At 38.9% G+C, this 482,888-nt stretch overlaps 1 protein-coding gene across 1 annotated transcript; it reads right to left on the bottom strand.

Annotated features, from left to right (window-relative positions):
- Window positions 1-80,668: 80,668 nt before the first annotated feature.
- Window positions 80,669-443,514, bottom strand: LOC136864490 (E3 ubiquitin-protein ligase RNF10). The gene is made up of 13 exons (XM_068226296.1): window positions 443,151-443,514; window positions 396,758-396,933; window positions 346,274-346,479; window positions 288,004-288,094; window positions 254,078-254,262; window positions 237,963-238,155; window positions 218,743-218,949; window positions 200,490-200,787; window positions 175,839-176,090; window positions 134,440-134,614; window positions 109,659-109,803; window positions 89,094-89,316; window positions 80,669-80,961 (listed from the first exon to the last, which is right to left on the bottom strand). Exons 1-13 carry the CDS (start codon window positions 443,242-443,244, stop codon window positions 80,879-80,881), a joined length of 2,328 nt encoding a protein of 775 aa, XP_068082397.1. The 5' UTR covers window positions 443,245-443,514; the 3' UTR covers window positions 80,669-80,878.
- Window positions 443,515-482,888: the final 39,374 nt, after the last annotated feature.

Below are 482,888 nucleotides of genomic sequence, written 5' to 3'. Positions count from 1 at the left end.
AACAGAACTCTATTGAAGATAATATATTAAAATTATAAAATCCTTTTATTTACAACCACCTATTCAATACAATACACTCATTGAATTATGAAATATTCATGAAGTGTCTTAAATAATGGGATATGTTTTGTTTGGCATAGCAAACATCATCAGCCGTTAATGTACAAAGACTAGGTCAGGGCCCTGAGTTTAAAAATGATCAAATAATGTCCTCATATTAAAAGAATAACAATGTCGTAATAAAAAGTGATAATATAATATTAGACTTAGATTGTAACAAATATGTACAGATTAACAGCGAGAATTTTTCGTGGAATGCAATGAACGATGCTAATCTGTGAAGTTAAAAACAATCATGGCTTGTTAAATTAGAACAATAGATATTGTGGACATTAAAATATACGTCAATGCGTGAAGCATGGATTAATTATTGAGGATGGAGTTCCTTCAAATTATGTAAAAACAAGAGTTGAAATAGAGTTCATTGAATATCACGAGTCCAAATTGAACCAGTCAAAAGGCGCATAACGATGAAACTGAGGTTGATATATGACGTGAACTCCAATAGTTGTGAATTCTTTAAGAGAGATAATCTTGATGCCAGAAAGAAATACAAGTTAAACTAGTCAATATTCACGCACTAGCAGTAAAACTAAAATTGTATGTAACGTAGAACACTAATAATGAACTCATTAAAAAGTAACGACGATCTTGAATATAGAGAGAGTTCTAGCAATCCTTAGGTGTATGGAGCAGATTATGGCACAAAATTGGAGTTTGGAATCTGAAATGAAAGAAAAAAGGGGGAATGAAGTTATGTTATAACGGAAAAATGAAGAAGGAGAAAAGAAAATTGAAAGAGGAAGCTTACCCTCGGGACTAATGTGAGGTGTCTGCTAGCGTTGGCTGCGTGAAGCAAACTGGCGAGTAGCTTTATTACTGCTTCTAGCTTCTAGTGTTGTACGTATGTATACGTAGAGGCGGGAAGGGAGTCATGTGAGGAGGAGGGGCAACCGATTCCTTGGGCGGGTCGGATGTTCGTGGAGGGAGTGTCGCATGAAAGGGTGGTGGAGCAGTAGTTGTTGTTACAGAGGAAATGCTATTAGTGGTTGTATAATTAAAAATACTCATAAAGTTATTATTATTTATATTGAAAAGAGAGAGTAGTTTTGGAATTTTCTCAATTATTGAACTTTTAATTTCTGAAGTATCATTAAATTTTGATTTCCGTTAAAATGCTGGTCTAAGGATATGTAAATGTTCTCAAACTCTCTCATCAGTTTACTTTTATTGACGTATTTTAAGATTTGAAGGTCTTTTTCAATTGTCGTAAAACTGTGACCAGTCTCTTCCATATGGGTGCTCATGGCGGAATACTTTTTGTGTTTTGAAGCGTTGTAGTGTACAAGGTATCTGGTCAAAAAGCTACGTCCAGTTTGTCCGATATAAGAAAGCCCACAATGGGTACATTTAAGCCTGTAGATACCAGAGTTTGAGAATTTATTGTGATTAATGTTAACTATATTTGAATTGAAGAATATATTACGGTTCGTGTATCGGGTTCTATAAGCGATATTGATATCGTATTTCTTTAGAGGGTTAGTAACTTGAAATAGGCCTGGGTTCGTGTAGGTAAAGGCAGCATATTTCATTTTTTTTAGGCTTGTCCGGAATCAACTTAGTTGCAGTTTTTAATTTTATCTTGTTGATGATTTTATTAATCATCAAGGGATTATAGCCATTAATTCTGGCCAAATCCTTGATATAGTTTAGTTCTTTTTTGCGATTTTTGGTTGTGAGTGGGATTTTTAATGCTCTATAGACAAGACTAAAAAATGCAGCCTGTTTATGGGATTGTGGATGTAAGGAATCGTTTCTTATAGTGATGGGGGCACAAGAAGGCTTTCTATATATTTGAAAAATGAACTTATTCTCTCTTGAAACGTTTAAATCGAAGAAGTTTAGAGAACCGTTGATCTCATCTTCCTTAGTGAATTTGACATCATTGTCAAGCTCATTAAGGGATGTTAGTACGCTGTGACTATCATTTTTCTGTGTATCAATAATGGCAAAAGTGTCATCAACATATCTTAACCATAATTGGACCGTTGATATTATTGATTATTTTGTTATTTTCCAAATCATCCATAAAAATATTGGCTAGAATGCCCGAGATCGGGTCACCCATTGCTAGGCACTTTTGATGATATATTCTATTATTGAAGGTGAAATAATTATTAAGTACAAATTCTAACAAACTGATGATATTATCTATTTTGCATTTGCTCAGGTTACTGTGTTTTAAAAGGTTTGTTTTAATAATCTTACCAGTTTTATTTACCGGAATATTGGAATACATGTTGGTAATATCATAGGATACCATTACGTGATTATTCTCAAGATTGAATTTCGATAATTTTTCACAAAACTCAACAGAATTTCTTATATAAGCTGTGTTATTGAACTTAAAGTATTTACTGAGAAAATTATGCAGAAATTTTGAAACTTTGTAAGAAGGGCTGTTCATGCAGTTAATAATAGGGCGTATAGGTACGTCTTTTTTTATGGATTTTTGGCAAAGCTTTTGCAGTTGGAAGTTTTGGGTTCATTGTTATAAGTTTCTGATACTCGTGTTCTTGTAATAAGAATGGTAGATTCTTCAATAGGTTCTTCAAACTTCGTTGGATTTTGGGGGTGGTATCTTTATTAATAATAGTATAACTGCTATTAGCAAAGAAATTTTCGGTTTTCATAATGTAATCATCTTTATGTAGTAATACTGTGGTGGGACCTTTATCAGCTTTAGTGACTAGTTTAACTTGTATTTCCTTCTGGCATCAAGATTATCTCTCTTATAAAATTCGCAACTATTGGAGTTCACGTCATATATCAACCTCAGTTTCGTCGTTATGCGCCTTTTGACTGGTTCAATTTGGACTCGTGATATTCAATGAACTCTATTTCAACTCTTGTTTTTACATAGTTTGAAGGAACTCCATCCTCAATAATTAATCCATGCTTCACGCATTGACATATATTTTAATGTGCACAATATCTATTGTTTTAAGTTAACAACCATATGATTGTTTCTAACTTCACATATTACCATCGTTCATTGCATTCCATGACAAATTCTCGCTGTTAATCTGTACATATTTGTTACAATCTACGACTAATATTATATTATCACTTTTTTATTATGACATTGTTATTCTTTTAATATGAGGACATTATTTGATCATTTTTAAACTCAGGGCCCTGACCTAGTCTTTGTACATTAACGGCTGATGATGTTTGCTATGCCGAACGTAACATGTCCCATTATTTAAGACACTTCATGAATATTTCATAGTTCAATGAGTGTATTGTATTGAATAGGTGGTTGTAAATAAAATGGATTTTATAATTTTAATTTTCAAACTTTTTCAAAAAATTTGATATAATGGCAATCCACAATAGTGAATAATTTTTTTGCCATTATGAATTCTAGCTATAACAGACTTCTAATGTATTAATATTTAACAAAGCTTTAATGGCAAAAAAGCAACATTTTTCAAAATATTCCTGCCTAAAATTTTGGTGAGGGGATGATTCGTGTATACAGGGTCTGTCTGTCTGTTAGGTCATCAGCCCAGAGGCTGGTTGGATCCTCCCAAAGGCTATGCAGTTATAGGGAAACAGCAAAACCCAATGGCAGAACCCAAATGAGGCGTACTAGGCAAGATGAGGAGTGAGGTAGTTTGGCATTGCTTTCCTCACTGGGCCAGAATTTGCCACTGCAGCACGACTGACCCTATGAGCAACATCTTTCATAACACTCAGACACTATTTGTGCTCTGAATGTCATTATTCAGCACCAGGGGCACAGGCCAGAGCAAAGTGTAGCTTCCACTGAAGTCATAGTCTCATCCATGGCTGTGACAATATGGAAGTTGCTGGGGTATACAGGGTATTTAAATGAAACTGTTAAAAATTAATTGAACTTTCGGAGGCATTATGTTTCTAAACGTTGTTGAGGGAAGAAGTAAAAAAAAAGGCAAGAACAAAAGGTATTGCATTTGTTTTGAGTGAATTACAAATTGTATTGGGAGCGCAGATGAAAGTTACCAATTTGTTGCAGTTTAGAGGCTGCTTTAAAATAGCGGGGTTAAATGTCGCTCAGATAAGCATGACACGCAGTTTCTCTATGCCGCGCTGGTTCAAAGGAATGGGGACTCCTTGAGCTGTGTCACGTGGGTCCTATAGGCTCACAGAATGGATTTGATGATACAGGAGTCTGTCAGAATTCTTCGCGCGACGTATGCAGTACGGACAAGAAAACAATTTTGGTTACATGAGAAGAGTAAAGGAAAATACGAAGTGCTGCCAATGAAGATGAGGACAGTGCTGTGTTTAAGTTGTTCAGAAGATCTAAGAATGTACCAGTTAGTGGCTCTCTTACGTGAGAAGGTGTGGTCTTTTACAAGATCATCTGGACCAACAGAATTCAAAGGAAGTACTGGTTGGCTTAGAAGATTTTGCAAGAGATATGACATTAGTTACAAAACATTTTGTGGTGAAGATCGTGATGCTCCTATTAATGTTGCATCATCATGGAAGGAGGAACTGTTGCATAATGTAATTAAACATAATTCCCCTGATGATTTGTACAATACAGGTGAGACTGCCTTATTTTAAAAATTAATGCCAAACAAAACATTATTGTTGTGTGCAAATTCAATGGGAACTGATAAGTTAAGACCACTCGTGATTGGAAAATATACTAATACACATTGTTTCTAAACATACAGACACAAAAACGTGGATGATAAGTGAATTATTTCAAGAATGGCTTTAATTATCAGACAGTAGAATGAATGCAGGAAAAAGAAAAGCTTTGTTACAGATAACTGTTCTGCAGATAACAATGTGCCATGACACTTAGAAAATACTGCAGCAATGTTTCTACCTCCAAACTTTACTCTGATTTTATAACCCCTAGATCAAGGCGTAAATCACGCTACAAAGGCAGCTTTAAGGTTGTGTCTAGTGAGACCTATTCTATCAAACATTTCAATAGGCCCCGATCTGAATTTCAACATTTTAGAGGCCATTCCAATGTTCACTACTACATGGAAGTCATTGAACTACTGAACTTTTGTGAATTGTTTCCATAAAGCAGGTATAGTCAAGGAAGATTTTGTGACTGCACCAGAAGTGGAATATGTAGCTGTGGACCCTTCAACAACCCTGAATCACTGAAAATAATCAATGAAGGTTAAAATCCAAGACCCAGGCAGGAATCAAAACCTGATACCTCTTGAACCAAAGGCCAGCATGCCAACCAATCAGCCACTGGGTGGTGTGAATAAAAGGAGTCTAAGCGAGTGAGCATGTACTCGTTGAGTGTCTCCCTGTCGATGAGCTTCCACTCCGCATTTGCAGCGAATAAAAATGTAGAGCGGAAGCACAGCGCAAACTCGAGTGTCTGGAGCAGCCACTCAGTGTCACTGATCAAGGTCGTGCACGTGCCTTGTATATAAGACTTCGATGGCTTCCGGATAGTTCAGTGCTCAACATGGCAGAAGACAAATGTGGGATTCCAGTCCACTTTTATCTCCATTTTAAAGGAACATACAATTGTTTCCACAACCACAGTTACCGGATAAGGAGCACAAGAAACAAGTGCAACAAGTGCTAAATTTAACTTAAATATTTCCGTCCAACAACTGTTGGTAAAAAATTACAAAACATGAAAACAAGGCTGAAATATAAAGTAGAATTAAAACACACTGGAAACAAACCCATATCATTAAAATCAGGAAGAAGTGGCTGATGGGAGAATAACCCTACCATAGGCCGTCTGAAAGGTAGAAAATTATAGCTTGAAAATAACAACATCAATAAACCGAGGAAAATGGTATAACGTAAATAACAAAAAATAATTATGATTCATTCCCATGAACATGTGGCTTCTTAATTTGTACACAGGTATAGTCCACAGCTCCGACAGCATAAGGGAAGCTAAATCGTTCTTGCCACTCAGCCTGTGCTTCTTGCATCTAAGCATCATTTGTTGGAATTTTATCTAATAATCTAATATTTTTGACACAGTGCTCCGAGATAACTTCACCAACTCCACTCTGAAACCCAGGGTCACCAACATAATGCAAGAAGATTCTCATTTTTTCTTCGTTTGTTAGTGCACCACCTTTTGTTTCTTTGGAGTGCCCAAAGAAATGCTCTGCTAACCATTCAGCATGCTTCTTACTACATTTATATAACACTTTGTAGTCAAGTTGAGATGATTCTCTGCAAAGTTTATATAATTTTGTTTTCCGATTAACCACAACCATAAACTCTACCATGCTGTTGAACTTGACACTATCATCTGGAGTCACCTACTGAATTAGCTCAAGGAAACATGAGCTGGCACTTACTGGATTGAGTGCCTGCTTTATCTTTATTCACCAGAAATCTGGAGCGCCCACTCTATAACTCGAGCGACAGGAGTGTGCGCTCAAGGTCACAGATCTGTTGTGAGTGACTGCTACTGACCGGCGGTTTTTATTCACCTCATCGCGAGTGCCTGCTAAAAAAATTCACGAGTAAACAGTGCATGCTCATTTTTATTCACACAACCCACTGTGCTGGACATTAAAGATGGAGATACTGTGTCTGAAATAATAGAAGCTGAAAACAAATGTTTCTCTTCATGAAGAAACGGATGGTGACAAGGAAAACGAAGAAGGAATTGAAAAAATAACATTGATAGATGCAGTGAATATGACATGAAAGCTTCAACATTTTGCCATGAGCAAGAAAGATGTGAAATACTCCAGGAATATACTGAAATGACAATCCAGCAATATAGAGAGAAGAAAAAGAAACACTACTTTATTATGTAGGAAAAGTCAAAAAGGATAAAATCACTGAAAATAATATTGTATGTATTATTATTCTCAGCTAATATTTCGAGTTACTGATTCAGAACCCAATCTTGTAATAATCCGAGACACTGATTTGACAAAAAAAAACTGTAAATGTAACATCTAATCTATGTAAATCTGTTCAGCACATACTACTATATTTACTAAGTAAAACTTAATTTTTGGTTCTTAAAAAAGGGCACGATGAATGAGAAATGTTGTAAGAAAAATACTCAGTTGTCGAATATACATAATTAACATTAGGGGAGAAAGGGGCAATTGCAGACATATAAGGCAAAACATCGGTATTCGGTACTATGTTGGATCCAATATTTCTAAAGTAGTTCAGTATGATAGGAAATAATTGTTACTAGCCCAAGTCAAGGCTTGGAAGTGGAGGCCTCGCCCACACATGCTAGAGAGGCATCCATGGTTCCTCCACATGGGTGATACGGTGGTTCAGGTGAAGTGGGGCTGGTGATTGAGGGGAAGGCTCACTGCGGGGTGCTGGAACCAACACATCACTTTGCTCTACATAGTCTGGACGAGCCGCGGGTTGGAAAAGGGGCGATTCCAACCTAGAGGGAAAGTCATGGCTGTGAACTCAGTCATGATAATGCCAAGTGGAGACCACGTGAGTAGGTCTACTGAAGAGGGAACAAACCTGGCTAGGTTCGGGCCAGGGGTGGACCGCTGGATGGACGACTGAGGGGTGTGGTCTCTGCTACGGAGAGCCTAAGTTGCAGGAGGACAATGTCTGGCTGCATGGCTCACCATGGATGGTGAGAATGACGTTCAGGACACCAGCAGGGGCAAAATGATTGATTTAAATATGGATGCTTATAAAGAACCAATTTCAAAAACTTCGACATCAAGGGAAGCCATGGAAGCTCCAGTAGAGTAGATCCGGGAGCAAGCCCAAGATGAAAAAATGGAGACAGAAGTCCCAATTGGTCAGGCTGTCGCTGACTCAAAACAAGAAATGGCAACAGAAGCTCCAGTAGAGCAGACTGCTACCACAAGCAAACCAGGAATGTCCGTAGAGACAGAACTGAAGATTTCTGCATCAAAAATCAACAGATTTCATATCAACAGACCACCTCGCAACAGTGCATATTACAAGGAAAGGAAGAAAGCGAAGAAGGAAGCCAAAATAGCAGCTGGAACTTGGACGGAGAAGAAGCCAAGGAACAGGGATCGGCGAGAGGCTATACCTCCAACAACGCCCAAAAGGTCAAGGTCGGGGGATATTACGCCATCAAGTTCGGCTACAAACTGCCTGCCAAGAAACAGAAAGAAGAGACGGTCATGTCCTTTTCAGAAACACTAACTTCAATCAAGGTAGCAATAATACCTAAAACCTTTCCACATGGGAAACTGAAGGAAGAAGACGTGAAGGAACTTTCATCTGCTCTGATAGCACAAATGAAACCGCTGTCGGACGGATGCCTTCCAGGCTTTTTTACGGCTGGAAAGTGGAGCAATGGTACTGATCTGTACAAATCCAGAAACTAAAAGCTGGCTGGAACAGACAGTGGCCAATTGCAACCCATGGAAAGGGGAGATTTTGTAGGTGGCAGAAGCCAAGAAGGTGCTGAATACTACAAAGGTCATCACCAAGTTTCCTCCTCCATTTGACAAGATGAAGGTTGATGATGTGCTTGTCAGGATACATCAGCATGACACCAAATTCCAGCGAAAGAGTGGAGAGTGCTGAATGCAACAACTACTGATGACACAGGAAGCACAATTGTTTTGGCCCTTAACTTCTTCGCTGCGCTATTTTTAAACAGAACACTTACAGAAAAATGTATTTTTTTTCGTATTTTCCAAATGAACTGAAACTTTATTTTTTTTCAAGGTCAGTGACATTCAACACCATTGCACCATTTTTAACCCAACTTTGGCAAACTAGCAGTGACATTTGACCTTGAAACACTCACTACTGTGATACATCTCCCAACATGGAACTGGACAAATTGCAGGCTGTCCTGGGCAATTCTTACAAAATATACTGTCTGTTTTCTTTTGCACAGTCCCTTTACATTCTTTGAACATTTTTCTGGTAATATGGAACAAGCAACACAATTATGTTTGTGACTCTTGTCCTGCTGTCCCCAAGAATGTGCCTCTCCGTCAGGCGCGCTTGTGGTATGTAATCGGAAGTTCTTCCTCGTTTCGCCGGCGGACTTCGCTGATACTCTCGTAGAAGTCCCATTATGACAGAGTATCTGAAGTCAGGAGCATTAATTGCCCTCTTTTAAAGCTTATTGTACAATATTCTTTCATTAGTGCAGTTTCAATGTCATCCCTAATATCCCGCAAGACCGATAAAAAAATCAAGATCACTATGCATATCATCACTTGTTTCATTGTCCAAATTTACCGAACAGTCTGAATCAGAATCGGCCACTAAAAGATAGAAGATTTCTTCACTTCCATTACTACTGTTGTTCTGCGTGCTCATAGCTGCTGAGTGAAGCCTGCTATCGGCCAGACAGCTGACAGGGATCTTGGCTGGTGGGCGGGTGAAATATAACAAATAAACATAGGTCCAGTATTGGCGGCAAAGTTTTCAAACAATGCTCAGTACATAGTGAATACATGACTATAGATTTTTGTATTATTAAATGGGCCTTTATTGAAGAAGTGCGCGGAAATTATAGCAGGAAAGTACCAAGTCGACAAAAGTCGATTACCACAGCAAATGCTTTGGGAAGTAAGTCGACAAAAGTCGACTTCCGCAGCGAAAGAGTTAATGAAGGAGATTTTGAAGAGCTCAAGAAGAGACGCCTTAAGGCCAAGCTTGGACTTGGGCAAATCAAATTTCAAGTTATTAAGGGAAAAACAAAACCTAGCATTGGCAAGGATGGTGCTGAAAGTTCTACAGGCCAACCTACAACATAAAATATCAGTTGTGGCAAATTTTGTCAGGAAGTTCAAGTCCGAGGCTATCGACATGGCTCAGATACAAGAGCCATGGGTAGTTAAGGGCAGAGTAGCAGGACTGGTGGAACCTGGAGGTAAGCTAATGTACGATACTACATCGAATATGCCTAGAAAATGTTTACTTGTGAGCAGAAAACTTAAATGCCTTCTGCTGCAGGAACATTGTTCAAAGAACTTAGTGGCAGCCAAGATAAAACTTCGAAATTGGGAAGGTCCCAGATAAATAACCAAAGGCTCTGCATACCTCCCACATGACTCAACTAATCTGCCCCCATCAGAAGAAGTTGAGAACCTAATTTGCAACGCAAAGAGGAAAGGCAAACACATAGTCCTTGGAGCAGATGCAAATTCACACCACACGGCATGGGGCAGCACGAACTGCAATGCAAGAAGCGAGTCTTTATTAGAGTTTATTATGGGAACTGAGTAGATGATACTAAACCGAGGAAACAAGCCTACATTTATAAATAAAAATCATAGGGAGGTAATAGACATTACACTAAGCACTACGCATATTGCAAACTTTATTGAAGACTGAAGGTGCTGGAGGAACCATCATTGGCAGACTACCAGCACATCCAATTTGCAATAGTTGTGAGATTATGTAGGACTGAGATGTACAGAGACACAAAAGAACTAACTGGGATAGATACAGAAAAGTTCTAGGGAAGGCTGTACAAAACATTCCAACTAACATGAGAGGACAGAAAGAATTGGATGAGGCAGTGGAACTATTAGAAGAGGCCATCATAGACTCATTCCATGACAAATGTCCTCCCAATGAAAAGAAAAACATCAAAATAGTAAGGTGGTGGAACAACAAACTACCCAAAATGAAAAAAGAGGTTAGGATATTGTATAGAATATCATCTAGAAATGGCATGTGGGACGTATATCATAAGAAACTCACTGAGTACAACCTAGGGATATGGAAAGCAAAAAGAAAATATTGGAGACTGTTCTGTGAGAAAAAGGAATCACACACTGAAACAGCAAGGCTCCAGAAGGTTCTGAAAGCAACCCATATACACTGACTGACAGAGCAAATGCAACACCAAGGAGGAGTGGTTCGAAAGGGATGAAAGTTGGGGAAAAAACAGAGACGGCATGGACGAATAATTGATGTTTATTTCAAACCGATATGCAGGTTACACAATGCGCACGGCATCGACTCAGTAGGATGTAGGACCACCGCGAGCGGCGATGCACGCAGAAACACGTCGAGGTACAGAGTCAATAAGAGTGCGGATGGTGTCCTGAGGGATGGTTCAGCATTCTCTGTCAACCATTTGCCACAGTTGGTCGTCCGTACGAGGCTGGGGCAGAGTTTGCAAACGGCGTCCAATGAGATCCCACACGTGTTCGATTGGTGAGAGATCCGGAGAGTATGCTGGCCACGGAAGCATCTGTACACCTCGTAGAGCCTGTTGGGAGATGCGAGCAGTGTGTGGGCGGGCATTATCCTGCTGAAACAGAGCATTGGGCAGCCCCTGAAGGTACGGGAGTGCCACCGGCCGCAGCACATGCTGCACGTAGCAGTGGGCATTTAACGTGCCTTGAATACGCACTAGAGGTGATGTGGAATCATACGCAATAGCGCCCCAAACCATGATGCCGCGTTGTCTAGCGGTAGGGCGCTCCACAGTTACTGCCGGATTTGACCTTTCTCCACGCCGACGCCACACTCGTCTGCGGTGACTATCACTGACAGAACAGAAGCATGACTCATCGGAGAACACGACGTTCCGCCATTCCCTCATCCAAGTCGCTCTAGCCCGGCACCATGCCAGGCGTGCACGTCTATGCTGTGGAGTCAATGGTAGTCTTCTGAGCGGACACCGGGAGTGCAGGCCTCCTTCAACCAATCGACGGGAAATTGTTCTGGGCGATATTGGAACAGCCAGGGTGTCTTGCACATGCTGAAGAATGGCGGTTGACGTGGCGTGCGGGGCTGCCACCGCTTGGCGGCGGATGCGCCAATCCTCGCGTGCTGACGTCACTCGGGCTGCGCCTGGACCCCTCGCACGTGCCACATGTCCCTGCGCCAACCATCTTCACCACAGGCGCTGCACCGTGGACACATCCCTATGGGTATCGGCTGCGATTTGACGAAGCGACCAACCTGCCCTTCTCAGCCCGATCACCATACCCCTCATAAAGTCGTCTGTCTGCTGGAAATGCCTCCGTTGACGGCGGCCTGGCATTCTTAGCTATACACGTGTCCTGTGGCACACGACAACACGTTCTACAATGACTGTCGGCTGAGAAATCACGGTACGAAGTGGGCCATTCGCCAACGCCGTGTCCCATTTATCGTTCGCTACGTGCGCAGCACAGCGGCGCATTTCACATCATGAGCATACCTCAGTGACGTCAGTCTACCCTGCAATTGGCATAAAGTTCTGACCACTCCTTCTTGGTGTTGCATTTGCTCTGTCAGTCAGTGTAAATCAGGTGGGGACACTGGAGGAAACAGATCGGTCGTTTACTCAGGCGGGGAAGGACATGCTGGAGATGCTAATGACGTGTCACTTTCCTGAGGCTGAGGAGATGACAGAAGAAGAAACAGCTGGACCAGAGACCGGAGCTCAAAGAGCAGACTGGAACTGTGCCAACAGAATAATAAAACACAACCAAGTAAAATGGGCAATCGACATGTTTCGCCCTATAAAGGCTCCGGGGCCAGATGAGATACTTCTGATACTCCTACAGGAAGGACGGGAGATACTCGTCAATGCCCTGATGGACCTATTCAGAGCTAGTCTAGCTTTAGGGTACGTGCCGAAATCATGATCTGAAGCTATAGCAGTATTCATACCTAAACCTGGAAGGGCAAACTATGCTCATGCCAAAGTACACACACCATTATGTTTAACCTCCTTCATGCTGAAAGCAATGGAGAAAATTCTGGATAAATATATCAGAAGAACGGTGCAACTGAACTCAACGTTACATGAAAATCAGTATGCATATAGACCTGGAAGATCCACTGAAGTAGCACTCCACCAGTTGGTTTGTAATCTAGAGGGAAGCCTAGAATACAAAGAAATTGCACTGGCGGCATTTCTAGATATAGAAGGAGCCTTCAGCAATACAACCTATGACTTTATGATCAAAGCATTGGAAGATAAAAGCAACCCTGTTTGAAGAAATGCTGGCGGTTAGGGCCACCCAAGGCTGTGCTCAGGGAGTTCTTTCGCCTCTGCTGTGGAACATCATGGTGAACAAAATCACAGCTATGCTCAACGAACAGGGTTTCTATGCACAAGGATACGCAGATAACCTAGTGATTGTGGTACGAGGTAAGGTGATGAGTGTTATCCAGGACCTCATGCAAAGATCACTCAACCTTGTGGAGAACTGATGTCGGGAAGAACAACTATCAGTCAACCCGAACAAGATAACTCTGGTCCCTTTTACAAGAAGGAGAAAATTAGAGGGAAAGAAATAACAGAAGCCTTTTGGGCAAGACATATATGGAAGAACAGGCACTGCACTTAGGTGTAGTGTTAGATAAAAATCTAACCTGGAATCCACATATAGAAAGGAACATAACCCGGACCAAGAACTTGCTGTTGCATGTAAAAGAGCCGTTGGGAAGACATGGGGCCTAAGACCATGAATGGTAATGTGGATATACGCAATGATCATTAGACCGTTGATGGCCAATGCTGCAATCATCTGATGGCAGAAAGTAAGTCAAGGAAAAGTCAGCAGTAGATAGGATAGCCTACAGAGAATGGCATGCATAGCCATAACTGGGGCTATGAGAACTACGCTGACAGAGGCCTTGAATACTTTACTAGATCTCCCATCACTATGCAATTTCATAAAAGGACAGGCTAGAATGAGTTCATATAGATTGGCACAATCAGAGTGCTGGAATGCACAAGGTATAGAAGGAAATGAAAAGGCAGATAAATTGGCCAGGAAAGGGACAGAAACACATTTTGTAGGCCCAGAACCTGTATGCGGATTTCCTATGGACGAGCCTGACACTACATAGGAAAATGGGTACAAAAGAAAGACATGGAGAACGGGAAAAATACTCCAGGATGCAGGCTTGCAAAGGAACTGATAAAAGGACCAAACAAGAAACATACTAAAGAACTGTTGAAACTCAGCAGAAAAAATATAAGATGGGTAGCAGGGCTGTTGACAGGACACTGCCATCTGAAAAAACACCTACATACAGTTGGAGTAATAAGAGACAACATATGCAGGAAATGCAATGAAGCAGAGGAATCAGCTGAACACATACTTTTCGAATATGAGGCGCTGGGTAGAATCAGACTCTCCACTCTAGGACTACCCGATGAAGAGAGATAAAAAATCCAAGAAGACCCAATAAGAACAACCTGCAGCTTTGTGAAGGGAGCAGGTATATCTAGGCAGGAATGAAGGAAAAACATGGTAGCAAAAGATCTTAGAGGTCGACGCTAATTAGGAACTAATATTTAGAGGCCCCATGAAGAAAAGAAGATGATGATAAGGAAACATATTTAGGAATGCAGAGTCTGGAATACAAGTACACAGGTAGTATTCATTCATTCATTCATTCATTTATTTAGCTTCCATAGACTGTACAATTACATATTTTGAAATATGCCAACAGTATAGGAGTTGTCAAGTGATTTCCTAATGCTAACAATAATATATGCACAACAATGAACATTTTGAAAAAGAAGAAGAACAGAAACACCACATACCTCAATGTTAGGACAGCACATCTTAATTTTTTAAATAATATTAATAACCAATATTTACAAGACAAAATAAAAATATATTGGTGTGGTGTTAATAATGTGAACATAGTCAATGTGACATTAACATATTTTTAAGGCTATATACTAGATTACAAGTTAATAAGTAGTAGCATCATTACCAGCACTTCATCATGTATTCTTCTGTACTGTAGAAGCAGCTACTCAGCAGGAGATTTTTTAAAGCTGTGGTAAATGAACTGACGGGACTAATATCTTTAATCGTATCTGGAAGCTTATTATACAATCTGATTCCAACAGAGTCTACATGTCTCAAGGCAATGGTTTTACTCTTGTGTTTGATAAAAATATTATTTCTTGTTCGCGTCTGGTAATTGTGATTGTCAAAATTCTTTCTGAAGTGATCAATATTTTTTTTCACGTGTAGAATGCATTGCATGATGTATATACTTGGTACTGGGAGTATCCTTAGTCTCTTAAATAATGGTCTGCAATGATCTAACCTGTTACATCTCAATATAATTCTGATAGCTCGTTTCTGTATTCAAAAAATAACATCAAGATTTGATTTGTAACAGCCCCAGAGACCAATAGCATAAGTGATGACAGAATGGAAATATCCAAAATACGCCATTCTAACATATTCTTCACTACAACTATTAGACAAAATCCTTAAGGCAAAACAAACAGAACTCTGAGACTTCCCTATTTTTTTAATATGACAATCCCATCTTAATTTTTCATCTATATGGACACCTAAAAATTTTGTGGTCAACGTATTTTCAATTGCATTTGCATTTAATATAAGGTTGTGTTTTTTTGCAGTTTTGTCATGGTAGTTAGATGCCTTGAATTCCATGTATTGGGTCTTTTTAAAGTTCAATGTTAATTTGTTTTTCCTGAACCATGATTCTAACCTAGACAGGACTGTATTTGCTGTAGTTTCTATAGACGTAGGGTCAGGATTATTAATAATTATGTTTGTATCATCAGCATACAGAACTGCTGTTTCTACTTGATTATTGTGAGGAAGATCATTCACATAGATCAAGAAAAGAACAGGCCACAAAATACTACCCTGCGGAATACCTAAGTCTATGCTTTTTACCTGAGAGTGATATGTCTCATTATGCCCTTTACTGTTACAATGTGTAATTTCAACAAACTGGGATCGTTTAACAATTCCTCTAACTCCAATCTGATATAATTTGTGCAACAATATTTCATGATCAACAGTATCAAATGCCTTTGAAAGGTCAAGAAATAGTCCTATCACAGTTTCATCATTGTCAAGAGCACTTACGACCAACTGTGTAAAATGTGATAAAGCAGACAAAGTACTTCTGCCAGCTCTGAACCCATGTTGTGCATTATTTAACAAGTTATATTTGATTAAAAATTTAGTAAGCCGATCTTTCATAGCACATTCAAATATTTTTGAAATAACAGTAAGTATTGATATTGGTCTGTAGTTATGTAAATCGTGTAAGTTTCCACTTTTAAAGACTGGGATAACTTTAGCTATTTTTAGGAGATTAGGGAACTGACCACTAGAAAATGATTCATTGATGAGATAAGTTAAAGGCTGTACCAGACAGGGAGCACATTTTTTAATGAGTTTTGTGGGAACTTCATCTACACCTGTGGAAGTTTTGTTCTTCAAAGATTGTATGATTTTAAAAACTTCCAGTTCTGTTACTGGAGTTAACTGCATAGAGTTTTGCACAAAGGTTGGGAGTTCTGTTAATACATCTGATTTATTTGCATTTTCAAGTTTGTATGGTAGGGATAGAAAGAAATCATTTATATAATTAGCCAAATGATGAGGGTCATTCATTTGTATTCCCTTATCATTTTTTATGGCAGCAACTTTATTTCCAACTGCATGTCTGCTGGTTTCTCCCTTGATTACCTTCCATATGGTTCGTGATTTATTGCAGACTCTTTTAACTTTCTTGTTATTGTGCATTATCTTAGCCATCCTAAGAACTCTTCGATAGACTGATTTGTAGTTTTTAACATACTTACAAAAAACCTGGTCACAACTCTGCTGTGCTAATCTACTTAGTAATTTACATTTTTGACTTGAGATCCGTATACCCTTCGTGATCCATGGCTTTTTTGAAGATTCATTAATTACTGCAAGTTTTTTTGGAAAGTGTAATTCAAATTCCGTTAAAAAAATGCTTAAAAAGGTTCTATACTTTTGGTCAATGCTATGACCGAATGTTATTGGAGTCCAGGTCTGAAGTTTAAGGCTTTCAATGAAACTGCCACATGCAGCTGCAGAGAAAAAACGAGTTAATTGTGCTTGCTTTATTTTGGTTGAATGCTTGCTAGCATTCTCAAATTCTAGTTGTAAAATTTGAGCATGATAATCTGATAATCCAAAATTTATATTGGATGCTTGCATTTTAGAACAATGGAAATTAATACAAATGTTGTCTATCGTTGTAGCTGAGGTGGCAGTTACCCGGGTGGGTGTAAAAATTAAGTGTTTTAGATTACAGCTTTGAAGAACATGCAGTAGTTGTGATGTTGATGGAAGGTTTTCTTCAGCAAAATCTATGTTAAAATCACCACAAAGTATTACTTCTGCGCTGCTATTCCTACCGAAAATGTTATGAAGGACTTGATCTAATTTTTCTAAGAAAATTTCCACATCAGCATCCGGTGAACGATACACGGTTAACAGAATTACCGTTTTACCATAGGGAAGCTTAAATTCCACTGAAGTTAGTTCAAAATCTAATTCAGAATTATGCACTTCAAGATCCTTCCTTTCTTTACATTCAATTCCTGACTTAGCAAAAATACAAACTCCCCCATGCTCTTTATTAACCCGACTGTAATTACTTGCCAGATAATAACCTTCAATATTAATGAGTTCAAGTTCATCATTATTACACCAATGTTCATCCAAACAGATAAACATAACATCCTGTATTGAATTTAAAATTACTTGTAATTCTAAAATTTTATTTTTAAGACATTGAATGTTCTGATGAAATATTTTGAACCGCCTATTCCTACCCTCCAAGTCATTACCGGTATTTAATTCTGGACCCACATTTTCGATTGAAATGTTATTGGGTCCAGAATCTAACACACGTTTCCCGGACTAGGTAGTTCTAGGACAGTCTTTTCCTGATCTTTACTTGTAATGATGTTACTTATTAACTTGCTTACATATTGCTTCCCAAGTCCATTCAAGTGCATGCCATGCCTCGTATGAGATGTTCGGTTTAATTTACTAATGTCTTAACAGTGTAACATTTTTGAAATGACTACATATTTGCCTGAATTTCTCATTTGTGTCCTTGACAGCTTTATTCACAATTGACCAGTCTGTTAAATCATGTCTATGGGGTACGTTTGTCACTATCACATTTGTATGGGTCAGCTTACCTAGAGTCCTTTTCAGAATACTTGCAGCCTGATGGCCTTCATTTCTTGCTACGTCGTTGGTTCCACCGACAACAACTATGACGTCATTTGACGAGAGTTCATCAGCATTTCTCAAGAGGGGTTTCACTACTTCTGAAAAGTAGTTCCCAAGTCTTCTATCAAAATATAGAAATTGGTTCTGCGTACCATAACCCACCAATGTGGGGCAATGGTATGCATATACTTCTTTATTTATGTACTCCCACAAAACACTCAAATTTTCAAAGACAATTATAATGATCTTATTAAGGTGCGCACTGAAGGTAAAAATACCCTTTATGTAATAAATCAGTAAAATATAAAAATAATGGTACTGAATCACAAAAATTCACCTTCAAATTTCTGAAAATTAGTCCATGCAATGCACGTTACTTGAAATAACATATAAAAAAGGAACTTCCGGAAATAGCAAACAAAATTAATGTGTTTTTAGACAGAAGTCACACTTAAATTCAACAGTAGATCCTGCAGCCCTGCAATCAGCGTGAACCCACCCGGAGCAAAGCACACATCAGTACCACAGACGAGACAAACATTGTTGGTGGTAATCATGTGTGGCAACCCGGACACCACTTCTTCTGTGTAATCATCATGATCATCATCTTGACAAAGTTCATAATCACATACTTCATCTGACGAACTGTTGTCTTGAAAAAGTACCTTCTTTGTCTTCTTCATTTTCTTGAATTTACAACTCAAGTCTTCTCTACCAATGTGTACTTGTTTCGCTCTCTTCTTTTCCAACTCCCCTAATGTTGATTTTCTGGGTGTGGCCGTCAAAATTTCAGAGTGCTGCTTAGGCCTAGACCTTTGTGTTTTTGCACAAGATGTTGACGAAATGATAGGGATAGGAGAAATATCTTCAATGGACACTGGTTCCCTACTGCAGTTCGTTTCATCAGCTTCAACTGAGCACTCTGGTGGAGATCCCAAGCGACCTTCACTGATCTCGGTCATCCCTCGTCTGAGCATCCAGGGGTGTTACAATCCTAGATGTTCCACAGGTTGGAATATAGTCCTCCTCAATAAATGTATTAGGATTAAGGGTATATATATTCATGTTTTTTCTAAATCTAGACGCTGCTTTATCGAGTCTGGCAACCTTGTTGTAGGCAGGATTAAACAGATCAGCAACATCCTCTCCGCAGATCTTTTCATATGGGTGATTCCACAGGAATAAACTGCACTCCCTATTGTAGGCTGATTTGAGACGACCGTAGAAGGATACATCCAAAGGTTGCAGGCGGTGTGATGTGTGTGCGGTAATTGATACAACAACGATTCCGTTTTCCTTGCAGAAATTATAGGAGGTAAGTGATGTGTGACTCAAATGTTTGTCCATTAAAAGAAGAGTTTGATTCTTCAATGAGGATTGCGTGTGCAGCAAAATGCTTGAACTTCATCAGGAACAAGTCCTCATTCATCCATCCTGACTTGGAGCACATGTAAATGCTTCCTGGAGGGCCTCCACGTGTTACTGCAGTGGACATCCTCACGCCAGGATATATAAACATGGGTGGTACATAATTACACGTAGGACTAATGGTGCAATATATAGTAATATTTTGTTCTCGTTCTAAGCTGGTCAGCTGGCCCCGTGGTGTAAGGGTTGCATGCCTGCCTCTTACCCGGAGGCCCCGGGTTTGACTCCCAGCCAGGTCAGGGAATTTTACCTGAACCTGCGGGCTGGTTCGAGGTCCACTCAGCCTATGTGATTAGAATTGAGGAGCTATCTGATGGTGAGATAGCGGCCCCAGTCTAGAAAGCCAAGAATAACGGCCAAGAGGATTCGTCGTGCTGACCACATGACACCTCGTAATCTGCAGGCCTCTGGGATGAGTAGCGGTTGCTTGGTAGGTCAAGGCCCTTCACGGGCTGTAGTGTCATTGGTTTGGTTTTTCTAAGCTGGTCACTGTCCCTACTTGCTTTTGACCTCTGTGGGCAATTATTGGAGGTGGCTTCTGGACGGTTGAAATGCCGGAGGCCCCGGGTTTGACTCCCAGCCAGGTCAGGGAATTTTACCTGGACCTGCGGGCTGGTTCGAGGTCCACTCAGCCTATGTGATTAGAATTGAGGAGCTATCTGATGGTGAGATAGCGGCCCCAGTCTAGAAAGCCAAGAATAACGGCCGAGAGGATTCATCATGCTGACCACACGACACCTCGTAATCTGCAGGCCTCCGGGCTGAGTAGCGGTTGCTTGGTAGGCCAAGGCCCTTCAAGGGCTGTAGTGCCATAGAGTTTGGTTTGGTTTTTCTAAGCTGGTCACTGTCCCTACTTGCTTTTGACCTCTGCGGGCAATTATTGGAGGTGGCTTCTGGACGGTTGAAATGCCGGTTTCGTCATCGTTATAAATACGTGATGGAGGAAACTTATCTGTAGTCCTCTTACGATTCTGAACCATCTGAAAATACAATTATTAGTTTTCACTGACAGTCAAGAGATTACGATAAAGTCTGTCAACTTCTGCTTTATTAAATGATAAAACTCTGCACTAGTTGCTTTGGGTTTCCACAGACTGAGTTCTGGGTTTCTTCTCAAGAAACCTTGTGCCCAGTCCTTGCCAGCTAATTTAGTAGTTTTGTTAAAATTGTTAGAAAGATTGTTCCTGTCTGCAAATTCAAAGGCAACATGACATAACTCAATCATTGTCATTTCATAAAATAGCCTAGCCAACTGAAGAAGGTGAGAACAGAGTTCCTTTTCTTGATGGTCAGTTAAGACAGTTTTCCTCCTCATCTTCGGTCCTTCCATTAAACCACATTTCAAACGCTTCCTTCAAGTTGCCTCATGAATACCAGACCAGACCATGAAGCCTTGTCTGTAGTCCTCTTACAATTCCGAACCATCTGAAATTACAATTCTCAGTTTTAATCTATATATAAAAAAACTTGTCCTGACTGACTGACTGACTGACTGACTGACTGACTGACTGATTCATCATCGCTGAGCCAAAACTACTGGACAGAAAAAATGAAATTTTGGGGATACATTCAAATTAATATGTAGGTGCTCGCTAAGAGAGGATTTTTGGATATTCCGTCGCTAAGGGGGTGAAAAGGGGGGTGAATTTTTAAAATGAGGATATCTATATCTCAAAAACTGAAAAGTTTACAGATGTAAAAATTGGTATTTTGAACTTTGAAAATAAAGAAACACGTATTTTTTTGTTTTCGGAAAATACCATTAAGAGGGGCAAAAAATGGGGGAAAGAAGTTGAACACCTTTTATGAGGAGACTTATATCTCAAAAACTGAAGATGTTACAGACGTAAAAATTGAAATTTGGAGTCTCCTTTGAAAATAAAGGAACACCTATTTTTGTGTTTATGGATAATCCGATGAATAGGGGGTGAACAGGAGTGACAAGGGGGGTGAAGTTTTCAAAATAATATATCTCCAAATTATCTAAGACAGGTAACATATTGCAGATTTGAAAACTGGTATTTGGAATTTCCTGTAAAAGTAAAGAAACATAACTTTTTTTTTTTCCGGAAAATCCACTTAAGGGGAACTGAAAAAGGTGGTGAATTTTTAAAATTAATGTATCTACAGTATATCTCAAAAACTTAATATGTTGCAGACATGAAAATTGGTATTTGGTATCTCCTTTTAAAATAAGGAAACACGTATTCTTTGGTTTTCGGAAAAGACTCTTAACGGGGGGTGGGTAAAAGGATTGAAAAATTAGTAGAATTATTTGTATGAGAATGCATACATATCAAAAAAATAAAGGTGTTAAAAACGTGAAAACTGGTATTTGGAATCTGCTTTAAAAATAAGGAAACGGGCAAACACGCATGGGGGGGGGGGGGAATAAACTTGGTAGAGGGGGGATGGAAAGGGAGATGAATTCCTTTTACGAGGATACATATATCTCAAAAACTGAAGATGTTACTGAAGTGTTAATTGGTATTTGGAAGCTCTTTTAAAGAAACGAATAAGGTACTGTTTGTTTTTGGAAAATTCACTTGAGTGGGGAGTGCGAAAGGAAGTAAAAATTAGTATATATTTCTGGAGAATCTTATATCTCAAAACTGAAGGTTAAAGATCTAGAAATAGGTATTTGGAATCTCCTTTAAAAATAAAAGAAACACGCATTTTTTGGGTGGAGGGAAACCAACTTACCGGGGGGGGGGGGGGGGGGGAATTGATAAAGGAGTTGAATTCTTTTCATGAGGATACTTATATCTCAAAAACTGAAGATGTTACAGACATGAAAATTTGCATTTGGAATTTTATTTCAAACTAAACAAACACGTAATATTTTGTCTTTGGAAAAAAAGGGGGGTGAATTAATTGAAAAAAATAGTTGAATACTTTGTATGAGGATAATTATATCTCAAAAACAAAAGATGTTACACACATGAAAATTAGTATTTGTAATCTCCTTAACAAATAAACACGCACCGCATTTTGCGGGGGGTGGGGGTGATCAACTTGGGGCGGAGGCGGTGAAAAAGGAGTTGAATTATTTTTATGAGGATACTTATATCTCAAAAACTGAAGATGTTAGAGGCATGAACGTTTATATTTGGAATCTTCTTTCAAAGTAAAGAAACACGTGTTCTTTTGTCTATGGAAAATCTACTTAAGGGGGTGAATGAATTGAAAAATTAGTTGAATTTTTTGTGTGAGGATACTTATATCTCAAAAAATTAAAAATGTTGTCCGGCTCTATAGCTAAATGGTTAGCGTGCTTGCCTTTGGTCACAGGGGCCCCGGGTTCGATTCCCGGCAGGGTCGGGAATTTTAACCATCATTGGTTAATTTCCCTGGCACGGGGCTTGGTGAATGTGTTATCGTCATCATAATTTCATCCTCATCACGACGCGCAGGTTGCCTACGGTAGTCAAATCAAAAGACCTGCACCTGGCGAGCCAAACCTGTCCTAGCATCTCCCGGCACTAAAAGCCATACGCCATTTCATTTCAACTAAAAATGTTAAAGACGTGAACATTGGTATTTGGAATCTCATTTTAAAATAAAGATACGGGCACTTCTGGGGAGGGGGAATCATCTTAACGGGTTGGAAGGGTAGTGAAAAAGGAGTTGATTTACTTTCATGAGTATAACATTATAAATCAAAAACTGAAGATGTTACAGACGTGAAAATTAGTATGTGGAATCTCCTTTAAAAATAAAGAAACACGCATTTGTTTTTTTATCGCAAAATCGATGTAAGGGGCGTGGGGTTGAAAATAAGTAAATAAAGAGTTGAAATACATTTATGAGGATACTTTATCTTAAAAACTGAAGCTGTTACAGACGTGAAAGTTTGTATTTTGAATTTCCTTCAAATTAAAGAAACACCTATTTTTTGTTTTCGGAAAGTCCGGTTAAGGCGGGAGACAGGTGGAAAGAATTGAGGAAGAAGAAGCTGAATAATTCTTATGAGTATACATTTATCTCAAAACTGACGGTGTTACAGGTGTACAGGCATGAAAACTGGTATTTGAATATCCTGTAAAAATGATGAAACAAGTGTTATTTTCTTTTTGCTTTCGGAAAATCCAATTCAGGGGCTGAAAAGAACTGGAAAAGAGGGTGGATTTTTAAAATGAGTACCGGTATATCAACATTATATGTCGTCCGATTCCATGGCTAAATGTTTAGCTTGCTTGCCTTTGGTCACAGGGGTCCCGGGTTCGATTCCTGGCAGGGTCGGGAATTTTATCCATTATTGGTTAAATTCTCTGGCACGGGGGCTGGGTGTATGTGTTGTCTTCATCATGATTTCAGCCTCATCACGACGCTCAGGTCGCCTATGGGCGCCAAATCAAAAGACCTGCACCTAGCGAGCCGAACCCGTCCCGGGATCTCCCGGCACTAAAACCCATACGCTATTTCATTTTACATTATATGTCAAAAACTTAACCTGCTAGGGACAAGAAACTTGGTATTTGGAAAGTCCTTTAAAAATACAGGAACCTGTACCGTTTTGTTTTCGGAGAGGGCACTTAACAGGGAGTGAGAAGTAGTGAAAAATACTTGAATTATTTTTATGAGGATAGTCATACCTTAAAGACTGAAAATGTTACAGACTGGAAAATTGATATTTGGAATCTCCTTTAAAAATAAGGAAAGATGTACATATTTTTGTTTTCGGAAAATATACTTAGATGGTGGTAGGAGAAGGAATGATCAAGGGGTTGAATTCCTTTTATGGGGAAATACTTATGTAGGCCTATATCTCGAAAACTGAAATTGTTACAGATGTGGGAAAAGGTATTTGGAATCTCCTTTAAAAATATGGAAACATGTATTCATTTTTTGACTTGAGAGGAGACTGTTTCTCGCATGTACAGTTCTATGTCACATGGTCGTCTTATCCCGAAACGGTAATACCAAAAACACGGTTTACAAGGAATTTCTGGGGTAAATGAAACTCAATTTTTGGGTGAGTTTTTATACTTTAGGATTATTCAGACAGTCTCTTAGTACAATGCCGAAGAACGATTACTCTGATCAAATTACGAAATCCACGCGAGCGAAGCCGCGGGTAATTGCTAGTCTATATATATAAAATAGCTTGTCCTGACTGACTGACTGACTGACTGACTGACTGACTGACTGACTGACTGACTGACTGACTGACTGATTCATCATCGCCGAGACAAAACTACTGGACATAATGAAATGCAATTTTGGGGATACATTCATATTAAGATGTAGGTGCTCGCTAAGAGAGGATTTTTGGATATTCCGTCGCTAAGGTGGTGAAAAGGGGGGTGAAATTTTAAAATGAGTGAATCTATATCTCAAAACTTTAAAAGTTTACTAATGTAAAAATTGGCATTTAGAATCTTCATTAAAAATAAGGAAATACGTATTTTTTTGCTTTCGGAAAATCCCAATAGGAGGGGTGAAAAAGGGTGAAAAAGGGGTTGAATGCCTTAAATCAGGATACCGGTACTTATATCTCAGAAACAGATGTTACAGACGTGAAATTTGATAATTGGAATCTGCTTTAATAGTAAAGAAGCACGAATTCTCGGAAAATCCAATGAATGGGGAGGGGGTTGAAAGAATTGAAAAAATTAATTGACTTAATTGTATGAGAATACTTACATCTAATAAAAACTAAAGTTGTTAGGGCCTACAGACATGAAAATTGGTATTTGGATATCCTTTGAAGACAAAAAAAAGCCTGTTTTGTGGGGGGAATCATCTTGGGAGGCGTGAGTGAAAAGGAGTTGAATTCCTCTCATGAGGACACATAAATCAAAAACTGAAGAAGTTACAGTCGTGATAATTGGTATTTAGAATAGAAGATCCTTTACTATTAAAGAAACAAGTATTTTTTGCCAGAAAATTCACTTGATGGGGGGGAGCGTGAAAGTGAAAAAAAGTGAATTATTTTAATCTGAAAACTGAATGTAATAGACGTAAACAATGGTGCTTGGAATCTCCTTTAATCATGAAGAAACACGCCTTCTTTTAGTTTTTTTTTTGGGGGGGGGGGGTAAATAAACTTAACGGCGGTGGGGTGTAAAAGGAGTTGAGACCAATTGATTTTACTGTTCATAATGTATTTATAAGGAGCCTCCGTTGATCAGGCAGCAGCGCGGCGGCTTCTCACAGCTGGGTTCCGAGGTTCAAATCCAGGTCTCTCCATGTGACATTCTTGCTGGACAAAACAGAGGTGGGACAGGTTTTTCTCCGGATACTCCGGTTTTCCCTGTCATCATTCATTCCAGCAACACTGTCCAATATAATTTCATTTCATTTGTCATCCATTAATCATTGCCTCAGAGGAGTGCGACAGGTTTCGGCTGTCGGCACAATTCCTATTGTCGCCGCCAGATGGGGGCTTTATTCATTCCATTCCTGACCCTGTCGAATGACTGGAAACAGGCTGTAGATTTTCGATGTACTTATTCTGATCATAAACCGATCATTTTTAATATTTCCTGGGTTCGTTTTCAAGAGCCATCTTTCCCTTCGGAGAACGTTCTTAGATTACAGTACCTTCTCCTGGGATATAAATAAAAATTTAAACACATTTGAAATAAACGATAGGAATGAGATTGACCGTCCAGTTTCTCACCTCTATAATAAGGTCAATAATGCACGGAAGTATGTCATTCATATGGCCAGAAATCCCCCACACTTGCCTACGCGTGACAATGGTGCTGGTCACTTTCTCAACAATGACAATGGCAGCAGATGTAATTTACCGCCAAGTAGCGGTCTTGCATCTTGTTGTTGGGTCCAGAACATCTATAATAATAATAATAATAATAATAATAATAATAATAATAATAATAATAATAATAATGTTCTGGACTGTCGTCAAATGTGCGGGCCGCGCTGGAAACGGGTCCTGGACGGGTAATGACTAAGAATGCAGTCCGGCTGCGGGTTCAGAACCACCAAGGCACCCAAGACGACACCACGCCGGATCTCCTAAAGGATTTCATCCATATTAAAAATGCTTATAGGAAAAGATGGCAAAGATTTAGGGACGCAACTGACCGGGTGGAATACCTGGACCTAGCCTGGGAAGTACGAAATCGATTGCTGGAAAGAAAGATTGAAAAATGGAGGGAGACTTGCTGTAATCTATTAGAAAACGAGTCAGATCGCGAACTTTGGCGGATTCTCGCAGAAAACGGGTCAGATCGCGAATTTCGGCGGATTATATATCTAAAACAATAAGCATTCAATTATAAATTTCAGTATAATAGCGTAGCGAAGCACGGGTACTTTGCTAGTCTATATATATAAAATAACTTGTCCTGACTGACTGACTGGCAGATTCATCATCGCCGAGCCAAAACTACTGGACATAAAGAAATGAAATTTTGGGGATATATTCATACTAAGATGTAGGTGCTCGCTAAGAGAGAATTTTTGGATATTCCGTCGCTAAGGGGGTGAAAAGTGGGTTGAAATTTTAAAATGAGTGTATCTATATCTCAAAACTTTAAAAGTTTACAGAAGTAAAAATTGGCATTTAGAATCTTCCTTAAAAATAAGGAAACACGTATTTTTTTGCTTTCAGAAAATCCCAATAGGAGGGGTGAAAAAGGGTGAAAAGTGGGTTGAATGCCTTTAATCAGGATACCGATACTTATATCTCAGAAACTGAAGATATTACAGACCTGAAAATTGGTGTTTGGGATCTTCTTTAAGAATAAAGAAACACGTATATTTTTGTTTTTGGAAAATCCAATTAATGGAAGGGTGAAAAGGGGGTGAATTTTTGAAATGAATGCATCTATATCTCAAAACTTTCAAAGTTTACAGATGTAAAAATTGGTATTTAGAATCTTCATTAAAAATAAAGAAACACTTAGTTTTTGTTTTCGGAAAATCCCAATAGGAGGGGTAAAAAGGGGTGAAAAATAGGTTGAATGCCTTTAATGAGGATACCTACATCTCAGAAACTGAAGATATTACAGACCTGAAAAATTGGTGTTTGGGATCTCCTTTAAGAATAAAGAAACACGTACTTTTTTGTTTTTTGAAAATCCAATTAATGGGGGGTGAAAAGGGGGTGAATTTTTAAAATCAGTGTATCTATATCTCAAAACTTTTAAGGTTTATAGATGCAAAAATTGGTATTTAGAATCTCCTTTAAAAATAAAGAAACACGTATTTTTTTGTTTTCAAAAATCCCAATAGGAAGGGTGGAAAAGGGTGAAAAATGGGTTGAATGCCTTTAATGAGGCTACTTACATTTCAGAACCTGAAGATATTACAGACCTGAAAATTGGGATTTGGGATCTACTTTTAAAATAAAGAAAAACGATTTTTTTGTTTTTTGACAATCCAATTAATGGAGGGGTGAAAAGGGGGGTGAATTTTTAAAATGAGTGTATCTATATCTCAGAACTTTTAAAGTTTATAGATGTAAAAATTTGTATTTAGAATGTCCTTTAAAAATAAAGAAACATATTTTTTGTTTTCGAAAAATCCCAATAGGAAGGGTGGCAAACGGTGAAAAACGGGTTGAATGCCTTTAATGAGGCTACTTATATTTCAAAACCTGAAGATATTACAGACCTGAAAATTGGTATTTGGCATCTACTTTAAAAATAAAGAAATAGGTATTTTTTCGTTTTTGGAAAATCCAAATAATGGGGGAGTGAAGAGTGGCGTGAATTTTAAAATGAGTGTGTCTATATCTTAAAACTTTAAAAGTTTACAGATGTAAAAATAGGTATTTAGAATCTCCTTTAAAAATAAAGGAACACTTTTTTTTTGTTTTCTCTAAATCCCAATAGGAGGGGTGTAAAAGGGTGAATAATGGGTTGAATGCCTTTAATAAGGATACATATATCTCAGAAACTGAAGATATTACAGAACTGAAAATTTGTATATGGGATCTCCTTTAAAAATAAAGAAACACGTATTTTTTTTGTTTTTAGAAAATCCATTTAATGGCGGTTAAACAGGAGTGACAAATTGGGGTGAATTATTTGAAAGACTATATCTACAGAATATCTGAGAAACGTAAAATGTTACAGACATAAAAAGTGGGTATTTGGAATCTCCTGTAAATATAAAGAAACATAGGTGATTTGTTTTTGAAAACTCCACTTAGGGAGAAGTAAAAAGGGGTGAAATTTCAAAATGAGAATTTCTGCAGTACGGTATATATAAAAAAAACTTAACAAGTTACAAGAAGTGAAAAATGGTATTTTTATCTCTATTAAAAATAAACAGACGTGTGGAATGGGGGGGGGAGTAAAAATGACTGAAAATGGTGTTGAATTATTTTAATTAGGCTACTGATATCTCAAAAATGAAGATGTTACATACGTGAAATTTGATATTTGGAATCTGCTTTAAAAGTAAAAACAGACGTATTCTCGGAAAATCCAGTGAAAAGGGGGGGGGGGGATGAAAGAATTGAAAAATTAATTGACTTAATTGTATGAGAATACATACATCTAATAAAAATTAAAGTTGTTACAGGCGTGAAAATTGGTAATTGGATCTCCTTTAAAGACAAAGAAAAACGCGATTTGGGGGGAACCATCTTGGGGGGCGGGAGTGAAAAGGAGTTGAATTCCTTTCATGAGGACACATATATCAGAAACTGAAGAAATTATAGTCGTGATAATTGGTAATTGGAAGATCCTTTACTATTAAAGAAACATGTATTTTTTGCCAGAAAATTCACTTGGGGGGGGGGGGGGAGGAGTGTGAAAGGAAGTGAAAAAAGTGAATTATTTTTATGGGGATACTTATATCACAAAACTGAAGGTAATAGACGTGAACATTGGTGTTTGGAATCTCCTTTAAACATAAAGAAACACGCCTTCTTTTAATTTTTTGGGGGGCGGTAAATAAACTTAACGGCGGTGGGGTGTAAAAGGAGGTGAGACCAATTGATTTTACTGTTCATAATGTACTTATAAGGAGCCTCCGTTGATCAGACGGCAGCGTGTCGGCCTCTCACAGCTGGGTTGCGTGGTTCAAATCCCGGTCACTCCATGTGACATTCGTGCTGGACAAAACGGATGCGGGACAGATTTCTCTCCGGATACTCCGGTTTTCCCTGTCATCATTCATTCCAGCAACACTGTCCAATATTTCATTTGTCATTCATCGATCATTGCCCCAGAGGAGTACTTCGGCAGCCGGCATAATTCCTATTGTCGCCGCTAGATGGGGCTTTATTAATTCCATTCCTGACCCTGTCGAATGACTGGAAACAATGACAATGGCAGCAGATGTAATTTACCGCCAAGTAGTGGTCTTGCATCTTACTGTGGGGTCTAAAACATCTAATAATATTAATAATAATAATAATAATAATAATAATAATAATAATAATAATAATAACAATAATGTTCTGGACCGTATCAAATGTGCGGACCGCACTGGAAACGGGTCCTGGACGGGTAATGACTAAGAATTCAGTCCGGCCGCGGGTTCAGTATAGCCATGGCACCCAAGACGACACCACGCCGGATCTCCTGAAGGATTTCATCCATATTAAAAATGCTTATAGGAAAAGATGACAAAGATTTAGGGACCCAACTGACCGGGTGGAATACCTGGACCTAGCCCGGGAAGTACGAAATCGATTGCTGGAAAGAAAGATTGAAAAATGGGTGGAAACTTGCCGTAATCTATTAGAAAACGAGTCAGATTGCGAATTTTGGCGGATTCTCTCAGAAAACGAGTCACATCGCGAATTTCGGTGGATTTTATATAAAACAATAAGCATTCAATTATAAATTTCAGAATAATACCGTAGCAAAGCACGGCTATCTTGCTAGTTATCTATATATATAAAAGAACATGTCCTGACTGACTGACTGACTGATTCATCATCGCCGAGCCAAAACTACTGGACATAAAGAAATGAAATTTTGAGGATACATTTATATTACAATGTAGGTGCTCGTTAAGGGAGGATTTTTGGATGTTCCGTCGATAAGGGGTGAAAAGGGGGGTGAATTTTTTAAATGAGTGCATCTATATCTCAAAACTTTACAGATGTAAAAATTGATATTTAGAATCTCCTTTGAAAATAAAGAAACACGTATTTTTGTTTTTGTTTTTGGAGGATCTCACTAGGAGGGGTGAAAAAGGGTGACAATGGATACTTATATCTCAGAAACTGAAGATATTACTGACCTGAAGTTTGGTATTTGGAATCTCCTTTAAAAATAAAGAAACACGTATTTTTTTTGTTTTTTTTTTGTTTTTGGAAAATCCAATTAATGGGGGGTTAAACAGGAGTGACAAATGGGGTGAATTTTTAGAAAGACTATATCTACAGTGCATCTCAGAAACGTAAAATGTTACAGATGTAAAAACTGGTATTTGGAATCTCCTGTAAAAGTAAAGAAACATAGGTGATTTGTTTTCGGAAACTCCACTTAAGGGGAACTATGAAGGGGGTGAAATTTTAAAATGAGCATGTCTACAGTATATCTCAAAAACTTAACATGTTACAGAAGTGGAAAATTGTATTTTTTATCTCTATTGAAAATAAAGAAACATGTATTTTTTCGGAAAAAGCACTTGGGTGGGGGTGGGTGGGTAAAAATTACTGAAAATGGGGTTGAATTATTTTTATTAGGATATCGATATCTCAAAAAGTTAAGATGTTTCAGAAGTGAAATTTGGTATTTGGAATCTCCTTTAAAAATAAAGAAATACGATTTCTTGTTTTCGGAAATCCACTTAAAGATGGGGGGGGGGGAGGGAGAATTGAAAAATTAGTTGAATAATTTGTACGAAGATACTATTATCTCAAAAACGAAAGATGTTGCAGACGTGAAAATTGGTATTTGGAATCTGCTTTCAAAGTTAAGAAACACGTATTCCTTCGATTTTGGAAAATCCAATGAAGGGGGGGGGGGGTGACAGAATTGAAAAATTAATTGAATTAATTGTATGAGGATACTTACATCTAATAAAAACTAAAGTTGTCACAGTCGTGATAATTGGTATTTAGAAGATCCTTTACTAATAAAAAACAAGTATTTTTTTCTGGAAAATTCACTTAAGGGAGGGGGAGTGTGAAAGGAAGTAAAAAAAAAGTGAATTCCTTTTATGGGGATAATTATATCTCAAAACTGAAGGTAACAGACATGAACATTGGTATTTGGAATCTCCTTTAAGCATAAAGAAATTCCTTCTTCTTTTGTGGGGGATGGGGTGAACTTAACGGCGGTAGGGTAAAAAAGGAGTTGAGACCAATTGATTTTACTGTTCATAATGTACCGGTACTTGATTCTGATCATAAACCTATCATTTTTAATCTTTCCTGGGTTCGTTTTCAGGAGCCATCTTTTCCTTTGGAGACCTTAAAGTTATATCACAGTAGATTCTCCTGGCATATAAATAAAAATTTAAACACATTTGAAATAAACGATAGAAATGATATTAACCGTGCAATTGTTCACCTCTATAATAAGGTCAATAATACACAGAAGTATATAATTCATATCACCAGAAATCCTGCGCATTTGCCTACGCGCGACAATGGTGCTGGTCACATTGTCAGCAATGACAACAGCAGCAGATGTAATTTACCACCAAGTAGTGGTCTTGCATCTTGCTGCGGGGTCCAGAACATCAATAATAATAATAATAATAATAATAATAATAATAATAATAATAATAATAATAATAATAATAATAATAATAATAATAATAATAACCTAAATTCAACTAATATCACCCACCCTAATAATAATAATGTTCTGGACAGTCATCAAAATGTGCGGACCATGCTGGAAACAGGTCATGGCCGGGTAATGACTACGAATGCAGTCCCGCCCCAGGTTCAGTACCGCCAAGGTACACAAGAAGTCACCACGCCGGATCTCCTCAAGGATTTGACCCATATTAAAAATGCTTATAGGAAAAGATGGCAAAGATTTAGGGACCCAACTGACTGGGCGGAATACCTGGAGCTAGCCCAGGAAGTACGAAATCGATTGCTGCAAAGGAAGATTGAAAAATGGGAGGAACTTTGCTGTCAGACTGCGCATTTTGGCAGATTATATATAAAATGTTAAGCATTCAATTATAAATGTCAGTATAATACTGTAGCGAAGCATGGATATCTTGCTAATATGCATATATACTTATTTTGCTAATAGTGTACACGTATCATTTACATAAATCTTTGGTAAAACATGAAACCCATTTTGTTTAGAGGGGGTAATTGTATGCACCAAAGGGGTAATGAGACGCAGCGCACGTACGATTACCCCTCTAGACACCTTCATACCTTCTCTCCTGCCATTTTATAACTGATTAAGGAAAAATGGAAATCACGTATCTACCACAAGATACTGCATTCCACATTCAGATACCTTAAGACTTTTGAGAGAAAAGTAGACAGTTTGGTATGTACCTTAATATAAATTCAACTCTTCAGATGTAAAATGATGTAACAAAACAAATATTTCTGCACAGCACAAGAAACATACACAACTCGGGCCGACACTCAGCTCGAATCCACGCTATGGTGACTCCCCACTACACTGAAGCAGATTACAGCATGCTTGCTACCAAGGGAGGGGATTTAGAGGGGTGCGTCCCGTTCTCCGCTGCAACCCACTGCTCCTCTCTGCCCTATGGTAGGCTACTGATTTTTATTGAAGTTGCAATAGACATTTGTTTCTTCCTTTCAAATACTTTTATGGATTTACAGTGTAACATAACCCATGTGCAGTATCTCATTCCTTATTATGGGACACAATTTCTAAGGCATATTTAATAGACTTTTGGTATAACAAAATTTCACTAAAATGAAAATAATTACGGCACCCCCATGAGTTTGTTGTACTGGGATGTCACTGTAGTAAAGAGAGGTTCTTCCTAGCCACCTGGCTTTTATATTTTACAGATGATAATATTTAAGTTATGCAAATAAAATCAGGAATATCGCTCACATACAGAAATTTTCCTTCCCTTTCTAAAGCCACAGCAGTGACCTCGTCACAAATGAATGTTGAGACATGACTGCTCTATTTTCAATGCTATCAAAACAAGCAAGATTTGGAATACAGTTGAACAAAATATGCAATGTGGAAAACAGTTCTATAATTCTATTAGAAAAAATTCACTGAAGAGAAGTGTTGTGTACATGTGTAAAAGATGCAGACTGCAGAAAAATAAATTGCAGTATAAAAATTGTTAACTGCTACTACTTATCTCAAAGTGTGCGGAATTTTATCACACCCTGTTCTCAATTTAAAACAGGTTTGCTGCTGAGTATGTATCCTTTACAGGTGAACAAATAAAATAAAATAGTAGTATGAAAATAATATTATTGAATGCCGAACTAGGGTGTGTTGTAGTTATAAACCAAATTTCACTCTAAATAATAACATTATATGAGGAGTACGACGGCTATCATTCATTCTGGACTGCCTTTAGTGCTGACCATTCACTAACCTAAACTCACACAACCATTGCTTTGAACGTGTAGATGTATAAAGATGTAAACATTTTTGTTCATGATCATAATATAGTTCTGTACAATGAATCTGATTCATGCTTTCTGGTGTCTTATCTACAACAAAACTGTCCATCCCATTTTCACTCCCACCACCTCAAATACAAGTGACACAATAAAGGACTACTCTCTGGTTAGAATGGGATAGGAAAAATAACATAACTAATGGTCATATTTGGGAATCATAGCCAACAATTCAGCAGGTAAGCAAGAGTTAAAAATGGGAAATGAGAGGGCTGAGTTTGAGAATCCTGAACACTTCTCGATGTCCTGATCAAAAGGCTCAACTTGTGGGCCTCTCAAGAAGACTAAGCACATCTCCTGCATCACCCAGTACAGTGTACATTCTCTCTCAACTGGACGAGTTGGGTGGTGATTTTGACCTTCAGTTCACAGCGAATAGCATAGACGTATGCACAAGCGGGAGGAAAGGCGGTAGGAGTGCTTTACCCCAGTCAGTTTATGGGACTACAATAGGATAAGTCATTTCATTTGAGCCTGAGCTTTCAATTTATAGTGGATGGGAAAGATCTGCACCCATCTGCTTTTTTTTTTTTTTTTACGAGTTGCTTTACGTTGCACCGACACAGATAGGTCATATGGCGACAATGGGACAGGAAAGGGCTACGAGTGAGAAGGAAGTGGCCGTGGCCTTTATTAAGGTACAGCCCCAGCATTTGCCTGGTGCAAAAATGGGAAACCACGGAAAACCATCTTGAGGGCTGCCTGCCGACAGTGGGGTTCGAACCAACTATCTCCCGAATACTGTAGCTATCGAGCTCGGTTTTTTTAAACATAATTTTAGTGTGCACCGATGGCTATCAACAAAAAATCATGGGCCTGGGAATATTTCATAACAGTCCCAGAAAATACAATGCAATGTAATGTTTGTTCCCAATGTACTAGTTTCAAAAGGAAAAAAAATACATTGAGCATGATCTTCCATTTGAAAATCCATGAGACATTTCGAGGCAATCAAACATGAGCCCGTAGCTCTTCTATTTAGAAAGCTGCAGGGACAGATAAGACGGTAACTAATGTACCATATTTCCATGTGTGATAGACCCACCTGGCTTTTCGAAACAAAGGGGGGGAAAAAAAGAAGCAGCTTGCATGTAAGATCCCTCCAACTTAAAATGTCAGAGAACTGCAATTCTACTTCTAAGCGGGTATAGGCTGTACTGCAGCTCCAATGACATCACATAAATTTGTAAATAATTTCGTTTGTCAGAACAGTGCAATGAAAACACGTATCAATCATGTGTTACGTCAGTGTTTCGTAGTTAAGAAAGGTCTGCCTTCGTAGCGTACTGCAGCTGCGATGATGTCACAAAAACAGGGGAATAGTTCTGCATGTCCACTTGTGTCTCGGGAACGCAGGATGCAGAGCCATTCGGAAAATCTCGGAACACTGTGACCTACCCACTTGGCCCACAGATGTATGACAAATTTATAACGTGGCGGGTCACTTTAATATTAAAATAAATAAATGATATGTCATTGTTTCTCCAGAAACAGTATCCCAAGGGCGCCAGTCTTCAAGCTTATGGCTTGAAAACAAAAGTAGATAATTAATAATAATAATAATAATGCGTAATGAGACTCAAAAAACTCCCAGGGGTGAGGTGAACGGAACACAAATCATTAAGTACACTAACTTGGAATTTAAGGATCATTAATAATCATTTCATAACATAAAAATTAAAACAGCTATTTATTAAGATGAAAAACATGACGTAACGGCGTTTTAACGACATCTGAACTTACGGAAGCAAAAGAAAAATTGAATGAAATTAATTTTAAAAATGAACTGTTGCGCGAAGACTTGCAGTAACTTATGCCATAAGCTCACCATATGTAGACTCTGTTGTCTTGAAGCTGATGATATGTAGATCTCGTACCGGCTGTCTTCTCTGTTGTTGGATTCCAGTCCTACTTCTACATTTCCTGTCCTTAACACTTCCTACTGTACTCCTTACATAAAGTTGTAATGAGTCCTAATTTTAAGTGCAAAACCACCATGGGTTATGTTCATGGAGAGAATACATTCGTATTCTTCCGTATTACGGAACAGTAGCGTAGCTAAATTCATAATAAAAGCTCTCCTGCCCTATACTAGTCAAAGCCGGTCTCCCGTTGACTACCTCTCGTCATTGAGATAACAAGTCCCAATGAGAGTAACTTTCGAGTAGAATATACTCAGATGCGAAGTGAACTAAGTTAAAATCTTCTCCGATGTGTAGACGTAGAATCGTAGTAAGAGTATCTTCCAAGAGTGAGAATCAGAATGTCCGAAAGTCCGAATACAAGTGACAATCTGCTCACGAGTAAGAATACGAGTATGAATGTGAAAACGACTGCTAATGCTAATAAGAATCTGAATGTCTTCTCCAGCTCTTGTCGGTGGTATATATCGGCTCAAAAGCCTCCTTCCATCAGCCATGTCACATGGTCCAGTAAGATTCGAGGTCTCATCCCTTCTCCGATGTATTGCTGTGAATCCATCACGTTGCTTCATTACGTTCATTCACATAGGCTGAACTTTCCCGCTGAAATAAAGCGTCCCGAAGCGGAGTTTGAAAAGTGGGTGTTAATAATGTATGAACTGTCTCTTCATGAGGTGGAGAGGGTAATATCTCTCGTAACCTCGATGACGTACTTTTCCTGGAATTGGGCTGAAATTAGCCTACTGACTCTGGTCACCTCACAACGGCTATTGGAAAATTTACTGCAAGTTATGAATATTCATGATGTTGAAATACTTTACCCAATAATTTGTTCGTTCAGAATACGTTATAGCCGCGATACAAAGAAATGAAATGATGATTGAACTGGATAATAAAAACCCTATATATATATATACACACATATTAATTTAAAAATGACCTATCAGTGATTAAATATATACATCTTATCAATTAAATATATAGTTCAATAATTAAAAACATTCAGTGATGTCCCAAACATCATAACACTTCGGCTCTCTTCGGTTCCACGAACTATAACTGGGTGAGCTGCTCTCTTCAGTTCACGAACTAGGCTGGACTTAGCTAGCATAAGGCACCATTTCGGACACCAACACTTTCCTCATGCGTGTGTGGTAGAAAGTCGCCAACTACAGGTTGCTCTGGCGTGAAGCTTTGTACTATTCAGGCCCGCAAATCTGCATCTTCATTACCTCCAGTTTCACCAGCAAAAAAACTAAATTTGAACCTCAGAGAAGATTTATGCCAACCAAGAAACCTCATAAAAAGATGTTGTTATCCATCGCAAAGCCCACAGCCACAAAAGAGCAAAACATTGCAATAAAATTACTGTTACCTAAATCTGAACTGCAGTGATCAATCGAGGGTCTTCTAAACACAATAGAAAGTGATAAATAGCAATATTTATATTATAATTATCGGCAGGAGTGTACAACAAAAATAATTCTCAATTAGCTACTAATAGACTGGTAATTAAATTAGTGAAGTGTGTGATTTGTGAATTTACAAACTATAAAATTCATACATACACTATAAACTTAAAGCATGTCACCTGGAGTCATAATTCTTCTGCTTTCCTCGAGACAAAACAGTGTAAGTAAATTCCAATATTGTAAAATATCACATTAGGTTTAACATTCAGTTGTCAACAAGTATTCTTATCTTCTTATCTTGGATGAATTACATAAATTGAAAGTTGACAATGGCGTAATAGTTGCAGGCATACGTTAGATTTAATTTTGTTGCTTTTTTGTTGTTGTAGGTGTGATCAGTGGGTGATTTGGATAACATTTACAAGAAAGAAGGATCTATCTACTTCAATAGCACATACATGATATGTTGAGATCACTTCCAATCCACAGATTTTAGGAGTCCTCGGCTCTATAGTCAGGGGTAAGTTATGAATGAATGAATGAATGAATGAATAAATGAATGAATGAATGAATGAATGAATGAATCAATCAATCAATCAATCACTACTGAACTGCATTTAGGGCAGTCACCCAAGTGGCAGATCCCCTATTTGTTATTTTCCTTACATTTTCTTAAATGATTGCAAAAAAATTGGAAATTTATTGAACATCTCCCTTCGTAAGTTATTCCAATCCCTACCTCCTCTTCTTATAAACAAATATTTGCCCCTATTTTTACTCTTGCATTCCAGCTTTATCTTCATTTTGTGATCTTCCCTACTGTTAAAGACACCACTCAAACTTATTCGTCTACTAATGTCATTCCACGCCATCTCTCTGCTGACAGCTCAGAACATACCGCTTAGTCCAGCAGCTCATCTCCTTTCTCCCAAGTTTTCCCAGCCCAAACTTTGGAACATTTTTGTCAAGCTACTCTTTTGTTGGAAATCACCCAGAAGAAATCGAGCTGCTTTGCTTTGGATTTTTTCCAGTTCTTGAATCAAGTAATCCTGTTAAGGGTCCCATACACTCATCCATACTGTAGTAGGTGTCTTACCAGAGACCTATGACCTCTCCTTTACATCCTTACTACAATCCCTAAACACCCTCATAACCATGTGCAGAGATCTGTACCCTTTATTTACAATATAATATTTATGTGATTACCCCATTGAAGATCTTTCCTTATATTAACACTTAGATACTTACAATGATCCCCAAAAAGAACTTTGACCCCATCAATGCAATATTAAAACAGAGAGGACTTTTCCTATTTGTGAAACTCAACACCTGACTTTTAAACCTTTTTATCATCATCATCATACCTTAGCTTGTAACTTGTTTATTACCAGTGGCATATACAGAGGGCTACCAAGGCTATCAGTGAAGCCCAAATCTCCATTGAGAATGATGGAAGTCTAAAGCATATTGTAATGTAAGCATCTGAAACATTGTTCCATTTACAAAACTTGAAAGCAGTGAGAAAAAAACGTCGCGCATATTTCTGAGAGCAAGGCATCGGAGACTGATATTGCAGCCCAGACTCTCACCCCTTTCCCCTCGACTCGTCACACGCAGCTTGCTGCTGGATATCGGATAGGAGCGAGGACCGGGGGAGGATAGGTGTGCTAGGCTTCGGTCCGTTAGTTCGCCACTGCTAACTATCAACCATGCGTTACTCATCATATATACTTCCTCACCTCATACTTCTGAATGATATAGGTAAGAGAGTGTGGGAATTACTCACTCCCGTTTACTTCTACATCCTTGTAGGAAGAGACTGCAGGGCTGCTGTTAGATGAGCAATATCATTTTATTTTCATTGGTAGATCTGTTAAAATGAAATGCCACCTTTCAGGTTTAGTGTTTTCTTTTTTTGGTTGGAATCGAACCCATGATCGTGGGTCAGACACCACCACTGATCTCCCGAGGAAGCTAATTAGCCAGTGAACGATGGGTACGACTGCTGTAAAATAATAATAATAATAATAATAATAATAATAATAATAATAATAATAATAATAATAATAATAATAATAATAGGACCGGGAGAGTTGGCCGTGTGGTTAGGAGCGTGCAGCTGTGAGCTCGCATCCAGGAGATAGTGGGTTCGAACCCCACTGTCGGCAACCCTGAAGATGGTTTTCCGTGGTTTCCTATTTTCACACCAGCAAATGCTGGGGCTGTACCTTAATTAAGGCCATGGCTGCTTCCTTCTCTTTCCTACGCCTTTCCTGTCCCATCGTCGCCATCTGACCTATCTGTGTCGGTGCGACGTAAAGCGAAATAGAAATAATAATAATAATAATAATAATAATAATAATAATTGTACCGGGTGGTACACCTCCACGCCGCTAATTTAAATGCGCGCCAGTTAAAACTCCTCTGCTGGAGGAAGTCTGAACTTTATTGACGTTATTAATTTTCTACCTTCTCAGAAGATGTCACTACCTGTAAATTTTGGAGTTTTAGAACTGTGTCACTTTTGATGTGTTTTTGTTTCGCTTGAAGTAAGAAGTGTGAACTTTCTCTTCTAGAGGACACTACTGAAGATCTACAATAGTGCAACCTAGTGCGGAGTCAAAGAACTATTTTTTTGGAGAAAATTTAATTTCAAGAGTTTGTTCTTTGTTAAATTTCTTTCTGTCATTGTTTAAGTTGGCAATATTTACCCCTTTCTTCCCCTTGTTATGAATGTATCCAATCCCGAATTTCTTCTATTAATTTCTGACCAATCTGGTGTATCTTCCCCCAACTTGAATCTGTTGCGGGGTCCTACCCAATAAAGAGTTTGTGGGAGGGTGTTTTCTTTCCCCTAACGCCTAGAACCTTCCGCGAGAGGATATAAACTGCTGATTTTCGGGTCTCCGGGCCACTTCTGTTCCATCTTTCAGTGTGTTAAGTACATAGCAGGGGGCGGGAAGCGCCTCTTTCTTCTCCAGCCGTTCAACACAAGGTAATGGCCGATTAATAACTTCCTTCTTTGCTAGCTCAGTAGTTTAACTTTCGGGGCGGGTTCTAAGCGTTCAACCATGTAACCTTTTCCTAAAATGTAACTTCTCGTTTCATCTATTCTCTTGTAAAACGACATATTGGGATAGAGAGTGCTAACCCTCTCGAGCTCCCACTCACATAGTCTTGAGGTGAACTTATTTTTCTCAACCAATTCTTCCGTAATGTAATGTAAATTGCTATTAAGTCACCTCTGTAGTATGGGATTAGCCCTTGTATTAACGGCCTAGTGCCAAGTAGGTCTTAAGCAAAGTGTATTAGGAGTGCAAGTTCGCCTCCTCTCAAATTGTATTTTAGAGGTCATGTATTAATCTTCTTGTTATTTAACAGACCTCAGTAGGTTGGGTATTTTGCCCCTGTGTATATGTCCTTTGAGGACGGCTTAAAGGTGGAGTTCGGAGTGGCCTATGATAGGCTTGTATTTTAGAGGGAAGTTGCCCTTTTTGAAAATTGTGTTTCTGCCTCAAGGAGGCTTTTGGATGTAATTGGAAGCAGATGTTTCTGGCATGTTTGGGGGTTTTCGGCCCCTTTGTTGTATGGTGTTCATTGTAAGGTTGGGCTCATTGCTCAAGAATTATGTTTCTGACTTTTGAAACCCCAAATGGGGTACCTATGTAAATGTATTTGTCAATCGTGTTTCGGCTACTAAGTACCTGTTCTATTTGTTGGTACCTAATTTTGAAAAGAAAATATAACCTTGTTAAATTTTAAAATTAATTTCACTTTAGTAGCTTGAGACCCGTTCACCACCCCGCACCTTCTTTCATGCATAACTACCACCAAAACACGGTAACAAGTGGTAGCAGAGCGTGGTTGAATGGGTCTCAATTTAGCCCCTTTTGACGGCTACACATTGTTTTGATCCGAACTCTAACCATTTTCTCAGTTGCTGCAATTTTTTTTTGACTTTTCAAAATTGGTCTGTCATCATGCCCGGCCCTCGCGATGTTCTCCATCTTAATTATTTGCGCAAGGAGGAGTTGATCTATGAATTAAATATCAGAAATGTGCAATCTGGAGGCACGGTTGCAATAGACACTAACAAGCTTAGAGAGTCCCTGGATTTGCCCATTTCCATCCCCAATTTGGGAGAGAAAGAAATTGACGATTCTCTTTCCACGATCACGGAGAATGTTACTGGGCTAGCTTCGGTAGTTAGTTTTTTTGATGAAAATGATCCGTCTCCGAATCAAATTAAGCGTGTGCAAGGCAGGCTATATCATTTTTCGAATAGGGTTAACGATCTGTTGTCTCTAAAACTGAATGACGTTCAGAGGAAGGAAGCTAGTACGCTCCTGGAAAATATTTCCGAATTATCTAGTAAGGTCACTCAATTGTTAACTGGGGAAGTTCCTCCCAAATCTGATCAGCCCACCATAGTGAATGTAGGTAGCGAGGAAGAACCTGCTAACGGAGAAGTAAATAGGAAAACCATCGCTGCTCAAACTATCTCTGCCCCATTGGACAACGAGTCTGAACGCCGTGCATCGCTGAGTAACATCCGTTCTGAATTAACTTCTTTGCCATTGAAACCTTTACCTACTATGTCACCCGGGTTTAGTAGCTTGCCTCATCCATTGGCAATGTTGCTCAGAGGTATTTCTAAGTTTTCTGTTAATACCACCAGTGATGTAATTTCATTTTTAAGATTTCTAGTGGAATTTCAGGATCATGCCCTTGTTTTTTCTCTTTCTCCATGTCAAATCTTGCAAATTATCTATCCGTATGCTATTGGTATTCTCTCTGACAAAATAGTTAGAGCCATTGCCGAGCAATCTTCTATTGAGGATTTCCATGCCCATTTGCTAGCTAACTTCATCCCGGCTAGGGCCAGGTCCTCCCTTATTCAGAAGTACTATTATCGTGTACAGCGCTTGGATGAAAACTTGGCTGATTTCATATAGGACATTAAGTTTTATACTAGGGTGTTTGCCCTTCATTTTCCTGAAGATCAGATTGTACAGGCTATTGTAGAGGGAATTTCACCCCCCCTATAGGTCATATTTGTGTTTCGCGGCGTGCCCGCAAACCTTCTCTGAACTTGAAGCATTGGCCGTCTCAGCGGAAGGAGTTAGATACGCCGATTCTTTGCGTGTCGCGAAAGAACCCCCGCCTTCCTTTAGTAACACTCGGCCTCCACCTCGCCGACCAGTCAATCCCCGTAAATGTTATGCTTGCGGGTCGCCTGACCATCTGCGCAACAAGTGTCCGCTGATCAAGTCAAGTGGGACAAGGAATGGAGCCGGGTCATCACAAGGCTGTTTTAAATGTGGGGCTTTCTCACATATTGCCAAGAATTGTCCCAACTCAAATAGCACCCCCTCCTGCTCAACTTCTGGTGTAACTTCCAACAACAATCAAAAGTGACTAGTGGCTGCGGCTGAGTCAACTAATTCTGCTTCCCAAGGCTCAGCCCCTGGCAAAAAGGTCGAGAATTCAGGGAACGATAAGTCTTCGAATACATCTTTTGAATGCCCTAAAGAATGTCTTAGGATTGCGGCGGATACCCCCGCACCTGTTCCTTTTCTTAAGATTGAGTTAAATAACGAGCCTATAACAGCTCTCTTAGATTCAGGCAGTGTTTGTTCGATTATTTCGGCTGAATGGTATTCTAAATTGAAATCGGTTTGCAAACTTCCTGACTATGTCTCTTCTCCTGTTCAATACATTTCGGCTAATTCATCTCCATTAGAAATTCTAGGTTCCTTACTGGTCAAGATTCGTATTTTTAAGTTTACATGGAAAATTAAATTGTTTGTGGCTAAGCACCTGTCTTGCCCCATTATACTGGGAGCGGACTTTATTTCTCACACTGGTCTTGTGCTCGATCTCCAGTCTAGGTCGTGCACATTCAAATTTGCTTCTAGTTGTAAAATACCACTATTAAAGTGTAATTCTGTGTCATGTTCTTCTATTTCGCCTACCCAGGATGAGATGTTGTTAGACCTTAGACATCTACCTGAGGAGCAGGCTGATAGTATTCGCAAACTGTGTCAGTCGTTTCCCGAGGTGTTCTCTGATACTCTTGGTGTTACTGACCTTATTGAATACAAAATTGAGGTCACGGATTCGATTCCTGTCCGTTTTCCACCTTATAGGCTATCTCCACCTAAAATGAAGGCTCTGAAAGAAATTATCGACCAGATGTTGAAGGATGGTATTATTAGGCCCTCTAAGTCGGCGTATTCATCGCCTATTTTTCTAGTCCCGAAACCCCAAGGAGGCTTCAGGCCTGTCATTGATTACAGGGCTCTCAATCGGAAGGTGGTGTTGCAATCTGTGCCCCTTCCTGACCTTCATTCTTGTTTTTCATGATTTCGTAAGGCCAAGTTCTTCACTATCTTGGACTTGAATCAGGCCTATAATCAAATCCCCCTTGCCGAAGAGTCTAAACACCTTACAGCGTTTGCCACGGACTGGAATTTATACGAATACAACCGCGTGCCTTTCGGGCTCCCCACGGGGGCAGCTGTGCTCACTAGGCTACTAGATAGGGTCTTCTCCGACATCAAATTCGAGTACTTATATCACTACTTAGATGATGTCGTCGTATTTTCAGAGACTTTTGAAGAACATCTAGATCATCTGCGAGAAGTTCTCGATCGCCTTCGTAAGGCTGGGTTAACCGTTAAGTTGTCCAAGGTCGCCTTTGCTAAGCCCTCTATGTCATTCCTAGGGCATATTGTGTCACCCGATGGTGTAGCAGTCGATCATTCTAGAACACAGGCCATCCGTGATTTTAAACCTCCCAAGGACATTAAAGGTATCGCCAGGTTCATTGGTATGGTGAATTTCTTCAGGAAGTTCATTCCTAACTTTGCTAATAGAGCGGCGCCCTTAAACCTTCTTCGTAGGAAAGGCATCAAATTCGAGTGGGGACCTTCTCAACAAGCCGCTTTTGAAGACCTTAAATTAGCACTTTGTAATGCCCCTGTACTTGCTATGCCTGATTTCTCGAAGAAATTCATCGTCCAAACCGACGCGTCGTCGTCAGCGGTAGCTGCAGTCCTTCTTCAAGAGACTGAACTAGGGAGGCGCCCCATCGCCTATGCATCTAGGACTTTGTCGGCTCAAGAAGCCAAGTATTCCATCTATGAGCTCGAAGGTTTGGCAGTCTTATTCGCCTTAGAGAAGTTCCGTCTCTATCTGGAACATGTTAAATTCGACCTGGAGACAGATAATCAAGCCTTAAGCTGGGTCTTAGGTAGGCCGCGTCGTACTGGTCGTATAGCCCGTTGGGCCATCCGTATTTCTGCCTTCCAATTTGATGTCAGGCATATCAGAGGTACCGAAAATGTTGTCGCTGATGGACTCAGCCGTATGTTTTCAGACGACGTTGAGAACCATGAACAGGTTGACAGTTCATCACCTCCCGAGTCCATGCTATCTGAGGTTAATGCCATCCTAACAGATGCTCCCATGCTTTTTAGGGATATCGAGAAATACCAACGTGAAGATCCGACGCTGGCTCCGATAATGGAAGCCCTTTCTTCTGGGGAACATGCTGTCCCTTATGTCCTGAGGAATGGTGTTCTATGTTGCCCTTCGAGGCATGATAAGTTGATGAAAGTTGTTGTTCCAGCGGTTCTTGTACCTATGATCTTCAAGTATTATCATGAGACCCCATTAGGAGGGCATCTGGGTATCTTTAAAACTCGTGAAAAGATTCGTAAAATGTTCATCTGGAAAGGTATGGACGGCGAAATTCGTGAACTTGTAAAAGCTTGTAAATCTTGTTTGCTCAGTAAACCAACCATGTCCACCAAGGTAGGCCTCTTGTCTTCGCATCAAGCATCGCGCCCCATGGAACGCCTGTATATTGATTATGTAGGACCCTTCCCCCAGTCAAAGGGAAATGCCAACAAATTCATCTTTGTATGTGTAGATGGTTTTACTAGATTTTCGTGGTTATTTCCGACTAAGCTGGCTACCGCTCAGTCTACAATTACTTGCTTAAATTCTATTTTTGCTTCTTTTGGTCCATGCCAATATATTGTATCTGATAATGCTAAGGCTTTTACATCTAATTTATTTCGTAAATTCTGTTTTGACTTATCCATCTCTCATGTAACTACTTCTGCTTATTACCCTCAACCATCTCTGGCTGAACGGGTTAATCGTAATCTCAGGTCTGCACTGATTGCCTATCATCATGAAGATCATTCCAGGTGGGACACGTCCCTGCATTGGATAGCTTTTGCTTTGAATTCGGCGGTTCATGAATCTCACAAGTTTACTCCAGCTTCTTTGATGTTCAAGTTTGTTCCCAACTCGCCGCTCTCTAACCTCTGGTCTCTGAATGACATTCTACCCGAGACAATAGATCCGGATAACATTAAAGATCTTTGGAGGAAGGCTAAAGCAAATCTTAAAGTGTCTCATGAAAAGGTTAGGGAAAAGTATGATCGTGGACGGAGACCCACCACTTTGAAGGTAGGTGACCAGGTGATGGTCAAAAATTTTGTTCCCGCGGGCAAGCTTGCCCCCAGATTTCATGGGCCATGCATCATTCTCGATTTTCTCACACCGGTTACATTGTTAGTAAGCAATCCAGCCACCGAGAGGATATTTAGGGTTCACCTGTCCCAGGTGAAACCGGTGTAAATTTTGTGTCAACTTGCTTCATATAATTTGAAAGGAATATGAAGGTTATATTTTTTTTTTGAGTTCAACTTTTCAGGCTTTCTGCCCCTTCTATAATATTTTGTCTTATATGTAAGCATTTCTTGTAAACCTCCCCGATTGTTAAACTGCCATCCTGTCCTTACCTCGGCCATTACCACGCTCCCGTCTCCTGCTTCAATACACACAGTGGCTTGACTTATGCCATGGATATTTGCACGCCGCTGGCCCCTCAACCTCTCCACAAGCCGGTACCCTTAAAAAAGATGATGGTCCAACACAATTCTGCCGCCAAACTTTAATGTTTCAGTGCCCCCGCAGCCGCGCGGCGCCGTGCAGCAACTGGAGCTGAGGACGGGCCCCCTCGGCCCCAGCGAGGAAGACGTGTGCACGGCGAGCCGGAGCTCTCCTCCCGGCCAAGGCTGATGTACGGCGCACAACCTGCTACTTGCCCGCAGCCTGTATATGTTCACCGCGGGCGCGGTGTGCTTCAACACCTCTGCTCCCCTCATAGTGCGGGCGAGCGGTATCTCAGGGTACTTGAGGGGTCCGAGCGGCCTCCTTTGGACGCAAGCTGCAACGGCCGGTCTGGCCATCCAACTTAGCCTACATCAACTACATGGACAGTCACTATAAGAGATGACTACACTTGGGAATTCAACAACAAATTTGGTGGACATTGCAAAATTTTTCATCACCTTTTAAAAGATTATCTTCAGAAATTCGCCTTCTACAAACATAAAAACCTTACGTTACCAATTACAACAAAAATTTTGGAACTGAATTAAGAAATTTCTCAAATACTTCTGCAATTTATTTTAATATCAACATCAAAACTTGGACCTTATTTTCAAACAAAAGTTTATGTTCTTCTGTGTTACCCCTTGGAGGAACTTTTGGGGGGGGAGGTCTGTACCGGGTGGTACACCTCCACGCCGCTAATTTAAATGCGCGCCAGTTAAAACTCCTCTGCTGGAGGAAGTCTGAACTTTATTGACGTTATTAATTTTCTACCTTCTCAGAAGATGTCACTACCTGTAAATTTTGGAGTTTTAGAACTGTGTCACTTTTGATGTGTTTTTGTTTCGCTTGAAGTAAGAAGTGTGAACTTTCTCTTCTAGAGGACACTACTGAAGATCTACAATAGTGCAACCTAGTGCGGAGTCAAAGAACTATTTTTTTGGAGAAAATTTAATTTCAAGAGTTTGTTCTTTGTTAAATTTCTTTCTGTCATTGTTTAAGTTGGCAATATTTACCCCTTTCTTCCCCTTGTTATGAATGTATCCAATCCCGAATTTCTTCTATTAATTTCTGACCAATCTGGTGTATCTTCCCCCAACTTGAATCTGTTGCGGGGTCCTACCCAATAAAGAGTTTGTGGGAGGGTGTTTTCTTTCCCCTAACGCCTAGAACCTTCCGCGAGAGGATATAAACTGCTGATTTTCGGGTCTCCGGGCCACTTCTGTTCCATCTTTCAGTGTGTTAAGTACATAGCAGGGGGCGGGAAGCGCCTCTTTCTTCTCCAGCCGTTCAACACAAGGTAATGGCCGATTAATAACTTCCTTCTTTGCTAGCTCAGTAGTTTAACTTTCGGGGCGGGTTCTAAGCGTTCAACCATGTAACCTTTTCCTAAAATGTAACTTCTCGTTTCATCTATTCTCTTGTAAAACGACATATTGGGATAGAGAGTGCTAACCCTCTCGAGCTCCCACTCACATAGTCTTGAGGTGAACTCATTTTTCTCAACCAATTCTTCCGTAATGTAATGTAAATTGCTATTAAGTCACCTCTGTAGTATGGGATTAGCCCTTGTATTAACGGCCTAGTGCCAAGTAGGTCTTAAGCAAAGTGTATTAGGAGTGCAAGTTCGCCTCCTCTCAAATTGTATTTTAGAGGTCATGTATTAATCTTCTTGTTATTTAACAGACCTCAGTAGGTTGGGTATTTTGCCCCTGTGTATATGTCCTTTGAGGACGGCTTAAAGGTGGAGTTCGGAGTGGCCTATGATAGGCTTGTATTTTAGGGGGAAGTTGCCCTTTTTGAAAATTGTGTTTCTGCCTCAAGGAGGCTTTTGGATGTAATTGGAAGCAGATGTTTCTGGCATGTTTGGGGGTTTTCGGCCCCTTTGTTGTATGGTGTTCATTGTAAGGTTGGGCTCATTGCTCAAGAATTATGTTTCTGACTTTTGAAACCCCAAATGGGGTACCTATGTAAATGTATTTGTCAATCGTGTTTCGGCTACTAAGTACCTGTTCTATTTGTTGTTACCTAATTTTGAAAAGAAAATATAACCTTGTTAAATTTTAAAATTAATTTCACTTTAGTAGCTTGAGACCCGTTCACCACCCCGCACCTTCTTTCATGCATAACTACCACCAAAACATGGTAACAATAATAATAATAATAATGGGGCATTGCAACTATACAGGCTTGGTGTTGACCTAACGGGGATAAAATGAATTACATGAAATAAATATCATTTTTTATCCGTATTGATGATATTTGATTAGAATAATAACAGTACTACTTTGTATTGATTAGGTGGTCAATTTAATAAATAGCGTACTGTTATTATTCTAATTTAATGATAAAATGAATGGCGAAGACATCATAAACACCCAGTCCCCTAGCCAGGGGAATTAACAGTATGAGGGGGTTGATTCTGGAAACTGAACCGGGGCCATCGGACCAAAGGCAAACGTTCTATGCATTTAGCCACAAAGCCGGACTTTCATTTGCTAAACCTTAGGCTACCATCTCCACTGATCAGGGGTTAAGCATTGGCAGTAGCAGAGTCTGGTGCAATAGCCTGTAAAGCAGCCTTCACAACACAGAAGGCTTCTTCGTTGGGTACTGGCTGCAGCTCAAAATGCTGAAGGCTTGATGTTCACTAAACCAACCATCGAAAAGAGGTAACCTAAGTCTAGTGGTAACCCATGTCTTAATCTCAGCATACACCACTGTTTATTACTCTGTACAGAATAACATCGTCTGCAGAAAGCCTTATCCCTGACTCCACTTTCTTACACATATCATTGATATACATATATAAGAAAACGTAAAGGTCCAATAATACTGCCTTGAGGAATTCCTCTGTTAATTATTACAGGGTCAGATAAAGATTTGCCTACTCTTAATACTCTGAGTTCTATGTTCTAGAAATATAGCCACCCATTCAGTCACTTTTTTTTTCTAGTCCAGTTGCACTCATTTTTGCCAGTAGTCTTCCATGATCTACCCTATCAACTGCCTTACATAGGTTAATCGCGATACAGTCCATTTGACCTCCTGACTCCAGGATATCTGCTATATATTGTTGGAATCCTAGAAGTTGAGCTTCAGTTGAATAACCTTTCCTAAACCCAAACTGCCTTCTGTCAAACCAGTTTTTAATTTTGCAAACATGTCTAATATAATCAGAAATAATGCTTTCCCAAACCTTACATTCAGTGCATTTCCAGCTTTATGAGAGCCTCCGTGGCTCAGGCGGCAGCACGCCGGCCTCTCAATGCTGGGTTCCGTGGTTCATATCCCGGTCACTCCATGTGAGATTTGTGCTGGACAAAGCAGAGGCGAGACAGGTTTTTCTCCGGGTATTCCGGTTTCCCCTGTCATCTTTCATTCCAGCAACACTCTCCAATATCATTTCATTTCATCTGTCATTCATTAATCATTGCCCCAGACGAGTGCGACAGGCTTAGGCAGCCGGCACAATTCCTATCCTCGTCACTAGATGGTGGCTTCATTCATTCCATTCCTAACCCGGTTGGACAACTGGAAACAGGCTGTGGATTTTCATTCATGCTTTATGATGATAAATAGTTCTTGTGTATAAAACTTTTAACTTCCCTTTACTGCTTGAAGACAAAATGAATATTACATACCCATACATACACACATACATACAGAGCTACAGATGGTTATGCCCTTCAGCATTCAGTCTGCAAGCCTCTGTGAGTTAAGCAATAATATTATTAATAATAATAATAATAAATAATTTAGTATTTTATTGCAATCAATGGTCATAAGATTAAATTACAGTTCATAATTCTTTTAAGTTACACTAGAATAACATGCACATAATTTGAACATGAATATTTTGCACATTAAGGTATGGTATCTTTCAATTAATTTTTTTTTTTTTTTTTCGCTAGTTGTTTCATGTCGCACCGACACAGATAGGTCTTATGGCGATGATGGGACAGGAAAGGGCTAGGAGTGGGAAGGAAGTGGCCGTGGCCTTAATTAAGGCACAGCCCCAGCATTTGCCTGGTGTGAAAATGGGAAACCACGGAAAACCATTTTGAGGGCTGCCGACAGTGGGGTTCGAACCTACTATCTCCCAAATACTGGATACTGGCCACACTTAAGCGACTGCAGCTATCGAGCTCGGTATTAATTATTATTAATATTATATAATGAATGCACCAAACTTAATATTTCACTACTCATAATGAGGAGTAAATATTACTTGCAGCAGAAACATGTCAGCGATTCTTTTCTCTGTAGACAGGTAAGAGTGCGATACCTATTACAAGCCCTACTGCGTGGAGCGCAGATACACTGCATACTTGGCCCGTGGTAACCGAACGCTGAAACCTGTCCTCACTTTGTCATTCCGACAAGATTTTGCTTTTTACTATCTTTACAGAGGGTTGTTCCTAGGCATTCCCTTGCTGCTTTTCCTACTGCATCAGTGCGTGCCACCCATTCTCTTTCTATATCGTATGCCTGTTTCCTGGACTGCATTACTTCCATAGGTCCGAGGCTTGCTTGAAGTGTTCCAAGCTTGGTCTATTTCCTCTGTGGTTCGGGGTGGTAGAGTAGCAAACCCGGTATCCCCTGCCTGTCATAAGAGGTGACTAAAAGGGGCCCCAGGGGCTCTGAACTTTGGAGCGTGGGTTTGTGACCATGGGGCCCTTAGCTGAGTCCTGGCATTGCTTCCACTTACTTGTGCCAGGCTCCTCACTTTCATCTATCCTATCTGACCTCCCGTGATCAACTCTTGTTCTTTTCCAACCCCAACGGCATTACGTATGGAGGCTTAAAACATTTTTCATGTTTATGTCTTTCGTGGCCCTTGTCTTCCTTTGGCTGATACCTTCATTTTTTGAAGTGTCGGACCCCTTCCATTTTTTCTCTCTGATTAATGTTATATAGAGGATGGTTGCCCACTTGTACTTCCTCTTAAAACAATAATCACCACCACCACCACCACCACTGTGTGTCCGGCTCCATGGCTAAATGGTTAGCGTGCTGGCCTCTGGTCACAGGGGTCCTGGGTTCGATTCCCAGCGGGGTCAGCAATTTTCACTATCATTGGTTAATTCAGTTGGCACTGGGGCTGGGTGTATGTGTCGTCTTCATCATAATTTCATCCTCATCACAACACATGGGTCATCTATGGGCGTCAAATCAGAAGACCTGCACCTGGCAAGCCGAAGTTGTCCCCGGGCACTCCTGGCACTAAAAGCCATATGCCATTTCTATTTACTACCACTCTGTGAAGCAGGATGCTACCTTACTTATAGTCCTAGTGAGGACCTCTCCCTTAACGGGTCGTAGCCACCTGAATGCAAAGCAGGCCATGACTCTGAAAATGTTAGGGTATCTTGAGTCTGAGGACCAGGTTATAGGCCACTCAGCCGTTACCTGTGGTTCTTGAAGTAGGAGGTGACAGCAGTAACCCACACCATAAACCACAAAAATTAATAGTATAATTATACATCTAGGGCTGTTTCACAACTATTCTCCGGACCACCTTTTGAGCAGACTAAAGCGGAAGTGACGTCATTGTCTCGTCACACTCGCCGTGGTTGCCAAATGACCCGGCACGCGATTCAAAGTTGTACTCCACCACTATAATACAGCACAGCTCACGGATTGAACCTCGAATGAATTTAAAATAATTAATACATTAACGTATGCGTGTTAGAATCCCATACAGTTTTTTAACGGCTTACAACTTTAAATAATTAATTTACTGAATTAGATTTTAAATGTGAAAACCTACAATCTGTTTTCCAGTCAATGGCCGGGTCAGGGATGGAATAAATTAAGCCCCATCTTGCGGCGAGGACAGGAATTGAGCCGGCTGCCGAAGCCTGTTTCACTCCTCTGGGGCAATGATTAATTACTGACAGATGAAATTAAATGATACTGGAGAGTGATGCTGGAATGAAAGATGACAGGGAAAACCGGAGTACCCGGAGAAAAATCTGTCCCGCCTCCGTTTTGTCCAGCACAAATCTCACATGGAGTGACCGGGATTTGAACCACGGAACCCAGAGTTGAGAGGCCGATGCGCTGCCACCTGAGCCACGGAGGCTTTCACAATTTTAATGTACTAACTACAATTTCACAGTACAATTTCAATAAATTAGCTATTACAAATATATTTTTATAAAAATATTCTTTTTCTTCTTAATCTGTTTACCCTCCAGGGTTGGCTTTTCCCTCGGACTCAGCGAGGGATCTCACCTCTACCGCCTCAAGGACAGTGTTCTGGAGTTTCAAACTTTGGGTCGGGGATACAACTGGGGAGAATGACCAGTACCTCGCCCAGGCGTCATCTCCTGCTATGCTGAACAGGGGCCTTGTGGAGAGATGGGAAGATTGGATGGGACAGACAAGGAAGAGGGAAGGAAGCGGCCGTGGTCTTAAGTGAGGCACCATCTCGTCATTTGCCTGGAGGAGAAGTAGGAAACCACGGAAAACCACTTCGAGGATGGCTGAGGTGGGAATCGAACCCACCTCTACTCAGTTGACCTCCTGAGGCTGGGTGGACCCCGTTACAGCCCTCGTACCATTTTTCAAATTTCATGGTAGAGCCGGGAATCCAACCCGGACCTCCGGGGGTGGCAGCTAATCACGCTAACCACTACACCACAGAGGAGGACTATAAAAGTATTATGACATATTATTATTATTATTATCAATATACAGTGTATATATACATACAATATTTTATTATTTATTATTCACTATTATTATCTAAATATATGGCCTGATTTCTGATTGAAATGAGTTGCTACTCACGAGCGATTTATGAAAAAGGGAGAGAAGTGAGGATTATATATGGGCCTACTCGTACTGGAATTAACTTGGAACTGACTGATGAAGTTGGGGATTCAGGCAAAAACCTGTCCCACCTCCGCTTTGTCCAGTACAATTTCAATAAATTAGTTATTACAAATATATTTTTATAAAAATATTATTACATATTATTATTATTATCATGCAGGAGGTTTCAGCGTTAGCTTACCTTGTGCCGCAGTAATTAATCTGTGTCACTATCGAGTGGCTGCACACCCAAGTCAGAATCAGAACCGGGGTCAGCACACGAGGTAAACTAATCCCGCCGTCAATACTATTCGCTCGGAAATGCTTATAAACAGACAGAATCATATTTCTCTCGCCGGAAGTAAAAATCTTGCGTTTCTTCTTCAACTGATAACAGTCTGGTGAATTTTTGTTCGGATCCATCGCACAATAATATCCAATAACGAGTAAGAAGAAACCTACAAACGTACAAGAGACTACAAGAATTATGAATTAGCACACAATACGCACATGCACTGTTTTTGTAAAAGCGAAGCACACGTGTTCAGGACATCCGCTGAGTGAGTAAGTATGGCAGCTCCGCATTGACTGCACCATTGCCAAAACTCGCTCTGAGTAGCGCACCCCTCTTGCCCCCTCACCTACCGTATGACAACACCGAAGGCGCTGCCTCTGTCGCCCGCGCCATCCCCTGGTCTATACACTCACTTCCGCTTTAGTCTGCTCAAAAGGTGGTCCGGAGAATAGTATGAAATTGAATGGTATTTCACAACAGTTCATCATATTCTTGTAATTTATATGCTGTATTATTATAGCCTGCCCGTTTTGCATTTCCTAGTACTAGAACATGGGATTATTCAAAAAGCAATGTGTATAATTAATATGAATATGAACTTTGTTTCAATAAACTCTTTTTTTTAAAGGCTAAAACCCAATTCTGTGCCAACACAAAATCTTGCCGGCAGCAGCGTGAAGGGCATTTTGAGATCAAGAAAAAGAGGGAGTTCACGCAAGAGGAAGAGAGAAGAAGAAGAAGAAATGGAACATAATGGAACATCTCCATCTACCAGTACTGCTCAGGTGCAGCCAACACACAAACTTCTGCAAGGTGTCCTAAACGTGTTAATAATGATGTTATACAAATTGAAGGGTGAGGTGTGCATGTTAGAGAAAACTAAAGTGGAAACAAAGTCTTCATTGCAGCTCATACTGAAAGGATTTTTTTAAGGGTCAGGTGAAAAACTTTGTTCGTAAGAGCAAAGGAAGGCGATTCACTGACAGCGATAAAACAGTTGCTCTTGCAATATATTATTGTTCTTCTAAAGCATACCAGTTCACCCTTGTCTCTGGAGCGCATCGTGTATAACCACTCGGAATGTTTCTGCTCTCTTTGATTCCACGAAGTATACACTGCATACGTCAGTTGTTGAATTTCCTTCATTCTTAAGGAATAGTACAAATAAAATCTGTCCCCCACCCCAGACACTGCACATGTTTGTCATGGACTTCAGTTCCAGTTGTCAGTTCTAAAGACCCCACTGAAGAAAAATGATTCCAGATGACATACTTCAAGTTTATACTCTATGTATGAATTTGAGTTTTTAAATTCACAAATCACTTAATTACCAGTCTATTAGTAGCTAATTGAGAACTATTTTTGAAGTACACTCCTGCCAATAATTATAATATAAATATTTATAATACAAACATTTTTGAAGTACACTCCTGCCAATAATTATAATATAAATACTGCTATTTATCACCTTCTACTGTGTATAGAAGACCCATGATTGATCACTGCCGTTCAGATTTAGGTAACAGTAATTCTATTGCAATGTCTTGCTCTTCTGTGGCTGTGGGCTTTGCGATGTATAACAACATCTTTTTATGAGGTTTCTTGGTTGGCTTAAATCTTTCTGAGGTTCAAATTTAGATTTTTTTGCTGGTGAAACTGGAGGTAATGAAGATGCAGATTGGCGGGCCTGAATGGTTGGCAATAAATTTTGCAGACGTTTGTCAATAATGTCGAAGTCTTCATCGGATTCAGCCTCATCTAGGATGTGCATGAATTTATCCAGTAACATTTCTTGCCTCTTCACTTTACTGTCACATGCCTTTGCTGCTCCAGGGCATTGTAGTTCTTGGATTATTGCACGTTGTCGTCGATCTGTAGTGGATGCCTCATGGGTGATTAAATTATTGTCTGTAGATTCATCTGCACTCGAAGGCTCTCTACTTGCTATTCTGCATATCAAATGAATGTGTTTACACATGCTGAACTTGATTGATGAATCTGGACAGCTGCAAGTGAATGCGTGGAGGCATGTCTCGCACTCTGTACAAAGCAATTTTCATATGCACAGGCTTTCACTCATTCACCTTATTTCGTACAGTTCGTTGGAATGTTTGGACTGCACCATCCACACTTTATTGTCATATATTGCATCTTCAGGGTCAAGGTGAAATGATGATTTGTGGCGTTGCCTTATGGCCAAAAGCTTTGAGGTCACTTTACCTTTATTCAGATGAATAAGTCCATCATAGAGTTTGTCCCTTAGATACCTCATTAGAGTATGAATGGCAATATCTAATCGTTTGGGTTTGTTTCCCTTTCGATATATATGTTTGATCACTTTAATCACTCCATGCGTTCTCTCTAAGTGCATGTTCGTATTGAGACCTGAGTGTTGACTATAACAATATGCCCAGTTTGGAGCAGATGGCTGATAATTATTTTCAAAATATATACCAAATTCTAAAGTGTCTGGGTCTTCTTTCAGAAGCCGTAGAGCCTCCTCAAACATCTTTCGAAAGGCCTCTTCATCTCTCTCCTGCATTAGCGTTCTAATGATTTTGATAGATTTTGGCTTGTTTTTCATGCTCTTTAATCTTGTAAAGATTTTTCCTCCAAACTCGATCTACATGCTTTGAGCAGAACAGTCGATGTTGAGGTGGTTTCATAACTTTCAACCAGGCATTATGAAATACTTCTGCCATATCAGACATAAGTACATTTGGTTGAAGTGGTGCACGGAGAGTATCCAGAACAACTGTTAAGAAGATCTCCATAATCGGAAGATCTCCTCTGTTGGAAAACATGAACGAGCAAGGAAAGCCTTGAAATAACTCGTCCAACACAAGAAGAGTTGTCAGTTCAAATCCGTAAGAATTAAGCCCATGTGTGCTGTCTATGCAAATACAGTTATTTCCATAATCACGTAACATTTCAATCTGCGCCTCATTCATTACAATTAAGACAAAGTCTTCTTCGTGCAGCTGTGGATGGGCTTCCAAACTAACTCCCTGAGGTTTATAGAACCGGACTACAGAATCTATTTCTTGCATTTCTTTCACCCAAGAGTCCACACACTCGTGCTGTCATTCGCATGTCTAACTGCCTCGGCTTTTAAGTTATAATCTCTCGCTATGTTGTGAAGATTTTTATTTGATATTAAATCGCTGCGCTCTAATTCGCTGCTTTTAATTGAAGACCTAATACAGTCTAAAATGCAGTCAAAGGGAATCTGCAGTGATATTTTCCTTGCAATTTCGTCCCTTTCTGATTTTGAAATTCTTAACCGGCCTAGCTCAGCCTGATGACCTACATGTGTTTTGCACAACGAAACCTCAACTTTGCCTCAAGGATGACATGTGACATCCATGCTGGCTGGCAGTATCCATCAATTTTGTTACTTCCCAATATTTTCTGATGGCGCTTGTTTTGCCCTCTGGATTTATAAACACCATTACGATGACAGTGGAATGACAATTTTGAGCACGCCGTGTTCTCGAGACAAAAGTGTCACTCCCTCTTGCATGTGTAAATTGTAGAGATGTGTTCATTTACAAAGAATTAAATGTTTTAATAAAATATTATCTGAATGAAGAAAATGAAAAAAAGGAATGGGAATTGAGATAGAAACATTAAAGCAAAGAAGATCATGCATATGTAAATAATTGCATTAAAAAATATTTGGCTCGACAAAGATGAATCATTCAGGACATGTTGTTTTATATATAGAGTTATTCAGCTGAATGTACATATGTGTGAGACCAACACATCACAGTTTGCAGAGTTCTATAAAGTACTTTCAGTAATCACACTTACTGTACATTTTCATGGTGTCTGTATGTTCAAAGATATTGGTACAAAGGTGTTTTTTTTCTTTAAATAATGTAACATATTTAATATCGCCATAGATAACAGGTAAATGAAAAAGATATTTGCGACTGGTTTCCTTCCCTATCCGAATTCATTGAAACTATATCATGCGCACCTGAACATTAGTGCTGCGGGTCACCACTTGTATCGCAAACATCTACGCGCAGAATGACTGTCGTTGGGGGTAATGTTAATTATTACATAATCTGCAGATTTCATTCTACAAAACTTTTAAGGTATTTCCTTACATTTTTCTTTTGGGTTTGTCATAGTTATTGTGATCTTGTGTTCTGAGATTCTATTCTGCAGACCCCTATCTTTTTGGTCGCTGCAAACCTCGTGTTTTAATTTACATATTGCTTGTTCTGTGTGTATCTTTACTATATTCGAGAGCAGAGATTGACACCGATCTGTGTAAATTTTGTGTGTACCTGTGACCTTGATTTGAGACCCTGTTTAATTTTCTTCGAGTCTACGACTGGCTGAGCTTGTAATACCAATATAAATGGTCCGTTATTGGACATTATAAATTTTGATATGTTTTGACGCTAATGATACGCATCTCATGTTCACCAAAAGAGAGGTGATATGAGTATGGAATGTATCATGCGTTATATATGTGTGGATCACTATTGTATTTGGGGTGAGCCTGGGTTGCTGCGCGGCCATCCGACATTGTGATATGTGTATCTTGTTCAAGCTCACAAGCCTCTGGTTTTATTTGTCATGTAGTGCGAGCATTCTCGTATCCTAGCTTGACCCCTATACATATTTGGATTTGCTCATATTGGTCTCTAGGTTGTGTGTGCGTGTGACTGTGTGCATTGATGGATGAGATTTGTTTTGGTTTCCGCATCTCGCAAATATTATTTTTGTGCCTTCCTTATTTTCTTTATTGCATTTCTTTTTGGCTTATTTTAAAAATATTTTCTTTCAGTTAACATGTTTCATTGTTTGAGATATTGATTGATCTCTGTAACTATGGTGACCTATCATCTTCCTAGTTTTTTTTTTGTTTTTTTCCCGGCTGGGGTTTTGCTTCTTGGTGCCTTTCTGATAGCTGGGAATGAGAGTCTCAATGGAGCTATTGTTATAGTGGCCTGCGTCTTTTGAATGGACGTGGCTGTTGAGGCCTATCATTGCTGTATACTCCATTATGCAACTTTCTGAGTTATATGTGTTCTTTTGCACCTGTTCTACTTTTCACAGAGAGAAAGGGGGTGCTTCCTATTTTGACTTACTGTTTCGTGAAAAGGTTTGTTTTATTGATGTAATTCTCACTCATCGCAACACTTCCATGACAACTCTGTTGGTGTTGGTAAAAGATAATTTTTTCTGAATTGAAAGGAAATTGACTATGCACATGTTATTCCTTGGACAGAACATGTAAATTATTTGTTATTTGTATCCCCAGCTTTTGTTCATTGACTCATTTAATTTCATTTTTATGTTAATAAATCATTTTATTGGATCACTTTTCTTTTATTGGGGGTTATGCCTCCATCATTTCCTCCCTGTAATTTAAGAGGCACGAGTTCAGATCCAGGCAGTTTTCAGCCTGTTCCTGTAGAGTCCACAAAGTAAGTATTTGTGTTGTGGTGAGTATATATTTACTGATCCGTGTGGGTTGGCGGACCTCTCATGGATGGCGTGATCGGGTGGTGCACAAGGCTGCCAACTTGTCTACTTGGGAACTAAGACAAGCACAGAATTATGTTTTTGTTTTTTCTTGCCGTACAGAGATTATCCACCGTGGCCATAGAAAAAAATCCTCTCAAAGGGAGTGTGGCCCCAGAAGGGCCACTGTTCCCATACAGAGATTGGCCTGGATGTGCAAAACTAGGTTACAGGTACTAAATGACGTTTCTTTCTTGGCATGCGGACAGTATACTCCTTTACAGGGTGTATTTACTTGTGCTTTTATTATGCGCTGGTTGATGACAGTATGTAATTCTTATCATTGCTGGGAATTATTTCACACTCCATTTTATGCTGGCCGGTAGCAATGCTAGTAGCTTCGAAAGCAATGGAGAATGGCGAGTGCTGCTCTTTATTATGTAATAAAAAGTAAATGTACTTCTGGGGGCGTATTGATATGTTCCTGGACATCGCAATTATCACATCTGTCCTCTGAAAGGAATTCCACGTAACATTTGCATAATTTCTACTTCCTTATAATGTTATCACGCTTGCAATACGCAGAGTATATTTTTACCCTCACCCCCCTTAATCAATCCTAATTCTTTTGCTCATTTTTCGAAGAATCAAACCACTACTTATTTTCCTTATGATTAGTGTTAAGAAGGGATGATTGCCCAGTTGTACTTCTTCTTAAAATAATACTTCCAAGGGTGACTTGCCTGTGGTTAGGGGCGCTCAGCTGTGAGCTTGCATTTGGAAGTAGTGGGTTCGATCCCCACTGCCGGCAGCTCTGAAGATGTTTTACCATGGTTTCCCATTTTCACACCAGGCAAATGCTGGGACTCTTCCGCTTCCTTCCCACTCATAGCCCTTTACTACTCCATTGTCGCCATTAGACCTATCTGTGTCGGTGCCATGTAAAGCAACTTGTAAGAAAAACAATAATTTATTAAGATAAATATCAACTAATATGCTGGAAAAGGGATCCCATGCGAAGACTATCCTGTTCATAAATGGTATTTATAAAAGAAAAGTAGTAGTTGTCAATAGCAAATTTAAGGAGAGTCATAAAAGAATTATTTCGATTTTACTCAATTTGCTATTATTATTGAGATTCAGGTATCGGTATGTTGAAATGCATGTTGGTGATATAGTGGTAATAAATTGAAAAATGAGGTAACTTCGTAACTGCAAAATGATTAGAAATTTTTAAATAAATTGAATTTCTGTATGTGGGACTGTTCCTAAAACTGATAATGGGCCTCGTAGGTACCGGTATGTTTATTTTGTGTATTTTAGGGAGTGCTGTTGCTGTCAGTAGTTTGAGGCTCATGTTAATCAATTTCAATGTCTGCTGTTCATGTAACAAAAACTGAGAATTTTTGAGTATTCGTTTGAGCTTCTTTTGGATGGTGTTAGTGGGGTCTTTCTTGACAATATTGAATTTATTATCTGTGAAAAAATGCTCAGTCTTCCGTTTTATCCATGATTACTGTACAGTAGTATTGCCTTTATGGTAGTTGTCCTTGATTTTTTGTTTTAGGTGGTCAAATTGTGTGTTAGCTACTGATTACAATTTTTATTGTCCTAATGTTTGTGAATATTAAGAAATTTGTGTTAATATATTATTTGATGAAAAAATTAAAATAAAATACATAAACCAAACAAAATTCTTCTTGGCAGTGAATGTGTACAAACGTGTTATTGATGTGTGCCAGTTTTTACGTAAACATACTTCAAGTTCTTTCTCAATGCAAATACTTCGAGGACTGGACTCGACATAATTTTATTTAATTAGAGTGAAATTGACTCTTTTCTGTTCTATGTGCAGAAAACCGTTAGGATATCAATAACCAACAGTTGAACATCGTAACTCAGGGAGGCTTCAAAGCCTTCCACCCTCAAAGAAATGGCTTCTTACCAAGGAAATCAGAACGTACATAACGTTACCGACAGATCTACCCATAATGTTCCAAAACAATCTCAAAAAAGTTATGCTTCTGTAATGCAGTTAACACCAAAAAAAGAACAGGCTATTATTAATGATGCTCACGACGGAATCCCAATAAGAGACTACGTCCTTGCTGTAGGAAAAATAACAGATCCAGCTAACACACGTTATATATCTCGTATTTCAAACTCAAGAATTTGCATATTCCTATCGAACACAAAAATTGTTCAGGAATTATCACTCAGTCACCCCGTAATTAAAATCAATAATATTGATCTCACTCTCAGACCGTTAATTGTCGCAAACAAGAGAGTGATATTATCCAATGTATGTCCTATTTTACCAAACACAGTCATTGAAGAACATTTACAACAACTGGGTATTAAACCAATGTCATCTATATCCAACTTAAAGGCTGGAATTAATATTCCGGGATTCACACACATTCTTAGCTTCCGCCGACAACTATATGTTAAACCCGACGACTTCAATAAACTACCGAATGCACTACAAATATGTTTCGAAGGAACCAGTTATTGGATCTACACTTCGTCAGACGTTCCCACCTGTTTTATTTGCAAAGAAGAAGGCCACCTGGCCCGAGTATGTCCCTCACTACCCGAGACTCTAGAAGAAAACAACCAGCCACCTGATCAACATTCAATTTCTTCCAAGGAGGACACCTCCAACCCAGCAAATGCCACTATGAATCCTCAGCCAACTACTGACCCTCAGCAAATCATTGAATATTCTAATGACACATCATCTTCCTCTAAAAACCTCTCTGAACAGGACATCTCCTTGAAATTGAACACTTCAGTCCCAATATATGAAGTAAATAAAGAATCACTCATAACTAAGCCTCAAGGAATAAAACGACCCTTCCTTTCAAGTGACTCTTCTAATAACACTTCCAAGGCTGATAATAATTCCCTCTTAGATAATTCTTCTATCTCGGGAGATGATAAAACAGATGATGAATTTCCTGTTCTAGGGTCACATAAAACCCAAGACATTAAACAGCCTAAGAAGAAACTAATGGTATTAAATTCCCTCAGTCTTGAAGAACAACTACTTCCTGTTAAGGAAGTAATAGAAGCTAATCCCTCAAATTTTATTCTTAATTTCATACAACTCAAAAGTTTATTTGAAAATACTAAAGGAACATCAGCAACAAACATCTTACCTATTGCATTATCTTACACTTCCCATGTTGAAGATCTCATAGAGACCCTGAATAAACTATACCCCTACTATCAGGACAAAAAAAATAAAAACCAGAGTACCACTTGTTAAGAAACTACTTACTGCCATAAACGGAGAAAGCAATAGGCCTGCCCCAGAACAGACAATCCCAATGACTGATAAGGATCAAATCTATTAAATACATCTTTAAAAAGCCATCATGAATTCTTGGATACTGCAGTGGAATATGAACGGATTTTACTCTCAATACGAATATCTACAACAACTTATTAATGAACACCAACCCGAAATCATTTGTTTACAAGACACCAATTTTCGAGATAACTACGTAGCTAACATGAGACAATTCACAGCATATCACAAAAACCGCAACAATCCCATTCATGCAAGTGGAGGGGTTGCCACTTACATCCGTGACAATGTTCCTCAAAAAGAAATACCACTAAAAACCCATTTGGAAGCAGTAGCAGTTACAGTCTTTCTAACATTTTCCCTATGCATCTGTAATATTTATTTGCCCAGCAGCCAGAAAATGGATTTAAATGAATTAGTAGATCTGACAAATCAACTTCCTAAACCATTCCTCCTCTTAGGAGACTTCAACTCCCATAACACCCTATGGAACTGTCTCTACACTAACACAAGAGGAAGAACAATTGAATCGTTGCTAGATTCTGAAAATTTGATCCTAATAGACTCGAATGGTCCTACACATTATGATATCCAACACGGTACTTTTAGTACTATAGATCTGTGTCTGAGCACTCCAGATCCAGCAACGATATATACATCATCAGCTAGCAAAACCCTTTTTGGAAGTGATCACTTTCCTATCATAATAAATGGAAACAACAAGCCCCACCCAAGTGTATGCCCAAATAAATGGAATACTAAACATGCCAATTGGCAAGAATATAAAGAAAATATTAAGGCAGAGTTATATAGATTACCACCACCTACCCATTTCAAAAATTACAAGATTGACTATATTGTAAGAGAATTCACCAATATCATACTTAAAGCCGCAGAAAATTCTGTTCCAAGGACCAACAATACAACTTACAGAAAATCAGTTCCTTGGTGGAATGATTCCTGTAAAGTTGCAATTAAAAAGAAAAACCAAGCATTCTACAAGTATAAACGCCATCCCACTTTACAAAACAAATTACGGTTCCAAGAAAGTCGCGCTGCAGCCCGAAAAGTCATAAAAGAGAGTAAACGAGCATCTTGGCTGAAGTATGTGTCATCTCTTTCTCATCAGACCCCACAAAACACAATTTGGGAACACCTACGAAAAATACGAGGGCTTAAAAAACCCTCACGTATCACAGCCCTCAATAAAACGACTGGACCAGTTACAACTACACATCACGATATTGCAAATGCATTAGCAGAGAACTTTGCAAAAATTTCAAGTGATTCCAACTATGAACAAGAATTTTTATCCTCTCGTGAAGATTGTCCTGATTTACAGTCACACATCCACTTAAGTGCTGACCAATGCTACAATGATAATATCAGTATTAATGAAGTACTATTTGAACTTAGTAGCTGTCGAAGTACAAGCCCAGGTCCTGACGATATTATATATGACTTCTTAAAAGAACTTCCTCCTGAAGGCCTAGCATTCCTCACTGAAATATTTAATTTCATTTGGGCACAGAAAGTCTTTCCTGTAGCTTGGAGGAAAGCTATAGTAATTCCAATACCTAAACCTGGCTGCGACCACATGTTACCCGATAACTATCGACCAATAGCTCTAACCTGCACTATGTGCAAATTAATGGAAAAAATAATAAATAAAAGACTAAAATGGGTTCTAGAACAACAGAATTTCTTCACTGCAGAACAGTGTGGCTTCCGACAGTTTCACTCAACAGCTGACACCTTAGTAGTATTAGAGTCAGAAATCCTGGATGCCTTTCATTACGGACAACATCTCCTTGCTGTCTGCCTGGATATTCATAAAGCATATGATATGGTGTGCAAAACTCACGTTATTAAAACTCTACTGCAACACAATATTAAGGGAAATATGATCAGTTTTATCTATAACTTCCTGCAAGACCGACGCATTCAAGTTCGAGCTAATGGTGTCCTGTCCCAAGAAGTCAGTTTAGAAAATGGTGTCCCACAAGGCTCAGTTCTGAGTGTAACACTATTCTTAGTAGCTATAAATGGCATCACGTTATGCGTTAACCCTCCTGTAAAAACTTGCCTCTTTGCTGATGACATGACTATTTTTTTGCAGAGGTCGCAACCTGTCAACCACCCAAACAATAATACAGAATTCCCTTGAAGATGTTGCCAAATGGGGAAAACACACAGGCTTTACCTTTTCTTCAACCAAAACCAAATGCATCTTATTTTCCAAACAAAAGAGTGATAGTAACTGCCCAGAATTGTACCTCAAGGGAAATAAAATTGAGATAGTAAATGAAATAAAAATACTAGGAATGACCTTTGACAGAAAATTAACATGGAACTCCCATCTAAAAACTGTAAAAAAAGATTGCCTACATCGAATTAATGTACTCAAATCATTGGCAGCTAACAACTGGGGAGCAGATCTTCATGTATTAATGTGCACTTACAAATCTATAATTCGCACCAAACTGGATTATGGTTCTATTATATGTAATTCAGCTACAGCATCCTCATTGAAAATGCTTGACCCGATTCAAAACACGTCTCTCAGGATTGTCCTGGGAGCATTCAAAACTAGCCCGATCTCAAGTTTATTAATAGAAGCTAATGAACCCCCGCTTCGGACTCGTAGAAAACAACTGACTATCAACTACGCAGTGAAGATACCGGCCTCTCCTCACTCCAGAGCACACGAGTATGTTTTGCCACGCTATCAGCCTCAACGCTATTCCTCGCAACAAAAGAGACATATACCCTTCCACGTTAGGTTTACGCAATACTTACAGGAAATTAATTCTTCAGTTCCCCCGATTGCTTCAAGAACTAAAAAAGACATCACATTCCCCCCATGGAAAGCTGAACCACCACCAACAATATTAGATTTAAGTGAATTCAATAAAGAAACAACAGACAGTACCGTATTTAAACAAATGTTATCTGAAAAGTGTGAAAGTCTGCCCAGACACACTCCTATATACATTGATGGCTCAAAAACCGAATATGGTAGCGGCTGTGCTGTTGTCCACCCCGATCATACAATGAAGTATGCACTACCAGCTACATGCTCCAAATTCACATGTGAATTGTATGCTATCCTAAAAGCTATGGAATCCATAAAGAGTTCCCCCAAAAAAGAACCTTTTCTAATCCTTAGTGATTCTTTATCAACAGTAAAACTCATTCAAAATGCATCATCCTCAAATACATTAGCACAAGACATACTGCAAACTTACAATACCGTGAAAAATAAAGGACAGCAAGTTACCATAATATGGATTCCCTCACATAAGGGAATAAAAGGCAATGAACAAGCTGATATATCAGCTAAAGAAGCAACTCGTCTTCCTGTACATGATCCAAACTTTCTAATCCCCTACACTGATGTTGCTCCTTTTCTTACTACAAAGATCCGAAAACAGTGGTTAACTGAGTGGACAAGGGAACAACCCACAAGACTCCATGATATCAGGCGTGGATCTACAGATAAATTTGATGTTTCATTCCTTCAGCGTCGAGAACAAGTGCTCATTACTAGAATACGTATAGGCCATAGCAAACTGACTCATGCTCATATCTTCTCTAATAAACCTCCACCAATATGTGACACCTGTCAAAAAAGAAAGACTGTTGACCACATTTTACTAGAATGTCATCTATACGATCAACAAAGACAGCTGTGTAATTTAAACCAGAATAATAGAGTATGTGACATCTTCAACAAAGATACTCAGTGTAAAAACATAATTAAGTTTTTTAGACTAACAAATCTATTCAATGACATATAATTACTATCTGATCAATATGTACTGTTGTTATTTTTACAATTGTAACTCTATGTAATCAATGTAATAATCCTGTATGTATAATTGTGAATGTCGCGATATAACTTTCTAAGTTAAAGCGACAATAAATAAACTTAAAAAAAAAAAAAATCTTCTTCTCATCCTCCTGCTTTTCCCATATATGTGGAGTAGGGGGTGTGACCTGGCTCATACATGGATTTGGCCCTAATTTACGACTGAGTGCCCTTCTTGACGCCAACTCTATATGGAGGGATGTAATGGCGACAATGGAGTAGTAAAGGGCTACGAGTGGGAAGGCCATTCGCCTGGAGGAGAAATGGGAAACCACGGAAAACCACTTCCAGGATGGCTGAGGTGGGAATCGAACTCGCCTCTACTCAGTTGACCTCCCGAGGCCGAGTGGACCCTGTTCCAGCCCTCGTACCACTTTTCAAATTTCGTGGCAGAGCCGGGAATCGAACCTGGGCCTCCGGGGGTGGCAGCTAATCACGCTAACCACTACACCACAGAGGCGGACCAATCATAAGTTTGTTACATAATAGTGTAGAATAGATACATGTACAATTTACAGTTCTCTATACCCAGAAGTCACTGCACAGGAAATGGGAGGCTATCGCATATTGGACCACCCCTTAGTTTTTGCACATATAAAAGCGGAAAAAAGAGGTCTAATAGTGTATTTTCTCGCATTGATGCAATTTTTTGACGAAAAACAGGCGAAAAATCTGGATGTGTAAATTATTCACGAAATTCAGATGTTAAAAAAATTATTTACAACCTATTTACATTTAAAAGAATACATCAAGTATGTACACACACACACACACACACAATTATTGGTTCAACTCATTTGCGGTTATAGTCATTTGACGTAAAATTACGGCGTGCGTTTCTTTCTGAAAGTCAGATAGGGTAAAATAATGACATACCGGCAAAAAAAGTCTTATCTTTTATAGGATACCGTCTTCAAGTTCGCTACCAGCACTGGAGGAAGAACTGCTGGTACTGTTATCACTGCTCACATTTCTCCATAAGAAATCATCTTCATCCCCATCTAACGAATTTGAGATTCCTGTTTTCTTGAAGCTCTTTTCAATCACCTTCGAAGAAATCATGTCCCAAGTGCGCAATATCAACTCACAAAGTAGTTCCACAGGTGGTTTCCGAATCTTGCCTGTTGGGTAAGTTCGTGCACACTTTCGGCCATTCAGCACTAATAAATTTTTCGCACATTGTCCTTGAATGGTTTATTTATAGAAATGTACAAGGGTTGAAGTACCGACGTCCGTCTACCAGGAATCACTGCCAAATCAGTTTTCATGGTTTCCAATAACTTCTTAGTGTCTTCCGTCAGGTGGCCGTGAAAAATATCCATTACGAGAAGGGACGGGCATCGAAGGAGCGACCCTGCTCGATTTCCCCAAACCCGTTCGGATCCAATCTTGAACGAGTAACCTGTCCATCCACCCTTTCTCCTGGATACGAACATGGATCCCTCGTGGAAATTTTACTTTCGGCATTGTTTTTCGCTTTGGAACAATGTAAGGTGCAAGCTTTCTGCCATCAGCTGTTACAGCAAGCTTTACAGTGCATCATTGCTTCTCGCTTCCCATAGTGCGTATGATAACGCTCAATGTCCCTTTCGTATCGATTGTTCGACTTTGTGGCATGTCGAAACTTCTGATCTGCGTTTCTTATTCGGAAGAGCAAATATTCCTTAACTTTACGCTTCTCAATCACAAAACAGTAGAAATAGATTACTTTTTGGTTGAAATAATTCATATTGTTTGGCATAATGTTGTTCTTCGTCGAAGAGAGTGCCCATTTCTCTTCATAAAATTAATCATACAGCCTCAGCTAACCTTAAAATCCGAGACACTGATTCCATGTGCAGCAACTATTTATCATCCTTTAAAATACAGCATTTCGTGAGAAACGTCATATCTATCGTTGTGTAACAAAATCATACATTTAAATAGATCCTTCACTGCTTGCAGGAACTTGCCACTTTTTGGTCTGTGAAATTGGTCGCTTCAAGTGCACTTTTCTGTTTCCGCCAGCAGCACACGTTGCATTCAGACACTTAATACTTGCGGCCTGCTGCCCTATTCCTGTATGTTTTTGCGTAACTGATCACTGCGCGTTTATACGATTACCTACGTATTACTCGAATACTTGCTCATTGTAAATTAATAAACAGTTCTGAGATCACAGAAAGCACATGCACTACACCCGAAACACTCGTAAAATATGTTTGTACCAGACTGGAATAGAGTGTCACTAGTCACTTCTGCGTTGATTCACTTACTGAACTAGTGCAGTGGTATTTCCTACTGGCTGATATCAGCATACTGCCCAGTATTTGGAATGCCCGATTTTGCAATAGGAAGGCTGTTACTAGAGTAGTTGACATCTTTATTTCGAAATGCATCCGGATCTGCGTGATGGATGTTCGAAGAAGTGGATGCGTCAAATACAGGAACTTTTCTTTTCTCCACTTCGAACCAAAAAATATTGGGATGCATAAATTATGCAAGGGCGTTAATTATGCGAGAAAATACGGTACATAAGGAAATACAACATAAATTTTAAATACCTCAGTTTGTAGCGTAAACAAAGTTCCGTTCTTTGGTCCTTTTTTCAAATAAGTAGCTTTAATTTTTAAATTCAAGGTTTCAATAAAAACAAACCACAATTCAAGGAAATGACACACACATATTTTTGTTCTAGTTCATTTTGTTTTGTAAATAAGCAGTTAAGCCTAGGCCTGTGTGAATATTAACAAAGCAGATCCTACACACAGTACTGTGAAGGCAAAGAATTCTAAAAAGATGTTCCACAAGTGTCACGACTGATTAACAAAAAATGCAGTCCTTTAAAACAGCATGAATCCTGAGTTTTTAGGAATAAATGTTTACAGGATGTTGTATTTGCACCCATGAAAACAGAACGCACACTAATCACAGTGACTTGAGAATTTGATACGCTCAGAGTTTTGGCTGCCAATCTCGAGAGTCTGAAAGCAAGAATAATTGCTATCTCTAGTCAGAAGAGCATGGATACCTAAACTAAACAAAACCAAACATCGAGGGCATAAATGAAATCAATTTTGACTTTCTTTACATAAGAGTTTTCAGATCCTTCCTTAATGATAAGGATGATGTGACAAACTGCAACTTTTGCCCTCAGAACATATTCTGAATGAATTAAAGTAATTAATCCTATCAGAGTATTATACCTATTTCAAGTGAATGGGAAAACAATCGTAGAAACTAGAAATATTTTAAAGTTAAACTAAGGAGATGATTCTGTCTCTAGAATTTGATCAGTTGGTACATATCTTGGAGAAAAAGAAATTTGTTCTGAGTCATATTTTAAAACTTGAGGTTTTGCCAAGATTCACATTGTTTGATATTACCACAGAAAAAGAGGTTGGAATTTCCTTGCCAACCATTTACAGAGATGCTGAAACTACCCCCGTATGTTATTTGCAATTTAATCAATTAATATTCTCTCATTCCCGTGCAAATGAATAGAAAATTGTACTGTTGCCATTGATGCTTTTACAGCCCGTACTTATAGACATGATGCTGTATAGGCTTTTGGACTTATGCCGTATTAAGAAAATAAGATGAAATTCTTTAAGTTTCGCAGAGAACTGTGCTCTGCGCCATCAGGAGAAAATCTTGAGAAAAGCTTCTTGTGGATAGTCGAGATTTTCTTCTGAAGCCGAAAAGCCTATACAGTATTGTGTCTATAAAATTATACTTTTTAAACATTTTAACTCAAACTTATTTCACAAGGAAGAAAAGGCAACTTGGGAAAAGTATTAAGTACTGTCCTTTCACAGAATGCATACATACATCATCATTATAGACACGTTATGCCTTTCGGCGTTCAGTCTGCAAGCCTCTATGAATTTACTAAACAACGCCACAATCCTCTATTTGCAACTAGTGCTGTGGCCTCATTTAGTTCTAGACCTCTTATCTTTAAATTGTTAGAAACTGAGTCTCACCATCGTCCTCTTGGTCTCCCTCCAATTCTCTTACCCTCCATAACACGAGTCCATTATTTTCCTAGGCAGAGGTGCAAACCTTTGAAGTGGATTATCAGTAATCACCCCTTCACTCCCGAGAAAGCATGCATCTCTCTTCTCGATAATGACACTGTATAATGACAATCTATTCGAATGTATATCATATTACAAAATAACATTTGCACATAACCTGTTAGTTCTGTGATAAAACAATCCTAGCTTTTTTCTCACGCAGCAACTGTTTTTCAAGGTAGTTTTTCTTGAAGCATCCTTCCCACTGTGATGCCATTTTCGTCTTCTGAACCATAAGTGATTCCAGGCCAGATGTGCATAATGTAGACCTCACTTCTTTCTCAACCTCTCTGTCAACTGTCAGGTACACTTAACACAACAAATACAACATTACTGAAGGATTTATAGTGGAGAAGAGCAGCGCCTGAGCTCCTTCATTCACAGTGAATTTTACAACGCTTTTGAGTAGCAAAAGGAAGTCACGATCGAATAAGTATCGTTGCCAACTCACAAGCATTGAAACGGGGACGATTTAGGAGAAATGTTCAATCCTTTTTCCTTTTCTTGTTTCCGCAGAAAATTATTTTCTCCTAATAATGACAGCTTTTCCGTAATAATTTCCCCTTTGACCGTAATTCCATAATCGTGAAGTGAAATCCGTAATAATTAGGGATAATCCATAATAGTTGTCACCTCTGCCTAGGTAACCTATCCTCCTCCATTTGCCTCAAGACCCCACCACCGAAGCCAATTTATGCGTACAGCCTCATCCATTGAATTCATTCCTAAATTAGCCTTTATATCCTCATTCCGAGTACCCTCCTGCCATTGTTCCCACCTGTTTTATACCAGCAATAATTCTCGCAACTTTCATGTCCGTTACTTCTAACTTATGAATAAGATATCCTGAGTCCACCCAGCTGTCGCTCCCGTAAAGCAAAGTTGGTCTGAAAACAGACCAATGTAAAGATTGCTTTGTCTGGGAGCTGACATCTATCTTACAGAAAACTGTTGATCGCAAACTGCGAGCACACTGCATTAGCTTTACTACACCTTGATTCAGTCACACTGTATTACCATCCTGGGAGAGCACACAACCTAAATACTTGAATTTACCTACCTGTTCTAGCTTTATATCACTAATCTGACATTCAATTCTGATGAATTTTTTACCTGCTGATATTAGTCTTTGAAAGGCTAATTTTCATACCATACTCATTGCACCTATTTTCAAGTTGTAAGATATTAGACTGCAGGCTTTCGGCAAAATCTGTCATTAAAACCAAGTTATCGGCATAGGCCAGACTGCTTACTACATTTCCACTTAACTGAATTCTTCCCTGCCACTTTATACATTTCAGCAGATGATCCTTGTAAACTACGAACAGTAAATGTGAAAGATTACAGCCTTGTCTAACCCCTTTAAGTACCCTGACCCAAGAACTCATTCTACCATCAATTCTCTCTGCAGCCCAATTGTCAACATAAATGCCTTTCATTGATTTTAATAATCTACCTCTAATTCCATAATCTCCCAATATGCCGAACATCTTTTCCCTCGGAACCCTGTCATGTGCTTTCTGTAGATCTACGGCACATAAACACAGCCGTCTATTTCTCTCGTAGCATTCTTCAATTACCAGGCACATACTGAAAATCAGTTCCTGACAGCCCCTCTGTGGGCTAAACCACACTGGTTTTCATCCAACTCCTCAACCACTGATCGTACCCTCCCTTATAAGATGCCAGTGAATACTTTGCCTGGTATACTAATCAATGAGATACCTCGATAGTTGTTGCAATCCTTCCCGTTCTCTTGCTTATAGATAGGTGCAATTACTGCTTTAGTCCAATCTGAAGGTACCCTAACAACACTCCATGCTAATCTTACTACTTTATGAAGCCATTTCATCCCTGCCTTCCAACTATACTTCACCATTTCAGGGCTAAATCCATCTATTCCTGCTGCTTTATGACAATGGAGTTTATTTACCATCCTTTCCACCTCCTCAACCGTAATTTGATGAACATTATTTTTCTCCTCCCCATGAGCTTGGCTGTTCGCAATGCCACGAGGAAGATTTCCTTTTACATTGAGAAGATGTTCAAAATATTCCCTCCACCTCTCCAGTGATTCCCTGGGATCTATTATGAGTTCAGCTGAATTACCAAAAGCACTGTTCATTTCCTTTTTCCCTCCCTTCCTAAGATTCATTACTGTCCAGAAAGGTTTCTCTGCTGCTTGACCTAGCCTTTCCAGGTTATTACCAAAATCTTCCCACGACTTCTTTTTGGATTTAACAATTACTTCCTTTGCTCTGTTTCTTTCATCTATGTACAAATCCCTGACTGCCTCGGCCCTTGTTTGGAGCCATTTCTGATAAGCCTTCTTTTTACGTTTACAAGCTGCTCTCACTTCATCATTCCACCAAGATGTTCGCCTTTTCCCATCTTTACAAACAGTAGTTCCTAGGCATTCCTTTGCTGTTTCTAATACAGCATCCCTGTATGCCAACCACTCTCTTTCTATATCCTGAACCTACTTACTGTCTGCTGTTTGAAACTTCTCACTAATCATATCCATGTACTTCTGTCTGATTTCCTCGTCCTGGAGATTTTCTACCCTGATTCGTTTGCAGACAGATTTCACTTTCTCTACCCTAGGCCTAGAGATACTTAGTTCACCACAGATCAGATAGTGGTCTGTATCATCGAGAAGTCCCCAGAAAACTCGTACATTCCTAACAGATTTTCTGAACTCGAAGTCTATTATATATCTGGTACCCCTAGCCTCCCATACGTAGCGGGGAATTGCCTTATGCTTGAAGAATGTATTCGTAACTGCTAAACCCGTACTAGCACAGAAGTCTAGCAAACGCTTTCCATTCCCATTATCCTCCACATCTTCCCCACATTTACCAATCACCCTTTCGTATCCTTCAGTTCTATTTCAGACTCTCGCATTGAAATCGCCCATTAGCACAATTCTATCCTTGCTGTTGACCCTGACTACTATGTCGCTCAATGGTTCATAAAACTTGTCAACTTCATCCTCATCTGCACCCTCACATGGTGAATACACAGACAATTCTAGTCCTAATTCCTCCAACTGCCAAATCTCCCCACATCATTCGCTCATTTACGTGCCTAACAGAAATTATGTTGTGTGTAATGGTATTCCTGATAAACAGCCCTACCCCATACTGCCCTTCCCTTTCTAACACCTGTCAAGTACACTTTATAATCTCCTATCTCTTCCTTGTTATTTCCCCTTAACCGAATATCACTTACTCCTAGCACATCCAGATTCATCCTCTTTGCTGACTCAGCCACTTCTACTTTCTTTCTCCTATAAGCCCCATTAATACTGATAGCTTCCCATCGAATTCCATTTTGTTCGCCAAGTTTATTCCAAGGAGTCCCTCGCCTGTCAAATGGGAGTGGGACTCCGTTACTCCCATAGGTTGAGGCTTGCTTAAAATATTCTGAGCTCGGTAAATTCATGAAGCAGGATCTACCATAATTGCACATAGTCCAAGTGAAGATCTCTCCTCCAACGGGTTATGGATCACTGGTGGAATGTACAGTCCTAGCCGCCTGAGCACATGGAGGGTCATGACTCAGAAAATGTCCGAGATGCCCACTCCCTTTCCACAGCAACAGGTATCCCGACTCTCAGGACCACTTACTAGGCCACTCAGCCGTTGCCCATGGTTCACGAACTAGGACATGACTACAGTAACCCATACCATGAACCATTCACAGAATGCAAGGAAAATAATTTCCAAAAAAGAAAAAAATAAGCTACTACAAATTTGAAACTTAACAGTTATTTAAAACAAGGATTATAACATTAACTGAATGAATCTTATCAACTGTAATAAATACAGTAGAAGTCTGTTATAAAAAGAATTAATAACGGTGAAAAATTTACTCGCAATAACGCACTGTCATTATATCAGATTTTTCGTAACAGTCAGGAAAACCTCCATGCACAATAAAATCGGTATGAAATGGCTGTTTGCTCAAAACGTGCATTTTCGCGGATAATATCCATACTACAGCTGGCTCGTTTGTTATTTTTTGAAATCCGATACTACGTGAAAGTGCATGTTGAATTTCATTCTGAGGAAAAAAAAAAAAAGTTTCACTCCAGAGGCCTCTGTGGCAAAAGTTCCAGTTTTCTTCTAAGGGTATATGTATCATGAAAACTTATTTCAAGCGCACATAAAGAAATGATGACCTCCTTGTTACAAATTCACATGGGAACAGCCTTTCCAAATTTTTCTTTTTGCTATTGGCTTTACGTCGCACCGACGCAGATAGGTCTTATGGCGACGATGGGACAGGAAAGGGCTAGGAGTGGGAAGGAAGCAGTCGTGGCCTTAATTAAGGTACAGTCCCAGCATTTTCCTGGTGTGAAAATGGGACACCATGGAAAACCATCTTCAGGACTGCTAGCAGGGGGATTTGAACCCACTATCTCCCGAATACTGGCCGCACTTAAGTGATTGCAGCCATCAAGCTTGATTTTTCCAAAATTTGACAAGACGCGAGAAAATATACACTATTCTCTGAATCAGTGATGTACTCTGCCATATCTTGAGGTGTATCCCATTCTTACTTAATTTCAGTTTGTAACATTAAAAAATAAGCGATTGTTTACTTCAGCCTTTATCTCTAACCAGTTAACAACTGCCATCGGCCATGTTACTTATGCATTTATTACGAAAAAGTGTTATCCACTGTCATTTTGAATTTTCTTTTAGAGAACACTAGTCGACAGGCATTAGTAATTGACTCCGACATCCCTTTTTGAATGTCGAAGAGAGAGCTCGCAAGTATACATACCGAGAAAACGATACGGTACCGAAGATGTCCGATCGCATTTTGTGACAAATGTTTCAGTTTTCTTATTCAAACAGTGTCACTCAACCTAACTTAACCATACTACATGCATCATGAAAACACATTCCAAGCGCCAGTAGAGAAATTATAACAATCTCGCTAAAAATTTGCATGATAATAGCTTTACGGAAATTTAACCAGATTAAAAGTGATTATTTTCATTTTGACCATATTGAAATTCAATTATTAAATGTTAGACAATTAATTTATTGAAACCACCTATTCAATATTAGTAAAGTCTTTAGGACTATATCACTGTCATTATATTATGTTTAAGTATGGTACATGTTTCGCCTGTCATTGCAGGCATCATCAGCCATGAATTCTAACTCCAAGTCAGAGCTCTGAGTAGATGCTACACTAGGATTATTCATAAATCAATATTTTTTATATAACAATTTGCACTTAAGTACAAGAATATTAAGGTCATAATTTGGAGTGAATAAGTCATTCATGTCTTAAAGTTCTACTGTGACGTCCAACTTATGTTCACATCCAATGGAAATAATACTAAGTTTCATCTCTCATAATACTGATAATGAGAATGGCATGAAACATCTATACAATTTTTCAGCCGATTAGGAGATCAACTTTTACTAGAACTATTTCAAAAAACTATAATTTACACTAATGTATACAGTGGAACCTCAATCATCCATTCCCGAAAACTATGTTTTCCCGGAATATGCGTTCAAATGACGTGGTCCCGCGAGCATCGTAATTAAATCATGTTGTAAAAATCCTGCATTCTCCGTTCCTTGAAGAAACAATTTCCCGGATCAACCGTCCAGAAATTCCAGTCCCATCAACGCTAAATCCTTAATCAATCGTTTTTTTAATAAACTGTATCTCACAAAAGGACGGCTATGGCATACTTGTGGATCTTGGCGTTAACGCCCCGTCATTGCGATAATTAGAGCAAGTACTGTACTGGTACTGGAAAAGCGATCAGCGGTAAACTTGCATAAGGGACCATCTCAGCATCACATTCGGGTGGTACTATTTAGAGAATCTCGGAAAATCAAAGAAGGGAGTGGCCACAACATTTGTAAGGAGACACGCCGCATTTCGACAGGTCTGCTTGAAGACGGAATGAGTTTCATCAAATGTTTGCAGTTATAAAACGTCCACATAGTGTCCAGGGTTAGATGTTTATATTTTTACATTTTTTCGATCGTACTGCTTAACAGATTTTTGGCACTTTCCTCAGGGCACTGTAGAGTAACTGGGCTTTCAGGCAGGATTCGAAACTGCTCCTTCTTAACACAAATTTAGTATTTTAATATTATTGTACACGATTATGTTAGCGAGACCAGAACAGATGTTGCACCTTACATTAAAAAAGAAAGCCATGGGAGGTCTTGGGATTGCCGATTACTGTTTAGGTCCTAATGTAAGACTGGGAATTTTATGTTTTCATGTTAAAATAAAAAAAACGCAGTCGTTTTATTTGCGCACATTACATTTAAATGGTTTGTATCATTTCACACTCGTCGTACTGAGTTGTACAGTGAGCGTGCTTTCCGGCTGAGTTCAAGGTCGCAAATAACCGTAATTTCGAAAGTGTTAATGATATCTTTTCTCTTTCCAATTTGATTGTGATTAATGACGGGCAGAATTGAATATAATGCATTTGAGAACTTTGGAGAATTGATACTTACATTCGAAACCATGTTTTCGAGTTCAACATAACCTTTAAAAGTCGATGTAGGCCTAATTTACGCAGTACAAGATTTCCAGAAACTGCCTACGAATAAATTACAATGAATGATTAAGAAAAGAAGGGATTTCGCCATCATGTTGGGTGCTTTTGTATCTAATGTGCTTTATTTTATTAGATGAGAGAATTAAAAACTACCTGTGGTTGATTGTCGTTTGGCTTGGCGTTATTCGATTTTTTGAAGAGTTTGGCTAATCAAAGTTGCTGAACTGAAAGAAGTTTTCACGGGAAACTGACGAAGATTCCCCTGTAAAATTGAACATAAAGTATAGAGATTTTGAACTCACGTACTGGTAATTAATGCGGTTTCGCGGTCTAACATGCCTGCCTCTCATCCAGAGGGCCCGGGTTTGATTCCGACCAGGACAGGCAGTTTTACCTGGATATAAGTCTGGTTCCAGGCCCACTCAGCCTAAGTGATTACCTTTAATTGAGAGCTATCTAATGGCGAGGTGGCGACCCCGATCTAGAGAGCCAGGAATATCGGCCGAGAGGATTCATTACACTGACCATGCGTCACCTCGTACTCTGCAGGACTTCGGGTTGAGCAGTGGTCGCTTGGCAGGCAAAGTCCCATTGGGGCTGTAGTTTGGTTTGGTTTGGTTTAGGAGTTTTTGTACGATTATAATTATATATATTTCATTTTTGTGATGGTTAGCCAAATTGTTGATGGTTTTCACTCATTCCCGGATTTTCCATTTTCTCTTGTTGTACGTTTTATTTTCATGGTCCCTCAAAAAAACAGAGACTTGAGGTTCCACTGTATAACATATGGTACAATTTGGAAATGAACTGGCCGATCTTGTCTTAAAGTTCCAATGGGACGTCCTACTCATGTCCACGTCGAATGGAGATAATACAAAATATCAACACTCATAATGCCGATACTGGGATGGCAATTGTAGTCTACTGGAATCATAATATTTAAACATTTTTGGGATGGCCCAAATATTCTTCCCTGAAGAATGAGAATCACTATAGAAGTGGAGTACCAGTTGGGTGGCAAGAATGCTGGTAGAGAGCTTGCTCGAGTTTCATTAAATAACGGATTATTTCATCTCCGAATAAACATGCTGTATGTTGTTTACGTTGTGAAACTTTTTGAAATCATTCCGTGTAAGCTTGAAAAGGAGTTCAATTGGATTCTTGATGTAAGTGTGCGGCTAGTGAGTGTGTTGAAATCCTTTCGACATTAGGAGGAAGTCCAGTTGTGTTGCTTGTGTGAGGTGGTCGACCACCTCCACTTCAACAGTGAATCTTATTCTTCTGGGAAGTGATGTTGATCTATAGAATATTTGGGCCATTCCAAAAACCATATAAGCTGAACGTATTTGATCTTCTACAAATGTAAAAAAGAAATGTTTAAATGTTAAGATTCCAATAGACTACAATTGCCGTCCCAGTAATGGCATTATGAATGTTGATATTTTGTACTATCTCCATTCAACGTGGACATGAGTAGGACCTTCCACTGGAACAAAAGACATGATCGGCCAGTCCATTTCCAAATCTTACCATATGTTATATACATTAGTGTAAATTGTTGTAAAAATAGTTTTTAAGAATAGTTCTAGTACAAGTTAATCTCCTAATAGGCTGAAAAAAATGTATAGATGTTTCATGCCTTTCTCATTATCGGCATTACGAGAGTTGACACTTAGTATTATTTCCATTGGATGTGAACATGAGTTGGACGTCACATTAGAACTTTAAAACATGAACGGCTTATTCACTCCAAATTACAACCTTGATGTTCATGTACTTCAGTGCAAATTGTTATATAACAAAATATTGATTTATGAATAATCCTAGTGTAGCATCCACTCAGAGTTCGAATTCATGGCTGATGATGCCTCCAATGACAGGCAAAACATGTACCATACTTAAACTTAATATAATGACAGTGATATAGTCCTAAAGACTTTACTAGTATTGAATAGGTGGTTTCAATAAATTGTTTAACATTTAATAACTTAACCAGACGCGAGAAAATATAGTCTAACCTCGGAAATAAGTGATGCGCTCTGCCGTATCTTGAGGTGTATACCATCTTGCTTAATTTCAGTGTAGAGTATTAAAATTAAGTGATTGTTTACATAGCCTTTATTTCTAACGAGTTAACAAATGCCATCGACCACGTTATTTACGCACTTATTACGAAAACATGTTAGTCTCTTTCATTTCTAATTTTCTTCACGGGACAGCAGTTGACGGGTATTACTAATTGACCTCGACATCACCTTCGAATGTCGATGAGAGAGCTCGCAAGTGCACATAGCAAGAGAAAGATACCGTACGTCGCATTTTGTGGCAAATGCTTCAGTTTTCTTATTCAAACAGCGTCATCTAACCTAACTTAACCGCATATGTACCATGAAGACGTATATCAAGTGCCAGTAGAGAAGTGATAACCTTCCAGCTACAAATTTAGATGGGAATAGCCTTACAGAAATTTAACCAGACACGAGAAAATATAATCTAACGTCAGAAATCAGTGATGCACTCTGCCATATCATGAGGTGTATCGCATTCTTGCTTAATTTCAGTGTAGAGTATTCAAATTAAGCAATCGTTTACTTGGCCTTTATTTCGAATGAGTTAACAACTGCTATCGACCACATTATTTTCATATTTATTACGAAAACGCTCTCGTCTTTCATTCCTGATTTTCTTTATGGAACAGCAGTTGACGAGTATTACTAATCGACTCTGACATCGCCTTTGAATGTCGACGAGAGAGACCGTAAGTGCACATAGCGAGAAAACTATACTGTACCAAAGATGATCAATTGCCTTTTGTGGCAAATGCTTCAGTTTTTTATTCAAACAGTGTAACTTAACCGTACTGTATGTATCATGAAAACATGTTCCAAGTGCCAGTAGAGATATTAAAACCTTCTCGCTATAAATTTATATGATAATAAGCCTTTCCAAAATTTAACCAGATGCGAGAAAATATAAAACTAACCTCTGAAATCAGTGGTGTACTCTGCCATATTTTGAGATGTATCCCATTCCTACTTAACTGCAGTATTTAGCACTAAAATTAAGCGATAGTTTACTTCAGCTTTTATTTTTAAGAGTAAACAACCGCTATCGGACACATTACTTACGCATTTATTATGAAAACATGTTCTCCTCTTTCATTTCCATTTTCCTTTACCAGTTGACGGGTATTTCAAATCGATTCTGACATTGCCTTCGAATGTTACGAGAGCGCTTGCTATTGGACATAGCGAGGAAATGATACCGAAAATGATCAATCACATGCAATATAATCGCTGGGTGCATATATGTTGGTAACGGAAAAAATTGTGCACGCTTAATCGCTCGTAATAACGGAGGAGTCAGTGATAGGGCTCTTGCTGTAACCGAAGGAATTATAGGAATTTTGAAGGGACAGACAAAAACTGTTGTTTTAACGGGGTTCTCATTATACGCCGTACTCGTTATAGTAAAAAAAAGTGTACTTTCCATCAACATTTTCACTTATTTTGTCTACCTGCCAGACATGTACTGGACATGGTAAAATCATTCCTTTTTCTGACAACCAATGCATTGAGACTAGTACGTTATTCACATTAAATATACCAAAAGCAAAGAGGTCTTGCACAATTCATTTTCATACAGTTAAGACTAACAAATTCAAACCACGAGATTTGAAAATAACATCTGAAAAGAATGGCCATCTAAATTTCCTTTCAAATGGGAGTCTCCAAAATTAAATACAATGTTGATTTTACTCTAAGATAATAATATTATACTCCCCTCATATGAATCAATGCCCAAATAAAATAATTCACTGTATTCTAGAACCCAAGTGTTATATACAAATGTTGATGGTAAATACTATGCATATGCAAAGTAATTCAAGAAGTACTCTTTTGAATAAGTTTCTAGAAAAACACAAAGGCAAATGAGCATATTTAATTCTCATTATATGTAGGAAGGAAGGAAGGAAGGAAGGAAGGAAGGAAGGAAGGAAGGAAGGAAGGAAGGTAGATAGATTCACTGATATTCTGTAAGAATTCTTTTATTTATATCATTGCCTATGCCAAAGAATGAATAATTAACAAATAATGAATGCCCTGTTAATTTCCAGCAGTTTCAAATTTTAATACATCTGCATCTCTGCAGCCTTCCTTCAAAATTAGGATACATCATACAAAAACAACAAATTAAAGCTTCATAAATATTTTACTCCTTTAAAACGCCTTCCTGCAAATTCTATTTATTACTGAAAGCCATTCCTGTGGCGAACAAAATCTTTTGCTTCAGCTTTTTCTTCCTTTTGCCACTACTTACACCACCTGCAATGCAAAAGCAAAGGAATTACTAGTCAAGCACAATACAAGAGTACAATAATGCTGCAAGTTTGATGTCTGTTTAACTGTTGACTGTTCTAAGAGAACAGTTTTGTGTGATGCTTTGAAATAAACTGTTTGCAACACAGAAAAGGGTTATTCAACTTCCACTATATTTTTTCCAAATTAACATTTGTACTTCTGTCAAGTGAAAATCACTGGCTCACATATAAGTGCAAGTAGTTAAGGACATTTTCGTCCACAATGTTAGTCTGCTACAAAATTTGTTAACATTCATAACAAGAAAATATTTGGGTGAAGAAGTGGAACTGAACATATACAGAACATAACGATGGCAATCTTTCTGTTAGCTGCACCTGTGTTGGAGTAGGCAATCTAATGTGCAAATTTACACATGTTGCAGCATTTGACAAGATCTGGGTTAAGAGACTGTGCCAACCGATCAAGAAAAGCAGAATATTTATTTAGAACTAAATATTATTAGGTATATGAAATAGCAAAAAAGGAAACGGCATGCATTTTAAGATCCGTTTCATGCAAGCACTGTTAGCATAGCTGGATGAGAAGTGTGCCATAAATCTGTCTGTAGCACATGTTCCTGTTGCCTTGATGGTTCAAAAATATACAATATTCACCGGTGAAAAAGAGAAAAAGGACTGAAAGGCCCACAGATTATCATCTTCAACACCTTAGGTAAAATAACTGGGAAGTTCACATAAGAGAAGAGTGTAACTTGTGGTTTAACAGGGAAATGCTTAAAGATTTATTAGTGTCCTGTACTGTCACATGAATTCAAGGAAGTGATTAAAGTTATGACGAAAGTTGAAATGATTGGAGAAAGAAGAAGGAAATGTTATTAGAAAGTAACTGTGATGTAGAGCTGTTCAAGGACCAGAGTGCACAGACCTCCGAAACTGAAGAATGACTTAATTTTACCGAAGAAATGGATTGTGCGTATGAAGGCATACATCTGTTTCGCGCCTCCCTGGTGCCTACGAGGAAAAGTTGATGGCCTTTCATCGCCACGTTGTTCGTTTGCAGCAGCAAAATTCTTATTTACTTTCTCAAATTGAGAAGGCTGACCAGAAGCCCATGTACTTCGAAATGCCACTAGACAACACAGTTCACATTAAGATCTCTTAAAGTGTTGCCGCCAGAACAGGTACGTGCTAGCTGACAGAACCAAACACCCTCCGTTTGTGGTTCTGAAAAGAAAAACACTTTGAACAGGAAACCTGCCATCTGATATTTCCATTCAATCCCAAGAATCTGGCTGGACGAACAGTGCGCTAATTGAGGAGTGAAATGTGTTTGGCAATGCCACCCAAGAGCTTCACTGCAGTAGAAGAGCATGCTTGTGCTGGACAATTATTGCAGACACACTACAGATGCCATTAAGGAAATGAAAAGGAAAGAAAAACCTTATCTCTCCATAATTCCAGGAGGGCTGACCTGCATACTACAGCCTCTGGACGTTTGTGTGAACTGACCTTTCAAAGAAGCATTGCAATATTCTCCCAAATTTTATCATTAGAAATTCAGTGCGAGGGTCTTATTTGGTGGTGGGTGGTATTTGGGATTACACGGTACTTCAGAAAATGGACGTCATATATTGTACCCGGACGAGAGAGGCCCTAGTTATCATGATTTCTTGATTATAATATAAATGCAGATATATGGGAATATTAAATTATGTACAGTGTCAGTTTTGTGTGGACAGAAGAATTTCAACAGTCAGACATATCGCGACAATCCGTCGCCACAGTTTAGCCTGTCCTAATGGGGAGAATATTATTGGTCAAAAGTTAAGAGGATTAAATCTAGAGCTCACAACAACAGAAGTAATGACTATAAGGAAGTGAAAGAGCATTTATTTCTGAACAGGGGCGAGGCCAGGTGAATCACCGATACGGAGAAAATGACGAACTAGACTTTCCAACGCCTCGAGGCATTTGTGTTGTCAAGTTGCAAGGAAGAGATTTTAAACTAATCGCTGCGGTGTTGACCAACGGCAAAATTTATCAGAGGCACGCAGATGAACCAACATAACAGAAACTCAGAGTGAACTCCAGTTAGCTTCTCCGATAACAATAATTAAATTATTCCAACCACAGAATTGAATAGAGGGGATTTTTGTGATATTCCCATGTTGATTAATTGTAACTGTAATAAATTAAAGTAATGAATTCTTGGAAATGACCCACGCTATCTCGCCGTTGGTCAAGATGAGCATGCCATCAGGGACGCCGACTTAGCGCGCGAAAGGTGGAGGACAGGAATCAAGTGATATCTCCGTGATCACAGAACGATATGAATTCAGAATACGACACGTGGATGTGTGTCGCCAGTTTATTAAGTGGGATAAATTAAGAGATCCAAATCCACCTGCATATGCCGATTTAGGATAACCAACCCCCTCTCCCTGGTATGACCACGGATGACCCCGGCGGGAAACCATATCGTCCATAAATAACCACCAGTGGGACCTCACATCACCAGTTGTTACCAGTCACCAGTTTTTATCGGTCACCAGTCGTGTCAGTCGTATGAAGTAGTTGAGACTGACACGTTGACTCGGTAAGTCAGTACCTCGGGACGCATTCGAAGTCAGTTAGAGCTGAAAGTACGCGAGTTGTTATGAGAATGAAGACGAACAGTGAGATTATCCATAGTACCGAGTGTAAATAATCAGTACAACTGTATGTTGAATTTAATACATGCCATGTGATTAAATATAAATAACTAACGGAACGCCGATAGTACTTTTGGAAGGCAGTGTGTGGAGCCTGAAGTAAATAGCTCAAAATAGATGGTGAATAACTATCCGAGCAGGGAACTGTAGGAGCTAGGAGATTATCAAGACGGCTGAGAAATAAACCAGGAAGTGCCGGTTGAAGACGCGATACGCGCCGGTTCGAATGAAACGACACTCCGCGTAATGTGTCACGACGTGTGTTTCGGGCTCATATGAGGAATATATTGTGCGAGTGTCATGGGTCTAGACGCACCTATAAGTGTTTTTTTAATTATTATTCTTGTATAAATCACTGTAAATTATTTAATAAGGTGTTAATCAGGGTAATCGCACAGAAGTGTTTTGCTGTGTTAATTTTATATTGTGCGACATGATGTCCGAATAAATCACCATGGGGCCATGAGACTTCTCATCCACTACGAGACAATGGAATTCTACATAGGAATGAGTAGACAAATTTAATATTTGGGGATGTTATCGCGACTAAACGGGGTTCAGTGTAGATTAATCATGGTTACTTAACATGGTTCGCCTCATGAATCCATGATTTTTAAGATAGACGGACGAACTAATTTATATTAACGTAATTATGGGTTAGATTAATTAATTGAGTGTTTGTTGTATATAATGTAAATATGGGATATATTTCTTTCAATTAATGCATGCTGTTTGTAATACTTTGATTAAAGTTCATTTCAAGTGTTAAATTCCTTTTTGTGCTAACCCATTTATTTGATTTTCAATCACTGCGGTGATTATTTGTATTTTAGTTAGGAATATTTGCTACCAGACAGCCAGATTATGAAAGTGCCAGAGTATGTAAAATTTGTGTTGCGTACGGAAGGTCATAAATATAATAATGGTACTGTTCTATCTGCTTTGGGTGTTCGCAAGTTCTATATAATAATAATACTGCTCGGTGTGTTTGTGAGTGAGAAATAATAATGTTTGTGAGTTGGCAGAGGAAAGTAAATTATTAATAATAATAATAATAAGATTTTGTGCGCTTTCAAGTTATAGTATAATAGTCATGATAATGCTTTGTGATTTGCTAGCGGAAATAATCAATGTGGAGCTAACCCGTAGCGTTAAAGACTAATTCGGGCAGTAAGTTTGATTTTACGTAAATTGTTGATTTCATGTTTTGGGACTTTATCTTAACCATTTAAAATTTGTTTAAAAGCGATAAAGGCACGTGAATAGAATGGTCACGATATGTTGAAAGCCCAGAGTGGTTTGAGCCCATATTTAGAGGTGGAAGTCATGAGGGACAAAATCCGGCACGAAGTAGAATTGAGCCGTACTGTTTGTGATGATGAAATAGATAAATCTCAAGGCCTAAAATGATATAGAATGCCAATTCCGGTGTTATGAGTGGCAGAATCCACGCACCGAGGAGTAATTTATGAATTAAATGTTTGAAGAGTTCCAATAAGAAAAAGTTGGATTTCAAATGAGTAGGAAGGAATAGTTAGCAATCACCGGCATTGGAGGTATTTGCCCAGCCGCAACGTGCCATAGGTTGTGAGATGTATCTTGGGAGGACAGGTGTCCCCATAAAATTAACGGCAGTACGAAACTGAAGGTTGCGGTACCGAATACCGTGTTGTCCCGACCGATATAAAGCGGATCTTGGCGGTTCATAATGGGATTTAACATATGTGACTGAATTCTAAAGAGTGGAGATTAAAATATCAAACTTCCCATTTTAATAATAATAATAATAATAATAATAATAATAATAATAATAATAATAATAATAATAATAATCCAAGTGAATCTTGTTTTAAATCAATTGCTTAGTGCCAGAGTAGACCGAAATTGTAAAATCTTATGCATTAACCATAATATCGCTAACGGTAGTGTAACTCGTGAAGTCAAGTTACCATAATAATAATAAAAATAATAATATGAAGAGGAATGATAGGAAGAATTTATGCGATTAATTTGAGAATAATTATGGTGAGTTCAATATAAGATATGAAATCCATGATGAATAAGTGATGCAATAATAATAATCTCTGCTGATAAAAATATTAGTCTAATAAATAATAATAAAAGGTTGAAGAAGCAGAAGATGAAGAACTTGCAATAATATTTTGAGAATAATAATAATTGATGAAAGGAAATTAAGATATTTTTTTGGACGATGATTCATTGTAAGAATAATAATAATAATAATAATAATAATAAAAAATAATAATAATAAAATTTTATTAGGAAACTGATCATAAATTTATGCGGATAAATTACGAGGAAGAACGACCCTTCGTTTAGAACGTCGGCAAGGGTTGGCATATAATCATCCCGGATGACAAATGATGATAATCAAATATAGGATTATAATTGAAATTAATGATAATAAAATAATTGATGGTAATCACAGAATATGATAATGATCAGATAAAGAATGATAATGATATTATTTAATAATCATAGGAGGATATGATAGGGACAGTCGTCATGTGTCGAACTGGTCAGAACCAGATGTTGGGTTTCCACGTGGGAGATTGTCGGCGGTAGATGCGAAATAATCCACAGGCGGTACATGTCTTCGTTGTCAGAGCGTAGTAATGAACCTTTCCGCACGTTCCTGTCGTATTGACAAAAGTAAATATTGAGTTAAGCTTTGAGTTAAAGGGCTATACCTGGCATGTTCGTGAATCTGGAAATAATAGGCTAGAGTTTGTCCGTACTATAAATTCCCGTTTTCGATACAATAACATTTTCACGGTGGGTGTCCGGCTCACCAGAATGTACATACTGGAAGTGTCTCATGTCCAAACGGAACGAAGAGATGACAGTAAATAGTTACTCTCATGCCTTCGTCTCCGAAAGAATGATATCCAGCGGTGAAACGTCCATTCATACGGATGTGAATTCGACCCCCAGTAACCAATTGGGGCGAATTCACCAAATGTTTTACACTACCAGAGTAGAGAGGTAAATCCAAGTAGTATGACATTTATTTTTCAGGATGGAAGTGTCCCAATGTAATAATTGTCATCATGTGTAGTTTGCAAAAGAAGTGAATAAATTGCTCCTCATTGCAATTTCAATAGGAAACAGTTTCCATATCTTTTTATTGTAGTTAGTCCAGTATGCCCATGGAATTTAAGTTGTCACTTCCCAGTCCTATTGTGGAGTCTAAAATTTGTATCCATGAATGAGTCGTCCCCCGTTACCTTAATTTGCATGCCCCGTTCATCCCTGTGTTCATTTGGTGCGCCGATATATAATTAGATTTTCTTTTAATTTATTTTTTTATCTTTTTCGATCTGATCACCCCTGAGATTAATGCTAGTCTGGGACTCAGGAGGTGAGTGGGTGCAATATGTTAACAAAATGTTCAGTATCACAGAAGTTTGCAAGAACAAGATCAAAGATGAACATCTTGGAAGTGGTAAAGCGCATGGGGCAATGAGCTAGGTATCTAATCTTGCAAGATGCAGAGATAATTAAATTGGTATAACCTAGTGACATAAAATGATTGAATGCAACCGAATGTGAACCAGTCTGTTGTGGAGTTTACTGTGAAACTGGGGCTATTATTTATGGGCATAGCTGAAGATAGTGTGATTAAATGTTTTGTAAGCACAGAAGGAACAAACATCCAGATGCTGAACTTGTCCAGTGGTTGCAGGTGATACGAATTTAAATGTCACACAGTTTTGAAGAGAGAGAGACTGCTCTAAAACAGTATGGCCAGGCTGAATAGCTCAGACGGTTGAGGGACTGGCCTTCTGACCCAAACTTGGCAGGCTCGATCCTGGCTCAGTCCGGTGGTATTTTAAGCTGCTCAAATACGTCAGCCCCGTGTCAGTAGATTTAATGACACGTAGAAGAACTCCTGCGGGACAAAACTCCGGCACCCTGGAGTCTCCGAAAATCATAAAAGTAGTTAGTGTGATGTTAAGCAAATAACATTATTAAAACAGTACGATTTTATGCACAGACCAGGAGTCAAGTAACAGCAAATTACTGTCATGAGCTACATCATAGTAATATGATTATCTATGCATTCTATAAGAGTGGATACATAGTTTATCTTCCTGAACACTTTACAACTCCGAAGATTTATGTCTTTGATCTTGCTGGTGCGAATGAATCTGCCGTGGCGCATCATTTTTCATGCACTGCTCATAGTGCATGTTGAAGATACAGTGGAACCTTGATATCTCGAAACACCTCAGGAGCAAAATTTGATTTAAAGTTATCGAAATTTCGAGGTATAGAGAATAACGTTTTTGAGCATGTATAGCATCATATAATCTACGGGCTTACACTTAATAATTCTTTTTTAACAGTATTTAAAAATATACGAACTATTTTATGGCATCACTTTAATTATAACCCTTATTATAATAACTTCTTAGAAGACAGGATACAACACATACAGTAGTGAAACAAGAAACATCTCGGTTAACACCTTTGGAAAAAATCCGTTAGTCTTTTCTGTTTGTTACTGTTAACCTTTTCTCCCTTCACTTTGAAAGTTCTCGTTAATACCACACAGCCGAGATTCACAAACTGAGCGCGCCATCCGCGACTTTGGGGGTTGCTTTCGTACGTGGCCGGTATTTAATTCACACTGAAGAAACAGCGAGGCCTCGCTGCTTTTCCGATCATTAGAAATTTTAGTTTATCGGTTCCCATAATATTAGCTCCCAGCATCACTGTAAACCTATCTTAACTTGTTAACTGTTCCTCACAAACCACAAATGCCATATTGCACAATTAATATTACACAAAATTCGAGTTAGAGTATTTTTTGCTTCAAGGGAGGAAATGTTTGCTTCGAGAAACTGAAAAATTAGTACAATCGAATTTTGAGCAACAGAGAAATAAATATATGTGAAGAATAGGAGAAACAGTCGGGAAATTTAAGTTACTTCGAGATGCTGAAAATTCAAGTAATGGAGGTTTGAGATATCGATGTTTGACGGTATGTTTGAAACTTTTTGTGAACATCTGTGATGATCACTTTGTGAAGTGTACCAAACACATTCTACAGAAGGTTGCTCTCTGTAATTTCCGTACATTTTGTCATTCTGCTATACATAGGGAGAACCATAATCAGCTAATATTCGCCGTCATCATTGTTAATACTGACACTTTCAAATGGTCCAAAGTAGACATTGCACTTTAGAACCTGCACTTGGAGAAGGTTTCTTAGAAGACCCTAGCATATACCGTATTACTGTCGAGACAAATCTTTCAATAATAATAATAATAATAATAATAATAATAATAATAATAATAATAATAATAATAATAATAATAATAATAATAATAATAGCAACAACAATAATAATAACAATAATAACAATAATAAAAAATAAAAGGGAACATTATTATATACCTTGGGTTGAATCTTTAACTTCTGCTGCTTTCTGCATAGCTTTTGTGATTGCTTCACTAAGGAACTGTTGATAATCTGGGGCTGGTACGTAACCTTCTATATCCTGCTCACCATCCGAGCTGCAGCGGCTAGGATGTACATTTAAAGGCGTTTTCGACTGGGTAGTTCTTCCATCCTCTGCAGCTACTACACCAGAGCCACGGCTTTTCCCTTCTCGCAACATCTTGAAAGAGAGGGCAAGTGTAAAAAGAAAGATCACAGTCAAGTCACACTCTATTCTTCTGAATGAATTTTATTATTTTTAAAATAAGGCAAGTGTCTTACAACATTTTGGTAATATCAATCATCGATTCAGTGAGATGCCTGAAAGTTCCTATGCATAAAATATACAACCACCCAACTACCCACATCAAATGAGTATGTCGCAAGTTATATCTGTCACAATACTGAATATCAGAAATATTACTTCAAATTCCATAAGGAAAAACTAAAACAGATTATCTTGCTTATCTGGAAATCACAATTCCCAACACGTTTGCCCATCTTTTCTCATCCTCCTGCTTATACAGGGCAAATATGAAACTCGTACAGACCTTTTTGGAAGGGATCAGAAATGTTACCTTTTGAAAAAAATAGCAACATTTTCCAATTGGGAAAATAGTTTTCCAAAAGAAAAAAACAAACAACACAAATATTATTCAATTGCATTGGTACAGTATGTGTTCAAAATATGTACCATTACATGCCGTACATTGTTCATAACGATTTTGAAGATTATTGAACATGTCGAACAAACGTACACAAAAGATGATACATTCCTGCGTAATTTAGAATATCTAAGGTGGGTTACGTGTTGAAAACTTTTTCAACATGCCCTGTGTGTCAGAATCTGGGGCTGTGAGATCCATGCAACAGGAAGGGTACATTAATGGAGTTCAACGAGCAATTAAGTGATCTTCAAAGCATTCCATTGACATCGGAATGGCAAGTTTCTGGTGCGACAAAAATGGCATAAAATCCCGCATGAGTGAGGTCATTTTTGTTTTTACAATTTGCTTTATGTTGAACCAACACAGGTAGGTCTTACAGTAACGATGGGATAGGAAGGACCGGGAGTGGGAAGGAATCGAATGTGGCCTTAATTGAGGTACAGCCCCAGCATTTGCCTGGTGTGAAAATGGGAAACCATGGATAACCATCTTCAGGGTGGCTGACAGTGGGGTTCGAACCTACTATCTCCCAAATGCAAACTGATAGCTATGTGACCCAAAACTGCACAGCCACTCGCTCAGTAAATGAGGTAATATGAAGTCTCTGCAGACTACCTGGTACACTGTTTTGGATTCCGTACATCATCCTCAATGAAATAAGGGCCCAATATTCCATAATCAGACACGTTAATACCTATTGGAGAAGTCATCCATGACTTGTTTGTAGCGACTGTTTTTGGGTGCCCTATTGTCCACTTTCGTTGACGTACGACCGATCCTGTATGAAGGAACTTGTTAATAACAGCTAACACTGTTCTCTACTTGGTGCCTCCTTATTAAATAACTCCTTATACTGTTCTTTAATGTGAAGCAAATTTGGTCCACTCCACTCCCTATTACTGGAAACAGTGTTACATGATTAACACCTTCTCCTCCATTGTGAGAACTATAATATTGCAGAAATCAAGACAACAATGAATTCACAATATGTCAAGTTGTTATATACATTAATAAACCAATACTTCACTGCAGCACCTTGTTTATTGATATGACAACAGTCTCAATCCCACCTCAATTTTCTCCACCTCTGCTCTCCCCTTCTTGGTCAAAAATAATCTAATATATTGAATATTCACCATATCCAAGCAGTTTAGTAGTGACAGGCAAAAGCTTTTTTTTTGGTAATGAAAAAATTCAAGAGGGGAGAGATACAGGGAGCAAGTCAGAAACAGAATATACAACCATGAACAATAGGTGATCTGTATAGGGAAAATTACACTTTTTTTGTACTACTAGTACTACTTTCCTGGCCTTTCCCCAGTTGAGTGCAATAGGTGCTAATGTTCATTAAGCCGAGTTCTATGGCCGGCTGCCCTTCCTGATAGTAACCCTATGTGAAGGATGTATTCATTATTGTGCATTTCTGTGGTGGTTAGTAGAACAACTAAAACTGAAAGATTGCATTTCATTTTAGCAGATCTACCTATAAAAAGAAAACTACATTAGTCCTATAACAGCAGTTCTGCAGTTGTTTCCTATAAGGATGCAGAGGCACACGGCAGTGAAATTCCAGCACTCTGTTATCTTTGTTAAGTCAGAAGTATGATGTGAGGAAGTACACAGTTTAAAAAAATTAGGGGAACATGTTTTGTAACATCTGGTGTGTGATGGAGATGCCGTGGTGAGCAGTACGTGGCAAATGTTGTCCAGGGAGGAAACCGATTCGGACAAGGTTCTGTGATGGTGTGGGGTGGCATCAGTGTTGATGGCCGTACAGATCTTGTCGTCGTCCGTGGTAATCTTACCGCTGCGGGGTACATCGAGCAGATACTGCTACAGCATGTGTTGGTTGCTGCATACGGTATTGGCCCAGAATTCGTCCTCATTCACGACAATGCCACGGCTCATGTAGCAACACATCACCAGAGCTGTCTTGCGAGAACTGGACATTCAAGAGATGGAATGGCCAACAGTGAGTCCCGACCTTAATCCCATTGAGCATGTGTGGGTAGGCATGACAAATGTTCAAGGGTGGCCTGTTCCACCAGAGACTGTCCAAGACCTCAAACAGGCTCTCATTGAAGAATGAGACCTGATACCGCAACATGACCTCCGTCAACTTATACGGAGCATGCAACATAGGTGCCAAGCTGTGATAAAAGCTCTTGGAGGACATACACCATACTGAAGCTCTCCAACTGTGATAAAAATCCACTTATCACTTTGTTTTCGCTAATATTTGGACATTTCCGTTTGTGTTCTGAAAATGAATGCAAATCCATCAATGTTCTTCTGTATACTTCAACAGAAGAATAGAGGTTTAGTTGGTAATACACCTGGGCGTGAGGTATTGTTTTGTGGAGCATGGCATACGTTCAAAAACACGTTCCCCTAATTCTTTGGCGCTGTGTATATGTGAGGAATGCATGGCCGTGGTTAGCAGTGGCGATCTGACGGAGCGAGGCCTAGCACACCTATCCCCCATGGTCCCCGCACCTATCAGAAATACAGCAGCAAGCCGTGTGAGGCAGCTCTCAGAAATATGTGCAATGTTTATTCACATTGCTTTCAAGTTTTGTAAATAGAACAATGTGTCAGATGCTTACATTATAAAGTGCTTTAGATTTCCAACAATCTCATTCAAGATTTGGGCTTCACCGATAGCCTTGGTAGCCATCAGTATGTGCCACTGCTATTCATTTATGATTTTTATTAAATTTTTCTGTTAATTATTTTATTGTTTCCTTCATGAATTTGGAGAATGTCAGTATTTGTATTCTAAGTCAGATGTGGAGCTCAAATTTTTGTTGCCTGCTCATTCTAGTCCTTGTTACATTATTAAGTCTTGGCCTCCCATCCTTTTGTCTCTTGTTATCTGGGGGCTTTGCCATTATCTTCTTGGTATTATTGTCGTTGCATCTATCCTCATAATCATAGCTTTTAGTGCTGCGAGTGTCTGAGGACATGTTCGGCTTGTCTGGTGCAGGTCTTTCTATTTGATGCCAATAGGCGACCTGCATGTCTGGATGTGGGATGATGATTAGGTGGGGAGTGGGTGAAACTCTGTGTCGGCATGCAGGCTATTCCTGCTGAATAACACCCCGGGGGTCTGCTCTAAGCTTCATGTCCCCATCCGATGAAGGAATCACTATCTACAGCGCCATATGCCCTCACAATAATAATTATTAAATTAATGTTGTACGGCCCACCTTTTCCATTACTATATTATTGAATTAAATTACTAAACTAGAGACTAGTTTCGGCCTTGGCTGGCCATCTTCAGCCTTAACGTAATACATCTAATAACTAAACAAATGTTAAAACACACAATTGACATGAAAAGTAATGTAAAAACACACAATTGACATTAAAATCTGAGATGAACTAAGTGTAAAATCTGAAAATTAGGCTCTAAATTTTTAGCATCTGGAGTATGCTCATCATCCAGACTCTTTCTTGTATTAATATTCATAGAACTGTTAGTTCCATCACTGCTAATCATTACAATTTCAAATGCAATACGGTAACTGGTAAATGCCGATTCTGTAGTCAGATCATCAATCACTAAACCTACTTGAGTGGTGTTAGCAGTATGCAAGCCACTGGATATCACTGTAAATAATCACCAGCTGACGCAGAAATGCTAGATGGTGTTTCCACGTCGACCAACGTAAATAAAATGGAATGTTGACATCTTGCTTGTTAAAAACATGCTGAAATGCTGTTGGACATTGTCAGGACAGCACATGAAGATATGGTTAAAACTGACACATTCTTAATTTGTGGCTGGTATAAAGCAATTCATTGCAGTGTCCATGAATTTAACCTGAATAAATGATAGTTAAAATTAGATAAATTAATGTGTGAGAGAGAGAGAGAGAGAAAGAGAGAAAGAGAGAGAGAGAGAGAGAGAGAGAGAGAGAGAGAGAGAGAGAGAGAGAGAGTGTGTGTGTGTGTGTGTGTGTGTGTGTGTGTGTGTGTGTGTGAGTGAGTGAGTGAGAGTCAAATGGCGTAGGTTATATACAGACTTACCTCTCGGTGCAGCATGTGGAGTGTGGTGTATTGTTGTGTGCAACGGTTGCAACATTCAGAGGAAAAGGAAGGGGCGGGGCAAGGGGAGAGAGGCAGGGCAAGGGGCGAGAGGGTGGGGCAAGTGGAGAGGTCGGGGAAAGGTGAGGAGGGGATGGAGGGGAAGGGGGGAGGAATTAAGGCGAGGCTGAAGGATGTGGAAAAAGAGATGGCTGCTGAGGAAAGGTGCTGTGAATATTATGAAAAACTGAATTACTGCATTTACGCAAATAATACCCGCATAAAAAAAAAAAAAAAAAAAAAAAGGCATGAAATAGGGGTGCAGGTTTTATTTGAGTCAATGTTGGAATTTTTTTTTTTTCTTTCAAAATCAGCCTTCCTAAAGTTAGGGTGCGGGGATTATTTGCGTAAATATGGTATGACTTGTTGGTTTGACGTTTCTAAAACTGGGAATTAGGTCAAATAGGACATTTGACTTTTCTGAAATGTCATTATGATTCAGGTTAAAATATTGATCTATACTGTGCCCATTGCATTTTCTGACATGTTCCAAGATGGTGTCAAAGTATGGACCACACAGGCCGGAATTGTATGAAAAGAACCGTAAGTTAGAAGTTCACAGGAGGCCAAGACCAAGTACGAGCATACAATTTTAAAAAGGCTGTGAAGAGAGAACAACAGTATCAAGTGAATTGTTTCAAGAGAAACAAGTAAAATATAAGATGATATTATTGTGCTTACTAATCTGGGGAGATAGAGAACGGATATACATCAATTCAACTGCGACAGAAAGGAAGACTAATTGCTAAGATAGACAGAACTATGCAAATATTACCCGTGTTAAACAAGAAAATACAGCGTAAAATAAGAAAGTTTGAATCAAATACGCTCACCAGTTGGACCGATAAGAAGCAATACGACACGTCGAAGCTCATTAAAAAAAGAGCTCAGAGAAGAGGAAAATATTCAGAAATCATTTTCTAAGAAGAGAAATTAAGCAATTATTAAGCCTTCAAGAAAAAAAGTTACCAACATCTTTAAAAAGCACAATGTAAAATTAGTTTTCAAAACCAACAATAGGAATGCACACGTTTAACATAATGCCACATCCATGAACAAGTTCAATAGTTTTTCGAAATCAGGAGTGAAGTACAATAAATTTTCAGCTGTAGGACAGCATATGCAGGACTATAATCACAAATTCACAGACATAAAGCAAGATATGGAAATTCTCAAATTCATCAACAAAGGACCCCTCCTTAACATTACTGAAAGCTGCTCCATACATATAGATCAATACTTTAACCTGAATCATAATCTTAATGACATTTCAGAAAGGCCGAATATTCTATTTGACCTTCTAATTCCAATTTTTAGAAACGTCAAACCAACAAGTCATAATTCAGTTTTTCATAATATTCACAGCACCTTGCCTCAGCAGCCATCCCTTTTTCTACATCCTTCGGCCCCGCCTTAATCCCCCCTTCCCCTGCACCCCCCTCTTCCCTTTCTTTGACCTCTCCCCTTGCCCCATCCCTTCCTTTGAATTTCACAACCGTTAGTATGAGGTACACAATAATACACCACACACCGCAACGAGAGGCGAGTCTCATATAAACTATGCCATTTGACTAACACGCTCTCTCTCTCTCTCTCCCTCCTTCTATTCATTAATTTATCTAATTTTATCTATCATTTATTCAGGTTAACTTCATGGACACCACAATGAATTGCAAATTTATACCAGCCACAAATTAAGAATGTGTCAGTTTTAACCATATCTTCATGTGCCGCCCTGACAATGTCCAACAGCATTTTAGCATGTTTTTAACAAGCGCTACGGGAACATTTAATTTTATTTACGTTGGTCGATGTGGAAACACCATCCAGCAGTTCTGCGTCAGCTGGTGGATATTTACAGTGGTATCCAGTGGCTTGCATACTGCTAACACCAATCAAGTAGATTTGGTGATCGATGATCTGACTACAGAATCAAAATTTACCAGTTCCCGTTTTGCAATTGAAGTTGTAATGATTAGCAATGATGGAACTAAAGAGTCTGGATGATGAGCATACTCCAGATACTAAGAATTTAGAGCCTAATTTATTTTTCAGAATTTACACTTAGTTCATCCCAGATTTAAATGTAATTGTGTGTTTGTACATTACTTTTCATGTCAATTGTTTGTTTTTACATTTGTTTAGTTATTTAATGTATTACATTAAGGCTGAAGATGGCCAGCCAAGACTGAAACTAGTCCCTAGTTTAATAATATAATTCAATAATATTGCATAATATTGTAATGAAAAAGGTGGACCATACGGCATTTATTTAATAATTATTATTATTGTGATCACAATTCAATATGGGTCAAAACCACGAAGTTCATATCCTATGATATGCCCAACTCCACATGAATACAGCAGAGAAGTTTGGAATTGAATCCAGGCTTGTATGCAAAGCTCCCATCGCCAAAATAACTCCACTGTGGTGGACGCTGTTCAATTTCATACGAAAGTTTTGCCTAGGCAATATATATGCTGCATTGCCATAGTCTAACCTAGATAATATAAGTGCCCTATAAATTGTGTAGGAGCACCCTGGAATCAGCCCCCCACCCACCACGTAGTGCCGCTTTTTAGTGCATTTAACTTTCAACTGATACACGTGTGGCATCCTATCAAATAGTTTACACAGACAGCTAGAGACAAACAGGTCTGCAACATCCTGCATACTCCTTGTCAGGCTTGAGGAAAACAATTACTCTACCCTCTCGCCACTGTGACAAAAATTCGCCCACTATCCACATTCGGTTGAACTCCCCAACAAGATATAAGAGGCTACCATCGCTGGTTATTGTTGCGGTGCGGTTCTGAATGCTGTGCGCCACTCTTCAAGAACATCCCAATCAGATCCAGCCTGACAGCTGAGGGCGTGAGTCAAGGGATAAGTCACTACTGCAGCTGGGTATAGAGGAAGCCCTTTGCCGAGAGACAAGCGGAATGCCACATGCTGGCGAACCCTGCAACCAGAGCGTGCAACAATCAATACAGGCACCGTGGGATATAGTGCTTGATTAAGACACCACCGCGAAATTCCTCTCAAGACGTCATTATGCGTGTGCAAGTTAGGAGCTAACTCAGACTCTCCTCATACAAGTCAAGCATGGTCATATGCACTTATAAATTTTTGCTGATATTTTCAAGTCTCTCGGCACATATTGTGAATAAATAGTGTTCTTAAAGACTTGTATTTTCTCGTGGCTATCTTTGAAGTGGTACATATTGTGAATAGTTTTATTCAAACGAACTTATAATTTACTGCTGCAATCTGTAAGTTTACATACTGTACATATACGAAGTTCTACTGAATGTATTTCCTTCATGTCTGTCATTCTCTGAAAGTCATCAGCATTATTTTTGTAATGCATGTGCGGATAGACTTGCTTTCTGCAATAAAGTCCAATGTGTTGTCGAGTTCTGATATTTGATTCAACAGTTATGAACAATACCCAGTCTGGGAGTCGTGTCCTTGCAAAGTGCCAGCGTGCTGCGGAGCTCCCACTCCATAAAGGGCATGTTATAATCCTCTGAAGCTTGGGTGGCAAAACTCAGGTAATGGCATTCTGTCTTCTGCTTCAGAGCCAGAAAATCAGGATGGTAATTCCCGGAACCAGACACATCCACGAAATGACTTGCTAGATGACTTGCAACTGAGGTCAGCGACGATACTGCTCGCAGTGGAAATTTGTAGTACTGAGGATAGTTCTTATACTCCCGAAATGCATTGCAGTTTAGTCCACACTTGAGTTGACTATGTATGTGATGTCATGGACATATATCTTTCCCATGAAGCTTTCTCACTTTGTTGAATAAGAACTTGCACCTTAGTGCTGAGTTTATTAAATGTTACCAAGTAGGCCACAGTAAGCTGCCTACGATGGGGTTTTTGAGCACGATGTCATTCTTTCACAGCTGCTGCAATTTCTTAATTCTGTCATGGAACAAGTTTTCGACAAGGAGCTCCAGAACCACATGGAACGGACTACTCAGCAGCAGCAAGAACTTGTATGATATAATATATATCATCATCTATGTTCCGGCTATTCACATTGTTAAAGACAGCTAGGCCCGGTTGTATAAAGACATCTGACTGGAGATCAATTAAGAACTTAGTTCTGAAAATGAACTGAGATTACGACTTCATTGTGTTGTATAAAACTGAACTCGGTTTACACATATGTAGTTCAAATGTAATCGGAGTTCAAAAAAGTGGACGTGGCAACACCGCAGAACAAATGAAATACGAAATAGCTCGGCCCTTTGGATAATACATGAATGGCGGGATTGACCTGGCCGTGACTGTCGAAGAAGGAGAAGAAGATCATATTGAAATCTCGCGAAGTAAACATGGAAAGAACTTCAAAGGAGCGTTCTGCAAATTTCACACCGAAATAAAAGGACGATCTGGTGGATATTGTACTATCAAGGTACAAACATATAATAGAAAATAAAAGAACCGATATGGTGACATCAAAGTTGAAAGAGAAAGCCGTTGACTTGTCAATTTAAAGAGATCTCCAACAACCATTTGAAAACTTCTTGTAGCATAAAACATACACATGGGTGACAGGGGATAATTTCTTTGAGTAGGTTTTTAATAGTGTGTCCCTTAACTTCAGTTCCAGTCGTTCCTCAATATCTTTCGAGAAACGAAATCTCGTTTTGAACATTTGATCACCCATTTCAATCATCGGATTCCGTCTGTACCGAAAGACGCGAGGAGCTCATCGTAAAATCAACTCTTCTTCATCAGACAAAAAGTCGGAATAATCTGATATCTCTGCTAAATAATATATATATATATATATATATATTACCAGGGGTAGAAGAAAATAGAAATAATTCAGTAGCCAGCCCCTTTTTATCAGGAGCCAGCACATTTTTCGCAAATATACATTATGAACACCACAGGTTAGATTAGGATCAAGCTACGTATTATTTTTGAAATGTAGCCTTAAGTAGTATAGTCTCAGTTCATGTAAGAATAGAAATGTATATTTTAATAGATACTTACCCAAATAATCACCAGTCACCTTCAAGGTCAACGTCTTAAAATTACACCAAATGTGCCTGTTTGATTTCCCACCAGTAACATTCAACTTGCTTAACAATGCAAACAAACCTTCAAAATCAGTGTAGGGTCTGGGTTTTTTTTTTTTTTTTGCAGTATGATAAGATGCCATGAACAATGCATTCATATGCTGTAACATATTAGCATTCATTTTCTTGACGCATCTCGCTACAGGTGCACATTCGGAATTTTTCATGAAACTTACAGCCTCGTGCAGGCCCCGTGGTTAGCGTGCCTGCCTCTTACCCGGAGGGTTCGATTCCCGCCCAGGTTACGGATTTTGACCTGGATCTGAGGGCTGGTTCGAGGTCCACTTAGCCTACATGATTACAATCGAGGAGCTATCTGACGGTGAGATGGCGGCCCCGGTCAAGAAAGCCAAGGAAACGGCCGAGAGGATTCGTCGTGCTGACCGCACGACACCTCATAATCTGCAGGCCTCCGGGCTGAGCAGCGGTCGCTTGGTAGGCCAAGGCCCTTTGGGGCTGTTACGCCATTTTTCAGCCTCCTGACACTTCGAGTGAGGATAGGATTTTTCGTATATTTTAAACGTTTCCAGTTTAAATGCTCCTGAAAATCCGGATACACCAAGGTGCGAAATCAGAAATAAATGGTGGGGGAAGGGATATAGGGTTTAACTACTAGTGTTTTTTCAGGCAGTATTTTGCGGGAGGGGGGGGTTAAATTTCTCCTGTAATTTAATTACCCCCTCCCTCCCCGGACAAATGTAAATTGTAGATCTTTTTGTTTGAATTTTGTTGTTACAACGAGAATGATAAACATTAGAACATCATTCCAAACAGCTGAGAAGTTTTGAGAGACGAGGCGCGATTTGTCCTGATTTATTGCTTTATTAGTGGAACCTTCCTCTATCAGGGCTAAGTTTTGACTGAAAACATTTGTCGGTTTGTACACTGCTTAAGTGAATATTGTCCTATTGACTACTTATCGGAAACTCACCCTCTCCAAGAAGTACCGGTACAAGAGTGGTGTAAGCTCGAGCTACTTAGAACAATGACAAAGGAGGAGAGCTTCAAGTAATTTATATTTTTCCCGAGTTTCAGATGGACTTGTCAGAGTGAAATATGAATAATAGGTTGCAGATCCGGATTGCCACTGCTGCGTAGTTTTATTGCTGAAGGTCTGGCTGGCATTGCTGATGTTTTCATAAAAATATGTACAGTAAAAATCATTAATTTCAGTCATAAATTATGTGTGTTCTACATTTTCCTCATAATTTTATAATGAAAGAATCCCTCCGGGCAATTTTAGTGGGGGGGGGGAGCCTTTGAGATAAAATCCCCGATGGGGGGGGGGAATCCCTCCCTTTTCCCCCGCGATTTCGCACCCTGGGATACACCTTTAGAATGTTTATCGGCAATACTACGAAAGTTACTGTATAATTTACACTTCGCAATTCCTTCTTCATAGCACAGCCACGGTAGTCATTCAAGCTCTGCATTGTGATCATTCTCATTCTTCTCTGAATCAGTAACATTCAGCTTGCTTAACAATGTAACCAAACCTTCAAAATCAGTGTAGGGTCTGTTATTTTTTTGCAATGTGATAGGATGCCATGAACAATGCATTCATATGCTGTGACATATTAGCATTCATTTTCTTTACACACTTCGCTGAAAGTGCTGAAATTTCCGTTTGCCTGAAAATTGAAATTTCGACGTATTTTTGATGTTTGACCTATCATTGTCTTGAATCACGCTGGTCATTGTCGTCCTGAACTCTACAGTAGGCACTTCCATCAAGTGTTTTCTCACATTCACTCCCTTCTGTATCACTTTGTGTTACATTTACGGGCCCTACTGTGACCGTTCACAACGTCACCTATGGTATGTCATGATATCCAGGAGATGAAATATGCCGTTTTCCGCGTCATTCTACGATAAAAACTGCCCAAGTTAGAATTTTTCTGCCCGCTCCAGGACTCGAGTTGCAATATCCAGAGTCGCGCGACCCAGCTCTAGTTGTTGGTAATTAGCAGCAAGGCGGTGCAAGAGCGCTTGTACGGGAAGTTTTCTCACTCCCACCGCGAGCGAGACGAAACGATACGCGTTATCACGTGACAAAGAATCTAGGTCACTAACTGAGCCCAGAGAGTAGGTCCAACGTGAAAACTAACATTATACCATGTTTTCCTCGCTTATTCACCACTGCCAACTTAACGCATTCAACTGTTTTATTTCTGTTAATTTTTATAAATCGCAAAATACCCAATGGATAATTAAGCGCAAACATTCATTTGAATCAGGGAATTTTACGCATAATTATGAGACCAAGAAGTGCTCTACTTAACTGACAGAGCAGTAACTGCGCTGTAAACAAGGGCGCGTCTTAATGACTAACAGATGTTGGACCCTAACCGTAACAGCGAACACAAGGAATCCCCTGTGCTCGTCATCATTCACCGCCAGAGACAAAAGGACGCTTTTAAGATTGCTTCAAAACCTACGAAGTTATTTTAATAACAGTCACTCGCTGGAGATGGGAATACAGGAGCTACATTTTGATATCCTGTTCGTCACTGTACGTTGCGTATTAACGGATCAATGTGTGAGAAAGGATTGCATTTTTTCCCCCACCCTCAGCATTCGGGTCTCTAGCGTAGCTCGCCTATATATTCATGAGCTGAGGAGGAGACACGAGCCAGTGCATTCTCAATGTGACGCCAGTACGGTAGTATTTCGTCGTGGTTTGTGTATGAGTCGTTTGTGAAGAAATAATCTTGTAATTTGAGCAGTGTTATGCAGATTCATTAAACCCTGTGAACATCTGCGACAATACCCACAATTTAAGTAAGTTTTTTTTTTTTTGCGAGTACAGTGTGTCGCTAATTAATATAGTGGGAGCAGCACGAAACCGAAATGACTGCTGTCCGTGTGTCGAAGAGGTCGTGCGTCGAGCCTCATATGTGCCGATACTAATACGGCTCAATTAACCACAATAGCCAGGTAACTCAGTGCGTGGAGTTGTGTGTATGTCTCGACATAATTGAGAGATACAAAGAAAGTGCGTGAACGGCTCAGTGTCGGCATAATTAAGGGTAGTGTCACGTCTATAAATCGATAATGCAGTTGAGAGCCTGACTTACGCATGACTAGGCGAGATAGAATATGCTTGAAGTGTGGTCGTGTGAGACGAGAAAATTTAATCCAGTAGTGGCCTAACCAGTGACATTCTTTATTCAGGACCTAGAATAGCTGTATGCTGTTTATAAAAGAATAGGTACATGAGAAGGGAGCAGTGTCGGGCTACAGAGACAATACCGGCATTGGGTTGGAATGCTCGTGCTATTGAGCAGATCCAACCATATATTCAAATTGTGGTGTGTAATAAACTAACGCATTCACTTGAGATAATTTCCCCTCATTTACATGTTTACGAGAACGCCGGAGTGAACGCCGACGTCCATCTGAATGCCAGAATTTTGCCTGCATATTAGAGAGAACCAGACGCCTAGCTGTCTTCGCCTGGTGTAGCAGAGAACGTCGAGAACGTCATACCAGATCAAGCCGTCATGTTCGTGACCTGCCAGGAAGTCATCATGGGTCTTCACATCGCCGATGACGTGATGCAAGCAGTCTAAATCCATGGAGTGCCCTCCTGTAAAGCTGTGAACGTGGTATCCAGAAGGCTGAGTACATTTCCAAGTATTTATTTCTTTGAAGGTCGTGTCCCATTGTAAATATGTAAATTTTTCACTTAGATATAACGTAGACTGCAAGCACGCCATTTCAGAGGGATAATAATTATAATTTCATTTTTATTTGGGTCTTTTATAGAATACTTTCTTCATGGTTTGGGAACGACCATATTTTACTTCCAAATTTTTAAGAGTTTGATAATGCATGACGTAAGTTTAAGGACCTCAGATTAATTAAGTGTGAAGTACCGTCAAGTAAAATGGCTTAAATATTCTACGTAAGCGACTCCAGTTATCATCTTTCTCCAGCCAATAGGAGTCCTCAGAGATATCTCAGTAACTGATTTTTGTTTTTTTTGTTTTTTTGTACTTCACAAGCTCTTAGGAAATCCTCCTTACTAGAAATTAAAACTGCTGGAACAACGAATGGAGCATGAGATTGGGGTATATACCTTACATCGCTAATTAGTTCGCGAATGTGCAAGTTAACTTGGACCCTGGTGGCAGGAGATCATCACTGAATTTGCATCGTGGTCGATGTACCGAGAGGAAATGAAATGGCTGAACAGGCTGTAGCCATAATATATATTGTGAAATGAAATGTGAAGTTCCCTTGGAATCTGTCATTAAGACACGCGAGGCGCATATCGCGATGTGAATATGTTGATTAGGCCGGATATAGGGCCGTGATTTGTGTGATGCCATTTATGGCCAGTATTGAAAGAAGTGAATAGATTATTTGCCGTTAAGTCATTGCCCGAGAAGGCTAGTGGACCGCTCTTTGAAAGTGTGGCACGGGTAGCTCACAGCGGGAGTTTTATGAGCCCCTTTAAACGGGGGAGTGAAGGCGTTTCCTTCAGTGAAATAGAACAGATACAAGTGGCGAGTTTCTTTTCCTTTCGATACAAAGATTACGTGTGTTAATTTAAATAGAGCCAACGTCGCAGAGATTCCAAATGAGCATTAAATGAAGGATCCCTCCAATTTATTTCTTTAATTATCCACAGCGTATAGGGAATTCCAGGTCAGATATACCCCGTCTCAGAAGGTCCTGAGTTCATTGCAGGAGACAGTAAAGCCTACTGTCACAAGCGGCAGGTGAATAAGGCCACCTGCGGCCCATTATGTGTATGTGAAGTGTATATATTCTTGTCCATTTGTTGCAGGTAGTGCTATAATACTTTGTTTATGATGTCTGGTATTGAAGTCGCAAAATGCTTGTCCATAGGTAACATCGTTGTGTAAATAATGTCCTGATATATGTGGTGATAAAAATCCTAATGAAATGAGCGTGTTTATCATACTGCATATTTGGCAACGTTTAACTTAAAGTAGTGTTGTAACGCGACTTTCAAAGGATTGGGAGTGTAAATTGCTTATCTCAGTTCATACGATACTAGCAAACTTATATCATAATTTGATGCAAATTGAATATATTAATTTTCGACAAACAAACAGAATTACAGCTGGGTATGCCTATGTTGAATAGATTTGTGTGTAAAGTGATTAGTGTAAATGTAAAGTGAAATAATTAGAGAGAAAACGCCTCTCTAAATCTGAGATAGTGTAAATAACCCAAGAGGGAGCGCCTTCTTAAGTTTGAATATTTAAACGTATAATGAAGTGTAGAAAGGGACTACCGAACATTTAAACGTCAAGATCACCCAAGTTACTATATGTAAGGTGTTTGTATGGCATACTCATGTAAATAATGTGTTTCACTAGTATAAGTAAATTTTTATTATACAAGATATTGTCTCTCTTCTCATTAGTAATGAAATGGTATTCCTCTCATAATTAATTTTTCCCCCTACTATAGAGACTATTACTAAAGGACTTACCGCCCCATCGGACAGTCCACAGACCCGAAAATGCGATACCGGCTCGGCTAGCGAACTATTCTAGTAGGGGAGGGTGAGGCTTCGACAAACCGGGCTGAGTTCGAAGCTCACCGATGGTGCTCCATTCTAACGTCATATTTATGAACAATGGTAACTGGTTCATGTACTGATGCCTTGGAAAGGTTACACTACTTACGAAGAAATCTGAAAGAGTACACTGTTTGTTACTCGCATCAGTCAATTTGTGAGGTTTTGTTCGTTTCATTTTGCCGATTTTCTCAAGTATAGCACAGAAACGTAAAATACACCAGCGTTAAATGGCTTCCGAGTTCGCGGGCTTCGATGTCTGATGCTACGTTGGCAATTTTCCATAAACGCACAGGAATAAAAACAACCGCATTTATAAAGTGCAAACTGTTCAATACCAAAATGCTGTAATTAAATTAAAAGTATAAATATTGTTCGGTGAAAATACAAGAATTGATAAACAGGTCATTCCATATGTTCTAAATACAAAGAATCAATTCCACGGGAATTTATCAGCACTGCTTTGGCGGTAATAGTTGAGGAACGGCTAGTCACGAGAAGGATGGCGGTAATGTAGTGTTTGTGGAATTATTTAACGTAGTAGTTCTCTGCATTTCTCCACAACTCTGTTCCGATCTTTGTACTCGGCTACCGATAGCTGATCATCTGTAATGGAACTCGATGTGTTACGATATGTCCGTATGAAAGGATACTTGTTTGACGGGTTACAACGATGTTTCCCATGAGCGCCAGGCAGCTCCCGCGCAGAACTGAAACGTCCAGGTCCAAGGTACGAAGATCAATTACAGAATTCAAAACTCTGCCAAAAGCACTGAAAATGTTTATTGCACATATTAGAATATATGAGACCGGGCGAGTTGGCCGTGCGCGTAGAGGCGCGCGGCTGTGAGCTTGCATCCGGGAGATAGTAGGTTCGAATCCCACTATCGGCAGCCCTGAAAATGGTTTTCCGTGGTTTCCCATTTTCACACCAGGCAAATGCTGGGGCTGTACCTTAATTAAGGCCACGGCCGCTTCCTTCCAACTCCTAGGCCTTTCCTGCCCCATCGTCGCCATAAGACCTATCTGTGTCGGTGCGACGTAAAGCCCCTAGCAAAAAAAAAGAATATATGAGCTACAGAAAAAAAAAACGTGAAACACCACACGACTTGTTACTTTGTAAAGTGGTGGGAACGTACACGTAAGGGAACTCCGGATTTCAAAAAATAAATTTTCAAAACCTAATTTGAAAATTCAGGCGCCAGGTAAAAATTTTCAGGCGCCATGGCGACTGGGCGCCCGGTATTTTTCGACCCCTGTATATTACACAGTTGCTTTGTTTTGTAAACTTGAAACATAATTTAAAATAATTCATTATTGAAGCAGTATCATAAAACTAAGTAACAACAACGTGTTGGTATGGCAGTAGGCTATTGTTTATATGATATTCACATAACCTCACTTCTGAAAAATCGAGCGATCTTTAGCAATATTATTTAACTTCTAGCATTCAAGATATTTATAACTCATCTCGATATTATTAAGGTGCGGTATTCTTACGCAGATGCGATACAAGGAAACACTTCTCAAGTCTTCAGAGCTAGTTCAATGTTTAATATGAATGATAATGATCTAGGTTCAAGGAGATTAACCGACGAATATTCGCCAGTCAAATCTGAACTTAGATCGAGACGAGATGACCTTAGATTAGCGTTTATACAACGGAAAATCGAAGTTCAACTTGACTGGCAGCCATTTTTCCTCGTTAAACTCAGATCAGATGTTTTATACAACCGGGCCCTAGTGAACTGAACTTTGGCCAATCAGCAAGTTTAAGAATCCATCGGGGAGGATCATTGATAGATTTCTTTCAAAAGTAACAATAATGGGGAAAGCGTCACTGTTACAGAGGTCATCATGTACATTCCACTGAAGAAGGAGGATGAGGGCATGGCTGCAGAGACTAATGTCAATGCGAGAGAAGGTACCATGCACTATGCTGAAATGTGTTGCTACTGCTGTATTCTGAATGCATAAATCCAGCTCTCCCATTAACTGTTCCAACTCCCTCGCTCTGGGGCAAAGCATTTTAGAGCCTCAAAATAAGTTATGGGCATTAAAATCGCCCAATAAGAGGAAAGGAGGTGGGAGCTAATCTGTAAGATCAATATCACTGATATTAAGAGGCTGGCCTTGTGGGATATAAACATTGCAAACCATAGTTATGACAGGCAACAAAACGCCTACCACTACTTCCTCCATCTGGGATCCCAGTGGAACCTCGTCATTGTAAGTATCAGAACAAGTGAAAATACCAATGCCACTGGAAGCATGGTTAGCAAAATCCCATTTTGTTGAGTATACTCTAAACTTCCTCAAGACTTTCTGAAGACCTGGTCTGAGATTAGTTTCTTGAATACAGACTATACTTGCAGCGAACTGATTAGCTGGTGCAGCTCAGTAAGATGGCTATCATAACCGTTACAATTCCACCGTAACACTGCCATAATGGGGAATTTACTACGATGTTAGGTTCTAAGTGATGAGATGCTTCTTAACCTACACTAACATCTGCATCTCGTCACCAGACGTGGCTTTCGCAGACCTCTTAGCTTGCCTCAATTCTTGATCTCACATTCAGCGAAGAGTGAATTTGCAGAATTATCTGAAGAAGCACTGGAGACAGTCTTGCAGTTATCAACAAACTATTCTTGTAAAAAGGGATTTTCACGGCTCGTTTACAAAAAAAAAGCAAACAAACAGAAACAGACATAACATATGTGCCGATCTTCAGCGAAATTTGACTAATACTGAGCCGGATATGCAGGAACTTTACAAGAGGTGACTAGTTCACCCATCTCATTGAAGGCGAGTAATAACCTAATTATTAATTTAGTAAATAAGGAACATCCGGCCTAAAACCCCCAGCCAAAACAAGAAAATGAGCATGGATGTTTCCAGTGGAGAGGGATAAGCTGAAGAAAGGAAAGGTAAATATTAAAAGTATGTTCAAAATATAATTTCACTTTTAATACTTAAATTCCAATTCAATGACTATATTTCAAAGCAATTCAAAGTAGACTTTTAGAATGATTATATTATAATGGTACAACATACCTCAATTTTTTAACTGGCTCTTATAAATTAGTGATTCATAGAAATATTTCAGTGATCGTCGCGCTTAAAGACTTGAGACACACTGCTCTAGCATATCTGGTAACATACATTCAAAGAATTCTCAGCAAATCCACAAACATAATTAGTCCAATTTAACACACTCCTACAGTACGCATTCAGGTAGCAAGGGGAAACCGGTACTGAAGTTTGTCTTGGCATGCAGCACGTGTAAGGTCCACAATCCAAGTTTGGGTTGCGCACATTAAACACCTCAGGTTGCGTGAAAATGGCCTCATCTATTACCCACACACTCAACAGGAAGTGTGGATTACGTGGTGGATAATGCTGAAAGATGCTGTGCATAATTAGATACACATGCACTAGCTCCTCAAGTAGAGTTTTACAAACGGTCCAGACTTGTACACAAAAGTAACATGCTATACTACGAGTACTGCGATGTACAGTAGATCACCCTCCATGTCTAGGATTGTAGTGGCGATTCAGGTCCCAATTTCTCATTTTGTTTTGTGAGCACAGAGTATTTACTGCAATAAATACACCTAGATTTGCTCTCCCCCACCCACACCCCCTCCCAGGAAACTCTTCTAATGAACTCCCTGCGCACTGTGAAATTGTGCTTCACACAAGCGAACAGCATGTCAAGGTACTTGTGGTTTAAGTATAATACCATTATTGAAAAAACTGCCACTAAAAAATTCCACATGATCAGTAACAATTTGACGCAACCCTTCATGCTACGAGTGGTAATCGTCACTGAACCACTGTTTTCTAGGTCAAGAACAAGCAGACACCCATTCAGAGACTTCCACTTGAAAGAGAGGAAGGTAGTGGGAGGGACTAGTTCATGTTACCTCAACCACCCATCCGCCGACTCAAAGCAGCAGTGTAAAACAGATGTGGCAGGCATCTTACCCCACCACTCTACTCAGATATACATCTGTCACTTGAACAGTGTTGAACTATTCCTTGGAAGAGATCTTCCACAAAGTGGTTTCTATAACATAGATTTTTTCAGTGAACTGCTCACTGCATGCAGAAATGACAAAGGCCTCACTTCTTTGTTTATTTATGCTCCCTAATAAAACGCAAATACAAAGCCTGTAGGAAACAAGACACACTTGCTTGAGAGGTTCAAATATCATAACTAAAACATTCTCCCCCACTAAAACATACAACCTGTAATAATACTATACTCTTTCCTCGTATTTCAGCTCTTCCCGATCTATATACTCAGCTTGGCGAGTAATATCACTTACACCTTGTATATATGAGGACAATAGTAAATATTTACTTCAGCAGCCCTTTCCCTTACTTTGTCCTTTAAATTGACATTCAGATCAACAGATTCTGGAAGCGTACAAAGAAACTGCATTCCAAGAAGTACAACAGATGTCTATAGAGCGTCTAGAATGAAAAGGTGTGAAATATTGTTTAAAATAATAATAATAATAATAATAATAATAATAATAATAACTATTAATTAAGGGATCTAATGTCAAGATCAGGCTAAATTTAAATAATGGATGGCTTCTCATAAAACCGTTGTTAGCTGATCAGTAGGAATCGCACTTAACTTTTACCTTTAGGCTGAAACAATTTTAACAGCTGTCATATGTAGCACCATGTTCTCAGTACAATGAAGTCTTATGAAATGTTAGTATAACTCTGAAGGAGTATGCAAAGACATAACTCCTACTTTGAATTCTTCCACAGAACACAATTTGTTGTTGAGAAAACAATGCTATATAAACTCTTTCACCTGTTTCTTGGGTACAAATAAATTCAGAAAAATATGTTAAATATGGCATTAGAGAAAAATTAAATTTACTATAACTGAATACAACCCAATAATGATTAATATTGGCAGTATAGCATTTGTATTTACCTGCTTTGCAAGAACATATACAATGCACCGAAGTAAAATTAAATTTTGAAGAGGAACTATACACTTATTAATTAAGGACTGAAGATTAATTCAGTAGGATGGATTTCGTATTCATTAGTAACCATGGTTCACACGAAGTTTACCTGTGCGAAGGATGGTCCAGAAGCATTATCTCCTAATTCATCTTCTGCAAAATTAGCCCTTGAATCTTCCAAATTCAATTCACTCATACTTGTGGATAGATCTTGCTCTCTAGAGGAACTTTCTGCAGCATTTGGTGAAGGTATACTGGAAAAACAAAAGATGACATTTTAAATCAAGAATAAGAAATCTGAATCGAACTGTGAAATAATTAAATACTACCTGTGTCAATATTTCAGAAGCAAGAACAGTAAGTAAATAATTTACAGCTAAGTCCATTAGCCAATTTGCAAAGGAAAAGGATCCAAAAGTAAGTTATCTAGGCAAGGATGTTTAATGAGATAGAAGAGTACAAGCTTCATCATTACACCAGATGGGCATGCCCCGTAAAGGTATTATTCCGTGAACTGCCGAAGATCATCGATTTGTCTCCCTACGGTAGCTCTGTCCTGCTACTATCTCATCAAGGCCTTCACAGCATGGAGATACCAATCATGAATTGTCTATTGCAATAATGGCCATCCACTCTCATTTCACCCCTACCTGCTGCTCTTCCATCAAATATGTAGTTTGTCAACTAGTATCATTTTAGACAGCAAAGGATCAACCACTTCATCTGCAAGAGTTCTCTTCCTTACTTGACACATACTTTTTTCCATTTTTATCAATCTATTTACATCCTACACTTTCTCATCCCTGTTACGTTTCTCAACCTAAATCCCTCTGGATTGTTCACTGGGATCGAGCATTTTCTTAAATTGGACAATAGGGAACGTGCATAATTTTCAAAAATATTTTTTTTTGAAAAGTACACCAATGAAATAGTACGTAAACGTATTACATTGTGGTAAGTTGCCTTGTTTTCTACCATTAAAAAAATATTTAATAGTGCCTTTCCGCAAGGCGAGTGAAACGGCCTCTGACGTAAGCGGCGCGCTGTGACGTCACGATCCAGTACCGCATGCAGCTCTACCAGCCGTTGTGCATCAGCCGTTGCTAAAAGCCGATTGTTTATTATTCATGATCGTGAATAACTTCGAAATGACAGAAGAAAGGTTCAAAACAGCACAGTCAGACAATCTACCATGTGCAGATGTCATCATTCTTGAAAAATAGTGTCTTTTGTGGCCGCAGAAATTCGCGGATAAAAAACAAGTTTGTAAGTGGCGTCTTTTATATACGTGCAATGTACTGTAACCCATAGTATTAGGATAACAACGAACCTGGATAGAAATCACATCCCTTTCAACATTTCCTTCTAGACTGATTCCCATATTAAAGAATAACATTACATTTTCGGGCTTTCAGCATTAGTAAAGTAAGAAATCGGATTTCAGCACTAACATAAACATATAGGTAGCATTATAGTACTAGTCCACCTCTGTGGTGCAGTGGTTAATATGATTAGCTGCCACTCCCGGAGGCCCGGTTTCGATTCCCGGCTCTGTCATGAAAATTGAAAACAAATAGTACGAGGGCTGGAACGGGGTCTCTCAGCCTCGGGAGGTCAACTGAGTCAAGGGGTTTCGAATCACACCTCAGCCATCCTCGAAGTGGTTTTTCGTATTTTCCCACTTCTCCTCCAGACACCTAAGGCCACGGCCGTTTCCTTCCCTCTTCCTTGTCCATCCCTTCCGATCCTCAAATCCTCCAACAAGGCCCCTGTTGAGCATAGCAGGTGAGGCCGCCTGGGCGAGGTAATGGCCCTCCTCGCCAGTTTCATCACCATACCCAATGTCTCACGTTCCAGGACACTGCCCTTGAAGCGGTAGAGGTGAAATCCCTCGCCGAGTCCGAGAGAAAACCAACCCTGAAGGATAAACTGATTAAGAAAGAAAGAAAGATCATAGTACTATAGGGCTATAATCTATCATTCCCAAAAAAATATATATTTATGTTCGGGACAGCTGGCCTACCCACTTCCAGGGCCCATGAAAGAGAAACATTAAATATCTTTGTGGACGGAAAAAGTTAAACATGATAAAGATAAATATGACTTCATCTAGTTTTCACAAGTCGGGCTGAGTGGTTCAGACGGTTGAGGTGCTGGCCTTCTGATCCCAACTTGGCAGGTTCGATCCTGGTTCAGTCCGGTGGTAGTTGAAGGTGCTCAAATACGTCAGCCTCGTGTCGGCAGATTTACTGGCACGTAAAAGAACTCCTGCAGGACTAAATTCCTGTACATCGGCGTCTCCGAAAACCGTAGAAGTAGTTAGCGGGGCATAAAGCCAATAACATTAATTACATTTGGCTTTTAACAAGCTGAGCATATCAGGCGAGAAAAATGTCCTGATGACATTTTAGTCGTTCAATACAGGAATTGACTTTTACTTTTTTTTTTTTTTGCTATTTGCTTTACGTCACACCGTCACATGTAGGTCTTATGGCGACGATGGGACAGGAAAGGCCTAGGAATGGGAACGAAGCGGCCGTGGCCTTAGGTACAGCCTCAGCATTCGCCTGGTGTGAAAATGATATAGATGTTGATTCCTATAGGGAATCTGAAATATTTGTCCTGAATGAGCAAATTTATAATACCAATATAAATGGTCCGTTATTGGACATTATAAATTTTCCAGCTAGCTCATTCTTGGTTGCCAGCGTTTCGCCCTCGTGTGCTAGGGTGGGCTCGTCAGTTGGTACCTAGCACACCTACCAATACGCTGGCTAGTGCATACCGTGGAGGCCACTGCGTAGGCTAACTGGAGCCACCGGCAGTGCCAATGCACTAAGAGACTTTGTCTCATCACTAAAAATTGATGCCTGCTTGGCCATCAGATGATATAGATGTTGATTCCCATAGGAATCTGAAATATTTGTCCTGAATGAGCAAATTTATAATACCAATATAAATGGTCCGTTATTGGACATTATAAATGGTAAACCATGGAAAACCATCTTCAGGGCTGCCGGCAGTGGGGTTCGAAACCCACTACCTCCCGGATGCGAGCTCACAGCTGCGCGCTCCTAACCGCACGGCCAACTCGCCCGGTATTTTTACCCTTCGGTTTATTGACTTGGCTTGTATAACCTAAAACTTAGGCTAAGTTGGATAATATTTTAAACACCAACATCACTTACACCTGTGTGCAATTATGTTATTTATTTCATTAATATTATGATAATTATTATAATTGAGCATTGTTAACTTATAAGACCCCAACAGATAAGCATTGGTTTTGTGTAGAGTTATACATTTGTTAAATTCACGTTGTTTCCTTTCATGATGTACATGCCTATTTTTTTGTTATATTATAGAGTATTTAGATATAGCCTAAATTTCTTTACAAATCAAGCTCTTCAATAAAGAAATACATTACTGTTGCATGCCAAGATAAATTGGTAGAGTTAGAGCTGTTAAAATGGTTCATAACCCCTTTGATTTATTATCTTGATATGGATCACCCAAAACATAGGTTAGGTTTGGAGAATACTTTAATAATCAGCATTAATTAATGCACTGTTTGTTACTTCCATATTCCAAGATGTAATTGAAGCATTTAAATAAAGCATCATACATTAAAATTTAAAGTTTACCACTAGAACAGGTGACATGGAAAAGTGATTGAATATTCAAACAAATTCATCTTACGTTAAAATCTTCAAAAAAATAAACTGTAGACTTTTCTGATATATCACCAGCATTTTTCCAGCTCGCCAAAATCCATTCCTCCCTAGTTTTAGAGTCTTTGGAACATTCATAAACAATTTGTTTGGGATGGTATGCGATGTGCTATTGCACATCGGAACTCTACACCATTTATAAGTTTTCTGCCTCACTGTCTGCGGAGGATTCATTTTAAGTCTAAAATATAACACTCAGATTATTATCCAATGTATAGACCTCGAATTTAACTTTACCAGACACTAACATAAAGTAGAAAAACGCGAAGTGTATCCTGCTTCTCACAGCACACTGTGTGTTATTTCGTCTGCTAATTCAGTCAACCTGTACGATGACGTCAGATCAATGAGATCACGTACTTGCGTCACGTGATAGTTTCGTACATTGACTTAGATTTTTATCATGTTTGGAGTTATTATTTGTACATTCTGATCACATTTTTGAATTCTGCATGAAATTTTGGATCAGATTAGCATATTTTTAATTAAAACCCCAGATCATGCATGTTCCCTATTCTCTCTGATGTAATATCTAAGATACCATACGTGAGCATCTTCCGCTATTGTAATTATTTACTTGCTTGCTTCTTGTATTCTACTCTGCAACATGTGCATCCTTCATGCCTTATATTGATTTTGGAGATGTGGAATGATATATATGTTCAGGCCAATTGGATCGTTTATACTCTCCGAGTGATCTTTAAAAGAGAACCACATCCAGTATGTCTAGTGAAGTGCAGCTCAGGATTGCAATTGCAGATGTTTGTTTACATGTATTTATGGTATGCACATGGCAGAAGAAGCCTAACGATGGCACAGGACTAATGTGATAGAAAAACAGTGCAAGAGGATTGCCATATCCCGAATGCTCAGGAAGACCCCTCCAAATAAGTGTGGCACCCCATATCACACACAAAAACAAGAAAGAAACAATTTGCAATTTGGCTATTATTTGGGTGCAGCTGGTTTACGACATTTTGTCCCTGTAGCCAATGTTCCACTAATCCCACAACATCAACATATAAGTCTGGCCTGGAGTAAGTAAAGATCATGATGGGTTCATTGCTGAAGAAGAGGGATTGAGTTGATCCTATTCTTCAAGAGCCACATGGGTTCCAATGTCAGGCATTACGGTAGTAGCACCGTATTTCTAAACAGGCTTGATGAGTCCAAGACCAAGGTGCCATTTTGGGTGTGGGTATGGGTGTGTATGTGGGTGGGTTCACCGAAACACAAAAATTTATTATTGTTCTATAAAGAAATAATACTTTTTAAAGATTATTTATTGAAATGACACACAGAAGTTACATTTTATAATAAGTAATAAAAACAATAATTGATCATATTATTAAAAAGTTTTCAGATATTCCAGAATTATAATGTTGATTACTGTCAAATAGGAGGCAATTTGGCCTTGAGAGGCTACTATGTTGTCACATTATCCTACCCAATCAACGCACACCATTCCTTGGAAAATTTCACTGTGTTTAATATCACAAGCACCAGATCTATTTTTTTTTTTTTACTACATACAAACAACTGCAACTGAGACAGCTTCTCATTTGACACGGGCTGTTAAGTTCATAATCTAACCTTACAAATGCTGATTTTGTAAATCACCCTTAATCCTTAAATGTGGAGTTTTACTACAATCCCGTATGTTTCACTTAATGCAGCAGGATGATGATCCAAATTGGGTTGTGATCAGACCACGAAGCACCCTAAATCTGGGTCTGGTCTGGGAAGCTATTGGGTTCCAGGAGAAAAACCAAATGGTGAGGACTAAATGATTGCACAACATTATGTTGAAGAGGGACTCGCTATTATGGTTTGCAATGACTGCAAACACAGAACCATATGGTAAAGCAGGACAATGGCCAAGCTCATACTGCATGTATCTCCATGTTATCTTCAATGGGTTAGGCAGCTTTAAGTCATGTCCCAAGAATGCTCTTCCTGTACTTAGTATAGGGTTTCTACTGCTAACAAATATAAAACTGTTAATGTGGGTGACCTTTTAGAGATAGATATTTGGTCCAACTTTATATGCTCTAAAATTCATGCATTTATTGCTTGTAGATATTTTAAACAGTTTAGGCAGCGTAAGCTCAGGACTTATTCGTGTGGCAACATTTTCTTTCAGTTGTTTTGCAGGAACCATTACTGTTTGGCTCCCTTCCATCACACTTCAATATTTAATACACAGAAACCTTCCTCAGGAGATCCTGTAAACATCAAAAACTGCACAAAATCTGTCCAGCAGTTTCAGTTATAACCAAATACAGGTACATATATAAGTTGAGTTTTACATATTTAGAGAAAGGAAAATAAATAGGAATACACAATAGGATAAACACGAGAAATCAGCAATCGAAGAGAGAGCAACATGAAGATAAGACACGGACAAACACAAAAACACAAGGACATTTTCACATGGACAGGCTCTTATCAATCCCAGTTTCAACAGGAGAGTGGACATCAACACTCAATGAGGGGCTAACTTGACAGACTTTCAGCCTTTATGTGGTAAGAAAGCTAGATAAGCACAAAAGGGAAGAGGCTAAGATGAATACAGGTGCTAAAAGACTTTCAGCACAGGATAAACATGAAAGGAGAGCAGGAATTCAATGTGTCAATATAAGTAAAGGAAAGGAACAAATAGGAGACAAATCAAATCAAATCAAATAGAAACATGTAACAGGGTGAACATGACAAGAGATCCACTTTAGAAGAGGGAGCAACAGAAAGAGGGGACAAATCTCATATTGCGTGTTCCCATTCACTTTCTCATCATTTCATATAAGACTTGATTCGTCACTAGCTTTTACTTTCCCTTTTTGGTGAACCTGAACTCAAATAGAATTGCAACAGTAGTAATGGGAGATGTAGCTGTTGAGATCTGAGGCTACAGTATTAATAGGCATTACAACAGAGATAGAATCTACACCACCGCCAACCTGGGCCCAGTATATATGAGACCAGGCACCGCCAATCATAAGCCAGGGGAAAGGGCGAGTGATAAAAGAGCAAGACCTCTTAAAAAAAAAAAAAAAAATTGGTCCAGCTGGCTCTGCTGGTAGCACCTTGTTAAGGGTCCCTTGCCAGAGTTATGTTGAAGTCCTTAATGGAAACTACAATGGGATAGACATTTGGAACAGCGCACTTGGCAGATAACGCGTCCAGTACACAATCTGCTGTCTTGTAGATGAGGTAGAAGACTACTGAAGGCTAAGGGAGTTCACCCTGAAAGAAAAACCCTCGAGTGTGTTAGGCATGGCAAGCCAGATGAAGAAGAGGGATTGCTTACAACAAGAATAGAACAAGCCCCAGGAGGACGGTTGTTCATTCCCACACCTGGCCAACTGGAGTAGAGAACTGATTATGATTATCTACACAGAGCCTGGTAGACGATGGTAGTTCCCAATTATGCCTAACGGATACTGTTGGCTAGAAATTTCAAGACATTAAATACACTAGTGTCCAAAAGTTAAGCATAAGTTACGAGTAAGCAGGGGAACAGGAAATAGACCGCAAATCGCACGACATATACACCTACCGAACTTACATGTTTGCTCTGTATAGGAAAGGAGTTTTCCCTGCTTTCACTAGCAGCGTAACCGCAAGGTAAACACAGCCAGTTCCTGCGCCCCACATTCTCTCAGTCGCGTTTGCCCTGTTATAGTGTGCGGGGTGTAGCCTCGTGGTGAATGTGACAACATAATAGCACAACGCCGCCATTTGGACCCTGTTTTGCAGGGTAGAATACTCGGTCGCCTGGAAGCAGCCCAGACACAGACCGAAGTCGCTGTATCCTTGAACATGTCACGAAGTGTCATTTCCTGGTTTTGGAGACGATTTTGAGACACAGGAGATATTAGTCGTAGGCCAGTAACAGGTCAACCAAGGGTAACCACCCCACAGCAGGACCGATATCTGGCCTTAACCGCCCGACGAAATCAGAGTGCGCCTGCAAGACAATTGTCGGCGGAGCTTACAGCCGTCTCAGGGGTTGCCGTTTCCCGGCAAACTGTGTACCGGAGGCTCAGAACAGCAGGGCTGTTTGCCCGACGTTCAGCGGTGTGAATTCCGCTCACTCCAGCCTAGAGACGGGCCCGTTTATTGTGGAGCCGTCAACATCGAAACTGGACCATGAATGAATGAATGGAGGCATGTGCTCTTCACAGATGAATCCCGCTTCAGTTTGCAGAACGATTCCCATCGCACATTAATTTGGAGAGAACCGTGTAGCCGATACAACCACAGCAACATCGTGAAACGGGACCAGCATGGTGGTGGTGGCGGCGTCATGTTGAATGGCCGTACGGACCTGTACATCTTCATGGGTGGTCCCAGGAACACTGATAATGCTCAGAGATACAGGGGTGAGGTACAGAGACCACAAGTTCGATTCTTCAGAGGTGCAGTTGGTCCAGACTTCCTCTTAATGGATGATAATGCCCGACCGCACCACGCTGCTCTGGTGGATGAATTTCTGGCTGGGGATCTGAATCTTCTAGAACATGCTTGGGATGTATTGGCGAGGCGAAATGCATACCGTCAGCCTCCACCAAGGACCCTCTAAGACCTTCGCATTGCCTTTTCGGAGGATTGGGATCGACCGCCACATGAGCTCTTGGACCATCTGATAGAGAGCATGCCACTTCGCTGCGAAGCATGTGTGGCCGCTAGGGGTAACCATACACCCTATTAACAGCATAATTTATTGTGGAAGACATTGCCAAGTTTTGTTAGTTGTTAAAGGTGCACCTTAGCTATCAGATCCTTTCTGACACTGTTTTTTTGGAAAAGTTGTGTGACATATGGTGTGTGATTCAGCATCCGTTTGTTCAGCAATCTGTCTGACATTTCTATCAGGCGGTGTGGCCTCGTTTAGTGATTCTGCTTAACTTTTGGACACTAGTGTATTTATGAATGGACCCTAGCAATAACTGCACCTAATAATAATAATAATAATAATAATAATAATATCATTGATTTTATGCTCCACAAATTAACAGTTTTTGGAGATACCGGTTACAAGGAAGTATGTATGGAATGCATAGCAAGCTCCAAAGAGGAGGGAGGCTTCATACCTATTAAATCTTGTACATAAAATGACAGCAGAAAAATTTAGGATGTGCAATTTTAGCAGTATCACTATACATTACTTGCATGTGCACAGTGTGATTCCATGACGCAAAAGGCTTAAGGTGGGCATAAAAATGCTGCTATATGTATGAACTTCACAGGAATTTTCTTTACCAAACTAACATAAGCATTACCAAATGAGATTAGAACGCACGAATTCAGAAATCAGTTGTACTAAAGGTCTGTTATTTTTTTTATACCTTCTGATCAGAACACTGTTTACTCTTCATCTTGTAAATTTTTTCACCACAGTCAAACAGATACCTGAGCTTGAGATAAAAATTTGAGGCTCACTGGTTATGGTTATCTTAAAGGCATGCCCCTTAGGGCTGATTTGGAGAACTGTCCATGCTTATTTATATGTATTATATCTGCGTATTTGTGTCTTGTTTACAGTGAATTACTGTACTTCATGTTTTAGAAGGATATAAGCTTGCATGCAAGATACATCCCCATCCCCACGTAATTCGTCAAAGAAGGACAACTGTTCTGCTTCGAAGCACGTGCAGGCTGTACCCAGAGCTCCGATGACATCACAAAAATTTGTGACTAGTTTCGACCATCCAACCCGGGCAATGAAAACACGCATTAAAGTCATGCAGTATGGCTATCCTTAGCTGACTTCTTTGCTACATTCAATTTCGTAGTAAGTTCCTTCAATTTCTCCGTACTTCCACAGCCATTTCTAACTATTTTCTTCCAACCTGCACCTCCTTAATAGTCTCCTTACTTCTCTATAATAATATAGTGGGTCTGTACCATTCCTTACCACCTTTAAAAGGAACAAACCTGTTTTCACTTTCCTCAACAATTGCTTTAAACCCATTCCAGAGTCTGTTTACATTTTTATTTATCGTTTTCCACCGATCATAGTTACTTTTTAAAAACTCCCTCATGCCTGTTTTATCAGCCATATAGTACTGCCTAACATACCTAATTTTAATCTCTTTCTTTCTTTTACATTTATTTTTAACTACCACAAAAGCTGCTTCGTTATCACTAATACCATCTATTACTTTGGTTTCTCTATAGAGCTCATCTGGTTTTATCAACACCACATCCAGGATAGTCTTCCTTCTAGCTGGTTCCGTCACTTTCTGAATCAGATGCCCTTCCCATATGAACTTACACTATGTGATCAAAAGTATCCAAACACCCCTAAAACATACATTTTTCATCTTAAGTGTATTGTGCTGCCACCTACTGCCAGGTACTCCATATCAGCGACCTCAGTAGTCATTAGACATCGTGAGAGAGCAGAATGCGGCGCCCTGCGGAACTCACAGACTTCGAACGTGGTCAGGTGATTGGGTGTCACTTGTGTCAGAAGTCTGTACGCGAGATTTCCACACTCCTAAACATCCCTAGGTTCACTGTTTCTGATGTGATAGTGAAGTGGAAACGTGAAGGGACACGTACAACATGAAAGCTTACAGGCCTACCTTGTCTGTTGACTGACAGAGACCGCCGACTTTTGAAGAGGGTCGTCAAGTGCAATAGGCAGGCATCTATCCAGACCATCACACAGGAATTCCAAACTGCATCAGGATCCACCCCAAGTACTATGACAGTTCGGCGGGAGGTAAGAAAACTTGGATTTCATGGTCGAGCGGTTGCCCATAAGCCACACATCAGGCAGGTCAATGCCAAACGATGCCTCGCTTGGTGTAAGGAGCGTAAACATTGGACGACTGAATAGTGGAAAAACTTTGTGTGGAGTGACAAATCAGGTACACAATGTGGCGATACCATTGCAGGGTGTGGGCATGGCGAATGCTCAGTGAACGTCATCTGCCAGCGTGTGTAGTGCCAACAGTAAAATTCAGAGGCGGTGGTGTTATGGTGTGATCGTGCTTTTCATGGAGGGGGCTTGCACCCCTTGTTTTGCGTGGCCTATCACAGCACAGACCTACATTGATGTTTTAATCACCTTCTTGCTTCCCACTGATGAAGAGCACTTTGGGGATGGCGATTGCATCTTTCAACATGATTGAGCACCTGTTCATAATGCACGGCCTGTGGCAGAGTGGTTACACGACAGTAACATACCCGTAATGGACTGGCCTGCACAAAGTCCCGACCTTAATCTATAGAACACCTTTGGGATGTTTTGGAACGACGACTTCATGTCAGGCCTCACCGATCGACATCGCTACCTCTCCTCAGTGCAGCACTCCATGAAGAATAAGATGCCATTCCCCAAGCAACCTTCGAGCACCTGATTGAATGTATGCCTGCGAGAGTGGAAGCTGTCATCAAGGCTAAGGGTCGGCCAACACCATATTGAATTCCAGCATTACCGATGGAGGGCACCACGAACTTGTACGTCATGTTCAGCTAGGTGTCCGGATACTCATTTATTGGCCATGCTTCCTGTCGTTCGCATTACCTTCCCAATTGACATTTGGTAAATTGAGATCACCCCCTACAATCACATTCCTTTCCAAGTCGTTTCCCACATAGCTGATTATCTTGTCAAATAATTCTGAATCAGCGTCTACGCTACCAGTTCCCAGTCTGTACACTCCAAAGACATCAGGTTGACTATCATCCTTAGAGATGAGCCTACACCTAGAATTTCCTGTTTGTCATCTTTAACATTTACGTAGCTTACAAATTCTTCGTTCACCAGAATGAATACACTCCTCCTACCATTCCTATCGTATCTCTACGATGCACACTCCAGTTCCGTGCGGAAACTTCTGCATCCATTATACCATTTCACAGCCATGATGCAACTTCTATTACAATATCTGGAAAGTATATATCTATTAAATTACTTAATTCTATTCCTTTCTTTACAATACATCTACAGTTCAACACAAACATTTTTATGTCATCCCTACTTGACTGCCAGATCCCTATACCCTTACCACTGTTCCCTAGACCACCCCTTTCCCCGAATGTATCTCCCTATAACCCTTCTAAGCAAATTTCCTAACTCATATGTACCACTGCGGTTTAAGTGAAGGCCACCTGAGCGCAGATCCCTATCTCTTACCCACCCATTAGGACCTAGAAGTCTCACTTCCAGTTTCCTACATACCCACACCATAATATCATTTAACCATTCTTAAGTGTATAACTTTTTGCTTGGTAGCAAAATTATTGTTTGTAAAAATATTTTTTATTCTTAACAGACATGAAAATGCAAATATGCAAGTACTGTAAGGTTTATTAAGTCATTCATAGATGCTGTCATGTGTTTTAGATGGTCATACGCACCATACCCTCATCATTTTCACGTTACATTTAAAATTTGCCTTGGTAGGTGCATTCAAGTGTTGTATATAAATACACCTTATGTTCTACAAACCTCAAGCTGGACTATTTTCTCACGTATCATACCTTAACAATTGTGTTACCTTCTCTGATTTGCTTTCGTTGTTTTAACTGGTTACAATTTAACTTTTTAAACGTTATGTGATATATACTCACATCAATAAACATTCATTGTATTGAAAAGGTGGACCTTTAACATTTTTATTTTACTGTGATTTCAGGAGGTCAGCTTGAAAAAATAAATCCTTAACTGCTGTTTTGGTGCAAAAATGGCACAAGGCACCACACAAAGTAGTCTCGATTAAGATCACTAAACAAATGAGCTGTAATTCACATTCTACCCCACTTCATATACACTATGACTACTGCTATAAATAATGAACTGGCAAATTCATTAATAACCATGTACAACTCATAGGCTGAATGGTCAGCGTACTCGCCTTCAGTTCAGAGGGTCCTGGGTTCAATTCCTGGCCAGGTCGGGAATTTTAATCTTCATTTATTAATTCCAATGGCTCGGGTGCTGGGTGTTTGTGCTGTCCCCAACATCCCTGCAACTCGCACACCACACACACAACACTATCCTCCACCACAATAACACGCAATTACCTACACATGGCAGATGCCGCTCACCCTCATTGGAGAGTATGCTTTACAAGGGCTGCATCTGGCTGGTAACAGCCATATGGAATTAATTAATAACTATGTACAGTAACAATCCAACTAGTATTTAAGATACAATTTTATACACATGATGTTGAGTCTTCCCTGACAGTTTAAAAACTTTCACTTGTGCGATACATTTTGAAAACATGCATCAGGGTGTAAGAATGGCTTTGCTGTACTAACTTTACAATAATAAATAATCTATTTTCTTACTTTTTGGGTCTTACTGACAACAAAGGCCACAGAGCCGTTTTTCTTCATCTATGTCTGCTCTGTTACTAAGGTTAATTTCACATTCACTTGCAACAACTTCACTTTTCTCGCTTTCCCACTCATTGTCACTCATTTCCGGATATTCATCATCACTAATAATTGTGACTCTACTTAACTGTCGTTTTGAATATATTTCTGCAACGTAACATCTAGAAAAGGCAAAACATGAACTTCCACAATGTCAACAAACTTATATGAAATACACCAGCATGAAAACCACGCTTTGGAATAAACACCTTTTTAAAAAAAAATTCCAAATCCCTGTGTTTAGCCTAAATAAAGGCCCTGTCTATATGCTCCTGGCATCTATTGGCTAATATTTCAACCCTAAGAGGAAACATACTGTCCCAAAAGCACGTAACTCAAAATTCCAGATAAACACGTCTATCGTTCACACGGGAATAGACGGGTTCCGGATAAAGACGTGTAATGCTTGGCTAAGGATATATTCTCAACCACCTTCCAGTCAGTATCCCCCCTATGCAGTATTCCACTGATAATCTCCGCTTCCTTAAACTTCACCTGTTGCTGCATTTACTAGATCCCACACATCCCCAACTATGTTGGTACTTACACCTGCTTGCCTTACATTGCAGGTACTAACATGAAACACTACCACCTTCTCCTTTCTCTACTCCTTCCCTTTCACTTTCCTCAACATCTGTCTTAACCTAATTCTTGGTTAACACTCTACCCTGGTTCCCTTTCTTCCACACATTTTCCCCCCATGACCTCATGACCTGAGCCTCAACCCTACCTACCTCATTTGATCCCCACCTCTCCTGGTCAGCCCCATCTTCCCCTATTTCCACACTTCTCAGCAACAGTTCTCTGTTCCTCATCTTCCCTCTGTCGTCCTACCTGCAGTGACTCGTACCGATTTCTCACAGATACCTGTCCAGAATTCTGATCTTGATTAGAACTCTTAGCCTGCAATGTCTTTCCTCTTAAAACATTAGACCACCGAGCTCGATAGCTGCAGTCGCTTAAGTGCGGCCAGTATCCAGTATTCGGGAGATAGTAGGTTCGAACCCCACTGTCGGCAGCCCTGAAAATGGTTTTCTGTGGTTTCCCATTTCCACACCAGGCAAATGCTGGGGCTGTACCTTAATTAAGGCCACGGCCGCTTCCTTCCCACTCCTAGCCCTTCCCCGTCCCATCGTCGCCATAAGACCTGTGTCGGTGCGACGTAAAGCAACTAGCAAAAAACATTAGACCACCTGTCTTTTACAATCCCCCCTCCTTTCCTTCCCATCCCTCTTTTGCACTTAATGTATCAGCTGCCTCTGTGGATCAGCGGTAGAGTGTCGGCCTCCGGATCCCAAGATAGCGGGTTCAAACCCGGCAGAGGTAGTCGGATTTTTGAAGGGCGGAAAAAAATCCATTCGACACTCCATGTCGTACGATGTCGGCATGTAAAAGATCTCTGGTGACACATTTGGTGTTTACCCGACAAAATTCATTAAATCTCAGCCATAGACGCCCAAGAGAGTTTCAGTTTACTCGGTCTGCCATCTAGTGTGGGCCTAGAGTAAAACGGAACGTCGAAATTGACGAGCAGACAGCCAGATGGCGTCAAATTGAAATGTCTGCACACGGTAGCTGAGGCCATACGATTATTATTATTATTATTACTTAATGTATCCTGTACATTGTTTGAGGGAGGCCCACATTCCTTCCTGTCCCCTGAGAGAATCCTAATTATCTCCCTCAAACTCTCCAACTCCTCCCTCATACTCCTTAATGCCTGGCCACACCCACAGTTAGTACACTTGCACTCGTTAGCAATTTTTTACGGAATAATGAAAAGAAAAGAAAAAATAACTAATTCTGTGCAAAAAGAAACACCCTAACAGCATGAAAACTGCCATTAATTACTGAATACCGAAAGGAATACACAAGAATTACATAGTTCTAAACTGCAGTTAAGCCTATCCTAATTACAACAACAGAATTCTAGTACAAGAATTTCTACAGATACTTATACTACACAAATATTTCACAATAATATAATTAGCACACTAATTTCTAATTAGATACTACAATACACAACAACAATTTTTAAACTATGTTAAGACATATCCTAATTACATAGGTTATTACAAAGCACAAACAGAAAGGAAAAACGCAATTAAAGTTTGAAATTCACAGGAACTACTCAAGGATTACCAACAAAGTTCAATGCACAGACAATTATTATTAGTACTATTTTATCTTGCTATGCCCTAATATAAATTAGAAGTATTGAAAGGGTTACCATATACAATGAAAACGAAATGGTGTATGGCTTTCAGTGCCAAGAGTGTCCGAGGACATGTTTGGCTCGCCAGGTGCAGGTCCTTTGAATCGACTCCCGTAGGCGACCTGCGTGTCGTGATGAGAATGAAATGATGATGAAGACAACACATATACCCAGCCCTCGTACCAGCAAAATTAACCAACGATGGTTAAAATTCTTGACCTTGCCAGGAATGGAACCCGGAACCCCTGTGACCAGAGGCCAGCACACTAACCATTTAGCTATGGAGCCGGACACCATATACAATATACACACGAATATAACTGGCAGGATATTATCTAATACACCGTATTAACACTACAATTCTCAACTGAAATGTGGTTATGTGATTACTACAGCTGGTGGATTGCTATTATTTTCCCTACTCCACAGGATGGAGGAGAATAAAAGTGTCCTTAAATGCTGAAAAGCAAGAGGTTGCCTACAATAATTTCCTAAAAAGAGAGAGAGAGAAAGATAAAATACGCCAGGGACTTGAATTGCAATTACTGGGATATAGGAATTTGATTATTATTAGCTAGCCGCTCTTACATACTGGAAGATCGAGGGTGCAAAGTATAAATTACGGGTACTTGATCTACTCAGAACTACAAATGATCGGCATACAGAAATCAGTTTATTTCTTTTTTTAAACAAAATTTACAACATTATCGAGTTATTTAAAGAAATTATTACCTTCGTGATAGGTGGAACAGTTGAACTGCTATTTGAAATACCCTGTCTATTGCCTGCATTAATATAACTGCTGTGGAATTTATAACTCTATCAACAAAACTAATGATATTTAAATAATATCTAAAAAAATTCTTCTTTCACACAACCCTAACCTACAAATTGTAATCTAGTGAACACCCATGGAACAACTCAGTGTAAAAATGTAAATAAATACCACTAATCTCAATTACTACAAACACTAAACACCAATATTTGTGGAACTAAACGTACGTCTCTCTCTCTCTCTCTCTCCTAAATTTCTACAACTATTAACTACTTTATCACTAAGATAATACAGAGCTCTTGGAACAGCTCACCAGCGCATCCAGCAATGGAATTTTGTAACTTGCTTTTGTTTTGTGCGTGTAAAATTTTATGATCTGCGTTGATGACAGTGAAATGGTTGGAGGAGTTGTATACGCATACACAGAAGGCTGAATGTCAATTTAATCTAAGTACGTTTTTATGTTCTTTGTAAATGGTGTGGAAATTATGTTTTGTCTGACTGACATACATGGCACTGCAGTTGGGTTCCTGGCATTTCATTGCATACACTTCTAATATACGAAAGGGATCTTTGGTTTAGGCTGCATTTGGTAGTGTATTGTTGGTTCTGAAGGCTATTTCTAAATCTTGTTTTCTGATTATGTTAGCCATCTTGTACAAGTTACTGCTCATGAAACTGAGAACTGCATACTTACGGAATATTCATTCTAAAATAATTTATTTAATGTGTGGGTCTTCTTTATAGATACAAGAAGTCTGTATTGTATGCCTATATTTGGGCATAATTACAGTATATTTAATAAATTCCCCTCCCCATGGCACTACAGCCCCGATGGGCCTTGGCCTACCAACTGACCGTTGCTCAGCCCGAAGATTACGAGGTGTCGTATGGTCAGCATGACGAATCCTCTCAGCCGTTATTCTTGGCTTTCTAGACCGGGGCCGCTATCTCACTGTCAGATAGCTCCTCAATTCTAATCACATAGGCTAAGCGGGCCTTGAACCAGCCGTCAGATCCAGGCAAAAATCCCTGACCTAGCTGGAAATCGAACCCGGGGCCTCCAGGTAAGAGGCAGGCACGCTACCCCTACATCACGGGCCGACATTTAATGAACTGCCATGACCGACAATTTATCTCTGTTACTAGGTTCAGCCAACCAGCTGTGTGCGAGCGGATGGCCATAATCTTGAAGCGCCTAGTGCTGCTTGCAACCCAGATATCGTAATGTTCACTATTGGCTGAGACAACCTCATGTGACTCGCTACCTTTGTATGCGTGTGCAAAGATCAAGTTCAGCCAACGTGTTATCGAAAAATCTGTTGCCCAAGCTTTGAAACAATGAAACCTGTTATACACCATGAAGAAATATTACCACTGTATAGTGATTTATCCCACCATTTGAAATATGAGGAAATAAGTGATCATGTAATTTAGTTACTCATGGAGGGGATAATAAGGGAGGAGGAAGTAGCTTCTGCAGCTGTCAGGAAAGACAGGGCTGACCAAGATGGGAGGGAATCAAATGAGGTGGGTAGGGTTGAGACTCTGGTCACAGTGGATTCCATTGTTAGACATGTGGGGAAAGTGTGTGGCGGAAAAGGAACAAGGGTGGAGTGTTATCCAGGAAATGTTGGCACCAACAATGTAAGGCAAGCAGGTATAAGTACCAACATATTTGGGGATGTGTAGGATCTGGTGAATGCAGCACGGGAGAAGTTTAAGGAAGCTGAGTAGGAAGAATACTGACTGAAAAGTGATTGGGGATTTAAATGAGACTATGGAGAGGGTATGTGGGAGACTGGGAGTGAGAATTCTAGATCCTAATGGGTGGGTAGAAAATAGGGATCCGCGCTCAGATGGCCTTCACTTAAACCGCAGTGGTTATAGGGAGGTACATTCAGGGAAACTGGGTGGTCTAGGGATAGGTGGTAAGTGTACAGGGATCTGGAAGTCAAGCGGGGATGACATAAAAATGGTAGTGTTGAACTGTGGAAGTATTGTAAAGAAAGTAATAGAATTAAGTAATTTAATAGATATACACTTACTAGATATTGAAATAGGAGTTGAATCATGGCTGAGAAATGATATAATGGATGTACATATTTTCTTAAGGAACTGCAGTGTGTGTGGTAGATATAGGATAGGAATGGTAGGAGGGGGAGTATTCATTCTGATAAAAAAATGAATTTGTAAGCTACGAAAAAGTATCTACACTATAATTTCCACTTAAATCTCAACTGAGTTATCACAATCTCATGTAATGCCTTCCAGCATTGACATGTGTTTTAATGTTTTTCGCATGTATGGTATGACACAAATCCTTATTTAAGAACACTGCACCTGACATTTTAAGCATTACATGTAAAACAGAAGATTTTTATATCCACAATGCAGGTCATTCAACTTCAATGTATGTTTTAACTTTGTATGTATCACTAAGTGTTCATACTAATGTCCATTTTATCAAGATTTCATGAACAGATCCAATTTTGTCTTATAATCATAGTTAAGCTAACATTAGATAACATGATTTTATTATGTGTGTGTAACTAAATGGCATAAGAAATAAGGAGCGCAAGCCGCAAGTCTAATGTCCCATATGACTAAAGATATGTGAACATTATATACACCCATCTGTGTAATCACACATGTTCACCAACTCCGAGCCAAGCTTTAGAGTAAACCAAGAAATGTAACAAATTTTCAAGTCCAAGAACACTCCAATTTTTTATATGTCTTTTCACATATGTTATGAGAAGATAGTGAATTTAAATATCAAATTCAGGTTTCCAATTCAACGATTGTCCCTAATCATGAGAAACAACAAATTTGACGGTGTTATTGTCGTTTGACATTCCTTGTTAGATTTAGTATTGTTTTATAATTGCATGGTATGTTAATATTAGATTGTGTGACCAGTTGAGAAAGGCATAAGAAAGGTCGAAACCAGTCCTATAGATTAAATAAGATAAAATAAAGTATTGATTACATGAAAGCCTTCTTTTCATTTACTGCGAAGAGAAGGTGCATTAGAATTAACATTTAATATAATTATTTTCATAACTTTTCATCATCATGGACAGGAATTCCTAAAACTATTGAGAAATTTCAAATGAATTTAGCCTCTACATTAAGGTTCAATTAAGCACACAATTAAAAACTTCAATAAATTAATACATATCATAAAATAAATAAAATGTCATGTTTTATCGATCATAAAAACAAATTGTTGAGTTTTATTTTAAACTTCACGTTTTTCCTACTTGGGTGGACTATTCTCTGGAATCAGCCCAAATGTCGGTATAACTTTACATCCCGCAGTCCAACATTTAAAACATTATAAGGAAGTGAAAATAATGCAATCTTACTTGGAATTCCTTTTAGAGGAGAGATGTGTTCATTGCGATGTCTAGGAACCCACCATCCTGCCCCCAAAAGTACATTTACTTTTATAACCTAATAAAGAGTAGCAGCCGCCATCGTCCATGGCTAAAGTAGTTTCTTGCATTCTCATTGGTCAACGTGAACAGAATGTGACGTCATTGCCATCAATGCTGATAAATACATTGCGTTACCAACCCTGGCTTAATAACAGCACAAACAAAAACACCATGTAAAATAACAATGCGGCTTGTAACCGTCCAGACGAATTAGAACCTATCCTAACCGTTCGCACATCGAGAACCAGTCCAGACCAATCGTGTTTCCACACAAAAATAGGGGCCTAGGGCCGCTTCGCGGCTTCTAACCGTCCAGACCAATGGTATTGTCCACGGCAAGAATCCTAACCATCCAGACCAATTGTCTTGTCTGCGACAAGAATCCTAACCATCTAGACCAATCGTGTTTCCACACAAAACTAGGGGCCTAAGGCCGCTTTGCGGCTTCTAACCATCCAGACCAATGGTCTTGTCCACAGCAAGAATCCTAACCGTCCAGACCAATCGCCTTGTCCACGGCAAGAATCCTAACCGTCCAGACCAATCGTCTTGTCCACGGCAAGAATCCTAACCGTCCAGACCAATCGTGTTTGCAGACGAAACTAGGGGCATAAGGTAACCGTCCAGACCAATGGTCTTGTCCACGGCAAGTATCCTAACCGTCCAGACCAATCGTCTTGTCCACGGCAAGTATCCTAACCGTCCAGACCAATCGTCTTGTCCACGGCAAGTATCCTAACCGTCCAGACCAATCGTCTTGTCCACGGCAAGAATCCTAACCGCCAAGCCAATCGTCTTTCCTCACGAAACTACGGGCCTAGGGCCGCTTTGCGGTTTCTAACCGTCCAGGCCAATGGTCTGTCCAGATCCTATTCTAACCGTCCGCACGGCAAGAATATTGTCCAGATCCTATCCTAACCGTCCACACGGCAAGAACCAGTTCAGACCATTCGTGTAACAGTATCACCACCACCAGCTATCGAATTACCTCACTCATTAGTTCCTAAGTACAGACGTTGGCAGAACTGAGCATCGGTTTTGCGTCTGTGTAAACAAATGACAGTCGCTCCGCGAGAGGCTAAATGTTGCGAGTACTGGGCTGCGAGAAGTAAAGCAATGATCAAATGTCAATTGGGAAGACAATGTGAACAACAGGAAGCAACAAATGGCAAATAAGTTAACATGGGAAGGACAGGTGATTCAGAAAGATGAAACCAACTAGAGGGAAGAACATTCTGGAGATGGTGCTGGTAAAACCAGAAGAGCTCTATAGAGAAACCGAAGTAATAGATGGTATTAGTGATCATGAAGCTGTTTTTGTCGTAGTTGAAAATAAATGTGATAGAAAGGATGGTCTTAAAAGTAGGACTATTAGGCAGTACCACATGGCTGATAAAGCATGCATGAGGGAGTTTTAAAAAAGTAACTACAATCGGTGGAACAAGGTAAATAAAAATATAAACAGACTCTGGGATTGGTTTAAAGCAATTGTTGAGGAATGCGAAAAAAGGTCTGTACCTTTAAAAATGGTAAGGAATGGTAAAGACCCACTTTATTATAACAGAGAAATAAAGAAACTAAGAAGGAGGTGCAGAATGGAAAGAAATAGTTAGAAACAGCTGTGGAAGTAAGGAGAAATTGAAGGAACTTACTACGAAATTGAATGTAGCAAAGAAGTAAGCTAAGGATAACATGACAGCAAGCATAATTGGCAGTCATACACATTTTAGTAAAAAATGGTGATGATGATGATGCTTGTTTAAAGGGGCCTAACATCTAGGTCATCGGCCCCTATAAGTAAACACTGGAAGGGTATGTTAGAGGTACCTTACAGCTGAAACAGGTTCCAAGGAGGACATTCCAGGAATCAATAATGAACAAGGGGAGTGTTTATGTGACGATCTTCAAAAGGCAGAAGTATTTAGTCAGCAATCTGTAAGGATTGTGTTACAAGGATAATGTCCAGATAGAGGAGGTGACTAATGCTAAAGAAGTATTAAAACACCCATATAACAATGACATTTACAATAAGATACAAGAGATGAAAACTAGAAAAGCCTGGAATTGATAAGATTTCTGGGGATATACTAAAGACAATGGGTTGGGATATAATACCATATCTGAAGTACTTACTTGATTATTGTTTGCATGAAGGAGCTATACCAAATGAATGGAGAGTTGCTATAATAGCCCCTGTGTATAAAGCAAAGGGTGATAGACATAAAGCTGAAAATTACAGGCCAGTCAGTTTGACATGCATTGCTTGTAAGCTTCGGGAAACCATTCTTTCCGACTGTATTGGACATGTTTGCGAAATTAATAACTGGTTCGATAGACGGCAGTATGGGTTTAGGAAAGGTTATTCCAATGAAGCTCAATTTGTAGGATTCCAGCCAGATATAGCAGATATCTTCAATTCAGGTCAAATGGACTGTATTGCGATTGACCTGTCTAAGGCATTTGATAGGGTGGATAATGGGAGACTACTGGCAAAAATGAGTGCAACTGGACAAGACAAAAGAGTGACTTTATGGGTTGCTATATTTCTAGACAACAGAACTCAGAAAATTAGAGTAAGTGAAGCTTTATCTGTACCCGTAATAATTAAGAGGGGAATTCCTCAAGGCAGTATTAGTGGACCTTTATGTTTTCTTATGTATAAATGATATGGGTAAAGGAGTGGAATCAGATATAAGGCTTTTTTCAGATGATGTTATACTGTATAGAGTAATAAATAAGTTACAAGAATATGAGCAACTGCAAAATGACCTCAATAATGTTGTTAGATGGGCAGCAGGCAATGGTATGATGATAAACGGGGTTAAAAGTCAGGTTGTGTGTTTCACAAATAGGAAAAATCCTCTCAGTTTTAATTACTGCGTTGATGGGGAGAAAGTTTCTTATGGGGATTACTGTAAATACCTAGGTGTTAATATAAGGAAAGATCTTCATTGGGGTGATCACATAAATGGGATTGTAAATAAAGGGTACAGATCTCTGCACATGGGTATGAGGGTATTTAGGGGCTGTAGTAAGGATGTAAAGGAGAGGATATACAAGTCTCTGGTAAGACCCCAAATAGAGTATGGTTCCAGTCTATAGGAACTTGACCAGGATTACCGAAATATATCCAAGGAAAAGCAGCTTGATTTGTTCATGGTGATATCCGAAAAAAGAGCAGTGTTACAAAAATGTTGCAAAGGTTGGGCTGTGAAGAATTGGGAGAAAGGAGACAAGCTGCTCGACTAAGGTTGTATGTTTGCAAGAAATTAGCTTCATTTCTCGTATCAAATCCTATTTACAATGAATCAATTTTCTAAGAACAAAAGTATTTTAAGATTTCAATAGTCACTTGGACATTCTGAAGCTGAAGATCATATTGATGACAGCGATGGTTATTTGTAATGCTCTCCAGGAAACCGTACCTTATGTCAGAAAATCAATTTCTGCTTTATTTTAACCTTGTTTAGATAGTACGAAGGCAGTTTTTTTTTTTTTTTTCCAACCTTCGATCGCGCAGGTAAAGAACCACACAAGCTGTGGGAACTGTTCGCACATGGAAGGTGACTGCGCAAGTCCTCCACTCTACCCGTGGTCACAGCCAACTTCCTCACACGAGTGTGAGCCGAGGTATTGGCACGGAAACATGGCTGCTACTATTGACGCTCCCGCCAAATGCGAGGTGCGTAGTGTGATACGTTTCCTTCAAGCAGAAGGGAATAGTGCAGTTGACATTCATCGACGAATGAGTCGAGTATTGTGCGTGAATGGTGCAGGAAGTTCAAAGAAGGCCGGACTGATGTTCACGATGAAGGGGGGCAAGGATGCAAGTCTGTCGCTACAGATGACATTGTTCACGAAATTGACCAAGAGGTTCGCAAGAACCGAAGGTTTACCGTAAGCGAGTTGTGTGAGAAATTTCCTGCAGTTTCAAGGTCATCTGTTTACAAGATCCTAACAGAACACCTGCGCTACAGGAAATTGTGCGCCCGATGGGTTCTGAAGATGTTGTCTGATGACCACAAAAGTCGCCGGACGGCAGCAGCGTTGACGTTTCTTACCCGTTATGAGGCTGACGGTGGTGATTTGTTGAAGAAAATTGTGACTGGCGATGAGACTTGGGTTTCGCACGTCACCATCGAGACAGAACAACAATCACGTCAATGGATGCACACGCACTCACCAAACAAACAGAAGAAGTTTAAGCAAACCTTCAACGAAAGGAAGATGATGGCTACAGTCTTTTGGGACCAAAAAGGTGTGTTGCTTGTTGAGTTCATGGAACGGGGGTCTACGATCAATGCAGCTGTTTATTGCCAGACTTTACGACGACTGCGGAGGGCCATACAGAACAAACTACGAGGCATGCTGACATCTGGAATCCCCTTCATTCATGAGAACGCATGCCCTCAAAGTGCTCGTGTCACCCAACAACTTCTGCAGGAGGAATTTTGGTGGGATGTTTTTGACCACCCACTGTACAGTCCCGATTTAGCGCCGAGCGACTTCCACCTCTTCCCGGGACTGAAAAAGTGGCTGGGAGGGCAGAGGTTCCACGAGGATAAAGATCTTCAAACCAACGTTCGGGCCTATCTGAACTCACTGGCGGCAACATACTGTGCAGGGGGGATCGAAAAGCTTGTCCACAGGTATGACAAATGCCTCAACCTTCATGGTGATTATGTTGAAAAGTAACCACATTTGTACCTAACATTTGGTAATAAATTCATTTGGATATGTACACTTGTCTTTCATTTATGACTCTCCGGAGGTTGAAAAAAAAAAAAAAAAAAAAAAAAAAAAAAAAAAAAAAAAAAAAAAAAAAAAAAAAAAACCCGCCCTCGTGCATTAATGGGAGATTTATCTATTTTTCAGTTGTGTAACTCTAATCGTCGTGGGCATGAAATTTGTTCTTAATCACATTACTGTCACAAAATATGAGAGTAATTTACATTTCAATGAACACTGTAAATTTCAGTACCACAAGCAAGACAGATTTTTATTTTTTGTTAACGTTTATTTTCAGTTTACTTTAATTAATGTAAGCATTTGTGTGTATTTCAGTGTCATTTATCTGACACCTTACAAATCCAGCCACATCTAAAAATGCCCTCCTTTATATGCTGCTGAACATGAACCATCCACCTCTGGATTCCTTGTCTCCACCAGCTGGCTAGCGGAGTTATTTTGGGGTAGTATGTATATATATATATATATATATATATATATCTAAAAGGAACAAGACTCTCACCAGAAACAACAGGGTATGAAATAAAAACTTCACCATTTATCAGATGTTAAACTAAACTTGGTATATGGATATAACTTACCCAACACAATCACCCTCACTACCACACAGTGGGAATTGCATGTGAGACTTAAGACAAAGCGATGGTAATGGATACTGTCCCATGCGCCTTCTCTCTTCATCGTTAATTCTCTTCTCACGACGACGTTCATCTCTTGCACGACGCAGCCTACGACGCTTTCGCATTTCCAACTGATCTATAAGTACATACAGACCTCAGATTTTAATAAAAATAATACTGAAGAAAAACACATACTGTACAGTGTGTCCCACCCAACTCTGCGACCCCAAATATCTCCGAAATGAAACAAAATATGAAAATTCCAATTGGCCAGGAACGTACCCATGTCAGAGGCTCACACAATGAGAAGGTGTGCACAATCCATAAAGGTGAACAAGTAGCACTTCCAACGCCAAGTTCAGTTTTTTTTAAATGGGACATGTATGCTTGTTCTAGAAAAATGAAAACTAGAGCTGCAATTGGTTTCACGTTTCTAAACCTGAAACGTTCTGAAATACGTGGCTGTTAGTGGATGGCAATGACACCATCGTTTCTGACGCAATGCAACGCATGTACTTCTGTGCTCAGAGCAGGGGTTACTTGCACTTGCCTGTAGCCTGCTGTAAACAAACCAATATCAGCTCGGCAAATTCTAGCTTCAGTGTACTAGTGTCTCCTGATCTGGTCTGCTGTCATACTGTACCGTAATTCACGTACGTTTCGGATATTGCTTTCCATATTGACACATTAAACCGTGTTTTCGTGTGGCGTGTAACAATTGCCATCATCTACTCGATATGCCGGCCTTCAGTAACGAAGAATACCTGGATAATATTTTTAATTTACGGGGTATGTCGCAGAAATGCAACCGCAGCTGTGGCATTGTATGCTGAACGCTACCCAGATCGACGGTGTCCTTCGCCTCCTACCATTGCTAACATCTGCATGAAATTCAGCGAAACCGGAAGCTGGGCTCCCACAAAGTGACAATGTACAAAGACAGCGTCTGGCACTGGAAACGAAATTCCTGTTCTGGCTGCTGTAGCGCACAATCCTCAGGCGAGTGTCTGACAGATTGCACGAGGTTCTGGAATAAGCTGCAGTAGTGTGAGCAGAATTTTGCAAAGGCATTGGTTTCATCCGTTCCATATCTCACTGCACCAGGAACTGTACGGGACGGACTTTGAAATTCACATTGTATTCTGTCGTTTTGCACTTCAGCAGTTGCAAGGTAATCCAGCATTCCTACGTAATACGTTGTTTATGGACGAAGCTTCATTTACAAATCATGGTCATGTGAATCTGCGGAACATGCACTACTGGTCCGAGCAAAATCCCCACTGGATTCGCCAAGTTGCTCATCAACGACAGTGGAGTGTCAATGTTTGGTGCGGTATCATTGGTAACCGTATTTTAGGTCCCTATTTTTATCAGGGAACATTAAACGGACAGCAATATTCATCATTTCTGCAACACACTCTAGCCCTCCTCGTGGAGGATGTGGGATTGGAAACGCGTCTATCAATGTGGTTCCAGCATAATGGATGTCCAGCACATTCTGCACGAGTTTCCAGAGACATTGTGGATGCAAAGTTTTCAAATAGGTGGATAGGACGGGGAGGTCCTGTGCGATGGCCACCTCGGTCCCCAGACTTGACGCCATTAGACTTCTTTCTCTGGGGCACAGTGAAAGAGTGTATGAAGAACCGCCAACAACACTAGAGGATATGCAACATCGTATTACTGCGGCGTGTGCGGCAATATCTGTAGAAACAGTGCAATCCGTGCAACACACTTGTTACCAGATTACAAAAGTGTACTGATGCAAACTGAGGGCACTTTGAACATCTGTTGAAGTGACACAGTTTCATCGGAAAAGACACTACTGGTGATTTGTGGGTGCATTTTCCATGCCAGATGTACTGCACAACAATGAAGTTTCTGAGGGCTATAGGCCACTAGTAAATGTGTTTAGAAAAGCGGAACCAAGTGTGTTATCACTAGTTGTAGCTCTAGTTGTCATTTTGCTAGAATAAACAGACATGTTCCATTTAAAAAAGCGCAACTTGGTGTTGGAGGTGTTACTTGTTTGCCTTTGTGGATTGTGCATGCCTTCTCATTTTGTGAGCCCCTGACATGGGTACGTTCCTGGCCAATTGGAATTATCAAATTTTGTTTTATTTCGAAGATATTTGGGGTCGCAGAGTTGGGTGGGACACCCTGTATAAAAAGCAATGGAAAGGACTAAAACATATTAAATATAGGAGAACTTTTGTTTCAGAGGCATCTCATCCATAATATCAGGTATTCATGGAACTAACATATTCCTCGTAAGTAAAGATAATAATCATGTTATTTGTTTTTACATCCCTCCAACTACTTATACTAAAGTTTTGGAGATGCCAAGGTGCCGGAATTTTGTGCTGTATGAGTTCTTTTGTGTGTCAGCAAATCTACTGACATGAGGATGCCATATTTCAGAACCTTCAAATACCACCGCCTCAACCGTCTGAGCCACTCAGCCCGGCATAAGTAAAGAGTTTTTTATCCTTGCTTAATATGACAAACCTGTATGAGTCTATCTCATAACATCATTTTAGACCTCAGTTTGTATTAGGATTGTATTTTAAGATATCTATAGTCCCTTGGACATTCTGAAGCTGAAGATCATGTCGATGAGAGTAATGCACTGCAGGAAACCATACCTTATGTCGGAAAATCACATTTTTGCTTTATTTTAAATTTTGATTGTAGATAAATATGCAATCATTTTCATGAAAACCAGGAGTATCTAGCTTAAGAAAAAAAAATCACTTGATGTAACTTTGTAGTTGTAAAACAGAATTTATTGAATTTCGAGAAAATAAATTGGAAAATTGAGTATAGTACTCCAATAATACAGTATATTACGAATTTAAGAGCGGCCGATGACCTTCGATGCTAGGTCCCTTTAAACAACAAGCATCATCATCATCATCATCAAGCATTTAAGAAAATATGACCATTTCAATGGATAAAAAAATATCAGCTTTGTGTAGTAAGATAATTTTCATAAATATTTAGGATTTCAAAATTTGAAAAAGTGAAGTTTTAGTCTCGTGACAATCATATACGCAGAAGTTCTGTCTTAAGATGTACAAAGAGGATAAGGATACAATAATTATAACAACAGTAGTAATGCTAATGGTGTGCCCGTTTACATCTCGTAGACAGTTTCAAAATGGCGCTGCAGGAAGGTATGGCCTATCCGATTTATTAAATGCATTGAATATATATAGTGCGATATATAATAGAAGGCCATGCGTGTCTGCAAACGGACGGATACTGAAGGCACTATGGAACAGTAAAGACTAAGGTAGATTGTTTCGTAAAAAAAACAAAACAAAAAAAAAAAAAAACAAAAAAAAAATAGAAGCGAAGGGATTGTTAAAAACCTTACTTAAAAATCTGCATTGGAAGAGTGAAGACGTTGACCGAGAAACGAGCTGTATATTTGACGATAATACAAGAGTTTTCGGAGAGATTCTTGAAGAAGATATTTTTGTGGGAAAACGAATAACATAATCGTCCTACAGAGAAACCAGATTTAGCTGGAATATAATAGATAGGCAAAATACGGTAAAATATGCTCAGCAGCATTCTAACACCAAGCTTATCACATTCTGTGAGAAGGGAACAATCAAACCGCAAGAGAGATATATATATTACGGAAAGAAGACTATCTTAGTCTCATTCAAGCTGAAGAAGAATAAACTGAAATATTATTGAGCTACATTGGGAGATTTTCCCTGGAATAGTTGATATATATATATATATATATATATATATATATATACGTTATACTTAATCCCGAAGAGATCAGAATTATAGTTCAAAGGAAGAGAAAGAATAATAATAACTGGGGAAACATTATTATCAGATGGATTGTATTGTGACAATTTTCTTCTCGGAGATGTATATTTTTCTTGGCGACAGAAGTAACATGATGTTCGACTGCTAAGCATGGATGATGGACCAAACTGGGGAGAGGTATAGCCCAACCAGATGACCAGCCTATGATGAGAAATTCATCATCCGACCTGATGACCAGACCATGATGACAGAGGAGCACTACCTACCAGAAGTCGGTTCGAACCGGAGGAGGAATGATGACCAAACCTGGATCCTGACCGCAGAGCTGAATACATCCCAGTGAAGGACGAACAACTGGACCAGATGTGACAACAAACGAGCTAAGTCTTTACATTTGTTATAAATTTTGATTTGTATATGTGTTTATTTCGGCATGTACTGAGAAGTTGGTGATATAATCCACCTAATTAAGAGTGCATGTGAATTATAGAAGTGAAGTGTGAGATATTTAAGCCTAGAATAATATGACAAGGCAGTGTAGAATAAGATTTCTATTACGTTACATACACATTACCGCATGTTGGTCTGAATAGCAGTGAGTTACAAGAGAGTATGGATAAAGTGTCTTTATATAACAGCTGATCGCTCAGAGTTAACACATATTCTGGTATTTCGATAAATCTCGCATTGGTTATACTATATGTTTACGTCATGTTTGGTCCGCGCGTCAGATATGAAGTTGTAGAATTACGTACTCCTTGCACGACGATATAGAGTATTGAACTCATTTTGGGGTTATGGTATATAACTTTTATTGAGATGTGTTAAAGTGAAAGGCAATTGTGACATATTTAGCACGGCAATGTTAGTATCGCAAGTTATGGTATTGAAACTGCAATTTGAGTATTTGAAATGATGTTACAGTATGGTAAGTCTGCGAAATAAGTGAAGGTTTTATGAAATGTGGATGTTTATTTTACGAGTTACGGTGAAGCCAAGGATTGCATGTATTTAAGGAAATGCTATGTCATATCTATAATAGGTAAGGAATCATATGAAACGATACATATACGTTAAACTGAATACGCCGCGGGAATGACCTAAACTAAGGTATGAATAATATATATTGGAATTTAACCGAGATCTAATTGAGATAGGTAATAGTAGTGGATGCTGTATTTGAAGTATGAAAGTACTTTGACATATTCTTTAACGGTGTTTAAGCCCAAATGCAGACATGATATTAATAGTCGCGGTAATATATTTCAAAGCATAAATATGTGGTATTTATATTCAGACTGCTTAATTGAACTGAGTAGTAACTTGCGAGTAGAGGATAATATTATGAAATATGAGGAATAGGAAGCACATCGAGCCTGAAATAAATATATATGCGAATCAAAAAAAAATTATGTGGATAGATAAGTAGATAATTTATTGCTTCTGAAACGGTGGTTATTTGGATTTGCATTTTATATGAGTGTAAGAGATAGGGAAATGATAGGCTAGGAGCCAGATTAAATAGGCATTAGGGAAATAAGCCTTAGCCCGTAAGTCGTTACCGACACATATCCAAGAAGAAAGACCGAACTATATGAGTTCATATTCATATTTATTTTCAGTTATCTTATTTATGTTTCATTCTACTAATCTAGACATTTTATTCAGATCTTATTAACCTGATTTCGGGCAATAATGAGCCGTTTTAATATCAAGACTATATCTGAGTCAACTTAATGAATTTTTTTTTCAATGGAGACTGTGGATGTCCTGTAATTATTTGTAAATAATAACATCTATATTTGATTTCATTTCGGAGAAGGTGTAAATAAGTTATCATATTTTATTTTATTTTCTACGAGCCAGCGCTGACTTGGAATTATTATCTGTATATAGTCACGAAGAAAATACTACCATAAATCAAAGTACTTTACCCTAGGGCAACTTTCTATTTAAGTAAATGTTAATATTATTTTTATAGAACTTGTGAGTGGTGAATTCTTTCATTATTTTACTTAGTCCATAAGTTAGTTGGTAAGATAAATAAGTAATCCACTGTGTAGGTGTCTGAATAGAATTTATTATGGATTTACAACCTCGGTACTTGAGTTAGGTGAACTCTTTACTGAGTCTTGCGTCTACGGTCGGCCTTGAATCTTCATCGGACTCACGTTAACTTAATGGAAAATCTTCAGATTTTTCCTGTGAAATGGAATACCTTGAGAAGAAATTGAGCCGCTGGGAAAATAATTTGCTAACCGTTTCGGCGACGGGTGCAACTGTAATAATAATAATAATAATAATAATAATAATAATAATAATAATACAGGATATTCCAGAAGATCATTCTGAAACTACACACAATCACTATCCAATTAAGGATTTACATTACTTATCGATCTTGTATCCTGTAATAACAAAACTAAATTGTAGGTCATTTTTCTGAAATGTTCTTAATTATGTATGGCTCTTCCTTTTATATACAATACATCTTGCTACTTGGCCATGGTTCAGCAGCCTTAATGTTGCCTGGCTGTGGTCACAAGTCCTTTGTTTCTGCTGTGCGGTACTCTCGAATGCCGTTGAGCAGATATTTCGTCCTTTCTGCTATCATGCCTTTTGCTTCAAACTTCTTAGGTAGGTTCCGTGAAAAATTATCTGCCTCGCAAATCTTCACAATTACAGTTGGAACATCCAATTTTGTTGATGCATTATGAGCTTGGGTATATTCTTTTTTCACAGTAAAATGACTGAAAGATGTGGTTTGAGGCCCTTTTTTCCAACCATGTAGCCAGTCATACATATTTACTAACAGCTCACTAGTTTCTTTTCCGATGATGACAGCTTTGTTCATTTTTGACTCAGGGGTACTATCTTCCATGAACGAGACAATATCTGTCAGAGAAGTACGTGTCATGCGGCACTTAATTTTCATGAGACCAAATGTCCGGTCAAAAATAATTCGTATGACCTACCGGAAGAAAATAAACCATTACATGTAAACCTGACGTAACTTTCCACATGATTATTGTACCAGGAACCGCCAGCAGTCTGGAACATAATTTATTTCAGCGTGAGGTACTGCGAAGTAAACAAAGTCACAGCTGGAACTTTTGGTGAGAGAGCGAGTAACTACGTCATGAGCTCCACGCAAGGAAGTGACATTGCTGTGACGCGCCGATCACGTGTACAGCGCGTGATTGCATGGAAAGGAATGGAACTTATTTTTACGAGATCTTGATCTGGATAAGCTATCAAATAATGGAATATGTCATTTTGTAGCCCATCATTTGAAAGCAAACATTACCAAATTTCAAGTGAATCGTCCCACAGATTTACGAGTATTTCCACCTCAAAGGAGATCAATCCTGCCTCGGCAGAATGATATAAAAGGACAGGGATTCGCCAAGTAAAGGTCAGTTCATAACTAGCAGCTGAAGGAACAACACAATGTTGTACTCGAGTGACTGCGCCGAGGTTCGAACATAGCCGCCACGAGTGAGGTTCGCCGGTAAGAACTCTGCTGTAATTGTCGTCAAAAGACTTGTATTCAAAGTGCTACTTTTGGACTTAAAAATTTTTCGAAAATTAAAATAGGAACTTAGTTTTCACGAACTACTAAGACCATTTCGAGAATGTGTGACAATAACATAAACTGTGGAATAATGCCTTTGAACTTCAACTCAGTTGAAAGCGATTGTGCAGAACTTGTACTCACACCAGATTTATTTTTAACTTGAAACATTTGTAATTTAAAAGCATGTGCATATTAATGCAATTGTCCAGTGAAATACTTAGTCTGTTAAAACCAATAACACAATAAAAGTGCTTAAAGATTGGTATTTAATTAAAGTGTGATTAACTCTAAACAGCATCAAAACATTCGTCGCGGGTGAACAAGTAAGTGCTGCATTGGACGATCTCCTCTTTGTAACACTCCAACTATTTGAACGTACAAACATTCATGAGTTTAAAACACTTCTACTGTTGTAAATAGAACTTTCCTTCTTGTGTCATACCAATGATTATATTGGAACTGTTTTTTTCCTCTGAACAGTTCTTCCAATAAATGAGCTTTCATAATTTTGCTGCCAGTATTAAGAACAGTGAACAAGTGCGCATTACAAAATACCGTGCATACTTTTATGAAGTGCAAATGCGAGTTATTTTGAACAGGACACTACTAAGCAATCATAGTCAGTTGAACTTTCACGTGTTCGCTAACACTACACAGTGACGCGTGAAATCGTGACAGGTGCTAATTTCTCGTAATCATGATATGCCTGCCGCTACACAAGCTGAATCTCGGATCGACGTGGGACGTGTCAACAAGGGAATGGAACTGCTTTATCCACGTGGGATATGGAGTGTGGTGCTATGGTGATGACTTCACGACATCGGCCACCTATGGTAACAACTTGCTGTTAGCTGACCAGCAGCTGTCTACATTCCAGTCCTGAGTTCCAGTAAAAACAGGTGATATGAAGTGTATTTTAAACCACTTTTTAAAGAAGTGCATAAAATTCCACAAAAACTGCCTTTCTTCTTGCCAAGTGGAGTAGTAAAATCAGTGACTTCGTTTAGCAGCTTTACGAACAATTATTACAACGCTCATTGGAAACTAGACTTTTACTAAATTCTAGTTTGCATTATTTTCGAAGTGTTAAATTTTTCATACATATAAAAACTCTTAGGGAGAACTTCACAAACTTTGAAAGTGAAAGGGTATTTATTTTAAAGTGAAGGAAATTTATAATTTAAAAGACTGTAGGAAACAAGTGAAATTTATTATTTAAAAAGACTGTAGGAAACAAGTGAAATTTATTATTTAAAAAGACTGTAGGGAAACAATTCAGTATTTGGAATTTTGAAATTGATCTTCTGGTGAAAGACATTCATTTCAATTAATTTATGTTGACTTACGTAAAAACACATTACTTTCAAAACATCAAGATAAAGGCAATCTTTTGTGGATATCATGTTTTTAAGTCAGGCAAACATTGCATTACGAACATTTCGTAAAAATAACTTGCTTTAATGTTTACATAATTTGCCAACAAAATAAATATTTCGTGAAAAGGAGCAGGAATAATACAGTAAGAAACATTGCCCATAAAAGCATGGTGGTGAATAAATTGAGTTTTAAGCCCAACTATTATTTTGCTCTGCGTACGCCTCTCTGTACCTACTCCATAAGAGCCGTCCACCCCTACGTGAAGATTCTCATGCCCAGATCCCTGATCGTTTCCCGGATATATATATATATATATATTATAATTTTGTGCGATGCAGTTGTCAGCATAAAGAAACAAATCAGAGCAGTATGACCTTGCGACGTCAGTGTCACTCCTTTCATCATGATGTTCAAGGATCAGGCTAAAAGATGGCGTTCAAATCTAAAAATATATATTTCTATCCCTTCCTGCATTTTTCCTTTGTAGCGTAAAATTTTGTCCCGTGACTGGAGAGCATCACATTTGCAGTTATCTGAATTACTGCGAGAATGGACTGTGATGTTTTGAATCAATACGACTCTGTATGCAAAAATAGATGATGGCCTAGTTTCAATGGAGGCACAAATGAACGACAACATTGTAAGTGAAGAGAAGAAAAAGGGCCACACTGATTAAGAAGAGGATGAAGGGAGGTCTGAAGTGCCTACCCCAGCAATGAGTGGTATTTTAGAAGCAATCAGAGTTATGAACATGTTCTACAAAGCTACTAAAATGAGAAGGTTGGGAAGGTGCAGCGAAGCAAATCGTGAACAAAGGATATAATATGAAAAAGGTATACTGAGCAAGCAGAAGACTACATTTTTTTCTTTTTTTTTACAATTTGCTACTGACACAGATAGGTCTTATTGTGACAATGGGACAGGAAAGAATTAGGAGTGGGAAGAAGTGGCAGTGGCATTTATTAAGGTACAGCCCCAACATTTGCCTGGTGTGAAAATGGCAAACCACGGAAAATAATTTTCACGGTTACCGACAGTGGGGTTCGAACCCACTACTCCCGAATACAAGCTGATAGCTACGTGACCCAAACTGCGTGGCCACTTGCTCAGTCAGATAAAAATTACTCATCATTATTCCTAAATGAAGTTTGGCGAGTATTGTACATTGTACCACAGTTGCAAATTTAACATTACAAGCTAAAACCATTATGAAAGTTACTGTTTTTCGTGTTGTACTTCAATTTTGCACTGTATTGTCGTGCTTAAAAGCAAATTAGTACAATCTAAAATAAGCCCATGATAAATAGGTTTTGGATGTTAAGGAAAAGTCTTATTTCTTTCCAGCGGTCATTTTACCAAAAATCTGAAAAAAAAAAAAGAGAATGATGGGTCTGTGACCCTGTTTAAAGCAATTTTATGTTGCATATAAATGCATATTAGCCATTTTTTATTAAACTAGTCATATTTTGCACATTTTAGCGATGAGAGGTCATAATTGGTTATATTTTGAAATTTTTTGTTTAAACAGAGGCACTGCTTTAATAGGGTACATGTCAACTATATTGGCTTTCAAACAGAGGATTTCCAAATACCGTAGTAGATATATTTTTCTTTCTTTTCCCAGAAGTGGCTGGTAGCAGGTTTAGAAGACCTGATTCTGAGAAAGAGCTGCTGTGCAGACATCTCATTGAGTAGGATGCCACTCCAGTAGCTATTTTAGCTCAAAAGCAATTAGTAAACAAGGAAATTTCATGTTATATCTCGCCCAGTTAATCATTGACAAGTCCAGATACAGCCCCCATTCCCATTCACCGCCAATGAATTTCAACAGATAGGCCACACTTGTAGTACTGCAGTAAACTCCATCATACCTAAAGTTAAGTGTAGGGAGAGTAAAAAAAATTAAGAAATTATATGCAAGATTTAGTTGAAGAGATCTTCAGTACTGACGGAGAAATCCTTTTTGTAAAGCGTATGAATTTAAGGTAGTGGCGGTAATGCAATTTAATGTGCAACAGCACTGCGCTAAAGGTAAGCTAAGAGCTGCGTGAATCGAAAGTCTTCTCAACAGAGCAGGCTCTTTTGCTTGATACAGCAATATCTTCATTTACCAAACTTCCTGATTTCTCTAAAGACCAGTGCGAAATGATGGTTTCTACCAATATTCACTTAATCAAGTAAATTATTAGCACTTCCAACATTTCTTGACTACCTACATAATGGAGTTTATCCCAGACAAGGCAACATTGCAAGAAAGTTACTTGCCCTCCTGTTATGAAGATGCAATTCAGAACAAAATAGTTTAGGCAAAAATAGCATCAGGGTATACGTTGATGAGACTATAGAAGTTTCTGGGAGTTATGTTGCGAATATTGTAATTGGCATGCTTCACGTGGATCTTGCAGGCGATGTATTATTCTTTAATTCAGAAGTTCTAGATGCTGTTAACCATTCCACAATTGCAGTACTTTCTGACAATGCCATGAAGCTTTTGTAGGATGGTAAAGTTAAGTGAGAACAAAATCTTCTGTTTAGTAACCGATGCTGCACGGTGAAAGCAACGAGAGGATTTAAATGGTTCATTTAATGCATCTTGCTCATAGGTTGCACAGGGTTGCTGAAGAAATATGGCAGAATATTGCTGATGTTATGTGTGGCTAGGAACACACATGAAGGGTACCTTGGTGCCACCATCACACACCTTGGCCAGCAGGTCATGTATACAATGTACCACTAGGTGCTGTGGGAAACATTTATCAATGCACGAACTGGGAATAGAACTGAAGGGTATGAAAAGGTGATGGAATATGTGGGTAAGATATGGAAACTAATAGGAACTGGAAGTGTTTCCTCGACTTCTGTGCCAGTATGGGATTAGCAGTTGCAAATTCATTCTTTAAGCATAAGGCAATTCACTGTTTAAAAAAAAAAAAAAAGTATAAGGTCTAGATTATTTCATAATTGAACAAATGGGAGGGTAGAAAAACCAGATTCATACACATTATATCAGAAATGACTGAATTCAGAAAATCTATTAGGAATGCATGGGCATTTAAGGGATTTTTTGATGATACAGACTACTACCTGACCTGCACCACTAGGTCTAAAACAGAGAAAAAAGTCTGTCTGCAGATGGATAAGGGCAGAAAAATCTTCAGGTCAAGGAAATTGAAGTACATGGACGTGATTAGTAAAAGATTCCAAAGAACAGTCAACAGGTTCAGGATATAAAAATAGAATAGGTGGCATACAGGAATACTGTAGTAGAAATGGCACGTTAGAAGAAGGCATGTCAAAAATGGCTCCAAACAAGAAATGATGTAGATGGGGAATTGTACAACAACCTTGCCGCTGTGCAACGTCACTGGTTCTCGGAAGAGGGTTGAGAGAGGACGATATTCTACTAGCATTTGGGAAAATGTTGCTCAAATTTACAGCACAAGTGTGAAGGAAGCACTACTTGTAAGGTCAGTCTAATGTACTCTTGAGCCCCAGTTTTATAGGAAATGCCATTTGAATTGGAATAAGGGCGACGAAACTTGCTTCACCCTTCAAGTTCTTAGAAAGGCCACAGCTATTCACCGGCAGAGCTATAACGTGGCCACAGTACGAAGATGAAAGAAACAGAGTGAAACAAATCATCATAGAATCCAAGAAGTAGTAGGAAACTCTTTTTAACAGTGTATAACTCCAGCATTGTCTGCTCCCAAGCCCGGAATGGGAAAGGAGGAGGGTTTGCTGGCTTGCATACCAGTTGTAAAAACTGTTAATGCCGAGTGTCGAGTGGCAGTAAATAACTCGACCTCCTATAGGGGCCAATGGCTTCAGGCGGATGAGCCCCTTTGGGTGGGGCGATGGTCCCGTCAGGGTAGGAAATAAGCTGGAACCCATCATCTGATCTTTCGTCCAGCGGCAAAACGGACTAGGGAACCTCCCTTTTGTGGTTCTCATCGGTCGTGGATGCAGTCATGCCAGACGGGCTGGCTGTGAAGGCGCAACTCAACGGTATTTCGAGTCTGCGCGAGTCCGTTGCAGTTGTGGTACTAGAACCTGCATATCACATTTCATTTGTGCTACTGGGTATAGTTCCGAGATGATAAGTGTGTGGGTCACTTCCTTGCAAGCTGCGATCCACCTGAAACAAAATCCCGCTTGTGGCACTTTTTCCTGCTGTCACGCCCTTCAACTCAAGTCCAATGGCGATGGGATAAGGATGGTGGAGGCAGGTATTTGGGTGAAACTGAAAGCCTCTAATTCGGACCTGCACGTTGGCAGCAGATGTGTGATGGCCGTCTTTCTGAGACCCCGTGACTACCCAGGAATTCGGTCCTGCATCTGTGCTTGGGCAGGCCTATTTAGGATCATCGCTGCCCACCCTGAATGGGGGAAGCCCTAGAAAATGTGGGCTAAACGTCGGTAGTCACACTCTCAGCCGGCTGCGAGGCTGCACCCAGCGGGTCATCTCTTATGCGGTCGAAAAACGAAGATTACCAAAACTTTGATTACAGGAACCTGGAATGTTCGGACCCCACTTGATATGAAAGACAATAACAGACCTCAGAGAGAGAACAGCGCTTGTCACCCATGAGCTTGGACAAGTGAAACCAGACTGTCCAGTGAAGGTAAACTTACAGGGTTCAGATCAGGCTACACAATCTTCTGGAAGGGAAAAGATGAGGGAGAACACCACATTCATGGTGTTTGATTCGCTGTGAAGACCATATTGGTGAATTATTATCAGCTAACTCCAACCGCTGTCAGTGAAAGAATTATGACTCTCCGAATCCCACTCTCTGGAACCAAATCCATGACAGTCTTCTCCGCACATGCTCCCACCTTGGATGCTGATGTAGAAGCTAAGGACCAATTCTACAACCTGCTAAGCAAAGCCATCACCAAATACCACCAAGAGAGAAACTCTTACTACTTGGCGATTTCAACGGCAGAGTCGGTAAAGATCACCAATTATGGGGCAATGTAATGGGAAAATGGACTTGGCAACTGTAATGCCAATGGTCTACTGCTCCTTGGTTTATGTGCTGAACATGAACACTCTATTACTAATACTCAGTTCCACCTGCCTAATCGCTACAAGACCACTTGGATGCATCCTCGCTCAAAGCACTGGCACATCCTTGATTATATCATCACCAAGCAATGTGATAAAAAAGATGTCCTTGTTACAAGGACTGCAAGAAACTTTGATGACTGCTGGACAAATCATAAGCTCCTTTTTTGCAGGTTGAGAATCTCAATCTGTCACAAACCAAAAAGATCCATCCACAACCTGCCCAGAAAGAAATTTGATACTTCTAATCTTCAAATTGAATCCATTGCTACAGATTACGGAAATACAATCTCAAACAAACTGGCTAGTCATCCAGTCAGCAGTGATAGTACAAATCAGGAATGGGCCACTTACTCAGCTGATGAAACAACTGGTTTTGTGAGGAAAAAGTACAAGACTGGTTTGATGAAAATAATGAAGAAATTAATGTCTGAACAATGCCAAACGGGAAACCCAAATCAAATCAAAATCTCTTTATTTGCAAATGAGGTGTCTACCTCGGTGACAAATGGTACACTAAAATACATTATTGTCAAGCACTAAATATTAAATTAACAAGAGAAGAAAATTTTCCTATAATACAATACAATTTATGCTAACAATTTTTTCTATTAAACACACAGCCCATCCTTATTAAATTTATATTGTTTACAAAATTCTACATATATCATCTCCTGTACTACTTACAAATATAGTCGACTGATATACAGTACGTGGAATTACTTCAAATGATACTATACAACTGGTATAAGATTAAACTTTACATTGCATTTACTTTCTTTTTAACCCATTCTGGAACTTAAGTAGCATTACGACCTGCTGCGTCTTAACCAGAGCCCCTTTTGCCACCAATTTTCAGAGTTCCTGAAGGGCCTTCACAGCTACCGTAGCAGTCCCAGGGCCCTCAAAGTCCCCACTGTACTTCACCCCTACAGGCAGTCCCCTACTTTGGTTGTCTAACTCCTTAGACCAGGGGATGGAATTAATTTAATCACACACATTTTTTTTTTTAAATTTACAATAACCTGCACTGGTCGAATGCCCTCTAACACTTCATTTATTTTTTCTGTTGCTGTTTATTCTCTTCTTGAATATCTGTACAGATTTTGGAAAAGGATCAAACACTACCCCTGGTAAACTGTTCCACTCCTTCACACCCTTCCCAATGAATGAAAATTTACCCCAATCGCTTCTGCTAAAATTCCTTCTAATTTTATATTTGTGGTCTGTCCTGCCCATATAATTATATTCCAACTGAAGCCTCTCACGGATATCTCCCCATGCTTCTTCACTTGTATAGGCTCTATATAATCCTGTAAGTCTAGTTTTCTCCCTTCTCTTACTTAAAGTTTCCCACCCAAGTTCCTTTAACATTTCTGATACACTACTCTTTCTCCTGAAATCCCCTGTTACAAATCTTGCTGCTTTCCTCTGCACACTATCTATTTCTTTTATTAGGTATTCTTCGTGAGGAACCCAAACACTGTTTGCATATTCCAATAATGGACGAACCATACTTAAGCAACTTTTTTCTTTTAATTCTTTATTGCATCCTATAAGTAGCCTCATTATGACATGTAACGATCTGTATGCTTTCCCAACAATGTCATCAACATGACCCTTCCAGTGCAAATTACATTCAAATCTCACACCTAAGTATTTGCACTTGCCATCTTTTGGGATAACTACCTCATCCAAAGTATATTCAAATTCAGTTTTAAAGCTCCTGTTTGTAAAAGTTGTAACAGTTGATTTGCCTCCATTAACCTTCATATTATTTTCTTCAACCCATTGTTGGATACTTTCAAGGTCCCTTTGTAATTCTGAACTATCCTCAATGTTATTTATTTCCCTATAAACAATTATGTCATCTGCATACAATCTTATTTTTGATGTTATATTGTTCCCTAAATCATTTGCGTATATTAAGAAAAGTAACGGACCGATTATACTACCCTGTGCAATTCCCTTCCAAACTTTCTCTTCCTGCGATACATTATTTCCTACTTTGACTTTCTGAATCTTTGAATTTAGAAATGTTTTTATCCAACGTGTAACCCTTACGTCCAATCCTATTCCCTCCAATTTCTTTAATAATATTCCATGTTCCACTCTCTCAAAGGCTTTGGAAAGATCTATGGCTATGCAATCTAACTGACCCCCTGAATCCAATTGATCTGATATGTCCTGCTGAAATCCCACCAGTTGTGCCTCACAAGAAAATTTCTTTCTAAATCCATACTGGCTCCTCATGAACCAATTTTTATCATCACATATCCCTCTGATGTACTTTGATATTAAACTCTCCAGTATTTTACAAACTATACTTATCAGGCTGATTGGTCTGTAGTTCTCTGGTTTCCTTTTATCACCCTTTCCTTTATAAATTGGTATTATTATAGGTTCCTTCCATTCCTTTGGTAGTACACTATTATTTATGACATAGTCAAAGAGAAATTTTAAATAAGGCACTATGTACCACTCCATTGTCTTTAATACCTCCCCAGTAATTTGATCACTTCCTGCTGCTTTTCCTTGCTGAAGCAGTTGGATTTCTCTGAAAATATCTTCATTTGTGAATGAGAACCTTCTTGTTTCCCTCTGTGTCTCTCCCTCTCTATCTTCTGTTATGGTTTCCAACTCCTGACAATCATCTACTGAATCTCTGAATTCCCTACTAAATAGGTTTGCTTTTTCAGTATCTGTTAAATAGTGTTCACCACCTATGAATTCTCTTTTGCTTCCTTTTTCACTCTATTCAGTTCCCTCATTAGCTATTTTCTAGTTTCTCTACTCTCCCTACCCTCTTTGACTTTCCTGTTTACTATTCTACATTTTCTTTTTAATTTTCTTATTTCCCTTGTATAATAAACAGGGTCTGAGGTCATTTTACCCTTCTTAACAGGTACAAATCTCTTCTCTCCTTCCCAAATGATTCCTTTAAATTTAGCCCAAAGTGTATCCACATTACTCCCTTCACTTATCCAACAACTGAATTGTGATTTAAGGTAAGTCCCAAATTCATCAACTTTAGCCTTTCTGTACAATTTCTTGTCTTGTGTAACCCTGTTATTAAGCCTTTTTGGTACGAGTCCTACATCCATTATTACAGCCTTATGATCTCCTATTCCTTCAATTACCTCAGTTTTATTAACAATTTCCCATGGTTTAACCAAGAATACATCTAGTAAGTTATTGAGACGAGTCGGTTCTTGTACTACTTGTGTAAATCCTCCCTCCCAAATTAACTTATTTGCCAGTTTCTGTTCATGGGCTTCACTATCCTATCTTCAAGATCCGTCTTCCAATGTGAAGAAATCACATTTCTTGGAACTTAAAGGAAAATGTCAGGCACAAATTAGGGAAATCAAGAATAACTGGTGGCAACAAAAAGCTGCAGAACTGCCAAGACTATCTGATGCCTGTGACCTGCAAAACTTCCATGCTGGCATAAAGGAGATATATGGTCCAATTCAATCTTCATTGGGGTCACTGAAAACTGCTGACAACTCCATCATTTTAAATGATAATGAAGAAATTTTAGAGCGTTGTAAGGACATTTCTGTGTGCTTCTAAATCGTGTCTCCAATGTCGCTGAGGACTTTCTTCGTAATGTCCCCCAGCAGCCCCAACAACCATGGATGGCAGTTCCACCCACATAGAGAGACTTCACCAAAGTACTCAATCAAACTAAAACCAAGAAAGGCTCCTGGTCATGATAACATCCCTTAGAAACTGATACAAAATGGACGTATACCCTTGAAGACTAGACTTTTCACACTCATCCTCTTGATTTGGGAAACTCGAGAAGTACCCGACGACTTGAAGAATGCTACAATCATCACTATCTTCAAGAAAGGCGATCGTTGTGTATGTGGGAACTATCGTGGTGTATCGCTTTTGTCAATTGCAGGTAAAATTTTCGCAAGGATTCTATTACATCAGCTCCGAGTTATCTCAGAGGATTTTGCCTGAGTCCCAATGTGGTTTCTGAACCTCCAGAGGCACAACAGGTATGATCTGTGCTAGACAACTCCAGAAAAAATGCAGAGAGCAACACCAGCCTCTGTGTTTAGTTTTCTCTGATCTGGAAAAAGCCTTCGATTCAGTACTAAGATCTGCTTTTTGTGAAAAGTATTCAGATGTTTTGGATGTCCTGAACCTTATGTGGAATTAGTAGAAGCTCTTCACGATGGTATATCTGGACAGGTTCTTTATAGTAACTCGGTATCGGATTCGTTCCCAATCACTCACGGATTGAAACAAGGCTGTGTGCTTGCTCCAACACTCTTTGCACTGTACATGGCTGCCATGCTGCATGAATCATCTGCAAACAACTTAGGCATGGAAATTAAATTTCGTTTTGATGGAGGCCTTTCAATTTGTCAAGACTTTGCTCACAGAGACGTACTCTGGTCACCCAGGTGATAGACCTGCAGTATGCCGATGATACTGCATCTCCTGCTCTAGCACCTGCAGAACTACAACAGTCAGTAAACTGCTTTAAAACTGCATGGGATCGCTTAGGTCTTGCCATTAATGCGAAAAAATGAAGGTACTTGCACAACCTGCCCCAGCATTAACCCTTCCTGAGTTCAGTATCTCCATCTTAGACACAACACTGGAACAGGTTTCATATCTTGAAAACATCTTGTCTAAACGGTGTACCTGCGAACAAGACGTTGATAGAAGAATTGGGGCTGCTCATGTGACATTCGGACGGTTAATGCACAGAGTCTTCCATAACCATGAAAATCATGTCGTTGCTCGTCAGAAATGAATTCTACTTGATTACATACACTAATTACATATCACACTATCGCACATATGCGTTTCTATGGGGTATTATCTTATCCTACTATTTATCAAAGCGAACCCATACAATGATATAATACAGGGACACACACATGAAGAATAAAACAATCACCTGTAAATACATCACATACGATATAATTAACACTCTTTAATGCCTTCTGAAATTGTACCACACGGTATCGAACCCATGTTAGTTGGACCTCGAGGTGTAGCTGTAAACCCTATTCCGACCTCATTTGAATATAAGATGGGGAGGGGGGTTACTTCATCTATCGGATCATGGAATGTACAACACTGACGGTAAGAAATTATTGGCACGCGAATAATCAATACTGTACCAGACTGAGGGAACTACTTACGTGTTTCAGGCGTGCATTGTGACAGGCGTAATAGGCCAACCTCGAAGGCTCGGTCTCTGCACCCTCCTGTCCTACATTCTGAAGGGCCATAAATATCTTCCTCTCTACACCAGCCTGCTACCAGCCGAGAGGGATACTATCACTTAGTCACGAGAAGTAAATACGTATTTCTCAATTCAGCTCTCTCGTCATTCTCCCAGCAGCCCACCATTCATGGCTACCTTTAAATGTCATTTTGTCAATGTTTTGACCATATTCATCTCATCACTATGACTATTATTATTATGATTATTGTTGTTTTTCGCTCTGTCATATTAAACACTTTCACACATACCGATTTACCCTACACTTTACACACATGTATCTCATACCCACATTATATACGCATTAAGATGACTAAGTCGACAGGTAATTTAATAATCATTGCATTCACCCGCGCAATTATATAAATCATGATTGCACCTGTTGTCAGCATCCTTAAGATTTTTTTTCCTTTTTTTGCTATTTGCTTTACATTGTTCCGACACAGATCAGTCTTATGGCGACGATGGCAGAGGAAAGGCCTAGGAATGGGAAGGAAGCGGCCGTGGCCATAATTAAGGTACCGCCCCAGCATTTGCCTGGTATGAAAATGGGAAATCACGGAAGACCATCTTCAGGGCTGCTAACAGTGGGATTCGAACCCACTATCTCCTGGATGCGAACTCACAGCTGCGCGCCCCTAACCGCATGGCCAACTCGCCGGTCCTTAAGATATAAAGGGGAATAGCTGGACACACGCAATAAATTTTGAAGCATTGAAATAATGTACGTTTGGAAATTTATGAAGATTCATCTCCATTAATTAAACTTGGAATGAATTATGAAGTCTGCGGAAGTATCAATTCCACCCACAAAAAGGCTTCACTCAAGCACAAACACTAGGGCCTGGTTTCTTCAACGAATGTTAAGTGTTAACTCGGCTGTTAAGAACACTTAACACAATTGAACAAAATGGTCGTCTCATCAAGATTTGTTAACTCTAACAAATGTTAATACTTGTGTTAAATTAACCTGGCAGCAGCCCTGCGTTACGCCTCTTAACAACTGCTAAAATTTCAAAATGGAGGCACGTAGAAGCTTTACTGCTGTATGAAGACTATTTATAAGCTGAAGAAGGCAAAGGATGACCCATACTAAGAAATAACTACTTTCTAGAGTTGTCAGAAGATATATTTCTAATTACCAAAGCCATAATGAACAAGATGCTAGACAACATTGAAAATATGTTAGAGTTTCCAACAGTGAGGACAAATATCATGAGGCAGGATCCCCTTCGGACCACATGGAGGTGCTAGAACACTAAAATGCGAACATATTTTACTCAAACTTGTCAGGTCTGCTACTTAACAATTTCCGAAAAATTTATGAATCCCCCGATTCTAATACAACATCTATATACTTGAAGAGTTGCAACCCCGACAAGTGGAGCAGTGGGCGAGTGGTCATCGTACTTGTCTCCTAACCGCGACGACATGAGTTTGAATCCAGCCATAGACATACATTTTTAACACAAATTAAATCATTGTTTCAGGGAATGTGAAAAAAATGAATAATCAAATTGCAGTGGAACTTTATTTTCTACCTAAAATTAATAGAAAGAGATCCATATATATAGAGAAAGAGATCCAGCAGTAACTGTGAGAACGTTTAGGCCTATATTAATTTCAGGTAGAAAATAAACTGTACTGCAATTTCTGTTATATTTTTGTTCCAATTTTTATCTTAACGTTCCCTCAAATATTAATTTAATCTTCTCTTATTCTTCTTTTTATTTATCTGTTTACCCTCCAGTGTCCTGGAGCCTCAGACTGTGTCGGGGATAAAACAGGGGAGGGTGACCAGTACCTCGCCCAGGTGGTCTCACCTGCTATGCTGAACAGGGGCTTGCTGGGAGATGGGAAGATTGGAAGGGATAGACAAGGGAGAGGGAAGGAAGCGGCCATGGCCTTAGGAGGAGAAGTGGAAAACCAGGGAAAACCACTTCCGGGATGGCTGAGGTGGCAATCGAACCCACCTCTAATCAGTTGACTTCCGGAGGCTGAGTGGAACCCATTTCAGCCCTCATACCTCTCTTCAAATTTTGTGGCAGAGCGGGGAATCCACCCCGGGCCTCCAGGTGTGGCAGCTAATCTCAGTAACCACTACACCACAGAGGCAGACATATTATTTTGTGCAAAAATCATAGCTGCGACGAGACTCAAATTCACGTCTACGAGGTTCGCAGACAAATACGGTGACCACTTGGCCACCACTCCGTTCCACTGTGATGGAACTCCCAAGTATATATACCTTGCATTGGAATCTGGGATTCATCAATTTTTCAGAAGTTATTAGGTTGTGGACCCAACATGTTTAAGTAAAATTTGTTGGCCTTTTAGTGTTCTACCACATCCTCTTTGTTCGAAGCGGATTCTGTGTAATGACATCTGACCTCATTTTTTTCGAAAACGAAAGCGTTTTGACTTAAACCCTTATACACGAGTTACCATTGAGTGTCTCCCCACACGTACATTGAAGCTCGGTGAAATCGGTTGACCGCATGGTCTAGGCTATACTTGTTAGATATTATGCTTGAGACACTTCTCATGTAATTGTAGGTGACTATGTTCACGAGTGCAAGAAAAAGTGTGTAGAATCCTGCCACTACAGCATTAACAAGGCATTACATTATTTTCCCCGCAGTAAAATAATGCTCGAAAACCATTCAAAACACATAAATTATCACATTTTCCCAGCGTTAAGAATATAACAATAGGCTATATCGAATGTTGTGATATGACAGCCCGATCTTTCATTTTTTAAGCACAGTCGCATAATTTTAAATTAAAATTAAATGAAATAAAAACTCAGTCATCATAACGCTTTTGTTGCCCCTTACTTGACATGTTTACGTCTTATCGGTCTCCGCTAACCATAACCTATAATAATGTCAACCCTGTGTCTGTGTGACAAAATACTACTTCAACACACCGCTAGGAGCGCTTTATGTAAAGAAACAAAAGACGTTCACTGTCAAACGGGTTCAGAAATCTCACTGAAATGTGTTAATTTGTCTTTAGCAATTGTTTCGTAACAAATGCTGGAAATGTGTTCGTGAAACAGGGCACTTTTAAACAAAGTGTTAAATCAATAACAATTGTTAGTTAACATTTGTTAACTAAAATTTAACATACAGTTGAAGAAACCAGGCCTGTGGGGCCTTACATACTAATTCATGTACACAAACAATCCCCAGAATAAATTCGTGATTATTCATAATCACAGATAAAACCCATAAAATCAAACTAATAAAAAACTTTATCCCATTGAAACACGCATACTACATCGCTACACTTTATCAAATTATATGCTGGAAATTTACATATTTACATAGTGACATTTACTGTAACCCTTACGGTTTTCTGCTTGGAAATATGATGGATTGTACTTATCATTGCTGTGTATTACCGCGCCGTCATCAGAGGGTACACCTATGGGTTTAGGCCTCCATCACTGATGCCTTGTTAGCTGAGAGTCCTAGGTTCATCTTCTTTGGGGTCGTGTCCATGTAGTCTTGATATGGGATCTCCAACGGTCGGAAGTTCCGGATGATCCCTGAATGAAATATTGCATGCACAATGGTGCGTTCTGGTCGAGTATAATCCCACACTGCAGGCACAATAGCGCGCTCTCTTAAAGTAGACTCCGGGGTTCGACAAGCACTCGCATACATGTGAACAAATGGGAAACTGGTTATTGAAGTACTGTTGACATCCCTTCAGATAACGTAACATGGCTAGACCCACTCATAAGCTTGAATGCACTACTCAAGTAGCGGTGGCAGTCCCTGGAGGTCACTACTCGATTCCCTTTTTACTGTAAACTGATACGATTACCGACTTCTTCTATTCTTACGAGAGCGTCACTTGTTCAATTACATATCACTTCCTGGCTAATCTAACACTTTCTACTGGTTAGAATGTCATCTCCTATTACTGCACATGCCTTAATTATAGCAAAATAATTGGTAGAATATAGTCAATAACTCACTAGTGCCTTGGTGATCATTGGAATTTCACCTGTTCATTGAATATTATTCGTGTGAGTCGATACTAACTTTATTAGTCACCGGGCGAGTTGGCCGTGTGGTCAGGGGCACACGACTGTGAGCTTGCACCCGGGAGATAGTGGGTTCGAACCCCACTGTCGGCAGCCCTGAAGATGGTTTTCCGTGGTTTCCCATTTTCACACCAGGCAAATGCTGGGGCTGTATCTTAATTAAAGCCACAGCCGCTTCCTTCCCATTCCTAGGCCTTTTCTATCCCGTCGTCATCATAAGACCTATCTGTGACAGTGCGACGTAAAGCAACTAGTAAAAAAAACTTTATTAGTCTGCGTTCACTTAATAGATATTGGGATTAGAAGCACCTATAGTCGCACACCACAATTATTCCTTTCACAAAAGAAATATCCAATTATATTATACGTGTATCGGTCTGACTTGGAACAGACCTCTTGTCTAACACAATTATTCAAACACTGAATAACACAGAGTATTAAATAAGTAACACTGAATCACAATCAATGAGTAACACTGGTTCACAATGAATAACGAAGTCTCAGCAACGAACGAGTGAATAGTGGAATACTAAGGGCTCGTCTGCGTTCCTTTTATAGTAAATCCAGGTCACCGGCTGGAGAGAGCGTAAACTCCGCCCACAGGTAACAAATTGTTCCGTTAGAAATGATCCTCCAAAGTCGTGTGAATATTCATTTTGTAGCTCTTGAATCCTTTTCAGTGATCTAATTTCATGTCAATCGCATCGCTGAATCTCGGGTAATCTTACAAGCTTCCTTTTGGAGATTTGCACGCCAGCCAGTATAAGATGGGGACTCCCTTCTCTCCGTCAACACACACGCGCCCAACATCTGGTTCCCATTATGTACATCTGTCCAATGTGCGGCATTATCAATATGTTCATTAAGTAACACATCTTCTGACATCATTAAATAGTGTAAATTATGCTGATTCCAACGAGTCCTTACTCGTAAGTTTCTAAGACTTGTAAGAAAAATTGTGTTATTATTATTATTATTATTATTATTTACACACGAAAATGGTGAGTTGGCATCCATGAATATAGATGATGATGATGATGCTTGTTTTTTAAAGGGGCCTAACATCTAGGTCATCGGCCCCAAATGGTATGAAATGAGACTGACTGAAATGATAAATTAAAAATCAAAAATCCTCCACTGACCACAATTCAAAATACAAGGACGAAGAATGAATGGATGGATATGAAATTAAAACGATCAGTGGAACCGACCCACCATGCCTCACATGCACAGAAGCTGGCGTAGAACAACATTACTGACCAAGGGACTGCTTCTATAGCACGATACTGAATCGATGATGCTTGTAGTCGAAAGGAGTCCAAAATCCAAGACATCGGCCCCTCATTATGGTACTTTTCGCTACAAAAGTAGAACCATGGTATTTGTCATGTTGCGGTACTAATCAAGAGTCGCGTAGACTCGCGGTATGCCACACATTATGGTACTACTCACAGGTAAAGAAATTCGCACAGGTATTACAGACCTACTGTGTTTCGCACATTGCGGCGCAAATGACAGGCAATGCAAACCTATGGTGTTCATCACCTAAGTGTACAAACCACAGGGACTCGTACTATTCCGTGGTGTTCCTCACATAGTGGGTACTAACCATAGGCAAGCCAGAACCATCGGTTCCGTCATCCCATGGTGTCGCTCATATAGTGCTACTAATCACAGGTACTGTAAAAGCCGTCTCACTCTCGTTTGCTAGTAATCACAAACCTATTTGGTACCTAACATAGTGGTACTACGCGCAAGGAAAAGCGACCCATGGTGTTCCCCACGTGGTGGTACTAATCACAAGGAGTTTCATGGTTCTAATATAATCATCCCTTGGTTGGACTTTTAGTTGCCTCTTACGACAGGCAAGGGATACCGTGGATGTATTCTTCACCTGCGTCCCACACCTACAGGGGGTGTGTGTGTTTGGTCTGTAAGAGGTATTTTATTTCCCTCAAGTCCGCCGGCAAGCCGGTTAGGACCCCCCTATCCGCCACCTGGGACGCGCCACGTGGGATTATCATCTCTCCCTCTGCTATGCCAGCATAGTAGGTTCGTGGTCCATGAATATACAGGGATATCGCTGAGAATCTCCAGTTCTCAAGTTAACATCCCGTAAAGCAAACTCTGCCTCTTGGTCCAGGCGTTCTCTGCGCGTGGCGTGCTATGTCTATCTCGCTTGCTGAATAGAGAGTATAATTTCAAGGTTTGGCTGTACTGAGCGCTCTCTCCCTCTGTGTGCGTAATTAGAGCTTTGCTCTCCGAGCTAGCGCAACACCTCTCGTATCCCGGACCGGTTGGAAAATGCTTATTACGACCAAATGTGTCTTAGAATGAACTGGCTTGTTGGGCCTCATGACACGCCTATTAGCATGGTATTGAACGGTTACAATAGACTAAGCAACAAAAGCCTAAATTCGCGCATTCCATTATAGTCAGTATGGTAGAAATGTATGTCATAAATGTTCGGAAACTGTATTCTCTATAACTTATGCTATGTAGTACTTTTCGATAGCACCAATAACATAGGTATTTAAACATAAAATTTTAGGCACCTTCCCCTAAGCTATTTCACCCAGAGTGAAAGTTATTTACAGCCTAGACTCCCGAATGTAAGCTCACAGCTGCGCGCCCCTAATCACACGGCCAACTTGTTCGGTAAATCTAAATTAATGAATCTCTTCCTTATCATAGCCGGTATGGTAAAAATGTGAAAGATATAAATGATCTGCAGTTTAATTCTATATAACTTTAGTTATCTAGTATTTATCGATAGAAGTATTAATACCACAGATTTTTGAGAATTGAATTTTAGGCCTTGCCTTATTTACAATTTCTGTCACAAGGGTAGGTAGCCATGCGGTTTTCTAGAAAAGTGTTCAAATTTTGTAATTCATCATAAATAAAAACAAAGATCAAGGTCCGATTTGAACTCTGAAACTTCAGTTCCAAATGTCAATGTGCTAATGACTACACCATGGAGACAAGTCACAAATATCTGCAGCAATAAGACTTCAAAAGTTTGAGGACCAATTTGGCAATGCTAAATTTTTAACAAAATAAGGCCCATTGGCAAAAACGCTTGAACCGGGCTAAAGTATTTTTTAATGAAGGGCAAAGCTCCAAAATTTGAACACATTTCTAGAAAACCTCATGGTGACCTCCCCTAGTCAGCGTCAAATTATTTATAGCCTACATTGTAGCTCCTTATTCCCAAACGTTACATACCGATTTTCATTAAATTATCAGCCTTTTCTTGTGATGCGCATACATATATACATACAGAGATGATGGAAAATTAAGAAGTGCATTTCCTTGTTACTGTGGGCACAACCGATACAGAAATAACACTATTTAGAGAAGTAAACAGACTAAAGGAGGAGGTGCAGATTGGAAAGGAGTTAGAAATGGTTGTGCAAGGAGAAATTGAAGGAACTTACTATGAAATTGAATCTAGTAAAGGAGTCGGCAAAGGATAACTTGATGGCAAGCATAATGAATTTTAGTGAAAAATGGAAGGGTATGTATAGGTACTTTAAGGCAGAAACAGGTTCCAAGGAGGACATTCCAGGAATCAGTAACACTTTGAAGATGATGTCACCCCTTATGGGGTGACGGACGCTAATACAAAATATCGTATGTCACCCCATACAGTATTGTGTCCAGGACTCTAAACTTTAGGCTGTCACGCGAAACTAGCACTACCATTTGCTGCTGTATTGCATTGCTTGTTTACGTAAGGTGTTCATAGAATGCAGCACGGTGCCCATTCCTTTCTCAGCACGCTGTGCATTGAGCAACAGACAGTGGAATTTCTCTGGCATTTGTCACCCCGTATACGCAACCATCGGAATTCAATTATTAATGGCAAGGAAAATAATGTGGATTGGAGTCTATTATTGCTTTATTCTTACATCTATTGTTACATAACTTCAGAAATGGTTATTATTAGATAAACGGAGTATCATTGTTCTAAGGAAAGTTAAAATTACAAAAGAAAACAATACAGATGATATCATTCTAGTCACTGAATTTATGGCATAGTATAAATGATGTGAAAGGATAACAGTTTTTACAAAATACAGATTACTTGCGAACCAACTCATAGTAAGGTTTGCATAACAATGCTTTGTCTGGGCAATGTTTACAATATGTTGTTACTTTCTTTGCTTTCCTTGCAGCCTGTCGACCTCCAGTTTCGTTAGCCTCTTTGTAGCATATGCTGCAGTATTTCCTTCTCTTCCATGTGGAATTTCCAGCCTTTTCAGTTTCTTCCGTCTCCACAAGGAGACAGATACCACGAATGAGACGAGGTATTTCTACTTCATCCGACAAGCACATTTCTCCTTGAAGGTAGTTATGGACATTTTCTGCAGCTTTGGCACTGTTTGATAGTTTCTGTATGCAATCCATGAATTCAACAAGCTCGTTCCAATTAGTAGTTCCGTCCCTACCTTGTGATACCATCTGACAGTTTTCCGAAGAGATGTATTATAGGACGATGGCTGATCAGATACATCAATGCTACGCTTTGCTTTTGTTATAGTCAATAACTACGGATGGTTATAAATTTCCGTGTTACTCTTATCACGTTTCCCTGAAGATACAAATTCTAACTGCTGCTTAGTTGAGAGCATATAAACCTCTCGCTTGTCCATCCATTTCAATGCTAGGATGCCATTCTGTGATTCCTTAGCAACCATTTCTCCTCTCTCGACTCCTTCCTTTAGACCTAGTGGAAGCCCAACTCTATTCTTCCGCAAGGTACCAACCAGATGAGTGCGTGTAGCTAGGAGTTTATTCGCCAAATCAACTGACGTGTAGAAATTGTCTGTGAACAAAGTTGATCCACTGTCTAAATAAGGATCCATAAGTTCCATCACAACAGCTGTAGCACGTGGTAGTCCAGGGTTAGCAGTTGTCCCATTGCCGCAGTACACTTTTGTGGTGTAGGTATAGCCGTCTGTATCACACAGTTTGAATACCTTCACCCTGTATTTATAAGCCTTATTTGGAATAAACTGGCAAAATATTATTCTTCCACTGAAGGGGATCATAGATTCGTCAATGACTAATGTTTCCTGTGGCTCATTTAGTTCTTTGAAATTCTTATTGAGCTTTAGAACAAAAGGTGCGATTTTATACAACCTGTCATGTCCTCGGTTTGCTTCACTGTTGAAATGCCAGAGACGCAAAATCAGTATGAACTTGTCCCGCTTCATTACATGACCCCCAACATAGTTTTTATACAGTGTTCTTTCTTGACCAATTATTATGTAGTTTGGGAAACTGTGCTAAGCCCATCCACATCAATAAGCCTAAGAACTTTTTCATGTCCGCACAATTGATATCAGTCCACTGAGTGAATCTACTCCGCCTACTCACACGTTTCCCTTGCAACACATTCCTTGCATTTTCATTGGTTTCATGCACCAATATATTGAAGAAATCGTCATTAACTATAGCACGATAGAAATCAACTGGTTGAGATTTAACACTCAGAGGAAATTTTAAACCGGGGCTACATGTGAATAAAAAATGTTTCGGCAAACCTGAGAATGTTCCCCCGTAATTGTCACTGGCTGGTGATATGGTTGAATCATCGCACGATGCAGCACCGGAATCTTTGCTAGTGTCCTCACTACACAAACTACTGTCCAATTCCGACTCGGAACAGGTGGCATCACACTGCAAATCCGAATTGTCAACATCACATGATGCATCACTCGAACCCTTTTCAAGTTGTTCTTCTATCTCTCTATCGGTAATCATGGCTTACTCGACACAGAAACACATAACATGAATTTGATTCTTGTCACAAAACTGTAAATTACAAGGAACTTGTTGAAAGGCGCGTAAACCAACAGTTCACAACATAGAGCACAGTGTTCCACAACAACAAAGGTAAAAATGGTACTTTCTCTGTTGCACTGCCAATCTAATAACCATATGTCACCCCAATAAGGGGACACAAAAATAGTAACTTTGAACATAAATTATGTCTTTGATTATCATCTACAAATGAAATTATGATCATCCGTAGCCCACAACAACCTGAAATATGTATATCGCATTTCCGCAGTTTACCGTGAAAATAGCAAACGTACGCTTCGACGTTAACGTGTTAAAGAATAAGGGGAGTGTCTATATGAGGACCTTCGTATTCAGTCAGCAATATATAAAGATTTTTGGTTAAAGGATAATGTCCAGTGAGAGGTGGTGACTAATACTAAAGAAGTATTAAAATTTACCTATGATAATGACATTTATAATAAGACACAAAAGTTGAAAACTAGAAAAGAAGCTGGAATTGATAAGATGTTATTTGCTTTATGTCCCACTAACTACTTTCAAGGTTTTTGGAGAAGCCGAGGTGCCGGAATTTAGTCTGGCAGGAGTTCTTTTATGAGTCAGTAAATCTACGGACACGAGGCTGATGTATATGAACACCTTCAAATACTACCGGACTGAGCCAGGATCGAACCTGCCAAGTTGGGGTCAAAAGGCCAGCGCCTCAACCGCCTGAGCCACTCAGTCCGGCAAATATCGATAAGACATCTGGGGATATACTAAAGACAATGGGTTCGGATATAGTACGTGCAAGCACAGAAATAGGGTCCCAACGTAAACAATCAACACTGCCCCACTCCAGTACGGAAAAGGAGGAGAGGGACTGAAGGGGTAGTGTCGAAGGCCACTCCAGTACCGAAAAGGAGGGGAGAGTGTGTGAACGGGTAGTGCTGAAGGCACAGTGTGTGTATTGCTATACATCCACCACTGAGCCCATTTCAATCACAACAGTCTTGTTAGCGCACTGTCTACCTGCAGCAATGCGTTAAGCGTGGAGGTGGGGTTATACCATGCTTTGTTTATCCTGGGACATCATTTCTGTGCTCGCGTGTACCATGTCTGAAGTACTTATTTGATTATTGTTTGCAAGAAGGAGCGATACCAAATGAATGGAGAGTTGCTATAGTAGCCCCTGTGTGTGAAGGAGAGGGTGATAGACATAAAGATAAAAATTACAGGCCGGTCAGTTTGACATGCGTTGCATGTAATCTTTGAGAAAGCAATCTTTCTGATTATGTGGGACATGTTTGCAAAATTAATAACTGGTTCGACGGTTGTAGGATTTCAGCAAGATATAGCAGATATCTTGGATTCAGGAGGTCAAATGGACTTTATTGTGATTGCAATAAAAAAAGGTATTTTTAAGGATCCACCTTTTCAATACAATACAGTTTTGCTGTGCAAATTATATCACAACATGCTTATTATGGTACCGGTTTCAACACTACTTTGTGTCATCAGCCGATCAGTTAAAAAGAGCAAGTAAACAAAAAAACCACACACACACGACACAAGAAATAACCAGAGTTTAAGACAGTCCTAGGTAAGAGTTCACATTAAAATTTAAAACATTTTTCTTCATAATGTAAAAAATGTTTCTTCATTCGTAATGTAACGTATTGAGTAAGAAATGTTAGAAATATTAGTCTTTTTAATCTTCATGTACAAAGTAAAACCATTTATTAAGGCTAAGGCTTAACTAAGCAAATGTTAAAACATTGACACATTAAAATATTTATACAGTAGTTGTTGTTATGACAGAATGAAAGTAGAACACTAATTTTGTGTTCCGGTACATTTTGAAGTGGCAAGGTATACAGGTGAAGGTCCTTTGTGTTTAAGACCAAAGTTGGCCGTGCGGTTACGGGGAGATGGTGGGTTCGAATCCCACTGTCGGCAGCTCTGAAGATGGTTTTCCGTGGTTTCCCATTTTCATACCAGTCAAATGCTGGGGCTGTACCTTAATTAAGGCCACGGCCACTTCCTTCCAACTCCTAGGCCTTTCCTATCCCACTGTCGCCATAAGACCTATCTGTGTCGGTGCGACGTAAAGACACTAGCAAAAAAAAGGTTTCTCAGTTCGATGCGGAGCGGAAACCTAATGAAAAAAAACGAAGCCTAATTAGGCATGAGAAAGATGTAAGAAGGCAAGGACATTAAAAAGGAAAACAGATAGTATGAGACCTACCTTGCTCAGCGTGTCATGGAGAATGATGTATGGAGAGGAACTGAGCTTGAAATCGTGTACAGAAGCAGAAAAGGACAGACACGGAGTTAGGGGAATAGGGGAGGAGGGACAGGTAGCGGGGAAGAGAGGGAGGCATTTAAGGTGGGGCAGGAGAGTGATGTGGTAGGGGTAAATAACACGTGAAGGTGTTTCATGAGGCGTGGAAAATTGAGCCTTGGTTTGAAGTACTTTTGAAAACCACGATGAGAAAATCGAAAAGGATGTGTTAGGTTTCTCTGATATGTCGTTTAAGTTAGGAATGAAATATTGATTAAGGTGTATAAAACAATTTTCAGTTGTGTCGAGGAGAGGGCCTATGCTTATTGTCTCGAGGATTTCTATGCCATAGTGAAGTTATGTTTTGATTCATGCATATGTTGTCCCACCGCAGAGTGTCTATTATATTTTATCGCGTTTACATGTTCTAAGTACCTAATTTTGAAGCTACGTCCGGTCTGCCCTACATACGAAAAATTGCAGTAGTTGTTGCATTAGAATCTGTAAACACCTGATCTTGAAAAAATATTAGTTTTATTCACGGAGATGGAGTTATGGATCAATTCTACGTTACTGTTGTTAGTTCTAAAATATATTTTTGTGTTATGTTTCTTAAAAAAATTAGTGATTTTATAAGCATCCTTATTGAAATTGAAAGTGGAAAAAGCAAAAGGATTGGATTTTTCTTTTAATAGTGTTGTCTTAGGACAATGTTTAAATTTATTGATTTTACGTTCTATGAAAGAGTTGCCGTAGCCATTGAACCTCACAATGGTGCGAATAATATTTAATTCTTTGTTTAAGTCTTTTTTGGACATAGGTATTTTAAAAGCACGGTAAACTAGACTATTATAAGTTGCACATTTGTGTGCTTGTGGGTGCGAGGAATCTTGTCGAATAGTGGCTGCTGTTTGTGTAGGTTTTCTATGCATCTTATACGATAATGAGGAAGGGAGACTTTTTATCGTTAGATCTAAAGAATTAATTTATTTATTGTTTTCAAGGATAAATTTAATATGGGGGTCAATATTATTGAGATTAAGGAGGATGGAGGGCGCATCAGCGGCTTGGTCATCAATGATTACTACAGTGCCATTGACATACCTAGCCCAAAGAGTATATTTGCAGAACAATTCTTATTGTCGATTTTTGTCTGTTCTAAAAAGTCAAAATAGATTTCCGCCAAGATTTCCGAGGCCGGTGAACCTATTGCCAAGCCATCCTGCTGATATATAATGTTGTCGAAGGTGAAATAATTATTATTGACAACCAATTTTAAGACAAAGTCCTGAATCTCTAGCTTACTTAGGTGGCTGTGTTTATTTAACCCTCATGGAGCCAAGAGCCGTTCTGGTCGGCCGCTCCCCATCAGCTGGAAGAGGCCAGAGCTCCACCTTCACTCTACTGCTGTAAAGTGCCAGGCCGTTTTCTGTGGAAATACATGTATTTTAAAATTCACGTATATCTGCCGGTGTATAGCAAATACCGGCATGAAATTTTCTACATATCGACTACGTAGAATAAGTAACTGGTTTGGAGAGATATAGTCAAAGATGTTTTATTGTTGACTTATAGTTGTCTATAACGTTTATTTTTAGGAAGAGAAAAATATTTTCGCACTTTCTCAATATCTACTTTGAAAAAATAATTTACGATACAAAAGGATATACGTAATTATGTATAATGTATTTCTAAATACAATTCTATAGAATAACTAATTTGAACAAGAAAAATAAAAACGTAAAAAATAAAAATTCAAACATGCGTCACTAGTAAAAACAAGACAATTTTACTCACCGATAAAATTCGCGTGTATGTATCGATGTTTGGCAAATAGTGACAACAAATTTTCTACGTGTGGACAACGTAGTATTAAAATAATTCTGAATTATTAAATAAGTAAAAAATAGTAGTTGATATTACAGTTTTTTGTTTTCAGAAAAAAAGTTTCTCGTTTTCGGTTGTAGTATATATTAGAAAAATAATTTTTCAATACAACAGAATTTACGAAATTAAGAAATGTATGGCACTAAAGCCGTGATTTGCTTTGACCTACTAAGCGACCGCTGCTCAGTTCGGTACCTGCAGTTTACGAGGTGAATCATGGTCAGTGGACAGATCCTTTCAGTAATTGTTCTTGGTCTTCCAGACCGGGGTCGCCCTTGACCTTCAGATATCTCCTCAATTGCAATCACTTAGGGTCACTTAGATTGAGTGAACCTCGAACCAACCCTCAGGACCAGGCGAAAATTCTTGACCTGGGCGGGAATCGAACCCATGACCTCCGGGTGAAAGGCAGGCACGCTACACTTGGCCCGCGGAGACCGGCATTTAGGTAATGATAGAGGACTATATGTGACTATAAGGTTTAGCAGAGAGTAAGTGAAAAGGAAAATGAAGTATGATATGGGCGGAGAATCAGACTGTAGGACATGTTTAGGTACAAGAACTTCCTTGAAGGAGACAGGAGGTTGAGGAATGTTGTCGGGTTCATTGGGACAAATTTCCACAAAATGTTCTCTCCAGAGACATTATCATATTCGTTATCACTAGTTTCATCTACCATTATATTCAGAGTAGTGCTGTTAGACACAATTAAACGTCTCTCCTTTAGCTGCGGTGATTCCGCGGACGTGTCCGGTATAATAAGATAATCAGAGGCCGACTTAATGCTGCTCATAGGTACATCAACGATATTGTACTGGATCACGTTATGCCCATAGCAGTTGTAATGGGTCCCCAGCTTATCCTGCAACAGGACAGTGCAAGAGTACATTCAGCAGCGGCCACCATGGAAACTCTACAGGACTTCGCGATTCAAACTGCCCTGCTCCGAGCCCTGACCTCAATCCCATTGAGCACTTATGGGATATGCTGAACAGACACGTCCTGTAGCACCTCAGATCTTGAACAATTTGCGGAGGTTCTTATTGAGGAGTGGGACAAAATTCCACAGACTTGTCAGCAGTATGCCTCGAAGATGTGAGGCAGTAATACGGGTACATGGAGGGCCTACCAGATATTGAAATGTTTCTTTTTGTGCTCTATGTGAATTAATTGAAGGACATTCCACTTTGGTTTATGATATTGTGTCGGATTTCTGGTCATAGCACCAACATGCGTGATAAGTGAATAGGATATGTATATTTCAGTTAAAGATTTTAATTCCCAGATAAAACGTCTGTTTCACTCCAATTACTCCTGAAAAAATAATGCGGGTGTTTAAGATGTTGCCTCTCAAATATTTTCAGCAGTGCATAAATGATACGAATAAAAATTTGAAATCAGAGATGCGGCTCTTTGCAGATGATGTTATTCTGTACAGAGTAATAAATAAGTTACAAGACTGTGAGTAAATGCAAAATGACCTCAATAATGTTGTGAGATCAAAAGTACGGCAATGGCATGATGATAAACAGGGTTAAAAGTCAGGTTGTTTCACAAACAGGTAAAATTCTCTCAGTTTTAATTACTGCGTTGATGGGGTGAAAGTTCCTTATGGGAATCGTTGCAAGTATACTTGAGGACATAACATGACGACCTCACCTCACACCACTATTCTATATTAGAGGCTTATAGGATTTACTACGTCTACTGTAGCTGGAGTTTACAAATCATCTCCTGCACTTGACACCAAGAAAGGGTAAAGACTAAAGAAAGTGGCTTGGCAACGTCTCTACACCAAACAAGGATCACTTAGAACTCGTTAACTCAGCAGGGTGTGACTGAGTGCTGGCCTCTAGCTTGTTTCCGGGAACTGAGGCCATCATGTTTTGTTCCCAAGTTTACCAATGTGTCAATGAGGAAATAATTTGTATTGGTGTACTGATCTAGAGTGAAGTAAAATTCTTCTGTTATGATACACAGAGCATTCAATATACCGTTAACAAAAGAAGATCTAAACAAAGAATTACAATTAATTCATGACATAGCTAAAAACAATGGATTCAAGAAAGAAATGGTTAACAAAATCATTCACAAAATAAAATCCCAACCCAAAACCAAACTAACAAAAGTAAACGAATCCAAGAAAGATTATGCACTATTCACTTTCAATAATGAACATATATACCCCATAACTAACATTAAAAAAAAAAACATAGCCTAAGAATAGCATTCAGAACTACACACAATAGTACCAACATCATACACAACGTCAGGACAATCAACAGCAACAACAAATACAACCACTCAGGGGTATACCGTATCAAATGTAATAACTGCGAGACAAGCTATATCGGACGTACCGGTAGAAACTTCCTAAAGCGATATAACGAACACATAAACGCGGTGAAACACAATCATTTTTCCTCAATAGGACAACATGCCGCAGACTATAAACACAGTTTTACAAACATCGATAACAATATGCAAATCCTAAACATAAACCCCAAAGGCCCCCTGCTCAACATAACAGAATAATTTTACATCACTCTAGATCAGTACACCAATCTAAATTACAACATAAATGAAATCACAGAAAAAACTAACGTCATCTTCAATACAGTTATCCCCGCCCTAAAAAACCCTTACCTTAAGTCAATCGATAAACAGAACGCGACACGCAACAGAAAAACACCAAACAACACACCCACCTCCACCCCTACCCCCACATCAACAACAACAACAACAACAACAACAACAACTCTCACTACCCCTCCGTCCCTTCCCCTCACAGCAGCTAGTATGAGCCCAAGAAGAACACGAAGTAGTACATTACAGGCTCGCACGTCAAACACAACTCAGCTACACCAACAACAGTAAGTACATATTCCAATTCACACACACACCCTTAGACATTCCTCCAACACGATATCACTTATAACTCAATCTTATCTTCCACAGATAAACATAACATCATTGCACAGCTACAAATGGGAAAGGAGCCATTACTTTGAACCCAATGTCATCCAAATTTACGGACGCCACAGGACAACATGAATTGGTTCCAATAAAAAGGCAACACACACAGCAGAGCTGAACATATTTTAGTTGAATTACATCCATACATTTGGCACCTTTTTAAAATTGAAAGTGTTTTATCCCGCATATACACAGGAAGACAAAACTTTTTATCCATGCAATTTTACAAACTCCAAGAATAGCAGCTGAAGTGTACAACTGTAAATAAGACTTAAATACGGAAGTTAGTCGATGTATTGACCAACAAGCAAGAACGAATGTTCATATGCATGAAGTGTTTTTATATATTGTATTTATCTTGTACATATATATAGAAGTTAGTTTAAGTAAAGACATATTTTATACACTCATTTTAAGACCTTCAACATAATATTTTAGACATACAGTTGCAATATTGTACAGAATGACACATACGCCAGTTCACGCTAAGACGTGCCCCATTTATATGTGACTAAATATACATCATCATCATATAGCATTCCTTTAACAACACAATCTTAATCAAAGCTTCATTATATAAATATGTATGTATGGTTCAGCTGAAGATGACCTTGTATATGAGGTCGAAACTGGTCCTGTAGTTTAATATATGCAATAAATAAGTATTGATTGGTGGAAATCCTCTCCTATTTTTAATTGTAAAGGAGAGGAATCGGAGGTACGGCTTTTTGGGGATGATGTCATTCTCTATAGAGTAATAAATAAGTTACAAGATTGTGAGCAACTGCAGAGTGATCTCGAAAATGTTGTGAGATGGACAGCAGGCAATGGTATGTTGATAAACGGGGTTAAGTCAGGTTGTGAGTTTCACAAATAGGAAAAGTCCTCTCAGTTTGAATTACTGCATTGATGGGGTGAAAGTTCCTTTTGGGGATCATTGTAAGTATCTAGGTGTTAATATAAGGAAAGATCTTCAATGCGGTAATCACATAAATGGGATTGTAAATAAAGGGTACAGATCTCTACACATGGTTATGAGGGTGTTTAGGGGTTGTAGTAAGGATGTAAAGGAGAGGGTATATAAGTCTCTGGTAAGACCCCAACTAGAGTATGGTTCCAGTGTATGGGACCCTCACCAGGATTACCTGATTCAAGAACGGGAAAAAATCCAAAGAAAAGCAGCTCGATTTGTTCTGGGTGATTTCCGACAAAAGAGTAGCGTTACAAAAATGTTGCAAAATTTGGGTTGGGAGGAATTGAGAGAAAGAAGAAGAACTGCTCGACCTATAAGTGGTATGTTCCGAGCTGTCAGCGGAGAGATGGCGTGGAATGACATTAGTAGACGAATAAGTTTGAGTGGCGTTTATAAAAGTAAGAAAGATCACAATATGAAGATAAAGTTGGAATTCAAGAGGACAAATTGGGGCAAATATTCATTTATAGGAAGGGGAGCTAGGGATTGGAGTAACTTACCAAGGGAGACGTTCAATAAATTTCCAATTTCTTTGAATTAATTTAGAAGAAGGCTAGGAAAACAACAGATAGGGAATCTGCCACCTGGGCAACTGCCCTAAATGCAGATCAGTATTGACTGATTGATTGATTGATAAAGCCATCCCCGCCCTAGAAAATGACTACCTAAAAAAAAAAAAAAAAAAAAAAAAAAAAAAAAAAAAAAAAAAAAATAGAACACAGCACGAGCCATAGAACTGTTGAACGACACGCCCAGCTCTACCCCTACCACACAACAGCAACTCTCCCTACCCCTTTGTTCACTACCCTCGCAGCAGCGGACACACAAGCCCAAGACGTATGCGAAGCAGTACACGACAAGCTTTCAGAACATACGCAACCCAGCCACAACAACAGTAAGTTCACACTTACATCAGCACACACACACAGGCATTCCTTCAGCTTATAACTCTCTATTTACACTTTATCTTTCACAGCCAACACCACCACCACCACCACCACCACCACCACCACCACCACCCAGATACAGACGAGGAAGGAGCCACCACAATAGCCTAACATCAAGAAAAATATACACGAATGACCAAGACCATATCATCTGCTTCCAAACTCAAGGAATACGACTCCACCGACAGCTGCACGTACTTACCTCTGTCTACATAATCAGATTTTGTTAACAACAAAAAAAGCAGTTTATCATATACACACACGTGAAGACAACATTTAAGTATACAATAAGACTTCTTAAGGGACTTACAACATCACCGACGATCGCAAGCACCAGATTATGTACCGCACAACTATGGACTCTAAAGACGGGAATGAAGATATACTCTACACATGCACTAACAAGTCCAAGAAATGTTTTATACTCACTATTTTAATGTATTTTAATATGTTCTGTGTATTTTAATGAGTTTATTGTATTTGTATACATAACTTAGATTTAAGCTTAGGATAGATTTTACAGTCAAATTTCTAGTCCTGAAGAAGATAACTTTATACCCACGTACCTGAAAGTCAAATCATAACACATAACTAACACTCAACGTGCCCAATTTGGACACAATCAGATACGGTGTTTCCATACGGCATCCTCCTTCAGACAGGATAATGTCTATTGTTTGATACTGTACCAGGAAGGCCTAGGTCCTGGCACATATAAATTAAAAACTTTATTTCCTGCATACAATTCCATTCCGATATGTGAGCAGCGGTGTGAAAGAATGTTCTAGTACCTACCACACTTCACGAGCAAGTCAAGCAAGGTCAAGTGACGTCACTGCCGTTTACTGCTTACTTCCCCTACAGATATTTCTAGACGTTTTTTCATTAACTTTTTAATGCCTGGACCGATTAAAATGAGACCAACACTAAACTATAGCTAACATTATAGAAGTAATGCCCTGCAAATTTCAAGTCAATCCATCGGGTAGTTTTCGAAATATAACGATTTAAAGTTTGGGAAGAATGAACACCCCTCCATCAGCGGATTCATAGCGCCGCCCACCTGGCGTGTATATATATATATATATAGCACTGGGCCAAGGCCAGGGAGAGAGCAGTCTGACCTGTGTGGCGAGTACAGTCTGTCAGTGCAGTCTCGTCAGTGAAGACTGTATGCTCCGTCGCGAGGACGTGGTTATGGCCATGATCGAACGCCGTTGAATTAGTACCGTACGTGAAGTTCCAATACGCCAAGATGACCTTAAAATTCTAGACGTTTCCGTAATATAACATTTGTGAAATTATTGACCGAATAAGACCATAATTCGGAGTGAGAATTCAAGTTACTGATATTTTACGGACCGGTACACTTTACTAATTTCGTGTAATTATAGACTATGACGATATCTTAAATTATCGTGTGTGGCAAAATGGAAATCATAATTTACGACAATTTTAATCATTCTAGGACATTCTTTTAAGACAGTATAACAGCGAACTGTGTGTAACCTTATTTTCCTAACATTTGTTCCATAACAGGACAAGACTTTGTTATTTTTCCCAGTGAACTTTCTCGATCTTTCGATCAACACTATAATAAACTCAGAGAACATTAAGAACTTTTTATAGTTATATTAAATAATTCAGACTAGTGTTATATAAACGTGACTATAAAATCACCTTAATCTGCCAACAACAATTGTTCAGAGACTGTGATAAAAACTATTGCAAATTACATCTTCAAGTGTTTGTACTGGGCTTATTACTTCGCAATCATAATTTCAGACGTAATCAGTGACGATTATGAACTGTGTTTTGTATCACAAGGACTGTAAATATTAATTTAATATCGTAAAATTAGAGTTAAAACAGAACTGTGTATCACGACAGTGAATGGTAATAATCTCCATGATTACTGAATTAAATATTGCCAATTGAACTTTCCGTGTGCTAATATCACCTCCAAGAGTGACAGAAACCTTGGCGAAATATTACATCCTGCTACATCGAACATCATTCCTTCATCTATGGTACCCATCGAGGGACGTCGACGTGGTCTCTTCACGGAACATCGCCGAGTTTGAGTCTTCTTCCGCACTCCGCGGAATGTTCCAGACGCAGAGTCTTCAACTTCAACATTTATTTCTGTTCCGAGTGAGTAACTACAAACTGACTGACTTTTACCAAACAGTTAATCCAATACAGTGATATTATCAGTGCTTCGTGTGAATAGTATATTTTCTCGTCGTATCAAAGAAGTTCACATTCTGTGATAAATTTATTTCAAAGTTAATAATTTATTCAAATTCACGTTACCTAGATAAACTTTAGGGTTTTCAAGTGCTTTATTATCATTTCTTACAATCCAACTGAGAGACACTCCACAAGAGTTTAAATATTTTACTCAATTTTTTTTATAAATGTGGGCGTTCATTTTTGTGTGATTTAAAACTTAGAAAGACTCTAGGTGTAAAATTGATCTCTTATGTTCTCAAGAGATTTAAAAAGACTAGGATATTAATGTCCCGTGAAGGAGTGATATTTATTTTCAAACTGACTTCAAGAATGTCACGATATAAATCTTTGATTTTGACAAATATTGATGATAGATTTGAGTTCTACAGTAAGATTGCAGGGTGATCTATCTACTGATATTATTAATAAATTTTATAGAAAAAGATATAACCATCTATTATTCACCCTGCGATTTTATCCGTCTCTGTATCGGCTCCAAAAACAACGTACACTACCTGAGATCCTTCTCATGCCCAAAACCCACTATCGTTTCCTGGTACAATACATATGTAAAGGTATTTATGTTCAGCAGATGATCACCAATTAGGGTCAAAACCAGTACTGTAAGCTAATTCTTACAATAAACAGTATCGATAGGGTGGGAATCCTTTCTTATCTGTACATGTGTAATCTCTCAATACGGAAATGAAACTCATAAATCAAGACAAGTGGTATGTTCCGAGCTGTCAGTGGAGAGACGGCGTGGAATGACATTAGTAGACGAATAAGTTTGAGTGGTGTCTTTAAAAGTAGGAAAGATCACAATATGAAGATAAAGTTGGAATTCAAGAGGACAAACTGGGGCAAATATTCATTTATAGGAAGGGGAGTTAGGGATTGGAGTAACTTACCAAGGGAGATGTTCAATAAATTTCCAATTTCTTGGAATCATTTAACAAAAGGCTAGGAAAACAACAGATAAGGAATCTGCCACCTGGGCAACTGCCCTAAATGCAGATCAGTAGTGACTGATTGAGCAATGTCCTTTATATATATACATACACATACAAACAAGGGTTTTTGTTATAACAAATCCACAGAAATGGTCAAAGAAATATAGTACTGTAATTCAAAAGCTACCTTGAAAATACTCCACAGTGCTTCTACTGATGATTGGTGGTTTCAGCTGAATTTCAACAACTTCAAACTGGCATGTCACTGGTAAATGTTGTAGGTAACGGAGACGATGCCTCACTTCTTCCGTCATGGATCCACTCTCCTTTTCCAGAATTCGTCCCTTCACAGTTGGAGGGCAACGCTCCAAATTTCCATATTGATGTTCCAACATTCGAACATTAACAGCATGTAAATATACATGTTGTCCGTCAGCAGCTTCAGAGAAAAAGAGGGAAAAGATATTCAAATACATAAAAAGATGATTTTAAACTTTCCTCATTGCACTCCTTTAAGTAGAAAATCTGTAATGATAAGGTTAAGCATGTCTAAGCTACGTAACACTTTAGCTGCCATAGGGACCTGATCAGACTGGCAGGATAGGCTTTTATGAAAAACTGCCAGTCCTAATGGGCTGGCAAGAGCTGTTTGCTAGGTGATTACAAAGAGAAACTATGTTGACTCCACACTTTCTAGCAAGGAAATAATGAATCATGGTCTCAAGACGCTCTGCCATAAGCCTATGATATAATATAGTCACCCAACTGGTTTGGCTAGGCAGCATAGGAAACTCACAAAATTGCACGATATGCATTCTTGTCGACCCGTTCAGTAATAACCAAGGTGAGATTAAGAATTTTAATTAATTTTCAACAATACATTTCAGCTAAACAAGCACCATTTTTGTGAAGGGAGAGAGAGAAATAAATAATAATGGTTTTTTCCCACCAACTATTTTTACGGTTTTCGGTGATGCCGAGGTGCCGGAATTTTATCTTGCAGGAGTTCAGTTATGTGGCTTTAAATCTACCGACATGAGGCTGATGTATATGAGCACGTTCAAATAACACCAGACTGAACCAGGATTGAACATACGTTGGGCTTAGAAGGCCAGCGCTCTATCGTCTGAGCTACTCAGGCCAGTGAGAGACATAAAACAACTTACTAAACAAATAAATATTCCATACATTCCAGTAGGTATGACACTGACATAGTGAAAGTAAACTAACGACTGCTGATGTCGCCTGAAATTTTCATGCCAAATCATAATAGAGTGACTAACAAGAGAAATAACATCTACTGTCAATGGCTAAACAATGGCCGGTGCCTGATTGGGTCAGCATATCAACTTACGAAAACCTTGTTATGACCAAAAGCAAATGTGCCAACAAATCAGCAGGGCAATTATGAGCCCCTGTATTTAAAAAAAATTCCCCCTTGTTAATAATTCATTGGCATTATACTGTACATGATAAAATAAGAAATTAGAAGGTACCAGGTTTCAATCAAAATGGCATTTAAATGGGGCGAGTAGCCAAAAAAGTCATGTGGCAGCTAACATTTTAACTAAGGAGGGCAATGAGACATCAAAATTAAATCTTGTTCAAATTTTTTTCCCATAAAGGTGAACTAAAAACACAATATCTAACCAGGGTTTAAAAATTTCACATCCCCACAGAGATTAATTACAGCTATTGAACAGAACCACTCTAATAACAATAAGACATCTACAAAAAATCAATCCATTATCATCACAAAGTATAAACTTAACCTTTAGAGTGAGAATTGTTGTGTCCAAGCATACCTTATTCATAATAATAGAAGTCATATTTATCTCCAACACAACACATTCAAATGAAGACCAGTGTGCAAAAGAGTGGAGAAGGAAAGAAAAGATGTAGATCACATTGCTTTACTGGGAGATAATAAAACAAGAGCTCTAATATCACACGGATAGCTCACCTGGTCAGTAAGTAAAAAAACTGGCAGAAAACATGTGAGAATATTGAAAATTATACAAGAGGTACTAAACTGGAAGAAATTTGGAAAACAATTAACCCATCATTGTTCATGGTCGGATATATCATGCCTTTACTCGCAGATAAGTGGGACTGATCACTCAATTCACTTTTGTATTCCCTTATTTCTTTTGCCAACTTCCATTCATAAATTTATTCATTATAATTGTAGTTTCTGATTAATAATATTTTTTTTTTTTTTTGTTTAGAGTGCACGATTCACAGGAATTCGGGTGAAACACATCAGAATCTTTTCTTGAAATCTGGGTAGTTACATTGTTTTGTTTTTAGATCCAAGTAGCTAATATTTTATGGGTTTCGGAAATGCCGAGGTGCCAGAATTCAGACCTGCAGGAGTTCTTCTACGTGCTGGTAAATCTACCCACACGAGGCTGATCTATTTTGAGCACCTTCAAATACCACCGGACTGAGCCAAGATCGAACCCACCAAGTGGGGTCAATCAATGAATATTCAAGATAAATATTATAATTAAGCGGTCTGCCTATTCAATACAATATATAATTTATTAATATCTAGAAAATTGTAGGTCATAAGACAGGTAAAACAGTCAAATTGTCCATATTTCTCTTGTTGATGTTCTTGGAAAATACCAGTTTTGCTTATAAAATCTTAAATATCATTTGTTGTAAAAAGCACATTTTATTTGTATTCCTTGGTGAAAGATTTGTTGAAACTTAATAAGCATTCCTTAAATGGTATACTAATATTTAAATGCTTCAGAATTTAAAGTCAGATCGGGGCCGTGATGGTAAAGTTCTGTGTGGTAATGGATACTGTATTGAATAGGGGGACCGCTTAATTATAATATTTAAGTTTATCTTGAATATTCATCGATTGATTATAGTCAATACGGGATTAGTATTACTTGAAATGAAGCTGTTAACGCTGATCACTTGTAACTGCCAAGTGGGGGTCAGAAGGCCAGCGCCTCAACCGTCCGAGCCACTCAGCCCGGCCTTAGAAACTCTGTTGTCATTTATAATCAGTTTCAGAGTTACTTCGAAATGGATTTTGAAAATGGCATGGTTTACAGACTGTTACTATGTGATCTGCACAAAAATGGTACAGTACACTCCATGTATCAGGATGCTTTTTAGTGGTCTTTCTAGGACAACATGCATAGTTTTCACTTATTACAAGTTATTCTCACGATTTTTTTCCGTACTGGAAGTTATTCATATAAGAAACAACAAAGGCATACTTACTGTCCCACTGTTCTGTTGTCACATTTATAAACTGCTATATAGATTAATGATACATGTTTTGCCCTATCTAGAGGACATCTTCAGCCTTTACTCAAACTTAAAATGCTAAACTTAAATATTAAATAAAAATGAGAAACAAGAAAGTAGACAACACAGTAAAGCTAAAACTAGAATACAGTCATATGGACAACACTAAAAACATGTGATAAAATAGATTAAAAATCAACGTCAGTCTAAAACTATGCTTATGAAGCTAAAACTCTATCTTGATCTTTCTATAACGTGTTGTACTAGTATATTTTCAAGCATGTAATTCCAATATAGTCACCAAAGATCTTGCCCATAGGTAAAATTTGTGTCCAAACTGAATAAAAATGAGTATTTGTACAAAATATAATTTTGCACGAGCCGTGAAATCCGTTTTGGTGCGTCGTAAATAATAATGGGTGAAAATGCAAGGTTTGTCATTAGATACATATAAAATAAGACATTAGCAGGAACTGCTGCTAAAAATATCTAAGAGGTGAAATGTAGATGACGACTTAGTTACATTGGAGGTAAGGCCCTTCGTAGAGAATGTTTGATAGTTGAATGGAACATCGTTTCTCTGGAATGAAACGAAACGGAAAGAAATTTTAAACTCCTGGAAAATTTAAAAGGTCCTCCATTTTTACTGGACTGAAACTGTTACATACATGTATGCCTAGACTGTTGTACATGTCCTCTAATTACAGCAGTGTTAGCTTGTCTGTTGGTCCTGCTTCTAGTGTTATATCTATGTGGCAGAGGTGGTGTGGAACATGTAGGGGGAGTGGCAAGGGAGCGCGGGGGGAGGGGAGGGGGAAGAGAGGTAGGTGGAGCTTTATGCGTCAGAGCTGTTAAAGGGGGGGAGCCACTCTGATTGGATGGAGTGGGCCTGACGTTTGGAGAGCTGGAGGGAGTCTTTAAACCCATAGAACTGAATATACGAGGGGACTTCTCTTTACTTGTTCTAACCATATTCAACAAATCGGGTGTCAATTCATGTAATGAGCTTTTTACGTCCGTGACATCATTAAGATTCTTATCTTTTGTTATAAATCTGATCCAAGAAAATATATAAACCTTCTAGTTCATTTAAGAGAGTACCTTTTCTTATGTTCTTAATTATTGTTAAGTCGTCCTCTATCGAAGTGAACCGGTGTCCTGTCTCCCTCCTATGTATGCTCATTGCTGAGTATTTATTATGCTTCCCCGCATTGAAATGCCCCATAACCCTTTCCACCCTGAGCCACACGATCGTGCGGGTTGGGTTTTTATTTTATTAAAAGAAAATTAGCCCATTTCCCTGCGTCACACTGGGCTGCAATGACGGTGCGGGTCCCGTGCTTTGTATCGCAGTTGTTTTTATTTCGATAGTTGGGCACAAGGAGGCAGCATGTGTGTTTAAACTTTTGTAAACAAAACATACCATGCGGCCTCAAGTTAAATTGTACCATTTTATTATCTTTTACATATTAATTTCATTGTGAATCTTTTTAAAACACCCTAGAATCATCATAGAAGGTACAGCATATATACATATCCTTAACAATCCTTAACTTTTTGAACCTAGCGGTTATAATAAACTGTCAATCTGTAACTAGTACGATGTTGCGGGTTAGGGTTTAATTTGAAGTAATGGTGTGTTTCTAACCTCAAAAGTGATCATTAGTATTCTGGGAAGGTTTCTCTAATTAAGCATTAGTATACTTATGTGAATACAAAATACATGTATTTATATGAATTTTAGGGATATCAGATGAAGAAATAGCGAGGTTAACCTATGCATCTGATTGTGAGGACTTGCTCAGTGAACATGGTGGTGATGATGAGTGGGTACCTGAACCTATATCTTCACACGCAGGCAATGATTCTGATGATTCTCACCACGGTGGCAATATTGATGAAGAGGAAGAACACACAGGAGATAATGGTTCTACTGATAATCATTCTCTAATCATTTACCTACACGTCAATCACCGAGTCCCCAACTGGCATCGAACCGAAGACTACTTTTCGAAGAATATTCTGTTTATATAAGTCCTATATTGATGTTTTATAACCTATTTTACTTCATATATTTGATTCACTGTAAATAAATTCATCAACTTACAGAATTTCATATTCTCAACATGTCATTCAGCAAAGAAATGTGCTCAAATAAACCCTAACTAGCACGATCGTGCGGGTAGTTTTCCAAGAAAACGGCAAAGAAAAAATTTCATTTTTACTATTTTTCCTGAAATCTAAGCTCAAAATTACGTACATTGAAGTAAGAAAAAAATTCAAATTTCAAAGAAAATATCTCAGGGTGGAAAGGGATATATCTTGTAAAAAAGCTCCTTCCGGTCTGTCCGACATATGAAAATCCGCATTGTGAGCATGTCAATCTGTGCATTCCAGAACCCGTATATCGGTTATTGCAATGATTGACTTTATTATGATTAAAACATAAGGTCTGGTTTGTGTTGGTTGTTCGAAAAGCTGAATTGGAATTATGTTTCTCACATTTGCGATCTGTTGGATAGCTGGGTTATTATAAGTGAAAGTGGCATAATTAGTTTTTTAATTTTGTCTGGCGCTAGATTTGTGGACATCCTATTCTTAATTTTATTTATTTTATTTTATTTACAAACAATACTTCCCATGAGCAAGTGGATTTATAACTTAGGCTATCTTAATATGTATTATGTGAAAAGCAGTTATCTCTGATTATTTCTTGATTTTTGAAGTTTATGAATTCAGCGTAAAGAAGGTGGGCTGAACGTTGTGAGAGGGAGATATCCTAAAACATCACTATTTGTTGAATATGGCAGTGAATAACTCCTACAGAATTTTCACCTATCAGTATACAGGACAAAACCCAGCCAGTAAGGTGATATCTTGAATGAACTTCATGCTAACACTTCACAGATATGCTACCTAAGGACAGGTTGTGAGTTGAAATGATGAGATGGAACTGGAAGAACTTCAAACCCAGCAGCAACAGACAGGAGAGCGGCAGTAGTCATTTATGCGAATACTTGCAACCGCTTACCGTGTGGTTTCTTCTAAGCCCATTTGTATGTAACACCAAAGGCCTGATGTGCTGATAGGAGTAAAATGAAATGTTTCTGTTCATCTTACTTTCACTGTTGAAGTCTTATTTCTTTACTTTTCTGATCAGTCTGATGTGGTATCACTCATGATGAAATTAATCAATTTAAACGACATAATCGTTATAATAAAAATCTTCCGGGCTATTATGCCGTGGTCCACTCCTCTCATTTTTTCCAGACGTTTCGACTACTGCTATGGTAGTCATCTTCTGTGGCGTCGTGTAGATGTGCTTTCCTGACTCCCGCTGGCGACTGCGAAAGATGTTTGGGAAGCAGCTGTATTTATATGTGAGTGTGTGGCCTCCAATTGGTTCGCGCCGTGCAATCCAACATCTGATTGAGTATCTGAAAGCACGACCTCCGATTGGGTTGCACCGAGAAGTCTGAGCACACGACCTCCGATGAATTCATGCCCTCATATATTCAACCTGGTGACAAGAAGTAGGCACCCATTATGCTGTTACCACATGCTTCTCCTCCTCATTTGCAATGGAACTTTCTCTAACACAGAAGTTCGTGTGTTAGGAAGGAGACATACTTGCTGGAATTCAGTGACCCATCTATGGAAAAGGGTCATATGAGATGAACTATTCGATACTACATGGGACCAATAATGAATGTTTCTACTTGTAATGCTGATTCTGTCTTATCTTTAACTCCTGCTTTGTCAGTACGGACGATGCATAACAAATTCAATGTGTCATCATAATACCTATTCACAAAAACCAACATGACTCTGCAAGTCATTTACACTTGGCTTTAGATAGAGACACACAATACAGATTTGAAGGCTTTTCCAGATTTCTTTGGAATGTGCTTTGTCCGATTTAGCCCAGAACGCCTGTATGATTCGGTCTGCTATTCTATCTGGTTTAACTTCCTGAGATGCCTGCAGTTTGTAGAAATTGCTTCCTAGCTTCTTTAGAAAGCTCCAGGCTTTTCTACTCGAATGCTTGAAATGTCGTTCCTGAACCTTTTTGTCCACCTTTCAGTTCGGTCCTTATCCAGACTGCTAATGAGATCTGCTACTTCTGTGTAACTACTCTACAGAAAATCTTGATATAGAATCTTACTGGTATCGCTCCAACAGGGTATGTACCGTGCGAGTTTTTTTTGGCAGTTTAGATTATCACCATACAAACTTCTGGTAGTTATCAATGGTAGAAGAGATCTATTGGACATTGCCGTCAAGATCCTGGGAAAACTGGTCCCAGTTAGCTTTGGAAAAATGCCATCGAGGACAAAGTGAATTTTTAATGACTGGTATCTGCATTCCTACCAGGATGATGGACTAGTGCTTACTGTGTGGAAATTTATCAACAATGACTCTCGTAGCCAGTAGAGATAAACCTGCATCATCAGTAGTGATAAAGTCTGGACTTGTTTCACTATTCGATCTGGCTGAACAGAATGTATGTTTATCTTTAGGATCATACATGAGGTGTAGTCGAGTGCTTCGGGCCAGTTGATCACTTCAATACCATGTCCATTACACTGTCTGCATCCCCAGTTGGTATGGTGGCTGTTGAAATCTCCAGTAATAATAGCTGGATGTGTGGCAGTTGACAGAAAACCACAATGCATTTGCGTGGTTTGTAGATGTTTAAGCTGCCCATTCTGATTTATATCGCTCAGGAATCATTGTGAAAGCTTATTTCAATGAGCTGGACTTTTGGTGTTGTCTTTTGGACATACAGTAGGTAGATGTGCTCTACTGGTCATGAAAAGTTGCACCTATCCTGTGATATCCAGGGACTGAACAATATGTCTGAAACAGATCTGTATCACTAGCATGAGTCTCCTGCAATGTGACAACATCTACTTCATGTTCTCTGAGGATCTTGTGTAATATATATTTCACATTTTGATTTCCTGATACCTTCAGTGTTGTGGCAGATATGGAGAGCTCCTCCCTGTTTTATAAAGCTAACTAATAGTATTAGAACTCATAAAAGTAACCATTAGTTAACCAAATTCTGCTTCATACAAATTGACATGTGACTAATATATTCACTCATAATATTACTTCATTAGTCAGCTGATAAAAATGGAGGTTAGAATCGGTCTGTTGCATATGTTCTTGGTTTGTGTTCCAAGCAGTAGGCTATTACTTGACTACAGCCAGCTATTAATCCATATGTTCGATAGGCTCACTACATATTTTCGTAGTTGTGACTTTGATACATATGAGAATGGATAGAAGTGAAAAAAATGTGAGAGAAGAAAGTTACTTTGCAGAAAGTGATTGAGATAAAGTGTCAACTATTTGCAGCCTTTTGCACACTATAATCCTCCTTGTTCTTCTTACTTTTTTATTTTATGTGCATTTAAAAATCTCAGTTGAGATGGACTAGCAAAATCTTGAGTTTACTACATCTGTGGATGGGGATGGTAGAATAACACCCACGCTATCCCCTGCCTGTCGTAACAGGCAACTGAAAGGAGCCCCAGGGACTCAATTGGGAGCGTGGGTTGACGACCACGGAAAATGAGCCGAGTCCTGGCATTGCTTCCACTTAATTGTGACAGGCTCCTCGCTTTCATCTATCCTATCCGACCTCCTTTGGTCGACTCCTGTTCCTTTCCGACCCCAATGGTATTAGGTCACGGGGCCTAGGAAGTCTTTCCCTTTTACGCCCTTCGTGGTCCTTGTCTTTCTTTAGCAGACATCCTCATTTTACAAAGTGTCAGACTCCTTCAACTTTTTCTCTCTAATTAGTGTTCTATAAAGGATGCTTGCCCAGCTGTACTTCCTCTTAAGGCAATAATCACCACCACCACCACCACCTGTTAGAACTAGCTTGGTATACATAATTAAATATCCATGGTTTGCGGTTTTAGTACATGGCTAATTGAACAGAACAATTTCATTCTCTACCCGGTCAGCAGTGCTATAAATATTTGGCTCATATTTTAATTTTTCCTACTTCTGATTTAGCTTTTTCTAGCTTATATTTAATGATGATCTAGCTCAGGCATCGTCAATCGAGAGCGAAATGCCTTGGGAGCCAGTTTGCTCCCCGCTCTTGAGGAACGAGAGCAGCTTAGCGAGCAAGGAGGGGAACTGCATGATGTAGTACACACTGAAGGTCAGTGGTGCAAAGGTATAGCACATCTTTCTGGACAGGTTAGATTGCGACACAATATGCGTGGACTCATGTGAGGTGACAGTAGTGTGTTCCGGCCTTTATTCTCACACCATACGACGCTCAAGCCTAGTCGGTAAATGTTGCATTTACTATGGAAGAGAGTTCAGCACAGCGTAGGCTATCGACGCCAACAAGTTCCAAACCTTCTTGGGAGGAAGAGTATTTGATATTTCAAGAAAACAACACACAAAATGTTTAATATGTAATAAAATATTGAATCACATTAAAAACTTTAATCTGCAGCGCCGTTGTTTCTTAGGTCATTCCAACAATTATGATAAATATGAAGGCTGGGAAAGCATAGCGTTACTAGAAAAACTTAAAAATAACACATTTGAGAATGTATGTACATTTCATATTACCCTACTCAACTCTCTTTATATTATGTTCGATAATTCCTCAGAGATGATTTCTTTGGCCCGTTTTTTTCAACGAATGTTAAGTGTTAACACTGCTGTTAAGGAGACTTAACACACAATTTAACAAAATGGTCGTCTCATCAAGAATTGTTAACTCTAACAATTGTTAAATCTTGTGTTAAATTAACCTAGCAGCACCCCTATGTTAAACCTCTTAACAGTTGCTAAAATTTCAAAATGGAGACATGTAGAAGACATAAGTTTGAAGCTTTACTGCTGTATGAGGACTATTTATAAACTGAAGAAGGCAAAGGACGACCCATACTAAGAAATAACGACCTTTTAGAGTTGTCAGAAGAATGATTTCTAATTACTGAAGCCATACTGAACAAGGTACCTACTAGACGATATAGGTTAGATTTTCCAACAGATTGCTACTTACCAATCTCTCCAGTGCAGCAGTTGCTTATAGATTTTACAAGGATGGGTCAGACCCTGCGTCCAATCGATTTCAACTAGCTTAATGTACCTGCTGAGGGATACTCAACAGTAACTCGTGTAGAAGGGTTTGGGTCAATACCGTACAGTTTCGGTTTCGAAATAAATGAGGACAAATGTCATGAGGCAGGATCCGCTTCGGACCACGTGGAGGGGATAGAACACTAAAATGCGAACACATTTAACTTGAACTTGTTAGGTCCGCAATGTAATAATTTCCGAAAAAAATACGAATTTCCGATTGTAAAGCACCGCGTATATACTTGAAAAGTTGCACACTAGTCAAGTGTAACAGTGGCTGAGTGGTCATCGTACTTGTCTACTAACCACGACGATGAGAGTTCGAGTCCCGCGTTAGATTACTTTTTTTTTAAAATACAAATTTAATTAATTATTTCAGGGAATGTGAAGGTAAAAATGCGAATAAAAGTAATGATCAAATTGCAGTGGAACTTTATTTCCTACCTCAAATTAATATAGTCCGTCTCTGTGGTGTAGTGGTTAGTACCCCCGGTGGACCGGGTTCGATTCCTGGCTCTGCTACGAAATTTGAAAAGTGGTATGAGGGCTGGAACGGGGTCCACTCAGCCTCGGGAGGTCAACTGAGTAGAGGAGGGTTCGATTCCAACCTCAGCCATCCTCGAAGTGGTTTTCCGTGGGTTCCCACTTCTCCTCCAGGCAAATGCCGGGATGGTACCTAACTTAAGGCCACGGCCGCTTCCTTCCCTCTTCCTTGTCTATCCCTTCCAATCTTCCCATCCCTCCACAAGGCCCCTGTTTTCCTAGCAGGTGAGGCCGCCGGGGGGGGGGTACTGATCATTCCCCCCAATTGTATCCCCCGACCCAAAGTCTGAAGCTCCAGGACACTGCCCTTGAGGCGGTAGAGGTGGGATCCCTCGCTGAGTTCGAGGGAAAAACCTACCCTGGAGGATAAACAGATTAAGAAGAGATCCAGCAGTAACTGTGAGAACGTTTAGACCTATATTAATTTCAGGTAGAAAACAAAGTGTACCTGTACTGCAATTTGCGTAATATTTTTGTTCCCATTTTTAAATAACGTTCCCTGAAACGAGACTCGAACTCACGTCTACGACTCTCGCAGACAAGTACGATGACCACTATGCTGCAACTCCTAAATATATACGCCTTGCATTGGAATCGGGGTTTCATCAATTTTTCAGAAGTTATTAGGTTGCGGACCTGACATGTTTAAGTAAAATTTGTTCGCCTCTAGTGTTATATCACCTCCACTTCGTCCGAAGCGGAGGTTTGTAACGACATCTGACCTCGAGACACTTTCCATGTAGGCCTAATTGTAGGGGAAAAGATCTTCGTAGGTCGACGTCCCGAACAAATAGTATTTTTTTTAAAGAAAAAAAAGGCCTAATTGTAGGCGACTATGTTCACGAGGGCAAGAAAAGTGTGTGCAGAATTCTACAAAGAATTCTTGCTGCCATTGCAGCATTAACAAGGTACTACATTATTTTCCCCACAATAAAAGAATGCCCGAAAATCATTCAAAACATATCAATTATCACATTTTCCCTGTGATGTAGGAACCTTAGATTGCACTCCTAGAAGAATAGGCTATATCGAATGTTGTGATATAACAGTCCGTTATTTCATTTTTTTTGCACACTTGCATAATTTTAAATTAAAACTATAACAACATTTGTCTCGCATTCATCATATTAACGCTGTTGTTGCCTCTTACCTGACATGTTTACTTCTTAGCGGTCTCCGCTAACCATAACCTATAATAATGTCAACCATGTGTCTGTGTGACAAAATACTATTTCAACACGCCACTAGGAGCGCTATATGTAAAGAAACAAAAGACGCTCACTGCCAAACGCGTTCAGAAATCTTACGGAAATGTGTTAATTTATCTTTAACAATTGTTTCGTAACAAATGTTGGAAATGTGTTCGTGAAACAGGGAACTTTTAAACGAACTGTTAAATTAATAACAATTGTTAGATAACATTTGTTAAGCAGAATTTAACATAGAGTTGTACATTTCATATTACCCTACTCAACTCTCTTTATATTATGTTCGATAATTCCTCAGAGATGATTTCTTTATGTACCGGTATGTATTTCATTGCTGTTGTTCATATGGTAACATTTCCGAGCGGCAAGTACAGTACAGTACAGTACAGCCACGGTATGCAACCCGCCTGTCCGCTGCTCTATTGTCACGTAACTGACAGCCATCCCGAGCGGACCAACACCAGCTCCCTAGAGCAAATACGTGATGAAGTCTGATCTAGCTTATTAAATGAAAATTGTGTTGGTAACACTGGTTATTGATGAAGTAACTAAAGAAGGTTTACCAAGTGGCGTAGCTCTGCGTGCTGAGGCACGCTAGTAGTGCATTGCATTCGAGGAGTGTGGGTTCAAATCCCACGTCGGCCGTCCTGGGAATGGTTTTCCACGGTTCCCAATTCTCAATTCCAGGCGAATCCTATTACGGTACCCTTCACAGATTGTGACTGAATTACTTCCAAATCCTGTCCTTAACTGTCCTTGGCGTAAAGATATTCAAGAAGAGTTAAACCCCGTAAAAGAAATACTGTACAAGTAAAAAATAAATTTTTCTTATTTTGGATCCGGATAAACCAGAGATCCAGATGAATGAGGGCCGGATAAATGAGGTTATTGTGTAAGGGAGTCTGAAAAGTGGGGTGTGGCAAAAACAAGGCTTCATATTATTCTTAATTTCTTTGTGAAATCAAAAATACATATTGTACCCTTCAAATTTGGATCAAAATAAGCATTTTGTTATGTGTCTTCAATGGCTAGTATCATTCATTTCATTGGGAGTACAATGTTAAATTTTATTCAACCGGGCAAGTTGGCCGTGCGGTTAGGGGTACGTGGCTGTGAGCCTGCATCCAGGAGATAGTGGGTTCGAATCCCAATGTCGGCAGCCCCGAAGATGGTTGTCCGTGGTTTCCCATTTTCATACCAGGCAAATGCTACGGCTGTACCTTAATTAAGGCCATGGCCACTTCCTTTGAACTCCTAGGCCTTCCCTATCCCATCGTCACCATGTGTGTCAGTGCAATGTAAAGCCATCAGCAAAAAAAAAAAAAAAAAAAAAAAAAAAAAAAAAATCACGAGTATATGTGTGGATTCAGTCAGAAAATAGTCTGACCGGTTTTAGGGCAAGTGCAGACTATTGATTATTTTAGCCTTTCGATCAATACCATATGCTAAGCACGTGACCAGCCAGAAATTTTCAAGGTTGCTTCTGACCGTTCGCTGCGCGTGTCGAAGCTCGCTCTGAGCCGAGTCATTTCTAGAAGGACTACAGCCAATTACAGGACATCTGAACAGCCAATTACGTGTTAGAAAAGTGCCACACCTCCACAGCAGAAGACATATAAGCTAGGGACAGATATCAATCAAGCTCCTTTTTCTTACATTATCTTATTGCTGCAGATTTGCTTCAAGTTAAGTGTCTTCGTCAAGATATTTGTGTTAGTTTCAGCCATCATTGTAACTCATGAAGGATGAGGACCTCTACAATTCAGGATAATCATCTACACCAGAATGTTTCGCCTTACTTCACGAGGAGCTGATAATTCATTGCTGGAATTGGACTTAGCTCTCATCATGCCCTGCTAAATCTAGGCAACTTCTAGTATGAGGGAGAGAACGATCCGGACGCCCTGCATTATGTGAGCAGAATCAACCACCCAGGAGGAGATAGAGTTCCATCACAAATTTTAGTACATTTTTGTGATATTATTACTGCCCATCTACATAGAAATAGTACGTATCTCTTCATTGAAATAGATTTTTCTATTAGATTAGTGCAATTCTGCAATATTTTCATATTTTCCTCTATTGGTGTCATGGTAGTGCTGGTACATTGAGTGTGAATGTAATTTGGATTCTATTAGTGTAGTTTGCTCTAGAATGACTTCAAGAGATTATTTAAAAGTAATGGACGTCTTGGATAAAATATAATTTAATTAAAATAATTCCAGTTTCATGAAGTCTTGTGGGATAGAATTTGCGTTGTGTCTTATATGATGAATTTCATTGTGTATTTCATCTCGTGTATTATCATGGACTTATGCAGGATAGTGTCATCGAATTCAGAGATAATTTCAGATTTATCGTAGAACTAAAAATTACCAATAATAATAATAATAATAATAATAATAATAATAATAATAATAATAATAATAATAATAATAATAATAATAATCAAATTTGAAGATTGGGTTAAACAAAAGATTAAGGGTCATGAGTGATAAATAACATTTGCTGTTCTTGTGAGATATTGAATGTGTGCTCTGTTAATTAATTATGAGCCTGGAATACGGTGATCCTGTGGGATTAATTTGTGGATTATTTTGGAGAAGCCTGTGTCTTGGGTTACCATGCGTTCTGTGAATTTTGAGCACGTGTTAAGCGATATTTCTGAGATTTAGGGATAATAAAGTTTATCGGAACTCACTGACCACATGTCCGGTGACATTTATGTCTAACCCTACTGATGTGCGTGATGATTGTTGACCTGTTCTTCTGATTATAAATCTGTTGAATTTCTACTGATCAACGCTGTAATACTCCTGCTATTATCTTTAAAGTGATTGCCATTATTTGATCATGTCACAGATTTTCGAACGTGATAACTTCTGACTATTCCATTGATAGGATGATATAATAAAAATCATGATATAAAATTTAAGTCTAGAATTTGTCTGTAAATAGTATAAATAAATTACGTGTGTCTTATGTGTGAATGTGGAATGAATGATGTAGTTAGAAATATTTTTCTCATGCGATTTATTGAAATGTGGTTTTGACATGACCGTGGGCTCAGGTTATTTCGGCATAGTTTGTGCTAATTTAGCATGTATAAATAATTGTGTTTAGTAAATTTTTTAGCATATTTAAGGAAAATTCTACATTGTCATGATCTTAAAAATGAATAGGTCCATACTATTTCAACCCCACATGAACAGGGTTACGTTCAACAAAGTTAATCAGTGTAAAATTTATAAGGCGTTTTGTAACGTTAACTTGTAAATGTCGTAAATTATTTTCAATTACACTCTGAATGATTATCATGAAAAATTGCCTCGAAGATTGTAATAATAGTGGTAAAAATCTTAAATCGACATAATTATTTGAGATTACATTATAATATTCTGGAGAATGTGGATCATTCAAGTTTTTGTTTAAATTATTTCAACAATATCAGTGAAATTTATCAACGATTAAGACGAGATGATAATGAAAATATTGTAAACATTATTTGTGAGAATTTTCAAGATGCTAATTATAATCAAGAAAATTTAATTACGATGAAATTTCCATTTTTCTTGAGTTGTAAACGTGCCAGTTTGTGTTAATTTTATGGTTCGAATAAGTTTAGACGTTCACCCTCTGTGCACGTTTTTATTTTCCTCAAGCCAGATGAAGGCTAATTTTGGTTTTTATTTATATTTCAGGCTTCGATGTGGAAGAACCAGAATGTCAGAATTTGGTAAAATAATCTATGAGAAGAAACGAGAAACGACATCAAGAATCATTTAATATTATTTTTAAATATTGTGTTTAAAAATGTGCTATTAGCAATAAATGTCAGGCCTTTGTTTTAATTTTTTTTTCATTGTCGTCAGTCCTTGTCCCATTAGCTGCCTCTAAAAAATAAGCGACGCCAGTTAACGAACGGTCCACCTCTGGGACTCTCGCTTACCAGCTGAGCCTGCCCAGAAAATAGGAGGCAATATAAATGATACATATTCTTGTTCAGGAAGACGTGCTTTTCAAATTAAGAGAAAAAACAACCGACATTTTCGACCTCTTCATGTACTTCTGCCCTTACGATACCTGCGTATGGAATTTTTGATTGCAGAATATTTTTAAGTAGTAGGAATTTTTAAGTCCAAAATCTAGAATGCAAAAAAAAATAAAAACACCACAAACATTAGTACAATATATATCTTTATATAAATTATGTATAATATTATATATATTATTATATTATATATTATATATATAATATAATATATGTATTATATATAAGTATTATCTAGGTAATTACGAATTTACATTAACATGTTAACGGCAGAAGTACGTGAGCGCCCACTGAAATAATGCTGAAACTTACCATAACATTTCTCACAATATCTACTGTAACATGAAAGATAGAAATGCACCCAATTTTACCATGTCAAGTCAAAGCCCTTCTGATTCTAATGGATTGCAATTTATAGTATTTAGACTTCTAGTTTCTTGTAAGGAATTTTTTGAATATGAGAAATTTTTCATGGTCTTATTGAAACATGTCGTCATGTTGGTACAAATTTCTACTGAACTATTGGTACCACTGCTTCCAAATTATCACCACACATTCATAGATGCATCAAAGTCTTGAAACTCTAGAATTTTAACATTAGATAAATATTTATGTCTTCAGTTATAAATTAAAATTTAATTTTAAAATATTGTAACTTTTAGCAACAAAAAAAGGTTTATAAAAAACACAATTTAGAAGCAACAATAAGAATTTTAGAGTTCTAGTATCGCAGTACAGTCATACATGAGTGTGCAAAATTTCATATCTCTATTTAGAATAGTTTAGGAGCAACATGTACCTAAATGTGAAAAAAAAAAAAAAGTTTTCGGGAAACTGCAGTCAAAGTTTGTGCTTCACTCACTCCTGTCTCAGAACATTCCAAGACCATATTATTCTTGCTTGCTGGCTCTCCTCATCTTCTCTCTTCCCTTTTCTGTTTCTTTTTTGAATTCTACCTTCCATAGTGGATTCTGCACTTGCTTTTTGGGATTTTTTCACACGGTCACTGTCAAAGCCCCTCATCGCCTTCAACATGTTTGCCCCAGGCTTGATACACATGTCTTCAAGAACGTATTTCCTTGACATCATGCCCTCATTGAAGCACATCACCGCATCCAATAAACCTATTTGAAGGGTTCTAAAGCCTACAAATTCAGTTTTTGGAATGCGTTGGCAGATACCTTGATTAAAACTTTCATTGACATTCTGTGTACGACCATGTAAACACTCAGACAACAGGGTGTCATCACTAAGTCCCTTATACACAGGTTTTATGGCATTCAAAACAGCGAATGGAAGCGAGTTCTTGTGGCGATAATTAGGACCTCCTGCCTTTTCTTTCTGAAAGCCACACAATGAATCCACACCTTCTGGACACAGGTCATGTCTTGGTTCTTCATCTGTTGACATTTTGTGGTATAATGTTGCTTTTATGGCCAGTTGAATGCTTGAAGATTTCCTGTATTTCTTCTTATAGCAAGTCCAAAATACAGCTGCAGCTTATCAATTTCTGCATCAGGCAACCTCCCTCGACCACTGATGGTCCTACCATCAAAATGTTTCTGTTTACCCAAATCTTTCTTCAGTTTCCTAAGCCTAGTCCCTAACCTCTTCTGCACGTGGCCTACACACTCAAGTTTCTCAATTTTAACATTGTCCCCATATGGTTTACAGTCATTTACTTTTATTACTCCCTTGGAATCACCGTCACCCAGGTACTTCACGTATCTCAAACCTCGCTCACACCAAGAACGTTTGAACATTGCCACAGCATCTGCAGCCTCCATGTTACCACTAGGCCCAAAAAATTTCTTCTCACATTTATGATCACTCTGGGTTACAGCACAACCATGGCAGTACTTTGTCAGGCATTCTACATCCAACACCTTCCCAGAATCTACAGATGTTATACTTACACCACCATTCAGTGATGTATGACCACGTTTTTGCCAGCTTCCATCTGCATTTACCATACAACCCAAGGAAACATGTTTCAATGAATATAAAATTACACTGTTAGCTTTGAAAAATGTTTTTGATGGAGGTGGCAGGTTCATCATGGCACAAAATACCTGTCCTGATTTCTTACCTTTCCCTATACACCTCATTGCATAGGAAAACTTAATATTTATGTTATAAATTCTATTTCTATTCACACTTGATGACATAGATGAATGTTCTGATTTACAAATACTGCATACTAGTATGATTTTACTTGCTAGGCCTCTTCTACTATTTACATCTTCTATGATCTTCACAAATTTGATATTTTGACAGTACTTACACATGCCATGGTTCTGAACCAAATCAGATATAATATCTAAATCAAATATTACACTGCCACCAGAAAAATAACTTTCTTCCTTGTTTTCCTCTGAAAGATAACTAATCCTTCTCTTTGAAGCACTTGAAACACACAAATCTATTGTATTTGTGGGGTTAGAAGATGGATTATTGTCTTGCACTGGACTCGAACTAACATTCCGTGTATTTTTCGTGTATCTGTTGCCTTTATAGTGTTGTTTCTTATTGAAATTCTTAATTTGTGGCATATTTACATGTTTTAAATACCACACATTCTACGAAAGACGTTCTAAGAGTTACAATTCACAACTTTATTCACAACTTTCGGAGTATGTTTACCTCATGTAATAACAAAAACAAACAAGTTTCTTTCACTGCATCCGTGTGCAGCCTTTTGTTCATGAAACGCGGGATGTACCAACTTCTGGATTGAGCCATCTCACAAGATCCTCATGCAATTAGTAAAGAAATTATGATTGATTAAGTATGTCAATAGTGGAGTTTGAAAAGTGGGATGCGGCAAAAACAAAGCTTGACATTATTCTTAATTTCTTTGCGAAATCAAATAAAAATGGATATAAATCATACATATTCTTGTTCAGGAAGGCAAGCTTTTCAAATTAAGAGCAAAATATTTTTTTTTTTTCAAAATTTCCGTTCTATTCACGTACTTCTGCCCTCAATTAAATTTCATGAAGAAAATGGAATTAAAAATTTAAAAAAATATTACATTGGAAAAACTATTAATTGTATATGAAAGAAATGTTAGTGATGAAAATCCATAGCCTGTTTCCAGTCATTCGACAGGGTCAGAAATGGAATGAATGAACCCCCATCTAGCAGCGAGGATAGGAATTGTGCCAGGTGCCGAAGCCTGTCGCACTCCTCTGGGGCAATAATTAATGACTGACAGATGAAATGAAATGATACTGGAGAGTGTGGCTGAAATGAAAGATGACAGGGAAAACCAGAGTACCCGGAGAAAAATCTGTACCACCTCCACTTTACAAATCTCGCATGGAGTGACAGATTTTAACCACAGAACCCAGCGGTGAGACGCCGGCGTCTGAGCCACGGAGACTCTCAAATGTTCACGATATCTCTACTTTTATAAAGGTGACATTCCAACGAAGTTTCATGAAAATCCAGGCATTAGGTACAAATATCTTTCTATCTCCGGACTGTCGCCGTAAGTCCTTTTGTACTATAAGCATGGGAAGTAATATTTGGTGCACTAGTTTAGGCCACTCTTAAACAAGTTAATGAATTGTTAAATTTAAGCCAGTTAGGCATTTGCTTTGCTCAGTTTAAGTAAAATTAAATACGTTCAGGGCTGTATGCATGATTAAGGCCCTGATTTAAGTGTTGTGTATAGGTTAGATGCGAACAAGGGACAGGTTAGGTTAGATATGGGTGTGTGCATTAGTTATTAGTTGTTTATTCCTGGACGAGTTGACTTTTGATACAGTTGTTGGACAGATTCTTCATAATACCTAATGGGCTACGGGCAACGGAGTCGCGATATTAAATAGATTAGAGCAGAGACAGCATATATCAGGATGTTTCTATACATGACGCATGCATTTTCAGCTGGAAGGAGATGTAATGGGAGAGCTTTCAACATCGTAAATAGAACAGGGTCTTCAAATGTGGTGGCAGGCAAGTTCGTGAATGTAGCGGACATCAAACCATGGGTCCTGTATATGTGAGGCTAGAATTGCCATGAGAAGTTTATGGGGCTGAAATGATAAAAGAAAGGCTATGAAAGACATGGAGCTTTATTTGGAGCCATGATATACATGTATTGATAAGCCAGCCTGTTTTTATGCGAGAAATGTGAAGGCTCCGAGCTATTTGTCAGTGAGAATTCTTGGGCCATTATGAGCACCAACAAGGTCGACCAAGCCCCAACGAGATAACTGCTTCCTAGGTACGGAGAAACCCTGAGTCAGCTGTACGCTGAAGGACAAGTTTAGCGAGTGAAAGTCATTACAGTGAATACCGTTATTTCCATGAAATGCCAACCACAAACCCTAATTACTTAAAAGTTTGCTGCTAATCAGCTGATGTACCCTGTCGTGTCGAGGTATGCTGTAATGCTGTGTCTTTGTGAGACATGCAATCTTCAGAGCCTGAGTATGTTGGGATCGACCCCCGGCGTTTCTATCAACTTCAGTGCATTTTCTCTGTGCGTTTTATTTTCAAGTGTGATTTATGTATATTTATCTTGTGTTGTCTATTGTTGTGTCCAGTGCATTTATTATTTTGTGTTGTGATGCTGTCCTTTGTTGAGTAACAGGGAGACCTTTGCCCGGCGGCTAATTCTGGGCAAGCGAGGTTCTGTCCTTATCCTTTGCTCATGGGTACGGACCCATATGATTAGAATCTGTGTTGTTTAGGATGGGCAATTTAAACGCAGTCCTGAACAAGTGTTTTATATATATTTGTGTCCGTGTGATCGGAAAGTACATATGTAAATTAGGCCATTTACTGGTGTATTGGATATTATTTTCACATCTCATGAACGGTTTTAGATTGAGCCATCGGGCAAACAACTATGGACTTAATGAAATAATGTAACCCATTCATATTCCATGTAACAGGTTTCATACTTCTCGGGTTCATTACCTGTTTATAATTTGAAAACGTTTGTTCAAAATGTCAATTCATGTAAATGTGTGTATCACTTTCTTTCACCAACATTATGGTCGGTTCTTCGCTTTGTTTGATAAACTATTTAATTAGTATGATTTTAATTCAAGTTTTTGGTTAAATGAATCTATCGATTTTAATTCATGTTTTTAGTTAAATAAATCTATGATACCCGATAACCTGCGTTCTCATTCACTAGTAATTTAAGACAGGACACGGTACAGTACAGCATTTTAATAATATAGATTAAATAACATTTTACAGTATTGACATTTACCAGTGATCTTCAGTGGCATATTTCATCAAAAATCATGTTTTAAAAGTTTTTTAAAAAATGTGAGATAGCCCGTGTTATTGTAATGATATGTTTATAAGACTAAGTGGACAGACGGATCATCATCATCATCATCATCATCATCATAATAATATTTTGTGATATAATCTTATTCAATGTAGGCCTATATATTTGAGTTTTCTGGAGTTGTTCCGACTTCATTAAGAAGCTGAAGCTGTCCCAGAAGAAGGGATGAAACATGTCGTACTTGACATGATTGTATTTTACAATTAAAATGAAAAAGAAAATACCACCTAACAAATATACTTTATTGATATAACTATGTAATAACACTTTGTGGGACTAGTTTTGACCTGAAACCTAGGTCATCTTCAGCCACACAATCTAATGTTGACAAATATATACACATATTGTGTTCCTAAAAAAAAAAAAAATTATGAAACACAGTCTTAAAATCTAATGGAACACGTTGCATTGAAACATAATTAACAATTCAAATCTTCCATATTAAAATTACGTCCATTTGATGCCTCATAATATGCTAAAAATGTAATAAATGCTGCAATTTATCTCATAAGGGAACATCTTATTGTTTGAATCATAAGAAATTTAGTTCATTAACACTTTCAACACTACCATATTTTAACATGGATCCTGGCTGTGAACTGGGTCTTTTTGCTAATTTTTAACGCGTTATTATGGAACAGCGAAACATATTACATGCCTAATTTTTGTATCATATGAAGGTGTCAACCATCCAGAATGAAGTTGTTAATCAACAAGTGAATATCTGAAGTAATTTAATTATACTAGTCTTATGAAAAACATGAAAAAAATAGTAGAGAAAAATTTTTACATTGAGGTTATACCAATAAGCTTGCTCGAACAATAAAAAATAATCATTTAATGTGACTACTTAGGCCACAAATAAACACAAGTGCAGTGGAATAAAATATTTACCTATTTAGGAATAGTTTGTTTTCGTATGGTAGTCCTGAAAACATTGGACTATACACAGTCCTACTTTGCACTCCTTGCACCACCATCTACTCTCTTTTCTGACGTGCTTACCATTTTCCTTCTTGCCCCTGTCTGAGCATAGCTTGCAATAACGAGTAGCTTTCACACATATGCAAAATTGTTGCAAAAAACCAATAAATTTTGTGAAGTTTTACTGCAGACCATCGGTGCCACATGGAATTTTCCTTCAGTTTGCCCTGACGTTTCATTGCCGCAATTGTCATACCTGCATATCTGTTAGTTTCTGTTTTTATATTTTTGATCACATCCTCACTAAAAAAATTACTGAAACAATCCATTTCGTCACTCCCCGCACAAAACCGAGTAGAACCAGATGCCGACTGGATGACAGGTGGCTGTAGTTGGTCATCTGTTTCTGACCATTCATCATCAAATTCAGATGATCTAGCAGACGTTCCCGGCACAGGTGAATCATCAGCCTGCGTCTCTTCGTCTAAATGAAAAAGATAAACCCAAATTTCTAGGCGAAGTATTTCTATCGTTTGTATTCGGAGTAAAATAATACAGCTAAACACTTACGTTCCAAAGTGACGTAATAAATAAAAATCTTACCTGAACTATCGCTTGATACGTTACCCGGTTCGTAAGCAGGGTCGTAATCACTTTCATCCATCTCTGAACCCGCTTTTCCCGATAAAATATCACTATCATTGAGCCGGCGTGAAGACATGTTTACACAGTAACACAGCTGACAGCGTGACAGAATTGGCGCGCGCAGCACACGGCACACCGAGTGCTTCGGTAGAGGTCACGGCAAGGAGAAAATACCCTGTTTATCGTTTCATTTCGAAATTCCCGAAAACTGCTGCATTCTAGTGGTCACTAGATGAACTATTACCTCCAACCAAGGGACGGGAACCGTACGTGATACGTGCACCTGGATATAAACACACGAGAAAATCACGCCCGTATCACATACGGGAGCCGTCCAGAAGCAGGAAAGCAGCGCGCCCGTATCCCGTACGGGCATAGTGTTGAAAGTGTTAAAGATTGTTTCTAGGATGAACACCTGATGATCTATAAAAGTGGTAGAACAGAGCCATACTGATTAATTAGTAGTGTGGAACAGGAATAATGTTAAGGACAGAAAAGTCATCCCAGGAGAGGCATGTGTTATACAGCACAGAATTCTGGTAATGGGTACGATGAACAGGATAGAAATTGGAAAATATGGAGGAAAAAGAAGTTACGAGTCTGGAATCTTAAAGATTATAAAAAGACAGAACGTTGAGAAAGTAAAGGAACAAAAAGCTGAAGTACAAACAGATATGGAAGAACTTAATCACTGCAAATGCATGAAAGATGTCTTATTAGATGCTGCACTTGATGTGGTAGGTCGTTCCAAAGAAGCAAGATAGAGGTGATTGTGAACAGCAAGAGAGGAAGAGATAACCTGAAGACTGTAAACAAGAAGAAACACCTTAAGCAAATAGAACACCTCAAGTACCTGTGTGCAGAGATCGATCAGACGGAAGGATGTAAACGAGAAATCCCTGGAGGGGTTACCTCATTGGAGTAAGTTGAGGGAGATGGCAGAATATTCTGCAACAGGAGCATGCCAGTCCAGTTAAACGTAAGGATTTACAAGACAGTAATCCATCCAGTCATTATAAGCTCACCAGACAAAATAATTACTCATCCCCTGGAGACATAGTTCTAATAACATGCACCACTGTCTCCAGCTCTGATAACTGCCTTGATTCAGTAAGGAAGGGAGTTTACAAGTTTCTGCAGTATGTTATATCCAGTTGTAGCTCCTCGCTGATGAGATCCCATAGAGCCACTGCATTGTGGGGATAAGTTTGCAATTCACCTACTATTCCAAATACTCACACACATTTTCTATGGGATTAAGATTGGGGGATTCAGTGGGCCAGTCGAAATGCAACAGGATGTTTGTGTGTCTGTCAATATAACTGGATGTAAGGATAACGTCCACATAAAGCAGGTGACTAATACTGGCGAAGTACAAACCAGTCACTTATGTGTGCAGCCCTTTGCACACGGCTGTTGTCATCTTGGAAAATGGCAGGTTCAGAGCATCATGAAGATGTTGAATTTAGTGCAACCCTTGATCAGAAATATAAGTGAGAATATTTCACATGGCAAGACTTCCACTTAAATTGACAAAAGCCAAGTTAGCACTCACTCATCAGAACAATGTTAATCAGTTCAACACCATCAGTCAGGACAATATCCTTTGAGTAAGCTATGGATCATATTCTTTTAAAAAATGTAAGTGACATATGAATACAACCAAATATAGTAAGTTTAAAATAAAAATTAAAAAGCAAAGTATCAAAATATTTAGTGCTGTACCTTGACAGAAGTAGTAAAATTTTGGTGATGTACCTTGATAGAAGTAGTAAAATTTTGGAGCTGCAGAACTAGCCATTGATGCAGAATGTGTCATCTCCAAATCTTCAATTGTTAGGCTGGACACTGCATCCTCACTACCAAGTCCTTCACTGCTAACACTTTCAAATCGCTGACGCTGAGAATCTTCGAGAGTTGTGCCAAGCTTACGTATGCCAGAAAAATTATTTTCAATGTCATCTGACTCTCGATTGGAAACTGGGCTTGATTCTTCAGTTGAAACCAAAACAGATGACGTGTATTCATTATCCCATGATGACTGGTATATCTTAATCTAGAATTGAACATAGGAAAAAAAAAAAAGAAGAACTATAACCAATTGATATATTTACAAGGTAAGTTCCTGAAGTCTTTTCCAAATTCAATTTACAAAAAACTTGTCTTAAGTAATTTAATTTAAATAAAAAAGATATCCCAACAAATTATTATTTCACTCGAACACCAGTATGGAGAACGCTGTATGAAATGGACATCACCTAGAAAATAATGCCCACCTGTGAAAAGAATCTGGTTAATTAATATTGTCTGTGTTACAAAATGTTTATAAAATTATCTTCTTCTTTCAAGTAACCATGACCCAGAACACTAGTCATTATCCAGAACATACTGATCAAAACAACAGAAGAGGTACTTTGTGTTTTTACTGTAGTGATGTTAAATGTTTTATTATAATACAGTACAAGAAAAACCCACAAGCAATACAGTTCATGGTGTGCGTTCCAGCAACACCGTCCTACTTTGTAAACATTGGACAACGGCTGAGGGGATGAGCAAGTAGTCACAAAAATCAGGAAATGAGTTATGGAAAAAAGTAGGCATTTACGACATACCCTACGTCATGCTCATCGTGCACAGAATTAGCCAATCCACACTAGCAACTAAACAGTGAAGAGTGAAAAAATTCTCACTAGGATGATATGCAAAAATGGTCAGCCATGCTGATTCACATTTACCAACAATGATCAGTATGCACAACATTGGACACATTCACATAGTGTGGCCATCTTGTAGTGTGCGTTTAAAATTTTCAAGACTGTGTGATAAGGTCCGAGATTTATTTCTTGAACGTATTAAACGTTACATTGGAAACGTCGCTCGTAGTAACTACGGGCGTGCTATTTCATTGCTGCTGACAGACCTCGAAGAATCTACGGGTACGTTTTCACTATGGATAAAAAATAGTAGCCGCTGCATCAACGAACTAAGACTTCACCAGGATACTGTTGAATGCTTCTATAAATATAAAATGTACTAGTTATGAGCATAAGACAGGAGCTCTTCTTTCAAGGCATTGATAACACAGCCACGTTCCTACATAACCTGGGGCTTCGTCATCGTTGATTCTCAGCTGTGAAATGGGCGGGAAAGTACATACGGTACATGTGGACAGGATGAGTGTGTGTTCAAGAGGCAGGCTTGTTTGTGCAATTCTTGTGACAATTTGGCATGTCTAATTCAAGTGTATGAAATTTCGACAATGAATCCATAATGAGTGTTCTTATGGCAGACATGAGTTTTGAAAATGAGGATGAGGATAACAATTACACCCTAAGTAAATATGATGATTCTAGCACTTCAGGCGAGTAAATGTATATAATGAGCTAATTTTGAATTGGTGTGAAGTGTAACGTAGTTTTATACTGCTTCCTGAAGTGGGTTCTCTAATACTGTTTTATACCGCTTTCTAAAAATGTGGGTGTTTCGTGTGTATAGATGACAACCTGCAGCTACTCGATGCAACCCCGTCATAAAACAACGAACAGTGGGAAAGCAAATTCCTTGTTGTAAACAAGGATATCGGTGCCAACTGACCAATTAGGTTAGAATCTCTATTAGTGTGTTTCAGTAGATGTGTCCACAATATTAGACAGATTTCAAAATATTAGCCGAACTGGCATCCATATCTGCGTCAGACTATTTATGTTTTTAAAACTTATTATATTCATCAATTTATACTTAAGAATTGTTGCACTATTATGATAATTAAAACTCAATTTTGTGTAGAAGAAAGTGAGATCTTTCCAAATATTCCAAAAGTTGTTATAATCATGGCTCATCCTAGCATTGAAAAACCTTCAAAAACCATTAAAAATCCTGCGATTTCCGTAGGGTAGCACATTCAAATATGGCCGTTTCCAATGTGTTAAAACAGCTGACATTCATCGCCAAGTGAGTGATGTGTAGGGTGAAAGTGCAAGGCAGATGGAATGGTGAGGAAATGGGTTCATACATAACTGTTATATTCTTCAGTCTGCTGAAAATTATTTGAGAATAAATGAATTTAGAAACTATTTGAAAAAGAAAACACATAACAGAGTTATACACATGAAAAAACTTAGTTAAAAAAAGCATTGACGTGAACGGAATTACAACAAAAAATTGCCGGTAATCTAGCCAGACCATTAAATGCTCATTAAAGAGCACCTACATAATTTACAAAACAATTATAATAAGATAATGATAATTTTAAATAATCAGTGTCACCAACCTAACCAGAGCATGAAGTAACAAAGTTTAATGACTAGTCAGCCGGATTCGCACCAACAACAGAGTATTACACCCCCTTGCATTTGATACTAGACTGAAGAGAAGCGAGGACTTCATTAAGGGCCGGTTTCATCTACGTGGGTTAAACCTTAATCCCGAGTTACACAGTTTTAACTCTGATTTGGACTATTCATTCTGTTTCATCAAGGAGGGTTGATTTTAACACTAGGTTAAGGCTGGAGTTAAGTTAATCCTTCCTTTCACCTGGGTTAAACTGTTAACTCGAGATTAAAAGTAAAATGGCCACTGTAAATCATGTATCTGGTGCAGTGTTGCTTTATTTATATTTGTTAAATGGAGTTCCTAACAGAAATAGGCCTATAATAAGAAGGAACAACTTTCAAAATCTGCCTGAGGAACAATTTCTGAAGAGGAATAGGCTGTCAAAACAGTAAGTTATTTATTAGACACTGACACAGTTAGGTCTTATGGCAACGATGGGACAGGAAAGGCCTAGGAATGGGAAGGAAACGGCCGTGGCCTTAATTAAGATACAGCCCCAGCAATTGCCTGGTGTGAAAATGGAAAACCACGGAAAACCATCTTCAGGGCTTCCGACAGTGGGGTTCGAACCCACTATTTCCCGGATGAAAGCTCACAGCTCTGCGCTCCTAACCGCACGGTCAACTCGGCCAGTCTTTAAGGTTTTATACCACAGGGTAGTTTCATATAATGCCAGCGACAACAAGGGTTATATTACTGTCAATTGTCAACTAATCAGCGAGTCTAACCTCAAAATTGGTTATATAGTTGCAAGATGGCCTGTAACATGGGCAACGCTATTAAATTCCCCTGTTATTTTTTCTTTCCAACGTGTCCTTTACTTTTAATTTTACACCATCATTCTTCTTGCATTCTATAATGGTGTGGTACATGGTGGCTAATTTAATAATGTTTTTTCTCAAGTAGAACAATTCATGCCCCTATTTTTCTCCTAAACCTCTTCCATTTTACGATCACTGCAATCAGTTCTATCACGATTACGAAAGAATAATATCTACCACAGAACTGCGGAAGAAAACTAAATACCACGCAAGAAGTGTTAATAATCTCTAATTTTCAGTCACTGCCTCCTTGATTGGTACGGCAGCTGTATCTGGCAAGATTTAATGTGGTGTTAGTTAACCCTTTGCCAAAATAGCTTGGTGAAACACGTGACTCGTAAGAACGAGTTGAAATATTAACCCTAAGTTAACACACCCTGGGTTAGAGTATATTTGAACCACGCCGATGAAACCGAGCCTAAGATAATTTCCAAATTTGAAGTATTTAAGGATTTAAAAAGAATTTAAACAGAGCCCCATTTCCATGGGAAACATAAGATATACCTTTGACACAAGGTGGCAAACAAAAGGGAATTCGATGGGGGGGGGGCTATCAATATTGATGGGACTTATGGAAGGGAAGAAAGAAAGAAAGAAAGAAAGAAAGAAAGAAAGAAAGAAAGAAGGAACTGCCTGAGTCAGCTAAGAGGATGCACCTCGATGTGTTTAGGAGTTAATAATATTCATGCAAAGGTAAATTTTTGGAAGCACACAGTGACATCACAGTCAGGGTCAACAGCAAGGATAGGATAGTGCTGACAGGCGATTTCAATGTTGGTTGGAAATAGAACTGAAGAATATGGGAGGGGGATTGGTAAATGCGTGGAAGATATGGAAGCTAATAGGAATGGGAAGTGTTTACTGGATTTCTGTGCTACTACGGGATTAGATGTTACGAGCACATTCTTCAAGCATAAAGATATTCACCGCTACACATGGGAGGGTAAGTGCACCAGATCCTTAACAGACTATATCGTAACTGACTCTGAATTCAGGAAATCTGTTAGGAATGTGTGGGTATTCCAGGGATTTTTTGATTATACAGACTGCTATACTTGATCTGTAGTGAATTAAGCACCACTAGACCTGGGACAGAGAAAGTGGAATCTGTCTGCAGACAAATAAGGGTAGAGTTTCTCCAGGACAAGGAAATTAGAAGTACATGGAAACAATTAGTGAAAAGCAAGCGGGTTCATGATATAGAAAGAATGGATGGCATACAGAGATGCAGAAAAAGAAACAGCAAGGGAAAACTGTGTGTAGAGATGGGAAAAAATTAACATCTTGGTGGAATGATGAAGCAAGGACAGCTTCTAACCATAAAAGGGAGGTGTATAAAATATGGCTTCAAACTAGGACTGGTGCAGACAGGGAATTGTATTTTGATGAAAGAAACAGAAACAAATAACTGCTGAATCCAAGAAGTAGTCATGGGAAGATTTTGGTAATGACCTGGAATGCTACAAGTGGCAGGGGAACTTTCTGGACAGTAATAATGAATCTTAGAAAGGTGCGGAGAAATGAACTGAATAGTGTTCAGGGTAAACTAGGTGAACTCCTACTAGAACCCAAAGAATCACAGAACAGGTGGAAGGAATATTCTGAAAATCTTCCTTTTGATGTTGCAAATAACCAAGCTCATGGGGGAGAGGGCAATGCTGTTAGTGAAATTATGCTTGAAGCAGTGAAAAGGATGGTACATAAATTCCACTGACATAAAGCAGTAGAAATAGATGAAGTTACACCTGAAATGGTGAAATATGGTGGCTTCTTAAGAGTAATAAGATTATCATGGAATGTTAATAAGCACCTTCTGATTGGACAAAAGCAGTAATTATACAAGCAAGGGAACAGGAAAGATTGCAACTACTGAGGTATTTCACTGATAAGTATAGCAAGTAAGGTGTTCACTGGCATTTTGGAAGGGAGCATGTGACTATAGGACGAGTGTAAGTTGGACGAAAACCAGCAAGGTTTCAAACCACAGTAGTGCTGTCTGGAAAATATTTTTGGTATGCGCCAGGTAATTGAAAAATGCTAAGGGAGGAATAGACAGTTATGTTCATGTTATGTGGATCTAGAGAAGGCATATAATGGAGTACTAGGGGGAAAAGATGTTATCCATACTGGAGGATAATGGTATTAAGGGTGTATTATTAAAAGCAATCAACTGGGCTGCAGTCAGAAATAATGGTAGGATCAGTTCAAGGTTCAAAACACCTACAGTGGTTGGACAAGGCTGTAATCCTTCACTTTTGCTATTCATAGTTTCCATGGATCAAATACTGAAGGGTATTAAGTAGAAGGAAGGGATTCCTTTAGGTGGAAACTTAGTAAGCAGTTTCGTCTATGCCAATGACTTGGCCTTAATGGCAGATTAGAACTTAATATGTGTGATGGGTATGATATAAAAAATTAGCCTTTCAAGGATTAAAGTGATGTCAGTAAGAAACCAAAGAGAACTGAAGGTCAGCTTGGGAATACAAAACTGGAACAGGTAGATCATTTCTGGTATTTAGGATGAGTATTATTGTAGGATAGTAGAATAGTATGCCTGATCTAGAAATCTAAGAATAATGGCCGAGAAGATTCATCGTGCTGACCACACGACACCTCGTAATCTGCAGGCTTTCAGGCTGAGCAACGGTCGCTTGGTAGGCCAAGGCCCTTCAGGGCTGTAATGCCATGGTGGTTTTTTTTTTACTAGAATAGTATGCGAGATTGAATCAATGTGCAGAAAAGCCATTATTGTAAGCTTGCAGTTGAGATCAACAGTATTCTGTAGGAAAAAAGTCAGCTCCTAGATGTAACTATCTTTACACAGGTCTGTTTTCCACCAACTTTGCTTTATAGGATCGAAAACTGGGTGGACTCAGGTTATCTTAATCATAAGTAGTGCAGAGATTTTGCCTATTTCTGTGTGTGAATACGTAGGCTATTAAGATATAAATTGTTCAGGTCTCTTTTAAGCAAAAATGTTGCCTTTTTTGTGTGTATGCCTATTTCAGGGGTACATGCCTATTTGATGCCCATAAGTCTATTTTCTTCTAATGCATTATATTCTAGTGGGTGTGATTGACAGAGTTATTTTCTTGTTTCTCAACATCTGTTTTCCCACTAACAATAAGGAGAATATTCAGAAGTCTCCAAAAATAATGCTGGAGGAATTAACTTCAGAACAAACAAGGAACAATTTGACCTCGAAGCCTTCCATCCCTCCCGCCTAATATGATTTGCAAGAACCAGTCAACAATGTTGTACAGAACCATACCCTCTACCACCCTCTCGCTGCAAGTTATTGGACGCTTTGTCTTGAGATTGGAAAAAGTGCGTTCAGCAATGACTAAAGAAGAAAGTCCCACTGGCTGAAGCAGTGGATCACTGGATAAGTGGATAACTTCACTACCGATGGAAGGGCAGTCTTCTGTGAAGTAAGGGGATAACTTCATCTTTCCTTTTTATCACCTTGTGATGAAGGACTAATTTATGTATTATGGCAAGTTGTTTTGTTGCAATGCTATATAATTCAGGACATGCACAAAAATGCTGGGGCCGATGACCTTTGATGTTAGGCCCCTTAAAACAACAAGCAAGCAAAAATGCTGGCTGTGTAAGAGAAGCCAAGAAAGCCATTTCCTGCCCATCTCTTCAATCAGATTTGGTGTTACACAAGGCAATTTCAAGAAGTTCCCAGGTGCCATCAGAGAGTCGGAGAGGAGTGGCATGCCCCTTGTGGAGTCCATTAATGTTCAGTCAAACACAGAGCGAACTGTCCGTGCAGACGAAATGACGCAGACCGGCAGTGGAACCGACCCACAGAACCTCACATGCACTGAAGATGGTGTAAAACAATAGTATTACTGACCAAGGGACTGCTTCTATAGCACGATACTGAATCGAAGATGCTTGTAGTTGAAAAGAGTCCAAAATCCAAGTCATTGGGCCCTCATAATGGTACCTATCGCTAGAACAGTACAACCATGGTATTTGTCACGTTGCGGTACTAATCAAGAGTAGCGTAGACTCGCGGCATTCCACACATTATGGTACTAATCACAGGTCATGAAATTCGCACATGTATTACAGACCTACTGTGTCTCGCACATTGCGGCACCACTGACAGGCAACGCAAACCTATGGTGTTCATCACCTAAGTGTACTAACCACAGGGACTCTCACTATCCCGTGGTGTTCCTCGTATAGTGGGTACTAATAATAGGCAAGCCAGAACCACCATGGGTTCCGTCATCCCATGGTGTCGCTCATATAGTGCTACTAATCACAGGTACTGTCAAAGCCGTCGCGCTCTCGTTTGCTACCAATCACAAACCTATTTGGTACCTAAAATAGGGGTACTACGCGCAAGTGAAAGCGACCCACGGTGTTCCCGCGTGGTGGTACTAATCACTAGGAGTTTCATGGTTCTAATATAATCATCCCTTGGTCACCCCTTTTAGTCGCCTCTTACGACAGGCACGGGATACCATGGGTGTATTCTTCGTCTGCATCCCCCACCCACAGGGGGTTGTGTGTTGGCTCCGCGAGAGGTATTTCATTTCCCTCAAGTCCGCCAGCAAGCCGGTTAGGAACCCCCTATCCGCCACCTGGGACGTGCTACGTGGGAGTATCACCTTTCCCCCTGCTACGCGAGCGTAGTGGGTTCGTGGTGCCCTTTTGGAAGAGTAGAAACGTCTGTCAGAGACCACTCTGTTTATGACATGTTGTGTGATATATTGAGTGTCGAAAGAATGCTTTTAATTTAAATTCCTAATTGTTGTAGAGGGTGTTTGTTTGCATGGCATATCTGTTTCCATTTCAATATACACAGTAAGTCCCAAAAGGAAGGGTCAATATTCAATGATATGACAGGAACGATTATTTCGAGCAAAAAAAACCTCATATGGACATTTGCCCTATTCTGAATGGTTTCCGAGATAGAACACATTTAATGTACATTTCTTTATGGATTAGTGGTCTGCCAACTCGAACAAGAGACCAAACAATCCGGTCCTCAGGCGCCAGATGTGATTCTAAGGCAATATTATATCTGATATAACCTGAGCATTTATTAGTAATTACAGTTAATTTGCGTTTATATTTGTGAAATGAAACAGTGTGTTCATATTGCCGCCAAGCCTACAACCACCCATGATATACTACTGCATAGTGAAGTATAAACAAGTGAATTCAACTAATCTACCACATCTGTACTTCACAACCATTTTTTCTACATGTAACACTGTAATTTGCCATGTGATTAACTAAGGAGTAATACAGTTATAATTAATTCTAAAATTCGAGACTAAAGCGCATGTTGCCACCATCTTAACTACACCGCCGGCTGAATACAGTCTTGCCAACACAATTGGTGGAAGTTCCAAGGAAGCAGTCCAAGCCTGTAGCAGTAGTTCCAGAAGTGACCACCAGAGTGCAGCCCAGCTACCCGGAGCTCTTTGGTCTTCAGCCCTGCTGTGGAAGGACACATCCTCCTGATATGTATGTAGTCTGGCAATCCCAGTCCTTGTCTTATATCCATTACTAGCAAGATACCAGTGCTTCGCTACGGTATTATACTGAAATTTATAATTGGATGCTTTACGTTTTATATATCGTCCCTGCTCTGGCAAACTAACGAATCTGAAAATTGTCAAAAGGTTAGGAGAGCTGAAAGAAGTTGCGATTACTCATGTCAAATCAATGTTTATATTTAATTATTGGTTTTATGTGTTAGGCATACAGAATGAGCTGCAGATGTGAGACTTTGTCAGAGAGTAGACAATATATAAATAACAAAATCTAGACCAGAACTTCAGAACTACAGATTCCTTAGTTTGTCAGTTTCGCTAGTTTGCCAGAGCAGGGACGATATAATCCGCCGAAATTCGTGATCTGACTCTTTTTCTGAGAGAATCCGCCAAAATTTGCGATCGGACTCGTTTTCTGAGAGATTACGGCAAAATTCCTCCCATTTTTCAATCTTTCTTTCCAGCAATCGATTTCGTAGTTCCAGGGCCACGTCCAGGTATTCCACCTGGTCAGTTGGATCCCTAAATCGTTACCATCTTTTCCTATAAGCATTTTTAATATGGATCAAATCCTTGAGGAGATTCGGCGTGGTGTTGTTTTGGGTACCTTGGCGGTACTGAACCCGCAGCCGGACTGCATTCGTAGTCATTACCCGTCCAAACACATTTCCAGCGTGGTCCGCACATTTCAATGATGGTCCAAGACATTATTATTATTATTATTATTATTATTATTATTATTATTATTATTATTCTGGACCCCACAGCAAGATGCAAGATGGCTACTTGGCGGTAAATTACATCTGCTGCCATTGTCATTGCCGAAAATGTGACCAGCACCATTGTCGCGGTTAGGCAAGTGCACGGGATTTCTGGCGATATGAATGATATACTTCCGTGAATTACCGACCTTGCTATAGAGGTGAACAAGCGCACGGTCGATCTCATTCCTATCGTTTATTTCAAATGTGTTTAAATTTTTATTTATATGCCAGGAGAATCTACTGTATTCTGATGATGATGCTTGTTGTTTAAAGGGGCCTAACATCGAAGGTCATCGGCCCCTACTGTATTCTAAGAACATTCTCCAAAGGAACAGATGGCTCTTGAAAACGAACCCAGGAAAGATTTAAAAAAAAATGATCTGTTTATGATCAGAATAATTACATTGAAAATCCACAGCCTCTTTCCAGTCATTCGACCGAGTCCGGAATGGAATGAATAAAGCCCCCATCTAGCGACGAGGATAGGAATTGTGCCAGCTGCCGAGGCCTGTCGCACTCCTCTGGGGCAATGATTCATGTATGACAAATGAAATGATATGATATTGGAGAGTGTTGCCGGAATGAATGATGACAGGGAAAACCGGAGTAACCGGAGAAGAACCTGTCCCACCTCCGCTTTGTCCAGCACAAATCTCACATGGAGTGACCAGGATTTGAACCACGGAACCCAGCAGTGAGAGCCGGCCACCTGCCGCTACCGCGTGAGCCACGGGGGCTCCTTATAAGTACATTACGAATGGTAAAATCAATTGGTCTCACGTCTTTTTTCACCCCACGGCCGTTAAGTTGCTTTATCCCCCCCCCCACAAAAAAAAAAGGAGGCGCGTTCCTTTTCGTTTAAAGGAGATTCCACATACCAATGTTCACGTCTGTTACTTTCAGTTTTGAGATATAAGTATCCCCATAAACATAAGTTTATGAGGTATACTGTAGAAATCCTGATTTTGAAATTTCACACCCTTTTTGGTTCCCCTTAAGTGGAGTTTCAAAAACAAATGACCTATGTTTCTTTACTTTTAGAGGAGATTCTAAATATCAGTTTTTACATCTGTAAACTTTTGAAGTTTTGAGGTACAGACACACTCATTTTAAAAATTCACCCCCTTTTTCACCCCCCACTATTTGGATTTTCCAAAAAAAAAAAGGTACATGTTTCTTTATTTTTAAAGGAGATTCCAAATACCAATTTTTACATCTGTAAATTTTAAAAGTTTTGAGATATAGATACACTCATTTTAAAAATTAACCCTCCTTTTAACCCCCTTAGCGATGGAATATCCAAAAATCCTCCCTTAGCAAGCATCTACATGTTGATATGAATGTAGCCCCAAAATTTAATTTCTTTATGTCCAGTAGTTTTGGCTCGGCGATGATGAATCAGTCAGTCAGTCAGGACAAGTTCTTTTATATATATATAGATTAATTGTTATCCTTCACCATGGATCCTATTCAGCAAAAATATCTGATAAAGAGGAAAGCAGTTTTTAAGTCTCAAATAAAGCATATAGCTAGTTTCGTCAGTGTATTTAATGAAGGGTCTAATATAAAGGATATTCAGAGTTACGCAAACGCTGCTGTGTTCAAGTAAGGATGAATGCAACTATGTTCAAACCCAGTTAGAGAGTAATGATACCGAAGAAGTTCATGATGGAGACAGGGAATCCATTGAACTTTATTTTTTTTGCTACGGGCTTTACGTCGCACTGACACAGATAGGTCTTATAGCGACGATGGGATAAGAAAGGCCTAGGAGTTGGAAGGAAGCGGCCGTGGCATTAAGGTACAGCCCCAACATTTGCCTGATGTGAAAATGGGAAACCACGGAAAACCATCTTTAAGGCTGCCGAAAGTGGGATTCGAACCCACTATCTCCTGGATGCGAGCTCACAGCCACGCGCCTCTACGCGCATGGCCAACTCGCCCAGTCCATCCACTAAACTTATCCAAGAATAGAATCTAAAATGGAAACTCTACTGAACCAAATTCGAGTGTACCCCTACCAACAACGAGTAGATCTTCAAATACTGGTAGCATGCATGAAATAATAATCCCTACAATTTCACTGCCAAAATTTATGCGAATTGTTTCTGAATTGGTTTACTTTCAAGATATCCTCCAAAGTCTGGTAATTAATAATCATGCCTTAACTGACATACAGAGGTACTGTTACTTGCAGTCATACTTATCGGGAGAACCTCACAAATTAATTGAAAGCTTGCCCATCACTGAAAATAATTCCAACGTAGCCTGGGAATTAATCTTTCAGAGATACAGTACAATAATCCCAAACTGATGTGAAGCAACCGCTATATCTTCCATCAGTGAAAACAGAATCATCTAAGGATTTAAAAGTATTGTTAAATCAACTGCTAAGCAACCTGAGCACTACCAAAATAATGGAGATAGACGTGCTTTTGCACAAGGTTTTGTTATCTCGCTTAGTGCTAGATCGAATCGGCCTCTTAGAAAACAGTGGGAAGCTAAAGCCTCAGATAATAAATTCCCCTCTTGAAGGATTTAGTAGCATTCTTTGAGAATAGCTGTCAAATTCTGGAGTTAATCAACACCGAGAAACACCAAAGTGACAAGCAACAAGTAGTACCCAAACATGGTGGTGATAAGGGTAGTAAAAAGTCCTTTGTCACTACAGCACCTCATTGTGAGTTTTGTAAAGCTTCTCACACTATAACAAAATGCCCTAAATTTTGCAAAGCCAGCATTGGAAACAGAATAGATTTCACCAAGAAGTGTAAACTTTGTTTTAACTGTGTGGGTGCTTAATCACACTTTGAAGGAGTGTAGTTCAGGAAATTGTCAAATCTTCAATAATAGACATACTCTGTTGTACAAGGAGCAGAGTACTTACAATGTTTCTACTGCATCAGAAACCAACCAGACTCAGCAGCAAATCTATTGGGCTATGAAGAGCAACTCGCCCGGTCCATCCATTGAACTTATCCAAGAACTGAATCTAAAATGGAAACTCTACTGAACCAAATTCGAGTGTACCTCTACCAACAACGGCTAGATCTTCAAATACTGGTAGCATGCATGAAATAAGAATTCTGTTGTCAATAGCTCTGGTAGTGGTTATAGACAAACAAGGAAATGAGCATCAGTGTCGACAGAAGCCCCCAGTAGTAAATCGACTTCACCTGGTGTGCTAAACTGATGATCCGCCAAAGGAGCTACCAGTCAGACGTGCTAAGCTGTGCTCTAGGAAGCTGACCAGTTTTGCAAGGAAATACAGCACAAACAATAGGAGTGCTGTAGTCTGTGACCCTGGATGTAACTTGAATTTGACAAATATTGATAATTCAGTTGCCTTAATGTAGAGGTGCCAACCTTTGAAGGGGGCTATCAGTAATCCCATTTTTAACTCGGCCCCCCGACCCGCTGAAAACGTTTACGAGTCAAATCCAAAGCATCCCGTTTCTCCTTTCCTACAGCAATTTATTCTAAAGTATATCATATTACACAATAAAATTTGCTCGTTACCTGTCAGTTCTGCGATAAAAAATTCTTTGTAGCTTGTTTCGCACCCAGCAGCTAATTTTTAGTGTAGGTTTTCTTGAAACATACTGCCCCCCTGAGATGACATTTTTGTCTTCAGAACCATAAATGATTCCAGTGTGGATGTACTTAATGTAGGCCTGAATTCTGTCTGAATTTTTCCTAACAACATTGAAAACTCTTTCTGTGGGAGAGTTACTATGAGGTACACTTAGTACTGCAAATACATGACTTAATGTTTTATACATTTGTCCACTTTCATTTTTAAGCTCTGCAATGTTGCCCCAATTCACATCAATGTTAGGTCCATGTACAATATATTCCGGGAAAGTATCACACTGGTAAACTGCAAATTCCTCTTCAAGTTTGTCATGTTCACTTTCTTTGATCAAAGCTGGGAATCTTCAGACAAAATATTCAAGAGATGAATAGGAAACCTTCATTCTGAGAGAGATGTCTACAACTTCGGCATGATAAAGAAATTCATCATCAAAGGGAAATTTCCTGATAATGTGACCGCAAGCTGCCATATAAAACTCTCTTACAGAATTATAAAACATCTCTTCATCACAGTCATTATCTTTCAAGTATGCCCTAGCTTTTGCTCCAATTACTAAGTCCTCATTGGCTTTCTGGTATTTCCTCCTCTGGAATTCAACACTCAAAAGGGAGATAGATTCTGACTGAACAGAACATGGCTGAACAAATCTGACGAATAGGTCGGTTTAAAGACCAGTAAGTTTCCTCCTAAGATGAATGGCTGGAGCATCTTGTTGCAGAAATATATTCACCGAGTTAAAAACAGGAAGTGTACTCTGAAGAAAGTAGCAAATCAGTTTTTTGTGTGGGTCTTGTATGAAAGATTTCACAGTTTCAAACTGCTTGGTGGTCTCATTTTTATGGTGGATCTCACTACAAAACATGAGTGTCAAAGCTTCCCACTGTTCAAGAACTCTACCAGCAGACTGAAGAAGTGAGAGCCAACGGGTACCAACATATTTCAAAATTTTGTGATCCTCTGTGCCACAAACAGCCTGATAAACCTTCAACGTGTTTTGCCGTTTAGAACTCTTATCAAGATAGTAATATAACTGAACCAAAAAGTTCTCCACATTGACTGGTAATTGGGCTGCCGCTTTTTGTGCAGAGATGTGTATGAGATGACATTAACAACCTGGGACATAAACAGAAGAATGCCCGTCCTTCACAAATTTGGCAACACCTTTATTTGCCCCTATCATTGTGTAGGGCCTATGTATTGTCAGATGAAAAAGAAATGCAATTTTCCCATGGAATGGCTAAAGAAGACAATTCACTATTCATAACGGAGAAAATTCCCTAACCTGTATGGTCGGTACTCTTTAACAATGACATTAGAAGAGTTGATATTTGGCCTCTCTGAGCATTAAAGAATGAGACAACTATAGGATAAAGTTTAACTGCATTTGAATCCGTAGTACTATCAGTAGCCAAAGAAAAAGGTGTTATTTGCAAAAATTCACTTATTTCCTTTTTTGCCTCAGATGCCGTGTATTGAACTGAAGCAGAGGTTTTAGTTCTTGCACAACCATATTTCTCAGATATTTTAGAGTCGGGGAACAATGATCTGAACAAATTTCCAGCGTGATCTGAAACTGATAACGGAATATTATGCTCCAAAAGAAATGATGTGAACAGCAATTCGGCATTCGTCATCGCAGTTTCATTACCTTTTACGAAGAACGATGAAACAGCAGACTGGTTTCGTAATTTTGGTTCACCATATGCGTGATGTTTCTTGGATTCTATGTGTCGTCAGCAATCATCACATCCACCGTGAGCCACAGAGAAATCACACGAACACACACTGCAGAACACGTTTTCACTAACACGTGAAGCAAATAGGCATGGTCATTCCTTAGTGTAACCGTCTCGATATTTGTGTAACACTGCTGTCTTCTTAGAAGAAGATGCAATTTGACAATTGCTCCGCTTCATTTTGCAAAGCCAATCACTTCTTTTTGAATCAACGACTAGGGTAATTAGAACTGAAATGCGCTAAATATACCACTCGTTCTACGCACTGGAGAACTGCAGCAGAGCAAGGAGCAGAGCCTACCTCACGTGTTATTCTAGCCAAGAAAGCAGCGTATATCTATGTAACTGGCCGCGATTTCACAACGCTCGCGGGACACAAAAGGAAGTGACGACCAAATAACTGCCAAATATGTTCAGTTGCCAACTTACAAACATTGAAATGAGGAGGTTTGACCAGTAATGCTCCAAGGGATTGAACATTTTTTACTTCTTCCCTTTTTTCGAAGAAATTCATTGTTTCGTGACAATGTTCTTTTCCGTAATAATTTCCCCTTCGACCGTAATGCCGTAATCACGAAGTGAAATCCGTAATCATTACGGACAATCCGTAATAGTTGGCACCTCTGTTAATGTCTTATCTCATAACAATTTTACTGAATCAACTGACATTTTTGCATAAAACAAATTTTAAGGACAGAAGAAACTTTTAATTACATTATCGTCATTTTACGTAGGAATGTTGTAACTTCATCACATTACATGCACTTTTGTAGATTCAACATGCACTTTTGTAATATATAAATACCATATATCATACGAGTGTGAATTTTACTCATGTTTTGTAACTTTTATGACTCCGTATTACTGACTGTGTAAGGTCCGCTTAAGAACGCCTATTAAACCACATCATGAGGAATATGGGGATTCATTAAGATACGCTACGCGTTGTCTCAGTCAAATAAAACAGAGGTTACATCGCCAACCAGACTTACCAGGTGTTTGCATAACTTTTTGCCAGTTTTTGTGGTAAAGAAAACATGTAATTTTCAAGGGATTGGCCATTGGGTTCTACACACACTTTGCCTATCTCAAGGTGAGCTATGAATACCATGCCAGAAAAACTGCATGTCTTTTGCGGCAAACCATTCGTCGAGCCATTTTCCAACATTACTGTTAATGGCCCACTGTTATGCGAGCGCCCATGATCGTTTGCATGTTCGCCTGGATTTCTGGAATATATGTGGAGTACTCGTTGGCTTCATAGGTTCCGGGAAAGTATGGCATTTCCCACAAGGTTGTATATGGTGAAAAAAACAGTGTCCCAAAGGAAGTTGCATCTTCATGGCGGATGGAGACACTATCAGGTGCCTTGAAGAAATTTTTGCCGGCGGACATTTATAATGCAGGCAAGACTGCGTTATTCTAAAAATTAATGCCGAATAAAACCCTTGATTTCAAGGGAAATAAGTGTTTTGGGGGCAAAAGCTAAAAAGAATGGATAACGGTTCTTTTGTGCACTAACTCCACCAGGACAGAAAACTGAAGCCTCTCATAATTGGAAAGTTTGGGAAGCCAAGGTGCAGTGAAACTGACTAAGATATAAATAATAGGAAATTGTATTCTCTATAACTTTTGTTATGTAGTACTTTCTGATATGACCAATAACATAGGTGATTAAAAATTACTTTTTGACACCTTTCATTACTACATCCATCACAATAATAAATAGAAGTGGTGACAATGAGCTACCCTGCTGCACTCCTCTCTTCGTTTCAAACCAGTCCGACAAACCACATCCTACTTGAATACAACTTCTATTCCTGCTATACATTTTCACTTTGCCTATGAGGCAATCTCACATTGCCAAATTTTTTCCCTTGGTACACTGTCGTAGGCTTTCTCAATGTCCAAAAATATTAGAAATAAAGGCTTATTCTTCTCCCAGTATTTTTCCATTGGCATCCTAATTGCAAATATAACCCACTATCTCCCGAATACTGGACACTGGCTGCACTTAAGCGACTGCAGCTATTGAGCTTGGTTAAAAATATAAATTCGCGAATATCATAGCCGGTACGGTAAAATTGTATAAGACATAAATGATAGGTAAATTTGATAATATATAACTTTAGTTATTTAGTATTTATAGATAGGGTCAATAATAAATATTTGAGAATTAAATTTTAGCCTTCCCCTAAACTACCATTTCACTCAGCGTGAATAAAATTATTTATGGCCTAGATTGTAACGAATTATTCCCCAAGTTCATATACAGATTTTCGTTAATTTCTCTTCAGCCGTTTTCTCGTGAGGAGTGTACATACAGACAGAAATTACGGAAAATTATAAAGTGCATTTCCCCTTGTTACTGTGGTCACGACCGGTACAGAAATATCATTCTTTTTCAATTCTGAGCAATGTACAGGCAAAACTCTCATTTTATTTATATTGAGATAAATTAAAATTAGTCAGAATTGTCTCCAAATGGCTCCTAAAATCACTAGAAAAGTCACAAGTCGTTATAATTGAAATTCTGCCACTAAATTACTGAAAAAAGACTCCATGTCTAGTGACTAGTCTCTAGAATTGACTAGACTGATGTGAACCATGAACGAACACGAACATAACACGCAAGAACAAGAGACTGACAATCTATATACGCGTTGCGATATAGAGGTTTCAATTAAGACTGACTCCATCGGTCTTGTTTCAATAAACATTGCACATTCGCGCACATTTCTCACATTAATAAATGTCGATATTTCATTTGAAAGCAGCCAATGAGAGGACTTCCGACCACTGGCGTAAAAAAAGCTGAAATGATGGGACTTTAAAACAAATGTTTGAAGTTTGCCAAAAAATAAGCTAAAATCGGGAGATATAATAGAATAATCAGGAGGTGGGAAAATCGGGCGTCTCCCGCGTAATCGGGAAAGTTGACACATATGAGAACGGCTTCATTTGTGTAGAAAAATTTGCTCTGGAAACTTCGGGGATATCGATCGACCTCGACAAAAAACTTCAATAAATAACTTCTGAAGTAGAACTAAATATAATGTCGAGGTGACCTCGACGTTGGAATGGGAAAGGTTAAAATCTAAATAGTGAACACTGCTGGCAGTCGAAGTCTGAATGTAATTTCTTCTTGACATAAGTGAGACAGCAATCTAGAATGTAACACTTAATCAAATCTGCAGCCAATGAAAGTGCAGAAAATGTAGGCAAAGTAAATACTTACAGGTCCTTTCTCTGGTGTATGTTGTCTATCTGGAGATAATTCTCCAGAAATAAAAGGCTGGACCACCAAGCTTTCCTTATAGAGGGGCAACTCTCTCTCTTTCAGCAGCTCTAATGCTTGCTCTGTGAAACACTGTTCTGGACACCCCATTTCAGTAATCAACCGCGTTTCCAACTCCATTCTTTCTCGTGCAATTATTTCCAGTACCTGAAATATATAGAACAAGTAAGTTTCAATACACTATATCTTTTGATTCCGAAATATTTTTCCCACAATTATCATATACCTGACAAACACAAATTGTGGTGAAAAAAAGGAAAATAGCGTCCAAAAGGGCAACGGTAGTATTCGGAACTCTCTATTATCTCTACAACAAACAATGAAGTAAGTGCTAAAGTGGTGTCAACAGTTACTCATGGTAGGAAGTTGGAAAACTACATAAATATAGAGTTGCTTTCTTCAATGTTATTTGCTATCTTAAAAACACAAAACAAATGGATAGCAATACTGCACCCTTTACCGGTAGAGCTGCGGTGTCTCGTAGTGGGTCTTGCCTTGGTTTCAAATAAAATACTTACCACAAGTGGGGATTCTCTCTGCAGGGGCGATCAGTTCAAGGTCTTCTTAGAGTGTAATTATAGGGATTACCAAAGTGAAGACAAAAATACTATGCTACTAAATAAATAAGACTTCGACACAGACTGATATTTAAAATATGAGAAATTTATTTTAAAAATTTAACACTACCTCACCCACAAATATAATAAAAAGTAAAATAAAAGTGGCTATAAAAGTAACAGCGTGGCTAAGTAAATAAATCACAGAAATGTAATTGAATTGTTCTAACATTTAACCTCCCCCAAGGTTACATGAAAACTCAAACAAAAATTAATAATTGTGCTAATTAATTAATTAATTTCCCAAGACATGGATTCTCATGGACTTATTTTACACCAACTTGATGATTACTACTTATCTGACATGACTAACAAGCAAACAAAGTTCAAAAAATTGATACAATAAATTATGTGTCACTGACACTAGTAGTAAATTAGCCACTGAAATAAACCATGACCTGTTACAATGTGGGTGCTAAAAGCTTAATAGCTCAGAACACTCAAAGAATGACTGAGTCACTGCTTCCTTTATGATAACTTTTCCTTACCATTTAAATTGTTCAAACATCTCTTTCAAATAACCATTAACATCACTGTGTAAAATCCATTATGTAAAAATTACAATTTATATTTTTATTCTTTACCATAGTTTACTGAACGGCTGTAACTGATATCTGTTAATTGACATAAATTTTTTTCTATTATCATATAAATTTAATTCACAAATTTCCTGTTCAGTAACACAAGTATTTGTTTTGGTTGTTGCGAATGACATCAATAAATCTAAGATGTTTAGTGTGTTTTATGTGAGCTGTCTACTTTCCTACATTAAATGACATACTGTGGGTAACTCTCCCACTCAAAGAAAGAAAGAAAGAAAGAAAGAAAGAAAGAAAGAAAGAAAGAAAGTAAACTATACTACATTGGAGTCACAGTCAAATATCATCTACACTAACTGATTGAAACAATAAAAATATACCTCTAACTCTACTCTGATTTATCTACATGCAGTTTATTCACACACATGACTGTACAAAAACTCTAGAACCGGATTGTATAAATGTATAATGATGTAAATATTGTATTGTGCTAATTTTGTTTTCGTCTTGTCCCTCTTTTGTTTTTTCACTTGTTCCTTCATTATGTTTTTTAGCATTTTTTTAGCTTGTATTATGTAAATTATTTCAACCCCCCCCCTCTCTTTTCAATGAAGATGGCTCAAACGAGCCAAAACATGTTTGAATTTGACTACTCCATCTAATGATGGAATTATATGATGTATTGAATTAGGAGGATACACTCAATATTTTACCTCTGTAAAGTAATTCGACGAAGCTCATTAATTTCAGTGTCCATGGATAGCAAATCACTGAAAGTAGCGCTTGCCATGACCGTAAGTGTTGTTTCATGGCTATTTCTCAGGGTTAGCAGTAATAAAATAAATGACGTTAACAATCTTTTTTTTTTTTTTGCTAGTTGCTTTTACGTCGCACCGACACAGATAGGTCTTATGGCGACGATGGGACAGGAAATGGCTAGGATTGGGAAGGAAGCGGCCGTTGCCTTAATTAAGGTACAACCCCAGCATTTGCCTGGTGTGAAAATGGGAAACCACGGAAAACCATTTTCAGGGCTGCTGACAGTGGGGTTCGAACCTACTATCTCCCGAATACTGGATACTGGCCGCACTTAAGCGACTGCAGCTATCGAGCTCGGTCCGTTAACAATTAGAAATCAAATAAGTTTACTAGCGACATGACAAAAATGTAAACAGGTGCTGTCAACAAAAACTCAACTGATAAACTCAAAAGCAATGTCATGATTTAAAAAAATCCTATCTCCAATATCCTGGTAACTCAACTGGGTGTTCGGGATAACTCGACAATATTACCGTGAATAATCTCTAACGGCTTTGGTGTGTAATTACATTAATTTGCGATGTTGCATCACACTGGTTTTCTTAATCTGTCCTACGGTCCTTATACTTATCTGTGAGCACTCACTCAATACTATTGCCCTCAGCTTTTCAGCTGGCATACGAATTCATTTGTCCTCACATAATTTTATTGTTTCCTTGGCTCAACCACCAGCATTTTATTCTCATCAGCTCCTCGGCTGGCATCCAATTCTCATCAGCTCACACACTGGCATATAAATTACTCCTTGTCTTCTCATATTTCCATTGAAAAGACTTCCTTATAAGACTAAATAATCTGGACCACCTCCATACTCAATAAACCTAGTCACTCAACATTGCACTTTAAGCACATTAAATAACTCCTTTTTGTAACGTTTACAACTGCCCAATTGGTTATCACGGATCTTTTCTTAAATAAAAATAATCTGAAAAATCATCAATATTATGATGACTGTATCGGTGATCCAAATTATATCAAACACTTAGCTACAGTTGCCTGTCAACATCGTTTAAATGATCTCTAGAAAACACAGTAAAAAACAAAAGACAAAAAGGTTCGTAACTGACATTGACTGCGCTCCTAACTACACTAAACAAAGCACTGATTAATCATTAGCAGTGACAACTCGCATAGTAATATTTATACATTTATGGTAAACTACATCTCAGATTTTATTAATTATGAAGTACTCACATGGATGCAATCTCTTTCACCCCATGATCCACTGGCGTCCCTCGTTGGTGAAATGAAACATGTTGACTTCAATAATAGACATTTCTATATTCTTGCCGTATCCACACATGGCCATGCTTAATTCTACACACGGTTACAATCTTGAAGCCTTAAATCTAACACATCCTACAACATATAATATTTACACATTTTATATTTTAACTTGCTTAATTAAACACTTATCACTCCTACTGACTCTCGTGTGATTAACGTGAATGTTTACTTTTTGCGCTGTGTTTATGTCAGCTGTCTTCCCATACCTTCTAACGAATACTGCAATTCTGAGTTTCTTCTACCTGCTTCGAGGAAGGTCACCTTGTGAAGTCTTTATCCATGTAAGGTCGTTAGCCTGGGCTGGAAATTCCATTCTGCTGGCTCCTACACTCCACTGACCATGTCAGGAACAGTTGTACTATTGTTTGTTCACAACCCTTGGCCAATGCCTTCTACAAATGAATGAAAGCAAAAGTACTTCTTAATTACTAGCTGGCTGACATTGAAACCTGAGTTCCGTTCGCCTGTGAAAATGTTTGTGATTAGAGATGATGAAAATAGCCGAAGACTGAAACATTATTTTCAAGTGTCATTTCTTCGCATAAAATGTCCATTTTTATTGTAATTTAATTATTGTTCCTTGAAATATTACCTTATTTCCAAAGTCATTAATGTGAAGTCGGCTGTACCGTCTCAAAAATAAACTTATTGGACATCGTCCTGCGAATATAACTTCCGAATATTTTCTAAGTGTAGTGCAACTATTCACTTAGTGTAGAGCAATCACGACTCACATCTTACCGGTTGACAGTTTGGAACACAACTGATTTGACAAGAGCAGAGATGCCAACTTTCAACAAAGGCAATTTATAATGCAGCTGTCAGGGCATTGGGGGGAGGGGGGTGGCGGCGGCGGCCATAGAGGTATTTTTTTCAAGATCTTACTAACTTACGTATTACTGAAAAATCAATGAACAACATACATTTAAACCAGATGTAACATATTCAAAGACTGGCATATAAAGAGTGTACGATTCTTACCTGCTGAAGTAACAGGTGATCTGCAGTACATATCTGAGTGGAGGTTGAAGGATCATTTATTTTGTTCAGTACTGTAGTTGCTCTCATAGGAGCTTGTAGTTCTTGTTTGGTAAACGTGTACCGGTGACATGCTTTTCCTTTTGATATCATGTGCATCCTCTGCACTAACAGAGCACTAAAAAGTACGGAGTTCAATCTTGTTCTTCCTCATCATGAGCATCTGCAAAATCTCTGCAACACACACTACAAAACATGTGTGAATGAGATTTGGAGGAACGCAGCAAACAGGATCATTTTTTCCAGTATTTCTCTCTAAATTTTTGAACTATTTTTGGTTTATTACTAGGGTCACTAGTCATGGTAACTTCATCACACGTATTTTCCTGCACGAGAAATTGCTTCATTATTTCAAACCTTTCGCAATTTCCTAACTCACAATTAGCATATATCCTAGAATAGAAATATATGTAAATTTGGCAACCAAAATCGCAACAAATACTTCTTCAACAGTCACGCATACAGCATTCACAATGAAACGGAGTTTGTCACCACTTTGCCGCCAAAACAAAGACAAAAGAACTTGCATACCTGCATGGAAGTCTGGTCATGTGACGAACAAAGACAACTCCGCAAGATATATCACTTCACAGGTGCCTATTTTCTATTTTGCCAGTACTGAAAGCGCACACTGCGTTTGGCGCGTGAAAAATCGAAATATTCTTAAATGAGGGACAAGAAATGGGTATAAATGATTACTGAGAAATCCGAAAATAACTTTCTGAGAATTCAAGCTGTAATGGCAGTTCTTGTGTATCCTTTTGAACACTTCATGCACTTAGATTTAAAAATCAATAAAAAATCGTAATTTGTGGTGTGTGATTCATAAAGGCGTAATTATGATGGGTAATTCGTAATTATTACGGTTGAATCGTAATAGTTGGCATCTTTGCAAGAGCTGCTAATCTCCTAGCTTCGTTCAAGTTCTGGCGTAAGGATATCCCTACAATCCTCGTGGATTTTAGCTCCTCAGAGCATCACTTTTCCACACCAAAAGTCGTTTTACTTCACCTTCCGTTTTGTGTAATTCATAAAATCACTGCGTTTCGATTGAGATGTTATGACTCCAGAATCCATCGTTAGATTTTAAATAGCGCTGATGGATTGGGTAGAGATATGTTGCTTCGCGGACTTTATGGCGTTTTCAAGATATGGCTGCAACCTCTTACATCTGTTTTGCCACTACGCACTTTCACAAAATTATCTGTTACACCCTTTACATAGTCCCTTACTCCTAAATTTTTGTATTATAATCTAGTGTACTGCTCACACAAAATCTTCTATAACTAATGTCAGATATCACAGATTGACTGATTATTGCAGACCGTTAATTTTAAAATTATACAAAAGGCGAAGTTTCATTGGCTGAGAGGTCTTCGATGTTCCTCTGCCTGGACGATTCCAAGGCAAATTAAGTGGTTTCGGGTAGACGGTTTGGATCTCCCTTCTCTGTCTAACTTTGGTTTCTTTGCTTACTGTTATGTGGAAAATTCCCACGTTTGTGCATTGTTCCCAAAAACATTCTCGAACATCTGCAGCAGATGCGACAAGCTTACTTTGCAGAGATAATGGTTTTATGACCAAAACAGAGCATGACTTTAAGCAACTAGAGTGGCTTAGTGCGCTACTCCAGGGGTCTTTGAAAATATTCCGCTGTTGGAACTGAAATCTGCTGTATTGGCAAAATCATATGATATTTAATAAAATTAACATTTTATTCCCATCAGGCTCGATCAGATGGATGCAATTCTAGATATTCAGTAAAAAGCGAAGGATCTGCAAAACACATATGTAAAAAGAACAGCTACATACAGTAAAACTGCTTTTTAGATTCTTTACAGGGACCTTAATTTTGTACCTTAAATGGGGGTTTCAGTAGAAAACACAACTTTTTCATTAATCTATGCCCTGCATTAACATAAATTACACCATCACACATTTACAAAATGACAGCAATAAAACAAGGATATATCTACCCTAAACACTATACTGTAGTTACAAATTTGTACCATTTGTGCTGAAGATTATTCTTGTGTTAAATTGCCCCTGCTGTCTAAGCAAGACACCTGTGTTGCACCATAACTAGCTTTGGCCTTTTTTTTGAGTGCAGACATCTAGATCTTCACTGTACACTTTTATGGCTTTTAACATTCAGTCTGCAAGCCTTTGTGAATTAACTAAGTGCTTCCATAATCCTCTATTTGTAACTAATTCTGCAGCCTCCTAGTTCACACCTCTTAAACCTGATTGCATTTGTCTCTCTAAGTCTCTTCGTTGGCAATTTACAAGGGAGTTGGAAGGGGATGTACAGAGGTAAAACAATGCTGTATGGACTTGTAAGAAAGAAAAGAATAGAAAATAAAAGTATACACAAAGAAGAGAAAGAGGAAAAATGGAGGGAACTAAACTGGAGGAGACAAGGAAAAGATGGAAAGATTACTTCAACAAACTTTGAATGTGAGAAGTGATTTAGACTAGATAATAGCAAACAGTGTGAGGAGAGAGAGGCTGAGAACATCACCATCCCAGAGGTGGAAACTGGAGTAAAATGAATGAAAGTTGGAAAAGCAGCAGAAATGCGAATGAATTGTGTGTGGAAATGAAAAAGGCAGCAGGATCTGATAATCTAGATTGGCAGTATAGACTAAACATCTGCGCCAGGAAGGTATGTGATAATCAACGAATCACGGTCGTATCATTAGTACGAAAAATATTTGAAAGGATACTAGAAAGGAGAATAAGAAAGAAGGTGCAAGGGCAATTAAAAGATGTGTAGTATGGCTTTAGGAATGTGAAGATCAACTAAAGTCCACAACTTCCTCAGAGTGGAAACAGCGCATTTTGAACGGACACTCCCCAATTACAGTTGGACCTTTCAAATTTTGTTGACACGTAATGACCCGGGACAAATACCTTTTCACAGAGAAATGACTGAAAGATGTGTTCTAAGAAACTTTTTACCAACCATGTTACCAGTCATACATATTTATTAGCAGCTCGCCAGTTTCTTTCTCGGGAGCCTCCGTGGCTCAGGCAGCAGCACGTCGGCTGGTCACCGCTGGGTTCTGTGGTTCAAATCGTGGTCACTGAATGTGAGATTTGTGCTGGACAAAGTGAAGGCAAGACAGGTTTTTCTCTGGATACTCCGGTTTTCCTTGTCATCTTTCATTCCAGCAACACTCTCTATCAACATTTAATTTTATCTGTCAGTCATTAATCACTGCCGCAGAGGAGTGCAACAGGCTTTGGCAGTCGGCACAATTCCTATCCTTGCCGCAAGATAGGGGCTCCATTCGTTCCATCCCTGACCCAGTCACTGACTGGAAAACAGGTTGTTTGTTTTCATTTCCGTTTCTTTTTTGATTATAACAGCTTTGTTAGGTTTCAACTCAGGGAAGCTATTTGAAATGACCGAGACAACATCACATCTGTCAGAGAAGAAGTACGTTTCACGCGGTACATCCTTTTCATTAGACCAAAAGTGCAGTCAAAAAAAAAAAAAGAACATTTGTATGACCCACTGGCAGAGAAGAAATAATTATTTCTTCATTTCTACCTTATGAGAAGGATCATTCACAATTTTGGAGGTATCTACTCTTCTTGTAAGTGTTCCTAGGAATGTCCTTCCACTTTTGGGTAAATATTCTGCTAAGGGAATGCTCGAGTAGTACTTGCCCGTAGTCAAGTTATGGCTGGCCATTTTTATTAGTTCAACCAATTGTTTGACATGTCCAGAGGCTTGTTCGAATGACCAAAGTAGGGGCCCTCAGGCTGCTTCCCAGAATACCGGGTGGTCTACCAGCCCCTTGCCAACCTGTTTTATGCATCCCTTCACATTTACTACAATTCTAAGACATCGTTCCCTCTCCCTAAACCTGGGTAATATGAGATGTGTGTCTACAGGCTAGAAAAAAGCAGGACTTGTGAGCGCCACTATTAATTCACTATGGGTTCCTCGAATAAACCCATAAAAAAGAGTACATATATGCAAAAAACGTACTTTAAAACAGGAGGTGGACGCACAGACCGGGAGCACGTTACTGTATAGGCTGGGGAAGTGGGCGCCATAGGTCAAGTGTTGCAGGAGCACACATGGCAAGTGGGCGGGGAGATATGTGGTAGTGGACAGTGCTTGAGGTACGAGGTTCGAATCCCACACAAGAATTTTTTTAACAGCCAGTTGCCTGGGATGTGGCAAGGTTGCACACTTGATAGCTTCCAAGGACTGATTTGTTTATTTGACCCTGTAAAAGACCGTATGTATCGTATTAGGTACGGTGCTGGGTTGGACGAGAATGTGGAGATGATGGTCTGTGGCCAGTATAGCATGGGAAGTGGGCGCCGTAGGTCAAGTGTCGCAGTAGCTCACATGGCTAGCGCATGGTAGGATGTGTTAGTTGACAGTGCTCGAGGGTTAGAAGGTTCAATCAAGTCCCACGCAAGTATTTTCTGTAAGCCAGTTGCCTGGGATGTGGCAAGATTGTATACTTAATACCGGTATTTTTCAGAGGCTGATTTGTTTATTTGACCCAGAAAAGGGCAGTTGGTATGGAGCTGGGTTGATGGAGGCTAGGAAACATGTGACGGGATTTCAGTTATCCACATCGTTTAATGCAGCACCTGCTCGAACTGACGACTTCCGTGGTCAATATAGAGCTGCACGCGATGTTGTAAGCACCGTCTGGCCTGTTGCAACATCTCTGGTGAAACGGATCGGCATGCCACAGTGATGAGCTGTCCAGGTGACAAGGACTGGCTGACTCCCGTGCATAAACCAGTCGTTTTACATGGCCCCACAGAAAAAAACCCAGGGGCATAAGATGAGGCGATCTGGCGGGCCAGAGGACAGGTTTTCCGCTTCCTATCCATTTATCAGGATGTGTCACAGAGATGGTTCTGGGCGACTGCCGCCATGCAGCTCCGCCATGTTGAAAACACATCCTGCAGCGGTCAAGCAGTGGCACATGTTCCAGAAACGGTGGTAGTTCATCTTGGAGAAACCGCAGATAGTGTGATGATGATGCCTGTTTTAAGGGGCCTAACATCGAAGGTCATCGGCCCCACAGATAGTGTTGGCTGGTCAGATGGCCATCAAAGAAAAGGGGACCGGTGAGGTGATCACCCATGATTCCACACCCCACTGTACCAGAAAAGCTGTCCGTTGCACCCAATGGGGATTATCCACACTCCAGTAATGCATATTATGGCGATTAACGGTTCCATTGTTGTGGAATCGTGCTTCGTCCGTAAGTGAGACAGTTGCTAGAAAAGCAGGATCAGTGTCCACCCGGGCATCGAAATCATGACCATGGAGCTCCTGGTGTAAGTGTAGATGGCACGGGTGAAACCGGAGGGTATGCAATATTTGCATAACAGACACTTGGCTGATGTTCGTCTCCTGTGCAATGGCCTGTGTGCTAGTATGAGGGTTACGCCGGATAGCGCCAAACACGACTTCTTCATTGTCAGCAGTCGTCACGGGATAATCTCGAACAGGGGGTAGTTCCTACCCTGGGATGCAGTATCCTGCAGGCGTCTTTCACAAACTTGCCAACTTCACAAAACCAAAAATCAGGAGATTTGGATATGAAAAATCAGGAAAAAACTGGGAGGAATCAGGAGATAGAACTGGTCAAAACTGCTCATTCTACATGTCTTGTGCAATATAGGAGTACTATTTTTATAACACTTATTGTCTCAAAACACGACTGTTGGTATACGACGTCACAAGGTTAAAAATTATACGTCTCTATTCCCTGACAGGAAGTATGTGAGTGAGATGATTGGTTTCTGATAAGTCTTCCAAAAATAGTATGTACTCATGCTTCACACGTGTGAATCAGTCATGCACTAAGATGCTATTACTTAGCAAATGCATAGAATAGATTGCATCACGCGCTTGCACGATTACGCGAAGCGCTGTGTTATTTTTAGCAAGTAATAAATTAATATTTGCCAGAATTGTCTCTGAATGGCTCCTAAAATCTCTAGAAAAGTCACTAGTCGCTATCCTTGAAATTCTGTCACTAAATTATTAAAAAAAAAAAAAAACTCCAAACCTAGCGACTAGTCTCTAGAATCGACTAAACTGATGTGTTACAAGATATTAGAATCTTCCGTGTTGACTGTTTTCACTTTACAAAGGAAAAAATTAAATGTATCCTCCTGATTCAATACATAACTCAATCATTGGATGGAGTAATAAAATTCAAACATGTTTTGAATAGTTTGAACCATCTTCAGTGAAATAGGGGGGGGTTTAAAGTAATTTACATAATACAAGCTAAAAATGTGCTAAAAACATAATGAAGGAACAAATGAAAAACAAAAGAAACATGACAGAAATAAACACGATACAATATACAACATTTACATCATTAGATGGAGCAAATTCAGTGAAAAAGAAAGCTTAATATGAAATATAATTGAATCTAAAAAGTGTGTTAAACTAAGAAGAAAAGAAATGAAAAATGGTACAGACAGAAACGAACAATAAGTGCTTATAGTAAGGTTGCGGACCTCTTAGTCTAAAAATTTTTCAATTTGATACAATTAAAAATCAGGACGAAATCAGTCTTGAAAATTCAGACTGATAGTTTGTATTTGTAGAAACACCATTACCACGAATGGTCAGGAGGGGAGCGAAAAAGCTTGAGAAACCAAGTTTGAGAGGAGACAACATGTGAAGTGAAATGTATGTGACAAGTGATGGAAAAACGCTGATGAACTTAAAATTTTTGAATAGCAGCATTCTCAATTTCGTCTCAATTTAGTCGGCCCGTTCTCGATGATTGTTTCCAACATTGGTAAGTGTGTTTGCCTTATTTTAAATGGTCGGGAGGGCAGCGACAAAATTGAAAAGCTGTCTTAGAGAAGACAACAGGTGCATGGTAAACTGTAAGTAGCCATAGTGGAAACCGTCAATGAAGTTCCAATCTGTAATGGAAAAAATGAGGTTGTGTGAGAAACTTGGGCTGATAAGTAAAAAGTGTAAAATGGGTATGAAGAAACTTCCTACAAAGACAAACTGTCAGCCTGAATTTTCAACACAGTGATTTCGTTCTGTGTTTTAATTCAATTGTATCAAAAACTGGAAAATTTTTAGACTAAGAGCTCCGCAACCTAACTATAAGCACTTATTGTTCATTTCCACCTGTTATTTGTTTTCACTTCTCTTCTTAGGTTTAACACACATTTAGATTCAATTATGTTTTATATTAAACACTTTTTCACTGAATTTGTCTCGAGCTATTTATTGGTCCATCTAATGATGTAAATATTATATATTGTATTGTTTTTATTTCCGTCATGTCTCATTTGTTTTTCATTTGTTCCTTTATTATGTTTTTAGCATATTTTTAGCTTGTATTATGTAAAATACTTCAACCTCCCCCCCCCCCCCCCTATTTCACTGAAGATGGCTCAAACGAGTCAAAACATTTGAATTTTATTACTCCATCTAAGGATGGAGTTATGTTATGTATTGAATCGGGAGGATATATTTAAATTATTTCCTCTGTCAACTGTAGACTTACGTGAACGAACACGAACACAGTATGCGAGAACGAGAGATTGACAATAAATATATGCGTTGCGATATACAGGTTTCAATAAACATCGCACATTCTCGCGCATTTCTCTTATTAATAAACGTCGATATTTCATTTGAAAACAGCAGTGAGCGAAGGACTTCCAGCTGCTTGTGTATGAAGCTGAAATGGCGGGTTCTGAAAACAAATTTTTAAAGTTCACCAAAAAAATTAGCCGACATCGGGAGAAATAACAGAATAATAGGGAGGCGGGAAAAACTGTCGAAAATCGGAAGTCTCCCACCTAAATCGGGAAAGTTGGCAGGTATGCTTTCCACACTCCAAAATGTCATGTCCTTTGGTTGTCGTCTATCTGAGTTCTTGGTACAGGTGTTGTGCCTGGTATGTATTCTGTCTAGCTTCTCCATAGGTAAGTAACATATCCACATACTCATCACTGGAATACATCTCGAGGCAGTGAATAAACTTTGTGCTGTGAATTATTTTGAAGACAGTTTGTGCAGCTACATACTTACCTGCTATCGCATGTTGTCATCGTCCAATGGGGCATACTTTGCCCTACCTGTGGATCTCCTCATTCTCGTCCAACCCAGCACCATACGAAATGCAACGATATATACGGTCTTTCACAGGGTCAATTAAATAAATCAGTCCTTCGAAGCTATCAAGTATGCAACCTTACCACAACCCAGGCAACTGGCTGTTAAAAAAATTCTTGTGTGGGATTCGAACCTCGTACCTCGAGCACTGTCCACTATCATATATCTTCCCGCCTGCTTGTCATGTGAGCTATTGTGACACTTGACCTATGGTGCCCACTTCTCAGTCTATACAATACCGTGCTCCCGGTCTGTACATATACCTCGTGTTTCAAAGTACGTGTTCTGCGTATCTGTACTCGTTTTACGGGTTTATTTGAAGTACCCATAATAAATTAATAGTGGCGCTCAAAATTCCTGCTGTCTTCTAGCCCGTGAACACACATCTCATTATATTACCCCGGTTTAGGGAGTAGTAAATGTGAAGGGATGCATAACACTGGATCGCAAGGGGCTGGTAGACCACCCGGTATACGTCAATTGTATGTGGACTTGAGGTCCACAACTGAATACATTTTGACGCCATATTTTGCTGGTTTTCATGGTATAAATTGACTATTAGATTAGAATAATAACAGTAAGTTATTTATTAAACTGACCACCTAATCAATACAATAAGCCATTGTCTTGGATGATTTACAATGATCTATTAACTAAAAATGGTACATGTTTCGCCTAGTATGAAGGCATCATCAGCCATCGTCTTAACCTCGGAATAAAAATAAGCACTTGATTAACATAAAATAAGATGAAATTAATTTAAAAAATCTTGAAGAGACTTAAACTAATTAACATTAAAAATAAGAAAGTTTGTTTTAAAAATTTTTATTTTATTATTTTTATTATTTTATTCCGAGGTTAAGACAATGGCTGATGATGCCTTCATACTAGGTGAAACATGTACCATTTTTAGTTAATAGATCAATGTAAATCATCCAAGACAATGACTTATTGTATTGATTAGGTGATCAATTTAATAAATAACTTACTGTTATTATTCTAATCAAATATCATCAATACGGACCAAAAATTATATTTATTACATGTAATAAATTGATTATATCGCATCTACCTTTAAAGGCAACAAACATCTCGTCTGTTGTCCTAAGCTATAGGCATTTTGTCAATTCAGAGGGAAAGTCACAAACAGGGGCCAATTCATCATTTTTTTTTCTTGCAGTTCTGGTTGTTATATCAACAAAACAACGGCATCATAAAGATGTACAACTCTATCAAAATTAAAATTTGCTCTGAGCATTATCAATTGTGCCCCATCAATTTTCTACAGTTCCCTCACATTAGCTCGATTCAATTTCTTACAGGCAATCGTCAAGAGAGCCCGTGTAAGTGTCACGATTTCTTCGCTACTTGTCAACTTGAAGTCCAACCCACGCCTATCAACTTTTCTCTGTTTTTCTCCACTGCTGGCATCTGCTTAGGTGAATCTTTGTTATTGAAATATTTGTGCACAGTAAAACCTCAGTGCATCGTTTTCCAAGGGGGAAAATAGCGATGGATGCAGGAAAACTATAAATGCGGATAACATAAAAAACAGGGGGAAAGCAAAATAATAAAATATGGGTACTGTATTTGGACATTTTTAGTCATGTAAATCTCATAACCATAACAATAACGGTGTTTGGCCTCCAGAGAGCTGTTGTGCAGGCCTTGCGAACCATCGCGTGATGGCCTTACCTATGATTAATTCTAATACTGAAGTTGGCACACACACAGACCCTGAACCATCTGATTAACCTAGTTAAAATCCCTGACCTAAAATCCCTGACCCAGCATAAAATATTTTAACAATGATATACGCAATGAAAGTAAAAAGTGTGACTTTTGTGCTTTTTTTGTTCCACTTTTCTTTACATCTCATAATAACCAAAAACCTTTAAGGTCAGTTCTCTTATTACAAATTACAGTAATGATAAATGTTAATATTACGGCGATAACCTGCATTTTAAAATTCCATAGACTCTACGCGTACGATACGTTAGAGATCCAACACTGCATAGCTCGGACGATGTCACAGAGGTTAGATTTCAATGCGGCTCGTTCCAGACAATGTCACAGTGGGCTGTGCGAGGCTGCAACTTAGGAACTGGCGACATGGCCTGGGTAGTGAAAAGATTATTGGTCCGGCTTGGCTAGGTCAAGCTTGTAACAAGACAATTGGTCACGGGGCAACAAAGCGGTCAAGAGGCCTCTAGCATCCCACACATTCCTCAAGGTACGACGCAATTAAATCACCCTATAACTAATTTAAAAGTACCTGGTGCACGCCGTGATGATTTAAAACGGCACGATTTTCTCATTTTCAATAAAGATGGCAGCTCTAGCCAGCCTATATAAACACAGTAAATTTTGGCAAATTTGAGGTTTACAGTGCCTCTGTTTTAATACTTGTAAAATAAGAATGATTGATTGACTGATAATTCTAGGGATCGGTCAGTGGGTCAAGGAGAAGCGTTGGCACCAGGAGGTTCGTAGTGTGGTTGCACCTGAATAACCTGTGCACTGCACTCCAGCCTACAAGATCCTTGCTCAAGACTATAGCAACACAGAAGGGCTCGTACATTCTCATGTAACAGGCTGCTGCTATTCTATGCCCAAGTACTGAAATACTTTAAATTAAAAACTTCTGCATATATTTTTCTTGAATACAATCGATCAATGCGGAAAAATTGTGGCAGAGGACTATTTTCTTGACGATCAAAGCAATAAAATGATAGTTTGAGGAACAATAGACGCAAGGAAATTTAATATTGATTTATATGGAACATTTCTGGGACCGAATAACTTGAACGATGAAGATGGGAAAACGACAATTCCGGGAGCGATGCAACGAGGTTCTATTGTATTTCACTAGTTCATCGACCTTTTGGAGATTTATGATTTGTAGAAATACATCTAAAAGTTTTTTGGCATCTCGTGCAGCTCCCTTCGGCCCACCTAAAATTATAATAATACTTTTAGCTCTTGTTTCTATTTTGTGAAGTACTGGCTGTACATTTCGAATCATTTACCCATAATGTTTCCTGGTCTCTACTAATATAAAAACGTAATCCAGCAAGATCGTATTTCTCAAACGGCATTTCTTCATCCAATCTGTCAATATCTTCCCCTTCTTGTAACGAATGGTCAGAATCTGTGCAAGTATCCTTTTGTTCTATATCCTCGGATTCTTAATGAACATCACTTCATTCTCGATGTATCCTTCCACCTCAGCTTCATTCTAAAACGGTTATCGTAAACACTGAAGAATATCCTCATCGGTATGAAATCTGCAGTCCCTAAAACAGAAGCGAAAATCCAATAAAACTGGGAATGGTCGATGTTATTTGGGTGATAATTTTCAATCAATAGCCTACCCCTCCCTCCGGAATATGAAACAAAAGAAAACAATTGAAGTGTGATGAATAAAGGAATAAACACCGATATCCAGGAGAAGACTATGTATTTTTATAGCCTGCTCCCATCCCCACACAACCATCCCAGGTACCCAACGATAAGAAATGCAAAATAACAATAGAATATCAAGAAAAAAGAATTAGATGGTACTTACATCACCGCCCGCAGAAGTCAATTTCTGCAAGTGTGGCATCCACGTAGCGTCGAGGTGGCCACTGGTCTGCACACTTATCTCTCACACTGAAAGACGCTACATCGGCAGAAATTAAAGGCCGACCGTGGTGCCTCCACGCGCTAAGCAGAGTAAGTAACCAATGCCGAGCGTCAAAAGGAGAGTTCTGTGCTTCAGAAGGTACAGCCTAGCACATCTACTGCCTCAGTGGTGAAAAATGTTTAAACCCACGCTGACTAGATAATATACTTTAATATTACCTATCGCAGGTATTTATTCTATGTCAAAACTTGCGGCAGTGACCCAAAAATGCTCCATTTGAATTCCTCAATTTAAACTGGAAGGAGCTCCAGATTTGTTTCATTTTTCACATACAACACAATTGAAACTTGATCCCAAAGTCAGTGGATATACCATAAACCACGCTTATTCAATAGTGATCCTTGATTAAGTCTGCTACAGAGCACATCGTGGTCATCCTTGGGAAGGGTGAAGATGTGTGTTGTCTGTAGTAAGTAATATTTCAATTTTTTAAAATTACAATAATTGCAGGTTGTTGTTAATTTTAAAACTGAATTCCATTTGGTTTCACTGAGAAGCAATGAAGAAAGGAACTATTGAAACTTATGCAATGTATACACAAAACTCCAAGGATTTGTGGCTATAAATTACATTATTCTTATGTTATAATTTTGTTAGTTTGTTTTCTTTTTGGAAACATTATATTGGAACTTTTACAGGTCTAGTCACTGAACTGAACACTATAATTTATTAGGTTATGTATGTGCACTTACATAGGAATAATATTTGAGTTTCATTTACCCCTCTCAAACTGATCCAATAAGACAGCAAAACAGGTTACAGCTAGTTAAATGCTATTTCTTCAAGTAATTAATGCTATAAAATGCAATTTTTAAGATTACTTTTACTATAAACAGAAAATATTAATGCAAGTTTCACACCTCTATCAATAATAAACTAATATATGAGTTTTGATCTTGCATTAACCAGTTCTCAGGTGAATCAAAATTCATCACTTGCAAACGGCCATTTTCCATTTTTTATTAACAATATATATTAACTGGTTATGAACAGGTCCAGAAGTGTTTTTTCTTTCCAGTTAGATGGCACAATCTGCATATCCGGCACTATACCAGTCCAACTGTTGCCAATCAGAAGAGATTGTACTTTTAATCTAGCATGAGGCCAAAAGAGGTATTGTTCATTCCCCTATTATATCATTCATGTACAATTATTGTTTAAGAGTTCATTTCCTGACAGGTACATTCAATATTTCCTGTTTTAGGATTATTTCTTGATATCTGATACTTCTGTAACTTAATTTCTCTGCTTTAATAGTAGATTCAGACTGGTGCAATTTCAATCTAACCCACTGAATCTAAACTTTACAAAGCAACTATTATAGTTCATAGTGTTAGTAAAGGGAAAAAGTCAAAGAAAAACAATAGAGAGGAGTGCTCCAAACTTATATTACATTATCTATGCATTAGTTCAAACATTGTCAATATTACTTTCTCACCGACACAGTCCTGGATTCATAATTTTCTTATCACAAACCCAGTTTCAGACAGTTTATGGTCACATCTAACAAGAAAACTTGTTAAGCAAGGCAACAGAAATAATTATCAAACTTGAGATACAAGCCAATAGTAACAATAAAACTACAAGTGACTGCTGTACAATGACTGTTTCATTTGACAATGTTGACCCACTTTTGAGTTGACCCCACTGTCTGCTAAGGGGCGTTTTCACAGGACTAGTTTACAAGCTGCGAGTCCTAGTGGCTTGTGAAAAACCTACTCTCTAGTTACACTCCAGCCTGCCGGGATAGCTGCAAGCAGAGTTGAACTTCCGACTACTTTTAAGTCCACTTACCGATCATGTGACAAGCTTACTTTCCACGTAAAAACACAGAACTACTCAGTTACTGGCTAGCGAAGGCAAAACCAAGATGTCGTGGAAGTGAAATTGAAATGGTAAAATTTCTTGATAGCTATGAGCAGTGCGAGTGCCTTTGGAACATACAATACTCTGCAATAAACATAAACATGATTCTGCCATGATTAAATTAATGAATGCATTGGTGAAAGAGAACATTTGCAATGATAATATAGAGAAATTATGTAAAAAAAAAAACAAAGTAATAAGGAATGTTTATTGCCAAGAATTACTAAGATAGAAAAATCTAAAAGAAGTGGATCTGATGTAGATATATATCATCCAAACTGATTGGTTTAAGAGAGCAGACGTTTTACTGAGGAATGATTACTGACTGCACAGTTTCTGGTAAAGATCTTGATATTGTGCATGGTGGTATTCTAAACAATAATGCAAGAGAGGAGATGCTATCTACACTGGCAAGATACTGAAGATTAACCCCAAGGATGGTTCTTGCTGGAATTGCACATTTCATAATTATATCCTGTTTAGTAATAAAAGGTTCACCCATGCGAAGCAACTCCTCAAAATTTATCTACACCCAGTCTAAGATGCCTTTTGTATTTGAGCGGGTTTTCATTTGATAATTCACGAAGCACATAGTTTGATCCTGTGCAAGATTCTCTGCAAGCAATCCAATGTCTACATGGCCATCGTTTTCGACACTTTTTCTTCACTACTTTTCAAAGTCCTTCGCTTAAGACTACTGCTGCAAAATCAATAAACTTCACCAATATTGTGTATTTGCATCAAAACCACAGCAATATACTTGTATCTTCCTTGATTTGGGTAGGTGTAGACAATACAGAACGAAGTGTGGGTTGAACCACCCAGCAGCTATGTCTGGTTTCTACTACCCCATGTAAATACAGACTTGCCTGGTAACCTTGACTTGTGACGTGTACATAGACAAGTCAACTATCCCCTAAAAACAAGCCTTTAGATATCCTTTTCAAACATAGGACCTCTACCATACTATGCACCTCTTTGTGTTAAGAGATATGCATTCCTTTCCACAACTCGCGTAACTCCACTTCTGTACATCAAACTTAACTCACGAATATCTATCCATATTTCCTTTATACGGACATTTGAAAATTATATTTCACTCAAAAGTCACATATTGTAGGCTTCTTTTAAAGTAGGCAATTAAGAATACACCTTACCTCTTTAGGATTTGCCAATAGAAGCTTTGAGTATGTGGTGTCCAGTTCTTTCTCAGACACAGACAGAAGTTTGTTATGCAAATGACGATCATCCCCCACGGGTATGGGCAATAAGAAACCTCTTTCACGCTTCATTAGCCGTAGACAAATTTCATCTCCCACAGAGTACTGGGTATGCTTCATAACCACTACACTGAAATGTTAAAAGAAAAAATCATATTTCAGAGAAAGTTGTACCAAATAATCTACATTAATACGATAATTCCACAAGATTACTCTTGCTTCAAGATAAATGCAACATCCAGGGAAACGCAAACCCAGTATCAGACAAGTCAAAGATCTAACAAAAACTATGCTGCACAAAAGCTATAAACAATATTTTTTGTAATAAAGAATTTTCTACACAAACATTTGCTACATTATGGAACCTGTCAACATGAATATTTTAAGACATTTGATCTGATCAGTAAAAGTCTGAAATTAATAATAACAGAGTTGTTTAACAACTGTTAGAACAGTTAATACTCGGAACAGTCAAAGTGTCAAAATGCTGTCCCACAGCAGTTCTTAGGAACAAAAGACATGGACTTGTTGCATTTAAACACCTTTGAATGCCATCTGCCTCAGCTGAAATTGATCTTAGTAGGTATACGCATGGTGTGATAAGTTGTATATTATATCTTAACCTACCTTCGAAAATTACCATGTAGCATCCAATTAGGAAATATAGTCAGTGTGTTTGGTAAATAACGTGAATTGATCAAATTTCCAACAAACCTCTATCATTCTGTTTAGCCCTAATTCTTAGTACATTACCAATATGTCGTTGAAACTCCCTTAAACAGAACTACAGCAATACTCTTAGAAATTCTGAAGTAAAACATAATCTTTAAAAGTCCAGTAGGCTAGTGGTAATTTATGTGACAAAAGACTTACAAAAATTTTATACATATACCAGTAACCAAATAAGAGAAGATTAAAACAAAAGAAGGGATTTTGCCATTAAGATGGGCTCTTTTGTATCAGATGATGATGATGATGTGCTTGTTGTTTAAAAGGGCCTAACATCTAGGTCATCGGCCCCTAATGGTATGAAATGAGACGAAATGCAATGATAAATTAAAAGTCCAAAATCCTCCACTGACCAGAATTCAGAATGCGACGATGAAGAATGAATGGATGGATATGAATTTAGAACGATCAGTGGATCCACCCCACAGTGTCTCACATCCACAGAAACTGACATAAAATAATAGTATTACTGACCAAGGGACTGCTTCAGAAGCACAATACTGAATTGACGAGGCTTGCAGTATAAAGGGGTCCAAAATTCAAGTCCTCAGCCCCTCATAATGGTACTTATCGCTAGGAAAATAGAACCATGGTATTTGTCATGGTGCGGTACTAATCAAAAGTAGCATAGACTCACGGTATTTCACACATTATGGTACTACACACAGGTAATGAAATTCGCACATGTAACACAGACCTATGGTGTTTTGCACTTTGCAGCGCCATTTACAGGCAACGCAAACCTATGGGGTTCATCACGTAAGGGTACTAACCACAGGGACTCGTACTATCCTGTGGTGTTCCTCATATAGTGGGTACTAATCATAGGCAAGCCAGAACCATGGTATCGCTCACCCAGGGTGTCATTCATATAGTGGTAATAATCACAGGTACTGTAAAAGCCGACAGTGCCCTGTGGTTGGCAGCATGTATGTGTAGCTCCGCGAAAACTACAATATTTCAGTGCGTTGTAGGAAAATATGACACGTGAAAGTGCAGTGTAGAGCATATTACAAGTGTAAGCTCAAGTGTAGTGAGTGAAATCGAAAACTGTATGGTGTATTGCCATAAATTGTATGTCTCATAGCAAACACGTGGTGAGAAGGCCAGCGCCATTTACAGCACTAACAAAACTCTTACAAGCTACAGTAGAATTAAAACTCATAGAAGAAAGTTTCATCCAGGCTAACTTCAGCCGAAGTTTCATCAAACGGGTGTTTTCAATTAGAGAAGACATTTTTCTTACCTTCAAAAATTGACATAAGTCATCTCACAGTTTACGTAAAGTAGAACTTGGAATCTCTAAGTTCCTTTTAGGCTTAACCCTTTGCGGACAAATTTTTTCCTTGGGTATTCCTCTACTAGTCTTATTTTTTCCTTCGAAAAAGCTATATAGTTACAATGAAGGTATAATGAAGGTACAAAGTGTGACTCACAACATTATGAATTAATTAATCACTCTAGATACACACTATAAGCAAAAAACATGTAGTTGAAAGACAGTTTGCCCCCTTCCTATTTATATTTCTTCTCTGTGTGGTACTTCTCGAAGCATTCATTTGTATTTTTTCTCTTGCATAGCAGTTAGTCTCAACAATTTGTTGTACCAATTCTTCCGTAAAATACAGTGTAAAATATTCAACATGAGTAGATGGTTTCTTACCTGTGAGAGGTGAGAAACCACTAATCAAAGTGTGTGGTTTCTTTACAAAGTTCGGATCAACTGGGCGATAAATTCCCCAACCATTGTCTTGTTTACTACTATTTATATTGCTTTAATTCTCGCTTTCAATTACTATTATTTTGCTAGAATTGTCATCATCACTCTCAGACACATTAAACTCACTATCCATAACTGGTAATTCGTCACCACTGCTGTCGATTTCATCTAAAAAAACGAGCTACATCAGACGAAGTAGCATTACCCTGTCTGCACGCCGCCATTTTCACAGCTGATTAATGTAAACAACAGCTCGTTCTTTATTTACCTGTAAAACTCGTAAAACAAAGTTTTAACGCATCTAGAAGGCTGTGACATTCCTAAAGGTTCTATACAATTACTATAGATAGCAGCAGCAAACATAATTGCTTCACACGCATGTATATTTACCGCGGAAACAGGTGGCAGGTATATCCCGAAATACATCCATAACAGGAAACTGGGATGTCAGGGAAATGCCCGACAGTTGTCCGCTGAAGGTTAAATGTGTTATGTTGTGTTTTTAAGAAGGAACATAATATATATTTTTAAACTGGAATATACTCAGTATTTTGAAAATAACTTTCAAATTGGACTTAAGTTCCTTACAATTTTTATAACTTTTACTTGGCTATTCAAGAGTTGGTGAAATTTCTTTAAGATTATTTTCACTCAGTATTATATTAGGCCTTACTTATTTTAAATTTCAAGGCATCTAACATTTCAATGCGGCCATTTTGGTTTCACACTTTGTTTCCATATGTTTCGACTATAGAAAACGTGCTTGTTCTTCAAACTTGGACACAATCTTCTTTTTGTACATTGAACTTCGGCGGCGCGAATGTGAACTCTGAGCATCAAGTTACTATCAGGACTAAGTAGTGATATAAAGAATGGTATCGCAAGCTGTCCACTTCATGGCCGTATCGATGAGTTTAATCAACAAAATAATCTAAAAAGCCACCTAATCGATACTTTATCGATGGTGTTATTTTTGTTAATTTTGAACTACGTTTTGTAAGAAGTGAATTCGGATCACACTTAATCATTTAAATCTTAACTCAATCATTCACAAGATTTTTATATTTTCATGTATGCTGTGCATTGTTTTGTATGTTATTTTAAATATGTCTGTCTGTTTTTTAAAGTTTTTTATCCGAAGATGGTGCGGAATAAGCATTGAAATCAGTCCCAGTTAATAATTAAATGTTGTTTTGTATTGAATAGGTGGACTCATTATTTTGTTCCTATTTTATTCTCGGTTCAATGTGGATATATTATGAAGTTGTTAAACCTGAAACAATCATAAAAGGAAATTTTCAGACGGCCTACATCCCCACCAAAAATATTTCTGTGGACAAGTCTCTTACACTCTGGAATAAAAATTTATATCCCCTTATATATTTTTGTAAATAGAGCGTGATTATGGACAACCCTGAACAGCAGCCGTCACATATATTGCTCAGAAATGTTGGACTCTCAGCAAGTAGTCAAACTTTTCATTACGTTATATTTCATTGATTTAACATTATTAATTCTTTTTTTTTTGCTAGGGGCTTTACGTCGCACCGACACAGATAGGTCTTATGGCGACGATGGGATGGGAAAGGCCAATGAGTTGGAAGGAAGCGGCCGTGGCCTTAATTAAGGTACAGCCCCAGCATTTGCCTGGTGTGAAAATGGGAAACCACGGAAAACCATTTTCAGGGCTGCCGATAGTGGGATTCGAACCTACTATCTCCCGGATGCAAGCTCACAGCAGCACGCCTCTACGCGCACGGCCAACTCGCCCGGTATATTAATTCTTTAACTTGGTGTCTAAACCTCTGTTGATCTTCAATTTTAATACCACCTAAGAAGTGAGCAGCTCTGGAACAAATTGCCGGCCTAAGGGGTTAACTTCAGTGCAATTTTCATTCGTAAGTGAATTGTGTGTAACGTACGTAAATTAGGCCTACTGCACGTATGTACACAGCTGACGTGTAGTGCTTAACTTGACGTTAATAAGTGAATTGGGCCTATTGTACTTGCACACAGGATTAGTGGTTTGCAGGACATTCAGTTATGGAAGAAGAAAGCTCGGGAGTTTACCAGTGGGGAAGAATTGAAGTTTATCGAGAAAGTGGATGCTAATCCACACATGAAACGTGTGCAAATTGCCCGTATTTTGGGCATTCCTACAACAACTTTAAACACAAAAGTAAGCAACCACAAGAAGATTGAGGACACTTTTCCGGCAGGAGGAAGCAGCCAAATGAAAAGTGTCCGTAAAAGCCAGTATCCAGCTTTAGATGTTCTGGTGAACTGGTTTAAACAAGCTTGGGCTTCGAATATTTCTACTGATGGAACATTGATTCAGGCCAAGGCATCCATCACATTTAGCTGCCAAAATGGGATTTTGTAACTTCGAGGTGTCTAGTGGATGAATTTACAGATTTTAAAAAAAAGGAACAAACTTTCATATAAATCCGTCCCTGGGGAGGCTGCCAGTGTCAATATCAATACTGTTCACACTTAGAGATAGAACACTGCCGGAAATATTACAGGACTATAGCCCTGATGATGTTTTTAATGCAGATGAGGCTGGGCTACTTTTCCAGCTTCTTCCTTATAAAACGTACGCATGCAAGGGTGAGAAATTTCACCAATTCTGAATTAGTTGCAGAATTCTCAGTAAAGAGAATGACAGTGCTATTATGCTGCAAAGAGAGTGGTATGGAGCTATTCGCGCCGCTCATAATGGGGAAGTGGAAGAATCCGCGCAGTTTTAAGAATGTGCGTACCTTTTCATGCCAGTACACAGCAAATACCAATGCTTGGACGACATCAATTTTTGGGAACTTCTTGCGATCACTTGATGCCAGAATAGGAGTGTGGCAGAAGAAAATCATGTTGTTCATTGGCTGGGGTGCCGCGGACCCAGCTGACACATCTTATTTGAGAAATGTATGTGTAGCGTTTCTTCCCGCGAACTGTACAAGCCATCTCCAACTGCTCGTCAAGGGCATCATCTGGTGTGTGAAGCAGAAATATAGAACGATTCTCGTGCAGAAGAGATTGGCATTCCTGGAAACAGCTTCACAGAAAAACACAATTCCAGATGCCGTGCATTTATTAAAAATTCTTAAAAATCTGCTTGGGCATCAATAAACGAGACCAGAGTTCGAAACTGATTCCGCAAAGTGGGTTTCCTTCGTTCAGCAACTGATAAAAGTTTCAATGGAAATAATGGACATAGTGCGGCGTTATGTATTGTACCCGTTCAAATGGTGCTTTATTAAATTTTGGGAAATTGGTAAACTTTTGTGATGAAATATTGATTTGCGAGCGAGCGAGCATCAGCTGATTACCGTGCCGTTCCGCTGCAGGCGAGTGAGAACTGGGTCTGCAGGCCGATGAAGGTCGCCACGTCACGAGGTTACGTCACCTAGCACGCCGATAGCCAAGAGGGGAGCGACATTCCGGAGAAATCAACTCACAAGTTTGAAGGATGAGTCACGTTGCAGGATTGTCGACAGCCAATGAAAATCAATGAAGGTGTTGGATGGTCGGAGGATCTTTCTAGAAAGAAGTCGAAGCCGAGTCTCTGGAAGAAAGTCGAACGGTACAGTCTTTAGAAGAAAGTCAAACAGTTTTAGCCTCGAGAGAGAAGATGAAAGTTCGTATAGTTACAGGAAGGACAGCGAACAGTATCCTCCAGAAGAGTTAGCAAATAGTGGTATTAACTGTCTATTTCTTGTATTGCACGACGACTGTTATTAATGAGTGCTAATTCAACCTTGCGTAAACTCAACTCAGTATAGTGCGATATTATTACAGCCGCACATTTTCCCGGGTGGAACTTTCTAAACCACGGACAATCAGTGCGCTCATTACGCCGAGTGTTGTGGCAGAAACTTGTAGAATGTTCCAGTAAGAACTACAAGGGAAGATGACCATCTAGAGAGAACATTCGAGAATAAACCTGGCCTATGAACACAGTTTTACCAGTAATATAATGTTCCATCAGCTCAAAGATGTACTGTAGACTGGTAAATGTGCTCGAAATTCGAAGCTTTTGGTAGAACTGAACCTAAGTCTACATCATTGCACCAGTTAAGTGCCGTAAGACAATTTAGTGATATACAGTAAGTGTAGATCCTATTTTTAATACACAATTTCAGTTTCAGCTATCCCCGCGAAGACCAGCCGTCATCATGAAGCGAACCAAAAGGAAATCCTGGAATTTTCTGAAATTTTCTGGAGTGATGCAATGCTATTGTACTTCGCCAGGGTCATGATGTGTTAAGCCAACGTGTGCACGCCAGTGCGATGAATTTGTTCGTCTATAAGCCACCATAGTGAAGGAGAGGAACCGACATCTACAGCTACGTCCAGACGCCAGAGATTTACATCGGAACAATAAGTACCTTTGTCACATTTCTTCTCTTTCAGTAGATGGCTAGTTAGATTGTATTCTTATTTAATGAAACGTAGTTTCTTTAGAAATATCTGTATTTAACTGGTGGTGATGGTAGAGTAGTCATGGATTCATCGATTTATTAGTTTCAATTTTCTCTTCTTTTACATTCTCTTGAAATATTGTTATTTGATTCAGTAATGAATAACCCCAGTTGCCAGCGACTTTCACAAGATCACGAACAATTAAGGTCTTCAAAAGGAATTATGGGGGAGTGAAGCCTAATAATAAGAATAATAATATGCGACTTCATAATAATCATGACGACGAGGATGAATTTAAATATATAAAATTAAAACTATAATTAAATCGAAGTTTTAATGAACGACTGGTTTGTGGAAAAAAATTGAGCTTAGAAGGGATGGTGATTGCAGTGAACAGTAGGCAGCTCATCGAGAAGACACTTCTAGGAGCCATGATCGGGGAAATAATAATAATTATAATAATAATAATAATAATAATAATAATAATAATAATAATAATAATAATAATAATAATGAAGAGTCGGAAATTTTGAATGGTTGTTGAGGATTAAAAATGAGCGATTACTGTGATGATGGATTTTTATGATGATAATTGACGATATGGGACCACTAGGGTGCATGTCAGTCGTGATGATTATAGTGATTTATGGTGATGAAATAGTGTTTAGGGAATAATAGTAGTTTTTTTTCTTCGCTCAACAACTGGTATTATGTAATGTATGACTGGATTATTATTTTCTTTTCCAAGAGGGTTATGAGCGCGTTCTTCGAAGTTCTTTAACCGATGGTGGTGATGATTATTTCTTTGAGATTATTCTTTTACTCATCCTATTTTGTCGTTTAACACTAGTCATGGTGAATTCTTACTATGATCGGTTAATACTGTGAGGGTCTTCAATCAAATTCTAAAGGCAGACATAATAATAATAATAATAATAATAATAATAATAATAATAATAAACAAATAAATAAGATAATAATAATAATAAAATATAATATTTTCGACAGTGTGATAAAATCTGCTGATAGTCAGTTGGGGGAGATTATGTTATTGCGTGATAGTTTATCCCTGTATTTTCATGAATGTTTATTCTTTTAGTGATTTTGTGTGATTTATTATCCAATGATGTTATTGTTGATTACGCGTGGTGCTACGTGATGCTCTATCTATCAACAATGTATTAGTCAGTGAGAAATCGTTTCATGTGGTGTGTAAAAAGAATACAGTCGAGCGAAATCTGCGACAGAGAGGAAATATGCCAAAGAATTTCCAAAAGGTGGATAAAAATGAAATTTGTAAAGATAATTTCCCAGTGAATTTGTAAGGAAATTTGTCGAAGTATTTTTAACAATAATGTTTTGAGATTTCCAAATGTTTTACAAGTAGATTTTCGGAATATGGGAAAAATAGTTTTGTTATAAAATGGTACGGAGTCTTTTAAAGCATGATAAAGGAAACTTATAGAAAGAAAATAATACTTTCTGACAAAAGACACTATAATTTGGAAAGAATTAATGGGAAGCTACCCAAACTCTTATGATGAGGAATAATAATTTATAAGGATTAATGAAATAAGGGCATACGCTAATTTCATGTTTAATGTAGCATTTTGTTTTTGATCATAATGATATCACTGAATTTGTGATTGGTCAAATGTTACAGAGTATGACTTCGGGTGGAGTTTCATTGAAGATGTAACTGAATCTAATGGAACCTCTAAGCATGCCGAGGACTTAAATTAATTTATGTTAATGAGAAGCAATTGATTTGAGTTATGTTGAAGAAAATATTTTTTTTCTTTCTGGATTGTCCAGACTGAGTTCTTTTTTTTTATATATTTTAATAAATATTGTTGTTATTTTGTTCTGATTTTTATTCCACGTTACGTCACCTATCCAGTCACTTATGGCCCTGCAAAAATAAATTTTCTGAAGGTCGGTCCCGAAATAGTAAAGTTGGCCCTGCGAACGGTCCACCCTTTTGGGACTCTCACTCCGCCGATTGAGCGACCCCGGGAAAAGGGGACAGTATCAAGTTTTAATAATAATATTTGCTTTACGCCCCACTAACTACTTTTTAAGGTCTTCGGAGACACCGAGGTGCTTGAATTTAGTCCCGCAGGAGTTATTTAACGTGCCAGTAAATCTACCGACACGGGGCTGTCGTATTTGAACACCTTCAAATACCACCGGACTGAGCCAGGATCAAACCTGCCAAGTTGGGGTTAGAAGGCCAGCGCCTTAATCGTCTGAGCCACTCAGTCGTAATCTATAATCTTCATTTCCGTATTGACGAATTGCACAATTAAAAATAGGAGAGGATTTCCACCAATCAATACTTATTTATTGCATTATTAAGCTACAGGACCGGTTTCGACCTCATATACAAGGTCATCTTCAGCTGAACCATACATACATATTTATATAACTAGCTCATGTACCCGTGCTTCGCTACGGAATTCTAAACTGTAGGCTATACAGAATTCCAGGTTAGGTAGTGTAAACGTTGTGAGCAAGATTGTATTAAGTTGCATAGCTCTTAACGTTGCCCTAGAAACACGACGGGGAAGTCACCAACGTCTTTTCTCATATGAAGACTGGGTTAGGGAATTTTCATTTTAATGGTAGGCCAGCTTGCCTACCATCAGTCACAATCAGGTTGGGGAGTTTTCATTATAATGGCAGACAATCTCCGCCTGCCTTTATAGATTCTCAGAAAGACTCTCTTAGTGGTTTTCCCAACTGAAATGAACATGGGTTATTACAATGACGTCAGTAGGAATGGCGCGATTAAAAGCAATGCTTTCATACGAAATACTCGATCAAATAAAAACCCACACATTTTCTCACTTTTAACGAATAGTACTACTCGGTCAAATAAAAACCCACACATTTTCTCACGTTTAACAAATAGTACTACGCTGCAGAACGAACAGCCCAAAGCTACAGAGCTGGAATGATTAAGACGCAGACATTCGTGATCCGTGAACAATCTTTGTCTTTTTTTCGGCGGGGGGGGGGGGGGGGTTCGAATAGTGGATAGTCCCAGAGCAAAAACTATGCCCATTTACTTATCTGTTTCCTGGGAGTACCCGATGAGTCGGAAAATCTCAATTCACCACACTGGCAGGGGAAAGAACTATCTGATGTGTAGGTAATTTTTCCTCCAAGCCAGAGAAGAAACCACATCTTCGCTGCTAATTTGGAATAAAATGAATGTAGATTTAATAAAAGTGAAGAGGAAGAAGCTTTTCTTAAGAAACGGCTCTTTTCAGGGTTGAATTTTGAGTTATTTATTGAATTGTGATACTATAATTTGGAATAGGCCTAAATTTTAATTCTAGACCAGTTCATACTACTACTACTACTACTACTACTACTACTAATAACTGAGCCTCTGACTTAAGTGCGCACACTGCTCATTCAAAACAGGGCGTCAAAGCAGGTATCGAATAGCCGGAATACTATAATGAACCAGTGTGTTACGTACCAGCAGTATCAGAAAATGTATGAACCAGAAGAATGGCATGTTAAAGAAGAAAGTTATCTAACTCCTCAGCTATTTCCCGCTAATATTCAGTTAGGCTGTTATACTCGGTACGCAGCAGTAATCCCATCTATCGGAGTTGAATGTCAGCTTAAGAGACAAAGAACATTACAACAAACAACGGTCAGTGTAATGTTATTGTTGATCAATGTTATGCGCTTTCGATATTGTAGGCCTTCACATTATTGTCTTCTGGTTCTGAAATACCACTCTTACCATACTCGGTACGGTAAAACTGAATAAAACATAAATGATCGGAAATTGTATTCTCTATAACTTTTGTTATGTAGTACTTATCCATAGGACCAAGAACATAGGTATTTAAAAATGAAATTTTAGTTGCCCTCCCCTAAGCTACCATTTCATTCAGGGTGAATAACATTGTTTATAACTTAAACTGTAGTTTCTTATTCCCCGACTCAATACACTGATTTTTATTGAATTCTGTTTACACATTTTCTCGGGGCTCGGCCGGCGTTGATATGGACTTACCGGGCGAGTTGGCCATGCGCGTAGAGGCGCGCGGCTCTGAGCTTGCATCCGGGAGATAGTAGGTTCGAATCCCACTATCGGCAGCCCTGAAGATGGTTTTCCGTGGTTTCCCATTTTCACACCAGGCAAATGCTGGGGCTGTACCTTAATTAAGGCCACGGCCGCTTCCTTCCAACTCCTAGGCCTTTCCTATCCCATCGTCGCCATAAGACCTATCTGTGTCGGTGCGACGTAAAGCCCCTAGCAAAAAAAATGATATGGACTTAGCAACAAAAATCCAAATTCATGAATATCTGTGTCATCATAGCCGGTACGGTAAAAAGGCATAAGACGTAAATGATCGGAAATTAAATTCTATACAACTTTAGTTATGTAGTATTTATCGATATGACCACTAATAATATAAATATTTGAGAAATAATTTTAGGCCTTCCCTTAAACTACTATTTCACTCAGCGTGAATAAAATGATTTATAGCCTAGATTGTAGCGGCTCACCCACCGACTTTACATACCGATTTTTATTTAATTCCCTTCAGCCGTTTTCTCGTGATGCGTGTACATACATACATACATACATACATACATACAGACAGACAGAAATTACGGAAAAGTAAAAAACTGCATTTTCTTGTTACTGTAGACATGATCGATACAGAAATACCATTATTTTCAAATTCTGACCAATGTACAGACAAAACTCTTATTTTATATATATATAGATGAAGCTTTGATTAAGGTTGTGTTGTTAAAGGAATGCTATATGATGATGATGTACATTTAGTCACATGCAAATGGGGCAAGTCTTAGCGTGAACTGACGTATATGTCATTCTGTACAATATTGCAACTGTATGTCTAAAATATTATGTTGAAGGTCTTAAAATTAGTGTATAATATGTCTTTACTTAAACTAACTTATATATATATGTACAAGGTACATACAATATGTAAAAGCACTTCATGCATATGAACATTCGTTCTTGCTTGTTGGTCAATACATCGACTAACTTCCGTATTTTAGTCTTATTTACAGTTGTACACTTCAGCTGCTATTCTTGGAATTTGTAAAATTGCATGGGTCAAAGATTTTGTCTTCATGTGTATATGTAGGATAAAACACTTTCAATTTTTTAAAAAGTGCCAAATGTATGGATGAAATTCAACTAAAATATGTTAAGCTCTGCTGTGTGTGTTGCCTTTATATTGGAACCAATTCATGTTGTCCTGTGGCGTCCGTAAATTTGGATGACATTGGGTTCAAAATAGTGGCTCCTTTCCCATTTGTAGCTGTGCAATGATGTTATGTTTATCTGTGGAAGATAAGATTGAGTTATAAGTGATATCATGTTGGAGGAATGTCTAAGGGTAATGTGTGTGAATTGGAATATGTACTTACTGTTGTTGGTGTAGCTGAGTTGGGTTTGATGTGCGAGCTTGTAATGTACTACTTTGTGTTCTTCTTGGGCTCATACTAGCTGCTGTGAGGGGAAGGGAAGGAGGGGTAGGGAAAGTTGTTGTTGTGGGGGTAGGGGTGGAGGTGGGTGTGTTGTTTGGTGTTTTTCTGTTGCGTGTCACGTACTGTTTATCGATTAACTAACATTTTAAAAAACATAACCTAAGAATAGCATTCAGAACTACACACAATAGTACCAACATCATACACGTCAAGACAATCAACAGCAACAACAAATACAACCACTCAGGGGTATACTGTATCAAATGTAATAACTACGAGACAAGCTATATCGGACGTACCGGTAGAAACTTCCTAACCCGATATAACGAACACACAAACGCGGTGAAACGCAATCATGTTTCCTCAATAGGACAACATGTTGTAGACTATAAACACAGTTTTACAAACATCGATAACTATATGCAAATCCTAAACATAAACCCCAAAGGCCCCCTGCTCAACATAACAGAAGAATTTTACATCACTCTAGATCAGTACACCAATCCAAATTACAACATAAATGAAATCACAGAAAAAACTAACATCATCTTCAAAAAAGTTATCCCTGCCCTAAAAAACCCTTACCTTAAGTTAATCGATAAACAGAACGCAACACGCAACAGAAAAATACCAAACAACACACCCAGCCCCACCCCTACCCCCACAACAACAACTTTCCCTACCCCTCCTTCACTTCCCCTCACAGCAGCTAGTATGAGCCCAAGAAGAACACAAAGTAGTACATTACAAGCTCGCACGTCAAACACAACTCAGCTACACCAACAACAGAAAGTACATATTCCAATTTACACACATACCCTTAGACATTCCTCCAACACGATATCACTTATAACTCAATCTTATCTTCCACAGATAAACATAACATCATTGCACAGCTACAAATGGGAAAGGAGCCACTACTTTGAACCCAATGTCATCCAAATTTACGGACGCCACAGGACAACATGAATTGATTCCAATAAAAAGGCAACACACACAGCAGAGCTGAACATATTTTAGTTGAATTTCATCCATACATTTGGCACTTTTTTAAAAATTAAAGTGTTTTATCCCACATATACACATGAAGACATAATCTTTTACCCATGCAATTTTACAAATTCCAAGAATAGCAGCTGAAGTGTACGACTGTAAATAAGACTAAAATACGGAAGTTAGTCGATGTATTGACCAACAAGCAAGAACGAATGTTCATATGCATGAAGTGCTTTTACATATTGTATTTACCTTGTATATATATGTAAGTTAGTTTAAGTAAAGACATATTTTATACACTAATTTTAAGACCTTCAACATAATATTTTAGACATACAGTTGCAATATTGTACAGAATGACATATACGCCAGTTCACGCTAAGACTTGCCCCATTTGCATGTGACTAAATGTACAACATCATCATCATATAGCATTCATTTAACAACAGAATCTTATTCAAAGCTTCACTATATAAATATGTATGTATGGTTCAGCTGAAGATGACCTTGTATATGAGGTCGAAACCGGTCATGTAGCTTAATATATACAATAAATAAGTATTGATTGGTGGAAATCCTCTCCTATTTTTAATTGAGCCACTCAGCCCGGCAGTATCAAGTTTTGTCGTGGATGACAGTGTAATGGATTGCGTTACTAAACTTGATACTGTTGTATGTAATTTGGAACGAAAGAAGCAGTCTACATTAGATATGTTTCTTACACGCAAGTGATGTTATGTAAATTACTCTATGTATTTTTTAAACATATGTGTTGCTTTATTCTGAATCAAATTCCTGACAATTTTTGTACATTTTAAATTTTTTATGCAAATACAGATGTACAGTTCACGATTTTAAGAACGTTTTTCCCTTGATGTTTTACTATGTTGGCGTTCTTTAAATGTATTATTTCTTTATTCATTTAATAATAATAATAATAATAATAATGTTATTTGTTTTACGTCCCACTAACTACTTTTTTAAGGTCTTCGGAGACGCCGAGGTGCCGGAATTTAGTCCCGCTGGAGTTCTTTTACGTGCCAGTAAATCTACCGACGCGGGGCTGTCGTATTTGAGCACCTTGAAATACCACCGGACTGAGCCAGGATCGAACCTGCCAGGTTGGGGTTAGAAGGCCAGCGCCTTAACCGTCTGAGCCACTCAGCCCGGCTTTGTTCATTTAATTACCCCTTTTGTGCAAGAGGTTATGGTGAGAAAGCTCACGGCGCCGATACATCGGCTCTGTCCTATTTAGGGATTTTGGCCATTTGCATGGCTGTTAAATCGTAACAGTTGATTGTGACGGTACCTTAAATCGTTGAAGTTGCATTTTACTCTACAGATATGTCCACCAGCCCTACAAAATATTTTTATTTTCGACAAATGAAATCTGTTGACTGTGAATGTTTATGTTGTGGTTATTTGAAGTTGTAATTCTGTTGATCTGTTTAGGTTGGCTTATGAATACAACAATTTGATCTTGCTATGAGTTTAGTTTCGAGTATATTTTGTTTCTTTGGTATATCGTGTGTTCGCTGTACTTCGCAAACTATAACTTTACTCCTTTTCATAACTCCGTTGTTGCACGTACTAGCGTCATCTTTTTATCGTAATGGCTAGGCCATATTCAAGGCCAAATGAGGCCGACATCCTTGAAAGTTCGGATGATTTAGACAGTAATAATGACCTTCTTTTGCCGAAAGTGTTTCGCATTATGTGGGAAATGACACAGTCACAGCTGCTCACCGTGCATCAGACTGCGAGGACCCAACATCGATGACCGTTACATGTATAGTGAATAACTTTGTGCCATGCTTCATGAATGAATTGCAGCACACACATCATATTGATATCAAATTATTCAGAATTAAATTTTCTTTCTTTCTTTCACGTCTAAGAGTAAAGAAGGAAGATGCAATAATGTCTGATTTTTGTATCATTGAAAACCAAAATTTATTTTTTTACATTTACTTTCAAAATTTAATAATTTTGTTTTGGCTTTACCAATAACAATTCGTCCTAGGTATATTCATTTCTGAAATGCTCATAGCTCCTTGTATTAGTGTGATTTATTTTATTTTAGTGTGTGTTAAACTGTTTTATGTGTTGATTTTTTGTAATTTGGTTTGGAAAATGACAGAAATTGGTCTGAGTGTCTTTGAGCAAACCCCTGCATATAGGCGGAGTGCCAAAGGGTTAATTATAATTGTAAACACTTGTTTCTTTATCGTAATTATTTTTATGTTCAAACCCAACTTTAAATTTAATAGCTATTTTTTTCATTTTTTAACAAGTTTCCTCTTTATGACTTTTTCCTCAGTCCCCACAAAAACCTAAGCAGTTTTGACTGTATATACTTTAAAGTACTATGTTTGCAATTGCTTTATAACGGATGTTTCCTTATCCATCTCATTTCGTTTTTGCAATCCCACCGAAAAGAAATCGAGGTTCTACTGTAGTCACAAGATGTAAATGAAAGTAAAAGCCAGTAGTTAAACATGACCGTTCAGATCGTAATTGTTGTCTCTGGATTTCCAGGTTTGTACTGAATCCTAAGACAGTGAATTCTAATTTTTAAAATCCCACATACACTGGCCAAAAATCCAACTGAAGCCAACCTTTGTGAGAAGACAGGAACACTAGCAAAAATGATTCCACACCTTAATTTTGTAACAAGCTCATAACTTACCTCTTCAGGTCAACCTTTTCAACCGGTTCAAAGCAGATAGGGCATTTCCTGCAATGCTTGTCTGATAATGCTAGGTAGTGGAGAATGCAGGACCAGCAGAAGATGTGGCCGCAACGAGTCATTTTAGCAGCAGAGGGTGGATATAAGCAAATTGGGCACGACAGATTTTCAGCAGTTCGAAAATTCTAAAACACAAAGTACACAAGCATATATCAAGATAAACTAAGAAATATCTTAAAACTAACAACAAATAAGAAAATGAGCAAGCCAAATATAAAACAGAATTTCAATTGATCAATCCGAATTGTTCCAATAAACCCAATGAGTCCAATCATATTGCAGGCCACATTATCACAATATTGTAGTTTATTGAAGTCTTGTACCTCCAAATGCATGTTTTACTACCCACACGGTATCACTCATTACCGTATGTAGTATTAGTGGCTGTACACTATCCTGTTCATGTTTGGTTTCAAACTATCTTTCACATCATGTTCACATCAAAAGTCTTAACACTGTTTGGAAAAGCAATTTTGTATGATGTCATACAGTGCACAATATTTGAGTTCACTGAGAATGTTTGTACAGAGCAAGGGAGTATATTTAGGTGCTTTCTTTACATTATTCTAAAATGTTAAAGAATGTGTCCTTTAGGGTAGATGAGGTGGAATTCCATGCTTGTGTTCACCGACTGTATTTTAGTTTCTTTTATCTAGTAAATGGTACACTAATGATAACACTTAACAATATTAAAACGGCCAATAATAATGTACCAAGAGTAACACTTTGGAGGAAGTTGGTAGAGAAGAGCATTGGAGAAGAAAGAATGGAGGTGTTATTAATGCCCAGCAAATACTTTTCTATATGAACATCTCACATCTACCTTAATTTTCTGGAATGTCCATCTTATTCTGGACATAGACATGAGAATTATTTTTCTCATATGCGTCACATTTCTACGTATATTACTTGTTTACTAGCCGACTCAACCTATACTACACAGGTCCGCCATCATGTGCCAGTCATAATCTATTCATTTCCGTACTGATTGGTACTATAATATAAGGAAAATTGAGAAGTTTCCACCTTATCAATACATTCATTTATTTACTCTAAAGTGGTAAAATCATTCAATACCGGTTTCGATTCCTATGGGATCATCCTCAGTTGACACACAATGAAATATTTATAAAAACATCACATGTAAAAGTTTGTATCTGGTAAGACTTGTTCAATTAAATAAAATATGAAAGTTGTTAGGTTGTTAGTGAGAAAGTATTTGTATGTGTGTGGCACGTGACCACACTATGTCTAGGCTGATATACATTGAGGAGATCTTCCATTTGTTCTCAATCATTGTTTAGGATGTTACATTCAGTATAGTTGTTTCATGTTGATTAAAACATTAAAAATTGCTTGTAAAAGAATGTGTCTTTGGTTTGAATGGCACTAATTGGTTTGAACCGTAATGTCACATGACACCTATATTACAGAACATAAAGTAAAATTTTTTATATACACATTCATTGTGAGTCCATTATGAAGACTTAAAAATATTTTATTGCTTGAGGTATCTCACTTCATTGTATCTGTTTTTATAAAATGTCAGTAGGACTGTTTTCACTTTTTAGATGTTTGAGGTATTTCACTTTTATAAGTAAGTCCAATTGGAAACAAACATGAAAAAGCTTGTTAAAATGATACCTTTTTGACTAGAAACACTTGTTATATGGTACCTTATGTGTCCATTTTTTGTGCGTTAGGTCTACATTTGTTGACACCAGTACAATAGAATTATTATAATCTATGATATATGTATAAAATATGATCTGACATGACAGGCCGTTAAAATATAAAATATTAATGTAATAGGATACGACCAAATTTCTTATTGGTATTGTTGTATTTTACCACTTGCGCTAGTGAAGTACATGATATATAATATTGAGGTTAGAGCTTATGTTGTTTTTCATCCGTTATAATTTATAAGTTGCTACTCGTAATGGAGTTGTCTTGATCTATGAATGTCGTAGACAAAAGCTGCATATGTTGTTACTGGGTTAAATGGTGCCGGTTATAAGTTTGATTCGATTTGAGTGTCATGCAACTTGATGGAGATTTGAGTTCCACTTTATTGTGATGATAGCGTAGAGGCTTCAATATATTGTAGGATGTATGTATCTGTAAGCAGAAATAATATGTGTAAGAGATAGTGTATTGTGGAGATGCAAAAAATGAGTTATGTGTTGTATTACTTACGTTAAATGTTGACGCTGCGTGTTCTGTATGCCTGCCTGTCGGGATCTGTTGCGTGTTATCCTAGGGCTGTAGTTCGCAGCGGCGGAGGGGAGGTTGGGAGGGATGGGTGGAGCGCTTGTAAGGGGAGCGGGGTTGGAGGAGGGGAGGTCTTTGAGCGGTTCATTCGTATGTGTATGTTGTTGCTTGTTGATTCTTTTTAAGTAATATTTTGATAGGAGGGGAATAACTGTGTCAAAAAGATTGTTTTTATCTGTGTTTTCGTTTAAATTGAAATTTGGGTTAACGTATTGATCTAGGCTTATGTAGAATTCTTCTAATATACTGAGTAAGGGGTTTTTGGGATTGGTATTGAGAATTTGCATGTCATTATTTATATTAGTAAATTTGTGTTTTTGATCATTGATATGCTGTCCCATAGCTGAAAAGTGTCTGTGCTTAACTGCATTTGTGTGTTCATTGTATCGTATTGAAAATTTTTTCTTCTGGTAAGCCCTACGTAGCTGGCTCTGCAGTCATTACATTTCAGGCGGTAAACACATGGGTGGTTGTATTTGTTAATATTATTAACAGTTTTGGAATTGTATACTATGTTATTATTACTACGTGTAGTTTTGTAGGCTATTTTAAGGCCTTGTTTTTTAAAAATGTTAGTTATGGTGTGTATATGGTTGTTGTAGGTAAATAATACAAAGTCTTTTTTGTCTTTTGCAGTTCTGGTTAACTTGGTTTTTGATTGGGTTTTCATTTTGTTAATGATTTGGTTTGTCATTTCTCTTTTATATCCATTTTGTTTGGCTATTTCATGAATTAGGTTCAATTCTTTGTTTTAAGTCTTCTTTAGTGAGTGGAATATTGTATGCTCTGTATATCATGCTGTAGTATGCGGCTTTCTTGTGGGTGTGTGGGTGGGTAGAATCTATTTTTATTGTGTTACAAGCGCTCCACCCATCCCCCTCAACCTCCCCTCCGCCGCTGCGAACTACAGCCCTAGGATAACACGCAACAGATCCTGACAGGCAGGCATGCAGAACACACAGCGTCAACATTTAACGTAAGTAATACAACACATAACTCACTTTTCGCATCTCCACAATACACTATCTCTTACACATATTATTTCTGCTTACAGATACATACATCCTACAATATATTGAAGCCTCTACGCTATCATCACAATAAAGTGGAACTCAAATCTCCATCAAGTTGCACGACACTCAAATCGAATCAAACTTATAACCAGCACCATTTAACCCAGTAACAACATATGCAGCTTTTGTCTACGACATTCATAGATCAAGACAACTCCATTACGAGTAGCAACTTATAAATTATAACGGATGAAAAACAACATAAGCTCTAACCTCAATATTATATATCATGTACTTTACTAGCGCAAGTGGTAAAATACAACAATACCAATAAGAAATTTGGTCCTATCCTATTAGATTAATATTTTATATTTTAACGGCCTGTCATGTCAGATCATATTTTATACATATATCATAGATTATAATAATTCTATTGTACTGGTGTCAACAAATGTAGACCAAACGCACAAAAAATGGACACATAAGGTACCATATAACAAGTGTTTCTAGTCAAAAAGGTATCATTTTAACAAGCTTTTTCATGTTTGTTTCCAATTGGACTTACTTATAAAAGTGAAATACCTCAAACATCTAAAAAGTGAAAACAGTCCTACTGACATGTTAAAAAAAGATACAATGAAGTGAGATACCTCAAGCAATAAAATATTTTTAAGTCTTCATAATGGACTCACAATTAATAATGTGTATATAAAAAATTTTACTTTATGTTCTGTAATATAGGTGTCATGTGACGTTAAGGTTCAAACCAATTAGTGCCATTCAAACCAAAGACACATTCTTTTACAAGCAATTTTTAATGTTTTAATCAACATGAAACAACTATACTGAATGTAACATCCTAAACAATGATTGAGAACAAATGGAAGATCTCCTCAATGTGTATCAGCCTAGACATAGTGTGGTCACGTGCCACACACATACAAATACTTTCTCACTAACAACCTAACAACTTTCATATTTTATTTAATTGAACAAGTCTTACCAGATACAAACTTTTACATGTGATGTTTTTATAAATATTTCATTGTGTGTCAACTGAGGATGATCCCATAGGGATCGAAACCGGTATTGAATGATTTTACCACTTTAGAGTAAATAAATTAATGTATTGATAAGGTAGAAACTTCTCAATTTTCCTTATATCATGTCCCAGTGGCGCGAACTCCATTGATCACCCGACATCAAGCATATTGTGTGCCACGGCTGCAAGCGAGAGGCAGGACGCCATGTTCTAACAGTCAGTCACTGTCAGCAAGTAATGGAAGACGTTCAGCTCCACTATGTCAAGATGCCTGCAAGAATTAAGCCAGCTCAGTTCAGGGCTATGGTGCTAGACACCACCTGAATGTAAATGAACTCCAGCACTGCCAAAAAGGATTTATTTATTTATTTATTTATTTATTTATTTGTCTGCATTCTTCCAATTATAAGGAATGGTCTTCTGACTTGGTTGTAAGTTACTCTTCACTCCAATTTCAAAATCATCACCGTGAGTATATACTTAAGTGTGAATACTACAGACGTGAATCATATTTTGTGCGACCAGAAGATTTCTCATTTGTTTAACCCTCCCGTGCACGCATTTTCAGTTTGAAGTGAAAAAAAATATTGTCTTGATTTTTTATTCATTGGAAGGTTACAAAATACAATCATATTAAAGAAAAAGAAATAATAGTTCATTTTCTTTGAAAATTCCACAGACCTCATATGAGGCCTATGTGCATGAAGGGAGTCCACACACACCACAACACAACTGAACTGAGGAATAATTTTCTTGGGAGATACTGTGCGCTGGATGTCAGTTTTACGTGCACGTTTTACCAAACTAAATTTTGCATTAAGGAGTGGCTGCTAATGTTATTTCCTGCTATGGAATTTCTCAAAACATTGTGGACAAATGGCATATTGGTAGTGAAGGCAGACATAACTGGTTTTCCTTGAACAACCGTGAAGGTGGCACTTCTATCCTTTCCCAGCTTATAGGTAGCCTTCACTTTCAACCATTTTTTGGTTGCTGGTGGAGTTACTGAGGACTTGAATTCTAACAGATGCAGCTTCTCACAATCTGGGTTCATTCTCCAGAGGATCCAACAGTTTACAATGGTCACATTCAGTAGATAATGGAATACTCTGAAGTACTCCCTTTTGTGCCTTATGGTGCGCCAATAAAGACCTACGAGCGATTCCATCAGATGTACGCCACCCATGTGGGAATTGTAAATGCTGATGGAATATGGTTGTGGAATTTCAATGATTGCGCGCAGTTTTTGACACCATCTTAGCAACACCTACAGGTTCTGCTCCAGCAAATGTAGATGCTACGTGTAAAAATGAATTATCATGTCAGCAGGTTATTGTGATGTTGGACTGCGACGTAACAGAGTACAACCCTCTCGGTTCCTTCTTCAAGGTTTTCACAGACCGCAGTTTGAGATCAGCACCACAAAGCCTGTTAGCTCTAATAGTCCTGGAAGCATAAATGCCATCTTCACGAAGTTTCTAGAGAAGATTAATCGACGTAAACAGATTATCAAAAGCTTACGGCTTTTGAACTTCATGTCTTCACGCAGCCTAAGAACATCACCACCAACTGCTCCAAATTCAGAATGACCTTCACCATTTTGCACTTTTCCTTGATAGATCACAAAGTTATGGTTGTATCCTGAGGAACTGGTTGAGACCCAAATTTTGAAGCCCCATTTATAGGATTTACTCTTCATACATTGTTTCAGCTTTGATCGGCCTTTGAAAGGGACCATCTAATCAACTGATGAAAATTTTTCTGACTGGGAAGAACATCTAAAGATGTGCTTGAAATGGTCAATCATACGACATAAACGTATAAGCCGACCTTTGATGTCTGCTGGAATGTTTTGATTGTCAATGAAGTGCAAATACTTCCGTATCTCGCAAAAGCGATTGTATATCATATTGTCAGGTATTACAGACAGGGCGCAGAGTATATTGTGACATTTGTTGTGAAGACTGCATTTTCTACAGACAGCCCTGGTTCTTCATCCATTTTGTTCTAAATGCATAGAAATGAGAATATATGACAAATGTGCCATGAAACATCAGTAGTATGTCTTGGTTTGCATAAAAAATTCCACCAAAACACTACAATATGTTGCAGTTCTAATTGAGGTTATGACTATGAACCATAACCTGCTGTACATTTAGAGCTCATATGAGGCCCCTATATTATTACACAAAATAATGGTAATAAATTGCATGTACAATAAAAATACTAATACCATTGGAAAGAGCATTCTTTTCTGCTTTATAAAACATTTTCACTTATCAGTTGCGTATATTTGTAAAGGACGTATCAATTTCAGTAATTTATTCTCCATATGAAACACACAAATAACAAGAGCGCCACAACTGCCTACAACTTCGCAGCTGCAAGGAAGTGCTGTCATCTCATAGATATAGTTGTAACTAATATCACACCTCACATGAGGTCTAAAGTGAAGAACAGAGTCATAATTTTCCACAAATTCATAACAATATTAAATGAACGGCGCACTAAACGAAACATAATTTTGGGACCTCATATGAGGCTTGTGCGCACGAGAGGGTTAAAGTACACTTGAGAATTAAAGTGTGAAAAATATGCAAAAGGTTATTACAACGATTCAACTATAAAATGTGTGATCTTAAATTTCTGTACATGTTAAAAATATATTGAGTTGCATTGTTCCTCCCAGGTGTAAAATGTATGTGATTTATTCTAGAAGTTGCTCCTGCAAACTTGAATGAAGATCTGAACCATAAAAAGTGTTTTAAAGTCTATACTGATTCGTTAAGGTGTATGTTTTCATATCTTATGTTCATCCTATCTAGTGGACGTGTTAATTATTCCTCCTTTCTCCTCTCTTTTTTCTTCCCCATTTGGTGTGTGTTTACCCCATTTTACATTTCTGCAAGCTGTGTGCTCTGTTTTAAGGAAAGAAATTTTATTTATTATGTTTATTATAATCATCATTGTTATGTGTAAGATTTTATTTCATTTAATAATCTCACGGTATGCTTGATACAGATTTGATTAGATTCTTATAAATTGAGGAGATTGAATTGTAGTTGCTTTCTTGTCATTATTATGTAATTTTCGTTTGGGGCTATGGGCTTTGTTGTCGAGTTGCGACAGTAGCAGTCACTGACTATGGGGGGTGTGATCTGATCGTCATCTATTGTACTTTGAAATGTGAACCTAATGCTGCATTACGTTTCAAGTGGTTATTAATTGTAATGTTCCATGTTGCTTCTGGGATTTTGTGAAGTTTATCTTCCAACTGGGTATCACCCTCGCTATTTTGATGGTGTACTTCAGGGGATTTAAATTCAAGTTGAGAAATTCAAGCTTCATAACACTGTGTATTCGGACCGGTGAATTTTTTTTACCCTAGAGAAGTTTTCTTGAATGTTCTATTAACAGCAATGATTTATATTACCTTAAAAATAACAGAGAGTTTAATTGTAATTTATTGTAAGATTTCTGAAGGAGGCCTCTGCTAAAATTCTCCACTGCAATTCTCCACTATCTTGTTTACATTTACGGGCAATGTCTCATTTAAGTAGAATTAATATGAAGCTGGTCCCCAGTGTAGCGAACTCTAAAATTTCCTACCTCTTTATTCTTGCAGTTAGTGTCCCAGTTTGACTTCCATAGGAGCGCCTGTGGACAAGGCATGATGAAGGTAAATGTTCTGTTTGCTTGTATTATATGGTGTTTCTTATGTTGTTTGTCTCTCCTTTTCCTGCCCATTTGTCTCTCCTTCTCCTGCCCACTTATGTATTAAAACTACTATCCAACCAGCAATCATAGAGATGGCGTAGCCCAGATGTTGGTGAAATTATTGTGTACCATAAAGAATAAAATAGTAGAAGCAGTGTACCTTAAAAGCTGGAATTATATAACAGCTCAAGGGGGGCAAAACAACATGGCTTAATACTGAAAGTGAAGAAAGACTGAAGACAGTCCCAAGTACGGTTCTATTGAAATTCTCTAGTACTACACTATCATTGCTTCATATTTTTACAGTTCCTATAGTTCACATTCTTCCCTATTTTTTTCTCTACTAACATGTTCATTTCCTTTTCTTACAAAAAGTTCCTGGACCTCCATCTCATTCGTTCTCCACCACCACAATACAGTATATGGTAGTGTTTATTCTTGTACCTCCGTATGCTAGTTTGAATACCCACATGGTTGGAATCTTTTATCACACAGTTCAGGGATAGGTATTTAAGGAGATTGAATTTATAATTTGTTTTTATAACTGTTGATGTTAGCAGAGATTGTTTCATACTCCTGGCAGGGTTGTATGGAAATTCTGGGAAATGTAGTTATTTCGGAAGAAAAATGTTAACTCATTTCCCATTATCATAAATCCATAATAAACATTAAATGTTCATTAGAATCTGGTTGCTTTTGCAGCGGAAAGCTATTCTCTGAGAGTCCCAAGTACAGTTCTATTGAAATTCTCTACCAATCAGACCAGTAGAAGTTGACTTGTACTCTTTCTCTGACTTGTACTGTTATTGCATCCCATCACATAATTATATCCAGAAACATTCCTATGAATGAAGCACCTGAATACATTTGCTGAATCATTGGAATAATGTCCTGCACACGTTTTAGCAGACCACATCTCACAGTATGAAAGAATAAAGTAATTAACATGAGTCATCGATCTCAGTGATGACTTGTATCCTCATTCCTCTCTCATTTGACGAGAGCTGGCAGTAAAATCTGAGGTTTTGGAAAATATCCAAGGACAGAAATTCTACTTACCTATTGTCCAGAATATTCCTGCATAACTGTACAAGCTTACACAATCGGCAAGTATATTCAGGTGCTTCATTCATAGGAATGTTTCTGGATATAAATTCTGTGATGGGATGCAATAACAGTACAAGTCAGAGAAAGAGTAGAAGTCAACTTGTACTGGTCTGATTGGTAGTCACTTGAAAGTTTCATTTTGTACTGCTATGTGGACTATGGAATGCAGTGTGGTACGGCAAGCTTTGATTTGTACCCATATGTCCACTCATAGATAGAGATGTCAAACATGTACTTAATCCTGATATTGCCAAAAACCGACTTTTACTATTATTGCTGCCGATCATAGAATTAACAAATCCAAATTGGCAACTGAACTTTACCCAGAAGCAGAGAGACTTAAAAATTCTCACAGCAAAGAGACTTAAAAATTCTCAAGGTGAAATTTGCTGTTAAAAAACACAATGGTTTTTCATCATTGTGTTCACATTCAGTTTTTGTGACAATTTCCCAGTAAGTCACGATGGTTTTATCCATGTGTATTGCACAACTTTGTTAACATGAATAAAAATAGGTTCTATATCTCATGTGATTATCCCGATCTCCACAAATTCAGAGTCAATTTCAAACTTCTCTTGTTACCACCGAACACCAAGTTCAAAATTTCGTACACTTGGTGAAGTATCTTTTTATTCCTCTCCTCATAATTAGTTATGTTTGTTAACATGTGTATGAATTAAAGAAACTTCACTATGACCTACAGCTTTTATAGCTTCCTGGGATACTGAAAACTGAGAATGAAAAACAAACTTCACTGAGCTTGCACTCAAAGAATGCATGTAGAATTCTGGAAATTTATAACATGACAAATTAAGATTTATATTCCTCATATTTCTAACATTTGAGTCGCTCTAGGATGATAACTGAACAACCTGTACACACAAAACAGATACCTGAAATCATTCAGGAAGAAGCAGAACTCCTCCTCCTCCCCTCCCCCTCAATCAGCAGAGATATGCACTTAAGGCTGTCACCCATGTGGTAGATCCCCATCAGTTGTTTATCTAGTCTTTTCTTAAACCATTTTAAAGAAGTTAGAAATTTATCGAACATCTGCCTTGGTAAATTATTATGATCTCTAATTCCTCTTCCTATAAACTAATGTTTGCCTCAATTTGTCCTTTTGAATTTCAATTCCCTTTCAGTTACAAACAGAAACTGCAGAAACAGGAAGAGATTTTACAAACTGATTTCAACATCAATTTTATAACTATCCACTGCCTGATATATACATGAGCTCCTGCCAAAATTGGCATGAGTGGTGCAATCAGATATGCTTAACTCTGGCACACACAGTGTTCTTTCTATGGGCGAGCTCCCTGCTCATTTGCCATCTGCGGGAAGGAGATGTCGCAGTACGCCATCACATGTTCTGTTCCCTGATCTCAGCCCTTGTTTTGTGTACGCATCCATCCCTGCTACCTACCTTTGTATACGTATCCGATGACGAAGTTGTTTTTCATCTGCTCCCAAGTGCGTGGGTGCATGTTCTGTTCTTTTCTTAATTCTGGAATTTGTTATAAAGGGTATCATGGCTCGTGAGTTTTCAACAACACAGCCTGCCCTTATGTACAACTCATATGCATCAACTCCGTCAGCTAGTGAAGTTCAGATAGTTTCATGAAATACGGCATTCCCTGGTGTAGACATTCCGAACCGTAAAATAGTCCATAATCTTTGATAAATTTCCGGGAGAAGTATCCATTCTAGAAAACAAAACAAAAAAGCAGTGCAAGATTCTCACCGAAGAAAAATGGAATATTCTCCTAAAAAATATCTGTCTTGCACAACAAATGGGAATTTTATAACTGCAGGACACACTCTTCAACCAGGTTAACCTGTACATAGGTACACATTTTGAGTGGAGTCTGGAAAGTGCATACAACAGGCAATTAGACCCACATTTTATATTCTTCTCTGACGAGACCTGGTTCCACCTTCCTCATTATGTGTGTACACAACATTCGTTACTGGAGTACTGTTAAACCTTACTTCGTACCTGAAATGCCCCTCCATGATGCAAAATTAAGTCGATGGTGAGCTATCAGTGCCTAAAGAATCATAGGACCACTTCCTTTTGAGAATATGGTTTATTCTGTTACTAATGTGAATACAGTGAAACGTAGTTAGTGCGTTCCTCATTAACATGTTTTCCTGCTTAGCACGTCATAAATTCGAAGTCCCGATTCTCATACTATTAAATCTATATAAAAATACCTCACTTATTGCATCAAAAATTTTTGCTATTACCACTTAGTACGATCACATTTTTCCTAGCCCTGTAAATGTTCTTTATTATCCCTTGTGAAACAAACGTGATTCAAACTCGGGTAAGATCCGTCGCCACAGTTGCGTGATAATGGGAAAAAAAAGGCCTTGAATTCCTGAACTTCACAGGATAAGTTGCACCTTCGAGGAGCAAGCTGTTAGCCTCAGGAATGTTCAATTTTGCTTGCCGGTTAGCAGCAAGATTCCTGATTAACACAGCGAGTCTATTTGTGCTTGTATTTCGCATTCCATTCAGTAGGTAGAAATGTATTTTGTGTCGAATGGTACAGTGAAGTGTAGAGAATATTTGTCGCATGAAACGGTAGCCTACATCTGGATTAGGAACATAATCGTGTGAAAGTGACTAGCGTGGTACATATTTGTCTTGCGATAGCCTAGGTACGGATATGGAAAAAGTGAAATTCCTTTCTAACGAAGACAACATTAAATTCTTTCAGAAAGTGAACTGGCATCTGCCTCTCTAACCATGCAGAGGTCGCGAATATTGAACTTGCACTTTCGAGTTTTGACTATCGATTCGACTTGGTTGAAGTTTTCAAAATGGCAGCCAAAGTCATTCTGTCGCAGTTGCACATGGCCGAATATAACCTCCAATTCACTGTCTAGAAGTGCAGGCAGAAAATGTTTTATAATCCACTGCTCCGACATAAAAGGCTTCTACTAACATTTGTTTTAGAAAAAGAGAGATCTGCAATTATACTTGGATATTTTTATTGGCCCCCGTGCATATGTTTTCATATTGTTGTTTGGTGTTTTTCACACCATTCAGTGCACTTGTTATTTTATAAGCCCAAGCAGAAAAGGTTTAGACGTTTGTTCTCTCGCGTTTTTCACACCTTTTAATACTTTCCTCTCATCTTGAGAAATGGTGGTTATAATTTTCATTGTGCCCGCGGATACCCAACGCAAAATACCATCATGTTGAAAAAAATCATATCTAATGTTTCCATATCTCTGCTGGATAGTTTTTATTGGTATATTTAACAGTATGTTTTCTCACTTAACACATTCATTTTTGTTGTCCCCTGCAGAAATGTGTCAACGAGGTTTTGCTGTATCATATTTACCCTCGTTATCAGAGAATAAACCGACAGAGAGGCTGATTTTGCACATGTTCAAGAGAACACTGTCATTGCTCACACTGCAAATAATTCCATGAGACAAGTACATACAGTGTTTCCACACACCGGAGTTATAAGTAGAGACTTCAGACTCGTGCAGTCCCGATTTATCCACCTGTGACTATTACAGCTGGGGTAAATTTTAAAATGCTGTGTACAAGACAAACCTGCTCACCATATAAGATATGAAACGTAATATTAATCAGGAAACTGCTAGGATTCCTCAATATGAACTTCAGTGAGAGTTGAATAATTTCCTAACAAGGTGTCAAAAATGTGTGGAGAATGAAGGCAGGCAGTTTCAACACCATCATTCATAATTTGGTAAGTAAGGAACTTCTTAAAATTGTTCTATGTTACTGTTGTATGGTTTACCTTCCCACCACTGACCTTCACCCAAACGTGGCAAACAAGCGTGTTCGCCCATAGTAACACCATGTGCTGGATTTAAGCATATCAGACCATCCTGTATTATAAGCAGAAAGTTCTATTATCTAATTAGAAATGTTTTCTATTCTGTCAGTGTACGCAACTCAAAATAGTGTGTGATGTTACTCTACTAAGCCTGTTTCTAGCAAAGATCCGATGTGAACTAATGCTCTGTGAATTGTAATACTGAGATGATATGACGAGATCCGATCCCTTAGAGGCCAGTTTCCAAACATAGTTCTTTCCCCCCCCAGGCTTAATGCAACAGATGTCTCGCATACACATGTTGGCTGATCCAAGGTATCTCTAGCTACAAGGACATACTATTTTCCCTCTGACAATTATAACCTTGTTATTTTCTATTTCTTTGTGAGTTTGGCATGCTCTGGCCATGTCGTGTACACCACAAACACTGTGCGACATGTTTGATGCGAGGCATTTTATTCAGTGTTTTTTCATATTATACTGTGAATTTGTAAAGGTAAGATATTATTCAGAACACTTGTGTGATGACATTCAGGCTATGTTAGGAAGTGACAGTGATATTTCTTCCAGCAAAGATGAGAACAGCGAGACAGTGACAGTGCACGTGATACAGGCATTAGGCCTAACGGTGTTATCCCTCTTCAAACTACTACTAATACTGCAAGGCCAGCTGCTGCTGCTGATGAACCTAACCACAATTTTCAATTTCAAAAATTAAAAACATTTGGATGTTTAAAAAATCAGAAATTAAGAACTTTTAACATTAATAGACAACATAGATTAGTGATTTTAACAGTGGCATTAAAATGTAAGTGAAATAATTATTACTATGCCAAATACGAATTCAAATTTGCAAATTTCATTATAGAAACTGGAAATTAATAAATTAATTTGTTTTGAACATAAAGATATAAGAAACAACAAAGTTAATCACAGGACATATCATGAACCATAAAAACAAATTCATCTATAGAAATTGTCAACCGAGAAGAGTAAAAAATTTTCAGTAAAACCTTACATTACTATATGTTGGTAGTTCTAGCAGTCTAACAGCATTTTAGCTTGGCAGGGAAAGGGTTAGCTCCAAAAATGCCACTAATCTCACTTTGAGGATATTAAGAAGTAATAACTTTCTTCCCCCATTTGAGGTATTTGTAGAAATGTAACACAGACAATTAATCTGCGAGTTGTACCTTAAACCACCGAAAACTGAATATGTACTAAAAGCAAGACAAGCAAAAATATGGTGGAACTTCAAAGAAAACCAGGATGGCACAGCACAATCATCAGTACACCATTACCACAGTCTAGGAAAGCTGGACAAAAGTGAAATGCCAGCTCACGAAGCTGCACAGTCCATCCTTAGAACATTGAAGCCAGGAGACAATGGATATTGACGTGGCAAAAACGACAGGATGTATCATGTAAGTTTTTCCTACTGGTATATTCCGATACCTTTCTGTACCAGACTTTCCCAAATACCTGCTCTGAGTATACTATAATAATCCTTAAATTCCAATATGATACATCAACAAACCTAGTATCAACTAGATCACAATACTGTAGTTGTACAGGCAATGCCAACTAAAGAGCTAAAAAGAAGGTGAAGAAGATAGTGGAAGTGACAAAAGCCTCTCAGTCCACGAACTTTATGAGAAAAACTGCACGCATGAAGGAGAACGTTACACCCACAGATTCGTTAAATCAAAATAGAGCAAAACAGAAGACAACTTCTATATGGATCTATCACGAAATGAGCAATTTTCTGTAGACTGGAAGAAATCAAGAAGATATTGGCAAAGCTACTTCAGAAGATCTCAACAGAGGAATTCCTCCAAACCCAAACAAAAGGGTTGTTGAAAGATCCACTCAACCCACTAAAATCACTGAAGTGAAGATAGCTTCGAAACAAATCAAGGCAAAAGAAAAATGCCACAGGCCCTGATGACATTGCAGCTTGGCTATGTCAATAATGGGACAATGTAGACTGATTAACCATGCTGCTCATCTCTACTGCTAAAGAGGGACAGACACTGACTGACAATACAGATTTAAAAAATCAATCAATAGAAAGCCTAACCAAGTATATTAATTACTTCTAAACCATATGGTTAAGATCTCCAAGCATATCCAGGACACACAGATTCTTAATGCCAGAAGGACAAAGATTCGAGCTAGATTTGTGAAAAATTACAGCATAACAAATGAAAATAATCCTTATGGCTCCTTGTCAAGAGAAAACCACAAGGACTAACAATTCTAAATCGCTTTTGCAGGACTTTGAGATAGTATTTCATCACATACCTTGATCTCATTTGGGTGGCACTTCAATAGCACAGTAGGGTTCGAACCCACTATCTCCGGAATGCAAGCTCAAAGCTGCGCGCCTCTAGCCGCACAGCCAAATTGCTCGGTGAATTATCATTTCCGCCAATAAGAAGTGCAATTGTATAAATAAACATTGACACCATATCAACAACAATGCACAACAATCCAAGATGATGGTTAGGACCTGTAACGAGTGATTAAGTTTTCCTGGCGACGGCCAAATTTCTCCAAGTTTAATGTTGCCAGGGTGACATGACGAAGGATCCACCTGTGTTCACCAGATGAAATATCATCTGGAATTGAAGATTTAACACACTATCTTCCATCCTCTCGTACTCCACTGTAACAAACGTTGGCCAGCTTATGAAAGAAGTAGAACGTCCAACAAGCAGCAAAGGAACTAAATATGCCGAGATGGTCAGCCCGACTCACCAGATTAGAATGTCACTCCAAGGTAAATATAAGAAACTGAGGATGCGTGAAAGTTGACTACAATGGTTTGGACCTGTGCTGTGAGCAGAAGCAGATCATTTACAAGATATGATGTTTCAATCTTGAGATCAAAATCTTTGACTGCGATTAGCATCTTTACACAGGAAAAAGGAATGTATCCTCCTTCACAACCGAACTTACAGTGATCTAACTCACTTTTGATACTGAATTACTACAGTAATGGCTGGTTTCTGGTACACCACAGTTACCTAAATGCGCTTGTAACTTTAACTGCACTGTTAACTTTAATGAGTTTCCGGAAACTTAAATCCAGATTTATAAGCCCTGATAATAAACAGTACAGATATCGTCATGTTTAGTATCTCATCCTCCAATAGATGTCTCTATGCAAATGTTTTAGGGTTATTTTGGTAATATCTGGTTACTTTTACTAGCAAAAGTTTTCTATAATAAAAACTCATTGGCAAACATGCACACAGTCATCTCAATCAGTCTGGTTCAGCATGTAATGATCTCTCATAACATGAATATATGTACTATCTAATAATGCAAAAATGATATATATTTCCCTTCTTTCTTATTCACAGTACGCAGACATTGTCTTAAATTTCATCTTGATCGTTGTCGTCAGTATAATTATACAAATACAGCGGAATTACAAAACAGATCAGTTTTCACTCATCCAGAACACGAGCGAAAACAACAATAAACATATAAATCAAAATGTGCAGCGTACTTTAGAACCCATCATTCCGGCACTGAAGTTCTGCACTGATGGGAAAGGATTTTCATTCGTCCTCGCTGCAAATGTTGCAGACTTTTTTAGGAGACTCCCACTTGAATCACACATATGCTGTTTTTCTCCTCAAGGATGATGGACATATACGGCAAGATTGCCATTTCTTCAGTTTCCGTATCTTGGCACTGAGTCCTGCATAAAAAATGTTGCTTATTCCTGCTCGTATCTCTCTGGGAACTCATTTATCATTCTTCTTTGACATGTAATTTCACCTGATCAGATGCCAAACACTTCATGAATCCCATTTTTTTTTTTTTTTTTTTTCTTTCCCCCCTGGCCTTTCATGGTACAACTTGAAAAACATGAAAGTGTTACAAACTGCTATCTTCAAATAGTTCTCCAAGTAGTTCTTAACTGCAACGGACTAGTCATTTGAGATATTTTACTTACAATGACCATGCATTGACAAAAATACTCTCATAACTGTTGACGTAGTCCACTTGAGAATTTCAACTGAATGTACAGAGCTAACACTGACACAGGGTGTGAAGTATGTTGACACAGATAAGAATGTAACATAAGCTCCCTACAAGATTTTTAAATGAAGAAGTCCAGATGTTTCATGTTTATTCGGAGTCTATGAGACATCATGTCACCGGTCAAAGGACATACATACCTGTATCATTATAGACCACTGTGTCTTTCAGTGTTCAGTCCACAAGCCTCTGTGAATTTACTAAACGTCGCCACATCCTCTATTTGCAACTAGTGCTGTGGCCTCATTTAATTCTATATCTCGCATCTTTAAATCGTTAGAAACAGAGTCTAACCATAGTCGTCTTGGTCTAGATCTGCTTCTCTTACTCCTCATAACAGTGTCCATTATTCTCTAGGTAACCTATCCTCCTCCATTAGCCTCAAAAGACCCCACCACTGAAGCCGGATTATGTATACAGCTTCATCGAGTTCATTCATTAATAGACGTTACAATTTCAAGTGGCGTTTCACCAATATAATATGTTGGATTTATATATTCCTTTTTTCTGTTAAATACCAGAACTTTACATTTCTTAACATTTAGGAATAACTTCTTTCTATCACACCATAATATAATTAATATCCTGTTGCGAATCATTCACGTCACTGCATTTATATATGGAGTGCTAGGAGTAAGTGATATTCGGGTAAGGGGAGATAATGAGGAAGAGGTGGGAGATTATGAAGTGTACTTGACGGGTGTTAGAAAGGGAAGGGCAGAGTCTGGGGTAGGGCTCTTTATCAGGAATACCATTGCACGCAACATAGTTTCTGTTAGGCACGTAAATGAGCGAATGATGTAGGTAGATTTGTCAGTGGGAGGAATTAGGACAAGAATTGTGTCCGTGTATTCACCATGTGAGGGTGCAGATGAGGATGAAGTTGACAAGTTTTATGAAGCATTGAGTGACATCGTGGTCAGGGTCAACAGCAAGGACAGAATAGTGCTAATGGGCGATTTCAATGCGAGAGTTGGGAATAGAACTGAAGGATACGAAAGGGTGATTGGTAAATGTGGGGAAGATATGGAAGCTAATGGGAATGAAAAGCGTTTGCTGGACTTCTGTGCTAGTATGGGTTTAGCTGTAATGAATACATTCTTCAAGCATAAGGCTATTCACCGCTACACATGGGAGGCTAGGGGTACTAGATCCATAATAGACTATATCTTAACAGACTTTCAATTCAGGAAATCTGTTAGGAACGTACGAGTTTTTCGCGGATTTTTCGATGATACAGACCACTATCTGATCTGTAGTGAACTAAGTATATCTAGGCCTAGGGTAGAGAAAGTGAAATCTGTCTGCAAACGAATAAGGGTAGAAAATCTCCAGGACGAGGAAATTAGACAGAAGTACATGGATATGATTAGTGAGAAGTTTCGAACAGTAGACAGTAAGCAGGTTCAGGATATAGAAAGTGAATGGGTGGCATACAGGGATGCTGTAGTAGAAACAGCAAGGGAATGCCTAGGAACAACTGTGTCTAAAGATGGGAAAAGGCGAACATCTTGGTGGAATGATGAAGTGAGAGCAGCTTGTAAACGTAAAAAGAAGGGTTATCAGAAATGGCTCCAAACAAGGGCCGAGGCAGACAGGGATTGGTACGTAGATGAAAGAAACAGAGCGAAACAAATAGTTGTTGAATCCAAAAGGAAGTCATGGGAAGATTTTGGTAATAACCTGGAAAGGCTAGGTCAAGCAGCAGGGAAACCTTTCTGGACAGTAATAAAGAATCTTAGGAAGGGAGGGAAAAAGGAAATGAACAGTGTTTTGAGTAAGTCAGGTGAACTCATAATAGATCCCAGGGAATCACTGGAGAGGTGGAGGGAATATTTTGAACATCTTCTCAATGTAAAAGGAAATCATCCTGGTGGTGTTGCAAACAGCCAAGCTCATGAGGAGGAGGAAAATGAGTTTGGTGAAATTATGCTTGAGGAAGTGGAAAGGATAGTAAATAAACTCCATTGTCATAAGGCAGCAGGAATAGATGAAATTAGACCTGAAATGAAGTATAGTGGGAAGGCAGGGATGAAATGGCTTCATAGAGTAGTAAAATTAGCGTGGAGTGTTGGTAAGGTACCTTCAGATTGGACAAAAGCAGTAATTGCACCTATCTATAAGCAAGGGAACAGGAAGGATTGCAACAACTATCGAGGTATCTCATTGATTAGTATACCAGGCAAAGTATTCACTGGCATCTTGGAAGGGAGGGTGCGATCAGTCGTTGAGAGGAAGTTGGATGAAAACCAGTGGTTTCAGACCACAGAGAGGCTGTCAGGATCAGATTTTCAGTATGCGCCAGGTAATTGAAAAATGCTACGAGAGGAATAGGCAGTTGTGTTTATGTTTCTAGATCTAGAGAAAGCATATGACAGGGTACCGAGGGAAAAGATGTTCGCCATACTGGGGGACTATGGAATTAAAGGTAGATTATTAAAATCAATCAAAGGCATTTATGTTGACAATTGGGCTTCAGTGAGAATTGATGGTAGAATGAGTTCTTGGTTCAGGGTACTTACAGGGGTTAGACAAGGCTGTAATCTTTCACCTTTGCTGTTCGTAGTTTACATGGATCATCTGCTGAAAGGTATAAAATGGCAGGGAGGGATTGAGTTAGGTGGAAATGTAGTAAGCAGTTTGGCCTATGCTGACGATTTGGTCTTAATGCCAGACTGTGCCGAAAGCCTGCAGTCTAATATCTTGGAACTTGAAAATAGGTGCAATGAGTATGGTATGAAAATTAGCCTCTCGAAGACTAAATTGATGTCAGTAGGTAAGAAATTCAACAGAATTGAATGTCAGATTGGTGATACAAAGCTAGAACAGGTCAATAATTTCAAGTATTTAGGTTGTGTGTTCTCCCAGGATGGTAATATAGTGAGATTGAATCAAGGTGTAGTAAAGCTAATGCAGTGAGCTCGCAGCTGCGATCAACAGTATTCTGTAAGAAGGAAGTCAGCTCCCAGACGAAACTATCTTTACATCGGTCTGTTTTCAGACCAACTTTGCTTTACGGGAGCGAAAGCTGGGTGGACTCAGGATACCTTATTCATAAGTTAGAAGTAACAGACATGAAAGTAGCAAGAATGATTGCTGGTACAAACAGGTGGGAACAATGGCAGGAAGGTACTCAGAATGAGGAGATAAAGGCTAATTTAGGAATGAACTCGATGGATGAAGCTGTACGCATAAACCGGCTTCGGTGGTGGGGTCATGTGAGGCGAATGGAGGAGGATAGGTTACCTAGGAGAATAGTGGACTCTGTTATGGAGGGTAAGAGAAGTGGAGGGAGACCAAGACGACGATGGTTAGACTCTGTTTCTAACGATTTAAAGATAAGAGGTATAGAACTAAATGAGGCCACAACACTAGTTGCAAATCGAGGATTGTGGCGACGTTTAGTAAATTCTCAGAGGCTTGCAGACTGAACGCTGAAAGGCATAACAGTCTATAATGATAATGTATGTATGTATGTTATATAACATAACATCGTCAGCAAATAACAATCAGAGGAATAAACTATTCCAGGCAAATCATTAACCATAATGAGAAATAGGAGAGGCCAAGTATTGGACCCTTGTGGCACACCAGAAGAACTAACAAAATTATGTGAAATGTCACTTTTGAAACAAGCAGATTGCTGCCTATATTTTAAATAGGAACTTAATAGTTGAAGTAATGGTTTAGAAACTCCAAACTGATGCAGTTTTGTCAAAAGAATTTTGTGGTCCGGCTTATCAAAGGCCTTTTCTAGATTCATGTATATTACATGGTTCTTCTATTTGTGTCAAATCTTTTGAGTAAAACCCAGCAAATTAGTAATGACAGATCTGCGGGGCAAAAAGCCATGCTGACATTGTGATAGCTCTACCTTAATATGGTCGTAAATCCTAGAATACAGTATGTGCTCATATATCCTTGTTATAGCATTAATTACTGAAACAGAGCAATAGTTTGCTATCATCTCTAAGTTCCCTCCCTTTAGGATTGGAGTAATTTTTGCAATTTTCCACCTTTCTGGGAAGCAGGATGTCTTTAAAGAAAGAATGAACATGAAGGTTGGCTGAGCAACTAGTATGTCAGCACAGCCCTCGATTATGTATGGTGGAATGCCATCAGGTCTGCTGGATTTCTTATGTTTTAACTTTTTATTAATGACTGTTCTTGCTTCATCTACCAGTATGTGAGTGATGTTCAATTTATTGACCCTCGGAAGAACAAAAACTTCATTCAAAGAAAGATGTTCCATATATACTCTGGCTAATGGCTGACACAGAGAGGAGGTTATGGCCTATAAAAAGAACACTACTGATCTCAGAGTCACTGGAACCCTCCAACAATATGAAGAACACACTAAATATTGAAGGAAAATGCAAAAGATCGCGAACCGTACCGAATACCATACACACTGAGCGAGATAGGTTAACCACGTGGCGAATGTAAATATTAGAGTTGGCAAGTAGGTTTTGAGATCGTGCTCTGCCGATATAAATCGATATGAATGGCAGCTTGGGATTGGTTGGATGTCTATGCTTCAGCGCATAACCACCAGACAGAGCCAAAATCTGCTAAAACGTCAAATTAGAAGTAGAGCCTTACGGAGTATAAGTACAATCCGTGTTTACATACACTGATGACAAATACTTGGCAAACCCGTCTGCAATGTTTCCAGGTGTATAACAATTATCATTCAGTAGAAATGAGTTGTCACATGAACGTGGTCCCTGCTTACTTTTAACATATGTCCAAAACTGACTAATATTGTTCTAAACTCCATTTTCTAAATTATGAATATAAACAGCATAAGCCACACGTATTTTATTTTCAGTTCCAACCAAATCTGCCTAAATCACGTATCGTAATGTTTCGAAATTCTCCTTTTTATAGCACATTTCTTCTTTATTTTTATGAACTGAATAATATCACGCGTGAACCAAACTGGATATTTGGATTTTCAAATTACTTTCTACTTTGGAACGCAGTTTTCGAAACATTTGTACAGTGAAATATAAAATAAATCAACAACAAGGTCAATATTTTGGAAGGAATATAATATACTCCAGTCGAAGTCTCGTATGTTACAATACAGCCGCAAAAAATTAGCCTTTTTAAAGTTGTAATATTCACGATTAATTATCAGAAGCAATGGAACTTTTTTAATGGGCAGTAAAACTAAACAAAGTGCAGGGTGATTTAAGTCTTCAGGTACTAATATGAATTCGTCATTTTTCAGTTCAACTTGAATATTACTCAATACTAAATCTAAATTACACTTTTGAATATTGTTACGTGATGTTAATCCAAGATATGAGATAAACTGAAATAGACGATAACAAGTCATTGATCCTTCATTTAAGTTATAACTGGCAATTAACTTTAGGTATGTTGCAATGACCGACAATCAGGCAGTCAGATGTTATAAGACCCTCACGTTTTCAATGCAATTGAAGTATCCTTCATATACAGAAATTTTATTAAGACGGAGTAATGTACACAGCATTTATGAATAACCTACGAGTATTACCCTGAATGTAAAGATTTATCCACTTACACCGTTGATCGTTATATTTAGAACAGTTTGGATTTGTACCCTTTTTGACAGCTACTAGAACTCCACCACCTCTAGTCTTTCCGGATAAAAACATATCCCGGTCATTTCTGAACACTACATAGCGATCATCGTAGAACTCACTATCCATGATATCCTAACCCAACAAACTCTGTCAGTACAATTACATCATGATCACTACATATAAGATTTTTAAGAAATACATCAGTTTTTGTTCTTAGGCCACAAACATTTTGATAATAGATAGTTAATTCATTCTCAGGCATCATCAAATGTTTGTAAAAGATTATAAATATTAGAAAATAGAAGTAAATATTTACACACAAAAAATTAAATAATTTCAAAGAAATAAATAAATGTATATGCAAATGCATGGAGTTCAGAGCTTACTCAGGTCCTCATTATTACTGATGACTTGTATAGGACTACTGTCCACCTTCCTAATCATCTTTCCACTTCTACCAACCCAGAGGTATTCATAGTACTTTTCACGTTGAAACTGCTTCGCCTTTGCAAATAAAACCCTTCTAGCTGAGGCAGGTGATTGATTAATATAGGTTGGATTGGGAGTTGACATGCCGAGCTGAGTTGTGGATAAGGTACGCTTGACCTTGTGCCTGGCGATTAGTTGCTCTTTATGGGTCCTTCTAACAAATTGAACTATCATTCCAGAAGTTGGACCTTGTTTGATCTATGATCTATGACATGCATCAATCATGTCCTCCAGCTTTGCCTATATTGATAACAGTCTGCACTACAACGTCATTAGGAGACTCGGGAAGACCAAATATTTCAACAGTGTTAGACCTTGAATATGGCTCAAGGTCATCACACCTCATGGCAAGATTGTTCACCATGTTTGTCAGTCGCCTATTTTCGATGACCAAATTGTCTATAGTAGTTGGTTGCCTGTCTATTATTTCCTGTTGTTTACTAATAAGTTTATTGTTTTCATCCAGTCTCTCATGACAAATATTAATTAAATTGCCTAGTTGTCACTGGATGTCAGTCTTAGACTTGTTTACAATGTCCAGCTTCTCTTGCATAGTTAGCAGTAACTTTAAAAAAATCACCCATAGATGGCACCACTGTCACATCACTATGTAAACTCACATGCCTCTTGTTAGAACACTGTTTACACCTCCATACCTGACCCTGTGAGACAATATATACTCCACATCCGTTTCCTTACGATTCACACACTTTCTACGAAACCAATTACACCGAGCTCGATAGCTGCAGTCGCTTAAGTGCAGCCAGTGTCCAGTATTCGGGAGATAGTAGGTTCGAACCCCACTGTCGGCAGCCCTGAAAATGGTTTTCCGTGGTTTCCCATTTTCACACCAGGCAAATGCTGGGGCTGTTCCTTAATTAAGGCCACGGCCGCTTCCTTCCCACTCCTAGCCCTTCCCTGTCCCATCGTCACCATAAGACCTATCTGTGTCAGTGCGACGTAAAGCAAATAGCAAAAAGAGAGAAAAAAAAAAAAAAAGAAACCAATTACTACAGTCATTGCACTGAATCTTTGCTGTTATGTCTTGTCTAGGCACGGCCTTTGTACATTCCAGGCAGGTACTCATCGCTACTTTCTTTCGATATATTGACATGACTTGACAAAAGTGACAGTGAGAATACCCCGACACTTCAAGTTAATTAGGTTGGCAACACTGGTGTTTTAATGTTTAGATACACAATGAGACTATAAAACTGCACAATTAAGCAATTATATGAATATCTACTGATTTAATATATGTATTGAATATTCCTATGCAACTTACTGCAGAAGTAGAAACTACACCAGGAAATAAGACAACTGATAAGGAGCACGAACCGACACGACCTAGCCAAACATGACGACACAGAACCTACCTGTTCCAGCTTTGTATAACCAATATGACATTTAATTCTCTTGGATTTCTTGCCTACCGACATCAATTTAGTCTTCGAAACGCTAATTTTCATACCACACACATTTAGTACTAAACTGCAAGCTTTCGGCACAATCTGCCCGATTCAGACCTAGTCATCAGAATAGGCCAAACTGCTTACTACATTTCCACCTAACTCAATCCCTCCCTGCCACTTTATACCTTTCAGCAGATGATCCATGTAAACTATGAACAAAGATGAAAGATTACGGCCTTGTCTAAGACTTTTAAGTACCCCGAACCGAGAACTTATTCTACCATCAATTCTCACTGCAGCAAAATTGTCAACATAAATGCCTTTGATTTTAATAATCTACCCTTAACCCCATAGTCCCCTAGTATGGCAAACATCCTTTCCCTTGGTACCCTATCATATGCTTTCTCTAGATCTACGAAACATAAACAACTGTCTATTCCTCTTGTAGCATTTTTCAATTACCTACAGCATACTGAAAATCTGATCCTGACAATCCCTCTGTGGCCTGAAACTACACTGGTTTTCATCCAACTTCCAACCACTGACCGCACACTCCCTTCCAAGATGCCAGTGAATACTTTGCCTGATATCCTAATCAATGAGATACCTCGATACCTGTTGCACACCTTCCTATTCCCTTGTTTGTAGATAGGTGCAATTATTGCTTTTGTCCAAACTGAAGGTACCTTACCAACACCCCATCCTAATTTTATTACTCTATGAAGCCATTTCATCCCTGCCATCTCACTATACTTCACAATTTCAGGTCTAATTTCATCTATTCCTTCTGCTTTATGACAATGGAGTTTATTTACCACCTTCTCCACTTCCTCAAGCGTAATTTCACCATCATAATTTTCCTCCTCCCCATGAGCTCGGTTGTTCGCCACACCACCAGGATGATTTCCTTTTACGATGAAAAGATTTTCAAAATATTCCCTCCACCTCTTCGGTAATTCCCTGGGATCTATGAGTTCACCTGAATTACCCTAAAACACTATTTATATCAATTTTTTCCTCCTTTCCTAAGATTCTTTATTACTGTCCAGAAAGGTTTCCCTGCTTCTTGACCTAGCATTTCCGGGTTATTACCAAAATCTTCCCACGACTTCTTTTTGGAAACAAGAACTATTTGTTTCGCTCTCTTTCGTTCATCTAGGGACAATTCCCCGTCTGAATCAGCCCTTGCTTGGAGGCATTTCTGATAAGCCTTTTTTTACATTTATGTTTACAAGCTGCTCTCACTTCACTATTCCACCAAGATGTTCACTTTTTCCCATCTTTACACACAGTTGTTCCAAGGCACTCCCTTGCTATTTCTACTACAGCATCCCTGTATGCTACTCATTCTCTTTCTATATCCTGAGCCTCTTTACTGTCCACTGTTCAGAACTTCTCACGAATCATATCCATGTACTTGTGTCAAATTTCCTCATCCTGGAAATATTCTACCATTATTCATTTGCACACAGATTTTACTTTCTCTATCCTAGGTCTAGAAATACTTAGTTCAGTACAAATCAAATAGGGGTCTGTATCATCAAACAATCCATGGAAAACCTGTACATTCCGAACAGATTTCTTGAATTCAAAGTCGGTTAAGATATAGTTTATTATGGATCTGGTACCCCTACCTTCCCATGCGTAGCGTTCAATAGCCTTATGCTTGAAGAATGTATTCTTAACTGCTGAACCCATACTAGCACAGAAGTCCAGCAAATGCTTCCCATTCCTTTTAGCTTCCATATCTTCCCCACATTTACCAATCATCCTTTCGTATCCTTCAGTTCTATTTCCAACTCTCGCATTGAAGTCGCCCATTAACACTATCCTTTCCTTGCTGTTGACAATGACTACGATGTCACTCAATGCATCATAAAACCTGTCAACTTCATCCTCATCTGCACCCTCACATGGTAAATACACTGTGGATATTCTCATCCTAATTCCTCCCCAACTGCCAAATCTACCCACATCATTTGCTCATTTACGTGCCTAACAGAAACTACGTTGCATGCAATAGTATTCCTGATGAACAGCCTTCTCTTTTTAACGCCCGTCAAGTACACTTTATGGTATCACTCTCTCCCTCCCCATCTCCCCTTATCTGAATAGCATTTCATAGTGGCCACAATAATGTTCTCTCAAGTTTCCCTGACCTACAAAGAAAAATTTCCCTGCACGAAAACTGAGTGACAAGTTAATTCGCCAAACAGCATATTTTACAAGGAACAAAAAAGGAAATTCCAGCCTCCACCATCCCCATAGCTGGGCTAATTCTCTCTTCACATCCTTTTCTTCAATTATTTATGGAAAAAACAATTACACTGATGGCACTTTATGTATAAACAAATATTTTAATGGTAACACACCTATATCTTATTTCCAATGAACCAAGTACAGCTATCTTATTAATAAATTCAAATATGAAAATAAACTTATTTTACCACAGCAATCAAATACTATTTTATGTGGATTTAAAGCACTCTTGAGATTAGCCCCATATTTTAAAGCAATTAACTTGTGTTTATAATGTAGATGAATTTAATGAATTCCAATTAGTCTAGGTCTATACGCAAAGCAGTTTTCAAATTTGAATATCAATCAGAAAAGACAGGAATTAAAGAAGAAAAGTTTGCATTTATCAAAAATATTACCGTTTAGTTTTAGCACGTTGAACAGGGCCATCTTTAAAAATGATTGTACAGAGACCTGAAAAAATGAAAAACGTCCCAGCCAATTTTGGAGATCCCAATTTTCATGGCTCCATTCACTGTATGCAAACTGTGTATGCCAGTATCATGAAGATATTTGCCCTTGGCGTTTTAGCACTAGCAAATAATTTTCAAGCTTTTAAAAAAACTGAAGTTGGCATGGGTTACATTACTAAGTTTGAACGATTTACAACACACTATGCAATATGCTGAAGTTACATCATTTACCAATATGTCCAACCAACCACTCAGTTCGAGAAACACTTTACTGTCTAGCCAGAGTTTATTAAATGTACACTGCTTGTTAGTCATTGTCAGGAGTTTCAAGCAAGCAACCTAGAACTGAAATAAAAAAGAATAACATAAAAATGGCCGAAAGAAATGATGCAAGAGCACAACAAAAATTGTATAATAATGTGAAAAACAAGTGCTACAGTAGCGTGGGTTACAGCAGGCTAGAGCAGGCATCGTCAATCAAGAGCAAAATGCCTTCGGAGCCAGTTTGCTTCCCGCTCTCTAGGAAAGAGAGCAGCTTAGCGAGCAAGTAGCGGAAGAAGTAGGGGAAGTGCACGACGTAGTACGCACTGCAGGTCAGTGGCGCAAAGCTACAGCACATCTTTCTGGACAGGTTAGATTGCGACACGATACAGCTGAACTCATGAGAGGCGACACTAGTGTGTTTCCGTCTCTATCCTCACACCACATGACGTTCAACTCTAGTCAGTTAATGTTGCGTTTACTATGGAAGAGATTTCAGCACAGCGTATGCCACCGACGCCAACAAGTTTCAACCTTCTTGGGAAGAAAAGTATTTAAGTTAATAGTTCAAGAAAATAACACAGCAAAATATGTAATATGTAATATGGATCACATTTAAAAGAAACAACATTAGAAGAATATAAAGAGGTTTTAATGTCACTACGAGAGTAGGTTTCGCAGTATTCAGGCGTTAGAAAAGGATCTGCCGCTGTTCGGTATTCCCCACTCAGTGGATGTGCAAACTGTTAGACCAGACCAGCAGCTAGAACCGATTGACTTACAGTGTGATACTCAAATGAAAGATGGGTTTGCAAGCACAAACAGTTTGACTGAATTGCATGTTTGTTTTCCATGGGAGAGATTTCATAGTGTGTACACATTTAATGCTCATATTGTAAGTATATTCGGATTAACTTATTTATGTTAAAATATGTTTTCATTAATGAAGATTTGTAAATCTAGACACAGAAGTAGGCACACCGATGAAAACTTGAAATGTGTTTTGCGACTTGCCAGTGTGCAAGCGATAGTACCAAACATTGACACACTGCTATCTAAATGAGCACAAAGGTCCTGTGAAGGAGCATTACACCACTGATATGTTTTAGTTCGTGTGTTTAATTTGTTGTCAGTCATAAATGCCATGCAAATATTGAAATGTATGTTAATGAGAGTGCAAAGAATATGTACAAATCACAAATTGCATTTTCTTTTGGTAAATGTACGTGAAATGTACCTGAAATATACTTGTCCCAAAGCTTCAGTTAATCGAGAAAATGTATTTATTCAGGAAATATTGCACACTGCTGTATATGTGCTTTGTGAATGAATAATTTTCTTGTCCTGTTATACTTCGTAATCTGTGTCCTGTTCATCCCGTATGATTCATGCTGCAAATTATTATTATTATTATTATTATTATTATTATTATTATAATAATAAAATCCGTTATTCATATGGTAACATTTCCGAGCGGCAAGTACAGTACGGTCACGGTATGCAACCCGCCTGCCCGCTGCTCTCTTGTCACGTGACCAACATCCGTCCAGATCAGAGCAAGTAATACTGCCTCCCTAGAGCAACTACGTGATGATGACTGGACTAGAGCATAAAAATATCCCCTCAAATCCATCGTTGGGGAAGATTTCCCTGACTTTCCCTGACCAAAATATTTTTTCCTGACTTTCCAGAATGTGGACACTATGGCATTTACTCCTAGCACATCCAGATGCATCCTCTTTGCTGACTCTGCCAGTTCTACTTTCTTTCTTCCATAAGCCCCTTTAATATTGATAGCTCCCCAATCGAATTCCATTTTGTTCACCAAGCTGTTTCCAAAGAGTCCATCGCCTGTCAAATGGGAGTGGGACTCTGTTACTCCCATACGTCCAAGGATTGCTTAAAATGTTCTGAGCTCGGTAAATTTGTGAAGCAGGATGCTACCCTACTTATACATAGTCCTAGTGAGGATCTCTCCTCGAACGGGTTAGGGACCACCAGTGGATTGTATAGTCCTAGCCGCCTGAGCACAAGGAGAGCTATGACCCAGAATATGTCTGAGATGCCCACTCCCATTCCGTAGCAGCTGGTATCCCGACTCTCAAGACCACTTCCTAGGCCACTCAGCCGTTGCCCATGTTTCACGAACCAGGACGTGAATTGTAACCTGAACTATGATATAACATTTTTTAAAACAACGAAAAGTCTGTATTTTTTGTTCAGCAGGCTTATATTATATGCATCTGGTAATTATTTAGTACAAATGTAAATATTAATGGTAAATACTCCCTAATTTTGGATTGGGTGTTCGCTAACTGTTGGTGGGACGCAGGATTCAAAGTCTGGCGAAAGAGATCTTAACATTATAGCTGCAAAAGGAAGGTCAATTTGAGCCTGATGAAAATCCATTTGATTCGAGTTCTATTTTATTTGACGATTCATTTCCTGTATTGGAAGATATATCTACAGTAGGGGCGTCATGCTCCGAGGAGATTGTAACAGAAACAGCTGGGACAGGCGACACCATACAAGTGGAATCAGTGACTAAAGCCAGTAATAACATGGAAGTAAACGTACTGACCGAAATATTGTGTACTCCAGCACTCCCAAGCATGTTAAAACTACAATGAATGATTGTAAATATATTATAACCAATAATAATAATAATAATAATAATAATAATAATAATAATAATAATATGTTATTTGCTTTATGTCCCACTAACTACTTTTCCGGTTTTCGGAGATGCCGAGGTGCCGGAATTTAGTCCCGCATGAGTTCTTTTACGTGCCAAGAAATCTACTGACACGAGGCTGACGTATTTGAGCACCTTCAAATAACACCGGATTGAGCCAGGATCGAACCTGCAAAGTTGGGGTCAGAAGGCCAGCGTCTCAACAGTCTGAGCCACTCAGCCCGGCTAGTATATTTTTTTTTGCTAATTGCTTTACGTCGCACCGACACAGATAGGTCTTATGGCGACGATGGGACAGGGAAGGGCTAGGAGTTGGAAGGAAGCGGCCGTGGCCTTAATTAAGGTACAGCCCCAGCGTTTGCCTGGTGTGAAAATGGGAAACCACGGAAAACCATTTTCAGGGCTGCCGACAGTGGGGTTCGAACCTACTATCTCCCGAATACTGGACACTGGCCGCACTAGTATATTATAACCAGGTCATTATCACTTAATAATGTTTATAAAAGTAATATTAGACCTTGTACGAAACAGTATGGAGTGGCGCCACATATTGGTATTTGTTGGAATCAGTTCTAAAAATAAAGGCAACTACAGCACTAGCTGCAGTTACCAGTCGTTGCGCAGTTAACCGTGAAGATGCTGATAACTGTTGTTTCGGAAACCCATCTTAAAGGTATTAGCATGTTAACCCACTGATAACTACACAACTACAGATAAATGTCATTCCAAAAACCGACCATACCTTGGATTGCAACTCAGCCGAGCATTTTGCAAGATGGAGCATATATTTAAATGAATCTGAACCTGATAAACGAGAGGTAATATACCAGGAGTAGTAATGATCTGTCCGTTCAACGTGATGTAATGAGTCAATAGTTTTTCCTTATGCTGCAGGATTGCGTGCCTTGGTCACATTTATTCAACAACACAAACTGTATACTACAGCATTGTAATCATATGTACTTAAAGCATTTGCTATTTTGTGTCCATGTGTACGGATTGTCATTTAGTGACTTTACTATAGCAATGGGCACCGTGAAGAAAAGGCTTGAAGAGGAAGGCAGTAACAAGGAGAACTTTACTATGAAAGTTAAGATAGAAATATAGAAGTATGAACAAGGAGTGCATATGCATGATATTGTGAGATTTTACACAAAGTCTAATCAATGACTACAGGGACAATATGTTGTATCAACAAAGATGCACACAAGATGCTGCCAACTGCCCACACTGTTTGACTTATAAGTTATTTACATATATGACACACGCGCACTAATGAACTGCCATCTTGAACAAAAATCTGACTGCTACAGTTGCATGTCACCACCAACTACCAACATAACCAATTCACATACTTGACTTCAAACACTCGGCTAACATGACTTCCACACAAGTCTCGTTAAAACAACTTTACTCCCACGACTGCCTCTTTATATTTGTTGCCTGGCCAGCATGTCATTATTATGCACGTACACGAATAGTACTTTTATGAGTTCAAATGTATTTCACTTCAGGTCGTATTGCCAGCTTGTAACGGGAAGAATATTTTCCAATGTCGATACTCAAACCCACATGTCCAACTTATCTCACGTCGGAATTTCACGCCAAATGACTGTAAAAGAAGACGAGTTGAACCAACTGTGTGTATATCAGATGTTCCTTTTAAATATAAGTGAATTGTAAATAATTTTTTTAAATATCCGAATTCCTTGAATGATTTACACATCCAAAGTTTTCACCTGTATTTTTCTCCAAAAAAAAGTGTGTTAATTACGCGAGAAAACACGGTATTATATGCTGGCGGAAAAAAATATCCAAACACCAAGAAGGGGTTGTGCTGGATTAACGAACGTTGGTAGACATGTTTATACATCTGAAATATGATGTTGATTCAAATTTCCCGCAAATCGCATTAGCTTGGCGCTAGTAGCTGCTCCATGACGTTGCACATCAGGTTTGCTTTAAATACGGACTGTACTGTGCGAGGCGGAAGTTACCCATGAGATTGGACGGAATGACTGTGAGTGGGTCAAGAATGCCTACACGATGACTAAGAAGCCAGTATCAAAAGCTGACTGTGGTTGAACGAGGCCATACAATGCGAATACGTGAAGTTGGATTTTCCTTCTACGTTACTGCAGAACGATTTGGCAAGAATGTCTCCACTGTGTATGCGTGCTGGCAGCAGTGATCACAAGAAGGTACACTCGCAAGTAGACCAGACTCAGGACGTCACCATGGCACCACGAAGAGGGAGGACCGCCGTATTCGGCGTTTGGCTTTGGCACAGCGGACTATGCATACAGCAGCAATTCGAGCAGCAGTTGGCACCACAGTGAAACAACAAACTGTTCAAAAAACGTTACTTGAAGGACAGCTCCAAGCCAGGCGCCCTGAATTCAACTTACCTCAATCCACGGCCATCTGCAACTTCAGTGGTGTCAAGGGAGAGCTCATTGGAGGATGGAGTGGAGATCCGTTGTGTTTTCCGATGAAAGCCGGTTCTGCCTTGGTGCCAGTGATGGCAGCGTATTGATTAGGAGGAGGCCAGGTGACCGCCTGCATTCCACCTGTCTGCGGTGTTGATACCGTGGACCTACTCCGGGAGTTCTGGACTGGGGAGCAATTTCCCATGATAGCAGGAGCACTCTCGTTATCCCATGCAGCCTGACTGCAGATGTGTACATCCGCCTAGTGATTAGACCTGTTGTCCTGCCATTCATGAACAGCATTCCCGGGGGTGTTTTCCAACAGGATAACACAAGCCCCCATGCCGCTGTTGTAACCCAACATGCTCTACTGAGTGTCGACATGTTGCCTTGGCCTGCTCGATCGCCCAATCTGTTCCCAATCAAGCACGTATGGGACATCATTGGAAGACAAATCCAGTATCATTCACAACTGGCAATAACCGTCTCTGTATTGACCAAGTGCAACAGGCATGGAACTCCATACCACAAGCTGATATCCGGCACTTGTACGACAAAATGCATGCACGTTTGCTTGCATGCATTCAACAGTCAAGACGATTTCACCATGGACCAGCATGGCACATTTGCGATGGCTTTTCTCTTGTACCTTTAATCAATTAAATATGTTACTTCGACTAACATATTTCTTAAATTTCCGTATACTACATACCTTATTTCATTGTGTTTGGATACTTTTCCCCAGCAGTGTAATAATAATAATAATAATAATAATAATAATAATAATAATAATAATAATAATAATAATAATAATAATATTATTATATTATTTATTACTTAAATCCTTTGATGTCTCCTTCCAAATCAATTAACCCTCATCACAATCAATAGTCCTTCCTCACTTCTTGTTATAGCTCACTAGTTATATGAATGTTTCTTCATCTTCTCTCTTTCTACACTTCATAACGAACTCTCTTATTACACTTCATAACGGACAGAAATCAGCAAATCCTTTCTGTTTTTATAGATGAATCATTTGTGCTCATATAATACACTATGGTGTACAGAAAACTGAACAAGGATGCAAATTTGCTTAGTTCTACATGTTTCACTGCATGTCTTAATTGTAGACTTGTTATCTTCAAGATTCCAAATATGGATTTGGAAAAGAAATCTATGCAGATTTCTTGATTACAGTGTAGTAGTAGTGGTGGTTGTAGTAGTAATAGATATGACAATAATAAAGAAATGACTACTTACAATTTGTTCAATGCGACCCCAATCAACCAGTAGGTCTGGATTAGCCAAATGTTCCATATAATCGCTTGCATGCCTCACAACAAACTGGCAACTGAAAAAGAAGGAATGATCATTTCAGAAAACAAGGAAAACGAAAATTAAAACAAACAAACAAAACAAATCTACTAACTCAATCTTTACGAAAAGCTGAATATTATTACAGTGTTCTCCCCAGAAATTTTTGTCAGCTGGGTGGCAGGAATGAGTAGCCGGGCGGGGAATACTACGTAAAATATGAATAAGAAAAAATTTTGTTTTATACTTCTCAGGGCATTAACAATAATAATAATAATAATAATAATAATAATAATAATAATAATAATAATAATAATATGGCCTCAGATACCGTGTGCAATTATGTCACCAAATATCTTTTACATGCTGACATCGTACTACATGGAGTGTCGCCCTTCAAAAATCTGACAACCTTTGCTGGGTTCGAACCCGGTATCACTACCACTGCTCCACAGAGGGAATTAACAGTAATTTTTCTTTTTGGCTAGTTGCTTTACGTCGCACCGACACAGATAGGTCTTATGGCGACAATGGGAGAGGAAAGGGCTGGAAGTGGGAAGGAAGCGGCTGTGGCCTTAAGGTACAGCCTGGTGTGAAAATGGGAAACCACGAAAAACCATCTTCAGGGCTGCCGACAATGGGGTTCGAACCTACTATCTCACGAATACTGCATACTGGCCGCACTTAAGCGACTGCAGCTATCGAGCTCGGTAACAGTGATATCAGACAGGTAAATTATTTTAGTGTTATTATCACGAACAAGATGTTCTATCGTTCTACTGTTCGTTCATAATCAAACACCAGGGCATGTGCAGTGCCATATGGGTTTATGACGACGTGAGGAATCGAGTGCTCTCGAGCGATTTCACACTAACCCGAACACCGCTCATGCACGACACTACGATAGTCAAGCTGAACATTTAAACTCTGATGTAACTGATGCAATTATGCTAACAATAATGAAGATTATTCATTTAAATAAAAAGCTGTTTTACAGTATAATGTGAAGTACGGAACGATTTAAATATGTATTAATACGTAATTAGCGTGTATCATGGTTAGGGTACGTTTATGCTGCAGCCTGGCTGCTGGCACATCGCTAAGCCTCGCTGCTCGATGTTAGGCGATGATGAAACAAACCAATGAATCTCAATCAGTGCATTTACCCTGGAGCCCGGCTCATAGCTGCGCTGCTGGCTGCTATCCTTGCCACATCCATGGTCTCAAACACGTTTGATTTTCGAGCCTGGATCATCGCTGGCAATCCTGTAACTTGGACTGTGATTGGTTCTTTCAAGGTCACCCGCTCTCCCACTCTTCCTCTCTTCACACTCTATACACACGTTCGGTGATCACTTGCTCACTTGCTATCTGAACCTGTCTTCGAACGCAATGCGATTTGGAGCCAGCGGCATGCGGATCATCACAGGAGTTTCATATGAGATATAGGGAGTGACGAGATGACGAGCGGTCAGTAGACCTTTTCCTACGTTTTATGAGAGAGAGTGGCTTGTTTTATCATGTTTAAAAGTAAAGTAACTATTTGTGTTTTAATTGGTTTATTGTTAACTACTATTTTACCCTACCGGGCTAGTTGGCCGTGCGATTAGGGGCGTGCAGCTGTGAGCTTGCATCCTGGAGACAGTGGGTTCGAACCCCACTGTCGGCGGCCCTGAAGATGGTTTTCCGTGGTTTCCCATTTTCACACCAGGAAAATGCTGGGGTTGTACCTTAATTAAGACCACGACTGCTTCCTTCCTATTCAGAGGCCTCTTCTATCCCATTGTCGCCATAAGACCTATCTGTGTCGGCGCGACGTAAAACAAATAGCAAAAAAAAAACCCCTGTGTTTACCTTTGTGTATTTTTAATTGGAATTAAATATATTATTTTACTTCAATATCAGTGCATTGCGAATTGGATCCACTGCTTATTTTAAATTCATAATAATTTTCCTCATCATTACCATTTTTCTAATCTACTGAGTTCGATAGCTGCAGTCGCTTAAGTGCGGCCAGTATCCAGTAATCGGGAGATAGGGGGTTCGAGCCCCACTGTCGGCAGCCCTGAAGATGGTTTTTCGTGGTTTCCCATTTTCACACCAAGGCAAATGCCGGGGCTGTACCTTAATTAAGGACACGGCCGCTTCCTTCCAATTCCTAGGCCTTTCCTCTCCCATCGTCGTCGTAAGACATATCTGTGTCGGTGCGACGTAAAGCAAATCGCATTTTCCTAATCCTAGCCAGTGGGTTAATTATAACTTTTAATCCATTTCGTCTCATCTCGTACCATAAGGGGCCGATGACCTACATGTTAGCCCACTTTAAACAACAAGCATCATCATCAAACTATCGAATGACATGGCAAAAGAATGCGGAACGATTACATCAACATTGTTCTTTAAATCTTGCCATTTTGGGGACCTCTATTTTTACAAGCAGGTGATTTATATGAAGTACCTCGTTTTTCATGGAAAGTTCGACAGTTATTTTTTCAAACTGTAAACACATTTTGTTAAGGAGACCTAACTAAAGTCAAAATGACATACTCCATAACCCCCTATTTTACATTATTTAAAAGTACACTATTAAATTACGAAATGAAGCATTTGTAGCTTCATTCTTCAATCAACTCCCGCAGTAGAAATGCACTGAAGAATCCAGGCGAAGCATTTTACACTTTTTATTTCACATTCAGTACACCAAATTATTGTAAGATGCACTCGCCAACAGAACTGCGACTCACTCGTTAAAAAAATCTCTGAATTTATTCCGCACTTCAGAAGCTTCAGCTGGAGCTGTGTTGTTTCTCCTCGACGGGGTAGCTCTTGGAAGTACGTCTTCGTAGTCTAAGAGGTGGTTTGTTGTTATTTTTTGCTCTACGTCGCACCGACACAGATAAGGCTTACGGCGACGGTGGGATGGGAAAGGCCTAGGAATTGGAAGGAAGCGGCCGTGGCCTTAAGGTACAGCCCCGGCATTTGCCTGGTGTGAAAATGGGAAACCACGAAAAACCATCTTCAGGGCTGCCGACAGTGGGGCTCGAACCCACTATCTCCCAATTACTGGATACTGGCCGCACTTAAGCGACTGCAGCTATCGAGCTCGGTAGTCTAAGTGTTCATGCCCTCTATATCTATAATCAAATTATGAAAAATACAAACCGCCTTAACTATCAGTTCCTCTGTTTTGAATTTTCGACTACAGCTGAGAGCTGCCAGCAGCGTGCGCGCGGGGCTGCTGCAGGGTAAAAGCTCCATGGCGAGCAGCCAGGCTATAGCCAGCAGCGAAGTGCTAGGGCGAGCATCCATGAGCCAGCAGCGAAGCTGCAGCATAAACGTACCCTTATGTTAGCCGGGCGGTCTGTAGAAACGGCACTAACCACTAAAATGGTCCTAGGGGGAACACTGGTTATTAGATAAATCTAACTGTGATGAGTGATATTTAACCCTCCGTTAAACGCGCACTCTGTTGTAACACCAGTACATGCGCGCAGACTGACAGTCCGCGATTATTTGTAAGCTTCCATTCCTTTCATTTAAATTCTTTTTCCAAGAATTCCTTTTTTTCTCTTTTTTGTCAGTCTGTCTAACACCGTAATTACTTTATTTTGATTTTATTTATATTGATAAATGTATATATAATCTAAAGTTACAAGAACATTTCAGTCCTTTAGGATAAATTATAAGTTATCAACTGCAAATCACTGGACTTAGCAAATCTAATTGTAAATTAACAATAATTAGTTATTAATTTACTTCTTGGAATAAAATTGTAATTGTTACATTCTATTAATAGATGTATATGGCATGGAAGAAGTCACGACGTTGTGATGTTCTTGCCATGGGTAAGTGCATTTCATTTCATCCGCCTTATCAACACCCAACTTCGTGTCATTACAGAAGGTAATCATTGAGGGTTTTGATCCATCTTAATTGCCATCAATAGAATGGTCTTCATGGAAAGTAGATGGAGCCAATGCAAACTTTGTCTTTTCTTGACTTGTACGACAGAAGGGTATATATAACGATTTGTGCATGTTACAATTTCTTGTAGCGTTTCATCGGTAAAGAACAATTGCAGAGCTTCAACTGGCATCTCAGTATTCATGGCAACTCCTACTACTCCAGGCAAATGTTTTATAGTATGTTCAGGTCGCCTGACTCTTCTATTATGATTCATTACAGGCCGATGATACCACTGGGTCCCGTCCTTTCCAACATATATTTCATGCTGCTCACTTTCAGTCACGTCCTCTTTACCCGTGGACTGTCTGCTCTTAGAATCACTATCATCACTTGCACCAACTTCGTCGTCGTCCAACCACTGCACGATTTGATCCATACTCGTATATGGCTAAGAAAGAAATTCCACCTGTCAATACTGTTTATTGTAAATGCAGAATTACATCAGTACCGGTTTCCACTCTATTTGGTCATTTTTTTTTAATTTTTTTTTTGCTTTATGTTGCACTGACACAGATAGGTCTTATGGCGACGATGGGACAGGGAAGGGCTAGGAGTGGGAAGGAAGCGGCTGTGGCCTTAAGGTACAGCCCCAGCATTTGCCCGGTGTGAAAATGGGAAACCACGGAATATTTGGTCATCATCAGCTGACAAATCATAATATTACATCTATGGCATTGCTTTGTGTTATCTAAAAATATGTCATCCCTTAGCATATCTGGATGTCTAATGGGGATATGATCCATACTCCCGGGAATAAATCGCGCCAACTCACTGGAAAGAGGACGCAAAATAATTTTTCATAGCTCATTTTGTAATACCGTGTTTATCGCACTGTAAATAATCACAAGTATGAAATATATCAAAATGAGCCCACTACTACACTTGTAGGTAATAAAAGTATATCATTTTATAATAAATAGCAACAGAAGAATGGATGACTTACCAAAAGAGTGAGCAAGATTAACAATTCACCAATACACGCCTGCGGACTCAGACTCCGCAAGTCGGCAGTTGACAATATAAATTTCTCTAATCAACAGCTCCGCGATTACTCAGACATTCTCACATCGTCACGGCCTTTGTACTGTTGCAGAAGGAAGCTACAAGAAGGCAGCCCGTACTGCCTTACATTTTTGGCCTATGATACCAAAGAATAATAAAGTGCGGACTCTCACTCCGCGGCGCATGTAACAGAGGGTTAAAGATTCGTCTATCATGTTTAAGTTGAACGGTTTGAACTAGACTAATTAGTAAAGAAGGAGAGTAATCTGACAGTGTCAGTCATATCAGCTTTCTCCATCTGCAAGTTCCTCTGAAGTGACTACAGCTTTAGCCCCGGCATTGAACGAATGGGACACCTATAAAATCATTAGAGAGAGATACCAAGAGGTTCTTTTAAAACACAGGCTAGTCATCATTGCTGTTTCCGACAAGCAAAAGTTTGTTTAGAATAGGAAACTCCATTGCTTAAAAAAACCACTATACTATCCTATATAGTAGACTCCAAAATCTTGTTACACTTCCTCGATAGTAGTCCAGTATAATTACACAATTTGGTATGCAAAATGTCTGGTAGATTCGATTTTTTTATATGTTGTTCAACTTGGGCCTATAATGTAACATACAAGTTTTTGACATTGGCATGCCACCGTGCCCCTCTTGGAAATGGAAAATCTACATTTTTGACCTTTTCTCTTGTTTTTCAAAATACCTCCATAACAGCTGATCTAACAAAAAAATTCATTAATTTTAAATTTGAAGTACAGAAACTTGCTACAGCTTGAGCCTTAATTAAACACACTATCTCTCGTTGTGATTGAGATACAGGCTTTCAAACAATTGCGTTTTTAAAAAAAGTTGCTAAAGTTATGATTTTTCATCAAATCTTGTTAAATATTTACAGCAAATATTATATGGATCAATTCTGAAGTTGAGAAAATTTGCTGTATATTGAGCTACAACCAATATGTCAAGATACGCAGTTGTCTCATTAAAGGTAATAAAAATGTCCACAAATCACAATTTTCGTACCTGTACTTCATTTTTCAATCGACATTCAATGTGATTATAACTAAGCTTGGACATAATGTAGCAATAAGGACACACAAAAATAGTTTGAAGAATATGTAATAAGTTTGTATACCACAAGACTACGGCATTAGTAGGGGGACAGATCAGAATATGTTGTTTACAGTTTTTGCCGTTTTAAGGGACCATGTCAGACATATTCAAGCTCTGTCTGCTGTTCCTCATCCTTATCATCCAGCTCAGCATCAAAATCTTCTATATCATTGCTCATACCTTCATTTATGGATACGGGAGGCTCCTCTTCATCTTCATTGCTGTCTTCAAATAGAGAGCTGTCAGGCGCATTTTTTCTTATTTTCTCCCAGGGAATAGGTGCACAGGAAAGAACATGAGACCGGCTTTCCGGCAGTCACAAGTATTCTTGCACTCTCTCAGGCAGTTGCATGATATTATGTTAAGGAGAGACTCAGGAGCCACATTTCTTTCCATTTCTTGGTAGAAGCCAAATTGGGTAGGAATCCAGCCTGCTAAAGGTGATTGTTCTCAGTCCTTGTAATATCTCAAGGCATGAAATTGTGCTGCATCCGCAGCTGGGAGTACATGTACTACACAGGATGGTGCTCTTGTTGTTGACAAGGTAAACAGATGATTGCGCAATTCAATGCAATTAGATATGGAGGTTCTGAGATTACCCCCATATAAACGAATCAGAAAAGCTGGATTGTGCTGCCTTAGCCACTTGGTCAGAGGTTGCTTCTGGGTTGAAGAATACTTGCACTTTTTGCTCCAGGTGTCTGTTTCTTTCTATAAGGGGGAAAAATTTAGTTTTCTCATGACAGAAAAGTCCACCTATGTCAAACTCACTCAAAGCGTAGATGAACAAAGTAATTCCACTGCGCTTGTAGTTAAATAAACTTTTTGAAGTATGTCTTTAATCGGAGCTATTGCTATCCGAGGAACTAGAATGTACCGTCTTCACCAACAAAAAAAAAACAAAAAAAAATTGCTGTAATAGTGAGATCCAGCAGAAACAGCAGTTTTAACATTTATGCATCTGTATCTTCTACTGCCTGTTTTACTAATACAAACCCCTTACAGGAGGTCAATGAAACATATCATTACATTCTTTGAGAAAATTTCTTGAGATATTTCTGAACATGAGGCTTCATTGAAATGGATCTCATATGATGAATAAAAGTTTTTCCATTGAATATGGTCTGCACTTTTTGTGCCCCTTGCCATCATAACTCTTAGTAGAGCCCTTAAAATTCAAATTCCGACTGCAAAACAACTGTATGAAGACGACCACAATCCAGCAGTAGAGAATACTTTTTTCCGTTCAAAAGCATCTGCAGTTTGGTGTGAATAAAAAATAAAGATGTTCTGGCCCCCTTGATGTAGCCACAAAGACGCACACAAAATGCTGTCAACTTGCGTACACTTTTTTTTTTTTTACAATTCATTATTTACACATTAATCACACATAATCTAATCAACTGTCATCAAAAACAAAACCCACACATCAACAAACCACCATCTTTAATAACTGCCTATCACGAAACACATGGAGATTGCAACCTTGAAACAGTTGACGGCTGACTGCTTACATTAGCACGTCAGCCGAAACACAACACATGCTCACGAAAACACTCCAACAACAACTCCACTATTAAGACCGCTTCCTTATGTATGTCGCCTGGCCAGGCTTCTAGAAGGATATGGCAAAGCATATCTTCTAGTAAAATTCTAGTGCGCTTAATACATAGTTAAAATTGGAAGGAAGGTTCTCCACAATTCTTGTCTTATCTAGTGTTATACTGAGTATTACAATGTGTTGCACAATACTGGATTACAACCATATATACAGGTAATAGTAAATTATATACTATTAATTACAGGTTCATAAATATATATAGCACATGTTTCATGACATAACCTCACAAATAATACAATCGTGTTGTCTGTACAAATGACATAAATAATACTAATACTAAATGGATGTAAACACTTCATAGCCTTACCTCAGAAGTAGTAGTAATAATAATAATAATAATAATAATAATAATAATAATAATAATAATAATAATAATAATAATAATTCAAGCTTGATACATGCATTATTTACCCACGAGTTAAAGAATATTGTTTTCAAGTTATATCAGTCTATTACACTTGCATCAATATCCCCCCCAATAACTTGAAACAATTTAGACAGTCCATCACACGTCAACTTTGCCTTGGGCGTAGATTGTATCCTGACCGGATTGTGCCATGTTGGGAGTCAGAGTTGTCTCGCTGCTAGCCTCATCCTCGATAATCGATGCATTCTCCTCATGATCAGAATGTGCTGTGTGACTAGTAGCCTCTCCTCCAGGTGGACCTGTGGCAGTACCAGTATGCGCATCGGTTGGGTGACTCACCGCAACTCCGATGCGTGGACCTTGACAGAAGGGTTGGTCTATAGTAAGTAGACCCCATGGCCCAGCTGCTTATAGATCTCACCGGAACCAACCCACTTAGGTGCGAGACATGCGTGAAACCCTCCATACTTATTACTGACTGGGTGGTTAAGTCACAGTACTTGTTGGCCTGGTAGGACATCTTGAGACTTCGACTGGGTAAGGGACCTCTTCTTGGACAAAGCAGGCTTCTCCTTGATATCCTGCTGCAGAAGCTACTGCCGCCTCTTTGCTAGGGAAGCAGCTGCGTCTTCTTGACCAGAAGTAGGTGATAGACGAATCTCCCAATTGCCGGTGCCGTACAGCTGTCGACCAAGGAACAGATCTGCTGGGGAATAGCCTATGAAATGGTTGATGCGTCATCGCAGGGCAGAGTGACTGCAGTATCTGACCGTCCCAGTCTATGGTCTTTGTCTATTAGGTGGACTCGTAGCATTCTTTTTAGCTCCTAGTTTCGTCGATCCGTTGGATTGGCTCTTGAGTTGTAGACAGGGATGGTCCAGTGCTCCACACCCCACTCTGTCATCATTTGCTGCCACTTCGTTGACGTGAACTGACTCCGGTTGTCTGACAGAATGCACCGTGGATAACCATAGCGGCTGAATACCTCATCGTGTACAAGGCTGGTCATGCGTCCCGTCGTGACTTCTGGTATCGGAAAGGCCTCAGACCATCTTGTGAAGAGGTCTGTGATTACTAGGAGTAATATTTTACCCCATGGTGTTCTAGGGTCGGGACCCATCAAAAAAAGTCCAGGGCTATGACCTCCCAAGGGCACTGCGGTCGTCTTCCTCACTGACTGGAATCTGCCTTCCTGTTGCTCACCTCGGTGCAGGCACAGATGTAGCACACCTTTCCGTAGTCCAGGATGTCTTTCAGCATGTTGATCCAGAAGAATCTTCATCGGATAGACTGATACGCCTCTTCCCCTCCTGGATGTCCAGCTTCAGTGCTGGCGTGTGCTGTCTGGGGATCACCACTACTGCAGGCGTCGGGGAGGTGTGACCTGTACATTACGACTCCTCCGTCAATCTGGAAGTTCTTGTAGCACATCTTGAATTCCCTCGGGACGAGTTGACTATCGGTGTTCTGTCTCCTAATCTACTGTGTCCTGGTCCTACAAGGCTTGTCTTGTTATTGCCATTGCTTAATTACTTCTAGATCAAGTTCCTTCTTGATGATAATAAGGCCAGGTTCATTGGGTTTGCTCTGGTAATTTTGTGGGAACTCCCTCTCGAGAATGGTACTTGTAACTTCAGGTTCCATTGCTGGGAGCCTAGATAAACTGTCTTCTAGGTTCGTCGATCCTGAGACGCTACACACATCGAAATCAAATTCTGCGATTAACAGACCCCATTGCATCAGTTTTGATTTTGAGCCAGAGACTGGGTTGAAACATTTGAGAGCTGCATTATCGGTGTATAGCTGGAACTTCCTTCCCTCCAAGTAGCCTCTGAATTTGCCCGGAGCCCACACCACGGCTAAGGCTTCCTTCTGGGCAGTGCAGTAGTGTTGTTCGGTGGGAGATAGCTATCTGCTGGCATACTCTATGATGTCCCTTACGCAGTCACTCCTCTCCTGGAATAACACAGCTCCTATGCCGAAATCGCTGTGGCGTCTACTGCAGGCACATCTTCCGTTGAGGGTCGAGATGGGCTAAACTGGGAGCGTTGCATATCACAGCCTTAATGCCTTGGAATGCTGCCTCTTCCTTGCTGATCCATCAGAACAGGCGGTTGTTCTGGAGTATATCGGTGAGTGGTATTGCCTTCTCTTCAAAGTGTGGCACGAAGCTGCTGTACCATCCACACAAGCCAAGGAACTGACATACATCACTTGGTCCGCAGGTGTTCAGCTTCCTCGATAGCTCTATTCTTCTCTGGTTGCCTTTCTAAGCCTTCAGATGTTAGGACATGGCCGAGATATTCTGTGAGGGACTGTGCGAAGTGACACTTTTCCAGTTGCCAGGTCAGTCCCCGAATTTTCAGTCGTTCCAGCACTTTCTTCAGGTGTACCAGGTATTCTTGAAAATTCTTGCTGTGGTTTAAGATGTCGTCGAGATACACTTGACGGAAATCTCCAACATAGCCTGACTATACCTTATCAGTCGCATGAAGGTTGCACGAGCATTTTTCAGTTCAAAAGGCATTACTGTAAACTTGTACAATCCTCTTGGTGTCATGAAGACGGTAAATGGCCTAGAACGTTCCTCAACCTCCACTTGCCAGTATCCGGAGTTGAGATCCAGTGTTCTGAAAATTATAGACCCCTTAATTGTTTCAGCAAATCTTTCAGGTCAGGCATGGGGTAGGCATCACTAATGGTCTTATTGTTCAACTTGCGAAAGTCCACACACAGTCTATACTCCCCATTCTTCTTTTTCAGTAAGACGATAGGCGAAGCCCAACAGGATGTAGAGGGTTCGGTGAGACCTTGCCCTACCATCTCTTGAATCTTCTGAACGACAAAGTTGCGCTTATATGGGTTGTTGGATATGGAAGCTGCTCGATGGGGTGCTGCATTCAATGGTGTGCGTTACAGTGTTAGTCCATCCTATTGTATTGGTGATACTTCCAGAAAGTCCTTTAAGGCACATCTCAGCTCCTCTTCTATACTTGGTTGAAGAAGCGTGCGCTGCTGGATATCTCCCAGGTCTACGTCGACTTCCGCATCCTTGCGAGACCAGAGATTTCCATCGTGCCAGGCGACCCTCAGACGCGAGTCTTTTCCCAAAAAGGCTTCATGAGATGCTTAGTCTAGGATCACCTTGTAATCTACAAGAAACTCCAGACCTAATATGATGTCGGGTATTAGGTTCTGAATCACTGCATTGTTAATTACAAGAGGCAGTTCCATGCATTTAGCGGTTAGGTTAGTCTGTCCTTGGATGGAATAAGTTACCCCATCCACTGCTCCCACTACCCTTCCGAGATGGTGAGACTTCATAGGGGGAAATAATCTGGCAACAGACCCATTTACAAATGAATGGCTTGCCTGGCTGTCGAGTATGTCTGAAAAATTCTCGTTGCCTATCCTTAAGATGATAGCTGGGCGAGGTTGGCCTGTTCTGCTCACAATCTGACCATCCCTCTCCTACTTGACCAGGGTTGCTTTTCTGTCATGTCTTGAGGCACATTCCTGTTCCCCTCCCCTCAATCCAGAATGGGGCGGACCTAGTTTTCCAACGTCAACGTTGGGCAATTGTTTTTCAGGTGTACTGTTCTTCCGCACTGGTAGCTCTTCCTAAGCGAGCCTGTCTCTTCTGTAACTTTGCTGATACCTGGCCGATGATTCTACACAGATCATCTAAGGATCTTGGTTGTGGTACCTTAACTAGTGGTCGAATCTTATCGTGGAGTAGCTCTGTGATGTCTCGTAAAATCTTGTTCTTGCTTCCTTCCGGGTGCGGGCGCTTGAAGAGCTGGTACTTCTGTAGGACGAAGGCGCTACTTCTCATGCCATGTGGGTTGTGCCTCAGTCAGTAGCTTCCTTTTCACGGAGCTCTTCACCCCTTTGGAATTAAACCTAGCGAGGTATTCCCTCTTGAAGTCCGTCCAGTTTCAATTTAAGCCCTTCAAGTTATTCCACCAAGTAGTGGTTTGGCCCTTTAACTGCGGTGTGATGAATGTCACAAAGGTGTCCTTTGGTAGATTAGTCCTTCCTAATAGACTGACCGATTCCTCGATGAACATAGTCGGGTTATCTTCCAGTCGCCCGTGGAATTCCGGAAGGCTCTCTGTAATCACCTTTGGGTCTACGTGTCCTGTATTGCCAGTTAGGTTTGAGGGGGTTACAGGTGTGGCGACAAGCCCTTTTTCAGTTTATCTTCTACTGCATGAAGGATGCTTTCTCATATATTCTGCACATCTCCCTTTATGGTTGAAATCTGGTTTTCTAACCTTCCTTCAACAGCAGAAATACGGCTTTCAAAATTTCCCTTGACGGCAGAAATACTCCCCTCAACCTGTTGCTTTATGCCGGAAACCTGGATTTCCTCTTCCTCCTTGAGGTTCGAGATATCCCTTTCCAGCTGGCTTAGCCTACTATTGATCGGCTCCACCTGTCCCAGTTTTGACCTGATATCCGGTATCTGCTGTGTTATTCGATTGGTGATGTCGCTAATTTGGGATAAAATTTTGTCACCTATGGTTGAAATTTTCAATTCTAAGGCCCTGCTCCACTTTGTAAACATGCGTGTACACTTGTGCTATTTGTCAGGTTAAAACTGTATTTTCGTCAGAAATTTTGTCACTTACTTTCAAAATTTGGTCTGTAATCTGTTCTGTTAGGCCACAATTGACGCCTGAAATTTGTCACCGAGTGCGTGCCTGCTTCATGCTCGTTAACTTAGAACACATTTTTGTTATATTTACCTCGTCTTCTAAAGTTTCATCCGGATCTTCATATACCTCGATGAAAATTTTTCCGTATCTTTTTTTTTTGTATATAAAAAAATGTATAGAAACCTCAATTTTTAACCTATCAATGGGGTGGTTAGCTTAAAAATGTTTATAAATGTTGGTTCTTTATAAATCTATATGCAAGTGGAAAGTCCTATGCATATGTTCAATATTAATTTGAGAGAAAACAAAATTGCACTTAATGTGCCCATGTGTGCATTATTTTATTCAAAGTAAACAGCCTAAAATAGTATTATTTCCTAAAATCTGTAGGCAACTAATACCTGTAACTTTTTGTAAGTATGTAAGTTGATATTTTAAAATACTTTCTAAACCTGGAATATGGGGATAGTTAAACGTTTCCTACTGGTGGTTTGAGGTGCCGATTTGTTCAACTATCTGCACCAACTCCACTGGCACGAAAGTTTTTAAAAAGTCAATGATATTCGGCTCGTCATCACACACTACTTGGCCCTCAGAGCCTGTCACAGTTACTTGAATGTCTGGCGAAGAAAACTAATCCGTCCGCCACAAAAATAGTTAATAACTTTCGTACTCGCCGTGTTTTTCTTCTTTCCTGCAGAAGGAGGCTCTGTTTCTCTCTCACATACAATATTATCGGCACACACTGTATGAACATTAAAACAAGAATAATACGGTCTACAATGAGATTTATTACTTGTAATGTAACACACTGTATCACTCTCACTTTCAAAAACCGCTTAACAATTCATTAGAATCATCATCTCTATCATCACTTTCCGCTGAGTTCAATAACTGAAAAATTCTGTGATCCGAAATAACATCGCTGCAAGAGCAACCAGATTGTTGTTCCGTCATGTTTGTTTACATCACAGATGAACTCCACAGACGTCTACAAAAAGCTCTGTAAGTTACTTCCTGACGCTATAATCTCTGATCAATTAGTTCTATATAATGCCCAAAAGATCACAGAACATGACAGAGATCAAATTGGCACTCGAAAGTGAACCGGGAAACTCAAAAAATTAAAATTCTCGCACTCCATCTATAGACGGGCGTAGCAGTGCGGGACCGGCCGCGTCAGCCCGGCTATAGGCGGGCATAGCACTCATCGGGTTAAAATAAATTGACGTAATTTCTTTTCTTTATTGCAATTTAAAAAAAATGCATTTTAGCATACATGGGATAATAATATTTGAAGAACATCAGAAAGCTGAGGAGAATATAAAATAGGATTTCTCTCACTAAAAGTTTGTAGTTCACTTAGATCTTGAACACAGAAAAAGAAAATGATCAGCAATAATAGTCACATATTAATAGACTCATTATTAAGATAGGTACTGTTCACATATACTACGTAATATTGTTGTTTTCAAGTCTTCAATTTGCTGTTATTCATAATACAATGACAGGCATTTGATGTGGACTATTGATGCAGACTTGAGAACGGTGTTGGAACTCTCATGACCAGTGAAAACTGTTTCACTTGCTAACATTATAGTTTTATAAAACTGCAGTGATGGATGATCTTGCCATGTTGAGCCAAAGTGGTTCTGCAGGAGATTTATTATGTCTTCTGTTTTAAAGACAGGAAGAGTAATGCCTTTGATCACTTTATGAGGTGTCATTTGAGCTGGCTATTTTCCTCTTTTACACAGACTTCGGTACTTCTCAAGGTCATTGTAAAATACCTCACCATTTACACGAGCAGAATTTTGTGCGAGAAACTTTGATAATCTGAAGTAAAATTAAATTAAATATTATTCTTACCACTCTCGCTTTCGTTGTTGTGATTTCCACTGTGATGTATCTCTTGTTCTCTTTCTTGCACTTGATCTGGGGGGTTTCATCTATTGATGTTTCCATTATGTAGGACAAGGTATGAAAATAAATTTTTCAGTTCACCACTTAGAAAAATATACACGTTATACTACACAATGACAAAATACGAGCACACAGGAAATAGGATTGCTTTCGCGCAAATGACGGTAAGAAGCCTGCGAATACGAACGAAATACAAAATATTAGGACTTCAAATAATATACAACATAAGGAACGATTTTGCTTCCTGATATCACATTGTTGCGTAATGTAACAACACAAGATTCCAGACAATAATGTTGCAACATGACATGGCCGGTTATGAATTCACTGCCCGCATGACTTGCACAACCAAGAATTCAGTGCTTTGTAACATGAAGACATGGACAATTTTAAAGCATATTCTTATTTCACCTGATAGTGGTATACTTCTACTTCAAATTGATAACCTTAACTCATTTTCGTAAATTTTGTGACTTGGCCGGTTTTGATACTAGACGCCTCATTAGCACGTTTCATGACATAACCTTACAAATAATATGATCGTATCATCTGTACAAATGATGTAAAAAATAATAATAATAATAATAATAATAATAATAATAATAATAATAATAATTCGAACTCGATACTTGCATTATTTACCCATGGGTTAAAGAATATTGTGTTCAAGTCATATCAGTCAACTACACTTGTGTCACCCTTTCACATGCCCTCTGCCCTAAAGAGTGACAAAGAAAATGTGACATTTCAAATGTGAAAAACATTTTCAGATCTTCACCTGACTGTTTCGCTATTCATTTTTTCTTTCCCGGTAGTAGCACTGGTGGTAATTGAATCAAGTGTGATCTTTTCATTTGAATTGAACTTTCTGAAGTTACCACCAACAATTGTGGAGACTCCTTCCAAACCAAGTTTGTAAGACAAATGGCAATTAACATTCGCTGTTCCAGCCATGCCACTACTTATTGATACTAGCACATTATTTGTGAGGAAAGGTACGAGTTGAGTAAACCACTGCATAAAATTGTCAACATCTTCATTCTCTCGTGCAATGAGAGATTGGTGCATAATCACATGTTCAATAGCAACTGATTTTGTATTCTTCTTCTGTTTACCATCCAGGGTTGCTTTTTCCCCTCGGACTCAGTGAGGGATCCCACCTCTACTGCATCAAGGACAGTGCCCTTCAGCATAAGACGTTTGGTCAAGGATACAACCGGGGAGGAGGAATGGTACCTTGCTCAGGCGCCCTCTCCTGCTATGCTGAACAGGAGCCTTGTGGGGATGGAAAGATTGGAAGGGATAGCCAAGGAAGCGGCCGTGGCCGTAAGTTAGGTATGATCCAGGTATTTGGCAGGAGAACAAGTAGAAAACCACAGAAAACCACTTCCAAGAAGGGCCTAGATGGGAATCGAACCCTCCCCTAATCAGTTAACCTCCAGAAGCTGAGTGGATCCCATTCCTGTCCTTGTACTACTTTTGAAATTTTGCGGCAGAGCTGAGAACCAAATCCTGGCCTCTGGGGTTGGCAACTAATCACACTAACCACTACACCAGAGGCGGATACTGATTTTGTATTACTAAAAAAATCTAATTGACCAAGTGAGTTGGCCGTGCAGTTAGGGGCGTGCAGCTGTGATTTTAATTAAGGCCACAGCCGCTTCCTACCCACTCCTACCCCCTTACCTATCCCATTCCTATTCTATCAAACTATCTGTGTTGGTGCGACTTAAAGCAACTTGTAAAAATAAGTGTAATTCTAAATGTAATCTAAATATATGTTACACATGCCGTGCATACAAGCTGTCATGACTTCTCATCAGATACATGTAGTACCTTCAGCATGTTCTATGTGGCAGCATATCCCCCTCCCCCCCCTCCGCGATTATTATTTTCCTGAATTGAATCTACCACCTGCTCGTTCGGAGTTTGTCTCCTGACTCACAAAATACCAATTACACAACATTGACTTTGAACAAAGAACTACAGGTCTTCAAATATTAGTCGTAGAAATGCCCCATTGTGCTCTGTGTACAGCAAATTTACTCACCTTTACGAATGTTCAATATGACGTTTGCTCTAAACACCTTAGTTTAGGAGATATTTAACAAAATTCAACGAAAAATCACAATTTTTGCTACGTTCTGATAAAAGCACAATTGCTTGTAAGCCTTTATCTCAATCACTACGTAAGCTAAAGAGCTGAACTTGGCTCAAACTTAAGCAAATTTACTCTAAATGTGGAATTATTTTTTTGTTAAACCAACCATTTAGCAGATATTTTGAAGAAACAGAGAAAAGACCAAAAATGTTGATGTTTCATCATTGCCAAGGTGCATATGGTGGCACCCCAAGATCTGAAACTTGGATTTTACATTACAGGCTCAACACTAACAACATAGCCAAAAATCAAAACTACCCAAACTTTTGCACAGCAAACCCCCACATGCAGGATGATTTCACTAGACTACAGTTGACAGGCATGTTCTCTTCATTCCCAGTGTATTAAGCTTCCCTACCATAACCTGTTCCGTCCTCCATTTCATTAGTGTCATTTCTGGCAGGATCATTGTCTTGACATACTGTCTCTACAGTGTCAGGTGATATTTGCAGCAACAGTAAAGCAACAGGCATAAAGTGGCTGTCCGTGTTTATATTTTGCTATCTACCACAAAATCTGTCCAGATTCATCTCTGGTGAGATGTCCTCGGACACTCCCGGCACTAAAAGCCATACGCCATTTCATTTCATTTCTGGTGAGATATAGAGTGCAGTCTTTATCGTATATCCTGGTACAGGCCAGATCATGTTCGTTACTTTCCTTTTTCTGTCTCAGGCTCATCCTTGGCTTTGATGATATGAAAGCGACTACAGTATGAGCGAAGCTAGTAATGCCATTCCGTATGCAGCAAGTCCCTGTGATGAATGGTGTGAAAGTATTATGCATACGGTTGGTTGGTGTATGGATATCAGTGGACTTTGTGGACTGATATGCAACAGCACCTGGCTTGGTGAGGAAAGCAATGGGAAAAATACCTTGCATTTCATTTTCCTCTTCAGTGACACCTATTCAACAGCTGAAAGTGGATCTATTGAGGTTCCAAACAACCTTCAGGTTGAGTACTCAACATAAAGACCGTGAAATGACCTACTAAATTAACTGAACCTGAAAGCAAGTTATTAGACCGAGATCTGATTTATTTGTATGATAGCCTACATAAATAGTTTTAATAATGTGTAATAAGCTTGTATACCACAAAACTGGGTCACTAGGTGAGGGACATAGAACAAAATAGGTTGTTTATAGTTTTTGCCATTTTGAGGGGCCAGGTCAGACATTTTCAAGCTCTGTCTGCTGCTCTTCATCCTTATCAAGCTCAGTATCAAAATTTTCCATATTGTTCATACACTGTTACCACATGGTTGACTGCAGTCACATGCCAGTATAAAGTCTTAACCACAGACAAAATTGATTTCTGAATTCCTGTCATAATATTTAAATTACGTCGAATCTCATCTTTGATTACTGCTAAGTTGGGAACTTCCGCGATGAACATGTAGTCGCCAACTGATTCACGCATATAACACACAAGCTTCAGTGATAATTAACGCACAATTTATGTACTTTTTATTAAATTATATAGAAATCTCTACTGTGAATTACAATCTCTAACGATGTAACAGAATGCAAACGTTGTTTCCAATTTGAACAACTATCACGTAATTTTTTGGAGGTAGTCGACCAAATGATTCCTGCCACTAGATAACCGATGGTAACAAAAAGCAACAAATAGCGAAAGGTCCACCTTTTCAATATAAAATAATTATGTTGTTAAGTTTGAATTACAACATTTTAATTTGGTTACTCAGTACCAGTTTCGACGTCGTTAGATGCCATCATCAGCCGATCTTAGAATAGGGCAAATATACAAGAAATATTTACAAGATAAAATGCAATACATAACCCTTTACACTTAAAAGATCACTAATTAGACAAGAAATGATTGTGCTTGAAGGCGAAGGCCCTCTACTTATAACAAGATGAAATCTTGAAAGTCAATGTAAAACAATGAAAATGAAAACACTTAAATGTTGATTTTTTTGATTAAGTCTCTGCCATATTTTAAAACTTAAGGTTATGTGTGACGTTACTAGTCACGATGTCCAATTGTATAAAGGTTTTAGTTTAAAACTTGAATACACGTTTTTTGAAAAAAATCCTCTGTGGAAAGATGAGTTAACTGTGGAAAAACACAGCCGTGAGTAACAACATGTTGAATCAAATCTTCTAGCTCTATAGCGTATCATAATTGACCAGGTGGAGCATGTTACAAGAGGTCATTAAAGATATTGTGTGACCAGAGTTTCCCAGTTCAATGCGGGACCTGAAGCATGAAAGGAGATAAGGAACCCATTAAAAAATGAGAAGATTTAAAAAGGAGGAAAATAAGACAAGAAAGTCGTTTAGACATGCATGGATCAAAGGCAAGGTGGAAGCTTAGGTAGGAGGGGGGAGGGGAGATGGGTCCGAGAGAGGGGAATGAGGGACGAAAGTGCGAGTGAAGTTGGGGTGGGGGGTTGTGGTTGGGGTGGGGGGTTGTGGTAGGGGAGCATATCGTGAAAAGGTGTTGCATGCGACATGAAGGACTAAGCTATTATTTTGATATAACAGAGTTTGAGGTATGTTCCACCATTCAACACATTGTAAAATATATTAAATTTATTGGGCGAAGACTGGTTTCATCTCCCTTGGAGTAATAATCAGTTCTTGTTGAATATCAAATAAAGGGTAATCTGATAATCATCATTAGGGTTGCCTACATACAAGTCGATTGGTTGACATAAGACATCATAATAAAAAATTATACACATAATGGTGATTGCCTAAAAACACATCAATGGGTTGCAAAACACACACCTTGAATTGTAACATACACATAGTATGCAATACTTGGAACTTAAAAAGTTCTTAGTTCTGGTTTAAACTGTCGTATGTTCATGGAACATTGGAGACATATGTTTATTTTAGGCTAGGTGATTTCCCTTTAAGTTAATATTCAGCTCTTTATTGGCTAACGTGCTGCTTATGGCATTTAGGTACAGCTCCAGCATTTGCCTGGTGTGAAAATGAGAAACTACAGAAAACCATCTTCAGGGCTGCCGAGAGTGGGGTTTAAACCAACTATCTGCCAGATGCAAGCTCACAGCTGCACGCCCCTAACCGCACGGCCAACTCGCCAGGTAATCACTGTTTATTATAAGCCATAAAGTACATTTTTGTTCTGTACTGAATTGAAGTGCAGTCTGCTGAGAGAGGAATGTAATGAGATTATAAAAGAAAGAATTATTTTTATCTGAGGCATGATTACTGAAGATAGGAATTAAAAGAACAATGTTGTAGGATTAATTTTAACATTAAAATATATATAATAACAAAAAATTAAGGTTATGATCTTACTGTCACAATATGATTGACTCTAGACAGAACACTATCCTTCAGACAGCACCCACCAAAGACTGCAGCTAATTACACGTGATAAAATATACTAGTGTTATTTAAGACTGCAGCTAAATTAATGACCAGAAATAACATCCTTCAAAAGCTATGCGGTACCACTGGCACAATCAAATCCACACCAACATTTTGGCTACCTGCTCTGCTCTCAGCCACATTCCTCCTCCTGATTTGACAAGAAAATAATCAACAATCAACAGCTACCAATTCATGAGGACATCCCTGGCACAGGAATCAACAGGCTTCGGCCAAGACACCCACCACTCAGAACAGCCAGTACATTGGTGAAACTGTGAGCAAGTCTGGATGGAGGAATGGTTTAACAGCACTCCCCCAACGCTATAAAGTTTTCTGTGTGTAAGAAAGAAACTGTGGAACTTGATCTGCCACATAGGATATGGTCAACACTAAACCACGGCAGATGCAACGATCTACTCTACAAGTGGGGCAAGCTTCCTTCTGCAGAATGTAGTTCTGGCTTTGGAAAGCAGACGGTTCGGCATATTGTTGCAAATTGTCCTTTAACCCTTTAACGCTCACATTATTTAATGTTTAGTTTGCGTACATGAACCGTGGCTAAATATTTAGACACTTCAATAAAGTTGAATATGCCTGACAGAAGCCTTATTGAATTTAGGTGGTGTCTGCAGACATTCAGTGGCTTAATATTTGGCCACTTTCTGTTCTGTATGTCATTTCCTGCACTGTGCTGCCATTTGGGATGAAAGTGGCTAAATATTTAGACACTGAGTTCTTGCATACCTAGCAGTATCACATATTGTGTATATTTCAGTTTGTTGCTATATATTGAGTGTTTCTGGAGCGATTGCTATATTATACCCCGATATTCATAATTTCATATAAGTATAATGATTTTTAACTATTGTCAATAATCCATGTGAACTAATAGCTAACAGTGCACATATTTAACAACCAGCCTATTGTCAGTAGAAAAGAACAGTGGGTATTTAGCCACCAGGTTCTGAAGTTCGTTTGAAAGGGTTTTATGAAAAAACAATATCAAGTCAACAGCTACAAATTATGTTCTAATAAAAAATAAAATTTGATCACTCAGGGAAAATTCAGATGGCGGAGAGCTCAGTCATAGTGTAAAGTGTGGGTCAAGGCAAACTCTTAAATCTGCAAGATAAACAGCAGCTAAGTGCCATTCGTGACCTAATCTCGATAGTTTTAATAATCACTGTCCAAGACTGACAACAATCATGATGCTACGGAATGTAGTTCAAAAGGTATCGGCAATTGAAGACGCAATGCAGCATTTCCGCCAAATTCAAGGAGTTTGAAAGGGTTTTATGAAAAAACAATATCAAGTCAAATGATATCCAACTAATTGCTGAATTAAATAACATGACTTTACATCGTCTAGACCGAAGAAAACGTATAGGAGGAGGGTGTGCTATTTACTGCCGTAATGATCTCAAAAGTAAAATAGTGGCTACTTCAGACCAGACAATTCCCAATAGACCAGAATTTATGTTTGTATAAGTTTCGGCTAACAATCCAAAAGTACTGATCGCAGTAGTTTATAAACCCCCAGACGTAAGACACACATTGGACCTTGAACTTTGCTTAGCCAAGTTAATTCCAGTGTACGAAAATATAATTATACTCTGAGATTTTAATACAAATCTGCTGACTGAGACAAACGACTCATTACATTTACAATGTATGTTCTTTAGCTTAGACCTACACATCCTACCCCTAAATGCTACTTATCATCTACATACAGTAAACCAGACTCTCACTTTGATTAACTTGAACATAACTAACAATCCTCCGAAAGTTTTAAATCACAAACAGCTTGCAGTGCCAGGTATTTCTACCCATGATCTGATATACGTCTCGCTATTCATTGAAGTGAAAATGAAAATCCACAGCCTGTTTCCAGTCATTCGACTGGGTCAGGAATGGGATGAATGAAGCTCCCATCTAGCGGCGAGGATAGGAATCGTACCGGCTGCCGAAGCCTGTCACACTCGTCTGGAGCAATGATTAATGAATGACAGGTGAAATGAAATGATATTGGAGAGTGTTACTGGAATGAAATGTGACGGGGAAAACTGGAGTAAACAGAGAAAAACCTGTCCTGCCTCTGCTTTGTCCAGCACAAATATCACATGGAGTGACTGGGATTTGAACCACAGAACCCAGCGGTGAGAGGCCGACGCACTGCCGCCTTAGCCACGGAGGCTCTCTGATATTCATTAAAGATGCCAAAGTATACACGAACGGATATAAAAAATTTGGATAAGGAAAGAATACGACACGAAGCATATTATCTGCCGTGGAACGATATTTTTCACATGGATGATACTGATGTAAAAATAAATTATCTGATCTGGTGTTAGAACTGTATGACAGATTTGCTCCCAAGAAAGAGATCCGGGTAACTGAATCATCTTCTCCGTGGTTGACTAGTGAGATTAATCAGAAATGGCAAAGCATGACTCATGGTACAGAAGGTTTAAACGAATGGGTAATGATAATGACTTTGAAAATTACCATGTTCTCCGCAACAGGGTTAAACAGTAAATCAGAAACAGTAAATATAAACACATGTCAAGTATCGAAATGCAAGAACTACACAGAAATATGGAAACAATTACAGACAATGGATATAGGTCGAAAGTTATTAAAGCAGGCGCCGAATGTATCCCTTGATAATTTATGTTTACACTTCGTCGGCAGAATCCACTGTAACAGCAAATAATAATAATAATAATAATAATAATAATAATAATAATAATAATAATAATTGTTCCGAGGTATCTGTGGAACAGCAGAGGTGAAAGAAGGTGCGGGGGTGAACAGGTCTCAGGCTACGAAATTAAAGTTAATTTAAAATTTAACAAGGTTATATTTTCTTTTCAAAATCAAGAAATAACAAGCATGGCAGGTACAGAGTAGCAAAGCAACAAAGAACAATTACAGTATTAACAGGATTTGGGCTTCGAGCCCCGGACTCACAATTCTTGGGCAACTAGCCCAACTTTACCCCAAAACAAGATTTAACAGAGGGGCAGAAAACCCCATTCATGCCCAGGAGCACTTGCTCTAAATTACACAGAAAAGCCTCATCGAGGCATACACACTCAATTTTCAAAAAAGAGCCACTCGCTCTCAACTTTAAGCCTATCAAAGGCCACACCAAGCTCCACCTTCAAGTTGTCTTCTAAGGACATAGACACCGGGGTAAAATACCCAACCTACTGAGGTCTATCAAGTGAAAAAAGGTTAATTACATGACCTCCAAAATAACAATTTGAGAGGAGGCGATCTGCACTCCTAATACCTTTTGTTTAAAACCTAAACTGGCTCTAGGCCGCTAATGCAAGGGCTAATCCCATACTAAAGAGGTGACTTTAGAAAGAAACGATTTACATTACGTTAAGGAAGAATTGATTGTGAAAATAAGTTCACCTCAAAACAATATGAGTGGGAGCTCGAGAGGGTTAAGCACTCTCTATCCCAATATGTAGCTTACAAGAGAATAGATACAAAGAGTCTTTACATTTTAGGGAAAAGTTACATGGTGGAAAAACTTCGGACCCGCCCCGAGAGTTAAACTGCTGAGCTAGCAAGAAAAGAAGTTATTAAACGGCCATTACCTTGTTGAACTGCTGCCCGAAGAAAGAGGCGCTTCCCGCCCCCTGCTACGTACTTTACACTTTGAAAGTTGGTACTGAAGTGGCGCAGAGACCCGAAAATCAGCAGTTTATATACTCTCGCAGAAAGTTCGAGGCGTTTCAGGAATGAGAACACCCGCGCACAAAAACTTTATTGGCTAGGGTTAAGCAAGATATTCAAGTTGGAGAAGATACATCTGATTGGTCAGAAATTAATTAAAGAAATTCGGGATTGGCTAAATTCAAAACAAGGGGAAGGAAAGGGTTATACAGCCAACTTAAACAGAAAGAAATTTAACAAGGAACAAACTTTTGAAATAAAAATTTCTCCAAAAAAATCAGTTCTTTCACTTCGCACTAGGGTGCACCATTGTAGTTCTTCAGTAGTGTCCTCTAGAAGAGAAAGTTCACACTTCTTACTACAGGTAAAACAAAAATACATCGAAAACGGCCCACTTCAGAAACTTCAAAATTTCCAAGTAGTGACATCATCTGAGAAACTTGAAAATTAAAACATTAGATAAAGTTCAGACTTCCTCCAGTAGGGGAGTTTCAACTGGCGCAAAGTTTGAATTAGCGGCGTGGAGGTGTACCGCCCGGTACAATAATAATAATAATAATAATAATAATAATAATAATAATAATAATAATAATAATAATAATAATAATGTTTCTTCTATGCTAAATCAAGATACATTTGTGTTTAAAGAGGTTAGTATAAATGACGCAAAACGAGTTATGTATTCTCTCAGATCAAATGCTGCTGGACACTATGGCATACCTCTGTTTTTCTACAAATATTATCATTGGCACCATTCTGCCGATCGTAACACATTATTAACTACTGTTTAACCCCAGGAATTTTCCCTATGGCATGAAAGGATGCCCTCATCACCCCAATCCCGAAAAAGAATGGATCCAGTATTCCTGCAGATTACCGACCAGTTTCTATCTTACCACCCTTGTCCAAAGTGCTGGAACACCTGGTTCATGAGAAAATTCTTTTATGTACTTAAATAAATATGCTTTACCCGACTCTTACCGATCAGGCTTTAAGAAAAAACATAGTACCATGACAGCTTTGCTGAAAGTGACAGATGACGTTAGATATGCAATGGACAACAAACGAGTGACAATACTTACTGTCTTAGATTTCAGTAGCACATTTGATACTGTCGATCCTAGGTTGCTTCTTCCCAAAATACAGTCCTTAAACTTTAGCCAGAAAGTGATGGAATTTTTCTATTCTTACCTCACAAAACGCCGGCAGTGTGCGGTTGCAGATAATAAATCAACGTGGCAAACAAAAAATATTGGTGTCCCAGAAGGGTCAGTCCTGGGCCCTCTCCTATTCACTTTATCCATAAATGATATCATCAGATCAATTAAGCACTGCAAGTAGCATCTTTATGCTGATGATCTGCAAATTTATTACCACACTAGAACTAATAATATACAACAAGCAATATGTAATGTAAATGCTGACCTTGAGCTAATTAATGGCTATGCAATTAAAAACAACCTTACATTAAACCCCCACAAAACGCAAGCCATTATCATCGGTACATTAAAGAATCTTCACATTTTAAAACAAAATTGCATTCCTCCCATAACTTTAAATAATACTATTATACCCTATTGTGAATCAGTTTCTAACCTTGGAGTTATTATAACGGAAACTCTAAACTGGTCAGCATAAGTTAGGAATATCTGTAGAAAGGTGTATTGTGGCTTGCACCCCTTCAAAACGGTTCAGAAATGTATTCCCTCGATCACTAAAAATTCAACTTGTTCAGTCATTATTATTTCCCATTCTTCACTACTGTAATGTAAGTCTTACAGATGTAACAAATGAATTAAGCTTGAAACTACAACGCACTCCAAATGCTTGTCATAGATATGCTATGGATTCACGGTATGATGTTCGAGTTTCTCCCTACTATAAACAATTAACTTCGTTACGACTAGACAACAGGCGTAAACTACATTCGAATACTCTTGTGTACCAGGTACTTTCGGAAGACATCCCTGCTTACCTCTCCAGCAATTTTCGTCACCTTGGTCCTTTACATCTCCATGATACTCGTTCAGTGTCCCAGCTAGAAATACCTGTCTACCGAACAACCACATACCATCGATCATTTACCATCACCGCTTCAGTATGGTGAAATGCTCTTCCCAAAGACATCAAGGATGCTGCATCAAAAAGTATATTTAAAACCTCTTACCAGCAGTTCCACGTTAATGCTTCCAGCAAGGTACCTGTATGAGTGGAATGAGTGATTGTGTGTGAAAATGATATGAGATTATTGTACAATAAAATAAAATATTGGGATAATATGATAATTTAATTTAACCCTCTCGTGCACGCATTTTCAGTTTGAAGTAAAAAAAATATTGTCTTGATTTTTTATTCACTGTAAGGTTACAAAATACAACCACATTATAAAAAAAAGGAAATAATAGTTCATTTTCTTTGAAAATTACACGGACCTCATATGAGGCTTATGTGCACGAAGTGAGTCCAAATACACCACAGCACAACTGAGCAGAGGAATAATTTTCTTGGGAGATACTGTGCACTGGATGTCAGTTCTACATGCATGTTTTACAAAACTAAATTTTGCATTAAGGAGTTTCTATTGTTGTTGCTGTTGTAATTTTCTGCTGCGGAATTCCTCAAAACACTCTGGACAAAGGGCTTCTTGGCAGCGACGGCAGGCATATCTGGTTTTCCTTGAACCGTGAAGGTGGCACTTTGATGCATAATCTTTGTTTTTTGGGGGATAGTGAGCCCCCCACCATCCTTCCTCAGCACATCAGGAGCCTTCACTTTCAACCTTTTTTTTTTTGGTGGAGTCTGAAGCAGGTCTTCCTTTTTTGGGTAGATGGTTACTTGTGTAAATGAGAGAAGTAGCTACTGAGGACTTGAATTCTAACATATCCATCTTCTCACAATCTGGGCCCATCCTCCAGAGGATCCAACAGATTACAATGGTCACATTCAATAGATGATGGAATACTCTGAAGTACCACCTTTTGTGTCTTATGGTGTGCCGAAAAAGACCTACGACCAAGTCTATTAGATCAACGCTACCCATGTGGGAATTGTAAATGCTGATGAAATATGGTTGTGGAATTTCAATGATTGCTTGCAGCTTTCAACACCATCTCTTAGTAACACCTACAGGTTCTGCTCCAGCAAACGTAGACACCACGAGTACAAAAGAATTATCATGCCAGCGGGTTATTGTGATGTTGGACTGCGACGTCGTAACATCTAGGAAGACATCTGGGAGCGCATGCGCACATTGGACTATCCCGCGTAGCGTAACCCCTCCTAAGAGAGCTCCTGCTACAAGGACAGTTCAGTGCATGAGTTTACACTCAGCTGCCGCGCTCTGCTTTCTAATTTCCCGTTGGGTAGTAACTGTAGTTAGTGGTGGTGTATGTTAGGCCAATCTGTGACAGTATGGAAAGCGTAAAAAGTAGCCTGCATCGTAAGATGCTAAAGAGTCAGACTCGTGCAGCAATCTTGAACATTATAGACTTTATGGAAAGGGAGGCAATGGAAGAAAAGTTCGTGATAGATTGTAAGAAAGTGCAGGAAAGAGTAGCAGCAGCTGTTGGAATGTCAGAAAGTTCTTTGGTACGGATCAAGAGCGAAAAACGAAAGAATTAGGAAAACCTATGGATAGTCTGTCTGAAACACCAAACAATAACAGAATGCGCACAAAGAATATTACTGGACTGGACGACTTTGACGAAGGTGCCGTACGTCGTATTGTTAGCAATTTTTATTTAGATGAAAAATGTTTACCTACTGTTTCAAAAATTTGTGCAAAGTTAGGTAAAGATTTAAAGTTCAAAGGATCCAATACTAGTGTCAAGCAAATTCTTCGATCATTAAGATATCATCAGAAAAAACTAACACTAACAAGCGCATCCTAATGGAAAAACATGACATAAAATACAAAAGGTTTGTTTATTTGAAAAAATGCCCAGTATCGGGCGGAGGATAGTTGTACATGCTGGCAGTGAAATGGGTTTCATCGAGAACTGTCTGCTAATCTGGAAGTCTGGCAGCAAGAGTGGCGACTAACACGATGACATGACATGAATAGTGACTTTTTTTTAAGAGAATGAAAGATATGAAAGATATCTTCCGCCTCGCAGTGTTCTCGTGACTGACTACGCGTCATATCACAACAAGGAAGTAGATCGTGCTCCAACCTCCAGCTCATGTAAAGTGACGATGATCTCCTGGCTAGTGAATAGGCACATTCCACACCGATGAGACGATGTACAAAAACGAGCTTTATGAGCTTATTAAATTGCACAAGCCGGCACACAAAACCTACGTCCTAAATGAACTCATGGAACAGTACGGACACTCGGTAACTCGACTGCCTCCATATCACCCTGAATTAAACAGTATTGAAATACGTGGGCAAAAGTGAAGAACTGGGTAGCTTCTCACGTCACCTTCACTACTGACGACGTAGAGAAACTCACTAGACAGAAATTTGCGTCAATATCCGCCGAAGACTGGAACATAAGGGATGGGGAACATCTTGAAGACATTATGGAGCCCTTTGTGATCCAGCTGGGAGCCGACGACGCGTCATCCGGTGAGGACGACAAAAGTGACGACTGATGACCCAGTAGAATTGAAGAGATGTAGTGGACATAATAAAACAAGAATGTGCTCATTTTGTGAATAATTATAGTGTCATTATTTTATTACTTATTTCTAGTGCCACTGAAGTTATCTTCGTATACATACGTTGTTACTCAGCATATGTAGACCCTTTATGGTGTTTCCTTTTATGAATTATATTTTGTTCCTGTACCTGAGAACAATTATATATGTCGTATCGTTAAGTCACAATTCTTATTTTACAAGAAAGCAACAAAATATTGGCATTAAGCAGCTAGGGACAAACGATCATATAGTCTAACACTGCTTTCTCGGCTTAAAGCAAAAGTACTTATTATTATTATTATTATTATTATTATTATTATTATTATTTCATTTCAGCCTCTTTGGGGTATGTTGAATCAATTCTTTCTCTGTGTGTTGTTCTTTTCTTAGTGCCCAGTATTTCTTCATTCTTTCTGATCTTCGTTTCTTCTCGTCTTCCGAGATAATAGATTTGGCTTTTAATGTAGATTTGTTTTGGAAGTTATGTTTTCTTCTTTAGTTATTACTTTAGCTGTTCAACCGAATAGTGAATTTTATGTAATTTTTAATTCTACCATGTCTTTTTCAGTTTCCTTAAACCAGTTCGGTTTTGTTTTGGGTTACGGAAGAAGTCAAGATTTGTTCGGTTAATCATAGAGTTCATTCTGAGGAGAAGATGACCGTAAAAAATTATCCTCCTTCGCATAGTATCCGAGAGTTTTTCAATTATCTTGTAGCTTATTATTATTATTATTATTATTATTATTATTATTATTATTATTATCATCAAGTTATTTTACATGACGTGACTCAAGTTATGAACCCTGGTGTTATAGCAAACTATATTCTACACTGTACATCTACAGAGTCGTAAAGATAATTTTACATCAAATTATAATTTATAATAAGGACTACACAAACTGATACACGGAAACGATTTTGACAGCTACTGTAATAAGACGTTAAATTATGTTCTAACTCCTTCAGTCTATCTGTCATCTGTAACACTTCTAAATACATTCATTTCGGCTAGATATGTCTGTAATTTACAGCTGGAAGGGATATGTCTGTAATTTACAGCTGGAAGGGAATTCCATTAACTGAAAATCTGCGGAGTGTTACATGTCAGTTATAACAAATATTTCGGGTCAACTGTATGTCGCCACAACACTGAGCGAGGAGGGGAAATCAGCGTTCTCGCTCACACGGCTCTGCTTTCTCACTCGCACACTTCCCCTCATCGGATGTCTTCCTAGCAGGCCCGATCTCTACAGACCACAGCTTGAGATAAGCACCACGAAGCATGTTAGCTCCGACAGTCCCGAAAACATAAATGCCATCTTCAACAAGTTTCTCGAGAAGATTAATCGACGTAAACAGATTACTAAAAAAAAATCTTATGGCTTTTGAACGTCACATCTTCACATAGCCTAAGAACATCACCAACTGCTCCAAATTCAGAATGACCCTCACCATTTCGCACTTTATCTTGGTAGATCTCAAAGTTATGGATGTATCCTGAGAAACCAGCTAAGACCCAAATTTTGAAGCCCCAATTTTGGGGTTCACCCTTCAAGTATTGTTTCAGTTTTGATCGGCCTTTGAACGGCCATCTCATCAACTGATAAAAATTCTTCTTGCTGTGAAGAACATCAAAAGACATGCTTGAAATGGTCAATCATAGGACGTAAACATATAAGCCGATCATCGTTACCTGCTGGAATGCTCCGATTTTAAATGAAGTGCAAATACTTCCGTATCTTGCAAAAGCGATTGTATGTCAATTTCAGCTATTATTGACAATCTAGTAACATACATGGAGCTCCAATACTGCCTCAGTCGTGAATATCGAAAGTAAGTAGTGATAAAATTGATGCCTAAGTACACTTTCAGTTCAGGAGTTGTCAGTGAAAAATTTTCTTTACCATTCTGGACGGCATGAAGATTCGACTGGTTCATGATCTCAGCCATCAAGGTCTCGGGAAACATTTTCAGGAAATAATCTATTGGCATTTCACTGCTGATATTTGATTTGTGCTCACCTTCAAAATCTGGGGCGTTATTTACAAGTTCATTTTCTTTCTCGGCGTAACAGAAGACAGGGCTTCTATGTTTTTTTTTTTTTTTTTTTTTTTTTTTTTTTTTTTTTTTTTTTTTTTTTTGCTAGGGGCTTTACGTCGCACCGACACAGATAGGTCTTATGGCGACGATGGAACGGGAGAGGGCTGGAAGTGGGAAGGAAGCGGCCGTGGCCTTAATTAAGGTACAGCCCCAGCATTTGCCTGGTGTGAAAATGGGAAACCACGGAAAACCATTTTCAGGGCTGCCGATAGTGTGATTCGAACCTACTATCTCCCGGATGCAAGCTCACAGCCGCGTGCCTCTACGCGCACGGCCAACTCGCCCGGTGGTCTTCTATGTTGTATGACCGACTGTTTCCATCTTCATCCTCTGCTGGAACAGGTTGTTCTGGAATCTGAAGAGGGTCAGGATCAATAATGTATATTGTGAAATTGTCGTGAAGACTGTACGTTTTCTACAGACTGCCCTGGTTCTTCTTCCATTTTTTCTAAAAGCATAGAAATAAGAATATACGAAATGTGCCATGAAACACCAGCAGTCTGTCTTGGTCTGCATCAAAACTTCCATCAAAACATCATCAAAACACTACAAAATGGTGTAGTTTCAATTGAGGTTATGACTGAAGCATAACATCTCGTACATTTAGACCTCACGAGGCCATTATATTATTCCAAAAAATAATGGTAATAAATTTCAGGTCCTCCCCTGCGAACCATGCGACCCTGTCGCGGTGGGGAGGCTTGCGGGTCCCAATGAAGCAGGTAGCCGAGCCGCAGGTGCAACCATATCGGATGGGTATCTGTTGAGAGACCAGACTAAGGAATGGTTCATCGAAAGGGGGGTAGCAGCATTTCGGAAGCTGCAAGGGCGGCAGTCTAGATGATTGACTGATATGGCCTTGTAATAATACTCAACATGGCTTAGCTGAGTTGATACTGCTACACGGCTGAAAGCAATGGGAAACTACAGCCGTAACTAACTCCCGAGGACATGCAGCTCTCTCTGTATGAATGATGAACTGATGATGGCTTCCTCCTGGGTAAAATATTCCGGCAGTAAACTAGTCTCCCATTCGGATCTCCGGGTGGGGACTACACGAGAGGGGGCGATCATCAGGAAGATGGATACTAACATTCTGCGAGTTGGAACGTGGAATGTTAGAAGTTTGAATCGTTGTGGTAGATTAGAGAATCTGAAAAGGGAGATGGATAGACTAAAGTTAGATGTAGTTGGTATAAATGAAATACGTTGGCAGGAAGAACGGGATTTTTGGTCAGGCGACTACTGAATTATCAACACAAAATCAACGAGGGGAAATGCAGGAGTTGGTTTAATAATGAATAAGAAAATAGGGCAGCGGGTAAGCTACTACGACCAGCATAGTGAAAGAATTTTTGTCGTCAAGATAGACACCAAACCAATGCCCACAGCAATAGTCCAGGTGTATATGCCTACTAACTCAGAGGATGATAAGGAAGTCAAAAGAATATATGAAGAGACAGAAGATTTAATACAATATGTAAAAGGTGACTAGAATGTAATTGTGATGGGAGACTGGAATGCAGTGGTAGACCAAGGAAGAGAAGGTAATACAGTAGGAGAATTCGGATTGGGACAAAGGAATGAAAGAGGAAGTCGGCTGGTTGAATTCTGCACTGATCATAATTTAGTCCTTGCCAATAAATCGTTCAAACACCACAAACAACGGCTGTATACATGGACAAGACCTGGAGACACTAGAAGGTATCAAACAACTTCATTAGGCAGAGATTCAGAAACCAGGTGTTGGATTGCAAAACTTTCCCAGGAGCAGACGTGGACTCTGACCACAACTTGTTGGTCATGAAATGCCATCTGAAGGTGAAGAAATGGAAGAAAGTAAAGAATGCAAAAAGTGGGATCTAGACAAATTGAAAGAAAAGAGTGTGAGGGATTGTTTCAAGGAACATGTTGCACAATGTCTAAATGAAAACTCTGAAAAAAACACAATAGAGGAAGAGTGGATAGTCATGAAAGTCAGTAGGGCTGCTGAAGAAATGTTAGGAAGGAAGAAAAGATCAACTAAGAATCAGTGGATAACTCCGGAGATACTAGACCTGATTGATGAATGACGAAAATACAAGAATGTTAGAAATGAAGAGGGCAGAAAAGAATACAGGCGATTAAAGAATCAAGTGGATAGAAAGTGCAAGGTAGCTAAGGAAGAATGACTGCAGGAAAAGTGCAAGGATGTTGAAGGTTGTATGGTTCTAGGAAAGGTAGAGGCTGCATACAGGAAAATCAAGGAAACCTTTGGAGAAAGGAAATCTAGGTGTATGAATATTAAGAGCTCAGATGGAAAGCCACTTCTAGGGAAAGAAGACAAAGCAGAAAGATGCCAGGAACATATCCAACAGTTGTATCAAGATAAAGATGTAGATAATTTGGTTCTGGAACAAGAGACTGTTGATGCTGAAGAAATGGGAGATCCAATTTTGAGGTCAGAGTTTGGCAGAGCTGTGAGCAACCTAAACAGGAACAAGGCACCTGGAATTGATGACATTCCCCCTGAATTACTGGCTGCCTTAGGAGAAACCAGCATGGCAAGGTTTTTCCATTTAGGGCCGGTTCTACCACCTACTGGTCAGGTAGCGCGTAACTTGCCCTCCGCGTAAAAGGATGTTTCTGTTCAACCACCCCCAGGTAGCGCTATCGGCAGCATAAATCGTAGCTACCCGGCGCGTAATTTATCGGCCACTTCAAGGGCCCGATAAGGCTCTACCTGCCGGGCAAGTTTTGAGAGTTGAACATTATTAGCTGTATTTCTGGTGACATACAACTTAAATTAGCTTAGTATACTGAAAGAAGCATGATACTGTAACAGTGGCCGATATTGTATAGTAGGACCTTGAACATTAATGCTTCCCTAGAATTGCAACGGTCACCCCATCCTCTCGCATCGATAGCTTAGTGAACACATTTTATACGTCAAGCTTTTGTAAAGAAACATTAAAAGGATAGAAAATCAAAGTCTATTTGGAAATCATTTCAAATGGGCTTTAATTTTCTACCTTTTCAGTTGTCAGACACACAATGGCTAACATGCTCACTTTGTAATACGAGGTATGCAGGTTTGAGTCTTTACTATGACGTATCTTTTTTATTTCTATTATTAGCGTTGTGTTAATCTGTATGCCTCTTTTCATACGTTCTTTTTAATAATATATTTCATTGAAATATTTAATCACAATATTATGTCTACTAGGAAATTGCTTTATATGTATGCTACTTATAGAAAGTGATGTTATGATTAATAGCACATAGGACTGTCGCCCAGGTAGCAGATTCCCTATTAGTTGTTTACATAGTCTTCTTGTAAATTATTTCGAAGAAACTGGAAACTATTTCACTCCCAAATTCCTCTTCCTATGAATGGATATTTATCCCGATTAGTTCTTTGCATTTACAGTACCTTTCAACTTTATCTTCATAAAGTTAAACATTAGAATGAAATGCTTTATCAATAAATGGAAGCATGTGGAACTAAACGAGGTCACAGAACTAGTTGCAAACAGAGCTTCGTGGAGATACTTAATCAGTTCACAGAAGCCTGCTGATAGAATGCTCAAAGGCAATAAGTCCGTAAAAAAGATGTGTGTATTTATATGTATATGGAAGCGCGTAAAAGAGAGTTAACAACAACGGCAGGGAACGAAAATACATTTTAAAATGTAAATTAGAAATACGATGAAAACCTGCATACCTTCTATTACGGAGCGAGCGACTTGACCAATCTACTACAAGAATACTTTTCAATAACGCTGCCTTACGTGACAGGTTATAACCGGCGTATGAAAATGTAATCTTGAAATTTTAATCCCAATTAGGTATTGATATTGAAGATCATAGCTTAAAATCACGAAAGCTTGACATAACTCGTTGACCATAACTCTTAAGATTTCCCTTATAAGGCTTTTTGGTGATAATCAGCAGACGCAAGCACAGGGAAATAAGACAATCAAAATGAGTTTCATGCATCTGACGATAGATAGCACCACACTCAAAAGCGAGAAGTCGCTGAAAATCAGTCTAGCCAACTTCGTATATCGGTGTCTAGCTCCGGGTAGCTAGGCTAGGCTAGGCTTGCGCGGAGGTGGTTGGACGCAAGCCGAAGTACCAGCCGATTTACACCCCCAAGTAGTTTACCTCCCAGGCAGCTGCCAGCCACTTTACCAGCAGATGGCAGAACCGGCCCTTAGTGTGTAAGATGTATGAGATAGGAGAAGTCCCATCTGTTTTTCGTCAGAATGTTGTTATACCTATTCCCAAGAAAGAAAGAAAGAAAGAAAGAAAGCTGGTGCGGACAGGTGTGAAAACTACCGCACCATTAGTTTAGTATCTCATGCCTGCAAAATTTTAACACGTATTATTTACAGAAGAATGGAAAAACAAGTTGAAGCTGAGTTGGGAGAAGATCAATTTGGCTTCAGAAGAAAAGTAGGAACACATGAAGCAACCCTGACTTTACGTCTGATCTTAGAGGATCAATTCAAGAAGGACAAGCCCACGTACACGGCATTCGTAGATCTAGAAAAGGCATTCGATAATGTTGATTGGACCAAGCTATTTAAGATTCTGAAGGTGATTGGGATCAGATACCGAGAACGAAGAATTATCTACAATCTGTATAAAAATCGATCTGCAGTAATAAGAATCGAGGGCTTTGAAAAAGAAGCAGCAATTCAGAAAGGAGTGAGGCAAGGCTGCAGTTTGTCACCCCTCCTTTTCAATGTTTACATAGAACAGGCAGTAAAGGAAACAAAGCGGAATTTGGAAAGGGAATCAAAATCCAAGGAGAGAAAATCAAAACCTTGAGATTTGCCGATGATATTTCATCTGAGACAGCAGAAGATCTTTAGAAGCTGCTGAATGGTATGGACAAAGTCTTGGGTAAGGAGTACAATATTAAAATAAATAAGTCCAAAACCAAAGTAATGGAGTGCAGTCGAACGAAGGTAGGTGATGCAGGAAATATTAAATTAGTAAGTGAAGTCTTAAAGGCAGTAAATGAATATTGTTACTTGGGTAGTAAAATAACGATGGCAGAAGTAAGGAGGACATAAAATGTTGATTAGCACAAGCAAGGAAGAGCTTTCTTAAGAACAGAAATTTGCTCACTTCAAACATTTGATATAGGAATTAGAAAGGGGTTTTTGAAGACTTTCGTGTGGAGCGTGGCATTGTATGGATGTGAAACATTGACGATAACTAGCTCAGAAAGAAAGAGAATACAAGCTTTTGAAATGTGGTGTTACAGAAGAATGCTGAAGGCGAGATGGATAGATTGGATCACGAATGAAGAGATACTGAATCGAATTGGCGAGAGATCGATTTGGCTAAATTTGACGAGAAGAAAAGATAGAATGATAGGACACATCTTAAGACACCCGGGACTTGTTCAGTTGGATTTTGAAGGAAGTGTAGGTGGTAAGAACACTAGGGGTAGACCAAGGTACGAATATGACAGGCAGATTAGAGCATATGTAGGATGCAATAGTAACATGGAAATGAAAAGGTAACAACAGGATAGGGTGGCATGGAAAGCTGCATCAAACCAGTCTATGGACTGATGACTCAAACAACAAGAAATTTCATGTACAGTAGAAATACTAATACCACTGGAAAGAGCGTGCTTTTCTACTATATAAAACATTTTTACTTACCAATTGCATATATTTGTAAAGGATGTATCAATTTCAATAATGTAGTCTGCTTATGATACACACAAATAACAGCGCCACAACTACTTACCTCTTCGCAGCTGCAAGGAAGTGCTGCCATCTCATAGAGTTGTAACTAATATCACACCTCACATGAGGTCTAAAGTGAAGAACACAGTCAATTTTCCACAAATTCATAACAATCTCAAATAAACGGCAGACTAAACGAAGCATGATTTAGGTACCACATGAGGCTAATTAAAATTGAAGCTAGATATTCTTCTACTTCTGAAACAAATTGTGTAAAAAACCAGTCTTTAAAGATGTCACCAGGGTTAATGAAAATCATCCGTACTGTATTTACAAAGTAGAAGTAGCCTGAACATAGCTAGTAGTAACTACAGTATTTAACTTAGATCTAGCATTGCTAGGATACAATTAGTTAAATTTCATTTAATATTTATATTAAGTTTACTAGTATTTTTACGTTCGTATTTCTTTAGTTGTGTATTGAAATTAGTATTTTTTTCTCAAATTTGTATTATGTTGGCAGTTTCTTTTTTCTTTCTCTTTTGTCTTAAAAATTAGTGTGATTTGAAGTTCATAGTATTTTAAGTTAATCAGTGCCATTGTATTAACAAATAATAATATTATATGTGTGGTTAAGTGTAAGAAAGGACCAAGAGCCCTAACTTCACCACAGAAAATAAAGGCTTTTATCTATGTATCTATCTATAAAGGGTTAAGTGCATATGCAGGTGATCTCAGTGATTTTTTGAATACCAAGCCAGAGGCAATAGACTACACAGAAAATATGAATGTATTGTTGTAAAGTATTTGTATTGTATATTACTGTAATGTAGATTTTATGTGATGTAATGCCAAATGCTTAATAATAATAATAATAATAATAATAATAATAATAATAATAATAATAATAATAATAATAATAATAATAATAATAATAATAATAATAATAATCCATATTATCACAGCCATGGATGAGACTGGGACTTCAGTGGAAACTACACTTTGCTATGGCCTGTGCCAAGAGATGGATGCAAAAGTATTGTATCCGTCAAGAAATGACAGCAGTTGTTATCTCGTAAGAAATAAAGGCTGAAGTAAACGATCGCTTAATTTTAATATGTCGAGTCTCGATTATCCTAAACGGGACCTGGAATATGTTGGATCATCGAAAATGCCTGATAATAGAGAATAACACTGAAAATGAACTATAACCAACAGGAAGGGTATACTATATTACTAAAACATTGACATGTTTCACGGTACGCTTATTTATTGAATTTTCAATTCAATTGTACAGTACATGCAGTATTGAATGAAAACATTCCAAATGTCTTATGGAAAGATACTTGTCAACAATATCTGCTTGCCTGCTGATTCATGTTTTCTTGCTGCGAGATCCCGCAATCAACAAAAACTCTACACCTCCGTTGCGCTTGCTTCGGCTGTTACTCAACGAAGGTTAATGCCATTTCAAATGTACTTAATCCTTCACTGTGAGTCATCGTTTTCTCCTTTTGTTCTACTGCTGCGTTTCACTTGTAATTAATGGTTGGAGGAAAAGGTGCGTCACTATTTGTAACAAATTTTTTTTGGTTCCGTTAATTTTAATAAATTTTCTTGTATGGCAAGGTTTCGTTTGACCATGTGTTTTGTAGTAAAGTGATATCTTCACATTTCGTGTGCTGTGTTCGCGTTCCGAAAGTCTTCTTTGATAAATTTCAATATGTTTGATTATGTCTAGTTTTCTTCCATTTGTGTTCCGATTGTAACATTTGTATAATTTCCGGTTGTTTCAAACTACGTCGTGATATCGTGCTAAGTATTGTCTCGATACTGTATTTGGTAATGTACTTACGTGTCTGAATTCATGTTTATCTCTTGAACAGCTAAAGTGTGTTGAAAACAGCTGAGCATTTGACCCACTGCGAAGTACACTCCCAACATCCGAAGTTATCGTGTGTCCATTCTGCTTGTTTTCCTTCTAGACCACATAAATTTTAGTGTGAATTGTCAGAGTGATCATTGTGTTCTGGTTAAATTGTAGCACGGAGTTTCCTCAGTTTTTCTGTAATTTCTGTTTTGGTAAATTTTCGGCAACAATTTTGAGGTTACGTCGGAAATTTTCGTCTATTTCTTCGAGTATTTTTTTGGTTCGTAAATCTTGTGTTTCGGCAAATTATTTTCTAAATTTTGTTTCTTGTCGCCTGGTGTGTTATATTTGGGAGTATTCCACGTGTGTGTTCTTCTAAAGTAATTTTTACGTTATGTTTTCGCTCGGTATGGACTTAAATTTTCGGTCATGTGTTGTTTTTAGTCCTTTGCTGGATCTGGGTTCGTTTCTAAGTAGGTATGGGACTATTTTGCGGACAGTTTCCGGGCCAGCTGCTAAATTCGAACGTTTCCTAGTTTGTCTTGTGCTTTTCCATCGTGTGTCCTTTTCCTTGTCACGTATATTTATTTACCCGTGTGTTCCTATAATTCCTAGGAAGGGTCTACTTTGACTGTGATAGTCTTGTAGGGTGAAACGTGCTCACCATATTAATAGACCAGCATAGAGGCTGAGGCCCATTTTGGGCAAATTTGACGGGTTACGGATTTGCACTTGTGCTCGTGACATGTTCGAAATCTAGTGTATCTGGTACGAGATTCCTCGTAATCTTTTTCTTGGTATTAGGTGCATAGATGGAGAACGATGTCCATTGTTATTGTAGAATGATTACTAGGAAGATTTTCTGCAAATGTTCATTTTGGTGTCCTTATGCTGAGCTATAAGTTGTTAAATTCATAGTAGGTCTGCAGGTTGTCAAGATTTTCCTTTCTGTTATTTTAAATTTGTCACTGGTGAAATTCTGAAGGTATTGCGATTTAGCTAAGCCAGTCATTTAATTTTTCGGCTTGTTTGGTCTTGTTCGATTTTATCGATGTTAAAATTTCTTGCATTATGGGTTTCGTGTCTTCGGAATTCATTTACTCAATTTGCGGTAGTATGGGATACTGTAAACTGAGTAAGGTTCAAAATTGGGTAGCCATGCTGTATCTGTCCTACCATTTTCGTATATAATTGTATATTCATTTTCTCAATAATTATTTATTTGTCTGTTGGGTGTATTATTGTAAGTCTTTTCTCCCCCATAATGTCATACGTTCCCATGGACCTCATAGGCTTCCAACCACCTTCCACCATCCTTTCTTAGTTGTCATTTTTAGGCCTGTAAGTGTTCCTAGTATTTGATGTAAGTTTGCATATCGAAAGATACTCGTCACGTCTCCACGTTTTGATGCGATTCACCGCCACTGCGTCATTTACCATTTCCTTATTCATATTATTAAGTGTCTATTATTATTATTATTATTATTATTATTATTATTATTATTATTATTATTATTATTATTATCATCATCATCATGTCTGCTATATTTATTATTATTATTATTATTATTATTATTATTATTATTATTATTATTATTATTATGTGTAAGCGTAATTTCCTGATTACGGTTACACTACAATGCCATCTTCCTCTTCATCATCCTATTTTCGTTAGCATTCACAAAATCAATAATATCAGGGTCAGTTAGTTCAAACAACTGATCTTGTGCACACCAATTACATTTTGAGTTGTAGCATCCTCATAGCCAGGAATGAAATTCAGTAAAGGAACAAGGTTTTCCATGTCTTCTTGTACCACCTCCTTTCGATGTTCAACCTCACTCAACAATATGATCCAAGACTTTGCTAACGTTGTTGTTTCAACTTCTTCCCAAGACTGTGCTATTAAGTATACTACGTCTTTCATGTTGATTCGTTTTAACTTGTCTATCACGCGTTGCCAAAGTGCATTTCCTCTATCAGGGATGAAAGGAGTTTCCATTGATATTTCCTCTTCAAAGTTTCCAGCACACCTTGGTCCATTCGCTGGCATAATGACATCACGTTAGGAGGGAGGGACACGACTTTGATGACACCACTTCAAGGCTGCTCTACATTTAAGTGTGATGGAGCGTTGTCTAGCAAAAGAAGAGATTAATAGGAAGATTGAGTGAAGCTAGAAATTCTTCTACATCTGGAAGAAATTGTGTAAAAACCAGTCTTTAAAGATGTCACCAGATATCCAGGCAGCTTTCTGATTCGTGTAATGGACTGGAAGAGCATTAACAGAAATGCTTTTAAATGTCCTACGCTTCTTCGTTTTACCAGTCATAAGCAATTTTCCTTTTAAGTTCCCAGTAACATTACTACACGTAAGAACAGTAACTCTTTCCTTACTATGCTTGTAGCCAGGTGCAGACATCTCGGTTTGGGCTGCACGAGTTTTTGATGGCAGCATTTTGAAATTTAGCCAAGGCTCATCACAATTAAAAATCTGATCACCGGTTAATCCTTCAGCAAATATTTTTTAAAATTCCTTTCTGGATTTCATAACCTCATCAGATTTAGCTGACAGTTGTTCTCCACAGATAGTAAGCTGCATAATGCCGTACCGTTTTCTCCACCAATCAAGCCACCCAGCAATGGCAGTAAAATTAGGGTTCCTTCATTAAACTCCTCCTGGAAATACACTGCCTTTTCTTGCAGAATGGGGCCAGATATTAGCAGGTCCTTTCCCCTGTTTTGAGTAAACCTAAGAAATAGTGCTTCACCTACTTTTTCGTACTCACATTTTTTCATTGTTTTTCTAATTTTCAGCGCATCACTTGCACGACTTTCCTATTTCGTCCATTTTATTTTTTCAGTCTCCCACTGTAACACGGCCAACACCATAATCTGAAACCACTTTTTGAAGAATTTCTCCGTTGACCAGTCTCTATAATGCACTCAACTTGTCTTCCATAGACACAATCACTTTCTTTCGTTTATTCGCCATACTCGCAGAGGATATGAAATCTGCAACATCTGCACCCAACCAACACTACACTGAACAATGACTGAAGAATCGCTGCACCTGGCCTTGAGAAAAAAAAAAAGAAAACGGTCCTACCGCCAGCAGTCAAGCCAGTGCTTGACCCGCGGTCGCATCCTCCACTGCAAGTGACTAATCTCATGTTTTAACCTCGGATAACACCAAACTGACAAACAGTAATTGGAGGGATATTCAACAAGATAAACCAAGCAACAAATTTTAAATACGAGCGTTGATTTACGTCCCTTTCAATCATGCCTTATCAAATCCATTAGTTCAACGTACGGTCACTGACATCTATAAGAGCATATCTATTCAACAGCATTCGCCGAGGTCAAATGACAACAAGCATTTAAATTTCTTGAAGACCAACATTCATCCTGTCACAAGTTCAATCATCAAATTGACAATAAATTTGAATCTTTATAGACTCTTATCCACAAGGGATAAATAACTTTTTTACCAGATCTCATTGCCAAGAAAATCTTCAAATTTAGCTCCTAAGATTGATTTTCACGTCTTTCTAAGATTTCAGACCTGATATATATTTTTTTATTTTATTTAATATTTTAGTATTCTTCCACAATTTTAATGTATCTTCCTATTAAGCACATGTAATTAAGGCATATATACAAAGATTTTGTATTTTATGATATTCTAATAGAGTAAGTTCTAAGTTTGTGAAAAATGGTCTAATAGTTCTTAAGTCATTATTTACGTACATAACAATTATTTGAGATTCAGATTTGACTGATGATGCTCTATAAGGGAGCGAAACATGTCCCATATATAACTTTTTAACTAATGAAGATATTTTAAATATGACAACATTATTATGTATTGAACAGGTGGATTCATAATAAAACTTTGTTATCTCATCCTCCACGTCGGGTGTCCCAGAATTTAGTCTCCACCAAAAGTTCAAATTAAGTTTACCAGCGTCGGATAACACGGAATATCGGATAAGCGAGACTCTACTGTACTATATACTGAAATTAAGTAAGAATGTGATACACCTCAGGATATGGCAGAGCACATCACTGATTTCAGAGGTTAGATTATATTTTCTCAAGTCTGGTTAAATTTCAGAAAAGCGATTCCCATTTAAATTTATAGCAAGAAGGTTGTTATGTCTCTACTCGCGCTTGAAATAGGTTTTCATAATGTATATACTACGGTTAAGCTATGCGACCCTGTTTAAATAAGGAAACCGAAACGTTTGCCACAGAAGCCTCTGGAGTAATAATATAATTTTTTTGGAATGAAATCAAACAGACTGTCATGTAGTATTGGATTTCAAAATGCAATAAACGAGTATGCCATAGCATTGATATAATATGCGAAAACGCAAGTTTTGAACAAACTGATGGCAGTTTCATGCAGATTTTAATGTGTATTGGGTTTTCCCAGACTGTTATGAAAAATATTGGATATAACGACAATCTGCTATAGCGAGTAAATTTTTAGCTGCTATAAATTTTGGCTATAATAGACTTCTATTGTAATAATAATATTGATCTTTACATCCCACTAGTGTTGGCTACTGAATGCATGATTCAAAGCAGTGTATCGATTCATTCAAGTGTCCGAGTGAATAGATTCACAGGAACGGCGAGCTTACGGCACACGATTCAGCTTACTCCCAGCGGACAGTGCTGAGTGGCGCACTCACTGGACGTTGACGGGGAGCTGAGCTTCCGCTGCAGCGAGACAGTAAATCATGGCACATCGAAAGAATAGTGAATGGGCATGGCTCAGTAAGGCACAAGGTACACACGGCTCCTTATCGGCACACTGGACACTGGCGGAGAGCCGAGCTTCGCTGCAGCGAGACATACAGTGAGCCATGGTACACTGAGAGAATCGTATGTTATAATGGACTCTCGAGCTCAGCTCATTTGAAAATAATACCCATTTGCATTCACTGTCCTCTTCTTACAGGGAGGCTTAAATAATAGATGGATTTATTTGCAGTGTTGAAAAGGTAGTCGAAACATAATTCTGAAGTAGCTAGTAAGTAGGTAGTCTATTAGGTTATACTATTTATTAGTTTAATGAATCATAGTATTATAACTTAGTTGACATTTGACAATTGAACTCAACTCTAGCCTGCCCTATGACTATTAGTTATGCTCATGACCTCTCAAAAGTACCTGTTTTATATTGGGGAAGAACAGCTCAGTATTGTCTCAGTTCATATGTCACATCGTTGCACAAGACTTCAATCATATGTGGACAGTAATTGAGCCGACTAACGCACTAACTTAAACAACAGTATGTTTAATTAGAAAACCAGCGGGCTACTGTACATCTCGGGTAGCCTATACAAAATACGACGATTTAAAAAAATCCTCAGCTGATACAAAAATACATATTTTCAAAAATGACTGAACGAGTTGGACGTGCAGTTAGTGGCGCTTAACTATGCGCTTGCATTCGGGGGATGGTGGGTTCGAATCCCACCCCGTCGGCAGCCGTTAAGATGGTTTTCCGTAGTTTCCCCATTTTCACACCAAGAAATGCTGTACCTTAATTCAGGCCATGGCTGCTACCTTCCTAATCCTAGACTTTTCCCATCCTGCGTCGCCGAAACCTTTGATGTATTAGAGTGACTAGCATTTTTTTTCTAAGAAAGGAGTTCATAGTATGAAGACCAGATGGCAGCTGCGAGCACTGAATGCTGTTGCTGCTGTCTTACCAGTACATACTACACAGATGAAGTAGGAGCGGTGACTAATGTGCTGTGAATCTGATCACTGTATTGATTCAGTAATGTGAACGGAATCAAATGAATCGAATGCCCCATCACTACATCCCACTAACTATAATAATATATTTAATGAGTTTTGAGCAATAGTGCACAATCCTTCGGAATGAGACGCATAATGTTTACAAAATAAAGATTTGAAGCACATAAACTACATAACCAAGGAGAGGATTTTCTTTTTCCAGGTTCTACAAGCGCTGGGTTTTACATATATAGTGTATTAATGTAGTTAATGAAATCAGCAGACTGGATAGACTCATTATGTTAAGAATTTCACGATTTTGGTCCATATTGAACAATATATTACCTCAATGAAAAGAAGAATATCCCACGAAGATCCACCTATTCAATACAACATAATCTCACTTGACTACATATACAATTTAAAATATCAAATTGAGTGACATGTTTCACCTTGATTTAGGCATTCTCAGCCGCATACAATTGTTTTAAGATTAAAATTACTAACATTTTCTGAGTGGTTTAGACAGTTGAAGTGCTGGCCTTCTGACCCAAACTTGGCAAGTTCGATCCTGGCTCAGTCAGGTGGTAGTTAAACGTGCTCAAATACATCAGCCTCATGTCGGTAGATTTACTGGCATGTAAAAGAAATACTGCGGGAAAAAATTCTGGCACCTCGGCGTGTTCGAAAACCATCCAAGAGTCATGAAGGTTGTTTTTTGAAAGTTCCACTAACATATTTTCTCTCCCTCATAAAATGTTAAACAATCTGTGTTGCCCTTGTCTAAAAAGCACAATAATTAAAATACAGGTATACCTTGTTATAAGCAATAGTTATGTTCCGCAGAATTGCCGCGCATACGGAATTCGCGTAAATAGTCATCTCATTTGTAAAATATCAAGGTAGGTTTCTATTTGCACACACATTAAGTTTAAAATAGCAGAGATTCTTAGTATTTCGACAATGAAAAAAAAAAACCATTAACATGTTTCTGAAATGCATATTGATGCAAAATTTACACACTTAGAAATTTAACACTGAACCACACAATCTCCTTCTACATCCTTTCCCTTTTCCAGATTCTCTCTGGGTAGGCTAGTGTACCAAAGCCCTCCACATTATTAGATTTTTCCACCATTCCTCTTCTAGTACTTTATTGCTATTGTCTCCTCTATTTGCAATACAGTCCACAACAGAGCTCCGTCTCATTTTAGGCCATCCCCTAGGCCTCTTTGCAGTCTCTGTATCCATGAATGTTCTCTATGTTATTCTCTCTCCTGGCATTCTCATCATGTGAACAAACCATTTTAGCTTCTTGATCTTTACATACTCCCACACTTGTCCTTAATTTCCTCATTTCGTATTCTATCTCGGCTTGTCTTTCCCTGCATGCTATGCTCCACAAGAACCTCATTTCAGCTGCTTGTACCTTACTATGGTTCCGCTTAGTCAACGTCCAAGCTGCTGAAGCATAGGTCAGTATAGGATTATAATAGGACGAATATAAAACCACCTTACACTTCAATGGGACACCTTCATTCCATACAATGTCTCTCACATACTGGTAGAAACTTGCAGACTGATGTATTCTTAAATCAAATTCTCCATCCAAATTTCCATCTTGTGACGACATGTTGCCCAAATATTTAAAAATTTTCAATACTTCAAGAGGTTCATTTCCTATTTTTATCACCCCCCTAGATTTTCTGTTACCTCCTGTCATGATCAAAGCCTTACTTTTTGCAGTACTAATTTCCATTCCAAAATTTCTTATCTTCTCATTCCAATAATCAACTTGTGTCTGTACTTACTCTTCATTATCTCCCCAAACTACAATGGTGCATAGACTTCACTTGCTCGCCCATCATCATCTCTTCATATTATGTAGAATTCTATCCATGATGATAATCAAGAGTAAGAGAGACAATACACTTCCCTGTCGTAAGCCTGTCTCAACTCTGAACCATTCAGTTTGACCCACTTTGGTTCTAACACAGCTTTCACAATTTTGATACAATGTTATTACCATCCACATTGTTTCATTCCGAATCTGTACCAAATTCCTTGAGACATTGTCATATGCCTTTTCAATATCTAGAAACGTTACTACCATGTCCTTTCCATACTCCCCATACCTTTCCATCATTTGATGCAATGTAAATATTGCGTCAAATGTGGACCTGCCTCTTCTGAATCCGTACTGGTGTTCTGCCAATTTTCCCTCTCCTCTGTCTCTTATTCATTTATCCAAGATTCTTTCAAGGATCTTAGCTGTATGAGGTCTCAGTGTCACTCCTCTGTAATTTTCACATTGCTTCCTGTCTCCTTTCTTGAAAATTAGTATAATGATGCCTTTCGTCCACTCTTTTGAAACAGTCTTTTCTCTCCACATCACTCTGATGAGTCTATTTAACCACTGCAGACCAACTGCTCCTGCTGCTATTACCATTTCTATGGTGACCTCATGAATTCCAGCACCCTTGCCTCATTTTATCTTTTAGTGGCCCACTCAATCTCTGCCATAGACACCTCGTATTCCTTTCTTCAACCTGCATTAAATCTGGTTCTTCGATTTCTCCTTGTACCGAAGTATTTTGCACGTTGTAAAGCTGTTGAAATTATTTTCCCCACCTCTGCAATATATCCTGCTTCTGTGTCATCACTTCCTGCTGTTATAAGACCTATCTGTGTCGGTACGACGTAAAGCCCCCCGACCTTTCTGCTGTTAATTTTTAATGAATTTAACACCTTCACCTAGGTTTTTCTTCTTTTTTACCCACTGGAATAAGAGCAGACAATAATAAACTAAAATAATTTCATTAAGTCTATCTACATACCCTACATAGGCTCTGGATCATCTACATCAGAAAAATCCAATAAGGCTGTAGTCTGTTCACATTCAGTCGCAGATTCCTTTCGTGCAAATCCTTTGTACCTGAAATGTTCTCGCTAGGCCCTTGACATTCATTTGAAGTGCCACATAGATTTGCAAAGACATGTTTAATTCTTGCCTGCATAGTCTTCCTTGCCAGATATTTATACAGCTCTTTGTAACATTTAAGACAATGTTCAACGTCTCTCTTCACTACTGCATTCGTTACTTAGGATCATGTTCAAAAATTGCCATTGAAGCATCGATCATTCTGAAGCCCTTGGCCATTTCCTTCGTTGTCAGCTTACTAACAGGCTGAACTTCCTCCACTTCTGTTTCTTCCATATTAACATTCTCACTCAAAATTATCAAATCTTCATTGTTCCGATCTTCGGAATGAGAGTTTAGGAGGAGACACACATTTTCTTCGACATCAGTGAATCCAATCTGCCATGCCATGTCTGGAATTCCACTTGTTACACCAGTGATGTCACTGATCACCTCATTATTATCTAGCACTGACATAACATCGGCCCCAGTTTTCTCCATATACCTTTAAATATTTCGGAGTAATGTCAGTCCATGCATCTCTAATAATATCAATTCATCATCTTAATACACAGTTCAAAAAGATTAAAGAACATGTATTGTAACATCTGGTATGTGAACGTTAATTTGATAGATAGGGTCCCAATGGTCGTACAGCATACCTCGAGACCTTAGCTACTCAGGATATGTCAAATCGAAGTTATACCACAGTCTAATATATACAGTCGCAAAGCTCTGATGATATTTTTCATCCGATGCGACTATAGCTCTCCAAGCGGCGAGGTAGAGGCAACTTGCTAGCAGACAACAGGGAACGAATTACCACTACAGTCTAAAATGGTCATAACTTCTGAACCATTCATGCAAATAATGTCCTGACAAGCGTAAGAATTGTAGAGCATAGAAACATCTACAAAGAAGTCCGCGATGGCATATACGTATTTCGAACTGGTTGCCCTCTAGAAGCGATTTTATATTATAGTCCGCGGTAAAGAAAAATCATTCCTATAGATTAAATAAATATTTCGATATATCCTCGAACTCCTCATCGAAATAAATTGTTTCACCTCCTCCACTATTTCATAAGGATTACAATAACCTTGTCAGGACATTATTTGCATAAATGGTTCAGAAGTTACGACCATTTTAGACTGTAGTGGTAATTCGTTCCCTGTTGTCTGCTAGCAAGTTGCCTCTACCTCGCCACTAGAGGTGCTAGTGTCGCTCCAGCTATCAAGTGGATGAACCTTCCTCTTATTAGAGCTTCGCGACTGTATATAATAGACTGTGGTTATACTCCATCTGCAGGCATATCCATGCATTAAACTGTCAGGTGACCCCTCAAAACAAAGTGAATAGTGGTGCGCCCGTGTGTCATGAGGTACACAGACTACTGCGATCATTTGAGCACGTTGTATGTCAACCAGCACATCCCACGAGACATCTTAAGAGGTCCATTCTAAAGGGCAGTTACTTTGATCCAAGAAGGATGGACTTTTCGTCGTGTTGCTGTGGATCTCAATGTCTCTCCATCAGTTAATCAACGTTTGTGGAATCGCTACAGTGGAACAGGCCAGTTCACAAGGAGGGTTGGACAAGGTCATGGACATGACAACCCCACAGGATGACCGATATCTGACCATCTGTGCGTTGAGCGTTGTTCAGCAACTGCCAGAGAACTGCAACAAGACCTCAGGAGGGTCACTGGACTTGCGGTGTCTGACCAGACGGTGAGGAAAAGGTTAAGAGAAGTGTCCTTACGGCCCGGACGTCCTGTTCTCAAGTACCCGTTAAAAGCAGCAACATCACACAGCTCGCCTTCTGTTTGCCCGTACCCACGTCAACTGGCAACTTCACCAATGGAGACCAGTGTTGTTCACAGACGAGTCCAGATTTCCCCTGACACAGCGTGATGGACGCCAACGTGTATGGAGACGCCGTGGAGAGCAGTACAAGCCAAATTTTGTCCAGGAAGGTGACCAGTTTGGACAAGGTTCCACGATTGTGTGGAATTGCATCAGTATTGATGGCCGTACGGATCTTGTTGCCGTCCATGGTAATCTTAAAGCTGCGGGTTACATCGAGCAGATAAAGCATGTGTTGCTTGCTGCATACAGTGTTGGCCTTGAATTCGTACTCATGCACAACAATGCCAGGGCTCGTGTAGCGCATATCACAAGAGCTGTCTTACGAGAACTGGATATTCAAGAAATGGAATGGCCAGCAGTGAGTCCCGACCTTAATCCCAAGGAGCATGTGTGGGATTGACTTGACAGAAGTGTTCGTGGGTGTCCTGTTCCACCACACTCTCTCCAAGAACTCGAATAGGTTCTCATTGAAGAATGGGACCTGATACCGCAACGTGACCTCTGCCGACTTATACGGAGCATGCTATGTAGGTGCAAAGCTGCGATAAATGCTCATGGAGGACAAACACCATACTGAAGCTCTCCAACTGTGATAAAAATCCACCCTGAAGAACTTTTTTTTTCCCCGCTCCTATTTGGACATTTCGGTTTGTTCTCAAAATGAACACGAATCCATCGATGTTCTTTTGTATACTTCAATGGTAACGAAAAAAGGTTTAGTTGGTAATATACCTGGGTGTGTGTTTTGTGGAGCACAGCATACGTTCATAAACATGTTCCGCTAATTTATTTGAAATGTGTAATAGAATTCTAAATCTTAAAGAGTTTCAAGTTGCAAGGGCAGATACCTTAATCCAAGAAGGATGGACTTTCCGTCGTGTTGCTGTGGATCTCAATGTCTCTCCATCAGTTATTCACCGCTTGTGGAATTGCTACAATGAAGACAGGCCAGTTCACAAGGAGGGTTGGACAAGTTCATGGACGCATGACAACCCCACACGATAACCAATATCTGACCATATGTGCTTTGCAGCATCATTCAGCAACTGCCAGAGAACTGCAACAAGACCTCAGGAGGGTCACTGGAGTCATGGTGTCTAACCAGACAGTAAGGAACAGGTTAACATGAGTGTCTTCACGACCCAGACATCCTGTGTTATAGATGGGGAATATGAAATATTTGTCCCGAATGAGTAAATATATATAATACCAATATAAATGGTCCGTTACTGGACATTATAAATTTTCCAGCTAACTCATTGCTGGTTGCCAGCGTTTCGCCCTCGTGTGCTAGGTTGGGCTCATCAGTTGATACCTAGCACACCTACCAAGACGCTGGCTAGTGCATACAGTGGAGGCCATTGCATAGGCTACATGGAGCCACCGGCAGTGCCAATGCACTATGAGAGACTTCGGCAAGCAGGCAATTTTTGGCAAAGAGACAAAGTCTCTCGTAGTGCATTGGCACTGCTGGTGGCTCCAAGTAGCCTACGCAGTGGACTTCCCGGTATGCACTAGCCAGCGTCTTGGTAGGTGTGCTAGTTACCAACTGATGAGCCCAACGTAGCACACGAGGGCAAAACGCTGGCAACCAGGAATGAGTTAGCTGGAAAATTTATAATGTCCAATAACGGACCAGACGTCCTGTTCGAGAGCTCCATTTAACGTAGCAACATTGCGCAGCTCGCCTTCTGTTTTCCCGTACCCATGTCAACTGGCAACTTTGCAAATGGAGACCTGTGTTGTTCAGAGACTAGTCCATATTTCCCGACACAGTGTGATGGATGTCAACGTGTATGGAGACGCCGTGGTGAGCAGTACATGCCAAATGCTGTCCAAGAAGGTGACCGATTCGGACAAGGTTCTGTGATGTGCGAGGTGGAATCAGTATTGATTGCCGTATGGATCTTGTTGTCATCCGTGGTAATCTTATCGCTGTGGGGTACATTGAGCAGATACTGCTACAGCATATGTTTGTTGCTGCATACAGTGTTGACCCTGAATTCACACTCATGCACGACAATGCCAGGGTTCATGTAGCGCGCACTACCAGAGCTGTCCTGCGAGAACTGGCAGCCTTAAATACTGGTGCTGTTTCTTCTTCAATAGAAATAAATGTGAGGCTAGGCATGTGTTTCCAAAATAAGCCTGTTTCATCAAGGTAGAAAACCTGCTTTGCATTAAAGCCTTTTTTTGGTCACAGTTCCTTTAAACCTATTTTTAAATTCCACTGCTCCAACTTTATCTGCCACAACAGCCTCTCCATTTGAATGTTGTGAAAACCAAAACAATGCTTGAAGTGATCAAACCAACCTGAGCTCGCCGAGAAGGGTACTGGATTGTCCTCTTCTTTCATTAACTCTGCATACAAGCTCTTGGCTTTAACACGAATAGCAGCTCCAGAGAGAGAGGCATGTGTTGCTGGTTGTGATGCTCAATCCAATGGCTTAACACTTTTTCCATTCTTTCCATCACTTCCAAGCAAGATTTGGTCACTCTAGTCACACTTAAGTTAGTAGAGGATTGAGCAATTTATCAAATTGATTCTGTATTGTCACGAACATTTATCACAGAGGATTCATAAGTCCCAAAGCATGCTGAATATCAACAATATGCTCACCTTTCTCTTAGCAATCCAAAACTTTTAACACTGTTTCTAACAAACAAGTCTTTCGTACAATCTTCTTTCATCCGACAGGCAACTTTCTTTCCTTTTACCTGGCATTCTAAATATGAAAGAAGTCAAGTGCAACTTCACAGCTCTACTGACCGGAACAGACAATTCACGTCTCGACAAACACAACAGAAGATGCACATAGGGATACACTTGCCCCATTAAACCTTGGCGTGCGACGTGTACGTTACAGAGTTCGCCATGTATGTCTATACACGCCTTAAGACACTGCAGCTTCCACATACTGTTAACAGATGGCAGCACTAGATTTAAAACCAAAATAGCCTATAAAGAATCCCATTATAACGAGGTTTACCTGTACAATACAAATTATAAGAACAGTAGACATGCTTTCTATCAAATTTTGGTTTTAAAAACCTAGATATATAAAAGCATCTGGCAAGATGTGTGCTGAAATATTTCTAATGAATTTGGTAGGTTAACACATATTCTTACCAAGTTTTTTGTATTTACAGCAAAACCTTGTTAATTCAAAGTCATTGGTATGCAAAAATCTGACTTCGAACTACATGATTTCGAATTAACCGCCAACACTTACTTCGGAAATGCCAACCCTTGTGGCGTCATAATATATTGTAAGACCCGTTCTTCTTCTTCTTCTTCTTCTTCTTTTTCTACCGCTTATCCCACACCTGTGGGGTCACGGGTGCGAACTGTGTAGCACATGTGGATTTGGCCCTGTTTTACGGCCGGATGCCCTTCCTGACGCCAACCCTATATGAACGGATGTAATCACTATTGCGTGTTTCTGTGGTGGTTGGTAGTGTAGTGTGTTGTGTGAATATGAAGAGGAAAGTGTTGGGACAAACACAAACACCCAGTCCCCGGGCTAGAAGAATTAATCAGAGACGATTAAAATCCCCGACCCAGCCGGGAATCGAACCCGGGACCCTCTGCACCGAAGGCCAGTACGCTGACCGTTCAGCCAACGACCTGTTACTGCATGCAATTAACCTTGATTCACAGTTTAAAGCTCTCAAATGCCATGGAAGGAAACTATTTCCATAACGTATCCAGCAAGGTGCATATACAGTATTCAAATAATGCACTTGGATAACCCTCCGGCAAATATAACCCCACGCAATGAAATCAAAAGAAAGAAAACATGATTCAAGGACGAGGAGAAATCTATACTGGCTCCCCTGTGCAAGTGCTTTATTCATTGGATTACTGTATGCATGTATTTTAGATGCCTTGTGCTTGCACGGAAAGTACCCGATGCCCTTAAAACATCGTGGCATTTTGAACTTTCCTATGACGAGGAGAAAAATTCTCTCACTCCGTCCGCATTACAACAACAGTATACAGACTATATTTGTATGATTTCCCACCATGGCACTTCTAAGACCCATTAATGCATGCAATCACCTTGATTCTCAGTTTAAACTTTTCCAATGCCATGGAGACTATTTCAGAAATTTATCCAACAAGGTGCATTTACTTTATTCAAATAATGCACTTGTATAAAACAATGGCAAACATAACCTCACACAACAAAAGGAAGAAAAAGATTCAAAGACGAGGAAAAATTATGCTGGCTCCCTGTGCTAATGCTTTATATTTTGGATTACTCTACTGTCTGCATTTTTAGATGCCTTGTACTGGCATGGAATGTGCCCGACGCCCTTAAAACATTGTGGCTTTTCGAACTTTCCTATGACAGAGGAAGGAAGTCTCTTGCTTCCGTGTGCACTACATACCAACAGAGTACATTTCCCGGCTGGCAATTCTCTCCTTTAAAACCATAAGTCCCTTTGGTCTCAGCATTTAAAAAAGTATTTAATGCAGTTTCATCGGCACTGACAATATTGTTTGGTTCGTGTGAATTGATTATAGGCTATAAGCCACGCTTTTTCGCCGACTGTCTGCATCGCTAGTGTTAGCGGATTCCACCTCACCGCACACTGCCTGCTAGGCCTACGTGGTATTGTGGCGTTCCTTAAAATGCAGAATATAAAATAATTACGATTCCGCTCGAACATAGCAGATATGAAGCACACTGTAGACACACCGAAGTAGGTGAAAGGGCACAGAGTTAACCCTGTACGTTCCAGAAGACGCATTCTTACATGACGCGGAGAAATTTTGAATTTAAATTACTCTGTAAAATAGTATTTTTTTTCAAAATGTAAAGGCAGATTTGAATTGAAAGTCTGAATTTCGGTAACGGGACAGACATTGTTCTTTGAATTATGAATTATCCATATTTCGAATAAAACAATTTAAATAACATGCAAAACCGTACCTCATGTTTCCGGGAGCGAGAGCTGCTTCGAATTATGCGAGATTTTGAATTAACCGATTTTGAATTATCAAGATTCTACTGTATTTGCTGTACAGAAGAGGGAATTTCTCAAGGTCATCTCTGAAGAAAAACATCGACCTTATTTGTCGTTGCAGAATGAAATGTGTAGCGCATAGTGTTGTTAGAAGTCTGAAAGAAGAAGAAACTACATTAAGATAATGTAATAATTCAAAAATATATATTCACTGGGGAGATAGATTGGTCTGATTTGCCCCCATTCTACTTGTCTTGCAGGTATCTCTCTGTATGTGAAGTGCCCCATCTTACAGGCTACTGGTGCTTGTCTTGCGCTGTATCTGTGTATTACAAAGCGCGGAGGAGAATTAACAGGGGAGGGAAGGAGCGGAACTGCAACAGAGCACCTACCCCTACCTGAAATCATAAAATATACCGTATGTATGCTTTTAAAAGAGAATGTATCGAACTTGTATCAATGACTTCAACTAAAATATCACTACTAGAGCATCCAAACTAGGTACATTACCCAAAGGCATGATTTTCTTACGTAGTATTTTAATACATTAACAACTTGTGTTAGTGAAATGACTGGAAGTGGGGGGGTTGTTTACTTCATTAGTTTTTCCATGGAGAAAGGTTTCTGAACATATCAGTTAAATTGGGTTTGTGACATGTTAACATTCAAAAATGCCAGCTGACGGCACTGGGATATCTGTATAAAACATATGCCATTCCTAGGGGCTTTAGAAGAAGAATGCAAGGTCCAAATCCTGCTAGGATTTCAATTTGGTACACAGGAAAATAAAAAAAGAAACTTAGATTTAAATAGTTTTACAATTCCGCAACCTGTATTCATTGTAGGACTTCAAATTTTGGGATGGTAATCAAAATAACGAGAGCCTCCGTAGCTCAGGCGGCAGCGTGCCGGCCTTTCACTGTTGGATACCGTGGTTCAAATCAAGGTCACTCCATGTGAGATTTGTGCTGGACAAAGCGAAGGCGGGACCGGTTTTTCTCGGGTACTCCAGTTTTTCCTGTCGTCTTTCATTCCAGCAACACTCTACACTATCATTTCATTTCATCTGTCAGTCATTAATCATTGCCCCAGAGGAGTGCGACATGCCTCGGCAGCCGGCACAATAGGGAACATGCATGATCCGGGGTTTTAATTAAAAATATGATAATCTGATTCAAAATTTCATGCAGAGTTCAAAAATGTGATCAGAATGTACAAATAATAACTCCTAACGTGATAAAAATCTACGAAAATGTCACGTCACGCAAGTACGCGATTTCATTGGTCTGACGTCATCGTACAGGTTGACTGAATTAGCAGACGAAATAACACATAGTGTGCTGTGAGAAGCAGGATACACTTCGCGTATTTCTACTTTACGTTAGTGTCTAGTATGGTTAAATTCGAGGTCTATACATTGGATAATAATCTGAGTGGTACATTTTAGACTTAAAATGAATCCTGCGCAGACAGTGAGGCAGAAAACTTATAAATGGTGTAGAGTTCCGATGTGCAATAGCATATCGCATACCATACCATACCAAATAAATTGTTTATAAATGTTCCAAAGACGCTAAAACTAGGGAGAAATGGATTTTGGCGAGCCAGAGAAATGCTGGTGATATATCGATAAAGTCTACACAGTATTTTTTTGAAGATTTTAACGCAAGATGAATTTGTTTGAATTTTCAAATCACTTTTCCATGTCAGCTGTTCTAGTGGTAAAACTTTAAATTTTAATGTATGATGCTTTATTTAAATGCTTAAATTACATCTTGGAATATGAAAGTAATAAACAGTGCATTAAATAATGCTGATTATTAAAGTATTCTCGAAACCTAACCTATGTTTTGGGTGATCCACGTCAAGATAATAAATCAAAGGGGTTATGAACCATTTTGACAGCTCTAATTCTACCAATATATCTTGGCATGGGACAGTTATGTATGTCTTTATTGAAGAGCTTAATTGGTAAAGAAATTTAGGCTATATCTAAATACTCTATAATGTAACAAAGAATAGGCGTGTACATCATGAAAGGAAACAACGTGAATTTATCAAATGTATAACTACACAAAACCAATGCTTGTCTGTTGGGGTCTTATAAGTTAACAATGCTCAATTATAATAATTATCATAATATTAATGAAATAAATAACATAATTGCACACAGGTAAAAATAGTGATGTAGGTGTTTAAAATATCATCCAACTTAGCCTAAGTTTTAGGTTATACAATCCAAGTCAATAAACCGAAGGGTAAAAATACCGCGCGAGTTGGCCGTGCGGTTATGAGCGCGCAGCTGTGAGCTCGCATCCGGGAGATAGTGGGTTTTGAACCCCACTGCCGGCAGCCCTGAAGATGGTTTTCCGTGGTTTCCCATTTTCACACCAGGCAAATACTGAGGCTGTACCTAAGGCCATGGCCGCTTTGTTCCCATTCCTAGGCCTTTCCTGTCCCATCGTCGCCATAAGACCTATATGTGACGGTGTGACGTAAAGCAAACAGCAAAAAAAAAAAAAAAGTAAAAGTCACAGCACCCAAAGACATTCCTGTATTGAGCGACTAAAATGTCACCAGGACACTTTTCTTTCCTGGTATGCTCAGCTTGTTAAAAGCCGAATGTAATTAATGTTATTGGCTTCACGCCCCGCTAACTACTTCTACGATTTTGGAGACGCCGATATGCAGGAGTTTAGTCCTGCAGGAGTTCTTTTACGTGCCAGTAAATCTACCGACACGAGGCTGACGTATTTGAGCACCTTCAACTACCACCGGACTGAACCAGGATTGAACCTGCCAAGTTGGGGTCAGAAGGCCAGCACCTCAACAGTCTGAACCACTCAGCCCGACTTGTGAAAACTAGATGAAGTCATATTTATCTTTATCATGTTTAACATTTTTCCCTCCACAGATATTTAATTCTCTTTCATGGGCACTGGAAGTGGGTAGGCCAGTTGTCCCAACCATAAATATATATTTTTTTGGGAATGATAGATTATAGCCCTATAGTACTATGATCTTTCTTTCTTTCCTTCTTTCTTTCTTTCTCAATCAGTTTATCCTTCAGGGTTGGTTTTCTCTCGGACTCAGCGAGGGATTTCACCTCTACCACTTCAAGGGCAGTGTCCTGGAATGTGAGACTTTGAGTATGGTGATGCAACTGGTGAGGAGGGCCATTACCTCGCCCAGGCGGCCTCACCTGTTATGCTCAACAGGGGCCTTGTTGGAGGATGGGAGGATCGGAAGGGATAGACAAGGAAGAGGGAAGGAAACAGCCGTGCCTGGAGGAGAAGTAGGAAAATACGAAAAACCACTTCGAGGATGGCTGAGGTGGGATTCGAAACCCTTCTACTCAGTTGACCTCCCGAGGCTGAGTAGACCCCGTTCCAGTCCTCGTACTATTTGTTTTCAACTTTCATGGCAGAGCCGGGAATCGAAACCGGGCCTCCGGGAGTGGCACACATTAACCACTACACCACAGAAGCGGACTAGTACTATAATGCTACCTATATGTTTATGTTAGTGCTGAAATCCGATTTCTTACTTTACTAATGCTGAAAGCCCGAAAATGTAATGTTATTCTTTAATAGGGGAATCAGTCTAGAAGGAAATGTTGAAATGTTGAAAGTGATGTGATATCTATCCAGGTTCGTTGTTATCCTAATACTATGGGTTACAGTACATTGCACGTATATAAAAGACGCCACTTACAAACTTGCTTGTTATCCGCGAATTTCTGCGGCCACAAAAGTCACTACTTTTCAAGAATTATGACATCTACACATGATAGATTGTCTGACTGTGCTGTTTTGAACCTTTCTTCTGTCATTTCGAAGTTATTCGCGATCATGAATAATAAATAATCGGCTTTTAGCAACGGCTGATGCACAACGGCTGGTAGAGCTCCATGCGGTACTGGATCGTGACGTCACAGCGCGCCGCTTACGTCAGAGGCCGTTTCACTCGCCTTGCGGAAAGGCACTATTAAATATTTTTTAAATGGTAGAAAACAAGGCAACATACCACAATGTAATACGTTTACGTACTATTTCATTGGTGTACTTTTCAAAAAAAGTATTTTTGAAATTGATGCATGTTCCCAATTCCTATACTCGCCGCAAGTTGGGGGCTTCATTCATCCCATTCCTGACCCGGTTATTGACTGGAAAACAGGTTGTAGGTTTTCATTCAATCAAAATAACGATATTTTAAACACCTGTAATTCTAACACAATTTTTCAAATTTAAATGAGTCCTGTCTTCTGAAAAAATTTTTAAACCAGAAACATTGCCACCATGAGAGAAGCGATACTGATGTTATGTTACACGAAGAAATGTTAAGGCACAATAATAACCTCTTCTAGCGCAAAATTGCAAAGACCCGACAAAGAAAATGGCCTTGAAATAATGGTACATTTTTAACACAGACTACACACTATTTCTCAATAAAACATAAATGAGCAAAGGTTAATCAAAATCAATTCATATCAAAGGCAGTGTACTTACTTAGCTTGCAGAAACTGCTCCTTGTTATACTTGTGCTTGTGGGTGTTCATTAATCTTCTGCCCCACCCTGCTTGATTCTGACGCCAGCTGCCGTGAGCTGATTGTCCACCTTCTCTTCGAACATAATGAAAATTCAGCAGATGATTCAGGTTCTGCTTCTTTGACAGTGTAACAGATTCATGCTCTGCTGGAGCACCTAACCCTACCTGAAATCATAAAATATACCATTTGTATGCTTTTAAAAGAGAATGTATCAAACTTGTTTTTAACAATCAATGACTTCAACTAAAACATCACTACTACAGCATCCAAACTATGTACATCACCCAAAGGCAAGATATTCTTACATAGTATATTAATACATTAATGATTTGTATGATCAGGATACATTTAAACTTTCCACAATTTCACCAGACAAAATACTATATGAATTATAGACTGTTAAGATGATGATGATGCTTGTTGTTTAAAGGGGCCTAACATCGAGGTCATCAGCCCCTAATGGTACGAAGTGAAATAACAAAAAATTCAAATTCATCCACTGACTAAAATAAAATAAAAAATGTCATGAAGAATGAATGGATGGACATGACCCTACAAAAAAACAAAAACAAACAAACAAACAAACAAAAACAGTGGATCAGACTCACAAGTATTGCAATTCGTACAGGGAACGCAGACCTATGGTGTTTCTCACACAACGGCGCCACTCATAGCCCACGCAAACCGGTAAGGTTCCCCGCCTAGGTGTACTAGTCACGGGCACCGGTATTCCCGTGGTGTTCCTCACATAGTGGGTAACAATCACAGGCAACGCTGACCCACGGTGCCACTCATATAGCGGTACAACTCACAGGCTACGCCCAGACCCGCGGTGTTGCTCACATGGGTACAACGCACGGGTACTGGAATCCACCAGGCCAGGCTTTTTACTGCAACTAATCACAAACCTACTTCGTACCAATTTAGTGATACTATTCGCAAGTACATGCAACTCGTGGTGTTCCCCGCATGATGGTACGAATCAAGAGTAGTTTCATGGTTCTAATTCAATCATCCCTTGGTCGCCCCTTGTAGTCGCCTCTTACGACAGGCAGGGGATACCGCGGGTGTATTCTACATGTGCGCCCCCCACCCCCAGGGGGTAGTGTGTTTGGTCCGCGAGAGGTATTTTATTTCCCTCAAGTCTGCCGGCAAGCCAGTTAGGACCCCCCTATCCGCCACCTGGGACGCGCCACGTGGGAGTATCACCTCTCCCTTGCTACGCCTGCGTAGCAGGTTCATGGGAACTGTTAATATACTGGGAAAACTAAATGATAAACCCATTCATCTTATGATCACCACTATTTACTGCAGTAGAGCTCAAACATCAAGGTTTGAGGCATGCCAAGCATGCCCAGCACTGGCCAGTAGCAGCATCCACCACAAGCTACATTGCCTCATACGAACAAGCTGTCTCTCCACTTATAAAACTAAAATCAAACACCACGAACGCTCTGAGAAATGTTTCATTTTTCGCTGACCCGGAAGGGTACATTTTTCTTAATATATAGAATCAAAAGTAATATTTTTATGCTGAGTGGTTCACATTTTATAGGTTGTTAGAGATGATGCACCGGTTATTGCAGTCTTGAAATTTGTCCGGCAACAAAATTGGAAACAAACACAAATGAGATGACAAATATTTTATAGTCCCTGCCATGTAAGCTTAAACACTACTGTCGGATTTTTTATGATGGACACTCGAGTTTAGACTTTAACTACAAACGAACCAATAGGCCTATTGCAATGCAATTTACACCAATATTTTCCTTGTTTAATTCTACATTAGCGTATATAAGACACATTGTTTTCGACATTCATTAAATGTTTTGTATTTGTGGTTGTAATAAATATTACCCAGGTTTTTGGCTTCTTCTCTAGGACGCGCTCACTTAGGAATATAAATAAGGAAAACTACTTGTCTGATGGTAATGAAATTTTTGTGTGTCATAACCACATATATTTGGAGTGTAATACTCAAGTTACAATTTTTTTCAACCGCCCCGAAAAAAGTTCTTATTTTTCTAAAACAACTCTTTCTCAGACCAGGATAAACGTGCAGCAGCAAACTTGGGCTTGTTTTGAAGCACTCAGTCATGATTATCAGAAACTACAACAACTGTAACCATACAGTGTGGTACCGAATTTATGAAGAGTAATACTGAAAGGAGGTTTTATGTACGCCGGACCGTGCGATTAACAGCAGGCCGGGTGGTGAAATTGGGTGCAGTGTGCCGCATTCAGTAGTATTCATGCGAGCAACGAACACAGCTTTTCGCTTACTTTCAACATTTCATTTTATTTCCTCTTATAAATTCCACTTCCCATCACCTTTCCTCGTAAGGGCTTTGGACCTTCAATGGCAGGTTTAAAAATGGTAGACTTCCTAATATAGAAATATCACACTGTACAATTTTTACAAGAGTTATTTGCATTATTATTTACATATATTTACAATATTTAATTCCATCAATTTTCTTCATCTGAAAATATCACTGTGTTCCGATGAATCGGTGCTGCTGTCATTCATGTTCATTATGACTGGCTCGAAATAACGGACATTTTCAGACAGTCCATCTTTTTCCCAGTAGTGGTCATCAATAAACTAAAGATGATAATTTATGAAGAATATACATTAATGACAATATGTAAATAAATAAATAAATAAATAAAAGTCTCAAGATATTCGTAATATATTACATTCAAGTTATCTAATTCACAGAAATTACCGAATAGGAACAAATATAAGAACTGTATGCTTCACACTGTATGAAATAGGACAAAGCATGGAACACAGAGACCAACATTACATTTTGTGCACTCGGTGCGAACATTACTGGAGCATTCCTTTCCAGCACAGCGTCGTCGATTGCAGGGCGCTGCGAGGTGCCCAATCCCGTCAAGTCGTACATCGTCAGTGACGCTACTGTGGCGACGAAAATCTAGATGTGACAAATCCCATCCAGACCTCCTTAGCAGTAACCATGAATTGTGAATGGATACGCCCAGGAGCCATGTGAATAGCGACCACCACAATTTCTTTCCACGTATGCCTACTATGTAGTACGACACATTCTGGTCCATCCTATCTGTTCCTGCTGAAACGAGATCATCGTCTGCGCCTCCTATATGATCGTTGCCAGCAAGTACAATTTCTGCCTTACTTGAAAGCTGGCGACCTGTGAGGTTATCAACCAAACCACCAACATCTTCATCTCCTGAATCTTCGTCGGAGTGAATATTAGCTTCCGGAGGTTCAATAAAAATGCTGTTAACCTCTCCAATTGGTTCGTCCGATTCAAGAATATCTAATACTTCTTGGAGCATAATGTCCCTGTAAAAAGGGAAACAAGGTTTTGTAGCTGCATATATGTTAACAAGTCACAATTTATTTAAATGTTCAATGAAAATTGATGTATAACAGTAACAGGTAGCATAACGTACACCATCAAATACACGCACAAGGTAAATAGCTTACACAAGCGTCTAGCGTTGTTTTAAGTGCCTACGGGAGTAATATTTACTGTTAAATGTAAATTAACTGCATCATGATGTGAACATAGATCACTCCCAAACTTGTTAAGCATATTAGTTGTGTAATCTAAACATAAATATATGTGAAATATCAAACTTACTTGAAGTGCGCCATCATGATTCAGCTGTTGTGACAGACACAAAACGAAAGTGCGCCGAAACAATGAGTCGATATGTATTACGTAATAATATGCTCGCACACAGTTGCCACATGCTTCTTGAATTGATCTACACAGTCAGCAATAATTCCAGCGCTATACAAAGCACTGAGAGCAATCTAAATGAAGGAATGCAGGCCTTGATCATATAGACACGCACGGCGTTAACGGGTTAACCCGGCAATGGCAATACATGGCATCAAGAGCGTCTGTCAGGAGTTGATCATCTGCCTAGGTGACGACAATAACAACGAAGGCGATGGTAGTGGTAGCAGTGATCTGGAGGGTATCTAGCCTCTACCTGTACAAAACAGATATGAAAATAAGGTTTCTGAATTTTCATAAATTTTATAGATTTTACTTGAAACCTTTTGTGTTAGCACCGGTGTATATTATTCTAACAATTATTGGCGTATTTAAAGTGAGATTCTTGTCTGCCGATTTCTTACGTATTTTCTAACATCGCGAAAATAAGATTTTCGTAGTATATGTATCTCGTATCACTTTGTGTGATGAAATATTTTATTGTAAACTTATCGGTGTTGAAAGTTCGATTTTTGTTGGCTGATTTCATTTGTATTTTGATCATCGCAATGACATTAAAAGAATTTCTCCCCTAGTTTTAAAAACTCACATGTCATGCAATCATCTGTTGTTGCGGCGACAATATCGCTTTGTGCGCCACTGCAGTGTGACCAACATTGTGCGCAGCTGTCGTGCAACCTTACCCTGGCCTACCTATAGGTGCTCCAAATTAACATATCATCATCATCATCATCATCTGCAGTTTCCAGCTGTTGGCCAAGTCTGCTTGGAACATAAGCCTCTCCATCTCCTCTTGTCTTGCCACCACTTCTCCCTAGTCACTCTTGCCCAGTCCTCTCCACTTCTCTGTACACACTCTTCCACTCCTTTTATCCACCTGTCTCTTGGTCTCCCTCTTGGCCGTTTACCTGTTATCTCCATTTCGTGCATCCTCCTCTGTATCCTTTCCTCTGTCATTCTCTTCATGTGTCCATACCATCTAAGTCTAGATGCCTCTACCCTATTCTGTAGTGGCTCTTCTTTTACTATAGTCCCGGGCGTGTAAGGACGTACACTAAGGGTGCAACCTTACCCTTTCTCCCCTGCAATATTAAGGTATTGATTTATAGTGACTTTTCTTGCTGTTGGGTCTTTTTCAGTGTCGGTAACCATGCAGTTTAGGGACCCTACTTGCCGATACGACGTCTTACTGTTACCGTTAATCTGGCACGTTGGCAACGTTCAGTCACTGTTCTAGCGTGAATTGCGTGTTGCCACCGCATTGCCTCTAAAGTCACTAGCGATACATTTGCGAGAATATTTAGAGCATATTTTCTTTTTCTGTGGGATTGTAAATCTATTTGGCTAATACCAGGTAAGTAGAATTGTGGCATGTTCGGATAATGCATTTAATAACATAGTTTGTGTGAAATGATGAGCACATCATTTTATTAATTGCGTTCCTATTTCGTCCCATACTTATACGAACAGAATTCGATTGGGATGTCTAAGAAGGAAGAAAAATCTGCAAAAACTCCTCCGAAAAGGAAACCAAGGTTACGTCCTTTACAAGCTTCAGGTCAAGAAATGCCTGTACATTGCTACGAGCAATTGAAACAGGAAGACGACGAAGAAGGTATCAGTCGTAGTGATACGAAGCTAATGGCAAGAGTTGCATTATTAACTGGGGTAAGTGTTCGTTTTTATCTTGTTTCTATGATAAGTTTCTGGCATAATGACAATCAGTTGAAAAGGAGCAGTATTTCATTCTGAACCTAACCTAACCTAACCTGATCATGTAGGCCTAGGCCTATACCATGTCTTGTGTCGACTTCGATACGGTTCGTAGACTTAACCTTTGTGTATTCATGTTGACTTACGGTATATGTGTATGTAATATATTTCTGTGTGTGTATTCTTACAGTGTAGTTTCGGTTTAGTCCGAAAAGTAATAGGAAATTTCAAGAAGGGAGTTGAATTTTCTACACCAGGTAAACGCCGAAAGCGTGAACATCCAGTGACCGGCATAGACAGTTTTTCTAAGGAAGCGATAGCAAGGTTTATTTATGATAAATTACATAAAGGTAAGGTGACTTCATAAGGAATCTATTGCAACATTATTTATAGAAATTGGCACGCAGGTGAGATAAGCTCCCAGAAATGTTTTGTGCATGTATTGTCATACAGCTCTTTTGAGTCCCTTGTAACTCTCTTTTTTCTTCCCACAGGAGAAGTCGTAACTGTAAGAAAGGTTTTTGACCACATGAAAGCAAATTATGACACTTATTTGTATAAGGGCTCCGAAACATCATTAAGAAGAATTTTGAAGGCCATGGGGTTTGTGTGGAGTAAAGGTGATCCCTATGCGTATGTTAGAGAAAATGAAGACATTTGTTTTAAGAGATCCTGTTTTCTGAGGGAATACATGCGTTATAAGGACAGTGAGAAACCAAAACCTGTTGTTTTCTTGGACGAGACTTGGATTTTTATGAATGGTGAATATATATGTTATATATTACATTTTATATAAAAAAAATCTTGGAATAATTTATCTTCATCAGGTGTCTTTGGTTTCAATTGTGCATTTGTCTTTCAGGGTCACCCACATACTCCTGGAATAAACCACACAAATCTGGACATGATGTTCAAGGAGTAATTCGTCGACCTGTGTCTGAGGGAGGAAGACTGGTTATTGTTCATGCTGGAACGAAGGATGGCTTTGTACCTGGTATGTTCTTACTTTATTTTACTTCATTTTATTGTAGTGAGGTGATCTCTCTTTACATAGTTATGAGGGTATTTAGGGTTTGTAGTACGGATGTAGGGGGGGGGGCACATAAGTCTCTGATAAGACCCCAACTTAAGTACAGTTCCTGTGTATGAGACCCTCACTGGGATTACTTGGTTTGAGAATTGGAAAAGTTCAAAAGACAGAAGCACGATTTGTTGTGGGTGATTTCTGACAAAAGAGTAGCGTTACAAAAATTTTGTCGGATTTGGGCTGGGAAGACTTGGGTGAAAGGAGACAAGTTGCTGGACTAAGTGGTATATTCCGAGCTGTCGGTGGATAGGTGGTGTGGAATGACATTGGTAGACAAATACGTTTCAGTGGTATTTTAAAAGTAGGTAAGATCACAGTACAGTGATAAAGTTGATGAAAAGTGGGGCAAATATTTGGTTTTTTTTTAAGAAGGGAGTTAGGGATTGGAATAATTTACCAAGGGAGATGTTCAATAAATTTCAAAATTCTTTGCAATTATTGAAGAAAATACTAGGCCTATCCCTGAAACTACATCTTCCACCTGGGCGACTGTCCTAAGTGCAGATCAGTGGTGACTGATTGATTGAAATTGACTGGCACTAGGTCGGAAGTGGCATTATAACTTACCGCTCATTGAGCTCTGTACGTGGTTTTTGATTTTGACTTCTCCACTGTTATTAAAAAGACTTGCAGGTATTCACTTTAGGCCAATGATTAACCTTAGAGAGGTATTTCAATCAAAACTTACTCAGTGTATTTTCATATAATATTACTGGATATTTGTATCAGTAAATTACTTGTATTGTAGGCCTATTTATTATGTTTATTCTGCATTCGACAATCTCCACCTGAATCAGTGCTTGATACCTGACTGTTAAACACCTTCCAAGCTTCTTATTTCTTACTGCCTGATATAGGTTCAGTGTTCGCAGCAATTACATTTGTTCTAAGGTATTGAAATGGGTGTTTATACTTATATCTTTTATGCAAGTGATCGTGGACTTCTAATCCAGATATAGGCCTACTAATGGAGATACATTCATGAGAGATGTTACGATAAAGTAGTGTAAGTAGTAATTAATTGACTTCATCATCAGGTGACTTTGCTACACAGTAGTTGGTTTCACTTAAAATCAGACAGCTTTTTGTATCATTCAACAGAAATCACATTTTTTATTAATAGGCCTATCCTTGAAGAGGGGCGATCTCATTTTTAGGGAATACTTTTTTTAGAAGAAATAACTTCATACTAAAACTTAAAATTCTTACAGGTGCCGATTTGATATTTGCTACAAACTTCAAGAGAAATCAGGATTACCATGGTGCTATGAACAGCGAGAAATTTCAGATGTGGGTGAAGACGCAATTAATCGTAGGATTAAGAAATATAGGACCCTGTGTTATTGTAATGGATAATGCACCATATCACTGTAAGCTTGTTGAGCATCAACCAACAACGAAATGGAGAAAGGATCAATTAGTGGTAATTATACTTAATTGAATATTTCCTTCTACTGAATGATGTTTAATGATGTTACAGAAATTAATTTTTATTTTTCCTTTAATTTACAGTCATGGTTAAGGCAGAATGGAGTTTCTCCACCAGAAAATGCTACAAAAGATGAGCTGCAAAGGTTGTGTAATATGAATCGAAGTCACTTAAAGAGGTACAGAAGCACGTAAACATAAGTTTAGATAATGTTGTTTACACTCGTGTATTTGACTTTCATGTATGCATAACAATATTTCTCTGTTTCTTTAAAACCAGGTACATTGTTGACGAGATGCTGCACAGTGAACGCCATACTGTCTTACGACTTCCTCCATACCACTCATTTTTCAATGCCATCGAATTTGTATGGTCTGTGGCAAAACAGTATTATAACAAAACAGTGGCTTCAAGACCTGGTCACGGATTGGACAGAGCTACAGCTGTGTGGAGAGAATCTCTTGATCAGGTAGGCCAAGTGGAAATGTTATTTATTGGATATAGGCAAGTTGAGTTTATAATATACTTGTCAGGTTGTGATACTTCAATATATCTTATAGGTGACAGCAGAGATGTGGAGAAATGAAGTGAAACACACTGAGAAGAAGACTGTCGAGTTCTACAATAATGAGGTGAGAGGTCTTCCTGAAGTGGAGGAACTAGTCATTCATCATGGAAGCAGTGAATCAGAGGAGGAAGATGAAGATGAAGAAGAAGAAGAAGAAAGAAGAGAAGTCGAGGAGTTAGCTGTACCATTGTAAGAGCCATTCCATGAGATTAAGAATGTTATAACTTTGCTGGGAAATAATACATTTCTGATTGCCCCGTCCTTTCTGATATAACGAAGTTACATTTCAAAATTGTGGGAATTGTGTATCTACAAGTTACAGGGCGGTATAGATGTGCAGGTGGGGATCAGTGTCCAATCGGAGTGGAATTATCTAGAACTGCTGTGGCGCAATGTGAGGAGGAGCGGGCAAGGGGGGGAGAGAGAGAGAGGGAGACAGCACTCTGTCACCAATACACGATGTAAACATTGTACGCCTGTTAAAATACTGACATAACTTAAATTTTATACACTATCTAATGGTTTTCCACAGTTCTCTGAAAGTCACAACTCACGTATACTGTATATATATAGAGAGAATTACATATAAAAATACCTGTGTCCACAATAAGTAGCCCACATATTAAATATAAATCAATTTGCTTTACGTCGCACCAACATAGATAGGTCTTATGGCGAAAAAGAGGATAGAAGAGATAGGAAAGGGCTAGAAGTGGGAAGGAAGCGGCCGTGGTCTTAATTAAGGTACAGCACAAGCATGTGTCTGGTGTGAAAATGGGAAACCACCGAAAACCATTTTAACGGCTGCCGACGGTAGGATTTGAACCCACCATTCCCCTAATGCAAGCTCATAGCTACGCGACCCTAAACGCACGGCCAGCTAACTCGGTCATCTTTGAAAATGTCTTTTTCTATCAGCAGAGGCTTTTTTAAAATCGTCATATTTTGTATAGGCTACAGGAGATGTACAGTAGCCCACTGGTTTTCTGATTAAACATCATTTATTTAAGCTATTGCATCAGTCTACTTACATACTCACTGTCCACGAACATCGGTAACCTCGTGATTCGATTATTGAAGTATTGTGCAATGATGCGACATACAAACTAAGAGAATACCGAGTGGTTCTTCCAAATATAAAACAGACAATTTCGAGTGGTCATGAGCATGACTCATAGTCATAGGGTAGGCTAAATAATAATGTTATTGGCTTTATGTCCCACTATCAACTTTTAGGTTTTTTTTGAGACGTCGAGGTGCTGGAATTTAGTCCTGCAGGAGCTCTTTTATGTGTCAGTAAATCTACTGACATGAGGCTGAGCACCTTCAAATACCACCGCACTGAGCTCGGCCCTGCCAAGTTGGGTTCAGAAGGCCATCGCCTCGACCGTCTGAGCCACTCAGCCAGGTGTGGAGGCTAGAGAGCTGAGTTTAAAAAATTGTCGAACGTCAACTAGTTATAAAGATACTGATTGATTAAACTAATACAGTAATTAGAATAACCTAATTGACTACCTACTTACAACCTAGGTACTTTGGAATTGTGTTCTATCTTTTTAACACTGCAAATAAATCCATGTATTGTTTAAAACTCCCTGTAAGAAGAGGACAGTGGATGCGAATAGGTATTATTTTCAAATGAGCTGAGCTCGAGAGTCCATTATAGCATACGATTTTTTCAGTGTACCATGACTCTGTATGTATTGCCATGACGAATATAAGAACCAAGTGTGATGACTCAACTGTTATAGCGTGGTAGTTTGTGGACCCGCCACTGCGAGCACTGCAAACGTCGGTGTCCAACACGTACTTCAATAGAGCGGCAAACCATGTGTTGGAAAAGTGCGGGAGATGTTATCGTACGAGATATTTCAAGTCAACAAGTTGAATTTCCTTTGCTTTCAGTTCCTAAACTCAGTTCATTGTGTGTTGTGCACTTGAAGCACGTGTGTTATGTGGCCTGATTAAATTAATAGTTCAACATGCCGTACTGTTTTGTGCCTGGCTGTAAGTCAGGCTATGGTAGAGTAGTTAATGGTATAAAATTATTTTCATCACCGAAGGATAGAAATAAATTTGAAAAATGGGTCAGAGCTTTTCCACGAAAGGATACTGTGTTAACGCGTAATAGTAGAATTTGTCAAATTCATTTCTCTGATGATTTGAGAGTAAAATCAGATAACTTTATAGTGAATGGTGAAAAAGTGGTTATGTCTCGTGAGAGATAGAAATTACGTCCAGGAGCAGTGCCTCATATTTTCCCTAATTTGCCGAAATACCTTTCAAGTGAGATTAAGTCCCATGAAACTCCCAACAGGAAAGAAGAATCTAGACACCACTAGGAGAAGAAGAAAGACGGGAGTGTAGCAGCAAATAGAGAATTAAAAGGTCAGTCTAATGTTGATCAAAATTTGGGTTATTCTAGTGTGCTTTCTGATGCCGAAAAGACAATATTATCGCTCAAAAGGCGCCTAAAAATGCTAATCAAAATTTAATTCGAGCTAGATCCAGTCTAAACTCAGCAAAATCGAGAATTAATTTATTGGAGAAGCAGGTTAGAAATACACAGTTCGAAACACTTTAGTGAACCATTTGGCTGGGTACGTTGTTAAGCACTCTTCTAAATTTTTTAAGTGTTCGCCCTGTGCCCATTCTCTACGTGATAATAATCATAGTACATTTTCAGTTCTCTCCGAAATAAAAGACTACGGTTCAAGCAATAATGAAGCGTTTTTAACATACCCTTCGAAAAGTATATGTGACATTCTTTTCCAGGCCGAGAAAGTATGTAGTGAAAAACTGAACTCAAAATCGATGTGGAGCGAAATATTTTTTGATTTTATCGATTCTATAGACAAAATTTCAGTTGATCCTTCAGGTGCTGGCTGTTGTCTTCAACATGTTATGAATATATTCCCCAGCCTTGTTTATCATTATCTGAAGTGCCGATTTTTCTTCAGAATGAAAGAAATCCGGCGAGATTTACAATCTCGAACATCCGCCAAATCTTCACGCAAGCTTTCGAACGTCCAGTAACCGACAAACTGAGATTGTAAGTAGAGTATTAAATAGTTCATGGGTGTTTTTTAATATGTTGGGAGTTTTGTCATTTATGTATATATACACTCGAGTACCTTGTGCTTTTCGCAACATGTGATGAAAGTCGTAGCTCTTATTTCCGTGTATATTTTTCCATTGTTCTCTGCCGTGGTATTTTAATTGTAATCTCTCATTTTTTTAATATAAAAGACAGTGTATATACTGATCAGTTACGGAGTAATACGTTTCCTGTGTCACCATTCCTAAGACCAGCTGATAGGTATTGTGGAGCTACCAAACTCTAGCGCTGCCTGGCGGGGCGCGCCTGAACTCGATGAGTCATCACACTTGGTTCTTATATTCGTCATGGTATTGCTTCAGAGGAAGTTCGGCTCCCCGCCAATGTCCAGTGTACCGATAATGAACCGTGTGTGTGTTGTGTCTCACTGATCCATGACTGCGTACGATTCTTTCAGTGTGCCATGATTCACTGTGGCTCGCTGCAGCGAAAGCTCGACTCCCCGCCAGTGTCCAGTGTGCCTATAAGGAGCCGTGTGTGTCGTGTGGCTCACTGAGCCGTGATTGTGCATGATTTGTGTGCCGTGAGCTTGCCGTTCCTGTGAATCGATTCACTCGGACACTTGAATGAATCGATACACTGCTTCGAATCAAGCACTCAGTAGCCTACACTAGTAGAGGTACATAGTACATTACCATTAAGATAGATAGCAATGCAAAGTAATTCGTCTTTACCATAATAGTAATAATAATAATAATAATAATAATAATAATAATAATAATAATAATAATAATAATAATAATAATAATCGTATGGCCTCAGCTACCATGTGCAGACATTTCAAGTTGACGCCATCTGGCTGTCTGCTCGTCAATTTTGACGTTCCGTTATACTCTTAGGCCCACTAGATGGCAGACCGAGTAAACCGAAACTCTCTTGGGCGTCTGTGGCTGAGATTTAATGAATTTTGTCGGGTAAACACCAAATGTGTCACCAGAGATCTTTTACATGCCGACATCGTACGACATGAAGTGTCGAATGGACTTTTTTCTGCCCTTCAAAAATCCGACTACCTCTGCCGGGTTTGAACCCGCTATATTGGGATTCGGGGGCCGTCACTCTACCACTGATCCACAGAGGCAGCTGTCTTTACCATGAAATACATCGTCGTCGTACATGACTGAATTACTATCAATATATCTTAGAGAAACTGTAATGTACATGAAACCGAAATTGAGTTTAATTTCCACGATACATTCTTCCTATATAAAGGAGACCATGTAGCTTATCCACCTTCATTTCAGCCACATAAATATTCAGCAAAAATTGCAAAATCACATTAAAGGACAAATACAATTTTTTAAGTAGAAATAGTCTGGAACATAGATTAGTGAGGTTGGACATCCTGCCCGTCATCATTCAGGAGTCACTGTTGAACATACTGTACTTGTCAAAACTAGTAAGTTTCTATTTTACACAATAATAGTGAAATGTTGATGAAGACGACATACACCCAGCCCCGGTGCCAGAGAAATTAACCAACGGTGGTTCAAATTCCCCACCCTGTCGAGAATCAAACCCACACCCTGTGACCAAAGGCCAGCACGCTAACCATTTAGCCATGGGGCCAGACAATAATAGTGAAAAAGCATGTTCACTGCAGCTATTGTTGACAGGATATTTCTTCTCTTTAAAGAACAGTGAGTACCACGAATTAATATCCTGTTTTGTTGATTCCTGTAAACTTTGTATGTACGGTTTTGGTTCACCAGTTCCTAGCGTATCTACTGAATGAAAACTTTGTAGACCAATGGATTCAGTTTTATGTTTATTGCCTTCAGTCGTCACGACAGTTTTTTCAATGACAACAGTCGCTCAATTACAAATCCTGTCGAACCTAACCTAACCCTGCGACAATCAGTGGTTTTCGATGGATCACTACCTAACCGGTTATTATAATTTGTTTTCGGTGGATCACAACCAAACCTGTCCCTATCAGTGGTTTTCGGAAGAATACAGTGGTTTTGTCACAAGTCAATACAGACTCTTGAATCAATGTGTGAAAATGGGAAAGTGTAGAAAACCCTCTTCAGGAATGCCAATCTCTAAGTCCATAGTCTTTTCAGCGTTGTCACACAGCTGAAATTCACTTTAGAAGTAATTGTAAAATGTTGTATATAGGCTCTACAGATACATAGTACATTACCAATTCCATCTCGATTGCTATGATACGCACACTGCATAGCGGTTTTGCTCTATAGATAAATCATATTATAGTGAAAAAAAAATTGTTAAAAAAAATATCTGTCTGGCATGAAGGTCCAGAAGGAAAATACTTTCATTGGAATTCTTATTTATGTGCTCACCACCCTAGTAGGTTTAAATAAACCTTATAAATACGTTGTAAGACCCATTCTCGAATATGGATCTGCATGTTGGTTTAATAAATTCCCTAGAGAAAGTTCAAAGAAGAGCGATGCGTTTTGTAACTGGGAATAGAAGGAATACCATTAATTGGGAAAGTCTTGAATCTAGAAGAACTAGAGCTCGCCTGTGTGGTCTTTATAAGAGCTATACGGGAAGGGCTGCTTGGAGTTGTATTAGGAATAGGTTATAACCTCCCTCATACTTATCGAGAAATTATCATAAGCATAAAATTAGGGCCAGAAACCAGCATACGGATGTGGGCAAGTTTTCCTTCGTCAACAGGACCATAAGGGATTGGAATAAATTACCTGCGGCAGTCTTTGATAGATTCCCTTCTGGTATCAAGTCATTTAAGAAGACCATTTGTGTAAAATGAAAAGTAAAAGTTGTAAATTACGGGCACTGAATTTGTGATTTTCTGCTTGGTTTCGATTGTGAAACTGGGAGGCTTTTTCTTGTGGTATTCTCTTTCCAGGGAAGTGCTTGCTGTACTCATGTTTTTGTAATTGTTGTTGTTCTTGGTTAATTAACAATGTTTATAACTTTATTTTATCATCACTTGTAACGTTAAGCTAGTAGTAAGCTCAATCTATAGTTTTGTAAGCCATAGTAGCAAGTATTGGAAATAATTAAATTGTGTATGAAACTGTACATGATGCTGGATTTAGAATGACTAGTAGTATTTCTTATATTTTTTTCCATGGAATTCCTTTTTGTACTTGAGTTGTTGTAGTTGTTGGGTAGTATGATTTAACTATTATCACTTGTAGTGTTAAGCTAGTAGTAAGTTCAATCTATAGTATTGTAATTTGTAGTGTTAAGTACTGGAAATACTTGTGTGTGAATATGTATATAATGACACTGGATTTAGAAAGTTAAATTAGTAGTATTTCTTGCTTGTTGTAATGTTGTTGTTGTTGTTGTAGGGTAATTACGGTTTAACTTCACTTTATTATCACTTATAATGTTAAGCTAGTAGTAAGGTCAACCTATAATATTGTAAGCCAAATTGTTAAGCACTGTAAATACTTAAGTTGTGTGTGAATTTGTATATGATGTTGCTCGATTTAGAATATTAAACTAGCAGTAATTCTTGTTATATTTTCCTTCCATATATCTGCTTCTTGTACTCTTGTTGTTTGTTTGTTTGTTTGTTGTAGTTGGGTAATTATGTTAACTTTATTATCACATTACTGTAAGTGACCGTTGCCACCGGGGTATTTCCCATTTGCAATTTATTAATAATAATAATAATAATAATAATAATAATAATAATAATAATAATAATAATAATGAGTGACAGAGGTTTAACGTAATTTGGAAGGAATGTTTTGCGTATGATAAATGAGTACCAGTTAACTATTGGGGGCAAAGGCGGTCATGCGTTGAGCTAACCACTCCACCCCACCCCACCAAGTGCCAACATCATGGATAGTGGAAGCCTTCACCTTCCCCCCTTCCAATGGCTTTCATGGTTTGTACGGAGATGACTTTGCTTTTTGCTTTTTAAATATTAGTATTCATGTTTATTATGTTTGTTTATTCATACCCCTGCTTTGTAATTCAGTGACCATGGAATGGCTCTAAATGTTGTAAATTATATTTATATTTACTTGTATTTATTTCCTTTTTCCTTATTGCACACGTTTGTTGTTGTTATTATTATTACTACTACATATCGCTTAACATGTAAATAAACTAATATTTAATGCAGTAAATAATGCTTATCTCTTCGGATTCATTTCTTCGTTGCATATTCGTTTTGCTATGACAACATGACTTCTTTATGATATAAATAAATATAAAATAAAAGTATTTCTTCCCAAACATATTTGTTATACGTGCACCAATCAGAGATTCAACTAGGGAAGTACCTCTTACTAAGGTGCATAATGTTTTTGCATACATGTATAATTGAAGAATTGAAGATCCATATACAGGTAAGTGGGTCGCCCATGTGGTAGGCCTATTACGCGTCATAGGAAACTGAGTGAACTGGCTGTGCAGTTTGATCACATTGCTGTTAGCTTGGTTTCAGGAGATGGTGATGTATTCGAACCCCACAGTTGGCAGGTCTGAAGTTTTTTTTTGCCCGTCATTTTCATTTCAGGCTAGTGCTGTGTCTGTACGCTTATTTACATTTTAAATCCTAGCCCTCTTTCCTATCCAATTCTTGCATCACAACCTGTCTTTATGTGATTTAAGCCAATATATATGTAAAAATCTGGTAATGTTGTTTGACTCATAGTGCTCCTGTACATTGGTTTCCGTAATGTTGAAAGCTTGAGATACACCAACTTGTAAGCTGAAAATATGTTTAAAATGCCAAATGCCGAAAACCGTAAAAGTTCTTAGTGGGATGTAAAGCTGTTAGCATTATTATTAAAAGGAAGGACATATGTCTTATGTGGTAAGTCCTTGAACTTGCAGAAATCGCAATGAATTATTCAATCTATATTTCCTCCCCCCCTTCCTTTAAGAATGCAGTTATAGTAATGCATACATCAGAATCAGAATAAAGGCAGGAAATGTTTAACATTATTTTAAGCGAGTGAAGGAGAGAATGTATGACTAGCTCAGGTTGGCGGATTCGAGTTCGGCGGTATTTGAAAGTGCTCAAATACTCCAGCCTCATGTCTAGATCTACTGGTACATAAAGAACTCTTGCGGGACGAAATACTGGCACCTCGGTGTATGTGAAAACGATAGAATTAGATAGTAGAACTAATATTCAATTCTGCAGTGAGCTTGAAGCTGACCTAATTTCCGTTCACGTAGCTTGGCACATTAGTATTCCTATATGTTTCCTGATAACCGTGAAGATATAACCAGCCTGCAGGCTGAAAATATGCCCAATCTCTCTCCTTAGGCTACTGGTTACCGGTATTGAAGAGAGAAGGAAATGTTCGCGCAAAAGAAAGGGAAGTCATTGGACTTTCGAAAATCACACTGCAAAGACTTATTAAACAAATTGCATCGTTTAACACGCCCCTATTTTCAAGAATATGGTTATAGTACGCCTACTGCATATCAAAATAAAGACAGATATATGTAACATTAATTTGAGTGAGAAAGGGTGTTTATTTCCTAAATTTCTCATTGAGCGTGGAAACCGACTTAATTATGAATATCTTGATTTATTTCATCTTAACTTTTATCATTTACTAGGGTAGGGAAACATTTATTATCGGTGTTTACATTGAGGTTAGTTTGTTATGGTTATGTCTGGTGATTTTAATATGTAACCAGGCAGGTTGGCAGCAGTGATCAGCCATTACAAAAAAGAGAAAAGAAGAGCATCGGGCGGCGATATTTACTTTCTGGGGTATTTCGTTACGTGGCGATTACTATATATCTCGAACCTTCTCATTTCTCGTCTTATCCCATGTTGTATAGACAAGAAATGTGTTCCACTGATCAATACTTATTTACTGTAAATGGATTTACATTAGTACCGGTTTCGGTCTTTCATGGCCATCATCAGCTAGTACATAATTATATTACAGCCATTAGACAAAATCACGAAGATGTTATGTAAGATCATCTGGATGTCTAATGGGGATGGAAATAAAATATACTGCAGTAGTGTGAGGTTAAAATATCTGTGATCAAAGGTGGTGGTGAAGGTTACAATAAACTAAAACCTATTGAGTGTACATTGGACATGAGTACATTAAACATATTAAAATACATAGGCCACAGTATAAAACACTTAAAAAGTTAAACACATTAAAATATGGTATATATATATATAATTCGCTGGGGCCATCAAGGACCACGTTAAGTCTTGTTGCATTTGACACTGAACTTGGCCTCCTTTAGAGCCCAAATTTCCCTCATTCTTTGTGAGTGGGCCTGCTTACGCTCCTCTGTCCAAGGGGCACCGTGTCTTCTCTTCGGTTGCTCGTCTCGGTTTAGCCCGTTCATCAATATTTTCTTGCGGAAGAGATCTCTGTCAAGGGCGTCTTCAGCTGAGATATGTAGCATTTGAAGGTCTTCTTTGGTATTTCTAAACCAGGGAATTGTGGTTTTGAGGTTTGAATCAAAAAAGTGAAATATTTCTTTAGTTAACTTTCTTCCGTCCATTCTTTTCAGATGACCGTAAAATCGTGCCCGTCTTTTTCTGATTGTTACAAGTGATGAAAATCATTTTTCGTCCGTATTGAAAGTTTCATAAACTGTATATAGGATAATATCTTTTGTTTATTTCCACCTATTCAATACATTACAAGAAGTTGGCATTTTCTTTAAAACATTATTCAGATGAGACATGTTTCGCCTCTCACTGTGAGGCATCTTCAGTCATTATCAAAAACCTTATTATTTTACCAGGCATCTGGTTAAAGATACTCAAAAATGTGTTTGATGATTATAAGAGAGGTAAAATTTACGTTAGTTATAAACATGTTCATGAAGTAACTAATGACTGAAGATGCCTCACAGTGAGAGGCGAAACATGTCTCATCTGAATAATGTTTTAAAGTAAATGCCAACTTCTTGTAATGTATTGAATACGTGGAAATAAACAAAAGATATTATCCTATATACAGTTTATGAAATTTTCAATACGGACGAAAAATGATTTTCATCACTTGTAATAATAAAGCCAACCAGGCTAATAAAAACAAGTATCTAAACCTTAAAACAAAAATTAGCAAGATCTCAAAAGATATTCAATTCCTAAAAGAATGTGTAAGATCCAATCTAGTACCGAAATTTCTAAAATCGACTCAAAGGAAAAACATTCTGAAACATAAATCTAACGATATTCAAAACAAAATCAACAACCTTTGGCTCAAAAATGAGATAAAACTATTGTATAGAAAGAAATCCTTATTAAATACACAACTTTATTGCGAACATTTGATTCTCGCGCAATCGTTATCACCGCTAGAATGGATTTCTTATCAACAACACATTACATATAAAATACAGATTGCATTGAACAAAAAACAAGAAACACTAAATCGTAAATTGACACACTTAAAAGAAGAAAAAGCAAAATCAATGAACCGGAACAGTAATATAAAAATATCCCCCTCTCCATGGAACAATATTCCAACTACAATTAATCTATCCGACGTCACCTTCACAGATAAAGAAACACGTTTATTCAACCTAGGCTTAAAACATAATTGGCCCAACCCACATAAAGCAGAAAATATAATCACTACAATAGCCGAAGCTGAAACAAACATAAACAAACAAATTCCAACAGACAAACAAAACGACATAAAATACGAAATTAAAAAGAAATTACCTGCCCTTGTAAAAGAAATTTTTAACAAAAATAACTCGTCCTCGCTAAAACAGATCCAAGAATTAAGAAAAAAAGTGGACACTAATAACATAATAATAACTAAAGCCGACAAAGGCAATACTGTAGTCTTAATGAAAAAACAAGATTACATTCATAAAACAGAGGAATTCTTCTCTAATGAAACCTACACAATAATCTCAAAGAATCCCACTACAAAAACTCAACGTAATCTAAAAACACTTTTAAAAAATTCTTCATTTTTATTTAATGAACATGAATACCATAGTCTCATTAATATGAACCCCAAACTACCCACCGTCAGATCACTACCGAAGGTACATAAAAAGGACGTTCCCATTCGACCAATCATAAACAGCCAAAATAGCCCGACATATAAAACCTCACAATTCCTCCAGAAATTTCTCAAAAAACATTTCAAATTCCATAACAAACACCCCAAAAATTCAATAGAACTATGTGAAACTCTAAAAAAATTTAACTTAAAACCTAATCACACATTGTGCTCTTTCGACGTCATTAACATGTATTCAAACATTCCCGCTAAAAAAACTATAGAAATAATAAAAAACAATCTTTCCAAACATAGCAATTTAAGCAAAATAGAAATAGAAGAATTCTTGAAAGTACTAAACTTCGTCTTACAAAACAACTTTTTCACTTTCAACAATAAAATATACAAACAGGAAGGCCTGGCCATGGGAGACCCTTTATCCGGAATACTTGCTGAAATTTATATGGAAAACCTCGAAAACAGCAAAATAATAAATAACATCAATGGATTAAATCTCTGGCTACGCTATGTTGATGACACGCTAGTAATAATTGACAAAAATCTCAACAATAGTGAAAACATATTAACTTATTTAAATAATCCGGATAACAATATTAAATTCACTAAAGAGGACGAGAACCACAAATCAATTAATTTTCTTGACATCACAATAACAAGAACTTCCAATAAGTTTGATTTCCAAATTTACAGAAAACCCTCATTCACACCTATAACTAATAAACAAAGTTCCCTTCATCCACAATCACACAAACAGTCCTCCTTTTATAGTATGGTGTACAGAGCTCTAAAAATTCCCCTTTCAGCGACCAATTTTAAAAAAGAAATAAATACAATAAAAGAAATAGCCACTTTTAATGGATATAATCCCTCTATCATAGACAAACTAATTAATAAAGTTAAATTGAAACTATCCACAAACCTCTCCCCAATAAAAAATGAAAAATCAAAGTTCGCAACCTTTACATACACCAACCCAATCATACACCAAGTAACCAACACCTTAAAAAATCAAGAGAACAAAATAGCTTTCAAAACTCAAAATTCAAACCAAAATATGTTCTTCAACCATAATACAATAAATTCAGAAAATAATAAATACTCGGGCTCCGGTATCTATAGATTAAAATGTAATGAGTGCCTCAGCTCATACATAGGACAAACAGGAAGAAGCTTCATAACTAGGTACACAGAACATTTCAATGCTCAGAAACATAATAAACACTCAGCAATGAGCAATCACATGAAAGAAACGGGGCACAACTTTACCACAATTGAACAGGACCTTCAAATTTTAAAAACAATAAAAAAAGGTAGACTTATGACCGAATTCGAAAATTTATACATATTTTTGGACCAAAAATTCAATGCTAATAAGAATTTAAATGATCCAATAGACAATAGAAGCCCTTTAAATGACCAAATAGTAACATTATTCAATAATGTAAATCTTCAGGACAAAAAGTTTTTTAATATTTTCAAAACAGTATCAACAAACACCCCTACGTCAACAAATACATCATACCCCCTCCCCCTCCCATCTTACGTAATTCCCCTCCGCGCGCCATTCATACACCAATAAATGATACACGCCCCTCCGCTTCCCCTACCATTCACAACTCCCTCCCGTTCACAAATCACAAGCCTACAACTCCGCCCCCTCCTACCCACCCCCCTCTAGCCAGACGACATACGTACAACACAAGGAGTAAAAACCGTTAGTGACCATTAGTATCCTAATAGCGCCTCACACAGCTTGTTAAATGGGCCTACAACGCCATAGGTAAGCACCAACATTTTCTCACTAACAACACTTAAACAAAACCTTCCCATGTTTTCTTTCATTCTCGTCAAAATTAACTACAGTTTTTTCTTCATTTCAGAACAATTCTATAACAACAATAATTCAACAGCTTCATCAAACTTCCATAATACTCTTCAAAAGTATAAATTATTTACAATCAACGTTTTATAAAATATATTGTCATCGAAGAAGAACACAACAGCTCTCCAACCTTCACGTCAGAAAACCATACCAACGTTGAGAATTTCCACCCATCATCATCTCTGCAACTTTCTTTTTATAAATTAGGCCAACTATAAACATCTGGTGAACTTCTTGTCAACGCAATCTTGCCGAATAAATCTAAAATAACGTACGAAATGTTGACCAATAAATATCACGGACAAACGCATACCAACGTCAAGTAACTTTTGTCAAGCAATTGGAATGTTTTTCCTTCATATTTTTTATACTAAGCTGTATATTTTGACTTACATCTTTTTACCATACATTTTGCAGTTATTTGACCTACATTTCAAACTTTGACTACGGCTTTAAGCCATCAACTGTCTTTTATAGTCACATGACGCCTTCATTTTTAAATGTACCTCTTATGAATCTACCAGTTTTTATGTATCAATTGTTTGTATTATATATTCTCATTGAACTGATTTCATATGCCTTCCACTGTGTATTAGACATCTATTAATGACTACGGCTTTAAGCCGTACAATCTTACGACGTCCTAATTAACAAAGAACTACATATGTGTTTATCATTTTATTAGATCTATAGTTATTTCATTGAACATTTTATATTTACTACCTTTGAATCCACTAGTTTCTAGTATCATTTGAATGTAATGTATATTCTCATAGAACTGATATTTTATGCCTTCCACTATGTATTAGACATCTATTAATGACTACGGCTTCAAGCCACCTTCTTTTACTATAGTACAATCAAACAAGTCCTATTCAACAAAGAACTACGTATGTTTTTATCAATATATTAGATTTTTAGTTACTTCATGAACATGTTTATAACGTAAATTTTACCTCTCTTATAATCATCAAACACATTTTTGAATATCTTTAACCAGATGCCTGGTAAAATAATAAGGTTTTTGATAATGACTGAAGATGCCTCACAGTGAGAGGCGAAACATGTCTCATCTGAATGTTTTAAAGTAAATGCCAACTTATTGTAATGTATTGAATAGGTGGAAATAAACAAAAGATATTATCCTATATACAGTTTTTCTGATTGTGTCGGTAATTTTCTCTATTTTGCTGTAAACTTCCTTGTTGGACTCCATTTCTGTACTTTGACCCCAAGATTCCTCTCACAATTTTGCGTTCTCTTTTCTCCAGTTCTTCAAGGAGTCCTTTGTTGGCATTTAGAGACAGGGTTTCGGCTGCATATAGAACTACTGGCTTCAGAACTGTTTCATAGTGACGTATCTTGGTGTTTTGGGAAAGGCATTTTTTGTTGCAGATTGTACGGGATGTTTGGTAGGCTATTTACAGTTTGCGTACTCGCTCCTGAAGTGCTTCTTTGTCCAGTCCATTTTTCATGATGATCTCACCCAGGTATTTGAATTTGTCTACTCGGGTGATGTCCCCGTATTTTGTATGGAGTTTTGGAGGAGCCTCTTTGATGTTAGTCATTACTTCTGTTTTCTCAAACGATATCTGCAAACCAGTTTGTTTGGCAATTTCCTTTAAAATTTCAACTTGAGCTCTAGCGGTTTCTATGTCGTTTGAGAGAACAGCAATATCATCGGCAAAATGCTAAGCAGTCCGTTGCGATCCCCTTAGATTTGGTTCCTATTCTCAATGGTCTGTAGTTGGTTTCCTGTAATCTCACCCGCCAGGTTCTGATGATCTTTTCAAGAACACAGTTGAAGAGTATCGGGGATAGCCCATCACCTTGTCGGACTCCTGTTTTGATGTCAAAGGAATGCGAGAGACATCCGTGGAACTTCACCTTGGAGTTTGTATCGGTCAGGGTGGCTCTAATTAATGCCAGCAGTTTCAAATAAACTCCAAATTCATTTAAGATGTTTAGCAGGACTTCCCGGTCAATGGAGTCGTACTCTTTCTTAAAGTCCACAAAAACAGACACATACTGCTTGGACCTTAGTGTACAATATCTGATGATCGTTTTGAGATTTTGTATCTGTTCAGCTGTTGAGCGACCTTTTCTGAACCCTCCTTGGTATTCACCTATTTGATGTTCGACTTGTGCTTCCACACGCTCCAGGATGGCAAGTGATAGAATTTTGTAAGTCACGGGTAGCAAAGATATTCCTCTGTAGTTGTTGATATTCTTCATGCTGCCTTTTTTGTGTATTGGATGGATCAAAGCTATTTTCCAATCTTCGGGTAGGGTCTCCTTGTTCCAAATTTCTTCTATTTGCTTTTGCAAGATATCAAGCGATTTCTCTGGGGCATATTTCCATAGTTCTGCTACTACTGAGTCTTCCCCCGGCGCTTTGTTATTTTTGAGACGGACAATGTGGCGCTTGATTTCATCTCTTGTCGGGTGGTCTGGAATCTGGGTACCTGAGTAAGGGTTCCTTGGTTTCAATGGGGCTTTGTGGTTTAGAGCAATTAAGTAAATTCTTGAAGTAGTCTGCCAGAATGCTACAATTTTCTTCATTTAATGTCGCCAGTGAGCCGTCCTTTCGCTCAAAGCATAGAGATGGTGGTTTATAGCCAGTGAGTTTGCGTTTGAAGGCTCTGTAGTACTCTCTGCTTTCATTCTTCCTAAGGTTATGTTCTATCTTTTCACCGAGAGATTTTTCGTATTTACGTTTCTCAGTTCTGAACACCCTAGCTGCTTGGGCATGTTGGGTTTTGTAGGTTTCCCAATCATTTTCTGATTTCGTAGAGTAGTACTGTTTCCACGCACTGAGTCTTTCTTGGAGGACTGATTCCGCAGGTACCATTCCACCAGGCATGCTTTTTGCTTCTTTTGATTTCTGCAACGTCTTTGGTGGCCTCAACAAGGAGACTTTTGGCGTTGTTGAAGTCACAGTCATTTGGTCTGACCTTCTCCTGGAACTCCTGGACCCTTTGCCGAAGTTTATCATTGTCGAAGCGTATGATCTGTTTGGTTGTCTTCCTTGTGTTTGCGGGAATTGGTTTGAATTTGATAAGAGACATAATGATCTGAGGCCACATTGATGCCTTTCTTTACCTTGACATTCATAATCTCAGGGCTATTTCTCCTGGAGATTGCAACATTATCAATTTGGAACTCTCCAAGAGCTTGGACGGGAGAACGCCAAGTCATTTGCTTTCTAGGTAGATGGCAAAAGTGAGTCGACATGAACTGCAGGTTGTGATTTTCGCAAATGGACACCAGTCTTTTGCCGTTGGGATTGGTTCTTTTGTGAGCAGGGTAATTTCCTATAACTTTCTTGTACTTCTGTTCACGACCTAGTTGGGCATTGAAGTCACCCAAAAGAAGCTTGACATGGTGTTTGGGGATTTTGTTTAATTTTTCATCCTGTAGGTCCCAGAAATTATCAACTTCGTCTGGATCAGACTTGTTCTTATCGTTTGTAGGAGCATGTGCGTTAACTAGGGCGTAGGTTTTGTTCGCGCATTTAATTGTGAGTATAGACAATCTGTCATTCACAGGTTCGAAATTTGCAACCGATTTAAGGATCTGGTTCTAACAGCAAACGCGGTTCCAAGCATCACAGCTCCATTGAGGATTCCTCTTTGCGCTCTGCTCTTGAAGAATCGGTAGCCTTCGGATTCAAAAATCTCTTCATCTGGGTACCTTGTTTCCTGTAGGGCCATTATGGATATCTGATTTTCGTGAAGAGCTTTGGTGAGGGTTTTCAGCTTGCCAGTTTGTGTAAGTGAATTTATGTTGAAAGTTGCTAGAAAGGTTTTAGATTTTGGCCTGAGTTTTTGACTCTTCGGGGTACACCGAGACGCTCCGACTCGTCTCTTGCATGATGTCGAGTCTCCCCCAGAATCCAAACGAGACTCGTGCGCCGTGGCGTTCACGACGAGGGATTTATCCGAAGATTTACCCCCTGGGGTATGTTCTTGAAATGTTGTGCCACCATGCTTTTTGACTTGACTTTGCTTTGGACGGGTACCCATCCTTTTACAACTAGGGTTGTTAGCGCTAGAGGTTGCCTCAAGATGTTTTCTGGCTTCTGGTCATTGACCAGTCTTCGCCGTAACCCTGTTAAAACGCTTATTAAAATTTGAGTTTGTGTTGCGTGGATTTCATTCTTCAATCTTCTTTGTGGTTCTTGTGCTTCTGTATCATGTTGATTTGGTTGTATGAGGATCTTTGAGATTGTTCTCTGGCTGATATATGTCATACTGATATGTGGTAAGAAGCCTTGTCATGAAAATTTTTTTGAGTACTATGTAATCCAACTGTTGATGTACCTCAGTAAATTTTATATGATAAATTGCAAGACTTGAGTTTAAATTTTGATTAGGAGCTGTTGGTGGCGACACCCCTCTCATCTATGTTCGTGTTGTGGTTGTTATCTGTGAAGATAAGCTAATATAAGTACAGTGTGCGTATCCCATCTTGTCACTCCTATCCTGCTTCTCAGAAATTTCATTTCACTTGCCTGTATTCTATTCACAGCTCTCCACCTCATTACCCAAGTCTCAGCTGCATACGTCAGAACAGATATATATAGTACATCCTGTATATCACCCTTTTCCTTCTCTGAGGGACATCCTTGCTCCAAACCAGGCTTCTGACACTTTTCAGGAATGCTCCTGCCTTTCTTCAATGCTCAATTATTTCCTTATCATTTCTTCCACTTTCCTCTATGATACTTCCTAAGTACTCGAAACCCTCTATCTTCCTAAGCTGTTCCCCTCCAAGCATTATCCCTCTCGTAGGTCTCTCCTTTCTAATTGTGATCACTATCTCGCTCTTTTGTGCATTAAATTTCATTCCATATTGTTCCACCTCCTCTACCCAAGCATCTAACTGTTCCTGGATAACCTCTTCCTTTTCTCCCCAGACCAACAGGTCATCTGCAAACAACATCACTTTCATTTTCCCTTCTCCAATTATCCTTGCCACTTATGTCATATCGTCCACTGTTACTACGAAGAGCAAAAGTGACAAGAGCACTTCCTTGTTTTAATCCACCTTTTTGCTCAAACCAGCATGTTCTCTCCTATCCTATTTTCACACAACTGACACTCCCATCGTACATCTTCACTCTTTGTACGGTCTGTTCCTCGACACCTTTTCTCTGTAAGGCTTCCCATACCTTGTTTCTACACACACGGTTATAAGATTTCCCAGTCCACGAAGGTCATAAAATTAACTTGTAAATACTGTCATTCATTTTCATTCATATCCTAAAGGCAAGGTCTTGTCGCTGCAACCACATTTGTCTCTCCTCTGCTGACCATTTCAGGTCACCATATTTTTTCAAATTCAGCCTGTCCATCACGGAATCCAGATACTTCTTCCTCAGCCTTCCTCTTCCCTTCTTACCCAGAACTTTTCCTTCCAGCATAGTCGTGAGGATTGTGTTATGTCGAAGTATGTGGCCAAGGAATTTGGTTTTCCTCTTTCCTACAGTGTTGATCAATTCCCTTGTTTCGTTTATTACCTTAAGGACCGTATTGTTTGACTTTTTCTCTGTCCAACTAATTTTCAGCATCCTCCTCCATATCCACATTTCCATTGCTTCCAAGCATTTTATATGATGTTTTGCTAAGACCCATGTTTTGCAACCATATAACAAAACACTCCACAGAAACATTTTGGCAAATTCTCTCCTAATTTTAATGTTAATGTTCCTGCTTGTCAGAAGATGTTTCTTGTTACTGAAGGCTTGTTTAGCTAGAGCAATCTTCTTGATTTCTGTGGAGCACCTATTGTCCTCAGTGATTATGCTTCCCAAGTAGCAAAATTGAGTTACTTGTACATTTTCATCACCTAACTTCATGTTTATTGGTATTTCCTGAGTTGATTTCTTGACAACTAATACTTTTGTTTTCGAGGTGTTCAGTTTCAATTTTGATTCTTGTAGTGTTTATGTTAAAACTTGTAGCATTTTACGTATTTCCCTCACTGAATCAGCAATTAATGCAATGTCATCGGCAAACCTTATACAGTGGATTTGTTGTCTGTTAATTCCTTTGGCTTTTTGCTTAAGTTTTGATATGGCCTCCTCAATGAACATGTTGAACAAAAATGGATATCACAATTAAATTAGAATCTAGCGGGTTCCACCTTTTCAATACAAAATACAATGTTGTTGGGTGGTATTTACAACATTATTTATTACAGAACATGTTTCGGTGTTCAATTTTTGACACCATCATCAGCTGCTCAGAAAGTGCAAAAAAACTTGGCAATCTAAACATTAAACAACATATTGCCATACGTAACTCCTTAATATACATATATACAAACACTAGAATATTGCACTAGTTAAATCCTAAAACATCTACAGTAAATTATGCTATATTAAAACTCTAATATGTAACAAGAGAATTCTTGTAAGTCATAAATATAAAATTTCTTGTCTGTTTGATGAGTTGTCTTCACATTCCTTAATGTCTGTGATTTTGTACTATCGTACTATCGAATTCAAATGCGAACTTAAGCTTGAGGACTTACAAGAATTCTCTTGTTACATATTAGAGTTTTAATATAGCATAATTTACTGTAGATGTTTTAGGATTTAACTAGTGCAATATTCTATTGTTTGTATATATGTATATTAAGGAGTTACGTATGACAATATGTTGTTTAATGTTTAGATTGCCAAGTTTTTTCGCACTTTCTGAGCAGCTGATGATGGTGTCAAAAATTGAACACCGAAACATGTTCTGTAATAAATAATGTTGTAAATACCATCCAACAACATTGTATTTTGTAGTGAAAAGGTGGAACCCGCTAGATTCTAATTTAATTGTGATCTCAGTTCAATACGGACCAAAAGATGAAGTTCCTTACGTTTAAAAATGGATATAGCGCACAACCTTGTCTCAATCCCCTTCTAATGGATGCTGTCTTAACATTACCATTGATTTCTATTGTTGTGTTTTGATTTTTGTATAGGAGTAAAATGAGTCTTCTGTCCCTCCAGTCCAGTTCTATATTCTTCATGTTCCTAAAAAGTTGTTTCCAGTTTACTTTGTCAAAGGCTTTCTCTATATCCACAAATGCAATGTAGGTTTTGATGTTAACACTCAGTCTTCTTTCTAGAATAGTTCTTAATGCTAGAAGAGCTTCTCTTGTTCCCTTCCCTGTTGTAAAACCAAACTGATCTTGCAATGTATATTGTTCAATTTTCTTTTTAATCCCGTTCCACATTACATTAAGCAGTATTTTGGATGCATGCGATAGCAGTGTTAGTTTTCTATAGTTGGAACACTTGGTAGCATTTCCTATCTTTGGTAAGGTAACTGTCCTACTTTTAGTAAAGTCTCCAGGAATTTTGCCATTGTCATAGCATCTTGCAGTGATATTATACAGTTGTTTCTCCTATTCCCTTGAGAAGTTCTGCTGGTATGAGATCTGGTAAAACTGTTAATTTAAATTATAATTCAGCAAAATTGGATCAATTACATCGGAGATCAAGTGTTTAGCTTGATCACCACAGTGTCCTGCGCAAGCGGGGTCTGGATGTTGGTGGAATCGCATGCGTGTCTTCTATTTCGCATAGCGTCACAAAGTCGTATGGCAATCCACATGCCCACAGCGACCGAGTGGTAGGCCAAGTCCACTGTTACACGATTCAAAACGAGCAATAGATAATGTTTACGTGTCTGATACTGTTAATTCCCCGAGGGGAATGAAGAGGTTTATCTGTCTTGTCAGAGTAGTTCTGCTTAAATGAAGCATACAGTTTTCAGGTTACAGTTTAAGTTCAGGATTCTGAAAATACTTTTTTTTTAATCTTAGACAAACTGTAGGAAGACTCTTTATGTGGGATCCAGACACTCGCACCAATTTTGGTGGGACGATTGGCATGCTTCACTCGTTTCTCCTCCATAACTGCACCTACAATATAGAATAATCCGCGACAGAATATTTCGATGACCTATTGTAACATACATGAAAATTCAGTATGCCTGTTACGTGAAAACCACATTTTACTTAACAGTGTACATGAACATTAAAATCTACGATACTGTACCTGTTTGTAATGAATTTTGGACCGCACTCAACCTCATTTCCGAAATCGGCAGCACAGCAAGTAAGAATTTTCTGCACAATGGATTTTCCACAGCTCATGATTTTACAATGTAGCTCCAAAAATACTCCCTATTTGTTTTTCAATGTACACGTGAACTCTTCTCTTTTTTTGTAATGTACCCCATTAAAAGGGTGTCCTGGAGAATTTTATTGCCAATATCCCAAAATGGAATGTATAGCTTTTCATTTTGTTCCTCTGTTAACATTTTCAAAACATCTTCAATGAGTGAAACAAAATGAAAATATTTACAAATGGCTTTACTCTTTAGAATCGCCTATAATATTTTTTGTGATCCACATGTTTAGTTTTAAATGAAAGATTCACGTACCTTCTTAGCATGAACATGTTTCCATGATTGAGACATACAAGCTCTCCCACTGTTACAATTTCCCTTAACAACTTTTCTTTGCCACAAATTAGAATTTTTGCTACACTTTTTACCCTACTGTTAACATCTGTTTTCTTGCAGGTAGTTTATACATTTATTACTCAAAATTAGTTTTGGCAGACTGAAGAACCTAGCAGTTATAAAATAACCGAGTCGAAACTGAAAGGAAATGTTTCAGATATTACCAAAACAAGACAAATATTCTCCCGTGGTTATATTAACTCCCGGAAAACACTAAAACGAATTTTTTTCATAGCTCCACAACTATTACATTTCATATTTTAACACTAATTGGGGTTACACGGACCAGCGTAAGACGTGCACACAGAGAGAACCGATGACAACTAGTACGTGCTGTTATTGAAGAACTTCCTGGAATGAGAGATGTGATAAATAAGATGGTAGGGTAATATAGTGCGCGTTCCTCATTAACACCTCTTCCCGCTTAGCACGTCATAAATTCGAAGTCCCTATTCTCTTCATATTAAATCTATATTAAAAAATACCTCACTTATCGCGTCCCGAATTTTTGCAAGTACTATTTAGTATGATCATATTTTTCCTAGACCTGAAAATGTTACTGTATTTTCATCCCTTCTGAAACAAACGTGATTTCCAACTCGGGTAAGGCGTTGCCACAATTGTGATTACGGGAAAAGGCATTCCTGAACTTCAAAGGATAAGTTTGCACTTTCAGGGAGCAAGACATTAGCCTCAGGAAAGTTAATTTTTGCTTGCCAGTTAACAGCGAGATTGCTGAATAGGAGGATGATCCTGTATGTGCTTTTATTTCACATTCCATTCAGAAGGTACAAATGTATTTTGTGTTGAGTGGTACAGTGAAGTGTAGCTAATATTTTCCGCATGATACAGCAGCCTATATCTGGATTAGGAACATAATTGTGTGAAATTGATTAGCGTGGTGCAAATTTGTCTTGTGATAGCTTACTTATGGATATGGAAAATGATGTAAAATTCCTTAATAATGAAGACAAAATTAAAATCTGTCAGAAAGTGGACTGGCATAAGCGCGCAGAGGTCGCAAATGTTGAAACTCGCACCTTTAAGTTTTGACTACATCACTTAAGTCTATCGAAGTTTGTTAGATTCAAAACGGCAGCCAAAGTCATTCCTCGGAGTTGCACATGATCGAGTGTAACCTCCAATTCATAGTCTAAGAGAGTGACCACAAAATAATGTTTCATAATGTTTTGAAATAAAAGGCTCCTACTAATATTCGTTTTGCAAAGATTGTGATCTGCAATGATACTTCGATATTTTTGTTTGCCCCTGTGCACACGTTCTCACATTTATTGTCTAGTGTTTTCACACCTTTCAGTGTAGCAGTATTTTATAATCCCCAGTAGAAAAGGTTTTCATATTTGTTCTCTCGTGTTTTTCACACCTTTTCATACTTTCCTCACGTCTTTAGAAACGGTAGATAGGCCTAGTTTTCACTGTACCTGCAGATACTCGACGTTAAATGCCGTCATGTCAGAAAAAAATCACATCTAGTGTTTCCATGTCCCTGTTGGATAGTTTTTATTCGTATATTCCTTAGTATGTTTTCTTGAACACGTTCCTTTTCCTTCACCCTACAGAAATGTCTAAACGAGGCTTTTTTCCTTTTTTTTAAAATAGCAATTTTGCTTTACGTCGCACCGACACAGATAGGTCTTATGGTGACAATGGGATAGGAAAGGCCTAGGAGTGGGAAGGAAGCGGCCGAGGCCTTAATTAAGGAACAGCCCCAGCATTTGCCTGGTGTGAAAATGGGAAACCACGGAAAACCATCTTCAGCGCTGCCGAAAGTGGGGTTCGAACGCACTGTCTCCCAGATGCAAGCTCACAGCTGCACGCCCCTAACCGCACGGCTAATGCGCCCGTTGACGAGGTTTCACTGTATATTGCAATGTTATGGACTTCCCATTCTAACACTGTATTAACGTTATATACATTAGCACCATTACTCTGAAGGGGAAATTATCGTGAAGATACTGTTTCTCTAAACGAAAGGAATAGACTATATTTAAGCTTATCTGCTACGAATTTTGAAACTGCAATAACCTTTGCATTGTGCTGCAAATTTATTACTGCTATTTTCCTCAACAACTTTAAAATGCGAAACCACTTTCAAGCGGAAAGACAGGCTTTCGGCAGGAAACAACGTAGCTCTGCAGTGTAGCTAACATACACTGGCTCTGTAACATGACAAAATTTTGCTTGCACTCGCATGAAATTGGCGCCCGCGAATCGCCAAGACGACCAAGCTCCGCTTTAAGCACTATTTGGTGTGAAGGAAGAAAGGAAGAAATGAATGAAGGGGGGAAGGAGGGAGGGAATCGAGGCATAGAAGCATTCCTTCTACGACCAATCTGTAAATGTCCCATTGCTCTCCAGCATTACGCATAGCCGACATTTCCAGAAATTTTTTCTTATCATTAAGGAAAATAATATACTCGAACCTCCATGTAACATTTTAGAATCCATGCAGACTGTACCGTTGTATCGAGAGAACATGAAATCAGCATCGCGAATGGGGGGAGACTTCTCTTCTCCCGCTAGAATCATTTCAGGTCAAGATGCATATCATTACAACACGGTATTTCTGAAATTGCTTTATTGTTGTAATGACTACCAACTGGATTAAGGTATTAAATTTTACAGGAACAAATGAAATATTTAATATGCGTCTCGTCTCCCGAATACAACACAATACTTGGCACATAGCCGTAGTGTGCTAACAAGTCACTATGACCTGTGTCGTTCTCAAATGAGTAGTAATAATAATAATAATAATAATAATAATAATAATAATAATAACAACAATAACAATAATAACAATAATAATAATAATAATAATAATAAACGATGCTGCTTGGGCCATCGGTCCGTAGACAAGTTCGACGCAGCTCTCCATCCCACCCTAGCCTGCACTAACATTTCCATTTCTACGTAACTACTACAGCCTAAATCTAATCTAATCTAATGTTTTTCATATTCATACCTTGATCTACCTCTCCCGCACTCGCAGCCTATAGTTTGCTCGAAAACCAACTGAGTAAATCTATTTCCATAAGAAAGCCTTCCTTGCTTGTGCTAGTCTGCATTTTATGTCGTCCTTACATCTGCCAAAATTAGTTATTCTACTACCCAAGTAACAATTTTCACCTAATTCCTTTAAGTAGGTATATCAGTCGGAAATCAGTCAACACTTCACTGTATCACAAAACCTACACACTAAACTAAATAACGTCGCCATGCTGGTTTCTCCTAAGGCATCACGTGACTTTGTTCAACTGCATTTCATTACTAAGGTTGTGGATTTTTAAATTTTCATCCTGTACTACTCCTCCAAGACTGGATCCATACCATTCAGCTTTTTTTCCAGATATTCTGCAGACTCAGATAAGATATCATTGGCACATTTCAGTTTTTGACATCCTCTCCATCGATTGTGGTTCCCTTTCCATATTCCTCTGTTTTCCCTTACTATATATTCTATATGAACATTGAAAATGAGAGGGGATGAATTGCAGCACTGGCTCATTCCTTTCTGGTCTGCTGCTGCTTTTTCACAGCCTTCAATTCTTATCACTGCTGACTGATTTTTGTTCATATTGTAGACAATTCTTCTTTCTTGGTGTCTGATCCCAATCACCTTCAGAATCTCAAATAGCTTGGTCCAATTAACATTACCGAATGCCTTTTCAAGATCTAGGAATGTCATGCACATGGGCTAGTCCTCTTAATTTGATCCACTATGACCAGACGCGAAGTCCACCTGTTCCTACATTTCTTCTGAAGCCACACTGATCCTCTCCCAAGTCAGCTTCAACTTGTCTTCCCATTTTTCTGTATATAGTACATGATAAATTTTGCAAGCATGCGATACGAAACTAATGGTGCTGTAGTTTTCACACTTGTCAGCACCTGATTTCTTGGGAATAGGTATAACATTATCTAAAATCGGATGGCACTTCTCTATATCATACATCCTACACACTAAATGGATTAACCTTGCCATGATGGTTTCTCCTAAAGCAATCTGCATTCCTGAGGATACGTCATCAATTCCAGGTGCCTTGTTCCTTCTTAGGCGTCTTGAAGCTCGGTCGAATTGTGATCTCAAAATTCGGCCTCTTCTTGTTCCAGAAGCTTATGATCTACTTTCTTCCCTTGATACAATTGTTTAATATGTTCCTGCTGTTCTTGCAATCCTTCAGCCTTGTCTCTTTTCCCCTAGAAGTGGTCTTACATCTAAGCTCGTAATATTCATACACCAAGGTTTCTTTTCTCCAAAGGTTTCCTTGATTTTTCGGTATGCAGCATCTACCGTTCCTACAACCATACAATCAACATCCTTGCAAATCTCTTTTAGCAATTCCTCCTCAGGTGTCTTGCACTTTCTACTTCATTCTTTACTTGCACTTTTTTTTTGTGCCCTTCTCACTTTTTGCATTCTTGTATTTTTGCCGTTTGTCAATCAGGCCTAACATCTCCAGAGTTATTCTTGATTTTACCTTTCTTCAGCAGCCCTACTGATCTCGTTCTTCATGACTACCCACTTTACATTTTACGTGTTTCCTTCAGCCTCTTAATTTATTGTGTGTGCAAAATGTTCCTTGAAACAATCCCTCACACTCTTCTTTCAACTCATCTAGATGCCATCTTCTTGCATTCCTTCCTTTATTCAATTTCAGATGACATTTCATGATCATAAAGTTGTGGTCCGAGTCCATGTCTGTTCCTGGGAAACGTCCTGCAATCCAACACCACTTTCTGAATCACTGCCTAATCATAATGAACTCTGTTTTATACCTTCCAGAGTCTCAAGGTACATCCATCTTCTGTGGTGTCAAAACCAAGTATTAGCACACACTAAATTATGATCGGTGCACAATTCTACCAGTAGACTTCCCCTTTAATTCCTTAGTCCCAGTTTCCCACTGCATTACCTTCTCTTCCTCGGCCTACCACTGCATTACAGTCTCCCATCACAATTAGATTCTCGTCTCCTTTTACATGTCATATTTTATCTTCTCTTTGTACACATATTCTTTTGATTTTGTAATCAACTGCTGAACCATAAGGCAAATAGACCTGCATTATTGTGGCTGGCATTGGCTTGGTGTCTATATCTTGACAATTTAGTTAACTATGCTGATCGTAGTAGTTTACCGCTGCCCTATTTTCTTTCTCGTTATTAAACGAACTCCTGTATTTCTCATTCGATTTTGTGTTTATAAATCATTAGTCGCCTGACCAGAAATCCTGCTCTTCCTGCCAATACACTTCTGTTATAACAACTACATCTAAGTTTATTCTATCAATTTCCCCTTTCCAATTCCCTAACCTACCACAGCCATTCAAACTTATTAACATTTCATGCTCCAACTCGAAAAATGTCAGTATTTATCTTTCTGATGATTGCCCCCTCTCGTGTAGTCTCCACCCGGAGATCCGAAAGGGGGATTTTTTACCTCTGGAATATTTTACACAGGAGGAAGCCATCACCAGTACATCGTTCATTCACACAGAAAAAGCTGCATGTCCTCGGGAGTTAGTTACGCCTGTAGATTACCGTTGCTTCCAGCCATGTAGCAGTTCCAACACAGCTATGACATGTCAAATATTACAAGTCTACATCAGCCAATCATTCAGATTGCAGCCCTAGCAACTTCCGGAAGGCTGCTATCCCCTTCTGATGAGCCATGTGTTAGTCTGATCTCTCGATACATACCCATCCGATATAGCTGCACCCACGGCCCAGCTATCTGCTTCATTGGGATGCACAGGGCTTCCCACCATGGTAAAGTTGCATGGTTTACAAGGGAATAATAATCTGAAAAATAATAACAACATTGGTTTTACATCCAACCACCTTCATTGTTTATGGAGATGCAGAGGTGCCAGAATTTTGTCTGGCAGGAGTTTGTGATGTGCCAGTAAATCTGCCAATATGAGGATGGAGTATTTGAGCACCTTCAAATACCACCTGCGTGAGCCTGGATCGAACCTGCCAACTTGAGATGTCTGTGCTACTCAGCCCACCATGAATTCATAATGTAAAAGGAGAAAATATTTAATTATTTCATTAAAACTAGTCAAATCATTACAATGCTGCCAAATGAAACCTCAACTGTGATGTCTACTGCCAGAGATGCAAATGAGTTAAGAGAAGCTACAGTGTTGGTACAAACCCAAGAAGAAAGGGTCCTAAATGTATCAATGTGATGGGTTTCTGGCATGCAAGAATTTAAAACAAGTGGCGAAGTCTAGTAAGGAATCTGATGCACCTAAAGTATAAGATAAACATATTCTGCAGATGGTAGGATTCTGAGAATCATGTCTTCAGCTATCCACAATTTAAAAATAACCTCGAGTTTCAAGAATGTATAAAATTAAATATTTCTTTGCTGGCCAATTTTTGTGTGGTTGAGTGCACATATTTTTTTATTTAATTCTGGTGCACAAACACCAAATGTGTTCCCAGAGATATTTTACATTTCAACACTGTATGCTGAAGAATGTCGAATGAACTTTTCTACGGCCCTTCAGAAGTCCGACGAGCTTTCCTAGGTTATAACCCACGATCTAGTAGTGCGCTGTGTTTTGTATATGTGGGAAGAGCAGTGCCGTATATTAAGACTAACACAAACACCCCACTCCTGAATCACAAGATTTAACCACCCTCAGAACCAAAGACCATTCCATCAAAAAGCCGGACAACCATGATTCTTTTATGGATGAAAAAAATAGGTGCAGAGACCACTATATGTCACCCAAGGACATGTGTCTCACAGGGTTACTTTTCTTGTTAACTGCCTATAAACCAGCTGTTGAATGGTAAGAGGGTTTCCCGAAATGAGGAGTCGCGAAAAAAAAAAAAAACCATTCGAATGAGAGAATTTAACACAATCATTGGAGGAAAATTGTGTAAATTTTCATTTTCCTCAGAAATTTTCATTTCAAAATTATGGGTGGGAATATTTCACGAAGGGAAAAATTACATCGCTAATGAGGCTAGTAGAGTGCTTTTTGTAAAGGAGGAATTTGTCCTCTTGTCATGATCATTCATACTACTAACACAATTACCGTATAATCCTGAATACCACCCACACTTTTTTTTTTTTACAGAAATATTACTTCTTAAATTCGGGTGTGGATCATATTTAAAGCCTTTCGTATTGAGTTCTCATAATACATTATTCTGATCATGCGTCAACAGTGGATTCATGTCACATGACTTGGCAACAACTGAAATCTCATTCCAGTGCTCACTTCCGCGTCACTGGAACCACATGTTGTAGCAGTTGATTAATACTTTGTGTACTGGTAACAAGTGATAAATTCAACAAAGCGTTTGCAGTCATTTACTGTGAGTGAGAAACTTTATAAGTTGTGACAGAAGCTGAAGCTATCAGAAATTGTGCTGCTGGCAGATTTTTTCTCTTTTTTCAAGTTGCCTTCCGTCGCACTGACACAGATAGGTCTTATGACGATGATGGGACAGGAAAGAGCTAAGAGTGGAAAGTAATTAGAAGTGGCCTTAACCCTTTCCCGCCCACATTTTCAGTCCGCTTTTTGCCAGATTTCAACCTATTATTTAGGAAAAATTGAAGCAGAGCACACTGTTTCAGGAAAAGATAAATATAATAAAAACTTTTGATCACAATGTATTCAAATTTTCAATAATATTCGAAAACATACCATCACATCCATTTCCGTATTCATCGAGTCATAAGGTTGTTGGTTCAAAACTCCAACCCCTCCCCCAATTGTGGTACTCGACAGTCACATTCTCATGTTGTATTAATGCCTCTAAAGCAGGGCCTCTCAGGGTGCATGCGCGTGGTGCATGCACTGTGCAAAAGACGACTTTGCTTGGTTGACCAGAGTGCAGATCCCCCACTCCTTGATTTGGAGCAATAGCACTTACTCTCTCTTTCCTCACGCCTGTCTTGCTCGCTCTCCCTGTCTCCCTCTTCCCTACTTGCTCTGTAACGTTCCAAATCCGAGCCGAGTAGCCCAGAGACGAAGCGTTGGTCCGAGCCGAGCGGCAGCGATGCACAGTGCACGGAGCTTTTGCGCCTCGATCTGCACGCGTGAGATTTTGGGTATTTGAGAGGCCCTACTCTAAACCAATAACCGCGTGATTCTGGAAGTGGAATGTATACTGTATATCAGCTTTTATTTCCTCTGAGCAAGTGTCTTCACATTCTGTATCTATGTTTTCCTGGTGTGAAAAAAAAACAACAGAAAACCCTCTTCAGGCCTGCAGACAGTGGGGTTCGAACCTACTATCTCCCGAATACTGGATACTGGCCGCACTTAAGCGACTGCAGCTACCGAGCTCAGTGCTGCCGGCAGAAAATATAATATTGATGAATAGCGTATTTGCAACAGGAGAAAGAAGAAGAAAATGATATTAAAAAGTAACAGTGATCGTAGAGCTTTCTGAGGGCAGAGCCCTCAGTTCCTGAAGTTGAATAATGGCTTCATAAACACGTGACTGAAAGACGTTAACTAGTTTATGGTGTATGATCTGAAATGTGTTAACTAAAAATCACTACAGATCACATAGGAACTTAAAAAGGAGGGATTTACTGCAAGCTGTGCATGGATAAGGAACTTGCATCAAAGAAACGGATTGTGTACATAAAGACTTGCATCTATTTCACGTAGTTTCCCTGTTGCCTACGAAGAAATGTCGATGGCCTTTCATCGCCACGTTATTAGTTTGCAGAAGCGAAATTCCTAGATGCCTTCTCAAAATGGGAGTGCTGATCAGATGCCCATTTAGTCTGAAATGCCACTAGACAATACGGTTCACATAAAGGGTTCTAAAAAGAGTTACTATCAGGACAGGTGGTAACAAAAAGCAAAGCTGCATGGTAATGTTATGCATGTTAACTGACGGAACCAAACTTGCTCCATGTATGGTTCTGAAAAGAAAAACAAATCTGATAGGAAATTAGCATTCTGGTATTTTTGTTCAAAGCCAAGAATCTGGCTGGATGGACAGTGAGCTAATTGAGGACTGGGTGAAGTATGTTTGGCATCGTCACACGGGAGCTTTATTGGTCAATTGTTATAATAGACACCGTAAAGGAAATGATAAAGTAAGGAAAAACTAATCTGGCAATACCATAATTGCAGGAGGGCTGACCTCTATGCTGCAGCCATTGGATGTTTGTGTGAACCGGCCTTTTATAGCTGCTTTGAAACAGGTCTACACCGAGTGGATGGAGTCTGCCTGGCAATCGCACTGACACCAACTGGACAAGTGAAACGACCCGAGTAGAACTTTTATGCGAATGGATGAAGACTGCATAGATCACATCTCCAATGGCTTGGTGATGAAATTTTTCAAGATGTGGAATTTTAAATTCTACGGATGGTAGTGAAGGTGACTAGTGAAGAAGACTATGTATGGGAAGGTGACAATTATCAAAATTCCGATTGTGGTAGTTCTGATGTTGAATCATTACTGATTCGTACATTGAACATTTCTAATTGTGGTGTTTTTTAATGTTTTAAATGAGCAATTTTGTGACATTTGCAGAAATTGAACTTGGTATGTGAACATGTGATATATCTTTTTCCAAATTTTGTTGTTAAAAATTCAGGTGTGTGGGTTGTATTCAGGACACAACGGTAGTCTTCTTAGTAATGTAATAGGAAAAGAAGTAAACAAAAACCAATAAGAAAGTGCACACTGAAAGGCACACAAAGATGTTACTAGTTTTACTTCCCTCTAATTTATATGGTTTAGGAGATGCTTGGAAACAGAGGATTCCAGAAACCAGAAGAACACGTATATTAAAAAAAAAAAAAAAAAAAACTGTCTGATGTAGTGATGAGAGAGCAGGATTTATTGCTAGTTTAGATGATATGAAACCAACTAAAACCAAACACACAAAAACATTAGTTTAGCAAAATGTAATCATTGTTTTGAAATTCATATGTTTCATTTCAATGTCCAAAGTGAATGAGTTAAAAGATTTCTAAGAGTGCTTTTACAAAAACAATACATGAGATGGACAAGTTTGTCACAGTTTCTATAACGCTCAGAGACTTGAACAGGCTACAGGTGCAGTCAAGTGATGTATTCTGTTTCCGTGTGATGTCAATCCTTTGCTTTGAATGCTGAATGTCCCCGTAGCTGCCAGTTATTGTTGCTCGTAAAGAGAAAATGCAATTTGCACATCCCCAAGCATGCATCATCGGCAACATACAAGTTAGAAATCTGTAATCGAGTTTTAGCGTTGGAGATGACTGAGCAAGGCTAATGCTATTGCAGAGGCAAAATGTATGAGTTTCAAATCAAGCTGAAAGTAGGGATAAGTTTTAGTCAAGGAACTGATGTTGGTGAGGAAAACATTGTGACACAAGAAAATCACCAAAACAGAGACATAAGAGTATGTCTGGATGTCAAGTAACCCTCAAACACTCGCACTAAATACATCTACACTGTTACTTGTGCGGGTTACAAACACAGCCCAATCGGTAATTACAGTATATTCCCATGAATTCAGCACTTTCAAATACAACTGAACTGAGCAGGGATCAAACCTGCTTACCTGGGCTCAGAAAGTCAGCGCTTCTACCATCTTGGCAATGACTTCTGAAACTAGGATGCCACTTTTGCTCCCATGATGAGTGATGCTGTCACAAGGTTTCGTCTGTTTACATGTTTTTTTCCATTAATGTTGATCTACTTGTACCAGAGCATTACTATATCTACAAATAATATTGAACCAGTTGCCCATGCGGTGAAAGTCTTGTAACTGTGAGCTTACGTTCAGGAGAAGGCGAGGTTAAAATCCTGCCATCAGCGACCCTGAAGACTCGTGCTAGTTTTCATGTTAATATAAAACATGGGTTATTTTACAGTTCACAGAAAGTACCAATATCAGATTTGAGGACTGTATTGTTTTCTTTCTTAATGAAGCAAAAAAACTGAAGAAAATTAGATGTAGAAATTTCAAATACATTTTAATGTAGTATACACTACTACTGTTACAACAATTTTGTACCGAGGTCGATAGTTGCAGTCGCTTAAGTGCGGCCAGTATCCAGTATTCGGGAGATCGTGGGTTCGAACCCCACTGTCGGCAGCCCTGAAGATTGTTTTCCGTGGTTTCCCATATTCACACCAGGCAAATGCTGGAGCTGTACCTTAATTAAGGCCACGGCCGCTTCCTTCCCACTCCTAGCCCCTTCCTCCCTCATCGTCGCCAAAAGACCTATCTGTGTCGGTGCGACGTAAAGCAAATAACAAAAAAAAAAAAAAAAAATTGTAACAAAATCTTAGAAATAATATCATGCAAGATAATTATCTTACAATACCTGTGTACTGTTTGACTTCTTTGTCAACCATTATGTGTTTTGCATCTCATCATACACTAGAAAATTTCACACATTTTTGCTGAAACATTTTGTTTTCCTATCCTTAGGACTGAATTCTTGTAGTCCCTGCAGCACTTCCTTGTTGGCTCCTCTCTTCCTTATTTACACCAAGAACATTCAAGCAAGCTTATAGTTTTACGTGACTGTTGATATAAATCGTAGCCATGGGACCCACCATTCTATGTGATATCAAAGCCACAAGGAGCATCTGTCCGTCTGATTCCCTCGGTCTGCCGGGAAATGAACTGTAGGAAGAACCTGACCTTGTGGTGGTATTAGAAAACCTCATTCTGCCTGAGAGCAGACAAGGTTATATTTCTGCTGCATTCTAGCGGATGTATGTTGCACTACAGGATGTTACCTTATGTAGATTTATAGTATAAATCACTATCTATTCACTGATATGAATGTTGACATCTGGTGAGAATTCCTGTAACTCATCCAACGCCTTGAAACCCCTTACGACTCTTAATTACATGACTCGCTGTCACTTTTAAATACAATATAGCATGACAGAAGCATGGCACAGTGCAGTTTAATGAAAGAGAAGTAATTAACTTTTAATAAATCAGATAAAAGCAGCACTACACCAGACTGAACTGAGCAAGGTGAGAGTGGATGCGTAACTTACAAAATGGGAGGACATTGTGCGGGCGGCCAAGTAGTGGACGACAAAACACGCCAAAGTAAATGCCCTCTTTCTCATGAACTAATCCTACCTTTAACATGGGATTGTGCTAAATGAATCTTTGGACTACTGTTCCAGGTTCTTCCGGTCAAATTTTATTTTCCGAGGCAATGATTACCCTAGTTTTCAATGCATTGTGAAACAACCCAGGCAAATACAAGAACATCACTTACATTCCGTACAAATTGCGGAAGGTCTCTTCTCCATTACTACAGTATAAGGTAAATATAAAATTAGTGAACGTGAACTACATTCTTTTGAGTCTCTACTGTAAAGATCTGAAAGTGATCTGAGGAGCTAAACTGTTGCAACAGTGAATTTTTAAAGAGATCAATGCATTTTCTTGCCGCTCACATCTCAATCACCCCCGTCCGCTGGATAAAGCAGCACTCAAATTTTTCTGTCGCTGAGGGATTAAAAGGAAAACTCTCCTTAGTGCTATAATCCTGCTAGCATTGTCATACGAGTGGATGAAAAAGGGTGGATGTCCGCTGATGAAATGAATGTGTTCAATCCTCAGCCCTAAGGCTGGTTGGATCCTCAACAGCTCCGCCATCAGCTGTCATAGATGGCCTAGGCATAAATGAAGAGGCATATTAGGGAAATGAGGAGTGAGGTAGTCTCCCGTTGCTTTCCTCACCGAGCCAGAAGTTGCTATTACAAATCAGTCTGCCAAGCCCACTGAAATGCATGCACCAACCGACCCTATGAACAACATTTTCACGCCATTCATAGCAGGGACTGGCTGCATAAGGAATGGCATTACTAGCATTGAACATACCTCAGTCACATTCATATTGTCAAAGCCAAGGATACTACAGGGAGATCAATGAAAGTAACAAAAGTGCTCTAGCATGTACCAGAAGACTGAAGGTTGTACAGGATCAACACGCAGAAATTTTACTTCATAAACAAGCCATGCTTGTTTTCAACAGTCTCATGGCCATTTACCAGAACAAGTGAAAAGTGAAATGTCCTGTCTCAATAGGGTTCCAGTCATAATAACATCATTAGACTACATAACACCAGCTTAACATCTGCTAGTCAACTCAGTTAATAAGCCACCACATCAACTGGTTCCTACAATTTGAAAGGAAGAGGCACCATTGAGCAGCCCACCATAGAAGATGATGACGATGATTGTTGTTTTAAGGGGCCTAACATCGAAGGTCATCGGCCCCTAATGGAACGAGATGGATGACATGATATATGATAGTTAAAATTTTAAAATGTATCCACTGAATAGATTTTAAAAAATGGTGGTGAAGGAAAATGAGTACGAGATTAAAACTATCAGTGGATCTAATTCGCAATGCCTTATTTTCTAATAAAATAAGAGAAAATACAGGAAACAAAGGAATAAGGCATTGATTGGTAGTCTAATACACATTGGACATTAAAATACGCAACACAAACTAATATGAAGTCAATGGGATAAAAGCGCAATTGACACAGAAACACTAGGACAAAGGATATCATTACACACGATAAAACAGACCACTATCCCTCATAAAGCGGATGACGAGGTCTGCTGACTGCTCGTCATCTTGCAAGATAAGCGAGATTGTACTCTGGAGGTTAAGACTACGACCCAGATCGACCAGGTCCATACACTCCGCAAGGACGTGTACCACGGTAAGATAATCGCCGCAAGTACACACCGAAGGGGGTTCTCCTTTCAATAGCTGGGAGTAAGTCAGGATACCGTGGCCGATCCGAAGACAACATAGTACCACTGCTTCCCTCCGAGAGGCCCGAAGGGAAGTGCTCCATACTTTCATAGTACCTTTAACCGCTCTCAGCTATTTGGAAGAGGAATGGCCTGCCAATCCATCTCCCAATGGGACATAACCAGATGTCTCAGCTGAGAGCGAATATCACTTGCTGGAACTTTGAAAGGCAATGGGGGCAGTGTTACTGCCTCCTTGGCAGCCTTATCTGCTAACTCGTTTCCCTCTACACCCATGTGGCTTGGGAGCCACGGAAACGTGATTCTGGTGCTGGCATCCGAACACCCAGCCAGCAGATCCTGGATCCGCTGCACCAGAGGGTGCTGAGGGAAACAGGTATCAATAGACTGTAGCGAACGCAAGGAGTCAGTACACAAAAGAAAGTGTCGGCGCTCATCACACAGTGCGTACCGCAAAGCTTCACAGATAGCATAGAGCTCTGCTGTGTACACCACTACAGGTTTCCGGGAGAGCAAAAAAGAAACCTATCAGTGTCGACAACGAACGCACAGCTCACTTTAGTGTCTGTTCTCGAGCCATCCGTGTAAACGACGACTGAACCTGGATATCGGCCAACAATGGACAGAAAGAGCCTCTGATAAATCGAAGGGTCCGTGTCTTCCTTCCGGCCAGTGTGCAGATCCAGGATTATTTCAGTATGTCGTACTACCCACGGAGGTACCCCACTTGGTTGTCTGACAAGGCAAGGAACCGAAGGTACATGAAACAATCTGTGACTGCTATCCAAGCATATTCCAAACAGCCGCGTTGCTTGAGGCCTAGCAACGTATAGCAAACTATTGCCATTGTTGAATACGCAAGGATAGCTTGGATGAAGTCGCATCTGTCGCAAATTTGCAGCATACGAAAGGAGCATTTGCTGGCGCCTCAAGTGTAATGGCGGCACATCAGACTCAGCAAGCAGGCTAGCAATGGGGCTTGTATGAAAAGCTCCTGTCGCCAACCTAGCCCCGATGTGGTGGATGCTGTTCAGCTTCGCAAGGACGCTTGGTCTTGCTGAGCCATATGCTGCACTGCCGTAGTCTAGCCGTGATAAAATATGTGCCCCATAGATTCGTAGGAACACTGTGCGGTCAGCCCCCCAATTAGTGCTGCTAAGAAACTTCATGATATTCAGCTTCTTAGTGCATTGCACATTTAACTGCCGCACATGTGGCTCGCATGATAATTTGCTATCGAAAAGGAGCCCCAGAAATCAGTAGGTGTCAACTACAGGAATAGCTACATTTCCTAAATAAAGTTCAGGAGAAGGGTGAAGAAAACATTGGTGACAAAAGTGGACAACACAGGTCTTTGTGGTGGAAAACTGAAAGCCATGTTCGAAGGTCCACTGCTCCACTCTCCTAATAGCTTGCTGTAATTGTCGCTCTGCAACTGCCGTATTACGCGAGCTATAGTGCAGAGCAAAATCGACCACATATAGCGACAGTATGACAGCCAAACCAGCAGCAGCAAAAATACCATTTATGGCAATCGCGAACAGAGTGATACTAAGAACCGATCCCTGTGGGACACCAATTTCCTGTGCAAATATGTCCTCCCTACCCGGACGCGAAATACACTGAGGGAGAAGAAATTCTGAATAAATACCGGCAAGTGACCTCAATCTCCACTGATGCAGGACTGAAAGGATACTATATCGCCAGGTGGTGTCATAGGCCTTTTCTAAGTCAAAGAAAACAGCTACCAAATGCTGTTTGCGGAGAAACGCATCCTGGATAGAGCTCTCCAGGCGTACCAAGTGGTCAGGGGTCGAGCGAGCGGCTCGAAAACCATACTGGTACTCTGACAAGAATCCTTGTTTCTCCAGACATCACACAAGTCAGTGATTTACCACCCTCTCAAATAGCTTACAAAGGGAGTTTGTAAGACAAATCGGTCTGTAACTTCCTGCATACTTAGGATCTTTGCCAGGCTTGAGGACTGGAATAACTATGCCCTCTCGCCACTGAGACGGAAAATCACCCTCTATCCAGATTCGGTTGAACACACGAAGGAGATATATTAGACTATCCTCACTAAGGTGTTTCAACATCTGGTTATGGATATTGTCTGGTCCAGGAGACGTGTCCTTGCAAAGCGCTGCAGAGTTCCCATTCCGTAAAGGGCAAGTTACAGTCCTCTGAAGCTTGAGTGGCAAAACTGAGGTGGTGTTCTGCCTCCCGCTTCAGAGCAAGGAAATCACGATGGTAATTCTCGGAGCCAGACACATCCGCGAAATGGCAAGCTAGATGGTTAGCAATCAAGAGCGGCTCAGTGACGATATTGCCTGCAATAGAAATTCCCGGTACAGATGATGATCCTTGGATACCCGAAATAGGTTGAAGTTTATCCACACTTGAGATGGAGTATGTGACGTCACGGATGACACATCTCTCCCATGAAGCTTTCTTACTTTGGCGAATAAGAACTCGCACCTTAGTGCAGAGTTTCTTAAATGTTACCAAGTTGGCCACAGCAGGCTGCCTACGATAACATTTATGGGCACGACGGCGATCTTTGATAGCTGCTGCAATTTCTCCGTTCCACCAAGGAACGAGTTTTCGGCGGGAAGTCCCTGAGAAGGACGGGATGGACTTCTCAGCAGCAGCAAGAATAACTCGGGTGATGTAAGCTATTTCCTCAAAGACGTTCCACCTGATATCGCCGTTAAAGACAGCTAGTGATGTGTACTTTGGCCAATCAGCATGTTTAAGAATCCATCAAGGGAGAGCCTCGACAGATTTTTTTTCTTCATCAAAGTAAGGATGATGGGAAAATGGTCACTGTCACAAAGATCGTCGTGTGTATTCGGCTGCATAGACTTACGTCTATACGAGAATGTGTGCCGTAACGTACACTAAAGTGAGTTGGTTCCCCTGAGTTCAAAATACATAAATCCAGCTCTGTTACTAATGTTTCCAGCTCTCTTCCCCGCAGGCAAGGCGTCTCAAGGCCCCATATGGGGTGATGGGCGTTAAAATTGCCCAATAAGAGGAAGGGAGGTGGAAGCTGATCTATAAGATCAGTGACGTCATTTATGTTAAGAGGCTGGCCTGGTGAAAAATAAACATTACACACTGTTGCTATGACAGGCAGCGGAACGCAAACAGCTACAGCCTCCAGCAGGGTTCTTAAATGAACCTCTCCGCTGTAGGTATCAGAACAAACAAGAACAAAAATTCCAATGCCACCAGAAGCCCGGTGAGCATAATGTTGTTCTGTCGAGTATAGTTGAAAATTTAAGACCGTATGATGACCTAGTTTGAAATTTGTTTCCTGAATACAGACTATACTCGCCAAATACTCGCTAATGAGCTGGCGCAGCTCAGCAAGATGCCTATCATAACCATGTGACAACTCCACGGTAACAGTGGGTGTGGACTTCAGAGGTTTAGGTTAGAAGCGGCGTAATGCTACCTAACCTAACCTACACTCGCATCCCCCTCCGAAGATGGAGATAAATGCTCCATGTGCATCACCTCGTCACCAGACATGGTGATGCATGCCTTGAATTTTTTCGACGTAGTCCAGTGGCAGGGTTTTTTCCTACGAGGGGAGCACACAGGTTTTCCAGAATCAGGCCCTCAAGGTGGAGGGCGTGAGGCCCCATTTGTAGGAGATGTGGAAGAAAGCCTGGTCAGGGCGCTCTTCTTTCCGCCGTCGATTTCCCCGCCGGCTTAGGGGCGGCTTTCGCCGACCTCGTGGAGGAAGGAGACTTTATCTTCTTCCCCTCCTGTGCCGACGTAGGTTTCGTAGCTGGCACAGGCTTATCGGTGGTCGAAGGCCGGGATGGACCCACCTTCGAGCTCGTTCTCTTTGCGGCGTTGCTCACAGGAGCAACTGCCGCCTTGGGTGCAGCGATCTTCTGGAAAAGTGTTCCAGTTGAAAATGAGGAACCTGGGAGAGACTGTGCTGTCATGCTGAAGTCTAGTGTCTTAGCCGGTGCATTCAGAGAATTAAACTTATGGCGCGCTTCCTGGTAGGAAAGACCATCCAGGGTCTCGATCTCCTGGATCTTCATCTCACTCAGATAGGTCGGACAGTTCCGATCCCAAGGACAATGAAGACCAGAGCAGTTAGTGCACTTGTACGAAGGTGTGCACTCCTCCGCGCCATGAGCTACTTTCCCACATGTACCACACACAGACTGATTCGAACAACGAGATACCATGTGTCCGAATCTCTGGCATTGATAGCACCGCATAGGAGGCAGGATATACGGCCTCGCATCGCAACGATAGGTTGTTACCTTGACTTTCTCTGGCAACACTGACAATTTGAAGGAGACTACGAACGCACCCGTGGCAACATCTTCACCGATGACTTTATGCGAAATGCGCCGAACGTGTGTCACGCCACGGTGCTTCATGTCTTCCATCAATTCATCGTCAGTGTTCAGAATAAGATCACGGTAGAAAATAACTCCACGAACCAGATTCAAAGTTTTGTGCTCTTCCACTCTGACGGGAATGTCGCCAAAGTGGTCGCACTTAAGCAACTGATCAGCTTCAAAAGCAAACCACCATTGCGCATTTTCTTTAGATCCTCAAATCCACCGTATACACCTTCTATGTGTCGACTGAAAAGTATTGATTTAACCAGCTTGAAATCCATGCCATCGGTTCTGGTAGCAACTAGGGAACCTGGAACCCAGACTAATACGCTGCTCTTGTTCCCAGGGGGTTGCCCCCATTAGGGAATCAAAAGTTAAAAACTAGGGTACCAATATAAATGGTCCGTTATTGGACATCATAAATTTTCCAGCTAACTCATTCTTCAAAGACTAGGGTAGCGAACTACCTGAGGACGCAGGCGGAAGTTGTTTCGACACCACGTACGAATCCATCCTCCTCGAATGCCACCCACTCCGATCAGGGGTCTCTGTAGCCAAACAAAGCAGCCAAGGCAATACCCACCTGGTCATAGCCGGTACTGCTCGGGGTCCGATGTTGGAAGATTCCTAATACGGGAGGACTGAGGCAATGAGTACTAGAACTCCCTTCCTCCAGTCACCCGCAACAGCATGTACCCCATAGCGTGTACAAAGCACTAAATATAGGTAAAAATAAATAAAAATAATTAATAAGAATATGTTCTAGCATTCGGCTGTGTGGGGACCTGTGTTGTCAGGCAGATACTACTGCCCGGGTACGACACTCCCACCCGCCGCTTCCTGGGTGGTTACTGACACAGGCTTTCGAGCATAGTCGCACACGTAGGAGCTCCATCGCCGAGCAGCACGCACATCAAAAATTTTGAAATGGTCTACAACTAACCCAAAAAAAACAATAAAAAATAAAGAGGGGACCACGGCCATATGACCATTTAAGTCACCTTCTACGACAGGAAGGGATTACCTGTGAATGTATTCAGCCCCTCCCATCCACAGGAGGTCCAATACATTACACCAAACCACAATCCATTGCGGCGCCTTGGTCGCCTCTTACGACAGGCAGGGGATACCGCGGGTGTATTCTACATGTGTGTCACCCACCTGCAGGGGGTCCACCATAGAAGTGTGCCCTTGAATTCTACAGGCACAGCCTGTAAATTATAGAAAAAATTATCATACAGCATTTCGAGAAAACTCAGATATCTAATACAATGGATGGCCTGGAGTATGTTCTGTGGGACAACACAATGAATACAAACTAATGTGATTCTGCACACACAAAGATGGACTGTTCACTGGTTCTGACACAAGTTGCAGAGTAAACTACAGGTGCATGTTGTTGGGTATTCAGCCCGAAGGCTGGTTTGATCCTCTACAGCTCCACCAACAGCTGTCATAGATAGCCTAGGTGTCACTGAAGAGGCATACTAGGGAAATGAGGAGTGGGGTAGTTTCCCGTTGCTCTCCTCACCGAGCCAGAAATTGCTATTTCATATCAATCTGCCAACCCCACTGAAATGCATGTACCAACCGACCCTGCAAGGATATTTTCACACTATTCATAACAGGGACTGACTGCATAAGGAACGGTATTACAAGAATCGCTCACTTTCATAACGTGAAAGCCAAGGATGAGAGACAGGTCAATGAAAGTAACAAATTTATTCTAGCCCATACCAGAAGATATGGTGCACGGTCAACACTACATCCTGCCAGCAAAGACAAATTACAGGCACAGTACACTAATTTTTATATATGCAATTAATGGGCTCATTTTTACATGTACAATTTAGTGTGATATTTAACCTTCAATAATTCTGTCTCTTGGGTTAACTGCAAGGTCAGGTTACTCAGTTCTGGTATTGCTTATGAACTTGAGCATGGGACGTTTGAAGAAAAGTCTCATAACCATGAAATTTAATGTTATTGGGTATTAAATATTAAAAATGCTTGATATTAAATACCGTAAGTTTTCTTTTGATTTCTTCGTAGCCATCGCGTAATACCCTCCCTCCCGCCATTTTTGCCCTCTACATTTTAAGAAAAGGGCAAAATTACACAAGTAAATATAGCAATTTGAATATCAAAACTTACAACAGCAATCAAAATTCTATGAAATATTTTTCTTGAGGTGGGGTTCCAAGATTATGGACTGTGAAGCATACTAAGGGGTATGGGAAACAAGTGAATGAATGAAATTAAATCCCACCCCAATAATATTAGTCCTACCTTGGTATCCTCCTTTCCACTGCCATAAGTCTGACCCTTGGGTCTGGGCCTTTTATCACCGTATCTGGCCTTCTGCGGAGTAGGTCTTCTGCCACCATCATTTTTTGGGGTGTTGAAAGGGGTTGGTTCTCTTCGCCGTACAGTTCGTGGAATGGGCTTGCTTCCACCTGCAATTTCTTTTAAAAAGTCAATAATTAAAAGATAATAAACAATGCACCGAGAAGGATAAAAATTGGATTTAGTGATTGAATTCAAATAGAAAGAACAATATAAGAAAATCAAATGCCACTGCAAGTTTTTTCAGAAGGTTCACAGAATTAGTAAAAACCTCAATGCCGAGTTCCCAAGGAAATAATCATGTAATGCTGAATCAACAATCCCTAGCGAGCTTTTGAATTTATGACTGACTGATCGCATAAAAAAGGAGGAAAGAATTTAGTGACCAAACACTGACTGTAGATGTTTATATGGGATATAATTGAGGATAAAATACTGTAAGTAGTGTGGCAAGATTTTACAGGACAATGAAAAAAATATAATGTGATGAGAAGTATTGACTTATTTCAGTGCCACCTGTTAGCCTGAGTCTAAACAACATGACTATCATTATAAGGCTGTCAGTGCAGTGGAAAATCTCAAAACAAAAAAAACCTTGACAAATGGTATTCACACAAATAATCCTGTAAATTCTGTCTAAACGTTAAACTTAAGGCTCATTATTATTTCAAGCTGGAGACTTCTGGTTTTCAAGAGATCATTATATTGTGTACCATCAAATAATGTGTTCAAAAAAGTTTTGCAAAACATGATTTCACGCAGTATACATCACGGTACATCAATATCTGAGACACACAACCAAGCACATACAGTATCAGGTTTGATATTACTCCTATAGGAAACATTTGTCATGTCGATCAGTTCAACAACAAAAATAGTAAGGTCAGCTGTGTTTAGACAGCACATGTAGGACATGTAAACAATCTCAATTATGTTATTTGATACTTGTTTACATCGCTGTATCCAGTGCACCATGTCGCATGGAATTCTTCATTGGAGCAACACACAGTTTTACTCACTTACTACTCATCGTTCCATGTTGAATCATTTATATTTTTCTTTATCCATCAAGAGTGTTTTTAAGTAATTTTATTATCAATGAACTATTCAACTGATGACAGCAATGGCCAAACTCACGGGAAGTTGTGTCCCATTAGAAAATGGGCCGTGTATGACATCTGAGAGTTGCGGCATAGCTAAGCAATCTGCCACAGACACCCGCGTTGTGAAGAAGGCGACACATCGCTTGTTAACAGACTTTGACTGTGGAACGATCATTGGCGCCCGGTCATAGCATTGCTGAGATTACAAGCAAATTCGGGTTTCTGTGGTCAACAGTGTCGAGGGCGGATCTTCAGTATCGCAGAGAGAATGTTACCACCTGCGAAAACTAATGCATGGGAAGACCACAGGTGTTTAACGAACGAACATCACGACGCCTCCGCAAAACCATACTGGGTGCTCGACATGCTACTGTGGGTCAGATCAAGACCCAGTTGAATGTTGCAAGCCAGGAACCCATTTCTACCAGGACTGTATGGAGGCAACTGCACTGCATAAGCTTCACCAGCCAGGCAACAAACTTATGTCCCTTTGGTGACAGACTGACACAGAGCTGAACGACGTGCATGGGCCCACGAACATCGGCAATGGACCGGGGAACAGCGGCGGCATGCGGTATCGTCCTGACGAATCCCGGTTCCAGTTATATTGCGTTGATGGACGCGTGAGAACGTGGCGTATGCCCCATGAAGCTATGAATCCTGCGTCAACAAAGTTGTATCCAAAAGAGAGGTGGCTCAGTTGTGGTCCCGGCAGCAATGTAATGGTCACAATTAGGCCCCACTGTCCGGCTGCAGGGAGCGCTGACAGGTGCACATTATGTGGACATTCTTTCAGACCGTCTACATCCCTTTCTAGCCCTAGAGTACCCTGATGGGATATCCCATGTTTCAACAGGACAATGTGCCACGTCACCGCTCTGTGGTGGCACGCAGGTGGTTGGAGGAGCACTCCAGTGAAGTTACGACCATGGATTGGCCCTCCAAATACCCTGATCTTAATCCAATCGAGCATTTTGGACGCTGTCAATGCTAGTGTACGCTCCATGAACCCTGCATCAACTATACAAGACTAATTGTGGGTAGGAGTACAAGATGCGTGGGTCCAGATCCCTCCAGAACAATTCCAACACATTATAGAGTCGATGACTCGCTGAATTGCTGCCGTTTTGAGGATTCGTGAAGGAGCAACTCGTTATTAACATCAATCCAGTGTCTTCCCAGGACTTTTCGGCACTCAGTGTAAAGTGACAACATATCTTCCATCAAGACGACATGCCGAGTGAATTTTTTTTAATGAGAAAGTGCCTTTATGTTCTACGTGGCCAATTTTCTATTCTCAATGGAACTTTTTCACAATTAACGTAAACAATTTTCTTTAATAGGACCATTTTTCGCATATTTTTCTCCAATGATATGTTTAAATATTTTTAACATTTTCTGTAATAGGACTACTTTTCGTATATTCTTCTCCAGTGTTATGTTTAAATATTTTTAACATTTTCTGTCAATTTATTTTCATGGCTAAGGCCAAATGAAGGCTGCAACATGTACCGCCCCCTACTTTTTAAAGATTAGTATGACTAATTATTTTCCTTTCAGGCAACAGTCCAGGTCTTTACCAATCGTAATCATTGCAATAGGATTCCCACTAGTATCAAGGCGACTTATTTTTACCCTCAAGTAGGAGCCCTTGGCACTATCAGTTGCAATCCAGCCACCTCTGTGTTCAGTCATTGAATTATTCTGCACTCATTCAAAATTCTTTCCCTGCTTCTTGACATTTACCCATTGTTACTGCTGTTGTCCTATATTTGTCTTTTATGTGTAACAGTTTTGTAAAAACTTGTTAATATTTCTGGTAACCCAGAAGGGGAAAAAAGACTCAAAAAACCCAGAGAAGTCATTGTGAACATTGTAAACCAGTGTGATGAAGTTAAACACGGAAAATTCTTGTACTCTGTAAAAGAGAGTAACTTCGGGCTTCATATTTAAACGATGTAGTAGTTCAAACAACTATCCATGAGGAAGGACTTCCCGGTGATGAGCCCCCACTGAGTAGCCTACTGCACGTAAAAAGAGGTCTAGATCTGATGAATAGAAGTAGCACTCTTTTCTGGGACTTTGCTCCTATCGGGGACACCACTGTAAGAATCAAGATGGCTACACATCAAGATGAATATACATCAGCAAGATACTATATGAAAAATAAGTTGTTATAATGTAATCTATGCTCCGTGTGTCAGGGGAACACGCACGGAAGGCGATAGCCGGGCGACTCATTTGCTGAGAGATATATTGCTCTGCGTGGTGCTGCAGAGCCAGCTAAAAAAAAGACCCTATATATCATGCTTTCAGTCCAGCTATCACAGAATTTTAAAAGATTTCCCAAGCTAGCAAGTTGTTGCTATTGACTATATGAGTTGCATGCAAGAAAGTCGGCAGCAAGTTTCCTAGGTAGCCATAGTTGTTACGGCAACATCGTTTGATGCTGCCACGCAGTTATTTATGGGTTTGAGTCCCAGAAGTCCAACATTTTTTTTTTACCTTCTAAATGTTAGTCGGTAGGATACTAGAGGTGATAGTACACATTTCCTATCATTAGAGTGCGTATCAAAAGCTTGGGTTCTATTCCCAAACTATTAGCGACTCACGCATGGAGTAAAGGTATGTGATGTTCATGGTGTTTCGTCCGTCGAATGACGTTAAGGAGGTTGCATTTCTTTAACTTCATAACAACTTGCTACTAAGTATTTACACTAAATGGGGATAAATGCCTGCCAGTTACAGTACTATTCTAACACTGTCTTGGAAGAAAGAAACGAACTAGGCCTACTTATTAGACTGGCAACAATAAATTGAGTTAAGAATAAAATTCATGATCCTATGCGTCACACAGCGGCATTAATTACAAATACAAACTTTACTTTCGCCGCAACGCGCATCCTCGTAAATAGTATTAGAAAAAAACAAAATTATACCGTGTGGTAGGGATTATTTGATAAGGTACATAACATGAATCTTAACCTTTGCGTCCAGGTTACATTTTCAGTTTGGTTTTTTTTTTTTTTTTTTCCTAAAATCATTTCTGAGTTTCGTTATGTAGTTAGTTAATTTTAACATTTCTTTGTATGTGTAAATTTCAGTTCTAATTCTGTTTCAGACTTGAACTTCCAAATTATACCTTAATAAGAATCTGATGTTGCACTCTAGTCATACAATTTCAAAAGGAACAGTGCTTAACAAAGGAAAGCACCAGGGAATACGTATACAAAAGCGCTAAATTTCTGTATATTTTCAGTAACCTCAGAGATGCCAACTTTCAAGGACGGCAATTCGTAATGCAACCGTCAGGGCACAGGGCGAGCAGCGGCGGCCATAGATTTTCCCCCCCCAAGATCTTAGCAACTTCCATATAATTGAAAGTCAATTAACATACAATTCAACCAGATGTAACATATTCAATGACTGGCATATAAAGAGTGTACGATTCTAACCTGCTAAAGTAACAGGTGATCTGCAGTAGATATCTGAATGGAGGTTGAAGGATCATTTCTTTTGTTGAGTGCTGTAGTTGCTCCCTTAGCAGCTTGTTGTTCCTATTTGGTAAACGTACACTGGCGACATGCTTTTAACAGTTCGGAGTTCATATTAGCATGGAATTGTCTTGTTCTTCCTCATCATGCGCATCTGAAAAATCGCGGCTACACACACTAAAAAACACGTGTGAATCAGATTGAGAAATGCAGGAAACAGGGCCATTCTTTCGAGTATTCCTCCCTAAATTTTTTGAACAATTTTTCACATAATACTAGCGTCACTAGTCACGGTAACGTAATCACACGTATTTTTCCTGCAATATAAATCGCTTTATTATTTCAAATTTTTCGCATTTCATAACGCACAATTAGCATATATCCTAGAAGAGCAATATATGTAAATTTGGCAACCAAAATTGCAATAAATACTTCTTCAACAGTCACGCACACATTATACACAATGAAACCGAGTTTGTCACCACTTTCCCGCCAAAACAAAGACAAAAGAACTCTCATACTTGCATGGAAGTCTGATCATGTGACGAACAAAGACAACTCCGCAAGATATACCACTTCACAGGTGCCTATTTTTCCGGGACTGGAAGCACACACTGTATTCGGCGCATGTAAACTCTAAATATTCTCAAACAAGGGACAGGAGAGGGGTATAAATGTTTACTGAGAAATCCGAAAATAATATTCTGGGAATTCAAGCTGTAATGGCATTCCTTGTGCACCCTTCTGAACACTTCAGACACTTAGATGTTAAAATCAAAAGAGAATCGTAATTTGTGGTGTGTGATTCGTAAACGCGTAATTATGATGGGTAATTCGTAATTATTATGATTGAATCGTAATAGTTGGCATCTCAGTAAATATGTTGGAAGATGGTCCGCCTAGTCAATACTATTTATTTATTTACCTTTCACCTTAACATCTAGTACATGTTTCGAGAATATTATGCATTCTCTTCCTCAGCTAGTGGATTAAAATTCAGTATACAATAAGACCTGACTAAAATAGGGGGGGGCCCCATTAAAAATTCAAAACAATGAGTATTACAATGTAACACTTAAAAATTTGGATGGTACAAACATAGAATTGAAATCCCATTTTGTCAAGTACAAATTAAAAACACAATATAGTAATGTCTAATTAAATACGTCTTGTGATGATATGAATTCACAGTATCCTTGAAGTTGCCTTGCGTAGTTCAAAAAAGTTGAGTTAGGAATGAATTAAATTGCATTAAAACTTGAAGTCCTGCCGATATCCACCGTTAATGGGTGTTAAAATGATGTCTATTTAAATTAAAATATTGGACACAGCGTCGTATAATGATGTGAATTTACGGTGTCCTTGGAATTGTAATACTATCTTGCGAAGTTCAATTGGATTTGTACAAGATTAAATGAAGTTGCGTTAAAACTTGGAGTCCTGCCATTATCTTCGGTTGATAGATGTATTATGCAGCCAGGTTGAAAATAGGTTAAAATGGTCTATAAAAAGGAAATGAAATAGAAATTAACAAAAGGCTCCGACATGAACAAATGAGAATACAACGGGGCAAAAATATTAAACCTTACCAGTGTGATGATGTAAATATTACGTGTGGCATGCATGTGTTGGATAGATGTGAAGGCACCTGATGTTGTATGGCAACTGGTTACGGAATTACACTGGGTTGCGTGGTGGATGGAAAGAGGGGTGGAAGGAACCGCCCCTGATACTACAGTCATACTTCCCCCCTTACACGCTTGACATCATTTGGCCTCTTACTAGGGTATTGGGTTACCAATTTAAACAACTGATTGTCTTCTGCAATGTGTTCATTTAGGCTGTTCTCACTATCAAATTTTTGCAATTTGTATATTTCTAATTTCTCTAGGGCATTCATTTGTTTGCCTTTGCTTAATGAATGTAATAAAGTCATATCACGTTCAATATTTATGAAATGATGGTTGCTTTCATGCATGTGTTCACACATTGCAGAGTATCTAGAATGTTTTCGTGCATTGACATGCTCTTTATACCGTACCACCACACTTCTACCTGACTGTCCGACATATTTTCTTCCGCAATCTTGGCACGACAGTTTGTATACTGCTGACTTACTGAACCTACTGTTGGTGTTTACGCTATTCGAATTGAACAATAAATTATTATTATTATTATTATTATTATTATTATTATTATTATTATTATCTGTCCTAAAGGATACATGGATATTGTGTTTCCTAAATAGTTTAACCCAACTGTATGATTGTTTATTAATGTAAGTGAATGTAGCGAATTTCTTTTTTTTTCTTCCTTATTTACAAGTAGAGCGTTAGGTCTATTCACGACCTTACTCTTTATCCTATTGACATAGCTTTTGAGGTAACCGTTTCTTTTGGCAATATCTTGTATAATGTTTATCTCTTTATTAAAATCGTTTCTGTTTAATGGTATTCTTACTGCTCTACTGATGAAGCTGTAAAATGCCACATTCTTATGTTCTCCTGGGTGGTTCGAGTCTTTCCTAATAACATCTGTGTGTGTAGGTTTTCTAAATACTTGGTAAATCAGGTTTTTATTGTCTCTGGTTACTGTTACGTCTAGGTAGTTTAGACTTTTATTATCTTCCGACTCGATTGTAAGCATTATATGTTTATCAAGGTTGTTTAATCGGTCTAACAGTTCGTTTGGCTTGAGTTCTTGTTCGTTAATGATAGCGAACGCGTCATCAACAAACCTTAACCATAAGTCTAATCCTTTTATTTTACCGACTATTTTATTAGATTCCATATTGTCCATAAATATATCTGCAAGGATACCAGACGCTGGTGATCCCACGGCCAACCCATTAACTTGTTTGTACACGTTGTTGTTGGAAGTAAAAAAGTTGTTTTCTAATATGAACTTTAATAAGTTGATGAATTCATCAATTTCTACTTTACTCAACGAACTATGTGTGTTTAAGTTGTTCTTAACAATGTTGATAGTCTCCGTGATCGGAATATTCGCATATATATCTTTCACATCAAAGCTATGGATAGTATTATATTGCGATAAAATTAAATTTTTTGTCCTATCACAAAAATCTATGGTATTGCGGAGACTTGTATCTACATTAAATCTGTAATGTTTCTTTAAAAACGAGTGTACAAATTTGGCCGTTTTATATGTAGGACTGTTTCTGAAGTTTACAACCGGTCTAATAGGTATTTCTTCTTTGTGTACCTTAGGCATAGCCCTCAATTTCAGTAATCCTGGGTTCATATTTACCAAGCGTTTTGTTTCATTCGAATTCATCAAAAAATTAGTGTTAGCTAAAATTTATTTGGAAGTGTTTTGCATGTTGTTAGTGGGGTCCTTCTTTATCTGACGAAAGTTGTCTCCCTTCAAGAAATCATTCGTTTTACTGATGTAATCATCTCTATTCATTAAAACTATAGTGTTACCCTTGTCAGCCATCGTGACAATTATGTTATTATCTTTCATCTTCTTATTAATCTTTCGGAGATTGTTATTTGTGTGGGTATCTGCGATGGTTTTATGTTCCTAAATGAACACATTGCAGAAGACAATCAGTTGTTTAAATTGGTAACCCAATACCCTAGTAAGAGGCCAAATGATGTCAAGCGTGTAAGGGGGACTAGTATCAGGGGCGGTTCCTTCCACCCCTCTTTCCATCCACCATGCAACCCAATGTAATTCCGTAACCAGTTACCATAAAACATCAGGTGCCTTCACATCTATCCAACACATGCATGCCACACGTTATATTTACATCATCACACTGGTAAGGTTTAATATTTTTGCCCCGTTGTATTCTCATTTGTTCATGTCGGAGCCTTTTGTTAATTTCTATTTCATTTCCTTTTTATAGACCATTTTAACCTATTTTCAACCTGGCTGCATAATACATCTATCAACCGAAGATAATGGCAGGACTCCAAGTTTTAACGCAACTTCATTTAATCTTGTACAAATCCAATTGAACTTCGCAAGATAGTATTACAATTCCAAGGACACCGTAAATTCACATCATTATACGACGCCGTGTCCAATATTTTAATTTAAATAGACATCATTTTAACACCCATTAACGGTGGATATCGGCAGGACTTCAAGTTTTAATGCAATTTAATTCATTCCTAACTCAACTTTTTTGAACTACGCAAGGCAACTTCAAGGATACTGTGAATTCATATCTCACAAGACGTTTTATTTAATTAGACATTACTATATTGTGTTTTTAATTTGTACTTGACAAAACGGGATTCCAATTCTATGTTTGTACCATCCAAATTTTTAAGTGTTACATTGTAATACTCATTGTTTTGAATTTTTAATGGGGGCCCCCCCTATTTTAGTCAGGTCTTATTGTATACTGAATTTTAATCCACTAGCTGAGGAAGAGAATGCATAATATTCTCGAAACATGTACTAGATGTTAAGGTGAAAGGTAAATAAATAAATATCTTCCAACATATTTACTAAGGGTCGTATTCATGAACGAGACTTTGACTTAGACTTAGACTTAGAAGGCGGTAAGTCGCCATTTCCATTTCATGATCGCTACTTGGAGGTAAGTAAACTTAGATGGCGACTTTACTTCCAAGTCGCCGATGTTCCGTACTTAAGTAGACTCTGAGATCAGAAAAATAATAAAATGGCAGATATTGCCGATGCAGTTAATTTTGTAGACGAAATTGAAGAGATCCAGGAAATTATTCAGTAGGTACGTTGTGCCAAATCCTCGGCGTATTATAAGAGATGCACGGAACCCAGTTCAATTTTATACAGAAAATGAGTTCAGAAAACGCTATAGATTCGACAAACGTACAGTATTAGATGTACTAACGATGTTTGAAGACGAATTACAGAAACATAATAATCGAGGATCACTCATACCTCCAATGATACAGTTGCTAATTTCGTTAAGATTTTTTTTCTATTTGCTTTACGTCACATCGATACAGATGTCTTATGGCGACGATGGGATAGGAAAGACCAAGGAATGGGTAGGAAGCTGCCGTGGCCTTAATAAAGGTGCAGCCCTCCAGCATTTGCCTGGTTTGAAAATGGGAAACCACGGGAAACAATCTTCAGGGCTGCCGACAGTGGGGTTCGAACCTACTATGTCCCGGATGCAAGCTCACAGCCGCGCGCCCCTAACCGCACGGACAAATCGCCCGGTCGTTAAGATATTATGCTACAAGTAAGAGTAAAATTATTGTTACTATAGCGCACAGTTTTTGCACTTTCTACTCATCGTGTTATCTAGTTAGGTTAAGGGATGATCAGTACAGATTAATGCATTCTTATGGTAAATACAATAGCCTTTCACACTTCCATAGTTTTCAGGTAAATTCCAAATTGATTCCGCTGATTTACGAGGAGTAAGCCAGCCCTCAGTATGTAGAATAATCAGAAGAATATCGATCCTGACTGCCCGAAAGAGACCACAGTTTGTTTCGTTCCCAAATGAAGCTGAATGTCGAAATAATTCGCGACGTGTGTATGAAAGATCCCGTTTCCCTGGAGTGGTTGGAGCTATAGATTGCAACCATATACCAATAATAAGTCCAGGTGGCAACCATGCTGAGGTATTCCGTAATAGGAAAGGGCTTTTTAGTTTCAATTGTCAGGGCATAGTCAACCACGACGTGAAGTTTATTGATTTCGACTTCAACTATAGGCTACCTTTCTTCTCTTTCACTAGTTCTAGTAACACCTCCCTTTCATAGTTGTTGAAGGTTGGCAATTTTTTTCTTTCCATCCATCGTCGAGAAATAAAAACTAACTGTATTAACTGGATTGGATTGAGTTTAGAGTCTATAACGCGATCTATAACGCAGGAAATAGCTGAATTTCTTCTTCTTCTGCCCCTTTATTAAGAAAAAACATTGAGTGATGGGAGATGCTACAGTGCTCTTCCATTGTTTTCATTGCCAACTTCATTTCTAATTCTTCACATCGTAACTTACCAAAGTCTACTTACGCCAGAGTCTACTTTGTAAAAGTTGCGTCTATGAAACAGACTTCCACGAAACTCAACTAAGTGAACTTACGTAAGTCGAAGTCAAAGTCTTGTTCATGAATACGACCCTAAGTCAATAAGGATCCAATCCCGACCATCATGGTCAAGATTATTAATAATAGTTGGCATCTCTGTAACCTTATTACCAACGCAATAAATATGTTACTACATCTTCTGCATAACAATACATCGATAAAATCAGTTGGTAGTACACAAGAAAATATTTAACTTCTAAATTGCAAAACTGCAACATACGTATCTGGCTGCTTATCTGACAGTCGTAGTACAGGCCCTAAGAATAAGAATATCATTTATATCGATGGATCTCGGGTAGACAATAACTTTATTTTAATCAATGTTGGACCGGGTCACAAAAAGTTAGCTCGCATTCGGTAGATAATGGGTTCAAAACCAACTGTTGGCAGCCATGAGTTTGGTTTTCCATGGATCTGCATTCTCACACCAGGCAAATGCCGACGCATTACCTTCTTTTTCTTCTTCTTTTCTTCATGGGGCCCCTAAGTATTAGTTCCTAATTAGCGTCGACCTCGAAGATCTTTTGGCACCATGTTTTTACTTCATTCCCACCTAGATACACCTACTCCCTTGACAAAGCTGCAGGTTGTTCTTATCAGGTCGTCTTGAATTTCTTCTCTCTCTTTACCTGGTAGTCCTAGAGTGAAGAGTCTGATTCTACCCAGCGCCTCAAATTCGAGAAGTATGTGTTCAGCTAATTCCTCTGCTTCATTGCATTTTCTACGTATGTTGTCTCTTATTGCTCCAATTCTATGTAGGTGATTTTTTTTCAGATGGCAGTGTCCTGTCAACAGTATTATAATACATATTGACATTTGACGAATCAAATAACATATAAACTAAATGCAGCATGTCGCTAAAACAACAACTTATCTACATTTATATACCGTATTTTATGGTCAGTTCAGTCTTAGCATAAATGATAAGCTTTGTGTATATATCGACGAAGTCCACACTAAATACCTGATTTCAACATAAGTGTTCCTATCACTTCAAGGTAGACGACAGATGCATGGTAAACTGTAAGTGACTTAGTGGAAACATAACACAGCTTCTCAATTTTATGTCGCGGCCTCTCCGATCCTTTATAATAAGGCAAACCAACCATCCAACATTATGAAACGATAATCAAGAAAGGGACCACTAGATTGAGAAGATATTGAGAACGCTGCTGTTTCTAAAGCTTTAAATTTCAGTGTTTTTCCTTGTCACAGGCTTTTCGCCTGCACGTTATATCAGGCTTGGTTTCTCAAAAAAATTTGCTCCCACTTCCCTCCTAACCAATCTGATGTGATGGGTTTCTACAAGGATGATTTTCTGCTTGAATTTTTGACAGTGATTTCAACCTGTTTTGTTACTGTTACAAAACCAATATTTTGTAAACTATGAGGTCCACAACCTCACCATGTGCTACCATTGTTCATTTCCATTTGCATCATTTATTTTTCATTCCTTTGTTTCTTAGGTTAACAGTTTTTTGTTTCAATTATTATTTTAAATTAACACCTGTTTCACTGAATTTTGTCGCAGTGAGTTGTTTTTTGCTCCGCTTATTGATGTAAATATTGTATATTTGTGCTAATTTTGTTTCCGTCTAGGCTCTCATTTGTTTGTTTTTTTCATTTGCTCCTTCATTATGTTTTTTTGGCATTTTTTAACTTATCATCATCATCATTTCCCTTTATCCAGCTGTAGCCGGGTGGGGGCAAATATGGTTCCTCTCCACTTTCTTCGGTCTTTCCACCACTCCTCCTCCAACACTGTGTCCCAGTCCAGGTTTCTTTCTATAATGCTGTGTTGGATGATATCCTTCCATCTCAATCGTGGTCGTCCATGGCCTCTCCTTCCTTGGATTTGCATTTCCATCACCTTTTTTGGCATTCTTTCGTCGCTCATTCGCTTTATGTGCCCAAACCATCTTAGTCGGCTCTTCTCTATTATTCATTTTTTCCACTCCAATATCTTCCCGGATTTTCTCATTCTTTATTTTGTCTCTTCTACTCTTCTGTATCATACTCCTCAAGAATTTCATTTCGGCTGCCTGTATTCGACTCTCATCCTTCTTTGTCATTGTCCAAGTTTCTGCTCCGTAAGTTGTTATGGGTACGTAATAGATCTTGTACATAGTATCCTTTGCTTCCATTGGCACATCTTTGTCCCATAACATATTTCTTACACTATGATAGAAACAACTTCCAGCTTGAATCCTTTTACTAATCTCAGCATCCAGTCGAGCATTCTCCATTAATTCACTCCCCAGGTATTTAAACGTTTCCACTACTTCCAGGGGCTTGTCTGTAAGTCTAATCTGACCTTTCCCTTCTTTCTCCCCTCTAGTCATAACAAGAGTTATACTCTTTTCTACACTTATTTTCAATCCACATTCTTCAATCTTCCCATTCACCACATTCAACTGTTCTTGAACCTTCCTGTCGTCTTCTCAACAAATCACAATATCATCTGCAAATAACATGTTCATTTCTCTTCCTCCATATGCTGCTTTTGCTGTTCTCATGATGTCATCCATTACTATTGTAAACAGGATTGGTGATAGAACACTTCCCTGTCTCAGCCGACTAGTTATTTTGAACCAACTTGTCCTGCCAACTTGTGTTTGCACGCAACTACAACATTCCTTATACAATGCCATGATCATTTTTATTAATCCCTGTCCAATTCCTTTTTGCACCAGACTGTCCCAAACTTTCGTCCTAGGGACACTGTCATATGCCTTTTCAATATCAACGAATGTCATCACCATATCATTCCCGTACTCCCAATGCTTTTCCATTAGTTGTCTCATAATGAAAATGGGCTCTATTGTTGACCTTCCACTTCTGAAACCAAACTGATTTTCCTGTATCTGCTTCTCAACCCTCAACCTTATTCTACTTTCCAGTATCCTTTCCATTATCTTAGCAACATGGGATATTAAGAGTAAATCCCCTGTAGTTCTTCAAAACTTTCTTATCACCTTTCTTGAAAATTGGGATGATTATTCCTTTTTGCCAATCCTCAGGGACCTCATTCTCCCAGACATTCCTGAGAACCCGATATGTCCACTGCAGGCCTACAGCTCCAGCTGCCTTTATCATCTCCACTGAAATTTCGTCTATTCCAGCAGTTTTTCCATTCTTCATCTTTCTTACTGCCATTTCAATTTCATTCATTGTAATTTCTTTAACTTATATTATGTAAATTATTTCAACCCCCTCATTTTTCACAGAAAATGGCTCAAACGAGCTGAAAAATGTTTGAATTTGTTTACTCCGTCTAATGATGGGATATGTGGTGTATTGAATTAGGTGGATACTCTCATTTTTCACCATTGTAAAGTGAAAAACGTCAATACGGAATGATTCTAATATCTCGTAACGTCAGGGTATTGACAAGTATCACCCGTCCTTCCTGTAGGAGTATCGGAAGTATCTCATCTGACCCCGGTGCCTTTATGTCGATTGCCCATTTAACAAGGTTATGTTTTATTATTATGTTGGCATAGTTCCAGTCTGCTCTTCGATCTCCGGTCTCTGTTCTGAGCGTTTCTTCTGTCATCTCCTCAGCCTCAGGAAAGTGACACGCCATTAGTATCTCCAGCGTCTCCCTCCCCGCCTGAGTAAATGACCCATCTGTTTTCTTCAGTGTCCCCACTTGATTTATGTGGGTTGCTTTCAGAACCTTCTGCAGCCTTGCTGTTTCAGTGTGTGATTCCACTTTCTCACAGTCTCCAAGAATTTCTTTTTGCTTTCCGTATCTCAGCGAGTTTCCTATGATATACGTCCCACATACCATTTCTAGATGATATTCTATACAACACTCCAACCTCTTTTTTCATTTTGGCTAGTTTGTTGTTCCACCACCTTACTTTTTTGGTGTTTTTCTTTTCTTTGAGAGGACAATTGTCATGGAATGAGTCTATAATGGCCTTTTCTAATAATTCCACTGCCTCATCCAATTCTTTCTGTCCTCTCACATTAGTTGGAATTTTTTGTACAGCCTTCCCTAGAACTTCTCTGTATCTATCCCGTTTAGGGCCTGTACTACGACTTCCGTTTATGTGCAATGTGGGAGAATATTCTCGAGGTAAGCTATGCCGAAGTTGTAGAGGCAGTTAACGCTCTTATCTGGGACTTCGCTCCTATCGGGGATGCTACTGTAAAGAATCAAGATGGCTACACATCAAGATGAATCTACAGCTGCATGATGCCAAGTCATTACAATGTAATCTATGTATATATTTATAAAGTACGTCATGCTTCCTGTCCAGCTATCACAGAATTCGTTAAAGATTTCCCAAGCTAACAAGTTGTTGCTACTGAGTATATGAGTTGCACACAAGCAATAAACAGCAAGGTTCATGGGTAGCCGTGGTCGTTAGGGCATCATCGTTTGCTGCTATGCAGTTTTTTGTGGGTTCGAGTCCCATGAGCTGAACTTTTTTGAACCTTCTAAATGTTATTCGGTAGGGTACTAGAGGTGATAGTACACATTTCCTAATCATTAAAATGCGTGTCAAAAGCGTGGGTTCTATCCCAAATCCATCCACGACACACATATGGAGTAAAGGTATATGACGTTGTTCATGGCGATACGTCCGTCGAATGAGGATGTTAAGGTTATATTTCTTTTACTTCATAACAACATGCTACTAAAGTATTTACACTAAAGTGGGATAAATGCTTGCCAGTTACTATTCTCACATTGTATTGAAAAGAAAGAAACTAACTACTTATTCAATGAGCAAACAATAAATTGAATTAATAATAAAATTAATGATCCTACGCTGCATCAGTGGCATTAATTACGAATATAAACTTTACTTTCGCCGTAACGCGCATCCTCCTAATAAATAGTACTAGACAAAACATGATACATAACCTGAATCTTAACTTTCGCGTCCAGGTTACACTATAACACTTTCAGTTTCGTTATACAGTTAATTTTAACATTCCTTCGTATGTGTATATTTCAGTCCTAATTCTGTTTTTGACCTGAACTTCCACATTATAGCTTAATAAGATTCTGATATTGGATTCTAGTAATACAATTTCAAAAGGAATAAAGCTAAACAAACAAAAACACCAGGGAACACTTATACCACCGCGCTAAGTTTCACTATATTTTCAGTAACCCAATAAAAATGTTACTACATCTTCCGCATTACAATACCGTTGTTAAGATCCGTTGGTAATACGCAAGAAAATATTTAACTTCTAGTTTGCAAAACTGCAGCCTACATATCTGGCTGTTTACCTGACAGTCGTAGTACAGGCCGTTAGTTCTTTTTGGGTCCCTGCACCTCTCAAACCCACATAGTCGCGCATCTATTGCAAATTGGATGTGCTGGTGGTCTGCCAATGATGGTTCGTCCAGCACCTTCAAGTCCTTAATAAAGTTTGCAATATGCGTAGTGCTTAGTGTAATGTCTTACTTCCCTACGATTTTTATGTTTCCTAGGTTTAGTATCGTCAACTCAGTTCCAATAATGAACTCTAGTAAAGACTCACATCTTGCATTGCCGTTTGTGCTGCCCCATGCCATTGTGGTGTGAATTTGCATCTGCTCCAAGGACTAGGTGTTCGTCTTTCCTCTTTATATTGCAAATTGGTTTCACAACTTCTTCTGATGGAGGTAGATTAGTTGAGTGATAAGGGAGGTATGCAGAGCCTATGGTTATTTCTCTGGGTCCCTCCCAATTTCCAAGTTTAATCTTGGCCACGGTTAAGTCCCATGAACAGTGTTCCTGCAACATAAGATATTTTAGTTTCCTGTTCACAAGAAGACATGTTCTGGGTATTTCCAATTTTGTATCGTACATCAGCTTACCTCCAGATTCCGCCAGTCCTGCTACTTTGCCCTTGACTACCCAAGGCTTGTGAATAAGAGCCACGTCAATAGCCCCGGACATGAACTTGGTGGCAAAATTGGCTACAACTGACTTTTAAGCTGAAGATTGGCCTGAAGGAACTTCGGCACCATCTTTGTCAACATTGGGTTTCGTTTTTCCCTTGAGGACTTGAAACTTGATCTGCCCAAGTCCGACTTATCCTTAAGGCTTCTCTTTTTGAGCTCTTCAAAATCTCTTTCACCAAGGGCTAAAAAGACTATCCTTCCTGCCTTGTCGATTGAAGTGGCATTCAGCACTCTCTCCACTTGCGTTAGAAGTTTGGTATCATACTGATTGATTCTGACAAGAACATCCTCCACTTTTATCTTGTCAAAAGGGGAAGTAACTTGGCGATGACCTTGGTCGTGTTCAGAACCTATTTTGCGTCCGCCACCTCTAGGGTCTCCCCTTTCCATGGGTTACAATTTGATACTATCTATTCCAGCCAACTTTTCATTTCTGAATTTGCACAGATCAGTAATATAGCTCCACTTTCCAGCCTTGGTGACTCAAGGAAGCCTGGCAGACATCCATCTGACAGCGGCTTCATTTGTGCTATCAGAGCTGATGTCAATTCGGTCACGTCTTCCTCCTTGAGTTTCCATCCGGAAAGGTCTTAGGTATTATTGCAACCTTAGCCGAGGATAGTCTTTCCAAAAAGGACGTGACTTTTTCTTTCTTCTGTTTCTTGGAGTGTGGTTTTGTAGCCGAACTTGATGGCGTGCTTTCCTCTGACCTTGGCTTTTGGGTGTAGTCATTGGCATAGCGTCTCGCCGATCAATGTTCCTTGGCTTCTTCTCCACCCAAGTCCCAGCTGCTATCTCGGCTTCTTTACTCGCCTTCTTTTCCTTGAATTAAGCACTTTTGTGAGGTGGTCAATCAATAGGCATCCTATTTAGTTTCGATGCTGATATCTTCAGATTTTTCTCAGTGAAATCTCCTGTTTCCTTTTGTCCATTAGTCTGCTTTCCTGTTGCTGCTTCAGATTTGGATTCAGCCTGCCCTACTGGGACTTCTGTCTCCATATTCTCCTCTTGGGCCTGCCACCGGACCTGCTCTTCTGGAGCTTCCATAGCTTCCCTCGGTACTTTGGGTGGTTCATTTGGAATGTCCATGGTTCCATATGACGTAGGGTTTTTGCTGCTTCTAGGGTCCTGAGCGGCGTTCTCACCATTCGTGATGAGGCAAACCGCCAGACATTGTCCTCCCGCAACTCAGGCTCTCCGTAGCAGACGCCACACCCCTCAGCAGGCCGCCCCTCGCCTGAACAGGTTTGTTCCACCTTCAGTAGACCTACTCACGTGGTTCCCACTTGGCATTACCATGACTGAGTTCACAGCCATGGGTTCCCCCTAGGTTGGGTTCACCCCATTCCCAACCTGCCGCTCGTTCAGGCTACGTAGGGAAAAGTGATGTGTTGGTTCCAGCACACTGCAGTGAGCTTTCACCTCAATCACCAGCACCCACTTTACTTGAACCACCGTATTACCCACGCAGAGGTAACATGTATGCCTCTCTAGCATGTGTGGGTGAGGTTTCCACTTCCAAGCCTTGCTTGGGCTAGTAACAATGGGGCTTTAACTTAATTATGGCCATGGCCGCTTCCTTCCCAGTCATAGCCCTTTCCTATCCTATCATCACCATAAGACCTGGGTGTAGGTGTGACAAAAAATTTAAAATGTTGGAAGAGTAAGTATTCAAGGAGTTACAACCACCAGGAGCTCTTCAAACAGGCTGCTCACCCATGCTGGTTCTAGGAGTAGGTTTATCGATGGTGCAAAGCTGATGTTTAGAACAGGAAAACCCACAGGAGAATTCACAGCCAACTGAGTATGGCAAATGTTTGTAAGTGGGCGAACGAGAACACCTTTATAATCTCCCTTCTACAAGTGCTACAATAACTGAAAACAAAATACCCTCTCGCAATAACTTTAAAAGTAATGGGGTGGAATGCCTAAAAGAAAACTAAGTGATATTTTATGAAGGAATGAAGAAACTCCAGCTTTTTGAAGTGATGAAAAAGTTCAAAAATCCAGAGAACAACACCGATGTGATGAATTACCGAGACTGTGTGGGCCAAATATACAAGAATTATACAACAGCAAAACATTACAGTGACACCTCGTTTAAGAAGCTGCAGAAGTGACTGCGAATGCTATCACATCTGTGACACCAGTCGACTGGGAAGAATTCAATCAACATATCATCAACCTGGAGAAAGAGTTCTGCAAGGAAGATGGGTTGTTGGTATATGCAGTATGTAATAGGCAGTTTTATTGTATGCTTACTAGTTATAACACAGCAATATATGAATGACACAAAGGGAAAAATCAGAGATACATCCATAATTCATCCAAACGTTCACATGTCTGATCAAAAAAGCGTATACCAATCTGCTGCGTTTCTCATGGATAAGTAACATATAATCAACGGTTTCCACTGTGGAATACACAGGGATAGCTTGGGTAAAGTGGCATCTGTCACAAATTTGCAGCACAGGACAATAGAGTTTGTTGGAGCTTCAGGCATAGAAATGGCACACCAAGATTTCAGCGAGCAGGATAGCAATGGGACTATTGTCGCGGCCACGAAATTAGGCAGGTGTGGAAAACTGCGCTGTCGTCAGATATGGGAACGGCGAAGCGGCAGATGGTCGAGAGTCACTTACCTCCGAGCACAGATTGGCAACGCTGATCGTGCAGTGCTGTCTAGTTGAAGGCCATCCGCTCCAGGCCACCTTACCCGAGTCATTCCCTGTCAAGCAGCTGTTGATCTCGCACCGTAAGTGCAGTTAAAGATGGATAGTGAATGTGTTCAGCCTGGTGTTTCTTCGGGTCTGTTATCTGAAGAGGACGAAGTAAGTGCGAGAAACGAACAAGAAACTCCACTGAAGCGTCGTCGGTTGGAAGGGCTTAAGAAGAAGGATTTAGCCAGCCAGACAAAATTCGTAATTGTGAATGTATTGCAACACGTGCAGAAGTTGGCGATTCAAATATTTTGCAGACTGTGAACTTCAAGAAAAGCCAAGAATTGACTGCAACAATGTGTAATGTTAGCCTTCGTTCGGTCCAGAGATGTGTTAATGAAGCAAAATATTCACCCAACCAAAAAACACTTTCATCTCCAAGGAAAAACTACGTAAGGGAGAAAAAACTTAGTGTGCTTAGTGATTTTCACGGCGATGTAGTTAGGCGAAATGTGCTCGAATTTTCGACCGTGGGGAATTTCCTACAGCGGAAAAAGTGCATAAACAGCTAAGAGAGAAGATTCGATATAGTGGAAGTGTACGTTCAGTGCAACGAGTGCTGCACAACTTTGGCTTCAAATACAAGAGGGCTAACGATGTAAGAAAATTTCTGCTAGAAAGACAGGACATTGTTGTAGCTCGTGCACGATTTTTGAGAAAAATGCATGACCTCAAACATGAACAATACCCGAGGCAACGTATTTATTTAGATGAGACTTGGGTTAATCAGTCGCAGAGTAAACAGTTTATCTGGCAACATTCAGATAAGAGTGGTGGATTGAAGGTGCCCACTGGGAAAGGTGGAAGACTGATTGTTTGCCACGCAGGTGGTATTAAAGGTTTTATACCCCAGTGTAAGTGGGTGTTCCTATCAAAGAAGAATAGCCTTGGACTACCACTCAGAAATGAACCAAGCATCTTTCAAAAAGTGGTTTGTAGAAGATCTGCTATTAAGTTTGGAGGAACCGTCTATAATAGTTATTCACCTTTACTTGAAAAAGTACCCAACGCAAGCTGGAAGAAGAAAGAAACTCAAGAGTGGTTGCTTAATAGAAACATACCCTTTAGTGAATAAGAAACTCGAGCTGAACTTTTGGAAACAGTTGCTACCTTCAAAGTAGAAAAAAAGTACGAGCTTGATGAATTAGCTCTCTCTTGGGGCCATGAGGTAGTAAGGTTGCCACCCTACCTCTGCCAATACAACCCAATAGAACTGATATGGGCTCAAGTCAAGAGAGAAGTGGCAGAGCGGAACAAGACATTCAAAATAAAGGACGTAGAAAAACTCACGTCAGAAGCCATCGACCGTGTGACTGCTGCAGACTGGGAAAAGTGCTTCAATCGCGCGGAAAATCTCCAAACAGATGATTGGGCCAAGGAAATAGTAAGGGACGAAAGAATGGAGCCATTCATCATCAGTGTAAATGACGACTCGACAGATAGTGAGATGAGTGATGCCAGTGACTAAGAAATCAGACTGCCTTGTAGCTAGAAGCCGATTCTTAATTCATGGTAAGTTCATGTAAACCTATTCTTTAAAGTAGTTCTTTTTCTATGTTACTCGGTGCAATATACAGTATTCAAATATTTAAAGTTATAATGTAATAAAACTGATACAGATTAATATTTACGGTGTCCTGCAGCCTGTGCTGACGCGCGCGCCCCGAACTGACTCAGCTAGCGACATTTACATGATCGCTTTCCGAGTCATTTTCCAGGAAAACTACAAGACTCACGGAAATATGTTTCAGATAAAAAATATTAGTCAGGCAATTTTTTACATTTTTCCCACAGACAAAATTTTATTGGCTGAAGAAATAAAAACTTGGCCACTTACTGAAATTTTCAATACATGATTCTATGGATTTAAATTTACTCGTTCAAGATTTTGGGCCGATTGCAGAAACGATGACTAGTTTTAAGTCTTAGACATCGTCTACCTAAACAACGTCTAAATCATTCACGATCTTCCATTGCATAAACAATGTTCAGTCGATGTTTAACTAGACATCCCTTTAAAGTTTCAATTTTGGTTTGAAAATGGAGACAGAAGTATCTTTCATGCAATTCTTTGCTTGTCGCAACCAATGAAATTCGTCGGTGCGCGCGCCGAACGCCAGTCAGCTGTTTGTCTTCCTATACATTACTCAAATATGGCTGAGCATGACTTGCCCGCAGATAAGAGTTTCGCTTTCGGTGCAAATTAAATCTCATAATATTATCGACACTAAAGCGACACGCCACCGTACGGGGAAGTGTAACTTTCATTATAGCGTTGTTACAGTGAGTGTAATTTACTCATAAATACAGTAGCTTCGACGAAGAGAAGATGAAGCAATAGTAATGTGTAACCGAGTGTGTTGTACGGGCCATATAGATGTAGCTTGTATTCTGCAGATCGTAGATTCGAAACATATCATCGGCAGCCGTGAAGATTGTTTTCCGTAGTTTCCCTATTTTTACACCAGGCAAATACTAGGGCTGTTATTATGGCCACGGCTCTTCTTCCCCAGTCTTCTTTAAACGACAATCACCACCACTTGCCTTTTCCTATCCGACAGTTGCCGAAAACCTATGCGATTATATATATAAAAATCCCATACAACCTACTTTTTAGTTTTCACTATTATGTGTGTTTACTTGGCAGTAAATATAAGTGAATCTCTCCCGGTTGATGTATGTGACAGCCCTCAGACGATCGGGACACGTAATTCTGATATGTATGTAGTCGAAGTTACCTATAATTCCATGGAAATTACCCCGTGTATATAATAAAATATATCGATTGCCAAGAATTGTATTCAAGTTGACAGTTACTGGACTGTCACTTTGTCAGTCTCAAGAAACATGTCTCTCGTAAAGCGAAACCTTATTTTATGATTATCTCCCCGTGCATGTTAAACGAATTGCTGCGATTTAGCAGTAGGCGACCCACAGAGAGGCCGTCGGACTAACCTTTCTTCCCGGAATCGTCTCAACATGATAATACAAATTACATATTTCACGGTACATAACCTCTTATTGTGATTCACTCCTGTCATTTGAGGTTAAACAGTGCTCTCGGCAGTGTTTAAACATGACCGGTTGTACATCGGTTTTAGACAGTGTCTAAGTGATAAATAACGTCTCTGCAAAGCGGTAGCCATACTTAGGCATTGTTTAACCGTAGACATCGTCTAAATGCCGTTTCTGCAATCGACCCTTTATTTTTAACTATTATTTAAAGTGGTTTATATGGATAATAGTTATACCACTGAAATCAGCGATCTTTTCTGAAGATTGTAGTATAATTTGTTTTGAAACATTGCATGACGTAACATCAGGAGCTTGAGAGAAAACAACTTGCCTCGCGCTCCGAAATTGTGTGTTCAGTTAGACATTTCTTCGCCAGTTGCTATATAACCTTGGCAACAGCGTAATTTCTCTCACCCGCCTAATTTCGTGGCCGCGATAATAGTACAGAATGCTCCCTTTGCCAACCTAATACCGCCGTGGTGGATGCTATTCAGTTTCAAAGGACGCTTTGCCTTGCTGACAAATATTCTGCAATGCCATAGTCTAACCTGGACAAAATATGAGCCCTATAAAATCGTGCAGTAGTGCCACCAAAAAACTTCTTATCACACAAGTTTTAACTGACACACATGCAGCTCCCACAATAACTTACTATCAGAAAGGAGCCCAAGAAATTAGTGTCAACTACTGGAAGGCCTTCCTCACATCAAAGAAAACAGCAACCAAATGCAGTTTTCAGAGAAACACATCCTAGATTGAAGGATCAGCAGTGGAGCGGGCAGCTCAGAAACCACACCATTACTCGGACGTAAGTTCTATATTCTCCAAACACCACACAAGTCAGCAATTCACCATCCTATCAAATAATTTACACTGACAGTAAGACAAATAGGTCTGTAGCTTCCTGCAAGCTTAGGATCTTTTGGCAGGCTTAAGGAGAAGAATTACTATTCCCTCTTGCCACTGTGATGGAAACTGACCCTCTATCCAGATTCAGTTAAACACCCCAAGAAGATATGTTATCCACGCTGAGGTGTTTCAACCTCTGGTTATGGACAATATATGGACCGGGACCTATGTCCTTACAAAGCCCCAAGGCACTGCAGGGTTCCCACTCCGTAAATGGCACGTTTATAATCCTCCAAAGCACGAGATGATTGACGATGGCATTCCGCCTCACACTTCAGAGCAAGGAAATCAGGGTGGTAATTTCTGGAAAGAGAAACATCTGCAAAATGACTTGCTAGATGATTAGCAACCGAGGGTGGATCAGTGGTGATAATGCCTGCAATGGAAATTCCTGGTACTAAGAACGGTCCTTGTACACCAGAAATGCATTGAACCACACGAGGTGACAGTCTTGGACGACGTATCTTTCCAATGAAGCATTCTTACTCTCTCAAATAAGATCTCGCACCTTAAGGCGGAATTTTTTTTTTTTTAATTAGCAATTTCGCCTCAGTAGGCTGCCTACAAACTCAACGAGTTTTCGAAGAGGAATCCCAGAAAAAGATGGAATGGACTCCTTAGCAGCAGCATGAATAACTTGTATGATATGTCATAATTTTGTACACTCCAGCTATTCGCACTGTTAGAGACAGTTAATAATGTGAACTTTCGCCAATCTGAACACTTAAGTACCCATTGGGAGGAGCATCGATGGATGTATGTTTCGATGAAGTAAGAATAATGGGGAAATGATCAGTCACAGAGGTTGTCGTGTACATCCCACCGAAGCAGGGGAAAAAGCACACAGCTGCACAGACCAACATCAATGCAGGAGAAGGTACCATGCGCTACGCTGAAATGTGCTGGTTCCCCATATTCAAAATGCATAAATCCAGCTCTCCTATTAATTGCTCCAACTCCCTTCCTCTGGGGCAAAGCATTTCAGAGCACCATAATGGGTGAGGGGCATTAAAATCACCGAGTAAAAAGAAAGGTTGTTTTCTTTTACAAGTTGCATTACATCGTACTGACATCAACAGGTCTTATGGCGATGATGGGATAGGAAAGGACTAGGAGTGGGACGGAATCAGACCTGGCCTTAATTAAGGTAAACCCCAAGTATTTACCTGATGTGAAAATAGGTAACAACGGCAAACCATCTTCAGGGCTGTCAACAGTAGGGCTCGAACAGACTATCATCAAAATGCAAACGCACACCTGCGCGCCCCTAACTGTATGGCAGACTCATTCAGCAGTAAGAGGAAAGGAGGTGGGAGTTGATCTACAAGATCAATTACATCGTTGATATTAAAGAGCTGGCCTGGTGGGAAATAAACACTGCAAACTGTAGTTATGACAGGCAGCAAAACCTGTACCACTACTGCCTCCAGCTGGGTTCTTAATGGAACTGCTTTGCTGTAGATGTCAGAACAAGTGAAAATACCAACACCACCGGAAGCCTGGTTGGCATAATCCTGTTCTGGCGAGTGAAAATGAAAACCTGCAACCTGTTTTCCAGTCATTGACCAGGTCAGGGATGGAATGAATGAAGCAGATATAGGCTATTAGTACGATGGGGTCGCCACTCCCAAAGTGATTTATTAATGACTGATAGAGGCTATGAAATGAGATTGGAGAGTGTTGCTGGAATGAACGATGACAGGGAAAACCGGAGTACCCGGAGAAAAACCTGTCCCGCCTCCGCTTTGTCCAGCACAAATCTCACATGGAGTGACCGGGATTTGAACCACGGTATCCAGCGGTGAGAGGCTGCCGTCTGAGCCACGGAGGCTCTGTTCTGGCGAGTATAGTCCAAAATTTCTCAGGAATGTATGATGACTAGCCTGAGATTAGATTTTTTAATACAGACTATACTCGCCATGAAGCGACTGATAAGCTGGCGTAGCTCAGTAAGATGTTTGTCATAACTGTTAAAATTCCACTGTAACGGTGAAATCAGATTTGACTAAAACATCCAAAATGAATATGTATGCTAGAGTGCACAAAAACTGGCCTGTAGAAAAATATTTAATTTTATAATTCTTGAAAAGTGATTATATTTGTAAACTGTGGGTAGCTGCTCTTTGAAGAGATTCTCCTTGGAATCCTGCAACCTGCACAACATATTCATCCCATTTCAAAGAAGAGAATTTTGGTAGAAAGCCATCCTCTGTGACACCCAATTTTTGTGCATTGGTCTTCCACAGGTTGCCCTTACTATTAATACTTCAAAAGAATTTGAAATACCCTCAGTTGACATTTAAGTCGTCGACTCACTACATACTCCTAGTATGGAGGTCTGTGGTGGGATATCCAGTAATTTATACTTTCTTTTCTGAGTATTTATTTCTTCCAGCATCCTCCTCTCTGAAAACATCACTTCTTTGAGCAATTACTCTCATTTCACTACTAATAATAATAATAATAATTGTATGGCCTAACCTGCCGTGTGCAGGCATTATTTAATTTGACTATCTAGGATGACTGTGCACCAATTCTGACATGTTTTGTACTACCAGAAGCCAGATCTCTTTGGGTGATCATGGATAACTATCAGTATTTTTTTTTTTTTTTTTTTACAAGTCGCTTTACGTTGCACCGACACACATAGGTCTTATGGCGACAATGGGACAGGAAAGGGATAGGAGTGGGAAGGAAACAGCTGTGGTCGTAAGGTACAGCCCCAGCATTTGCCTAGTGTGAAAATGGGAAACCACGGATAAATATCTTCAGGGCTGCCGGCAGTGGCGTTTCAACCTAGTATCTCCCAAATACTGTATAGTGGCTGCACTTAAGCGACTGCAGCTATCGAGCTCGGGTATTATAAATATTATCTTATTTACCCCAAGACTCGAAGTAGAAGTATGGAAGATCTGATGAAAGAGAGCAAGACCCATGTACACTCAACAACACAAAAATTGACCATTAGGAAAGATTTTCTTTGAAAATCGTCTCGTCTGAAATAGGATGAACATATTGTGTACGTGGTAGGATTCCAAGTATTTTCACTTCTGCCACCTGCAATCCACAGTTTACTAATAACGTCAAGTTTTGAGAATGTACAAAATTATATATTTCTTTGCTGACCAATTTTTGTGCAGATGAGTGTACATTTAATTGTTTCCTAGGTCTTAATTTAACCCCTTAACTGGGTTTGACGCCTTTAGGCGTTCTTGTACTTCTAAATGTGTTCTTATGTAGGGTTAGCTTCCTATAGGTATCTGACTATTCTTAATCACTTCTGCCATCTACTATCATAATTTAAAACAAATTCCATTCATATTAGATGTGATTATTGCTGTCCTATTCATTTTTATCCAGTCTCACGCCAGTCGGGTAGTTTGCGCCTAGGCGGCAGTCCAACAGCTGTCTCGTGTTGCCTCGTACGGTCCGCGCCAAATTCTTCGTAAAGAATTTATTTATGTATATGTACATTGAAATAACAAAATGTTACTATGATACAGTTGTTCTGCAAACTCCATTGTTCATGTTCTGATAACGTTTTGTAAATTGTTCTGTATATAATGGTAAACTGTTCTGTGTGACGTGATAATGGCTTGGTTAGGAAAGATGTTGAATTACCTGAGAATCCGCCAACCGGATGTAAGAATCGCTCAAGAAAACGTGTTGTTTGCCTGTCAAACCAGAGGCGACGGGAAAATGTCTACTACTGTGAGGAATGTGACGTGGCACTTTGTGCTTGCCCTTGCTTCCGTGTTTACCACACTGTGCGCAATATCTGAATGACCTATGAACCAGAAAGTATGTAGAACCTATTGATGCATATCTGAAAACTTGAAAAATGTCATAATAATGAATGGAACACTTTTTAAATTCACTTTTGTATGAACACACTGTGTATATATGTATATATTTACGAGGTTACAAGAAAAACTGTAACAACATAATGCTATTGAATTTCTACTATATCACTCATAATTTAAATAAATCAAGTCAAATATATTTTTCTGTTGAGAATTTACATCTACGCCGGCCCGTGGTGTAGGGGTAGCGTGCCTGCCTCTTAACCGGAGGCCCCGGGTTCGATTCCTGGCCAGGTCAGGGATTTTAACCTGGACCTGAGGGCTGGTTCGAGGTCCACTCAGCCTACGTGATTAGAACTGAGGAGCTATCTGACGGTCCGGTCTCGAAAGCCAAGAATAACGGCCGAGAGGATTTGTCATGCTGACCACACAACACCTCGTAATCTGCAGGCCTTCGGGCTGAGCAGCGGTCGCTTGGTAGGCCAAGGCCCTTCAAGGGCTGTAGTGCCATGGTTTTCTTTTTTCTTTATTATTTTTTATTTATTTACATCTGCCGCACGCTACTGTACCCTTTCCAAAAGTGTGTGTTGCGCTGAATAATTACCCGCAGTTGATGTTATGAAACTATTCCCCAGTTAAGGAGTTAATATAATTCTGTTGGGCAAACACCAAATACATTGCCATACATCTTTTATATGAAGAAAATGGATGATGAGGAATGTCTAATTGACTTTTTACCACCCTTCAAAAATCTGACTAGTTCTGCCAAGTTTGAACCAGCGATGTGAAGATCTCGAGGCAAACACTCTACCACTGATCCACAGGGAACTACTAGCAATGACACGAGTAATCTGCCCACCATTCTCCTATTTGAAATTCCTGTTTGTTTCCTACAGAACTCCAAGTTAGCTACAGCAGATAACACAATGGTGCAAGTTCTGTAACAATAATTATCGTTGGATTCAGAAAAGGTGACGAGCTCTGAAATCCAGACTGTTAAATATATTTCAGCAATATACCAGAGCCTCTCGTTATCTCAAACTTATCTGCAGATAATAGGAAATTGATGAATCTATGATGCAATAAAAATTGCACAAATTCCTGAGAAATTAATATCTGAACTTCACACTGCAACGATGCACACATTTTGGCTAACCACTAATGCTCTGAACCAGTATCAAATGTACATATCAACCTGACTGAAGGAAATAATTTTTTCTTCATATTCTTACATTACCCTTTCCCCATACCTGGTGAAGTCGTAAGTGCTACGTCGTACATGCGGACTTCGTCATGTTTAACAGCCAGATGCCCTCATGGAATGTGTACTACTATTGCGTGCTTCTGTAGTGGCTGCCATTAGTTATCTGTACATGAAGAGGTGTGTATGAAGACGCACATTCACTCTCCAAATTAGAGAAATAAACCAGCCACGGCTGAAGTCCCCATCTAGCTAAGAATAGAACCAGAGAAACACTGAACTGAAGACCACTACACAGATAATTCAGCCAAGGAGACTGATTTGATACAATTAATTTTGAATAATTTACAAAATTATCTTGCAATACTTCATATTTTCTTACTGAATAAAATTAGGTAATTACAGTGAAACAAAGTTTGTTCTAAGCACATAAAAGAATGATACTATTATCTCGTTCCAGAAAATGATTGATTGTAATTGGATTTTTTTTTCTTTTTTTACAATGTCGGGGATTAAGAAAGAAAGTCACTAAAGCTCATTTTTTCTTTACAACTGACTTTATGTTGTACAGATACAGATAGGTCTTATGGTGACAAAAGGATAGGAAAAGGCTAGGACTGTGAAGGAAGCAGCCATGGCCTTAAGGTACAGCCCCAGCATTTACCTGGTGTGAAAACTGAAAACCATCTTCACGGCTGCCAACAGTGGGGGTCGAACCCAGTATCTCCCAAATGCAAGCTCCCAGCTGCAGGCCCCTAACCGCATGGCCAATTCACTCTGGCTCATTTTTTCTCACTACACTAATCAGAATATATACATATACACGCCTTAAACATGCTAGATTTTAACAGGCTAAGCTAATACCTCTTTTTTTTTTCAATGAAGTGCAAGATGCCTATTCCCTATTTAAGCACAATTTGAATACAACTATACTATATCAAAATTCTGTTAGGTAGATTTTAGACATTAGATGCTTTGATAATGGCACAAGTCCAGGATCCGCCGGCACGGGCTCTGCGGCTTTGTGTCTGTGACTCCTGAGTAACGGCATTAGGAGGTTAATATTGACGCAAATGGTGGAATGTAAAAGGAGACTGACTACCTACTATATGTTGGCTGTTTGACACAATGTACAAATATAATAAAGACGAATCGTACCAAATGAAGGGACCACTAGATTGGGTAAAATTTTACCACCTGGTTTGTAAAAGATATGTTTACAGCACTGCTAACAAAACCACTACCATGGCTAGTGACACCACAAGACAGAACATGAGATATGTCTGGCTAGTGACCAAACAATTGAACTGGATTGGTAACCAGTAGGTCTGCCTAGTGACATGATCATTGTAATCCAAAGAAAACTAAACATAATTAAATCAGTTATTGGTCTATCAAGGTTTCATCCAGAAGATACACCAGGAACTGGCAAACCAACACCATTCAAGCATACACAGTTTACAGCAATCAGTAACACAAGGATATTAATTTATGGTACTCACAGTTCTTTAAAAATAAAAAAAATACCCAGTCAACTATACTTGCAGTGAACTTTGTTTTTCACTATTAATATGCAAAATAGGAATTTACTACTTTGACTACCACATTATCCCATCACACACAGACATACATACAGGATATTAAACACTGACTCATGATCTCGTGAACAATGATGGGCAAGATGTCCAACCTCATCAATCTATGTTACGAACTATTTCTATTTTAAAAATGAATTTATCCTCTACTGTTATTTTGCAATTTATTTGAATATACATGTGGCTGAACTGAAGGTGGGCTACTTGGGTCTCCATTTTCATAGGAGGAATGTGTAGCAGTAATAATGAAACTCGCAATTCAGGTATCATCTACTTTTTACAATTTCTCCAAGTCATGCTGACTGCAGTTCAGTCACATACGACAGAGACATGTTTCGGGGTAAATACAAATTATTTTAAGACGCATGGCATTGCAATGGTAATGTACTGTTTATATGTATAGCCTATATATACGATTATTAAATTTTTATCTGTCAAGTAACATGTAAGTCAAGCGGTAAAGCTAAGAGACTACGGACTCCAAGATTGGTGGTTCAAATCAACCAGTCACCAGGAATTTAAGACACGTAAGATGCAAATAAGTCACCCTAAGCGCGCACGCACAAATGGATCACTAAACCTTTACAGATGGCGCAGCAAAAGAGTCCCACGCTCAACAACATGCACACTGCCCCTACATGAGCATAAGGCAGTAGCGATCAGTGAGACATTGATGTTTCAAGCAGACATTGTACGTCAACATGGGTAGATGCAATGATGTGCCAGAGTGGAAAAAGGTGGCAATCATCCTTGGCCATGCCCATGACTATATGGTGCGTGAAGTTGTGGATTATTTGTTGTTTCACAGGGGACTTTTCAACGTGTCTACAAGCAGTGGTATATTAAATGTGGCCATGAAACACTGTCAGAATTGTGGTCGGGAAAAGATCCTGGCCGAGAGGTACCGGAGAAGCATTTCATGGCTTGCGAATCAAAATCTCTCCCAAATCTGACAGGAATTGTTGCAGTCATTGAATGAAGGTCAATCTCAACCTGCTAATGAAAGAAGAACACTGCGACGGGAACTGCACGCAATGAACATTTCAAGTATCGCCTCGCAAGAGGCCATCGCTCACACAGGCACATAAAGCTGCACGTCTCAACTAATCTGCCCCCACCATAAGAAGTTGAGAACTTAATTTGCAACGTAAAGAGGAAAGGCGAACACCTAGTCCTTGAAGCTGATGCTAACTGACACCACACGGCATGGGGCAGCACAAACTGCAATGCAAGAGGCGAGTCTTTACTAGAATTTATTACTGGGACTGAGTTGACTATACTAAACCTAGGAAACAAGCCTGCATTTATAAATAAAAATCGTAGGGAGGTAATAGACATTACACTATGCACTACGCATATTGCAAACTTAATTAAAAGACTGGAAGGTGCTGAACGAACCATCATTGGCAGACCACCAGCACATCCAATTTGCAATAGATGCGAGATTACGTGGGATTGAGATGTACAGAGATCCAAAAAGAACTAACTGGGATAGATACAGAGAATTTCTAGGGAAGGCTGTACAAAAAATTCCAACTAACGTGAAGAGGACAAAGTATTGGATGAGGCAGTGGAACTATTAGAAGAGGCCATTATAGACACATTCCATGACAACTGTCCCCTCAAAGAAAAGAAAAACACCAAAAAAGTAAGGTGGTGGAACAACAAACTAGCCAAAATGAAAAAAGAGTTGGAACAGAGAACAGAGTTTGAAGAGCAACTGGAACTGTACCAACAGGATAATAAAACACAACCATGTAAAATGGGCATTTGATACGATTCACCCTATATAGGCTCCGGGGCCAGACGAGATGCTTCTGATACTCCTACAGGATGGACGGGAGATACTCGTCAATGCCCTGACGGATCTCTTCAGAGCTAGTCTAGCTTTAGGGTACGTGACGAAATCATGATCTGAAGCTAGAGCAGTGTTCATACCTAAGCCTGCAAGGGCAAACTATGCCAAAGCCAAAGCATACAGACCATTATGTTGAACCTCCATCATGCTGAAAGCAATGGAGAAAATTCTGGATAAATATATCAGAAGAACGGTGCAACTGAATTCAACGGTACATGAAAATCAGTTTGCATATAGACCAGGCAGATCCACTGACGTAGCACTCCACCAGTTGGTTTGTAAACTAGAGGAAAGCCTACAATATAAAGAAATTGCACTGGCGGCATTTCTAGATATAGAAGGAACCTTCAGCAATACAACCTATGACTATGATCAAAGCATTGGGAAAGAGCAAGGTGAGTAAAACCGTCGTCAAATGGATTTCCATGTTAGCCGGAAAGAGGATAAAAGCATCCCTGTTTGAAGAAATGCTGGCGGTTAGGGCCACCCGAGGCTATGTGGTCAGGGAAGAGTTCTTTTGCCTCTGCTGTGGAAACTTGTGGTGAACAAAATCATAGCTACGCACAACGAGCAGGGTTTTTATACACAAGGATACGCAGATGACCTAATGACTGTGGTACGACGTAAGATGAGTGTTATCCGGGACCTCATGCAAAGAGCACTCAACCTTGTGGAGAACTGGTGTCGGGAAGAACAACTATCAATCAACGCGAACAATATAACTCTGGTCCCTTTTACGAGGAGGAAATTAGAGGAAAAGAGATCACTGAAGCTCTTTGGGCAAGATATACCGTATTTTATCGCGTAATTCCCCCCCCCCCCTTTTTTTTCTCGAAAAATTTTCTTGAAAACACTAGGGAGGGATACATGCGAGTGGTGCTTCTAGGCATTCAGAAAGGAAGGGAAACAATGTATTAGGTAAAAGTTATATTTACAGTAATACCGTTTTATGTGAAAAAATTGGTACCTACCAGTATTTATTTTCAATTAACACGAAATAATACCACGGTTTCATTAGGCTACAATGAAGGGCAGCAATGCATTGCTTCATTGTTTTTCTCTCAATATTCTGCGGCCTCACTTTCGTCACTATTATCACTATTTTCAGACTCAGCTGATGAGATCCCGCCGCCACCCATTCTGAATACAGGCGTCAAAGATGTTCTTTGAAAGTTTTGTTGACGTTGACATCTTAAGGTTGAAGAACAGACGTTAAACCTCCATGGATGATGACAAGATGGTACTTCATCAGTTTCAGTTTCTCTTTTACAGCTTCCACAATGTGACCGCAGAAACTATCTAGGACAAGAAGGGACTTTAGTAATAATGCCCCTGGTCGTTTTCCCCAGACTTTCTCCAACCAATCCACCATCAAATATGCTGTCATCCAGCCTTTTTCTTGAACTCTTAAGTGAATTCCACGTGGGGTAGTCTCCTTTGGTAATGTCCTCCGTTTAAAGATGGCATGCGGTGAAAGTTTATTGCCGTCTGCTGTAATGCACTACATCACTGTGCATCTTAGACTCTCCGCTCCAGTTGCCTTCACAAGGACAATTTTTGCACCAGTTGGAGCAACGGTGGTGTTATGCGGCATATCAAAAAACAATGGCGTCTGGTCAGCGTTACCAACCTGAGAGAGTAAATTTTTTTTTTGCTAGGGGCTTTACGTCACACCGACACAGATAGGTCTTATGGCGACGATGGGATAGGAAAGGCCTAGGAGTTGGAAGGAAGCGGCCGTGGCCTTAATTAAGGTACAGCCCCAGCATTTGCCTGGTGTGAAAATGGGAAACAACGGAAAACCATTTTCAGGGCTGCCGATAGTGGGATTCGAACCTACTATCTCCCGGATGCAAGCTCACAGCCACGCGCCTCTACGCGCACGGCTAACTCGCCCGGTGAGAGAGTAAATAGTCGTATTACTGTCACACTTGTATTATTGCCTTATCTGTGTAGTCTCCAGGTGAACGCTGACACAAAGATGTTCTCCTCCGTAAACTGAGATTTTGCCGTCTCATAAAACGAATCACCCAACCAATGCTTGCTTTAAAATCCTTTCTGTCAATCTTGAGCGTGGCAGCTATCTCGCGAGCTTTGTTCTGAATCATTTCTTAAGACACAGCACAACCATCATTCCGAAGTTCATTGACATAAGCAATTAGACCATTATCAATTTCGGGATATTTCCCTGTTTCAGGCCCACGGAAAGATTTGGAGCTTGCCTTTGCAGTCATGAGTTTATCTTTTTGTCTCCGCCAATACCGTATTAAATTAGGATCAACGGAGAAATGTCTTCCTGCAGCTTTCACTCCGTTTGTATCGGCGTAAGATAACACATTTAAACTTTGCCGTGTAGTTTGAATATTTCGACATTATGATGACTTGTAACAAACTGACCAAGAAACACGTCTGCAACTTCCCTGTTCAAATTTATGGTATGTTGTGACAATGGAAACATTTTTATGTCAAGTACCGCCGTGTTCATTTTTGTCCATCATCAAGTCATTTGAAGGCCGCTTCAGTAAGAACAAACCACGAGAGGGAATTAAGCGTGATATTAATAAAATAATTTTTAATTATGAAAAATCGTAGGGGAGGGAAATATGCGAGGGGGGAGCTTATGCGATAAAATACGGTATATATGGAAGAACAGGCACTGAACCTAGGTGTAGTTTTAGATAAAAATCTAACCAGGAATCCACTTATAGAAAGGAGCATAACCCGGGCCAAGAACTTGCTGTATGCATGTAAAAGAGCTGTCGGGAAGACATGGGGCCTAAGACCATCAGTGGTAATGTGGATATACACAATGATCATTAGACCGTTGATGGCCTATGCTGCAATCATCTGGTGGCAGAAAGTAAGCCAAGGAAAACTCGGCAGTAGATTGGATAGCCTACAGTGAATGGCATGCATAGCCATAACTGGGGCTAAGAGAACTATGCTGACAGAAACCTTGAATACTTTACTAGAACTCCCATCACTATGCAGTTACACTACAGGACAGGCTTCAATAAGTTCAAATAGATTGGTACAATCAGAGTGCTGGAATGCACAAAGACCCAATCCAGGACACTGTAAAATTAACAGAATAATAACAGAGGAAGTTATACACATGCCTTCTAATCATATGATACCGAAGTACAACTTTGAAAAACCGCTTGAGACCCAGATAATAAAAAAAGACTGGGATATCAACAAATGGAATACTGAAAAAGAAGATATAGTGTGGTGGACTGATGGCTCAAAGACTGTGGATGGCACAGGAGGAGGGATCAACGGGCGAAGACCTCAGAGATCAATTCAGATGAGCCTGGGCTAACACACTACAGTCTTTCATCCTGAAGTGATAGCTATCACAACATGTCTTGAAGAAAATCTGAGAATGAACTATAGGAATAAGAACATTTTCATTTTTACAGACAGCCAAGCAGCCATTAAAGCACTAGAAGCAGTCCGGATAATATCCAGAATTGTCTGGTATTGCCATTCACTTCTCCTGAAACTCTCAAAGTACAACATTGTCAAATAATATGGCTACCAGGACATGCAGGTATAGAAGGTAATGAAAAGGCAGATAAGCTGGCCAGGACAGGGGCAGAAACACATTTTGTAGGCCCAGAAACTTTGTGCAGGATTTCCTAGGGACAAGCCTGACACTACATAGGAAAATGGGTATAAAAGAAACAAATGGAGAACTGGAAAAATACTATAGGATGCAGGCTTGCAAAGGAACTGATAAAAGGACCAAACAAGAAGCATACTAAAGTACTGTTGAAACTCAGCGGAGAAAATATAAGATGGGTAGTAGGACTGTTGACAGGACACTGCCAACTGAAAAAAAAAAAAAATCACCTACATAGAATTGGAGCAATAAGAGACAACGTGTAGAAAATGCAATGAAGCAGAGGAATCAGCTGAACACATACTTTTCGAATTTGAGGCGCTGGGTAGAATCACTCTTCACTCTAGGACTACCAGGTGAAGAGAGAGAGAAAATTCAACAAGACCCAATAAGAACAACCTGCAGCTTTGTAAAGGGAGCAGGTATATCTAGACGGGAATGAAGGAAAAACATGGCAGCAAAAGATCTTAGAGGTTGACGCTAATTAGGAACTAATATTTAGAGGTCCCATGAAGAAGAGAAGCAGTTAACTGGAAGAACACAATGTGGTCTGACTAATCAAGTTTTTTCCTGTATTCCAATGACACACACGTCGTCGAGAGCACTGAAGGCCAAATGAAGCAATTCATCCTGGATGTTTGCAAGGTCAGGTTCAAGTCAGAGGTGGGTCTGTGATGTTTTTAGTATCATGGATTGGGCCCGTTCACTGAGGTGACCACTGACATGAACCAGCATGTTTATTTACACATACTGGGCAGCTTACAGAAACAATGACTACTTTTAAGCCTTAGACAACATCTACCTAAACAACGTCTAAACCGAGCATGATCTTCCATTGCAGAAACAATGTTCAGCCGATGTTTGACTAGACATTGTTTAAAGTTTCAATATTGGTTTGAAAATGGAGATAAAAGTATCTTTCATGCAACTCTTTGCTGGTCGCAACCAATGAAATTCGCCTGTGCGCGTGCCAAACACCAGTCAGCTGTTTGTCTTTACACATTACTCAAATATGGCTAAGCATGAGCATGACATGCCCACAGATAAGAGTATCACTTTCAGTGGAAATGAAATCTCATAATATTATCGACACTAAAGCGACACGCCACCGTATGGAGAAGTGTAGCTTTGATTATAGCATTGTTACGGTGAGTGTAATCTGCTCGTAAATACGGTAGCTTCGATGAAGGGAAGATGAAACAATATTAATGTGTAACCGAATGTACTGTACGGGCCATATAGATGTAGCTTGCATTCTGGAGATCATAGGTCCGAAACGCATCATCGGAAGCCCCGAAAATTGTTTTCCGTAGTTTCCGTATTTTTACACCATGGAAATACTAGGACTGTTATTATGGCCACGGTTCTTCTTCCCCAGTCCTCCTCACCACCACTTGCCTTTTCCTATCCGATAGTTGCCGAAAATTTATATGATTATATATATAAAAACCTACTTTTAGTTTTCACTATTATGTGTGTTTACTTGGCAGTAAATATAAGTGAATCCCTCCCGGTTGATGTACGTGACAAACTTTGACAATTGGAACAAGTAATTCTGACATGTATGTAGTCAAAGTGACCTATAATTCCATGGAAATTACCTCATGTATAATAAAATATATCGATTGCCAAGAATAGTATTCAAGTTGACAGTTACCGGACAGTCCTTTTGTCAGTCTCAAGAAACAAGTCTCTTGAAATGCGAAATCTTATTTTAAGCTCTATCTCCCCGTACACGTCAAATGAACTGCTGCGATTTAGCAGCATACGATCCTACCTTCCCGGAATCGTCTCAACAAGATAATACAAATTACATGTGTCATGGTACATAACCTCTGATTGTGATTCACTCCTCTCATTTGAGGTTAAACGGTGTTCTCGGCAGTGTTTAAACAGGGTCGGTTGAACATCAGTTTTGGACAGTGTCTAAGTGATAAATAATGTCTCTGCAATGCGGCAGCCATACTTAGGCATTGTTTAACCGTAGACATTATCTAAACACTGCTTCTGCAATCGGCCCTATGGATGATCAGGTGTTGCCTTTCAGTCAACATCTGTATGACAAGTATGCTATTAATACCCCAATTTTTCAAGATGACAACAGCAAAGTTCATCAGGTTGGATGCATGTGTGACTGGTTTTATGAACACTTCCCCAACCTATTACATTTCGATTGGCCTGCAAAATCACCTGAATTGAACCCCATTGAAAATCTGTGGAACATGGAACAGCATGTAAAACGCAGACATCAGCATCCCTGCGACTTGGTGAAATTGCACGATCAAATCCTCAGTGATTGGCTTAACCTCGATATGACGTACCTGCACAACCTTGTGGACTCTCTTCCTAAATGAATCCAGGCGGTTATCAAGTCCATCAGGGGCGGAGTTACACGGTATTAAAAGATGCTTGTAATGATTTCTCCAGGGGTGACTAATTTTTGTCTGGTGAGCTTAGATAATTTATAAAAAATTTATTTTAACTCAACCTATTCAATACAGTACGAGATGTTAACATATTAGTTAAACATCGTTAAAAATCGTTGAGACATGTTTCACCCCTTCTGTGGGGCATCATCAGTCATATCAAATACCTCAAAATTCTACCAGATGTTTGGTTGGAAATTATAAAAATATGTTACCCGAGTGAATACATTTAAAAACATTTACAAGATCTTATCATTAACAAAATATCAAAATTAATTAAAAACTGTTACACTAGTGAACACAGTGGTGAATTTTCACTCAAAACAAGGCCGTCCTAAATACAGTATTGACAATAATGGTAGTTAAAGTCTTATTTGGTGCTAAGTTCGAAGACAGTTTAAAATTTATGTACAAATTTTGAGAATGAATGCAGAATACATATAATTGCAACATTTTTATAATTTCCAACCAGACGTCTGGTAGAATTTTGAGGTATTTGATATGACTGATGATGCCCCACAGAAGGGGCGAAATATGTCTCGACGATTTTTAACGATGTTTAACTAATATGATAACATCTCGTACAATATTGAATAGGTTCATTTAAAATAAATTTCTTATATTACAATAAATTAAGATTCTTTCAATACGGAAAAATGATTTTCATTACTTGTAATGAGCTTAGATAAGGTATAAATAAATGTAAAATAAGATAAAAGGAGACAGGGAGTGCAGGCAGCAACTTTCAAAAATAAAAAAATCAGGAGAAATTTGGCACCGAATCCTGACGTATTACAACACATCACTGATGGGACAACATGTCCTAATTCATTATAATTCAGTACATTAACAACTCTATTTGGTCCAAATATATATTTTTTTCATTATTTATATGATAATACTAAATACTGGACATGGTTATGTGAACGAATTGGATCCACGAAATGTCACTAATATTCATACCAAATGGAAGGTAATTGCTTTTACTCAAATAAAGTGTAAATTCTGCAGTAATATAAGAAAAAGTATGAAATATTTTACTTGTAGAGAATAATATGGATACATACTTTACTACCTTACAACTAGTTTTCTGCTACGTCGCAGCGCTTCCGTATGTGTTTTGTTTGTCTAACACTTTCGTGTGTGATGTCTTTGCCCACTGAAGTTGTTTGAATTAAATAGGTGTCTTTTCCTTCATGTTGCTCATTCGTTTTTTGCCGTAACTCATCTATTAAGTGATATTTATTGGTCCAGGAATCATGCTATTTTCCTTTCAACAAAACAGTAATATATTTATTGATCCAGGGATCATGCTATTTTGCTGTCTGAATTGCCCGCGCTAGTCATATGGATGAAAATAATAAGAATTCACATAGCACTACGATTTGTCGGTGCTAGCCCTGGACCTTAAGAAAGAAACAGAAGACGGCACGAGCAGCAGAATGCAACATAAGGGAGTTCTGTCTACAGCCCATAAGTACGTATAAATATTTCTCTAGTAACGACGGTATTTAATTTACCGCAGAGTTTACACTTTATTTCATTAAAAGCAATCATTACCATCCATTTGAGACAAATATTACAGTGGCATTTCGTGGATCAGATTCATTCACATAACTTTAGGAACATGTGATGTCTCATCCTTCAACATGCTGAACACATGACTAATTGATGTTCATCACACCCATAGGTGACTTAGTCACCTTCAGAAACTCGGAACTAAATTTTTGCTCAAAGAACTTGCCTCGCTGAACTGATTTTAAGGTTAAAAGTTTCTCCAGACAGCAAGGATCTGAACTGTATTTTTGTCCTTGTGACTGCTAAAAATCCTTTCACATTCTGCATTGCTGAGTGGAATTGATAAAATAGCAAGATTCACCTAAGAGAGTCTGTCATATTTAAGTACAGCTGATTTCATCTGATCTACCAATGCCCACTAACCATCAATTCTTCCTTTCCCCAGGTCTGTTTCTTCGAGCTGAAAGTTACAGAACTGAGAGTGCAGAATATCAATTATCTAAATATCTAAACGTTCCATTTCACTAGTCGGAATATTCGGAAACTTGTTAATGAAGAATCTCAGTCTAGAAATACAGCAGAAACATTTGCAACTTCTGCATTATTTCATTTTTGAACGTAAATTTGTTTACCATGTAGTCGCATGATGAAGAGAAACACTTTCTAACAGACATAAAGAATGTGCACTTTTCCTCAGACTTCAAATTGTTCACCAAAACAAATGCAGAGTTCTCTATCATCAGATCACAATCATCCTTTTGATTTGCTGGAGTGTGATACATCAAGGAGAGAGGAGGAGCTTTTAATAACGTGTGGTTTCACTAACCTTGCCATCACAATCTTCAATAGTTCCTCCAAAATCTGATTTCAATTAGTGGATGTGCGGCATACTTGACTTAAGAGCTACGTTTGGATTCTCAAAGATATCCATAAAACTTGAGAGAAAAAGGAAAAAAATATTATGTAAATTTGATTAAAGGAACATGAACGGTTGTTCTTCATGTGACACAGCATGGCTCTTAGTGTCACCAGTAGTTTCATTTTCTTGGGTGAAACTGATGACTGGGTTTTCCTTTCAACTGAGAAGTGTGGTGAAATGTTATGACATGACAAAGTTTCACCTTTTCAGACTAACAAGACATCTGCACTTAGACTGTCTTTAGAAATTTTGTAAGTATTCAAAGTATTCAAAGCGAAACGCTGGCAACCAAGAATGAGTTAGCTGGAAAATTTATAATGTCCAATAACGGACCATTTATATTGGTATTCAAAGTTCCCATCTGAGAATCCTTACTCACAATTTTTCTCCTGAATAAAGTAACCAAAGAGTCCACTGCAGCAAAATCCTACCTGAACACCTTCTTAGTGATAACCCTCGAGTAGGCACATGCTTCAGAATTTTCCTGATCTCTGTGTTGTGCAAAAGTCAAATTCTTTGAACTTTTCTTTCCTCTTTGCACTCCTTTCCAGATAAAATACATCAATTTTACTTCCATCAACATTTATAGGCAAGCACGCTGCACCCTTCTCTGCAGCAAGATTAATTAGGTGACAAGAGCAGCCTACGATGAATATGTTACTATTTTCCCCGTTTCAAACATCCTGCCAACCCATTCCTTAATCCTACCATTACTGGAGCATTATCAGCACCAAGAGAGAGTAGACAACTTTGAATTTCATTGAGTTTAGGCCTAAAAAATGTTACAATAGGATATATTTTCAAGTCGCTTTTATTGCTACCATAAGTAGCAACAGATACCGTTAATGCATTCAGTTGCAAATGTGATACAATTTTCACCCTTTTTTCCATGCACGTTTCTGTAACGATAGCCACTGTTTTTGTTCCAGAACACCCATATCGTTTAGTGATTTCCGAATCAGGAAACATTTTGCGAAACAAAGGCCCCATGTAGTCCACACAATTTACAAGCAGGTTATCTTCTACGATAAATGAGGTAAATAAGCTTCTGCATTCATCATAGGATTTACATCTTGGCTTTTTTCATGAAAAGTTCAGTTTCTGGTTTCTTTCTACACACTGGACACACTCCTTAAGTTTTACGTTTGCACATGTTTGAGTATATTGCTCTTCCCACCATGCTCAACTGAAAAATCACACCTACCTATAGTACAGTATGTGAACGTTGGTCCCTTTCTGGATTCATTGAAAAAGAGACTCTCTTTCCTATGTACCCTTTTAAACGCTGCACCGTATTTCTTTTTTGACATTTTGGCCGAAACAAATATTAAGACATACAACCAAGAAGCACTACTACGTGATTTAACACAAGCACTTATGCAGGTCCTGCCCTGGGTAGACGTCTATGGCGTTCCACTTCTGAGGTTAGGTTACTCGCTTGCGACTTGCACTTCCTAGTATTAAGCTATTTGAGTATTTGACTGTATTATAGACCAAAGAGGAGCACATGGCTGGCTACCATGCCCCGTACTGCCATCCGGTTGTCATTATTAAAACTACAATCGACCAGCCATATATCGATAGAACGAGGAAACGTACGGAAGTTTAAAATAATGCAAAAATTACTGAAACTGCTCAGTCCCGGCGATCATGAGATCGGGAAGAACAATGAAAAATCGGAAGTCTCCCGCTTAAATCAGAAGAGTTGGCACGTCTGGAAAGTGAAGCAAGTAAAGTAAATCAGTAAATCCAATCACAAATTTTATTTTCTACCCACCCGAAACCCCTACTACACACGCAGGTCCCGCAAGCATGACGTACATGTGTCGGCGCATTCTGGCCTTGTTCTGAGATAATTCCTCTGATATCGTTGAGTGCAGCAATGATGAACCATTGCTTAAAAAGAAATAAAAGTGTACCGGTACTGTATGTTATTCGCATTTAATATCCAACCAGACTTAATTTTAATCATTATCAAAATATCATTCACCTCCTGTGATACACACTCCAGATACATGCAACTGTTTCTAAAAAAAGTGAACTTGTACAATACCATGTGCTCATTCTTTTTTGAGCAATTGTACATAAGATAATTGTAGATTGCAAAACAATAAAACTGTCTAAATGCAAGTTATCAAAAGAAAACTGAAGGAATGTACTTTCAACCACTATATTACTTCAGAGTTGAAGTTCTCAAAACCTGTGCCTCCGAACTGAATACATTTAAAGTTTGTGAGCTTGCTAACTGATATTCCGACAAGGACTTAGAGAAGTCTGGGCAAATCTGTTTGCAGGCAAGTCTCCCAACATTCTGGCACTGATGAAATCAGCCAGACTTTGCTACCAAAGTGTTCTCTGAAAATGGCAGATAAAAATGAATACGTAACATACGAAAAAGAAACTGAAAGCTATCGTATTCAGTCCCTATCAGAGAGCATTTACACACCATTCTGTTGCACCTCACAATGTTCACAGGTTCAAACCCACACAGGCAGTGATGTTTTTGTAGGACAGAGAAAAGTCCATTTGATGCACCATGTCATACGAAGTCAGCATGTAACATCTCTGGTGACAAATTTGGTGTTTACCCAACAAAATTAAAACTCAGCCACAGATGCCCAAGAGAGATCTGTGTTACTCCATCATCTGGTAAAGAAACATACTATAAAACAGAACATCAAAATTGACCACCAGGCAGCCTAGCGTCAAATTAAATTCCCTGCCCACCGTAGCTAAGGCTAGACAAACATCACTTATTAGTGGCCTAGTGATTACAATTGGTTTGCTTATATACATCTCTTCAGAAGAAACTGCAATGGCAGAAGTTGCACGTTCCATCAGCTTGAAGGAATTCTTCTCAGTCCACCTGCCTTTGGGGAATTGTACACTGCAGATTGGTAATGGAGAATTTCCGATCCTCAGATTTTTGGCCAGCAGCGAGAAACCTTAATGTAGTAGGAAGACGATCATAAGAGTTTGGCAATGCTGTTTTCCTTGGTGGTATTTAATTTTAAGTTAAAAGTTCAGTAAGACTTACCATTTTCCAGCGCACACATCTAGGCCCGATTGCACTGTCATTTGTCTCTCTCTCTCTCTCTCTCTCTCTCTCACTTCTCACAATGGTCGTTATCGTGCAGTGGACAGGGCTGCCAACTGTTCACATAAAGAACTAGACCTAGTGCAGTGGGCAACTTTTGAATGTACGAATCTTGTACGGTAAAAGCCATTGGTCTGGATTGGTTAGTGTAGGATAGTGACAAAGTCATTAGTCTGGATCAAACAAAGGGTGCATGGGGGCATAAGACCCCAAGTCAGAAGCCGCAAAGCGGCCCTAGGCCTGTAGTATCCCGCACGACACCTCCAATGGTCTGGATACGTTAAGGTAGGTTTGTGACAAAACAATTGGTCAGGATACGTTAGGGTAGGTTAGTGACAAAGCCAATGGTCTGGATAGGTTAGTGACAAAGCCATTGGTGTGGATCAAGCAAAGGGGGTCTAGTATCCCGCGTGACACCTCAATTGGTCTGGATATGTTAGGGTAGGTTAGTGACAAAGTTGTGTATTTCTTGTGCGCGGGGTGGTAACGGAAACGATTTTACTTCATTGCTGGGAGCGACTTCATATCCCACTGTGTCTCACCCAATCGAAATGCTGGTACGTAGTTAGGCGATGGACAATGGCACGTGATAAATTGCTCTTCTTTTCCTACCGCTTTTCCCACAAGTGTGGGGTCGCGGATGCGAACTGCGTCGCACATGTGGATTTGGCTGTTTTACGGCCGGATGCCCTTCCTGTCGCCAACCCCATATGGGATGTAATCACTATTGCGTGTTTCTGTGGTGGTTGGTAGTGTAGTGTGCTGTGTGATTATGAAGAGGAGAGTGTTAGGACAGACACAAACATCCAGTCCCCGAGAAAGAAGAATTAATCAGAAGCGATTAAAATCCCTGACCCGGCCGGGAATCGAATCCGTGATCCTCTGAACCAAAGGTCAGTACGCTGACCATTCAGCCAACAGCGCGTGATAAAATGCATTAGGTTATAAAAGCAAAATTACTTCTGGGGGACGGTGGGTGGGTTCTTGGCTGTCACAGTGAACACATCTCTCCTCTACAAGGTATTCCATGTAAGATTTCTAACATATTACATCCTTACCATGCTATAAAAGTATGGTAAGTCATACTGAATTTCTACCGACCAATACACTGAGCACTATACATGTGAACACTTTATTAACCTGAACCTTATGTTGATAAAGCTCTCAGCAGAATGCAAACAATGGGAACTTGTGGTCCCAGGAAGCGCAACACAGTACAGTACTAGGCAGGAGACAAGCTCACAGTGCTGGCGAATAGGCAAGTGACAATCCCTGTCACAGATGATACTATGTCCCTGTATATTTCAATACATTGACTTCCATTCAAACAATTCCATCTATATACTAGCAATTAACTTACAACTTGTAAATTTATGAGACCTATTAAATCAGACAGCTGTCTTGCTAAGCAGATCTTTTTTTTTTTTTTTTTTTTTTTTTTTGCCATTTGCTTTACGTTGCACCGACACAGATAGGTCTTATGGCGACGATGGGATAGGAAAGGCCTAGGAATTGGAAGGAATCGGCCGTGGCCTTAATTAAGGGACAGCCCCGGCATTTGCCTGGTGTGAAAATGGAAAACCACGGAAAACCATCTTCAGGGCTGCCGACAGTGGGACTCGAACCCACTATCTCCCGATTACTGGATACTGGCCGCACTTAAGCGACTGCAGCTATCGAGTTCGGTGCTAAGCAGATCTCTCCTTTGTTCATATTCAACACAAGCTAACACACCAGAAGTAACACAATTCTATAGAAAAAAGAATGGAGTAGGCCTAAATTATTCACCAGGATTTCACTTCTGTTTTGAATTCCAAATATTGAATTCAAATATTGAATCACTTACACACAAGAAATGATTCTAAAGATAATTGAAAGAGAAGGAATTCAATGTCTACGATGAAGTATGCAGCTAGGCCGTTGAAGGAAGTAACTGATGCACCCATGTCATGTAATCATAATTGAAAATAACCTTATGTCCAACAATCCATTCACTGCATACTGGGAAGAACAAAGAGGATCATAATGAAAAGAGTGGTTTATGTCTATAAATACTGCAAAGAAAGTGTATACTTCAGATATTACAGCAACGACTAATGCAACAAGCATTCTGAACCTTGTGTTATTTTCAGAGTTCTGGGTAGGACTTGTGAAGAATCATCAAGAATCATCTAGGAGATAGTCATGTGTATGTTCAGTCTTCAGCCCTAAGGCTGGTTGGATCCTCAACAGCTCTGCCATCAGCTGTCATAGATGGCCTAGGCATCACTGAAGAGGCGTACTAGGGAAGTGAGGAGTGAGGTAGTTTCCCGTTGCTTTCCTCACCGAGCCAGAAGTTGCTCTTACATATCAGTCTGCCAAGCCCACTGAAATGCATGCATCAACCGACCCTATGAGCAACGTTTTCACACCATTCATTGCAGGGACTGGCTGCACAAGGAATGGCATTACTAGCATCGCTCATACCTTAGTCACTTTCATATTGTCAAAGCCAAGGATAAGACAGAGACAGATTAATGAAAGTAACAAAATTGCTCTAGCCCATACCAGAAGACATAGTGCACTGTAAGCACAGTCATACCATCCTCAAATGTTCCATAAATCTTTTACGAAATCACAGGCCAAACAAGAGCAACTGTTCAAGCTAAAATCCAAACAAACCAGTTTTGTGGACTAGCCAACATTTAATTTGAATGCTACTATCTGCAAAAACTTAGTACTCTAAATTCTTTCACACTTTCAATGTATAATTATGCATTGTCCTGACTGCAACCTCCAAATAACGGAAGTTGTTTATAACAACAATAATTACCCCCGCTCGGGTCTTCTAACGTAGGAACTAGCCAGAAATCCATTCCAACAATGAGCCTGAATGTCACAAAAGCCAGAACGACAATTTGAAAAAATGTTATAACAAAATTTCAAAGGAAACAGAAATACGTGTGCTAAAGGATTTCAACGTTTACCTTAATAATATGTAAACAACTATCACAGATGACATGTGGGCATTAACCCTTACTTCAAAGTGTTTCCCAACTAGCATACACCACGAAAATTGACTGTCAGTACTAACCTTGATTCTTTTTCAATTCAGTACAATTCCCCTTTGCCGGGGCTGGTACTGAACGACCCGATGACTTCTTTTCCATGGCAAAGTCCTCTAACATCTACGTTACAAACGCTGAAGAAAACTTCTCCGCATGGAGATGCAACGATGAACTTCAGGCTCGACATTTTTCTAGAAAGCCATGATTAGATCAATCGAATAATAAAATACGTCTTCCAACAGATACTTTGAAAAGATAATTCGTGGAGAATATGCCTAGGGATATGAAAATGTTTTTCCGGGAGCAGGGAACTCCCTGTCGCCGAAAAAATCGACAACTAGTTTTCCGTAAAAACACACCGATGTCGCTATTATGGCGACGACAACCACCCACCCCAAAGCATTACGCAATGAAATACCCAAAAACCATAGAACTTCTATACGATGAAATCGGGAAAATACAGCAAAGACAATAAGCGACACTAAGCGAGATATCGAGGGACAGCTATTAGAGCTCTCACTAGCGGGTAGACCTGAGAACTCCTGATTCTGTCATAAAAGCACGTGTACTTGTGTGTAAAGTTTTTAGTGTTATTTATGCGTTTTCAGTGAGTTGACATAATTAAATAGTAGCGTGTGCCATTCCTTGATATCTCCTCTCAACATGAGGGGAAAAGTATGTGCTATGTTTGGCTGCAGTAACTATGAAGTAGAGAAGAATGCGAGGTCTTTCACTCGCTAACCTCATGACAAGAAAATGTAAGTAATATTGTGTTTGCATATATATTCATCCAGTGACAAAGAGATTTTTATAGTACTTCATAATTTTCTGACCTGTTCGACCCATATTTTAACTGGCTTAAAATAAAATATGCATATTTTATTGTATAGTGCTGCAGAAAACCTTCAATACCGATGTGTTATTGTAGGTGTGATCTGCGGGTTTTGAAATGTCACAGACGTGATTTGGATAAGGTGTGCAAGAAAGAAGGGACGTTACGCTTACATAAGAATTATAAGATCTGTTCAGATGATTTCAGGCCAGTGACTTTAAAAATCCTCGACTATACAGCCAAGGGTATGTTACATTTTTACTCTGTACGTACATATTCCTCAAAGCATCACTATCGACAACATTTTCATACTTTTCTTTCTTTTATCCCTCTTTTCAGAATAAAGCCGGGATTTTATAGATTTTCTTTCTGTTAGCAGGCTTCATGTTAAGAGGAAAATTATCCAGCTTTTAGATGTTAATTCATTGCATCATGTGTGTAAGGAATGTGCCGATATTATTGACAAGCGTCTTAATGTGATGATACAATGTTTTTTTAACGAGAAAAAAGACAAATCTAACCGTAAAAGTTCAGGCAAGAATGCTAAAGCAAGAAAAGTAATGCATAAATGAAAGATCAACACATTTCACAGCAGTCCATTTCATATCTTGTTTATATGTTTAATTTCAGTCTTTAAATAATAACCTTTTAAATAATTCTTCGTTCGTTTATCCAGAATTTCTTTAGCAACTTCGAAGTTAATATCTCAATAATACTTTCTTTATAGACGTAAATTATTTATCCATTTTCGTATATGCATTTCCATTGATATTTGGATTTAGCGTGACTTTTCAGGTCAAGTCACTACGAGCGCCACCGTCGAATTGTCTCCCATTTTAACAAGGTTAAATCCGAAGTGTCGCGTATTGTCTCTAGTAAGCGGTTCATAATAGGCCCCTCAATTAGAACCGAAGCATCATCCACTCAACCACATGATGTACACAAGGAGAAATGTGACATATATGAACCCACAATTCCATACTATGCCGAGAAATATCATCTGGACTCTATAGATGTGTTAGGATTGATGATAGGAGCAAGAGGCACCATTACTCACACGTTCCACAACTTTTGCAAGAAATTTAATTTGCATAACCAACTCATTAAGGACATTGGGTTAGCAGCCCTGAAAGGATCGTTAGCAATAGTAAAAAATCATTCATACTCCTAGTTATATCTTTGTCCTGTGAGGAATTTCTAATGGATTTCATGACTATTGACTCATACATTTCTTTATTATTTAGGCTTTACTGTAGTATACCTATTTATCAGTGGCGAAGCTAGCTATATTACTTGGGGAGTCTATGAATATTGTTCAAGCTTAACTTAAATTCTTTTATACAGCAAGTGTATGCGGCGCTCCTTTCTCTCTGCAAATGCATCAATGACACGGTCCCTGAAGCTCTGATTATTTGACAGTTCGTGCAATAGAGATTTCTCAATCGCAAGAGTACTTAAATTACATAGTCTACTGTTTATCATTGAATTCCTCAGGAAGGTTTTTATGCGTTTTAGCGCACTCATACTTCTTTCACTCGAACATGTTGTCACTGGAAATGTGAGAACTAAACGAACCAAACGTGTTGTTTGTTCGTAAACCTTGTCCAGACCATTATCCAACATATATTTTAGCAGTATTTGTGGAGGTAGATGTTTAGCTACATCAGAGTATACATTCACAAGTTCATTTGTCAGTTGTTCACTTTCGAAAAAAGGGTACATCTTCAGGAGTTGTTTCATTTTCATTGAGGGAAAACTTGTGTTGTAAGCCTTAAATTGTTTCTTATCCAATAATTCTGCAAAATGGAAGTTTTCAAAGTCACAGAACCGTATTTCCATCTGTACCACGGTGGTATCAATTATTTCATATGCTAATGCTGTGAGGGTTGGCACTACAAATGATTCTGTTGCCATTGCGGTATTGAGAGCTTTGCTGGTGTCTATGCATTCATTCACTGTTTCTTCATTTCTAAGATTTTTTAAGTTATTTATGGTTTGCTTTATCTCATGGTTGCAGATATTTACATTAGATGTGCATTTTGCTTGCAGCACCTTGAATAAATGATCCGTGTAGCAAAATATCTTGTTGAAGACGCACAACAGGAAGAGGAAATTAGGGTCATCTAATCTCTTAACCAGTCCCATAGCACCATTAACAGATTCGCCATCCCATTCTTCATCTTTATCAACAATGTGTGTAAGAGCTTCTTTCAAGTCCTTGAAATGGGATGCTATTGTTAGTGTTGCTCTGGAGTGGAAGTTCCAACGTGTCGTACATGCCGGGGGAAGTTTAAAGCCTTTATCTCTTAGGACTTGAGTTCTCTTTGATGACTTGCTGAAATATGTATGGAAGGCAGTCAAATCATAAGTAAAGAGACGCACTTCTTTATAGCTTTTGCTCCATACAAGAGTACCAAATTAAGCTTATGTGCATAGCAATGTATAAACATTGCATGTGGGCAAACTTGCTTTACGATAGTTTGAACACCCCCTGTAGAACCCGCCATTACGGAAGCCCCGTCGTAAGTCTGACATATTAACTTCTTTCCTACATCCCATTTTCGTAAGACATCCAATATTACGGCTGACAGTCCGGTGGCACTTTTATCTTTTGAGACGTCGTAGAACCCCACAAACCTCTCGTGAACGTTATAACCAACACAATACCGAAATATAATGTTCATCTGATTCTGACAAGATATATCTAATGTTTCATCCGCCTGAACTGATACAAATTCACAAATAGAAATTTCTTTCTGAATCTCTTCATTCATCACTTGAGTTACACAGTCAATAAATTCATTCCGAATGTCACTCGAGGTTCCTTTAAATCCTGAAGTTGCTCCCAGATGCTCTCTCATGAATTGTTCTTCTTGTGCTAGCAATTCCAAGGTCTCGAGGTAGTTACCTTTATTTACGGAGTCACTACTCTCGTCATGCCCACGGAATGGAAGTTCTTGTTTTCCGAGAAAACACACCACCCGAACTAACCTGCCAAGAACCCGTCTATTATGATTTACTAACTCATTATGCATTAGAGCTGCGAGACGAGCCGTCTCTGATATCGCATGATCTATTCAACTCCTCACTGTTCTGAATATGTCTTTTTGAAATCGGGTGTTTACGTGCTCTTCTATGAAAATTTTTTAGGGTACTGATGCCACCCTCATTCCATTCATTATCACCTCCAAATAATATGCAAATGTAACAATAAAACTTACAATCTGTCACACTTGCTGTAAGCCATGTATAATACTTATACCATTGGGACTGGAAAGTTCTTATTTGGTTTCCGTCCTTTTGCACAATTTTCAATAATGGCTGTGGCCGCTTGTCTTTCAGGGCACATTTTTCTTCGAAAGACAAAGAAGAAAATGGAGTTCGAAGCAAGTATGTAATAAGATAATTACTTTCATTCATTATACACGGATTTAAAAAATACTGGCAGCTCTTCATAAAACACCGACCACTAATAATAAGTTGTAAACTTCACAGATCAACAGATCAGAGCGTAAACATTAACTCGTAACTCGCGACTTGGAGACTAGACTCCCAGCTAGGTTTCAAAGCGAGCTTGCCGCTGCATGACGTGATACGTTGTCATAGCAACCAGTACAAGCCCCGCCCGCTAGCAGAAAGGTAAGAGTCTGGCTGGAGCTAGACTCAACGGGTAGGCTCAGTGCTCTGCGAGTAGCACGGCAGATCGGAGAGCCGTGAAGTCTATTAAGTTTATTAGACATAATTTTCGTGCCTTATATCAATAATTTATTATTCGTATTTCGTCTGGGGAATCTGAGACTCTTATATTCCCCCCAAGCTTCGCCACTGCTATTTATACACACATTTTAAACGGTCCTTGTAATTACTAATCAAAATTTTTATGTAAACTTTGTCTTTTTGGCAGCCTCCAAATGGGAGAAGCAGAAATAAATGCATTTCTAAATAAAACACGTCAGCGCGTAAATCAGAAAAAACCATGGCGGAAATCGGTGAGCGAAATAGAGATGTACTGAACCCGTTGCCTACGCTATAATAAACGCCTTGAAATGCACTAATGAAAACGGGTGCCATCTTAGTTCGTCATTCAGCCACGAGGATCGCGTTCTTGCCCCCTTGTGTTCGCATATACTAAATAAAGAGAGCTGAAAGTCGTTTTAAGTATTTACAATACCCTAACGCCGGTCTCCACTGATTAACATTTAACAACAACATGTTAAATGTTAAAAGTGTTAAATGTTAACTGGTGACACCATCAACATGTTAAATGTTGAATACTGTTTCATTTAACATTGTGTCCACACTTAATAAACATGTTAAACTTGACTTTCTTTGTTTATATATAGGTAGTTCATCATATCAATTTGCGGTAATGCATTTAGGTGGTGTCTAGTACTTTTAAACAAGGACAATGTACTCAGATAAAAAGGATTTGGCCTTTGTTATTGCCACTGTTGCTTCTTGTTATGATTTAGAAATGCAGTTTTGTTAGACACATTTCCTCCCCTCATCCTGCTCATTGCTTGAAAAGCAAACCTCTTTGAAGTATAAACTTTGTCCGTTCCCGCCCCCGATTTCCGACTTTTCTGATTTTGTTGCAATACTCGACTGTACTGGGAGCGGAGGGATGCTAGGTTTCTTTTTTCATGAACTAGCGGGAATAATTATAAGTAATTTAGACTTCCAGGAAAATGTCGGCTTTCTTCGCTTTATCTCTGTATTCCTTTGATGAGACATCCCACAAACAAGGCCTTTCTATTATGTCATTAATTAAGTCCAACGTAATTTTGCTCCACACCATTTCAGACTATAAATTTGTGTATAGTGCAGAGAGAACGACACGCGTGCGCGTACCGGTAGCTTATAACAAAGAGAATGAGTGTTGCGGAGTGTTGTAACTATAATCCTACTTCACGAGAAGCACGTCGTTTGTGTCGTTTGGCTATCTGTTAACATGGAAACGGCAAGGAAGTTTCCGAAGTTGTGCCAACATCTCACGAACAACGAATTAACTTGACATGTTTTCCACTTGGAGCGGAAAACACGCCAACATGTTAAAAGTGTTAACTCAACATTCTGAGTTACCATGCAAAGTCAATTGGAAGAGACAATCACAATATACATGTCAATTGTAACATGTTAAATTTAACATGTTGGTGTTAAATGTTAATCAGTGGAGACCAGTATTTACTTATAGAGCTGTGCTTCACTGGCTTGGGTAGGTCTCTAAGATTTGAAACTTTCCTACTCAGGGGCTTCTTATCAATTTTCAAAGCTCTCTCACTCCCACTTGAGTGGCTCAAAGCAATGTTGTCTAATAGAGGTCTCAGAAATTTTTTGGAGTAGAAAAAGAGGTAGTTTGTCGTCTTTACACTCTCTAAACTTAATTTCAGAAAAAGCGCACACATTTTAAGTAACTGTCGTCGGGGTAAATACTGCACAGCAGAGGTGACAAATTCAGTCATGCACTGCAGAAAAGCCACAAACGATGATTTCAGGTATCTGAGGGCTCCTCGATCTTGGAAGCGAGTAAGACGCAATGTTGGACTTTCACCAGCTGGAGAAGAGATATGTTCTAAACAGCACTCACAGTCTGTTTGTACTTCTGCCACACGCACTATGTATCATGCCACCATAGCTAGAGAAATACCAGGCATTGTAGCTGTTGAATCTGAAACAAATTAATCAAATTTATATACTAGCGAACTAAAAAAGTGGGAGGCCGGCACGTCGCAAAAAGATTTCCTTTCCACGGCATAAAAGAAGGGAGATCCACACATCACGTCCCGCCTCCCTTAGGATGCGTACATTTTACTTAATTATTGCAGTAATTTAACAATAAAGTTTTGTTCACACAGATCTGATTTATATTGCAATGGTTTTGTAATGATAAGACATTATGAGTTCAGGAAGCTGCGCAATTTGCACATCTCGCGACTTTCATTCCTTCTATACTTTTCACTCATCTGGCATATTCTTGGTTGTAGAAAACTGATTCGTACATTGCGGATCTTATACATCCCTCAGCTCAACATTGCCATAATAATTCCTATACGGAGCGTTGTATCGATTGCGTTAAGGCATGACATTGCGTCCATTGTGTCATTGTATTCCGCTTTGCGCTGTAGGTGGTTAAGTTCGATATCATCGCTTGTTAGGTTCCTCGTCAAGACATAATTAAAAATGTATACTTATGAGGTGTTTTACGCAGGCCATAGTGGATTGGGTAGTCAAGACCAACGCCTGATAAGTTTACCTCCTGAATCTTTTATCTTTCTCTGGGTGCATTTGAATGTTCTTGACATATGACAGGAAATCATTTATAACCATTGAGGCGTTCATCTCCAAAGCTGAAAAATGCCATGTGTTCTCATTCCTGTAATATGTTCCATACGAGTTTTTGCAGTCATTATGCCCATCGAACCTCTTCATAAAATGCCCCATAAAACAAATAGTTTCTTTTAAACTGTCCCTGTCTTTAATGCTCTCGGGATAAACCACATCCATACCCTTCAAACGAGCGATTGTTTCAGGGGAAAATACAATTTTGGTCCTTCATACATTAATTTGCTCCAAATTTGCTGGATAAACTACTTTTCTGGTTAGCTTCTTCACCGGCTTCATAATTGAAGATTTCTGAAGTTTGAAAATACTTCTCAAATGATCGCCGGTCACGGTAGCATTGTTTACAAAAAGTCTCGTGACAAATGTTGGGATCGCATTTTTTTATGACGTGACTGGGATCAAAACTTAGGAACAGAGGCCTAGTTTCATCAGCTGGATGTCATATCTCAAGCGTAATACTTCCTCCGCATAATGTTTCGAACATCGAAACATTTACATGGGAATTGTTGGTCACAATTCTGATCACTCTGAACAGCATCCAAGGTTAATTTTGCAAGTTGTGAGCCCCTAACGGATGAAGTGAAATAGAAAGGCACCGGTATTCTGTAATATGTACAGAGTGTCTTGAACAAAATGCAGAATAGTTTATTTGCCAACATATCTTCTATTCCAAGAGCGTCAATTTCAATGTCATTCACTCCAATAAACATATCCTCTCATACATTAGTCTCGGCTTTATGGACATTTCACCTATTATAAGGGAACTAACCTTTTCGTTATCGTTCACTAACGACAGTATTTCCGCCAGAAATCGGGCTCTAGTTAGCGAATTTATACCCGTTTCCCCTTTTGAGTACGTATCCAACGTACGATTTCAACGTTCTTGGATGAGGAAGGTGCAAAATATCGAGTGTTCTGAGAAGCCGATAACCCGTTGGCGACCTTAAAGATAACAGAAGGATTCAAATTCATGCCTAGTTTCTTTCAGTCGCAATGTCATAATTTCATATTCTCATCTGTTTTATCGCAACAAGACTCACTATTTTTATCTATTATTTAAAGAATATATTTTGTTCTATCAAATGAATTCATAGTATTATCTCAATGACAGAATTAGATAACCTCAAATTTAATTGGGAAACCGAACGCCAATCTCCCTTTCCCAGAAATTATATGGTATGTTGTCAAAAGTAAGCTTATTACCCCACACCCTAAAGATAGTCAAGATTCTCATTCTATTATTGCTGCACTGAGTTGTAGCTGGCGCCCTTCAAATAACGTATGTGTAAATAAGCAGGTAAGAAGTAAGTGTGAGTACAAAGTTTGACGATTGTGTATTTTATTTAATGAATATTAATTTTCATATTTTTCATTTTAAATGCAGACATTTCATATTTTTCAATTAAATGGAGATTTATATGTTTGTAAATTCAGTAAAGGAGTTGGGAACATTTTACACTGCATAGTTGGGCAGAACTAAATCAAGTGTTTTACCATTGGCATTTTTTACGTTATTAAACGATTTCAGATTGAATACAGCAATAAAATTAGCCAGAGCAAGTTACTTTGGTCCACAGTTAAGTAAATTACAGTTACTATCATTGATCAAGGGTATTTTGCATTTAATGTCCAAAGTCACTGCTAGTTTTGAACCGTAATCTGTTTAAAGAATTTTACAGAGGAAATGTTGTAAGATTTTATCCTTTTTAAGCTCTACTAAACTTCTAGCCTTAAATAATAGATTTTTTGAGAACAGTAAGTCGACTTGTTGTTCCATTTACTTAGACAAAAACTGTGTATTCGATTCAGGCTATAGTGACCCCACGGAAGCGTATCTATTTTATTTCCTAGAATTTTACTTTTGCTGTCATGTGGACTCAGGGCAATTTTGTTTACTTCGACGGTATCAATCTCATGTTTTTCAGTTTTTAATAATTTCACGGTTCGATATTCTCCTTTGTTACCGAATAAACAATATTTGTAATCCTCTAACGTAATCCTCATTCTAACTAGACATGTTTAACTCCTTTAGTTTATCTTATCTTCCAGAGACTCTGAAGGCATATATCTTTGATCTCAAAACCGACAAATTCCTCAATGATTTGGTCACTACATTCAACCGTCATTTTCCAAAAACGTTTTTATTTACGGGAGGCATTTGATAAATATTACTTTCAGAATAGTCGCTTGTATCAAAACGAATGATCATAGTTTTCATATATTCGCACACATCTTCAGTTCTTATGTTGTAAAAGAGGGAGTCTATATCTCCATAGCATACTTCAGTATTGTCGCCGTATTTTGGTTTCATGACATTGTAATGGAAGTCGTGAATAAGTGTGCTTGAAATATCCAAAATGCTCATTCCTACGTAAATTGCTTTATTGAACTAAATTTTTGTCTTAATCATATGGATGGCGACCAGCTCTTCATTCAATATACTTCCCTTTTTAAAATTTGGCCTTGCCACCAACTTTTCACATTTTTCTCCATTAGTGACTAGTTTTATGTCAACTCTGTTCCGAATATTTTTCATCTCTTTCCAAAAACACTATTGTTCGTTAACTTGTTGAAATCCTTTTCAAAATCGTTAGGTGCCTTCATACTCATCTTTGTATTCAAATCAATATATTTATTTATCCAGTTCGACTGCTCGAATTTTATAGCCCGGTGAATCTTCTAAGTTTCATAAAAAGAGTGAGATATTGTTTCAGGTTTCTGTAATGGAGTACATATTTTTCCTTGTTATGCAATGTTGCAAGTAATTTTGACTCCTTACTACCTGGTACAACTTTATTTTCAGGAGCGAGCGGAAAATCTTTGTGCAGGTCGTGTAGTTCTTTTGGATATTCTGGGTCTGCTTCAACAAGGATTCCGAATTTAGAATTGCCGGGTAAGCTGGTTGTGTATTTTTCATCAATACTTTTTACATCTACACACTCAAATTTTCCAGTAGGTAACAAATGAGATATAATAATAATAATAATAATAATAATAATAATAATAATAATAATAATAATAATAATAATAATAATAATCGTATGGCCTCAGCTACCGTTTGCAGACATTTCGATTTGACGCCATCTGGCTGTCTGCTCGTCAATTTCGACGTTCGGTTTTACTCTAGGTCCACTAGATGGCATACAGAGTAAAACGGATCTCTCTTGGGCGTCTATGGCTGAGATTTAATTAATTTTGTCGGGTAAATACCAAATGTATCACCAGAGATCTTTTACATGCCGATATCGAACGACATGGGGTTTCGAATGGACTTTTTCCCGCCCTTCAAAAATCCGACTACCTCTGCCGGGTTTGAACCCGCTATCTTGGGATCCGGAGGCCGACACTCTACCACGGATCCACAGAGGCAGCTAACTGAGACATAGCCAACCCGTAGAGATTGTTAGCATCCAAATAGTTGCTACAGATGCCGACTCCCATAGGGAATCTGAAATATTTGTCCCGAATGAGTAAATTTACAATACCAATGTAAATGGTCCGTTATTGGACATTGCAAATCTTCCAGCCAATCCATGCCAGCGCCTCGCCTTCGTGTGCTAGGTTGGGCTCGTCAATTGGCATAGAGCACACCTACCAAGACGCTGGCCAATGCACACCGTGGAGGCCACTGCGTAGGCCACCTGGAGCTACCGGCAGTGCCAATTCACCTTGAGAGACTCGGTCTCCCTACCAAAAACTCATGCCTGCTTGGCCATGAGATGATGCAGATGCCGACTCCCATTGGGAATCTGAAATATTTGTCCCGAATGAGTAAATTTACAATATAAATAATGGTCCGTTATTGGACATTGCAAATCTTCCAGCCAACCCATTCCTGGTTGCCAGCGCCTCGCCCTCGTGTGCAAGATTGGGCTCGTCAGTAGGTATCCAGCACACCTACCAGGACGGTGACCACTGCACACCGTGGAGGCCACTGCGTAGGCCACCTGGAGCCACCGGCTGTGCCAATGCACCGTCTCCCTTCCAAAACCTCATGCCAGCTTGGCAGGTGTGCCAACTGACGAGCCCAACCTAACACAAATTCCGAGGCGCTGAAACCAGGAATGGGTTGGCTGGAAGATTTGTAATGTCCAGTAACGGACCATTTATACTGGTAGCTTACAAATAGGTCAAATAATTGGATTCATTATCGGGATATTAGTCCCTAAATATTTATTATTTGCTTTTACATACCTTTTACAACATTGAGATATTCCACCTCGAATTCCTTTGTCAATCATGAGAATCATGTTGTAGTCATGTAGCAAGTCTAATTTGATTTTGGTCATTTTTAACATGACACGCCGGATCTAATTCGTACGCTTTCATACAGGTTTCTCTAAAATTCTCAAATACATCAACTAAGAGCAAAACATCAATTTTAAGATACAAGTCATGATATTCACCAAAGTTTTGGATATAAAATTTTTCCCAGACAAGTTTTGTATGTTCAAAACATTCATGGCTTTATTCTTCTTCAATTATTTGACTGTAGAATACTTTTTGGTTTGCTAGCTGAGTTTCTTCAAACTTACTCCAATTATCCATGTAATCGAACGGGTAAACGCCCTTCCGAGATACCACATCTACTTTGTCTACGAGAAAGGAACTGTTTAATGTAGACCATTTGATCTTTCGATAAATTCGATGCTAATTTATCCAAGCTTGATGCCATAAATTTGAATCGGTCTATAAATCTCATTTTTAAATTATTTGTTTGTTTTCCAAAGGTGATGTATTTCTCTTCGTTGTTCGCTATGAGATCAATACCCTTGTCGTCGTAACCGAGTTGCTTGACAAATAAGTGAGCATCGTATCCAGCTTGATGATGGAAGTGAATGTGTACGAATGTAGGTTCACGAAGGAGTTTGTTGCAGTTATTGCACAAAGGAGCAAAAAATTGACCGTTAAAGTGATCGTAGTTGTGTACGTTTTTTATTCTTCTCTGTGTACAGAAATTCACATAAGGTGCGCCTTTTAGATTTCGCATACAAGGATTGTTCTTGCGGCGTTAAAGGCATCATTGGCTCTATTTGCGTATGCAGAAAATCAATTATTTCAACTACTTTTTTAATTAATTCTACAAACTTGTTTGTGTTTTGGACCTCGGTAAACTACGGGTGATTTGTAATCACCATAGCTAGACTTGATATAGTAACAAAAGCCGGAAGCCTCATGTTTTTGGTACTTCATTGTGTAAGACATTTTCTTTAATGTTAGTTCAACGTTGTTTAGTTGTTCATCTGTTAGATGATATCTTTCTCGAAGTTTTTCTTTGAACATACTTGAATCTATGTCTTGTTTCGTTAGTACTCTGTATATTTCATCAATTCATATTTGAGTCGTCCAGTTGCAAAACCTGTTATGTCCATTTTTTCACAAAATGTGTTATCACCGCCATTGTATGCAGCTCATCAAAATACACAATCCAGTAATGTAATACCTGAGCAAAGGCCATTTAATCCATACATTTAAAGGTGACAAATAACGGAACCGCAGCAAAAGTCATTATGTGCAGTGTGTGTTATGCAGCAAAGCTCGTTATGTCACAGAACCCTGTAAGAGGATCATACGTACACGAACAAAATCAGGCAACTGTGTGATAAGAAATGAAGTAAACTATAACAGCGATTGTGGTGGAAGCAAAAAGCATATTGAACCATGACAAACCCTTTTCTGCTATTGTGCCAGTACCAGTGGAGGAAGGGGTTCCACTTAAGAAAGAAAAGCTCAACGACCTGCACACATTGCTGAACAAACATTACGGGAAAGAGTGGATGAGGAACGATGACCTCTCGTTCTACAAGGCACTGTTTGTCCAGCGGCAAATTTTAAACAGTGAAATGCCACACTATTACATTGATGTGGGAGATTTTGTTTAGGACAATAACGGATTGTTAATGTAACTGTACAAAATGATAAAGAACTTATAAAACGGTTTGAATGAGTGATTTCTTCATATAATCATTAAATCAAAAAGCGGGGATTATATATCAAAACATTATATCCTAACCTAAATTATTTCCATTCATGCTATTTTCATAGTGTAAGACTTTCAAACGTAGCTACTAAAATCTTTCCAATATAAATCTGCACTCTCTATTCCATATACTGCTGCACATATATTTTATCCCCACAAAACTGCTGCAAAACTCGTTATTTACAATTTTTTTTGCAAAAAACATGGGTTCTATAAGTTAAATTTTGTGTATATTTTGCGGTATGACGAAGATGAACGCTTACTGTTTAATTACAAAATTTCAATATCCTACCTTTGTTGCAAAACAAATGACAGTTTCTTGCGCTTCCTGAAAAATTTGTTTGTCTGCACATAACGGGTTTTGCAACTGGACGACTCACTTCAGAAAAGAGAAAGGCTAGAGCATGGTTGTTTAGTTGTGATGTGCTTGGTCCACTTCCATACGACTTTTCTAGTCGTCCTTCAATATAGATGTAGCTTTCGTGTGGTAAGGTGTATACATCTTCCTGATAAATAATAAAATGTGTTTCATTATTGTTATTTAATCCAAACGTAAAAGGTTGATAGGAATGAAGCTCACTTTGTACTACACCTTCACGAGTTTCTACTGTATTCGTAATGTCTAGCATTTCTTCCATTCTGTTGTAGTAGCGTATATCCTAAATCTTGGAGTATCTGCTTATGGGTATCTGTTAACTCGATGAGTCTCTGCACACATGTAGTATATCTTCGGTATGTACACCGTGTTTTATAGATGTTTTTCATACTGGTTTGAGATGAAGTTTGTAAGCTACGTACGCGTGCCTATTTGAATGAATAAGCTGATTATGTTTATTTACAAGTCTGAGAGTAATGTTGCTAATGTGTTTTACAGACACAGGATGATAAAGAACTACTGCTGGTTTCTCAAGAATAGTATATCCACGTTCCTCTGTAACAATAAAGTCGTGCAGGACGTGCGAAGGTTGTAGATTACTATTCAAGTCCGTGATAATATTACAAGTATGTTCACATGATAATCATCGAAGAGAGTTATAGGTTGATCAGACTCGTAACGTACGTTCGGTAGAAGCTCCCTCATGAAAATCCAAGCAATGTTCCAATCGAATCAGGTTGTGATTTGAAGTCACTCTTAAATGATGATTCAATAACACATTTATGTGTGATGTTGCTTATAGTGATTGAGAACTTGTAATTATGATTACTAAAACTATCTTCTCCAAACTGTTCAATTAACGTACTTTCAATATAATCATGAATATAGTGTACTGTATAACTACCTGAGGGTAGTGTTAGCACATACTCATCGTAATAGAACTTGTTTACACCATCACGCACATTATATATTTTATTGTAGTTTCCAAACGATACTAGTCCAAGACTATGCGGCTGATAGCCAAGTTCGATTGGCGGATTAAAATAGACGGTTGTTTCAGGTGCTTCTCTACGTACAGCAAACGTCCTTTCACTGTTAGTCATCACGTAGACACTAATTCTCTTTCTCTACTGTCTGGGTTTGATATAAGAACGTAAAATATAATCGTACGCACATGCGTTTATTAAAGTTTTGCACACGGTTTTTATTGTAAACAATACCTGCACTGCTTCCGAAATAACGTATGAGCTCAAAGGGAGGAGGTAAGTCTCCATAGCTATTAAAATACCATACTTTAGATTTACGTTTTACATACGCAACGTAATGAGTTCCAGGTCCACGACGGTTGTCCAAGTTAATTACGGCACTTTCACGTTCACGTAGGCGCGCTGGTAGTTGATTGCGCATATACATATCTCGAGAATAATGAATTCCTAGATGTTTCGCAAACGTAAAAACTTCATCATGCGTTATAGCTCGATGTGGCAGTGCATTCAGTAGACGTTTTTTGGAGAAATGTAGATTCCAAGCACTTTCTTGTATGGTGCTAGCTTCATGTGCACACCTTTGCTTCGTAATGCAATTGCCTCCATCGTCTTGTTATGACGTTCACACTCTTTCAACTGTTGTTTCGCTTCTTCTACAGCTTTAACAGTTCTCGCTACAGCACTAGCACCACCCAGCAATGACTCTAAAACTGCTAGACCAGCAAACAGCGCAGGAAGAAATCCTCCTCGTTTTGGTACAGGAATAACTCGTGCACGTTTACTAAATATTGCCCTGCACTTTGGAGAAATTATCGCTCTCGCTGCGCGTAATCCCTTAGTAATAACTACACGAGGATTGTATTCCCCTCGAATAGTTTTTTGCGCAGCCTTTATAACATCTTTCCATCCAACAGTTTTTGCTTTCTGCATGTCGTTTGGATATCGTTGTTTCACCATGCTGTACACGACTTTACTGGTCAAGAGCAAATCTTAAACTAACCGTTACCTCTTGTTTCGTTTAATATATATATTACTATTAGGTACTTTATGATTCAGTTATCATGAAGATTATAAAGCAGCAAGACACACTGCCTGTTACCGACATTGCACCACATCTCTTACCTAATTCTAGTACAACTACAAGATAACATCATGGAAAGTTGTTTCCTTTTACTGCTCGATGTGTTATATCAGGTCCATCAGGATACAGGAAAACAAATCATTTACTTACACTTATTACTTCTGTAAATGGTATACGCTTCGAGAATATTTACCTTTTTGCAAAGTCACTCTATCAACCGCTATATACTATACTACCATCTGTAATGCACGATCTAGTTAAAGATGGAACAAGATATTTTAAATTTCATTCGCATGAGCATGTACCATCACCAGACGATGTGCTTCTTAATTCTCTTATGATATTTGATGATGTCGCAACAGAACAGCAAAACGTTATTCGTGCATTCTTCAGTATGGGACGGCATAAATATGTTGATTGCATCTATTTGCGTCAAACCTATTCTCGTGTGCCTAAGCAGTTGATACGCGACAACGCAAATGTTATTGTGCATTTTCGGCAAGATGAGCGCAATATGCGACATGTGTATAACGATCATGTTAACACTGATATGACATTCGATGACTTTAAACGTATGTGTGCTAAATGTTGGTCATTACACCGTCACAGCTTTTTAGTTATTGATAAAGAAAATGATATTCAGCATGGACGATATCGCATGGGTTTAGTCCATTTTATATGGATTAACACAGAATTACAGTAACTATTTGATTAAATACCATCATCATGTTAACATCTAGCAAGGAGATTACAAAACATATCATCCAAGCTCGAAACCATATTCGACGGAAATTTAAAGAGCTTAAACGTATTCAAGCAGACACGGATTTATTTTTAAAAACACAACTAAGTACACCACTCAAAGAAACATTTAATTCCACTTCATTACCGCAGTCTACTTCAAGTTTTGCTTCAATGCAAACATCATATTGTGACCGTGAGGCCACAGCTGAGTGAACAGGTGTTGGTATGGCTTGTGTTCGCTTGTCGGCGAGATGGGGTGTGCGCGACCTTGGGCGAGAACGAGAACGAGTTTTTTTTACGTGAAGAGGGCGACCGCCTGGCTAACAAAAATAAAAATTAAAAAATGAAGGTTGGCGAGAGAAAGAGAGATACCAGCGCGTGTCACCTGTAATTGCGAGGAACGATATGAATGAAATATTTATAATATCTTTGGTGGCGTGACATGCATATTTACGGAAGGCTCAAGGATTAAATTAAAATAAACTGGATAAAAATAGCACATTTAGAGGATATAAATTAAAAACTGAAATTTTGAAATAATTTACACGACCTTGTGGCAAAAATGGTAATGAAGTTGTATATTCGTACAGTAGAAGAATTTAGTATCTAAATTGACTTTACTTCCGTGCATGTGCACCAGACACGATATTTAAGTCATGTGATAAGATTACTCACTCTCACACTCACTGGCGTGTTCCTGGACTATCATCTGCAGTCGCTCAGCGTGGAACGTCGTGAATACTGTCGTCAAGAACAGTGGCTTCACTCCTGTGCTCTACACCTCTGATAATTGTATTCAACTTAGAACAGTGCTGTGATCAGACGTCGAATGTGCAGATATTAATCCCTTAAGTACGTGTCATTTCCAAAATACAGTTACGTGTGTGTTTGGAGTTTATGCTAAAGCACTTTGTGTAAGTTTCAACTTTCTCAAGAGTGGACGCGGAAGACGTGGACGTGATCATTTCCAGAAGAGGACGGAACTTCGCATTATGGATTACCAGTGCTTCACCATGAAGTTCTAAACTATCGACCATCGTTGGCGGCGTCGGGATGCAGATTCTTTCATCCTAGCATGGCTGATTGAGAACCCAGACTTCCAGACGTGAAGATTTCTCCTTAAGTTAAGTCGATTACGTCTCATTTATATCTGTTCTATGTAGTTTTGTTCTATTCTTTCTTTCTTTCTTCTTAGCAAGCTATTTTGACACATTTTATGGTTGTATATTTGCTCGGATATGTCGTAAAACTGACACATGCGATTGCTTAATGACCATGTGGCCATGAATTTGACAGTGAGGGTTCCGATAGAGTTATCCATGTGTTATCAACACCATCTTTGCTTATTGAGTGAATTTCGTCACGAATATGAATTAATTTATGTCCGATGGATTTAATGGTAGGATATTTCGTCCATATTTTCAATATTTTTCTTGTAATGGAACTTCTACTTGTACCTCGTGTTTGAGATAACGTGTCATCGGGATATAGAGTCTGAATTCTATGTACGAATTTAATGTGAATATGTGCATTGGGGGCATGTGATAATTAGTTAGAGTAATTAATCATCGAGACACATTTAAGTGGATATTGTATATTTGTAGGACGATGGTAGGTCCTGATATTTCGTGGTTACACATATTTGAGATTAGGATGCGACAAGTTAGAGTCGTCATGGTGGTACACTGTACGTGTAGAGTATATGGAATAATTGCGCATGACATGAATCTTCGTGAAACTGAGCTTTTCACATGTTAATGGATTATTCGCGATGAATGCAGTGTAGTCTAATATTAGTGTCTTCAGATGAAGAAAATGAAAGTCCATGTTAATCGATGTACTTCTTAATTCGTGGGAATATCCCAACTTTTCTCAAGTAATTCAATAATTTCAAGTTGAAGGTACAGGTGAACGTTCGAGAAGGCCTTAGGTCTGAAGAACAGGTCCTCGACGAAATATCTAAATAATATTTGATTCGTGAATATGCAAGTTCATTCGTTGGTGCAATTTTTCGCTCTCATGAGGTAACTCAATCTTGCTGTAACTCAATAAATCTGTTAACAGGAGAGTAATATGATTGATCGACACTCGTCGACATGTACATAGTGTAGATATTTTCTTCTTGGTAATCACAGTCTTCTTGACAATTTCCGTAGTTAGCTGTAGAAGTAGTAATTTGTTAGTAGTTAGAAAATTATTTTCTATGTGTTCTGTTCTGAAAATATGTGACACTTTGATATTATCGATTGATAGTGGACGGGATTTCCACATGGATGATATTCTCCCCATTTACTTACGTTTGCAAGCCCAGAAGGCGTTTTATTTTGTTGAATTATTGATTAGATGCTTAAAGTTCAGTATTAATTCTCACGAAAAGAGATGTGAGATGACGTGAACAGGTATATCCGACGTCTCGGATTAACTTAGAGAAACCCAAGGCAAATTCAACTTTTCATTTTATAATTACAAAATTGTTAAGATAACGACTGTAAATTTTATTTTTGCTATAATTGTTAACTTTTTGAATCTTGGATATTTCTTTATTATACTCGTTCTTACAATTACTGCATTTTTTCCAGATTGTCGATGAAGGCTTTTCCCAGACCTCATTTTTCTGAACGACAAATTTTTGATTCAACTTTAAATAAATTATTTAATAACTTTAAAGACGATAAAAAAATTTTAACTATGTAACACTCTGTTAGAATGTTAGGGAAACAACTGCCGTGTACCATCCCATTAGTTTGCACCTAGGTTTGTTACATCAAGAGCCATATTAAATTCCATAACGTAGTGATCATAGTCATAATCACAGACTTCAGGATGGCCAAAATTTCATTCATTAAATAAAAGTGTCATATTTGTTTTATACCTGGAACGTGCTTATTCGATGAACCCTATGATAATCCTGCCACATTCATTTATTTTATAAGTCTACAGCCACCGAACTGAGCACCCCTGGGGTGTCTCGTGTTCGCAGACTGACTATGTCGGGTACAATATAATAAAGAGAAGAATGAAGAAGAAGAAAAGCATGAACAAGATAAGGAAGATAAGAAGCAAGGTGTAGATCAAGGAGAGGAAGACGAGTATAAGGAAGAAGAACTTAATGATACATCACTATCTATGCGTGTTGAGTTTTTAACTACAGATGTTATTGCTGAAACACCTACTACATCGACGCAAGATCTACCATCTTTGTCTGAGGTTATGATAATACCAGAGTATCGCAATCAGTTTAGAACTTTTATTCAAGGTACCTATGGATCTCTCTTTGCACCTTATATAGAAAAACGTTTTACAGGACAAACTGACACTACCTACGGTATTCGCTACGAAGATGACTGTTTCTGGATAGGAAATTCAAATGTTAAGATTAATAACAACAAACTTATTGTAAAAGGTGTTACCTATAAACCTACGAAAGGACTCTTAGAACTTCTTTTCTCACGAATACCTGACAAGGATATAATTTTACAAGATGATCGTAAAAAATATAAAGCAATACTTGTTGCTACTGACGCAACATGACGTAATTACAAGAGAACAGAGGCTGTAAATACAAATAAGAGTTACAAGTATCGTGAGTTTATTTCTAAGCTGTTTCCGACTGCACGTAGTCTTGATGTTATCTACAAGCCTTTGTTGCCGTATGTGGATGTAATTACTGGAACGACCCAAACTTACTCGTTGAACGATTACAACTTTTAAGAGCATCGCAAGAAGCTGGTCACACAGGTCACGAATCAGAAATTCTAGAAATAGAAATAGAATTACGTTATGCCGGTATTATTCTGAAATGGCTCATCAAGAGGAGATCTCACCGGTAAAGGTAAACATCGCACATGAGTTACATAAACCGGCACGTCGCACTTACTGTCGCAGACGCGTTATTACACGAGGAAAATATGATCTCTGGCAAGCAAACTTAGTAGAAATGATTCTATATGCCTCTAGTAATAAGGGGTATAAGAATCTACTTATTGTTATCGATGTGTACTCGAAGTTTTGTTTTGCACAACCCGTGCGTTCTAAAACAGCAGCTCAAGTTAAAGAAGCATTTAAACATATTGTTGAAGAATCGAAACGCTGCCCAAGGCTTCTTCAAACTGATCAAGGTAAAGAGTTTTACAACAAGGATTTTTCTCCTTACCTCATGTTACTTGGCATTCAACACTACTCTACGTTCAGCAATCTCAAGACAAGTGTTGTAGAACGCTTTAATCGTACACTCAAAACAATGATGTGGCGAGAATTTACAGCACAAGGTTCATATCGTTGGATTGATCCGCTACCTAGACTTTTATCTACCTACAACGATACACCTCATCGCACTATCGGAACAAAGCCACGTCTTGTTACAAGGAATACACCTCGTATAGATGCCATTCATCGTGTAATTAAAACAGCTTATCCACGTCGCCATCGCTTTAAAGAAGGTGATTTCGTTCGTATCAGCAAGCACAAGTCTATCCTTGGAAAAGGATACACACCTAACTGGAGCACTGAAATAAATCAGAAGTGTTAAGCTTACTAATCCAGTTACGTATTTACTTCGCGATCTCAGAGAACAGCCTATTGAAGGAGGATTCTACATCGAAGAACTGCAGAAAACAAAATATCCTGATCACTATTTAGTTGAACGTGTTTTTCGACCCCGTGGGAATAAGCTGTATGTTAAATGGCTTGGTTTTAATAACAGCTTTAATTCATGGATTAATAAAAAGGATGTACTTTAAATATTATGTGTGTTTTTTAATCCTCTGCCTCTCCTTTCTTCTAAGCCACTAGGACATGCTGTAGGATTAAACAGCACCTGTAATATGTTTTGACAATTCATATTTATTTTAGAATATATATACATTTTTATCCTTTGTATATTTTACTGTCTTTGTCACGCAGTTTTCGTTTTATTGCACTAACAACAGCAAGTGCTGCTATCTTCTGAGCAGCTGAAGCACTATGTAATAACACACACACACAGCATAACTTTACGAAGCAGATTTTTATCAGCTACACGTCTTAGTTTAGGATTGCTTTGTCGACATACTCTTTGCATGCAGCATGTAACTACGTGTCAGGCGAACGTGTTCTAGGGCCGCAGGGAAGATGAAGCTCGAAGAAAAGAAGATCAATCAATTTATTGATGAGCCCATGCCCAACATGCTTCCTCATCTTTTTCCCAGCACGATTCTTCACCTTTTCCTTGTTTACTCTCTTCGCAACTATGATAAGTGTTTATAAGCGAAGACAACTCGTTAGTTTTAGGTCCGTGATACAGTTTAATTAGTTGACATGTACGGCACTGTCTCACAGAAGGTCTTCTACCTAATGATGTAAACTACACGTTTGAAGATTTGACAAAACAGGATCTTGAGTCCACTCACGAGGCACCTTATCCCAAATCTTCTTTACAGCATTCGCAGCTACATTAACCAAAATGCCTTTGGTAATGCATTTAACACTTCTTCAGTAAAAGTATTTAGTTTCTTTTTGCACGCATAAAACTTTAGATAGACTTTTCAACTGCGTTACACTTAGTATCTGTTAGAAATGACATGATGTCTTTACTCTACAAATGTTTCTTTTATACTAAGGTTATTTCGACACTGCATTTTAGATATGTTGTTCACTTCCCGGCATGCACTGCAACACAACCAATCAAAGAGCATGCATACATGTTGTAAAGACTGTTTACTTGTTTCTCTACTATGCTCCTTTGGAATAGTTTTAAATGGTGGACACCCCAATTCATGCATGTCGATAATTTCACACGATGATGGTAGATAATCACGCAACCATTCTTTCATTTCACAACCCTTTAAAAGAACAAGATCTGCTCTTGACAAATGTCCATTCATCATTAAAGATGGAAAACGATAAGAGATTACTTTTTCTTCCCACTTCAAACCTAAATTGTTTTCGATCCATTGAGTCTGCTTTTTATCTTCGTCTGTTTGCAAACAGTAAGGGAAAGGTGGGCTAAATACTAAAGTAACTAGTTTTGGTGCCCACAATACACTGCAATCTAACACAGCCACCTCTTTAAACACAAAGTTGTTGCCGTTTACTTTAAAGCCTTGTTCACCAACTATTAATGTTTTCGTCATGTTTGCGCTCCACTCTCTATCACTGTATCTCGAAGACTAAGGCTGTTAGTCAACGTTACAGGTTTAAACATGCACACCTATAATAACGTTATCGCTGCAGCACATGCACACTCTTGCTTTCATGATGCATACTTATGCATTCCTTACACCTACTTACTCTTAAGAAAACGATCAAGTCTAAACATGCACAATGACGTCATCACTGCAGCATGTGCTTACTCTAGCTATCCCTATGCATGTTTAAACTTGTTCGATAAAGCTATGCCTTAACAGAGGAGGTAGAGGAGGAGGCTATAACAGCCACCGCCATCTTGTGTAGTAGCCTCTAAGTGCTAATTAGCGATGTAGTAGCCGTGAAGATAGCAGCGCGGTGCTCTGTTGATTAAAGATGGCTGCTGTCAAATAGAATTTTTCAAATTATCCACCACCACATTTCAATGGTAAGTAGCAAAAATGGTAGCCCTGAAGTTTGCGATGCAAGATAGAGGGTGACAGCTGTCACATGGAATTGCCTGCCACCACATTTCAAAAGTAAGTAGCTAAAGAGGGCAGCGCGATGCTCTGTTGATTAAAGAAGGCTGCTGTCAACAATATTTTTTCAAATTATCCGCCACCACATTTCAAAGGTATGTACCTAAAGAGTGCAGCACTAAGGTTAGCGATGCAAGATGGCGGATGACAGCTGTTACGTAGAAACTGCCCACTACTACAATAAAGATAGCAGCACGGTGCTCTGTTAATTAAAGATGGCAGCTTGTCAAAAAGAATTTTTCAAATTATCCGCCATCACATTTCAAAGGTATGTACCGAAAGAGGGCAGCACGGTGCTCTGTTGATTAAAGGTGACAGCTTGTCAAATAGAATCTTTCAAATTGTCCGCCACCACATTTCAAAGGTATGTAGGTAAAGAGAGCAGCACGGTGCTCTGTTGATTAAAGATGGCAGCTTGTCAAATAGAATTTTTCGAATTACCCGCTACTACGTGCGTAAGGTAGTAACCGTACAGATAGCAGAACGGTGCTCTCTTGATTAAAGATGGCAGCTTGTCAAATAGAATTTTTCAAATTGTCCGCCACCACATTTCAAAGGTAAGTAGCTAAAGAGGGCAGCACGGTGCTGTGTAGATTAAAGATGGCAGCTTGTCAAAAAGAATTTTTTTCAAATTATCCACCACCACATTTCAAAGGTATGTACCTAAAGAGGGCAGCACGGTGCTCTGTTGATTAAAGATGGCTGCTGTCAAAAAGCATTTTTCAAATTATCCGCCACCACATTTCAAAGATACGTAGCTAAAGAGGGCAGTACGGTGTTCTGTTGAATAAAGTTGGCAGATGACATCTGACGGAATTGCCCACTACTACGATAAAGATAGCAGCACCGTGATCTGTTGACTAAAGATGGCAGCTTGTCAAAAAGCATTTTTCAAATTATCCGCCACCACATTTCAAATGTATGTACTTAAAGAGGGCAGCACGGTGCTCTGTCGATTAAAGCTGGCTGCTGTCAGAAAGCATTCTTCAAATTACCCGCCACCACATTTCAAAGATATGTAGCTAATGAGTGCAGCTTGGTGCTCTCTTGATTAAAGATGGAGGATGAGAGCCGTCAAAAAAAGGACGTGGATTTGTTTACTGAGTAAAATCTCGCGCTTGTGAGGTTAAGTTGGCACCACTGATGTTTAGGCCCGTCAAGATGGTAGCACTGAGGTTAGCGATGCGTTGTTGTCGATGACAGCTGTAAAAAAGCACTTGGCTGTCAAAAAAGCACGTGGCTTTGTTTACCCATTCAAATCTCGCGCTAGTAATGTTTAGTTGGCAGCACTGAGGTTTAGGCCCGTTAAGATGGCAGCAGTGAGGTTAGCGCTGCCTTGTTGTCGATGACAGCTGTGAAAAAGCACATGGCTTTGTTTACAAATTCAAATTTCCCGCGGGAGGAGGAGCGGGCCCCTGGGAAGGCCCGCGGGCTGCGGCCGAGGAGCGGGCCCCTGGGAGCCCTGCGGAGGCGGAAGCGGCAGAACCAACCAGTTTATCTACTAGCCACCGAATTGAGCATCTAGCTTGAAAGAAGCAATGACGTTCGTTTCTCGGTGGTAGTAGCGTCCATCGTTTTCAATCATTCCTTCAGCTAAATTAAAGTGAACGTTAATCACTTCGAAGGGAAATATTTTTGGAATTTCACTAGCAAGAGTTTTTGTTTTCGGTTTTACGATTTTATTATTGAACCCCAAGACTGAGCCAATGCTCTGTTCTTTATCAAAGTACAATTAGAAGTTGCTTTTAGTTTCAAATTTATTCAACTGTTTATTTGCTTCAATGTTTCTGTTTGCGGCATTATAAGGTGCTGGACTCTGATACACTTTTTTTAAATGTTCTAGTGTATATTGAGCTAGAGGCATAGTTATTGTTTGTGCAGGTATCTTATCTTTTTCATAATGGAGTTTATTGTTTTTTGAAGTAATGTTTAGCGTCAGAAATCGAGAATAAAATCCCGCAAGTCTAACTTGAGTAAATTTGTTGCTTATAGCCACAGTCAGTTTCTTTTCTAGGATACATGTATCCCCACTCAGCTTATATAATCGACTCATTTATGGACAAATTAATGAAGACTGACTGGGATCCAAAAATAAGACTTCCCGAGAAAAAATAAAACATAGACATGGAGAACTTTTGCGGAATTCTATACGTTGTGCCATTATTGGGCCAAGTGGATGTGGGAGAACGACGCTTATGATAGATAACTACCTCCTAGCTCCAGGATGGCTCAATTGGAAAAAATTAAACACTTGTACATTTGTTCAAAAAGCTTAGACCAACCAAAGTATCAGTATCTCATCAGCAGATGCAAGAACATTGAAGATAAAAGCGGTCATTCGATAGCTACATTTATCGGCAGTATAGATGATGCTACACCTTTAGATGAGTGCGAAGACTGTTCCGTAGTTTTATTTGACGATTTCATTCTAGTAAATCAAGACATCGTTAGGGAATATTTTACTATGGGAAGACACGACGGCACTGACTGCTTTTATTAGCTCAAACCTACTCTAGAATTCCTGAACAGTTGGTGAGAGATAACTTGAACTTTTCAAAATATATTCAGACATAACGATACCAACTTAAATCTCGTATACCATGAACAAGTTGGTGGAGACATGAAACTCGAAAAAATGTAAAGAAATGTGCAGTAACTGTTGGAATCAGGATGATTTTGAATCTGTAACTATAGACTTGATACGTAAAGCACACGATGGAAGATACAGAAATAAAATTCAAACATTCATGTAAGCAACAGCCTGCTTGCCCGACAAATAAATGCTAGCCGTGGTTGATAACCAGGCAAAGAAGAAGACGAAGAAGAAGCAAATTAAACAAACAACAGAAGATTCTGAATCAGCAGTTAAGCAAGCAAATAAAAATATTAGAAAACTTCAAGAACTAACAGACCCTTTCAGAACCTGGACTTAAAGCCAATAACCGAATACGAAAAATACAAGAAAGAGGATCAGCCCGTCATAGATGCTATTGATAAAGTTCAAAGTAAATGAGCAGAAATCGAATAGAGTGTCATTAAAACTATAGAAGAAAACAGAGAGGTTGGACATGACTTTAGTAATTTATTCCCGATACCTCCAACAGCTGAAGAAACGTTTGAAAAAAAGTGTATTCATTGACGGTGAATCGATACCTTCTCCAACAAGGATAAATTTAGGACCACTTTTGGAACAAGTTAAAAACCTAGCAAGAAATAGAATGGTCAAAAATGGGTGTTGAAGTATAACCCAAATCTCATCAACGTAGGACCTGAGTTACTAGAAGCCCTTAACAATGCCAACGATTTTATACTTGGATTTAGGCCAGTAGGAAAAGAGAGGTTTATTGGAGATTCGAGAGTCATTTTCGATCACGATGATTATGTCGGTGAAAGCACTGGCAAAAAAAATAAGAACAAAAGGCTTTTTGACATAGTTAACAAGGAAACATATATTTAACAAAGATTACACAGCGTAAGATTTAGGTCACTACAAAGGAATTGCAATAGACACAAATTTGGTTTATGAATACTACGATCCGACTACGGGAAAAGTAAATCGACTACTGCAGAAAAATGGATGCATATTCTGAGTAACCTGTTGAAACAAATGAAGGAAGAATATTGGAATTAAATCTAAGAGCCAAGTCTGTAAATACTCCGCCAAAAACTGGTACAGGATTTGTGAAGCAGTATACAGAAAAGCCGGTAGAATATGCTTGGATGAATGATGTTCGAGATTTAATCGTTAGACTTGTTGTGATTCATGGTGACGAAAATGCCGGCAACAATATTTTTTACAACGAGAAGTTTGGGATCACACAAATGCTAACGAGTAAGTTTAGTGACTTTATTGTCAATCATCCTAAAGGTATTCTTTATCTAATTCGGTTCATGAGTATTCTTCCTCATACTTCTGGAAGTCGGAAAAACATGGCAAAGAAGTTCTTCAAAATAGTCATGCTGGACATTGAATTTTCGGACGAGTTCCTGATATTGTATCATTTCTAAATGCATTTCTGATCATCTAAATACAACTCCAGAACATACATACATACATACATACATACATACATACATACATACATACATACATACATACATACATACATACATACATACATACATACATACATACATACATACATACATACATACATACATTATCATTATAGACTGTTATGCCTTTCAGAGTTCAGTCTGCAAGCCTCTGTGAATTTACTATACGTCGCCATAATCCTCGATTTGCAACTAGTGTTGTGGCCTCGTTTAGTTCTATACCTATTATCATTAAATCGTTAGAAACCGAGTCTAACCATCGTCGTCTTGGTCTACCTCTACTTCTCTTACCCTCCATAGCAGATTCCATTATTCTCCTAGGTAACCTATCCTCCTCCATTCGCCTCACATGACCCCACCACCGAAGCCGGTTTATGCTTACAGCTTCATCCATCGAGTTCATTCCTAAATTAGCCTTTATCGCCTCATTCCGAGTACCCTCCTGCCATTGTTCCCACCTGTTTGTACCAGCAATCATTCTTGCTACTTTCATGTCTGTTACTTCCAACTTATGAATAAGATATCCAGAACAGTTTTGGAAAAATAGAAAAATAGGATCTGGAATAGGGGTAGATATAACTTATCGGTTAAAATGTTTATCGAATAAATTTGGCACCCACCGTCTGAGAAATTAGAAGTTGGGATAGTCAACTGGCTGCTTAATCAAGCAGGAAAACATAACCTGGATTTAACATTCTCTTGCTACAAAATTTGAAGTCCGGGGGAATCCACACGATGAGCAACTAGATAACGGTATTGTAGGACGAGACCGTCTTGACGAAGAAGGCTGTAAACCTCATGATATTGCACATAGAGATTACAAAGTTTTAGAACATAGACACGAAGCCGGTAAAACGTTACACGATATAGCTGTAGAGATATAGCTACGTAAAGGTGCAGATTTGAAAGAAAGAGTAGCCTCAGCAGCCATTGCCGCAGCAATGTACTAAAAAGAAAATTAGGAATGGGTATCGAAGTCGATAAAAATGGTTTAGGTCTGTAAACAATTGTTATTGTTTATAAATGAAACCGTTCACTATCAACTTTGCGCCTTGTCCGAGTTTTAAATTTAAACCCTAGTCTGTTTCTATAAAATTTTCTAACGATGAGCTTAAGGAATTTGATGTCCTCGAAGATTATCTAACTGAGGCACAGAAAAAGGAGAAAAAGAATCAGATAAAGATGGAAATTCACTTCTAACATTTGATATACCTGTATTTTAAAACATATACGGGCATTTACTAAATAAAGGCATAGGATTCGGGTTTGACTAAACATGAAGGAGAATTTTTAGGAATTGCAGTAGCAATCACAGGTGCTCTTCGATCAATAATTGGAGGTACTGCGATAGCAGTAAACGTAGAGCACAATAAACAAAAGAACGACACAGAACTAGAAGAGCTAAAAAGCCATAATCTCGCTATGGAGAAAAAAAGGATCCGGTCTTCCAACCATTCTTGGATAACTTTTAGTCAAGTACGGTTTAGAGAAAATTATTGAGGCGCTGGAAAAAGAAATCCGCTCAAGGGATTTTTTTTAGAGAAATAGACGCGGATATCCTAAAGAATTGGTCAAGCCATACCCACGTCCGCTAAGTAATTATGATATTGAAAAATTAGTTAAAAATTAAAGATTTAGAATTTTAGAGGTGTGTTTATGATAGATGAGCTGCCGGCTGAACCTAATAAAAATCTTGAATCAGGCATTGTAAATCTAGATACTTGTAATAATGTTGGTACGCACTAGATTTTCTATTACAAGAAAGATGATAAACAATTTGTATTCGATTCCTACAGTGGCAATGTACCAAAGAATTTGTTGACTACCTCAAACCCGATCACTTACTCTTTAATGTAGAAACAATACAAAATTACGACGTGTAGATCTATGGTCACCTGTGCCTATGGGTTTTGACGCTGTTTTCCGAAGGACACGATAACCCGAGTGAAATTTTAGACACAATAAATGGCCTTAGACATTTTTGGAAACCAACTTCGAGTTAAGTCTGGTGTGACAAAAGATGAGCTAGATGTGAAAATTGAGGGTCCGCTAAATTGCCTAAATAAAAATCGCTCTATAATTTTCAAGCCACACGACAATTACGTTATTTTTCGCAAGAAGAGATTAGTTAACGCAGCAGAACCCGTTGATAAACGTGATGTAGTCAACAAAGAATACTTAGAAAAACATTTGGTATCATAAAATGCAAGAAAATGGGTCCTGATCTGAACAATTACTTCACCTAAGGTGAAATGGAGCTAATGTTTCGAGATTACTCTACAAAAACAGAAATCGCTCCATTGAACAATGAAATTTATAATCTAACTTGTAAGCTAGTAGATAGCGACGAAAAGGTTTTTGATAAGATAGAAGTCAACGCTGAACTTAAAAACTGATACTGACTTAATTATTCACATTTTCTGGAACGAGTGCTGGATCAGAAACATAGTTATCGCTTCAAAAATCCATCCTGGAGTACTTGGAGTATACTCGGAATCTTAAATGTCTACATCAACTATAAAGAAAGTAAAATAGACGTAACTGCACTTCCCATCAAAGTTAAGGCAAGAGATGTGCTACATTTTGCTCCCAAAAATAGTAAAGTAAAGCCAATTACACTTAGAGGAGTAGTCATGCCTATTCATATTCAAGTCATTATGTTTGGAGAACTAACCGTTGACCATCCTTTAATATCTGAAACTGTAGATCCTGATGAAGGAGTTGTATAGATGATGTCACATTTCTTTTCTATAAATGGATAAAATTGAAAGATATCAGTGGCATTCATTCCCACCGAATGAAAGAACTAAAAATTACCTTTTGGTTCCAATAAATACACCGAAATAGAAGTCAAAGTTGGCGATGGATGGGGAAAGAGTAAATTTCAAATAGCCATGAATTTCGATGTTACTCACGCCAATGGTTCCGGCTACACATATTACGAAAGACAATCGAACGTAAAGCTCATAGATAATTTCCTTGCTTTTCTGTGGTCTGCAGTAACTATCAAAAAGTTTAAACATCTTTTTTCTAGAATAGACCATCCCGGTATCGCCGAGGCAGTATTGCATCAACTCACTTCCTCTTTAAGTGATGAAGTTCGGCTAGAACATAACGTTGTCAATAACAGTAAGCTGCAATCAAAATCAAACGAAGTACTATATCCTTTGGAAAAGCTGTGTGGTTTCTTTAAAGATTACCAAGAGTTTGTGTGGGAAGATAATTACACAATGGCCCGGTTTCTTCAACTCTATGTTAAATTTTGCTTAACAAATGTTAACTAACAATTGTTATTAATTTAACACTTCGTTTAAAAGTACCTTGTTTCACGAACATATTTCCAACATTTGTTACGAAACAATTGTTAAAGACAATTTAACACATTTCCGTAAGATTTCTGAACGCGTTTGGCAGTGAGCGTCTTTTGTTTCTTTACATATAGAGCTCCTATTGGCGTGCTGAAATAGTATTTTGTCACACAGACACATGGTTGACATTATTATAGGTTATGGTTAGCGGAGACCGCTAAGAAGTAAACATGTCAAGTAAGAGGCAACAACAGCGTTATTATGATGAATGCGAGACAAATGTTGTTATTGTTTTAATTTAAAATTATGCGAGAGTGCTTAAAAAGTGAAATAAAGGACTGTTATATCACAACATTCTATATAGCCTATTCTTGTAGGAGTGCAATCTAAGGTTCCTACATCACCGGGAAAATGTGATAATTGATATGTTTTGAATGATTTTCGGGCATTCTTTTATTGCGGGGAAAATAATGTAGTGCCTTGTTAACGCTGCAATGGCAGCAAGAATTCTTTATAGAATTCTACACACTCTTTTCTTGCCCTCGTGAACATAGTCGCCTACAATTAGGCCTTTTTTCTTTTAAAAAAATACTATTTGTTCGGGACGTCGACCTATGAAGATCTTTTGCCCCTACAATTAGGCCTACATGGAAAGTGTCTCGAGGTCAGATGTCATTACAAACCTCCGCTTCGGACGAAGTGGAGGTGATATAACACTAAAGGCGAACAAATTTTACTTAAACATGTCAGGTCCGCAACCTAATAACATATGCAAGGCGTATATATTTAGGAGTTGTGGCATAGTGGTCATCGTACTTGTCTGCGAGCGTCGTAGACGTGAGTTCGAGTCTCGTTTCAGGGAAAGTTATTTAAAAATTGGAACAAAAATATTACGCAAATTGCAGTACCGGTACACTTTGTGTTCTACCTGAAATTAATATAGGTCTAAACGTTCTCTCAGTTACTGCTGGATCTCTTCTTAATCTGTTTATCCTCCAGGGTCGGTTTTTCCCTCGGACTCAGCGAGGGATCCCACCTCTACCGCCGCAAGGGCAGTGTCCTGGAGCTTCAGACTTTGGGTCGAGGGATACAATTGGGGAGAATGATCAGTACCCCCAGGCGGCCTCACCTGCTATGCTGAACAGGGGCCTTGTGGAGGGATGGAAAGAAGATTGGATGGGAGAGGGTAGGAAGCGGCCGTGGCCTTAAGTTAGGTACCATCCCGGCATTTGCCTGGAGGAGAAGTGGGAACCCACGGAGAACCACTTCGAGGATGGCTGAGGTGGGAATCGAACCCTCCTCTACCCAGTTGACCTCCCGAGGCTAAGTGGACCCCGTTCCAGCCCTCGTACCACTTTTCAAATTTCGTGGTAGAGCCAGGAATCGAACCAGGACCTCCGGGGGTGGCAGCTAATCACGCTAACCACTACGCCACAGAGGCGGACTATATTAATTTGAGGTAGTAAATAAAGTTCCACTGCAATTTGATCATTACTTTTAATCGCATTTTTACCTTCACATTCCCTGAAATAATTAAATTTGTGTTTTAAAAAAAGTAATCTAACGCGGGACTCGAACTACCATCGTTGTGGTTTGTAGACAAGTACGATGACCACTCGGCCACTGCTACACTTCGCTAATATGTAACTTTTCAAGTATATACGCGGTGCTTTACAATCGGGAATTCGTAATTTTTTTCGGAAATTATTAGGTTGTGGACCTAATAAGTTCAAGTGAAATGTGTTCGCATTTTAGTGTTCTATCCCCTCCACGTGGTCCGAAGCGGATCCTGCCTCATGACATTCGTCCTCATTTATTTCGAAAACGAAACTGTACGGTATTGACCCAAACCCTTCTACACGAGTTACTGTTGAATATCCCCCAGCAGGTACATTAAGCTAGTTGAAATCGATTGGACGCAGGGTCTGAATCATCCTTGTAAAATCTATAAGCAACTGCTGCACTGGAGAGATTGTTAAGTTGCAATCTGTTGGAAACTCTAACCTATATCGTCTAGTAGGTACCTTGTTCATTATGGCTTCGGTAATTAGAAATCTTTCTTCTGACAACTCTAAGAGGTCGTTATTTCTTAGTATGGGTCGTCCTTTGCCTTCTTCAGTTTATAAGTAGTCCTCATACAGCAGTAAAGCTTCAAACTTACGTCTTCTACATGTCTCCATTTTGAAATTTTAGCATTTGTTAAGAGGTTTAACACAGGGGTGCTACTAGGTTAATTTAACACAAGATTTAACAATTGTTAGAGTTAACAATTCTTGATGAGACGACCATTTTGTTAAATTGTGTGTTAAGTCTCCTTAACAGCAGTGTTAACACTTAACATTCGTTGAAGAAACCGGGCCAATAAGTTATACTTGGAGCCCATACGCAAAAGTTGCCCTTTACACATGGAGGTCAATAAGAGAAAATGAAACATTGGACGATTCTTCTCTTCCAGAAGAAGGAAAAGTAACCATTACACATATGGAAATACTGGCGCCTGTTATCAAGTACGAGCCGAATTATGAAGTTGAACGCAGAGAACAAATATATAAAAATCCGAAAAATCTCATCTCATTTTTCGATCTACAAGCGCACGAATTCTGTGATATTGTTGGAAAAGGAAACTTTGAACTAGACGTCACCAGTTTCTATCAGTCTATGGAGTTTGACCAGCCTTTATTTATGCTTATAGTGTTTCAAACCAAGAGAAAGGAAAATTAATTGCTCGATTCATCTCAGTTCGACCATGTCCAACTTGAAAACATATATGTGAAGAACGGTAGAGCAGAAACATTTCCGGAAGGACCATTGAATCTTGATCCACCTAACAAATTTTGAAAGCTTACTATGCGTTTACAGATTTCAAAATCTCAAATAAACTCAGACGTAGGCATCAGTCCTCGGCAGTATATTCGATCGTATCCTATTTGTCATCAACATGAGTTAGCGTAGAAATGTTGTAACTGCTGCAAAGACAGGTATGGAGTTGTGCGTTACATTTAATGCTACTATACCCGCAAACACACGGATGTATGTAATTATATACGCAAAGAAAAATCTCATCTTTTACGCTCAACATAAACTAGTTACAGAGAAATTTTAAGCACCATAAATGAATAAAAAGCTACAAAGCATTCTTGAGTTGATTACTATATGTTTTGCTTCTTTCGTTGAGATTCTTAGAAGACGCAAGAAAGAAAATAATTATGAGTAAGAATTTTTATCTGTATAAATAGAACATGCCATCGGCTACTAAAGAAACAGATATATGCGAAACTGTGTTGCAATATGAAGAAGATGGGTCTGGAAAGAGCTAATAATTTCTCCTGGTGAGTACAATGTCAAAGAGCTGGAAAATATATAAATCCGCAACCATCGTTCAACTCGCAAAATATTAAAATTAGTAAAGATGAAAACCATGGTATTGAAATTATATCTCCATTCAAATTATTTTTAGATGCATTTGGAAAACTGTTATTTAACAAAGATATGGAGCTACCTGATATAAGATGAATTTTCAACAAATATTCGTCGATTTAATTTCTTCCCCCCACCAGTTTGAACATTTACGAGAGTACCTAAGTTGCTTTGCAATGTACACTTGAAATGCTTCCTTCTTTTGTAGTTGTGCAAATGAATTCATAGCTAAAATCTCTGCCCACATTTTGTCATTTTTCTTTAACTTGTCATTATTTTGTGTTCAGTATTCAAAAGCTCCGCTATTTTTCAATAAAAATTTATAAGGTGACGCCTTGTTTTTTATTGTTATTAAAGACCTCAAACACCTCTTCAATTTTATTTATACTGCTGAGTCTTGGAAGTTGCTTATCGTGAAAAAAGTCAACTAAAATATTGTGCATTCTCTTCTCTCGGTATGCAAATTTGTTGTGTGGATTCTTCGCAGCTGGAGAACAAAAATAGCAAGGGTAGCCAAGTTTACTCCAAGTCGTACAAGTCTCACAAAATTCAACTTCTTCTTCCGGTTCACCAAATATTTCGTTAGCGAAATGGAATGGAAAACTAGAATAGATGAGACTTATTCATTTGGACCGACTCAACTTTGTATAACCTTTCAATTGCCGCTGTTTGGCTATTTATCTCAGCTCAGCACTTTTCATACTGTGTAGATTTGCCTTTAAATATATATTTTTTCAAGTATTTTTTTCTTCCTCTACTGGGGAAATAATTTATATATAATTTGTGGACTGGCGCCAATTTTAAAAAATATTTGGTGTAATATACCACTGTTTTTCGCAGGTTTGTAAAATAATTAGTGTCAAAACACAGTTTTCCTTAGGGAAAACATCTAAAAAGCGCTCTCTCGTCTGCATGGGGTCTGCCCTTGTTTTAACAAATATTTGAAGTAAAATAAACACTGTTTCTTTCTTAGGAAAATTGATACCTTTTCAGTATAAAAATATACATGGGACAGGGGGTTTATAAAATTTCTGGTTTTTCAGTACAAAATTGTACAGGGGACAGGCTAGCCAATTCTTGAAACTGGAAAAATAACTAAAAGCCTTGTGAATTCCTTCAACACGGGGGGAAAATATAGACGCAAATACAGTACGACATTCTATGGCTATAGCGTTTTCCCATATAAAAATGTAGGGGTTTCAATTTTGGTGCCATTTCACCATTATACATCCACTTATTGCTTTATTAGTGGAACCTTTCTCTACCAGTGCTGTGTGCTAACTGAACATTTTTTTACGCACCTTAAGTGCGTATCAATAGGTATCCCTATTGATACCTATCAGAAACACACCCTCTCCAAGAAATACAGGAGTGGTGTAAGCTCGAGCTACTTAGAGCGATGACAAGGGAGGAGGGTTTCAAGTAATTTACATTTTCTCCAGGGTTTCAACATAGCGACCATGGGCCTAGTCAGGAGAGTAATTGCGGAATATGTAAAAAAAATGCATATGCGGATGATATGATCAATTGTGTCTTCGTCAAGTGATGATCTACAAATAGCTTTTGATAGATTAGTGAATGGGCTGGTAGAAAGGTCAGGGGTACCGCTTTCAGGCTACATATAAAATACAAGTTCGTTGCTACGGTAATAGCCATGAGTGAAATCAAGGATTTGGGCAGTCTTTCCGTGCGGACGGCAATGGAGCTCTTCAAAGTGAAGGTCTCACCAATAGTCAGTTACGGACTAGTATGGGACAATCTTTCCAATTGTAATTTAAGAGTTTTTTTAGAAGACCAAAGCTGTTTACCAAATAAAGTTCTAAGCCTATTGAAATTTACTCCCTCACGATTGGTATATGAAATAAGAGAAAGGTTCTTCGTAGAGGGCCTACGAGAGTGATTGTTACTACATTCTACAACTTTCTACGACAGTGTTCTACCAAATACAGTAGAGACAATACGCGACACTGAGCGAGATATCGAGGGACAGCTATTGGAGCTCACTCTAGCGGATAGACCTGAACAGTACTGATACTCTCATAAGAGCACGTGTATTTTTGTATGAAGTTTTTGGTGTTATTTATGCGTTTTCAGTGAGTTGACATAATTAAATAGTAGCGTGTGTCATTCCTTGATATCCCCTCTCAAGATGAGGGAAAGGTATGTGCTGTGTTTGGCTGCAGTAATTACGAAGTAGAGAAAAATGCGCGGTCGTTCTTTAGGTTCCCTCACGACAAGAACGTGTAAGTAATATTCTGTTTGCTTATATATTCTTCCAGTGACAGAGAATTTTATAGTACTTCATAATCTTCTGACCTGCTCGACCCATATTTTAAATGGCTTAAAATGTAATACGCATATTTTATTGTATTGTGCTGCAGTTAACCTTCAATACCTATGTGTTGTTGTAGGTGTGATCTGTGGTTTTTGAAATGTCACAGAAGTGATTTGGATAAGGTGTACAAGAAAGAAGGGACGTTACGCTTACATAAGAATTATAAGAGCTGTTCAGATCACTTCCAGGCCAGCGACTTTCAAAATCCTCCAATATACAGCCAAGGGTATGTTACATTTTTACTCTAATTGTACGTCAATACCTATTCCTCAAAGCATCACTATCGACAACATGTTCATACTTTTCTTTCTTTAATCCCTCTTCTCAGATTAAAGCCGGAATTTTATAGATTTTCTTTCTGTTAGTAGGCTGTATGTTAAGAGGAAAATTGTCCAGCTTTTAAATGTTAATTCATTGCATCATGTGTGTAAGGAATGTGCCGACATTTTTATTGACAAGCATGGGCGCCCGCAAGGGGGGGGCAAGGGGGGCACTTGCCCCCCTGGAATTCTAAAGATGTTGATGTTTAATTGTTTAATATCATACCAGATTATTTCATAAACTGAAATTACTGACAGTCATCTAGCATATGTTATAACTGGAAGTTTCTGTAAACAATTTAATGTTGCTGACATTATATTGGTTTTTATATTCAAGAAAAAGATCCTGCGGGCGCCCATGATGACAAGTGTCTTAATGTGATCATACAATGTTTTTTAAATGAGGAAAAAGACAAATCCAACCGTAAAAGTTCAGGCAGGAATGCTAAAGCTAAAAAAGTAATGCATAAATGAAAGATCAAGCCATTTCACAGCAGTCCATTTCATATCTTGTTTCTGTGTCTAATTTCAGTCTTGGAATACTAACCTTTTAAGTAATTCTTCATTCATTTATCCAGAATTGCTTTAGCAACTTCGAAGTTAATATCACAATACCACTTTCTTTCTAGACGTAATTTATTTATCCATTTCCGTATATACATTTCCATTGATATTTGAATTTAGCGCGATTTGTTCAGGTCAAGTCACTAGGAGCGCCACCGTCGAATTGTCTCCCATTTTAGCAAGGCGAAATCCGTAAGTGTCGTGTATTTTCTCTACTATATTTGTTTCTTCGCAGACGTCATCACGCTGTTGCTTTAGGGAGCCGGTGTTACTTGCTCCGCTCTGGACGGCTGTCTGTCTGAGAGCAGCTGACAGGCGGGTTGCATACCGTGGCCGTACTGTACTTGCCGCTCGGAAATGTTACCATATGCTAAGGGCTTTACGTCGTACCGACACAGATAGGTCTTATGACGACGATGGGATGGGAAAGGCCGAGGAGTTGGAAGGAAGCGGCCGTGGCCTTAATTAAGGTACAGCCCCAGCATTTGCCTGGTGTGAAAATGGGAAACCACGGAAAACCATCTTCAGGGCTGCCGGTAGTGGGATACGAACCTACTATCTCCCGGATGCAAGCTCACAGCCGCGCGCCTCTACACGCACGGCCATTACCATATGAACGACAGCTATAATAATAATAATAATAATAATAATAATAATAATAATAATAATAATAATAATAATAATAACAATAATAATAATGATGATAATAATAATAATAATAATAATTTGGCGCGTGGATCATGTGAGAAGAACAGGACGCAGATTACAGAATGATTACAGAATATAAAAGGACAAGAAAACTATTCATTGGCAAAGAAATATACATCAGTGTGCAATATATCCTGAATAAATGCATTTTCAAGATAACTGAAGCTTTGGGACACTTACGTTTACCGAATGAAATACAATTTGTATTATTTGTACACTTTCTTTGCACTCTCATTAACATACATTTCAATGGCATTTATGACTATGACAACAAATTAAACACACGAACTGAAACTTGTCACTGGTGTATTCCTCCTTCTCGGGACCTTTGGGCTCGTTTAGATAGTAGTTTGTCAATGTTCGGTACTATCGTTTGCGTACTGGCAAGTCGCAAAGCACATTTCATTTTTTTATCGGTGAGCCTACTTCTGTGTCTAGATTTACAAATTTTCATTAGTTAAAATATCTGCTCACATAAATAAGTTGATCCGAACATACTTCAAATATGTGCATTATATTTGTGCAATCTATGAAATATTTCCCGTGGAAAACGAACATAACATTCAGACAAACTGTTTGTGTATGCAAACTTATCTTTCATTTGACTATCGCACTGTAAATCAATCAGATCTAGCTGAAGACTGGTCTAACAGTTTGCAGATTCACTGAGAAAGGCGTAGCGAACAACTGCAGGTCCTTTCCTAATGACTGAATATCGTGAAGCCTATTATCGAATTCTTCAAATAGGACATTAAAACCTCTTTATAATAATAATAATAATAATAATAATAATAATAATAATAATAATAATAATAATAATAATAATAATAATAATAATAATAATAATGTTATTTGCTTTACGTCCCACGAACTACTTTTTACGGTTTTCGGAGACGCCGAGGTGCCGGAATTTAGTCCCGCAGGAGTTGTTTTACGTGCCAGTAAATCTACCGACACGAGGCTGACGTATCTGAGCACCTTCAAATACCATCGGACTGAGCCAGAAACGAATCTGCAACGTTGGGGACTTATGATATTTTACCGGAATAGTTTGTAGTTAGACACAACTCTGCAGTCAAAGTGGGAAAATGTGTTGTGTCTTTATTCACGATCTGACTTTCCTACAGTGGTACTTTTCGCTTAAGTGCTGTAACACGGCCAAAAGGGCGAATAATGGTAAAATCCCTACCTTGTAGGGAGGAATTAAGACCATTAAGGTGGCTAGTGAGTTCTACTAGAAATGCCAAATCTCGTATTCATTTTGCACTGTTAAGTTTCTTCTAGTGCTCACTGTGCTTTTCCATGAAGAGACCTATTTCTTTCCTCTGAGCGTGAAGCGATGTAAAACTTTTCCTCTACTTAACCACCGCACGTTCGTATAATATGGAATGTCACCATACTCACTTTCAGTGTCAAGAAGAATCTCTTGAAATTGTCTGTGGTTCAGTCCCCTTGATCTGGCAGAGCTTGTCGTTTTAGTAACTACATCCGTGACAGTTCCAAGTTGGATCTGCTTTGAACATAGATTTTCTTGGGTATAGTGCAGTGCACTGGCAGAAGATCATGTTGAATATCAGTTTCTTTTAATTTGTTTTGTAGACGTCCTACCACACCTGTATCCTTCCTACACATTGCAGCTGCCCCGTCTGTTGTTGTGGACACTAGTTTTTCCCATGGAAAGCCGAAACTACCCACTGTCATTTCGAGACTTTAAAATATATCAAAACCGGTTTGGTAGGCTATGTTTCATTAGCACTATATCTAGAAGTTCCTCTCTTGCCATAAAGTTACTGTTTACGCCTCTGATAAAAATAGCAAGTTGGTGGTAGTTGCCATTTATATCCGTGCTGTCATCTATCGCCAGTAATGAAATTCTTTGTGATGCTACATAATTGCGTATGAATGTCATTAACTAGGTCCTTTATTCGTCTCATAATTGTAGAAGAGGATAAGGTAAGAGATTGAAAATCATCCACTTGTTCTGATCACAGTGCCTCAGCTGCCAGAAGTATACACTCTTTCACAAACTCACCCTCACTGAAGGGTCTCAAAGTACGCCCTATCTGCAAAGCAA

This window comes from Anabrus simplex, chromosome 2 (assembly GCF_040414725.1).
Source record: "Anabrus simplex isolate iqAnaSimp1 chromosome 2, ASM4041472v1, whole genome shotgun sequence".
In the NCBI taxonomy this organism is placed as follows: domain Eukaryota; kingdom Metazoa; phylum Arthropoda; class Insecta; order Orthoptera; family Tettigoniidae; genus Anabrus; species Anabrus simplex.
This window is presented reverse-complemented; position numbering and strand designations above follow the sequence as displayed.

Excerpts from the sequence above, each read along its gene's own strand:
- LOC136864490 (XM_068226296.1), bottom strand. The coding sequence starts at position 443,244 with ATGTTAGAGGACTTTGCCATGGAAAAGAAGTCATCGGGTCGTTCAGTA. Across the intron at positions 254,263-288,003 it reads GGGGTCGCATTGAACAAATT|AATTTTCGAACTGCTGAAAA; the intron begins GTAAGTAGTCAT and ends TTTGTGTTTTAG. Across the intron at positions 89,317-109,658 it reads CTGGACCATCCTTCGCACAG|ATGTTGCGAGAAGGGAAAAG; the intron begins GTAAACTTCGTG and ends CTCTCTTTCAAG.